Source organism: Symphalangus syndactylus, chromosome 15, assembly GCF_028878055.3.
Source record: "Symphalangus syndactylus isolate Jambi chromosome 15, NHGRI_mSymSyn1-v2.1_pri, whole genome shotgun sequence".
In the NCBI taxonomy this organism is placed as follows: Eukaryota; Metazoa; Chordata; class Mammalia; order Primates; family Hylobatidae; genus Symphalangus; species Symphalangus syndactylus.
In genome coordinates, this window is record NC_072437.2 from 74,286,687 (window position 1) to 74,786,301 (window position 499,615).

At 41.1% G+C, this 499,615-nt stretch overlaps 3 protein-coding genes, 1 long non-coding RNA gene and 5 pseudogenes across 14 annotated transcripts; 7 read left to right on the forward strand and 2 right to left on the reverse strand.

The window, feature by feature from the left end:
* Window positions 1–40,438: 40,438 nt before the first annotated feature.
* On the forward strand, window positions 40,439–146,782 carry PSPC1 (paraspeckle component 1). 7 transcript variants are annotated; one of them, XR_010115992.1, is made up of 10 exons: window positions 40,449–41,084; window positions 49,187–49,488; window positions 62,203–62,298; window positions 68,557–68,753; window positions 79,315–79,399; window positions 91,368–91,473; window positions 112,782–112,839; window positions 116,496–116,665; window positions 144,682–144,786; window positions 146,518–146,782. XR_010115992.1 is itself a non-coding variant. In XM_063619024.1 (9 exons), exons 1-9 carry the CDS (start codon window positions 40,533–40,535, stop codon window positions 119,175–119,177), a joined length of 1,752 nt encoding a protein of 583 aa, XP_063475094.1. In that variant the 5' UTR covers window positions 40,439–40,532; the 3' UTR covers window positions 119,178–119,484. The 7 variants fall into 7 exon arrangements, 3 of the variants coding, with proteins under 3 accessions (XP_063475094.1, XP_063475095.1, XP_063475096.1); XR_010115991.1 differs by having other exon boundaries at window positions 144,682–144,782; XM_063619024.1 differs by lacking the exons at window positions 144,682–144,786; window positions 146,518–146,782 and adding an exon at window positions 118,992–119,484 and having other exon boundaries at window positions 40,439–41,084.
* Window positions 146,783–149,002: 2,220 nt separating this feature from the next.
* MPHOSPH8 (M-phase phosphoprotein 8) lies at window positions 149,003–224,179 on the reverse strand. 5 transcript variants are annotated; one of them, XM_055244057.2, is made up of 15 exons: window positions 223,917–224,179; window positions 196,186–196,527; window positions 181,921–182,076; window positions 176,610–177,458; window positions 175,385–175,484; window positions 173,652–173,909; window positions 163,675–163,800; window positions 163,506–163,594; window positions 161,017–161,157; window positions 159,720–159,806; window positions 156,284–156,438; window positions 154,024–154,178; window positions 152,048–152,175; window positions 151,125–151,208; window positions 149,003–150,587 (listed from the first exon to the last, which is right to left on the reverse strand). In XM_055244057.2, the coding sequence occupies exons 2-15, from the start codon at window positions 196,396–196,398 to the stop codon at window positions 150,546–150,548; spliced, it is 2,583 nt and encodes an 860-aa protein (XP_055100032.2). In that variant the 5' UTR covers window positions 196,399–196,527; window positions 223,917–224,179; the 3' UTR covers window positions 149,003–150,545. The 5 variants fall into 5 exon arrangements, with proteins under 5 accessions (XP_055100032.2, XP_063475088.1, XP_063475089.1 ...); XM_063619018.1 differs by lacking the exon at window positions 149,003–150,587 and adding an exon at window positions 219,776–219,860 and having other exon boundaries at window positions 150,769–151,208; window positions 223,917–224,153; XM_063619019.1 differs by lacking the exon at window positions 149,003–150,587 and having other exon boundaries at window positions 150,769–151,208.
* A 10,824-nt stretch (window positions 224,180–235,003) lies between these two features.
* LOC129463751 (small ribosomal subunit protein mS31-like) lies at window positions 235,004–295,608 on the forward strand (annotated as a pseudogene).
* On the forward strand, window positions 264,788–266,819 carry LOC129463618 (protein GOLM2-like; annotated as a pseudogene).
* On the forward strand, window positions 268,337–269,936 carry LOC129463619 (steroid hormone receptor ERR1-like; annotated as a pseudogene).
* Window positions 295,609–316,121: 20,513 nt separating the features above from the next.
* On the forward strand, window positions 316,122–409,960 carry TPTE2 (transmembrane phosphoinositide 3-phosphatase and tensin homolog 2). Its single transcript, XM_063619023.1, is given in 25 exon segments — window positions 316,122–316,140; window positions 316,472–316,580; window positions 319,258–319,314; window positions 335,275–335,328; window positions 338,530–338,586; window positions 339,531–339,584; window positions 340,133–340,186; window positions 350,079–350,138; window positions 357,020–357,070; window positions 358,438–358,599; window positions 365,125–365,244; window positions 366,901–367,000; window positions 367,147–367,210; window positions 367,948–368,012; window positions 381,423–381,483; window positions 382,300–382,381; window positions 382,480–382,568; window positions 394,735–394,796; window positions 396,585–396,665; window positions 400,282–400,387; window positions 402,318–402,397; window positions 406,306–406,398; window positions 407,814–407,884; window positions 409,674–409,768; window positions 409,771–409,960. Coding segments are annotated over 23 exon segments (1,752 nt in total). The 5' UTR covers window positions 316,122–316,140; window positions 316,472–316,580; window positions 319,258–319,261; the 3' UTR covers window positions 409,809–409,960.
* LOC129464290 (uncharacterized) lies at window positions 365,561–365,657 on the forward strand (annotated as a pseudogene).
* LOC129464202 (cytochrome c-like) lies at window positions 373,688–380,112 on the forward strand (annotated as a pseudogene).
* A 14,801-nt stretch (window positions 409,961–424,761) lies between the features above and the next one.
* On the reverse strand, window positions 424,762–430,502 carry LOC129463849 (uncharacterized). Its single transcript, XR_008651306.2, has 3 exons — window positions 430,370–430,502; window positions 426,165–426,326; window positions 424,762–425,074 (listed from the first exon to the last, which is right to left on the reverse strand). It is a non-coding gene; the product is annotated as an uncharacterized lncRNA (long non-coding RNA).
* Between the last annotated feature and the right edge of the window lie 69,113 nt (window positions 430,503–499,615).

Below are 499,615 nucleotides of genomic sequence, written 5' to 3' on the forward strand. Positions count from 1 at the left end.
AAGGTTTCCTTCCCGTCTCTCAGTTCCCTCCTGTGTATCTGAGACTACTACTACGTACCCAGCAATTTTTTTTTTTTTTTTTTTTTTTTTTTTTTTTGTAGCAATGGGACTCCTTATGTTGCTCAGGCTGTTGTTGAATTCCTGGTCTCAAGTGATCTTCCTGCATCAGCCTCCAAAAGTATTGGGATTACAGGCGTGAGCCACTGCACCAGGCCCACATTGAAGTTGAGTTCAATTTTCACTGGATTCTTTTGCATATTGCAATAGTATGTTACTGATTAAAATCTGCTCTTACCTCTTTAGTATCTGGCTTTATCTCTGATATAGCTTTTTTGAATGTTTGAAATTTTCATAAGATTGGGATAAAAATTAAAACACACAAAAAATAGACACATGTACCAGCTATATCAGAGTAACTGGTATTGGGCTTTCCTCCTCCCTATAAACAAATAGAAAACTGGGTCTGGCCGCGGTGACTCACACCTGTCATCCCAGCACTTTGGGAGGCCGAGGTGGGTGGATTACCTGAGGTCAGAAGTTTGAGACCAGCCTGACCAACATGGTGAAACCCCGTCTCTAGTAAAAATACAAAAATAATAGCTGGGCATGGTGACTCATGCCTGTAATCCCAGCACTTCAGGAAGCCGAGGCGGGCAGATCACAAGGTCAGGAGTTCGAGACCAGCCTGGCCATTATGGTGAAACCCCGTCTTTACTAACAAATACAAAAATTAGCTGGGCATGGCAAGAGGCGCCTATAGTCCCAGCTACCCGGGAGGCTGAGGCAGCAGAATCACTTGAACCCAAGAGGTGGAGGTTGCAGTGAGCCAAGATTATGCCATTGCACTCCAGCCTGGGTGACAGAGCGAGACTCCATCTCAAAAAAATAAATAAATAAAATAAATACAAAAATTAGCCAGGCGCGGTGGCTAACGCCTGTAATCCCAGCACTTTCGGAGGCCGAGGCGGGCGGATCACGAGGTCAGGAGATCGAGACCATCCTGGCTAACACGGTGAAACCCCATCTCTACTAAAAATACAAAAAATTAGCCGGGCGCAGTGGCGGGTGCCTGTAGTCCCAGCTACTCGGGAGGCTGAGGCAGGAGAATGGCGTGAACCCGGGAGGCAGAGCTTGCAGAGATCGTGCCACTGCACTCCAGCCTGGGCAACAGAGCGAGACTCCACCTCAAAAAAAAAAAAATTATTGTAAAATTCAACATAATTTTATGGCTGTCTCCATACTTCGAATTCCTACATATTGAACTGTGACCTAACTTAGTCCATAAAGGAATTTAAACCTAATTTAGGAGTATATATTTTGTAACAGATAATCAGGTTTCAGCCAATCATAAGCAGCCAAGCTTCAGTCAGTCACAGGCAGCCAACTGATCAGACCATGTCCGTATAAGGCAAACCCTTAGGTTACTTCTGTAGTTTACTTCTATTTTCTGTCTATACTCACTACCCATGTTGCAGAGGGGAGCTCTCTGAACCTCTTCTGCTTTGGAGTGCTGCCCAATTTATGAATTGTTCTTTGCTCAAATAAAGTCTGTTAAGTTTAATTTGCCTGAAGTTGTTATTTTAAGAGGCTGAATACTAAGCTATAAAACTGTAGGGTGAAATTCAATAATAACAGGAAGAAAAACAAACAAAAAAACAAAAAACCCTGCAAGCTATTCTAGTTGTAAACTGAAAAGTTCCGAGAGCTCACATCAGCCAGCAGTGGAGAGACTCTATAAGATAACCAAAGCATCCAGTAGAGATCCCAGAAGTGTCATACCCCAATAACAGGGTAGAGCCCTACAGCAGTGCTTCTGAGAGTGTGACTCACATGACCCCGTGGGTTCACAGAACATTTCCAGGAGGTCTTCAAAGTCAAAAGAAATTTTATAATCATACTGTCAAAGTCACAATAAAGATGAAGGAATGAATCTCTTAAATTTAACATCTTATTTGGGAAGCAAGAATTGCAATTTGGGGCCGGGCGCAGTGGCTCACGCTTGTAATCCCAGCACTTTGGGAGGCCGAGGCGGTCGGATCACGAGGTCAGGAGATCGAGACCACGGTGAAACCCCGTCTCTACTAAAAAATACAAAACATTAGCCGGGCGTGGTGGCGGGCGCCTGTAGTCCCAGCTACTCGGAGAGGCTGAGGCAGGAGAATGGCGTGAACCCGGGAGGCGAAACTTGCAGTGAGCCGAGATTGCGCCACTGCACTCCAGCCTGGGCGACAGAGCGAGACTCCGTCTCAAAAAAAAAAAAAAAAAGAATTGCAATTTGGGGCACATACAGGCTGGGTGGTTTTCAGTATGTCCAAAAAACACAGAGAGGTTTGGGGGTTTTATAAACAAGATAAATGTTATGTGTTGATTTTAAAGAAATTTCATTACACTGGGTACGGTGGCTCATGCCTGTAATCCCAGGACTTTGGGAGGCCGAAGTGGGCAGATCACGAGGCCAGGAGATCGAGACCATCCTGGCTAACATGGTGAAACCCCATTTCCACTAAAAATACAAAAAACTAGCCAGGTGTGATGGTGGGCGCCTGTAGTCCCAGCTACTTGGGATGCTGAGGCAGGAGAATGGCATGAGCCTGGGAGGTGGAGCTTGCATTGAGCCGAGATTTCGCCACCGCACTCCAGTGTGGGTGACAGAGCGAGACTCTGTCTCAAAAAAAAAAAAAAAAAAATTCATTGATATTAATAAAGTTTCAGGGAGCTGACAAGATCCAATTAGTGAGCAAATATGGTGGGAAAATTAGCCTTAGAGAGGCAGCAGGTTGTTTTAGCAGCTATGAGATAAGACTGGCCTCGGCCGGGCGCGGTGGCTCATGCTTGTAATCCCAGCACTTTGGGAGGCCGAGGCAGGTGGATCACGAGGTCAGGAGATCGAGACCACGGTGAAACTCTATCTCTACTAAAAATGCAAAAAAAATTAGCCGGGCGTGGTGGCGGGCGCCTGTAGTCCCAGCTACTCGGAGAGGCTGAGGCAGGAGAATGGCGTGAACCTGGGAGGCGGAGCTTGCAGTGAGCCGAGATTGCACCACTGCACTCCAGCCTGGGTGACAGAGCAAGACTCCGTCTCAAAAAAAAAAAAAAAAAAGACTGGCCTCAAGTTACAACAGGCAGTTTATTCAGCAGCTGGACGTATTTTTGGAGCAATGTTATGTGCCACTGAGTGCTTTTTCCCTCTGGTCTCTTCACTCTGTTTTGTTGAATATGACAAGAATGACTCAATTTGTATGATCAACTTTCACAAAATCAAGATGGAATTTGCCTTTTCACTGGTTGACATCTGCCCTGACAGGTACAAAAGAAATTAAGGAGGCTGAGCGTGGTGGCTCAGCCTGTAATCTCAGCCTTTTGGGAGGCTGAGGGCGGGCAGATCACCTGAGGTCAGGAGTTTGAGCCTAGCCTGGCCAATATGGTGAAACCCCGTCTCTACTAAAAATGCAAAAATTAGCTGGGCTTGGTGGCGCGTGCCTGTAATCCCAGCTACTCGGGAAGCTGACGCAGGAGAATTGCTTGAACCTGGAAGCAGAGGCTGCAGTGAGCTGAGAACGTGCCATTGTACTCTAGCCTGGTCAACAGAGAAAGACCTTGTCTCAAAAAAAAAAAAGAAAGAAAAAGAAATTAAAACTGCCAGTTCCTTGATATTAATCAAGAATCAAAGAAATGAATACAAGTCTCCATTGTATTCTTCACCAACACATGATCACAGTTTTTAGTTTGAATTAAGAGAGTCCTGTGATGAAATAATAAAACTTGGGCTGGGCGTGGTGGCTCACACCTGTAATCCTAGCACTTTGGGAGGCTGAGGTGGGTGGATCATGAGGTCAGGAGATTGAGACCATCCTGGCCAACATGGTGAAACCTCGTCTCTACTAAAAATACAAAAATTAGCCAGGTGTGGTGGTGCCAGCCTGTAGTCCCATCTACTCAGGAGGCTGAGGCAGGAGAATCACCACTTGAACCTGCTAGGTGGAGGTTGCAGCAAACCGAGATAGTGCTACTGCACTCCAGCCTGGGCGACAGAGCGAGACTGTCTCCAAAAAAAAAAAAGGCTTGGCATGGTGGCTCACGCCTGTAATCCCAGCACTTTGGCAGGCCAAGGCGGATGGATCACCTGAGGTCAGGAGCTTGAGACCAGCCTGACCAACATGGAGAAACCCTGTCTCTACTAAAAATACAAAATTAACCAGGCATGGTGGCGCATGCCTGTAATCCCAACTACTCAGGGAGGCTGAAGCAGGAGAATCGCTGGAACCCGGGAGGCAGAGGTTGCGGTGAGCTGAGATCATGCCACTGGACTCCAGCCTGGGCAACAAGAGCGAAACTCCGCCTCAAAAAGAAATAATAATAATAAAACTTGATAATTTCCAATGTTACAACTTTGTGACATGGAGTATACACACACACGTGTGTGTGTGTGTGTGTGTGTGTGTATAGTGTAATGAAATGGGAAGTAGATATGAAGCATTTCTGCTGCATACCAAAGTAGATAGTTGTCAGTCGGGTGCAGTGGCTCACGCCTGTAATCTCAGCACTTTGGGAGGCTGAGGCAGGCAGATCGCTTGAGGTCAGGAGTTCAAGACTAGCCTGGCCAACATGGTGAAACCCCGTCTCTACTAAACAAAATAAATTGTATGCACTGTAGTCCCAGCTACTTCAGAGGCTGAGGCAGGAGAATTGCTTGAACCTGGGAGGGAGAGGTTGCAGTGAGCCGAGATCGCACCACTGCACTCCAGCCTGGGGGACAGAGCAAGACTCAGTCTCAAAAAAAAAAAAAAAAAAAAAGGTAGATAGTTGTCTTGAGGAAATTACTTACGTAATTGTTTGAATTGCAAGCTGAACTAACTGCTTTCTTCATGAAACACCATTTTTACTTGAAAGAGTGGCTAACAGACAAACTATGGTTAAATAGAATTGGGTGTTTGGTAGATACATTCTTTAACCAGGAGAACCTTGTCACTTCAAGAAAAACTATTGACAGTATTTGTTGCCAATTATAAAAATTTTAACTTTCAAGCAAAAATTGGAATTTTGGAAAACTTGTTTTTGCTACTTTGAACTTGACAGTTTTCCAATATTTCAAGAATTTTCTGGGCTGGGCACGGTGGCTTATGCCTATAATCCCAGCACTTTAAGGGGCCAATGTGGGAGGATGGCTTGAGACCAAAAGTTCAAGTCCAGCCTAGGCAACAAATTGAGACCCCATCTCTACAAAAAATAACAAAATAAGCTGAGCACAGTGCTGTGCGCCTGTAGTTTCAGCTACAGGCAACGCTGAGACATGAGGCTGAGGTGGAAGGATCACTTGATCCATGGTATTGGAGGCTGCAGTGAGCTATGATAGTGCCACTACACTCCATCCTGGGGGACACAGCAAGACCCTATGTCTAAATTAAAAAAAAAAAAAAAATTATGCTGTACTAAAAAATAAAAATTCTGATGAGATTAATGGGATATTAACAAATGTGAATTATTTGTTGTTATTATATAATGTGGTTTTATATATGTATATATTTTTTGAGACAGAGTATCACTCTGTTGCCCAGGCTGGAGTGCAGTGGTGCGATCTCATCTCGACTCACTGCAACCTCCTCCTCCCAAGTTTAAGTGATTCTTCTGCCTCAGCCTCCCAGGTAGCTTGGACTACAGGCACATGACACTGCACCTGGCTGATTTTAGCAGAGACGGGGTTTTGCCATGTTAGCCAGGCTGGTCTTGAACTCCTGACCTCAGGTGATCTACCTGCCTCGGCCTTCCAGAGTGCTGGGATTACAGGAGTGAGCCACTGCATCCAGCCTATAATGTGGTTTTATTTGTTCTTTTTTTTTGTTTGTTTTTGAGACGGAATCTTGCTCTGTCACCCAGGCTGGAGTGCAGTGGCGCAGTCTCGGCTCACTGCAAGCTCCGCCTCCCGGGTTCACGCCATTCTCCTGCCTCAGCCTCTCCGAGTAGCTGGGACTTCAGGCGCCTGCCACCACGCCCGGCTAATGTTTTGTATTTTTTAGTAGAGACGGGGTTTCACCGTGGACTCGATCTCCTGACCTCATGATCCGCCCGCCTCGGCCTCCCAAAGTGCTGGGATTACAAGCGTGAGCCACCGCGCCCGGCCTTATTTGTTCTTATTGGACAGACGGTCCTGAACTTATGATGGGTCAACTTAAGATTTTTCCACTTTATAATGGTGTGAAAGCAATGCTCATTCAGTAGAAACCCTAATTTAAATACCCATACAGCCATTCTGTTTCCACTTTCATTACAGTATTCTATAAATCACATGAGACATTCAACACTTTATTGTAAAATAAGCTTTGTGTTAGATGATTTTGCCCAACTGCAGGCTAATGTAAGTGTTTTGAACATGTTTAATGTAGGCTAATCAAGCTATGTGTTTTCCAGGTTGGATGTATTAAATGCATTTTTGACTTAACAGTATTTTCATATATATTTTATATTTCAGGCATGAGCCACCACACCTCACCAAATTTACAACAGTTTCCGTTTATAATGGGTTTATGGGAGTGTAGCTGCAGCCTAATGCAATCAAGGAGCATTTGTATAATGCAGTGTCAACATTTTGGAAGATCCACATCACTCAGTGAACCAATATAAACTTTTTTTTTTTTTTTTTTTTTGAGACAGAGTTTCGCTCTTGTTGCTCAGGTTGGAGTGCAATGGTGTGATCTCGGCTGAGGGCAACCTCTGCCTTCTGGGTTCAAGTGATTATCCTGCCTCAGCCTCTGGAGTAGCTGGGATTACATGCATGCGCCACCACGCCTGGCTCATTTTGTGTTTTTAGTAGAGACAGAGTTTCTCCATGTTGATCAGGCTGGTCTCGAATTCCCGACCTCAGGTGATATGCCCGCCTTAGCCTCCAAAGTGCTGGGATTACAGGTGTGAGCCACCTTGCCCAGCCCATCTGGCTTATTTTTAATTTTCTTAGGGTGTGGTGGGGTTTTTTGTTTTGTTTGTTGTTGTTGTTTTTTTTTTTTTAGATGGCGTCTTGCTCTGTCGCCCAGGCTGGAGTGCAGTGGTGTGATCTCGGCGGCTCACTGCAACCTCCACCCCCCGGGTCCAAGCGATTCTCCTGCCTCAGCCTCCCGAGTAGCTGAGATTACAGGCATGCACCAACACACCTGGCTAATTTTTGTATTTTTAGTAGAGACAGGGTTTCTCCATGTTGGTCAGGCTGGTCTCGAACTCTCGACCTCAGGTGATCTGCCCACCTTGGCCTCCCAAAGTGCTGGGATTACAGGCATGAGCCACTGTGCCCGGCCAGTATTTTCAAATATTACAAAATCATGCAAGAGTAAAAGATCCATGCAAGGTCAGATCACTTTGGGAGGGCAAGCCTGGGCAATATGGCAAAAATCCGTCTCTACAAAACATTCAAACATTAAACAGGGGTGGTGATGCACACCTATAGTCCCAGCTACTGGGGCTGAAGTGAGAGGAACACTTGAGCCTGGGAGGTAAAGGCCGCAGTGAGCCGAGATCGTGCTGCTGTACTCCAGCCTGAGGAACCCTGTCTCAAAAAAAAGAAGTATATATGTATGTATCCACATATGTATAAGGCTAGATTTTCTTCATATAGTTCACCCATAACATTTTGCTGCAGTTTGAACACAAGCAGGTATGACAATCCAGTAGTTTTCTACTAGGCCAGGCATTTAAAAGAATTTGCAGCCGGGCGCGGTGGCTCACGCCTGTAATCCCAGCACTTTGGGAGGCCGAGGCGGGCAGATCATGAGGTCAGGAGATCGAGACCATAGTGAAACCCCGTCTCTACTAAAAATACAAAAAATTAGCCAGGTGAGGTGGCGGGCGCCTGTAGTCCCAGCTACTCGGAGAGGCTGAGGCAGGAGAATGGAGTGACCCCCCGGTGGGCGGAGCCTGCAGTGAGCCGAGATCGTGCCACTGCACTCCAGCTTGGGTGAAAGAGCGAGACTCCGTCTCAAAAAAAAAAAAAAAATTTGCAAAATGTAAAACAGTTAAATACGGTTTACTAAATTTTGTTTTGGAAAATGTGATTGTTTTTTACAAAAAAGATGCAAGGTGACACCCATTTATCATTGAATCCCTTCCTTCCTTCTTTTCTTATCTTTCCCTCCCTCCCTCCTTTCCTCCCTCCCTTCTTTCTTTCCTTTCCTTTCCCTTTTCTTTTCCTTTCTCTTTTCTTTTCTTTTTTCTTTTCTCTCTTCTCTCTCTCTCTGTCCTCTCTCTCCTTGCTCTCTTTTCTCTCTTTTCTTTTTCAGAGCCTGGCTCCATCACCCAGGCTGGAGTGGAGTGGCGCATTCTCGGCTCACTGTAACCTCCACCTCCTGGGTTCAAGAGATTCTCGTAGGCCAAGCACGGTGGCTCACTCCTGTAATCCTAGCACTTTGGGAGGCCGAGGTGGGCAGATCACCTGGGTCAGGAGTTCGAGACCAGCCTGGCCAACATGGTGAAACCCCATCTTTACTGAAAATACAAACATTAGCCAGGCGTGGTGGCGCGCACCTGTAAACCTAGCTACTCGGGAGGCTGAGTCAGGAGAATCCCTTGAACCTGGGAGGCAGAGGTTGAAGTGAGCTGTGATCATGCCACTGCATTCCAGCCTGGGCAACAGAATGAGACTCTGTCTCAAAACACACACACACACACAAAGTTAGCCAGGTGTAGTGGCACATGCCTGTAATCTCAGGTACTCAGGAGGCTGAAGCAGGAGAATTGCTTGAACTCAAGAGGTGGAGGTTGCAGTGAGCTGAGATTGCACCACTGTACTCCGACCTGGGTGACAGAGTGAGACCCTGTCTCAAAAAAAAAAAAAAAAAAAAGCAGAAGAAGATCTGTAAGTTGCATCTCAACCTGACTAAAATTTGACTGGGGACAGTGGCTCACGCTTGAAATCCCAGTACTTTGTGGGGCCAAGGTGGGAGGATAGCTTGAGCCCAGGAGTTCAAGACCAGCCTGAGCAACATAGCAAGACCTCCCCACGACTCTTATTTTTATTTTTTTATTATTTATTTATTTTTGTTGTTGTTGAGATGGAGTCTTGCTCTGTTGCCCAGGCTGGAGTGCAGTGGCACGATCTCGGCTCTGTGTATCTTCTGCCTCCCAGGTTCAAGCACTTCTCCTGCCTCAGCCTCCCGAGAACCTGGGATTTCGGGGGTGTGCCTGGCTAATTTTTGTATTTTTAGTAGAGACGGGGTTACACCATATTGGCCAGGCTGGTCTCGAACTCCTGACCTCAGGTGATCTGCCTGCCTGGGCCTCCCAAAGTGCTGGGATTGCAGGCATGAGCCACCATGCCCAGCTTTATTTTTATTTTTAAAAAAGATAAACCTAACTGAATTTTAACAATGACTTAATCATGGCACAGGAGTAAGAAATGATGTGTGCTATGCATTTCCTCATCACATCATAAAGGAAAAGACTGATAGATTTGATTACATAATAATTAAAAAAATTTTAGGCTACTCTAGGCACACTGCCTATAGGGGAGCCTGCTCCACAAGCAGCAGTCCTTCTCTAGGTGCTCTACACTGCCAATTCATTAAAAGTTGCTGTTTAAAAAAAACAAAACTTGGGCCGGACACGGTGGCTCACGCCTGTAATCCCAACACTTTTGGGAGGCGGAGGTAGGTGGATCACGAGGTCATAAGGTTGAGACCATCCTGGCCAACATGGTGAAACCCCATCTCCACTAAAAATACAAAAATTAGCAGGGGGCGTGGTGGCGCATGCCTGTAATCCCAGCTATTTGGGAGGCTGAGGCAGGAGAATCACTTGAACCTGGGAGGCAGAGGTTGTGGTGAGCCAAGATCACGCCATTGCACTCCAGCCTGGGCTACAGAGCAAGACTCTGTCTCAAAAAAACAAAACAAAACAAAAAACTTGCCAGGCACGGTGGCTTACGCCTGTAGTCCCAGCTGCTTGGGAGGCTGAGGCAGGAGAATCACTAGAACCCAGGAGGCAGAGGTTGCAGTGAGCCCAGATTGCGCCACTGCACTCCAGCCTGGGCAACAAGAGTGAGACTCCATCTCAAAACAAACATGGTGGGGAGGTATTATGCATGGACTGGCTTTAAAAACCCTGCTTTTGCTGGGTACAGTGGCTCAGGCCTGTAATCCCAGTACTTTGGAAGGCCGAAGTGGGCGGATCACAAGGACAAGAGATTGAGACCATCGTGGCCAACATGGTGTAACCCCGTCTCTACTAAAAATACAAAAAATTAGCCGGGCATGGAAGCACACGGCTGTAGTCCCAGCTACTCGGGAGGCTGAGGCAGGAGAATCTCTTAAACCCAGGAGACGGAGGTAGCAGTGAGCTGAGATCATGCCACTGTACTCCAACCTGGCGACAGAGCGAGACTCTGTCTCAAAAACAAGAACAAAAACAAACTGCTTTTACTTTGTGGGAGGTATAGTGAAAGGAGTACAGTCCTTGGAGTCAGAAGACCTGAATTCCACTCTGCTTTTCAATTACCTCTATTTGACCATGGCCGTAATAGGCTTCATTTTCCTCATTTGTAAAGTGATGACAAATTTGTCACTTATCAGATGGTCAAAGGATGAAAATGGTTAACATACTGAAATGAGCACTCTAAAACTATTGCTAGTAGGAATTAAATTGTACACACTCTGTGGAAGGCAATTTGTCAATCATTATCAAAATTACTAAATAGCAGTTACCCCTTGATAGTGAAATTACAGGTGGTTTTGGTTTTATCCTAGTTTGTTTCTTCTAACAAGTAGAATAAGCATTTTTCAAATATTTATATGTACGTGTATATATATATATATATATATACACATACATATATATATATATATGTATTTTTTAAACATTGTCTAGTTCTGTCACCCAGGCTTGAGTGCAGTGGTGCAATCTCAGCTCACTGCAACCTCCGCCTCTCAGGGTCAAGCAATCACTGACCTCAGCCTCCTGAGTAGCTAGGACTACAGGTGTCCATCATGCTTGGCTAATTTTTGTATTTTTTTTGGTAGAGATGTGGTTTTGCTATGTTGCCCAGGCTGGTCTCGAACTTCTGGGCTTAAGCGATCTGCCTGCCTCAGCCTCTCAGTGCCAGGATTGTAGGTGTGAGCTGCCACACCCAGCCAATAGATATTTTGAAATATTTGAGGGCCAGACATGGTGGTTCACGCTTGTAATCCCAGCACTTTGGGAGGCCAAGGCAGGCAGATCACCTGAGGTCAGGAGTTTGAGACCAGCCTGGCCAACATGGTGAAACCCCATCTCTACTAAAAATACAAAAAAAAAAAAAAGCCAGGCGCAGTGGCTCATGCCTGTAATCCTAACACTTTGGGAGGCCGCACATCTGTAGTCTAGCACTTTGGGAGGCCGAGGCGGGTGGATCACCTGAGGTAAGAAGTTCGAGACCAACCTGGCCAACAGGGCGAAACCCCGTCTCTACTAAAAATACAAAAATTAGCCAGGCGTGGTGGCAGGCGCCTATAATCCCAGCTACTCAGGAGGCTGAAGCAGGAGAATTGCTTGAACCCAGGGGGCAGAGGTCGCCGTGAACCAAGATCGTGCCACTTCGCTCCAGCCTGGGCAAAAGAGCGAAACTCTGTCTCAAAAAACAAAAACAAAAAAATCAGCCGGACATGGTGGCAGGTAGCTGTAATCCCAGCTAGTTGGGAGGCTGAGGCAAGAGAATTGCTTGAACCCAGGAGATGGAGGTTGCAGTGAGCTGAGATTGCACCATTGCACTCCAGCCTGGGCACCAAGAGTGAAACTCTGTCTCAAGACAAAAAAAAAAAAAGAAAAAGAAAAAAAGAAATATTTGAGATTTAGTCAAAACATTCCATTGGTGCTAACAAAATAGGCCTCATGTTGAATTATTTCAGTTTGGTGCTATATGACAATAGTGTTTGGTGTATTTCACATGTCTCTACAAATAATCTGCAAATATACAAATGATTTACAAATAGATTTGCAACATCATTTCTTGTTTTTTTTGAGATGGAGTCTCGCTTTGTTGCCCAGGCTGGAGTGCAGTGGCATGATCTGGGCTCACTACAACCACCACCTCCGGGTTCAAGCGATTCTTCTGCCTCAGCCTCCCGAGTAGCTGGGATTACAGGTGTGAGCCTCCACACCTGGCTAATTTTTGTATTTTTAGGAGAGACGGGGTTTCACCATGTTGGCCAGGCTGGTCTTGAACTCCTGACCTCAAGTGATCCGTCTGCCTTGGCCTCCCAAAGTGCTGGGATAATAGGCGTGAGCCACCATGCCCAGCCCATAATGTCTTCAATAAAGAAAAATTTTTATTTGTTTTTTGAAACAGACTCTCACTCTGTCACCTAGGCTGGAGTGTAGTGGCTCAATCCTGGCTCACTGCAACCTCTTCCTCCCGGGTTTAAGTGATTCTCCTGACCTCAAGTGATTCACCTGCCTTGACCTCCCAAAGTGTTGGTATTATAGACGAGAGCCACCATGCCCAGTCTATTAAAGATTAATTAGTAATAATATTTTCTTAATCCATTTTGTGCTGCTATAACATAATAACTGAGACTGGATAATTTATAAAGAGCAGAAATCTAGTTCTCAGAGTTCTTAAGACTGAGAAGTCCAAGATCAAGGCCCTGACATTTAGTGTCTAGTGAAGGCTGCATGCTGTGGGGAGGAGGAACACTCTGTCTTCACATGCACAAGGCAGAAGGGCAAGAGAGTACCAACTTCGCTGTCAAGCCCCTTTATAAGGGAACCTAATCCCATTAATGAGGAAGGAACCCTCCTGCTCCTTTTTAAAGGCCCACCTCTTAATACTATCACATTGGTAATACCTAAATTTTGGAGGATCCTCATTCAAACCATAGCAAATATGTAAAATGCTGTTTTGTCTTTGAAATTAGTCTTAGTTGTGTGATTTTCAATAGAAATCAGGCAAACAAATTTAAAAGGTATTTTTACTAAAATTACAGTGATTCATGCCTGTAATCCAAAACTACTTAGGAGGCTAAACTGGGAGGATGGCTTGAGTGCAGGAGGTCAAGACTACGGTGAGCCATTATCACACCACTGCACTCCAGCCTGGGTGACAGAGTGAGATGCTGTCTCAAAAACAAAAATAAAGTACATGCTACAACACGGATGCACCTTGAAAAGATGGTAACTGTATTAAGACACACAAAAGGACAATTATATGATTCCACTTATATGAGGTATCTCAAATAGTCAAATGCCTAGACAGAAAGTAAAATAGTGGTTACCAGGGGCTGGAGGGAGGGGGTATTGTGAAGTTGTTGTTTAGTGGGTAGAGTTTCAGTTTGGGTTGAATTAAAAAGTTCTGGAGATGGATGGTGGTAATAGTTGCACAACAGTGTGAATGTACTTGTTGCCACTGAATTGTACACTTAAAAATAGTTAAGATGGGCTGGGCATGGTGGCTCACGCCTGTAATCCCAGTACTTTGGGAGGCCGAGGCGGGCAGATCACAAGGTCAAGAAATCGAGACCATCCTGGCCAACATGGTGAAACCCCGTCTCTACTAAAAATACAGAAATTCGGCCGGGCGCGGTGGCTCACGCTTGTAATCCCAGCACTTTGGGAGGCCGAGGCGGGCGGATCACGAGGTCAGGAGATAGAGACCACAGTGAAACCCCGTCTCTACTAAAAATACAAAAAAAAATAGCCGGGCGTGGTGGCGGGTGCCTGTAGTCCCAGCTACTCAGAGAGGCTGAGGCAGGAGAATGGCATGAACCTGGGAGGCGGAGCTTGCAGTGAGCCGAGATCGCGCCACTGCACTCCAGCCTGGGTGACAGAGCGAGACTCCGTCTCAAAAACAAAAACAAAAACAAAAACAAAATACAGGAATTAGCTGGGCGTGGTGGTGATTGCCTGTAGTCTCAGCTACTCGGGAGGCTGAGGCAGGAGAATCGCTTGAACCCGGTTGCAGTGAGCAGAGATTGCGCCATTGCACTCCTGGTGCAGCCTGGTAACAGAGCAAGACTCCATCTCAAAAAAAAAAAAAGTTGGTAAATTTTGTGTAATGTACATTTTAGCAAAATAAGCAAAAATAATCCTATGTAATTTTATTAATTAATTTTAATTTTTTTGGAGAGGGAGTCTCCCTCTGTCACCCAGGCTGGAGTGCACTGACATGCCTTCCGTGTCGCAATTCTCCTGCCTCAGCCTCCTAAGTAGCTGGGATTACAGGCATGTGCCACCACACCCAGCTAATTTTTGTATTTTTAGTAGAGACGAGGTTTCACCATGTTGGCCAGACTGGTCTCAAACTTCTGACCTCAAGTGATCTGCCCACCTTGGACTCAAAGTGCTGGGATTACAGGTATGAGCCACTGCACCCAACCAAATTTTATTTATTGTGTAAGAGACAGGGTCTCACTCTGTTGCACCAGCTAGAGTGCAGTGGTGCCATCATAGCTCACTGCAGCCTTGACCTCCCAGGCTTAAGCAATTCTCCCACTCAGCCTCTTGAGTACCTGGGATTACAGGTGTGAACTGCTGCATCCACTTCAAGGTTTCAATTTTGAGGAAGTCCAGATTGTCTATTTTTCCTTTTGTTGCCCTTGTTTTTGGTGTCATAGCCGAATCATTGCCAAATCCAAGTCATGAAGATTTTGCCCTAGTTTTCTTCAGAGTTTTATAGTTTTAGCTCTTACACTTAGGCATTTGACACCTTTTGAGTTAATTGTGTATATGGTGTATGATAAGGGCCCAACTTCATTCTTTTGAGCATGTATTTCCAGTTTTGCCAGCACCATTTGCTGAAAAAACCGGTCTTTCCCTAATGAACGGTCTTGACATCCTTGTTAAAAATCATTGACGGGGCCAGGCACAGTGGCTCACGCCTGTAATCCCAGCACTTTGGGAGGCTGAGGTGGGTGGATCACCTAAGGTCAGAAGTTTGAGACCAGCCTGGCCAATGTGGTGACACCCCGTCTCTACTAAAAATGCAAAAATTGGTTGGGCATGGTGGCACATGCCTGTAATCCCAGCTACTTGGGAGGCTGAGGTAAGAGAATTGCTTGAACCCAGGAGTTGGAGGTTGCAGTGAGTCAAGATCAAGCCACTGCACTCCCACCTGGGTGACAGAGCCAGACTCCATCTCAAAAAGAAAAAAAAAAAAAAAAATTGGTTGACCTTGTATATATGAGGGTTTATTTCTGGGATCTCTATTCTATTCCATTGTCTGTACATCTGCTTTTATGCTCATATCACACTGTTTTGATTTCTGTAGGGTGGTAGTATATTTTGAAATCAGGAGTTGTGAGATCTCCAACTTTGTTTTTTTTTTGTTTGTTTGTTTTTTCTTTTTTGTGTTTTTTTTTGAGACGGAGTCTCGCTCTGTCGCCCAGGCTGGAGTGCAGTGGCGCAATCTCGGCTCACTGCAAGCTCCTCCTCCTGGGTTCATGCCATTCTCCTGCCTCAGCCTCTCCGAGTAGCTGGGACTACAGGCGCCCGCCACCACGCCCGGCTAATTTTTTGTATTTTTTTAGTAGAGACGGGGTTTCACCGTGGTCTCGATCTCCTGACCTCGTGATCCGCCCGCCTCGGCCTCCCAAAGTGCTGGGATTACAAGCGTGAGCCACCGCGCCCGGCCTAACTTTGTTATTCTTCAAGATTGTTTTGACTTTTTAGGGTTTCCTGAAATTCCATATACTTTTTTTGTGTGTGTGGGTAATGGGAGTTTCACTCTTGTTGCCCAGGCTGGAGTGCAATGGAGTGATCTCAGCTCACCACAACCTCCACCTCTTGGGTTCAAGCGATTCTCCTGCCTCAGCCTCCCGAGTAGCTAGGATTACAGGCATGTGCCACCATGCCCAGCTAGTTTTGTATTTTTAATAGAGATAGGGTTTCTCCATGTTGGTCAGACTGGTCTCGACCAACTCCTGACCTCAGATGATCTGCCCGCCTCAGCGTCCCAAAGTGTTGGGATTACAGGCGTGAGCCATTGTGCCCTTAAACCTTCCAATCTGCCAAGCGTGGTGGCTCACGCTTGTAATCCCAGCACTTTGGGAGGCCGAGGCGGGCGGATCACGAGGTCAGGAGATCGAGACCACGGTGAAACCCCGTCTCTACTAAAAATACAAAAAATTAGCCGGGCGTGGTGGCGGGCACTTGTAGTCCCAGCTACTCAGAGAGGCTGAGGCAGGAGAATGGCGTGAACCCGGGAGGCGGAGCTTGCAGTGAGCTGAGATTGCGCCACTGCACTCCAGCCTGGGCAACAGAGCGAGACTCTGTCTCAAAAAAAAAAAAAAAAAAAAAAAAAAAAAACCTTCCAATCTATGAACATGGAATGTCTTTCCCTTTATTTATTTTTATTTTTATTTCTGAGTCAGGATCTTGCTGTCTCACCAGGCTGGAGTGCAGTGGCCTGATCACAGCTCACTGCAGCTTTAACCTCCTGGGCTCAAGAGATCCTCCTACTGCAGCCTCCTGAGTACTGGGACTACAGGCCCAAGCCACCATGCCCGGCTAATTTTTTTCTAGTTTTTGTAGAGATGGGGGGCTAGGTCTCACTTTTTTCCCCCAGCACTTTGGGAGGCCAAGGTGCAGATTGCCTGAGTCCAGGAGTTCAAGACCCACCTGGGCAACATGGCGAAACTTGTCTCTACTAAAATACAAAAATTAGCCAAGTGTGATGGTGCACATCTGAAGTCCCAGCTACTTGGGAAGCTGAGACAGGAGGATTGCTTGAGTCTGGGAGTGGGAGGTTGCAGTGAGCCGAGATCATGTCAAGTGCACTCCAGCCTGGGTGACAGAGTGAGACCCCATCTCAAAAAATTAAAAAAAAAAACCAACAATTTTTTTTTATCTTTCAGCAATGTTTTTTTTTTTTTTTTTTTTGAGACGGAGTCTTGCTGTGTCACCCAGGCTGGAGTGCAGTGGCGCGATCTCGGCTCACTGCAAGCTCCGCCTCCCGGGTTCAGGCCATTCTCCTGCCTCAGCCTCCCGAGAAGCTGGGACTACAGGCGCCCGCCAACACGCCCGGCTAATTTTTTGTATTTTTAGTAGAGACAGGGTTTCACCGTGTTAGCCAGGATGGTCTCGATCTCCTGACCTCGTGATCCGCCCGCCTCGGCCTCCCAAAGTGCTGGGATTACAGGCTTGAGCCACCGCTCTGGCCATCTTTCAGCAATGTTTTGTAGTTAACGGTGTACAAGTCTTTTTTGTTTTGTTTTTTTGCCTTTTTTGTCAAGTGTATTTTTTTTTTTTTTTAGATGGTGTCTTGCTCCATTGCCCAGGCTGGAGTGCAGTGATGTGATCTCGGCCCACTGCAACCTCCACCTCCCTAGTTCAAGCAATTCTCCTGCCTCAGCCTCCCAAGTGTAGCTGGGATTACAGGCATGTGCCACCATGCCCAGCTAATTTTTTGTATTTTTAGTAGAGACGGGGTTTCGCCATGTTGGCCAGGCTGGTCTCGAACTTGAACTCCTGACCTCAGGTGATCTGCCTGCCTGGACCTCCCAAAGTGCTGGGATTACAGATGTGATCCACTGTGCCCAGCCTTAGGGTTGTCTTTTGAAAACAAATGTTTTTCTCTTCTTTTTTGTTTTTTATTTATTTATTTATTTATTTTTATTTTTTGAGACAGAGTCTCGCTCTGTTGCCCAGGTTGGAGTGCAGTGGCGCAATCTCGGCTCACTGCAAGCTCCACCTCCCAGGTTCACGCCATTCTCCTGCCTCAGCCTCTCCGAGTAGCTGGGACTACAGGCGCCCGCCACCACGCCCGGCTAATTTTTTTTTGTATTTTTAGTAGAGACGGGGTTTCACCGTGGTCTTGATCTCCTGACCTCGTGATCCGCCCGCCTCAGCCTCCCAAAGTGCTGGGATTACAAGCGTGAGCCACTGCGCCCGACCTGTTTTTTATTTTTTGATACGGAGTCTTGCTCTGTTCCCCAGGCTGGAGTGCAGTGGCCCAATCTCAGCCCACTGCAACCACCGCCTCCTCTGTTCAAGGGATTCTCCTGCCTCAGCTTCCCAAGTAGCTTGGATTACAGGTGGGTATCAGCATGCCTGGCTAATTTTGTACATTTTTATAGAGATGGGGGCGGGTCTTGCTATGTTGCCCAGGCTAGTCCCGAACTCCTGGCCTCAAGTGATCCTCCCGACTTGGCCTTCCAAAGTTCTAGGATTATAGGCATGAGCCACGTCACCTGACCATTTTTTTATTTTATTTTTTTTTCTTTTTTGGAGATGGGGATCCCACTATGTTGACCAAGCTGGCCTTGAACTCCTGGCCTCAAGTGATCCTCCCATCTCAGTCTCCCAAAGTGCTGGGATTACAGGCATGAGCCACTGTGCCCAGCCTCTTTGTTTTTGTCAAGTTTTTGAGTTGTAAGAGTTCTTTATATACTCAATATTAAGCAAGACCCTGTCTCTTAAAAAAAAAAAATGATACGGCCAAGTGCAGTGGCTCATGCCTGTAATCCCAGCGTTTTGGGAGGCCGAGGCGGGTGAATCACCAGAGATCAGAAGTTCGAGACCAGCCTGGACAACCTGGTGAAATCCCGTCTCTACTAAAAATACAAAATTAGCTGTGTGTGGCGGTGCATGCCTGTGATCCCAGCAACTTGGGAGGCTGAGGCAGGGAGAATTGCTTGAATCTGGGAGGCAGAGGTTGCAGTGAGCCAAGATCATGTCACTGTGCTCCAGCCTTGGACAACAAGACGGAAACTCCGTCTCAAAAAAAAAAAAAAAAAAAGCTATTAGTCCCTTACCAGATATATGATTTGCAGATATTTTCTTACATTCTGTAGGTTGTCTTGTCGTGATACTGTACCTCATTCTTTTTTATGCTCTTTTGTTTTTTGTTCTTTTTTTTTTTTTTTTTTTGAGACAGAGTCTCGCTCTGTCGCCCAGGCTGGAGTGCAGTGGCGCAATCTCGGCTCACTGCAAGCTCCGCCTCCCGGGTTCACGCTATTCTCCTGCCTCAGCCTCTCTGAGTAGCTGGGACTACAGGCGCCCGCCACCACGCCCGGCTAATTTTTTTGTATTTTTAGTAGAGACGGGGTTTCACCGTGGTCTCGATCTCCTGACCTCGTGATCCGCCCGCCTCGGCCTCCCAAAGTGCTGGGATTACAAGCGTGAGCCACCGCGCCCGGCCATGTTTTTTGTTCTTACTGTTCCCTCTTTTATTTGTGTAAGCACTTTAAGTAATATTATTTTGCATGCTATATAATCATTCAAGTGCCTGAAATCCAACTCACCCTCTTTTTTCCTATTGACTCTTCCTCATGACGGATTATTTCTTTATATATTTTGTAACTTTTGTTTGACTGGTCTTAAATTATGAAAATTGAGAAAGATTCTTTGCTTGGTGAAACTTTGGTCAGGCTCCTAAACCTCCTCTTAGGCCCATCTGTGTGCTTCCTGGTAAAATCCAGTTTTAGCAAAGAACCTTGCCGAGTCAATTTAGCAAGAATTTCCCACACCTAGGATCCTCATCCTTCACCCTTCCCCAGGGGTCTGGTCACCCTGGCCTGTCTTCTGCAAGAATTCCGGTAGGTTGGTCTAGACAGAATCTCCCTCATCCCGATGTTTCCTCTTAGTTATTTTTCGTTCACTAACTCCTGCCCTGCTCCTTGGTTCTAAATTCCCACTTGCCTGTGCTGTATTCAGAATTTAGCCCAATCTTTCCTACTGCAGTAGTTGGACCCCATTGCAGTAGTTCCTATACTGATCTCCATAGTCCTGAGGGTCCTGAGTAAAGTCTTCCTGATGTGCTGTTTTATTTTTTATTATTTTTTTTGCAACGGAGTCTCGCTCTGTCGCCCAGGCTGGAGTGCAGTGGCGCGATCTCGGCTCACTGCAAGCTCCGCCTCCCGGGTTCACTCCATTCTCCTGCCTCAGCCTCTCCGAGTAGCTGGGACTACAGGCGCCAGCCACCACTCCCGGCTAATTTTTTTTTGTATTTTTAGTAGAGACGGGGTTTCACCGTAGTCTCGATCTCCTGACCTCGTGATCCGCCCGCCTCGGCCTCCCAAAGTGCTGGGATTACAAGCGTGAGCCACCGCACCCGGCCAGATGTGCTTTTTTAAATTTTATTTTTATTTTATTTTTTTGACAGAGTCTTGCTCTGTCGCCCAGGCTGGAGTGCAGTGGCGCAATCCGGCTCACTGCAACCTCCGCCTCCCAGGTTCACGCGATTCTCCTGCCTCAGCCTCCCAAGTAGCTGGGACTACAGGTGCCTGCCACCATGCCTGGCTAATTTTTTGTATTTTTAGTAGAGACGGGGTTTTGCCATGTTGGCCAGGCTGGTCTTGAACTCCTGGCCTCAAGTGATCCGCCCACCTGGACCTCCCAAAGTGCTGGGATTACAGGCGTGAGCCACCGCGCCAGTCCACCTGATGTACTTTAACAAATATCACTGAAACATTTTTCTTTCCTGGCAGTGGGGTAGTCTCTCTGCATTCATTTTTTTTTTTTTTTTTTTTTTTTTGAGACGGAGTTTCGCTCTTGTTGCCCAGGCTGGTGTGCAATGGCATGATCTCGGCTCACTGCAACCTCCGTCTCCTGGGTTCAAGCGATTCTGGCTGCTTCAGCCTCCTGAGTAGCTGGGATTGCAGGTATGCGCCACCACGCCCAGCTAATTTTGTATTTTTAGTAGAGATGGAGTTTCTCCATGTTGGTCAGGCTGGTCTCGAACTCCCGACCTCGTGATCTGCTCGCCTTGGCCTCCCAAAGTGCTGGGATTACAGGAGTGAACCACCGCGCCCAGCCTATGCATTTTTTAATCACCAGTCATAATTTTTTCTTTCACAGAATCCATATCTTAAACTTGGAAGGAATCTGCTGCATTTCCCTAGAGAGTATTTTGTTTTGTTTTGCTAGAGACAAAAGCAGTTACTGGGGCTCATAACACAATACCCCTAAGTATGGCACATTGGCATTCTGGTTGTTTTTTAGCTGAAGGAGGCAGGAGTCCCTCAGAAGCCAGATGGTCTCTCTCTGACCTTCTCCCGCCCTCTCTATCCTCCCACCTGCCTACCTCCCCACTGCCCTACCCCACTACTTCTCCCCTAAAGCAAGCCATGAAATTGAGAAAGATTACTCTCTGACTTACTTCTTCTGAAAGTAGATCATAGACCCTTATGTGACATGGGTCCTGCCTGAGGGAATGCTACACAGAGACACGAAGAATCTGGACAAACGGGTTATGCTGAATTCCCCCAAGCAAACACACATTTTTCCCTGAGTCTTTCTCTGTCATTCAAGCCGGAGTGCTGTCACGCAATCCTAGTTGACTGCAGCCTGGACCTCCTGGGCTCAAGCTACCCTTCCACCTCAGCCTCCTTAGTAGCTAGGACTACGGGTACATGCCACTGTGCCTGATAATTAAAAAAAAAAAAATTTGGCCAGGTGCAGTGGCTCACACCTGTAATCCCAGCACTTTGGGAGGCCGAGGCAGGCAGATCACCCAAGGTTGGGAGTTCGAGACCAGCCTGACCAACATGGAGAAACCCTGTCTCTACTAAAAATACGAAAATTAGCCGAGCATGGTGGCGCATGCCTGTAGTCCCAGCTACTCAGGAAGCTGAGGCAGAGACTTGCTTAAACCCGGAACGCAGAGGTTGCAGTGAGCTGAGATCGTGCCGCTGTACTCTAGCCTGGGCGACAGAGCAAGACTCTGTCTGAAAAAAAAAAAACAAAAAAAAAAAAAACGGGAACACATTTATTATAAATAGGTATTTTACTTATAAAGAACATTTTGAAGGATACAGATGAACAGCCAGATAAAGTACATAGGGCAAGGTACTGGGGAATGGGTGGGAAGCTGCCATGCTGTCTCTGAGCATGCCATTCTCCTAGTACCTCTGTGTTCAGCAACTTGGATGTTCATCAAATCTCATAGTTCGGGAGGTTTTTGTTTTTTTGTTTTTTGTTTTTTGAGATGGAGTCTCGCTCTGTCGCCGAGGCTGGAGTGCAGTGAGTGGCGTGATCTCGGTTCACTGAAACCTCCACCTCCCAGGTTCAAGTGATTCTCCTGCCTCACCCTCCCAAGTAGCTGGGATTACAGGCATCTGCCAACATGCCCAGCTAATTTTGTATTTTTTTTTAGTAGAGACAGGGTTTCACCATGTCAGGCTGGTCTGGAACTCCTGACCTCAGGTGATCCACCCACCTTGGGCTCCCAAAGTGCTGGGATTACAAGCACAAGCCACCATGCCCAGCCCGTTCAGGAGTTTTTATAGGGCTTAATCTCTAGCTTTCCCCACCACTCCTTTCTGGATGTTCCTGGTGTTGACCTAAAGGAAGAAGCTGAGGCAAAATTAATAAAAGTAGAGAGTTTATTTGGGCCAAGCTTAAGGGTTGCAACCTAGGAGCACAGATTCAAGTTGCCCTGAATATACACTCTGATGAGAAGCAGTTCCAAGTAGATTTTTAAACGCAAAAAAGGGGGACAGGGAGTGGGCTTATACAAAGTTGTTTGTAAAGGCTAGGTGCAGTGGTTCACGCCTGTAATCCCAGCACTTTGGGAGGCCAAGGCGGGTGGATCTCTTGAGGTTAGGAGTTCTAGACCAGCCTGGCCAACATGGTGAAACCCTGTCTCTAGTAAAAATACAGGAAAGTTAGCCAGGTGTGGTGGTGCATGTCTGTATTTCTAGCTACTCGGGAGGCTGAGGCAGGAGAATCGTTTGAGCCCAGGAGGTGGAGTTGCAGTGAGCCGAGATTACACCACTGCACTCCAGCCTGGGGGACAGAGTAAGATAATGTCTCAAAAAAAAAAAAAAAAAAAGAAATTTTTTTTTGTAGAGATAGGGTCTCCCTGTGTTGCCCAGGCTGGTCTTGAACTCTGGGACTCAAGTGATCTGCCCACCTCAGCTTCCCAAAGTGCTGGGATTACAGGGGTGAGCCACAACAGCTTCCCAAAGTGCTGGGATTACAGGGGTGAGCCACCTTGTCCAGATAGCAAGCAGTTTAAATGATGAATACATAGCTGAAAGGAAGGAGTAGGTTATGACTGCTGTCTCATTTTAATGTCTCCCTGGGGCTGATAATTTATTTTTACTTTTTAATTTTTTTTAATTTTTATTTTTTGGAGATAATGTCTTGCTCTGTTGCCCAGGCTGAAGTGCGGTGATGCTGTCACAGCTCACTGCATGCTTAAACCCCTGGGTTCAAGTGAGCTCCCACCTCAGCCTCCCAAGTGGTCGAGTGGCTGACACTACAGGCATTTGCAACCATTCTTGGCTAATTTTGTAATTTTTTTTATTTTTGTAAAGACAAGGTCTTGGCCGGGTGCAGTGGCTGAAGCCTGTAATCCCAGCACTTTGGGAGTCCGAGGCGGGTGGATCATGAGGTCAGGAGATCGAGACCAGCCTGGCTAACACAGTGAAACCCCGTCTCTACTAAAATTACGAAAAATGCCGGGCGCGGTGGCTCACGCCTGTAATCCCAGCACTTTGGGAGGCCGAGGCAGGTGGATCACGAGGTCAGGAGATCGAGACCATCCTGGCTAACACAGTGAAACCCCGTCTCTACTAAAAATACAAAAAAATTAGCCGGACGTGGTGGCGGGCGCCTGTAGTCCCAGCTACTCGGGAGGCTGAGGCAGGAGAATGGCATGAACCCCGGGGGGCGGAGCCTGCAGTGAGCCAAGATCACGCCACTGCACTCCAGCCTGGGCAACAGCGAGACTCTGTCTCAAAAAAAAAATAAAAATAAAAATAAAAAATAAAATTACGAAAAATTAGCCGTGCGTGGTGGCGGGCGCCTGTAGTCCCAGCTACTTGGGAGGCTGAGACAGGAGAATTGCTTGAATCTGGGAGGCGGAGATTGCAGTGAGCCGAGATCACGCCATTGCACTCCAGCCTGGGCGACAGAGCAAGACTCTGTCTTAAAAGAAAAAAAAAAAAAAAACAAGGTCTTGCTGTGTTGCCCAGGCTTGCCTTGAATGCCTGGGCTCTAGGGATCCTCTCTCTTTGGCCTCCCAAAGTGCTGGGATTACAGGCAGGAGCCACTGGGTTCACAGGGTTCATAATTTAAAGGATTTGCATTCCTCAGATTAAAGTTATCTTTTCTCACTGGCTGGGGCTGAGAGTTCCAACCCCCTAATCCTCTAATCACTTGATCTTTATGGAGCCCAGCCCTAGCCAGTGCTGCCTAAGGTACCTCCCTCCTTATGTCAAGTCACTGCATTAGCATAAACTCAGGTGTTATCAAAGGTGCTCATTATTAATAACAAAAGACCCTCCCATCCCTCAGGAAGTTCCAAAGGTTTTAAAGGCTTTGTGATGCCAGGGTACCATAACCCAAGCCTGTAATCCCAGCACTTGGTGAGGCTGAGCTAGGAGGACCCTTTGAGACGAGGAGTTTGAGGATGCAGTCAACTATGATCCTGCCGGTGCATTCCAGCCTGAGGCTCAAAATAAATAGATAAATAAAATAAAATAAAAATAAAGCTCCAGCCGGGCGCAGTGGCTCACGCTTGTAATCCCAGCACTTTGGGAGGCCAAGGCGGGCGGATCACGAGGTCAGGAGATCGAGACCACGGTGAAACCCCGTCTCTACCAAAAATACAAAAAATTAGCGGGGCGTCGTGGCGGGCGCCCGTAGTCCCAGCTACTCGGAGAGGCTGAGGCAGGAGAATGGCGTGAACCCGGGAGGCGGAGCTTGCAGTGAGCCGAGATTGCGCCACTGCACTCCAGCCTGGGTGACAGAGCAAGACTCCGTCTCAAAAAAAAAAAAAAAAAAAAAAATAAAGCTCCATGACAGGAAGTGGGGACAAAGCCCAAGTATATTTCATATTATACCAGAGTGTATCTTACTCTTTTGGGAATTTAGCTCTGCATGTAAAGGATTTATTTTTCTAGTTTTTCCAGCATGTCTTGGTAGTTTTAGCAAGCAAGTTTCTCATATGTCTCGACAAGATCTTCCCGAAAGCAAAAGTGTGACTTAAATTTAAAATACATCTCTGAGCTGGGTGCAGTGGATGGTGCCTGCAATTCCAGCACTTTTGGGAGGCCGAGGTGGGAGGACTGCTTGAGCCCAGGAGTTTAAGACCAGCCTGGGCAACATGTAAAGACAACATCACAAGGCCGGGCGCAGTGGCTCAAGCCTGTAATTCCAGCACTTTGGGAGGCCAACATGGTTGGATCACAATGTCAGGAGTTTGAGACCAGCCTGGCCAACATGGGGAAACCACATCTCTACTAAAAATATAAAAAAATTAGCTGGGCATATTGGCGCCGGCCTGTAATCCCAGCTGCTTTGGAGGCTGAGGCAGGAAAATCGCTTGAACCCGGGAGATGGATGTTGCAGTGAGCCGATATCACGCCACTGCACTCCAGCCTGGGCAAAAGAGCAAGATACCATCTCAAAAAACAAAAAACAAACAAACAAACAAAATAACAAACCAAAAAAACACACCACTACAAAAATTAAGAATAAGCCAGATGGACTGGGCAAAGTGGCTCACGCCTGTAATCTCAGCACTTTGGAGGCCAAGGCAGGCAGATCATCTGAGGTCGGGAATTCGAGACCAGCCTGATAGACATGGAGAAACCCCATCTCTACTAAAAATACAAAATTAGCCAGGCGTGGTGGCACATGCCTGTAATCCCAGCTACTCCAGAAGCTGAGGCAGGATAATCGCTTGAACCTGGGAGGCGGAGGTTGCAGTGAGCCGAGATCGCGCCATTGCACTCCAACTTGGGCAACAAGAGTGAAACCCCGTCTCAAAAAAAAAAAAAGCCAGATGTGATGGCACATGCTTGTAGTCCCAGGAACTTGGGAGGCTGAGGCAGGAGGATCATTTGAGCCTGGGGGAGTTGAGGCACAGTGAGCTGTGATGGTACCACTGCACTCCAGCCTGGAGTGACACAGGGAGATATTGTCTAAAAAGATAATAATAATATGATAAAATACATCTCTGCTCTCTAGAGAATTTTCTCTGGGGAAAATTAATAGAAATAATCAGGCCGGGCGCGGTGGCTCACGCTTGTAATCCCAGCACTTTGGGAGGCCGAGGCGGGCGGATCACGAGGTCAGGAGATCGAGACCACGGTGAAACCCTGTCTCTACTAAAAATACAAAAAATTAGCTGGGCGTGGTGGCGGGCGCCTGTAGTCCCAGCTACTCGGAGAGGCTGAGACAGGAGAATGGCGTGAACCCAGGAGGCGGAGCTTGCAGTGAGCCTGGGCGACAGAGCGAGACTCCGTCTCAAAATAAATAAATAAATAAAAATTAATAGAAATAATCAAAACAAACAAGAAAGAGAAAGGACGTTAGCAGAGCAGGAGGGGAAGCAAGAAGATAATTAGGAGAGTACTTCAGTAGTTATCAGATAATGGCTAGTAGTTATTAGATGATGATGAGTTGGCTTAGAATGTGTTCAGGATATCTTTTGAAAGTAGAGCCAACAGGATTTGCTGATTGGATATTGTTGCTGTAGTAAGAAAAGGAGTAAAGTAAGACCTCTAGTTTGAGGGTTTGAAGATGTGGATGAATAGCAGTGCCATTCATGAAACGGTAAGGACTGGGTCCAGAAAGGTCTGTGAAGAGATCACCCACAGTCTTGGTCTGGACACTTTACATTTGAGATGCTGGGCATCCAGGTATACATGTAAAGTAACTAGGGGGCAACTTTGACTAGTGATTTTATTTTATTTATTATTATTTTTTTTTGAGACGGAGTTTTGCTCTTGTTGCCCAGGCTGGAGTGCAATGGCGCGATCTTGGCTCACTGCAATCTCTGCCTCTCAGGTCCAAGCAATTCTCCTGCCTTGGCCTCCTGAGTAGCTGGGATTACAGGTGCCCGACACCATGCCCAGCTTATTTTGTACTTTATTAGTAGAGACGGGGTTTCTCCATGTTGGTCAGGCTGGTCTCCAACTCCCGACCTCAGATGATCCACCCATCTCAGCCTCCCAAAGTGCTGGGATTACAGGCGTGAGCCACCACGCCTGGCCTATTTTATTTTCTATAACCTCATAACAGAAGTGAGACTAGTGATTTTAGAGCCACACTTCCTGGCTTCTGTTTTTATTATTTTAATTATTTATTATTATTATTAATTTTGTTTTTTTGGGGTGGTTGTTTGTTTTTATTATTAGTTTTTGAGTCTCGCTCTGTTGCTCAGGCTGAGTGGCACGATCTTGGCTGACTGCAACCTTCACCTCCTGGCTTCAAGTGATTCTCCTGCTTCAGCCTCCCTAGTAGCTGGGATTACAGGTGCCTGCCACCATGCCCAGCTATTTTTTGTATTTTAGTAGAGACAGGGTTTCACCACGTTGGCCAGCTGTCTCGAACTCCTGGCCTCAAGTGATCCACCTGTCTTGGCTTCCCAAAGTGCTGGGACTGCAGGCATGAGCCACCATGCCTGGCTACTTCCCATACATTTTGTTTAACAATTCACATCCTAGCTCAACTTTTTTTTTGATGAGACAGGATCTCACTCTGTCGCCCAGACTGGAGTGCAGTGGTGCGATCTCATCTTACTGCAACCTTGGCCTCCCATGCTCAAGCAATTCTCCTGCCTCAGCCTTCCGAGTAGCTGGGATTACAAGTGCACACCATTACTGCCTGGCTAATTTTTTGTATTTTTAGTAGAGACGGGGTTTAACCATGTTGGTCAGGCTGGTCTTGAACTCCTGACTTCAAATGACCCCAGCCTCAGCCTCCCAAAGTGGTGGGATTACAGGAGTGAGCCAAGGCGCCTGGCCTTGAGCCACCTCACCCAGCCTTCAACTTCGTATTAATTGTGTGATCTTTGGCAAGTTACTTAGCATCTCTTTGTCCTAGGTTTTTTCTTTTTTCTTTTTCTTTTTCTTTTCTTTTTTTTTTTTTTTTGAGACAGAGTCTTGCTCTGTCGCCCAGGCTGGAGTGCAGTGGTGCTGGCTCAGCTCACTGCAAGCTCCGCCTCCCGGGTTCACTCACGCCATTCTCCTGCCTCAGCCTCCCTAGTAGCTGAGACTACAGGCGCCTGCCACCACGCCTGGCTAATTTTTTTGTCTTTTTAGTAGGGATGGGGTTTCACCATGTTAGCCAGGATGGTCTCGATCTCCTGACCTTGTGATCCGCCTGCCTCGGTCTCCCAAAGTGCTGGGATTACAAGCATGAGCCACCGCGCCTGGCCTGTCCTAGGTTTTTTCATCTGTAAAAGGTGATAGTAGGCCAGGTATGGTGGCTCACACCTGTAATCCCAGCACTTTGGGAGGCCGAGGTGGACAGATCACCTGAGGTCAGGAGTTTGAGACGAGCCTGGCCAGCATGGTGAAACCCTGTCTCTACTAAAAATACAAAAATTAGCCAGCTGTGGTGTCATGTGCCTGTAATCCCAGCTATTCGGGAGGCTGAGGCAAGAGAATCACTTGAACCTGGGAGGCAGAGTTTGCAGTGAACTGAGATCACGCCACTGGACTCCAGCCTGGGTGACAGAGTGAGACTCTGTCTCAGAAAAAATCATAATAATAATGCCTGGCACACTTTGGGTTGTCATTGGGAATGGCTGCTACTGGCATCCAGTGGGTAGAAGCCAAGGATGCTGCTCAACATTCCCTTACAATAAATAATCATTTGGTCAAAATGTCTATAGTGTCAAGATTTAGAAAACCAATTCTAATGCATCTGAGGCACACTAGTGTGCAGGTCTGACCTGGGAAATCAGTGTAGCTGAAGAGGAGAGGAGAGCTGAGGCCTGTGGTTCTCTTGACTCTCTCAGGAGTCAAGATTCTTGAGAGAGGCAGAGGAACTGAGAAGTAGCCAGTGAGGCAGGAATAACAAAGAAGAGTGTGACAGGAGTAATGACAGAACAGTTTCAAGAAGGGGGCAGGAAAGTGATCAATGATAACACTGACTAATATTTATTTATTTATTTATTTATTTATTTATTTAGAGATGGAGTCTCACTCTGTCACCCAGGCTGGAGTACAGTGGCATGATCTTGGCTCACTGTATCCTCCGCCTCCCTGGTTCGAGGGATTCTTGTGCCTCAGCCTCCTGAATAGCTGGGATTACAGATGCCTACCATCACTCCCGGCTAATTTTTGTATTTTTAGTAGAGACAAGGTGTCATTATGTTGGCCAGGCTGCTCTGGAACTCCTGACCTCAAGTGATCCACCCGCCTCCCACTCCCAAAGTGCTGGGATTACAGGCGTGAACCACTGTGCGGCTACACTGACTAATATTTATGATGGCAGAACATTTTGTTTTTCTGTTTTTTTTTTTTTTTGAGACGGAGTCTCGCTCTGTCACCTAGGCTGGAGTGCAGTGGCGTGATCTCGGCTTACTGCAAGCTCTGCCTCCTGGGTTCACACCATTCTCCTGCCTCAGCCTCCCGAGTAGCTGGGACTACAGGCGCCCATCACCACGCCCAGCTAATTTTTTATGTTTTTAGTGGAGACGGAGTTTCACCATGTTAGCCAAGATGGTCTCGATCTGATCTCATGATCCGCCTGCTTCGGCCTCCCAAAGTGCTGGGATTACAGGCGTGAGCCACCACACCTGGCCAGTACTTTAATTAAGTATTTATTTATTTATTTATTTATTTGAGACGGAGTCCCACTGCAAAGCCCAGGCTGGAGTGCAGTGGTGCGATATTGGCTCACTGCAACCTCCACCTCCAGTGTTCAAGCGATTCTCCTGCCTCACCCTCCTGAGCAGCTGGGATTACAGGCTCCTGCCACCACACCTGGCTAATTTTTGTATTTTTAGTAGAGACGGGGTTTTGCCATATTGGCCAGGCTGGTCTTGAACTCCTGACCTCAAGTGATCTGCCTGCCTCGGCCTCCCAAAGTGCTGAAATTACAGGCATGACCCACTGAGCCCAGCCTTAGTTAAGCATTTAATATGCACAATACCTCTGTGAAGTAGGTATTATGCCCATTTTATAGTTGAATAAGCCAAGGCAAAGATCTATAAATGTCAAATGCTGCTAAAAGGTTGACTGGAGGAAGATCTGAGATTTGAATATGGGGTCTGGCAAAGTGGAGGATGTTGCTGACTATGACGAAGAAGGGTTCAGAAGAATGAAATGGTGGGGGCAGAAGACTCATTACTTTGGCTCAAGAAGAAAATAAATGATTCCTTCCTTCCTTCCTTCCTTCCTTCCTTCCTTCCTTCCTTCCTTCCTTCCTTCCTTCCTTCCTTCCTCCCTCCCTCCCTCCCTCCCTTCCTTTCTTTCTTTCTTTCTTTTCTTTCTTTCTTTCCCTCTCTGGCCCAGGCTACAACCTACTCCGCTGCCCGCGCCGCAAACTGCCTGGGACTGCCGGCGCGCGCCACCGCTGCCTGCCTTTTCTCCTTTCGATGCAGGCACGCGTTCGCCATCTTGGACACGCTGCTCGCCAGCTCCTGACGCCGAGTGCTCTGCCCGCCTCAGCCTCCCGAGGTACTGCGACTACAGACGGAGTCTCGCTCACCCAGTGCTCGGTGTTGCCCGGGCTGGAGTGCAGTGGCGTGGTCTGGCCTCGCGGCAGCCTCTACCACCCGGCCGCCTGCCTTGGCCTGCCAGGGTGCTGGGATTGCAGCCCCTGCCCGGCCGCCGCCCCATCTGGAAGGTGGGGAGCACCTCTGCCCGGCCGCCCCGTCTGGGAGGTGAGGAGCGCCTCTGCCCGGCCGCCCCGTCTGGGAAGTGAGGAGCGCCTCTGCCCGGCAACCCACCGTCTGGGAAGTGAGGAGCGCCTCTGCCCGGCCACCCACCGTCTGGGAAGTGAGGAGCGCCTCTGCCCGGCCACCCACCGTCTGGGAAGTGAGGAGCGCCTCTGCCCGGCCACCCACCGTCTGGGAAGTGAGGAGCGCCTCTGCCCGGCCACCCACCGTCTGGGAAGTGAGGAGCGCCTCTGCCCGGCCACCCACCGTCTGGGAAGTGAGGAGCGCCTCTGCCCGGCCACCCACCGTCTGGGAAGTGAGGAGCGCCTCTGCCCGGCCGCCCCGTCTGGGAAGTGAGGAGCGCCTCTGCCCGGACACCCATCGTCTGGGAAGTGAGGAGCGCCTCTGCCCGGCCACCCTGTCTGGGAAGTGAGGAGTGCCTCTGCCCGGCCTCCCATCGTCTGGGAGGTGAGGAGCGCCTCTGCCCGGCCGCCCCGTCCGGGAGGAAGTGAGAAGCGCCTCTGCCCGGCCGCCCCGTCCGGGAAGAGGTGAGGAGCGCCTCTGCCCGGCCGCCCCGTCCGGGAAGAAATGAGGAGTGCCTCTGCCCGGGCGCCCCATCCGGGAAGAAGTGAGGAGCGCCTCTGCCCGGCCGCCCCATCCGGGAAGAAGTGAGGAGCGCCTCTGCCCGGCCACCCACCGTCTGGGAAGTGAGGAGCCCCTCTGCCCGGCCGCCCCGTCTGGGAAGTGAGGAGCGCCTCTGCCCGGCCGCCCCGTCTGGGAGGTGAGGAGCGCCTCTGCCCGGCCGCCCCGTCCGGGAAGAAGTGAGGAGCGCCTCTGCCCGGCCGCCCCGTCCGGGAAGAAGTGAGGAGCGCCTCTGCCCGGCCGCCCCGTCTGGGAAGTGAGGAGCGCCTCTGCCCGGCCGCCCCATCCGGGAAGAAATGAGGAGCGCCTCTGCCCGGCCGCCCCGTCCGGGAAGAAATGAGGAGCGCCTCTGCCCGGGCGCCCCATCCGGGAAGAAGTGAGGAGTGCCTCTGCCCGGCCGCCCCATCCGGGAAGAAGTGAGGAGCGCCTCTGCCCGGCCACCCATCGTCTGGGAAGTGAGGAGCGCCTCTACCCGGCCGCCCTGTCTGGGAAGTGAGGAGCGCCTCTGCCCGGCCACCCACCGTCCGGGAAGTGAGGAGCGCCTCTGCCCGGCAACCCACCGTCCGGGAAGTGAGGAGCGCCTCTGCCCGGCCACCCACCGTCCGGGAAGTGAGGAGCGCCTCTGCCCGGCCACCCACCGTCCGGGAAGTGAGGAGCGCCTCTGCCCGGCCACCCACCGTCTGGGAAGTGAGGAGCGCCTCTGCCCGGCCACCCACCGTCTGGGAAGTGAGGAGCGCCTCTGCCCAGCCGCCCCGTCTGGGAAGTGAGGAGCGCCTCTGCCCGGCCACCCATCGTCTGGGAAGTGAGGAGCGCCTCTGCCCGGCCACCCATCGTCTGGGAAGTGAGGAGCGCCTCTGCCCGACCACCCCGTCTGGGAAGTGAGGAGCGCCTCTGCCCGGCCGCCCCGTCTGGGAAGTGAGGAGCGCCTCTGCCTGGCCACCCATCGTCTGGGAAGTGAGGAGCGCCTCTGCCCGGCCTCCCATCGTCTGGGAAGTGAGGAGCGCCTCTGCCTGGCCACCCATCGTCTGGGAAGTGAGGAGCGCCTCTGCCCGGCCTCCCATCGTCTGGGAGGTGAGGAGCGCCTCTGCCCGGCCGCCCCGTCCGGGAGGAAGTGAGGAGCGCCTCTGCCCGGCCGCCCCGTCTGGGAAGTGAGGAGCGCCTCTGCCCGGCCGCCCCGTCCGGGAAGAAATGAGGAGCGCCTCTGCCCGGCCGCCCCATCCGGGAAGAAGTGAGGAGCGCCTCTGCCCGGCCACCCATTGTCTGGGAAGTGAGGAGCGCCTCTGCCCGGCCACCCACTGTCTGGGAAGTGAGGAGCGCCTCTGCCCGGCCGCCCCGCCCGGGAAGAGGTGAGGAGCGCCTCTGCCCGGCCGCCCCGTTCGGGAAGAAGTGAGGAGCGCCTCTGCCCGGCCGCCCCGTCCGGGAAGAAGTGAGGAGCGCCTCTGCCCGGCCGCCCCGTCTGGGAGGTGAGGAGCACCTCTGCCCGGCCACCCATCGTCTGGGAGGTGAGGAGCGCCTCTGCCCGGCCTCCCATCGTCTGGGAGGTGAGGAGCGCCTCTGCCCGGCCACCCACCGTCTGGGAGGTGAGGAGCGCCTCTGCCCGGCCACCCACCGTCTGGGAGGTGAGGAGCGCCTCTGCCCGGCCACCCACCGTCTGGGAGGTGAGGAGCGCCTCTGCCCGGCCACCCACCGTCTGGGAGGCCACCCACCGTCTGGGAGGTGAGGAGCGCCTCTGCCCGGCCACCCACCGTCTGGGAGGTGAGGAGCGCCTCTGCCCGGCCACCCCGTCCGGGAGGAAGTGAGAAGCGCCTCTGCCCGGCCGCCCCGTCCGGGAAGAGGTGAGGAGCGCCTCTGCCCGGCCGCCCCGTCCGGGAAGAAATGAGGAGTGCCTCTGCCCGGGCGCCCCATCCGGGAAGAAGTGAGGAGCGCCTCTGCCCGGCCGCCCCATCCGGGAAGAAGTGAGGAGCGCCTCTGCCCGGCCGCCCCATCCGGGAAGAAGTGAGGAGCGCCTCTGCCCGGCCACCCACCGTCTGGGAAGTGAGGAGCCCCTCTGCCCGGCCGCCCCGTCTGGGAAGTGAGGAGCGCCTCTGCCCGGCCGCCCCGTCTGGGAGGTGAGGAGCGCCTCTGCCCGGCCGCCCCGTCCGGGAAGAAGTGAGGAGCGCCTCTGCCCGGCCGCCCCGTCCGGGAAGAAGTGAGGAGCGCCTCTGCCCGGCCGCCCCGTCTGGGAAGTGAGGAGCGCCTCTGCCCGGCCGCCCCATCCGGGAAGAAATGAGGAGCGCCTCTGCCCAGGCGCCCCGTCCGGGAAGAAGTGAGGAGCGCCTCTGCCCGGCCGCCCCGTCCGGGAAGAAATGAGGAGCGCCTCTGCCCGGGCGCCCCATCCGGGAAGAAGTGAGGAGTGCCTCTGCCCGGCCGCCCCATCCGGGAAGAAGTGAGGAGCGCCTCTGCCCGGCCACCCATCGTCTGGGAAGTGAGGAGCGCCTCTACCCGGCCGCCCTGTCTGGGAAGTGAGGAGCGCCTCTGCCCGGCCACCCACCGTCCGGGAAGTGAGGAGCGCCTCTGCCCGGCCACCCACCGTCCGGGAAGTGAGGAGCGCCTCTGCCCGGCCACCCACCGTCTGGGAAGTGAGGAGCGCCTCTGCCCGGCCACCCACCGTCTGGGAAGTGAGGAGCGCCTCTGCCCGGCCGCCCCGTCTGGGAAGTGAGGAGCGCCTCTGCCCGGCCACCCATCGTCTGGGAAGTGAGGAGCGCCTCTGCCCGGCCACCCATCGTCTGGGAAGTGAGGAGCGCCTCTGCCCGACCACCCCGTCTGGGAAGTGAGGAGCGCCTCTGCCCGGCCGCCCCGTCTGGGAAGTGAGGAGCGCCTCTGCCCGGCCACCCATCGTCTGGGAAGTGAGGAGCGCCTCTGCCCGGCCTCCCATCGTCTGGGAAGTGAGGAGCGCCTCTGCCTGGCCACCCATCGTCTGGGAAGTGAGGAGCGCCTCTGCCCGGCCTCCCATCGTCTGGGAGGTGAGGAGCGCCTCTGCCCGGCCGCCCCGTCCGGGAGGAAGTGAGGAGCGCCTCTGCCCGGCCGCCCCGTCTGGGAAGTGAGGAGCGCCTCTGCCCGGCCGCCCCGTCCGGGAAGAAATGAGGAGCGCCTCTGCCCGGCCGCCCCATCCGGGAAGAAGTGAGGAGCGCCTCTGCCCGGCCACCCATTGTCTGGGAAGTGAGGAGCGCCTCTGCCCGGCCACCCACTGTCTGGGAAGTGAGGAGCGCCTCTGCCCGGCCGCCCCGTCCGGGAAGAAGTGAGGAGCGCCTCTGCCCGGCCACCCATTGTCTGGGAAGTGAGGAGCGCCTCTGCCCGGCCACCCACTGTCTGGGAAGTGAGGAGCGCCTCTGCCCGGCCGCCCCGTCCGGGAAGAGGTGAGGAGCGCCTCTGCCCGGCCGCCCCGTCCGGGAAGAAGTGAGGAGCGCCTCTGCCCGGCCGCCCCGTCCGGGAAGAAGTGAGGAGCGCCTCTGCCCGGCCGCCCCGTCTGGGAGGTGAGGAGCACCTCTGCCCGGCCACCCACCGTCTGGGAGGTGAGGAGCGCCTCTGCCCGGCCTCCCACCGTCTGGGAGGTGAGGAGCGCCTCTGCCCGGCCACCCACCGTCTGGGAGGTGAGGAGCGCCTCTGCCCGGCCACCCACCGTCTGGGAGGTGAGGAGCGCCTCTGCCCGGCCACCCACCGTCTGGGAGGTGAGGAGCGCCTCTGCCCGGCCACCCACCGTCTGGGAGGTGAGGAGCGCCTCTGCCCGGCCACCCACCGTCTGGGAGGTGAGGAGCGCCTCTGCCCGGCCACCCACCGTCTGGGAGGTGAGGAGCGCCTCTGCCCGGCCACCCACCGTCTGGGAGGTGAGGAGCGCCTCTGCCCGGCCACCCATCGTCTGGGAAGTGGGGAGCACCTCTGCCCGACCACCCATCGTCTGGGAAGTGAGGAGTGCCTCTGCCCGGCCACCTATCGTCTGGGAAGAAGTGAGGAGCGTCTCTGCCTGGCCGCCCCGTCTGGGAAGTGAGGAGCCCCTCTGCCCGGCCGCCCCGTGTCTGGGTAGAAGTGAGGAGCTCCTCTGCCTGGCCGCTCCGTCAGGGAGGTCTACCACGGAGGCCAGAAGCAATGTGGGGGCTGGACGTGGTGGCTCACGCCTGTGGTCCCGGCACTCTGGGGGGCGAGGCGGGTTGATCACTTCAGGCTAGGAGTTCGAGACCAGTCTGGCCAACTTGGCGAAACATGAAGTATACAACAGACAAACCAACCAACCAACTCAATGACAACAAAACAGGTCTACCCTGGAGTCATACTCTAATTTTTTCTATTTTCCTCCCTTTCTGATCCTTTATCACACTTTCTTTTTCTTCCTCTTCCTTCTCCCTCTTCTTTGTCAAATAGAGGATTGAGTTATTATCACTGATCCATATAAAGTCCCTCTCTCATTTATTTTAACTCCCACCCCCATTTCTATTCCCCGACTTCCCATGTGCAACCTTCCTAATATGTTTGATATGCATCTTTTTTTTTGTATGTATTTTTAGAAAATCTTTATTGTTTTTGTATGCAAAAATTAATAAAAAAAAAAAAAATTAAAAAAAAAAAAAAGAAAATAAATGATGAACAATTGGAGACATATAATGCAGAAACTCTTTTTTTTTTTTTTTTAAACGGAGTCTCGCTCTGTTGCCCAGGCTGGAGTGCAGTGGCATGATCTCGGCTCACTGCAACCTCCGCCTCCCGGGTTCAAGAGATTCCCATGCCTCAGCCTCTCGAGTAGCTGGGATTACAGGCACAGGCACCCAACACCATGCCAGGCTAATTTTTTTTTTTTTTTTTTTTTTGAGACGGAGTCTCGCTCTGTCGCCCAGGCTGGAGTGCAGTGGCACAATCTCGGCTCACTGTAAGCTCCGCCTCCCGGGTTCACGCCATTCTCCTGCCTCAGCCTCTCCGAGTAGCTGGGACTACAGGCGCCCGCCACCACGCCCAGCTAATTTTTTTGTATTTTTAGTAGAGACGGGGTTTCACCGTGTTAGCCAGGATGGTCTCGATCTCCTGACCTCGTGATCCGCCCGCCTCGGCCTCCCAAAGTGCTGGGATTACACGCGTGAGCCACCGCGCCCGGCCTAATTTTTTGTACCTGTAGTACAGACGGGGTTTCACCATGTTGGCCAGGCTGGTCTCAAACTTCTAATGTCAGGTGACCCATCTGCCTTGGCCTCCCAAAGTGCTGGGATTACAGGCGTGAGCCACTGAGTCCAGCCAAATATCTTTTTTTTTTTGAGACGGAGTCTCGCTCTGTCACCCAGGCTGGAGTGCAGTGGTGCGATCTCGGCTCACTGCAAGCTCCACTTCCTGGGTTCACACCATTGTCCTGCGTCAGCCTCCCCGGTAGCTGGGATTACAGGTGCCTGCCACCAAGCCCAGCTAACTTTTGTATTTTTAGTAGAGACGGGGTTTCACCTTGTTAGCTGGGATGGTCTCAATATCCTGACCTCGTGATCCGCCAGCCTCGGCTTCCCAAAGTGCTGGGATTACAGACGTGAGCCACCACACCCGGCCTTTTTTGTATTTTTAGTAAAGACAGGGTTTCACTATGTTGGCCAGGCTGGTCTCGAACTCCTGACCTCAGGTGATCCACCTTCCTCGGCCTCCCAAAGTGCTGGGATTACAGGCGTGAGTCAGCATGCCCAGCCTATTTGTGGTAATGCATTTAAAGAGAGTTCAGAATAGCATTACAGGGAGAGCAGGAAGAGACATGTGGTCTCGGGAGGGACTAGTGAGCATGAGAGTGAGAGTTTGAGTTGGGATGACCTTGTTGGAGTTGGGATTTTTGTCAAAGAAAGGAAGGGAAATGGTCTTGAAGTTGAAAGGGATCAAGAAGCTTCTATTCTATGTCCTATGACACATGAGATATAGGATAAGAACACACCCACTTCTGGAGAGGGCTGCAGGGGAAGCAGTCCTCAGAAGAAGACCATGTTCCAGTTAAAGCAGGAAAGTGATCAGAGAAAAAGTTAAGGACAGATGATTTTGCTGATGACAGAGAGTGAATTTCCAAGGACAGTACAATAGAAGGCTTTGGAGCACCTGGGAGGGATGGGGGAAACTGGGTCAGATTGAGGACTGTATAGAGCTGGATGTGTATTAGAATCTGGGGGATTAGAATTTGGGTGGTGTTGGCCGGGCGCGGTGGCTCACGCTTGTAATCCCAGCACTTTGGGAGGCCGAGGCGGGCGGATCAGGAGGTCAGGAGATCGAGACCACGGTGAAACCCCGTCTCTACTAAAAATACAAAAAAAATTAGCCGGGCGTGGTAGCGGGCGCCTGTAGTCCCAGCTACTCGGAGAGGCTGAGGCAGGAGAATGGCGTGAACCCAGGAGGCGGAGCTTGCAGTGAGCCGAGATCGCGCCACTGCACTCCAGCCTGGGCGACAGAGCGAGACTCCGTCTCAAAAAAAAAAAAAAAAAAAAAAAGAATTTGGGTGGTGATGGCTGGGCACGGTTGCTCACACCTGTAATCTCAGCACTTTGGGAGGCCAAGGCGGGCGGATCACCTGAGGTCAGGAGTTCCAGATCAGCTTGCCCAACATGGCGAAATCCCATCTCTACTAAAGATACACAAAATTAGCCAGGCGTGGTTACATGTAATCCCAGCTACTTGGGAAGCTGAGGCAGGAGAATCACTTGAACCCGGGAGGCAGAGGTTGCAGTGAGCCGAGATCGTGCCACTGCACTCCAGCCTGGGCAAGAAGAATGAAACTCCGTCTCAAAAAAAAAAAAAAAAAGGATTTGGGTGGTAAATTTACTGAGGACTGAGGTAAATAGAGATTAGTGTTGATTGTGTTTTATTTTTATTCTTTTGGGTAGTTAAAAAATGTTTGTTCAAAGTATAACCTAAGTACAGTAACACCAGGTGCAGCGGCTCATGCCTGTAATCCCAGCACTTTGGGAGGCCGAGGCAGGCGGATCACGAGGTCAGGAGATCGAGACCATCCTGGCTAACACAGTGAAACCCCGTCTCTACTAAAAATACAAAAAAAAAAAATTAGCCGGGCGTGGTGGCGGGCACCTGTAGTCCCAGCTGCTCAGGAGGCTGAGGCAGGAGAATGGCGTGAACCCAGGAGGTGGAGCTTGCAGTGAGCCGAGATCACGCCACTGCACTTCAGCCTGGGCAAAAGAGCAAGACTCTGTCTCAAAAAAAAAAAAAAAAAGTACAGTAACATTCACCCTTTGTTTTGTCTCTTGTTGCCCAAGCTGGAGTGAAATGGCACCATTCAGCTCACTGCAACCTCCGCCTTCGCCTTCTGGGTTCAAGCGATTCTCCTGCCTCTGCCTCCTCAATAGCTGGGACTACAGGCTTGCGGCAACATGCCTGGCTAATTTTTTGTAATTTTAGGAGAAATGGGGTTTCACCATGTTAGCCAGGCTGGTCTCGAACTCCTGACCTCAGTTGGTCCGCCTGCCTTGGCCTCCAAAGTGATGGGATTACAGGTGTGAGTCACCGAGCCCAGCCAACATCCGCCCTTTTAGTGCACTGTTCGACTGAGTTTTGACAAAAGCATACAATTGTGTAGTCATCACCACAATCAAGATTTAGTTCCATCATTCCAAAAGCTTCCGAGTGTCACCATGTGGTTAACTGCCTTCCACACCCCAGTCCCTGGCAACTACCAATCTGTGTTCTGCAGCAATAGTTTTGCCTTTTCCAGAATGTTATATACACAGTTTGTAACCTTTTGAGTCAGGGCATTGCTTGTGTCAGTTCATGGTGCTGCTTGTATCAGTAGTTTATTCCTTTTTATTGCTGAGTAGTATCCTGTTATGTGGATGTACCACTGTTTATCCATTTACCAGTGGAAGGACTTTGAATTGTTTCTTTTGTTTTTGTTTTGAGGACAAATAAAGCCCCTGTAAACATTTGCGTATAGATTTTTGTGGGAACACAAGTTTTTTTTTTTTTTTTTTTTTTGAGATGGAGTCTCGCTCTGTCGCCCAGGCTGGAGTGCAGTGGCGCAATCTCGTCTCACTGCAAGCTCTGCCTCCTGGGTTCACGCCATTCTCCTGCCTCAGCCTCTCCGAGTAGCTGGGACTACAGGCGCCCGCCACCACGCCCGGCTAATTTTTTTTTTTTGTATTTTTAGTAGAGACGGGGTTTCACCGTGGTCTCGATCCCCTGACCTCGTGATCCGCCCGCCTCGGCCTCCCAAAGTGCTGGGATTACAAGCGTGAGCCACCGCGCCCGGCCAGGAACACAAGTTTTCATTTCACTTGGGTAAATACTTAGAAATGGGATTGCTATTGTAAAGTAAGCAAATGTCAAGCTTCATGAGATACTGCTGAACTGTTTTGCATAGTGACTGAGTTCATTTCTTTCCAACATTCATTGAGGACTCACCATGTGCCAGGAGCATAGAGTTGAGTAGTTGTTAGAGAATGTGGCCTGCAAATCTGAAATACTGGCTATCTGGCCCTTTACAGAAAAAGTTTGTTGACCCTTGTCATAAGACTAAGAGCTCATGGCCTGATTATACTAATTTTATAAGCAATTTCATGGAGTCCTCTGAGGCCAATCATCAACAGCAGTTATTTTATAGAATTGTATTGTTTAACTAGGAAATATAAAAACCTTGCTCTTGAAACAGAAATAAAGGTTTTTAAAAATTACTGGGAGGTATCTTGTTATTGAATGCTACATCCAAAATATGCAAGTTTTTATTTTTCCACAGTCATTGAAAAATGAGCTTGATAGGGCCAGGCGCGGCGGCTCACGCCTGTAATCCCAACATTTTGGGAGTCCGAGGCGGGTTGATCACAAGGTCAAGAGTTCGACACCAGCCTTAACAACATGGTGAAACCCTGTCTCTACTAAAAATACAAAAAAAATTAGCCAGGCGTGGTGGCACGCCCCTGTAATCTCAGCTACTCAGGAGGCTGAGGCAGGAGAATTGCTTGAACCCAGAAGGCGGAGGTTGCAGTGAGCCGAGATCGCGCCATTGCACTCCAGTCTGGACGACAGAGGGAGACTCCGTCTCAAAAAACAAAACAAAACAAAACAAACAGAAAATTGAGCTTGATATCTAAAAGGGTAAGGATGTTTACTCAAGTCATTGTATTTTCACACACTGCTGCACACATCACATAATTTGTCCCAAGAGTACAGCCAACAACAGTCTGATATTTTAGCAGGATGGGAAGTGACATCTTCACCCTCCTAGGGGGAGGTTTGTCGATTGCACGCGCAACGTTATGCGCATGCGCGGTCAGTCAACGGTCCGTTGGTGCCCGGAGTGCGCAGGCGCGTCGTTCCGGCGCCGGCTTTGGCAGAGGGGCGGGACTTGCACCGGCGTCTCTTCTTCCAACTGCAGTTTGTGGCAGCGCCATTTTGAATGTGCAGCTGCAGCGGGCGTGAGTTGGGGGAGGACGGGTTGCCGGCTCGCCTATCTAGCGGTCTCTTGATTGTCGATATTTTGTTGCCATACGTTTATATAGAGACGTATATATATATATATAGGCACACTATATATAAATCTAGGCTTGTATCTGGTGTCCGACGCGAAGTCAGTAAGATGATGTTAAGAGGAAACCTGAAGCAAGTGCGCATTGAGAAAAACCCGGCCCGCCTTCGCGCCCTGGAGTCCGCGGCGGGCGAGAGCGAGCCGGCGGCCGCGGCAGCCATGGCGCTCGCTCTTGCCGGGGAGCCGGCACCGCCCGCGCCCGCGCCTCCGGAGGACCACCCGGACGAGGAGATGGGGTTCACTATCGACATCAAGAGTTTTCTCAAGCCGGGCGAGAAGACGTACACGCAGCGCTGCCGCCTCTTCGTGGGAAACCTGCCCACCGACATCACGGAGGAGGACTTCAAGAGGCTCTTCGAACGCTATGGCGAGCCCAGCGAAGTCTTCATTAATCGGGACCGTGGCTTCGGCTTCATCCGCCTGGTGAGTGTCAGGCCGCCCGCGCGAGGGAACAAAAGGACTGTCGGGGTGGCCGCGGGGTCGTGGGGCTGAGGCCACCCTCGTCCCAGGACGCTGTCTCAACCTGTGGCAACCGTGGCGCCGCTCGGCCTCATCGATCCTCCTGTGCGGGATTGGCCGCTTCCCCAGCTCGGCGCCTTTGGTTTCGAGTTCGCGGTCCCGGGATTTCCTGCGCTCACGGTGGCCGCCGTTTTCTGCCGTGCGCCGATCGTGCTTTGCGGTGGCTGCAGGCCTGCTGCCCTGCGCTGGATCGGGCATGGTGCACCCTGCCCAGGTAGCGAGCGCTCCCGGGTTCCCTGTTGCCCCGGGTACCGAAAGGGTCAGGGGACAGGGGCGGGCAGCGTTTTGGGCTGATAATTCTTCAAGGCAAAAATCGTGCCATAAAAAACGAATTGGATGTAAATTTGGAAAAGAAGCTTCAGTCGGACCAGACGTATCACTGGCCCGTGAGGGTCCAGGAGACTTGCTTCTTAAACAATTATTCACATCCCATCCTTGGCTTCAACCACACCTATATGCGTTTAAGGGTAGACCACTTTATTTGTTTTTAAATTAAATTTATTTATTTTAATAGAAATGGGGTCTCGCTATGTTGCCCAGGCTGGTCTCGAACTCCTCGGCACGAGCGATCCTCCTGCCTTGGCCTGCCACTTTCTCAACTCAGTGCAGCCTGCTATTTACCTCAAACTGCTTAGGTGCCCAAACTCTGTACTCAAGTAACACCGTTTAATCTGCAGTAATGAGACGGTGTTTAATTGTATGTATCAAATATAGTGTTTTTCTACCAGACATCCTGGAGAGTTTCACGTTTTTATAGGGGGGAGAGTAGATGATACACAGTACTACTTCATAAATTACTGATACATATCCCAGTATCAGAGTAATATAGCTTACTCCCTTTTAATCTGAACTTTGAAAAGTTTTCCAATAATTTATGCAAAAATTTTGATTCCTTTATATTTAAAAAAAATTTGAACAAGCCTGGCCAACATGGCGAAACTCCATCTCTACTAAAAATACAAAAATTAGCTGGGCGTGGTGGTGCGCGCCTGTGGTCCCAGTTACTTGGGAGGCTGAGGCAGAGGCTGCAGTGAGCTGAGATCACGTCACTGCACTCCAGCCTGGGCGACAGAGCAAGATCCTGTCTCAAAACAAAACAAAAATTGCGAAGGTTTACGCCTTTTTTTTTTTTTTTGAGGCTGGGTCTCACTCTGTCACCCAGGCTAGAGTGCAGTGGTGCGATCTGAGCTCCTGGGCTCAAGAAGTTCTCCCACCTCAGCCTCCCGAGTAGCTGGGACTACAGTCACGCACCCCCAAGATCGCCTAATTTTTGTATTTTTTGTAGAGGCGGTGTTTCGCCATGTTGCCCAGGTTGCTTTCGAATTCCTGGGCTCAAGCGATCCTCCTGCCTTGGCCTCCCAAAGTGCTGGGATTACAGGGTGAGCCACTGTGCCCGGCCTGGAACTTTGACTTTCAAAATTGGGTTCTCTGTCTGGACGATACAAAATCTTAATATGTAGAGAAAATTGTAATTACATGGTACGGTATTTTTATTGATTTTTTTCTTTTTAAAAAAATCTAAAACCTTTAAGATACTGTAATTTTTTTTTTTTTTTTTTTTGAGACGGAATCTTGCTCTGTCACCAGGTTGGAGTGCAGTGGCGGGATCTTGGCTCACTGCAACCTCCACCTCCTGGACTAAAGCGATTCTCCTTCCTCAGCCTCTGGAGTAGCTGGAATTACAGGCGCCCGCCTTCATGCCCGGCTAATTTTTGTATTTTTAGTAGAGATGGGGTTTCACCACCTTGGCCAGGCTGGTCTCGAACTCCTGACTTCAGGTGATCCACCCCCCTCAGCCTCCCAAAGTGCTGGGATTACAGGTGTGAGCCACTGTGCCCGGCCTCTTTTTTTTTTTTTTTTTTTTTTTTTTGGGTGGAGCTTCACTCACTCAGGCTGGAGTACAGTGGCACACTGGGCTCACTGCAGCCTTGCCTCCCAGGTTGATTCTCACTCCTCAGCCTCCTGAATAACTGGAATTATAGGCATAACACCACTCCGGGCAGATTTTTTTTTTTTTTTTTTTTTGAGACGGAGTCTTGCTCTGTCCCAGGCTGGAGTGCAGTGGCATGATCTTGGCTCACTGCAAGCTCCACCTCCCGGGTTCACGCCATTCTCCTGCCTCAGGCTCCTGAGTAGCTGGAACTACAGGCGCCCGCCACCACACCCAGCTAATTTTTTGAATTTTTAGTAGAGACGGGGTTTCACCATGTTAGACAGGATGGTCTCGATCTCCTGACCTCGTGATCCTCCCGCCTTGGCCTCCCAAAGTGCTGGGATTACAGGCGTGAGCCACCGTGTCCGGGCTGATTTTTGTATTTTTTTTTTGTGTTTTTTTTTTTTTTGTTTGTTTTTTTTTTTTTTTGAGACGGAGTCTCGCTCTTTCACCCAGGCTGGAGTGCAGTGGCGCGATCTCGGCTCACTGCAGGCTCCGCCCCCCGGGGTTCACGCCATTCTCCTGCCTCAGCCTCCCGCGTAGCTGGGACTACAGGCGCCTGCCACCTCGCCCAGCTAATTTTTTGTATTTTTAGTAGAGACGGGGTTTCACCGTGTTAGCCAGGATGGTCTCGATCTCCTGACCTCGTGATCCGCCCGCCTCGGCCTCCCAAAGTGCTGGGATTACAGGCGTGAGCCACCGCGCCCGGCGATTTTTGTATTTTTAGTAGAGATAGAGTTTCACCATGTTGGCCAAGCTGGTCTTGAACTCCTAACCTCAGGTGATCCACCTGTCTCGGCCTCCCAAAGTGCTGGGATTCCAGGCGTGAGCCACCATGCCCGGCATATTATTTTTTAGGGTTTTAAAAATTTACATATAGTAGGCCAGGCGCAGTGGCTCACGCCTGTAATCCCAGCACTTTGGGAGGCCGAGGCAGGCGGATTACGAGGTCAGGAGATCGAGACCATCCTGGCTAACACGGTGAAACCCCATCTCTACTAAAAGTACAAAAAATTAGCCGAGCGTGGTTGCAGGCATCTGTAGTCCCAGCTACCTGGGAGGCTGAGGCAGGAGAATGACGTGAACCCAGGAGGCGGAGCTTGCAGTGAGATTGCACCACTGCACTGCAGCCTGGGTGACAGAGTGAGACTCCGTCTCAAAAAAAAAAAAAAAAAAAATTTACATATAGTAAAGGGCACACATTTTAAGTGTACTGGTTGGTGATTTTCGTTTTTTCTCTTGGGATAGAGTGCCCAGACTGGAGTGCAGTGGCATGATCATGGCTCACTCTAGCCTCCACTTCCTGGGCTCAAGTGGTCCTCACACCTCAGCCCCTCAGGTTGCTGGGACCACAGGCACACATCACCACACCCAGCTAATTTTGTTTATTTTTTGTAGAGACAAGGTCTCTCTCATTATGTTGCCCAGGCAGGTCTCAAACTCCTGGGCTTAAGTGATCCCTCCTCTTCAGCTTCCCAAAGTGTTAGGATGACAAGTGTGAGCCACCATGCCTGGCCACTGGTTTGTGAATTTTGACAAATGTATATGTCTGTTTAACTCAAACCCCTATCAAAATATACATATTATCACCCCATGAAATGTCTTCATATTTCTTCCTATTCTCACTTTATTTTATTTTATTTTTTTTTTGAGATGGAGTCTTGCTCTGTCACCCAGGCTGGAGTGCAGTGGTGGGATCTCGGCTCACTGCAAGCTCCGCCTCCCGTGTTCACACCATTCTCCTGCCTCAGCCTCCCCAGCAGCTGGGACTACAGGTGCACACTGCCACGCCCGGCTAATTTTTTTGTATTTTTAGTAGAGATGGGGTTTCGCTGTGTTAGCCAGGATGGTCTCAATCTCCTGACCTCGTGATCCTCCTGCCTCGGCCTCCCAAAGTGCTGGGATTACAGGCGTGAGCCACTGTGCCCGGCCCTATTCTCACTTTCAAGACTGTTTCTAACGTCTGCCTCTTAAGAGTTGTTGGATTATATGATGTATTAGGTAAGAAAGTACCCATCTCATTTTAGGTGTTTATTAAGTGCTTGCTGCGACTACTATTACTAGTGAGTTAAAAGCAATAAACAAAACGACTGTTTAGAATGCAGTTATCCCTCAGTGTCTGTGGGGGATTGATTCTAGGACCTCTTCCAGTACTAAAATTCGTAGATGCTCAAATCCTTATACTGTGTAAAAATGGCATTGTTTTTCCATGTTACCCATGCAATCCTCCTGTATACTTTAAATCATCTCTAGATTACATATAATACCTAGTACAATGTAAATGCTATATGAATAGCTGTTACGCTGTATTATTTGGTTTATTTTTTTGTTTGTTTATTTTTTTGAGACGGGATCTCGCTCTGTCTCCCAGGCGTGAGTGCAGTGGCGCTGTCTCAGCTCACTGCATCCTCTGCCTCATGGGTTCAAGCGGTTCTCCTGCCTCAACCTCCTGAGTAGCTGGGACTACAGGCATGTGCCACATGCCTGGCTAATTTTCGTTTTTTTTTTTTTTTTTGGATTTTTAGTAGGGATGGGGTTTCACCATGCTGGCTAGGCTGGTCTCGAACTTCTGACCTCGTGATCTGCCCGCCTTGGCCTCCTCCTAAAGTGCTGGGATTACAGGCATTAGCCACTGCGCCCAGCCTATTTATTTTCTTTTTTTTTTTTTTTTTTTTGAGACGGAGTCTCCCTCTGTCGCCCAGGCTGGAGTGCAGTGGCGCAATCTCGTCTCACTGCAAGCTCTGCCTCCTGGGTTCACGCCATTCTCCTGCCTCAGCCTCTCCGAGTAGCTGGGACTACAGGCGCCCGCCACCACGCCCGGCTAATTTTTTTGTATTTTTAGTAGAGACGGGGTTTCACCGTGGTCTCGATCTCCTGACCTCGTGATCCGCCCGCCTCGGCTTCCCAAAGTGCTGGGATTACAAGCGTGAGCCACCGCGCCCGGCCTTATTTTCTTTTTTTTTTTGTTTTTTTTTTTTTTTTTTTTTTTTTTTTTTTTGAGATGGAGTCTTGCTCTTTCGCCCAGGCCGGAGTGCAGTGGCGCTATCTCGGCTCACTGCAAGCTCCGCCTCCCGGGTTCACGCCATTCTCCTGCCTCAGCCTCCTGAGTAGCTGGGACTACAGGCGCCCACCACAGCGCCCGGCTAATTTTTTGTATTTTTAGTAGAGACGGGGTTTCACCGTGTTAGCCAGGATGGTCTCGATCTCCTGACCTCGTGATCCGCCCGCCTCAGCCTCCCAGAGTGCTGGGATTACAGGCGTGAGCCACCGCGCCCGGCCTATTTTCTTTTATTTAAATTTTATTTTTTTATTTTAAAGGAATAAAGACGAGGTCTTGCTATATTGCCTAGGCTGGTCTTAAACTACTGGCCTCAAGGATTCTTCTTGTTTTGGCTTCCCAAAGTGCTGGATTACAGATGTGAGCCCCCTTACCCTGCCTGTCAATTTTAAATTGTTTCTTTCCCAAATGTTTGCTTTTCTTTCTTTTTTTTTTTTTTTTTTTTTTTTTTGGACACAGGGTCTCTCCCTGACGCCCAGGCTGGGGTGCAGTGGTGTCATCTTGGCTCACTGCAACCTCTGCCTTCTGGGTTCAAGAGATTCTCCCACCTCAGTTCCCCAAGTAGCTGGCACTACAGGTGCTCACCACCATGCCCTGGCTAATTTTTGTATTTTTTGGTAGAGACTGGGTTTTGCCATATTGGCCAGGAGGCCGGTCTTGAACTCCTGACCTCAAGTGATCTGTCTGCATCAGCCTCCCAAAGTGCTGGGATTGCAGGTGTGAGCCACTGGGCCTGTCCCCGAATATTTTTGATCCACTTTTGGTTGAATCCATGGATACAGAGGGATGACTATATCTTTAAAAAGGGTAACTTCATTTGTTTTTGTAAAAATAATTCTATAGGTAGATTTTTGCAATAAAGGGCAATAATTTCCAGCTGTCATGAACACTTTAGGGATTGAATAAAGAGCTCTTGTGACCTTAAGACGTTTTTCATAAGACAGTATGTTTGTATTCTTACATATACATATAAAGCCTCTTCAGTTGTCCTTGGAGAGTTCCCATAACACAATGAAAAAGACATACTTCTATTAAATTTACCAGTTCCTTATTTATTGTTTTAGGTGCTGCCCATATTCTACACCAACTTTGAATTCTCAGAGTAGAAGGAAGTTCTCTTACGTTGTAGTTTCAGCAATGAGCATATTTTTTAGTTTATAATAAGTGCATATGTACACTTTATATAATGGCGAGAACTATTATAGCTTGTGAATGTTGCCTTTGTTTCTCTTCATGTAATAGTGAGAAATGTGTAACCCATGCCAGTATTTCAGGAGAAGTCATTAAGAAGACATTGGCTAGGGCAAGGTGGCTCACACCTGTAATCTCACACTTTGGGAGGCTAAGGTGAGAGGACTGCTTGAGGCCAGGAGTTCAAGAGACCAGCATGGGCAATATAGTGAGACCCCCCCATCTCTACAAAAAATTAAAAAATTAGCCAGGCTTGGTGGCATGCACTCGTAATCCCAGCTACTTGGGAGGGTGAGGCAGAAAGATCCCTTGGGCCCCAGAGTTTGAGGTGGCAGTAAGCTATGATTGTGCCACTGTACCCCAGCCTGGGCACCAGAGTAAGACCCTGTCTCAGACACCTCCCTCCCCTGAAAAAAAAACCCAAGAACTAATAGTTTTACATATAAAATTGAAGAGAAATGAAAATAAAAAGAAAAGGTGATTTGTCTGGCTGTAGAGAGGTGGGATGTTTTGTTAAGATATAAAAAACAGGCTAGGCGCGGTGGCTTACGCCTGTAATCCCAGCACTTTGGGAAGCTGAGGTGGGCAAATCTTGAGGTCAGGAGTTCAAGACCAGCCTGGCTAACATGGTGAAACCCCGTCTCTACTAAAAATACAAAAAATTAGCTGGGCGTGGTAGTGGGCACCTGTAATCCCAGCTACTTGGGAAGCCGAGGCAGGAGAATCTGTTGAACCTGGGAGGCAGGTTACAGTGAGCTGAGATTGCGCCATTGTACTCTAGCCCAGGTGACAGTGCCAGATTCTGTCTCAAAAACAAAAAAAAAATCAACGAGATAAAAAACATAAAGGGTATGGAGAATTTTTCCTTTGATGATAGTTTCTAATCAAGTTACTATTGTTTTTTATTTTTATTTTTTCCGAGACAGAGTCTTGCTCTGTTGACCAGGCTGGAGTGCAGTAGCGCCATCTCGGCTCACTGCAACCTCTGCCTCCTAGGTTCAAGAGATCTCTTGCCTCAGCCTCCCAGGTAGTTGGGATTAAGGCGCCTGCCACCACGCCCAGCTAATTTTTGTATTTTTAGTAAAGGTGGGATTTCACCATGTTCACCAGGCTGATCTCAAACTCCTGACCTCAGGTGATCTGCCTGCCTCAGCCTCTCAAAGTGCTGGGATTACAGGGGTGAACCACTGTGCCCAGCCTCTAGTCAAGTTGTTAATATGTGTTTTTAATATATGTAGGAGATTTTAAAACTATTGCTTTGAATATTTAGTAGTTGGTAACTGGCCTTATGAAGAGCTCATCTTTAAATGATTACTTTTTTTTTTTTTTTTTTGAGTCTCGCTCTGTCGCCCAGGCTGGAGTGCAGTGGCGCAATCTCGGCTCACTGCAAGCTCCGCCTCCCGGGTTCACGCCATTCTCCTGCCTCAGCCTCTCCGAGTAGCTGGGACTACAGGCGCCCGCCACTACGCCCGGCTAATTTTTTGTATTTTTAGTAGAGACGGGGTTTCACCGTGGTCTCGATCTCCTGACCTCGTGATCCGCCCGCCTCGGCCTCCCAAAGTGCTGGGATTACAAGCGTGAGCCACCGCGCCCGGCCAATGATTACTTTTAACAAAACAATGGAGTTGGGACCTTTTAATTAAAATGTTTAAAATGATCATTGAATAGTTAAAAACCATGTGATACCAAAGTTAAAAGATACAAAATCAAATTGACCCTGTCAGCCATTTGCTAAAGCTACCTAGTTCTTCCTAGAAGCCAAACACTGTTTTGAATTTTTTCTGTTACTGTCATCTTTTAAAAATCTTTTTTCTTCCTAAAAAGGAATCCAGAACCCTGGCTGAAATTGCAAAAGCAGAGCTGGACGGCACCATTCTCAAGAGCAGACCTCTACGGATTCGCTTTGCTACACATGGAGCAGCCTTGACTGTGAAGAACCTTTCTCCAGTTGTTTCCAATGAGCTGCTAGAGCAAGCATTTTCTCAGTTTGGTCCAGTAGAGAAAGCTGTTGTGGTTGTGGATGATCGCGGTAGAGCTACAGGAAAAGGTTTTGTAGAGTTTGCAGCAAAACCTCCTGCACGAAAGGCTCTGGAAAGATGTGGTGATGGGGCATTCTTGCTAACAACGTAAGTTTTAAATATCTTGTCCTTCTTCTATCCAGTTACATATGGGCTTCTCTCTGTTCTGGAATTCTGTCTTTCCTTGCAGTTCATACTAGCATATGGTAAGTAGCTGTTGAGTAAATATTCAGTGAATATAAATAAGAAATTTTTGTGTACTGGTAGCTACGAGTCAAGAGTCGTGTACTTTCTTCAAACTTCAGAGTTTAAATCTCAGCAGTGTTTTGTATTATGATTTCATTTAACTTACTGAACATATATATACAAAGTAAAATCTATAAACTTAAGGTAATCCTTTCAGAAATTGTAATCAGCTTTATTGGCACCTAATTTACATTCATAAAAAGCACCTCAGGGGTGCGGTGGCTCAAGCCCTAGACTTTCAGTGGGCGGATCACCTCAGGTCAGGAGTTCATGACCAGCCTGGCCAACAAGGCGCAAAACCCCGTCTCTACTAAAAATACAAAAATTAGCCGGGTGTGGTGGTGCATGCCTGTAGTCCCAGCTACTGGGGAGGCTGAGGTTCGAGAATCACTTGACCCCAGGAGTCGGAGGTTGCAGTGAGCCGAGATCATGCCACTGCACTCCAGCCTGGGCGACAGACTCTGTCTCAAAAAAAAAAAAAAACAAAACCTCATCTCTTCTAAAAATACAAAAATTAATTGGGCATGGTGACACATCCCTGTAATCCCACCTACTCAGGAGGCTGAGGCACGATAATTGCTTGAACCCTGGAGGCAGAGGTTGCAGTGATCCCAGATCATGCCACTGTGCTCCAGCCTAGGTGACAGAGTGACCTTGTCTCAAAAAAAATAGTACCTTGGGCCAGGCGCGGTGGCTCACGCCTGTAATCCCACTCTGGGAGGCCGAGGCGGGTGGATTGCTTGAGCTCAGGAGTTTGAGACCAGCCTGGGCAAATGGCGAAACCTTGTCTCTACTAAAAATATGAAGAATTAGCTGGGCTTGGTGGTGCATGCCTGTAATCCCAGCTACTTGGGAGGGTGAGTCACCAGAATCGGTTGAACCCGGGTGGCGGAGGTTGCAGTGAGTCCAGATTGTGCCACTGCACTCCAGACTGGGCGACAGAGCGAGACTCTGCCTAAAAAACCAAACCAAAAACAACAACAACATAAAAATATCTTGGGGGCAGCGTGGTGGAGTGCACAGTAGTCTCAGCTATTTGCGCTGTAGTCCCAGCTACTCAGAAGGCTGAAGATGGGAGGATCACTTGAGCCCAGGAGGTCAAGGTTGCAATGAGACCCGGTCTCTATTTAAAAAGAAAATTAAAAATAATAATAGTAATAAAATAATAAAAATAGACATTCTGTTGTAGAGCTCAATGAGGTGTTTTTTTTTGTTTTTTTTTTTTTTTTTGGAGACGAGTCTCACTCTGTCGCCCAGGCTGGAGTGCAGTGGCGATCTTGACTCACTGTAACCTCTGCCTCCCAGGTTCAAGCAGCTCTCGTTCCTCAGCCTCTTGAGCAGCTGGGATTACAGGTGTTACAGGTGTGCACCACCATGCCCGGCTAATCTTTTGTATTTTTTTTTTTTTTTTTGAGATGGAGTCTTGCTGGGTTCAAGTGATTCTCCTGCCTCAGCCTCCCGAGTAGCTGGGATTACAAGTGTGAGCCACTATGTCCGGCTAATTTTTATATTTTTAGTAGAGATGGGGTTTCACCATGTTGGGCAGGCTGGTCTGGAACTCCTGACCTCAGGTGATCCGCCCACCTTGGCCTCCCAAAGTGCTGGGATTACATACATGAGCCACCATGCCTGGCCCGTATTTTTATAGAGACGGGGTTTCACCATGTTGGCCAGGCTGGTCTCGAACTCCTGACCTCAAGTAGTCCACCTGCCTGGGCCTCCCAAAGTGCTGGGATTACAGGTGTGAGCCACTTTGCCTGGCTGAGCTCAATGAGTTTTAACAAACATATGTACTCATGTAACGCACTGCCATAATAAAAATACAGAACACTTCCATTACCCCACAGAAGTCTCTTGTGCCCTTTTATAGTTATTCTGCACTCTACCTGCCTTAGATAGCTATTTCTGTTACTATAAATAAGTTTTGTGTTTTCTAATATTAAGTGAAGTCATATAGTATGTATTCTTCTGTGTCTGGCTTCTCTTGCTCAGCATATGTTTATGAGATTTCATTCATATCTTTGTGTGTATAGTATTTTGTTCCTTTTTATGGCTGAGTCATATTCCATAGTATGGACATAACTATGTTTTGTCCATGATATATGGATGGATATTTGAGTTGCTTACAACTACTGGCCATTGTGAATAAAGCTACTATGAGTATTTGTTTACAAGGCTTCTTGTGAATATTAGGCTTTCGTGTGGCGTAGGTAGATATTTAGGGGTAAATTGCTGTATGTTTAATTGTATAAGAAACTGCCAAGCTCTTTTCCATAGTGGTTGTATCATTTTACATTCCTACCAGCAATGAGTGACTTCTGGTTACTCCACGTTTTACCCACACTTGGTGTTTTTATTTTTTATTTTTATTATTTTTATTTTATTTTATTATTATTTTTTGAGACGGAGTTTTCGCTCTTGTTGCCCAGGCTGGAGTGCAATGGTGCGATCTCAGCTCACTGCAACCTCTGCCTCCCGGGTTCAAGCGATTCTCCTGCCTCAGCCTCCCAAATAGCTGGGATTACAGGCATGTGCCACCATGCCCAGCTAATTTTGTATTTTTAGTAAGATGGGGTTTCTTTTTTTTGTTTGATTTTTTGTTTTTGAGACGGAGTCTCGCTCTGTCCCCCATGCTGGAGTGCAGTGGCGCGATCTCGGCTCACTGCAAGCTCCGCCTCTCGGGTTCACGCCATTCTTCTGCCTCAGCCTCTCGAGCAGCTGGGACTACAGGCGCATGCTGCCACGCCCGGCTAATTTTTTGTATTTTTAGTAGAGACGGGGTTTCACCCTGTTAGCCAGGATGGTCTCGATCTCCTGACCTCGTGATCCACCTGCCTTGGCCTCCCAAAGTGCTGGGATTACAGGCGTGAGCCACTGCGCCCGGCCGTAAGACAGAGTTTCTACGTGTTGGTCATGGTGGTCTCTAACTCCAGACCTCAGTTTGGCCTCCCAAAGTGCTGGGATTACAGGCGTGAGCCACCGCGCCCAGCCTATTTTTAATTTTTTGTTAATTTGCTTTTTGAGGCAAGTCTCCATGTGTCACCCAGGCTGGAGTGCAGTGGTTCCATGTCGGCTGCTACAACCTCTGCCTCCCGAGTTCAAGTGATTATTGTGCCTCAGCCTCCTGAGTAGCTGAGACTACAGGCGCCAGCCACCATGTCCGGCTAATTTTTTTTGTATTTTTAGTAGAGACAGGGTTTCACATGTTAGCCAGGATGGTCTCGATATCCTGACCTTGTGATCCGCCTGCTCAGCCTCCCAAAGTGCTGGGATTACAGGCGTGAGCCACTGCGCTCAGCCCCTCCTTGTTCATTTTTAATTGGGCAGATTGTCTTCTTACTGAATTATCAAATCTAGATATGTCTGTGTTATAAATCTTCTTCCCAGTCTGTGGCTTGTTTTTTTTTTTTTTTTTTTTGAGATGGAGTCTCGCTCTATCGCCCAGGCTGGAGTGCAGTGGCACAGTCTCGGCTCACTGCAAGCTCCGCCTCCCGGGTTCACGCCATTCTCCTGCCTCAGCCTCTCCGAGTAGCTGGGACTACAGGCGCCCGCCACCACGCCCAGCTAATTTTTTGTATTTTTAGTAGAGACAGGGTTTCACCGTGGTCTCGATCTCCTGACCTCGTGATCCGCCCGCCTCGGCCTCCCAAAGTGCTGGGATTACAAGCGTGAGCCACCGCGCCCGGACTGTGGCTTGTTTTTACATTTTTTTCTTTTATTTTTATTTATTTATTTTTTTGGGAAGGGGGACACAGTCTTGCTCTGTCACTCAGGCTAAAGTGCAGTGGAGTGATCTCGGCTCACTGCAGCCTTGACCTCCTGGGCTCAAATGATTCTCCTTCCTCAGCCTGCTGAGTAGCTGGGACTACAGGCATGTGCCATCACGCCTGGCTAATTTTTTGATTTTTTTTTTTTTTAAAGTAAATATGAGGTATTGCTATGTCACCCAGGCTGGTCCCTAACTCCTGAGCTTAAACTATCCTCCTGTCTTGGCCTCCCAAAGTGCTGGAATTACAGGTGTGAGCCATTGCATTTGTAAAGTTTTTTAACTTTAACAGTGACTCTCAAAGAGCAGATGTTTTTATATTTTATCAAATCCAAATTTCATCAATTTTTTTTTCTTGTATGTTTTGTTCTTTTTGTGTCCTTGTATGATCTTTGCCTAAGATTGCAAAGCTTTTCTCATGTTTTCTTGAGAAATTTTATAGCTTTTACATTTTATACATTTTGAGTGTGACGTAAAAATCCTTGTTATCGTGCAGGTCTCCAGTTGTTCCAGCACCATTAATTGAAAAAATTTATGATTTCCCCTTTGTTGCCCTGTTACCCTTGCATCTTTATTAAAAAGCCTGGAAAAAAAAAATCTATACTTTTTTGTTTCATTGACCAGTTTGTCAGTTCCAAAATTGTACTTGCTTAATTACCATATTTACCCTAAGCTTTGAAATCAGGTAGTATAATCATCCAATTTTATTTTTTCAAAAATTTTTTTGGCTATTTAGGTTCTTTGTATTTGCTTATTGTATGGTGCTGTCAGCTATTGGTTGGGATCATTCAGATGTTTTAGGGTTTAGGGAATTTAGGGTTTAGGGAATTGATCCCTAAAATTTAAAAACTTTTGTTTCCTGGCTCCATGGAGCTTAGTTGCTGATTTGTAAGCATTTTAAAACTTATTTTCAGCTATTAAGCATTGATACTAAAACTGAAATTCATGCAATATCTGCTGTTTTACAACACAATCTTGTCAGAGGCTTTGCTCTTATTCTCTTTCCTTAGAGAATGCTCTTTCTTCAGATTGTCATAGATCTTGCTTTTCCATTTTATTTTTATTTTTTAATTTTTAATTTTTTATTTTTTTTCGTAATTTTAATAGAGCTGGGGTTTCACCATGTTGGCTAGGCTGATCTTGAACTCTTGGCCTTAGGTGATCTGCCTGCCTCAGCCTCCTGGAGTGCTGGGATTACAGACGTGAGCCATTACTCCAGGCCTACTTTTTGTATTTTTTGTAGAGGTGGATTTTGTCATTTTGTCCAGGCTGGTCTTCAACTCCTGAGCTCAAGCAATCCGCCTGTCTCAGCTGGCCTCAGCCTCCCAGAGTGCTGGGATTACAAGTGTGAGCCATTGTTCTTCTCTGTTTTTTTTTTTTTTTTTTTCTTTGAGGCAGTGTCTCAGTGTGCCTCCCAGGCTGGAGCGCAGTGGCATTATCACAGCTCATTGCAGCCTCGACCTGCTAGGCTCAAGTCATCCTCCTACCTCAGCCTTCCAAGTTGCTGGGACTATAGGCATGTGCCACCACACCCAGTTAACTAACGATTTCTTATTGATAGCTTTTTTTTGGAGACAGGGTCTTACTCTCACCCAGGCTGAATGCGATCATAGGTCACTACGCCCTCGACCTCCTCAGGCTCACATGATCCTCCCACCTCAGCCTTCCGAGTAGCTGGGACCACAGGCATGTGCGACCACACTTGGCTAATTTTTTTACTTTTTGTATTTTCGCCATGTGGCCCAGGCTGGCCTTGAACTCTTGGGCTCAAGCGATCTGCCGATTTTGGCCTCCCAAAGTGCTAGGATTACAGACACAAGCCACCGCTCCTGGCTGGTAGGATTGATTGATTGATTGATTGATTGATTTGAGACAGGGTCTCGCTCTGTCACTCAGGCTGTAGTTCTGTGGCATGTTCTTGGCTCACTGCAACCTCTGCCTCTCGGGTTCAAGCAATTTATGTGCCTCAGCCGCCTGAATAGCTGGGATTATAGATGTTCACCACCATGCCTGGCTAATTTTTATATTTTTAGTAGAGACGGGGTTTCACTATGTTGACCAGGCTGGTCTTGAACTCCTGACCATAAGTCATCCGCCTGCCTCGGCCTCCCAAAGTCCTGGGATTATAGGCTTGAGCCACTGCGCCCAGCTGCAGGCTTGGTTTTTAAAACTCTTTTCTGCACACTTTTCCTGTGCAGAAGAGTACAAAAATAATTTTGTACTTTTCCTATTTTATATTTATATTTGAAAGGGATTGCTTTTTCCAACATTTTATTTGCTTTATCATATCTTTCCATTAAATGAGATTACTTTTAGACAAAAAAAAATTCTTTAAGAAAAACATTATAATATTTTCATTGCCTGTTGAAAATAATGAGTTATCTAGGAAAACCTGCTGATAAGTATGACTTAACTTTTTAGGAAAGCAACATTAACCCTTGATATACTATCAGTGCTAATTGGATCCAGTTTTAGTTTTTTGCTTTCTTTTTTTTTGTAAAGATTGATATTTCCTTATTTGTTATTTGTAGTTATTTGTAAAGATTGATACTTCCTTATTTCTTAGAGGTCTTCAAAAGAACAAAAAGAAAAAATTAAAAAAAATTAAAACAAGCTGAGTGTAGTAGTAGGCACCTGTAGTCCCAACTACTCTGAAGGCTGAGGTTTGCTTGAGCCCGGGAGTTCGAGACTAGCCTGAGCAACGTCGTGAGACCCCTGTCTCTCAAATAAAAGAAAAAAAAATTAGATCCCTTTTCTTAAAATTACCACATGGATCTGTTGTGTCATTTTGTAAATCTAAGATATCATTATCAGATCCTAGTGATTTTTTCTCCATCATAAAATATTTTATTAATATTGTCATCCTGGTAATTATTATTATTTTTGAGATAGAGTGTCATTCTGTCACCCAGGGTGGAGTGTAGTGGCATGATCTTGGCTCACTGCAACCTCTACCTTCTGGGTTCAAGTGATTCCTGTGCCTCAACCTCCTGAGTAGCTGGGATTACAGGTGTGCACCACCGCACCCAGCTAACTTTTGAATTTTTACTAGAGACGGGCTTTCACCATGTTTGTTGTGGCTGCAGCCTGGTAATTATTTTATCATTACTATTCAACTATTCTCAACCATGCTTATAAATATGCAGTTGAGCTAAAATGAAAAACCATCACAAAATGGTACATGTCTACAAGGGTGATTCAGTGCAGAAATAAATTGTCATCATTACACATTCTTCATTTTAAAAATTACGTGTAGCTTGGGCAACATGGCAAAACCCTATCTCTACAAAAAAAATAAAAAAAATTAGCCAAGCATGGTGGTGCACACTTATAGTCCCAGGTACTTGGGAGGCTGAGGTGGGAGGATCACTTGAGCCTGGTAGGTCGAGGCTGCAATGAGCAGTGATCATGCCGCTGCAGTGAGCAGTGATCATGCCACTGCATGGCAGCCTGGGCAACAGAACGAGACCCTGTCTCAAAAAAAAGAAATTACATGTGCAACATATTGCATTATCTTTTAAGCCATCTTTTTTTTTTTTTTTTTTAAGGCAAGTTCTGCTCTCACCCAGGTTGGAGTGCATTGGCACGATCATAGCTCATTGTAACCCGGAATTCCTGGCCTCAAATGATCCTCCCACTTCAGTCTGCCAGAGTGCTAGGATTACAGGCACAAGCCACCTTGCCCAGCCCTTAAGTCACCATGTTTTTTTAGTACTGTATATCCTACCTTGTTTCCACAGTTCTAAGGAAAGATCAGCCACAATGAGGAAAGATCAGTCACAAATATGTAGTTCATATTATATATAATTACAGAAAACATGAAAACCCCAGATGTATACCAGTTGGTATGGTTAAAAAAATTATTGTGCATGCATGCGGTGCGTAAAATGGTGCCATTTTACATTGAGTACATTGGATATCTGAAAAAAAGCATGTATAGGTAATTCACTTTATGTAAAGTTATGCATATATCCAACAGAAAGGCAAGTCTTAAGTGGTTTTCACAAAAATGTGATCAGAGCTCCTCTCCATATGTTAAGATTTCAGGGGCCTTGTTTCTTCTACGAAACTTGCTATTTAAGTTTTTCACAATGAAACATTTTTCAAATTTTTTTGTAAATAAATTAACACTTTAAATTTTAGTATTTTCAGGCCTGAAAGAACACTGAAATACTTTTTCTCCCTCTTACCCCCTGAAAAAAACCTTCAGTTTCTTTTTTTCTGAGACAGGGTTTCAGTCTGCTGCCCAGGCTGGAGTGCAGTGGTGTGATCTCTGCTCACTGCAACTTCCACCTCCCGGATTCAAGCAATTCTCGTTCCTCAGTCTCCTGAGTAGTTGGGACCACAGCTGCCGCCCCGCCACCATGCCCGGCCAATTTTTTGTATTTCTTATTAGAGATGGGGTTTTACCATGTTGGCTAGGCTGGTCTTAAACTCCTGACCTCAGGTGATATGCTTGCCTTGGCCTCCCAAGGTGTTGAGATTACCAATGTGAGCCACCACGCCTGGCCGACTTCACTTTCATTTAATGAACTCTCTTTACCAAGAGCTGTGCTAAGTGCCACCTTTCTTCTTTCGTTATCCTAACAACCCTATGATGCACTGCTATCCCATTTTACCAATGAGAAAACTTCGGCTAGCGCAGGTGAACCTCCTAGCCAAAGGCTGTGCAGCTCATAACCTGCTCTAAACCCTAGGGCCTCAGTCTCAAAGCCTCTCTCTCTCAATTCTTCAAGATAACCAAACTAATCATTGACTTGGTGGTAAAATGGGGAGAAAAACAAAAACCCAAGCAGTAACTTCAGATTTAACATTATGGTTGAACACTTTGTTTCTTTTTGGTCTGTTTTCTACTTATTATATACTTATATTTGCAAAAAGAGTAACCTGGACAGACGTAGTTGCTCATGCCTATAATCCTAGCACTTTGGGAGGCTGAAGCGAGAGGATATCTTGAGCCCAGGAGGTTGAGGCTGCAGTGAGCTGTGGTCACCCCACTGCACTCCAGCCTGGACAACAGAGTGAGACACTGTCTCAAGAAAAAAGAATAAATTTAGTTATTATACCTATGGTAAACAGAATATGAGTTTTTTTTTGGAAACAGTTTTGCTCTTGTTGCCTAGGCTGGAGTGCAATGGCACAGTCTCAGTTCACTGCAACCTCCACCTCCTGGGTTCAAGTGATTATCCTGCCTCAGCCTCCCAAGTAGCTGGGACTACAGACATGCACCACCATACCCAGCTAATTTTTTGTGTTTAGTAGAGACGGGGTTTCACCATGTTGGTCAGGCTGGTCTCAAACTCCTGAGTGATCCACCTGCCTTGGCCTCCCAAAGTGCTGGGATTACAGCTGTGAGCCACCGTGCCCGGCCTTAGGTTGAGTTTTATAAATTTTGGTTATACCTAAAGATGCAAGTGAAATAAACAAGATGAGTCAGAAAATGGAAAAGGGAGCTTCTATAGGGAGTGGTGTATGTACAATGAAACCATAGATAGAAGCACATTTTAGCGTGTGTTTCAATAAATAAAAATAGGACACAGTCCCTTAAGTAATTCCCTTGTACACAATACATACTCATGTTCCTTGGTCTTTTTATGTTGTGTAATTAGATGAATGTGGTTGTGATTGATCTCTTTTTTTTTTTGAGACGGAGTCTCGCTGTGTCACCCAGGCTAGAGTGCAATGGCACGATCTCGGCTCACTGCAACCTCTGCCTCCTAGGTTCCAGCGATTCTACTGCCTCAGCCTCCCGAGTAGCTGGGACTACAGGTGTGTGCCACCACGCCTGGCTAATTTTTGTATTTTTTTAGTAGAGACGGGATTTCACTATATTGGCCAGACTGGTCTTCAACTCCTGACCTCGTGATCCACTCACCTCGGCCTCCCAAAGTGCTGGGGTTACAGGCGTGAGCCACCGCACCCAGCCTGATTGATCTTTGCTCACTGGTTTATGTCTCTTCAGAAGTGGAATTGTAGGAGCAAGATGATATATAGACAGAGTGGTAGAGGGAGACTTCATAAACTTGTTTGTATCGATTAAGTTCCCTCTTAGAAATCTGTACTTCTCCGCTCCCGTACTGTGTAAGAGTTGTCTAGTGGCCCAAACTTACATGTGAAAAGTTTACAATTTGTTAAAATCTCTAACATATTTGAGAATACAGAGATGTCAGAGTGTTCTCTTAATTCTGATTACAGTTTCCCTTGGCTTCATATACTTTTGTCGTTTCTGATGAATGACATATCATCTGCTTAGTTCATTTTTCCATCTTAATTCTGTTTCTGAAGTTTCTTTGAAGGGGGATGGTCTTGTGTTACTGGAGGGGTTTGCTTGTTTCTTTGTTGGCCTCTGCTCAGGTGTACCTTTGATTCTGTTACTGTTCTATGTTTGTGGCCCTGCCATAGCTTCCAGCGGATGAATGGTCCATAAAATGCATCATCTTCATTTTGGCCCTGGGCCTTTTTGGGTACTTTTAGAAGTACCACATCTTAAGTCTCTTTACCTTTGGGTTCCTATTCAGTTTATCTGAGGTTTCTATAATCCCATTCCACCACTCCATGATATTCCATACCTGCTTTAACTGTTTCCTTAAAATGTCTTCACTAACTCAGTAATAATTTTGAAAAGTTATTTTGTATCTTTTCTTACATTTAGGATCTAAAGTCTGTGTTAATCTCTGGTATTATGTGTAAGAGAAGCTTTTGGAGTCCAAAAACCCTTCATCTCTCTAACTTAGTTTTTTCTCTCTGAAGCATCACTGTTTTGAAGGTAGTATAATAGATTTTAATGATGCTTGCGTGGTGATGAGCCGATCTCAAAGGAGATTTTAATATCAGTGTGCCATCCATTCCACTTATTCCTCTTCCCCTCCATGAACTCTCCTTTTCTCCTATTTTACTGAAGAAAACAGTAAAGAAGGAGGGCCTCTAGTCATATCTTTCATCACCCACTCTTCTTGTCATTTCCTTCTTCTCCCAACTTTTCTCCTTGACTGTCTGGTGTCTTCTGCCTTCCCTTTTTTCCCTTTTTGTCTGCCTAACATCTTTTATTTTTATTTTTATTTTTATTTAGAGATGACATCTTGCCTTATTACCCAGGTTAGAGTGCAGTGGCTGTATCATAGCTCACTGCAGCCTCAAATTCCTGGGCTCAAGTGATCCTCCCACCTCAGCCTCCTGAGTAGTGTATGCCATCTGGCTAGTTTTAAATTTTATTTATCTATTTATTTATTTATTTATTTATTTGAGACGGAGTTTCACTCTGTCGCCTGGGCTGGAGTGCAGTGGCGTGATCTTGGCTCACTGCAACCTCCATCTCCCGGATTCAAGCGATTCTCCTGCCTAAGCCTCCCGAGTAGCTGGGATTACAGGCGTGCACCACCATGCCCGGCTAATTTTTTGTATTTTTAGTAGAGACGAGGTTTCACCATGTTGGTCAGGCTGGTCTCAAACTCCTGATCTCATGATCCGCCCGCCTCAGCCTCCCAAAGTGCTGGGATTACAGGCGTGAGCCACTGTGCCCAGCTAATTTTAAAATTTTTTATAGAGACAGGGTCTCATCTTTCCCAGGCTGATCTCGAATTTCTGGGCTCAAGCCATCTTCCCTGCCTTTGCTTCCCAAAGCTCTAGAACTACAGTTGTGAGCCACTTTGCCGACATGTTTTAGGTCAGATTTTTAGCTTTAACTTTTTTTTTTTTTGGTGACAGAGTCTCACTCTGTCGCCCAGGCTGGAAGTACAGTGGCGCGATCACCACTCACTGCAACCTCTGCCTCCTGAGTTCAAGCGATTCTCATACCTCAGCCTCCTGAGTAGCTGGGACTACAGGCGTGTGCCACCACGCCTGGCTAAATTTTGTAGTTTTAGTAGAAACGGGGTTTCACCATGCTGGCCATGCTGGTCTCAAACTCTTGACCTCAGGTGGTCCGCCTGCCTTGGCCTTCCAAAGTGCTGGGATTACAGGTGTGAGCCACTGTGCCTGCTGGCCAACATTTTTAAGAACTTTCTGAACAATACTGATAGATACAGGGAAACTGGGTGGTGGGCACAGATGGGTGGGTTGAGGTGGTGGGACATGTTGATGATAAAGATATATACTTAGAAAATGTCTCACTTGAGAAAAATGTCTCAGAAGTATCATTTGTACTCATAAAAATCAATCAATAGCTGAAGCAGTGGCTATGATGATGACCACACATATAAAACATGGGTTAGGTACAAATTCGTTTTCATTATACTTTCTAAATGTTAACTATAGCCGTTATGCTGGTTCATAATTGTTGCTTTATTTACTCCTCTTTTTGTGGCTTTTGACATGCACCTCTCTCTGACTCAGTAAATGTTTATTGACTGATTTTTTTTTTTTTTTTTTGTGATGGAGTCTTGCTGTGTTGCCCAGGCTGGAGTGCAGTGATGCGATCTCGACTCACTTCAACCTCTGCCTCCCGGGTTCAAGCAATTCTCCTGCCTCAGCGTCCTGAGTAGCTGGGATTACAGGCACACACCACAATGCCCGGCTAATTTTTTGTATTTTCAGTAGAGGTGGAATTTCACCATGCTGGCCTGGATGGTCTTGAACTCCTGACCTCAAGTGATGTGCCCGCCTTCGCCTCCCAAAGTACTGGGATTACACGCGTGAGCCACTGCTTTGGCTGTTGACTGATTTTTATGAGTACAAATGATACTTCTGAGACATTTTTCTCAAGTGAGACATTTTCTAAGTATGTATCTTTATTATTATAAAACATTTCCTTTAAGACGGTATTAATTCTTGGCACTGTGTTAATTTTTATGAATACTTTCATACCTATCCAGGACCCCTCGTCCAGTCATTGTGGAACCCATGGAACAGTTTGATGATGAAGATGGCTTGCCAGAGAAGCTGATGCAGAAAACTCAACAATATCATAAGTAAGATTTTATTAATAGATAATTTGTATATGTACTATTAAGGGTGTTCATTACATTTGTTTTCAAATATTGGATTGTGAGGTGTTCTGTTTATATAATCTGGGTAATAGAGTGGTCTAGTCTACATGGAATGCTATTCTTTTTTTTTTTGAGATGGAGTCTTACTCCTGTCGCACAGGCTGGAGTGCAGTGGCGTGAACTCTGGTGAATTGGCCTTCTGTTCCCTGCTTCCAGATTCTATTTTCCTGCCTTATCTCTCCACTTAGAGATGTGATCCTTATAAATCTTTATGGGAGGCAGAGGGACCGATGGTCTTTTTTTCTGTAACTGCTTCATGCTGACTTGGGGCGTCGTCTCTACCTATTTGGGATCATGGAACTCTCGCCCTGCTCTATCTAATGGAGGCAGGGTAGTTTCTTCATGGCTAGGGGTGGTGTCTTCGCCTGTAACTGGCTGGAGCCTTTGTTGCATGATCATCTGAAGCGTGATGGTCTGTCAAGGGTTCCAGTGGGTGCACAGTTCCAAAAGTGTGGAGGGACCCTTCTCAGTTGTGAGACCATGAACCCAAAGTTCAAGGTCCCAAAGTTTTGTTGTAGTATGGATGGCAGTCTTTTTTTTTGAGACGGAGTCTCACTCTGTTGCCCAGGCTGGAGTGCAGTGGCGCAATCTCAGCTCACTGCAACCTCCCCCTCCCAGGTTCAAGTGATTCGCCTGCCTCAGCATCCCAAGTAGCTGGGACTGTAGGCATGTGCCACCATGCCTGGCTAATTTTTTTGTATTTTTAGTAGAGATGGGGTTTCACCGTGTTAGTCAGGATGGTCTCAATTTCCTGACCTCGTGATCCACCTGTCTTGGCCTCCCAGAGGCCAAGACGTGAGCCACCATGCCCGGCGACTGTCTTTGACGTTTCCAGAAGATTCAAACCATAAAACGGTTTCTTAGGACCGGGCACGGTGGCTTACATGTGTAATCCTAGCACTTTGGGAGGCCGAGGCGGGGCAGATCGCGAGGTCAGGAGTTTGAGACCAGCCTGACTAACATGGTGAAACCCCGACTCTACTAAAATTACAAAAATCAGCCGGGTGTGGTGGCATGCGTCTGTAATTCTAGCTACTCAGGAGGCTGAGGCAGGAGAATTGCTTGAACCCAGGAGGTGGAGGTTGTGGTGAGCCGAGATCGCGCCACCACACTCCAGCCTGGACGACAGCGAGACTCCGTCTCAAAAAAAAAATAAAAAAAGGTTTTCTTTACCCTTTTGCCAGCATGCCAGGCTTCTGGGTTCTCTCTCCCTGAGCGGCCGTAGCGAACCTGCTTGACTCTTCCTCCTGGCTGGCTCACCAAAATATGTTAACGGTGGAGAGTATCCAAGTTCTTGGCGTCTTGAACAAAGAATTGGACAAAATGCTCAAACAAAGCAAGGAAGGAACGAAGGGTTTTATTGAAAATGAAAGTACCACTCCACAGTCTGGGAGTGGGCCTGAGCATAGGGGCTCAAAGGCCTACTTATTTATTTTTTAAGACAGTCTCACTTTGTCACCCAGGCTGGAGTGCAGTAGTGCAGTCTCAGCTCACTGCAACCTCCACCTCCCGAGTTCAAGCGATTCTTGTCCCTCACCCTCCTGAGTAGCTGAGGATTAGAGGCGTGCACCACCACACCCAGCTAATTTTTGTATTTTTAGTAGAGATGGGGTTTACTGTATTGGCCAGGCTGGACTCGAACTCTTGACCTCAGGTGATCCACCCACTTCGGCCTCCCAAGGTGCTGGGATTACAGGTGTGATCCACTGCGCCCGGCCCACTTGTTTATTACATAAATAAAACTTGGAGTGCCTTTGTGTTAGCCACCGTTCTAGGTGCTAGCGGTGTAGTCAAGCAGGTAGTTAGATTTATAACTAGGATTTAGAGCAACTGTCCTGGCTGGATTTATGAACATGACATTTTGAAGTCAAAGGACCAAACCTTGAACCTTGGAGTTCTTTAGTGTGTAGAGATTGGGAAGATCAGAAGGAATCAATAACGACTGAGAAGGGAGCATTCATTCATTGGAATAGGGGGAAGAACCATCATACTGTGTGACTGTATCCTGGAAGCAAGGGAGGAAAGTATTTCAGGGAGGAAGCATTAGCATTAGCATTGATTATAATTCATATCTTTTTTTTTTTTTTTTTTTGAGATGGAGTTTCACTCTTGTTGCCCAGGCTGGAGTGCACTGGTGCAATCTTGGCACACCACAACCTCCGCCTCCCAGGTTCAAGTGATTCTCCTGCCTCAGCCTCCCAAGTAGCTGAGACTACAGGCGCACGCAACCATGCTCAGCTAATTGTTGTATTTTTAGTAGAGACGGAGTTTCACTATGTTGGCCAGGTTGGTCTCGAACTCCCGACCTTGTGATCCGCCTGCGTCGGCCTCCCAAAGTGCTGGGATTACAGGCGTGAGCCACCACGCCCGGCCTAATTAATATCTATTCTAATTTCCTTTGCAATGCTATTTCTCTTTCTTTCTCTTTTTTTGAGACAGGGTCTGGCCCTGTTGCCCAGACTGCAGTGCAATGGCATGGTCATGGCTTACTGCAGCCTCTGCCTCCTGGTCTCAAGTGATCTTTCCACCTCAGCACCCCCCAGGTAGCTGGGACTACAGATGTGGGCCACCATGCCCATCTAATTTTTTAATTATTTTGTAAAGAGTTTTGTCATGTTGCTCAGAGTGGTCTCGAACTCCTGGGCTCAAGCGATTTGCCCGCATTGGCCTCTCAAAGTGTTGGGTTTACAGGTGTGAGGCACTGCACCTGGCCACAGTGCCATTTTTTAAAAGAGTTCCTGTGATTTCCTCTTCACTTAACTTTTTCCTCGTTATAGGTCACCATTACAAATTTGAAATAAAGCATACGTTTGGATTTGGGAGTTAAGAGAACTAGAAGTAGAAGGTTGTTGTAAGAATAGACTTTATAGGCAATATTTGTTTATATAGTTAATGATATCAGCAAAATTTAAGAGCTAGTTATAGCTGGGCGTGGTGGCACACACCTGTAATCCTAGCACTTTACTTTGGGAGGCCGAGGTGGGTGGATCACATGAGGTCAGGAGTTCGAGACCAGCCTGGCCAACATGGTGAAACCCTGTCTCTACTAAAAATACAAAAATTAGCCGGACGTGTTGGCGTGCGCCTGTAATCCCAGCTATTTGGGAGGCTGAGGCAAGAGAATCTCTTGAATCCGGGAGGTGGAGCAGAGATTCTGCCACTGCACTCCAGCCTGGGTGACAGAGTGAGACTCTCAAAAAAAAAAAAAAAAAAAAAAGAGTTAGTTATATTCCCACTTTTATTACTAAAGATTTAGATTTATTCACAGAAAAAAATGCTCACAAGGCTGGGCGCAGTGCCTTACGCCTGTAATCCCTGCACTTTGGGAAGCCAAAGCGGGTGGATCACCTGAGATCAGGAGTTGGAGACCAGCCTGGCCAACATGGTGAAACCCCATCTCTACTAAAAATACAAAAAATTAGCTGGGTGTGGTGGCAGGAGCCTGTAATCCCAGCTATTTGGGAGGCTGAGGCAGGAGAATCACTTGAACCTGGGAGGTGGAGGTTGCAGTAAGCTGATATGGCGCCGCTGCATTCCAGCCTGGGCTACAAGAATGAAACTGTCTCAGAAAAAAAAAGAAAAAGAAAAAGAAAATGCTCACAGAACATAAGAGCCAAAATTCAAATTCACCTGCACCTTCAAATAATCATGTTATTTCAGTGTTTTTTTTTCCTTTGGGAGAAAATAAATAATTTAAAAATATAGTCAGTCTTTGACTTCGGAACTGCTGACCAATAAACAATTCTTTTAAAAAAATTAGTGGTTGGTAGATTCTCCCAATCTTTCCCACTTTCCAGTCAGTGCTTTAAAAAGAAAGAAATCCAAGTAGGTTTTTCAGATATAGAGTCCCTAGGATCATGGCTGTCTTTGATTTTTCTTCATATGCTTCTGCATATCTTTCCCTCTCTTGTTATTACATCTTTCCCTCTGTGACAGCCTTCTCTTTTCTCTCTCCTAGATTTGTCATACCCACCCCTCCTCACCTCCCTACCCCAAAATAAAAGTTAAAATTTACATTTATAGCAAGGTGTCTATGCTTTTATTCATGGAGTGGGGATTGTTTTCCCATGAGTACTTTTAAATACAGGCTGTTATAGGTGAGACTAATTGAAGATATTTATGCAAAAATTTCTTGAAAGTTGGCTGGGTGTGGTGGCTCCCACCTGTAATCCCAGCACTTTGGGAGGCAGAAGCATTGCTTCCAGGAGTTTGAGACCAGCCCAGGCAACAAAAATAGTGGTACCTCATCTCTACAAAAAATACAAAAATTAGCTGGTCATGGTGGCATGCCTCTGTAGTTCTAGGTACTCTGCAGCCTCAGGTGGGAGGATTGCTTGAGCGTGGGAGGTTGATTTGGCAAGTGAGCCTTTTTTCTTTTTTTTTTTTTGAGATGGAGTCTTGCTCTTGTTGCCCAGGCTGGAGTGCAGTGGCACAATATTGGCTCACTGCAACCTCCGTCTCCCGAGTTCAAGCGATTCTCCTGCCTTAGCCTCCCGAGTAGCTGGGATTACAGGCACCCGCCACCACGCCTGGCGGATTTTTGTAATTTTAGTAGAGACGGGGGTTTTGCCATGTTGGCCAGGCTGGTCTTGAACTCCTGGCGCTGTTATCCACTTGCCTCAGCCTCCCAAAGTGCTGGGATTACAAGTGTGACCTACCATGCCCGGTCTTGGCAGTGAGTCTTAATTGTGCCACTACACTCCTGTGAAACTGAGCAAGACCCTGTCTCAGAAAAACCCAAAGCAACACCACCAACAACAAAAATTCTTAAAAGTGAAAAGAAAGGCTGGGCACGGTGGCTCACACCTGTAATCCCAGAACTTTGGGAGGCCGAGGTGGGCAGATCACAGGGTCAGGAGTTCAAGACCAGCCTGGCCAACATAGTGAAACCTGTCTCTACTAAAAAATACAAAAAATAAGCCAAGCATGGTGGCGGGCACCTGTAATCCCAGCTACTCGGGAGGCTGAGGCAGGAGAATGGTGTGAACCCGGGAGGTGGAGTTTGCAGTGAGCCGAGATTATACCATTGCACTCCAGCCTGGGCAATACTGTGAGACTCTGTCTCAAAAAAAAAAAAAAAAAAAAAAAAAACTGAAAAAAAAAATTGCGGACCAGGTGTGGTGTCTTGTACCTGTAATTTTGGCACTTTTGGAGGCTGAGAAATGAGGATTACTTGAGGCCAGGAGTTTGAGATAGTCATATTTTTTATATGTCTCTAAAATAAATATTTACATATATATGTATATATGAAAAAAATGACTTTCAAATACATTCATAGCCCTTCATTTGGTAATTTGTTAATTTTATTCAAGAAATCTATATTAAATGTATATACTGCACTCTAGGTACTTGAGGTACAGCATTTAACAGCCACATTTGATGTTGTCAGTTGAGTTTATAGTCTATCAAGAGAAAGAGGTATTAAATAATTAACTACAATGGTAGTAAGTTAGGCCTTGATTTTTGGGGCCTACCCAATTAATTGGCACATAACATTCAATAAAATCTAGCTGGTTTTACTAGAAAAACATCTGATCCAGACAGTTAATTCATATTCATATGTTCCAGACTTTCTTTTTTTTTTTTTTTTTTTTTTGAGACGGAGTCTTGCTCTGTCACCCAGGCAGGAGTGCAGTGGCAGGATCTCAGCTCACTATAAGCTCTGCCTCCTGGGTTCACGCCATTCTCCTGCCTCAGCCTCCTGAGTAGCTGGGACTACAGGTGCCTGCCACCACGCCCGGCTAATTTTTTTGTATTTTTAGTAGAGACAGGATTTCACCACGTTAGCCAGGATGGTCTGGATATCCTGACCTCGTGATCTGCCCGCCTCGGCCTCCCGGAGTGCTGGGATTACAGGCATGAGCCACTGTGCCCGGCCTGTAAAATATTTCATTGACTGAAAACCAGAAAATGAAACCTCCAAAAGCAGAAATTTTGCAGGTAATAATTAGGAGAATGCAGGTTGTAGCATCAGATTGTGTAAGTTTGAATCATTGTTCCATTATTAGTTGAACATTCTTGGGCAGTTCTTAAACTCAGGCCTGTAATCACAATATTGTCACGAGGTAATTCATGTAGACACGGTGTCTCACACGGTGTCTTGGACATTGTAAGTGCTTGTTCTCATTTGTTGTTTTATCTTTTAAGCATACATTTCTGTATGTTTTAATGTTAATTTAGGGAAAGAGAACAACCACCACGCTTTGCTCAACCTGGGACATTTGAATTTGAGTATGCATCTCGATGGAAGGCTCTTGATGAAATGGAAAAGCAGCAGCGTGAGCAGGTTGATAGAAACATCAGAGAAGCCAAAGAGAAACTGGAGGCAGAAATGGAAGCAGCTAGGCATGAACACCAATTAATGCTCATGAGGCAAGGTAAACATGGATTTTCATGTACATGTGGTATGATTTTTTTTTTCCCCTTAAGTGTGTGTACCATTCATGTACTACTGTGTAAAGTGCCATTTAGGAGTTTAGAGGTAAAGTTGGAACTCAACATATTAGGTGTGAAAATCTCCCTTTTCCCAGGTAACTTCTCTTTTTTTTTTTTTTTTTGTAAGATGCTACTGTATTAGTTTTCTATTGCTACAATGACAAAGCACTATAAAGTTATTGTTTTAAAACAACACAAATGTTTTCTTTTACATTACTGGAGATTAGAAGTCTAAAATCAAAGTTACATTCCTTCTAGAGTCTTCGGGCTATTTTCTGCTTCTAGAGGCCCCTTGCCTCCCTTGGCTCACAGCCCCTTCCTCCATTTTGAAAGTGTATCACTCCAGCCACTGGTTCTGAGTGATACAACATCCTTTCCCAGGTAACTTCTCTTAAAAAAGAACACAACTTATTAAAAGTTAGTTTTCTTTGCCAGGCGCAGTGGCTCATGCCTGTAATCCCAGCACTTTGGGGGGCCGAGGCAGATGGATCACCTGAGGTCGGGAGTTCGAGACCAGCCTGACCAACATGGAGAAACGCCATCTCTACCAAAAATATAAAATTAGCCAGGCATGGTGGTGTGCACCTGTAATCCCAGCTAGTTGGGAGGCTGAGGCAGGAGAATCGCTTGAATCCAGGAGGCAGAGGTTGCAGTGAGCTGAGATTGCATCATTACGCTCCAGCCTGGGCAACAAGAGCAGAACTCTGTCTCAAAAAAAAAATTAAAAAGTTAGTTTTAACTTATGCAAGTAGTATTGTTGGAGGTAATTTGCGGGTATTAAATTGTGCCAGTATCAAATACATGATTCTCTTGGCAAACAGAAACATAGCAGGCAAATTTTGGTAGGTAGACATGGCACATACAGGATTTTTTGTTTGATGAGAAGAATAATTTGGACAAATGCTGGCTATTTAAGATTATTATTACATGTTTGAATGAGTACAGATGGATAATCTGGTAGAGATGAAAAAGATTCATTTGTACAAATTGATATGGGGATTTAGGAAAAGTTAGTAATTGGCAAGAATATATATATATAGAATCTATATATAGAATCTATATATATAGAATCTATATATAGAATCTATATATAGATTCTATATATATAGAATCTATATATAGAATCTATATATATAGAATCTATATAGAATCTATATATAGAATCTATATAATCTATATAGAATCTATATAGATTCTATATAGAATCTATATAGAATCTATATAGAATCTATATAGAGAATATATAGAGAATATATAGAGAATATATATAGAATATATATAGAATATAGATATAGAATATATATAGAATATAGATATAGAATATAGATATAGAATATACAGAATATAGATATAGAATATATATACAGAATATATATATACATAGAATATATATATAGAATATATATATAGAATATATATAGAATATATATATAGAATATATATATAGAATATATATATAGAATATATATATAGAATATATATATAGAATATATATATAGAATATATATATAGAATATATATATAGAATATATATAGAATATATATATAGAATATATATATAGAATATATATAGAATATATATATAGAATATATATATATATATAGAATATATATATATATATATATATATATATATTTTTTTTTTTTTTTTTTTTTTTTGAGATGGAGTCTTGCTCTGTTGCCCAGGCTGGAGTGCAATGGCGCCATATTGTCTCACTGCAACCTCCACCTCCTGGGTTCAGGCAACTCTCCTGCCTCAGCCTCCTGAGTAGCTGGGAATACAGGCACACACCACAATGTCCGGCTAATTTTTTTGTATTTACCTTCTCTTGGCTGTCCCCAGAGATCAGGGTACCACAGCTGCCTGCCTGAATTTCTGCATTAGCGTTCCTGCTGAACGTTTCTGCCGTCTAGTCTTGACTTTCTTTAAACCATTCTGTATACTAGATTCAGTATTTTTCTTAGCAGGTGAAAATTTGATCATTCTTCTCTAAATCCTTTTGGGTGAATTCTCATTTACTTTAGAATGAAGTGTAGGTTTTTTTTGGTATGTGTGTTCTAGTATTTCGTACATCACTATTCAGTAAATGTTTATTGAGCAATTATGATCAAGTCATTGAGTAACCGTGCTGATGCCACATACGTTAAAACAAAATTGAGCCCAGCAAACAATAGAAACTAGTCAGGTGTTTTGGTTTAATTTGGACCCTAAGCTTGGTAGTTCTATAAGTTCACTGTTCTGACAAAATTGAATTCATTTATATCTTAGAGTAGATTTAAAGGTAAACTGTCATTAGCCAGATGTGGTGGTGGGGCGCCTGTAATCCCAGCTACTTGGGAGGCAGGGAATTACTTGAACCCAGGAGGTAGAGGTTGCAGTAAGCCGAGATCACGCCACTGCGCTCCAGCCTGGGCGACAGACAGAGCGAGACTCCATTTAAAAAAAAAAAGATAAACTGTCTTTTATTTTGTGGAAAATTTGCAAGTTGTTATTTGAGATAAAGGTACTGAATCATTCATTAGCTGTTAGATCTGGAAGAGAGTTTTTTTTTTTTTGAGACAGAATCTCACTCTGTCGCCCAGCCTGGAGTGCAGTGGCATGATCTTGGCACACTGCAACCTCCGCCTCCCGTGTTGAGGCAATTCTCGTGCCTCACCCTCCCTAGTACACCCTCCCTGGGACTACAGGTGCGTGCTACCATGCCCGGCTAATTTTTTGCTTTTTTTAAATTTGAGATGGAGTCTCACTGTTGTCACTCAGGCTGGAGTGCATTGGTGTGATCTTAGCTCACTGCAACCTCCACCTCCAGGGTTCAAGTGATCCTCCTGCCTCAGCCTCCTAAGTAGCTGGGATTACAAGTGTGTGCCTCCACACTTGGCTAATTTTTTGTATTTTTAGTAGAGATGGGGTTTTACTGTGTTGGCCAGGCTGTTCTTGAACTCCTGACCTCAGGTGATCCGCCCGCCTCGGCCTCCCAAAGTGCTGGGATTGCAGGCATGAACCACTGTGCCTGGCCAGTTTTTTTGTATTTTTAGTAGAGATGGGATTTCTCCATGTTGGCCAAGCTGATCTTGAACTCCAAGCCTTGAGTAATCTACCCACCTTGGCCTCCCATAGTGCTGGGATTACAGATATGAGCCACCGTGCCCAGCCAAGAGATCTTAAAGTTTGTCCAGTCCAGTGGTTTTGAAATTTTATTACCCATTAGAATCATCTTGGAAATTTTCGAAATTTTGTTTCCTGAGCTCTGTGGTTGCCCTAGCCCTTCTGTTCAATATGAATTGTTTTCCCTTAGCCTGCTAGGCACTTCTGCCATTTTGTTTCCCACCTACCTACAGTTGTGCCCTAGTTAGATAATAATGTTGATTAGATGTGGAAGCATCTGTACTAAAGATTTGTGTTGATGCTACAAACAGTGGTATAACATTCACTAATTTAGCACATCTTTAATGTCAGTTATGGGAGACACAACTGAAGTACTGAGGATATATTGATGGCAAAGAACATTTCTTTAGACTTCAGTTTTTTCTTGAGCTCTTAGAAAACTTTGCCCGAAGGTATTTTGATGTTTGAAGTAGAGTAATTTTGCAAAGTTATTTATTTCCCATGAGTTTTTTTGTTGTTTATCGTGTGTGTTCATTTAAAGTCTCTGTTAACAATATCTTAGTTTATAATATTAGAAAATCACATTGCCTGTTGCATCCTCCTCCCTGCTTGTGGGTTCACTTGTGCCGAAGTACTTGTACTTATTTGACCCAAAGTCTGCAGTTGGATTGATCCAAAGTCTGCAAATTGATCCAAAGTCTGCAAATTTCAGTTGTAGTTTGTTTAAAAATTTAAAAAGTTACAACTTCCTTCCATTTGTTCTACAATTTTGTATTTCTTTTTTTTTTTCTTTTTTTGAGACAGACTTGCTCTGTCGCCCAAGCTGGAGTGCAGTGGTGCAACCTCAGCTCACTGTAACCTACCTCTTGCCTTCTGGGTTCAAGCGATTCTCCCGCCTCAGCCTCCCAGGTAGCTAGGATTACAGGTGTACACCACCACGCCCAGCTAATTTTGTATTTTTAGTAGAGATGGGGTTTCACCATGTTGGTCAAGCTGGTTTCGAACTCCTGACCTCAAGTCATCTACCCGCCTTGACCTCCCACAGTACTGGGATTACAGGCATGAGCCATGTACCCAGCCTACAATTTTATATTTCATCTAGCATTTCTAAGGATGCATTCAGTTTGAGGAGAGACTGTGATTAATCTTAGTTGTGTGGTTCCGCAGAAACATGTATCATGACATATCATGGAAGGAGAAATCTTGAACAATACAGAAAAATTGTCCCCCTATTTACTACCTTCTGCTTTTTTGTAGGAATCACTCTTCTGTATTTTAAGTCTCTTTTGTATCCTTTAATGAAAAAAAATTTGCATGTCATTAGATGTTTTTGTGTATTTGTAAGCAAAAAACCCAAGAATCGTAACAACAAAACAAACTGGCTGGGCGTAGTGGCTCATGCCTGTAATTCTAGCACTTTGGGAAGCTGAGGTGGGAGGATTGCTTGAGTCCAGGAGTTCAAGACTAAACCTCAGTAACATAGTGAGACCCCGTCTCTACCAAAAGTACAAAAATTAGCCGGGCATGGTGGCATGTGTCTGTAGTTGCAGCTACTTGGGAAGGCTTAGGTGGGTGGATCACCTGAGCCTGGGAGCTTGAAGCTATAGTGAGCTGTAATTATGCCACTGTACGCTAGCCTGGGTGACAGAACGAGACTCTGTCTCCAAAAAAAAAAAGCTGTTTACCTTTTCTGTACCTTTTTTACTTTCTACATGAATATATATGTAAATATTCGCCTTATATTTTTAATGGCTGTATGATATTCTTTTATATGGGTATAATTAGTTTAGTTCATCCTCTTTCGATAATAATTTCTCTTTTCAGTTTGTTTTTAAAAGTAGTGCTGCAAAGAATATATATGCACGTGTCAGAAAATTTTTGTTAATGTTGATTTTTTTTTTTTTTGAGACGGAGTTTCACTCTTGTTGTCCAGGCTGGAGTGAAATGGCGCCATCTCGGCTTACTGCAACCTCCACCTCCTGGGTTCAAGCAATTCTCCTGCCTCAGCCTCCTGAGTAGCTGGGATTACAGGCATGCGCCACCACGCCTGGCTAATTTTGTATTTTTAGTAGAGACGGGGTTTCTCCATGTTGGTCAGGCTGGTCTCGAACTCCTGACCTCAAGTGATCTGCCCGCCTCAGCCTCCCAAAGTGTTGGGGTTACAGGTGTGAGCCGCCACACCCAGCCGTAAATGTTGATTCTTATTGAACACACGGGTACCTTACAATAATAATTGTTTCATTTATACTTTACTGATAATTATTTAGTCCTTTCTAGATTCAACTCCCATTACATTAAAAAAAAAATTTTTTTTTTGAGATGGAGTCTCACTCTGTTGCCCAGGCTGGTGTTCAGTGGCACAATCTCAGCTCACTACAACCTCCGGCTCCCGGGTTCAAGTGATTCCCCTCCCTCAGGCATGAGCCACCATACCTGGCTAATTTTTGTATTTTTAGTAGAGACAGGGCTTTGCCATGTTGGCCAGGCTGGTCTCAAACTCCTGGCCTCAAGTGATCTGCGCGCCTCAGCCTCCCAAAGTGTCAGGATTACAGGCGTGAGCCACTGCGCCTGGCTCCATTACATTAATTTTTTTAACGTTTATTTATTTAAAAATTTAGAGACAGCGTCTCGCTCTGTTGCCCAGGCTGGAGTGCAGTGGAGTGCAGTGGCGCAATCTCGGCTTACTGCAACCTCTGCCTCCATGTTTCAAGTGATTCTCCTGCCTCAGCCTCTTGAGTAGCCTGGATTACAGGCGTGTGCCACCACACTCGGCTAATTTTTGTATTGGTAGTAGAGATGGGGTTTCACCATGTTGGTCAGGCTGATCTTGAACTCCTGACCTCGTGATCCACCCACCTCAGCCTCCCAAAGTGCTAGGATTATAGGTGTGAGCTACTCGGGTAGCTGAGGCAGGAGAATCGCTTGAACCAGGGAGTCGGAGGTTGCAGTGAGCAGAGATCGCACCACTGCACTCCAGCCTGGCGACAGAGCGAGACTCCGTCTCAAAAAAAAACAAACAAAACAAATATGTTGCTCTGAGCCCTTCTTAAAGAAATCAACAGAGGATAAACATCACACAAGAACAGAACAGTTATGCCTGAACCTACTTGAGATATTAGGATTTAAATACATGTGAGGTTTATGATTAAAGAATATTAATGCAGACAGGAGATTGAGACCGTCCTGGCTAACATGGTGAAACCCCATCTCTATTGAAAATACAAAAATTAGCCGGGCCTGGTGGTGGCACGCACCTATAGTCCCAGCTACTCGGGAGGTTGAGGCAGGAGAATTGCTTGAACCCAGGAGGCGGAGGTTGCAGTGAGCCGATATCACGCCACTGAACTCCAGCCAGGGCAACAGAGAGACTCCATCTCAAAAAAAAAAAAAATTAATTCAGTGTCATAAATCTGGACAGATCAGAGGTAAAATAAAAACTGAAAGAAAAATAAAGAGACTAGTATTTTTAGAAAATAAAATTGTTAGATCAGAAGTTATACATTCAGTTTTCATGACTTGTGCAATTTTAAACTGAGAAAACACTGTCTCACAGTCTAGCAAATAAAATTTTAGTTTGTTTATATTCCTTTTTTCTGTACCTGTATTTATGGTACATTGAAATTATAGCATATAATTTCATGTAATTTTATCATTAAATTTGTTAGGACAGCATTTTAATTAATTAATTAATTAATTAATTAGAGACAGTCTTGCTCTGTCACCCAGGCTGGATTGCGTTGGCACAATCTCTGCTCACTGCAACCTGTGCCTCCCACGTTCAAGTGATTCTTCTGCCTCAGCCTCCTTGAGTAGCTGGGACTACAGGCGTGTGCCACCATGCCCGGCTTATTTTTGTAGTTTTAGTAGAGACAGTGTTTTGCCATGTTGGCCAGGCCGGTCTCAAACTCCTGACCTCAAGTGATCCACCCGCCTCGGCCTCCCAAAGTGCTGGGATTACTTTCGGAGGCCAAGGCAGCCTCCCACTTTGGTAAGCCACTGTGCCCAGCCAGGAAAGCATTTCAAAGTGTTATTTGGTTTAGTAAGTAATAAGTAATACTGTAGATGATGCCTTCCTGTCTGTAGATGGCTTTGTTTTATTTTATTAAGAAAAATTCCTGAGTGTAATTTCCTGGATCAAAAGATAAAGACATCTCTAGTTGGGCCAGGTGTGGTGGCCCACGCCTGTAATCCCAGCACTTTGGAAGGCCGAGGCAGGTGGATCACAAGGTTACGAGTTCAAGACCATCTGGCCAAGATAGTGAAACCTCGTCTCTACTAAAAATACAAAAATTAGCTGGGCGCAGTTGTGGGCGCCTGTAATCCCAGCTACTTGGGAGGCTGAGGCAGGAGAATTGCTTGAACCTGGTAGGCAGAGGTTGTAGTGAGCCGAGACCTTGCCATTGCACTCCAGCCTGGGCAACAAAGAGAGACTGCGTCTCAAAAAAAAAAAAGAAAAAAAAAAGATATCTCTAGTTATGTGCTTTTTACAGTTTTTTCCCCTAGAAAGATATTAATCATGGCAGTGTACAGATGTATAAGCTTTAGTGAAATATCAGGAACTTTGGGTATTAGGAACTTTAAAAAATATATAGTTTAGTAAGCATAAAATGGTAGTTTTAAGTTTATAGTTCTTGTAAGTATTAGGTAATTGTGCTTATTTGATAATGGATTGTTGGAGCCTTTGAGCTAATTATACCAGTGTTACAGGTAAGGTGATAAGATCTGAGAGGTTAAAAGCAGCTTTGTTAAATTGCATAGCCTGTCAGTCCTGGCTGTTTGGGAGACTGAGGTGGGATGATCTCTTGAGCCCAGGTTTTTGAGGCTGTAGTGAGCTACCATCATGCCACTGTACTCCAGCTTGGGTGCCAGAGTGAGACCCTGTCTCTGAGAGAAAAAAAAAAAAAGATATTTACGTAATTTTTTTTTTTTTTTTTGAGATGGAGTTTCGCTCTTGTTGCCCAGGCTGGAGTGCAGTGGCATGACCTCAGCCCACTGCAGCCTCTGCCTCCCGGGTTCAAGCGATTCTCCTGCCTAAGCCTCCTGAGTAGCTCTGATTACAGTCATGCGCCACCACGTCCGGCTAATTTTTGTGTTTTTAGTAGAGACGGGGTTTCTCCATGTTGGTCAGGCTGGCCTCCAACTCCTGACCTCAGGTGGTCGGCCTGCCTCAGCCTTCCAAAGTGCTGGGATTACAGGTGTGAGCCATTACTTAAATACTGGTCAGGTATTTAAGTAATTCTAATGAGTATTTAAGTTTGAGAATTATGTTATAAAGGTTTGAAATAATTGTAGTCATGTTTAACATTTTTCAGATAATCAAGTGTTTTCTCTATGGGCCTATTATGAGAACTAGCTGGGCCCTGTCTCATATACCGAAACAGACTTTTCTTAGCAACATCCCCAAATGCATATTTTTAAGTTTTCCAATTGAGTCTGATCAACTAGGTTTGGCATACTTTTTTGAAAGAGCTTTGGAATAAGGAGAGGTTTGGCCTGGCATCCCAGTGGAATCATGTAATATAGCTGGGGCAACTTTATAATCGATCTGAATCCTTTTCTTTTGAATAATTTATAAATGTCTGTTTTTAATCTGTAAAATGGGGAGAACAATATTTACCTTGTTATGGTTATGATGCCTATTTTGCTATTGTTATGAAGTTTGGGTTATTGGTACCTTAGATTAACTTTAGCTGTAGTATTATATGAGTCAACTCTTGAGTATAGGTATTTATTAAGAAACATTCAGTTGTGGTAATTTGTTCACTTTAGACATTTCAGATATAAAGAGAAAAGGAAAATAAAAGCAACCAGCAATTGTGCTATCCAGAGTATTTTAACATTTTATTATTTTAAAATATATGCATGTATACATACATAATTTTGTACAAAATCACAGACAAAGATTTTTAGCTTTGGAGATTTTTAACGTGGAAAGTTTATACACTACTTCTCAGATGTGCAATACAAATGTACTTTTCATTATCTTACTCTGGAACCCACCTATTCTTGATATGGCAGGGATTGGTGATAGTGGAAATGCTTTTTTGTTGTTGAAAAGTCTTGTTTATATCAGCATTTATCTTTGCTTTCTTCTTTGAAGAATTTTCTCCTCACTACTCTTCTTCTTAAGATATTGGCTTAGTTAGGGAGGAATTTCATGCTAATTGTGTTGTGAGGGAGGTTCCTTGGGTTTTATGTCATGATTCCTGTTTGTCTGGTCTGGTTCTTAAGTGCTGTCTGCTGGTGTCTCTGAAGGCATGTGTTTGGGCTTTGCATTTGCTGCTGAAAACAATTACAGTTTGTTATTTTATTTTAGAGTTCTGCCATGCAACCCAGGCTGGAGTGCAGTGGCGCCATCTTGGCTCACTGCAACCTCCACCTCCCATATTCAAGTGATTCTCGTGTCTCAACCCCCGAGTAGCTGAAATTACAGGCATGCACCTCCATACTCAACTAATTTTTGTATTTTTAGTAGAGATGGGGTTTCGCCATGTTGGCCAGGCTGGTCTCGAACTCCCAACCTCAGGAGATCCGCCTGCCTTGGCCTCCCAAAATGTTGAGATTCCACCCGTGAGGCACCACACCTGGCCCTAATTTTTGTATTTTTTGTGGACAGGGTTTCACCTTGTTACTCAGGCTGATCTCAAACTCCTCAGCCAAAGTGATCCGCCTACCTCGGCCTCCCAAAGTGTTGGGATTACAGGCACAGGCCAGCCTACCTATTTTAATTTCTTGGCATAAAGATGAATTTTTATTTATTTATTTATTTATTTTTTGAGATTGAGTCATCTCACTCTGTTGCCCACCTGGGCATATATAATCCTAAAGTGTTGGGATTATAAGGTGTGAGCCACCGCGCCCAGCCAAGATGAGTTTATTACGCGTTTTTCCCCCAACAAGAATGAACTTGTTTTTGAGATGGAGTCTTGCTCTGTCATTCAGGCTGGAGTGCAGTGGCACAATCTCAACTCATTGCATCCTCCGCCTCCTGGGTTCAAGTGATTCTCCTGCCTCAGCCTTCTGAGTAGCTGGGACTACAGGTGTGCGCCACCATGCCCAGCTAATTTTTGTAGTTTTGGTAGAGTTGGGGTTTTGCTTTGTTGGCCAGGCTGGTCTCGAACTCCTGGCCTTGAGTGATCCACCTGCCTTGGCCTCCCAAAGTACCGGGATTGTAGGCGTGGGCCACCGTACCTGGCCAAGAATGAACTTGAATACTCTTTTTTATATACGTGAAGAAACGTTCTCAGAAAGGGTATTTATTTAATTACGCAGCTTACATTATTATAAAATGAGTAATATACCAATATATTGCAAGTGATAGAGAACTTCTATGCTTATTGGTATAAAAATATGGAAAGGGAAACTAAAAATATTAATGTGCAGTCATTATTTTATAGATCTAATGAGGCGTCAAGAAGAACTCAGACGCTTGGAAGAACTCAGAAACCAAGAGTTGCAAAAACGGAAGCAAATACAACTAAGGTAAAAGAAGATCATTTTAAGAAACGTGAATTGTATGTCTTATTAATAAAAACTCCCCACCACCTGTTACAAGTTGTATAAGTTGAGTATCACAGGAAAGATAGAAAAATTGCCCATTTTAACCACACACAGTGAATTACTTCATACTGTAGCATAATTCTTTGCTATTTTTTAGCTGGCTAAGGGCACTTTGCTAACACTTTGAAGTTAAACAAGGGTTTTAGGTATTATTATATGTAATTTATTGTAAGAATATGCTGTGAATATCCATTTTTCCAGAGATGGGTATATTTGCGTTGCTCTTATTTTGTTATGTGTGTAACTCTACTATGAATATCTTTGTGTAACTTTGTGCTTCTGATAATGTTTAAACAAGATTTCTGAGGCTGGGGGCAGTAGCTCATGCCTGTAATTCCAGCAGTTTGGGAGGCTGAGGTGGGCGGATCACATGAGGTCAGGAGTTCGAGACCAGCTTGGCCAACATGGTGACACCCTGTCTCTACTAAAACTAAAAAATTAGCTGGCTGTGGTGGCATGCGCCTGTAATCCCAGCTACTCGGGAGATTGAGGCAGGAGAATCGCTTGAATCTGGGAGGCGGAGGTTGCAGTGATCTGAGATCTTGCCACTGCACTCCGGCCTGGGCTAAACAGCTAGACTCCATCTCAAAAAAAAAAAAAAGATTTCTGGAAGTTGACTCCGTGTTAAAAGGGGTTATGGGGACTTAAAATCTCAGTACATAATAGACAATCGTGATGGTCAGCTTGAAATCTTTTAGGTTTAAGTAAGGATGTTTGGGAGAGTGGTTAATTCAAGATGTATAAACCCACATTGATAGCTCACCTTGTGCCTGTGGCATTTAATTGCAAAATATAATGGTATAAACATTACTCTTCAAAGGTTCAAAAATCATACTAGTTAGGAAATATTATGAACAAAGCTATGATAGTTAAAGCAAATGTAGAAATCTGTTTTTGAAAATAGTATTTGCTTTAAAAATATAAAGTGCTTGTGGTAAGAAAATAAGGTGTTCATGGGGAAGTAAAAGTAAAGAAAAAAGTGTAAAACCATGAACAAATTTGAAGCTTCTCTGGTCTACAGATAGGTGATATTCTGTATATTTTGATGTATTTTTTCAAACTTTGTACCTGAGTTTATCAATTTATAAATATTTCTATATGATTTTACTCTACCCAATTCATTCTTTTTTTTTTTTTTTTTTTTTTGGAGAGGGAGTTTCACTCTTGTTGCCAAGGCTGGAGTGCAATGGCGCGATCTTGGCTCACAGCAACTTCTGCCTCCCAGGTTCAAGCCATTCTCCTGCCTCAGCCTCCTGAGTAGCTGGGATTTCAGGCATGCGCCACCACACTTGGCCAATTTTGTACTTTTAGTAGAGACGGGGTTTCTCCATTGTTGGTCAGGCTGGTCTCGAACTCTGGACCTTAGGTGATCCGCCCGCCTTGGCCTCCCAAAGTGCTGGGATTACAGGTGTGAGCCACCACACCTGGCCCCAGTTCATTCTTAAATCATATTCCCTGGACAGACAGTATTAACATTTCACCTAGGGAACTGTTAGGAATGTAGTCTCAAACCTCCCTGCAGAACTACTGAATGAGAAACTATAGTGGTGAGGCCCAGCCACCTGGAATCCTCCAGTATTCAGATAGATCTGAAAGCTTGAGAACCACTGTTTTTTTTTTTTTTTTTTTTTTTTTTACAACTCTCAACATCATGAATGTGCCTTCCTCAGGAACCTTTTTTAAAACTTTTCTTTTTTCCTTTTTGTACAGACGTGTTCAAATCTCTTCTACTTTTTTTTAATTTTATTTTATTTTGGAGATGGAGTTTCGCTCTTGCTGCCCAGGCTGGAATGCAATAGTGCAGTCTTGGCTCACTGTAACCTCTGCCTCCCAGGTTCAAGTGATTCTCCTGCTTCAGCCTCCTAGCTGGGAGTACAGGCTTGTGCCATCATGCCCACCTTATTTTGTATTTTTAGTAGAGACGGGGCTTCACCATGTTGGCCAGGCTGCTCTTGAACTCCCAACCTCACGTGATCTACCTGCCTCGGCCTCCCAAAGTGCTGGGATTACAGGCGTGAGCCACCATGCCCGGCCAGATCTTTTCTACTTTTAACAAAGACAAGGAAACCTCCTCTCCCCTAACATAAAGTCTTACCTGAATCCAGCTTTTTCGTCTTAAAACTTAGAGATGACAGCTAGGCTTTTTGAAATTATACCTACCCCTCATGTAAGCAAAAAATAAATCATTAAAACCAAACAATATGAGGGGTGGATTCCAAAATAGGATACAAAAATACAAGAAATTAACCTAGTTGTCTTACAAATGAATAACATCACATTGAAAGGAGATAGGGAAGAAAACAAGGAACCTAAATAACTGGAAAATAGTATCTTGACTGGGTATCATAATACTAATGATAAGAACCATACATCAATTCTGTAAGCTAGTTAGGCGTATGGGCCAGTAGTTCTGAAACTACTTTGTGTGTATACGTTACATGAACAGATTAGTACGTACAGTCTTTTGTATCTGTGGGTTCTGCATCTATGGATTCAGCTGACTGTGGATTGATAATATCTGTGGAAAAAATTGTGTGTATACTAACATGAACAGACTTTTTAAACTTGTCATTCTCTTTTTTTTTTTGAGATGGAGTCTCACTCTGTCGCCCAGGCTGGAGTGCAGTGGCGCAATCTTGGCTCACTGCAAGCTCCGCCTCCCGAGTTCATGCCATTCTCCTGCCTCAGCCTCCCAAGTAGCTGGGACTATAGATGCGTGCCACCATGCCCGGCTAATTTTTTGTATTTTTAGTAGAGACGGGGTTTCACCGTGTTAGCCAGGATGGTCTTGAACTCCTGACCTCGTGATCCTCCCGCCTCAGCCTCCCAAAGTGCTGGGATTACAGGCGTGAGCCACCGCGCCCGACTAACTTGTCATTCTCCAAACTGTGCAGTATAACAACTATTTACATAGCCTTTACATTGTATTAGGTATTATAAGTAATCTAGAGATGCTTTTAAGTGTGTAGGAGGACTTTTTTTTACTTGTTCTCTGTAAACAGTGCAGTGTAACAACTGTTTACATAGTCTTTACATTGTATTAGGTATTATAAGTAGAGATGCTTTTAAGTGTGTAGGAGGATATGCATAGGTTATATGCGAATACTACACCATATGTCAGGGACTCGGGCATCAGTGGGTTCTGGTATCTGGGGGAGGTTCTCGAACCAATCCCCTGCACATACCAAGGTATGACTGTATATTGTGGATAATAAGACTCAGGTTTCTCATCATTAGAGAAAGATGAATGGCTAAAATTAAAATCCTGTGTGAGTGTGATTTGAATCAGAGGTATGAACTCTGTGGTGTTTAATATTGACAAATACATGCAGAAATATAGATGTGTGTTTATGTATGGGTTAATATGTATACATATACTGTATTTTATTTTTAATTAAAAAAAATTATTTAAGAGACAAGGTCTTGCCCTGTCACTTAGGCTGAAGTGCAGTGTTGCAATCATAGCTGACTGTAACCTCGAACTCCTGAGCTCAAACAGTCCTGCCTTAGCCTCCCAAGTAGCTGGGACTATAGGTGTGCACCACCACACCCAGCTAATTTTTTAATTTTTATTTTTTTGTAGAGATGGGATTATGCTATGTTGGTTAGGCTGGTATCAAACTCCTGTCCTCAAGTGATCCTTCCTGCCTCAGCCTCCCAAAGCACTGATATTACAGGCATGTGCCACCATGCCTGGCCCATATGCTGTATTTTGTGGCTTTTTCTACTGAGAGGCCGTAGAAGCTTCAGTAACAATGAACATAACTGGTGCCTCGATCTTTAATAATAATTGCTACAGACAAGCTTTTTTGATGGATGCCAAAGTTGGTGGGTAAAAACTTGAGAAACAGGGTTTTTGCATAATCTCAAATTTGTATTAAGTAAAAATGGAAAAAATATTAAAGTGGCGAAACCCAGTAGACACCACCATAACCAAACACTAAATTTCGTATCACCTGTAATAAGACAGTTGACATCAGGAGCCCCTTGATACGATTCACTGAATGGGATATAACATTATTTCTGTGATATTCTTACCAGATATGTATAATCATTCGAGTCATGAGAAAAAACCCAAATTCAAGGACATTCTACAAAATAATCAGTTCTCTTTAATAGTGTCAGGTTCATGAAAGATAGAAAGACTGAACTGTTACAGACTGGTGGAGACTAAGGAGAAATAACAACTAAATGCAATGTGGGATTCTGGGTAAGGTCTTGGAACAGAAGAAAGGTGTTAGTGGGCCTGTGGTCCCAGCTACTTAGGAGGCTGAGGTGGGTGGATTGCTTGAACCCAGGAGTTCTGGGCTGTAATGCACTATGTCGATTGGATATCCACATTAAGTTTGGCATCAATATGGTGACCTTCTGGGAGCAGGGGGACTACCAGGTTATGTAAGGAGGGGTGAACTGGCCCAAGTCAGAAATGGAGTAGGTAAAAACTCCCGTGCTGATTAGTAGCGGGATAGCACCTGTGAATAGCCACTGCACTCCAGCCTTGGAAACATAGCAAGACCCTGTCTCTTAAAACAAATAAGCAAACAAACAAACAAAAAACATAGGAAGACCCTGTCTCTTTAAAAAAAAAATTAGTGAGGAAACTGGTGAAATTTTAGTAATGTCTATAGTTAATTATAATATTGTGCTAGTATTCATTCCTGGTTTTCATAATTTTGTACTATGATTATACAAGGGGTTAATATTAGGGGAAGCTTGTGAGGCACATAGAGGATAGGTTGCTGATTTAATCATAGGCTGAGATGTGGAATGCTTGTTGCAGATGTAATTTTTTATTTTATTTTATTTTTTTGAGACAGAGTCTCGCTCTGTCGCTCAGGCTGGAGTGCAGTGGCGTGATCTCGGCTCACTGCAAGCTCCACCTCCCGGGTTCATGCCATTCTTCTGCCTCAGCCTCCCGAGTAGCTGGGATTACAGGCGCCTGCCACCACACCTGGCTAATTTTTTGTATTTTTAGTAGAGACGGGGTTTCACCATGTTAGTCAGGATGGTCTCAATCTCCTGACCTTGTGATCCGCCTGCCTTGGCCTCCCAAAGTGCTGGGATTACAGGCTTGAGCCACCGTGCCCGGCCTGAAGATGTAATTTTTTATTGCATGATTTTTTTTAAATTATGTAATCTCAATATACGGGGGCATCAGATTCAATTTAAAATTCAGTTAACTGAAAATATCTCAATATGAGGTGATAATTTGATGGGTAACCTTTATGTTTGACCAAATTCTAGTAAATACAGGCAGTGATAAATCTGTTACAATCTTAGTCTTTTCTAGTGGCTGGGGAGTTTCTTTTGAAATTAACGGTAAGGATCTTGATTTAAGAAGTATGAACAACTTTCCTTAAATTGAGTAGTTTTTGGCCAGGCGTGGTGGCTCATGCCTGTAATCCCAGCACTGTGGGAGGCCGAGGCAGGCGGATCACAAGATCAGGAGATCGAGACTATCCTAGCTAACACGGTGAAACCCTGTCTCTACTAAAAATACAAAAAGTTAGCTGAGCATGGTGGCGGGCGCCTGTAGTCCCAGCTACTCGGAGTCTGAGGCAGGAGAATGGCTTGAACCCAGGAGGCGTAGCTTGCAGTGAGTGGAGATTGCGCCACTGCACTCCAGCCTGGGTGACAGAGGGGACTGCGTCTCAAAAAAAAAAAAAAAAGTTTGAGTAGTTTTGCAGTATGTATAAAGGAAAGAAAAAAAGATTATGTCTAGGAACTCATACATATTTGCAAGATGGAGCAAATGAAGAAAATTGTCATAATTAAATTGAAGAGATTTATCTGGCTGAGGCTGCTGCCAAGTAAGATAGCTTTATTTGTTAACAAGCCAAATAGTCTGAATTCTGCCTTTGTGCTTTACTTTAGTTAGAAGATAGAAAAATTGGCCTAGGACAGTACATTTTGAGAGAAATGTATTTGGAGTACATAAGTTTCTGGTTTTACTTTCAATGCTATAAATAAATTATTTAGTTTTTCATAGGTAACTTAATTCTTCAGAGGTTGTGGCAGGTATCGAAGGAAGACCAGGATGAGGGGCTTACGTGAACTGGTTCAGCGTGTGACTTGACCACTTAGTAGTTATTCCTTTGTTTTGTTTGTTCACTTATTCCTTCATTCCTTCTCTTTCCACCCATTTACTCACCTACCCACTTCGTTTCTTTGTTTTTTTTTTTTGAGACAGAGTTTCGTTCTTGTTGCCCAGGCTGAGTGCGGTGGCGCGATCTCGGTCGCTGCAACCTCTGCCTCTTGGGTTCAGGTGATTCTCCTGCCTCAGCCTCCAAAGTAACTGGGATTACAGGCGCCCACCACCCTGCCTGGCTAATTTTTGTATTTTTAGTAGAAACGTGGTTTTATCATGTTGGCCAAGCTGGTCTCAAACCCTTGACTTCAGATGATCAGCCCACCTTGTCCTCCCAAGGTGCTGGGATAACAAGCATGAGCCACCACACCCGGCCCCACTTCCTTCCTTTCTTTGTTTTTTTTTTTGTTTGTTTGTTTTTTTGAGATGGAGTCTCGCTCTGTCCGCTCAGGCTGTAATGCAGTGGCGCGATCTCGGCTCACGGCAACCTCCACTTCCCAGGTTCAAGCGATTCTCCTGCCTCGGCCTCCTGAGTAGCTGGAATTAAAGGTGCACACCACCATGCCTGGCTAATTTTTTTTTTTTTTTTTCCTGAGACGGAGTCTCGCTCTGTCGCCCAGGCTGGAGTGCAGTGGCACGATCTCCGCTCACTGCAAGCTCCGCCTCCCGGGTTCACGCCATTCTCCTGCCTCAGCCTCTCCGAGTAGCTGGGACTACAGGCGCCCGCCACCACGCCCGGCTAATTTTTTGTATTTTTAGTAGAGACGGGGTTTCACCATGGTCTCGATCTCCTGACCTCGTGATCCGCCCGCCTCGGCCTCCCAAAGTGCTGGGATTACAAGCGTGAGCCACCGCGCCCGGCCACGCCTGGCTGATTTTTATATTATTATTATTTTTTTGTTTTTGAGAAGGAATCTTGCTCTGTTGCCCAGGCTGAAATGCAGTGACACAATCTTGACTCACTGTAACCTCTGCCTCCCGGGTTCAAGAGATTCTCCTGCCTTAGCCTCCCAAGTAGCTGGGATTACAGGCGCCTGCCACCACGCCAGGCTAATTTTTGTAGTCTTAGTAGAGACAGGGTTTTCACCATGTTGGCCAGGCTCGTCTCGACCTCCTGACCTCAGGTGATCCACCCATCTTGGCCTCCCAAAGTGCTGGGATTACAGGCGTGAGCCAGTGTGCCTGGCCCCCACTTCCTTCCTTAAGTCATTTAGCGAATTATTATAAAGCCCTTCTTATGTCTTGGGCTCCGTATTGGATGTGGAGCCATAGTGCTGAACAATAACAGCAAGGAGGTTTCATCCAGTAAGCATCTTTCAGAATCCTGCAAGAATATTTGAGACCTGTAAATAATTAATGGGCCTCAAAATAAAACAAATTGTAAAATTGAAATTTTATTAGTTTTCAATTAAATGTAACGTGAAGGATTTAAAATTTGTCATAATTATTAGTTCTCCTCTCCTTAGTAGTTCCATTTGTGAATATAACCTAGAAAGCAATCCTTGACCTGAAAAGGTAATTTATATAATTATAAAGGTGGTCATTAAAGCATTTGTGGAGTAGAAATAATTGAAAGCAAACATATATGGACAACAGGAATGTTTCTGTATGCTGTCATTAAATTTAGATTATAGAATCTTCTGCGTGGTATAATCGCAAGGGCAATGCTCCCGTTCCCCTAATCATTTCCCATGTGGTATAAACTTTTTCATACCCTCTTCTATGGTTTTAAAAACGATTTTTATTTGATTTTTTAGACAGAATCTCACTCTGTCACCCAGAATGGAGTGCAGTGGTGTGATCACGGCTCCCCGCAGTCTCACCTTATGGGACTCAAGTGATCTTCCCACCTTAGCCTCCCTAGTAGCAGGGACTACAAGCGTGTGCCACCATTCCTGCCTAATATATATATATATTTTTTTTCTTTTTTCTTTTTTTTGAAATGCAGCCTTGCTCTGTCACCCAGGCTGCAGTGCAGTGGCATGGTCTCAGCTCACTGCAACCTCTGCCTTCCGGGTTCCAGCGATTCTCCTGCCTCATCCTCCTGAGTAGCTGGGATTACAGGTGCGTGCCAACACACCTGGGTAATTTTTTTGTATTTTTAGTAGAGACGGGGTTTTACCATGTGGGCCAGGCTGGTCTTGAACTCCTGACCTCAAGTGATATGCCCATCTCGGCCTCCCAGAGTGCTAGGATTTCAAACATGAGCCACTGTGCATGGCTCTGGCTAATATTTTCTATTTTTTGTGGAGAGAGGCTGTCACTCAAGTGATCCTCCCACCTTCACTTCTGCCTCCACCCCGAAAGTGCTGGGATTACAGGTGTGAGCCACCAAATTTCGGCCATAAAAAATGATTTTTTAAAAGCAGTAATAGCAATACCATTCTTTTACTTGCCCTTTTTCCTGACATTTGCATCGCAGACATTCTTTCATGCCAGTAGATAGTAATCCACCTCTGTAACAGATGTGTTTCTTGTCTCCCAAGGTGTCAGTGAACCTTGTCTCTCATTTATAACTGATTAATGTGTCCTTGACCTTTTGCTTTTATAAATAATGCCACAGTATATATCTGTGTATACCTATGTCCCTGCACATTTGTGCATACATTTCTGTTTACTGGAAATAGGTTTGTTCATTTAAAATTATGTGGTAGAAGTGGGCCCCCAACAAGGTCACTGTGTCTACTGTATTGTCTTTGTAATTCGGAAGCTTTGAGACTAAAAAGTTGGTGTTTTTTTTTTTTTTTCTTTTTCTTCTTTTTTTGAGATGGAGTCTCGCTGTGTTTTGCAAGCTGGAGTGCAGTGGCACAGTCTCAGCTCTCTCCGCAACCTCTGCCTCCTGGGCTCAAGTGATTCTCCTGTGTCAGCCTCCTGAGTAGCTGGGATTACAGACACGCGCCCCCGCGTCCAGCAAATTTTTGTATTTTTAGTAGAGACGGGGTTTTACCATGTTGCCCAGGCTAGTCTTGAACTCCTGACCTCAGGTGATCCACCTGCCTCTGCCTCCCAAAGTGTGGGACTACAGGTGTGAGCCACCGCGCCCTGCCAAAAGTTTTTCTGTGTATCCTTATTCAAGTGGCAATCTGACGTGTATCCATTTGATGGCAAAAGTTGATCTGAACTCCTGTTACGTGAAACCTTTATTATCTCCAGAGTGTGAATGTTGTATCTTACTGCAGAAATATTAATGTGGTTGATTATGGGGTGCTGTCCCAGATCCCACTGAGCATATAAGTATATTATTAGTATATTGACTCTTTTTATAAGTAGTATTAGTATATTATGAGTATATTGACCCTTTTAAAATGAGAAAAACTGAATTTCAACACATGTGGCCTTTATTGGATCTTCCCATCGCCACCCACACCCATGAATGTGAAGTATTTTCTTCACAGTAAAATGTATGAAATGTGTTAATATCTAGGAAATGGATTAACCAGTTTACTTAAAGATTATTTTGGCCAGGTGCGGTGGCTCACGCCTGTAATCCTACCACTTTGGGAGGCCGAGGCGGGTGGATCACGAGGTCAGGAGATCGAGAGCACGGTGAAACCCCGTCTCTACTACAAATACAAAAAATTAGCCGGGCGCAGTGGTTGGCGCCTGTAGTCCCAGCTACTCAGGAGGCTGAGACAGGAGAATGGCGTGAACCCGGGAGGCGGAGCTTGCAGTGAGCTGAGATTGTGCCACTGCACTCCAGCCTGGGCGATAGAGCGAGACTCCGTCTCAAAAAAAAAAAAAAGATTATTTTTAAGGATTATACTAAGAGTTATATGGAGAGTAAGACAACAATCTTAAAATAGTCCAGATTTTGCCTGAAATCCCTTAGGAACATTTTTGTTCATGTGGTCTGACATGAAATTCTGAGTTTTTTCTCTGGTAATAGAAGAAATCACCATATCTTTTAATTAGTGGACTCAGATTTAGCGGGAGTGTTGTGCAACAAACAAGAACAAGGTATCTTGAAATTTGAAGATTTGCAATTCTAAATGTAGGAAAAGTATGTTATAAGAGTAAACTGGAAAACGAGACCTAATAATGGGGCATCAGCTTTATATAGCCTTCACTATATAAATTACTTTTGCAGTTTTATTGGTGGAGGGCATACACCTTGAGTATCCATTATGGAAAATGTTTAACACCAGAATAAGTATTTTGGATTTTTTCACATTTTCAGTGTTTGTATTGTGTTTACCAGGTGAGCATCCTAAATCTGAAATGCTCCAATGAGCATTTTTTTAAACATCATGTTGGCTGTCAGGAAGTTCCAGCCGGGGTATTGGGGCTCACGCCTGTAATCCCAATACTTTGGGAGGTTGAGGCAGGCAGACTGCTTGAGCCCAGGAGTTTAAGACCAGTCTGGACGACATGGCAAGACCCTGTCTCTACAAAAGTACAAAAAATTATCTGGGCATAGTGGCACGTGCCTGTAGTCCCAGCTACTTGGGAGGCTAAGATTGGAGGATTGCTTGAGCCTGGGAGGTCAAGGCTGCAGTGAACCGAGCTGAGATTGGGACACTGCACTCCAGCATGGGTGACAGAGTAAGACCCTGTCTCAACAACAACAACAACAAAAAATCCAGATTTTGGAGCATTTCAGGTTTAGAAAGATTCAGAAATGCTTTCAGATTTTTGGATTAGGGAAACTCAACCTGTGTGTATTTGAATTTGCATTGGTTTAAATGCCAATATAATGTGAGTCTGTTACTTCAATATTACTATATAGGTTTTTCCTCTTAATCATTTATAACTTAATTACTGATTGAATCGTAATCCTGCTATATGTAGGTAGTGATTTTCCTTTGAAGAGACCTGTAGTGCAGGGGTCAGCAAACTTTTCCTGGATCTAGATATTAAATATTTCAGGCTTTGTAGGTTATATTGCCTCTGTCTTAACTACTCACTGCTTTAGCCCCAAAGTAACCATAGACAGTAATGTAAATGTAAATGTTTATGCTATAACACTTAATTTCTAAAAGCAGATTGTGGGCTGACACCTGCTTCAAGGGATTTCTTTCAGTGGGTTGATGAATATGGGGAGAGAGGAGTTGATAAGGCTTCCTTTTGGAAATAGGATTTTTGTCTAGGCATTGTGGTTTTTTGAGGTGGCTTATCTCTGGGTATGTTCTGAGTGGCTTTAAGAACTGTGCAGTGCCAGTGATAGATCAATAGATCTCAGACTTTTTCTTTTTTTTTTTTTTTGGACAGGGTCTCACTGTTGCCCAGTCTGGAGTGCAGTGGCGCGATCTCCGCTCACTGCAACCTCTGCCTCCTGAGTTCAACTTATTCTGGTGCCTCAGCCTCTCGAGTAGCTGGGATTATAACACACCCGGCTAATTTTTGTATTTTTAGTAGAGATAGGGTTTCACCATGTTGGCCAGGCAGGTCTTGAATTCCCAACCTCAGGTGATGTACCCTCCTCGACCTCTCAAAGTGCTGGGATTACAGGTGTGAGCCACCATGGCTGGCCGAGATTTTTTCCTTTCTACAGTAAGAGAGTACATGTTTCAGCTTTTTTTTGACTCTCAATTTCTTGAATGTACGCAAATAACTATCCTAGTTATGATTTTACTTTGTTTTTCTGGTTTACCTTAGCTAAGTTACTTTATTTCTTTGGCTTTTTTGATTTATTAAAGACTTGGAGTGACATAGAAGGAAGGTAAATTTACTATGCCGTGGTCAGTCGTGATTACAGGTTTGGCATAATGTGATTGCATAAATGATTTCATTTTACGTGAAGTAAAATGTCCAGTGACAGCTCACATGTCATGATGCTGAAATTTTTATTTAAAAAATTTTCAGACATGAAGAGGAGCATCGGCGGCGTGAGGAAGAAATGATCCGACACAGAGAACAGGAGGAACTGAGGCGACAGCAAGAGGGCTTTAAGCCAAACTACATGGAAAATGTAAGTAAACTACTAGTTAACTAAAATGATTTTATATTTTCAGGTTTATGATATATGTTTAGAGTGCTTTAGATTTTGGTTTATACAGTAGTCTTTTCTAACCTTTCTAAATTCATCATGTTTGATAAATTAAAGATTTTCTTAACCTCTCATAGGTAGTAAAGTAAAATTAGTTTCTGAAGATAGTATCTGTGTTTTATGAAGTGGATGTTATATTTTTTCCTATTATTTTAGTTGATCTTTAAAAGACATATGCTATTAAATTAGAAATCTTGATATATACATCATTTCCACTTGACTGATTTTCACCATATGCTAATATTGAAACATCTCTATTTTGGAAGATTTCAGACGTGTACAGAAGAATTGTAGTGTGTACTCATCAGCCATAACACTTAAAACATATGGCCGATCTTTTACATCTTTAACCACTTTATTTCCCAATTTATGTTATTTGAAATACCTGATTTCATATAATTTTATTTTCAGTATGTATCTCTAAAAGATGAGGACTTTTTAAACAAATCGTTATCATATTTTAAAAATGGTCAGTTCTTTCATTTTAACTAAGTAAAGCCCAGATTTGCACAGGTCTTAATTTTTTTTTTTTTTTTTAAACATTTCGTTTCTTTGAATTGGCTGTTACATCCAGCCTCTTTTAGTCTGTTGGTTTTCTCTTCCTGTCTTTAATATTTTAGTACCTTTTTTTTTTTTTGAGATGGAATCTTGCTCTGTCGACCAGGCTGGAGTGCAGTGGCACGATCTCAGCTCACTGCATGCCTCCCGGGTTCAAGCGATTCTCCTGCCTCAGTCTCCCAAGTAGCTGGGATTATAGGTGCGCGCCACCACACCTGGCTAATTTTTGTATTTTTAGTAGAGACAGGGTTTCACTATATTGGCCAGGCTGGTCTCGAACTCTTGACCTCAAGTGATCTGCCCACCTCAGCCTCCAAAAGTGCTGGGATTGCAGGTGTCAGCCACCACGCCGAGCTGACATTTCTAAAATAGATCATCTATTGTTTCATAAGATTATGCTCATAGAAAAGCATTAGGTGACAATATACCTTCTTTTCTAGTAGTTTCTTAAAGTGTGTATCGCATACTTGAAGCGTCATGATAAAATTAATTTGCCTATAGTGTAAGTTGGCAAGCTCTAGCCTGGGACCACTGCCTGGTTTTTATTACTCCACCACAGAGATACTGATGGTGCTTATGTTTTTAAACGGTTACTGCAAAAGAAAGAAGAATATTAGAAATGATTTGTGACCCACAATAACTTAAAATATTTTTTTCTGACCTTTTTATAGTGTCTGTGGAAACCTGCGCTGGAATATTTATTTTTTTTTTTTAATTTTAAAATTAGTATTTATAGTAGATAGACCACAAAGTTACTAAGCTCTTAACTTTTTGGGGTATCTGTATTTCAAATAGTATGTAAATGAGGTATGATAATTGTGTAACACTGACTAGTGTTCTATTAGTTTATTTGTGATTAGAAATGATATGAATCGACACAAGTTTTTCATTATTTTGGTGTCAGTTTTATTTGGTTCCAAGCTTCACAGTGCCTCTTACTACTATAAACTTAATCAAGCACTAAAAGGAATATGAATGAAAACTCTACCTATCTCAAATATTTTGTGTTAATGGGAATATATTAATAGGAAAACATTGTATGAAGAATGCATTGAGGCCATTCTGTCAGTTGTTCTTCCTTTACTTTGAAAACTGTCTTTGGAGAAAATTGTTAAACAATTTTAATGCTCTGTGTGTGTGTGTGTGTGTGTGTGTGTGTGTGTGTGTGTGTGTTTAAGCTTTGAAATTAGGCCCTCTTATGTGCTTTCTCTTTATTTCACTGTTCAGTTTAAAGGGAGGAATCAAATGGTAAGTGTTCAGCTTGTCCAAGTAATGAATAAAGTTGATTTTCTTTGTTAATTTTAAGATGCCACCTCTCTCTTCTTGTCTTCCTAATGGAAATATTCCAACACAACTAAGAGTTATGGGACTTTTAAGTATAAAATAAATACTGATTTACATATTTCACGTTTTAAATAATAATTTCATGTAACAAAGAAAGAGTGAAAACACTTGTCATATCTGGTCATCTTTTTGTTTGTCAGCCTTCAACTTGATCATAATTTTATGACACATGGGAATATATTTTTAAGAGTTTCAAGGATGTAAGCCAGTACTTCATCAATATCAGTTGTCAGTTTTATTTAATACTTTATTTTTCCTTAGAAGACAAACTTTTTGATAATTGCTGTTGTAACTATAAATTAAACAACATTTTTTACTCATTTAGGATAACATTCAACTGCCTTAAGAATGTATACATTTTAATAATATGTCTTAATTGCATTTAGATTTGTCTTTACCATAATGTAGAGTGTATTTGATTTTTTTTCCAGGCAGTATTTACTAAGTGGAAATTTTCTACTTATCACAATTTTTGGACACATTAAAAGCTATTATTCTGGAAGCAATGAGAATTTTATGAGATTGTTTTTTATAATTGTCTTGTGATTGTTTTCATATTAGGTTACTCCACCAACTGTAGATTAAGTAGTTTAAACACTTTAGTACTTACCAGGCTTTATGGGAAAAATTTGCATTGGACTAAATGACAGATTTCAGTTCTAGCATTTTGTTGATGCAGTTTCTTGCAGTAAACATTGCTTCTTGGGAAAATGTTAATGTCATAAAAATATCCAAACATCCATCTTATTTTAGCTTTAGTTATTGTATCATGTAGTTATGAAATATTGGGGTTAGGAAAATTGGGGTGATCTTTAAATTGTATGTTACTTGGTTTTAAAATTTGTAAAGTTTTTTTTTTTTTTTTTTTTTTTTTTAATTTATTGAGAGAGTTTCACTCTTGTCATTCAGGCTGGAGTGCAATGGGATGATCTCAGCTCACTGCAACCTCCGCCTCCTGGGTTCAAGTGGCTCTCCTGCCTCAGCCTCCCGAGTAGCTGGGATTACAGGTGCCTGCCACCATGCCCAGCTAATTTTTGTATTTTTGGTAGAGATGGGGTTTCACCATGTTGGCCAGGCTAGTCTCGAACTCCTGACCTCAGGTGATCTGCCCGCCTTGGCCTCCCAAAATGCTGGGATTACAGGCATGAGCCACCACGCCCAGCTGAGAAGTTTCTTTTTCTTGTATGGTACATATTAATGTTTGCCTTTTCAATAAAGAAAAGAATAATTCTTCATACCCTTTTCAGATTTCCTGCATTGAACTAAATGTATACCTGACTTGCTATTAAACCTTATTAGTCCCATTTGAGTAGTTGGGAATAGCCCTAGGTATTTCAACACAGTGTATTCTACACACATAATAAACTTGAAAATAAAGGTGTGTTATATGCTAAGGCAACAGTTTGACTCAGTTGTATTTCTTTGCTTGTTAGAGGTGTTCCATTGTAGCACCCGAGGGACTGTGAGGCCAGAATGATTAAGGGAATGTTGGCAGAGGCTAACAGTGTAGTGCTTCTTCCAAGGACAATGTAAAACGTATTTTTCTTTTAGAGATGGGGTCTTGATATGTTGCCCAGGCTGGGCTCAAGCATCTTCCTTCCTCATCCTCCTGAGTGACTGAGACAACAAGCATATGCCACTGTGCCCAGCAGAACAGTGTTTTTCAAATGTATGTAATAAACATTCAAGGAGCTTTTAAAAATGTGGGTTCTGGTCGGGCGTGGTGGCTCATGCCTGTAATCCCAGCACTTTGGGAGGCCGAGGCGGGTGGATCACAAGGTCAGGAGTTCAAGACTAGCCTGGCCAATATGGTGAAGCCCTGTCTCTACTAAAAATACAAAAATTAGCCGGGCGTGGTGGCAGGCGCCTGTAGTCCCAGCTACTTGGGAGGCTGAGGCAGAAGAATCCCTTGAACCTGGGAGGCGGCGGTTGCAGTGAGCCAAGATCATGCCACTGCACTCCAACCTGGGCGACAGAGCAAGACTCTGTCTCAAAAAAAAAAAAATGTGGGTTCCTAGATCATACTACTAATAATTGACTTGTTTTGTGATCCAGGTAGATTGTAATACATTGATCTTTGATCACATTTTTTTGCTAAATCCAGTAGCTTTCAACCTTGCTATATATTTGTGGAACTTAAGGAAAAATGCCTGAGATTCAGTCCTCCAAGTATTTTGATTCAGTATGTCTAGGTTGGTACCAGGGGATCTACATGTTAAAGAAAACTCTACACCTTGCTTATTTCTTTTTGTCAGCAAAGATTCAAAACTACTGGCCTTGTATTGAAATGAGACGTATTGAAATGAAAGTAGTTGAATTTTTCACGGGTCCTGGGAGTGTTAGTGGAAGGCATGCTTGATGTGGTTCAACATGGTGTAAGATTTATATAGGACACAATTTATTTATTTGTTGATGGTATCTTGCTGTGTTGCCCAGGCTGGAGTGCAGTGGCTATTGACAAGTGTGATTATAGCACACTACAGCCTCAAACTCCTGGGCTTAAGTGAATCTTCCTGCCTCAGCCTCCCAAGTAGCTGGGAGAGGCATGCTGCTACACCCATCTTTGTTTTTTTCTTTATTTTGATTGGGTCTCCCTGTGTTACCCAGGCTGGTCTTGACCTCCTGAAGCTATCCTCCTGTCTCAGTCTCCTGAATAGTGGGACTATAGTTGCCTACCACTGCATATGGTTATATATCCATCTTTAGAACACGGTTCAAACAGCATGACATTCTACGTGAAAAGTACCCTGCAGAATTTGGGTGTGGCAACCTTGATTTGGGCTTTCAGACTATATATGCAGGACATATTATCTCAAACTATGCATTTTGCATGCATAGTTCTAATAATTTTAATTGTGTCATCCAGACCAGGGGTTGACAGACTAGAATAGACCAGGCGCAATTCACATGATGCCTATTTTTGTAACATTTTTTTTTGTTTGTTTTGTTTTGTTTCGTTTATAGCTTCTTTGCCCTACAACAACTGATTTGAGTAGTTGTGACACAACTATGTAAGACTATATTGAGACTACATGGCCTGCCAAGCCTAGAAAATATTTACACTGACCCTTTACCTGAAATGTTTGCTGACCTCTGAATCTGAGAGTTGAAGGGAATCTATAAAAAGTGGCTCATATTACCAAACTCATAGAGTTTGTGAAGAATAATGCAAATCTATTCATTTATATATTCTTTTCCACTGTTTTTAGAAGGCTCACCGAGCACAGCACCTCATATTCCAGATCCAAGGATTCCTGAGGAATCCAAATAAGTATCCAGAAGATTCATTGGTAGTCATAGTTATAAACCAGAGCAAAAGTTAATGGGAAGAAATGGTAAAGAGTCACTGCATTGCAGCTGATACCTGGGATTTTAACATCTTTTTTTCCTTTTTGAGACGGAGTCTCGCTCTGTCGCCTAGGCTGGAGTTCAGTGGCGCGATCTTGGCTCACTGCAACCTCTGCCTCCCAGGTGCAAGTGTTTCTCCTGCCTCAGCCTCCCGAGTATCTGTGATTACAGGCACGTGCCACCATGATTGGCTAATTTTTTATTTTTATTTTTATTTTTATTTTTATTTTTGAGACGGAGTCTTGCTCTCTCGCCAGGCTGGAGTGCAGTGACATGATCTCTGCCCACTCCAACCCCTGCCTCCCAGGTTCAAGTGATTCTCCTGCCTCAGCCTCCCAAATAGCTGGGACTACAGGCATGCGCCACCACGCCTGGGTAATTTTTGTATTTTTAGTAGAGATGAGGTTTCACCATGTTGGTCAGGATGGTCTCGATCTCTTGACCTCAGGTGATCTGCCCGCTTGGCCTCCCAAATTGCTGGGATTACATGTATGAGCCATCACGCCCGTCCCACGCTGGGCAAAGTTTTGTATTTTTGATAGAGACGGGGTTTCACCTGACCATGTTGGTCAGGCTGGTCTGGAACTCCTGACTCGTGACCCGCCCACCTTGGCCTCCCAGAGTGTTGGGAGTACAGGTGTGAGCCACCACACCTGGCCAAAATCCCTTTAGTTCTAGTCAGTAGAGGAATAAAGCACTGTTCTTTCAAATGTGAACCCCTCTGGATCAGTATTGTCGAATCTGGCCTGTTCTTTAACCAGTCAGCCTCTTTTCCTGCCTCTTGCATTGGGCTTTTTGTTGTTGTTTGTTTGTTCATCTATCATCTCTTGTTTTAATCGTAACTTAACTTTCCCTGATGTGCCATGTGTAAAACTCAAAAACAAACTATCCAGTAAAAAAAAAAAACAATTCCATTAATTTATGCTGTCAGAGAAGAATGATCCCGTTGTTATGTACTAATGAATAGATACAAATTTATTTTCTGAAATGATTTGTGAAGATTACAGAGCAGAAGTTACAGTTTTGTGGTTTCCACATGGCCATCCCTCTTTTTCTACAGTTTTTAAAGCTCTAATGAGGAATTTATGTTGCTTAAGAAGATTTGTTTTTTGAAGTCTAAACTCCTGAAGCATTCAAACAAAAGACACATTTTACAAGAGATTTTTATGGCCTCTTCATTAAGTTATGGAAGTAACTAAAGAATTATTTGCTAAAGAATTTGATGTCAGATTTAAGTGTGACCTGCTGGGCTGGTAGGCTTATTTCTGGTATAATGATGTCCTAGTCCCAGTGGTTTGGACATATTGGTGAAAATCAAAATGGATAATAACAGACATTGCAATGGTCTCATATGTAATGTTCTAGTTGTGACTAGTTTCGGTTGTTAATGTTTTTACTTATTCATTAAAATAATTTATTACAAGCCAAGGATTTTTCTCAGTATTTGGCATGGTACATAATTGTAACTTGACTTAGACTTTTGTGATCAAACAAAAACAAACATATATGTAAATTTGTAATGTTTACACATATTCTTGGAGTTGATTTGTAGGACTTTGCTGATTTGGGATATTTGGGTTGAAGGTATGTGTCAGTTTTAACCAGGTGTTGAGTTATTTGATCACTCCTCCAAAGATTATTTAATAGTTTTAATAATATCTAATGATGTGTGGGAAACCATAGGATTTTTCATACAAACTGGGACAAATGAATATGGATACTATTAAAATACTTCCTACAATAGGCATAAAATGGGCTTTCTTAGGTGAACCAGGAGGTATGGTTAGCTTAATCATATGCTATGATTATTAGTAATGGTTTTCTGTGTTTTATCGTTTATATTTGTAAATCTTTTTTGAATGACTACTTGGAAATGATGACTGAATCTCTTATACTGTGTACACACTTCGTCAGAGGACACTTAATTGTATTGATTAACATTTTTTTTGGTCTTAACCTTCCGTTGGAGTTTCAGAGAGGTTCATAATCCAGAAAAATTATCATGCTTTCTTTTTTCCTTTTGGAGAATATCTGTTCAGACTCAGGTCATGTATTTCTTCTGATTCCTCACCCCAGCTGTGATCTTCTTCATTAAAATAATTTAAAATAAAAAATTGTTTTTAAGGATGGAGTCTCGCTCTGTTGCCCAGGCTGGAGTGCAGTGGCGTGATCTCAACTCACTGCAACCTCTGCCTCCTGGGTTCAGGTGATTCTTGTGCCTCAGCCTTCCAAGCACCTGAGATTACAGGTGTGCGCCACTACATCCGGCTAATTTTTGTATTTTTAGTAGAGATGGGGTTTCACCATGTTGGTCAGGCTGCTCTTGAACTCCTTACCTCAAGTGATCCACCTGCCTTGGCCTCCCAAAGTGCTGGGATTACAGGCATGAATCACTGTGCCTGGCGGGAAAATTTTTTGTTTTTGTTTTTGTTTTCTTGAGGCGGAGTTTTGCTCTTGTCACCCAGGCTGGAGTACAGTGGCGTGATCTCGGCTCATTGCAACCTCCGCCTCCCAGGTTCAAGTGATTCTCCTGCTTCAGCCTCACGAGTAGCTGGGATGACAGGCATGTGCCACCATGCCCAGCTAATTTTTGTATTTTTAGTAGAGATGGGGTTTCACCATGTTGGCCAGGCTGGTCTCGAACTCCTGTCCTCAGAGGATCCACCTACCTCAGCCTCCCAAAGTGTTGGGATTATAGGTGTGAGCCACCGCACCCGGCCAAAAATTTTTTTAAGACAGGCTTTCGCTGTGTCACCCAGACTGGAGTTCAGTGGCACGATCATAGCGCCCTGTGACCTTGAACTCCTCAGCTTAAGTGATCCTCCTGCCTCAGCCTCCCATGTAGTTGGGACTACAGGTGTGTGACACCAGCCCCTCCTAATTAAAAACATTTTTTTTGTAGAGATGGAGTCTCACTATGTTCCCTAGGCTGATCTCGAACTCCTGGGCTGAAGCAATCCTCCTGCCTCTGCCTCCCAAAGTGCTGGGATTACAGGTGTGAACCACTGCACCTGGTCCTTTTTATGTTCAATATAGTTTATTCTTTATACTTACCAAGTTGTATTCTAATTTTTTTCTGACTTTGTTGTCTACTAATTGTGTTCTTTGAATTTTTCGAGGTCACAAATTTTATGTTTGTCATATTATAGTTACTTAGATGTAAACTGAGAGAATTAAGTAGCTGTTTGAAGTCTTGTTTTTCAAATGCCAGTGCAGCTCGGTTATGGTTTTCAGTCTGTATGGATCACCAGACCTTGGCATTTATTGAATATTAATGCCTCAGATATTACACATTTGGCACTTTGGAAAACATAGGTGGCATTGAGGTACAACTGCTGATACAGTTTTATAGACTTCATACGTGATTAAATAATGAAGAGTATTTTTTAAAGCAGCCAAATAAACAATTTTTTTGTGCTTGGTTTTCAACACACCTAACTTTTTACTTCAGAGTATTAGACTTACAGGTCATCTGGGAGGTTTCCATTTTGGAAGAAAAATTTGTTCACTATTTCCTGTATTCAAAACATAGTGCTGAGCACTGTTGAGGATACAGAGGATGTTAGAGGATTTTAGGTGCTGAATACTTACACAGAGTAATGTTAAAAGAAACAGCTCAAACGTTCTGAGAATTTAGAAAATGAAATTCTCTACTGAGAGTGTCATTAAATAGTCTTGGTACTTTTGTGTGTGTATGTGTGTGTGTTTATAAAATGATGTGATTTGTTTATTATTCCTGCTGTGTTGTAGGTATACTTCATGTCTTTTCATTTGAAATGGTAAGTTCTAATAATTTTTGGTTCAAAATGGTAAGATTTTTTAGCTAATGTTAACTCTTTTTTGAGCAATCGGAGAAGAGGAGAGTCAAGACCGGCAAATAGACATGGTTAACTAATGTAAACATATCTTGTGCATTGTCTAATGTATAATATAACTAATAATAATTTTAATTATTAGTTTGAATTAGTAACAGAAGATCCTCGGAAGGCATAAAAATTTAACTTGTTACTTCTGCTTTGTGACTTGTTTAATGTATTTGGAGCCACCTTACAGTGCTTGTTCTACATAGTGACAATAAATTACATTTTGGGCTAGTCAGTATCTAAGATCTTTTATACTTCATATTGAGGATAATATCTCTGTAGTATCATCTAAAATGTTAGAATTTTGTACTAAAACTAAAAAATTATAATGTCTACTTATGTTCAGTATTAAGTAACAACTAGTGAGATGTAGGCTGTGGGAACTCTGGTTTGTAAGCATCTTCTGATGAGATGCAGTTATGAGTTAGATTAGTAATTATTATAATTCTAAACTTTCAAAGGCTTTTACTTATTTGAGTTAGATTGATAATTATTATAATTACAAACCTTCAAAGACTTTTACAATTTAAAGTAACTGAAAGTTTATGGGTAAGTTTGTTTCTTTTCTTAATGGTATCTTACACTATATTGTGCACAATATATATTTCAAACCCTGGCTTTTCTGGTTGTAAGTTTACCATAGGTTTCTTAAGATAACTTCTTCATTTGATTTATTCTTGTTTTTTCTATATATGATTTTAACCAATTGATATGATTGTTACAGTAGTTTGTTTTATAATGGCAAATTTTAAATAACTGATTTTTATTTTGGTACCACTTAAATGTGTAAGAAATGACTATGTATTTAAACCTGTAGCTTTGAGTTAGTTACTTAGAAGAAAATATGTATTAACTTATCACAATTTCAAGGCCTCTGGTAAATTATTAAGATGATTTATCTAATGCCTAGTATTACAAACAGAAATGGATACTCTCCTATATAAAATGTGTACTTAACTCATACGTTGGCCTTTATGCCTTGTTTTCCTCTTTTCTGCTTTTTTCTGTTGACGGGACCAATTTGGAACTGCTGCTTGTGCAGTTTGTATTTGTTCTTTTCTTTCACCTTTCATACCTTGACCTGGCCAGTTATGATAGTTTTACTTTGGTAAGGAAATGCACTGAATAAGAAAGAGATTTTGGATCAAGAAGTGCAAACCAGTCACCAGTATTATGTGAGCTTTGGTAAGATTTTATTGCTAGTATTGTTTGTCTTACAGCTGATATCCTTGCTCATTTTTTTTTTTTAGGAGTTCTGGGTAAAATAACTAAATTTGAAGAATAATTAAATACTATTAATCAATTTTAGGTTTTAAAAGCACCTCTTCAGAGTGAGTTTACAATGACAGTTGAAACTGGTAATCTTGAAAATGCTCTCAGGTGTATGCATTATCAATAAAATTCTTAGGAGCAGTGTTGTGTGCCTTGTAGTCCCAGCTACTTTGGGAGGCTGAGGTGGGAGGATCAATTGAGCTCTGGAATTCAAGGCCAGCTTGGGCAACATAGTGAGAGGCCTGTCTCTTAAAATCTCAGCCAAATAGAAGTTTCTTTAACAATTAATTTATGTAAAATACTTACATCCTTCTGTCCCTTGATGTGTGCTAGACTGTGTTTACATTTAATTGATCTTTGGTTAGAAAGCCACCCTGTGTATTAAAAAACAGCCATTAATTTTGCTACACATTCAGTTGAATTTGACAGTAATATCAGAGCAATCTATTCACTCAGTAACCTGAACAAGGCTTTCAAAATACATTGTTGAATGTATTTGGTTTGAGAGGCACATGTCAAGTTAATGAACACAGTAAGTTTCCCTACTTCTATTTGTCGTTGCCTCTATTTCTGATTTAGTATTTAACAAGTAACAACTACTTTTTGTTTCATGACTAAACCTTGCAGTATAAATTAAGATGTAATTAGCTGGGTGCAGTGGCATGATCGTAGTTCCAGCTACTTGGGAGCCTGAGGCAGGAGGATCAGTTGAGCCCAGTGAGTATAAGTCCAGCCTGGGCAACATAGTGAGACTCGTCTTTATTTATTATTTTTATTTTTAATGTAATTGATTATTCAAAAGGATTCATTTTAAAGTTTCAATATTTTAGTAGTCTTTTTCAAAAGAGCTTTAGGTCCACAGCAAGATTGTGTGGAAGGTACAGAGATTTCCCATCTACCCCGTGCCACATACATACAGCTTCTCCTGCTATCGAAATATTTTACCAGAATGATACACTTACAACAATTGCTGAAGCTACATTGACACGTTCTTATCAACCAAAGTCTATAGTTTACCTTTAGATTTGCTCTGGTGTACATTCTGAGGGTTTTGACAAATCTATGACATGAACCTATGATTATAGTATCATACAGAGTATTTTCACCTCCTTAAAAATCTTCTGTGCTCTGCTTCTTTATCCCTTCCACCTGCTTCTTTATCCCTTCCACCTAACCCTTGGCAACCACTGATCCTTCTGTTGTCTCCATAGTTTAGTTTTTTCCAGAATGTCATATAGTTGGAATCATACAGTATACTGCCTCTTCAGATTGGCTTCTAGTCACCTGGCAATATGCATTTAAATTTCCTCTATGTCTTTTCATGGGTTGGTAGCTCATTTCTTTTTAGCACTGAATAATATTTTGGTTGTACCACAGTTCACCCATTCATATACTAAAGGACATCTTGGTTGCTTCCAGGTTTTAGCAATTATGAGTCAAGCTGCTATAAACATTCATGTGTAGGTTTTTGTGTAGACATAAGTTTGCACCTCCTTTGGGTAAAAAGCAAAGAGTGATATTGCTGTATCAGATGGTAAGAGTATGTTTAATTTTATCAGAAACTGCCAGACTGTCTTGCAAAATGGTTACACCCGTTTGTATTCCCTTCAGCAATACGTTGAAGGTCTTGTTGCATCGCATCTTGGCCAGCATTTGTTTTTGTCAGTGTTTCGGATCGTCACCATTCTAGTAGGTTTTGTAGTGCTATCTCATTTTAATTTGCAGTTTCGTCAGTGTAATTTGCAATTCTATCAATGGCATACGAGGTAAAGTTTCATTTTAACAATCATATAACTGAGGAATATATTCCCAGGTATTCATGGGTGAAGATATTTAGGAATGCATGTATTGAGGGGAGAAAACCCGCCTTTGGGTGTATATATAAAGAGATTGTCTTATATTTTTTAAACTACCCCTCACTAATTAGCAGCAAGTAACACAGTATATTGGAAATTGTTGTTTTTAATTCCTTGAATTTAAAATGTTAATTTTCCCAGCGTTCACTTTTGGTTAGGTTGGAAAGTTTACATGCTATTGAGTTGTATCAATAGAAATGTATATTTTTTTCCTTTTCATTTTAAAACGTTTAAAAATTTTTTTGGAGTGAGGTCTCATTTTGTCACCCAGGCTGGAGCGCAGTGACGCAATCATAGGTCAGTGTACCTCTAATTCCTGACCTCAAGGGATCCTCCTGCGTTGGTCCCCCAAAACCCTGAAATTTCAGGCACTGGACACCATGCCTGACCCTTATTTACTTTTTTTTTTTTTTTTTAAGTGGAATCTCCCTCTGTTGCCCACGCTGGAGTGCAGTGGCATAATCTCAGCTCACTGCAAACTCCATCTCCTGATCAAGTGATTCTCCTGCCTCACCCTTCCAAGTAGCTGGGACTACAGGGGTGCACCACCACGCCCGGCTATTTTTTTTTTTTTTTTTTTTGAGACAGAGTCTTGCTCTTTTGCCCAGGCTGGGGAGCAGTGGTGTGATCACGGCTCACTGCAGCCTCCACCTTCTAGTTTCAAGTGATTTTCCTGCCTCAGCCTCCCGAGTAGCTGGGACTACAGGAGCCCGCCACCACGCCTGGCTGGTTTTTTGTGTTTTTAATAGAGATGGGGTTTCACCATGTTGACCAGGCTGGTCTCGAACTCCTGACCTCAGATGATCTGCCCACTTCGGCCTCCCAAACTGCTTGGATTACAGGCATGAGCCACCATGCTCGGCCTTAATTTTTTTTGTATGTTTAGTATTTACGGGGTGTCACCATGTTGGCCAGGCTGGTCCCTAACTCCTGACCTCAAGTGATCTGCCTGCCTCAGCCTCCCATAATGCTGGGATTACAGGTGTGAGCCACCACGTCTGGCCCAGTTTACTTTTATTAGAAAAGATTAATTTGCTGATGTATATTGTTCAGTATCTTAATACTTTTTTCATGAGTTAATACTTTCTTGGCAAAGAGGCCTAATCTCTTGAGGTTTTTTAAAATACTGTGAATATTTCATGTAAGTGATTTTTGCTTCATTCTTTGTGTCTACGATTTGTTAACTAATATTTCTGGCTCCTAACAGTTTTCTTTTTTGTTTTTTTTTGAGATGGAGTCTCACTCTGTCGCCAAGCTTTTCATAGAGACAGGGTTTCACCATCTTGGCCAGGCCGGTCTGGATCCCCTGACCTCAGGTGATCCGCCTGCCTCAGCCTCCCAAAGTGCTGAGGTACAGGAGTGAGCCACCGCACCCAGCCAACAGTTCTTATTTAATCTTTCTCATGAAAGTTTAGCTGGTTATAACCTTATTGTTCTTTTATGTAACCTTCTCTAGTGAAGGAAAAGGTAATAGAATATAGTTTGCTCACATTAAAATATTTTCAATTGCTAAATATAGTTTTTTTTTTAGGGAATTTATTTTTAGGAATATTTAGATATTCCTAATTGATTAAAAAGGCTGAATCCTGTTACTTGTCAGAACTTACTGTATTTTTCTCTAGAATTATATATTTTTTAGTGGATTTAAATATTCTACATTATTTAGCATTTTCGTTTTTTGAGACATAGAACCTAAATAGCATGTGGTGATTCCTGGACAATCCTTAAAGCTTCTTTTGAGATAAACATGAGAGGTCTTTATCAATAAAGAATTTTGACTGTGACCTAAAAAAGAGTATTGATTGTGCCCATTAAGATAGCATTCACTCAAACAAGAGTTATATTGATAAAATGTTAGATGAATACCTCTCGTCATTGATCATTAAATGTTGTTCCAGTTGACACAGTTAAAGCAGTTTTTATTTAGTTCAGTGAGTGTATCCCCAAGTTTAGGTGGTCATACTACACTTTAGCTTTACCTGAGTACTATGTAAGTCATTCCTTTAAATTAGGTTATTGGTAATACACACACACACACACACACACACACACACACACAAAATATACATGTTGAGTATCCGTTATCTAAAATGTTTGGGACTAGAAGTGTATTGGAATTTGGATTTTTTTGAATTTTGAAATGTTTGTATATTATGTAATGAGATACCTTGGGGATGGGACCCAGATCCAAATATGAAATTCACTTATGTTTCATATATGTCTTATATACATAGCCTGAAGGTAACTTCATAGAATTTAATTTTTTTTTTTTTTTTTGAGACAGAGTCTTGCTCTACCGCCCAGGCTGGAGTGCACTGGCGCGATCTTGGCTCACTGCAAGCTCCGCCTCCTGGGTTCATGCCATTCTCCTGCCTCAGCCTCCTGAGTAGCTGGGACTACAGGTGCCCCCCACCACGCCTGGCTAATTTTTTTGTATTTTTAGTGAGGGGGGTTTCACCGTGTTAGTCAGGATGGTCTTGATCTCTTGACCTCGTGATCCATCCGCCTCAGCCTCCCAAAGTGCTGGATTTACGTGTCTGTCCAAAAAAAATTTTTTTGTAAGATACAGTGTCTCACTGTGTTCAAGGCTTGTCTTGAATTCCTGGGCTCAAGCAATTCTTGGATCTCAGCCTCCCAGAGTGCTGGGATTATAGGCATGAACCACTATGCCTGGCTCAGTAGAATATTTTAAGTAATTTTGTGCGTGAAAGTTTTGCCTACGTTCTGACTTAGACCCATCACATGAGGTCAAGTATGGAATCTTCCACTTTGGGCATTGTGTTGGTGTTTAAAAAGTTGTGGATTTTGGAGCGTTTGGGGTTTTGGGTGGTTATGCTCACCTTGTATCTTGATAGCCCAAGTACTAAATATTAAAGGAAAAATATCCATGTTCTGCACAAAAAGTGCCATGTGCCAGTAGTGGCATGTTTACCATGCCACTTCAGAAAATATTTGTTAGATTAATTTACCTTACTTAGTGCAAGCTTCCTGTTCTACATTTTCATGAAAGAAAACTGACTGGGACTTTAAAAATAGTGCTTCTCAAACCTTTTGGCTTCCATATTTCTTTAATTTTCCATATCAGTATTAAAAATTATTGAGGGCTCCAAAGTGCTGCTAAAGGATTGTATCAATATATATTATAAGCCAAAGCGAGGTTTTAAAGAAAACGTTACAGAGTTAAGAGTCGCTTTCTTGTAAATTTTTGCAAATGTCTTTAATGTTCCCTTTAGTGTAGTGGGAAGAATGGTACTGCTTTATGTTTTGTAAATTTGTTTTGCTCTATAAAAAATGGTTGGCTTCCCACGTTTGCTTTTGCATTCCATCTGTTGCAGAAAGCTTTTTAATTAAAATGCATCAAAGAAGGCCTGACTTTATACGGAGAAGTGATAAGGGAGGAGTATGTTAATAACCTTTAAAGATAATTGTGGATTTTTTTGATACTACTGTGAAACTTAAAAGTACTCTTATATTGAAATTAATTGGGTTGGCTGGGCATGGTGGCTCACACCTGTAATCCCAGCACTTTGGGGGGTTGAGGCAGGTGGATCACTTGAGCTCAGGAGTTCAAGACCATCCTGAGTAACATGGTAAAACCCCATTTCTACAAAAGACACAAAAATTATCTGGGCATGATGGTATGTGCCTATAGTTCCAGCTACCCTTGAGGCTGAGGCAGGAGGATCGCTTGAATCTGGGAGTCAGAGGCTGCATGAGTTGAGATCACGCCATTGCACCCCAGCCTGGGCAACAGAGTGAGACCGACAAAAAAAAAAAAAAAAAAAAAAAAAAATCCATTGGGCTGCTTTGAATTTTGAATGGATCTTTTACCCATGCATGATTTTTTTAGTGTTACGTACCAATCAGAAGAAAAATACTGATGCATTGGCCTAAGCAGATTATCCAAAATGCTAATGTATTTATTTTACAAAATTAAAAAGAAGTTACATGTCTTTATGTTGATCTCATAGAAAATGTCAGCCAGATACTCAAGCCAATAATTATAGTGTCTCATATAAAAACCTTGTTCCGTGAAAAAAGTATTTCATTCAGCAAGCACCCCAATCATGAATGCTTTTTCTTAAAATAACCATCCTACTTCAGAATGCAGCAGATGTACTTTGTGGACAAATCCTGTTTTATTGTGAAGAACATGAAAAAAGCATGTACCCATGGATAGAGATTTAATAAAATTAACTTTGACTGCTTCCTCCAGGTATTCATAGTTTAACATTTTAAATTACAGTTTTATCCATGTGACAAATGCAGTGGTTACTAGTAAAAATTGGGCCCAAGTCTCTTGGCTTGTGCTAAAGTGCTGGGACTTTTCCCAGCCATTACTTTTGCACCATTGAATGTAGTAAATGTTGATACAGAGAAAAGTCTCATGATAGTACTATAACTAACTATATCTTAGTGCTAGGAAAACACGAAATAGTTATGACTGTGCACCTCCTGAGTCTTGGGGACTCTTAGTACTCCTTGACCTACACGTTAAGAACCGCTGCAATGATAGAATGCTCTTTTGACATGTGGTTCTGGGAATTAGTCATACTTTGCCTCCTTTTTTGGTCATCTGTTAATTAAAGTACACTTGAATTCCAGGCTTTCAGGAATACATATGTATAATTCTTTTCATGGAGAGGCATACGATCTTATAAATACTGCAAAGAGAAGTTAAAATCTTGCCTTTTGTTAGGTTTCGACTGTTGGAATTTTTTTTTTTTTTGGCTGTCTGGGACATGGAGATAATGTTGGAATTTTTGAAGAATGAAAGTATCTCGTGAACGTCAAAAATTGTGTGAACTCTATTTCAGTAGAATCGTATAGGCTAGCTCAGCCACTTACTATCCGTATGACCTTGACTAAGTAACAGCTTTGTGCCTCAGTTTCATTATGTCTAAAATGAGGTAACAGTAGGCCTACTTCATAGAGTTGAATCAATAATGTAAAAACTGAGTTTTCATCATAGGTTTATTTTAGCGCACTGCAGTCTTTTGAGATGTTGGTTACAAATAAGTTGTTTTGGCTTAAACAACAGCTCGTAATTTTTTGTAATGTAATAAAGTATTACTTAAATTTGTAAAAATATCACATATACGCACTGGTTCTAACTTAAATTCTAATTTGAAGTGTTGTTAAAAGTCATTCATAGAGGGAAGTAAGGGTTTTGTGTATTGCTTGTTGGGTGGGTACACAGTTGTGAATTTCCTCAAGTGATTCTTATTAATATTTGATAGATTTAGTGATAGTGAAGAATGCTGTATTTCATTTTACAAAATCATCCTAATATAATCTCTACCTCTTTTGCATTTTATTAGAAGTTTGTAGCTGTGGGTTTCTAGAAAGTAACAGCCTGAAGACATGACTAGGAAGCTGAAAATTTCTTTTGCCCCTTCTAAAATAGTTACAAAATGATGCCATCAAATTATACTCTTTTTTCTTGAGAGCAAAGCTGTGTAAAATAGTATTCAGTAATCATCTTTAAGATATTGTCGGCCGGGCGCGGTGGCTCACGCTTGTAATCCCAGCACTTTGGGAGGCCGAGGCGGGCGGATCATGAGGTCAGGAGATCGAGACCACGGTGAAACCCCGTCTCTACTAAAAATACAAAAAAAAAAAAAATTAGCCGGGTGTGGTGGCGGGCGCCTGTAGTCCCAGCTACTCGGAGAGGCTGAGGCAGGAGAATGGCATGAACCCGGGAGGCGGAGCTTGCAGTGAGCCGAGATTGCGCCACTGCACTCCAGCCTGGGCGACAGAGCGAGGCTCCGTCTCAAAAAAAAAAGATATTGTCAACATTACTAAATACAAGTATATATATATATATTTAGTGAAAAATGCTGTAATGTGCCTCATGAATTGGTATTTTAATACAGTAATATGCTATAGTAACATGGAGTATTCTAAGATATTCTGATTATCTCATTTAGAGAAAGGTATTTTAGAACTTGTACCGATTTATAATATACCACCAGAAGGGGAATGTTCGTGTTTAATACTTAAAACCATAGATATTTTTGGTACATTGATAGATTTCCCGTGAAATTTTCTTAATGACAATGGATTTAATAATAAAAGAAGGTACTTTGTGAATAATAAAGCTCATACTATTCTAGAAAGTTATTCTAGAAAGTGATACATAGAGCTGAAAATACAAAGAGACAATAAAAAAGATTGTTTATGCCCTTTTTTCCTGCCAGTGAATCATAGGCCAATAGTTAAGATATTAGGGTATATAAGGGGTAGTTGAAAATTGAAATCTCAAGCAGGGAGACTGTAAACAATTACCCTATATTAGCGATTAGATATTGAATTCCTAACCTTTCATAGTGAAGACAAATTCAAAAGTAAAAATATAAGTTGAACTCCTGTCCTCCCCAAAAGTCATGATATGAAATCCATGTATTTTACTCCGTGGTGCTGGTGTGTAACCAGCTTCTCAACAATGAAATGTCTACTATATTTGCTTGTTACAGGTACTTACCTAGATACTATAGATATTATTTTTATAGCTAGAAGATTTTGGGTGTGTTGAAGCATTCTTCACTTTTATCAGCAGGTTCTAAGAACCTATCAGTTTCTAAGTAGTGATAAGGAAATGGTAATTTGGTTTGGTTTATTGAAAGTAGTGTTAACATAAGCTTTATTTTAAAATAGTTTTCTAAATATAATGCTTGATCAGTAGCCAATTTTATATTACAGTCTAGCTTTTTTTTTTTTGAGACAGAGTTTTGCTCTTGTTGCCCAGGCTGGAGTGCAATAGTGCAATCTCGGTTCATTGCAACCCCCGCCTCCTGGGTTCAGCCGATTCTCCTGCCGCGGCCTCCTGAGGAGGTAGGATTACAGGCATGTGCCACTACTGCCCAGCTAATTTTTTTGTATTATTAGTAGAGATGGGGTTTCTTTCTTTTTTCTTTTTCTTTTGTGTTTTTTGAGACAGAGTCTCTCTTTGTTGCCCAGGCTGGAGTGCAGTGGTGCGATCACGGCTCACTGCAACCTCTGCCTCCCGGGTTCCCGCAATTCTCCTGCCTCAGCCTCCCGAATATTTCGGACTACAGGCGCCCGCCACCACACCTGACTAATTTTTTTGTATTTTTAGTAGAAATGGGGTTTCACCGTGTTAGCCAGGATGGTCTCGATCTCCTGACCTCGTGATCCGCCCATCTCGGCCTCCTAAAGTGCTGGGATTACAGGCGTGAGCCGCCGTGCCCAACCTAGAGACAGGTTTCACCATGTTTGCCAGGCTGGTCTTGAACTCCTGACCTCAGGTGATCTGCCTGCCTCAGCCTCCCAAAGTGTTGGGATTACTGGCATGAGCCACTGCACCCCACCTCAGTCTAGCTTTTTTTGCAGGTCAGTAGTAGTATCCATTAATGGTCACAAATTTTATGATGAGAAATTTATTTTTAGCAAAGTTAAAACATGGCTTTTAGGGCTGGGCATTGTGGTTCACGTTTGTAATCCCAGCACATTGCGAGCGTGAGGCAGGAGGATTGCTTGAGCCCAGGAGTTAGATACCAGCCTGGTTGGCATAGCGAGACCCTATCTCTACAAAAAAATAGTTCAAAAATTCGCCAGACGTGATGGTGCATGCCTGTCGTCCCATCTATTCAGGAAGCCGAGGCAGGAGGGTCACTTGATTGAGCCCAGGAGTTCGAGGCTGCAGTGAGCTATCATGACACCACTGTACTGCAGCCAGGGCAACAGAGTGAGGATCTCTGAAAAAAAAAAAAAAAAAAAAATTAAGAAGCTTTTAGAAAGATTGGTATTTAAATGTTCTAAATAATGTGAGAAAGCATTTTATCTCTTCATGATGGTGTTTTTGTTGTACTGTAGCTTCATTCATTGTACAGTAGCTTCATTAAGATTACCTTTGGACATCCCCATTTAAGTTAGGCAGTTTTTTTAAGGAGCCACTTGTGGCTTAATGGCAATTACGTTTCCATCATAGGCTTTTATTTTATTTCCAGCTTTATAGGTGCTTTTCAACAGTATTTTGTATTATAAAATGGAACTTTAAATGAACGTTTAGATTTTAATAAGATTGCTTTTCAAAAGTACAGTAATTATGTTTTCTTTAAACATTGCTGCATTTGTCTCATAATGGAATGTTTTTCATGATTGCTACATTTAACAGTTTTCTGTGATTGGAAATGGTCATCAAGTCAAAGTGAAAATTGCAATTTTCATATGTTATCTTGAGAAATTTCACTTAGAGATTTCATTGAAGTTAATTCTGTGTCACTATTGTTGGTAAATGAACAGCTTTTACAAAGCAGTTTCTGTACTGAAATTTCAAATGTTTTGAATATTTCTGTTTTATAGTTAACTGTGTAATACTTTCATTCATGTTTTCAGATAAAATTACTGCGCAGTTAAAGGAAAGCAATGTTATGTCCAGCTTTCAGTAGTTGCTTGTGTGGGCTATCTGTAGTCCCTGGATGGAATAATGCTTGAGTAGATGAATAAAAATACATGAATGAATTATAATATTTAGACAACGAAGACTGTAACCTTATTTTTAGCATAATTCCCTAAAGCTATTTGCGTTATATGTTCGAATGCATTTCAGTATGAACTTGGTAACAGTCATTTCTGTTTTAAGACTTCAGTGACCTGGGAGGAGAAAACAATTGGCCCTGGTGGTTATCATTACTAGATTTTCCTTTGCTTGGAATCTAGGCATGTATCTTTCATCTGTTGGAATGAAAACATTAAAAATAATCTGTGGTATATTTTATATAATCTGATTCATTAGTAATCTCTAATCTTGCAATATAAACTGGGTGCATTAAGCATTTGTAGTATATTAAGCCTGGGAGACTGAAGTTTCTTTTCAGCGTTCTTACTAAGTTTATGATGATGGAAACTTTTCAAAATTTTTAATGGAAAATGATGTCCCAATTCACTCTTTTCTTTTTGATTTTAGATGGGAAATGTAAAGTCATAAGATCGATAGGTTGACTGTGACAACTATGTTTACTTACAGAGAGAACAGGAAATGAGAATGGGTGATATGGGTCCCCGTGGAGCAATAAACATGGGAGGTAGGGATTTGAAGCAAAAGGCTTTTGTAATTTATCATTTTTGGGGGGACTGTTTATGCTCTTTGTGGTATCTACATATCAGTAAGAAACTAAAATATGGAACCAACATTTCTAAAGGTGAAATCTCTTACATCCATTAAACTGGAATACAATACAATTATATTAAAAATATATGTCTGGGAAGAAAATTCTCATTTTGTTTTTGCTTGAAGGCTAAAAGATGTGTTATACGTTCATAGGCTTAATGAAAGAAACATATAAACCAGGTTGCAATACAGCCTGAAGGTAGTTTAGTCATTGCATTGGGTAATACAGCTCTGTCTTTGCAGTTTTAAAATCAATGTATATGCCTTCTAATTGGCATTTTTTTTTGTTTTTGTTTTTGTTTTTGTTTTTTTTTTGAGGCAGGACCTCACTCTGTTGCCCAGGCTGGAGTACAGTGGCGCAATCTCGGCTCGCTGAAACCTCGACTTCCTGGGCTCAAGTGGTCCTTCCATCTTACCAAGTAGTTGGGACTACAGGCACGCGCCACCATGCCTGGCTTATTTTTTGTATTTTTAGTAGAGATGGGATTTCGCCTTGTTGCCCAGGATGGTCTCGAACTCCTGGGCTCAAGCAGTTTACCCGCATCAGCTTCCCAAAGTGCTGATTTTACAGGCATGAGCCACCTCACCTGTCCTAATTGGACACTGGAAATTGATAGTTTCCAAGTTGGAAACTGATAGTTTCTGAGTTGTGTTTTTAGGTAGAGAGCATTTTATACATTTCTATCTTAAACTAGCTTTTTGTGTAACTTTGAAGCTGTTTTCCTTCACTTTAATGAATATTGAACTTTTTTCCTTTAACCTACAGTGTTGTGCACAGAAGTGCACTCAGTGTTTGTAGTCTGTGACTCAAGGGAATTACATGTGTGTCGCCAATGCATGTTTTAGAGTTGACTAAGCTTTTAAGAAAGTATATTAGCAACTTTAGTATGGATTTGCTCATATAGCCAAGTTGCAAGGGAAATAATGCCAAGTAAATAACCTGAAGGAAAAACAAGTGTGGCATATAGTAGGCCTTACTAAATGAAATGTCATACATTTAAAAGTTGGGTAAGGAATTAAATTTTATGAAATTAATTGTCCCACAAAATCTCTCCCACATTAAATTGTCCCACAAAAGCTGTTATGAAGCTAAAAATGTTTATATAATTTAAATGTACATATTGTTTTAAAGATTACACTACCATGGTAAACAATATACTTAGCATGCACACCCATTTACAAAATCAAGTGTGTTCTTAGCATATATAATCTATCAAATGAAACTTATGTCATGTGTGGAATAAACATTTTCCATGATCAGCTTTTTTTTCTTAAACTTCCGTTGCCAGTTTTTCAGTACTACTAATCAGATGATGTAGAGTCATATATTGCTGTTTACTTGGTCACTTTTTACCAACAAGTAGTTAGTGAATATCTCTGGTATATGCAGGAAGCAAGAAATGTGGCCCTCGCCCATAAAGAACTTAATTGTGAAATTACTACAGTGGGTACGTGAAATAATTAATAAACCAAGAGCGTCTACGTTCTAAATTATGAAGCATAATTGAGTATAATGATGTCCAAGTAGTCCAATATTTATGTCTTTTTTTAAGAGTAAATGCTGGGATGCTATTTAATATAATCCATGTAATTTTAAGGATTTTAGGAATAAGGTTATTGTAGATTATAGGCAGTTTAAAAGGCCGTTATCATTATTAGAGTGACATTAACATCAGAGCTAAACTTTAAAATAGTATAAAACTTAGAACCATTTCTGATGGTGCAGAGATACTCTGCAATTTTATCAGAAGAAATCTAAAAATGCACCTTTAGAGTCCTTAGTTAGGAATTGAAGATAACTTAAAATTTTTGTGACATTTTATTCACCAGAGGACTTACTTACATTTTAGCACTTACTCTCCTAAAGCCCAGTTTCTCTAATTTTCTCTTCAGTCTTCATTCAATGTGAGACTTCATCATAATGGTTTTATAGAGCTATTAATCATTATCATCCAGTTGGGTTGTTGGGAAGTTAAAACTGTCATAACTCATCAAGTTACATTGATGGAAAGTGGCAGCAGATTTTCTGGTGTATCACTAGTGTGTATAACCAAGTGAAACCTACATTATAATGCTACCTTTCTAGTAATCAGATAATGCTAACGTTTCTTATATCTTTAAATTTATTTATAGCTATGTGGTGGAAGATGTGAGTACTAAAAGTAAAGCTCTAAGTTAACTACTGTTAGTTGGAAATATTATTTTTGATTTTTTTATACCCATAGTTGTGTAGTTATTTTCCGAACCCACCATTGTAAAATTACATTCTATTAGAAACAGAGGAAAAAGAAACTTAATTTGTTTTCTGGGGGATAGTTGAGGTAAGACGCCTCTTAGATACTGTTCTTATACTCTCTTCATTTCTAGATTGTAGAAATTATTAAAAATAGCTATTTAGGGCTATACTGAGGGAGCAGAAATATTCTTGGTTAAAGTCTGTTTATCGGCAAGAGCATTTGGGGATGAAGGAAATAATTCCTTCCTATGAATTTGCTAGGTTTCTGGGGATTGGATTCAAACAGCAGAAGTATGATGCCAGGGGCTGGTAGGGACTCAGCCATATAGAGATTTCAGCTGCATTATAATGTATACTTGAGAAATTGAGTTCTTATTGTCAGAAAATTGACCTATGTAATGAAATACTAGAAGAAAACCCTAAATTAGAATGGCTTTGTTATGAATTTTTAATGATAAACAAGTACTAACACTTAAAAGGGAAAAAGTTTTTCAAAGAAAATGCCTAAAAATGTGGTGTATCTGAGATCATCATATATGTAGTATTACAAGGCAAACACTATTAATATGAGGTAGGTGGATTTGTTCAATGAAAAAACTTGAAATATTATCAGATTGTCCTCATTTATGGAATTTAAGCTTGTCAGAAAGATCCAGATAGCTATATTAATATTTTATCTGTATTTGGTTGCAGTTGCTTTTAAAAATAAGTTTTCTGATAAGTCATTTCAATTTTTTGGTTTAGATTCCATATTTCAAAATAAAAAGTTAAAAAAAGAGTACCTCCTGTAATTTAGCAAGGTATTCCATAAACTCAGGGAGGAAAAACAAAACACTAAGATGAGAGGCTAGTTATAATGATCTTTATTTATATATTGCAGGAAGTGATTTCCTCTCTCACAACTTAGCATAATTTACTGCTAATATTTTTAGCCATGGGTTGAAAAAAATTAAGTGGTTTTGTAAGTGCTAATCCTTTGTTACTCATTTAAACTGGTAAAATGTAGTCCTCATTGTTAGGGATTATTTGGTTTAAAAGCCTGCTATAACAAATAATAGTGATGTCTCAAAGCTTGCAAACTGTTGATCTCAAATGCCCTAAAATGATTGATAGTTTCCTCCTTGATTTTATGTACGTTTGGCTTGGGGATGAAAATTCTAATTCTAGAGTGTAGGTAATGCTCTATTACAGAGTAGGTAATGCATATCCCATTCTTAAGGAGCGAAAATAATACTGATAACGGTCTTGGTATATAGATTGCATAAATATTGTTAAATTTTTAATGTTTACTAAACTAAGATAGGACAGCTCTAAGTATAGATTGTTTTACATAGATGCGTTTAGCCCAGCCCCTGCTGGTAACCAAGGTCCTCCTCCAATGATGGGTATGAATATGAACAACAGAGCAACTATACCTGGCCCACCAATGGGTCCTGGTCCTGCCATGGGACCAGAAGGAGCTGCAAATATGGGAACTCCAATGATGCCAGATAATGGAGCAGTGGTAATGTATCATAAACATTATTTTGATTATATTCGGTAATGTACACTTCTGCATCAAGGATAACTTCACACTTAATATAATTTGGTATCATTTGTTTTGGCAGCCAATGAAGAAGAAAATTTTGTGACATCATATCTTGATTTGTTACAGATAGTTTTTTTTTTTTTTTTGAGACAGAGTCTCGCACTGTTGCCCAGGCTGGTGTGCAGTGGCACAATCTTGGCTTGCTGCAACCTCTGCCTCCCAGGTTCAAGCAATTCTCCCTCCTCAGCCTCCCGAGTAGTTGGGGCTACAGGCGTGCGCCACCATGCCCAGCTAATTTTTGTATTTTTAGTAGAGACAGGGTTTCATTATGTTGGCCAGGCTGGTCTCAAACTCCTGACCTCGTGATCCGCCTGCCTCGGCCTCCCAAAGTGCTGGGATTACAGGTGTGAGCCACCGCTTCCAGCTGAGATAGTTTTTAAGTAGTCCAAGAATTAGGATTACTGTCTGTGGCATGCTGTGGTACCTCAATATATAGCAAATGCATATGTTAATTACAGATATTTTTCTGTGCTTTTTAATTTGTTTCCATCTTTTACCAGCTTTCTAATGTTCAAGCATTTTATGATGGTGTTCTTTTCCTATGTGGACTCCTTATGTTTGATGGGAACAAAAGTCCAATGTATATGAGCACACGGTTCTCAGCAAACATTTTTGATAAAAATATTACCTGTCATGATTTATTGCAAAGAATTTAGCTATAAATTAACATTAAAGTGTTTGTGTATTTCCAAACCACCATTGTGGCATTCTTTTCACAGAATTTTAAATTATATTTAGTAAATTTAAAGTAGACAGTTTTTTGTCTTGATCTGAGAGTGTGAAGATATCTTTGTGTGGATTAAATACTATGAAAACAAGGTTTTTTCAGTTGTAATTTTTATTATATTTAAATATATTAGTTGCAAGAATGATACCTTTTATCATTTCCATTAAAGTCTATCACTATATAAATCCGACTTTATATAGGCAAACCATTTTCTCATTTAGTATTTGTTAATGCTTGTTCTAAATAACATTTTGAAAGGGAAATTGTTTGGTTATCTATTTTGAAAAGGCAGTTTCGTTTTGAAACTACTATATGAAATCTTGAGGCGCCAATGCTGCTAAGAAAGAAAAAGCACTGCCAGTTAGACTCAGACCTGTCATCAGTTGTAACTCCATCGTGATCAGAGACGTTAAAAGCAATGCTTTGTATGTCTTAGAATTGAATGCAGCATTTATCATTATTTGCTTCAAATGTAGTCTTTTAAGAATTTGGAGAAATTGGACATGCTGGCAGTTGGATTTTTTAAAATGATAGTTTATACAGGCAGATAAAGAGGCAGTGCACGGCTACTATGAACAGATGGCGCTTAACACAGTGATTGCATTTATTTCCTTCAGTAGAGGCTTTGTTTTATGGTGATATGTTTGAAAGCTAGTAAAAACTTATACTACTTTGGTTAAGTTTTTGTGTGGCATATAATCATCAATAGAAACATAGAAGTAACATTAACTGTCCCAGTTTTTTATTGTCTCCCTGAAATTGTAAACTTTATTTAAATATCACCCTTGGTCTTTTTTGCACTGACATTTTACTGCTACACTTCAGGGAGTTCTGTCCAACCTTTGAGATGAATATGTATGATTATTGTGAAGTTTCTCAAAATACTTCATTCAGATGTTTAATTGTGCTTATTAGTGCATGTTATTACATTAATTTTTAAAACTATTTTCCCATGATAATCTTTCAAGGAAAACACTCTCAGAAGTTTCCATACTGAAATCATAATTCTTTGTGTATGTTTGTATTAGTGTTTTCTATCTTCGAGGAATTGATGTAAAGATTTTTTTTAGAATGTTTACTTTTAAAAAACAGAACATGATGCTGCTCCCCAGTTTTATTTCTCTGATTTTTTAAAAAAAGTACTTTTCTTACATAGCATAGTTTCATGCAATATAAACTTTTGAAAAAAGGAATCAGAGATTTATTATAATATTGTTTAGGCTTAAGTTTACTTTTGCTTCTGTCATGAAATCAGTTCTTTGTTCTTGAAATTGGGGCATAGCATTAGCAATATGTAAATCTTCAGATGCTGCATTTTTTTTTTTTTTTTTTAAAAAACATAGTAACTAATTAAATTGCTCCTTTCTTCCTTCTATGTGTGATCCTGATTCTGCTGGACTTTCTGCCGAACTTCATGACACCACCACTTGGGATTTTGCCAATTTTTCTTGTCACTTATATTTGGCGTGTTCCAAATGGACTTCATGTTCTGTTCCTTATTGTGTGGTATCATAGCACAATGACAGATTTCCTCAAGGACCGCCATCTCAGATGGGTTCACCTATGGGGAGTAGAACAGGTTCTGAAACCCCTCAAGCACCAATGAGTGGTGTAGGTCCTGTGAGTGGTGGTCCTGGTGGCTTTGGTAGAGGAAGTCAAGGGGGCAACTTTGAAGGCCCTAATAAGCGTCGTAGATATTAATCGTTCATTCCTGGCTATCTAGAAAAAAAAAAGTCAGTGGTATGCCTTTATACTTTTACCTGTTATCTGGAAGAAATGGTTTTATTGTTAATGTATGTAGACTTAAAAGTTTTTTTTTTTTTTTTGTAAAACTTGAGGTTTTTGTATTTTTCTTTATTCATGAGCTTTGTAGATTAGAATGGTAATGATGCTCATCATTTTGAATGTTGAAATGTGTTTGTGACTTTAGCTAAATATAAGTATTCCATAGTACTGTGAAATCTATGTAGTTAATCTCAATAAAGAAATCATTTTGGATAATTTAAAACTGTTATTAGTGGTATTCTCTTATGGTCTTACTAAACTTTGCTGTAACAGTAATGCTTTGGTTGCTTTAACTAATCGTAGTCATTACAAATGAAAATGATTTTGCTTTTTAATTTGTGCAAGTAGCACTGAAGATAGAAGCTTAATTAATGAAAGCTAATGTCAATAAGGGGTAGATAGAGTAGTATATGTGGGGGTGGGAGGGTATGGGAGTTTAATTTGTATAAACCACTGATGTTCTGTGAAATGGGAATTTCCACCTACATTTCATATAGATTCTGAATATTCAGGTATTCTGAGACAGATTATTAAGGATATCTTTGTCCTGTTCTGATTTTTCCAAATAAATCTTTTTCATCTTGAAAAAAACCGTTTGAAGGCAAATCTCTTTTGCTTATAAAAAATAATGTCTAGTTTTAAACATATCTGCCATTATTTATTTGGTTTCAATATCTAGACTTTACCTGATTATTATCGTACAGTTAGTGTTAAACATTCTTTAAAATAAAACAATACTGTTGGGTTGGCTGTGAAGTGAGGATTTGCTGTGTGATTTGTGGTGAATTGGGCATTTCTTGAGAATGTAGGTTTCTAGAAGTATTAAAAGATGGCTTGACTCTGCAGTGTCAAATATTTCCCTAAAATTTGGACATTTCTCCAGTAAAACTTGTCTGATGGGTTAGGACCATTTGTCTCCAAGGAATGGCAGGTTTTTTTTTTAATTGTTTGTTTGTGTTTTTCAAGATAATGCTGAGACATCCAAGGAGTACAGTTCAAGAGGTGATTTTAAAAAGCAGAGAATTACTTGAGAATGGCTAGAGTCATTGGAATCTGATTAGCTCCCTTTACTATCAAATACCTATTTTGATTTTCAATACTAGGGAGAAACTGATTTTATCACATTATAATGTTTATTGCAAAACAGAGTCATAACTATATTTAAAAATGTGTATGTTGGTTATGTTTATTTAAAATTACATTTAAGGAATCATATGACTCATACCACAAATCTAATTCATTAGACACTGATCATAGCATAGCTCTTTCTCATAAAACATCACAATGGTTTGCTATATCATGCTTTCAGCGCCTTTCTGAAAGATAATATGCTATTTTAAAATAAACAGTATGTAAATAGTGGTGTCTGTTTTGCTGGAAGGTGTAGTTTGGAAAGAAACAATTTAAATTTTGCATAAAAGCAGTTGGTTGTAAAGCATAATTGATGCGTTCTTTTATACTAATTAAAATTTTCATACGTACTCTTTCATGTTCTGCTATTTTTTTAGATACACAGTGTGGATGGAACTATTTTCTAAAATTTGTGGTATTCATAGGCTTTTGTTTTTGACAGTTCTTTGAAAACATGATTTGGAGATTGTAAAATAATAGTCAAAGACTATTCTCATGTTTCTCATAAGTATGAGGTGATGGAGAGTGGGATTTGCTTTAATTTGTGACATTAATTGGGATATGGGGAATTTTAACATTGATTACAGTTTTTCAGTGATATCTGTTGCACTTAAATCTACCTTTCCCGTCATCTATATTTTATTCATATAATTCTCAGGTAATTTTTAGCATTGTATTTCACTTCAAAGCTGAAATATGATTGGGAGAAACTTGATCCTTTGATGTTAAACCAAGGTACCTTTGGCCAAGGCTGTGAAATTCTGTATGATTCATTCAAGAACACTTGAAGGCCAGTGCACAAAAAGATGTCTTAATCTCCTGAACATCCTAGTGTCCAGGCTCAACTCTGGCACCAAGAACAGAGTTCTACACAACTTTTTCCCGGCATCAAGAAAATCCTTGTTCCGGCTTTACCAAGTTTACGCTGGGAGCAGTCAGCTTCTGAGTGACAGTCAAGTGGAGCATCTTTGAACTCCCAGTTATTCCGTGTTTTTAGTGTTTTTGTATAGTTAAACTTTGTGGCTGGTTCAGTCAATTTTTTTTTCTTATGAATTAGTATACCAAGGAAGATTTTTGAATATCATCTGCTTAAAAGTGGTAGATTCAAAAATAAAGAGGAAATTCAGTAGTGTTAGCTTTCTAAGTATGAAGTTGTCATATATGCTATCTGTTTTCATAAAAAGTAATATGAAACAATTTTAATATATAACAATATTATGATAGTTTGTGTCATGATTTGGAGTACTGAGTTTAAAGTCTTCAGGACTTAATGTTTCATGTGCTACTTGTAATTAGTATGTATAAAATAAAGGAACACCTGTTTTCCTAATAGTTTTATTCTAGTACTATATGTTGTTGGAATTTCCCCCATTTTTGTATATTTTGTAAATAAATGCATATTTTTTTTTCTTGACAGATGCAGATTTTAAAAAAACTGATTCACTTGTGTTTTTGCAAAATTCAATTTGCTATTCTTCCTTGAGATTTTTTTTATTTTTCTGTGTGAAATCAGTGCTGAGCACTCAGTGAAAGAGATTGAATATTTTTAATCCTGAAATATCAGTAATATTAGGGGAACAATATCTGTTTTAGCTGGAATTGCCATTTAATAAAAATAGGAATTGTGAACAAGGACAGTGACTGAAACTTTAGCTCTTGTTTTTCAAACACTATTTGAAATAATACCTTTACAGTTTGTTTAGAAACATACTTGTTGAATATTTCAGTAACTTGCTACTTACATGAAGAGTCTCTAATAATTGCTAAATAGCAATGTGAATGATTAGTAGTCATTAATTAGTAAATGGGGATTAGGTTGATAATTACAACATAGATTCTGAATGAGAAAAAGGACATATGTGATTGAAATTAAGTAAGTTTTATGAAAGGATGTGATCATACTATGGTAAAAGCTTTAAAAAGGGTTGAGATTTAGTGTCAGATGGTACTAGTCAAAAATAAATGGGCCACATCATTTTGAAAAAATGGAGGAAGTTCCTGGGGAGTAAGGTATTATTTAAGTGTTTTCTGTAGGTGTTCAGAGTTTTGTTACAACATCTAATGTGTGAAAATATATTTCTGAGGTGTCAGAGGATAGCAGTGATGTAAAAAGTCAGACTTCTTATTTTCAAGAATAAGACAGTAAACACCCATATACATATCTTCTAATTCAACAGTTGTTCATGTTTTCCTGTGTTGATAGATGTTTTTAGGCATGGACTTTTTGGGGGGATGGCAAACTACTTCAAAGTAAGTAGCAGACTTGATGTTACTTCTACCCTAAATATTTCAACACATGCCTCCTAAAAACATTTTTAGGTTAATTTCATACTGATGAAGATTCATTTCCTGAAATCAAAAGAGTCCACCTCTTAAGTAGCCCAGTATGGAAATATTTCATTCTAAGCAAATCATATGATTCAATGAATTGGGAGTAGTCTTATGCTTTACAAGGGCATTTTGTTTCCAGCAGCTTTCATTACTGAATTTTAAAAATTAAAATCATTTTTCTCTGTTCACTTTACATGTTTTTCTGGTGGTGTAAAATGAAGTATGTCTGCCATTTCCTAAGTGAGTACCCATCAGTTAATTTATGGACTGTTACTCTGGGGAAATAATGAAAAAAAAATGCAGAAAAAAATTTATAGTGTCTAATGTTTAAAATCTGGATTTTTTTAAATACCAAAAGCTGAGATGAGCCTGGGCAGTTGTAGTGAGACCTCGTCTCTAAAAAAAATAAAAAAATTAAAAAAATAAATATCAAAAGTAGTGTCTTCTATGTGTTGTGAGAACATTTTGAATTTGTTTTTGTTTCCTTGATTATGGAATAACAATATTAATGATTGAAATTTGAAGCTTGTAAGACAGTGTTTAAAGGCTTACCACAAAACTGTAGTTTTCTGATTTTATTTGACCTTTTTTTCTGTAAAACCATTTAGAATATAAATATCTCTAAGGATTCCTCTTTGTTGAAACTTAATATTTACTCTTTTTTTACCTGATGAAATTAACATTGTATGTGTTTTTTCTATTTTATGACATTTTGTTTTCCTTTTGAATAACAGAAGTCTGTTATTTCCAGATTGAAGATACTGAAATTCTTAATGTTATATAGTCAGAGTTTATACATACACATTAAACAAAATCTTTTTCAAGAAAATTTTATGGCTTCAGTTACCATTGTCACTATCAGTTCCCTCCTCTGCAAAAGATACTGTATTTTTAAAAGAAGTTTGTCAGAATCGTTCTTTTTAAATTTGCCTTTCTCATTTAATCAGATGAACTTTAAAAGAGATGGTATTCTGCTTGTACACATAAATAAAATTTCAGTTCTGTCTTGTGGAATATAAATCACTCAAATTTCATGTGAGGTAGTTCAGTCTCAAAATTAAGAATAGAATTAGAATTAAGTAGGTTTAAGCGGAAGTGTACTTAGTTTGAACACATTTCATTTTAGATTTTCTTCATATTTTAATATGTTTAGTTAATAAGACAAATTATTCATTAAATACGAGGTCCTACATTGTGTTGATAGTAATATAAGTGGACCTTATATTTGTTAAATGCTCTGTATAAATGTTTTGTTGATGGTGTTGAAGACTTTGAAATAGATACCTTAATCTAAATTTTATCTTAATTTTTGTTTTTATTTCATTGTCTAAATTTTTATCTAAAATTTTTTCTAGCTCTTTATTACACCAAGACAACTTCACATTTTTATTTATGTATTGTACATCTCATGTAAGGAATTACGCGTATATAAGCTAGTGTCATAACTTAAATAAGTAGCCACATTCATTCATTATGTTTTATGTTTTCTCTCTGACTGGATCTCTGATACATTCTTTCCTGTTCTAGCTGCTTTTATGCAAAAGGGCATTATGTTTGTCAATCAACCAGGCTTATGTGAATGTTTAGAAGAATTATGTAAATATATAATCCTGTGCCTGTTCACTTTGCCATGTTTGGAATACAAGTTATTTACATTATTATCTTTATGGTTATTTAAATAATTTACTTTTTGCAAGTTATTTGTATTATTTCTTACGTGAAAATTGAGAAAACATCTTAGTGTACCTTTCGTGGTTAATTTTTCCTCAGAATATTTTTACATTATTAGATAATGTAAATCAGTATTAAGTTTCAGACATTCCTTAGATTTAAATATGTTTCCTGGTGTTTTTATGTATTGAGAAAAAGTAAACTAAATTCTACATAGTCATTCTGTATGACTTTTAGTAATTTCTGACCTTTTTGGTGTTAGAGGCAATAATAGTAACTTGCCTAGTGCTTACTCAGTGTATGTTAATTGTTTGAGTTGATTAGAAAATATGTTCCCAGACTTGAATGCTTTACACATTAGGATAACTTTGGAGTGAAAAGTTCAGATAACTGAAAATGGTAATGGGAGTAATTGTCTACAAAAACTTTTCTTAGTCATATAAGATTTTATGAGGTGCCATGTCATTCAGAATTTCACTATATCCATTAATTCATTGTAACAGCATGTATCAAGGGGACCTACTGTGTATTGGTTAGTTTTCTAGGGCTTAAGATACAACGGTGGAAAAAAATTTTGTCCTCTAAATTAAGGGACAGCAGCCACAGACATTCTTCTGAAGTTAGTGGTTCTCACACTTCAGTATGCATTAGAATCACCTGGGAGGCTCATTAAAACACAGTTCTCTGGACTTTATTCCACAGTGGTCTGTAGGTCTCAGGTGGAGCCAAAGAACATGCATTTCTAGTAAGTTCCTATGTTATGACGCTGCTGCTGTTTGTAAGAACCCCTTTGAGCATCTGTTTTCAGATATTGTGCCTCAAAAGAGGCTATTCTTATTGTGATTTTTGTTGTTGCTGTAGTTGACTGTCCCAGTACACTATAGATTGGATAAGATCCCTGACAGTCAAAACACCCTCAGACATTTATAGCTATTGCCAGTTGATAAGCACTGCAAAAGTCCATTATTTCTGACTAGGAAACATATTAGCTATTGAGTGTTATTTAATGCGCAAAGTCATTTATCATACATTTTTGAACTAGGATTTTAAAACCTAGTTAATTCAAATGAAGAGGATATATGGAGAAATGTGCTTTGAAGATTTTTTGAAACAAGTTTCCTCTTAGCAGATTCTCAGCATACCAGTATAAGATGAAATAATGTAATTGTTTTTGTATCAGTCTGTTTGGACATGCTTCTGGCTGCTGGATGAAGGTGCTAGAAAACTGTCCTGTCTACCTACCCTCCTGGTGAATATGAATAGAATGATAGTTTGGTGGATTAAAATGATGGCCTGACTTTCTCTTTGGTGTAAGCTTGTTTTGCTTTTCTAGCTTGAAGATAAAAGATTTGATAAGTGTATTTCCCAAGACCATAAGTATATATATAAAAACATTTTATTTGTAGCTTCAGATATGTGTGTGTGTGTGTGTGTGTGTGTGTGTGTGATCAAGGCCCACTCAAAATTATGCAGCACAATAAAAAATTAAATTGGTTCATAACGAGAGCATATATTTGCTGTATTGACAGTTGTTTGTTCCAAAAAATTGTGACTGTACCAGTGCAAAGAAACAGTCACCTGATTTCAAGCCTTTAATATCCCAGAAAGTAGATTCTATAACATTGACTTTGATGTGTGTATGTTAAGAATATCTACATGTAGGAAATACTTAAGTATAGAGATTTGTTTCTTAATTGTAATCCGGATATCACCTGGGGACTCACTGACTCTGCTTCCCAAGAACTACCCTAAAATAGAATTTGGTATCTTCTCAGTTTTCCACATTAATCAACCATTTTTGAGATTTTTGTGAACATAAATGGGTTTGGTTTGGAGAAGGTGCAATCAGTGTTATCTTTTAACATTGCACCAACCACACCCCTCCCCCAGTTTTTCTGTTTAGAGTCAGATTCCTTGCTCCATGGAGGCCGAGGTCTGCGACATTAGGCTCCTTCTACCCCAAGGTGGCTTATTAACCTATTTTCCAACTGAGGAATTCTCAGGCAGCCTAATGAGAGTAAGACTTTTTTTTTATGTCTTCTAAAAAAAAATATGTTGATAGTAGACTTTTTCACAGTTTTTCCTGTTATGTATTACTAATTGTCTTCAGTCAAGAAATGATTATTTTTAACTCCTGTGACACCAAAATGAGTTATATCTCTACAAAAATCAGTGTTTAACTTTTATTCTTGGTACATGAATACAGAAAAAAAAAATGATAAAAATTTAAAAAGGGACCTGCCTTGAGTTTTTACTTTGTGTCATCTTATACATTCCTGAAGTCTTCTGATTGGAATGTGGTTCCCTCCCGCACCAGCATGCATATTTAACAGCTCTAGCATTACCTTACTGGGCAGCCATAGAACTTTATATTGGATCTGTTGCTAGTATGTAGATTTATGCATGATTATTAATTGGGAAAAATAAGACTACTACTTTGTTTCTTGGCTGTGTATTGTGCTACATTGCCCTTTATCTGGAGCCATTAAATTTTTTTAAAAAATTAGTGGAAGATGGGCAGTTTGTGGAAAATAACATGCTCCAAGTTTTAGGGCTGGGAAGTACAATGTAGAAAAAGTGTGTTTACATTCTTAGACTCTGCTTTGCAATATAATGTACTTAACTTATGTTCTGCTGTTTGTGCTGCAGGCCTTAAAGTCAACTAAAGTATAGGGGTTCATGTCATGAACTTTTTGACGTATGAATGGATGAAATATTCCCTGGGTTGGTTGAAAATATAGATCTCATAGTTTGAATTATTTTGGAATTACTTGAATAATATAGAAGACTACCCTATCACAGCCAGTTTCCATTTCTTTTCTGTAGGTCATAAACGCAGCATAGATACACATGTTAAATAATTTAGCAATGCTTGAAACTCTATTAGTTACATACTGACTTCCTACAGTTTGCTATGTAGACTGTAGTTTCTTGCAGTTTGAAGTGTGAACACAGTGGACCAATCCTTTGCCCTGATAGCATTTGTGTAATAGAGTGACAAATAATATCTTACCATGTAGCGATAAAGGCAGTAGAGAAAATGACAGCTACTCTTTTAGTTAAGGGGCCTAGAAAATAGCTATCTTAGGAGACAAAGGGGAAAGAAAATGATTTTTATTTAGTTTGTGCTCATCGAATTGAGTTGTGCTGAAGTAAGCAGCCGCAGTTCTGCCTGAAGCTGAACCGTCCTAGTAGTAGTGGCATTTGGCTGTTGAATCCTTGGAATGGGACTAGTGAGATGAGGAACTGAAGTTTTTATTGTAATTGACTTAAATTCAGTTATCGATAGAATATTAAGCATACTTGGAACGACTTGATTATATTAATCTACTTTTGTATGTTTGATTTTATGTAATCTAAATACAGATAAGTATTTTTGAGGAAAATTTTGCATCTGAATTAGATTTGCAGACTTACAAAGAATGTAAAATTTCTCAACTTTTAAATGCGGCATATGCCGAAGTGATAATATTTTGGCTACATTGGGTTCAATAAAATATATAATTAAGCTAATTTTACCTATTGTTTTTTTCTCTCCTTTAATGTGGCTTCTAGGAAGTTTAATATTTCACATGTGGTTTGAAATATTTTTCTTGACCCTGATCTTAGAAGAGTAATTTAGTCACATTTTAATTTTTTCCTTTCAATGATTGTAATCTCTGAATCCTATTACATAGGCTATAATTATGTAACTTATTGTTACCTTTTAAAATGAATAAGGTTGAAATCTACAGTGTGTGTGTGTGTGTGTGTATATATATATATTTTTGTTGTTGTTGTTTGTTTGTTTGAGACAGAGTCTCACTCTGTCACCCAGGCTGGAGTGCAGTGGTGCCATCTCGGCTCACTGCAGGCTCCGCCTCCTGGGTTCACACCATTCTCCTGCCTCAGCCTCCCAAGTAGCTGGGACTACAGGCACCTGCCACCACGCCCGGCTAATTTTTTGTATTTTTAGTAGAGATGGGGTTTCACCGTGTTAGCCAGCATGGTCTCGATCTCCTGACCTCGTGATCCGCCCGCCTCGGCCTCCCAAAGTGCTGGGATTACAGGAGTGAGCCACCGCGCCTGGCCAAGTTTAAGTATATATTCATAGTTAAGTGTCAGTGTGAGATTAGTTTCCTGAGCTTAATTACTTGGTGTTTGCTGTCCTGCAGGGAAGGAGTTGGAGCACCAAATTCTCAGGAAAGAAATTGTACACATTAAGTTTTACACCCCTTTCACTTTGTTACTTTCCTTTTGTGTTTGCTATCACCTTGATACTATCCATAACGTTTTTAAGCAAATGTTTTAAGTCCTGAAAAGGTTTGGTCGTACATACAAGATTTCTCTTAAAACATTTGTGTGAGGTTATCTTGTTTATATATTTTATTCCTTCTAGAATATCCGTCATTTAGTAATTCATCTTAATTTCCTAGCAAGTCCTTGTTAGGTATTTGCTTGGTGAATGAATGACACCAGCTGTATAACAGACACAGTGTTTACAAATGAGGATACCAAAACGAACAAAATATGGTCCTTTTCTCTTAAGATTTGAAGTTTAATGGGTGTATGTAGAGTTGTAAGGAAACTGACCAAGTTGTCGTAATAAAGGGCATAGAAAGTTCTTTGAAAACCCAGATGCAAATAGTTCACTTACTTTGGGGAGACTGGGAAGATTTCACTAAGATGATAGCGTTTGACCAGGTCCTGAAGGTGAGTAGATACTTGATAGTTGCAGGCTTTTTGCATGAGAGGGTAGGGAGCATTGTGGGGTGGCAACATGATGTGGTCACAGGCTGGTGAGGCACTAAGCTGTCTAAGGGGAGGGAGCTAAGACTGGTAGCAGAGAAGAGAAGTAAAGTTGAGATAAGATTATGATTGATCACTGTTAAGTTTAGACCTTTATTTACCTTTTAGGTGACTGCGAATAAGGATAAGCCCCATTATTACAACTTGAAATAACTATGTTAAGTGTAAGAGTGACTGGACTGGAAGCAGTGTTCTGGAGCAGAGAGACCACGTAGATCAGGGATCCAGCCCAAGCCTCCCTGCACTGAATTTGAAAGGATCTTTAGTGTCAGGATTGTTCAGATTCCAGATAAGAGTAATTCAGAGGTATAGTGACTTCAGCTGTTTCTAATGTATTGGGAGGGTGGAGGAGGGAGATGGAAAATGTCCTAGGGGTTTCTGGTTTGAATGATGGGTTGAGGATACTATGAACAGAGACACCAAAGGTAAGTGTGTTCAGGGTCGACGGTGAGGTGATTGATGTAGCTGCTAGAGGGAGAGGAGGGCATAATCCATTTGATTTTTTGAATGTTTTGGTTTTGAGTGCTTTTAGGTGGTTGATTGGGATTTTTTAAACTGTGGAAAATCTGCCTGGTAAATATATTCTCTCTCAGGACCTACCATCTGTCACCAAAGATGACTATGATACATTCCTAACTCGTCCTGTTTTTACTTTTGCTCTTGCAACTTATTCTCCACAAAATGCATCATTCTAAAACAAGACTTGGCCGGGTGGGCGCAGTGACATGCTGTAATCTGAGCACTTTGGGAGGTCAAGGTGGGTGGATCACTTGAGTTCACAAGTTGAGACTAGCCTGGGCAAGATGGCAAAACTCCATCTCTACTAAAAGAGTAGCCGGGCATGGTGACGCAAGCCTGTGGGTCCAGCTACTCGGGAGGCTGAGGCAGGAGAATCGCTTGAACCCGGGAGGCGGAGGTTGCAGCGAGCTGAGATCACACCACTGCACTCCAGCCTGGGCAATAGAGTGAGACTTTGTCTCAAAAGTAAATAAATAAACAAAACATGACTCAGATTCTGCTTCCTTTTCTTTTCCAAACAGTAGTTTCCCATCTGAATTAAATCACAACTACATGGTGTAGAGCACAGGACTTTATCTGATTTGGTCTGCCTTTCCAACCTCATCTACCTCCATCCCTCCCTGCTTGCTCGCTAAACTCTAAGGTGGTTCATCTGTCTCCCAGATATTTTTGTAGGTCTCTGTCTTTTTTGAGATGGGGTCTCGCTCTGTCACTCAGTCTAGGGTACAGTGGTGCAATCTCTGCTCACTGCAACATCCACCTCCCAGGTTCAAGTGATTCTCCTGCTTCAGCCTCACAAGAAGCTGGAACTACAGGCACCTGCCACCATGCCCGGCTAGTATTTGTATTTTTGTAGGGACAAGGTTTCACCACGTTGGCCAGGCTGGTCCTGAACTCCTGACCTCAAGTGATCCGCCTACCTTGGCCTCCCAAAGTGCTGGGATTACAGGCAATGACCCACCACGCCCGGCCTTTGTAAATCTCTTATAAGTGCCTTTCTCAGAACAGTTTCACATCAACTCTTTTCATTCATGTCAATTTTATCAGTATATTTATTTGCTCATTGTGCCTACTTTGTCTTTTTTCGAGACAGGGTCTCACTCTGTCACTCAGGCTGGAGTGCAGTGGTGTAATCATAGCTCACCGCAGCCTCAAACTCCTAGGCCCAAGTGATCATCCCACCTCAGTAGTAGGGACCACAGGTGCATGCCACCATGCCTAGCTACTTTTTTAAAAAAAATGTTATAGAGACAGGGTCTCACTGTGTTGCCCAGGCTCCCAGGCTGGTCTCAAACTCCTTGTCTCAAACGATCCTCCCACCTTGGTCTCCCAAAGTGCTGAGATCACACGTGTGAGCCACTGTGCCCGGCAATGCCTACTTTTTTCCCCCATCTTTGTCAATGTTCACACAGTGTTTGACATTTGGTATTGAACTGATCTGAGAAAATTTTCAGGAGGAAAAATGGAGTCATGGTATGGATTTAGGAGTAGAGTTTTTAGTAACAATTAAAGTGTTTGGATGAGTGTCACAGATTGTTTATTCGTTCAATAAATTTTTATTGAACATTTTTGTCTCAGTCTGTGCATATAATAGTGAAGAAAATAGACATTGTCCCTACCTTCTTTGAGTTTGAAGTCTAGTAAGTGGCAAAAGAAAAATTGGGAGAAGAAAGTGCATAAAGAAATTCTTAGACAACTCCATTATACTAAAGGGTCAGTGTAAGAATAGCCAGCAGGGAGGACAAGTAAATAGTCCAGCTCTTGATAGACATTGGTAGAGTATGTGCCCTGTCTAAAGAGGAAAGAGAAGAAAGTTGGGATGGATAGATAGGAGTTAACATATCCTGCTGTGTGGGACCAGAGAGTGGAATGAGGTTGGCGGAATGGGAGAAGACTTGTTTTCAATGATTGATATAACATTTAGAACTAAAATCACGGCGTATGTTCTTTGTATTGATTGGCTATACCAAATACAATGGTGTTTGGTCTTGGTGGAACCCCAAGCAGTAAGAAGACCAGAGGACCTGGAAGTAAGTTTAAAACGCCTACCTGAGCTTTCTCCAGGAAAGTAGACTTTTTCTAATTGAGTTTTAAATGAAGGCTACCGGATTTATAAGTTTCATTATTTGTTTTTCTCTCACACCTTTTCTTCCTTTATTATGCATTGAAGAGAAAAGCAGAACCAACACAAATGGGAGAGGTTCACTGCTAGGAGCAACTCGTCAGGAAATGCTCAGAAGGGTCTTCTAGCAAAATGTAGCAACTAGAACTCATTGTTGATGTGATTATCCATATACAGTTTCTATAGGTGATCATTATATATACTTCTTCAGACATTGATGGTCTAGTTAATTCTTCCAGTAATTGAACTTCAAGATGACTGTGGCTAAGATTTGCAGGAGAAATAATTCAGTAAAAATTGTATGTGATGAAGGAGACACCTAATCCTCTCAGGTTTTGATACATTGGATATATTGTACTGACATAGATTGAAAAACTCTTTTACAAATACTAGGAGGAGAAAAAGCATGTAATTAGTAGTTTGAGACCTGGTCTTTAATGTTAATAGTCCCTGTTGTTTTTTTTTTGAGACGGAGTCTTGCTCTGTTGCCCAGGCTGGAGTGCAGTGGCGCAATCTCGGCTCACTGCAAGCTCCGCCTCCCGGGTTCACGTCATTCTCCTGCCTCAGCCTCCTGAGTAGCTGGGAATAGTCCCTGTTTATGAGTGGATAGTTACTCAGGTACTCTGAGGAGTTCTTAAGAGTTACCAGTTTCCCTCTGCCTTATCCTTTTTTTCAGTTGCTTGCTTCCTTTATCATGGTCCTGGACCTCATATTTATTACTGTTCAGTTGGATGTGTTATAGGAATTTAAAACATTGCCTGTAAAATTGGCATTGCTTTTTTGTATTGCTTTTACAAATGGTGATTTCAAATGTTTTCTAAGAACAGACCAGATTAACATTTTTCTTAGTTATATGGTAGACATTACTCAGTTCCTGCATTTTGGTTTTAGTCTCTCTTTTTGAAATATGTCAGTTATATTCTTTTCAGCATCCCCTGGGCTCTCTGTTTTATAGTAAGTACGAGTTAGGAAGAATGGGAATGCCACCAAGTCTGGGGACGTGACCTCTGCAAGAAGCATTGTTTTTTTCTTCTCTCCTTGACGAGATGATGAGAACTTGGGATTAAATGTATAATTCAGCATATGCAAAGGGTTTTTAAAATGTTCAAGTTGACATTATGATATAATTTTGGTTAATAATCACATTATAGTAGTATATAGTCTTAAGTACTTTTGGAGCATAAATAAATGGAATTAACTCTAGTTCGCCAAAACTCATTTTTTTCTATATAGCTAATCTATAGTATGAAATATATATTTGATTACATAAAATTTTCATGTGTGTTCTCCCAGTGTTCAGTGTCTTTACCATTTCCTTAATTTTGCATAGTTGTTATCATCCTGTTTTTATTTTGCTTTTGTCTTCACTCTAGGCTTCCCTCTGGAGGCCTGCCTTTTCCTGCTCCAGTCTGAACTGGCTGCTGGCTAGAGCAGCCGGAGCAGAACTGTACCCTTCAGACCTCAGTGCCTCTCTGGGTTGGATGTGCTCTTGGCTGGATTATCATTAAATGAACACCTGACAGCTCATGTTGACAGTTGACTATAAGCTTTCTGTTTGTCCTTTAATAGTTATTTTCCTTTGGCTAGTGCACACACTGACACATAAAATAGCCTGGGTGCTAGTGTAGGAATACTACAATGAGTTTCCTTTTTTGTTTTTTTAAGAGTTTATCGCACCATTAAAAGTAACTTATGTACTAAAATGCTAATTTAATGTGAATGTGTCTTTGATGCCATATAAACTAATAAGCGAACACTGTATTTGGTTAACAAAATGAATGGTTTCTAAACAATCTATAGGGTCCATAAATGAATTGCAAGAGATTATGTCATTGTTATATTTGTGAAGGGCCTAGATTGCTTGAGCTGAGTTAGTAGACGCTCGAGTCATAGATTAGGAATAATTGATTCTACAGTAGGTCTGGGTGGCATGGAATATAAGTTCTGTCCAGCAAGGATTTGCCCCATCAAAGATAAACGCAGCCAGTGTGGGGTAGATATGAGGTGCTCCTGTCTTCCAGCAACTCCAAACAACTGATAAATGTTAGAAGACGGCACATTAATTATGAAACAATGCAGAAAAGATCTAAGGGAGAAAGAAAAGGATGACAAACATCAATAATGGTAGTAGCACCTTTTAACAGTCAACTTGAGACTTGTCTTACATATGCATGAATCGAGAGGCAGATGGAAGGAAAAATTCAAGAATACACAATACAAAATAAGTGTTGGAATCTTGTTCTCAATAAAGCATACATCTTGTTATGATCAGTTTTTGGAGCATCGTATGACAGGAGGTTATCTAGTATCCCATTATCTGTAAGAATCACCTGCTATGTGTATAGTTCAATAGTAGTGCTAGGTATACTTTGGTACCTTGACGGATTACACATGAAACCTATTGCCCAACATAAGTGTGTTACAGGGAGTTCGGCAAAGAGAAATGCATATAAGATACAATCGTTGGGAAGGATTTTCATAGAATGCTCTTGTTTGGAGGTAGGAGCATTAGACGACCATTCAGAACAAAAGGGGAAGTAGTATCTATCATAGTGAGTGTGTCCAGAGATTTGGGGAGGTAGAAATACCGAGGTATCAACTTCAAATGAGCTACGTCTGTTTTGGGGAGTAGATACGATCAGAGTGGGCCCACTGTGAGCAAAGGCTGACAGTTGATAAATGTGTAGAAAGCTGGTAGGAACCCAAAACAAGACTGGAAAACAAATCTAAATTCTTATTCTGTGATAAAGACCCATTGAAAAAATCTCCAAAAATCATTAGGAGATTGGCAAGAGAACGACAGTAGTCAGATTGCAATCACTATATACCTAGTGATTGGCAGCAGGATGCATTTGAATGGCCTTAACTGCAGAAAGCAAGAGCAGTTGAGATGTGGGATAGTGGGATGGAGAAGGGCAGAAATCAAGACGTGGATTGATCATGATATGGTCACGACTGGGTGGTTAACTTAATATAGGGGATTTATGTGGAAGAAAGGCAAGGGTGACAGGTTTTAAAAAACCAAATGATAGGTATTTTGGTGCTGCTAAAAAGAGGAGAAAGGGCAGATGGAAGGGTTGGGGCCCTGTGCCATCTAGAAAGTGAGTTCAGCACAGGAAATCCTGATGCTCGGGGAAAAGATCTTGGCTGGAGAATTGTCAGTAAAGTAAGCAACAATTGATAAGTGAAAATATGAGACACAGAAAGTTTGCCAGTGTCAAGTGTGTATAGGTTAGGGGGCTGAGATACTCTCTGTACATCTGCAGAGTGATCTGGGTGTCCCCTGCAGGGCTTGGTGAGTTTGAGTCTTGTACTGGAATACGTGGAAACCGTTGAAACTCCATAGAACACTGCAGTTGCATTGATGAGTTACAGAAATGCACATCCTAAAGAAATTAACAAATACTAAAGATGGCTTTATTTTTTAATATTAATTTTAATTTTTTGAGATGGAGTCTTACTCTGTTGCCCAGGCTGGAGTGCAGTGGTGCGGTTTCGGCTCACCACAACCTCTGCCTCCTGGGTTCAAGTGATTCTGCTGTCTCAGTTTCCTGAGTAGCTGGGATTACAGGCGTGCACCACTATGTTCAGCTAATTTTTTATTTTTATTTTTAATAGACATGGGGTTTCACCATGTTAGCCAGGCTGGTCTTGAACTCCCGAACTTAGATGATCCGTCCACCTCGGCCTCCCAAAGTGCAGGGATTACAGGCATGAGCCGCCTCGCCCGCCCCTAAAGATGGCTTTATTCATACTTGGTCAGTGGTCAACATGAGGAAATACAGAAACCCTAAGTGGACTAACCCCATTCTCTTATTCCTCAAACTTTAAAAGTTACCTAAATAGGCCCTTCATTATAGGCATCATTCAGATCCTCCTTTGAGATCTAGAAATAATCTTTATTACACTATTGCACTTTAGAAAGAATACCTAATAAAAATCAACAGCCTTCAAATACTATTTATACATAAACTATATTTTTGAATTTTTTGAATAACGTGCACCTGGTATACAGAAATCAAGATACAAAGTGATGCAAAGTGATAGTAAATTTCTCAGTATCATCTAACAGCCATCCAACTTCTCTATCCAGGGGCAGCCACTGTTACTAATTTCTGCCATGTCCTTCCAGAAGTTTCTGTATTCATAGATGTATTTGTATATATTCTTAATACATCCACATTTCTCAATTTTTTTTTGTGATCACTTCCTCCACAGAAGGCCTTTTAGACATTTTTTTCCTAATTGACCTTCTGCCACTGAAATGTTGACAACCTGGATAACTGTGGATGGTTGTAAGTCTATCTGTCAAATCTGTGCTGCGTACATAAAAAGAGTACGATTTTTGTCCTCTCCCTCCCCCAAGTAATTTTCTCCCCCTTGGGAGAGAGATTGCTCTGTTGAGAATGCAAGATGTGGAGCAATGCCGTGGTCAGTAGTTGGGAATTTTTTTTCCCTGAATAAAATGGGAATTCAGCGGAGAGACTTTGCCCAGGTCATGATATGATGTAGCTTATTTTTTAGAAAGGAATTACATTAGCTACTTAATAGAGAATTGAGTGTAAGAGGGCGAGAATCAAAGCACTTAGATCAGTCAGGAGAGTTGAGAGAGGTGATGGTGGCTTGGTCTGCAAAGATCACTATTGGCAGATAAATATGTAAGAGGAGAGAGAATAAGATGTGTATAGCGGTAATGGCCAAAACGAAAGCATGTCTATGTATATTAATGACAAAAGCTCTGGATACAGTGCCTCCAAAGCCATGTAAAGGGAAGTTGTCTATGGAACCCACAGCTGTAGGAAAGGAAACTTTGGGAAATGAGAGACTCAAGTCTGATTTTTAACCTTGAGGTCATTGTAAGTTTTTTTTGTTAGGGATTTGGGTATATAAATAGATGATCACAAAAGGAAACTAGAATGGTCAAAATTCCATATTTATTTCACCCTCTTATTCCAGTCTCCTCTTGATTGGAGAATCTGCTTATTGCCTGCTTGCTCTACTCTTGCTGCTACACTAGTGGTGATTGTGCATTAGCATGTGAACATCTGGAGTTAAATTTCAGTGCTCTTTCTGTTAGATTGAATTATTCTTATACACAACCTTCAGGCCTTCTGAGATGTTAAGGGAGACCTCCTTAAGGTGTGAATACCCTCATAGAGGTGCTTCCTGTGCTTTTATTGGCTTAGTGAACAGGCCATTTGTCTAAGATAAACAAGTTATTAGCAGAATCAAAATAGGATTTCTTTATACCACATAGTTTTTCCTGAAATAATCACTGCAAAATTATTGAGAGTGCTTTTAATGAACCCTGATTATGACTGAAAATGGGAAATAGTATGTGTTCTAACAAAGGGACTGCAGGGAATTCTGAGGTTCACATGGCACTTATGGATATGCTATTAATGCCTTACCAAGGGCCAAGGGTTGGGCTGGGCTCTGATGAGGCGCAGTGCCATGCAGCTTTGCTGATGGGAAGCTCCTGCATTTACAAATGATGTGGAGGCAGGAAAAGTTTGAGATGGTAGATTTACAACTACATGTTACGGCTTTTCTTATACTTTGTTTTTCTGTTACCTATTAACCTGGTCTGTATAGTCTAAATTTCTCAAACTTTGTGGCAACCAATAAATGAAGTTTTGTACACTTACAAAATGTGACAGATATTTTTTAAACTTGCCTTCTGTTTTTAGATTTTAGTCTTCTTTCTAGAAGATGTGTCGTCATTCTATGTTAAAGCAAACCATTAAAACATGTAATGATCCTAATGTATTTTCATGTAAATACAGTTATTGGATACACTTCTAATTCAGAAGTAGTGTTCCCCAGTGAGGAGTTCATGCTAGCTGGGGCAGCAGAAGAAAGGATCCTGACTGAGGTTGGTCATCAGACCTCATCACTGATTCAGATTAACACCTGTTTTCCCCCTGCATTTAAACAGATGATCAGCACATAGCACTGCAGTGATATTTGAGTAATTACCCCCAATACAACATTTTGGTATTATTTAATGCACAGGAATATGTAATGGATTCTGCAAGAAATATTTTTCCTAATTTGATTCACATGTTATCTTCAAAATAAGTAACAGTAAGGTGCTATTTTTAAAACGGTTTTACGTATGTGGTGTAAAATAAACTATTGAATATTAATTGACAATTTGTTTCCAGCGGCTTTTCATGATATATGAACATGATTGATACATTAAATAAGTAACAGTGGGATTCTTGGCTGTGGCAGTAATTTACTTGAAATATTGAACTTTTAAAGAAAATAGTGGAGGCTGTTCAGGTAAGTTCATAATAATTTCTTGAACTAAAAAATGCAATTTATTGTTATTATAGTCCATCATGGTTTAAAAAACTTACCTTGATTATGCAGTGATCAATGGTAGTTTTTTTCTTGATTGTTTTTGTTTTGTTTTTTCTATTATGCTTGAGAAATTCATGTGATCACAAGAAGAAAATTCTGGATTTTGTTTTTGAGATGCCTTTGTAGGGATTTGGGGACAAAATTAAGGTTGAAAATTTTCAATGACATGTCTCACTTCCTAACGAGTGCTTGCCTCACTACAGTTGCCTTGCAGGTAAAGCAGACAGATATTCTAAGATCCATTTCAACCTTTTCTCTAGAATTTGGTATTTTTCAGGTCTGGGCACTTGAAATGGAGTTAATTTTTCCTTTGAGGTCATTAATTATGTTTGATAAAATCATCATATTTACTTTATTCAACTATGAGTCTTTGCTGAACTTCACATTTCTTTGATAACTTACAGGAAACGTTACCATATAATCTTAAGAGGAAAAGATGGCATATATACATATATATTTTTTTCCTGAAAGAGTTAACATTCTAACTGGAATGTTTAATATTTCTTTAATATTTATTTAAACTTCAGTGTTATTTTTAATATTTATAAATGATTCCTATGTTTGAACATGGCCTTATTTTAGGTATTTATTTCTCAACGTTGAGTTGCTCTATGAACTTACAAATAATTTTCTCTTCTTTAAGAAAATGTAAAATTTTGCTTTTTAAAATTTAGGGTTAGCCTGTCAGTTATTCAGACTTTTTGGATTTTGTTCAGTTTGACTGTTTTCATAAACTTAAGGTCTTATGAGCTCCTTTGTAGTCAGTCCATCCTACGTTAGAGGACGTCACTGTTGTGTATTGATCACCATTGATAAATCTGTTTTTGAATTTCATAGAAATATAATGGTACAATATGTACTCTTTTTTCTCTCCGGCTTCTTCCACTTCACATAATGTTTTTGAAATTCATCTGTGTTGCTGCATCTATCAGTACTTGGTTCTCATTCTGCTCAATGACATATCATTAAATGAATATGTCACATTTTGTCTGTCTAGTTTTCTGTTGATATGCTCTTGGGGCAGTTTTTATTTTTGGGGCTATTGTGAATAAAGCTACTATGAACACTCTTGTACAAGTCATTATGCATTCATTCCTCTTGGGGAAAATTCCTAGGATCAGTATTGCTAAGTATAGAGTAGCTTATGTTTCTTAGAAACTCTTAGAGTATAGGGCAGTTTCTTTCTTTCTTTCTTTTTCTTTTTTTCTTTTGAGACAGGATCTCACTCTGTCACCCAGGCTGGAGTACAGTAGTGCGATCATAGCTCACTGCAGCTATGAGCTTCTGGGTATAAACCATCCTCCAGTCTCAGCCTCCCGAGTAGCTGGGAATACAGGCATGTGCCACTGCATCTGGCTAATTTTTTTTTTTTTTTTTTTTAAGTGAGAGACAAGGTCTCTCACTATGTTACCCAGGTTGGTCTTGAACTCCTGGGCTCAAGTGATTCTCCCACCTCGGCCTCCTAGAGTGCTGGGATTACACCTGTGAGCCATACTGTCAGTCTAGGGCAGGTTCTATTAATATGTTTCTTAGAAACTGCCAAGTAATTTTCTCAAGTGCCTGTCCTGTTTTCTTTTCCCATGAACAATGTATAAGATTTCCGTTCCTCTGCATCCTTGACAACACTCCATACTGTCAATCATGTTAATTTTAGCCATTTTAGTGAATATATCTCATTGTGGTTTTAATTTGCTTTTCCTCATAACTTTTTTTAGTGAGCCTGACATTGTGAACATTTTCCGATAACTTCTGATGTTGAGTACCCTTTGTATACTGTTTTTTTTGTGTGCATGTGTTTTTTTTTTTTTTTTGTTGTTGTTTTTGCCATTCAGCCACCTGCTTTGTAAAGTACTCCTGCTTTTTCTTTGATCACCGTACACCCATATTGCTATTTAACTAGCTTTTGTGGTTTCATTGCCATTTGATGTTAAAACTCATTGACCTATGTATAATCTGTGAATGTAAAAATTAGTTTAAACATAGATAGCTTTATTAGAATTCTGAAAAGCCAGATGATATTGGGAATCCAGAATTGAGTGTTCACATTACAGATTTTTGCTTCTTACAAAATATCAGCTGAAAGATACAACTTTTTTATTAAAACATCATCTAGTTGTCCAATTAACTGAAATTATATTTTAATATGTTAAATAATGTGTTCATCTATTGAGGTTACATTACATCAAAAAGTAGTATGACCTTGTGGATCTGTTGTCAAGTTCTTTCATGTTTGTTGCTTTCATAGGCATTTTCTCAACTTTTCTTGGAAAATGTTGGCTTTTGAATTTTTTGCCTTATGCTTTTGCTATGTCATTCACTGTCTTCACTATTTCTTTATACTGTCTGTTGAAAATACATTCTTTGTTGCTTAAAGAGAATCTTACAGTTAACACTAGAATAGAGCAGCTTTGGTGAAAGGTAATCCTGTATATTTTGACAGCTATGAATTGCTTGTAATAGCATTTAGTTTCTTTGTTGCTGTAGCAGCCAGTGTTGTGGTCTGTGCCTTTGTCATGAAGGCAAAGGATCATATTCAGTTGTAAACACTCCTCGATATAAGATTTCTCTGGTGGTTATGTTAGATAACATGGAAATCCCTACCCCTCCAAAATCCGCAGACTTCAGAGCATACCTTTCTCCGAAAGGAAACCCTGCTGTTGAACAGTGAACATGCTGGTTAAAAGAATCCTGGTCCCTGTGGCTCAGCACAACAGGTGTCTGCCTCACAGGAAATCCTTGCCTTTTAAGCATCTTTCAACATATGCCATTGTTAAAATCCTGTTTCTTCAAGTTTTACAATTCATATGTTGTAATTTGAACAGCTCAGCCTCCATGCTCCAATCATATATTATCTGTATTTTATACATTTCATTCCTTAGGACTTACTTTTATTATACATAATTTATATATTACATAATATATAACATGTAATAAATGAATAATAGTATACCTTGTGTCTTCAGGGAAAAGAATATCTTCTTTTACTCAAAGGCTGGGAGAATGTTACATCCATTATCACATAGTTTAGCATTCTCAAAAGAATGGGGCTTCTGTATTTAAAAATATCTTTACATTTTATTTTATTCTTTTTTAGAGATAGAGTGTCACTCTGTCACCCAGGTTGGAGTGCAGTGGCATGATCATAACTCACTGCAGCCTTGAGCTCCTGGGCTCAAGTGATTCTCCCATCTCAGCCTCCCAAGTAGCCAGGACGACCTGTGTGTGCCACCGCACTCAGCTAATTTTTACATTTTTAGTAGAGTCATCTTGCTATGTTGCCCATGCTGGTCTCAAACTCCTGGCCTCAAGCAGTCCTCCTGTGTCGGCCTCCCAAAGTGCTGGGATTACAGGCATGAGCCACCGTGCCGGCCTTGTATTTTAATGTTTTATTCTTTAAGTCATAGAAAAGTATGTGTGGTATTGACTGTTTACATTTCTGACTATATGAAAAATGTCTCTATTCAATCTCGGGGTGGTTAGAGGGGCCTTTTTCACTCGCTCTTGTTTAAATGTTTTGGCATGAGGATAAAATCCCGCGTTAATGTGTGTGCAGTTCTTAGTGACCCAATTTTATTCTGAAATTAAAGACAGACCACCTGTGTTCAAGATGGTGTCATATAGTTGTTACAGTTATACTTTTAGGATTTCACTTAAGGGAGACCTTTCTTTTAATTTGATTATTGGTTGTTTTTTTTCATATTAGGCAGTATCACTTTGATGGATATGCTGTTCTTCAGAATGAGGAAATATTAAGTGCTGTCTTTGTCTTAGCTTTCTAGGACTTCACATATTTTGAAATCCATATTATGAGTATCATTGAATAGATGTGTAGTAGCTCATTGTGATGGTTTTATTAGGGTTGATTGCAATGCAATGTACAATCAGCCTTGTCACTTTTTTTGTAAGACCAGTTTAAACAGAACTCTAGTAATTTTTCAAATATTGAATAGAAGTAATGAGAAAAAAATGACCCTTTTAAAAATTAAATATTGGGCCGAGCATGGTGCCTTTGGGCCGGGCATGGTGGCTCACGCCTATAATCCCAGCACTTTGGGAGGCTGAGACTGGTGGATCACCTGGGGTCAGGAGTTCGAGAGCAGCCTGGCCAACATGGTGCCCTATCTCTACTAAAAGTACAAAAATTAGCTGGGCGTGGTACCGTGTGCCTGTAGTCCCAGCTACTTGGGCGGCTGAGGCAGGAGGATCATTTGAACCCGGGAGGTGAAGGTTGCAGTGAGCCGAGAACACCCCACTGTACTGTAGCCTGGGTGACAGAGACTCCATCTCAATACATAAATAAAAATTTAAAAATTGAAATTAAATATTGACAACTAAAACTTGGCTAAATTCTGGAAATTCCTTTTCTAGGTTTTAGTAATGGTTTATAAATTGAGTATTCACATGTTTGAGAAGCTGAGAATGCTTAAAGTTTTTAGTAAGCCTGATGTTTTGAGAAGGATTAAGTGATGCTGTTGTCCAGTTTGGTTTATGGTTCTGTTTATTTTTATTGTCAGCCTTTACTGTACCGAAGGCATAAACAGTTGTTCCTCCATTTCCTGGGAGGTTGCTTCTGCCCCCATGAATATCAAAATCTGCAGATCCTGAAGTTCCTGATATAAAATACTGTAGTATTTCACATATCCCATGTATATCCGCCTGTATACTTTAAATTATATGTTGCTTATAATACCTCATACAGTGTAAATGCTATGGAGCTATATTGTTTAGGGAATAATGACAAGGAAAAAAGTCTGTACATGTTCAGTTATAGACACAACCACTGGGGGCCTAACTACATTTTCTTTTCTTTCTTTTTTTTTTGAGAAAGGGTCTTGCTCTGTAGCCCAGGCTGGAGCACAGTGGTGTGATCTCAGCTCACTTCAACCTCCACATCGTGGGCTCAAACGATCCTCCTGCTTCAGCCTGCCAGTTAGTTGGGACTACAGGCATGTACCACCATGTGCGGCTAATGTTTGTATTTTTTTGTAGAGACGGGACTTTGCCATGTTGTCTAGGCTCTTCTCAAACTCCTGGACTAAAGTGATCTGCCCACCTCAGCCTCCCAAAGTGCTGGGATTACAGGCGTGAGCCACCGCGCCTGGCTTCTAACTGCATTTTCAATCCATGGTGAATATAAGGATACAGAGTCTATAAATTCAGAGCTTGCATACAAGAGTAGATAGAATGCCAGTTGCTGGTGGAAATATATAAAAAATAATTTTTTGTTCATTTATGCCATGCCTTGTTTTAAAAAATACTTACAGGCTAGGCATGTTGGCTCACACCTGTATTCCTAGCACTTTGGGAAGCCAAGGCAGGAGGATTGCCTGCGCTCAGGAGTTCCATACGAGCCTGGACAACATGGCAAAATCACATCTCTACAAAAAATACAACTAGCTGGGTGTGGTGGTGCGCACCTGTAGTCTCAGCTACCTGGGTGGCTGAGGCAGGAGGATTGCTTGAGCCTGGGAAGATGAGGCTGCAGTGAGCCATGTTCACACCACTGCACTCTAGCCTGGGTGACAAAGCAAGACCCTCTCTCAAAACAAAAACAAAAACTCCAAAGATTTGATTACAGGGACCCCATGGGTCCTCTTGGGTTACTGGGGTGCATTACCGTGTCTGTGGATCCCCTTTACTTGCAGGCACAATCTTGTCTACAGTTTCTGCATACATATTTCACATACACTTTTTGGGGGGACAGTTTCAGGCTTCATCCAATTCTCAGGCAAATTGGGACCCAAATGGGTTTTAACAACACTGATCTAGGGTAATGATTTCCAATATTTTTGGATCATGGACCCCCCCACAGTTGAAAATTGAGCACACAGCTGTATGGTTATGTGTCCCAAAATGCAATTGTGTATGACTGTATGAATATTTCAGGCATATTATAAAACATATATAACTGTACACATAAACCTATCCTCTGTTGAAATGTTTTGGGTACATGCTCTTTGAAGAACGTTGATCAAGGTCTTACTAGGGTAAGAGTCTTTTTCTGGTGGAGCATGACACACACATTGGTATTCCCTGCCTTGGTACAAGTGGAATACGGTTTTGCAGACACAGTAGGAGTGAGGATCCTTTGTGGGATTTTGCAATACAAGGTTTCAAGCTGTGTTGTGCTGAGGTATCAACAATCTGTACAAGAGGGCCTGTGGAAATAAGGAGGACTTAGTCAATTCTTAATAAATTATTAGCAGATCTGAAAATTATTTGGTATTTAGGACTTAATACTGTTTACTGTATAAGATAAAATGAAGCTGAATTTTAAGTCAGTTGATGTTCTTTGAGGAAATGGAGAGTATTTTGAATTAAAAAGAAAATCCTTACTGAATGGAAATAATCAGAGCACGCAGCACTACATGGCATCGAACCCTCAATTACTGTTAATGAACTTTATGAAATGAGTTAACTCTGATTTTTCTCATTGTTTATTGAAATCAGTTTTTAAAAAGGCTAAATCTGATTTCATTGTATTTCTAGGGTGATAAAAGAAAACGTGGCTGAAGTTACCTGAAGTTCAGCTTGCAGTGTTAATTCAGAAGAGTTAAGACCAGAAGTACTGGAATCATACTTCCTTTCAGGTCGGTCTGTATCTGCTCATTATTTTCTAACAGATCTTGAGTATTCATTTCTTCCTAGTTTTTTCTAGTCAGTTCTTCCCGATTCTGATCCTGTGGACTGTAATGAACATAGGTAATGGTCCCAGTGTTTTGAGTCAGTAGAATATTTATGAATAGTTTATAGCTGAAGCTGAAGCCTCTATAGCTCGGCCTGTCTTCATAGGAAACCCTGGCATCACATCTCAGCAAGGCTAGAGGGGACTCTCAGCTTCGCCTTGTCCTCCTCTTTCCTCACTGGTGTAATGCGTATATTGATTTGTCTTCAGGTAAAACTGGACTAAGAGGGGAAATGACATAGAGGTCTTGGAGTGAGGAGAGAGAAAAAAAAGGTCTTTGTAAAAAAATTTCCTATTGATTTTTAATGACCTCCAAACCTAGAATTTTAAACTTGTGTTTCTTTGGAAAATATGTAATCTTAAAAATGGATCTGCTCCTCCTCCTCTGCTTTCTACTTTTTCGGAAAGGGGTCACAATCTTTCTGTTCTTTTGTTATGTCACTCATAAAATATTATTGAAACATTAACGCAGTCTTTATGACAAAATTCCCATGGGTACATTGTCATTCTAATAGATCCAGAAAGTATTAAGTGTATGTCTTTTCTAGCTCCTGTCTGGTGATACTAAACATTATTGTGTCTTACTCTTGCTGCTACAAGTTGTTCTGGGGACTAGGAGTGACTGTGTTGCCTGAGAGCTTCTTGGAAATGAAGTGTCTCCCACACAGGACAGAGTCCTGCAAGTTGAAAAGTCCGTTTTAACTGTGAAGATTAGGTCTTGTGTACTAATGAAGACGTTTCTTTTCTAGGATTTGTGTGCACTTGGTTTGAGATGCACTGATGTATTCTGTAGTTTTGAGAAATTTTACCTTTTCAAAGTATCTGACACCTCATGCAGCACAAAATGTGACAGCTGTTTTGCATACTATACCCAGCTCTAGAAAGTTAATCTCAGGCTTTGGTTCTCAACCCTGGGCCCTAGACCAGCAGCATCATCATCTGGGAGCTTCAGAATGCACATTATCAAGCCACACCCTCAGCCTATGCAATAGAAATTTTGAGGATGGAAACTAGAGAATAATTTTATAGTCTATGGAGATTTTATTGAAATTAAACTTTCAAATTGCTGTATTAGGTAGGTATCTGAAAATCCAAAGAACGAATCTCATATATGGGTAAGGAAATATATGGGAAAGGAAAAAAAATTGTGTACGTAAGCTATCTGTGGCATAGAACAAGCCTGTGGCATTCTGTGGCCTTCAGAGAAGGGGAGAGAGATTCTATAAGCTTATCAGGTAGATTTGTCATTGGAACTTTAGGATTTTTAAATTTTGGTTAAAATATGTGAATACTGTTACTTCAGTTAAAGTAACTCCTTTTATAGATTTTACTTTCTAACAAAGTCAGTGAAAAGAAACCGAGGTTCACTCCAGAAACATGTAAAGAAAGCAAAATTATTAAAATGCCAAATATTTAATTCTTGTGACATTGAATCTGCTTTTATTATAAAGAGTTAAGAAATTGCCATTTCCATGACAGTTTCCTCCAACAATCTTAATATTGAACCTTGAATTTAGGTCTGCTGGTCAGTGATTCTAGTCTAGCAAATTACTTTAGGACTGAAAGCTCTTGTTTCTTTAGAAAAATATACTGTGGAGATTAGATCCTGTTTACTAGTGAAGACTCTGTCTCTTTTCCAGGTCAAAACATCTTGTGGGAAATATCCTGTTCGTGATCTGGGAGAAACAAGACAGAAAACAAATCTTACTTCATTTATGAATTCCTTACTCCATACAAGCAGTTTATGGATGTCTGGGCAATCACAGCACTTTCCATTTAAAAACATGCTACAGGGGCACATTTTCTGTGGTTAAAAATGATCTCCAGAATAAGGGTAAACTGCTGTTTTCCTTTGTATCGAGGGTTTTGGCTTTTTATTTGTAAATTAAATCAAGATGTTACCTACTCCTTGGTGTGGTGGTCTTGCTGGTTCATGTTGGGAAGCAGTATGGCAACAATGCACAAATTCAGAAAAGCCAACAAATCCCTCCTTTTCAACGCTCTGTGCCTGGGAACCATTAGAGGAGTTTTAAAAACCATCCCTCATAGCCCACAATTTTGGGTCAACTCTCAAAATTGGGAATAAGAAAACTGGCATTGTTGGGAGAAAAATCGTTTTTACTGAAGCATGAACTGGCTCAGGCAAGCAAATAGCGGGAGTCGGCACAGGAAGGAGGAGTGTGTGCTGCGGGGATGCGTGGTGGCCTCACCTTCAAAACTGGTGCCAGGCGGACAGATGAGTCCTTGATCTTGTTTCCATTTGACTGAATTGTGAACCTTCATTGTCTTCACAGTCATTTTTTTTTTTTTTTTTTTTTTTGAGAGGGAGTCTTGCTCTGTCGCCCAGGCTGGAGTGCAATGGCGCAATCTCGGCTCACTGCAAGCTCCGCCTCCCGGGTTCACGCCATTCTCCTGCTTCAGCCTCTCCGCGTAGCTGGGACTACAGGCGCCCGCCACCACGCCCAGCTAATATTTTGTATTTTTTAGTAGAGACGGGGTTTCACTGTGGTCTCGATCTCCTGACCTCGTGATCCGCCCGCCTCGGCCTCCCAAAGTGCTGGGATTACAAGTGTGAGCCACCGCGCCCGGCCGTCTTCACAGTCTTGCCACTTTCCTAGTGAGGCTTTTCCAAACCTGGAAGGAGACGTCTAGAAATCCCAGCTTTGCTGTGTAAGGACCATTAGCTGCAAGTCAGTGGAAGTCTATAGAAAGCAGTGTGGATTCCATAGTGGTCTTGACTTAGCAAGGATTTGGGACAAGTCTAAAACTTCAGACTTAAAGCTTTGAAACATGTTAACTGCATGAAATATTAAACATTTCGAACTTCTTTAGCCTTTGTCATTTCGTGACCCAGGTTTTTCATAGTCTGTTGCATGTCTCCTGCTTTTCCTTGTTTTGCTCATCATCCTCCTTGAGCTCCGCTGTTTTCATTCTGGGCATCCAATCCAGCCTTTCATGGTGTGTGCTTCATCGGGCCCCTGGTTCACATGCTGAGTGCCTTATAAGCCTGGCCAGCACTAGTATGTCCTCATTAACAGTCGGCTTCGTTTGGGAGGGTGCTTCACTTTCAAAGCTACCCAGTATAATGCATACAATGCAGTACAAGCGGAACTCAGAAGTAGCACCTGAGCTTCAAATAGACTCTCCTGATCATTCTACTGAATAAAAAGATTCTCCACATTTAAGAATACAGGATTGACTTGCGAGGATAGTGTGTAAAAATGGAATAGTTTTTCTATTATTTCTGGACTGAAACCAAACTCCTCATATCTAACTGTAGTTATTCAACATTATCAGAATCCCTGTTTTGGCAGAACAGACAAAAGAACGTGTAATGTACTCTCTACTACAGCCATTACAGCAAACTAGATCTGAGTGCTGCTGCTAGTTAAGTTAATTGAATAGCCAAGTTATGTTGTCCTTACCCAAGTAGACAGACAGTGGAAAGGAATAATGGCAGAGGACATGATGCGAGTCTGGCCACAGCCATGCATCCCATCTGTGGTGATCTTAGTCCTGAGATCACCTATGTCCTAGGCCATGAACTGAATCATGTACTAGTACCGTATCTGACTTCATAGCTTTCCAGGGGAAAAGACTAGGAGATCCGGACATGACTAGGCCTATGTCCTCAGTCACATAAGCTGTGCTGCATACACTTTAACTGCACTACATGAGGTTGCCCTGGGCCTTGACCTGTAGTTCTAAACGTTGTAATAAACCTTTTAGTAAGGTGCTGCCTGAGAACTGCTTTGTTTTCCAGAGGGATCATTGCTCAGGCTTTTTTCCCCCGATAATTTGAACTGTTTGACGATTCCTATTTGGTTTGTATCTTAGACAGCCCTGCCTTCCTGATAAACAGCAGGTCACCTTCTCACGTGTTCCTCTCAGGCTGTTCATTCACATCTGTAGTTGGACTCACTCCTACTGTCTTATTTACTGCTCCTGACCTGCACTGCTGCTAACTCAAATCTCCCTTTTCCCCCAGAAAGCTATGAAATCAGATATACTACATGATTCAATTTAGTTGAAAAAGTCCAATCTTGGCCCTCATTTAGCTAGAAAACCACAAGTATCTACTATCTTTTAAAGTTTTCAGACTTGAGATATAAAAGGAAACAGACCAACATCATAGTGTTTTATTGACAAAATCATAGGAAAAGGCAGTTTTAGGATGTAAAGTAAAAATGGTTCTCTGAAATATCTACACAAATGTGAATTCTGAAAAGTTTTCATTAAAATCGTATTTCATACAATTATAAACTAATGAGGAACAAAACAATTTTCAACTTCTCCATAGTCCAGGCTGAGCTTGATTTATGCTTTGTCATACAGAAGCAGGAACTCTTCCCAGACAGGGTGGTCGCTCCCACACAGCTGACAGCCAGGCTTGGCTGTTACCTAAGCCCCATCTTCCCAGTCGGTGTTCAAAACAAGAGCACAAGGTCTGGCTTTTCAAAAAAACCGTATAGATTCCAAGAAACTTTTTTTTCTTTTTTTTTTGAGACAAGGTCTCATTCTGTCACCCAGGCTGGAGTGCAGTAGCCTTTCAGGGCTCACTGCAGCCTTGACCTCCCTGGCTCAAGCAATCCTTTCACCTCAGCCTCCCGAGTATCTGGGACTACAGGCGTGTTCCACCCCGTGTTACCCAGGCTGGTCTCAAACTCCTGGACTTAAGCAATCCTCCAGCCTCAGCCTCCAAAGCGCTGGGATTATAGGTGTGAGCCACCACACCCTGCTAAAAGTTCACATTTAATATTCTCTTTTAGGTCTCATAGTGGTCTGGTTTACATTCTTACTACATCTTAGATTCTCTTGTTAACCCTTTGAAAAGATAAGTGACTACAGCACATTTACAAAGTGACTGCCATCTTCACCTTTTGTGCTTGGGGAATGTGTGGCAACTGTCTACTAGAAAAAGATCAGGCCTCCCAACCCTTTCAAGGGCAGCAAACCCACACTTTATTTGGTGCTTGGGTAACTTGAATATAACGTGGCTCCCTTGCTGTAAGCAAATGTTTTAGAGCTGAATTTTTCCTTTTTTTTTTTTTTGAGCACAGACGTTCACCAGGGCTAGTAGAAAATTTCAAGTTAAGAAAATAACTCTTGCTGGGTGCAGTGGCTCATGCCTGTAATCCAAGCACTTTGGGAGGCCAAGGCGGGCGGATCACCTGAGGTCAGGAGTTCGAGACCAGCCTGACCAACATGGATAAGCCCTGTCTCTATTAAAAATACAAAATTAGCTGGGTGCGGTGGCGGGTGCCTGTAATCCCAGCTACTCAGGAGGCTGAGGCAGGAGAATCGCTTGAACCCAGGAGGCAGAGCTTGCAGTGAGCCAAGACTGCGCCATTGCACTCCAGCCTGGGCAGCAAGAGCGAAACTCCGTCTCCAGAAAAAAGAAAGTCTTTAATTTTCTTAAATAATCTTCGTATGTACTATCCACATCGTGGAAAAACTGAAATACGCAGTCTGGACATTGCACTGAGATTCCAGCATACTGGCACAGACACAGCTATGTCGCATCTTACAGACTACAACAGACAACAGGCTTAACTGCAAGAGGTTTACAGACAAAACTTTACATAGGTGTGCTAGAAGAATTCCAAACTGCTGTCAAAGAGTATAGGAATCAGTCTGAAGATAACTCCGCCCAGTCCCTTCTGTTTGGTCACTGCAGCTGCACTCTGTATGCACCTATTAGCAACTTAACCTGTTGAAAGAAAAGAATGCAGGTGTCAGTACAGATCCAGATTTCCCCTTTCTTACAAGAAAAGAACCACACATGGCCAAGATTTGCTTCTATTATTTGGCAATATTTTCAAGTTGCTTATCGATTTACATTGTTAGATCATTGCCATTTTAATTCAAGAAATAATTCCAAGTGCTTATAATTTTATATTACTGTTTTATTAGAGAGACTATTTTGTCCAGCCTCCTTTCATACAAGAGAGGATAGGGACTGGCCTGAAGACATACATTTGGCAGTTCCATACCAAGGCCTAGATCGTGATTCAGATGGCGCCATCCTCTAGAGGCGTTTTTCTCAGCTGCAACCTAGTCCTTTTCCTGCCGCATTACTATGTCTAACACACTGTAGACAGAGAGAGGGTGCACCTAGCATCACTACCCTAGGTAGTGCCTGTCTCTAGGACAGGTACACCAGGATTCTTGGAATTTTTTTTCTAATTTTGATAATCTGGAGCAACAACTTGAGTAGTGACACGAAATGTGAAGAAAGGACTGTCACCTTGGCAGAGGGTGCTTCTGTCAACCTTATGAAGAGTTTATTGGGACCTGCAACAGGGCTGAATGAGTAAACAAAATGACTGTCCTACAATGGAAAGAGAAAAAAAAAGTCAATGTTTTCAAACTTACACCAGAAACCCTTAAAACACCAATGATGTAAAAGAATCATAAATAAGTTTTATTTTTTATTTCATAAGTCAAGATGTTGTGGAGGAGGCCAAGGCGGCCAATCGCTTGAGCCCAGAAGTTTGAGACCAGCCCGGCCAACATGGTGAAACCCCGTCGCTACAAAAAATACAAAAATTAGCCGGATGTGGTGGCATGCATCTGTAGTCCCAGGTAGTTAGGAGGCTGAGGCGGGAGGATTGCTTGTGCCTGGGAAGTCAAGACTCCAGTGAGCTGTGATCCGCACCACTGCACTCCAGCCTGGACAACAGAGCGAGACCCTGTCTCAAAAAAAAAAAAGGTGATTTATTTTTCCCTTGATTTATTAAAAACATACAAATGACAGAATCAATCTGGGAAATTGGATTAGAATGCACCCAGCAATATACAGTATAAGTGTTAAAATGTCTGTATCTAGCAAATTTTGCTTAATTCAGTCCAAGGAAATAATTCTAAAAGTGGCAAAGTAATTATGTACAAAGAATCTTTGAGATCATTAAGAATTTATATTCAGAACAATGCTGGCCCTAAGACAGTATGGTGAGCACAATTTAAGACAAAAAATAAGCAGGAAAAATTCCTACTGACAAAACTTAGGATAATTTTACTTTACGGGTATTGCCTCATTCCCAACCACTATTACTGGATCATTTTCTGAATGCTTATATTTTATAAAGACACAGGAATTTAAAATTAAGTCATCTGTGCTTTTGATCAGAAGAATGTACTTTTTGAGTAGTGAAATACAGAGTATCTTACCAGAAAAACAGGAAGCTGAAATTTATCATTCAGAACTACAGCTTGTACACTACATGGTCCACAGAGCCGAGCAATAACTTCTTTACCCAAAAAGTTTGCATGGAAGATAAACAGCAGGATGCCAGAGCCTGAAAATGGGACATGTGTGTGAATTACTTCAAATGCAACCTTCAGCCTCCAGAGGAACACTCAACACCAGATGGAAGTGGGCCCCTGAGCTGGGCCTGGTCAGACAGCCATCACCCACTCTGCCTGGAGGCTCAGAGGAGGCTGGCCCTCTCAAAGCTTGTGTCACCTGGCATTTTTCAACCACAGAACTCTTTTTACCTTTTGCCCAAGTAATCTCTACTGACAGTTCCTGGAAAAGACTTACGTATGATTTTCTACATTGAAGTTATTAAACTAGTATTTAAACATTGCTGCTGAATGTGCACATGTCCCAGGGACATTCCTGTGGTGAGCATCTTTGGGTGTGGGTCTGAGTGGTTTTCCATTTTCTTCCACATATCCTTTTGCCCCTTCCAATTTTTCTGATTAATACATAACCAAAAATTGGCCAGGCATGGTGGCTCATGTCTGTAATCCCAGCACTTTGGGAGGCAGAGGCAGGTAGATCACTTGAGGCCAGGAGTTCAAGATCAGCCTGGCTAGTATGGTGAAACCCCCATCTCTACTAAGAATACAAAATTTGGCTGGGTATCATGGTGGGCACCTGTAATTCCAGCTACTCGGGAGGTTGAGGCAGGAGAATTGCTTGAACCCGGGAGGCGGAGGTTGAAGTGAGCTGAGATCGCACCACTGCACTCCAGCCTGGGAACAGTGTGAGACTCCTTCTCAAAAAAAAAAAAAAAAAAAAAAAAGTTGGTGGATGCAGACATTATACACATGCTGAGAAAACTGCAGGCCCAGCAGTTGTAGGTGTCAGTGGGGGCTCAGGTTCACCAGGGCCAGCTCAGGGCATAATTCTCTGGTGCTCATACCTGGCAATGCAGATGGTCCACCTGAATAATCAAAACTATAAATTATTGAACAGGCACAGTGGCTCACGCCTGTAATCCCAGCACTTTGGGAGGCTGAGGCAGGCGGATCACTTGAGTCAGGAATTTGAGTCCAGCCTGGCCAACATGGCCCCATCTCTACTAAAAATACAAAAATTGGCCAGGCACGGCAGTGGGCGCCTGTAGTTCCAGCTACTCGGGAGGCTGAGGCAGAAGAATCACTTGAACCCAGAAGGCAGAGGTTGCAGTGAGCCAAGATCATGCCTTGCACTGCAGCCTGGGTGACACAGGCAGACTCCATCTCAAAACAACAACAACAAAAACTCGATAAGTTCTCTCAACACTAAGATATTACAAATGGCTCTTTCAGGGGCAGGGCTATATGTTCTTAAACACATTTTCCAGGAATGAATACAAATCATTTACAAAATGGAGAACAGGGGTTTCTAAGCAAAAAAAGCCGGAGCCCGGCTTCCTCCCCCCGCAGACGGCACTGCCTCCAGGTGTACCTGGCGCCACGTGTAGAGAGGACCAGCCGCAGCCCTGCCTGGAGAGGGTCTGTCGAGCAGAGGCTAGACAGGAAAGTGGCTTCTCCATCTCTTTCCACTCAGTTTTACTATGGGGCAAGACTATTTTTTTCTTTTTCAAAGGGCAAAGACTATTACAAACAACAAAATTCAGGGAAAAAACATTCTAGGGTTACAATCTTGACGCTGAATTTTAATAAAACTCATTGAGAACTAGTGTGATTATTCAGACTTAACTTCCATGCTCTATATGGGTGTAAAAACAGGGATGGGGGTGTCCCTTGGATGTCTCTTCCACCAGATATGGCTCTACTGTTAACCAGTCTGCAGAATTATTACACATAATAGAATTTCCTTACAAGTTTTGTTCAAAGAAAGGATTCTGTCTAAAAATCTGTTAATATAGTGTCACACTTCACATAGACAAGTGTGAAGGGAGGCATCGGCTTACCTTCTGGTATGTTCTGTGGGGGTTTGTAATTGAAATCTGTTGAAAAATCTGGACCCTCACAGAGTCGATGACATGCGATTGGAAAAACTGGTTCTAGCAGAGCAAGGCGAGCTTCAAAGTAATCCTTTATCGTCTCTTCTGCTACTCTTGAAAGTCTAAGAAAAAGAAAAATAGTACGTGTTGTTAACATTAATGTAGAAAAGAACCACAAGCCTGTCGAATACCAGTGAGGGCTTCCCAGGCCAACCTTCCAAACAAAGACCTGCAGCTCTGCCTGCCTCCGCTTTCCAGCTGTACTTCCACCCGGCACCTGACACCCATGTATCTGTCTTGTTGTCCATCTCAGTGGAATTGAAGTTCTAAAAGGGCAAGTCTCTTCCCCCGCTCACTGCCATTTCCATCTCCCCAGCCTTTAGAACAGTGCCTGGCACAAAGTCTATGCTTAATACATAGTTGTCTAATGAATCAGTGGAAAATCAGAAAGGGGAACCCCTCAGTACTGGGCAAATCAGGAAAGTGGGTCACTCTACTTGCTGGATCTATGCAAACACCCCGTGTGACCAGACGAGTCAGGACTGCAGCCATCAGCAGCACTGAGTGCAACAGGCGCGGTCCCATAGACCCACCCGAGACCTGCTACATAAACACCGCCTTGAGTTCACTACTGTCTGATATATGTGAGTTTCTGATATGTGTTGCCAAAAGAGTTCTTAAGTGATAGAAATACTAAATTGTGTTATAAGTATGAACCTGCAATAAAATAAAATATGATTTAGAATTTATTTGAAAAAGAATGAACTTGAATAAACTAGTAAATCTTGACAACCAACAACAGAATATTAGTCAGTGCTAAACAGAAATGCACTATCAAGACACGGAAGGTGGCCGGGCGCGGTGGCTCACGCTTGTAATCCCAGCACTTTGGGAGGCCGAGGCGAGCGGATCACGAGGTCAGGAGATCGAGACCACAGTGAAACCCCGTCTCTACTAAAAATACAAAAAATTAGCCGGGCGTGGTGGCGGGTGCCTGTAGTCCCAGCTACTCGGAGAGGCTGAGGCAGGAGAATGGCGTGAACCCCAGAGGCGGAGCTTGCAGTGAGCCGAGATTGCGCCACTGCACTCCAGCCTGGGCGACAGAGCGAGACTCCGTCTCAAAAAAAAAAAAAAAAAAAGACACGGAAGGAATCTCAGATGCCTATTGCTAAATGAAAGGGGCCAGCCTGAAAAGACCAAATAATGTGTGATTCCACCTGTTCTGGAAAGGGCAAAATGTGAAGGAATTAAATTACTGGTGGTTGTCAGGGGCTGGAAGAGGGAGGGATGAAGAGGTGGAGAACACAGGCTGTTTAAGGCAGTGAAACTATTCTGTATGACACTGTGATGAGGGATGGATATCATGTATTTGTCCAAATTCACAGAATGTGTAACACTAGGAGTGAGCCCTAACGTCAGTGCTGCGCTCCAGGGGATTATGCCATGTCCCTGTAGGTTCCCCAGCTGCATGTCCCACTGTGGGTGACTGGGATCTCCACAGTCGGGGAGGATGGCAGTGGGGAGGCTTGGAAATCTGTACCTTCCACTCAACTTGGCTGTGCTTAAAAGTGTTGCAAAAAATAAAGTCTATTAAAAAGAAAGACAGATGTTTAAAGTTTCTTTTTTTTTTCGGTGGCGGGGGGCGGAAACAGAGTCTTGCTCTGTCACCCAGGCTGCAGTGCAATGGGGCGATCTCAGGTCACTGCAACCTCCGCCTCCCGGGTTCAAGAGATTCTCCTGCCTCAGCCTCCTGAGTAGCTGGGATTACAGGCGCCCACCACCACGCCTGGCTAATTTTTGTATTTTTAGTAGAGACGAGGTTTCACCATGTTGGCCAGGCTGGCCTCAAACTCCTGACCTTAAGTGATCCACCCGCCTTGGCATCCCAAAGTACTAGAATTACAAGCGAGAGTCACTGCGCCCGGCCAAGTTTAAATGTTTTTAAGAAAACCTTTGCTAACCAAATTAAGAGCATACTTAATATTTAAGGAAAATACTCCCAGATAGGCCAGTGTTAAGTCTGAAATTTTCTGAGAGTTAAATAACTTGCAGAAAAATAATTCATATGCCATTTATTAAATCTGTGATCTGCTGGAAACAAAACCATCAGGACTTGTGCTGGATGTTTTTCTGAGCAGTTACACACAGGCCACTCCAATTATAATGTGTCTACATAAACAGATGTATGATATGGGACTTATCCATGGCACAGTTGCTTCCCACTTACGTCTCTAAATGGTTCTTCAGCAAGTCGTACACAAGCACGTTGTTAGACTGCTTCGCAAAGTGCAGGGCACTATTCTGGTGCTTTGACAAAATATTGCAGTCAGCTCCACATTCAATTACGAGTCGTACGATGTCTGAATTTCCTCTTTTACAGGCCTATGTCAGGTAAAAAGGAGTGACAATTACTTAGCTGTAAACTGTGGCATGGGTGCTGGTCCCTTCTCCATACATGCCTGGGGGTTCTGTAAAGAGAGGGCACAGGCCAGGGAAGAAGGATAGAGAACTTTTGGGGCCCGTCAGGCCACAGCATTAGGAGTCACATAGCATTGCTTAAATGCAAGTGGGGAGTATCTTTGACTCAGGGGCCACCATAAAAATCTGTGTGCTACGTTCAGTTAATATCTTCACTGAGTTTTCAGGAAATGGGCAACGTCAAAAAGGATGCTTCAGTCCCAAGACAGAACAGACACCAGGCCTTGCTAAGCAGTCCCCTGCTGCCCTCTGTCCATGCCACACTGTCCCCTGTGAGCCAGCCCCTCAGCAGAGGCACAGAGATACTCAAGCCTGGCCTTCACTGTAGACAGCTTTGTCTCAGGAATCTCAAAAACACCTCTCAGGACCACAAAATAACCTCGAAATGTCCCCAGCTGCTGCTTTAAAGGAGACAACCCAAGCACAGATACGAACCTGAATCTGCAAATCTACGATGGAGCTGTAGCACAGTTGACAGACTGTTTCCTTGTCTCTGTCACTTATTCGCCATGTGACTTCAGATAAGTCCCTTAATTCTTCTGAGTCACATGTTTCCATTTGTGAAAAGGGGATAAGGGTGCCTGTGCCTCCCTACCCTGTGAGGCAGATGCTGGGGCAGCAGCGTCACTTCGCAGAGCAGCCTCCAGGAGCAGTGGCACTCCCGCAGCCCTAGGAGGAGCCAACACCCTACCCCAACAACGGTATCAGCCAGCGCTTCTGGCAGGGGGAACTCTGCCATCAGCGGCGCCTGGCCAATGCCTGAGACCTTTCTCGTTGTTACCCTGGGCGTGCAGTGCAGAGGTTAGGGACGCCGTCCAGGACAGGCTCGGGACAGAGTGAGTGGCCCACACTGCAGCCACGGGGAGGGTGAGAGGCCCTTCTGGGACCAACAGAACCTGCAGTGACAGGCGAGGGCAGTCCCTCTGCACCTGCCCACGCTGGTAAGGACCAATGTTATACACTTTCTCCTCAGATGAAAAGGTTTTTAATTTTTGAAAATCACTATGTTTACGTCTTCTCATTCTAAAACTCAAAAAACCTTCAACATGCTAAATTCTGAAAGCAATTAAAATACAGCTTTTCAGGAACAAATACTTAAATAAACCTCCTGGCAGATAAAGGCGGTCTATCGAATTCAGACCCAGTGAAATAACTGCTACATGTCCGCTCAGGGAAGAAAGGCCACACCCTCCCCAACCCACTTCCAGAGCCATCTCCCCTCTGCACCCCACTCCCCAACTCAACGCATGTACCTCAGCAAGGCACACAGCCCTGAGGGGCGCTCCCGCCTGCCTTTTGCCTGCTGTGTGAGGGAGGTGCTGTCAGCCTGCGGACCACTTCCTCCTCCTCCTCTGCTTCTCCCCACGCAGCCTCTTTCCATCTATGGCCCTTTTCTCCTTTCCAATTCCCCATGGATGACCCCACTCTCAACCTGTGGCTATGGTCACTGTTGCAGAGCTGGACAGCAACAAACCTGAATCTCCAGCCCACACCTCTCTCCTGAGCCTAGATGCCCCAGTGAAATGTGCAGAGGTGACATCCACACGACCCAACGCCCAACTCCCCCAGCTGTGCCACCCGTGCCCCAACTTAGGAAATGGGATGCCCAGGCGTCACCTCCAGTTACCAAGCTCTTACCAAGTGGGCACCTCACCCACTCCATCCCTCCTGTCACTCCCGAGGTACAGACTTCTGTTATTTCACATCATCTAGAGACTCTCCCGACAAGTTTGCAAACTATCTTCTTCTCAATCTATGCCCCTTCTGTACTAAGAGGCATTAAAATACACAGATGAAAACCCTCTAATCCGATTCTACCCTTCTTCAGCTTCAGCCTTGCTGTGGCTCCCCAGTGCCCTCAGGACGAACTCCCTAAGGCTTGGCATGAGGGGGCTTCTGTGCCCACCCACCTCTCTCATGCTCTAGATGCACCTGCGTGGCTGCAGTTCAGGGTACACCTGGTCATCTGTCACCAAGATGATGCTTGCAGAGGCCACCTCTGTTCCACACAAGACAACCACAAAAACAAATGAAGGGAAACAAAGACAAACCTCAGGCTCCCAAACAAAATGAACATTTCCGTGAACCAAAAGGAAAGTGCTTGAGGCCAGGAGTTCAACACAAGCCTGGGCAACACAGTGAGACCTTGTCTCTATTAAGAAAAAAAGTGGCTGGGTGTGGTGGCTCGCACCTGTAGTCCCAGCTACTCGGGAGGCTGAGGTGAGAGGCACTTGAGCTCTGGAAGCCAAGGCATCAGTGAGTCGTGATGGTGCCACTGCACTCCAGCCCGGGCGACAGAAGGAGACTGTTTACGGGCCTCGTGCGGCAGGAGGACAAGGGACAGGTGGTCCAGGCCATCAGAAGAGGGTTCACAGTGAGACCTGATGCCAGGTGCCCTGCAGACCCAGGGCCTGGCTGTGCTCTTTTGCTTACTGGGGACAGAGGCTGGAATGGGCACTGTGGGCAGGCCCCTGCTTGGCTCAATGGCTTACACGGAGCCAAGCATCCCAGGAAGGAAAGAGGACAGGTGCCCACGGGGAGCTGCGCCGGCCACCACTGGCTGGGTGTCTGGACCTGCTATATCCTAACAGCATCCTGAGCCAGGAACACACAACTGCTGCAGAGGAACCAACCAGACCTGGCACGGCCCCCTAAGACAAATGCCAAACTGCTGATCTTTCTCTCAAAACCTGTGCAAACCACGTTCCAGAACACAGGAACAAGCCTGAGGCGACAAATTCACCAACGTAAAATGACGAACACACAGAGAGCACGAGGAGCTCTGCCCACCCCAGGCCTGCACCTTCGAGGCCAGCAGCCTCCCTGCTGCTCCAGCGGCGGCCGGGGTGCTCCCTCCCAGCTGACTCGACTGCCATTTAGAACACAGTGTGGCACCTGCCTCATCCACCCTAAGGATTGTCAGGGTCGCCAGGGCCCAGCTCGGAGCCCTTCCCTGTGACCTCATGGCTCCCTGTGCCTGTTCCGATCACACCACTGCCCACACTGAGCTCTCACTGCTACCCTGCCAGCCTGCTTCTCCTTCTCCCCTGCAAGTGGCTGGACTCCAGGACTGTCTTGTACCCACTCTGTTCTCAGTCCCCAGCACAGTGCCTGGCAGTGGCCGATGCCAACACGAGCACTTGCCAACGTACTGAAGAAAGGGACGACCCACAGGAGGGATTTACCTTCATCAGTGCAGTCTCACCATTGCTTTGCTGGACGTTTACAAAAGCTCCCGCTTCCAAAAGAATAGCCACTGTTGTTAAAAAGTTCTATGAAAAGAAAAAAAGGCAAATTTAATTTCCCAAATTATTTAAAAGACGGTTTTCAGATATTTTGAAATTTTTAGTCATCAGGAAAAATACCCAACAGGTTCTATCACAAGTGGTTGTGGGCTGCAGCATTCCTGTGGGGCCACAGGGGTGAGCCCTGCCCCACAGAGGCCCAAACGTGGCCACTCACTGTGCTGCCAGCAACTGCTACCTGAATGGAACCGCTAGCTCCAACCTAAGAACCTCTGCATATAAATCCTTTAAAAAGATAATATATGGAAACATTTCAATTAAATTATTAACCAAAAGGAATACAAATACCATTCGAAAAAATTTTAAATTATCTAAGATTAAAATTAATATTAGTACTTTAATCAGAGTATTTTAATATAAATTACTTCCAACGAGATAAATCACATTTTGAAATGTGATTACAATGTACTACTGATGATAAATCCATTCATTACATGTCATAGATCAACTGAAACATGAAATTAAAAAGTTACTCCAGCTGGGTGCAGTGGCTCATGCCTGTAATCCCAGAACTTTAAACGAGGCAGGAGGATCACTTAAGCCCAGGCTGGGCAACACAGTGAGACCATGTCTCTACAAAAATTTTTAAAATTAGCCAGGTGTGGTGGTACATACTTAGTCCCAGCTACTTGGGAGGCTGAGGCGAGAGGATTGCTTGAGTCCAGGAGTTTGAAGCTACAGTGAGTTATGATGGTGCCACTGCACTCCAACCTGTGTGACAGAGTGAGACCTTATTTCTAAAAATAAATTTTTAAAAAGCTATGGGACCGTGTGACAGCCGGGCGCGGTGGCTCACGCCTGTAATCCCAGCACTTTGGGAGGCTAAGGCAGGCGGATCACGAGGTCAGGAGATCGAGACCATCCTGGCTAACATGGTGAAACCCCATCTCTACTAAAAATACAAGGAAATTAGCTGGGTGTGGTGGCAAGTGCCTGTAGTCCCAGCTACTCAGGAGGCTGAGGCAGGAGTGAATCCGGGAGGTGGCGCTTGCAGTGAGCCGAGATCATGCCACTGCACTCCAGCCTGGGCGACAGAGCGAGACTCCGTCTCAAAAAAAAAAAAAAAAAAGGTGACGTGACCATGTGACTGCTATGTTTCACTACCAAAGAGACCCTCTCAGTCCATCGGCAGGAATACCATGAAAGCTCTGAAACTGATGCATGAGAAGCCACAAACCTTCTCTGCAGCATGAATGAGGGCAGTGGTCCCGTTCTTCTGCCGACCGTTCACTTTTGCGCCTTTTGTGATGAGGAGTCGCAGGAGGTCGTCCTGCCCTCCCGCAGCGGCAAGCATCAACAGTGTCATTCCACTGGAATCCTGTGTTGGTTTTGTTAAATAAAAAACGTGTTAATCTTTAGTCAGAACAATTTCAGAACCAAGTCTTCTCACTCAAGATGTTTCAATGTGAAATCACTAATGGGCACTGATTTAGGCATCTACTTCGGATTTTCACTAAAATATCCCAACCATCAGAAACGACTAGTTTTTAGAGTATCTTTTCACATATGAATGTTTGCATAAAATTTTACAACTTTCCTCTATAGGCCTACCTTGTTTCACTGAGCTTTGCTTTACTGTACTTCACAGGGACCGTGTGTTTTACAAAAGGAAGGTTTGTGGCAACCCTGCCACAAGCACGTTTATTCACATCATTACCCCAAAGGATGTGCTCATTTTGTGTTGTTGTGTCAGCATTTTTTAGCAATAAAGTGTTGTAAATTAAGATATATAGGTTTTTTAAAAGATGTAATGCTATTCACATTTAGACTACAGTATAGTGTAAACCTAAATTTTATATGCATCAGGAAACCAACAAATTTGTGTGACTCGCTTTATTCCAACAGCCTGGAACCAAACCCACAATATCTCCAAGGAATGCTTCAATTTTTTTTGTTGGTGTTGTTTTTCTTTCTTTCTTTTTTATTGAGACAGGGTGTTGCTATGTCAGCCCAGGCTGGTCTCAAACTCCTGGGCTCAAGCACTCCTCTTGCCTCAGCCTCGAGTAGCTGGGATTACAGGTGCACGCCACCACGCCCAGCTCTCATTTTTGTATCTTCTTTGTTTTTGTTTTGTGTATTAAATCCTAAAGGCACATGAAAAGTTTGCACCATATAAAATGAACAGTGAATTTTTGGGGGGCATACGATCAAATTTTCTACCTAGAAAGTCCAAAACAAGTAACTTAAAAACTATAAGAATTTCATTAAATGACTGGAGTCACACACACACGTGTACAAACACATCCATAGCTTTACCATCGACAAGCAATAACCAGTTAGAAAACAAAATGTAAATGAAAAAAGACTCTAATGACCATTATAAAACATATAGGCATACATCTATAGGAAATGTGCAACGTCTGTATGAATGAAAAAACCCATAGAACTTTGCTTAAGGATATAAGTGAAGAGCTGAGTGAATGTAGAATTACCATGTTCCTAGACAGAAGATGCAAAATGTAAATAAAAATGTCAATTCTCAATCTATATTATTTTATGCAATTTGAATCAAAATCCCAATAATTTTGTGAATTGTAATCCCAAAGGATTAAACCTAAAAATTCCACAGCTAAGCTAAAAAACTAAAGAAAATATAAAAATATTTTCTAAGCAAGATACGCAAAAGCCATACATGTAAAACATCGACAGATATGATTGCCTAAAACTAAAAATCTTCAAGCAATACAAGACTCAAACACAAACCTACCATCTAGGGAGAAAGGGTCAATATGCTTCCATTAAAAAATCCATACACGGCCGGGCGCGGTGGTTCACGCCTGTAATCCCAGCACTTTGGGAGGTGGAGGTGGGTGGATCACGAGGTCAGGAGATCGACACTATAAAAAATTAGCCGGGCGAGGTGGCAGGCGACTGTAGTCCAGCTACTCGGGAGGCTGAGGCAGCAGAATGGCGTGAACCCGGGAGGTGGAGGTTGCAGTGAGCTGAGATCGCACTACTGCACTCCAGCCTGGGCAACAGAGTGACACTCTGTCTCAAAAAAAATCCACACATATCAGTATGAAAAATCCCCAGCTACAACAGGAGAGATGGACCGTTGCTGTAAATGGGACAACCATCAAAGAAACACAAATGGCCACAGGAAAATGGTCTCACTCTATGCTCTCAGAGTGGCAGAGGGTAAACCACATACAAAACAGGTAGACCATAACCAAACCAAATCATCACTTTTAGGGGGCAGGGGGTTGGAATTAAAGGGACCATAATTGTACATTTATAGGGTTCTACGATTTTTTTATTTTACAAAATGAACGTGCATTACTTTTTTTTTTTTGAGATGGAGTCTTGCTCTGTCGCCCAGGCTGGGGTGCAGTGGTGTGATCTCCACTTACCACAGCCTTGACCTCCCAGGCTCAGGTGATCCTCTCACCTCAGCCACCCAAGTAACTGGGATCAAAGGTGTACACCACCATGTCCAGCTAATTTTTGTATTTTTTGTAGAGCTGGGGTTTCACCATGGAGCCTAGGCTGGTCTTGAATTCCTGGGCTCAAGCAATCTTCCTGCCTCGGCCTCCCAAAGTGCTGGGATTACAGGTGTGCACCACCATGCACAGCCTTTTGTAATTAAAATAAATGAAAAGTTAAACTGAATTCTTTCAAGTGTTACTTTCCATTTTCCTTTCATGAGATTTTTCAACAACATATTACCTCTTGGTCCAGGTTATATTCTTCATTTGAATTAAGTGCAACTTTTACAGTAATATAATCCCCATTTTTCACAGCATCCCTTAACACATCTAAAATGAAAGAAAAAATAAGTTAGATTTTATAAATCTAGATTTGTGAAAGGGATTTCAATATTTCCAAAACTACTCACTACTTGGAATTGCATCTGTTGCAGCAAAATTCTCATCTTTCCCATCAAGGTGCTTTTGGAAATCTTCTAACTTCATCCATTCCAACTGCAGGTCCATGCCCAAACTCAGAATCTGCTGCCTGCCATCTGGAACACACAATGGCCTTGTTAACATACATTTGTTTGAAGTATAAAAAACCTACAATGTTGTTTATGGAATTTGTGATGTCTTAACCAAAGCTTTATGTACACTTTTAACACAAGTCATTGTATAATGGAGTCTTTTAATTGATAAAATCCCCAATTTTCTTTGGGAAGTAATATGAACGATCCACATTTAGAAGCCATGGTACTCTGCAGGCATAAAGATAAACAGGTAACCTGTCATTGTGAAATAGCGAAGGAGGAATTTTAAGACTAAGTAGCTCAAAGGAAGGAGGGATCAGGGATCTAGTAAGAGGAAATGCAATTCTAATGTGACTTTTCTCCCTTACACCATTCTTCTTGGACATACGCTGCTTCCAACCATGTACAGATAAAGCCATTCTCAGCGTGTGAGCTATCCCAGCATGTGGGTCAAAGGCACTGCTTATGGATCCTTCCAGACTCCCTCAGGCCCCTACGTCTGGAAGCCTCCTGCTCCCACAGTGCCCTGGCCCACACCCAACCCCCTGTGAGGTATTGCTAGAGTCTTCCCCGACAGGACCTACAGGCACGGGAACACCGAGGACACATGTGTTCAGCCTTTATCACCACTGCAATCAATCACAGACTTCAGTGCAGCTCATTTGGGAGTAATTCACAATGGTTATGTGCTTTTTTTACAAGTGAAAAACAGAACTACTTGATGGTAGAGTTAAAGGATTTTCACCTGAAACCAATTCCTCAAACTATACAGATGATGTTAGGCAGATGGCCTTGCCACAGAAATAAAGTTTGTAAAACATGCAATAAATGAAGAACTTTTCCAAAGCCCTCAACTCAAACTAACACTTCTGCTACCTCTGAGAGCTGACAGCAGAGAAAAAGCACAGCCTCTGGGCTGCCCATCCTGGTGCAGCATCCCAGGTCTATCAGCAATGGTAATAGTGAAAGCCACTAGCAATCTAAGACATGTTAACTTACTTACATGAATGGATTTATTTCCTCCATACACACTAACCTGTAAGGGGAGACATGTTACAGATGAGAGAGGCTGGGAGAGGCTCCAGGGTTTGCTCAGAGACACACACCAGTGAGTGGCAGAGCCGGTCTTCTTACTCAGGTGTCTGAGTCCCCCATGAAGCCCCCACCCACTATGCTCCATGACCCATCCCACCACTGAGGAAGCAATGTGGGAAGATTGTGGAAGCAGAACAGATGAGGTCTTTATGAACTGAGATAATACCACCAAACTCACAGGACTGCTGTAAGAACAGAGAGCATGCCTAGACCAGAACCATTGCAAAGGCTGAGCCGCAGCTCAGATTGTGGTCACTAATAAAGCAAACTGGTTCAAAACCCATGTTCATTCCTGACAAGTGTGGGTCTTGCCTCTGGACCTGAGATGCTTAATTTTCTTTTTTTTTTTTGAGACGGAGTCTTGCTCTGTCCCCAGGCTGGGGTGCAGTGGCACGATCTCGGCTCACTGCAAGCTCTGCCTCCCAGGTTCAAGTGATTCTCCTGCCTCAGCCTCGGAGTAGCTGGGACTACAGATGCCTGCCACCATGCCCGGCTAATTTTTGTATTTTTAGTAGAGATGGGGTTTCACCATGTTGGCCAGGATGGTCTCGATCTTCTGACCTCGTGATCCGCCCGTCTTGGCCTCCCAAAGTGCTGGGATTATAGGCGTGAGCCACCGTGCCCGGCCTTCTCTATTTTTAAAAAGAAACTCGATATACATATAATAAGGAATGCATGTCACGAAGTGAAACAATGAAGTGTGCTCTGTGGTCACAAGAACTGCTTGGGGGCACATGCCTGTGCCTCCCACAGCTGTCCCCTGCATGGTGTCATTTACATCTGCAGTCCGCGTCTCTCATGCTCTTCTTTAACATAGCTTTGCCATAAATACACATATCCCTAAGAAATACACAGTTGGTTTTGCTTGCTAATGAGCTTTATATAAATTGCAGGAGTTCTTTATATTCTGGGTAGTGATCTTTTGTCTTTTCACCCTTTCTAATGATAGCTTTGTTAAATGGAACTTATTTTGTTCAGTCAACTTTATCATTTTATTCCTTTATGGAACATTTTGTCTTAAGAAATCTTTCCCTACCCTCAAGGTCATAAAGATATTAGCCTTAATCTCTAAATACCTAGAATCTAAATACCCTCCTAATAGAGCCTCACTCCATCAGGATTTGACTCTCAGGTATGAGGCTTCTGCTACATGAATAATCGTCTGTTCTGACACCAGTGAGAAGAGGCATCCTCCCCATGTGCACCCGTGATGCCCCGTCCTCTGTCCTCTATCAGAGCTGCACCGCCAGACTGAGGTCTCTAGCCTGCTGTGCTAGTTCACCTACCCTCCTGTGCCAAGTAAATGCTATAATGAATCACCAGGCTGATAGAGCAGGTTTTAATTACTTACTGGGACAACTGGCTTTGGCTCTTCTTGAGTCTTCCACATGAACTAGAATGAGCATTTGTAAATTCCATGAAAAACTGTGTTGAGATTTTGATTAGAACTGCAGTGATGCTATAGACCGGTTTGGAGAAAATGACAAATTTCTAAAATTTTTTTTTTTCTTCTGAAACAGAGTCTCACTCCATCACCCAGGCTGGAGTGCAGTGGCACAATCTCAGCTCACAGCAACCTCCACCTCCCAGGTTCACATGATTTCTGTGCCTTAGCATCCTGAGCAGCTGAAATTGCATGAGCTATGTTTTGCTCACACGCAAAAAAAAAAAAAAGCGATTTTTTTGCTCATGCAAAAAAATTTTTGCCTGGCTAATTTTTGTATTTTTTAGTAGAGATGGGGTTTCAACATGTTAGCCAGGCTGGTCTCGAACTTCTGACCTCAAATGATCTGCCTGCCTCAGCCTCTCAAACTGCTAGGATTACAGGCGTGAACCACCGTGCCTGGAGCCTAAAATTGTTTTCTAATAAAAATGGCATACATACATTTTAGTAACTTTCAAGCACTCAAGAAATCTTTAAAATTTTCTCCATACAGGTTTTTTTTTTTTTTTTTGAGACAGAGTTTTGCACTGTTGCCCAGGCTGGAGTGCAGTGGCACTATCTCAGCTCACTGCAACCTCCACCTCCTGGGTTCAAGCAATTCTCCTGCCTCAGCCTCCTGAGTAGCTGGGACCACAGGCGTGTGCCACCACAACCGGCTAATTTTTGTATTTTTAGTAGAGACGGGGTTTCACCATGTTGGCCAGGCTGGCCTCGAACTCCTGACCTCAAGTGATCCACCCTCCACAGTCTCCCAGGATTACAGGCGTGAGCCACCGCGCCTGGCCCATGTTTTATGAACAATATTCTAAGCAATCTTTTAAATCTTTTAAATGTGTTGCTATTGAAAACTATGTTTTTATTTTTTATTTTTGAAACAAAGTCTCACTCTTGTCCCCTAGGCTGGCATGCGATAGCACGATCTTGGCTCACTGCAACCTCCACCTCCCCAGTTGAAATGATTCTCCTGCCTCAGCCTCCCAAGTAGCTGGGATTACAAACATGTGCCACCACGCCCAGCTAATTTTTGTATTTTTAGTAGAGACGGGGTTTCACCATGTTGGCCAGGCTGGTCTCAAAATCCTGACCTCAAATGAGCCACCCACCTCTGCCTCCCAAAGTGCTGGGATTATAGGTGTGAGCCACCGCACCTGGCCTGAAAACTGTATCTTTTTAAAATACATTATTCATGTAGAAATGTATATAGGTTTAAAAAAGAAAACTGGCTTTTGTCACTGATCTTACATCCAGTCACCTTGCTAAATTTTTAATACTTCTAATAATTTATTTGTAGATTTTTTTAGGTTTTTAATATGAATCTGACAATGACAGCTTTTTTTTTTTTTTTTTTTTGACAACAGTCTTGCTCTGTCATCCAGGCTGAAGTGCAGTGGCACGATTTTAGTTCACTACAATCTCTGCCTCCTGGGCTCAAATGGTCCTCCCACCTTAGCCTCCTGAGTAGCTGGGACTACAGGTATGTGCCATCCTGCCTGGCTTATTTTATTATGTTGTTGTTGTTGTTTTGAGATGGAGTTTTACTCTTGTTGCCCAGGCTGGAGTACAATGGTGCAATCTCGTCTCACTGTAACCTCCACCTCCCCGGGTTTAAGCGATTATCCTGCCTCTACCTCCCAAATAGCTGGGATTATAGGCATGTGCCACCATGCCTAATTTCGTATTTTTTGTAGAAGCGGAGTTTCACCATGTTGCCCAGGCTGGTCTCAAAACTTCTGAGCTCAAGCGATCTGCTTGGCCTCTCAAAGCGCTGGGATTATAGGTGTGAGGCATCCCGCCTGGCTGACAGCTGTTTCCCCTCCCTGTTCCTTTCCAATGCCTATGCCTTTTGTATTTCTTTGTCTTAATATACTGAGTAGACCTTAGTATAATATTGAATAAAAGTGTTGACGGAAGGCATCCTTGTATTATTCCTGGTTTAAAATCAATGTTTCTGGCCAGTCATGGTGGCTCATGCCTGTAGTCCCAGCACACTGGGAGGCTGAGGCAAGTGGATCACTGGAATCCAGGAGTTCAAGACCAGCCTGAGAAACATGGTGAAACCCATCTCTATAAAAAATAAAATAAAATCAATGTTTCTAATGTTTCACCATTATAACTCATGCTGCTAAAGGGTTTTTTGTTGTTGTTGGTGGTGGTGTTTTGAGACAGGGTCTCACTCTGTTACCCAGGCTGGAGTACAGTGGTGTTATCATGGCTCACTGCATCCTTGAACTTCGGGCTCAAGTGATCCTCCTGTCTCAGCCATCCAAGTAGCTGAGGCTATAGGCAAATAGTACCACACCCAGCTAATTTTTTATTTTTTTGTACAGACAGGGTCTTGTTTTCCCAGGCTAGTCTTGAATTCCTGGGCTCAAGTGATCCTCTCACTTCAGCTCCCAAAGTGTTAAGATTATAGGTGTGAGCCACCACGCCTGGCTTATGTTGCTAACGGTTTAGTGTCCTTTATCAATTGGGAAAGCTCCCTTTATTCATAATTCGTTAGGTTTTACTTTTTAATCAAGAATGCTATTAAATCAATTTCTCCTTTACAATTCGTAGGAAAAACCCAACGTGATCATGAGATTTTTTTTTTTTAAAACAGGGCCAGATTAAATTTGCTAATATTTTGTGGAGGACTTTTGCATGTGACTTCGTTTAGTGAGCATGGCCTGTCATTTTTCTTCCTTTTTTTTTTTTTTTTTTGAAATCGTGTGTCGCTCTTGTTGCCCAGACTAGATTGCAATGGTTTGATCTTAGCTCACTGAAACCTCCGCCTCCCAGGTTCAAGCGATTCTCCTGCCTCAACTTCCTGAGTAGCTGGGATTACAGGCATGTGCCACCACATCTGGCTAATTTTGTATTTTTAGTAGAGATAGAGTTTTTCCATGTTGGTAAGTCTGGTCTCGAACTCCCGACTTCAGGTGATTCACCCGCCTCGGCCTCCTGAAGTGCTGGGAATACAGGCATGAGCCACCGCGCCTGGCCTTTTCTTATAGTTTTTGTCTGGTTTTGGTACTGAAGTTATAATGGTCTCCCAGAATAAGTTAGCATTAGCATTCGCTATTTTTAGAACAACTTTTATAAGTTTGGTAGCCTTTGGTTTGAGAAACCCATCTGGCTTGGTGTTAAATTTATGAGGCTGTTTTTATTATTCCACTTTTTTTTTATTATTATACTTTAAGTTCTGAGGTACATGTGCAGAACATGCAGGTTACATAGGTATACATGTGCCATGGTAGTTTGCTGCACCCCTCAACCTGTCATCTACATTAGGTGTTTCTCCTAATGTTATCCCTCTCAGAGCCCCCTCCCCCCCGACAGGCCCTGGTGTGTGATGTTCCCCTCCCTGGGTCCATGTGTTCTCCTTGTTCAACTCCCACTTATGACTGAGAACATGTAGTGTTTAGTTTTCTGTTCTTGTGTTAGTTTGCTGAGAATGATGTTAGTCTGACAAGATTCCCTTTGTGGGTAACCCGACTTTTCTCTCTGACTGCCCTTAACATTTTTTTCTTCATTTCAACCTTGGTGAATCTGATGATTATGTCTTGGGGATGCTCTTCTTGAGGAGTATCTTAGTGCTGTTCTCTGTATTTCCTGAATTTGAATGTTGGCCTGTCTTGCTAGGTTGGGGAGGTTCTCCTGGATAATATCCTGAAGAGTGTTTTCCAACTTGGTTCCATCCTCCCCATCACTTTCACGTACACTAATTAAACGTAGGTTTGGTCTTTTCACATAGTCCCATACTTCTTGGAGGCTTTGTTCATTCCTTTTCATTCTTTTTTCTCTAATCTTGTCTTCTCGCTTTATTTCATTAAGTTGATCTTCAATCTCTGATATCCTTTCTTCTGCTTGATCGATTCGGTTATTGATACTTGTGTATGCTTCACGAAGTTCTCGTGCTGTGTTTTCAGCTCCATCAGGTCATTTATGTTCTTCTCTAACCTCCTAGCAATTCCTCTAACCTTTTCTCAAGGTTCTTAGCTTCCTTGCATTGGGTTAGAACATGCTCCTTTAGCTCAGAGGAGTTTATTACCCACCTTCTGAAGCCTACTTCTGTCAATTTGTCAAACTCATCCTCCGCCCAGTTTTGTTCCCTTGGCGAGGAGTTGTGATCCTTTGGAGAAGAGGTGTTCTGGTTTTTGCAATTTTCAGAATTTTGCACTGGTTTCTCCCCATCTTTGTGGAGTTATCTACCTTTGGTCTTTGATGTTGGTGACCTTCAGATGGGGTGTCTGAGTGGACATCCTTTTTGTTGATGTTATTCCTTTCTGTTTGTTAGTTTTCCTTCTAACAGGCACCTCTGCTGCAGGTTTGCTGGAGGCCCACTCCAGACGCTGTTTGCCTGGGTATCACCAGCGGAAGCTGCAGAACAGCAAAGATTGCTGCCTGTTCCTTCCTCTGGAAGCTTTGTCCCAGAGGGGCACCCGCCAGATGCCAGCCGGAGCTCTCCTGTATGAGGCGTCTGTCGGCCCCTACTGGGAGGTATCTCCCAGTCAGGAGACATGGGGGTCAGGGACCCACTTGAGGAGGCAGTCTGACCCTTAGCAGAGCTCAAACGCTGTGCTGGGAGATCCACTGCTCTCTTCAGAGCCGTGAGGCAGGGACATTTAAGTCTGAAGCTGCGCCCACAGCCGCCCCTTCCCCAAGATGCTCTGTCCCAGAGAGATGGGGGTTTTATCTATAAGACCCTGACTGTGGCTGCTGCCTTTTTCCAGAGATGCCCTGCCCAGAGAGGAGGAATCTAGAGAGGCAGTCTGGCCACAGCAGCCTTGCTGAGCTACGGTGCGCTCTTTCCAGTTCACACATCCCCGGGGGCTTTGTTTACACTATGCGGGTAAAACCACCTACTCAAGCCTCAGCAATGGCGGACACCCCTCCTCCCACCAAGCTCAAGTGGCCCAGATCGATCTCAGACTGCTGTGCTGGCAGTGAGAATTTCAAGCCAGTGGATCTTAGCTTGCTGAACTCCGTGGGGGTGGGACCTGCCAAGCCAGACCACTTGGCTCCCTGGCTTCGGCCCCCTTTCCAGAGGAGTGAACAGTTCTGTCTCTCTGGCGTTCCAGGTGCCACTGGGGTATGGAAAAAAAACTCCTGCAGCTAGCTCGGTATCGGCCCAAACAGCCACCCAGTTTTGTGCTTCAAACCCAGGGCCCTGCAGGCATAGCCACCAGAGGGAATCTCCTGGTCTGTGAGTTGCAAAGACCATGGGAAAAGCGCAGTATCTGGGCCAGAGTGCGCCGTTCCTCATGGCACAGTCCCTCAGGGCTTCCCTTGGCTAGGGGAGGGTGTTCCCTGACCACCTGCATTTCCCGGGTGAGGCAATGCCCCACCCTGCTTTCGCTCGCCCTCTGTGGGCTGCACCCACCATCCAACCAGTCCCAATGAGATGAACCGGGTATCTCAGTGGGAAACGCAGAAATCACCTGCTTTCTGTGTCAATCTTGTTGAGAGTTGCGGAATGGAGCTGTTCCTATTCGGCCACCTTGCCAGCAATCCCGTATTTCATGTTTTTTTTTTATTCTGAGAGGGAGTCTCGCACTGTTGCCCAGGCTGGAGTGCAGTGGCGTGATCTTGACTCACCACAACCTCCGCCTCCGGGTTCAAGCGATTCTCCTGCCTCAGCCTCCCGAGTAGCTGGGATTACAGGTGCGTGCCACCATGCCAGGCTAATTTTTTGTATTTTTAGTAGAGACGGGATTTCACCATGTTGTCCAGGCTGGTCTCAAACTCCTGACCTTGTGATCCGCCCGCCTCGGCCTCCCAAAGTGCTGGGATTACAGCCGTGAGCCACCGTGCCCAGCCCTCATGTTCTTTAACAGTTGTGACTATTCAGTCTTTTTTGGATCAGTCTCATTATTTTTTTCCCAAGGAATTTTTCCATGTCATTCAGTTTTCAAACCTCTTTTTCAATTTTAGAGATGAAGTCTTGCTATGTTGACCAGGATGGAGTACAGTGGCTATTCATAGGTACAATCTTAGCATAATATAGCCTCAAACTCCTGGGCTTATTGATCCTCCTGCCTCGCCTCCAGAGTAGCTGTGACTATAGGCACATGCCACCATTCCTAGCCAGTTTTCTTTTTTTTGGAGATGGAGTCTCACTGTGTCACCCAAGCTGGAGTGCAGTGGTGTGATCTCAGCTCACTGCAACCTCCACCTCCCAGGTTCAAGCAATTCTCCTGCCTCAGGCCCCTGAGTAGCTGGGACTGCAGGTGCTCACCGCCACGCCCAGCTAAGTTTTTGTATTTTAGTAGAGATGGGGTTTCACTGTGTCGCCCAAGCTGGTCTCCAACTCCTGAGCTCAGGCAATCCACCTGCCTCAACCTCTGAAAGTGCTAGGACTACAGGCATGAGCCACTGTGCCTGGCTGCCTAGCTAGTTTTCAAATCAACTGGTAAGAAATTGCTCATAGAATTCTTTCATTTTTTAAATCTGTACACAACCTATAATCGTATCTCTTTTTCATGTGTTTCTTTTGTTCTCAACACACTGTGTCAGAGGCTTATTTTATAGCAAAACCAGGAATCCACTTCTGGCTTTACTGATGTTCCCCCTACTGTATCTGTTTTTTACTGCCTGGTATCTCAATAGCAGTGTTGCTATTTGGCATCTGCCCTCTGGGCGACCTACCTCTTTCTCCTTGCCCACTGGTACCTGCAAGCTCAGCAATACATCCAAAAGCACATTTTCCCTTGGTATCCAAGATGTAGTCATTCTGTAGTATAAGGGTTTCCCAGGCGATCTAGTCTGTCATATATTCTGAATTTTTCAATTCTCAACTGTTTCTCAAGATTCACAAATTATATAAAGTTTTATTAGACTAACCTCTCTGATTAGGTCCTAGTTATAAACATGTATGTACACTTTTTAGTACTCCTCCTTCCCACCACTACTGTAGTCTTTATTCTTCTTCTTGACCAGTTCCAATGTCCTCAGGACAGCATTTATAATATAATCTTATTTAGTGTTATTTGCTACAACATTAAGAGGGTAAAATACAAGTAAGTTTATATTTGATAATTTCCTGAAAGAAATCTATTAAATAGTAAGATATAAAATGGGGCTGCCAGGTAAGAGTAGGTAAGGTAGAAAATCAGAAATCTTTTAATTTCTATACGTGCTGAGAACATTATAGGAACTCAGAAAAATTGTTTGATACATTGAGAAGTCACAGAATGACCCATCTTCAATATCAAATGTTATTTATTCAGGAGATCCAAATAAACTCTTCTACTCCATTATTTTTTGATCGTGAGATCAGAAATACAGAGACAAGTACAGTAAAATAATACGGTGCACTACCTTGAAAAATTCTGCAAAATGATTCCAAACTCACCCGAATTCTCATCTGCTTGGCAGACGCTGTCTAGAACCTCCTGATCGCCTTCTGCGGCAATGTATGCCCAAGTATCCGTTTCGTCTCTGGTGTTTCTCCTCTCTTTAAGTGCCTGTTTGTTCTCCTTGGTTTTGTGATCATCTGTGGTTTTAAAATCCAGTGGCATTTCTTCCCTTTTCCGATTGTTCTCACAAACATCATTTTTTTCTTCTGGAGTTAATTTAAATAAATCAAATGCATTTCTGATTTCCTTAAGTGCTAATGAAAAAATTAAAATAGATGGTTAAGTATGAGTCACAAATTTGTTACATTCAAAAGAAAATCTAACTTAGTGTTAAAGCAAAAAGATACTGTCTTAATTTTTACTAACATCTACCTTGCTTATAAAGCCTGGTCTGATTTACTGTCAAAGCCACAAAATTGTTTCAGCTGGTCTTTCTACTGGCTGCTCAATATTCAGAAAGGATGTCCAGTGTGAATGGCTGTTAAGCAGAAGTTCTGAACTACTCATCTGCAGTTGTGACAAAGGCCTACTGAAGGCAGTGAGTCTCAGAGTGATCCAAGTCACACCAGCACCTTTCCCACAGCTAAAGACACCAGACTGTCTGTAGCTGGATCCTGAAGCTTGTACCAAAATGGTTTCTGGTGGTAAGTGAGGGAAACGGCAGGGTGCCAGAGCACTGCCTGTGTACCTGGTAAAACTGTACCTGATGCTACCAGCTTTTAACTAAAGAAGAAAGTGGGAAGAAAACTGGCAGGTACTAGACCTGACATAAGAAATAACCCCAAAAAGAAGAGAATTAGGATGAATTCTATTATAAACTCTGGGTACACAGCAGACAGGTTTTATTATCAGGGAATATTGAAAACTGGACTCTAGTGAGTACCCTTATGAATGGGGCAAACAGTAGCTCTATTTAAGGCTGTATGTTCACTGTAAAAATGTATCTGAAACTGACATACAAGATACTAGGAGGAAAAAACGTTACAAGGCCAGGTCCAGTTTTACAGTATTTTGAACCTCTAGTCATTCTTTGAAGAATAGAAGGCATTTAAGATTTTTGTTTTGCTTTAAACAACAGTCTTACAGCCACTTTATGTGTGACCCACTGAAACAGCCACTGCTCCTGCCACTTCATTCACCTGCTTCTACTGCCAAAACCAGCCTAGGCTAAGAAAAAAAACTTACTTTTAATATTACTTCAGTTATATACAGCTTTCAGTAAGAAAACCCAAGGAAAATCATCCATCTCTCAGAACCACTGTTTGCCAGAAAACATATGTTCCAAGTACTTTTGCTACAGAAACTAAATATTTATCTGCTAGGGTTTATTCAAACACTGTAATGGTGTTTTTTTGTTTTCAAGGAATATAAAGTATTTGTTCCAATATTTATATATATTATGGATTTTCTATTATGGTCTATCTTGAAGTGATCCAAAATGCGTATTCAATATCATATTTACACAAATGACACAGAGTTACATATAATGAATATATTAAAAGGTTTTTTTAAATTTAGCATCTGCTATAAAAACACATTTATTTTTCTGCCAGAACTAATTTCCAGTCTCAGTAATTCTAATCTGATCCCTCATCATATTAAAAAGGAAAAACAAGGTGAAAATAAGGAAAAATAAATTATATAAATTTTTATATAATAAATTTAGGTAACTGGTTATTTGTATAATAGATAGCAACGTAAATGGCAAAACGTTAATATTTACACTCACTCTTTAATCCTTTTGGCTCTTTTCTGCCTTTTTCTTCCTTGTCAGAATCATGCCTTTTCTGATATTTTTCTTTGGATTCATTTTTTCTGGTCTCTTTGTCCTGATAATGACATGATATCCAAAACAAGAATGGATAAAGAGTTGACACTGTATATTTATTTGAGAACCAGAAAATACAGGTTTGTGGCTTCAGGGAATCACCCTTGTATACTGTGGTACATGATCACTGATCATTAAATCCTCTTCACACAAAAGAATTTTGCTTCCTCAGTCAACCATATAATAATTCACAAAATACCAAATTCAAAACCCAACACCAGTTTTCCAACCCTCTTTTAGGAATTTTATTATTAAAAAAAAAAAAAGAAAATTCTAAGAAAGTTTTCCACCCATAGTCTTAACCAACCATGACTATTTTACTTCTCCATGTTCCCCCTTCTGGTCCTTGTACTTTTACATGGATAATCTTATTTAAAATTCATTTTTGTTTACATTACACACGTTTTTACGTGACTGTGTTCACAGTTATGTAGAGTTTTCTTCTCCACTGCATTTTCTAAGTTGTATTTTGCTGTAGCACTAATGAAGATAATACTGCCATAAACAACTACGTATGCACAGCTTTTCCCTCTTTAAAATGATTTCCTTAAAATAAATTCCCAAAACTGAAAACAATGAATGAAAAAAATGATGTTTTTTATAGCCCTTGATAAATACTGCATATATAAATACTCTCATAATTTGGAAAATATATCCATTTTGCAAAGCCATATAAAAATAATTTTTAAAATGGGACAAATTCTCTATTAAATACATTTTTATAAGCATTAAAATACTTGTTAATGTAGTTTGTGTCCTATTATTTAATAGTGGTATACTCAAGACAACAGGGGAAATGACCAAGCAGGATGTGAAAAGCTAATAAAATAAGCTGATGAAGTTATAAACCTGAGTATACAATGCTCCATATATCATCTGAGTACCTCTAAAAACCATCCTGATTTTTGTTCACAAATTAGCCTTTAATTTTCTAGTCATAATCATTCTAAGAGAAACAAACCAGAAACTAAGAGATAAGCTGTGGTGTCCAAAAGCTGGAGGATCTTCATTTATGACCGTCCATGGTCATAAACACTTTCTTATAGCTTGATTGTTTCCCTTTCCTTGCTTGTGAAATGTCTTGACCACTTAACACGGGTTTTCTGCTGCCTCCTGTGGCCCTTACCTCCTCGGCTGAGTCAGTGGACCAGAGGCCTCTCTCTTCCCCGCTCAACCTCCAGCCCTTTGGCGTTTGGGCAGGTACAGGCATCAGCTTCTCTAACTCTGCAGCACTTTTGCCTCTGTCTTGATTCCTCTGCTTTTTAGGCACAGTTTTCTTCTCTAAGAAAGCGTTCTTGTTCTCTAGCTTCCTGCTGTCTCTAGTGTCCTCAGCCTTTCTCGGGGTCTTCTTTTTCCTCCTGCCTCTGACATCGGTATCCTCCTCAGCACTCATGGCACTGTCTAGGGGCTTCTCAACGCCATGCTCCAGCCCCGTGTCCTGCCCTGCTCTCTCTCTTGCACTTTTAGTGTTTTGTTTCTCTTCTCTGCTGTCGGAATATAGCCCTTCACTGTCATCCTCCGGAAAGGGTGAATCATTAAGTACACTTGATTCAGATTCCACCTGAGATTCGACAAATTTTTCTTTTTTTGTTTTTCTATTTTCTTTGGGATCTTCTCTTGTTTTCGTCTTTAAATCTCTTATTTCACCCTTTTTAACTTTCTTTAATTCCTTTGTTTCTTTTACTTCATCTTTTTTGGGCTTTTTGGACTCCTTTAGTTCTTCTTTGGCTTCAGAAATTCTTTTCTTTGTCCTTAAATCAAAAACTAAACTTTCCAAGGAGCTCTCCAGGTCTGGTTTGGACTTGTCTTTTAGCTTCCCGGCCTTTGCTTTTTTCTTTTTCAGATCATCTGGGCTTTTCTCTTCTCTCTGCCTTAATTTTTTCTTTTTCTTCTTTGGGGAAGTATCTTCTTTTGTCTCACTTTGCTGATCGCTATCAGAGTTCGCCTCAAATATGTCGTTATTTAAGGATAATCTCTATAAAATACAAAAAAGATTAAAATATTCATTAACATATTGATTTTAAAGGTTTTGAAAAGTAGTACTAATGAAATTTGGTAAGACTATTTTTTGTTCCAAGCAGAATCTCAACTTCTTAAAACTGCTTACCTAAGCTGAAATCGTATGCTACCTCTATCTCTGACTTAGCAAACAGGTCTTGGCGGTGAGGGCAAGTCTGAGTTTGGAAGGCAGGGGCGCACAGAAACTCAGTGCTACCGAGCGCCCAACCCAAAGCAGGAGTGAGCGGACTCAGGTATGGTGGGCTATAAATGATTTGAATTTCAACATTTCCAAAACCACCAAGAAAGTAATTTTTACAGACTTTCTTTTCTCTGCCAACAAAGTAGTTATCAATGCAAATACAAAACATTTTCTAAGACCCTGGATCCTGGAATGTCCTTAAACTTGCTCCTACGTTTGACAGTTATGTACAGAACAAGCAAGACTGCACACAAATCTTACTTCTCAAATTCATGTGTTATCTGAAATATTGCTTATGAAAAAATATTTTCCTATTTTAAAATTGAAAAAAAGAAACAAGAATAAAGTACCTGTATAAACATAAAAACACTATGCAAAGTATTTTCTGTTCCCATTTCCCAAAACCACCTTATCCTAAATGACTTGGGGGTAGAGAGAAGGGATGGAAACGATAGCTTTTTTTTTTTTTTTTTTTTTTTTTGGAGACAGAGTCTCGTTCTGTCACCCAGGCTGGAGTGCAGTGACTCACTGCAACCCCTGCCTCCTGGGTTCAAGTGATTCTCCTGCCTCAGCTTCACGAGTAGCTGGAATACAGGCATGCACCACCACACCCTGCTAATTTTTGTATTTTTAGTAAAGACAGGGTTTCATCATGTTGTTCAGGCTGGTCTCAAACTCCCGACCTCAAGTGATCCACCTGTCTCGGCCTCCCAAAGTGCTGGGATTACAGGGGTGAGCCACGGTGCCTGGCCAGATATACTTTTAAAATGTCTTCCCTACACTGCCTAAGAAATGGACGCCACCAAGGTTAACAAGTGGGAATATGGTGGCACTGGCTTAACCTTTCCAATCTCCCTGAATCACCTCATAAAAAACAAGGCAACTAGGATAGCAAAACAAAACTCCCTGCAGACAGCTTTTGGTTTTGGTAAGTCCCAAGTCCATACCACACGGGCCTTACCAAAACTAAAACAGTGGTAAGGCTCATGTGGTGTGGATGGTCACTCAGGGGAAGCGAAGGCAACGATCTGGAAAAGCCCAGGCTGGTGCTGCCTGAGACAGCAGCTGTGGGGTGGGGCCTCCTGCGCACTCCCAGGCCCTGCAAAAGGGGCCAGCAAAGCTCTCCTCAGGACTTCCAGGACCAAGCCCCACAAGGAGGAAAAACTGCTAGGATTAGATTCCAAACCAAGTAGGCCAAAGAAGACAGAAACAAAAGATCTAAAAAAAAAATTTTTTTAAATTAGCCAGGCTGACTATCCTAAAAACAATAAAAGCATACCAAAAAGACATGTCTATAAGACAGAAGAGAGGCTGGGTGCGGTGGCTCACGCTTGTAATCCCAGCACTTTGGGAGGCCGAAGCGGGCGGATCACGAGGTCAGGAGATCGAGACCACAGTGAAACCCTGTCTCTACTAAAAATACAAAAAATTAGCCGGGTGTGGTGGCGGGCGCCTGTAGTCCTAGCTACTCGGAGGCTGAGGCAGGAGAATGGCGTGAACCCGGGAGGCGGAGCTTGCAGTGAGCCGAGATCACGCCACTGCACTCCAGCCTGGGCAACAGAGCAAGACTCCGTCTCAAAAAAAAAAAAAAAAAAAACCAGAAGAAAAAAGAAAACAAACAAAAACTTTGGAGCATCAGGCAAAAAGACCCCAAGTCACTTACAAGACAAACTCAACTGGTCACCAAGAGCAATGTTTTGTGCCAGATGACAATGGATTAACATAGTAAGACACCTGAGAAAAGAAAATGTGCACTAAGGAATCTGCAACTGGCATTCAGATAGCCAACAAACTGTTAGGAAACAAAAGAAGTCAGTGAATATTGTTCTCAAGAGCCTTCCTACTACAGAGGTGGGTCACAAACTCTCACATGCACCTCTGCTGGGGACTGATGCTCCTGCCGGAACCCACACTTTGAGAAGCCCTGTACTAAGGCATGAAGTTCAGATAACCAAAAATGACTGGACAAACATCACCATAAGGACTGGCGGAAAGCATTAATTATGTATTTGCTTCTAGGACTAAGACTGAATGAGGGTTATAAGACAGACTGTAGTATGTGTGACTAAATGTTCTAACAAGGTATAGTGTATCTAGGAAATAACAGGGAGACGTGGTGAGAACATATTAAAGGAATATTATGCTTGCTGATTATAGTTATTAACTGGAAGTAAAGGACAGTATTTCAAATTAGATACAGAGGGAGAGAGAGGGCAGGGAGAAGATAGGTCCTAGTTAATTTCTGGTTTTATCCTTTGAACCACATTAAGTATTTTACATACTCAACAAAATTGCATCGGCAAGGATGGAGGAACCCCAAAACTGAATACAAACAGACAAATGAACCTGCTTATAAAACTGATAACATAACCACACAGAAAAAATATTCAAGTAACTTCTGAACATTAAACAGTGCATATATTCTAAGAACAAAAAGAACTAAAAATGAATGTGGAACTTTAGCAAATAGATTAACAAATACTGTTTGTCGTTCACAGTAGAAAGGGCATAGCAAATCTGAGGTTAATTTCTCTGTATTGTAAAATTTAGTAAATGATGACATGCAATACTGTTGTGACCAGAGTTCTCCTGGTAGGAAAAGGGAGAACACGTAGGTCTCTGTGGTGACACTGGTGACAGGCCGAGTTACAGAGGTCAGCATGGATTTATTGAGGCTGGGACGTGCCACTGTGCCAAAAAAGAGAGCAGTGCTACCCTGAGTGGGAGCGCCAGGACACGGGCTAGTATGAAGGGGTTCCCAGCTAAATGTGCAACAGTTTTAGCACCAATAGTAACATGCTGAATAAAAGAATCTCTGAGAATGTACTGGTGCCAAAAAAATACCCATATTTCTTTTCTGAATAAAATATGTATTAATAAAAGATTATTTTAAAGGAAGGGCAAAGGGCAAAATTATTAGTATATGGTACCATCTTTAAAAGAAACATCAGGTTGGGCACAGTGGCTCACACCTGTAATCCCAACCAACACTTCAGGAGGCCGAGGTGTGAGGATTACTTGAGGCCAGGAGTTCCTACCAGCCTGATCAATAGAGAGAGACCCTGTCTCTGGAAAAAAGAGAAAAAATTAGCCAGGCCTCGTGGCGTGTATCTATAGTCCTAGCTGCTTGGGAGGCTGAGGTGGGAGGATCGTCACTTGAACCCAGGAGGCTGAGGCTGCAGTGGGCCATGACTGTGCCACTGCACTCCAGCCTGGGTGACAGAGGCAAGACTCTGTATTTAAAAATAAATGAGAAGAAAAGAAAAAAAATCATACATCTACGTATAACCTGAAGGCAGATCTAGTGCAGAAAATAGATTTTACCTATCTTTCTGTAACTGTAACTGTTTAGGGGTCTGGCCCCTACGAGACACTCCATGTCTACTCAAAAAAAGAAAAAAAAGCTAAAAATACTACGATGTTGACAAAACAGTTCAGCAGAAGTCCATTAGTGTCACGTAACATCACTCAAAGCTCACGACAGACCAGTGGTCATCTTATAAATACACCTGTTTTACTAAGTGATTGCTTCACTTACTAAACCAGTGCTGACCCAGTGTATGGTAGTTATGTAGTATACACACATGCTCAGTAAATGCCAGGCACTTCTGTTATTGCTATTATTATTAACAACTACTACACACAGTCAAAACTAATACTGTTTTGGTCATTTAAGAAAAGACTAGGTATTTTAAAAAACATAGTTGAAACTTAAATTGTAGGGAGAAAGATTAATGTTCAGCCTATAAAATAATGAGAATCATTCTCTTAATGTGAGATATCTTCACTATATAGTTGTAAGTTTTTTCTTTTTTTTTAAACCAGGTCCTCACCAGATAATTTGTTTTAACTAGCAGAAAAAGCAGGCATAAGACATAGGTTGATAACGCAGAATAAATATAATATACAAAAACAAGTTGCTCATATCATGGACGAACAAATGATAGTTTGGCATGTCTCTTTTTTCTCCACTTTTACCTTACTCTTAACTTAAAGGAAAATATCAATATTCATCTCCAAACTATTCTTGTTTGTGAACCGCAACTATACGTTGGGTACAGAAAGAAGAACCCAGCAAAAATCACTGAAAGCAGTCTGTGAGAATTGGCTACGTGGAATTTACACTAAAGAATACTGTACACTTTATTATTTGTAAATCATTTACTACACATACTTTGAGTTAAAATTTACAATAAATTTATGTATATAAAAACAAATATGAGACAAAACATAGTACCTGAATATCCTTCCTGACTACTTTGGCTTTGTTCTCTGCAATTTTCTTCCTAAATTCAAGAAGCACTTCTTTACAGTCCTCCAGGTGAATCTCGGGCTCCCAGGTATCATCATCCGATGTATAGCCTTTCCAGCGAACTTTGTAAAGAACTTTACCCTGTTATAGACAATAAAAGAAGGCAAATAAAGCAGATCACTAACTTGATTACATTTCCAAAAAAAAAAACTGATGAGAAGACACGAAAGAACTTGAAAATTGCTTCTAAGTGGAAATTATCACATTATAAAGTACATGCATCTCCTGAGAAAAGTGGCTTAAGAAAAAAAGTTATCGACCAGGTGCAGTGGCTCATGCCTATAATCTCAGCACTTTGGGAGGTCAAGGTGGGCACACCGCTTGAGCCCAGGAGTTTCAGAACAGCCTGACCAACGTGGTGAAACCTCGTCTCTACTAAAAATACAAAAATTATGGGCCAGGTGCAGTGGCCCATGCCTGTAATCCCAGCATTTTGGGAGGCCGAGGCAGGCGCATCACCTGAGGTCAGGAGTTGAAGACCAGCCTGGCCAACATGGTGAAACCTTGTCTCTACTAAAAAATACAAAAAAATTAGCTGGGTGTGGTGGTGGGCACCTGTAATCCCAGCTACTTGGGAAGCTGAGGCAGGAGAATCGCTTGAACCCAGAAGGCAGAGGTTGCAGTGAGCCAAGATCACGCCATTGCACTACAGCTTGAGCAACAAGAGCAAAACTCTGTCTCAAAAAACAACAACAAAAAAAGATGGTGGCGCACACCTATAGTCCCAGCTACTTGGGAGGCTGAGGCAGAAGAATCGCTTGTATCCAGGAGGCGGAGATTGCAGTGAGCAGAGATTAGGCCACTGTACTCCTGCCTGGGCAAAAGAGTGAGACTCCATCTCAAAAAAAAAAAAAAAAAAAAATTAGCTGGGCACAGTGGCATGCAACTGTGGTCCAAGTTACTTAGGAGGCTGAGGTGGGAGGATTACTTAAGCCCAGGAGGTGGAGGTTGCAGTGAGCCAAGATCGTGCCATTGCACTCCAGCCTGGGTATCAGAGCCAGACCCTGGTGTGGAAAACAAAAGAGAGAAATGAAAAGAAAAAACAGTATATTATTGATCTGTTTTTCATAAACCAAAGACTGAAGTCCTATTCTGATTCCATAAAGCAATATGTAATTCTTGAAAAGCAATGAAAAATAGGAAAGACAGGAAGAACCAAATAATAAATAGATACTGAAAACAATTTGATCTATTTCCTTCACCTATTATATTAATACATATTTAGAATGTTTTTAAAACATTAGGATAATACTATAATTTTTAATATTGCTTTTTCACTTATGTATCAAGCACTTTTTGTTATAACTTTTCAAACACTTTTTAGTGACTTAAGATTATTCCATCATACAAATACAACAAAAAATAGTACAAAAACGCTCCCTTTGTTATGATGGTTGTTTAGATCACTTCCATTTTTTTTGTACTTATAAATAAAGCTGTAATATCCCTGTGTATCTCTCATTAAGTCGTTAGAATAAATCCCCAGAAAGGAGATCAATGGGGTAAAAAAAACTAGCCATTTCCAGGGTTGGTGGCAGCCAGGCATAGTAGTAGGCACCTAGAGTCTCAGATACTTGACAGGCTGAAGTGGGAGGATCGCTTAAGCTCAGGAGTTCGAACCAGCCTGGGCAACATAGTGAAATCACATCTCAAAAAAAAATAAATAAATAAATTAAAAAAGGCAAGCCATTTAAAGATTAAAACACACTGACAAATGCCTTCCAGAAAAAATGCTCCAATTTACACTCCACCAGATACAAGAGTCCATCTCTCTATATCAGGGGTCAGCGAACTACAGCAGGGCCTGCCTCCTGTTTTTGCTCATCTTGTGATCTAAGAATCATTCTATATTTTTAAATGGTTAAAGGGAAATCAAAAGCATTACATTCATCAAGTGCTTTACAATGTGTCATGCACAGTCTAAATCTTTGCATTTATTAGTTCATCATTAATATTTACAACATCCCCATGAACTAGGTAGTATTACTCATTTTATAGATGAGAAAACTAAAGCTTCTAGATAAAGTAACTAGTCAAAGATCACACAGCTAATGGGTAGTTCAGCTGAAATTCAAACCCAGAGTCTTACCCCAGAGCTTGTTTTTTTTTTTTTTTTTTTTGGTTGTTTGTTTTTTAAGACAGGGTCGCCCAGGCTGGAGAGTAGTGGCGCAATCTTGGCTCACTGCAACCTCCGCCTCCCGGGTTCAAGCAATTCTCATCGCTCAGCCTCCCAAGTAGCTGAGATTACAGGTGGGCATCACCATGCTCGGCTGAGTTTTGTATTTTTTAGTAGAGATGGGGTTTCGGCATGTTGGCCAGGCTGGTTTCAAACTCCTGGTCTCAAGAGATCTGTCCGCCTTGGCCTCCCAAAATGCTGAGATTACAGGCATAAGCCTCTGCACCCGGCCCATAAAATTCTTAATACAGGAATAAGTTTTCATGACTTTGGATTTGGCAATGCGTCTGTAACTGGGGACCTCAGTTTTTAAAATATGTTTTAATCACCTTCTTTTTCTTCCTTCCCTCCTCTCTTACCCCTTCATTCCTTTCCTCTCTTACCCCTTCATTCCTTTCCTCTCTAGACACTCTCTTCCAGCAATGCATGCTTATCTAATTATGCTCTTGCTTAAGAAATTCCAGAGGCTAGGCCAGGTGTGGTGGCTCACACCCGTAATCCCAGCACTTTGGGAGGCTGAGGCAGGTGGATCACGAGGTCAGGAGTTTGAGACCAGCCTGACCAACATGGTGAAACCCTGTCTCTACTAAAAATACAAAAATTAGTCAGGCGTGGTGGCGTGTGCCTGTAATCCTGGCTACTCAGGAGCCTGAGGCAGGAGAATCGCTTGAACCCAGGAGGCGGAGGTTGCAGTGAGCTGAGATCACACCATTGCACTCCAACCTGGGTGACAGAGCAAGATTCCATATCAAAAGAAAAAAAAAAAAAAGAAATTCCAGAGGCTAATCTCAAACAAATCAGGCACTGTAGAATCCTCCTGCTCAGGGGGAGCCGCAAGCAACTAGGCTACCACCAGCGCCAACCAGACCTCCAGATGGGTGACCACCCAAAATAGCCATCCAAACAAAGACACACAGACCCTGTAGCACCACTCCCACATGTCTCTCATACCAAGCTGCCTTTTAAAAACCCTATGGTAAATTTTTTTTTTTTTTTTTGAGACAGAGTCTCGCTCTGTTGCCCAGGCTGGAGTGCAGTGGCACAATCTCAGCTCACTGCAACCTCTTGCCTCCTGGGTTCAAGCGATTCTCCTGTCTCTGCCTCCCAAGTAGCTGGGATTACAGATGCCCACCACCACACCTGGCTAATTTTTGTATTTTTAGTAGAGATGGGGTTTCACCATGTTGGCCAGGCTGGTCTTTAACTCCTGACCTCAAGTGATTGGCCTACCTTGGCCTCCCAAAGTGCTGGGATTACAGGTGTGAACCACCGCGCCCAGCCCCCTATGGTAAATTTTAAAATTTAAGATGTTCTTTGTGATAATAGTCCACCATCTTCTCACTTTTGCTGGCTTTCTGAATAAATCTGCTTTTCTCTCATCAACCCTCGTCTCTTGTGTCTAGCTTTCGAATGGCAAGCAGCCAAACCTGGGTTCAGCTACAGATTCTTTGATAGGCTATCAAAAGCACAAACAAAAAGAAAAAAATAGATAAACTCTATTTTATCGAAACTAAAAACTTTTGGGCATCAAAGGACATTACCAACAGGTGAAAAGATAGCACGCAGAATGGGAAAAATATTTGGAAATCATATATCTGATAAGGAATTAATATCCAGAATATATAAACACAACACATGAAAAGATGAGCAACATCATTTGTCCTTAGGGAAATGGAAGTCAAAACCACAAAATGAGATACTACTTCACACCTTTAGATGGCTAAAAAAAAAAAAAGACAACAGAAAATAGCAAGCATTAGTAAGGATGTAGAGAAATCGGAACTTTCTTACATTGGTGTTGGGAATGTAAAATGGTACAGCTGCTATGAAAAATCGTCAGGCAGTTTCTAAAAAAATTAAACACAGAATCATCCTATGACACAGCAATTCCAAAAGTAGTCCTTATTTTTCAATTCCAAAAGGATTGAAACAAATATTCAAACAAATATTTGTACACCAATGTTCACTGCAGCATTATTCACAATAGACAAAAGGTGGAAGCAACCCAAGTGTCCATCGATGGATACATAAAATGTGGTCTACCCATATAATGGAAAATTACTCAGCCTTAAAAAGGAAGGAGATCCTGACACATGCTATAACATAGATGAATCTTGAAAATATTATGCTACAAAACACAAAAGGATATTTATGATTCCGCTTACATGAGGTACTTAGAATAGGCAAATTCATTGAGACAGAAAGTACATTAGAGGCTACCAGGGACTTGAGGTAGGCAGGATGGGTACTCTTCAATCATACTCACACTGCCCTTCAATCATTCAGCCATCTGTGTAAAAAGACCAAGTACCAGTACTGCTTAATGGCTACAGAGTCTCTGGAAAGATGAAAGAGTTTTAGAAATAGTAGTGTTGTTTGCACAACTTGGTGAATGCGATTAATGCTGCTGAACTGTACACTTAGAAATGGTTGAAATGGCTAATTTTATGATATATATACATAACCACAATAAAACATTTTTAATTACCGGTTGTGTCTTTTACCGATTTTCTTGCTCATCTGTAAGAATATCTCTAATACTTTCTAAGGTAATTAAATTTTGGTAATATATATTGCAAAGTTTTGCTTCTTCAGATTTCTGGTTTGTCTTTTCTGCTCAATACCCAATCTCACTGAGAATCAAGAATATAAAACTTGACTGTCAACATGAACTGCAGAGCACCATTCTAGCTACACACTTAACACTTGCCCGATTTTCTTCACACCACCACCACCACCAAGGCAATAAACTTTCCAAGCGAAGTGCCAAGAACTGCTCCCACCCATTTTACCCTTCAACTGTACCCACACATTCAGTTATCTGTGTAGAAAGATCAAGTACGAGCATTGAGTAGAATCTGAACTCAAGAAATATTGGAAAAAGAACAGATTCAAAATCTTAACTTTTTTTTTTTTTTTTTGAGACAGAGTCTTGCTCTGTCAGGCTGGAGTACAGTAGCACGATCTCGGCTCACCACAACCTCCGCCTCCTGGGTTCAAGTGATTCCCCTGCCTCAGCCTCCTGAGTAGCTGAGATTACAGGCGCATGCCACCACACTTGGCTAATTTTTTGTATTTTAGTAGAGACAGGGTTTCACCATGTTGGCCAGGATAGTCTCATCTCCTGACCTTGTGATCTGGCCGCCCTGGCCTCCCAAAGTGCTGGGATTACAGGTGTGAGCCACTGTGGCCGGCCTCAAAATCTTAACTTTTAAAGATAAGCCTGAAAAGCCTTAAAATTTTAAAATAATAGTTAAGAGTACATCAATACAGTTTTATTGTTCGGCAATACAGTTTTATTGTTCAGCTACATTAAATGGGTGGGAAGATGGTGACTTTATCCATTGAGAATATATGCATATTCTTTCGGGCAAAATAATATACAAAAGGAAAACTATTGTATACAACTTTTTTTTTTTGAGACAGAGTCTCACTCTTTCACCCAGGCCGGACTGCAGTGGCGCGATCTCTGCTCACTGCAAGCTCCGCCTCCCGGGTTCACGCCATTCTCCTGCCTCAGCCTCCCGAGTAGCTAGGACTACAGGCGCCCGCCACCGCGCCTGCCTTATTTTTTGTATTTTTAGTAGAGACGGGGTTTCACCATGTTAGCCAGGATGGTCTCAATCTCCTGACTTCGTGATCTGCCCGCCTTGGCCTCCCAAAGTGCTGCTGGGATTACAGGCGTGAGCCACCACGCCCGGCCTGTATACAATTTTGTAAGAGCTTCTGTCTTCTGTAAAGGCATAATTAAAACTGAAAAAATTAAAGATGAGACAGCACAGCTAAAAAGACAGCTTCTTAGCTTGCATTAATGGGGGGAAAGAAAAGAAATCTTAGTCAATAGTATGCAGAACTGCCTAAAAGAAAGCAATATATTTGGTTTTAGAATAAACATCAGAGCCAGGAGCGGTGGCTCATGCCTGTAATCCCAACACTTTGGGAGGCCGAGGCGGGTGGATTTTATCAGCTAATTTTATCAGTAATGGGTCATGGGAACAAAAATGATCCTTGTTTGTGTGCGTACATAAAAATAGTGGTAAATTCAACATAGCCCTTAAAAAACACCACTTTCAAATGGGCCAGAAAAAAATGTACATAAACAGAGAAAAAAGATAAATAGATAAATGATTAACAATTAGAGAATCTGGGTGAAGGTATATGAGAGTCTGTCTAATTCTTACATTTCTGATAATTTTTAAAAAGCAGTAGAGACTAGAAAACTACCTTTTACATTAACATAGTTATAAATCTAATGCTAGTTATCAATGAAATTTGAGCTAATTGATGAGAAGGAGGGTATTAAGAACAATTTTCAAGTATTAAGGAACATATCTTAATTATAGCTCCAGATTTAATTTACTGATAATTGTTACCCTTTACTTCAACAGGTGTGCATCATTCATTCACTCATTCAACAAATAGCTACTGAACGTGGTCACTATGTTTCAGGAAACTTTTGAGTTTTAGGAGCATGGCAGCATACAAATACAGATGAAATCCCTGAATTTCACGTCTTTGTATGGAGTCATGTAAATCAAAAAATTGTCCAGGGTTTTGCCATGTATTAGGAAATTGCATGATAGCCCTAGGATTTATAAATTTGACTTCAAAATTCCAGAAGCAGTCTCTTTCTTGGTAGCCAAAGTTTCCTTTAATCAGTGAGCCAAACTAAAAGGCAGGCCCCTATTCTACCAGATCGTATACACTAGAGCAACAGTTTAAAATTTTTGTTAAAAAACATAAAAAAACTGGCCTGGCACAGTGGCTGACACCTGTAAATCCTAGCACTTTGGGAGACCAAGGGTGGAGGATCACTTGAGCCCAGGAGTTCAAGGCCAGCATGGGCAATGCAGGGAGACCCCATCTCTATTAAAAATTAAAATATTAGTCATGGTAGAGCACACCTATAGTCCCATCTACTCGAGAGGCTGAGGTGGCAGGACTGTTTGAGCCTGGGAGGCCAAGGCTGCAGAGAGCCATGATTACGCCAATGCACTCCAGCCTGGGCAACAGAGAATCTGTCTCAAAAAAAAAAGGAAATTAAGCAATATACACTATTAGAATTTAATCCTCTGCTTACTCTATTACCCCAAATAAATTATAAATAATGATTTGGAATGGTGGTATATGTATGTATTTCCACAGTTCTTATGTTAATTATTCATACATATAGCTAGAATCAAGAAATATTATGAATTAGTAAAAAGTGAATCAATTGTGTTTCTGATTATAGACTATAGACTAGACTATAAGGAGGCCTAACAAACCGCTAGCAGGACCCTTAAGTTTGTCAATGGCTAGGTGGCTAACCAACCGGCTGGTTCACTCAGCAGTGAAAAGAGAAAACTGCCATAGTCCTGCTCCACTAACACCTTTTGTATTAGTCCGTTCTCATACTGCTATGAAGAAATACCCGAGACTGGGTAATTTATAAAGGAAAGGGCCGGGCGCGGTGGCTCATGCTTGTAATCCCAGCACTTTGGGAGGCCGAGGCGGGCGGATCATGAGGTCAGGAGATCGAGACCATGGTGAAACCCCGTCTCTACTAAAAAATAGAAAAAATTAGCCGGGCGTGGTGGCGGGAGCCTGTAGTCCCAGCTACTCGGAGAGGCTGAGGCAGGAGAATGGCGTGAACCCGGGAGGGGGAGCTTGCAGTGAGCCGAGATTGCGCCACTGCACTCCAGCCTGGGCGACAGAGCGAGACTCCGTCTCAAAAACAAAAAAAAAAGGAAAGAGGCCTAATCGACTCAGTTCAGCATGGCTGGGGAGGCCTCAGGAAACTTATAATCATGGTGGAAGGCAAAGGAGAAGCAGGCACCTTCTTCACAGGGTGGCAGGATCGAGTGAGTGCAAGCAGGGGAAATGCCAGACGCTTATAACGGGAGAAACGCCATCCTTCCTTCCTTCCTTCCTTCCTTCCTTGAAACCCCTTCCTTCCTTCCTTCCTCCCTCCCTCCCTCCCTCCCTTTCTTTCTTTCTTTTCCTCTCGGGCCCAGGCTACAATCTACTCGACTTGCTGCTGCCCGCGCCGTGGACTGCCTAGGTCTGCCGGCGCGCGCCACCGCTGCCTGCCTTTTCTCCTTTGCATGCAGGCACGCGTTCGCCATCTTGGCCACGCTGCTCGCCAGCTCCTGACGCCGACTGCTCTGCCCGCCTCAGCCTCCCGAGCTACTGGGACTACAGACGGAGTCTCACTCACCCAGTGCTCGGTGTTGCCCGGGCTGGAGTGCGGTGGCGTGGTCTGGCCTCGCGGCAGCCTCTACCCCCCGGCCGCCTGCCTTGGCCTGCCAGGGTGCTAGGATTGCAGCCCCTGCCCGGCCGCCGCCCCATCTGGAAGGTGGGGAGCGCCTCTGCCCGGCCACCCCGTCTGGGAAGTGAGGAGCGCCTCTGCCCGGCCACCCACCGTCTGGGAAGTGAGGAGCGCCTCTGCCCGGCCACCCGCCGTCTGGGAAGTGAGGAGCGCCTCTGCCCGGCCACCCGCCGTCTGGGAAGTGAGGAGCGCCTCTGCCCGGCCACCCCGTCTGGGAAGTGAGGAGCGCCTCTGCCCGGCCGCCCCGTCTGGGAAGTGAGGAGCGCCTCTGCCCGGCCACCCACCATCTGGGAAGTGAGGAGCGCCTCTGCCCGGCCACCCACCGTCTGGGAAGTGAGGAGCGCCTCTGCCCGGCCACCCACCGTCTGGGAAGTGAGGAGCGCCTCTGCCCGGCCGCCCCGTCTGGGAAGTGAGGAGCGCCTCTGCCTGGCCACCCATCGTCTGGGAAGTGAGGAGCGCCTCTGCCCGGCCACCCCGTCTGGGAACTGAGGAGCACCTCTGCCCGGCCGCCCCGTCTGGGAAGTGAGGAGTGCCTCTGCCCGGCCACCCATCGTCTGGGAAGTGAGGAGCGCCTCTGCCCGGCCTCCCATCGTCTGGGAGGTGAGGGGCGCCTCTGCCCGGCCGCCCCGTCCGGGAGGAAGTGAGGAGCGCCTCTGCCCGGCCGCCCCGTCCGGGAAGAAGTGAGGAGCGCCTCTGCCCGGCCGCCCCCGTCCCGGAAGAAGTGAGGAGCGCCTCTGCCCGGCCGCCCCATCTGGGAAGTGAGGAGCGCCTCTGCCCGGGCGCCCCGTCCGGGAAGAAGTGAGGAGCGCCTCTGCCCGGCCACCCATCATCTGGGAAGTGAGGTGCGCCTCTGCCCGGCCACCCACCGTCTGGGAAGTGAGGAGCGCCTCTGCCCGACCGCCCCCTCTGGGAAGTGAGGAGCGCCTCTGCCCAGCCGCCCTGTCTGGGAAGTGAGGAGAGCCTCTGCCCGGCCGCCCCGTCTGGGAAGTGAGCAGCGCCTCTGCCCGGCCACCCCGTCCGGGAAGAAGTGAGGAGCGCCTCTGCCCGGCCGCCCCGTCCGGGAAGAAATGAGCGCCTCTGCCCGGCCGCCCCGTCCGGGAAGAAGTGAGGAGCGCCTCTGCCCGGCCGCCCCGTCCGGGAAGAAATGAGGAGCGCCTCTGCCCGGCCGCCCCGTCTGGGAAGTGAGGAGCGCCTCTGCCCGGCCGCCCCGTCCGGGAAGAAATGAGGAGCGCCTCTGCCCGGCCACCCACCGTCTGGGAAGTGAGGAGCGCCTCTGCCCGGCCGCCCCATCTGGGAAGTGAGGAGCGCCTCTGCCCGGGCGCCCCGTCCGGGAAGAAGTGAGGAGCGCCTCTGCCCGGCCACCCATCGTCTGGGAAGTGAGGTGCGCCTCTGCCCGGCCACCCACCGTCTGGGAAGTGAGGAGCGCCTCTGCCCGGCCGCCCCCTCTGGGAAGTGAGGAGCGCCTCTGCCCAGCCGCCCTGTCTGGGAAGTGAGGAGAGCCTCTGCCCGGCCGCCCCGTCTCGGAAGTGAGCAGCGCCTCTGCCCGGCCACCCCGTCCGGGAAGAAGTGAGGAGCGCCTCTGCCCGGCCGCCCCGTCCGGGAAGAAATGAGCGCCTCTGCCCGGCCGCCCCGTCCGGGAAGAAGTGAGGAGCGCCTCTGCCCGGCCGCCCCGTCCGGGAAGAAATGAGGAGCGCCTCTGCCCGGCCGCCCCGTCTGGGAAGTGAGGAGCGCCTCTGCCCGGCCGCCCCGTCCGGGAAGAAATGAGGAGCGCCTCTGCCCGGCCGCCCCGTCTGGGAAGTGAGGAGCGCCTCTGCCCGGCCGCCCCGTCCGGGAAGAAATGAGGAGCGCCTCTGCCCGGCCACCCACCGTCTGGGAAGTGAGGAGCGCCTCTGCCCGGCCGCCCCGTCTGGGCAGTGAGGAGCACCTCTGCCCGGCCACCCACTGTCTGGGAAGTGAGGAGCGCCTCTGCCCGGCCACCCGCCGTCTGGGAAGTGAGGAGCGCCTCTGCCCGGCCACCCGCCGTCTGGGAAGTGAGGAGCGCCTCTGCCCGGCCGCCCCGTCTGGGAAGTGAGGAGCGCCTCTGCCCGGCCGCCCCGTCTGGGAAGTGAGGAGCGCCTCTGCCCGGCCGCCCCGTCTGGGAAGTGAGGAGCGCCTCTGCCCGGCCACCCATCGTCTGGGAAGTGAGGAGCGCCTCTGCCCGGCCACCCTGTCTGGGAAGTGAGGAGCGCCTCTGCCTGGCCGCCCCGTCTGAGAAGTGAGGAGCGCCTCTGCCCGGCCACCCATCGTCTGGGAAGTGAGGAGCGCCTCTGCCCGGCCTCCCATCGTCTGGGAGGTGAGGAGCGCCTCTGCCCGGCCGCCCCGTCCGGGAGGAAGTGAGGAGCGCCTCTGCCCGGCCGCCCCGTCCGGGAAGAAGTGAGGAGCGCCTCTGCCCGGCCGCCCCATCCGGGAGGAAGTGAGGAGCGCCTCTGCCTGGCCGCCCCGTCCGGGAGGAAGTGAGGAGCGCCTCTGCCCGGCCGCCCCGTCCGGGAAGAAGTGAGGAGCGCCTCTGCCCGGCCGCCCCGTCCGGGAAGAAGTGAGGAGCGCCTCTGCCCGGCCACCCATCGTCTGGGAAGTGAGGAGCGCCTCTGCCCGGCCACCCACCGTCTGGGAAGTGAGGAGCGCCTCTGCCCGGCCGCCCCGTCCGGGAAGAAGTGAGGAGCGCCTCTGCCCGGCCGCCCCGTCCGGGAAGAAGTGAGGAGCGCCTCTGCCCGGCCGCCCCGTCTGGGAAGAAGTGAGGAGCGCCTCTGCCCGGCCGCCCCGTCTGGGAGGTGAGGAGCGCCTCTGCCCGGCCACCCATCGTCTGGGAGGTGAGGAGCGCCTCTGCCCGGCCACCCATCGTCTGGGAGGTGAGGAGCGCCTCTGCCCGGCCACCCATCGTCTGGAAGGTGAGGAGCGCCTCTGCCCGGCTGCCCCATCTGGGAAGTGAGGAGTGCCTCTGCCCGGCCACCCATCGTCTGGGAGGTGAGGAGCGCCTCTGCCTGGCCACCCATTGTCTGGGAAGTGGGGAGCGCCTCTGCCCGACCACCCATCGTCTGGGAAGTGAGGAGCGCCTCTGCCTGGCCACCTATCGTCTGGGAAGAAGTGAGGAGCGTCTCTGCCTGGCCGCCCCGTCTGGGAAGTGAGGAGCCCCTCTGCCCGACCGCCCCGTGTCTGGGTAGAAGTGAGGAGCTCCTCTGCCTGGCCGCTCCGTCTGGGAGGTCTACCACGGAGGCCAGAAGCAATGTGGGGGCTGGACGTGGTGGCTCACGCCTGTGGTCCCGGCACTCTGGGGGGCGAGGCGGGTTGATCACTTCGGGCTAGGAGTTCGAGACCAGTCTGGCCAACTTGGCGAAACATGAAGAATACAACAGACAAACCAACCAACCAACTCAATGACAACAAAACAGGTCTACCCTGGAGTCATACTCTAATTTTTTCTATTTTCCTCCCTTTCTGATCCTTTATCCCACTTTCTTTTTCTTCCTCTTCCTTCTCCCTCTTCTTTGTCAAATAGAGGATTGAGTTATTATCACTGATCCATATAAAGTCCCTCTCTCATTTATTTTAACTCCCACCCCCATTTCTATTCCCCGACTTCCCATGTGCAACCTTCCTAATATGTTTGATACGCATCTTTTTGTTTGTATGTATTTTTAGAAAATGTTTATTGTTTTTGTATGCAAAAAAATTAATAAAAAAAAAAAAAAAAAAAAGAAACCACTCCCATGATCCTACCTCCACCTGGTCTCGCCCTTGACATCTGGGGATTATGGGGAATACAATTCAAGATGAGATTCTGGGTGGGGACAAGGCCAAACCATATCACCTTTAATCATATAAATCACTCCTTCACAAGAGCACCTAAAAATGCAAGAACTTGAATTTTAACTCACAGCACTAAAACCTAATTGCCTTACACAAATAAGTTTCTTAGTTTCACCCTCTTTAGACTGGTGAGGCTTTAGGTATACAGTGCTTACAATTCTTTGAGGCTGGCAAAATTAAACACTGTATGAATGAGAATCATCTTAATTCTAAAGATTTAATCCTTCTAGCCAATTTTTTTTTTTTTTTTTTTGAGACGAAGTCTCCCTCTGTCGCCCACGCTGGAGGGCAGTGGTGCAATCTCGTTTTACTGCAACCTCCACCTCCCGGGTTCAAGCAATTCTCCTGCCTCAGCCTCCCGAGTAGCTGGGATTACTGGCGCCCGCTACCTCGCCCAGCTAATTTTTGTATTTTTTTGTATTTTAGTAGAGACGGGGTTTCACCATGTTGGCCAGGCTGGTCTCGAACCCCTGACCTCGTGATCTGCCCGCCTCAGCCTCCCAAAGTGCTAGGATTACAGGTATGAGCCACTGCGCCCGGCCCTAGCCAAGTATTTTTCAAAAACCTCCTGTGTGCCAGGTATTGTGTTAAATGCAAGTGATACAAAATAGTCTAACAGTGGCTCCTCCTTTCACCTCAAGGTGCTTACAATATATTTGGAGAAATTATACATAAAAACATTTCCATCTTTATTGCAAATAACAATATTAATGACATCAGCTCTTAATTACTTAACTCCCCATAGACAGGAAAAGTTTCCACTGTTAGCAACTGTGTATGCTTCAATTAAAATCTCTATATTGTCCGGACCTAACACAGCACCTGGCATACAGTAGTTGATAAAAAATGCCGAATGAATGCGCAAAAAATTGACACAAGGCAGCATATGACCAATGGGAAATAATAGACAATGAAAAGAACACAACATAGAGAATGACCACGGTGGGCCCTTTGGTTACTTCACATCCATCTACTGAAACAGACTATTTTCTTATTGTCCACGTTTCCCCTTGGATTAAAGGAGACCACATATAGCAGGAGAGACAAACAAAGAACGATAATGGCTTAAATGCCTTCATAGAGGTCAATACAAAGAGTAAAAAGAGCAGAGATGAGAAGCTCCTCACTCTGCAGAGGTTAGGGTCAAAAAAAGCTTTCCCAGAGAGCTACACCCCGAGGCCTTGGAAGATTTGAGTAAGATTTCACCAGAAGAAGAGGGCAGAGAACTGTCCAGGCTAGGAGAACAGGAAACACCAAGGCATGGTGTGATGAATTCCAAGTATTTCTGTGTGGCTGCGAGCTATACAACGCATAGGGGAGAGAGGGATGATGCTGATCAGGTTATGAAGGCCTTTAAATGCCATCCTCTGGGTAAGATTGAGATTTTACTCCGAGGGCAAATGAAAATTCCGGAAGATTTTAAACCAGGGAGTTGGTTACGGTTTTGGAAAACACTGTAACGATGGCGTGGACAGTGGACCACGACGAGAAGCATTACTTCACTATCATATCACTCCAAAGCGCAGCAGCTCCCACCGTGTGCCCAAATACTGATGACTACAGAAGTCCTTCACCAGCTGCCTGCAGCCTTGTGATCTGGACACACCACAACCCAAACCGCTTCGTCTCTTCGACCAAAACAATTCTCCAAAATTTGCTGAAGCTTCCCTCACACACTCAGTCCTAAGAGTGCACTCGGAAATGTCACTTTGCTTTTCCCACGATTTCGCCTGCTTGCACTGAACTCTCACATTCCTCCCCCGCTCCTGTTTTGGGTCTGCCCGCGCTGTTTCCAGCTCGCGTCCTCCCCGCCGGGCCCGGAGCTCCCCGCCCAGCCCCGCGCCGGGGACCCTCCACGTACCCCCTCGGTCTTCATGTCCAGGATCTTCTCCACCTCGAACACATCCTCTCCGTCCTCCTCACTGTCGCCAAAGGCCTCCACTCCTCTCGCGGCTGCGTCATTACCCTCTCCCACTACTCCAACTCCTTCTTCGACTTCGGCCAACTCCTCAGTGCTGTCGGCAGCCGACACAGGGACTGCGGTCACACTCACTCCCTCCGCAACCTGCTCCATCCTAGCAGCTCCGCAAACCGCCGAGGAAAACCCGCTGCGACACACACCCCAACAGCTCCTCGCGTTCCGCGCTCGGCCCTACTCCACATCAGCGGCGTAACGGAAGCCGACCAACGGCGGGCTTGGACCCTAAAGTGACAGGAACAAAAGCCAATGATGTTAAGGCGGCGCGGCGTAGCCCAGCGGAGCCCGTGGGAGGAGGTGGGCGGGGCAGGGAGGGCAACCTAGGCGGAAGAGCGCATGGGCGTTCGGTAGTTGTGGCGGAAAAGGTCAAGGGTGGGAGGGGAGCGGGCGAGGCCGCCAAGCGGCGCGACGCTGGGGAGGAGGAGGGTCGTTGGGGCGGAGGGCGTCCCCGAGGAGCTCACAGTGCCTGATGCCCCAGCAGGGAAGCCTCAGGTGTGGACGTCGGTCGGGCCAGAGCTGGGGACTTTCTAGGAAAGGGAACCCTGCTGCTGCCGAAACCCCAGCCAAGCAGAACGGCTTCCCAGAAGTCATATATGATTTTGATAGGTTTAGCACGTGTGGATGATCCAATCAAACATAACTCACTGTGCTCTTATATTTTAATGAGTGTTGTTTAAAGACAAGGAAATTTAGCGGCCTAAAAAGCATCCGTTTTCCAAGTTGTAGCGCCCTTTGCGTTTTCATTGAAAATATCGGAGAAGGACGTGATTAAAAGTATTTGTTCAGGTTGTGAAGAGTTGACAAAAATTACGCCACCCAAAGTTAGCGAAATACTGCTAGGAAAATACATTTAAGGATAATACATTTTTCTCACTTTGAATTTCGGATATGCAACTGAAGTCTTTATGGCATCAAGCTTTCTGGTTTTGTTTCTTTGAACAGTGGACTTAATTTGTAAGATAAGCCTCATTGTCAAATCTCTGAGCGTTAACTGAAGAATAATCTATGGTCCAGCAAATCCTTTTGGAGAGGATCACCAGATCTTTGAGTTGGCTCAATGATTTTTTTTTTTCACTCAGCTGTAATCAGATAGTAAATGATATACTGTTGAGCTTATTAAATGCATCCTATGTACCATCACTATAGTAGGCATTAGTAACAGGAATACAGAGATCAGTAGAGTGTAGTATGCCTTCCTAGGACCCACACGAAGGAGTCCCAGGAAGACACACACCAATACTAACAATTATGTATTTAAAAAACTGTAAAAATATTACCCATAAATTAGTTGATGGGAGAAAGCCCATTTTTACAGAATTCCAGATGATAAATATAGAAGAAAAGTTAGAAAAATCACAATAATGTGTGCAAAAGATCTAGGGAACAAAGCATTATATGAAAGGGTGATGAGGAACTGGATATTCACAAGGCACTATAGATCCACAAATCATTGGTTGGTTGTAGGGGAAATCTAGCTTCACATTTGAAAGCCCACTGATCAATGTTAGCATTACTAAAAGTGGAACCACCAGACTGTATGCTTTCTGTTGACAAAAATGTCGATCCTTAATAGACTCAGGCCTTTAAGTGTAATTTCCAGTGACAGGAAAGAATAAAGGGGAAAGAGGAAAAGGCAACAACCGGACAAATCCAGAATGTGGGATGTCCTATTGGACAACTGACTGTTTCTTCCAGTTAAAGGAAAAAGAGGAAGGAGAAGATTGTTCTAGATTTATAACAATTTGAGATGAAAAACATGGCAACATTTAAAATATTTTAAATCTTAACAGGTTTATTATATTATTCTCTGCTTTTATGTGTTTTTAAATAAAATTTAAGTACATATATTCATGATAAAAGTTTTCCATTAAAAAATACATGAGGCCTGGCACGGTGGCTCACACCTGTAATCCCAGAACTTTGGGAGGCTGAGGTGGGAGGATCATCTGCGCTCAGGAGTACGTGACCAGGCTGGGCAACATGGCAAAACTCTGTCTCTACCAAAAATACAAAAAATTGGCTGGGCGTGGTGGTACATGCCAGTGGCCCCAGCTACTAGGGAGGCTGAGGTGGGAGGATCCCTTGAGCCTGGGAGGCAAAGGTTGCAGTGACCTGAGATTGTGCCACTGCACTCCAACCTGGGTGACAGAGTGTGACCTTGTCTCAAAAAAAAAGAAAAAAATATATATATATATATGTCTGTCTGTCTGTCAGGCATGGTGACTCGTACCTGTAATCCCAGTGAGTGCTTTGGGAGGCTGAGGTGGAGGATCACCTGAGACGTTGAGCCCAGGGGTTCAAGACCAGCCTGGACAATATAGTGAGACCTCATCTCTAAAAAGATAAAAAAAAAAAAAAAAAAAAAAAAAACTAGCTGGGCATGGTGGCACACACCTGTAGTCCCAGCTATTTGGGAGACTGAGGCAGAAGGATTGTGGCTTGCCTGAGCACCACTGCACTCCAGCCTGGGTGACACAGAGTGAGATCCTGTATTAGTCCTTTTTCATACTGCTGTAAAGAACTGCCAGAGACTGGGTAATTTATAAAAGAAAGAGGTTTAATTGACTCACAGTTCAGCTTGGCTGGGGAGGCCTCAGGAAACGGCAAGACCGGCTTGGTCAGTGAGACCCTAACCCAGCGGTGCTAGAGGAATTAAAGACACACACACACAGAAATATAGAGGTGTGAAGTGGGAAATCAGGGGTCTCACAGCCTTCAGAGCTGACAGCCCTGAACAGAGATTTACCCACGTATTTATTAACAGCAAGCCAGTCATTAGCATTGTTTCTATAGATATTAGATTAACTAAAAGTATCCTTATGGGAAACGAAGGGATGGGCCAAAATAAAGGGATGGGTTTGGCTAGTTATCTGCAACAGGAGCATGTCCTTAAGGCACAGATCGCTCATGCTATTGTTTGTGGTTTAAGAATGCCTTTAAGTGGTTTTCCGCCCTGGGTGGGCCAGGTGTTCCTTGCCCTCATTCCAGTAAACCTACAACCTTCCAGTGTGGGTGTCATGGCCATCATGAACATGTCACATTGCTGCAGAGATTTTGTTTATGGCCAGTTTATGGCCAGATTTTGGGGGGTCTGTTCCCAACAGGAAAATTACAATCATGGTGGAAGGCAAAGAGGAAGTCAGGCACCTTCTCAAGGCAGCAGGAAGAAGAGACGAGCAAAGCAGTGGAGATCCCCTTATAAAACCATCAGATCTTGTGAGAATTCACTCACTATCATGAGAACAGCATGGGGGAAACTGCCCCCAGGATTCAATTACCTCCACCTGACTCTCCCTTGACACGTGGGGATTATGAAGAATACAATTCAAGATGAGATTTTCGGTGAGGACACAAAGCCTAACCATATCAGATCCTGTCTCTAAAAAAAAAGTGTTGGGTACCATGGCTCACACCAGTTCCAACACTTTGAGAGGCCAGGGTAGGAGGAATGTTTGAAGCCAGGAGTTTCATGGTGCAATGAGCTATGATCCTGCTGCTACACTCCAGCCTAGGCAACACAGCAAGACCTTGTCTCTAATATATATGTATATATATATATGTATATATATGGCATATATATACATGTATATACATGTATATACGTATATGTATATACGTATATACGTATATGTATATACGTATATATATGTGTATATATATACGTATATACATGTATATATATGCCATATATATAGTATATATATGTATATATGTGTATATATGGCATATATGTATATATACATGCCATATATATACATATATATATACACATACATATATATATATATACACACACACACACATATATATATACATGCCATGACACCCATGCTGGAAGGTTGTGGGTTTACTGGAATAAGGGCAAGGAACACCTGGCCCACCCAGCGCAGAAAACTGCTTAAAGGCATTCTTAAACCACAAACAATAGCATGAGCGATCTGTGCCTTAAGGACATGCTCCTGTTGCAGATAACTAGCCAAACCCATCCCTTTATTTCGGCCCATCCCTTCATTTCCCATAAGGGATACTTTTAGTTAATCTAATATATATATATATATACACTAAAATATTATATAAATATATACACCATATGTATTTTAGACATAAAGTTCCCATTCATCAAAGATAACCAATTTATAATATGACATCACAAATTTTTAGCCTATACACATATAAGCACCAACACACACATAATCTTTTTTTTTTTTTGTCATTTGGGCTGGAGTGCAGTGGTATGATCATAGCTCAGAACAACCTTGAACTCCTGGGCTCAAGTGATCCTCCCACTTCAGTCTCCTGGGTAGCTGGGACTACAGGCACAGGCCACTATGCCTGGTTAATTTTTGTATTTTTGTAGAGATGAGGTTTTGCCATGTTGCCCAGGCTGGTCTGAAACTCCTGACCTCAAGTGATCCACCTGTCTCGGCCTCTCAAAGTGCTGAGATTACAGGCATGAGCCACTGTGCCTGACACCATGTGAACATAATCTTTAAAATGAGCTCTATTGCATATTGTTTTACAACTGCTACATATATAATATATGGTGCTGTGTATAAACTGTGATATATATAGTGCATGTGTGTGTGTCTATATTTCTGTAAGATAAATTTCTAGAAGTGAAATTCTTATTAGTGGAATTTATGAGTGAAAGAAGATGGTGATTTAAATTTCAATAGATGTTATGGTTTGAATGTTTTTTCTTTCCCAAACTCACTTCACATGAAGCAGGGCCTTTAAGAGGTGATTGGGTTATGAGGGCGTTTCCCTCATAAATGGATTAATCCATTCTAGATTAATGGATTAATAAGTTAATGGCTTACCATGGGAGTGGGACTAGTGGCTTTGTAAGGGGGGAGGAGAAACCTCAGCTGGCACGTGTTGCCTCTTGCCAGGTGATGCCTTGCACTGCCTTGAGACTCTGGAGAGAGTCCCCACTGGCAAGAAGGCCCTCACTAGATGCCCCTCCCTCAACCTTGGACCCAGCCTCTAGAACTGTAAGAAATAAATTTTATTTGTTTATATATTACCCATTTTCAGGTGTTCTGTTATCAGCAACAGAAAACAAAGACAATAGCTATTGCCAAATTTTGTTTCACTTGTATAATCTCCCTTGATGTCCACAGGCAATTAGTTTCAGAATGTCCTGCAGACACCAAACTTCAAAGATGCTCAAGTCCCTGATACAAAAGGGTGTACTATTTGCATATAACCTATGAACATCCTTCCATATATTTTAATCATCTCTAGATTACTTATAATAGCTAATCCAATGTAAATGCTATGTAAATACTTGTTATACTGTATTGTTTACAGAATAATGACAAGAAAAAAGTGTGTACATGGTCCGTACAGATGCAACCATCATAGGCATAACTGCATTTCTGATCTGCAGTTGGAGGGCCAACTGTATTTGTTTCCAGTAATAATGTAAGGAAGTATCTGTTTACCCATGCTCTCTGTGCTACTGGGCACTTGCAATCTTTTAAATAACTTAATCTGGCCAACCAAGAAAAGACAGTTGATCTGCTGTGATTATGTCAAGCACAGAGCAGGCAAAACCAAATCACCTAACAGATCCAGCCAGTAAAGATACAATAAGCCTTCTTTGGATTTATTTTTCTTTAATTACTTTAACTTTTTTGAAACAGTCTTGCTCTGTCGCCCAGGTTGGAGTACAGTGGCGCGATCTTGGCTCACTGCAACCTCTGCCTCCAGAGCTCAAGCCTCCCGAGTAGCTGGGATTACAGGCGCCCGCCACTAGGCCCAGCGAATTTTTGTATTTTTAGTAGAGATGGGGTTTCACGATGTTGGCCAGGCTGGTCTCCAACTCCTGACCTCAAATGATCCACCTACCTCGGCCTCCAAAGTGCTGGGATTACAGGTGTGAGACACCACACCCGGCCCCTCTTTAGATTTAGATGGTTTATTACTTACATAACAGCAAAAGGAAGGGTAGTCAAAGATGTCAGTTCCCCATGGTCCTTGTCCCACACCCCAAAATGAACATGGAAACAAAAGGAGCTAGATCACTGTGAAATGAGTTGTGAGATAACCGCGTTGCTGAGGAGCTGATGTTCGACTGCAGCTGCAGAGATTTTTAGCCTGAGCCTTAGACCTCATCAGAACTGGATGGCCACAAGAAACTCTCTGGCAGCATCCTTGGTGGGGAAAAGGAGGCAGGTGGGAGAAGCCCCATGGCAGCTCCTCTCAAGCCCCATCCTTTTGTGTTCCAGGAGTATCACAGGACTCAGGATAGCTGTGGGTTAAGCTTTTGCCTGTATGTCCTATGCTGATAGTGCAAGGTGACCAGGGCCATCATGGAGCAGTTCCCCTACAGATTATGAGGTTATTCAGGCTTTTTACATCTTGTTCTAATTTTGATAATTTATTTATTTTCCCAGAAATCTGTTCATATCACTGAGATTTTGAAATGTATGGGCATAAAGTTGTATATGGAATTATCTTATAAATCGGCTTGGGGTTTTTGTTTGTTTGTTTTGAGACAGGGTCTTGCTATGTCACCCAGGCTGGATTGCAGTGCCACGATCATGGCTTACTGTAGCATCAAGCTCCTGGGCTCAAGTGATCCTCCTGCTTCAGCCTCCCGAGTAGCTGGGACTACAGGCATGCACCACCATGCCTGGCTAATTTATTTTATTTGTAGAGACAGGATCACACTATGTTGCCCAAGCTGGTCTCTAACTCCTGGCCTCAAGTAATGCTTCTGCCTCAGTCTCCCAAAGTATTGAGATTACAGACATGAGCCACCATGTCTGGCCTCTTATAATTCTTTTAATTTCATTCATATATGTATTTTCCCCCTTCTTCATATCTGGTGTTCTGTATTTGGGTTTTCTCTCTTTTTTTTTTTTGGGACGGAGTCTCGCTCTGTCCCAGGCTGGAGTGCAGTGGTGCAGATTCGGCTCACTGCAACCTCCGCCCCCTGGATTCAAGCAATTCTCCTGCCTCAGCCTCCTGAGTCGCTGAGACTTCAGGTGCATGCCGCCACACTCGGCTAATTTTTTGTATTTTAGTAGAGACAGGGTTTCACCGTGTTGCCTAGGCTGGCCTCGAACTCCTGAGCTCAAGCAATCTACCCGCCTCAGCCTCCCAAAGTGCTAGGATTACAGGTGTGAGCCACTGCACCCAGCCTAGGTTCTCTCAATTGTTCCTTGCTCAGGTTTACCAAGGGTTTGTTTATTTTTTGGAATAAGCCCTTGGTTTTACCTAGCAATCTATTGCTATTTGACTTTTTCCTTTGTTTAATTCATTAATTTGTTTTATCTTCATTATTCCTTTTTGTCAATTTCTTTAGGTTTGTTCTGATGTTCTTTTTCTAGACCCCAACACCTCTCAGATAAATTCCTGGTTAATTTATTTTTACAGTTGCAGAGACAGAGTGGTGCTATTGGCTGCCAGCTAGCTGTCCACTCCCCCTGTCATCTATTCTAGTTCTGCTAGAATAGCCAGCTAGAGTTACAGGAAGCCTGCTTCCCCAAGGTGTAAACAAGAGCCTCAACAACCCTATAGTAAGACTCCTCCCAGACTAGTCTGGCACTCAGGGTAGGCTTTTACCAATCCAACCTCCTAATAGGGAAACTGAAATGCAAGATTCCAAGGACAGAAGCAACCAACAAGCAAGACCCTAAATTCCTTTTTAATCCACTTTTTCAGCACGACCAACTTTTCTATGTGAGAGGCTCTCAGTCCCATGTATTTCAAATTATGACTTACTTTTCCTCTTGCTTTTTTTTTTTTTTTTTTTGAGACCGAGTCTCAATCTGTCACCCAGGCTGGAGTGCAATAGCATTATCATGGCTCGCTAAAGCCTCAACCTCCCAAGCTCAGGTGATCCTCCCACCTCAGCCTCCTGAGTAGCTGGGACTACAGGCACGTGCCACTATCCCAGCTGATTTTTTGTATTTTTCTGTAGGGATGGGGTCTCACCATCTTGCCCAGGCTGGTCTCAAACCCCTGGGCTCAAGCAGTCTGCCTGCCTTGGACTCCCAGAGTGCTGAGATTACAGGTGTGAGCCACCATGCCTGGCCCATATTAAGACTTTCAGAGCATCTGAAGTTTGTTCCTCTCTGGACCAGCTCCAAAGCTAAAGCTGACAGAAATCCCAGAATATGATTCTCAGGCTGCCCCGTCACCACTGACAGTGGGCACAGGAATAGCCTAACCATTAGGAAAATGAAAGAAGGAAAGATAAGCACAAGGCTAATGTGGAAGCCTTCAAAGTTGGAGATGTCCAACAGCAGCAGGAATAACTTGGTGTTAGTCATTGCTCTTAATTAATAATGTATAAATCCTGGGGATTTCTTTTGCTTCTTTCTCCTATTGGATCTCTTATTTTGGGGGTTCTGTTTCTTCCTCTTTCATGGCTGACTCCTTCATTTTCTGGAGCTCATCCTCTAGGACTAGATTTCTCAACCCTGACACACATTATTGACATTTTGGACCAAATAACTATTTGTTTTGTGAGTCTGGAGGGGTGAGCAGGGGATTGTAAACAATAAAAGCTGTGTAACCTTTGTAAAAGAGGCTAGAATTTATTTCTAAGACAGTAGAGAGACACTGAAAGGTTTTAAGTGGCAGAATGACAGGGCCACATATGCATTTTAGAATTGCTCTACCTACACTATGGAGATTAAATTGAAGGAGTTAAAGTCAGGAAAGCCAATTAAGAGATTGTTATAAACCAGGCATCGTGGCTCACGCCTGTAATCCCAGCATGATTTTAAAGGCCGAAGCGGGAAGATTGCTTGAGCTCAGGAGTTCGAGACCAGCCTAGGCAACATAACATAGTGAGACCTCATGTCAGCAAAAGATAAAAAAAAAAAAAAAAAGACCTTTTTTTTTTTTTTTTTTTTTGAGACGGAGTCTCACTCTGTTGCCCAGGCTGCAGTGCAGTGGCGCAATCTCGGCTCACTGCAAGCTCCACCTCCCGGGTTCATGCCATTCTCCTGCCTCAGCCTCCCAAGTAGCTGGGACTACAGGCACCTGCCACCATGCGCAGCTAATTTTTTGTATTTTTAGTAGAGACGGGGTTTCACCGTGTTAGCCAGGATGGTCTCGATCTCCTGACCTCGTGATCCACCCGCCTCAGCCTCCCAAAGTGCTGGGATTACAGTCGTGAGCCACCGCACCCGGCCTAAAGAGACTGTTAATAATCATCCCAATGAAAAGGGATGGCTTTGTGTGGCAGTAAAGAGATGGGGGTAGATTTGCTAACTATTTATGAAGCAAAATCAAGAATACTTGGTTAATAATTTGACATGGCAGGAGAGGGCAGAGGTAAGGATGATTCCTAAGTTTCTAGTTTAAGTACTGTATGGCAGCAGGCGTTGTCTTTCTGTTGTTTAAGGAACACTATGGTAAAGCAGGTTTTGAAGAGGAAGATCAAAATAGTCCAGTTTTGGGCCAGGCATGGTGGCTCACGCCTGTAATCCCGGCACTTTGGGAGGCCCCAGGTAGGTGGATCACCTGAGGTTAGGAGTTTGAGATCAGCCTGGCTAACATGGTGAAACCCCGTTTCTACTAAAAGTACAAAAATTACCCAGGCATGGTGGCGCGCGCCTGTAATACCAGCTACTTGGGAGGCTGAGGCAGGAGAATTGCTTGAACCCAAGAGGTGGAGGTTGCCATGAGCTGAGATCGCACCACTACACTCCAGCCTGGGCAACAGAGTGAGACTCCATCTCCAAAAAACAAAACAAAAAAGTCCAGTTTTGATGTACTTATGAAGTAACAGTGTGCTGAGTGATATAAGCAAGATGGAGAACAGGAAACCCCAGACCCTCATTCTCCCACAGAGACATCAACTTAACAACATCATATGGACAAAATTGCCTTTCTGATAACTCCAAAAACCAGTTGAGAGTTTGCAGCACCCAAAGGTGCACAAAGCCAAGAGATGCAATAAAACAGGTAGGAAACTGTATAGCATTTTACTTGCCACTGGTAAAGAAAAGCAACGACAATTGTCATAGTTACAGCAAGGCAAGTGGGGATTTACAGTCAAAGAGCAGAGTGCAGGGTGGTGGTGGGGTGGGGGTGGAGGCGGGCATTGGATGGAAAATTACTAAGAGGCAAAGTCAAGGGAAGGGTGACATTCTGGTAAAACTGATTTGACAGGATTCTTGCTGAAGGCAGGCCAGGATGATGGAATGTCATCTGGAGGATGGTAGAGGATGATGAATTTGATTAGATGTCAAGAATGGAGAATTTTTGCTAAAACTGCAAGAAACAGTTTTGTGATGCAAAGATGAATACAGGAGCTCAAAGGTCAAGTCCTGGTTAAGTAGAGGGTTCAGAGGAATCTGACTAAAGTGTGGTCAAGGAGAGATTATTTGTCACCCAACCTATTCCCTATCCCTAGCACATTGTGGTATAATTGGGAGAAAATTTCCAATCCTCTTCTCCCTCAAGAGAGAAAAAGAGAAGGGAACCAACCATGAGTCCAATGTGCAGTCCTTTTGACAGTTCGCCCAAGGAGCAGATTTCTATCTCTCCTGACTTGGAGTGCTGATGGGAATAGCGGTTTAAATGCCAGGCTGGGGTCACTGAGATCAAAGGTGAGTGCCACAGCTTGTTATGGCAACAATAAGATTGTAGTACCACAGACAGACACCAAGGGGAGCAAGAGATTATGGGCTGCAGAAAAGAGGCAAACAAACCTTTAATTGAGGAATTATATCCACAGCCCAGAAAAGACTCATTGCCAAAAAAAGTTGGAAAAAGCCCTAGAATCTCTAGCGGGTTGACTGGTGAAGGTCTTACCCTGTATAAAGCCAGCCTGAAATGCCCAAAGCTTAAAAAAAGATTGCAAGGCATACAAAGAAGTAGAGAAACATGGCCCAAATAAATAAAATAAATCTCTAGAAACCGACCCTAAGATATGGAGATCTCTTAATTACTTGACAAATAATCCAAAATAATCATCTTAAAGATGCTCAAGCTAAAAGAGAACATACACCACAAAACAAAATCGGGAAAACAATGCATGTACAAAATGAGGATATCAACAAAGAGACAGAAACTACAGAAAAGAACCAAATGAAAATTCTGGAGCTGAAGAATATAATAACTGAATGGAAAAATTCACTGGAGGGTTCATACTTGATCAAAGAGAAGAAAGAGTCAGTAACTTTGAAAACAGTTCATTTGAAATTATTGAATCAGATGGAAAAAAATGAAGAAAAATGAAGGAACTTAAGGAGCTTATGGGACATCATCAAATGAAACAACATGGATTATGGATATCCCAAACATAGAAGAAAGACAGCGCTGAGATCCTACTTGAAGAAATAATGACTCTGTATTAGTCTGTTTTCATGCTGCTGATAAAGACATACCTGAGGCTGGGGAGTTTACAAAAGAAAGAGATACATTGGACTTACAGTTCCACATGGCTGGGGAGACCTTACAATCATGGTGAAAGGTGAAAGGTACATCTCATGTTGTAGCAGACAAGAGGAGAGCATGTGCAGGAAAACTCCTGTTTTTTTAAAAACCATCAGATCTCACGAGACTTACTCACTATCATGAGAACAGCGCAGGAAAGACCCACACTTATAATTCAATCACCTCCACCAGGTTCCTCCCACAGCATGTGGGAATTGTGAAAGTTACAATTCAAGATGAGATTTGGGTGAGGACACAGCCAAACCATTTCAGACCCCAAATTTCCCAAATTTGAGGAAAGAAATTGCCATACAAATTCAAGAAGCTCAACAAACTCCAATAAAAATAATCTCAGCAAGACCCATATAGAGTCATACTATAATCACATATTGTCAAAATTCTAAAGAGAATCTAGAAAGCAACAAAAGAAAAGTGACTGAGGTGGAGCCAAGGTGGCCGAATAGGAACAGCTCCAGCGTACAGCTCCCAGCGTGAGCGATGCAGAAGACGAATGATTTCTGCATTTCCAACTGAGGTACCGGGTGCATCTCACTGGGGATTGTCAGACAGTGGGTGCAGGACAGTGGGTGCAGTGCACCGAGCCTGAGCTGAAGCAGGGCAAGGCATTGCCTCACCCAGCAAGTGCAAGGGGTAGGGGAATTCCCTTTCCTAGGGGTGACGGATGGCACCTGGAAAATTGGGTCACTCCCACCCTAATACTGCGCTTTTCCAATGGTCTTAGCAAATGGCACACCAGGAGATTATATCCCGTGCATGGCTTGGAGGGTCCTATGCCCACGGAGCCTTGCTCATTGCTAGCACAGCAACCTGAGATTGAACTGCAAGGCGGCAGCGAGGCTGGGGGAAGGGCCCCCACCATTGCTGAGGCTTGAGTAGGTAAACAAAGCAGCCAGGAAGCTCGAACTGGGTGGAGCCCACCGCAGCTCAAGGAGACCTCCCTGCCTCTGTAGACTCCACCTCTGGGGTTAGGGCATAGCCAAACAAAACGCAGCAGAAACCTCTACAGACTTAAATGTCCCTGTCTGACAGGTTTGAAGAGAGTAGTGGTTCTCCCAGCACGCAGCCTGAGATCTGAGAATGGACAGACTGCCTCCTCAAGTGGGTCCCTGACCCCCGAGTAGCCTAACTGGGAGGCTCCCCCTAGTAGGGGCAGACTGACACATCACAAGGCTGGGTACTCCTAAGAGACAAAACTTCCAGAGGAACGATCAGGCAGCAACATTTGCTGTTCACCAATATCCGCTGTTCTGCAGCCTCCACTGCTGACACCCAGGCAAACAGGGTCTGGAGTGGACCTCCAGGAAACTCCAACAGACCTGCAGCTGAGGGTCCTGACTGTTAGAAAGAAAACTAACAAACAGAAAGGACATCCACACCAAAACCCCATCTGTACGTCACCATCATCAAAGACCAAAGGTAGATAAAACCACAAAGATGGGGAAAAAACACAGCAGAAAAACTGGAAACTCTAAAAATCAGAGCGCCTCTCTTCCTCCAAAGGAACGTGGCTCCTCACCAGCAATGGAACAAAGCTGGATGGAGAATGACTTTGACAAGTTGAGAGAAGAAGGCTTCAGATGATCAAACTACTCCGAACTAAAAGAGGAAGTTTGAACCCATGGCAAAGAAGTTAAAAACCTTGAAAAAAGATTAGATGAATGGCTAACTAGAATAACCAATGCAGAGAAGTCCTTAAAGGACCTGATGGAGCTGAAAACCACGGCACAAGAACTATGTGACGAACGCACAAGCCTCAGTAGCTGATGCGATCAGCTGGAAGAAAGGGTATCAGTGATGGAAGATCACATGAATGAAATGAAGTGAGAAGAGAAGTTTAGAGAAAAAAGAATAAAAAGAAACGAACAAAGCCTCCAAGAAATATGGGACTACGTGAAAAGACCAAATCTACATCTGATTGGTGTACCTGAAAGTGACGGGGAGAATGGAACCAAGTTGGAAAACACTCTGCAGGATATTATCCAGGAGAACTTCCCCAATCTAGCAAGGCAGGCCAACATTCAAATTCAGGAAATACAGAGAATGCCACAAAGATACTCCTCGAGAAGAGCAACTCCAAGATGCATAATTGTCAGATTCACCAAAGTTGAAATGAAGGAGAAAATGTTAAGGGCAGCCAGAGAGAAAGGTCGGGTTACCCACAAAGGGAAGCCCATCAGACTAACAGCTGATCTCTCGGCAGAAATTCTACAAGCCAGAAGAGAGTGGGGGCCAATACTTAACATTCTTAAAGAAAAGAATTTTCAACTCAGAATTTCATATCCAGCCAAACTAAGCTTCAGAAGTGAAGGAGAAATAAAATCCTTTACAGACAAGCAAATGCTGAGAGATTTTGTCACCACCAGGCCTGCCCTAAAGGAGCTCCTGAAGAAAGCACTAAACATGGAAAGGAACAACCAGTACCAGCCACTGCAAAAACATGCCAAATTGTAAAGACCATCAAGACTGGGAAGAAACTGCATCAACTAACGAGCAAAATAACCAGCTAATATCATAATGACAGGATCAAATTCACACATAGCAATATTAACCTTAAATGTAAATGGGCTAAATGCTCCAATTAAAAGACACAGACTGGCAAATTGGATAAAGAGTCAAGACTCATCAGTGTGCTGTATTCAGGAAACCCATCTCACGTGCAAAAACACACATAGACTCAAAATAAAGGGATGGAGGAAGATCTACCAAGCAAATGGAAAACAAAAAAAGGCAGGGGTTGCAATCCTAGTCTCTGATAAAACAGACTTTAAACCAACAAAGATCAAAAGAGACAAAGAAGGCCATTACATAATGGTAAAGGGATCACTTCAACAAGAAGAGCTAACTATCCTAAATATATATGCACCCAATACAGGAGCACCCAGATTCATAAAGCAAGTCCTTAGAGACCTACAAAGAGACTTAGACTCCCACACAATAATAAAGGGAAACTTTAACACCCCACTGTCAACATTAGACAGATCAACGAGACAGAAAGTTAATAAGGATATCCAGGAATTGAACTCAGCTCTGCACCAAGTGGACCTAATAGACATCTATAGAACTCTCCACCCCAAATCAACAGAATATACATTCTTCTCAGCACCACACCACACCTATTCCAAAATTGACCACATAGTTGGAATTAAAGCACTCCTCAGCAAATGTAAAAGAACAGAAATTATAACAAACTGTCTCTCAGACCACAGGGCAATCAAACTAGAACTCAGGATTAAGAAACTCACTCAAAACCACTCAACTACATGGAAACTGAACAACCTGCTCCTGAATGACTACTGCATACATAATGAAATAAAGGCAGAAATAAAGATGTTCTTTGAAACCAACGAGAACAAAGACACAACATACCAGAATCTCTGGGACACATTCAAATCAGTGTGTAGAGGGAAATTTATAGCACTAAATGCCCACAAGAGAAAGCAGGAAAGATCTAAAATTGACACCCTAACATCACAATGAAAAGAATTAGAGAAGCAAGAACAAACACTTTCAAAAGCTAGCAGAAGGCAAGAAATAACTAAGATCAGAGCAGAACTGAAGGAGATAGAGACACAAAAAACCCTTCAAAACATCAATGAATCCAGGAGCTGGTTTTTTGAAAAGATCAACAAAATTGATAGACTGCTAGCAAGACTAATAAAGAAGAAAAGAGAGAAGAATCAAATAGATGCAATAAAAAATGATAAAGGGGATATCACCACTGATCCCACACAAATACAAACTACCATCAGAGAATACTACAAACACCTCTACGCAAATAAACTAGAAAATCTGAAGAAATGGATAAATTCCTCGACACATACAGCCTCCCCAGACTAAACCAGGAAGAAGTTGAATCTCTGAATACACCAATAACAGGCTCTGAAATTGAGGCAATGATTAATAGCTTACCAACCAAAAAAAGTCCAGGACCAGATGGATTCACAGGCGAATTCTACCAGAGGTACAAGGAGGAGCTGGTACCATTCCTTCTGAAACTATTCCAATCAATAGAAAAAGAGGGAATCCTCCCTAATTCATTTTATGAGGCCAGCATCATCCTGATACCAAAGCCTGGCAGAGACATAGCAAAAAAAAAAAAAAAAGAATTCTAGACCAATATCCCTGATGAACATCGATGCAAAAATCCTCAATAAAATACTGGCAAACCGAATCCAGCAGCACATCAAAAAGCTTATACACCATGATCAAGAGGGCTTCATCCCTGGGATGCAAGGCTGGTTCAACATATGCAAATCAATAAATGTAATCCAGCATATAAACAGAACCAATGACAAAAACCACATGATTATCTCAATAGATGCAGAAAAGGCCTTTGACAAAATTCAACAGCCCTTCATGGTAAAAACTCTCAATAAATTAGGTACTGATGAGACGTATCTCAAAATAATAAGAGCTATTTATGACAAACCCACAGCCAACATCATACTGAATGGGCAAAAACTGGAAGCATTCCCTTTGAAAACTGGTACAAGACAGGGATGCCCTCTCTCACCACTCCTATTCAACATAGTGTTGGCAGTTCCGGCCAGGGCAATCAGGCAGAAGGAAATAAAGGGTATTCAATTAGGAAAAGAGGAAGTCCAATTATCCCTGTTTGCAGATGACATGATTGTATATCTAAAAAACCCCATCGTCTCAGCCCAAAATCTTCTTAAGCTGATAAGCAACTTCAGCAAAGTCTCAGGATACAAAATCAATGTGCAAAAATCACAAGCATTCTTATATACCAATAACAGACAAACAGAGAACCAAATCATGAGTGAACTCCCATTCACAATTGCTTCAAAGAGAATAAAATACCTAGGAATCCAACTTATAAGGGATGTGAAGGACCTCTTCAAGGAGAACTACAAACCCCTGCTCAACAAAATAAAAGAGGACACAAACAAATGGAAGAATATTCCATGCTCATGGATAGGAAGAATCAGTATCGTGAAAATGGCCATACTGCCCAAGGTAATTTATAGGTTCAATGCCATCCCCATCAAGCTACCAATGACTTTCTTCACAGAATTGGAAAAAACTACTTTAAAGTTCATATGGAACCAAAAAAGAGCCCGCATTGCCAAGACAATCCTAAGCCAAAAGAACAAAGCTGGAGGCATCACGCTACCTGACTTCAAACTATACTACAAGGCTACAGTAACCAAGACAGCATGGTACTGGTACCAAAACAGAGATATAGACCAATGGAACAGAACAGAGCCCTCAGAAATAATACCACACATCTACAACCATCTGATCTTTGACAAACCTGACAAAGACAAGAAATGGGGTAAGGATTCCCTATTTAATAAATGGTGCTGGGAAAACTGGCTAGCCATAGGTAGAAAGCTGAAACTGGATCCCTTCCTTACACCTTATACAAAAATTAATTCAAGATGGATTAAAGACTTAAATGTTAGACCTAAAACCATAAAAGCCCTAGAAGAAAACCTAGGCAATACCATTCAGGACACAGGCATGGGCAAGGACTTCATGTCTAAAACACCAAAAGCAATGGCAACAAAAGCCAAAATTGACAAATGGGATCTAATGAAACTAAAGAGCTTCTGCACAGCAAAAGAAACTACCATCTGAGTGAACAGGCAACCTACAGAATGGGAGAAAATTTTTGCAATCTACTCATCTGACAAAGGGCTAATATCCAGAATCTACAAAGAACTCAAACATATTTACAAGAAAAAAACAACTGCAAAAAGTGGGCAAAGGATATGAACAGACACTCCTCAAAAGAAGACATTTATGCAGCCAACAGACACATGAAGAAATGCTCATCATCACTGGCCATCAGAGAAATGCAAATCAAAACCACAATGAGATACCATCTCACACCAGTTAGAATGGTGATCATTAAAAAGTCAGGAAACAATGGGTGCTGGACAGGATGTGGAGAAATTGGAACACTTTTACACTGTTGGTGGGACTGTAAATTAGTTCAACCATGGTGGAAGACAGTGTGGCGATTCCTCAAGGATCTAGAACTAGAAATACCATTTGACCCAGCCATCCCATTACTGGGTATATACCCAAAGGATTATAAATCATCCTTTTAAAATCATTTATATGATTTATAAATCATAAAAATTTATAGCAATAAAGACACATGCACACGTATGTTTATTGCGGCACTACTCACAATAGCAAAGACTTGGAACCAACCCAAATGTCCAACAATGATAGACTGGCTTAAGAAAATGTGGCACATATACACCATGGAATACTATGCAGCCATAAAAAATGATGAGTTCATGTCCTTTGGAGGGACATGGATGAAGCTGGAAACCATCATTCTAAGCAAACTATCACAAGGACAAAAAATGAAATGCTGCATGTTCTCTCTCATAGGTGGGAATTGAACAATGAGAACACTTGGACACAGGAAGGGGAACATCACACACCAGGGCCTGTGGGGTTGGGGGAAGGGGGAGGGATAGCATTAGGAGATATACCTAATGTAAATGACGAGTTAATGGGTACAGCACACCAACATGGCACATGTATACATATGTAACAAACCTGCACGTTGTGCACATGTACCCTAGAACTTAAAGTATAAAAAAAAAAAGACATAGAAAAAGAAATGTATTGTATTCTTGAAACCAATTGCTAAAAGAGTAGATTTTGTGTTCTCACCACACCAAAAAAAGGATAAGTAGGTGTGGTTATGCATATGTTATTTAGCTCAATTTAGCCATTCCACATTGTATACATATTTCAAAATAATATGTATACAATAAGTATATGCAAATTTGATTTTTCATTTAAAAATAAAATTCTTGGCCAGGTGCGGTGGCTCACGCCTGTAATCCCAGCAGTTTGGGAGGCTGAGGCGGGCAGATCACTTGAGGCCAGGGGTTCAACACCAGCGTGGCCAACATGGCAAAACCCCATCTCTACTAAAAATACAAAAAAAAATTAGCCAGGGCACACACCTGTAATCCCAGCTACTTGTGAGGCTGAGGCAGGAGAATTGCTTGAACCCAGGAGGCAGAGTTTGCAGTGAGATGACATCATGCGACTGCACTCCAGCCTGGGGGACAGAGTAAGACTCTCTCTCAAAAAAGAAAATAATAATAAAATAAAAGTCTTAGGAATAAACTTAACCAAGGAGGTGAAAGACTTATACACTGAAAACTATAGGACATTGCTGAAAGAAATGAAAGAAGACAAAAATAAATGGAAAAACATTCCATGTTCATGGATTGGAATATTTTATGTTGTTAAAATGTCCATACAACTCAAAGTGATCTACAGTTCAGTACAATCCCTATCAAAATTCCAGGGGCCTTTTTTGAAGGAATAGAAAAAAAAGATCCTAAAATTCATATAGAATTGGAAAGGACCTTGAATAGCCAACACAATCTTGAAAAAGAACAAAAATGGAGGTCTCACACCTTCTGATTTCAAAACATATTAGAAACGAACAGTAATAAAGACACTGTGATCCTTGCTTAAATATAGACATATAGACCAATGGAACAGAATAAAGAGCCCAGAAATAAACTCTCATGTACATGGTAAAATGATCTTCAACAAGGGTGAGTAGACCACACGATGGAGAAAGGACAGTTTCTTCAACAAATGCTGCTGGAAAACTGGATATCTAAAAGCAAAAAAAAATGAAGTTGGATCTTTTCCTTCCAGCATATAAAAAATTAGCTAAAAATAAGCTGGACACAGTGGCTCACACCTATAATCCCAGCACTTTGGGAAGCCAAGGCGGGTGGATCATTTGAGGTCAGGAATTTGAGACCAGCCTGGGCAACATGGTGAAACCCTGTCTCTACTAAAAATACAAAAATTAGCAGGGCATGGTGGCACATGCCTGTAATACCAGACAGACACAGGAAGGGGAACATCACTCAGCCTCTCATGAGGCTGAGACAGGAGAATCACCTGAACCCAGGAGGCAGAGGTTGCAGTGAGCTGAGATCATGCCACTGCACTCCAGCCTGGGTGACAGAGAGAGACTCTATCTCAAAAAAAAAAAAAAGTGGCTAAAAATGGATTAAAGATCTAAATGAGGCTAGCCGCGGTGGCTCACGCCTGTAATCCCAGCACTTTGGGAGGCCAAGGCAGGCTGATTACCTGAGGTTGGGAGTTTGAGACCAGCCTGACCAACAGGGATAAACCCCAACTCTACTAATAATACAAAAATTAGCCAGGCATGGTGGCACATGCCTGTAATCCCAGCTACTTGGGAGGCTGAGGCACGAGAATCACTTAAACCCAGGAGGCAGAGGTTGCAGTGAGCCGAGATCATGCCATGCACTTCAGCCTGGGCAACAAAAGTGAAACTCTGACTCAAAAAATAAAAGATCTAAATGAAAGATGGAAAACTCTAAAATTCTCGGAAGAAAACAGGGGGAAATCTTCATGACATTGGATTTGGCAATGGTTTCTTGGATATGATACCAAAACATAGGCAACAAAAGCAAAAACAGACAGATGAGGCCACACAAAACTCAAAAATTTCTGTGTAGCAAAGGAAATAATCAACAAATTAAAGGCAACATACAGACTGGAAGGAACTATTTAAATTATATTTATGATAAGGGTTTAGTATCCAGAAGATACAAAGAACTCCTACCACTGCACAACAAAAACCAAATAACCTGATTTTAAAAAGAGCAAAAGATGAAGACATTTCTTTCGAGAAGATGTACAAATGGCCAACAAGCATACGAAAAGATGTTTTAACATCAGTAATCACTAGAGAAATGTAAATCAAAATCACAATGAAATACCTTACACTCATTAGGATGGGCCACTATAAAAAAATTAAAACCCAGAAAATAACAAGTGGCAAGTACGTGGAGCAACTGGAATCCTTGTGCACTGTTGGTAGGAATATAAAATGGTGCAACTACTACGGAAATCAGTGTGGAGATTCCTCAACAAATTAAAAATATTATCATATCCAACAATCCTTATACAAAAGAATTCATCCTCTGGTGGATGATAAGGTTAAGAGAGCAAAAATCAAACAAACAGGCTGGGAGTGGTCACTCACGCCTGTAACCCCAGCACTTTGGGAGGCCAAGGCGGGCAGATCACTTGAGACCAGGAGTTCGAGACCAGCCTAGCCAACATCGCGAAACCCCATCTCTACTAAAAATACAAAAATTAGCCAGGTGTGGTGGTGCATGCCTTTAATCCCAGCTACTTGGGAGGCTGAGGCAGGAGAATCGCTAGAATCCGGGAGGCAGGGGTTGCAGTAAGCTGAGATCACGCCTCTGCACTCCAGCCTGGGTGACAACTCCGTCTCAAAACAACAACAACAAACCAAAAACAAAACACCCTAAAGAATTCAAAGCAGTATCTCAAAGACATATTTTCACACCCACGTTGATAGTAGCATTATTCACAATAGCCAAGGTAGAAGCAAATGAAATGTCTGTCCACAAATGAACAAATAAACAGAATGTGAAACATACATACAATGTTATATAATACAGCCTGGAAAAGATAGGAAATTCTGACATTTGGTACACATGGATGGACATCTAGGACACTACACTGAGTGAAATAATGCAGCCACCAAATACAAATACTGCATGACCCCACTCATATGAAGTATCTAACGTAGTCAAATCCATTGAAATGGAAAGTAGAATGGTGGTTTCCAGGGCTGAGAGAAAGGAAGAGATGGGCAGTTGATTTTTTTTTTTTTTTTTTTTTTTTTTTGAGACAGTCTTGCTCTGTCGCCCAGGCTGGACTGCAGTGGCGCGATCTTGGCTCACTGAGACCTCTGCCTCCTGGGTTCAAGCGATTCTCTTGCCTCAGCCTCCAAGTAGCTGGGATTACAGGACGTGCCACCATGCCCAGCTAATTTTTATACTTTTGGTAGAGACAGGGTTTCACCACATTAGCCAGGCTGGTCTCAAACTCCTGGCCTCAAGTGATCCACCTGCCTCGGCCTCCCAAAGTGCTGCGATTACAGTCGTGAGCCACGGCCTGCATCGGTTGGCAGTTGATGTTTAATAGGAATAAAGTTTGTTTTTTCAAGATGAAAAGTTCTAGGGATCTATTACACAATAATGTGCATATACTTAGCACTGCTGAACTGTATACTTAAAAATGGTAAAGCCAGGCCAGGCGCAGTGGTTAAAATGCTAAATTTTATGTCTTTTTTTTTTTTAATCATAATTGAAGAAAGAAAAAAGGAAATAACAGAATGCCCAAACGGATATTTGGGCCAAGAGAAGCTCAAGAGAGAGATCTGGACTTGAGATAAGATTAGAAAACAACCAACCTGTTGATGACAATTAATCCATGAGGGGATGAAGACACCAGAAAAGCATGTAGAGTTAGAAAATGGCTTGTGATCCTGAGCCCTGCCATCACTTAGGAAGTGGCAGAGGAAGGGCCTGCAAATGAGCCTGGGAATGACTGGCCAAATTGGAGGCAAAAACAAAGACAGAATGGAGGAGGAAGGAGCAGTGGGCGTGCACAGTAAAGTCACGGGCATTGTGCTAGAATATTGCTTACAGCACGCCATTCAGGACAGCCCTAAACTGACACTCGGTACACATGGATATCAATGTAATTACTCATTCTGTGGTGGGTATCGGGGTGGTTTCCCGACATGGCTGAATGGCAGAAACACAATGTTAAGCAAAATATGCTGGACACAAGCAACCACATACTGTGTGATTCCACTAATACCAAGTACACAAACAGGCATGGTTGGAAAGAAGTGGGAAGGAGGCTTCTGAGGTGTGGGGTTTTATTTCTTGACTTGGACGTCAGTTTCTTCTGCTCAATTTGTGAAAAATCACCAATCTATATACTTACATGATCAAGAATATAGAAAGCTATTGAGTCCAAGTGTGGTGGCCCACACTTGTAATCCCAGCACTTTGGGAGGCCAGGGTGGGAGGATCATTTGAGGCCAGGAGTACAAGACCAGCCTGGACAACATAGCAAGACCCCCTCTTTTAAAAAAAAAAATTAGCCGGGTATGGTGGTACACCTGTAATCACAGTTCTTTGAGAGGCTCAGGTGGGAGAATCACTTGAGTTCAGGAGTTCAAGACTATACAGTGAGCTATGATCGTGCCACTGCACTCTAGCCTGGGTGACAGGGCAAGACCTGTTTCTAAAAATAAAAAATAAAAAAAATAAAAAAAAAGGTTTTGAGAGGTATAGAAATATAAGGACTAAAAAGTGGTTTTTGGGGCAGGTGGTGGCTCACACCTGTAATCTCAGCACTTTCAGAGGCTGAGGCAGGAGGATCACTTGAAGCCAGGGGTTCAAGACCAGCCTGGGCAACAAAGCAAGACCCTGTCTCTCTCTAAAAAACAACAACAACAAAAAAGTGGTCTTTGGATGAGAATTTTGGAATAGTGCTAGACAGAAGGAAGCATGAGATAATACTAGTGAGAGAGTAGATTGCAGGGTGAGATAGGAAGGTAAGCCACCCTGGACAAATTTGTAAAGGTTAGGAATGAACTCAGTGACGGCTGAAAGGCAGGGTACAAAGTGAGGTTGAGAGATGACTTTTTTTTCTTTAATTTGTTTAAGATGGGAAATGATACCAATTGCTCAGTTGCCTATTCCCCTTACCCAGCCTCAGGTCTGAGTATAATTCTCAGGCCTGATGGGGTTTGCAGTGTGGGCTTTATCTCCCTGTAGTCCTGAGGAGGAATGGCAGAGTAATGTTGGTGCCACTAGGGTGTCGTTCTCTTAAGACAGATACAATGCTGTTTCTTTACAATACTGGCTAAGTTGCTGTCACAAAAATACTCCAAATATGCGGTAGCTCAAACAAGATAAAGCATATTTCTTTCTCACTTAGCAGCCTGAAAGTGGGCAGGTGGTTCAGGGTGAGTAGGTGTTTTTGTTCCATTTCATCCAGGGACACCCTTTTGTCTTGGAGCCTGCAGCGGCACCAGGGTGTGCCATCTGCTACAGGGTGGAGGTGACTCAAAGCCCATGGGTAAGGAAAATGGGAGGATGCAGTAAGTTGTTTCCCTTTTTGAGGACCTAACCCAGAAGTTGCAATCATCAAATCTACTTACATCTCATTGGCTAGAAATGAGTGTCACGGCCACTCCCAGATGCAAGGGTGTGCACTCCAGCTGGATGGCTGGCCAGAATCAAATCCTGGGAATTGACACAGGAGGACAATTAGCGTTCTCTGCTTCCAATGCAACTCCAGCAATATCTTTCCAGAATTGAGACCTCTCATACTGTTCTGGCCTGTAGGGCAGATATTTGCTAGATACCTGGTATAAGCAAATCAGCTGCTTAGACTGGTGTCCCTTTCTTCTGAGACACAGTCTTGTTCTGTCATCCAGGCTGGAGTGCCGTGGTGCAGTCTGGACTCACTGCAACATCCACCTCCTGGGTTCAAGTGATTGTCATGCCTCAGACTCCCAAGTAGCTGGCATTACAGGTACACACCACCACACCTGGCTAATTTCTGCATATTTTTTTGTAGAGATGGGGTTTCTGCCGTGCTGCCCAGGCTTGTCTAGAACTCCTAAGCTCAGGTGATCCACCTGCCTCTCTCCCAAAGTGCTGGGATTACAGGCATGAGCCACTGCACCTGGCCGCTGGCACCCCTTTTGATTGGGCCACCCTCTACCTGGCCATGTCTGGATGCAAGTGTTGTGAGACATCTTAACTGTCATCCCACTCCTCCCTAGCTAGCACGGCAGAAGAGGTTTTCCTGGATTTCTTCTTTCTTATGACTAATCTAAAATAGGAAGATCTTCTCCTTCAGTGCGTTTATTTTTCATAATACCCAGGCAGAGTTCTCTTGCTTTGTCTTTCTGCTTATTACCTATTGAAAGGAAAGTTTCCAAATACAGGCAAAAATTCTTCACTTTTTCTTTTAATTTCAGTGCTCATATGTAGATCATTACAAACAGAACTTCTAAAAATGTTAGTAGTGACCGGCCTGGGCATTAGGCCAGGCCATAGCTCAGGATGCTGGAAGTCACTGAAGATGAAGGCAGGAACCACAGGAATGAGGGAGGTCTTGGGTGGCTGGTGAATGGCGGCGATGAGAACACGTAGGGAATGTCAAAGAAACTGGATTTTACACAAGGTAGAGGGGGAATGGCTTGCAAGTGATTGTGTGGAGAAAGGCAGAAAGTGACCTTACACCTTTTACAAAACACAAATGTTTTGTGACCTTACACCTTTTACAAAACACAAATGTTTTGTGACCTTACACCTTTTACAAATCAAAACGATCACAGACTGAAATGTAAAAAGTGCAAAACTAGCTGGGTGTGGTGGCATGCGCCTCTCGTCCCTTCTACTTGGGAGGCTGAGGCAGGAGGATCGCTTGAGCCCAGGAATTTGAGACTGTGGTGAGCCATGACTGTACCACTGCACTCCAGCCTAGGCAACAGACGGAGGCTCTCTCTCTTGAAAAAACAAACAAAAAAAAAGAAAAGTGCCAAACCAGAAAACTTCTAGAAGATAACACAGCAGAAAATCTAGATGAACTTGGATTTGGCAATGAGCTTTTATATGCAACATCAAAAGCAAGATTCATGAAATTATTGCCTGGGACACGTAGTTTCCCTAAGTAAGAAGAAATGGATCAAGAGATCTGCACATTTTGCACACTGAGGGCCACAGTCTGGGTAGCCAGCCCCCGGAAACAGGCAAATGCTAGGAATGCTGACATCAGCCAAAGACTGCTGGGTCTGACCTGCAGACCCTGGGCCGCACGACAGATGAAGAAATGCACTCAGACACAGGTATCCATCCCATGAAAGAGCAGGCTAGAGGTCCAGGCAGTTTCACAGAAAGAGCTGTAGCAGCTGCCAGCCCTCACAAGCTGGTGCCCCATGCATTTATTCAGTACAGATCTAATGACAAAGGTCTCGAGTAAACACCACTAGAGGGTAATTAACATTGCTGACCTCCCAAGTAGAGAGCAGTCCTGCACCCACAGAGAACCAAAGGTGAGTCTTAGGACCACATGAGTAAACGAGACATTTGGATAAACTCCTCTACATTCCTATGTATCTACGCCCTAAGCTTTTAAGAGAATTCAGTTGCCTTCAGCTAAATCTTTTACTGAAGCTATGCAAACCTCCCAGCCTTCCAAGAAAGTTTGTGTCTATTTCCTATAAGTTTATTTTTATAATTTCTCCCACCACCCGGACTGATCCCCTATGGTAACATATTTGTGAATAAGGAACAATTTATTCCTCATCACATTGAGGAGCTGTGTGATCCTTCGTGCTGGATCAGAGATGAACACCAAGTGCCTTCCTAACACCAATGTCATCCTGAACGTCAACAGAAAACACTGGCCGTGGAGAAGTTTTTTAAACCTCTTGAAGCATTTTGCCAATGGCCAGACTTCAATCATCTTCCTTTATTTACAAAAAATTTAAAACCAGTGGCAACAAAGGCACAGTACTTAATAAAGCAACTAAGTTAGAAGTGCAAGACGCTGACTTACATGCTGTTGATAGATCTGGAGAGGCAGGACCATTTACTAGGCTGAAAAGGTGGTGGTCATCTGGTATCTTCCTAAAAAAAGTTTATCAGGGTCCTAATCCTTTTCTAGAAGGCAAACTGAGGCCTGGGACAAGACAAGGTCTTCTCCAAGGCCACACAACTCGTCAGTGACAGAGGATTCATTTCAAAGTCCTGTCCTTTCAGGTCTGTGCCTACAAACCAACGCTTAATCTGACTATTTCAACCTGGCCAAAAGCAACACAAAACACCCAACCACGCATTTTAGGGGAAGAAAATAACGGCGGCAACAGAGCAGACAGACAGGGGCAAGTCCAATGTGGCCTCCCAGATAAACCTCAATGCACTTACTTCTTTTGGCACAGATACTTCCTTCTGAACTTTGAAGGAAAGTCACATCACATTGCACTCTGTCCATGTGAATTCAACCCTGCTGTGTGAACCAAACTTAAACGCATTAAATTCTACAAATAGGCCGGGCACAGTGGCTAACACCTGTAATCCCAGCACTTTGGGAGGCCAAGGCGGGTGGATCACCTGAGGTCGGAAGTTCGAGACCAGCCTGACCAGCATGCAGAAACCCCATCTCTACTAAAAATACAAAATTAGCCAGGCGTGGTGGCGCATGCCTGCAATCCCAGCTTTTTCGGAGGCTGAGGCAGGAGAATCGCTTGAACCCAGGAGGTGGAGGTTGCGGTGAGCCAAGATTGCGCCATTGCACTCCAGCATGGACAATAAGAGCGAAACTCCGTCTCAATAAGTAAATAAAGTCATTCATTCTACAAATAGCCACTAGTAGAATTATTAAGATAGAAAACCATGATGGGTACTAACAGATTCACTCAGAAGGACTGGGCTAAAACTAATTCACATATGTGTAGCTCTGGCTCGAAGAAGACACAGGGCTTGGAGGAGGCAAGATTGTTCAGCATGAATTAAAATTGATTTATGAGCTTGCTGTAGCACTTGGAATAGAAAAAAATAATCTTTTCAGCGCTTTTGAACCCTCTCAAATTACACCAGTGTGCGACTGAGGAACAACAGCGCCGACCACCCATCCTTCTCGATCCTTCGGGAAATTAACTTTTTTTTGGATGGGAGAGTCAGTAGATGAGGCTTCATTTTCCATCAGGGAACACGAACTGCTGCGGGAAGATCCCAGCTTCTGGCTAAAGCTGGGGCGGTAGGAGCCGCCGGCCAGCTAGCCATCCAGTCCCCAGAGCCCGGGCTTTAGATAAAGCGTGGAGATGCAAACCAGTTTTGCCTCCAAGGACACGGCCAGGCGCGTCTCCTCCCGGGCCTCGCAAGGACCAAGTTAGGGAGACGACTTCCAACTTTCTCTGCCCGGCCCTAAACGCTCGCCGCCCCTGCCCAGCCGCCCACTCTCTGGCAGCCTGCAAGTCTCCATGCAGAAGCGGCTCCGTGCTGCCCCGCGGCGCGACAGGACTTCAGGGCAAAGAAGGACAAAAGTTCCCACCAGGTGGGCACTGCGGGAAGGTGGCCGACGACCCCGAGATTCTCCGGCGACCCCGGCGGGCCACCCCGGGGCGGTGAGGGTTCCCGCGGCACATGCGCGGCTGCGTCGGCCGCTTCCCCCGCCGCCCGGGAAGGTCACGCCGCCCGGACACCGAGGCTCTCCCGGCGCCCCGCGCCCCGCTCCCTCCGCCCGGCACGCTCCCCACAGCTGCAGGCGCCGGGCCAGTCTGCGCTTACTGCTGCGCCAGCGTGGCCACGTCCCGCTCAGGCTCCGCCGCCTGCCCTTGGCTCCGGGTAGCCGGCCGGGGCGGCCGCTTAACACCCACGTCAGCCGCGACCGGCCCTCCGCGCAGGCAGCCTTGGAGGCGGCCCCACGAGGCTCAGGAGCGCCCCTGCGACCGGGGGGCGGACTGCGCAGTGCCGCGTCCGGGCAGGAACCTGGAGCCGCCGCCGCCCACCGGCCTTGCCGCCATTCCCCCGCACGGGAAGCGGAAGTGGGCGCGGGACCGCGGCGCGCCCAGCCCAGCCCAGCCCGCGAGCTGGCGTGGCGCTGCTGCCTGCCTAGCAAAGCTGTAGGGCGGGGCCTGCGCCTCTGGGGACTTTCCCTCCTCTAGGCTCCCCGAGACCCTCTCTGAGGTCGGACCCTCAGCCAGCTGGGCTGAGGATGAGGGCTGGTGGCGGGAATGTCAGTGGTTGGGAGGACTTAAGTTTTTAGCTAGTTTGACCTTGTTGGGAGGCTAAGACCTTATTTATAAATTATATTTGAATATAAAATTATACTCTGGATTCAAGGCCCTAATATAAAATACAGTTGAGTATGAAAATACAGGAATTAGCAGGGCGCGGTGGCTCACACCTGTAATCCCAGCACTTTGGGAGGCCGAGGCGGGCAGATCACTTGGGTTCAGGAGTTCAAGACGAGCCTGGCCAGCATGGTGAAACCCCGTCTCTACTAAAAATACAAAAATTAGCCAGGCGTGGTGGTGCGCGCCTGTAATCCCAGCTACCCGGGAGGCTGAGGCAGGAGAATCGCTGGAACCCGGGAAGCAGAGGTTGCAGTGAGCTGAGACTGCACCACTGCACTCCAGCCAGGGCGACAGAGCGAGACTCCGTCTAAAAACACACACACACACACACACACAAAACAGAAAACTGGAATTGTAGTGATGGAAAGTAAATTCCCTTATTACCAGTTTTTTTTTTTTTTTTTTTTTTTTTTTTTTTAAAGCCAGGCTGGGCACGCTGGCTCACACCCGTGATCCCAGCACTTTGGGAGGCAGATGTGGGCGGATCCCCTGAGGTCAGGGGTTGGAGACCAGCCTGACTAACATGGTGAAACCCATTCTTTACTAAAAATACAAAAATTAGCCGGGCATAGTCGTGGGCGCCTGTAATCTCTGCCATTTGGGAGGCTGAGGCAGGAGAATGACTTGAACCCGGGAGGTAGAGGTTGCAGTGACCCAAGATCGCGCCATTGCACCCCAGCCTGGGCAAAAAAGTGAGACTCCTTTCCAAAAAGAAAAAAAAGCCATTTCCCAGTCCCCCTCTCCCGAGGAAATCCATCTGATGCCATTTCTGCAAGTGCACTGATGAAAACTGTAACACTGTCAGCTCTGATCTTGTAGTCCCTAAGGAACTATAGGTTATATCTGTGGTTCTCTGGCATTTTGTTAAACAAGTGGAAGCATTCGAGGAAACTGTTGTTTGCCCAGAGTAATTTTCTTTAATGCCCTAAGACAAAGGGTCAGAAAGGTCTTGGTCTATTTGAGACAGCCACTCAACATAACACACAGCCACTGCCTTCCCATTGCTTTGGTTCAGCCTTTGTGTATTGATTTTCATTTTCAACACTATTTTCTTCCTTAAACAGGGTGTGGGCCAGGCGCGGTGGCTCACGCCTGTAATCCCAGCACTGTGGGAGGCCGAGGTGGACAGATCACCTGAGGTCTGTTCGAGACCAGCCTGGCCAACATGGTGAAACCCCATCTCTACTAAAATTACAAAAATTAGCCCAGCGTGGTGGCATGTGCTTGTAACCCCAGCTAGTCGAGAGGCTGAGGCAGGAGAATCACTTGAACCCGGGAGGTGGAGGTTGCAATGAGCTGAGATTGCACCACTGCACTCCAGCCTGGATGACAGAGACTCCATCTGAAAAAGAACAAAAACGAAAAAAAAAACGGTGTGGTGACACATGCCTGTAGTCTCAGCTACTTGGGAAGCCAAGGCAGGAGGATCACTTGAGGCCAGGAATTGGAGGCCACAGTGAGCTATGATGGCACTGTTGCACTCCAGCCTGGGTGACAGAGAGACCTCATCCCTAAAACACACAAACACACACACACACACACACACACACATACACACACGCTGTCCACACAGTGTAATTTTCTTTTACAACTTTCAGCCTTGTTTGGATGTGCTGTTGGATTCTTTTTTTTTTTTTTTTTTGCTTGTTTCTGTTTTTGAGACAGAATTTCACTCTTCTCACCTGGGCTGGAATGAAATGGCATGGCCTCAGCTCACTGCAACCTCCGCCTCATGGGTTCAAGTGATTCTCCTGCCTCAGCCTCCTGAGTGGCTGGGATTATAGGCATGCGCCACCAAGCCAGGCTAATTTTGTATTTTTTAGTAGAGACAAGGTTTCACCATATTGGCCAGGCTGGTCTCGAACTTCTGATCTCAGAAGATCCACCCGCCTCGGCCTCCCACAGTGCTGGGATTACAGGTGTGAGCCACTGCACCCGGTGTGCTGTTGGATTATTACCTATGTTATTTAAGTGATTTGATTGGTGTTAGTGCTTAACATGAATGCACACCTGAATAGACCTCCCAGGCTGTAGTAGATGTTATGATGGGATCAGAGTGCCTGGTAAATGGGCACTCTTCAGAATCAGCACTTCAGAACTTGGGCTTCTGGACCATAATTGAATTACAGAAACAAGCCAGGGAGTTGGGATGACTTGTCCAAAGTGATAGGGAAGTAACTAATTGGAAGCAGATCCAGGAGCAGTAACTAGTTACAGCAGCCTAGAGGGGCTGGCAGTATCACTTGGTCTAGTGGCTTTTGCACCTTAAGAAAATGAGATCCAAAAGAACCCTGATTAAGGACAGACTTGGCTGGGTGCAGTGGCTCACGCCTGTAATCCCAACATGTTGGGAAGCCAAGGCAGGAGGATTGCTTGAGCCCAGGAGTTCGAGTCCAACCTGGGCAACACAGTAATGTAACTGCCCGGTGGGTTCTTCTTGCCTGCTGCCTTGACTGAGCCAATTTATCAAGATGGGGGAATTGCAATAGAGAAAGTTTAATTCACACAGAGCCAGCTATGCAGGAGACCAGGGTTTTATTATTACTCCAATCGATCTCCCCAAGAATTCAGGGATTGGAGTTTTTAGGGATAATTTGGTGGGTAGGGGGCCAGTGAGTAAGAGTGCTGATTGGTCAGGTTGGAGATTAAATCATAGGGAGTCTAAACTGTCCTCTTGCACCGAGTCGGTTCCTCGGCAGGGGCCACAAAACCAGATAAGCCAATTTATCAATCTAGGTAGTGCCAGCTGATGAAGCCATCAAGTACAGGGTCTGCAAAATATCTCAAGCACTGATCTTAGGTTTTACAACAGTGATGTCATCCGAGGAGCAATCTGGGGAGGTTTAGAATCTTGCAGCCTCCAGCTGTGTGACTCCTAAACCATAATTTGTAATCTTGTGGCTAATTTGTTAGTCCTACCAAGGCAGTCTAGTCCTCAGGCAGGAAGGGGGTTTCTTTTGGGAAAGGGCTGTTATCGTCTTTGTTTCAAAACTAAACTATAAACTAAGCTCCTTCCAAAGTTAGTTCAGCCTACACTCAGAACAAGGACGGTTTGGAGGTTAGAAGCAAGATGGAGTCAATTAGGTCAGATCTCTTTCACCATCATAGTTTTCTCGGTTATAATTTTTGCAAAGGCAGTTTCAGTGAGCCACTGTCTCTACAGAAAATTAAAAAAAAATTTTTTTTTTAAAACCTGGTGTGGTGGCATATGCCTGTAGTCCCATCTACTGGGGAGGCTATGGCAAGAGGATCGCTTGAGCCTGGGAGGTTGAAACTGAAGTGAGCCGTGTTCACTGCAGTCCAGCCTGGGCGACTGAGCAAGACCCTGTCTCAAAAAAAAAAAAAAAAAAAAGTAAAAGAAAAAGAAAAAAAGGAAGAACCCTGCTATAGATTAGAAAGAGCACTGGACTTGGGGCCAGGACGTTTGTGTAAATGTCCCTGTTGACCTTTAGTGAGTCAGCGTTTTGTAAACTCCAGCCACAGCATGACTGCATCACCATTCCTTTGAACCCCCTGTGCTCCATCAACCTTCTGGAACAATCCACCAGGCAGGGTGCCTGGAACTCTCCTTGAGCCATTGGCCCCTAGCCTAGTGCTTTGTCTTGTCTTCCTTGAGCCCCTTCCTCTCCTATCCTCACAAGGGCAGTTCCAAACTCTCATCACTCCCAAGCCTTCCACATTTCTCCACTCCATGCTTCCCCTGTGCAAGCATCAGCCTCAATTTGTAATATAAGAAACAATCGGAATTTTGCTCAGATTTTTAATACCTAATCTACAAAGTTACCATTTTTTTTTTTGAGATGGAGTTTCGCTCTGTTGCCCAAGCTAGAGTGCAGTGGTGCCATCTCGGCTCACTGCAACCTCTGCCTCCCAGGTTCAAGCGATTCCCCTGCCTCAGCCTCCAGAGTAGCTGGGACTACAGGCATGTGCCACCATACCCGGCTAATTTTTTTGTGTATTTTTAGTAGAAACGGGGTTTCGCTGTGTTGGTCAGGCTGGTCTTGATCTCCTGACCTCGTGATCTGCCTGCCTTGGCCTCCCAAAGTGCTGGGATTACAGGTGTGAGCCCCGACACCCAGCCTTTTTTTTTTTTTTTTTTTTTGCACAAACTCATTCATTTGTCTTCTGTCCAACTTACTTGCTGTGTCCCCTTGCCTAGCCCAGTGGCCTGTAAGAATGAGGTTGGGGAAGAAATCAAGGGTTAGAGAGGCCAAGTTACACAGGTGCTAAGAGAAGAGCAGGGACTCAGCAAAGTTCTGTCCAACTCTGAAGGTCAGGCGCTCAGCTGCTGCACTGTGCAGTGCTCCCTCCCAGAGGCTTCTTACTAAAAGCAAGTGGGCTGCAGGAACTGGAAGTTCTTTCTTCTGAAATACATCTCCCTCTATAATATTTTATAAAAGTCACCTTAGCAGCTTAAAATCTCCCACAACAGTGGCTCTTTCTGCTATCTTTATTTTAGGAATAGAGAAATAAATATATAGATGTTAAAATGCTTCCTATCTCTCAGATGCTCAGAGAAGTGACTGTAAAATCATCTGGTTGGCACTAAATCAAGAAAGTGTCCATGCAAGCCTTGTTCTCAGTGTGATTTCCTAGGAATTCTGGCTGGGCATGGTGGCTCATGCCTGTAATCCCAGTATTTTGAGAGGCTGAGCGGGGCAGATCACCTGAGGTCAGGAGTTTGAGACCAGCCTGACCAACATGGTGAAACCCTGTCTCTACTAAAAATACAAAAATTAGCTGGGCCTGGTGGCGCATGCTTGTAATATCAGCTACTCGGGAGGCTGAGGCAAGAGAGTTGCATGAACTAGGGAGGCGGAGGTTGCAGTGAGCCGAGATTGTGCCACTGCACTTCAGCCTTGGTGACAGACTAAGACTCCGTCTCAAAAAAAAAAAAAAAAAAAAAAAAAAAAATTCCTAGGAATCCTATGGCCTCTTGAGAACAATATTTTAGAAACATGGGTCACTGCTCTCTATAGAGGTAGCTCAACTCAATTGTATTTCAGACCTAGGTTCCAAACAGGAAACACGTAAACACACTGACCTCTCTGCTCCAGGTGACTGTTTGCTGCACTTGGGATTGCCCGATTCAGAGATTTCAATGCAGCTGGTTTTGTGATGGGTGGCAGGTGTGACGCAGGTCAGAGGTGAGAGGACAGAAATGGAATGTCTGCATAGACAAGCAAGCATTTGCTATTTCAACAGAATTTCACAAAGCACTGGTTAATGACACTAAAAGGAGAAATAATTTCACAAAATGTATCCCTCGTTCTGATACCACATGAGGCATGTTTTAACAAAGTGAGTTAATTGGAGTTGCAAACAGATCAACAGCATAAAACATCTCTGACTCAGGCCGGGCACGGTGGCTCAAGCCTATAATCCCAGCACTTTGGGAGGCCGAGGTGGGCGGATCATGAGGTCAGGAGATCGAGACCATCCTGGCTAATCCGGTGAAACCTCATCTCTACTAAAAATACAAAAAAATTAGCCGGGCATGGTGGCGGGCGCCTGTAGTCCCAGCTACTCGGGAGGCTGAGGCAGGAGAATGGCGTGAACCTGGGAGGTGGAGCTTGCAGTGAGCCGAGATCTCGCCACTGCACTCCAGCCTGGGCGACAGAGCAAGACTCCGTCTCAAAAAAAAAAAAACCATCTCTGACTCAAATGTATTTATAGTTAATAAGAAAGAAGATAGAAGATGGGAGGCCAAGGTAGGCATATCACCTGAGGTCAGGAGTTTGAGACCAGCTTGGCCTACATGGAGAAACCCTGTCTCTACTAAAAATACAAAAATTAGCTGGCCGTGGCGGCGGGTGCCTGTAATCCCAGCTACTCAGGAGGCTTAAGCAGGCAAATTGCTTGAACCCGAGAGGCAGAGGTTGCAGTGCAGTTAGCTGAGATCATGCCACTACGCTTACTCTGGGTGACAGAGTAAGGCTGTGTCGCAAAAGAAAAAAAAAAGAAAAGAAAGCTTGCTTTTGACTATACAATTTTAGTACCCATTAAATATTCTTGGCTGCTGATATAACTTTTATTGGAAACTCCCACAAGTTTTTTTTGGAGTCAGGTAGAGTTTATATGTTATTTTATTTGTTCCTTTTATTTCAAGTTGACATATAATAATTGTACATATTTGTGGGGTAGAGATTGATATATTAATACATGTATACAATGTGTAATGGTCAAATCAGTGCAATTAGCATAGGCATCACCTCAAATATTTCTCATTATTTGTGTTGGGAACATTGAAAATCCTCCCTTCCAGCTCTTTGAACATACACAATAAGTTATTGTTAACTATATTCACCCCACAGTGCTATAGAGCACTAGAATTTGTTCCTCTTATCTTGCTTAAATTTCATCTCTGTTGACCAATCTCTCCCTATCTTTTCCTCCCTCTGCCCTTCCCAGCCTCTAATAACCATAATGGAATTTGTATTTTAAACAAAAAAACATGGATTTAGATTTCTGTCAATCTTCTTAGAATAAGAGGGTGATCTGCATCCAGCAAAAGACTTGATAGAGCAGTGTTTTGGGAGTGGGCAATTTTTTTTTGTCTTTTCCTTGGCAACGTCTTAATGGTACAGGGAAACAAATGGGGAGAGGAAGGGGGAGGAGAAGGAAGCAGAACAGGGAGAGGGAGAAGGCACCAGCTGAGGCACATATTTTAGGAGGCTTAAATTTGTTTTTATTTTATTTTATTTCTCCATGTTCCCTCTGATGGTTAATGAGCCTTAAATTTGAATTTGTAAGATAAATATTTTTAAAAGATAAAACTTATAATAGTAAATAATTAAGGGAAAATGCTCATAAATGGTTAAAATTTTATGGTTCCTCAATAAGAGGAAATACTCTCCTCACATCATATGCTTTAGGACAAATCTGGCCACAGTTAACAGGATGTCCAACTATCAGTTTGTTTGTTTGGAGACAGGGTCTTGCTCTGTTGCCCAGGCTGGAGTACAGTGGCATGATCGTAACTCACCGAAGCCTTGAACTCCTGGGTTCAAGCCATCCTTCCACTTCAGCCTCCCCAGTAACTAGGTCTATAGTTGTGTGCCACTATACCCAGCTAATTTTTTTTTTTTTTTTTTTTTTTTTTTTTTGTAGAGACAAGGGTCTCACTATATTTCTCAGGCTGGTCTCAAACTGCTGGGCTCAAGTGATCCTCCCACCTCAGCTTCCTGAAGTGCTGGGATTATAGGATGAGCCACTGTGCCCAGCCTAGTATATTTATTTTGAGTGTTAAAAAATTCTAGAAGTAGGATGTTCCAGAGCTGGTTAATTTAACAGCTCAACAGTATCTGGGGGCAGCTTCTCTGTGGTTCTCTTAGCTTTTCCCTCATGACTAGATGGCTGCCACAGCTCTGCCTATCACATCCTCACGTGCAACATCCAAAGGCGAGAAGGAAGCATGCTCACATATCTCCCTCTCATCAGAGAAAACAATCTTTCCCAGCAGCCCTCTGTCAGCCTTCCTTTTGTGTTTCATTGGCCCAGAAATGGGTCTCATGCTTCTCCCAAAAATCAGTACTGGGAGGAGATTGGCATTAGCATGATTGCTTGAGAACAGGGTCAGCAAACTTCTTCTGAAGGGAACCAGCCAGTAAATATGTCAGGCTTTGCAGGGTGTGCGGTCCCTGTCACATATATTCAGTTCTGCCATTGTAGAGCCAAAGCAGCTAGACACACCAGAAACAAATACCTATGCCTGTGTTCCAGTGTCTCTGTGGACACTGAAACTTGAATTTTATATATTTTTTTACCTCTCACAAAGAACTTTTTCTTTGTTTTCCGCCAACTGTTTAAAACTGTAAAAAGCATTTTGTATGGTGTGAGACCATACAAAAACAGGTGGCAGGCCAGATTTGGCTAGCAGGCTGTAGTTGGTCAACCCCTGGTTTGGAGCAATGAAAACACATCCCCTTGGGGCTGTGGGAGGGTCCGCCTTCCCAGAGACGTCACCACCCAAACCTGAAAAAAAGAAGGGCAAGGGAAGGGTTGTTGGGCAACTGAGAATGTCACATACAGCATATTAAGGATATGGGAGAATGCTGAGGGATATAATAATTTGTAAAAGGCAGATTATATGTCATATGGGCAGGATGATCCCCACCAATTCTGCCTGTTAAAATCCCTGCCGTTCACTTAGATCTATGTTAGACGCAGCCACCTCATAGCACCTGTTTCTGATTCCTGGTTCTCAGAAAGCAAACCGGAGCATTCCTTCATATCAATAACAAACTTCCCTTTAGTACCTATCATGTGTTGGACGCTGTCAACCCAAACTAACTGCTGGAAATGCAGAAGTGAAAGAGCCAATGGCTAGCCTCAAATAAATCATGGTCCAAGCAGAGGCGGAAGAAACAAGCAATTCTAATCTAGGGGGGCATGCAGCGAGAGGCGTGTAGGTAGCGAGGGCATCCCTGGAGGGCATGGATCAAGGATGGAATAGAAGATTTCAGGGGAGGCCCACAGGAGACCTTCATGCCAACATGGATTTTGCAAAGCAAGTGGCCTTTTGTTAAGAGGATTAATGTAGGTTGGTGTATCACCTACCACAGGGGCTGGAAGAGTTGCAACTAAGCCAGACTCTTAGTTGTAATCCACAAAAGGGATGATTAAAATGATTAAAAGGCCTGCCTTCCTTCCTTCCTTCCTTCCTTCCTTCCTTCCTTCCTTCCTCTCTCTCTCTTTCTCTCTCTCTCTCTCTTTCTTTCCCCTCTGTGGCCCAGGCTGGAATATAGTCGGCTCACTGCAGACCCCCTGCCTCCGGCTCCCGTGATTCTCCTGCCCCGGCCTGCAGGCTCCCTGGGATTGCCGGCGCGCGCCACCACCGCTGCCTGCTTTTTCTCCTTTGCCTGGAGGCGCGGTTTCGCCATGTTGGCCAGGCTGGTCTGCAGCTCCTGACCCCGAGTGCTCTGCCCGCCTCCGCCTCCCGAGGTGCTGGGACTGCAGACGGAGTCTCGCTCACTCGGTGCTCGGTGTTGCCCGGGCTGGAGTGCGGTGGCGTGGTCTTGGCTCGCTGCAGCCTCCGCCTCCCAGCCGCCTGCCTTGGCCTCCCAGGGTGCCCGGATTGCAGCCTCTGCCCGGCCGCCACCCCGTCTAGGAAGTGAGGAGCGTCTCTGCCCGGCCGCCCCGTCTGGGAAGTGAGGAGCGCCTCTGCCCGGCCGCCCTGTCTGGGAGGTGGGGAGCGTCTCTGCCCGGCCGCCCCGTCTGGGAAGTGAGGAGCACCTCTGCCCGGCCGCCCCGTCTGGGAAGAAGTGAGGTGCGCCTCTACCCGGCCGCCCTGTCTGGGAAGTGAGGAGTGCCTCTGCCCAGCCACCCATCGTTTGGGAAGTGAGGAGCGCCTCTGCCCGGCCGCCCCGTCTGGGAAGAAATGAGGGGCACCTCTGCCCTGCCGCCCCATCTGGGAAGTGAGGAGCGACTCTGCCCGGCCGCCCCGTCTGGGAAGAAGTGAGGAGCGCCTCTGCCCGGCCACCCCATCTGGGAAGTGAGGAGCACCTCTGCGCGGCCACCCATCGTCTGGGAAGTGAGGAGCGCCTCTGCCCGGCCACCCCGTCTGGGAAGTGAGGAGTGCCTCTGCCCGGCCACCCCGTCTGGGAAGAAGTGAGGAGCGCCTCTGCCCGGCCTCCCTGTCTGGGAAGAAGTGAGGTGCGCCTCTGCCCGGCCGCCCCGTCTGGGAAGTGAGGAGTGCCTCTGCCCGGCCACCCCGTCTGGGAAGAAGTGAGGAGCGCCTCTGCCCGGCCTCCCTGTCTGGGAAGAAGTGAGGAGCGCCTCTGCCCGGCCTCCCTGTCTGGGAAGAAGTGAGGAGCGCCTCTGCCCGGCCACCCCGTCTGGGAAGTGAGGAGTGCCTCTGCCTGGCCGCCCCGTCTGGGAAGAAGTGAGGAGCGCCTCTGCCCGGCTGCCCCGTCTGGGATGTGGGGAGCGCCTCTGCCCGACCGCCCCGTCTGGGAGGTCTACCACGGAGGCCAGAAGCAATGTGGGGGCTGGACGTGGTGGCTCACGCCTGTAGTCCCGGCACTCTGGGAGGCCGAGGCGGGTTGATCACTTCAGGCTAGGAGTTCGAGACCAGCCTGGCCAACATGGCAAAACATATGAAAAATACAACAGACAAACCAACCAACCAACCCAGCGACAACAAAACAGGTCTACCCTGGAGTCATACTCTAATTTTTTCTATTTTCCTCCCCTTCTGATCCTTTATCCCACTTTCTTTTTCTTCCTCTTCCTTCTTCTTTTTTGTCAAATAGAGGATTGAGTTATTATCATTGATCCGTACAAAGTCCCTCTCTCATTCATTCTCTTTAATTCCCACCCCCCATTTCTATTCCCCGTCTTCCCATGTGCAACCTTCCTAATATGTTTGATATGCATCTTTTTGTTTGTATGTATTTTTAGAAAATGTTTATTGTTTTGTGTGCAAAGAAAATTAATTAAAAAAATAATAAAAATAAAATGATTAAAAGGATATAGAGTGACTCTTCTGCTTGCTGGATGGGGAGGTAATGTGCCATGATGAGTTTCCCGAAACAAGGCCCTACGCCCACCGCAGACCTGGCCTGTAGTGGAAACTACCGCCACTGCCCCTCTAGAGCTCTGGATATGATGGTTTGTGATGCTGCCTCTTCTTGTGCCAGGGCCACAGCCTGGTAACTATTGCTCCTTCAAAGCCTGGTGCCTCCGTACCAGCATTGCCTGATACATCACTTCCACACTGTGTCTACTGCCTTGGATTGCTCATGTCTAAGTTAGTATCTCGTGTAGACACAGCTGATGGAGGGAGGCTGGGTCATGTGCTTGTACCCTGCTTGCTCTGGCATCTGCCTTGGAGAGGCAGGACTCATTCTTGTGTTAGGAAATTCCCAGAACATAGGCAGGGTTTTAAAACTCTGCTAAGCAGCCAGAAAACATGACACGTGTCCACTCTGCACGGACCGAGCATTCCAGTCTGAGGAAACATGCAAAGGCACAGAGGTGTGAACCGGCAGAGCATGTTTGGGGAACAGAAAGCAGTTTGGTTCTGCAGGAGAATAAAGCAGAGAGTGCCGGGAGAATGGCTTGGAGCAGCCGGCGGGAGTCCCTGCTGAACTCATGGCCCCGTGGCTCCAACCACAAGGGCAAGTACATTTTTTTTTGTTTGGCGATGGGGCTGGGGGGGACAGGGTCTTGCTCTATCACCCAGGCTGGAGTGCAGTGGCATGATCACAGCTCACTGAAGCCTCAAACTCCTGGGCTCAGGCGATCCTCCCATCTCAGTCTCCTGAGTACCACAGGTGTGCACTGCCACCTTCAGATAATTTTTGTATTTTTCTGTAGAGATGGCATTTTGCCATGTTGCCCAGGCTGGTCTTGAACTCCTGGTCTCAAGTGATCCTCCTGCCTTGGCCTCCCAAAGTGCTGGGATTACAGTTGTGAGCTATTCCACCCAGCAAGGAAGGGCAAGTACTTGTAGCTTAGTGTTCCCTGCCGAGGCCTAGGAGCTGTGACTTATTCCTTGCCTGGCCCAGGGCCCTGCCCCTGGTGAGTTTTAGTCAGTATCTGTCTAAAGGAATCATTGTCATAAATCTGTTGAATTGCATCATTGTTGTGAAGTAGCAAGTGTACACAGCTTCTCTCTCTCGTGTGTACATATCTGCAACGTACTATTTTATAATTACATTAATAATGGTTCCCCCAGTAAAAATAACCTGAATTTAGACCTTTTGTATCTAAATACTTATATGGTACCCAACACTAGATACTTAGCCGTTTATAAACATTTTTAAAGTGCTTTTATTAAATTAATTATTCTGGTCAAACACAGGCAGATACAACCATTGAAAGCTCACAAATAAAGGCCCAGCACAGTTGAGACACCATCACCTTAGAACTTAGCATGCAGGCTCTGGGTCAGACACCTGAGGGGAAAAATCCTCTCTGCTTCCAGCTAGATGAGTTGGAAAAGTCTCTTGGGGTGGGAATGAGAGGAAAGATCAGGTTCTGCCAGGTGACACTCTAAGTACTCCCTGCTCCATGCTGCTGCTTCTCAGCAGGTCTCAAAAATGGGCCACATTCTAACCCTTTTATTTTATTTTATTAATTTATTTATTTCTAGAGACAAGGTCTCACTCTGTTGCCCAGGCTGAAGTGCAGTGGCTTGATCATAGCTCACTGCAGCCCCGAGCTCTCGTGTTGTAATGATCCTCCTGCCTCAGCCTCCTAAGTAGCTGAAACTATAGGCATGTGCCACCACACCTGGCTAATTTTTAAATTATTTTGTTTATGTGTGTTTGTTTGTAAAGAAGGGGGAATCTCATTATGTTGACCAGGCTGGTCTCGAACTCCTGGTCTCAAATGATCCTCCTATCTCAGCCTCTCTAAGTGCTGGGATTACAGGTATGAGCCACTGTGCCCAGCCCTAACCCTCTTATTTACAAGAGTATTCCTTTCCTCACTGTGTCTAAAATTGTAAAACATGGCCAATTCCCAAATGCTCCAGCATTCATTTTGCCAACCTCTCTGTTCCAAGTAAGCCCTGGAAATTTGGAGATGAAAAGCCACACCTCATTCCATTCACTAAGAATCACAGAGCCAGGCACAGGGAGCTGGGAGCAGCAGTGCATGGGCACAGAACCTAGCCCAGAGTGCCAGGAAAGGGTCTGGAGGGGGCAAGAGCTGAGCCTTGAAGCAAGAGTAGGAGTTAGGCAGGGCAGAAGGAGGGAGCACACCATAGGATTGCAAGGAGGTAGGGGAAGGCATGACCGTGTCCAGGAGCTACAGGGGCTCCGGTCAGGGTAGGAGGAGAGGTAATGGGAAGGAGACCAGCAAAGGAGGCAGGGCTGATCTTGAGGGGTCTTACAGGCCCTGCTAAGAGAGTGTAGAGTTTTAGAGGATGGTAGAGGGAGCCGCTGAGTAATGCAGACATCATGATTTGAACGTGGCTGTGTGGAGAAGGTTGACAGCATGGACTCTGGGTTGACTATCCAATCCCCAAAAGATGACCTTGTGATGGTGAGAAGCTCCTGTAAGCCTCAATTTTCTCATGTTAAAAATGGAAGACTGGGCCAGGTGTAGTGGCTCACACCTGTAATCCCAGCACTTTGGGAGGCTGAGGCGGGCAGATCATGAGATCAGGAGTTTGAGATCAGCCTGGCCAATATGGTGAAACCCCGTCTCTACTAAAAATACAAAAAAAATTAGCTGGGCGTGGTGGCATGCACTTGTAGTCCCAGCTACTCTGGAGGCTGAGGCAGAAGAATCATTTGAACCAGGGAGGCGGAGGTTGCAGTGAGCCGAGATGGGCTACTGTACCCTAGCCTGGGCTACAGAGCGAGACTCTGTCTCAAAAAAAAAAAAAAAAAAAAAGGGAAGAATGGTGTTACTTGCTTCAGAAAAATTTGTGAAGAAGAGACAATACATATAAAGCACTTATTACAGCCTCTAGTACTTAGTAAGTGGTCAATAAGTGCTAACTATTGTTGCTATTGATCATTTGAATAACAATGAGGTATATAGTTTGCCTCATTTTTTATAGTTGTGATAATGGAATGAATTAACTTTGTCACAGCAAAAGAAGTTTAAAATGTTAATTGTGTACCCTGACAGAAAATATAAACTTAAAACATTTTTATATTTTAGAGACGGGGGTCTTGCTATGTTGCTCAGGCTGGTATTGAACTCCTGGTATCAAGCTATCCTCTCGCCTCAGCCATTGTGCCTGGTTAATAAAAACATTTGTTTATTCATTCCACAAATACTGATTGACCATGAAGGATGTATCAGACACAGTTCTAGGCTCTTGGGAAAAAGTAGTGAACAAGGCTGACAGAGGTCCCTGCTCCCCTAGAGCTTACATTTTAGCCAGAGGCGGATGATGAAAAAGGAAACAATGTAATTCACAAGGCCTGTAAATTCCACCAGGGTGGAGAAGGTGTTGCATTTGTACCTTGATCTATCCCAAGTGCATAAGACAGGGCATAGGAGCAGGCACTCAATGAACGTGTTGAATGACTGGAAGGAGATTATTTCAGATAGTGCTGTGTGTCCAGAAGGCAAGGAAATGGCGCGACATGACAGAGTGGGAAGGTCAGCTTGGCTAGATGCAATGTACTCCTGAGAAGACTCGTCTATCTGGGTGCAACCTCTCTGGGCCCCCACAGGTCTGGCATCTGTTGCGTTGCATATCTGGTTAGATTATCTGCTCCACATCTGTGATCCCTGCTGGATCACCAGCCCCTTGAAGCAGGGAGCGAGTCATACTCATCCGTGTATTCTAAGAGGACTAAAGCTTCGTTCTTCACACAGTGTTATACATTTACACTAATATCTATGTATTATATAAACATCCATGTATGTTCATCTATTGCTATTTTTTTGAGACAGGCTCTGAACTCTGTCACCCAGCCTGAGTGCAGTGGCATGATCATGGCTCACTGCAGCCTTCGCCTCCTGGGTGCAAGTAATCCTCTCACATCCACCTCCCAAGCAGTTGGGACTGCAAGTGCATGCCACCACACCCAGCTAATGTTTTTTTGGTATTTTTTATGGCGATGGGGTTTTGCCATGTTGTCCAGCTGGTCTCTAACATCTGGGCTCAATAAATCCACACACTTCGGCCTCCTAAATGCTGTTTTAGGCTGTGTTTGATACTGTAGTTTGATCTGGTTTATAAGATAGACCAGTTGGATATATATATATCCAACTTATGCCTTTTAATGATAGATTAAAAGACTTATGCCTTTTAATGATAGATTCAAGATTCTGCAGCACCATGAATTATTAATAGCTGGAAACAATATTCTTACTTCTTAACATTATTTCATTTTCTTCAGCCCTTGCATGTAGCAATATATTAACATTCTTAACAACATTCTGGACTGTTTGATAAGGTCGACTAATGAACGTTCACTCTTACATCCATAAGTAGTAATTGCTAAAAAAAATTGTGTTCTCTAGGAGTGGCTACATTAGAAATCAGAAGATATTCTTATAAAGACCAGTGTTTACTAACCCTCTAGATAACAACCTCACCCAAAATTGGTTTTTTGTATAACTTCCTTGATTTTAAATAGACTTTTTAAAAAATTTTTTTATTTTTTTATTTTTATTTTTTGAGATGGAGTCTCACTCTGTCACCCAGGCTGGAGTGCAGAGGTGTGATTTCTGCTCACTGCAACCTCTGCCTCTGGGGTTCAAGCAATTCTCCTGCCTCCGCCTTCTGAGTAGCCGGGACTACAAGTATGCACCACCATGCCCGGTTAGTTTTTGTATTTTTAGTAGAGACAGGGTTTCACCATGTTGGTAAGGCTGGTCTTGAACTCCTGACCTCAGGTGATCCACCCACCTTGGCCTCCCAAAGTGCTGGGATTACAGGTGTGAGCCACTGCACCTGGCCTATATAGACTTTCAAAGGATATTTCCATTCCACCTTTCCATTTTGACTATAACAGCTGCAAACACTTATATAGTGCATACTCTGTGCTAGACACTGCTATAAGCACTATTCCATATTTTAACCCATTTAATCCTCAGAGCAACCCTGCAAGGTAGGTGCTGACATTATTCCCTTTTCCACTGATACGGCAACTGAGACACAGAGAGGGTGCGAAAACTTGCTCAAAGTCCCACAGAGAAAGGCAGAGCCTGGCTGCCTGGTTGCACCTCTCCTGCAGCACGGCAATGTTCTGCTGTGTCTACTCAACACCTGAGCACTGGAGGCTTAGTGTGATTATTTTATTCTCTTGCTTTTTGTTTCTTGGGAGAAAATTTCAAGTCATTTAAGAACATATATTAGAATTTTCTTTTTCTAGTGATGAATATTTTGTGAGCAGTCTATTATGACACGTGGCACCCTTCAAATTGCTTAGTCCACAAATTGTAGCAGCCCCCTGCCTTGCCTCTTTACCTGAGAACTGTCTCCATGTATTAAAGAGTTAAGGAGGCTGGACGCAGTGGCTCATGCCTGTAAACCCAGCACTTTGGGAGGCTGAGGTGGGCAGATCACTTGAGGTCAGGAGTTCGAGACCAGCCTAACCAACATGGTGAAACCAGTTTCTACTACAAAAACACAAAAAATTAGCCAGGTGTGGTGGCGGGCACCTGTAGTCCCAGATACTCGAGAGGCTGAGGCAGGAGAATGGCGTGAACCCGGGAGGCAGAGCTTGCAGCGAGCAGAGATCGCGCCACTGCACTCCAGAGCAAGACTCCGTCTCCAAAAAACAAACAAAACAAACAAACAAAACAAAACAGAAAGTAGCCGAGTGTGGTGGCACATGCCTGTAATCCCAGCTACTTGGGAGGCTGAGGCATAAGAATCGCTTGAACCTTGGAGGTGGAGCTTGCAGTGAGCCGAGATGGCACCACTGCATTCCAGCCTGGGCGACAGAGTGAGACTCTGTCTCAAAAAAAAAAAAAAAATTCTTGCCCTGCCTACCTTGATTGTTATTATGATCAAATTAAATGTGTTTGGCAGTTCTTTACAAAACTGTATATGAAGCAAAATACGAAGTTGTTAAAAGATCATCAAGATGGTTGGAAATTAAACCAAAAAAAGAAGCCATCAGAATTGACTGATGAGGAAAAACCTAAAGAATCCACAAGAAAAGTAATAGAACTGATAAACAAATTCAGTAAAGTTGCAGGATTCAAAATTAACATACAAAAAATCAGTAGCGTTTATATATGTCAATAGTGAACAACGTGAAAAAGAAATTTAAAAAGTAATCCCGTTTACAATAGCCACACATAAAATTAAATACCCAGGAATTAACCAAATATGTGAAAGGTCTCTATAATGAAAGTCATAAAAGATCGATGAAGGAAATTGAAGAGGACACCAAAAAATGGAAAGACATTCCATGTTCATGGATTGGAAGAATTGATATTGTTAAAATGTCCATTCTATCCAAAGCAATCTACAGATTCAATGCAATCCCTATCAAAATACCAATGACATTCTTCACAGAAATAGAAAAAAAAAATCCTACAATTTACATGGAACCACAAAAGACCCAGAGTAGCCAAAGCGATCCTAAGCAAAAAGAACAAAATTGGAACAAATTATAATACTATAATGTGATTCCTCCAATCTCTAGTATAATCAAATTATACTAGAGAGCTATAGTAGCCAAAACAGCATGGTACTCGCATAAAAACAGACACATAGACCAATGAAACAGAATAGAGAACCCAGGGCCGGGCGCGGTGGCTCACGCTTGTAATCCCAGCACTTTGGGAGGCCGAGGCGGGCGGATCACGAGGTCAGGAGATCGAGGCCACGATGAAACCCCGTCTCTACTAAAAATACAAAAAATTAGCCGGGCGTGGTGGCGGGCGCCTGTAGTCCCAGCTACTCGGAGAGGCTGAGGCAGGAGAATGGCGTGAACCCCAGAGGCGGAGCTTGCAGTGAGCCGAGATTGCGCCACTGCACTCCAGCCTGGGTGACAGAGCGAGACTCCGTCTCAAAAAAAAAAAAAAAAAAAAAGAATAGAGAACCCAGAAACAAATTCACACACCACAGTGAACTCACTTTCAATGAAGGTGCCCAGACATACATTGGGGAAAAGACAGTCTCTTCAATAAATGGTGCTGGGAAAACTGGATATCCATCAGCAAAAGAATAAAACTAGACCACTCTCTCTCCCCATATACAAAAATCAAATCAAAATGGATGAAAGACTTAAGAACTCAAACTATGAAACTGCTACAAGAAAACATTGAGAAAAATCTCTAAGACATTGGTCTGGGCAAAAATTTCTTGAGCAATATTCCACAAGCACAGGCAACCAAAGTAAAAATGGACAAATGGGATCACATCAAGTTAATAAGCTTCTGCACAGCCAAGGATACAATCAACAAAGTGAAAAGACAACCCACAGAATGTGAGAAAGTATCTGCAAACTACCCATCTGACAAGGGATTAATAACCAGAATATATAAGGAGCTCAAACAACTCTATAGCAAAAAAATCTAATAATCTGATCAAAAAATGACAAAAAGATTTGAATAGGCATTTCTCAAAAGAAAACAAGTGGCAAACAGACCTATGAAGAGGTGCTCAACATCATAGATCATCAGATACATGCAAATCAAAACTACAATGAGATATCATTTCACCCCAGTTAAAATGGCTTATATCCAGAAGACAGGTAATAACAGATGCTGGTGAGGAGGTGGAGAAAAGGAAACCCTTGTACACTGTTGGTGGGAATGTAAATTAATACAGCCACTATGGAGAACAGTTTGGAGGTTCCTCAAAAAACTAAAAATTGAGCTACTTTATCATCCAACAATCCCACTGCTGGGTATATACCCAAAAGACAGGAAATCAGACTATAGAAGAGATATCCACATTCCTGTGTTTGTTGCAGCACTGTTTACTATAACTAAGATTTGGAAACAACCTAAGTGCCCATCAACAAATGAATGGATAAATAAAATGTGGTATATATACACAATGGAGTACTATTCAGCCATAAAAAAGAATGAGTTCCAGTCTGTGCAACAATATAGATGGAACTGGAGGTCATTATGCTAAATGAAATAAGCTCAGAACAGAAAGACAGACATCTCATGTTCTAACTTATTGGTGGGATCTAAAACTCAAAACAATTGAACTCATGGTCATAGAGAGTAGAAGAATGGTTACAAGGGTGAGAAGGGTGGTGGGGAGTTGGTGGAGGGAGGTGGGGATGGTTAGTGGGTAAAAAAATAGAAAGAATGAATAAGACCTACTATTTAACAGCACAATAGAGTGACTATAGTCAATAACTTAATTGTATATTTTTAAATACCTTAAAGAATGTAACTGGATTGTTTGTAATTCAAAGGATAAATTCTTGAGTACTCCATTCTCCATGATGTGATTAATATGCATTGCATGCCTATATCGAAACATGTCATGTACTCCATAAATATATACAACTACTATGTACCCACAAAAAAATTTAAAAATAAATTTTTAAAAAAGAATACACTGATGAATGGAATTAATTAAAAGTTTCCTAGGATGTGGTAGCAAGTCTCTGAAATGCCACTGCTACTGGTACCAGAAAGGGAATGTAGTTCCTTCCCTTTGAATCTGGACTGGCCCTGTGACTCATTCTGCACCAGTAGAATATGATGAAAGTGATGCTATGTGACTTTCCATTCTGTGCAGCTTTAACCTGGTGTGAATGCTCACTTTAAGGCAAGTCAGCTGCTCTGTAAGAAGTCCAAATATGCTGAGATGCCATGTTTTGAGGAAGCCCAACCTAGCCAGGTACAAAGGTCATAGGGCAAAGGTGTAGAGAGAGGCCCAGTCAGCCCCTGTTCTTCCAGCTATTCCAGCTGAGGCATCAGATGTGTGGGTGAAGAAACCATCCTGGACATTCAGTCTTATCTGATGGCAACCACAAGAGAGATCAAAGTAGGGACCACCTAGCTGAGCCCCGTCCACCACAGAATCAGGACAGATAATAAACTATTGTTTTAAGATACTAAGTGTTAGGATGGTTTGTTTTGCAGCAATGGATAACTGGAATATAGGATGATTTTGTTTCTTCATTTTCTTGTAAGGCTTTTTGAGTTAATTAGTATAGAATTTTATGAGATACCTAGGACAAAGTCACCGATCTATATCAGGAGCAATTTCAGTTGATTTTCTATTTCTTGCCAAACGTGACTTGTTTCTAAAAAGTGCATTTCCAGGGGGCCCTGGGAAGAAAATGACTGGCGAATCAAATACCATAATAGAAAGTTAGAAGAGGAAAAACATCTTCTACTTTCCGGCTTTATTTTTATCACTCTCATAAATGACTGCTCTGGAAAAATAATTACACAAGTTATATTAGTTTTTCAAAGCACAGACTTTTGAAATTTGTGGGGGAATTTATTGAAATTCTCTTTATGGTTTAATTTATGGCTAACTAGAACTATCCTATTAATTCTTTTTTATTAAAGTCTTATTTATTTATTTAGAGACAGGGTTTCTCTAAATTTACTTATTTATTTAGAGACAGGTTGGAGTGCAGTGGCTCAATCACTGCTCACTGTAGCCTCCACCTTCTGGGCTCAAGCAATCCTCCCACCTCAGCCTCCCAAGTAGCTGGGACCATAGGTGCACCATACCTGGCTAATTTTTTGATGTTTTTTTTTTTTGTAGAGACAGGGTCTCCCTACATTGCCCAGGCTGGTCTCAAACTCCTGGGCTCAAGCGATCTTCCTGCCTTGGCCTCCCAAAGTACTGGGATTACAGGCATAAGCCACCATGCTCCGCCTAGAAGTCACGTTTATTGAGGTATAATTTATATGTAGTAAAATTCACACTCTATAGGTGTACAGATTTATGAGATTTGACAAATGTGAAAGGTCGTATAAGCCCACCAGAGTCTTAGCAATCTCTTAATAGTGTTTCAATAACCCCCAAAAGAGTCCTCCTGCCCCTCTGTCATCAATTCCTTCCTTCCGTCTCTTTTTCCTGGTAACCAGGGATCAGATTTGTGTCCCTATAGCTTTGTCTTCGCAATGTCATGTAAATGGAATCATACAGGATTGGTCATCTTGTGTCTGGCTTCTTTCACTTAGCATAATGCCTTTGAGATCCATCCATATTGTTTCAGATTTTTACCTTTAGTACTGTACCAATTATATCAACTTCTTTATGTGTATTCTAAGGGCCTACAGAGTTTTGAATAAGCTAAATAAGCCATAGGGCCATGGCAATGTTTCTCAAAGCTCTGTCAGAGGAACACCTGCAGAATCACCTGGGGTCCTTGTTGGATTCTCAGATTGAGATCTTCTGAGTCAGTGTGTCTAAGCTACTACTCAGTAATGTGTGTTAACAAACACCCCCGTGTGACTTTTACACATGACTAAAGTAAGAGACCCTCAGCTATTCCAGAATGAACAAGAATATCAGATGGTCCTGAGTTAGAATGTGGCTTTGTCACTTATTAGCTGTATGAAGTTGGGCAAATTATTTAAGATCCCTCTGCACCTGTCTCTTCCTTTTTACTTGGAAACAGTTAATTTATTCACCAAATATTTTTTGAGCACCTATTTTTAATTCCAGGTATAGTTCTAAGAACTAAGCTTGCAGCAGCTGATAAGACTAAGTCCATGCCTTCGTGAAGCACATATTCTGTCACGGCAAGATAGACAAGCATTTTAGCACATAAATATATGAGATAATTTTGGATCATTGATAAGTACTCTGTAGAAAATGAAACAATGTTTTGACATCGAGGGTACCTTAGTTAAGGTACAGCCTAGGCTACTTGTAACAAAGAGACTGGAAAATACATTTAAACAAGATGGAAGTGGGTTCCTCCTCTTTTCTCCTTAACTGTCTGAAGGAGGTGGTGAAATACACATGTAGAATGCCTTTGTCACCCACATCTCTACAACCTTTCATTTTTCTGTTGTCTAGTTGCTTCAATTCCTATCATCTTGCCTGTATTCCAACTAGGAGAAAGGAGAAAAAGGTTGTGGGAAATATGTGCCCATTTTTTTAAGGGCACATCACTTCTGTTCACATTCTATTGATTAGAACTTCTAGTCCATGACACATCTATCTGCAAGGGAAGCTGGGCAATATAGTCTCTATCTCTGTGGCCATGTGTTCAGCTAAAATTCCCAAAGAAGAGAATGGCTATAGGTGGACAACAGCAATCCCTGCCAGAGTGCAACTGGATGAGACTACATTAACCACAGTAGTCAAACGAAGCCTCTTTTATAAGAAAGTGATAGTTGAAGCAACCAAATGGTAGAGAAGGCTAAATTTCAATTCCTGCTTGTGACCCTCGGTCGGGCACTTTCACATAGTCACAGCCTATCTGCCCTCATGCAGCAGGGGGTAATTTACTGTGTCTGCACTACCTTAGAGTAGATTAAGAACAGGGTAACTGGGACAAGATCTTCCCATAGAGAAAGCGCGAAATTGAGAAGGAAGTTTCCATCTCCTTTGTCAAGAGTTTTTAGGGTTTTTATTTTTATTTTTTCTGTTTTTTTATTATACTTTAAGTTTTAGGGTACATGTGCAAAACATGCAGGTTTGTTACATATGTATACATGTGCCATGTTGGTGTGCTGCACCCATTAACTCCTCATTCAACATTAGGTATATTTCCTAATGCTATCCCTCCCCCCTCCCCCAACCCCACAACAGGCCCCAGTGTGCGATGTTCCCCTTCCTGTGTCCATGAGTTCTCATTGTTCAATTCCCACCTATGAGTGAGAACATGTGGTGTTTGGTTTTTTGTCCTTGCGATAGTTTGCTGAGAATGATGGTTTCCAGCTTCATCCATGTCCCTACAAAGGACATGAACTCACCCATTTTTGTGGCTGCATGGTATTCCATAGTGTATATGTGCCACATTTTCTTAATCCAGTGTATCATTGTTGGACATTTCAGTTGGTTCCAAGTCTTTGCTATTGTGAATAGTGCCGCAATAAACATACGTGTGCATGTGTCTTTATAGCAGTGTGATTTATAATCCTTTGGGTATATACCCAGTAATGGGATGGCTGGGTCAAATGTATTTCTAGTTCTAGATCCCTGAGGAATTGCCATACTGACTTCCACAATGGTTGAACTAGTTTACAGTCCCACCTACAGTGTAAAAGTGTTCCAATTTCTCCACATCCTCTCCAGCACCTGTTGTTTCCTGACTTTTTAATTATCGCCATTCTATCTGGTGTGAGATGCTATCTCATTGTGGTTTTGATTTGCATTTCTCTGATGGCCAGTGATGATGAGCATTTTTTCATGTGTCTTTTGGCTGCATAAATGTCTTCTTTCGAGAAGTGTCTGTTCATATCCTTTGCCCACTTGTTGATGGGGTTGTTTGTTTTTTTTTCTTGTAAATTTGTTTGAGTTCTTTGTAGATTCTGGATATTAGCCCTTTGTCAGATGAGTAGATTGCAAAAATTTTCTCCCATTCAGTAGGTTGCCTGTTCACTCTGATGGTATTTTCTTTTGCTGTGTGGAAGCTCTTTAGTTTCATTAGATCCCATTTGTCAATTTTGGCTTTTGTTGCCATTGCTTTTGGTGTTTTAGATATGAAGTCCTTGCCCATGCCTATGTCCTGAATGGTATTGCCTAAGTTTTCTTCTAGAGTTTTTATGGTTTTAGGTCTAACATTTAAGTCTTTAATCCATCTTGAATTAATTTTTGTATAAGGAGTAAGGAAGGGGTCCAGTTTCAGCTTTCTACCTATAGCTAGCCAGTTTTCCCAGCACCATTTATTAAATAGGGAATCCTTTCCCCATTTCTTGTCTTTGTCAGGTTTGTCAAAGATCAGATGGTTGTAGATATGCGGCATTATTTCTGAGGGCTCCGTTCTGTTTCATTGGTCTATATCTCTGTTTTGGTACCAGTACCATGCTGTTTTGGTTACTGTAGCCTTGTAGTATGGTTTGAAGTCAGGTAGCATCAAATAGATGCAATAAAAAATGATAAAGGGGCTATCACCACCGATCCCACAGAAATACAAACTACCACCAGAGAATACTATAAACACCTCTATGCAAATAAACTAGAAAATCTAGAAGAAATGGATAAATTCCTCGACACATACACCCTCCCAAGACTAAACCAGGAAGAAGTTGAATCTCTGAATAGACCAGTAACAGGCTCTGAAATTGAGGCAATAATTAATAGCTTACCAACCAAAAAAAGTCCAGGACCAGATGGATTCACAGTCGAATTCTACCAGAGGTACAAGGAGGAGCTGGTACCATTCCTTCTGAAATTATTCCAATCAATAGAAAAAAAGGGAATCCTCTCTAACTCATTTTATGAGGCCAACATCATCCTGATACCAAAGCCTGGCAGAGACACAACAAAAAAAGAGAATTTTAGACCAATATCTCTGATGAACATCAATGCAAAAATCCTCAATAAAATACTGGCAAACCGAATCCAGCAGCACATCAAAAAGCTTATCCACCGTGATCAAGTGGGCTTCATCCCTGGGATGCAAGGCTGGTTCAACATACGCAAATCAATAAACGTAATCCAGCATATAAACAGAACAAACTACAAAAACCATATGATTATCTCAATAGATGCAGAAAAGGCCTTTAACAAAATTCAGCAACCCTTCATGTTAAAAACTGTCAATAAATTAGGTATTGATGGGATGTATCTCAAAATAATAAGAGCTATCTATGACAGACCCACAGCCAACATCATACTGAATGGGCAATAACTGGAAGCATTCCCTTTGAAAACTGGCACAAGACAGGGATGCCCTCTCTCACCACTCCTATTCAACATAGTGTTGGAAGTTCTGGCCAGGGCAATCAGGCAGGAGAAGGAAATAAAGGGTATTCAATCAGGAAAAGGGAATAAAGGGTATTCAATCAGGAAAAGGGGAAGTCCGATTGTCCCTGTTTGCAGATGACATGATCGTATATCTAGAAAACCCCATCGTCTCAGCCCAAAATCTCCTTAAGCTGATAGGCAACTTCAGCAAAGTCTCAGGATACAAAATCAATGTGCAAAAATCACAAGCATTCTTATACACCAATAACAGACAAACAGAGAGTCAAATCATGAGTGAAGTCCCATTCACAATTGCTTCAAAGAAAATCAAATACTTAGGAATCCAACTTACAAGGGATGTGAAGGACCTCTTCAAGGAGAACTACAAACCACTGCTCAATGAAATAAAAGAGGATACAAACAAATGGAAGAACATTCCATGCTCATGGGTAGGAAGAATTGATATCGTGAAAATGGCCATACTGCCCAAGGTAATTTATAGATTCAATGCCATCCCCATCAAGCTACCAATGACTTTCTTCACAGAATTGGAAAAAACTACTTTAAATCATATGGAACCAGAAAAGAGCCCGCATCGCCAAGTCAATCCTAAACCAAAAGAACAAAGCTGGAGGCATCACACTACCTGACTTCAAATATACTAGGAGTTTTTAGGGTTTTTAAAAACCCATTAGAAGGATATTATAAGAAATTGAAAAAAGATGAAGTAACTATTAAATGTGATCCAGATGGACTGCTTAGTATACTCAAGAATGGATTTTCCACTGGGTATCAAGTGATATCAAGAAAAGTGTGCCCTATTGCTAATATTATGTGTATCGATCCACGTGGAGGTTTATATGGGTGAATTAACTCTGTGATCATTCCTTAAACACATTTTTGGTTAGGTGCGGTGGCTCATGCCTGTAATCCTTGCACTTTGGGAGGATCACCTGAGGTCAGGATTTCCGACCAGCCTGGCCAACATGGTGAAACCATGTCTCTACTAAAAATGTAAAAATTAGCCAGGCGTGGTGGCACATGCCTCCCAGCTATTTGGGAGGCTAGGGCAGGAGAATCGCTTGAACCTGGGAGGTGGAGGTTCCAGTGAGCTGAGATTGCACCATTGCACTCCAGCCTGGGTGACAGAGCAAGACTCCATCTCAAAAATAACAAAAATAAATTTTCATCAGCATATTTATAATTCATGTACTTTTCTGTATTGAAGTTGTTAAAGTTTATAGGAGGCCGTAGTCTTGGACAAGCTTCCTGTACTAGCCCGCAGCACACCAAACCAAAGAAGAATAGTTGCTTGTGCTAAATGCCAAGTAATCAAACTGAACTTTGAAATGGGGTGCAGTTTTCCAAAAGCAGGAGATTCACAGCACCAATCAGAGGGGGTCTAGTTTACCTGAGACAACACAACGATAAGTAAATCCCCTCTGTTTTAACCCTATAAGGAAGGTAACTTCGAAATGACCAATCTGATTTTTGTTCCCTGTTTCTATTTTCTTCAACTCTTTTGTGCCTATAAAGCCAAACCCCTCTGCTCAACTCACTAGAACACTCATTTTATTTTACCGAATGAGATGTTGCCCTATTCTAGAATCACAAATTAAAGCCAATTAAACTAAATTTGCTGTAATTTTGTCTTTTGATGAAGTTACGCTTCAATTTTTTTAAAAGTTTATTTACAAATAAGGTAAAGTAAGCATCCCCAAGTGTACTGTGTAGAGCATTCAGTCACAAAGTTTCTATTAGTGTTAGTGGATCTCAGGAAGATCTGCTCAATGTAAGCTGTGTTTTAGCATCACAAAAGCTCACCTCCCCACCTTGATTATTTTTTGAGAGGACAGGAAAATATTGATGTAAACTTGGGAATGCCTTTATGGAATTTTAGGCTAGTGGTTCCCATGTGTGCTATTAGCCAACATTTCCCACCAGATTTATTCTCATGCCCTTCCAAGTTTGGGAACCCCACGTCTCTTCTGGGGTCATGGTTCCCCATTTCATGAGGGACAGGTAAAAGCGCACTTGTATCTTTTTTTTTGAGACCAGGTCTCACTCTGTTGCTCAGGCTGTAGTGCAATGGTGAGATCTCAGCTCACTGCAGCCTCCGCTTCCTTGGTTCAAGCGATTCTCCTGTCTCAGCCCCTCGAGTAGCTGGGATTATAGGCACTCACCACCACGCCAGGCTAATTTTTGCATTTTTAATAGAGTCGGGGTTTCACCATGTTGGCCAGGCTGGTCTCGAACCCCTGGCCTCAAGTGATCCTCTCACCTTGGCTTCCCAAAGTGCTGGGATTACAGGCGTGAGCCACCGCGCACCGGCCTAAATTCTTATGTGTTTTTTTTTTCTTGAGTCTCACTCCGATAAGTGTCTCACTCTGTCGCCCAGGCTGAAGTGCAGTGGCACAATCTCGGCTCACTGCAGCCCCCACCTCCCAAGTTCAATTGATTCTTCTGCCTCAGCCTCCTGAGCAGCTGGGATTACAGGCACCCGCCAGCACGCCCGGCTAATTTTTTTTGTATTTTTTTAGTAGAGACGGGGTTTCACCATGTTGGCCAGGCTGGTCTCAAGCTCCTGACCCCAAGTGATCCACCCGACTCTGCCTCCTGAAGTGTTGGGATTACAGGCGTGAGCCACCGTGCCTGGCCATAAGGCCATTTTTGAAAAATGAAACCTATGTCTTATTTTGATTCTACATCAGTAATAAAGACTGAAAGGAAACGCAGGTTTTTTTTGTTTTTTTTTTTTTTGAGACAGAGTCTCACTCTTTTGCCTAGTCTGGAGTGCAGTGGTGCGATCTCGGCTCACTGCAACCTCCACCTCCAGGGTTTAAGCGATTCTCCTGCCTCAGCCTTCCGAGTAGCTGAGACTGCAGGCGTGCATCACCACACCTGGCTAATTTTTTGTACTTTTTGTAGAGACGGGGTTTCACCGTGTTAGCAAAGATGGTATCGAGCTCCTGACCTCGTGATCTCCCCGCCTCGGCCTCCCACAGTGCTGGGATTACAGGCGTGAGCCACCGCGCCCGGTCAGGATTAAGTAACTACATAGCTACTGTAATGTGTTCCTCTGACCAGCAGCATTAGCATTGCCTGGGAGTTCGTTAGAAAGGACTGTAAACTAGTTCAACCATTGTGGAAGTCAGTGTGGCGATTCCTCAGGGATCTCGAACTAGAAATACCATTTGACCCAGCCATCCCATTACTGGGTATATACCCAAAGGACTGTAAATCATGCTGCTATAAAGACACATGCACACGTATGTTTATTGCGGCACTATTCACAATAGCAAAGAGTTGGAACCAACCCAAATGTCCAACAACAATAGACTGGATTAAGAAAATGTGGCACATATACACCATGGAATACTATGCAGCCATAAAAAATGATGAGTTCGTGTCCTTTGTAGGGACATGGATGAAACTGGAAAACATCATTCTCAGTAAACTATCGCAAGGACAAAAAACCAAACATCGCATGTTCTCACTCATAGGTGGGAATTGAACAATGAGAACTCATGGACACAGGAAGGGGAACATCACACTCTGGGGACTGTTGTGGGGTGGGGGGAGGGGGGAGGGACAGCATTAGGAGATACACCTAATGCTAAATGACGAGTTAATGGGTGCAGGAAATCAACATGGCACATGGATACATATGTAACAAACCTGCACATTGTGCACATGTACCCTAAAACCCTAAAGTATAATTAAAAAAAAAAAAAGAAATGCAAATTTTCAAGTGTCTCCTGGACAAAACTGCTGAATTAGAATTCTTTGGTGGGAAATAATCTGTGTTTTTAGCAAGGGGCATAGATAATTTCTATGGGCCAGGTATGGTGGCTCTTGCCTTGTAATCCCAGCACTTTGGGAGGTGGGCGGATCTCTTGAGCCTAGGAGTTTGAGACCAGCCTGGGCAACATGGTGAAACCCTGTCTCTACAAAAAATTAGTCCCAGTTACTCAGGAGGCTGAGGTGGGAGGATCACCTGAGCCTGGGGAGGTCAAGGCTGCAGTGAGCTGAGATCACACCACTGCACTCCAGCCTATTCGACAGAGTGAGACCCTGCCTCAAAGAAAAAAAAATTCTACGCATAATTAAAGTTTGAGAAGCAGTGCTGTACCACATCAGCTTCATAAAGGCAGGGACAATGAAATTCTTACTAATATATTGTAAGTACCTAGTATAGTGCCCACCACAGAGTAGATAGTCACTATATTTAATGAATGATTTTTTAAATATATTATACCCTCTTACTGAAACTAACACATTCAGAGTTTTAAAAGTTTTTCAATAATCAAATACCAAAAGAGGTTTTTAACCCCACAGAATAAAATTGGGTAGTTGGATTACTTAGAATTAGGAAGTCTTGCATGAGTCTAATATAGATGTAATCATTTGTGTTGTTCTTTTTCATAAATGTATCTAATGAAGAAAGCAAAAATGACATTTCTAGCCATCGACTGTTCTGTTTCTGTTCCATTTTAGCTTACCTTACAAATGGTTATGGGTTACGTGGCATGTAGCTTGATGAGAATGTTGACCAGATTAGAATAAACACCCACTCAAAGTTTTTCTGAAATAATATTTTTTATTGATAGAAATTTATTTTGTATTGTTTAATTATAACTTTTAAAAGAGAATACTATGTTAAGAGCAAGGACTTGCAGTTAGTCAGATTTGGGTTTGAGAATAATAAATTGTCACTTATTAACCATGTCAGTGTTTTTCTACTGAATCCTGGGGTAAATGGAGGGAGGAAACAGACTTGGGAGTACCAGCACCCCCAGACCTCCCCTGGCCACCCCAAGGACCAGGCGATCAATATCTCAGCACACCTCTACTTATTTGTAGCACACAGTGTGTCTTAGTTCTTAGTGAGCTATGAGCTACATGACTTCGAGTAAGTTACTTCTCTTATTTTCATTTTCCTTATTTACAAAATGGAGACCTTAGGGAGTTAATGTGGGTATGAGAAACATACATACAGTATATTGCACAAGATGAGGCATGTAGTGTATGCTAATAAATGGTAAGTTGCTGCTGTTATGATTGTTAACAATAATTATAAAAAGCAAATGGAAAGGGCTTGAATTGAAAAAAATTTTAGATACATAGTTTTTTACTTTATTAGCCTGCATTGTGTTTTTCATTTTTTTCTTTAATGCATCTTTCCAGGACAAAAAATAACATCTAAAGATATTTTGGCACTAAGAGCGTGATCTGTAGCAAGAAAGATGAGCAGTCTGTTCAAACTGATGAGACTTCCAAGGAGACTTCAGAGAGCCAAGACAGTGTAAAGGAAAATATGAAAAAAGACTTGTTAAACATTATTAAGGGTATGAAATTTAATTAAGCACAGTAAATGTACAAAGAGCAAAGCTCCCCAACAGAAGACCCCTTAAAAGTTTGCAAGCTACACTTGGCAGGCTTCAAAGAGCTACATAACGTGCTCCAAAGAAGAGGTAAATTTAACTGTAATTTGAATGTTGTTTGAAACTCCAGTAAGCTTTTTCTTTTGGTAAAAAATATTTTTAATATGAATACTTGGGAAATGTTGAATTAATGAAGAATAAATATCAGCTCGTAAACACAGGGACTCTAATAATTACTCAAGGCTGGACGTGGTGGCTCACACCTGTAATCCCGGCACTTTGGGAGGCTGAGGCGGGCAGATCACTTGAGGTCAGGAGTTTGAGACCGGCCTGACCAATATGGTGAAACCCCGTCTCTACTAAAAATACAAAAACTAGCTGGGCATGGTGGTGCATGCTTGTAATCCCAGCTACTTGGGAGGCTGAGGCAGGAGGACCTCTTGAACCCAGGAGGCGGAGGTTGCAGTGAGCTGAGATTGTGCCACTGCACTCCAGCCTGGGGGACAGAGCGAGACTCTGTCTCAAATAACAACAACAACAACATAATTCCTTGAGAAATACTGTTATTGTATTATATTTAAATAACAAGAGGATATCTGTACACAATCCAGAGAAAGGAAAACAGAAGTGACCTCACTGAAAATTTCACACTCTTATATCTTTATCAGTGTTATTAACTGCCACTTAGTTCCCTCTTTAAGCTGTTAATTAACAATATCATTGACATCTTGATTTGAAGGTAGCTTCATGTCTGTAAAGGTCTTGCTTATTTAAAATTTTCAATTTTAAAGATTTCTGGAATAAAGTTTTAGCATGTTGATTACAACTGCTTTATATGACTTCCTTTGACCAATACCTATCAGTGCTGTCAGCTTTCTTGGTGGTTTCCTCAGAGTATTATAATTACTTGTGTTTGTCAAAACAGTATTATATTTAGTTCGAAGTGCAATCAGTGATATCTTGGCATTGTGCGCTAGGTTAAGTGGCAGTATTTTTTTTAGTGCTATGTAATGATGTATTTCAATGACGTCATTAATTCATAGTAGTAAGTTATGTGGCTTTAGGATAGCCATCACTGACTTCTCTTACCAGAACAAACAGATTTTAATAGAGTCTTCTGTTTCCCAGAGTGATTTAACATTTAAATGGAACTTCTTGGTTTCTACATTATATAAAAAATACCTCTAGAAAGTATGATTGGGTGGTAGAGTAGGCTAATTCAGATAATCAGTACCCATAATAGGTACTTCCTCCTCCTGCTTTTAGAAACAAAACGGTTATATGTGAATATATGGAAATAAATAATACAAACACATATAAATACTTATCAAGAATGGTATTTTAAAGCTCCTAGACCTGTTTATGACTCCTAATGCTCTTTATTATAATTATAATTGAATTAACTATTACATAAATGGTAAATTGAGTTGAATGCTTTGGAAAGAGTCAGTAACGGTCATTTAAAATTTTTCTTTCCAATTAGGCATGAGTGAGGCAAAAATACATATGCAGGAGGATCATACACTTAGATTGCTTTGTAAGCTTTTTGACATTCTTGCTCCACTTTTCTACTTAAACCAAAATTGAAAATATTGGAGGATGGGTGTGATGTAAATAAAAGATGTCTTGGAACCTCTATCAGTGGTCCTATGTTCAAAGAAGAGGCTTTGATCCTACATCAAAAGACTGGTGAATGAGGTACATTTGTTTTGAGGTTTTTTTTTTTTTTTTTTTTTTTTTGAGACGGAGTCTCCCTCGGTCACCCAGGCTGCCAGGCTGGAGTGCAGGGGCGCGATCTCTGTTCACTACAAGCCCCGCCTCCCAGGTTCACGCCATTCTTCTGCCTCAGCCTCCCGAGTAGCTAGGACTACAGGGGCCCGCCACCATGCCTGGCTAATTTTTTTGTATTTTTAGTAGAGACAGGGTTTCACCGTGTTGGCCAGGATGGTCTCCATTTCCTGACCTTGTGATCCGCCCGCCTCGGCCTCCCAAAGTGCTGGGATTACAGGTGTGAGCCACCTCGCCCGGCCTGTTTTGAGTTTTAAAAAGGTGTCTTTTGATGATTTTTGCCTCCCCTCCCCCTTTTTCAAGGACTCCAAGGTGGATTAGGTTAGTCATGATCTTTGCTTCATAAGGCACTGTCATCATTACTTCACACATAGCCTGCTTTTCTTTCTTTGTATTATTTATTGAACCTTCATTGATATGGTTTCCATAGCTACACTACCTCCCAAACATAGTGGCATGAAACATTCATTCATTATGCTCACAGATTCTGTGGGTTAGCAATTTGGCTAGAACGCAGTGGGGAAGGCCAGTCTGTGCTCTGTGATGTCTGGGGCCTCAGCTGGAAGGCTTAGAAGTCTGAGGCTGGAATCATCTGAAGTTTGCTCACTCATAGGTCTGGCAGTTTTTGCTGGCTGTCAGCTGAGACCTTAGCTGAGGACGTTAGCAGAAACACCTACATGTGGCTTTCCTTGTGGCCTGGGCTTTCTCACTACATGGTCGCTGGGTTCCGGAGCGGGTGTCTCAAGAGAAAGTGAGCCAAGAGAAAGTTGTATTTTCTTTTTAATGACCTAGCCTTGTAATAAGATTGGACATTACCGTGTTCACCCCTGTTCCACATTGATTTTCCTGGGATATTTGTTTTTATCACAACCACTCCTGAGAAACCATCTTAACAAAGATATAATGTTATTGATAGGAATGGGGCAATATACAGTTGGCCCTCCGTATGTGCAGGTTCTGCATCCACAGATTCAACCAACATCTGATTGAAAATATATAAAAAAAAAATACAGTATAAAAACTACTTACATAATTAGGTATTATAAGTAATCTAGAGATGATTTAAAAGTATTCAGGAGGATGTGTATTACTTATATGCAGGTACTCTGCCTTTTTATGTAAGGGGCTTGTGCATCCATCCTGGGGGTGGCCAGAGCTGTTCCTGGAAATAATGCCCGTGTCCCACCTCCCCCAACCCCTGCAGATATGGACTGCTGTAATGTTACTGTGAACTGCTTAGTTCACATCATTATTGACAGACGTGGTTGTATTTTCCTGTGGTGCCCCAGAGTGCCTTAGGGCACAGTTTGGGACGCAGGGTCCCAAGTGGAGAGCTTATGTCTTCTCCGCTCATCTTTAGCTAAGATAGATTCAAGGCTGGGATCTGGAATCCTCTGAAGGCACTTTTCCAGTGGTTGATACTGGCTGTTGGCTGAGGCTTTAGCTAGGGCTCTTGGCCAATACACTAACCCATGGCTTTTCAATGTGGCCTGGGCTTCTTGCCTGGTAGCTGGGTTTCAAAGACAAATGTCTTGAGGGATCAAACTGAAAGCTGTATCACATTATTTGATCTAGCCTCAGAAGTCACAGTATGTTACTTCTATCTGACAGTCACAAAGTTTCCCCTGGTTTTGAGGGAGGGAAGATAGAGTCTCTCTCGATGGATATGTGGCAATGTTTTGGAAGAGCCATGTGGGACCAGAAGTAATGCTGTCACTGTTTTCTGAAAGTATAATCTACTTTGATTATACATCTGGTACCTGATAACTGTAGAATGTCAGCTATATTGTAGACAACATTTTCATGACAAAATTGACCCCTAATTGATAGACTGCATCTGGCCTGGGAGAACTATGGGTACCTGATGGGGATATCATATTTAGGACTTAATGCAGAGATTCTTCTTCTTTTTTTTTTTTTTTTGAGATGGAGTCTCGCTCTGTCGCCCACGCGATTCTCCTGCCTCAGCCTCCCAGGTAGCTGGGACTACAGGCATGTGCCACCACACCTGGCTAATTTTTTGGTATTTTTTTTTTTTTAGTAGAGATGGTGTTTCACCGTGTTAGTCAGGCTGGTCTCAAACTCCTGACCTCAAGTGATCCACCCGCCTTGGCCTCCCAAAGTGCTGAGATTACAGGTGTGAGCCACCGCACCCGGCTAAAAGCTTTTTCTTATGAAAAATTTGAAACATATGCAAAGAACACAAAATGGTATAACCTCTTTCTACCATTGTCCAGCTTCAACAGTGATCAACATTTTGCCATTCTTGTATCATCTATGCCTTCACCCAGTTTCTATCTCCTGCTTGATAATGATTTATGGCTCTTTTTTTTCAGGTAAAATTTACATATATTAAAGTGTACAAATCTCAGCTGTAGGATTTTGACAAACGGTAAGCCCCTGTGACCCACACACTCACCAAGACACTATATTTTTCATTTTCACCTTCCCAGGCAATAGCCATCTGTCCTGAGGCAATTGCTGTTTTGATTTTTTTTTTTTTTTCACCTCAGATTGGTGTTGCCTATTCTGGAACTTGATATAAAAGGAATCATACAGAATTTTATTTATTTATTTATTTTTAAGAGAGAGTCTAGCTCTGTTGCTCAGGCTGGAGTGCAGTGGTACAGTCTCGGCTTGCTGCAACCTCCACCTCCTAGGTTCAAGCGATTCTCATGTCTCCGGAGTAGCTGGGATTACAAGCACGTGCCACCACGCCCGGCTAATTTTTGTATTTTATATTCTTTGTGTCCAGCTTCTTTCACTTGATCTAATGTTTATGAAAGTTATTCATGTTGGCATGAGCTGAGTACTCTTCCATTGTATGGATATATCACAATTTGTTTTTCTATTCTAATGATAGACCTTTAGGTTGGTTCCAGTAAAGCTTCTGTGAACTGGTTAACCTGCCTTAATATTTGCTTGCAATATATATTGCTTTTGAAATACAATAGCATTTAATTAAAAATTCCACTAATTTATAATTTTTGAGGCTGATCTGTCCCTTACCCCTCCACCTTAATATATTGTTCTGAGTTAGTGTTGTACTTCAGCAAATATCTATTAATTTTAACATTTAACATTTCAAAGTTTATTTCAAAGTTTATATAAAACCGGTACCTAATAGTTGAGAATTCTTACTTTTGTCAGAAATTGAATACTTTTTTGAACACCAAAGTTTTCCCCCAAAAATCATTTTACCTTTCACTAAACTAATGAACTAATGGCATAATAAGCAATCTCTCTTTTTCTTTCTTTCTTTTTCTTTCTTTCTTTTTCTTTTTCTTTCTTTCTTTCTTTCCTTCTTTCTTTCTTTTTTTTTTTTTTTTAGATGGAGTCTCGCTCTGTCTCCCAGGCTAGAGTGCAGTGGCATGATCTTGGTTCACTGCAACTTCCACCTCCCGGGTTCAAGTAATTCTCTTGCCTCAGCCTCCTGAGTGAGTAGCTGTCACTACAGGTGCACACTACCACACCTGGCTAATTTTTGTATTTTTAGTAGAAACGAGGTTTCACCATGTTGGCCAGGCTGGTCTCGAACTCCTGACCTCAAGGGATCCACCTGCCTCAGCTTCCCAAAGTGCTGGGATTACAGGTGTGAGCCACCGTGCCTGGCCAATCTCTTTTTTTTATTTCTCATTTGTTTTCCATTTTATTTTTCAGAATTGAGCCCCTAAGTCCTGAGTTGGTGGCAGCTGCATCTGCTGTGGCAGATTCTCTCCCTTTTGACAAGCAAACAACCAAGTCAGAGTTGTTGAGGCAGCTCCAGCAGCATAAGGAAGAGTCAAGGGCACAGAGAGATGCAGAGAGACATAAAATTAGGTGAGTGAATCAAACCTTTAAGTTAGTAATGTTTATATCTCAAAATGGGCCATTTCTATGTGGCTAGTGGGTAATACACATAGTATATACTACATAAGTGGAATTTGTATATAAAATGTATGGCATAATTTTAGCAATTCAATTTTTTTTAAAACTTAAGACATAAGTATGACTATAGTTTTTAAGAAACCAATTGAATAAAGTTTCCTTTTAGGAAGTTACAGTTTCTTGTCCATGAGAATAGAAATGGTAAATTCAGCAATGTTATTAAAAATAAATAACAGAATAAGGTAGCTTTTCTGAGAAAAGTAATTTTTTTCAGTTAAGTAGCTTGTTGGTTTTATGCACAGTATGATAATCTTCAGGTCTGTTTCCTTCTCTTTTTCCTCCTATTCTTATGTACCAGCTGACATCTTTCCACTTATTCTCTTCGTCTCTCATTATTTTATGCCATGTTATACTACTTGCTGCCTACTTTATAGTAAGTGGTAACACTGCTTTATTTTGTAGAGTGATCTAAATCAGTTGTTCTCAATGAGCATGTGTACCAGATTTATTTCAAGAAGTGAAAAGAAATGGCCATATGCGCTGGCTCATGCCCATGATCCCAGCACTTTGGGAGGCTGAGGCAAGAGGATCACTTGAGGCCAGGAATTTGAGACCAGCCTAAGCAACAAAGCAAGACCCCATCTCTACAAAACATAAAAAATTAGCTGGGCACAGTGGCTTGTGCCTGTAGTTCTAGCTACTTTGGAGGCTGTGGCAGGAGGATCACTTAAGTCCAGGGTTTGAAGCTGCATCGAGCTGCGATCTCACCACTGCACTCCAGCCTGGGCGATAGAGTGAGACCCTATCTCTAAAAGAAACAGTAATTTTTTAAAAAAAGAAGACATAGATATCTGGACTGTCAGTTCAGTGACTCATTTTATTTGTGTTTGAACAAACACAAAGCAGCAAATAAATATGGTTAACTCTTGGTTTCAATTTAGTTATCAAATGTAGATGATAGGTATACAGATACTGATTTTACTTTCCTATCATTTTCTCTGAATAATTTTTCATGAGACACTTATGATTTAAATGAAGATTTCTGAAGAACGTCTTTAAAAGATGAAAGTAAACATGAATTGTAATGTTCTGTGTTATGTGAATGTTAATAGGTGACATTTTTTATTTAAACATTTTTATGCTGTATAATTAGTACATAAAAATGAAATAAGAATTAAATGATATCAGTCTCCTGTTGAAGAAAGTTTTTACTGTTTTGTAGCTAAGATTTCTAATACACTTGACCTTTTTATTATTTCAGTTTCAGTAACATAATATCAGATATGAATGTTGCCAGATCTGCTACAGCTAGAGTTCGTTCAAGACCAGAGCATCAGATTCAGTTTGACAAAGGCTATGACAATTATCCTGGCCAGGAGAAGACTGCTGATCTTACAAAAAGGTATCAGGCTTTGTAATCTGCTGGGTTTTGTTTGTGTAGTTTGTTTTTACCTTAACTGTAGACTTTTACCTTATTGCGTGTGTGTATTATTGCTGTTGGATATCTGAGTATTATGAATGCATTTACATCTGTGTTCTTACTCTCTGTATACCACTTCCTAGAGAGGGAACCATGTGCTGGATTTAGCCAGTCCTGCAGTTTTCCATACCTGAAATCAAAGTGGGCCATGCTTCACATCTACCCACGATGAATAGTGATCCTTTGATTTAGAATAAGAGGAGCTGACTGAATTCTGAAGAAATAAGTATTTTGCGATAAACACTATTTTTCATTTTGAATATAAGTGACTAATACTGTGTATTCATATCCCCTTTATATCTCAATACATGCTTATCTTTTGGTGTACCTTAGAGAAATAACCCACCATCAATGAAAAGAAGGAAAGGCAAGAGGAAAAAAGTTTATATGGTACCTTAAAGCGGTAGATTATTTGTGGCCATTTGAATTTACTGATTCGAAGTCCTTAAAGATGTTGAGCCATGCCTTACATAGTTATTTTAGAATCTAAAGTTGTTCTGTATTTGCATAAAGTTTCTGTTCTTTTTCACCTTTAAACCCTGAAAGTGATAGCTGGGAAGGAGGAACCAGATATTTGGCATGGTCTGCAAAAATTAACTTGTCTTTACAGCAGCATATGCTCACAATTGGAGTGTTTTTTTTTTTTTTTTTTTTTTGAGACAGAGTCTTGCTCTGTCGCCCAGGCTGGAGTGCAGTGGCGCAATCTCGGCTCACTGCAAGCTCCGCCTCCCGGGTTCACGCCATTCTCCTGCCTCAGCCTCTCCGAGTAGCTGGGACTACAGGCGCCCGCCACCACGCCCGGCTAATTTTTTTGTATTTTTAGTAGAGACGGGGTTTCACCGTGGTCTTGATCTCCTGACCTCGTGATCCACCCGCCTCGGCCTCCCAAAGTGCTGGGATTATAAGCGTGAGCCACCGCGCCTGGCCAATTGGAGTCTTTTCAATGCATTATGTATTCTGTGGATTTAAGTGAAATCAGAAACTTGAGTTAACTCCTTCCAGGTGTTAAATTACTGATTTATACAGGGAAGTTGGAAAAGGTGGTCAGCAGTTAACACAGGGAGTTCAAGAGGTAATGGTGACTTTGGAAGATTATTTGAATTACTAATTTAAAGTGATTTAGTATCTGTTACATATTATTGAATACAGGAGAGGTCTACTTGGAGTTTTAGTTAATAATATTTAACTGAGTCAGTTAATCCTTGAGAATATTTAACTGAATCATTCATCTTGGACATGATTCTGTGCAACTACATTAGGATGGTATATTATAATTTGATTTTTAATATTATATTTGATATTTAATATTTTTTTAAAAAATTAGAAGCTAAAATAGGAAAGGGGTTTCTGTGCCTTCAATGTGTTAAAAAGCCAGGGAGTAAGGGGAAGTGATGATGAGACACCAAGTTGTTCACCCTGCTGTGACTGGGGTAGGATCTGGGGTGTCAACCCCAGACAACCCAGGCCTGGACTGATTCCTTCTGTTGGAGATTGACAGTTCACACTGGCCTGCCTCAGAATGTTGGCACTGCCACTGACTATTCTGTGACTGGGCACCTTGTATAGCCTCCATCAACCTGTTTCCCCAGCTATAAAACGCTGAAAGTGAAACCTAGCTTAAATAGCTTTCTTGAGGAATAGATCTGGTACACAGTAGGTGCTCAGCAAATGTCCATTCCCTTTCTTTATAGTGCATTACTCTTTTGAAATTCAATACTTTACCAAGACATTCGCCCTCTGCTGTGACTTGCTTTAATCCACCATCCTATTTGCCAGACATGCGGTTGAGGGAGAAGAAGGCAAGGCAGTGAAGAGAGTTCTGGAGCATAAAAGCCTTTGTTTATAAATAACTTGGGAACCTGGTAGAGGAAAGATTATATGTTTGAGATCACGTTATTTAACGTTCATATGGTATTTGCATTTTTTCCAGTTATTTCTATTTAGTAGAGAGAAGTAATTTAGTTTATTAAAAAAAACAAGAATTCATTTTTTTTTTTTTTTTTAGACAGAGTCTTGCTCTGTCGCCCAGACTGGAGTGCAGTGGCGTGATCTTGGCTCACTGCAAACTCTACCTCCTGGGGTCAAGCGATTCTCCTGCCTCAGCCTCCCAAGTAGCTGGGACTCAGCCTCCCAAGTAGCTAGGATTACAGGCATGCGCCACCATGCCCAGCTAATTTTTTTGTGTGTTTTTAGTAGAGACAGGATTTCACCATGCTGGCCAGGCTGGTCTTGAACTCCTGACCTCATGATCTGCCCGCCTTGGCCTCCCAAAGTGCTGGGATTACAGGCATGAGCCACCACGCCCAGCCTCAAAATTATTTTTAAAACTAACCCCCCCACTTTATTTTATTTTTTATTTTTATTTTTTGAGATGGGGTTTCTCTCTTATTGCTCAGCCTGGAGTGCAGTGGCACAATCTCAGCTCACTGCAACCTCTGCCTCCTGGGTTCAAGGGATTCTCTTGCCTCAGCCTCCTGAGCAGCTGGAATTACAGGCACCTGCCATCACACCCGGCTAATTTTTTTGTATTTTTAGTAGAGATGGGGTTTTACCATGTTGGCCAGGCTGGTCTCAAACTCCTGACCTCAGGTGATCCACCCACGTCGGCCTCCCAAAGTGCTGGGATTATAGGCGTGAGCCACCTTGCCTGGCCAACCCTCCAGTTTATAAACTGGATTTTAACCTGCCAGTAAATTTATTCAAGTAAATATATGAACCGATGCATAAAGCAGTTGATTATCAAATGTGCAAGAAAATGTCACCTATTAACTCTCTGATATTAATTTCAATAGCTAATTAAAAATAGTCATGTAAAGAAAGTTAATAATTATTTTAAAATTACAGAATGATTGCTTTATGAAAGGGAATGTTGTGATTTGCCTATGCAATTTTTTATAATTATGATTTATAATTAAACATTGCAGTGTTTTCTGCCCTTAAAGACAAATGTTGACTTTAACAGCTTCTATTTTAGCATAGTTTTATAGTTTTTCACAACATGGAGTTTTTAAAACCTTAATATAAGTGGGAAAAAATAAAAATTATGGCAAATTAAGCTAATCTTTTCAATTAGGTATTTTGGAAATTAAATTGCTTTAACTAATTTGTTGTATATGAAGCAAAACTTCAAGTGCACATTTCTGTTTTTCGTTTATCGGTCCTAAAAATGTGGCAATTTAGCTAAAGATTTTTGATGTGGGTCAGTGGAATTATTTTTAATTTCTACATAGAATATTTCACTTAAGATATTTTCTCATAATTTTTGTTGACAGTTTAAAATATATTCATTAAAATGTTATTTTCTTTTTTTTTTAGACTTAGGAAAAATATATTCGCGGGGAAAAGACAACATTTTTGACCTGACGGCAGTTACTAAAGGCACACCTGAAAAAGGTTTGTTGAGAGTAACACTATTGGAGGTGTTGGGTTCGGGGCGCGGGCAGCTGGGTTCTCCCTGTCCCCTTGGGCAGGTGCAGGGTCGGGGGGTGTTCAAAGCCTCCCAAACGCGTTTTGGCCTGAGTTGGGGAGCAGAGCGGGGAAGGACCTGTGGCTTGCGGCCCCGCCCCCTTCTCCGGCTCGCCGCAGACCGATAAGCCCGCCTCGTCCCTCAGCCGGCCCTGGGGCCGTGTCCCCCGGGCAACTCCAGCCGAGGCCTGGGCTTCTGCCTGTAGGTGTCTGCGGCGAGGCCTCTAGGGTACAGCCCGATTTGGCCTCATGGTGGGTTTCGGGGCCAACCGGCGGGCTGGCCGCCTGCCTTCTCTCGTGCTGGTGGTGCTGCTGGTAGTGACCGTCGTCCTCACCTTCAACTGCTGGAGCATCTCTTCCTGCCACGTCCTGCTTCAGGAGGAGGTGGCCGAGCTGCAGGGCCAGGTCCAGCGCATCGAAGTGGCCCGCGAGCGGCTGGAAAAGCGCAATTCGGACCTCTTGCTGTTGGTGGACAAGCACAAGAAACAGATCACCAGAAGGAGGCTGAGTACGGCCGCCTCAGCAGCCGGCTGCAGGCCAGAGAGGGCCTGGGGAAGAGATGCGAGGATGACAAAGTTAAACTACAGAACAACATATCATTATCAGATGGCAGACATACATCATTTAAAGGAGCACCTTGCCGAGCTTCGTCAGGAGTTTCTTCGACAAGAAGACCAGCTTCAGGACTATAGGAAGAACAATACTTACCTTGTGAAGAGGTTAGAATATGAAAGTTTTCAGTGTGGACAGCAGATCAAGGAATTGAGAGCACAGCATGAAGAAAATATTAAAAAGCAGACCAGTTTTTACAGTAACAAAAGGAAGAGGACCTCAAGATTCAATCAAATGACGGAAAAGAACTGGGTGTAAACGATCAAGTGGTACCTAAAAATATTCCAAAAGTAGCTGAGAATGTTGCAGATAAGAATGAAGAACCCTCAAGCAATCATATTCTACATGGGAAAGAACAAATCAAAAGAGGTGGTGATGCAGGGATGCCTGGAATAGAAAAGAATGACCTAGCAAAAGTTGATGATCTTCCCCCTGCTTTAAGGAAGGCTCCTATTTCAGTTTCTCAACATGAAAGTCATCAAGCCATCTCCCATCTTCCAACTGGACAACCTCTCTCCCCAGATATGCCTCCAGATTCACACGTAAACCACAATGGAAACCCTGGTACTTCAAAACAGAAGCCTTCCGGTCCTCTTCAGCATTTAATTCCAGGCTCAAACTTGGACAGTGAACCTAGAATTCAAACAGATATACTAAAGCAGGCTTCCAAGGATGGAGTCAGTGAGTTACATAAATTGAAGCAAAGCCAATTCTTTGATGAGAATGAATCCCCTCTTGATCTGCAGCATGGCTCTAAACTGGCGGATTATAATGGGGATGATGGTAACGTAGGTGAGTATAAGGTAGACAAGCAGGCTGAGCTGGATTACAATGAGGAAGAAGATGGTAATGGTGGAGTGAAAGATGTCCAAGATGATGAAGAACGAGAGCTTCAAATGGATCCTGCAGACTATGGAAAGCAACATTTCAATGATGTCCTTTAAGTCCTAAAGGAACACTTTAGAAAACCTAAAGTGCTGTAAAATGAAATCATTTTCTACTTTGTCCTTTCTGACTTTTGTTGTAAAGATGAGTTGTATCAGTTGTAAAAATACATTGAGATAGAATTAAGGAAAAACTTTAATGAAGGAATGTACCCATGTACATATGTGAGCTTTTTCATATTGTATTATCAAGGCATAGACTTTTTTGGTTATGATACAGTTAAGCCAAAAACGGCTAATCTTTGCATGTAAAGCAAACTAATGTATATTTCACATTTTATTGAGCTGACTTATTTCCACAAATAGATAAACAAGAAAAAATGGTTGTACAGGTTATATGTTGCACAGCATAACCATAGTAAGAACAGAACAGATATTCAGCAGAAAACTTTTTATACACTAATTCTTTTTCTTTTTTTTTTTTTTGAGACAGAGTTTTAGTCTTGTTGCCTAGGCTGGAGTGCAATGGCACAATCTTGGCTCACTGCAACCTCTGCCTCCTGGGTTCAGGTGATTCTCCTGCCTCAGCCTCCCAAGTAACTGGGATTACAGGCACCCGCCACCACACCCAGCTAATTTTTGTATTTTTATTTTTGTATTTTTTTTTTACATGAGTCTCGCTCTGTCCCCCAGGCTGGAGTGCAGTGGTGCCATCTCGGCTCACTGCAAGCTCCGCCTCTCGGGTTCAAGCAGTTCTCTGCCTCAGCCTTCTGAGTGGCTGGGATTACAGGTGCCCGCCACCACGCCTGGCTAGTTTTTTTGTATTTTTAGTAGAGACGGGGTTTCAGCATCTTGGCCAGGCTGGTCTTGAACTCCTGACCTCGTGATCCACCTGCCTTGGCCTCCCAAAGTGCTGGGATTACAGGCGTGAGCCACCGCGCCTGGCGTAATTTTTGTATTTTTAATAGAGAGCTAATAATTGTATATTTAATAGAGACAGGGTTTCACCATGTTGGCTAGGCTGGTCTTGAACTCCTGACCTTAGGTGATCCTCCTGCCTTGGCCTCCCAAAGTGCTGGGACTACACGGGTGAGCAACTGCGCCCAGTCTACACACTAATTCTTGTTAGCCCAACAGCTGTGCTGTTCTATCTACCACCTCATTTCATGCTCAAGGAGTCATACCTAGAATAGTTACACACAAGAGGGAAACTGGAAGCCAAACACTGGGCAGTATGTGTACAAAGTCACCTCCCTACTCCTTTTATTTTACATGAGTGCTGATGCGTTTTGGCAGATGAGCTTTCAGCTGAGGCCTGATGGAAGTTGAGATAACCTGCAAAGACATAACAATATTTATAGTTACATATCTTAGTTGTTTTGTTTTGTTTTGTTTTTGAGACAGAGCCTCGCTCTGTCGCCCAGGCTGGAGTGCAGTGGCCCGATCTCGGCTCACTGCAAGCTCCGCCTCCCGGGTTCACGCCATTCTCCTGCCTCAGCATCCCGAGTAGCTGGGACTACAGGCGCCCACCACCACGCCCAGCTTTTTTTTTTTTTTTTTTTTTTTTTTTTTTTTTTGCATTTTTAGTAGAGACAGGGTTTCACCGTGTTAGCCAGGATGGTCTCGGTTTCCTGACCTCGTGATCCGCCCACCTCGGCCTGCTGGGATTACCGGCGTGAGCCACCGCTTCTGGCCACTTAGTTCTTGAAATTGTCGAATGCGGCGGCAGGGAGGCGGGTGGGGCGGGCTGCAGGCGGGGTCCGGCTCTGGGGCCAGTCTGGGCCACGGTCGGGACCCAGTCGAGGGCCGGACTGGTCAGGGTTCAGGCGGGATCCGGCGTCCGAGTCGATCTGGCTCTGGCTGCGGGTCCTGGCCCAGGTCAGGGTTGGGCCTCCCATCAAGCCCGCCCCGGGGCAGGGTCCAATCCCGCCCTTGCCGAAGTCCCTGGGGCGGGCCTGGGTGGAAGACGCGGAGGGCTCTATGTCGGGGAAGGGGCTCTGAAGACCACGTGGGGGCGTTCGAAGGGGCCTGGGGCCACCCTCCTCTCTGGGTCAAAGGTCATTGCAATGGCCGGGGAGAACTTCCTCTTCCTTGGCTCTCCCTACTTACTTCCTGATGACCTGGTAGAGCTCTCCGCGGGCTTCGGGGCTGGGGGGAGGCGTAGCAACTTTAGGCAACTTCCCAAAGATGTGCGCAGGTTGGGGGGCGGGGGGCGGCGCCCCAGAGGTGGCGGCCTCTGCGACAGCGGAAGTATAAGAGCGGACCTGCAGGCCTGTCGGGAGGAGGTGGAGCGGGCGGCGCCCGCCGTGTGCCTGGGATCGGCATGCTGGGCCAGGAGGGCAGCCACGTGTCGGGTGACCAGCGCCATGTCCAGCCAGGTTGTGGGCAGTGAGCCTCTGTACATCATGGCAGAGCCGGCCAGGCCTGACAGTCCAAAGGGTTCCTCGGAGACGGAGACCCGAGCCTCCTGTGGCCCTGGTCTCTGGTCCAGCTCCCACCCACTGCCTCCCAGACCACAAGGAAGAGGAGGATGGGGAGGGGCTGGGCCTGGCGAGCAGGGCGGTGGGAAGCTGATGCTCAGCTCCCTGCCCAAGCGCCTCTGCCTGGTCTGTGGGGACGTGGCTTCCGGCTACCACAACGGTGTGGCATCCTGTGAGGACTGCAAAACCTTCTTCAAGAGGACCATCCAGCGGAGCATCAAGTACAGCTGTCTGGCCTGCAACGAGTGAGAGATCACCAAGCGGAGACGCAAGGCACTGTCAGGCCTGCCGCTTCACCAAGTGCCTGCGGGAGTGCGCCTGGATTGCCTCCGGGGTGGGCGGCAGAAGTACAAGCGGCGCCAGAGGGTGGACCCGCTGCCCTTCCCGGGCCCCTTCCCTGCTGGGCCCCTGGCAGTCGCTGGAGGCCCCCGGAAGACAGCCCCAGTGAATGCACTGGTGTCTCATCTAATGGTGGTTGAGCCTGAGAAGCTGTATGCCTTGCCCGACCCTCCTGGCCCTGATGGGCACCTTCCAGCCGTGGCTACCCTCTGTGACCTCTTTGACCGAGAGATCGTGGTCACCATCAGCTGGGCCAAGAGCATCCCAGGCTTCTCATCGCTGTCGCTGTCTGACCAGATGTCAGTACTGCAGAGCGTGTGGATGGAGGTGCTGGTGCCCGGTGTGACCCAGCGCTCACTGCCACTGCAGGATGAGCTGGCCTTCGCTGAGGACTGAGTCCTGGATGAAGAGGGGGCACCGGCAGCTGGCCTGGGGGAACGGGGGGTTGCCCTGCTGCAACTGGTGCGGCGGCTGCAGGCCCTGCGGCTGGAGCGAGGAGAGTACGTTCTACTGAAGGCCCTAGCCCTTGCCAATTCAGACTGTGCACATCGAAGATGCCGAGGCTGTGGAGCAGCTGCCAGAAGCTCCGCACGAGGCCCTGCTGCAGTATGAAGCCGCCCGGGCTGGCCCTGGAGGGGGTGCTGAGCAGCTGCCAGGCAGGCTGCTGCTCACGCTACCGCTCCTCTGCCAGACAGCGGGCAAAGTGCTGGCCCATTTCTATGGGGTAAAGCTGGAGGGCAAGGTGCCCATGCACAAGCTGTTCTTGGAGATGCTCGAGGCCATGATGGACTGAGGCAAGGAGTGGGACTGGTGGGGGTTCTGGCAGGACCTGACTAGCATGGGGTCAGCCCCAAGGGCTGGGGCGGAGCTGGGGTCTGGGCAGTGCCACAGCCTGCTGGCAGGGCCAGGGCAATGCCATCAGTCCCTGGGAGCAGGCCCCACACCCTCCCCTCCCCTCCTCCTAGGGGGTGTCAGAAGCTGGGAACGTGTGTCCAGGCTCTGGGCACAGTGTTGCCCCTTGCAAGCCATAACGTGTCCCTAGAGTGTAGGGGGCATGCCGAAGCCATAGGGGGCTGCAGGGGATGTGTGGGAGGCAGAAGCCTATCTCAGGGAGGGAAGGGGATGCAGGCCACAGTCTCCCAGTGGTTGACACTTTTGCTGCTGCTTAATCCTGCCACCTCTTCAGAGCAGAGTGGGACTTGGAGAGCAAAGGCCCGTGCCCCCTTTGCTCCTCCTCTGATTATTTGCATTGGGCATTAGTGCCCCCCCTTGAAGCAATAACTCCAAGCAGGCTCCAGCCCCTGGACCCCTGGGGTGGCCAGGGCTTCCCCATCAGCTCCCACCCAGCCTCCTCAGGGGGTAGGAGAGCACTGCCTCTATGCCCTGCAGAACAATAACACTATATTTATTTTTGGGTTTGGCTAGGGAGGCGCAGGGACATGGGGCAAGCCAGGGCCCAGAGCCCTTGGCTGTACGGAGACTCTATTTTAATGTATATTTGCTGCAAAGAGAAACCGCTTTTGGTTTTGAATCTTTAATGAGAAAAAATATATATACTATTGAGCTCAAAAAAAAAAAAAAAAGAAATTGTGGAATGCATGATTGACAATATATTTTTTCTTTTTTCTTTTTTTTTTTTTTGAGATGGAGTCTCGCTCTGTCGCCCAGGCTGGAGTGCAGTGGCGCAATCTCGGCTCACTGCAAGCTCCGCCTCCCGGGTTCACGCCATTCTCCTGCCTCAGCCTCTCCGAGTAGCTGGGACTACAGGCACCCGCCACTACGCCCGGCTAATTTTTTGTATTTTTAGTAGAGACGGGGTTTCACCGTGGCCTCGATCTCCTGACCTCGTGATCCGCCCGCCTCGGCCTCCCAAAGTGTTGGGATTACAAGCGTGAGCCACCGTGCCCGGCCTTATTTTTTATTTTTTCAAGTAATGCCAGTACTGTTATAGCCAGCACTGGCTAAAATTTTTATATTTTCAGAGTTGACGCTGGTGAAGACATTCATGATTTAAGCACCAGATCCTGAAATGGGTTAAATCTACTTTGAAATGAATCTGCAATCAGTATTTCAAAGCTTTTCTGGTAATTTTAGTGATCTTATTTGACTAGATTTTTTCAGAAGTACTAAATAAGGAATTTTAACAGGTTTTTATTAATGCACAGATAAATAGAAGTACAGTGAAGTCTATAGCCATTTTATTAAAATAGTTTAAAAGTTTGTAAAAAAATGAATCTTTGTAATTACTTAATATGTTAGTTAAGAACCCATCAAGCTTATATTTGCTGGACTTACAAGTTATTTTAAATGCATTTATCTTTTTTGACATTATTCAGTGGAATGTGTAAGCTAGCTAATTCTTGTTTTCTGATTTAAAGCACTTTTAAATCTTATCTTGCTCCCTAAAAACAAAAGGTTTTGATCACAAGGGGAAATGTAAGATTGTTAACCCTGTTTTTCAGAAGGGCTACTGTTAATTGCACATAAACATGAAATATGTTTTCCCACTGTCTCACAGAATGCAATATTCCACAGGAGAAACCTGACCCAAACTAGCAATATCGACAACTCTAACATATTCTAGTCAAAATTCAAACTTAATAGTGGTAAAGAAACAGGTTGTTCACTTGTCGAGGTGCAACAATTCTTAAGACTTCTGTTTGAAATTGCTCAATGACTAGGAAAAGATGCAGTAGTTTACCAAAATTGTTCTTCCACCATATCAAAGTAAACAATTCATGCCTTTATAGGGTCAGGCCTACAATGAATAGGTATGGTGGTTCACAGAATTTTAAAAATAGAGTTAAAGGGAAGTGATGTACATTCTGGGGGCATTAGGGTAGGGAGATGAATCAAAAAATACCCCTAGTAATACTTTATATTTAATACTGTAAAAGCTTTACAAATAGAAACCATGTAATTACCTGTCTTAGTTCTTTTATCATAAAAAAAAATCACTTGGTTGGTTGGATTGTAGCTATTACTTATACAGCAGCACTTCTTCAATTAGCAGTCTAGACATTTTATAAACAAGTATTGGACCAATTGATAATATTTCTGACTATTAATATTTTAGTGCTATAAAATACTATGTGAATCTCTTAAAAATCTGACATTTTACAGTCTGTATTAGACATACTGTTTTCATAATGTTTTACTTCTGCCTTAAGATTTAGGTTTTTTAAGTGTATTTTTGCCATGAATTAGGTGTTAATTTGATGGAAACTCTGCTTTTAAAATCATTATTTGCTGGGTTCTAATAAATTAAAAATTAAACTTGAAAAAAAAGAGAATAAGTATTTGTCAGGTGGAGAAACATTCCATCTTTCCAAGATGTCCTTCCTTAGTGTTCTGATGGTATCATAGTTGAATATTTTAATATTCCATCCTGTCATTGGCCTGGATCCTGCTTACGAATGTGGTGGTCGTTATAAGGAAAACTTGGCACTGTAACATCCCCACAAACTGGGAAGGCATCGAGAGACCAAAGAATAATTTGGGCCAGTCCAGCTTGATGAATAGACGAGTTTACTAGGACTTACATACTGGACATTCCTGAGCAGCTCTAGAGTCACCCTGCCTCCCATCTCTAAGCTGCCTTTCAGCTGATGTTCTGTCTGTCTGCCTACTCTGTGTGCACGAGGACAGTGTTTTCTTCGACATGTTCTCAGGTATGCCCTGGGATGTCTGGGTTCTCAGGGATCCCTGCTCCTCTGCTGGGCACCAGGGCCTTGGCTCCCTGCCCAGCCTTCAGGATCCAAGCAACACACATACACTCTTAAGTAACCTGGTGGGGGACATATCACACTACAGTTGTCGATATTGCTAGTTTTCGTCAGGTTTCCCCCATGAAATGTTGCATTCTGTGAGACTGTGGGAGGTAAGTACCGAATCCAGAGGTTCAGATTAGCTACTAATTTGGGTTAGAACATTAATAATCAGCTACCATTTACAGTGTATCTCTATGCTATTACATAAAGTATACTGGTTCCTGCCCTTAGGCAGCTTACTGCCTAGAAGAGGAGATAGCATTTATAAAAAAACTTACTGAAGTGACTTAGTGATTGTTCAGGAGATGGGAAGAACATTCAAGGAATATATTTAACAGACTTGTAGTGTTTTCTTTGGGTAAGAAATTTGCCATTTTAAGTCTAAAAGAGAAATAAGAGTGTCCTCTTGCTTGACATTAAATTTGGTTTACTAGTAAAATCAATGAAGAAACTCAATACAAATGGTCTCCAGCGTATAAGTGATGAGCATTTCTAAAGAATAGAAGTTAGTTTTTTGGATCTTATAGAAATAATGTTGTATATGGACTTGGAGGCTGAGACAACAGGATGGCTTGCGACTAGGAGTTCAAGAGCAGCCTGGGCAACATAGTGAGCCCCTTTCTCTAAAAATAGAAAAAAATTATCCAGGCGTGGTGGTACATACCTGTAATCCTAGCGACTTGGGAGGTTGAGGTGGCAGGATCACTGGAGCCCAGAATTTGAGGCTGCAGTGAGCCACGATTATGCCATAACACTCCATCCTAAGCAACAGAGTGAGATTCCATCTCAAAGGTTGGGGAAAAAAGAATGTTGTTTATGATAGATGAGTTCCTAGGCTGGCCTCCGAGGGCTCATTTAATCTTTCTACCAGTTACTTATACACACTTTTGATTTTCCCCCTATTTAATGTACCATTAGGGGCTATATCTCATTCATGTAGCACCTACTCATGTGGCTTACAGATCATAGGAACTAGTTATCTTAAATCTTAAATTCTTTTTTTGAACAAATTGTACTATAAAATATACATCTGTAGAGGAAAGAAGTTAATTCAGTGTTTGTTCATTTGAACTGAAAGTGAAGCTGAAAGAACAACCTCCTTCTTGTATTGCGAAAACTACATTCTCTTGTGTATGATAAAAAGGACGTGCAAAAGGCATAGGGACAATGAATCACCTCTCCCCAGCTCAAATGGTTAAGCATGCATCGGAAAGGAATTTGTTGGCTGGGCGCGGTGGCTCATGCCTGTAATCCCAGCACTTTGGGAGGCTGAGGTAGGTAGATCACCTGAGGTCGGGAGTTCAAGACCAGCCTGACCAACATGGTGAAACCCCGTCTCTATTAAAAATACAAAAATTGGCTGCACATGGTGGTGGGCGCCTGTAATCCCAGCTACTCGGGAGGCTGAGGCAGAAGAATCACTTAAACCCAGGAGGCGGAGGTTGCAGTGAGCCAAAATTGCACCATTACACTCCAGCCTGGGCAACGAGCAAAACTCCGTCTCAAAAAAAAAGAAAGAAAGAAAGAAAGAAAGAAATTTGTTGTTGTCAAGGCAGCTGCTATTGTCCAGCCAAAACAGACGCTTGAAGATAATTGAGATTCTTGAAGGAGCCAGCTTACTTTTTAAAATAAAAAAATCTTATTTCTAAAACTGAAGTTAGTTGGCAAGGAAGCATTGAAGTTTTATGTATTCTATCAAACAGTATCAAATGATTATACTCTAGTATTTCCTCTAGTGAGGAAAATAGCATACAAGTTTATGTAATAATTTACTCTAATGAAGGTACTGTTTGAATATGCTACACTTGCATGAGTCTGAAGAATGGTTTTTGTTCCCAGTGAAGTACAAGAATAGCAAAATGTGGAAATGTAAATTTAGCGATTGTTCACTGTTGTTTTCCCACCACATCAAATAATGCTGGAAATATAGTTGGCATTCAGTAATTTGTTTTAATTGACTGATTGAGTTATTCTGTTCCATGATTCCCACGTCTTGTTCCACACTAAGTTCTTACCACTGCTACAGAGGATATAGTCATAGGCCCTACTGGTTATCTTAGAGTCGACAGGTAATATAGCTTAACAGAAAGAGTGTTGGTGTTGTGTAGAACTGGATTCAAATTCAGATTCTGCCACACTAACCTTTCCCCACCTATAAAATGAGGGCCAGTACATACATCTCAAGGATTAAATGAGGTAATCTGAGAAAGCATCAGGCATAGTGCCTGGAACATAATACATATTTAATAAATGCTTGAGGTGCCTGGAACATAGTACATACTTAATAAATGCTTGCAACTATTAGCAAGTGTAAAAATATAGTGATGATCCTAATGATGGTGGAAAAGGCATAGGTCAGTCAGTGACCACCAAGTAGAAGATAACTGAGACAATTAAGTTATTTTAGTGGTGTGATTGCTCTGGAAATGTGGCTAGTTAAGGCTAACAACTGATTGTTTCCCAGTATCAGATGATCTAGGCCAAAATACTTAAAATCTAGCAGTCAGTGTGTGGTTAGACACATTTCTGCACATAAAGGCTCAGAAACAGATTCAGAAAAGCAAAATAGATAAAATAAGGCTTACACAGTTAGAAGAGTAAATGAGCTATTTGTTGATATGCTTTAGTGGGCTTGGCAAGAGTGAGTAAAGAGGTAAGCTGGAGGACAGATCATATGCAATCTATGCCTCTAACCCAGAAATTGTGCTCCTAGGAATTTGTTCTAAGGAAATATTACAGATATGCACAAAAGTGTGACTACAAAGTTACTTGTCATTATAGTATTTAAAAGAGAAAATATAAATGATCAAAATATTCAACAGTAGGGGATTGTGATATATATATATATATATATATATATATATATATAATGGGATACTGATGCATTCAGTGAAAAAAGTATATTACCAAACCATACAATCCTCATTTATTTTATTTTTTATATTTATTTATTTATTTACTTTTTGAGACAGAATCTTGCTCTGTCGCCTAGGTTGGAGTGCAGTGGCATGATCTCAGCTCACTGCAAGCTCCACCTCCTGGGTTCATGCCATTCTCCTGCCTCAGCCTCCTGAGTAGCTGGGACTACAGGTGCCTGCCACCATGCCTGGCTAATTTTTTGTATTTTTAGTAGAGACGGGTTTTCACCGTGTTAGCCAGGATGGTCTCGATCTCCTGACCTTGTGATGTATCCGCCTCGGCCTCCCAAAGTGCTGGGATTACAGGCGTGAGCCACCACGCCCGGCCGATCCTCATTTATTTTAAAAAGTGAGATCACATAGAAAAAAATAAGAAAGATAAAAAATGTTGGTAAAAATAACTAAAGAATAAAAATATAGGGAAAAAGGTAGCCAATGGATAGATATTGTTATTCATTTTCTTTTTACAACTTTATTAAGGTATAATTTGTGTGCAACAAACTGCACATATTTAAAGTATATAAATTGACTAGTTTTGACAAATATATACACCCATGAAACTGCCAGTTATAATTTTGAACATTTTCATGACCCTCCAAAGTTTCCTTGTGTCTATTTGCAATACACACACACACACACACACACATACACACACACAGTATGCAGGCAACCATTGATCTACTGTTACAATAGATTAGTTTGCATCTTTTAGAATTGTACATAACTGAAATCACACAGTATGTACTCTTTTGCATCTGGCTTCTTTCACTCAGCATAATGATTTGAGATTCATCCATGCTGTTACATGTACTAGTAACACATTTTTATTACTGAATAGTATACAATTGTATGAATGTGTCACATTTTTGTACCTATTCACCTGTTAGTGGACATTTGGGTTGTTTCCCAGATTACAACCCACATTTGGCTATTACAAAGAAAGCTGCAATTAACTTTTGTGTACAAATCTTTGTGTGGACATGTGTTATCTCTTGGGTGAATATCCAGGAGTGAAATGGCTATGTTGAATAATAGATATATTTTTAACTTTTTAAGAAGCCATCAAACTGTTTTCCAAGGTGGTTGTACCATTTTACATTCCCAGCAGCAGTTACTGGTGGGAATATGGCTCATTCTCAACAGATGATCTGAAGTTTCAAAAGTAAATAAGTTATTGAAACATGTAATATGATGGTGGTAATTAGCCAACATGATAATGCGTTACTCATAGGGTTGGTTGTGAGAATGACATGCACTAATGCATAAAAAGCATTTAAGCACAGAGGAAGTACTTGGTATTCATTAGCAGTTTTATCATCATTCTGTTAATTTAACTTCTTTGGTTGTTAGCAGTAGTACATTAGTGACTAATTTTGATAGACTAAAAATAAAGATAAACAGACTAGACTTTAAAAACCAGAGTCACATATTGTACAACAAACATTCACATTCATAAAAATACCCTGAAAGAAAATACAAATTTATTTTTTTCTTTCCAGTAGAGGGGGCAGTGATTACCTGGCATTGTTGTAAAACAAAAGTTAAGCTTGCCATTATTGTAGTTACAATTTTTAATATAATTTTTGCAGTTATCGCTTAGTAACTTTTTATTATATACTATTTAATTATGAGTGTCAAGATCTGAAAAATATGTGATCAATTCAGGATTGGTTATAACTTTTTTAAGAAAGATATTTACATTGACTTGTTCTTACTTAAAATTCTTTATTATACAGACACGTCACCTTCACTTTGGGATGTGGAATTTGCTAAGCAGTTAGCCACAGTAAATGAACAACCCCTTCAGAATGGGTTTGAAGAGCTGATCCCGTGGACAAAAGAGGGGAAACTGTGGGAGTTCCCAATTAACAATGAAGCAGGTAAGTGTTAATTTCAGGGGGGTATAAAATTTATTGATTGAAATTATTTCTGCCAGATATTCACTTTCAGAGTGTAGATACTTACATGAATTTCAAAACACTTTGTAGATATCTTCATGGTGTCCTAAAAGAAATCTGACAAGGTTTTTTAAAAAAGATGTTAGAATTTCACTTATTTTTAGATGCTTGATAAGGAAAATGAAGAAGTAAAAGTATATGGCAAAAATGCATCATGAATTTCTATGACATAAAAGGACTGAGAACTGCAGATGATTGCAGTTTTCTAATCGCTCAACAAGATATTACTTGGTGAATCTTCTATATATTAAATAAGGGGTATGAGATTATACTTCAATTTTGGAGAACATTACAACTCCTAAAGTCTCATGCTGGTGTCCTTTAGTCATAAAACCATTGCATTAATGAGATGCAGGGAACTTGTATGAGCCACTCAAAGCAAAAACATTAGTAGGCTTTGGAAATCTTTGCCTGCATAATATACAGGCTTTGAACTGGCAACAGAATATCATCTATTTTACTGGGTAGTTGTTGGAGATGTTACCTCTTCCTAAATCAAAAGGAAAACAGTATTACTATGCTATTTATTTTTTATGATACCCATGTTCTCATCAGTTAAACATTTTAATTGAATTTATAGAAGTATTTTGAATTAGAAAAGATTGATTTACTTTTAGGGTAAGATTAGCTAGAAGTTGGAAGAGGCTGAATAAGTCTTAGGAAAATGTAGTCCATATTTTAACCTTTATAATGTCGTGGTATCATTGTAATTATCTTAATTTTTGATAATCTTTTATTTGTTGGATTAATAGGTAGAACAGAAGCTTAAATATCAGAAATATTTAGTCTTATATGTAAATAATATAATTAATATAAAGTGTTGCTTTTTATAGGAAAACTTTAGAGACACAGATTCTTTTTAGCAAATTCTTAATATTTTGTATATTCATATATTTTTGCTTTTCTTTTTTGAGAGGGATTCTCTCTCTGTCTCCCAGGCTGGAGTGCAGTGGCATGATCTCAGCTCACTGCAACCTTCGCCTCCCGGGTTCAAGCAATTCTCATCCCCCAGCCAAGTAGCTGGGATTACAGGCGTGTGTCACCACACCCAGCTAATTTTTGTATTTTTAGTAGAGACGGGGTTTCGCAGTGTTGGCCAGGCTGGTCTCAAACTCCTGACCTCAGGTAATCTGCCTGCCTTGGCCTCCCAAAGTGCTGGGATTACAGGTGTGAACCACCATACCCGGCCTGTATATTCATATTGTACCTGCAATAATACAGCATACTGTGTTTCATGTATTACATAACGTATGTATTGCTTAAAGTATGGTTCTGTGTTCTGGAAGGTATCAGGGTAAGGTAAAAAGACCAACGCCTTTTTAAGTTGTACCAACCTGAGTACCAACTCTTTCCATTATTGGCCATTTGCCTTTGAGGAAATTATTTAAGCTCCTGGGCCTCAGTTTCCTCTTCTGCAAAATAATATCTGATATTAAGGAAAGATTTGGTCTACTCTTACAACATGTTTGGATTTCATTATTTGAAGAAACTTGGATGTTCCAAGTCCTCATGGTTAAAAACTTGATTTGAAAACCCAGTATTAGGCCGGGCACGGTGGCTCAGGCCTGTAATCATAGTTACTTGGGAGGCTGAGGCAGGAGAATCACCTGAACCCAGGAGGCAGAGGTTGCAGCCAAAATTGCGCCACTGCACTCTAGCCAGGGCGACAGAGTGAAACTCTGTCTCAAGAAAAAATAAATAAATAAATAAAAAAGGAAGAAAGAAAAAAAAAACAGTATTGAGGTATAATAATGTGACTTTATTCAGGAGAGTCAGTGAAGCATAGTGGTTAGAAGTTCAAGATCCTGAGTGAGTTACAGAATTGATCTCTCCAAGCCTCACTTCCTTCATCTCTAAAATGATGGGAATAATAATAATAGGACTTATTATATGAGATTGGTGTGAGGAGTAAGTGACGTTAACCAGTAAAGCATCATCACCATCATCATCCCTGTTTCTACAGCAACAACATTGTGAGGGGGTTTGCTTCTGTAACTATTTTCTGTTGTATACAGTAACATTTTATTTTTCAAAATTTTACTTTATAGTGTAACATTTTAAATCTTAGAATATTAACAAGGATAGTATGTATTATCTGGGAACCACCAAACAGGGTGCTAGGAAAGCACGAACTCGTGGTATATTGTCATCAGCAGTGAAACACTTAAGAGTATCAAAATCATGAGTGATCAAACTCCAATGGAATTTATCTTAAATTTGACCTGGTTTCTGAGAAAATTTAATTTCTAAATAGCTAAATTTTCACTTTTTAATTTATGTCTTCTTTTTAAAACTCTCATTTATTTGTGTCTCTAATTTTTGTTTTCTTCCTATTTTTTTTATTTCCAACTTTTAGGTTCAGGGGTACATGTGCAAGTTTGTTACATGGATAACTTGAGTGTCATGGGGGTTTGGTGTACAGATAATTTCGTCACCTAGGTAATCAGCATAATACCTGATGGGTAGTTTCCCAATATTCATTCTCCTCCCACCCTCCACCCTCAAATAGGCCCCAGTGCCTGTTGTTCCTTTCTTTGTGTCTGTATGTACTCCGTGTTTAGCTCCCACTTATAAGTGAGGACATGCAGTATTTGGTTTTCTGTTTCTGCATTAATTCACTTAGGATAATGGCCTCCAGCTCCATCCATGTTGCAGCAAAGGCCATGATCTCATTATTTTTGTAGCTGCATAGTATTCCATGGTGTATATGTACCCCATTTTCCTTATCCAATCTACCATTCATGGGCACCTAGATTGATTCCATGTCTTTCTTATTGTGAATAGTGCCGCAATGAACATACATATGTATGTATCTTTATGATAGAATAATTTATATTCATTTGGGCATATACCCAGTAATGGGGTTGCTGGGTCGAATGGTAGTCCTGTTTTAAGTTCTTTGAGAAATCTCCAGACTGCTTTCCACAGTGGCTGAACTAATTTACATTTCCACCAACAGTGTATAAGCATTCCCCTTCCTCTGCAACCTCACCAGCATCTGTTTTCGATTTTTTAGTAATAGTCATTCAGACTGGTGTGCAGTGGTATCTTGTTGTGGTTTTGATTTGCATTTCCTGGATGATTCATGACATTGAGCATTTTTCATATGTTTGCTGACCATGTGTATGTCTTTTTTTGAGAAGTGTCTGTTCATGTCCTTTGCCCATTTTTTAATAGGGTTGATTGTTTTTTGCTTCTTCAGTTGTTTTGAGTTATAGATTCTGGATATTAGACCTTTGTTGGTTGCATAGTTTGCAGATATTTTCTCTCATTCTGTAGGTTATCTTTATTGAAATTTCTTTTGTTGTGCAGAAGCTCATTAGTTTTATTAGATCGCATTTGTCAATTTTTATTTTTGTTACAGTTGCTTTTTTATTTTGAGACAGAGTTTTCGCTCTTTTTGTGGAGGGGAGTGCAGTGGGGCGATCTCAGCTCACTGCAACCTCTGCCTCCCGGGCTTAAGTGATTCTCCTGCCTCAGCCTCCCAAGTAGCTGGGATACAGGTGCCCGCCCCATGCCCAGCTAATTTTTTTGTATTTTTCATATAGACGGGGTTTTGCCATGTTGGCCAGGCTGGTCTTGAACTCCTGATCTCAGGTGATTTGCCTGCCTTGGCCTCCCAAAGTGCTGGGATTACAGGAGTAAGTCACCGCACCTGGCCTACAGTTGCTTTTTGACTTTGTCATGAAGTCCTTGCCTGGGCTGTTGTCTAGAATGGTATTTCCTAGATCTTCTTGTAGGGTTCTTATAGTTTTAGGTTTCACATTTAAGCCTTTAATCCATCTCGAGTTGATTTTTGTATATGGTCAAAGGTGGGGATCCAATTTCAGTCTTCTGCATATGGTTAGTCTAAGGCTATTTTCGATACGCTTTCCTAGAGTAACTCTCAATTTAGAGGCTTCAGTGGCAAAAGAAGGTCAGGATGGATGTTAATCACACCTTTGTTTCTATTCTTTAGTTGGTTTAAACCTTTTCACTTCTTACATGTCCTCTATGGTATTTGGAATATATGCTATAATATGAGCCAAGAAGAACAGTGAGATAAGTTCAAATTACCATAAAACCCTAAAGAAGGGCTCTGTTATTTGGGCAAGTATAGTGTGGAGAAAATTAGGGGAAGTGTAAAGATTATTAGGTATGTGCTAACTGAAAGGTAGCAGGATCTGTTTGTTGTTTTAGATGAGATTATGGCCGGTGAACAAGAGCCTTAAAGTACTGACAGAAAAAGAAATAATAGTTTTGATAATACATAGAAGTGGAAACAACAATTCAAAGTGAAAATGACTGAATTTGGTTCACTGCTCTACTATGCCCTTCTCAAAAAGAATTGGTCATTGCTATTAACTGCAATTCACCCTTTATTTGTTGTACCATATTTTAAAAGTGTATTCAATATTTAAAGCAGAATTAGACACAATTAACCTGTCACCTTATTTGATTGTGCATCATATAGAATTTCCTTCTTATGTTTAATGTTTCACTATCTCTTATGTTTTCTTTACTGTATTGTGCTTCTTTGGTTTATTAAACATATTTTAAATTACATAAATAATAATGAAAGTTTACTTGCAAAAAAGTCAAATGGTGTAAAAGAATATTATATTTTACCCCTCATTTCTCTTCTTTTTTTCTGAAATAACCATTGTCGATAGTTTGATATATGTTCTCTCAATCCACATTAAATGGCAGTTACACATTTATCTGCTGTTTTATTTGACTTGTATGGGACCATACTATACATATATTGTCCTGCAGTGTGCATATATATATATATGTATATTTATAACTTAGCAGTATGTCCTGAAAGCATTTCCTTGTCAGTACATAGAGATAGACCTTATTCATTTTATAGTTCTGTATGTCCCATTGTTATGAACGCAGACCATAATTTCTGTTACCATTTTCCTTTTGAATAATGGAGCTATAGTAGATCCTTTTACACATGTTCTTGTGTACATGTTTGAATAGTTTCAATTCCTAGAAGGGTCAAAGAATAGGTGTATTTTAAATTGCCATAAATACTTAAAAATTCTCTTCTGAAATGGTAGCCAGTTGACCCACTCCAACCAATTATGTACAAATCCTATTTTTCCACAGTCTAACTAGTACTGGATATTGTTAATCTTTCAATGTTCTGGATAAAAACTGATATCAGTGGTGTTTTCATTTGCATTTCGCCGATTGATAACCAGATTACACGTCTTTTCATATGTTTTTTTGTTTGTTTTTTTTTTGAGACCGGGTCTCGCTCTTTCGCCCAGACCGGAGTGCAGTGGTGCCATGTCGGCTCACTGCAAGCTCCACCTCCCGGTTCACGCCATTCTCCTGCCTCAGCCTCTCCGAGTAGCTGGAACTACAGGCGCCTGCCACCACGCCTGGCTAATTTTTTTGTATTTTTAGTAGAGACGGGGTTTCACCGTGGTCTCGATCTCCTGACCTCGTGATCCGCCCGCCTTGGCCTCCCAAAGTGCTGGGATTACAAGCGTGAGCCACCGCGCCCGGCCGTCTTTTCATGTGTTTATTGGCTATTTGTACTTCCTCTGTGACTTATCTTTTTACATCCTTTGACTGTTTCTGTTGGGATCTTTGTTAATTGTGTTTGTAGGAACTCAATATATTATGGACTTTAATTCTTAAACTCTTACATGTGTTGGAAATATGTTTCCCAGTCTGTCTCTTTGCCTTCTTTTAAAATAATTTGACTTTAAAAATCATAGTAAGCATTTGGTTTAATATAAAAGGTGATAATATAAAGCACAAGGCTTATGAAGCAGTTCTTTTTATCACCTATTAGGCCTGTTCTCAGAGCCAACATCTTTTAATCTTTTAGATATATTTTACTTTTTATATTTCTAAATTATATGCTTCTATCTATTTTAGATATCATGTAGTGTATATATCCTCTCCTCATCCTTCCAATATAGATACATCACGATTTTTTGTTAGACCTGTATTCATTGTTTATACTAATATGACTATGGACAAATGTGTGGGTGTTTTTTTGTTTTGTTTTTTGGTGTTTTTTGAGACAGAGTCTCACTCTGTCACCTAGGCTGGAGTGCAGTGGCAGGATCATGGCTCACTGCAGCCTTGAATTCCTGGGCTCAAGTGATCTTCCCATGTCATCCTTTCTAGTAAGGAGGACCACAGGCACTTTTTTTTTTTTGAGACGAGGTCTCACTATGTTGCCCAGGCTGGCCTCAAAGTCCTGGGCTCAAGTGATCTTCTCACCTTGGCCTCCCAAAGTGCTGGGATTACAGGTGTGAGAGCCAGTGTGCCCAGCCTGGAAAATTGTTTAATGGTAAGACAAAAAATATTCTATGAGTATATATTCTTTTTTCTTTCTTTTCTTTTCTTTGTTTGAGATGGAGTCTGCTCTGTCACCCAGGCTAGAGTGTAGTGGCATGATCTTGGCTCACTGCAACCTCCGCTTCCTGGGTTCAAGCAACTCTCCTGCCTCAGCCTCCTAAGTAGCTGGGATTATAGGTGCCCACCACTATGCCCAGCTAATTTTTGTATTTTTAGTAGAGATGGGGTTTTACCATCTTGGCCAGGCTGGTCTCGAACTCTTGACCTTGTGATCCACCCACCTTGGCCTCCCAAAATGCTGGGATTACAGGCGTGAGCCACTGCACCTGGCTGAGTATATTTTCTTTCCTGTTCCCCTGTTCCCACCCAAAGTTAACGATTGCTTTATTTTTTTTCCTATTTGTTTTTCCTACATTTCACACAGCCTCTCAAATTCACATACACAAAAATATTGGATTACCTGTTAATTCGTTTTTTGTCCATGGGTACCAGGAGCTCTCTGTCTGTAGCTGTCACCTATACCTAGGTTTTCTGGCACAACTCTCTTCCTATCATTTTGCCCTCCTCCTGGGACTTCTTTCTCTTCTATGTTGGATACCCTTTCTTTTTGGACCACATATTTTCTTCTCTATCTCATTTTGTTGGAGCACATGCTGTGAGATCCTTGTCTATAAAAACATCTTTCCTCTGTCTTGTTACTTTTTTAATGGTTTACTTGAGGATAAAATTCAAGATTGGAAATAGTTTTATTTCACATGAAGCCTTTGCTCCATTGTCTTTCTTGCCCTGTCACCCAGGCTGGAGTGCAGTGGCGCGATCTCAGCTCACTGCAACACCCACCTCTCGGGTTCAGGTGATTCTCCTGCCTCATCCTTCCAAGTAGCTGGAGTTACAGACGTGAACCACTGTGCTTGGCCATTTTTGTTTTTTTGAGACAGAGTCTCACTCTGGTTGTCCAGGCTGGAGTGCGGTGGTGTGTTCTCGGCTCACTGCAGCCTCGACCTCCCAGGCTCATGTGATTCTCCCACCTCGGCCTCCCGTACAGGTGCTCGCCACCATGCCTGGCTAATTTTTTACATTTTTATTAGGGATAGGATTTCTCTATGTTGCCCAGGCTGGTCTTGAACTCCTGGACTCAAGCAATCCACCCGCCTCAGCCTCCCAGAGTGTTGGGATTACAGGCGTGAGCCATGTTCCTGGCTACTCCACTGTCTTATGTTGTTGAGAATGCTTTTGCCATTTTGCCGTTTTTTTCCATTCTTATCCTAGATTCATTGTATGTGATCTCTCTTCTTTTTTTTTTTTTTTGGTAACTTTTAGCATCTTCTCTTCATAATATTAATAAGTTTAAGGAGGGCTATCCTTGGTAAGGGATTTTATTTGTTTACAATCATTGTTCTAGGCATTATTAGGTAATTTTAAGTAACTTCATTTTTCGATTCTGGCTAAATTTTCTTGTTTTATTTGATAATTTCAGCCTCCCATTTTTTTTCTTTTTCTCCTATTGTTCTATGCTCTGGGGACATTCCTTAACTATCATCTTAGAACCTCTCCATTGGGTTTTTTGTTTCTGATGCGATATTTTTAACTTCCACATGCTTCGTTGGGCTGGGTGTGGTGGTTCATGCCTGTAGTCCCAGCACTTTGGGAGGCTGAGGCGGGTGGATCACCTGAGGTCAGGAGCTCAAGACCAGCCTGGCCAACATGTCGAAACTCCATCTCTACTAAAAATACAAAAATTAGCCAGGTGTGGTGGTGCATGCCTGTAATCCCAGCTAGCTGGGAGGCTGAGGCAGGATAATTGCTTGAACTCAGGAGGCAGAGGTTGCAGTGAGCCGAGATTGTGCTATTGCACTCCAGCCTGGGCAACGAGAGTGAAACTCCCTCTCAAAAAAAAAAAAAAAAAAAAAAGAAAAAAAAAAAAAGAAAAAAAACCCCAAAAAACTAACTAACTAAATGCTTTGTTGTTGTTCTTCTTTTTAGTATTTTTTTTTTTTTCCCCAAAGTGTTGGGATTACAGGCATGAGCTACTGTGCCTGGCCCAGTTTCACTCTCTTGAAGGCTCTGGGCTGTAAATGTCACACATCACCTCTGTTTAGGTTCTGCTGGTGATAATTTAAACATATGCCCATGCCTAACCCAGTAGGGGCTGGGAAATGTAATGTTGCTGAACAGCCGTGCACAGGTTTTTTTTCTTTTCTTTTAAGAGGTGTGGTGTCACTCTGTCTTCCAGGCTGGAGTGCAGTGGTGTGATCACAGCTTATTGCAGCCTCAAACTCCTGGGCTCAAGTGATTGATCCTCCTGCCCCCAGCCTTCTGGGTACTAAGGCTACAGGTGCATGCCACAACACCTTGCTACATTTTAAATGTTCTGTAGAGATGGGGTCTCACTTTGATGCTCAGGCTGATCTTAAACTCCTGGCTTCAAACTATCCTCCTGCCTCAGCCTCCCAAAGTGCTGAGATAACAGGCATGAGCCACCATCCCCTGCCCATGGACAGATTTTTAATTCATTTACCAAGATAAAAAGCAAGAGTGGATTTTGAAAGATAGGTATGAGTTCCTGCCAAGGAGTCTGTCACTTGTGTTAGACACTTTCTTAAAATGTCTACTGTTCTTTGAATGTTTATTTATACTTGAGAGGAAGGCCATGAAAAGCTGTTTGTTAGATGCATGAATGGACGGGACTAGTTAACCGGTGGCTTCATTTAAGAGGAATCGGGAAGGAATCTCTTCATGTAGGGACGTCTGTAACTCCCTATTTATAATTTTTCTCAAGAGTTTCTCCAATGAGAGCTCTTCCAGCCACCTGACTTGAGGCTATAGGCGTTGGCTGCGTGCTCGGAACTGGGTGGGGGAAAAGGATTGGGGTGAGGGGGCTGTCTCACCATTCAGCATACAGACTTTCACTTAATTCTCCTCTTATAAATCCAACAACTTATTTCCTCTTTCCATTTTAATTTCTCCAAAAGCAAACTGCCCATCTTCTTCAGGAATGGAGGAGGATACACATCTAGAGGTACATGTGGGAGGTGGGACACGGGAGATGTAACTGTTCCCTAAACCTATTTTCAATTAATCCTCCTGTTTTTTTGTTCCTTATCTCCACTCATAACTTCAATGGTACCTGATTCCTCTATTCTTAAGACTTTTTGAAGCCTTTTTGCTTCTTGTCTTCCCCTTTTACAGATAGTTTTAGTATCTTCTCCTCTGCTAAGTCAGTTACTACTCATTTGTGCACTTTTCAGCTTTTACAGTTTTACTCCCATCTCTTGTCTGTTCTTTTTCTTTTCATCTTTGTGCTTTTGTACTTTTTCCTCTTTTCTGGCCATTTGGTGGGTGTTACAAGGGAGCAGAGATTTAAGCATGGATTCAATTTGCCACAGTTTAAGTCCTTGCTGCCTATCGTGTGTGTGTGTGTGTGTGTTTGTGTGTGTGTGCATGTGTGTGTTTTGCTTTTTGTTTTTGAGACAGAGTCTCACTCTATCACCTGGGCTGGACTTCAGTAGCACAATCACAGTTCACCACAGCCTTGAAGTCCAGGCTTAAATGATCCTGTCACCTCAGCCTCTTAAGTATGATAGCTGGGGTGACAGGCGTGTGCCACCATGCCCGATTAATTTTTTTGCATATTTGGTAGAGATGGGGTTTCGTCAGGTTCCCCAGGCTAGTCTTGAACTCCTGGGCTCAAGCAGTCTATCTTCCTTGGCCTCCCAAATTGCTGGAATTACAGGCATGAGCCACCGTGCCTGGCCTGGCTGCTTATCTTTTAATATGATAACTTAGAATGTTTAGAATGTTTTTAATGAGTAGAGATTTAATTTGTACATAGCTCCATAGCCTTTTTTCTATTTAATCCATCTAGAACTTAATTTTGTATATAGTATACCCTCTTTATTGCTCTCTTTTTTTCCTTTGCATTATATGTGCCAGTACCACTTGGCTGTCATTCATTCATTGATTCATTCAAGAAGGATCTATTCATTCTTCCCTCCTGGAGCATTCTAAGTTAAAAAGACTGTTGATCTATGTTATCTTATATTCATATAGCCAATTATACTTTTGAAAGAAATATAATGTTACCAAGATAACATTAACCATCCTTTTCACTTTCAATCTACCTGTGTTGTGTTTAAGGTGAATTTCTTATGAACAGCACATAGTTGTTTCATGTTTTTATATCCACTGTGCCAATCTCTGTCTTTTAATTGGTATACTTAGATTATTTACATTTAAAATATTATTTTCTGTTCATCTTCTCTGCTTCTCATTTCTCTGTCTTTTCTTGGCTTTTTTTTTTTTTTTTTTTTTGAGACAGGTTCTTACTCTTCACCCAGGCTGGAGTGCAGTGGTGTGATCACAACTCACTACAGCTTCGATCTCCCAGGCTCAGGTGATCCTCCCACCTCAGCCTTTCAAGTAGCCGGGCCTACGGGCATTGCCATCACATCTAGCTAAATGTTGTATATTTTGTAGAGACAGGGTTTCGCCATATTGCCCGGTCTGGTCTTGAACTCCTGGGCTCAAGCAATCCTCCTGTCTCAGCCTCCCAAAGTGCTGGGATTATAGGTGTGAGCCATGGCGCCTGGCCTCTTGGCTTCTTGTGAGCTGCCTGAACGTTTTTCACAATTCCATCTTGTTTCATTTATATATTTAAAAATATAATTTGTATAGTATTCTTGATGGTTGCGATTATTTGTGGAAATATTCATTAGTGGCTGAGCGTGGTGGCTTATGCCTGTAATCCCAGCGCTTTGGGAGGCTGAGGCAGGTGGATTACCTGAGGTCAGGAGTTCGAGACCAGCCTGACCAACATGGTGAAACCCTGTCTCTACTAAAAATACAAAAATTAGCCAGAGTGCTGGCAGGTACTTATAGTCCCAGCTACACGGTGGCCTGAGGCAGGAGATCACTTGAACCCAGGTGCAGAGGTTGCAGTGAGCCTAGATGGCCCACTGCGTGGGCAGTGAGCCTAGAAGACAAGAGTGAAACTTTCTCTCAAGAAAAAAAAAAAAAAAAGAGGCTGGGTGTGGTGGTTCATGCCTGTAATCCCAGCACTTTGGGAGGCTGAGGCAGGCAGATCACCTGAGATCGGGAGTTTGAGACTAGCCTGGCCAATGTGGTGAAACCTTGTCTCTACTAAAAATTACAAAAATTAGCCAGGCGTGATGGCACACTCCTATAGTCCCAGCTACTTGGGAGGTGGGGCAATCGCTGGAACCCAGAAGGTGGAGGTTGCAGTGAGCTGAGATCGTGCCACTGCACTCCAGCCTGGGTGACAGAGCAAGACTCTGTCTTAATTTAAAAAAAAAAGAAAAAGAATGAAAGACTGAAAATCAATGAAGTAAATTTATAATCCTAAGATATGAGAAAAGCAACAAGTGTTTTTTCTTTGTTTTTTTTTTTTTTTGAGACAGAGTCTTGCCCAGACTAGAGTACAGTGGCATGTAGCTCACTGCTGCCTTGACCTCCTGGGCTCAAGTGATCCTCCCACCACAGCCTCCCATGTAGCTGGGACCACAGGCTCACACCACTATGCCTAGCTAATGTTTTTATTTGTAGAGACAGGGTCTCACCATGTTGCCCAGGCTGGTCTTGAACTCCTGGGCTCAAACTATTCTCCTGCTCAGCCCCCCAAAGTGTTGGGATTACAGGCATGAGCCACCATGCCTGGCCTACATGAAATATATGCTTATTTGCTTTTGATTTTTACACTTTTATGAGGCCAAGATGAACCCCCATTACCCCCCAAAAAGGAACATCCTACTAGCTTCACATTAGAGATGGAATATTTACACAATATAAACAGAGAAAACTGAGATGGGGTGATTAGGAGATTTAATAAGAGTAAATCTTAAAGAGAAATAGAATGAAATGTCTGAGGTAAAGGCAGAAATTAATAGAAATAGTATAATAGGATCCATAAAGTCAAACACTAATTCATTTAAAAAAACTAATAAATTTCTGTCCAGATTTATTTTTTAAAAAAGCTAAGTTTTGAAAAGGACCACAGTATGGCTGTCATCTTGATTACAGCCTTGTGAGACCCTGAGCAGGAGACTCTCAGAAACTGTGAGGGTTGCTCATGTCTGTAATCCCAGTAACTTTGGAGGGAAATGGAAGGATTGCCTAAGCCCAGGAATTGGAGGCTGCAGTGAGCTATGATCGTGCCACTGTACTCCATCCTGAGTGACAGAGAAAGACCCGTATCTAAAAAAATATTTGAAATGTGAATAACTATTGATGTTGTAAAGATTAAGAGATTTATTTTTAAAGAAGCTATTATGAACAATTTCATGGCTACAAATTTGAAAATTTCATGGGCAAATTACTCAAAACTATGTTATCAAAATGATTTTAAGGAAAAACTGAATAATCATTAAAGAAATTGGTATTTTAAAATCTTCCCAGAAAACAAACCCTAAACTCAGAGAAGTTTTCATGAATGTTCAACTGAACATTCAGGAAAAAAATAATTCCAATCTTATATAAATTATTCCAAAACATAGAAAAAGAGGAAGCACTCACCAATTAATCTCAATCATGGAGACAAATTTGAAAAATCCAAAGCAAGATAGTAAAGCAAATTCAGCAATGACTGGAAATCATTATCAAGTTGAGTTTGTTCCACAATGTCAGGGCAATTTAACAGTGGAGGAAAAAGATCACACATTATCTCAAAAGATGCAGAAAAAAAAGCTTGGTAAACCTTGGCAGCCATTTATATTTTTTTAAAAAATAAATCTTAGAAAACTTGGAGTGGAAGAGAACTTTTTAAACCTGATAAGTGGCATTTACAAACAGCCTACAGCAAATATCTTACTTTATGCTGAATTACTAAATGATTTCCTTTAAGATTATAAATAAGAGCAGGATAATCACTATCATGATTTCAGCATTGTACTGGGGGCCTAGCCTATGCGGTATAGCAATAAAAAAAGTGATTAGGATTGGAAATCCACTCTATAGTAACTCCAAGTAAATCACAACCTCTCTTTGAGTGTGGATGAGACCTGAGACTTGCCTCCAACAACAGAATATGGCTAAGGTGATGGGGGTGGTCACTCCTTTGATTGGTTCATGTTATATGGCAAAAGTAATAGAATAGTTACTCTTGTGATTATGTTATGTTATAGAAGACTGCTTGTTAGCGGACTAGAGTGCACTTTCATGTTGTAAGAAGGCCTGTGAATGAGCCACCTGGCAAGAAACCTTGGGGACCACTAGGAGCTGATGGAAAACCCCCAGCTGACAGCCAGAACAAGGCAGGGACCTCCATCTTACGGCTTCAGATAACTGAATCCTGCCAACAACCACCTGAGCTTAGAAGAGGACGCTAAGTTTTAAAAAGGACCACAGTCTGACTGTCACCTTGATTACAGCCTTGTGAGACCCTGAGCAGGAGACTCTCAGAAACTGTGAGAAAATAAGTGCATGTTTTAAGCCACTAAGTGTGAAGTTATTCATTATGCACCAGTAGATAGCTAATAAAGGAAGAAAGAAACAAACCTGTTATTAGGGACTAGATTACATAGAAAACAAAAGAATCTATGGCTAAATCATAAGAATTAACAGAATTTATTTGGCACTTTTACAGTTGCATTTCTATGTGCTAGCAAAAAACATGTAAAAATATAATTTATAAAAAGTTAACATTTACAATAGCATTAAAAATATAAATAAATAAAATCTTAATAAAATATATGCAAGAAGATTTTGAGTAAGATGTTTTAAAACTTTAATGAAACACAGATTAGTAATAAAAATAATAAAGAGATATAGGCTGGGCGCAGTGGCTCATGACTGTAATCCCAGCACTTTGGAAAGCTGAAGCCGACAGATCACCTGAGGTCAGGAGTTCAAGACCAGACTGCCCAACATGGCGAAACCCCACCTCTACTAAAAATACAAAAGTTAGTTGGGTGTGATGACACACGCCTGTAGTCACAGCTACTTGAGAGGCCGGGGTGGGAGGATCGCTTGAACCTGGGAGGTTGAGGTTGCAATGAGCTGAGATTATGCCACTGCACTGCAGCCTGGGTGACAGAGCTAGACTTTGTCTCAAAAAAAAAAAACATAATAATAATAACAAAGAGATTTAATTGGGTAGGTAAGTTCTAGAATAAAGAGGCTCAATATCATGAAGATGTTAATTCTTTCCATATTAATCTCTAGATCTAATGCAGTTTCATACAAAATTCCAATAGGATTTATTTTATTTTATTTTTTGAGATGGTGTTTTGCTCTTGCTGCTCAGGCTGTAGTGCAATGGCACAAGCTCAGCTCACTGCAACCTCCATCTCCTGGGTTCAAGCGATTCTGCTGCCTCAGCCTCCCGAGTAGCTGGGATTACAGGTACTTGCCACCACACCCGGCTAATTTTGCACTTTTAGTAGAGGTGGGGTTTCAGCATGTTGGTCAGGCTGGTCTTGAACTCCTGACCTCAGATGATTCACCCACTTCGGCTTCCCAAACTGCTGGGATTACAGGCGTGAGCCACCATGCCTGGCCCCAATAGGGTTTGTCATGGAACTTCATAAATGTATTGTAAAATCATCATAGGGAGAAGCAAAGAACCAAGAAGAGCCAAAATACTCTTGAAAAAGAGGACAAAGTGAAGGAGTTTTCCTAATTTGGAAGCTATCAAGATTTATTATAAAGCTATAATAATTAGACATGATACACACAGATAGTTAAATGGACTGATGGAACAGAATAGAGAGCACAGAAATAGAACATTAGTATATGGAAATTTGACACGTGATAAAGTCAGTGCTATGGTTTTGTATTAGTCCATTTTCATACTGCTATGAAGAAATACCCAAGACTGGGTAATTTATAAAGAAAAAGAGGTTTAATGGGCTCACAGTTCCACATGGCTGGGGAGGCCTCACAATCAGAAAGCAAAGGAGAAGCAAAGGCACATCTTACACAGTGGCAGGCAAGAGAGCGTGTGCAGGGGAACTGCCCTTTATAAAACCATCAGATCTCATAAGACTTACTCACTATCACAAGAATAGCATGGGAAAAACCCACCCCCATGATTCAGTTACCTCCCATCAGGTCCCTCCCACTTCATGTGGGGATTATGGGAGCTACAACTCAAAGGTGAGATTTGGATGGGGACACAGCCAAACCATATCAAGTTTGAATGTCCCCTCCAAAACTCATGTTGACCCTTAATCCCCAATGTGGCAGTATTGAGAGGTGGGGCATTTAAGAGTTCATTGGATCATGAGTGCTCTGCCCTCAATGGATTAATCCACACGTGGATTAATGGATTAATGGGCTATCATGGGAGGGCACTTGTGGCTTTATAAGAGGGAGAATCTAGCATAGCACCTGAGCATGCTCAGCCACTTCAGAACTCTGTAGAGAGTCCCTACCAGTAAGAAGTCTCTCACCAGACATGGCCCCTTGACCTTGACATCTCAGCTTCCATCATTTCTTTATAAATTCTCTGCTTCGTACCATACATACAAAAAATCCAATTCTGTTGGATTTATGATTTAAATGACAAAATTTAAAATGTTTGAAGCAGGCTGGGTGCATTGGCTCATACCTATAATCCCAGCACTTTGGGAGGTCGAGGTGGGCAGATCACTTGAGGTCAGGAGTTCAAGACCAGCTTAGCCAACATGCTGAAACCCTGTCTCCACTAAAAATACAAAAAATTAGCCAGGTGTGGTGGCGCACACCTGTAATCCCAGTTATTTGGGAGGCTGAGGCAGGAAAATCACTTGAACCTGGGAGGTGGAGGTTGCAGTGAGCCAAGATTGCGCCACTGCACTCCATCCTGGGCAACAGAGGGAGACTCCCATCTCAAAAAATAAAGAAAAAAGAAAAAAGGAAAAAAAAAGGCTGGGCGCAGTGGCTCACACCTGTAATCTCAGCACTTTGGGAGGCCCAGGCGGGTACATCACGAGGTCAGGAGACTGAGACCATCCTGGCTAACATGGTGAAACCCCGTCTCTACTAAAAATACAGCAAATTAGCCGGGCGTGGTAGCGGGTGCCTGTAGTCCCAGCTACCCAGGAGGCTGAGGCAGGAGAATGGTGTGAACCTGGGAGGCGGAGCTTGCAGTGAGCCGAGCTGGTGCCACTGCACCCCAGCCTGGGTGACAGAGTGAGACTCCATCTCAAAAAAAAAAAAAAAGTTTGAAGCAAAATATAGGAGAATATCTTTATGGCTCTGGTGTAGACAAGGATTTAAGATATCAAAAGCATAATCTCTGAATAAATTTGACTATGTTAAAATTTAGAACTTCTTTTAAGCAAAAAGGCAAAACCAAGAGTGAAAAGATAAGCATCAAACTTGGAGAAATATTCACATATAATCGCTAAATGGTTAGTATTCAGAAAATATAAAGAACTTCTGTAGCCAAAAGTACCATTTGTGAATCTACTTACTGATGGATGTTTTCTGAAGGTCTTTTGCCCAGAGAAAAAATAGTACATTAAAAAGCTTCTGTCTGGCCGGGTGTGGTGGCTCACACCTGTAATTCCAGCACTTTGGGAGGCCGAGATGGGTGGATCACCTGAGGTTAGGAGTTCGAGGCCAGCATGGCCAACATGGTGAAACCCCATCTCTACTAAAAATATTAAAAACCTAGCTGGGTGTGGTGGTGGGCACCTGTAATCCCAGTTACTCGGAAGGCTGAGGCAGGAGAATTGCTTGAACCCAGGAGACGGAGGTTGCAGTGAGCCAACACAGTGCCACTGCACTCCAGCCTCGGCAACAGAGTGAGACTCTGTCTTAAAAAAAAAAAAAAAAAAAAAGATTCTGTCCCAAACAAACAAACTTCTAAAAATCAAATAGAAGGCCTGGGCACAGTGGCTCACGCCTGTAATCCCAGCACTTTGGGAGGCTGAGGTGGGCAGATCACCTGAGGTCAGAAGTTTGAGACCAGCCTGGCCAACAAGGTGAAATCCTGTCTCTACTAAAAATCAAAATTTAGCTGGGCATGGTGGCAGGTGCCTGTAATCCCAGCTACTTGGGAGGCTGAGGCAGGAGAATAGCTTGAACCTGGCAAGTGGAGGTTGCAGTGAGCCAAGATCGCGCCACTGCACTCCAGCCTGGGTGGCAAGAGCAAAACTCCATCTCAAAAAAAAAAAAAAAAAATCAAGTAGAAGACAACCCCCCAAAACAGTGGGCAAATGCCATAGCATTTCATACATTTCAAAGAAGAAAAAATATAAGTGGCTAATAAAGATATAAAAGAATGCTCAGGGAAATGCAAATTAAAACCATATTGAAGTAGCATTTGTACCCCTTAGATGCATACCCCTTAGATGGCCAAAAAATTAAAAGTTAGATGGTATTACTTTCACACTGTTGGTGGCAGTGTAAGTTGGCAACCCCTTTTTGGAATTACATAATTATATTTATAATATGTGTTCTATATAATTATATAACATTTATTTCATATTCATATTAAACAAGTATATGAATACATAATTGTGTATACATATTATATATATTTATATATGTTATTACATAATTTATGAAAATCAATCCTATTCCTGGAGAACATACCCCCCAAGAAAACCTCTTGCAGATAAGGACTGGGAAGCAAGTACAGAAATGATCGAAACAGTACAGATCAGGGGAGAACGTGCCCAAGACCTGGAGAACTGATACTAAATTGTGGTTTATCCTTGCAGTGGAACACTATATGGAAGTGAAAATGATTGAAATAGAGCTGTACACATCATCATAGACGAATTTCAGAAACAACGCTGAGTGAAAAAGTAAGTTGCAGCAGAATACATGCAATATAATAGTATTTTATAAAATTCAGAAGCCAAATTTTGAATATACTTTCTTAGCTATAAATGTGATAAAACTATAAAGAAAGGCACAGGAATGATCAACATAACACGGTGACTGAGGAGGGACACACAGGGGCTTCGACAGTACTGTCATTCTGTTCCTCAAGTTGGATGGCAGGTTCACAGGTGACCATTTCCTCATGCTTTCATGTTATACTCATTACATGATGACTATGTTATAATCATACTATATGTTATGCATATTATATATTATATTATACATATTTTATATTTAACAGTGTTTCATAATATTTTAAGGAATGAGTGGAAATGGGCACATAATGTAGATATGCAGTGCCTAGCCATTAGTAGAGTCTCAGAATTATCAGATTCCAAGATAATTCCTACACAAAACAAGCAAACAAAGGGCATATTATCTAGAATGAAAAGACCATCCATATTCTAATAAACTGAGACAATCAAATAGGGAATCCCTGTTTTAAGGTTGGCATTTGTTATATGCTTGGAAGTGATTTGAAGCAGAAACTGGTTGTGAATAAATCTTCTCCTTATTAATAAAACAGAAGCTTGTTTTTAATGTCATATTATCCCTGCTGAGAAATTAAAAATCCTGGAGGTAGGCTGGGCATGGTGGCTCACACCTGTAATCCCAGCACTTTGGGAGGCCAAGGCAGGCAGATCACTTGAGGCCAGGAGTTCGAGACCAACCTGGCCAACATAGCGAAACCTCGTCTCTACTAAAAATACAAAAAATAGCTGGGCATGATGGCAGGCACCTGTATGTAGTCCCAGCTACTTGGGAGGCTGAGGCAGGAGAATCACTTGAACCCGGTAGGTGGAAGTTGCAGTGAGCTGAGGTCACATCATTGCACTCCAGCCTGGGCAACAGAGTGAGACTCCATCTCAAAATAAAAATAAATAAATAAATAAAAAATAAATAAATATTAAAATCCTGGAGACAGTATTACTTATAACCTCAATCATTTATTAATAAACCTAAATTTAATCCTTGATTTTATAATATCTTTCTATAGAGTTTCGTTTTGGTTTTGCTTTGTTTTTAGAAAAGACAGGTGCATTTACCCTCTTAGGGGATGACCATTGGTATTTTAAAAAAGACATTTGCTGAGAATTCCTTAAATTTTTCTAATTTTCACTAGCCAGTGATGACATTGTCCCTTTTTTGCAGATAGCTTTGGAAGATGACGATACCTCCACAGTTGGCACCGTGTTGTTAAAAACATCCTTTGTTTGACCATTTATACATTTGGTTCTAAAGAAGGTGTTACCCTTAGATTCTTGGATCTAAGGAATGTATTTTATTCCTTAAAATACATTAAAAAATACATTATTCCTATGTTAAAATTTAAATTATGTAAATACAGATAACAAAACTCTCTTAATCCTAAAGGTGCTTTTAAAATTCATGCATTTATACATGGCATGCAAATTGGCTATAAATTAGGAAGATTTTATTCTAAGTAACCAAATCTTAAGGCGCTAAAGCAAACCTGCTTTATAAAATACATTAATTCAAGGACTAAGCAATTCCTGAAAACAGACTGATTTACTGTGCTTCTTAATGTTTCCTCAAACTAGAATATGAGTGATGGTGGTAGAAGGAGGAAGTAGCTCATACTTGGAGGAACAAACAGTTGCTGGAATATGCTTGTGGTTTAGAGCTTCTTTCAAAAGTCCTGTTAACTGCAAAAGAAAGGAAGGACTAATATTTTCCATGATTTCAGTAACATCTTTATGAAGATGCTCCTTTTGAATGTGGTGCAGAAAGTTAGAAAACACTTAGGCATGGTATCTGGCATAGTGCCCCCAAGGGAGCGTTTCATATACAGGCGGTCTGGGGCTTATGATGCTTTGAGTTAAAATTTCTCAACTTTATGATGGTTCCAAAGGCGATGCACATTCAGTAGAAACCATACTTCAAGTCCCCATACAGCCATTCTGTTTTTCATGTTCAGGATGTTGTTCCCATAAATTACATGAGCTATTCAACACTTCATAATAAAATAGGATTTATGTTAGATGATTTTGCCCAACTGTAGGCTGATGTAGTGTTCTGCGTATGTTTAAGGTAGGCTAGGCTGAGCTCTGATGTTCAGTAGGTTAAGTATATTAAAGACACTTGACTTACGGTATTTTCCCTTCCTAATAAACCCATCGTAAGTCAAGAAGCACCTGTTTCTGATAGAGGTCTACCTTTACCAATTTAAATGGACAAATTTAATGTTCCTGTCTTGTTTTTAAATTGAAGAGCAACAGCAGATCTGAAATAAATACCACAGTTAGCTTTGCATTCTTCACTATTTATTGAACAGTTCAGAGGGCAAGGAAGCAGAGAGAAATGCTCTGAGTGTGTCTTTGCTTGCCAGCTTCTTAATTGTTAACAGTTCTACAATGGCTTTCCTGTATTTTTCTGCGCTTTTTTCTGTTCCCTTCTCTGCTTTGGAGTCAGAAACTTCAGTTCAAATCCCTGCCATGACAACATAACAATCTATCAGCCTGTTTCCTCCTTTATAAATGATGGGTATAATTTCCATCTCACAGGATTTGTAAGTGTTAGAATTGATGTAATGAGGTAATGTATTAATACATACCACTTGCTTCAAAAATAATATGTGTCTCTTTCCACATGCTTCTCAGAACTCCAGTGCCACGATGGACAGAGTGAGCCACTTTCTTCACTGTCCAATATCAATTTGGGAATGGCAGCTTGCTGCGTTTGTATTTTCAGATTTAGTTAACATTACCTTCCATCAGTGAAATAGAATACTTAATCTTTATTATGTATTTCTCTCATTTTCCAATATCTTTAAAGTCATTTTATCACTATTTTAAAAATCAATTTTGTGACCTCTTGCTTTTGCATGGAGGAAAATGGGATTGGTCAAACATTGAAATGGGATGATTGGTTCTCTAATTTCTCTGTATTTAGTCCTACAGCTAATAGCTTCAAGCTCTCTCCTAGGAAGACAGGACTCTGGGTATGTCCAAATGAGTAGATACTCTTAATGAGTTTTCTCTGTTGTATGCTATAATATCTTTTTGAGTGTTCCAGAGAATGGAATAAAAGTAGTTCTCTCCATATTAACTAAATGACAATGGCTAACATCTGTGTGGTACTTTGCATATAAGGTGTTTTCACATACAACACTCATTCATTAATTTGTTAAGCATTTACTGAGCTCTGCTACATGCTATGCCTCTACTAGACATCAGAGTATATTATACTGAAGTACTCCTTGACCTTGAGGTGTCATCATAAATTGACTTCCCAAGAAAGCCTTCTCCTCCTGCTTTGTTAAGTCACTCCACCCTTCTTATTGTCTAGTACCATACTCTGTCTCCTTTACGATATTTTCTGTGCTGATTTCCTTAAAGGTAGGGATTGTGTCAGTTTCTGCCACTTCTGTGAGGTCCTGACTGTAAGACCTAGCTATTGCTACGCCTCAAATGGGCACTCAATAAAACCAGTTGAGTGAGTGGAAGAATGGATGAAGGCAACATGCTCATAGGAAAGAGAGAGGCTACAGATTCATTGCTACAGAATGTGATGGGTACTAAGGCAGAGAGGTGGGTTGAGGGCATTGTGTTCATCTGTTTTGAGCTGCTATAACAGAATACCACAGACTGGGTAATGTATAAAGAACAGGAATTTGTTTTTTCACAGGTCTGGATGCTAGGAAGTCCAAGATGAAGGCACTGGCAGGTTCATTTATCTGGTGAGGGTCTAGTCTCTGCTTCCAAGATGGCGCCTTGACTGTTGCATCCTTGAGGAGGGGGGGAAGAATGCTGTGTCCTCATAACAGAAGGCAGAAGAAAAAAGAGGGATGAACTCCCTCTTTCAAGCCCTTTTATAAGGGCATCTAATCCCATTCACAAGATAGGAGCCCTCGTGGCCTAATCACCTTTTAAAGGCCCCACCTCTTAATACCATCACATTAGCAACACCTAAGTTTTGGAGGAGACACATTCAAACCATAGCAGGTATAAAAGACAAGCATTTAATCAGACTGTTTGTCAGTTGATAATTTTTCCTTCCCTGCAGGAGACCTGTCTATGAGTGGCTGGGAGACCTGTTTAATTCTGGGGTTTAGAATTAAAATGGCCATCTGCCTGCAAGTAGAGATAAGCTGCATTCTCCCAAATCAGCTTTGTTCATAATAAAAGTAGCATTTTGGCCTCCATATTCTATACTCTTTATTGTCTATTTCTTAAACAGTTGACAACTTGGTTAGAGAAGATGCAGGCTAGCTATTGCCCCATCCTCTACTTTTTTTTTTCTTTTTTTGAGATAGAGTCTTGCTCTGTCACCCAGGCTGGAGTGCAGTGGCGCGATCTTGGCTCACTGCAACCTCTGCCTCCCAGGTTCAAGCAATTCTTCTGCCTCAGCCTCCCAAGTAGCTGGGATTACAGGTGTGTGCCACCATGCCTGGCTAATTTTTGTATTTTTAGTAGAGAGGGGGTTTCACCATGTTGGCTAGGCTGGTCTTGAACCCCTGACCTCAGGTGATCTGTCTGCCTTGGCCTCCCAAAGTGCTGGGACTACAGGCATGAGCCACTGCACCTGGCTTACTTTTTTTTAACTAAATACCTAATCGTTATGTTATTATTTTGTCTATTATTGCTTTCCTTAACACATGTAAAAATAGACCAAACAGACATGATCATATTTTAGAAAAATACTATTTTCTTTCTTTGAAAAGGAAATAGAAAAAAAGATAAATGACTTAAATTGTCTACTTATCATAACATAGAATTAGAAATCCCAGTCTTTGTGGCTGCCAAAAAAAAGGATAAATGACCAAAAAATGAAATCAAATAAAAACCTTTCATGACTCTTTTCCTATGAGTATTAATATGAGGAAACTTAATAGTTCTGAAAATAAAGATGTAGATTGCTGCAGAATGTAAAACAGGATAAAGTCACAATAGCCAAAATGTGGAAACAACCCAAATGTTCATCCATGGATGAATGGATAAACAAAATGAGGTATAGATGTACAATGGAATGTGATTCAGCCTTGAAAGAAGTGCAATTCTTATATACGCTACAACATAGATGAACCTTGAGGACATTATACTGAGTGAAATAAGCCAGTCACAGAAAAACCAATATTATATGATTCCACTTATGTGAGACAGCTAGAATAGGCAAATTCATGGAGACAGAAAGTAGTTTCCAGGGGGTGGGGGTAGGGGAGAGTAGAGAGTTAGTGTTTAATGGGTATAGACTTTCGTTTGGGATGATTTTTTTTGAAGTTCAGAGGATGGATAGTAGTGATGGCTACATAACAATGTGAATGTACTTCACACCACTGAATTGCACACTTAAACATGGTTAAGATGGTACATTTTTTGGTATTTTACCATAAGAAAAAAAAATTTAGGGCCAGGCAAGGTGGCCTACATCTGTAATCTCAACACATTGGGATGCCGAGGCGGGAGAATCACTTGAGCCCAGGAGTTTGAGACCAGCCTGGGCAACATAGTGAGACCCCATCTCTTAAAAACAAATGGTGTGTGCCTATGGTCCCAGCTACTCAGGAGGCTGAGGTGGGAGGATCACGTGAGCCCATGAGTTCAGGCTGCAGTGATCTGTGATCATGCCACTGCACTCCAACCTGGACAACAGAGTGAGACCCTGCCTCAAAAAAAAATTAGTACGATAAAGCACAGACCATGTATATAATAAAGACACTTCAACCATTTGAAGGAGTGTTCTGTTCTCAAGCCAGAGAGAAGCACATATTATCCCAAAAAAACGCAGTTAGCAAAGCATCCAGGGAAGCTGAAAGGGTTGGTGTTTGGTGGCTGAGGTCAGTAGATGTGACTGCTCTGTTCGTGGCACCCCATGGGTACTTATCATCATCTTCTTAGCCACCACTGACAGGGTCCTGCTTGACAGACTGACCCTGTGATGTGTATATCACATACATTATCACTGGATTTTTGAAACACTTTATAAAGTAGACATTATTCCAATTTGTAGGAATTTAATACCTTTCTGAAATTTGCTAAGTAAGTGGTGCAGCCAGCACTTAAACCCAAATCAGCAGATTCCAATAGTGAAGTACTTTTCTCAGTATATCCCAAGGATAGCTTTTAAGAATAATTGTATGGATAATCTGGAGTAAAAGGAATAAGAATTTCTTCATTTAGGTTCAGTGAGATGCACTGACAAGATGACCACAAATGCAGGAATGTTGGAGTGGTAGTTAATATGTAGATGAGAAATCATTAAAGAGTGGAATAGCAATGTGAGTTTCTGGGGCTACTTCAGTAGGGCTTTTTGGAGCTGATTGAGGGGGCAAAAATTAAAGCTAGAAAGCTCAGTGGAGCAAATTTCATAGTGGCCACAGAGAAACAAAGTTTCAAAATGAGATGTTAAGTGAGAAACAGCAACTGAGGAGAGAAGTAATGTTTCCAGGATCACGAAGGGCATAAGGAGAATTGTTCCTTTAGACTCTAGGTGAGCTTGCAGTAATCCAAGGATTGGTGATTTAGGCCACTGAATTCTGGCTCTGAGTACATCTCTAATCCCTAAACCTTCCCCAAGAGGGATCAGGAGAAGAAAGGGGAGGAAGGGAGTCAGATGTGCCACATATCTGCTACTGAAAAATGCCTAGATGGGAAAGGAGTTTGAAATGTTGTCCTAAAATGAAGTTTCTGAGTTAGATGGGCTGAATTTTACCATGTGTTCACTGTTACTACTGTGTAAAATCAAGAGATTTAAATGAGATTAAGATCTAATTGGCTTTCTGAGATATTGAAAACTAAGAACTCAGCTGGGCCATGGTGGCTCACGCCTGTAATCTCAGCACTTTGGGAGGCTGAGGCGGGCGGATCACCTGAGGTCAGGAGTTCGAGACCAGCCTGGCTAACATGGTGAAACTCTGTCTCTCTTATCAGTGAGAACCAAACCTGAGTCTGCAGGCTTAGGGCAGGGGCCCAGACAATGAGAGGGGCTCTTCTCTTTGAGACTTGTCATCTAGAACTCATTGTCACTGGAAGCCAGAGCCTAAATGAGCCTATCAGTTGCCTTGGGTTACAAGAACAAGTTTTCCTTAATTAATTAATTATTTATTTTGAGACAGACTCTTGCTGTGTTGCCTAGGGGCTGGAGTACAGTGGCACGATCTTGGCTCACTGCAACCTCTGCCTCTGGGTTCAAGTGATTCTCCTGCCTCAGCCTCCCGAGTAGCTGGTACTATAGGCACATGCCACCACACCTGGCTAATTTTTTAATTTTTAGTAGAGACAGGGTTTCGCCGTGTTTCCAGGCTGGTCTTGAACTCCTGACCTCGGGTGATCTGCCCACCTCAGCCTCCCAAAGTGCTGGGATTACAGGCATGAGCCACCATGCCTGGCCAAATCTTTTTACTGGGGAAGCCAAGTAGCAGTTCAGGGACTTGTGGCCACCAACCGTCTCTGAGAGTCAAGGTCTGTTCTTTCTACTGGGGACAGAGATGGGCAGATAACCATGCAGACTTAAGGAGGAGCCATATCAATGGTTCAGCCTGGGAGGAAGTCTGAGCTAGCAGGAACTGGAGGAATACTTTCCCTCTGTAGGAATTCCTGCTCTACCTACTTACTATAGGAGTAAAGTGCTCATGATTTAAACCGTCTTGTCTGTACCTGTTATGTTATAAGGATGTGTTCATGGCCCTATCTGCTAAGAGTGAGTTGTTCTTATACATAAAATAAAAATTAGTAAATTTATACACACACTATTTGTTATGCAAATCCTAAGAGTGATGTTCCAAAAAAAAACAAATTTTGGAAGTAAATAAGTATATAAATAGGCTTTTTTTTTTTTTTTTTTGAGATGGAGTTTCGCTCTTGTTGCCTAGGCTGGAGTGCAGTCACGCAATCTTGGCTCACTGCAACCTCTGCCTCTTGGGTTCAAGTGATTCTGTTACCTCAGCCTCCTCAGTAGCTGGGATTACAGATGTCCGTCACCACGCCCAGCTAATTTTTTGTATTTTTTTTTTTTTAGTAGAGAAGGGGTTTCACCACGTAGGCTAGGCTGGTCTTGAACTCCTGACCTCAGGTAATCCACCTGTCTCAGCCTCCCAAAGAGCTGAGATTACAGGCGTGAGCCACCGCACCCGGCCAAGAAAGGTACTTTAGATAGTGCCAGAGTTGAGGATTTGGCCTGTGACTTACTGCAGTTGCCACACTGCAGTTTCCACACTGTGGCCTTACAACAGTCTTATCCAGTCCTGAAACCCCAGTGCCTTGGAAACATCAGGACTGGTCAGAAGGACAGTAAGTCCTCAAGGTGCCAGCCCCTGCTCCTCCCCACAGATTGAGGGGTAAGTATTCCAAGCTCTCTGCAGGACCTATAACCTGGATGTGGACACCAAGTCCTGCTAGGACCTGCTCCCAGGAGAGTTGATCCCAGCCATGAAACTGCCCTGATGCCTTCATCCTGTATCAGCCTCGTGAGTAGCCGGTAGCTGGGACCACAGGGGCGCACCACCACACCTGCCTAATTTTATTTGTTGAGACGGGTTTTGTCATGTTGCCCAGGCTGGTCTGGAACTCTTGAGCTCAAGTGATGTGCCTGCCTTGGTCTCCCAAAGTGCTGGGATTACAGGCGTGAGCCACCACGTGCAGCCCAATTTGTGATCTTTTATGCATTGTTTCTCTCATGTGGCGTGTTTTCAAGGTTTATCCAACTTGCAGTGTATTAATGCTGAATAATATTCCATTGTGTAGATACACTGTATTTTTATTTTTTAAATTTTAGTTTTAATTGGTACACAACAAATATTTGTACATATTTATGGGGTACAGATGATATGTTGTTACATGCATAGAATGTGTAATGACCAATCAGGGTATTAAAGGTATCTGCCACTTTGAGTATTTGTCATTTCTGTATGTTGGGAACATTTCAAGTCCTCTCTTAGAGCTATTTTGAAATACACAATACATTGTTGTTAACTGTAGTCACCCTACTCTGCTGTAGAACATTAGAACTTATTCCTTCTGTCTAACTGTATTAACCAACCACTCTTCCCTGCCACACTTCCCAGCCTCTGGTATCTGGTATTTTTGTAGAGATGGGGTTTTGCCATGTTGGCCAGGCTGGTCCTGAACTCCTGACCTCAGGTGATCCGCCTGCTTTAGCCTCCCAAAGTGCTGGGATTACAGGCATGAGCCACCACGCCCGGCCTTTTTTTAATGTTTATTCCACATTGTGTCAGTCCTTGCATGTCTCCTGGGATCCATCTGACATGTAATCTGTTGGTTTTCCAGCAGTAATAATTTCACGTAAAATCCTAAATCTGACCTGAAATATTTTCTCTTATTGATTATCTTTACATCAATATTAACCATTTTGATATACTGAGATATAATTCAGTTGGTTCATGACTGTGCCAATAGCTCCATTTTTATATACAAATAGACATGCCTAAATCCAGTTATTTTTTGTAGGCACATTTTATTTAATTAATTTTTAACTTTTAGGTTCAAGGGTATATGTGCAGGTTTGTTATATATGTAAATTTTGTGTCATGGGGGTTTGATGTACGGATTGTTTTGTCACTCAGATGATAAGCATAGTACCTGATAGGTAGCTTTTTGATACTCACTGTCCTCCCAGCCTCCAACCCTCAAGTAGGCCCCAATGTCTGTTGTTCCCATATTTGTGCCCATGTGTATTCAATGTTTAACTCTCACTTATAAGTGAGAACATGAGGTATTTGGTTTCCTGTTCCTGTGTTAGTTTGCTTAGAATAATTTTTAAGCTGGAGCTGGATGGCCTCCAGGCTTTTAGGCTTTTAGGCTGGATTGCTGCAAAGGACATGATCTTGTTTTTATTTTATGGCTGCATTGTATTCTATGGTGTATGTGTGCCACATTTTTTTTGTTCAGTTCACCATTGATGGGCACCTAGGTCAATTCTGTGTCTTTGCTACTGTGAATAGTGCTGCAATGAACATATGTGTGCGTGTGTCTTCATGGTAGAATGATATTTATATTCCTGTGGGTATATACTCAGGATTGCTGGGTCACAGGGTAATTCTCAAGTTCTTTGAGAAATCGCCAAACTGCTTTCCATAATGGCTGAACTAATTTACATATCCACCGGTAGTGTGTAAGCATTCCCTTTCCTCTGTAACTTTGTCAGCATCTATTTTTTGGCTTTTTAATAATAGCTATTCTGACTGGTATGAGATGGTATCTCATTGTAGTTTTGATTTGCATTTCTCTAGGATTAGTGATGTTGAGCATTTTTTCATGTTTGTTAGCTGTGTGTATGTCTTTTGAGAAGTGTCTGTTCATGTCCTTTGCCCCTCCCTTTTTTTTTTTAGTGAGGTTGTTTGTTTTTTGCTTGTAAATTCGTTTCAGTTCCTTATAGATTCTGGATATTAGACTGTTGTCAGATGCATAATCTGTAAATATTTTTTCTCATTCTGTAGGCTGTCTGTTCAGTCTGTTGATAGTTTCTTTGCTGTGCAGGAGCTCTTTAATTAGGTTCTACTTGTCTGTTTTTGTTTTTGTTGCAGTTGCTTTTGGCATCTTTGTCATGAAATCTTCACAAGGTCCTATGTCAGAATGGTATTTCCTAGCTTATCTTCCAGGGATTTTATAGTTTTAGGTTTTACATTTAAGCCTTTTATCCATCATGGGTTGATTTTTGTTTGTGGTGAAAGGAAGGGGTCCAGTTTCAATCTTCTGCATATGGCTAGTCAGTTATCCCAGCACCATTTGTTGAGTAGAAAGTCCTTTCTCCATTGCTTGTTTTTGTTAGCTTTGTTGAAGATCAGATGGTTGTAGCTGTGCAGCTTTATTTCTGGGTTCTTTAACCTGTTCCATTGGTCTGCGTGTCTGTTTTTGTACCAGTGCCATGCTGTTTTGCTCACTGTAGCCTTGTAGATGGTTTGAAGTCGGGTAGTGTGGCATTTCCAGCTTCATTCTTTTTGTGCAGGATTGCTTTGGCTATCCTCCACAAAGCTAGTCAATCACAAGTTGTGCTAATTTTTTCTGCTGTTTCTCAAATCTGTCTCTCCTCTCAATTCTTACTACCACCCTGGTTTTTCAGGCCCTCAACATCTCTCACCTAAGCTGTGTAGTAGCCTCCTAACTGATCCCTGAGACTTCAGTGTTGCTTTCTCTCCTCACCACTGAAAGAAAGACTACATAAAACAAAATTATCAGGAGACTTCCCTTCTTAAAATCCCTTTTTGACTCTCTATTGCCTATTAAATAATGCCTGTACTTCTTAATATACCGTACAGGCATCTCCTGTTACTCCCTGCTCTACATTTGTTACTGCAGTAATAGGTAAATGTTTATAATTTCCCCTGAAGTCCCTCTGCTATTCAATGCTTCCATGTATTTATACATTATGATCTTTTTCTCTGAAACTTGCTCACCACTTTTTCTCCTGGTTTATTCTTTATTGTCCTTCATGCCCAAGCTCAAGCATCATCTTTTTCAGAAAACCTACTTTGAAGTTCCAGAGTGGACCAAGGGCCACTTTTAATTCTCCCTGTAGTGTTGATCTCTATCTTTTCACTTTAAACATACTTTTAAACCTGCTTCCTGAGTATAAAGTTTGTTATAATTTTAATATTTGTATTTTTCTATGTCTTTTTCTTCTCTTTATGGTTTCTGTTGACTCCTGCTTGTGGTAGTTTGACTCTTCAACTCTGTTAAATTTTAGAAATAGCTCATATTTGTCTAAACTTTAACTTTGGGTATCCTGAGAGACTGGAATAGAGATGATTTGCCTGGTTTGTGCTTGGTTTTGGAAGTAGTACCAATCAGGAACCATTCTAGTTAGATTTATTGGTTTGAGGTTTCTTGGACTATGAATATGGCATAAATTCACATTCCAGCCTAAGAGTAAAGCTGGTTAGAAGACATTAGGGAAGACTTAAAATTACTAATGTTTTAAAATCCACTGCCTGCAGACTGATTTGCTTATTGGTTCACTTGTCATATCCTTCCAACTTTGTCTTTTCTACTAAATATATAGCCGATTTTGGTCCCTGGATTTATATGGAGGTCTCAGACTCAGTTCCCTACTTTGTCAGGTTTAGATCCTATGAGTCAGTTAACCAGAAAAATTCTAGATCCCAGCATTGCTGAACAGATTCCCAGGAATGTGTCAGAGTATTTCAAAGTCCCCTATTGACATCTCATTCCCAGCTTTTTAAAAAAGAAAGTATTTTGACGTTCCTATTGATTGCCCCAATTCCTATTTACTACCTCAGGCAGCCACAATGTTAACTAACAAAGCTCTAGGTTTTTGGTTTTGGCACACTTCCAGGGCATCTCTGGCTTCTATGTTGACTGATGACTTTAGTTTCACCTCTAGACTGTGTGTGCGTGTGTGTAATCATTTTGTACTTCCTTCACATTTTGTGAGTTCAGAAATATATTTAAAAGTGTATCTGGGGCTAGGCATGGTAGCTCATGCCTGTAATCCCTTTGGGAGGCTGAGGTGGGAGGATAACCTGAGGTCAGGAGTTTGAGACCAGCCTGACCAACATGGTGAAACCCCGTCTCTACTAAAAATACAAAAGTTAGCTGGACATGGTGGCATGCACCTGGGATCCCAGCTACTAGGGAGGCTGAGGCAGGAGAATCACTTGAACTTGGGAGGCAGAGGTTGCAGTGAGCCAAGATTGCACCACTGTACTCCAGCCTGGGCAACACAGCGAGACTCTGTTTCAAAAAAATAAATAAAAAATAAAAATAAAAATAAAAATAAAAGTTATTTGGAAGTGATGTCACTAAAAATGGCAAGCTAGGAACCTTCAAAAATTCCTTTATTCATAAAAGCAGCTGGGAAAAATAAAAGCAACTTTTTCAGATCTCTGGAAAATATCCAAAGGCTTCCTGCAATCTTGGGAGCATTTATTCAAGAATGTAAGCTGAATTTTGGTGGGAATAGTGAGCTTTGTAGTGTTCTTACTTTATGCTCATTATATCCTCCCAGCTCCATGGTAGCCTTGAAAACCAACATCCTACAATCTTGGTGAAAAACAAGCTCCTGGGAGCCATAGAAAGGAACAAAAGGGGGTTGGGACTCATTCAAAGCCTTATTCCCAGAGAAATGTCATTATGTGACCTGACTAGGAGGTCCAAGGAAGACCCCACGCACAAGGCTATCTTTATTTGGCCTGACTTAGAGCTCCCCCAGCCTTTGTTCATATTTGTTGAAGACAATCAGAGGCAATTGCTGAACATAATGGCTACCTGGGTATAGATAAGTTGAGATACACAATATGCTAACAAAAAATGTAAACAAAGGCTGGGCGCAGTGGCTCATGCCTGTAATGTCAGCACTTTGGGAGGCCGAGGCAGGCGGATCATGAGGTCAGGAGATCGATACCATCCTGGCTAACGTGGTGAAACCCCGTCTCTACTAAAAAAAATACAAAAAAATTAGCTGGACGTGGTGGTGGGTGCCTGTAGTCCTAGCTACTTGGGAGGCTGAGGCAGGAGAATGGCGTGAACCTGGGAGGCAGAGCTTGTAGTGAGCCGAGATCACACCACTGCACTCTAGCCTGGGTGACGGAGTGAGACTCCGTCTAAAAAAAAAAAAAAGTAAGCAAAACAAAACAAAGAAAAAAACAAATGCTGAGAGTACTAAACCTGCTTGCTGTCAGAAGACATTTCTGTTCATGTCTTCCACCTATAAATTTAATGTCTTTTCCATCTCAACTAAGTACTTATGCACTGTAGCTGTAACTTTTGCAGCTTTTGACAGCAAAACTGGCACAAATTTCTTTGTTCTTCTTCACAATTTTATGAGTAGAGGATTTTTCCTTACTGTAAATCTTAGCAACCTCGGCCTATAATATTTTTCTTTTCTTATGATGTCAGAGACTTTCACCTTTTCACTTAAAGGAAGCACACTGTGGCTTCTCTGGCATATCCAAATTGCCAGGATAATTACCATTGCATATTGGGCCAATTATGAAGTGAAATAAGGGTTACGTGTATACCACCCCTGTGATGCCATGACAGTTGGTGTCATAATCAAGATGGCTACTAAGGGTCTAATGAGACTTATTAATCAAGAATTCTGTATGTAGCAAAAATATCCTTCAACATTGAAGGAGAAACATAAGGCATTAAGTATCTTAGGACATTTAAGACATTCCTTGGTAAACAAAACTAAAAAAATTTGTTGCTTGAAGACATCTCTATAAGAAATACTAATGGGAGTCATTTAGGCTGAAAGGAAAGAATACTAGGTAGTAACTCAAATCCACATGAGGAAATAAAGAGCTGAGAAAGATAACTATATGAGTAAATATAAAAGGCAGTATAAGCATAAAGCGGTTCTCATAAATGGGTTGATGAACATAGAGCATATGAAGATATGGTTTATAAGGCATTAACAGCACAATGGAAGAGAGAGGGAATGGAGCTACATAGGAAAAAGTTTATGTATACTCTTGTAATTAAGTTGGTATTAATATGAACTACATAGTTATAAATCAACATGTTAATTGCAATATCCAGGGCAACTGCTAAGAAAACAACTCAAAAATGTAGTAAAAGAAATGACAAAGAAATAAAAATTGTACACTACAAAACTATTTAGCATAAATCTTACTTTATCAATTATTGTATTAAATGGAAATTTCTCTCCATTTAAAAGGAAGAAATTTGCAGAATGAATTAAAGGACACGATCCTACTATATGCTGTCTATAAGAGACATGTTTTAGACCAAAACTCAAATAGGTTAAAAGTAAAAGTATAGAAAAAGATATAACAAGCAAACAGTAACCAAGAAACTAACTAACTAAATAAAGAGATGGAATCATGATAAAAAATCAGAAAAAAAAGACTTAAAGGCAAAAATTTTTATTAAAAACAAAGAACATTTTATAATAATAAGAGGATCAATCCATCAAAAACATATAACAGAGCCTCAAAGTACATGAAGAAAAAATTGACAGAATTGAAGGGAGAAACAATTCAGCAATAATAGTTGAGGACTTCAATTCCCCACTTTCATTAATAGCTAGACAAATAGGCAGAAAATCAATAAGAAAATGTAAGACTTGAATAATACTGTAAACCAACTAGATTTAACAGATATCTATAGCATTCTCCATCCCCCAGCAACAACAGAGTATACAGTCTTTATAAGTGCACATGGAACATTCCCTAGGAAAGACCATAAGCTAGGCAATAAAAGAACTCTCAATAAATTTTAAAAGATTTAAATCATACAAAGCATGTTCTCAACTGCAGTAAAATGAAGTTAGAATAGTAAGAGAAGGAAATTTGGGAAGTTCACAAATATATGGAAATTAAACAATGTACTCTTAAATAATCAATTGGTCATAGAAGAAATCCAAGATAAATCAGAATATATTTTGAGATAAATGAAAACAAAAATTCCACATCTCAAAACTTATGGAATGCAGCTAATGCCATGCTTAAAGGGAAATTTATAGGTGTAAATTCTTACATTAGAACGGAAGAAAGATCTCAATCAATAATTTAACTTTCCACCTAAAGAAACTAGAAGAGCAAACTGAAACCAAAGCAAGTAAAGCAAGGGTATAATAAATGTTAGAGTGAAAATAAATAAAATGGCAAGCAGAAAAACGATAGAGAAAATAAACAAAACCTAGGAATCCAACTTACAAGGGATGTAAATGACCTCTTCAAGGAGAACTACAAACCACTGCTCAATGAAATAAAAGAGGATACAAACAAATGGAAGAATATTCCATGCTCATGGGTAGGAAGAATCAATATCGTGAAAACGGCCATACTGCCCAAGGTAATTTATAGATTCAATGCCATCCCCATCAAGCTACCAATGACTTTCTTCAAAGAATTGGAAAAAACTACTTTAAAGTTCATATGGAACCAAAAAAGAGCCCGCATCACCAAGTCAATCCTAAGCCAAAAGAACAAAGCTGGAGGCATCACCCTACCTGACTTCAAACTATACTACAAGGCTACAGTGACCAAAACAGCATGGTACTGGTACCACAACAGAGACATAGATCAATGGAACAGAACAGAGCCCTCAGAAATGATGCCACATATCTACAACTATCTGATCTTTGACAAACCTGACAAAAACAAGAAATGGGGAAAGGATTCCCTATTTAATAAATGGTGCTGGGAAAACTGGCTAGCCATATGTAGAAAGCTGAAACTGGATCCCTTCCTTACACCTTATACAAAAATTAATTCAAGATGGATTAAAGACTTAAATGTTAGACCTAAAACCATTAAAATCCTACAAGAAAACCTAGGCAATACCATTCAGGACATAGGCATGGGCAAGGACTTCATGTCTAAAACACCAAAAGCAATGGCAACAAAAGCCAAAATTGACACATGGGATCTAATTAAACTAAAGAGCTTCTGCACAGCAAAAGAAACTACCATCAGAGTGAACAGGCAACCTACAGAATGGGAGAAAATTTTTGCAACCTACTCATCTGACAAAGGGCTAATATCCAGAATCTACAATGAACTCAAACATATTTATAAGAAAAAAACAACCCCATCAAAAAGTGGGCAAAGGACACGAACAGACACTTCTCAAAAGAAGACATTTATGCAGCCAAAAAACACATGAAATGCTCATCATCACTGGCCATCAGAGAAATGCAAATCAAAACCACAATGAGATACCATCTCACACCAGTTAGAATGGCCATCATTAAAAAATCAGGAAACAACAGGTGCTGGAGAGGATGTGGAGAAATAGGAACACTTTTACACTGTTGGTGGGACTGTAAACTAGTTCAACCATTGTGGAAGTCAGTGTGGCGATTCCTCAGGGATATAGAACTAGAAATACCATTTGACCCAGCCATCCCATTACTGGGTATATACCCAAAGGACTATAAATCATGCTGCTATAAAGACACATGCACACATATGTTTATTGCGGCACTATTCACAATAGCAAAGAGTTGGAACCAACCCAAATGTCCAACAACGATAGACTGGATTAAGAAAATGTGGCACATATACACCATGGAATACTATGCAGCCATAAAAAAGGATGAGTTCATATCCTTTGTAGGGACATGGATGAAACCGGAAAACATCGTTCTCAGTAAACTATCGCAAGGACAAAAAACCAAATACCGCATGTTCTCACTCATAGGTGGGAATTGAACAATGAGAACTCATGGACACAGGAAGGGGAACATCACACTCTGGGGACTGTTATGAGTTTGGGGGAGCGGGGAGGGACAGCATTAGGAGATATACCTAATGCTAAATGACGAGTTAATGGGTGCAGGAAATCAACATGGCACATGGATACATATGTAACAAACCTGCACATTGTGCACATGTACCCTAAAACCTAAAGTATAATAAAAAATAAAAATAAAAGAAAATAAACAAAACCAAAAGTTATTTGAAAAGATCAACAAAATTGATAGCTTAGCTAGCCTGATCAAGAAAAAAAAGAAAAGAACTGAAAAATGTGGTAAATAACTTAGGTAAATAACAACAACAACAAAAAACCTAAACCCTTAGATAATCTGGTAAAGTTTATGAAAAACCAACAGCTAACATTAAACTTAGTGGTGAAAGTCTTAAATCTTTTCTCCTAAGATGAGGAACAAGACAAGGATATCTGCTTGCTTTTTCTGTTCAACATTGTACTGGAGATTCTAACCAGGATAATTAGACAAAAAACAAAACAAAACAAAACCAACCACAAAAAAGAAATAAAAACCCTCTAGATTGGAATGGAAAAAGTGAAACTCTATTTTTTGCAGATACATAATGTTGTGTATAGAAAATCTAAGGAACCCACAACAACAACAACAAACCTGCTGGAGCAACAATTGAGTTCACAAAAGATGTAAGATCAGTGTGCAAAAAATCAGTTAGATTTAGAAACACTAGCAATGAGTAGGCTCAAAATGAAATTAAGAAAGTAATTTTATTTACAATAGCATTAAAAAATAATACTAAAACAAAAGAAATGTAAGACTACAAAACGTTATTGAAAGTGATTAAGACCTAAATAAATGGATACACATTCTGTATTTATTGAATGGAAGACATTACTATTAAGATGACAGCACTCCACAAATTGATCTACAGGTTCAACTCAGTTCCTATCAAAATCCTAGCTTCTCTTTTTGCAGAAATTGACTTGCTGATCTAAGATTCATTTGAAAATGCAAGGGACTGTGAATAACCAAAACAATCTTGAAGAAGAACAATGAAGTTGCAGAGTCCACACTTTATTATTTCAAAACTTACTATAAAGCTATAGTGGTTAAAATTGTGTAGTACTGGAATAAGGACAGATATGTAGATCAATCGAATAGAATTGAGAGTCCAGAAGTAAATCCATACATTTAAGGTCAATTGATTTTCCACAAGGTACCAAGACTATTCAGTGGAAATGAACATCTCTTCAGCAAGTGGTGCTGGAACAACGAGATATCCACATACAAATGAATGAAGTTAGATCTTTTTGTCACGTCATACAGAAAAATTAACCTCAAATGGAAGAAATATCTAAATGTAAGATCCCAAACTATGCTCTTAGACAAAAACATAGGTGTACATTTTTTATGATATTGAATTAGTTATGATTTCTTTTTTTGCCTTTCCTTTTATGTGGAACAGGAAAGCTAGAGGGGTTTAGAGTTGTCTTACTGCTTTTCCCCTATGTCAGACAAGGCCCTGATAAAGCAGTTTTTCTCTAGAGCAGGTCTTTCACACAGAGAATAGAATGCTCTGGGCATATTTCAAAATGGTTGCTGTACCCACTCACTCTCCCTATCCTCCAATTAGGGTATATTTTGAAATGGTTGCTTTTCCCTTTTCCTTGTGTAAAGAGCCTGAGGAAATTTTCTTCAGCCTTCATCATGAGAACCTGGTGGGGTTTCTGGAAGTAAAATTCATGAAAGTATAAGGGGCCCCCAAGACGGGACTCCAACAAGTTTTTAACTCTCAAGCGAGTTCACACTCAGCCACCAGTAAATTTATTGATTACCATTGAAGTGTTCCTACCAATTACTGGCTCTGTGGCTTCTGCTCTCAGGTAAACTGTGATTTTCTCTAGTCACCCATCTCTCTAGTTTTTGAGGAAGTGGTTTCCCTGTGACCTCTATTCTCGGATGGATATAAGAAAAGTTGTTGATTTTCAGTTTGATTATCTTTTTTTCTGTTGTGAAGATGGGAGTGATGACTTCCAAGTTCTCTACATGTTGGAGTGGGAACTGGAAGACCTAATTAACTTCTTAAGAAACTGTCAAACTGTTTTCCAAAGTGGATCTAGCACTATACATTCCTGGCATTGTATGAGAGTTTCAGTTTCTCTCCATCTTTGTCAACACGCCATCTTTCTAATTTTAGATATTCTAATAGTATCTAGTGGTTTCTTATTGTAGTTTTAATCTGCATTTCTCTAATAGCTAGTGATGATGACCATTTTTTCATTTGCTTATTTGCCAGTTGCAAATCTTTATTAGTGAAGTATCTGTTCACATATTTTGCCCATTTTTCAAAAGTTGGGTTGTTTTCTTACAATTGAAGTTTATTTTTTCTTATACTCAAAATTTTAATTGACACATAATAAATTGTACATATTTATGAGGTGCAATGTGATGTTTCAGTACGTTTTACATTGCATAATGATCAAATCATGGTAATTAGCATATCCATTGCCTTAAACATTTACTATTTCTCTGATGTAAGAATATTCAAAATCCTCTCTTCTAGCTAGAATATAAGTGTATTTTAAATGTACAACTATTTGTTTTCTCACAGTCCTATAAAATGATAGCTTGAGTCAATGAGGTATCCCCCCAAGTCCTATCAACCTCGTCTATTTTAGTGAAATTGAATATTGTCTAGAAAACACTAAACATAGTTATTCAGAGAGGATAACTGAGCCCTCTGGTTATTCTCTCTAACCCACAAAGGAAGCTAAACACTTGATGTAAACTTCTTCATCAGAGTAAATAAGAAGAATCCCCTCCATTACATACAAAAGAAAAAATAACTGGAGAGATAGTCTCTGCTCTGAGGTTATTATCCTGTGGTCTTTGGTTTTGGTACATTCTCCCCGACCCCATGCCCTTCTCCCTCATCTTTAATGAGTATCTGTATGTATGGCAGAACAGCATGTTTTTAAGTCTCTGCAGTCTTGGACCAAGCTCCTTCTATTCCCTACTCTACAAGAATCACAAGAGCACCAGGATTCTGTTTGGGGTTGCCATGGACACAGAGTTCGTATTACATAACTGACTTATTCTCAATACGAGGTAAAGACCTAGAGGTGAGGTCTCTGAGTAAGGGGGTCCCATCCCATCCTCTGGCCTCTCTGTTGGCTAATGCTGTCCTCTCATCCTCATCAGGAGAATTAAAATCATGTAAAGTTTTGGTGGGGGAACTAGATGGTGGTCTCTGGGGCCTATAGTCAGGAAAGTTTGCTTATACCCAGCTGGGGGGACCACTAATGGACATTCCTTTCCCCTCCCAGGGACCTTACAGAGTCCTCTTACCCTCAGAGTACTGTGGTACAACCAGTGAGTGTAAGGCCAAATAGCAATAACCTTGTTACTTGCCAGGAATTGGGTCAAGATTTGATTTAACAAGCTTGGTTTTGGGAACTAAAAAATGAAAAAAGGAAAAGCCATAATCTTGAAAGTCAACAAGAGAGAAAACTGCTAACAGGATCTTGATTAAATTTCTCCCTCTTAGAGAATGTTGTACTGAAGACACAAGACCTCAGACTTGTGTTATTCTAGCAGCTGAACTGACCCCAGGCTCTTCTGACTGGCAATGGCGCTGGAAGCAGTCTGATCTATAGGTAAGCAGGTCCAGGGCTTACAGGGAGAAACTCCCAGAAATCCAGCTCTGCCTTGGGTTGCCCTGGTTCATGTCCAAAGATGTGCTTGGGCCACGTCTCTGGAGCACAAGGTGGTAGACTGAGAGCTTTGATATTTCTGCTCCTACTGCAGGTGAGCTGGTATAACTCTGAAGGTATGGAATTTGCTCTTGTCTGTGACCCAGCAAATAAAAATAGAAAAATAATTAGATAGAAAAATAATAGAAATAGAAAAAATTTAAAAAACAAACCAAGTCTCATTCTATGCCTGTTAATGTCCTTAAAAATAGGACATTTTAGGCAGTGTGATAATATGCATATACTGGTCACTTTAATCTTTCCTACAGGGGCGGCTGGTTGCCCTAATGGTGGATGCTTTGTTCAAGGATGGTGAGCTAGTGTTCAGCTCAGGAAGCCACTCCACAGAGATGGCCACGAAAAGGGCTTCCGTGGTCCCATTTCAATTAACACCTGAAACATTGTCAGTTATTACCGTGACGGTCACAAGTGGGTTTTTATTAGTGAGATTGGTGGCTTACAAAGTAGCATGATGGATGTTACAATTATATGACATTTTAAGATCTGTGAATCAACTAAAGTGTTTCGGAGACAGCCCACCCTCGCAGAAACAGGATAAAGGTATATGAGGGTGTCCTGTAGTGTATATTTAGAGACGACACCCAAGGCTTGATCCTCATATGGTCCTATCTCCAGGAAGGTTTAGGAAGATTTTGACCTCTGGAACATTAGGAATCTGTTGAGAATGAAGCTCTCATGCTTGGAGCACCTAAAGTACAGAAAGCTTACAGAAGCTTATGTACTGTGCCTGCTTGCTACTGAATGTTTTGTTAAATGAATATCTGTATGTGTGGCAGATTTGATCGGAGACCTACTTTTCATTATAACCTGGTAGCATGATTATAAAGGTGTAGCTAACCTTCACCTAACTCAGACTTCTGTGGTTGCTCCTATCTACCAAAAAGCGTTTAAGAATTCTGCATGACCACTTCAGTTTAGGACAGTTTGCAATTCTCACCTTCCTTAGAGGGAAATTTAGCTAGCTACTTATTCATGTCCCATGAGGGAAGTCATTCTGTGCCCCAAAGCAGCTTATCAAAGTATTATTTCAGACTTCATGCAATACTCTCCCTGAAAGGAGTTCGGGTAACATCTGTGGATGTCTCGTGCCCTTTTTGGAGATTAGTTTCCCAAGGAACTTGCTTAGCAATCCTGGCTTGTCACTTGAATCTGGAATAATTTGAGTATCTTTCAGTTCTCTTCCTCAGTAGAGGATGTCTGAAAAATCCAGTAATCATTTAATAAGGCTGCTTATGTCAGAAAGTCAAATTCTTACCTTTTTGGTGTTTTGAACATTTTCCCCTGTTATGATTTATTAGTGTATTCTGCATAGATAATCCAATTATTCATCCTGCTGAAAAGTAGCGGATGCCTATAGATGCCTTTCTTTTTGTAAAAGGTATTGTTTTTCCTGAGACCTGGATGAATTTCCATGAGCCATTCAAGGACATGAGAACACCCACTTAGAACTTAAAAGGTTCCCCTCATGGCCCTCAGACCAGGCTAACGAGATTTGATAATTTGAACTCTGGCACTCCTTTCCTCACAGGCTGAAAGATGAGCACAATATTAATGTCTATCCGTGCTTAAAGGTTTGAGCTATTGATCAGAGTCCAAAATTAGTTTGTGTAGGGGAACTTTTCTTAAAGACATAAAAAGATACCATTTAATATATTGTTTCCAAAATGTGTTTCTCACACATTTCCACTGTGAGAAAGAGGTTCTGTGGTCAAATAAGAAACCTTAGCACACTCTTAGAGAATCCCAGTTTTTATCAGCAGCAAGAAAAGGTATATGATCAGTTTCTTAAACTTATTTAAATGTTTAAAAAGTTAGAAAATTGTGGTGAAGAGCATTAATTCTTGAGTCTTGGGAGTGTATTACCTTGATGAGAATGTTTGTATATTTGAAACTAAAAATATGTATCAGTTTATATTGCCACATACTGATTTTTATGGCATAATATATGGTGTAGAGAGCAGGTTGTCTAAAAACCAATATTTGCAAAATGCTGAATATTCAGCATGGTTTTATGAAGTTGACAGATGTGGAGTGTATTTTGCATGTGTCTTAACTAACAGATGAGGAAATGAAGTTGCAGAGAGATTAAATTAGCCAAGCCAGGGGTTTCGGTGCTAGGAAGTCTTGATATTGGAAAATATAGCCATATAACTTTAAAAAAATGAATCCAGACAAAAAGAAAACAAAATCATTGTAAACACATAATCCACTTTAAGTTCATAAAATGTTTTAAACATAATTAAGGCTATGCTTGACTTACCTACTTGTTTATTTCCTACCAAGGATGACCAGGAACTAGCCATTGATATCGAAACATTCATTATTCTTACATTTTCTTTCTTTTTTCTGTGTCCTTTCTCTCTCTCTCTCTCTCACACACACACACACACACACAGTCTCAGAAGTACTAGTGCTGTATCCTGAAATTGTTTCTTTAGTTCTTGTCAAAATTCCTCCGATTTTATTTTTTGTGTCCTGAAATACTGTTGAGATTAACATCCTGATTGCCTTCCAAAATATCTGACTTTATTTTTTGTATGTGCTTTTTACTCTTTGGTAGAGTTATGGATTCACTAACAGATTCTACTGTATGCTCTGACAACTGTGACCACAATGGGTGAGTTGACTGATCTAAGTGGTGAAAAATACTGGGAGCATCAATGGCAATAACAGCTTTCTATCAGAGACTTTAAGCATCTTTGGTAACATTGTTTTTGAACCAGAGTGGAAAAAATAAGGTCAGGTCAGAAGAGGGATGCTTGGTACTCAAAGATTGTTTGTGACCCCAAGTAATTAGCAGCCAAAACCTTAGGAAACTATCAGAATGCCTGTGTATGAGATGTTCTCAAGAGTGATCCAAGAGAGGAGAGAATCCTACTTGGAGAAAGAGGGTGGTAGCATTGGACAGGCAGCAGAGGAGCCCTCAGCAGAAAGAAAGGAGCTAAGAGACCCTGTATCTGTCCCTCACCCTTCAGAGCTGGTGCCCCAAACTCAAAGCCATCATCACATTGGATGGAGCCCCTGCCTCAGGTTTAGTCACTTGGTCCTATTTGGTGGAAAGTAAAGATATCTGTGACTCATGAAGAGCATGAAGGTGGTGGTGGTACTTGATAATTAGGAAATCAAAATGGGCAAGAATAATGTGTGCCTACAAATGGGACATGAATTTGAAGCAAATTTAAGTTAAATTTGCTGCCACACGTGATGATCAGGTTCAGTAATAAAGAATTGTATTTAAATCTTGATTCATTAAACTTTTTTGAGAGAGCTGAACAATTTTTATTACCAACACATAAAGACGTCTTTCTAGAGAAAAATGAAGTACCAGGTGCCAAATAACTGATTTACATGAGAATTTTTAGGGACAACACATTGTAATTTGTAGCACAATCATAGCCAATGTGAACCAAAAAAAAAGTCATGTATGCATTTATGTTGTTTCCTACTATTTACTTTTCAATCCTTTGCACTGACCCCAATGAATTGACATCAGAAATCTGTGCTGGAGTCAACAATGAAAGGTGATGTCATAATATATATTGGAGATGGGAGGAATTCAGGTTTGTGAAATTCAGTCTCAAAATTATTCATGGGAAAATAGTTTTCTGGACACTGATTCTAAAATTCTTTCTAAAAAGTTAGGTCTTAAATAAGCTAAGTCATATTTACCATATCTTTTAGATTCAAGGAATTTTGTTGTTCAAATAAATTGGTCATATCACCGCTCCATGTGGCAAATCTCTAATATATTTTTGCATTTGATGTTTGAAGTAAAATACAGCAACCTGACATAGAGCTTCATGATAAGCTTCATGTGTTCAAATATAATTGGTACTTTTATAACCGATGCTGTTTGTGTTATACTCAGAAAGTTATTTCTTATCGTAAGATTACCAATATAGTCACCAAAATTTTTTTTATATTTTGAATTAATTTTCTACATTTAAATAAAACAAGCGCTGCTGCTGTTGTTACTATTCCCTTTTAATGTCTCCCCAAATTAGTGTTTTATTCTGTACACTTTATGAGATGCCAGCTTAAGAATACCCTTAATATGGCCCAAGGATTCTACAAAAGGAAATGCTGATGTGTTTGTCAAAAGTGTTTTCTGGCTGGGCATCGTGGCTCAAGCCTGTAATCCCAGCACTTTGGGAGGCTGAGGCAGGTGGACCACGAGGTCAGGAGTTTGAGATCAGCCTGGCCAATATGGTAAAACCCTGTCTCTACTAAAAATACAAAAATTAGCTGGGTGTGGTGGTGCACCCCTGTAGTCCCAGCTACTCGGGAGGCTGAGGCAGAAGAATCACTTGAATCCGGGAGGCAGAGGTTGCAGTGAGCTGAGACAGCGCCACTGCACTGCAGCCTGGGTGACAGAGTGAAACTCTGTCTCAAAAAAAAAAGAAAAAAAGTGTTTCCTGTGCAGATTATCTATTCACCACTTGCAGATTTGAAGTTCACTAAGCATGTGTGATATCTAAAAGTTCATTTGAAGCATAATTTTCAATGCCAACAATGTTTAAAAGTGGGATATAGGAAGATGATGCAAAGATGGAATCTCCAAACATTTCTGTTTTCACCAGGAGGACTTAATAGAATGTCTAACAGCTACTTTTAGATATTTTTGAAATGTGAGAGGGGTGAGTTACTTAACACAAAGTAGACTATGAGATTAAAATGTCTATTGACTCTAAAATCTCAGCATTCACTTTCTTATTGTCAAGTTATTCATCAGACTCTTTTCAGAGACAACCTAAATGCAAGCTCTTAGAATATTACGTCATTTATATGAGATGACAGGAAATAATTTCATGGCCTTTTAAAGGATAGATGAGGGATTTGAATACCACTTTCAGATTAAGTAACTCCTCTATTGAATATTACACTGTTTTTTGATTCATATCTCTATTGTGTTTGAGAGGTATTGCCAGATTTATTCACTGACAAGTAAATATTATTCAGTTTATAATTAATATCCACTTTGGGGGGGAGATACTTTCAGTCTATGTTAAAACTATCTTCAATATTCAGTATCCTGTTCCACATAAAACTTTCATGCACTAGTTTTAGCATTCACTGATTTTTATGTAAATCAGTTATAACTGTGATCATTACAAAATGGTGATTTTTTTTTAAAAACGTAGTTTTTCTCTGTTTAGTATCATTCTAAGAAGAGCTATTCCTACCCCTATTTATTCACTATTACTATGAACTTATAAATTCTTACATTATTTCAATGAATTACAATCCTTTCTGTCATTATTTATTTTGATGTTTAAAGGGTCCCATATTTGGCCAGTGGGGCTCCCTAAAAGCTAGCCCCTGTGTCCTTTTGACTTGACATGTTCCCATCACTTTTTGAGCATTTCCCCAGCCCTGGAATCAACCATTTACCCAAAGAACCTGATGCCCTTTAGAAACCAATATTTTGCATTTGGTATGCTCATTGCCATTGGCTCATTGCTACTTATAGGCCTTTTTAATATATAGATGAGAGTACAGATATACATACTGACATATACAGATATATGCATATATGCAACAATTTTAATATGTTTAATATACAGTATATACATTTATATGTGTTCCGTATACTATGTATTATTGTTTTGCCTATATGTTTTTAAATTTACTTCAATGGTATTAAGTTGTATCTCATTTTGTTAGTTTTTTGCTTAGTAACATAAGATTATTCTTCTTTTTTTATTTTTTTTATTATTATACTTCAGGTTTTAGGGTACATGTGCACAATGTGCAGGTTTGTTACATATGTATCCATGTGCCATGTTGGTTTGCTGCACCCATTAACTCGTCATTTAGCATTAGGTATATCCCCTAATGCTGCCCCTCCCCCCTACACCCAACCCACAACAGTCCCCGGAGTGTGATGTTCCCCTTGCTGTGTCCATGAGTTCTCATTGTTCAATTCCCACCTATGAGTGAGAACATGCGGTGTTTGGTTTTTTGTCTTTGCGATAGTTTACTGAGAATGATGTTTTCCAGTTTCATCCATGTCCCTACAAAGGACATGAACTCATCATTTTTTATGGCTGCATAGTATTCCATGGTGTATATGTGCCACCTTTTCTTAATCCAGTCTATCGTTGTTGGACATTTGGGTTGGTTCCAACTCTTTGCTATTGTGAACAGTGCCGCAACAAACATACGTGTGCATGTGTCTTTATAGCAGCATGATTTATAGTCCTTTGGGTATATACGCAGTAATGGGATGGCTGGGTCAAATGGTATTTCTAGTTCTAGATCCCTGAGGAATCGCCACACTGACTTCCACAATGGTTGAACTAGTTTACAGTCCCACCAACAGTGTAAAAGCGTTCCTATTTCTCCACATCCTCTCCAGCACCTCTTGTTTCCTGACTTTTTAATGATGGCCGTTCCAACTGCTGTGAGATGGTATCGCATTGTGGTTTTGATTTGCATTTCTCTGATGGCCAGTGATGATGAGCATTTTTTCATGTGTTTTTTGGCTGCATAAATGTCTTCTTTTGAGAAGTGTCTGTTCATGTCCTTCACCCACTTTTTGATGGGGTTGTTTGTTTTTTTCTTGTAAATTTGTTTGAGTTCATTGTAGATTCTGGATATTAGCCCTTTGTCAGATGAGTAGGTTGCAAAAATGTTCTCCCATTCTGTAGGTTTCCTGTTCACTCTGATGGTAGTTTCTTTTGCTGTGCAGAAGCTCTTTAGTTTAATTAGATCCCATTTGTCAATTTTAGCTTTTGTTGCCATTGCTTTTGGTGTTTTAGACATGAAGTCTTTGCCCACGCCTATGTCCTGAATGGTATTGCCTAGGTTTTCTTCTAGGGTTTTTATGGTTTTAGGTCTAACATGTAAGTCTTTAATCCATCTTGAATTAATTTTTGTATAAGGTGTAAGGAAGGGATCCAGTTGCAGCTTTCTACATATGGCTAGCCAGTTTTCCCAGCACCATTTATTAAATAGGGAATCCTTTCCCCATTTCTTGTTTTTGTCAGGTTTGTCAAAGATCAGATAGTTGTAGATATGCAGCATTATTTCTGAGGGCTCTGTTCTGTTCCGTTGATCTATGTCTCTGTTGTGGTACCAGTACCATGCTGTTTTGATTACTGTAGCCTTGTAGTATAGTTTGAAGTCAGGTAGGGTGATGCCTCCAGCTTTGTTCTTTTGGCTTAGGATTGACTTGGTGATGCGGGCTCTTTTTTGGTTCCATATGAACTTTAAAGTAGTTTTTTCCAATTCTTTGAAGAAAGTCATTGGTAGCTTGATGGGGATGGCATTGAATCTATAAATTACCTTGGGCAGTATGGCCATTTTCACGATATTGATTCTTCCAACCCATGAGCATGGAATGTTCTTCCATTTGTTTGTATCCTCTTTTATTTCATTGAGCAGTGGTTTGTAGTTCTCCTTGAAGAGGTCCTTCACGTCCCTTGTAAGTTGGATTCCTAGGTATTTTATTCTCTTTGAAGCAATTGTGAATGGGAGTTCACTCATGATATGGCTCTCTGTCTGTTATTGGTGTATAAGAATGCTTGTGATTTTTGTACATTGATTTTGTATCCTGAGACTTTGCTGAAGTTGCTAATCAGCTTAAGGAGGTTTTGGGCTGAGACAATGGGGTTTTCTAGATATACAATCATGTCATCTGCAAACATGGACAATTTGACTTCCTCTTTTCCTAATTGAATACCCTTTATTTCCTTCTGCTGCCTGATTGCTCTGGCCAGAACTTCCAGCACTATGTTGAATAGGAGTGGTGAGAGAGGTCATCCCTGTCTTGTGCCAGTTTTCAGAGGGAATGCTTCCAGTTTTTGCCCATTCAGTATGATATTGGCTGTGGGTTTGTCATAGATAGCGGTTATTATTTCGAGATATGTCCCATCAATACCTAATTTATTGAGAGTTTTTAGCATGAAAGGTTGTTGAATTTTGTCAAAGGCCTTTTCTGCATCTATTGAGATAATCATGTGGTTTTTGTCTTTGGTTCTGTGTATATGCTGGATTACATTTATTGATTTGCGTATGTTGAACCAGCCTTGCATCCCATGGATGAAGCCCACTTGATCATGGTGGATAAGCTTTTTGATGTGCTGCTGGATTCAGTTTGCCAGTATTTTATTGAGGATTTTTGCATCAATGTTCATCAAGGATATTATTCTGAAATTCTCTTTTTTGGTTATGTCTCTGCGAGGCTTTGGTGTCAGGATGATGCTGGCCTCATCAAATGTGTTAGGGAGGATTCCCTCTCTTTCTATCGATTGGAATAGAAGGAATGGTACCAGTTCCTCCTTGTACCTCTGGTAGAATTCAGCTGTGAATCCATCAAGTCCTGGACTCTTTTTGGTTGGTAAGCTATTGATTACTGCCACAATTTCAGAGCCTGTTATTTTTCTATTCAGAGATTCAACTTCTTCCTGGTTTAGTCTTGGGAGGGTGTATTTGTCGAGGAATTTATCCATTTCTTCTAGATTTTCTAGTTTATTTGCATAGAGGTGTTTGTAGTATTCTCTGATGGTAGATTGTATTTCTGTGGGATCTGTGGTGATAACCCCTTTTTCATTTTTTATTGCATCTATTTGATTCTTCTCTCTCTTCTTCTTTATTAGTCTTGCTAGCGGTCTATCAATTTTGTTGATCTTTTCAAAAAATCAGCTCCTGGATTCATTAATTTTTTGAAGTGTTTTTTGTGTCTCTATTTCCTTCAGTTCTGCTCTGATTTTAGCTATTTCCAGCCTTCTGCTAGCTTTTGAATGTGTTTGCTCTTGCTTTTCTAGTTCTTTTAATTGTGATGTTAGGGTGTCAATTTTGGATCTTTCCTGCTTTATCTGGTGGGCATTTAGTGCTATAAATTTCCCTCTACACACTGCTTTGAATGTGTCCCAGAGATTCTGGTATGTTGTGTCTTTGTTCTTGTTGGCTTCAAAGAACATCTGTATTCCTGCCTTCATTTCATTATGTACCCAGTAGTCATTCAGGAGCAGGTTGTTCAGTTTCCATGTAGTTGAGCGGTTTTGAGTGAGTTTCTGAATCCAGAGTTCTAGTTTGATTGCACTGTGGTCTGAGAGACAGTTTGTTATAATTTCTGTTCTTTTGCATTTGCTGAGGAGAGCTTTACTTCCAACTATGTGGTCAATTTTGGAATAGGTGTGGTGTGGTGCTGAAAAAAATGTATATTCTGTTGATTTGGGGTGGAGAATTCTGTAGATGTCTATTAGGTGCACTTTGTGCAGAGCTGAGTTCAATTCCTGGATATCCTTGTTAACTTTCTGTCTCGTTGATCTGTCTAATGTTGACATTGGGGTGTTAAAATCTCCCATTATTATTGTGTGGGAGTTTAAGTCCCTTTGTAGGTCACTGAGGACTTGCTTTATGAATCTGGGTACTCCTGTGTTGGGTACATATATATTTAGGATAGTTAGCTCTTCTTGTTGAATTGATCCCTTTACCATTATGTAATGGCCGCCTTTGTCTCTTTTGATCTTTGTTAGTTTAAAGTCTCTTTTATCAGAGACTAGGATTGCAACCCCTGCCTTTTTTTGTTTTCCATTTGCTTTATAGATCTTTCCTCCATCCCTTTATTTTGAGTCTATGTGTGTCTCTGCACGTGAGATGGGTTTCCTGAATACAGCACACTGATGGGTCTTGACTCCTTATCCAGTTTGCCAGTCTGTGTCTTTTAATTGGAGCATTTAGCCCATTTACATTTAAAGTTAATATTGTTATGTGTGAATTTGATCCTGTCATTATGATGTTAGTTGGTTATTTTGCTCTTTAGTTGATGCAGTTTCTTCCTAGCCTCGATGGTCTTTACAATTTGGCATGTATTTGCAGGGGCTGATACCGGTTGTTCCTTTCCATGTTTAGTGCTTCCTTCAGGAGCTCTTTTAGGGCTGGCCTGGTGGTGACAAAATCACTCAGCATTTGCTTTTCTGTAAAGGATTTTATTTCTCCTTCGCTTATGAAGCTTAGTTTGGCTGGACATGAAATTCTGAGTTGAAAATTCTTTTATTTAAGAATGTTGAATATCGGCCCCCACTCTCTTCTGGCTTGTAGAGTTTCTGTTGAGAGATCAGCTGTTAGTCTGATGGGCTTCCCTTTGTGGGTAACCCGACCTTTCTCTCTGGCTGCCCTTAACATTTTTTCCTTCATTTCAACTTTGGTGAATCTGACAATTATGTGTCTTGGAGTTGCTCTTCTCGAATAGTATCTTTGTGGCATTCTCTGTATTTCCTGAATCTGAATGTTGGCCTGCCTTGCTAGATTGGGGAAGTTCTCCTGGATAATATCTTGCAGAGTGTTTTCCAACTTGGTTCCATTCTCCCCGTCATTTTCAGGTACACCAATCAGACGTAGGTTTGGTCTTTTCATATAGTCCCAAATTTCTTGGAGGCTTTGTTCATTTCTTTTTATTCTTTTTTCTCTAAACTTCCCTTCTCGCTTCATTTCATTCATTTCATCTTCCATCACTGGTACCCTTTCTTCCAGTTGATCATATCGGCTCCCGAGGCTTCTGCGATCTTCGCGTAGTTCTCGATACTTGGCTTTCAGCTCCATCAGCTCCTTTAAGCCCTTCTCTCCATTGGTTATTCTAGTTATTGATTCGTCTAATTTTTTTTCAAAGTTTTTAACTTCTTTGCTATTGTTTTGAATTTCCTTCCATAGCTCGGAGTAGTTTGATCGTCTGAAGCCTTCTTCTCTCAACTCGTCAAAGTCATCCTCCATCCAGCTTTGTTCCGTTGCTGGTGAGGAACTGCGTTCCTTTGGAGGAGGAGAGGTGCTCTGCTTTTTAGAGTTTCCAGTTTTTCTGCTCTGTTTTTTCCCCATCTTTGTAGTTTTATCTACTTTTGGTCTTTGATGATGATGATGTACAGATGGGTTTTTGGTGTAGATGTCCTTTCTGTTTGTTAGTTGTCCTTCTACCAGACAGGACCCTCAGCTTCAGGTCTGTTGGAGTTTGCTAGAGGTCTACTCCAGACCCTGTTTGGCTGAGTGTCAGCAGCGGTGGCTGCAGAACAGTGGATTTTCGTGAGACCACAAATTCAGCTGTCTGATAGTTCCTCTGGAAGTTTTGTCTCAGAGGAGTACCTGGCCGAGTGAGGTGTTAGTCTGTCCCTACTGGGGGGTGCCTCCCAGTTAGGCTGCTCGGAGGTCAGGGACCCACGTTAGGAGGCAGTCTGTCCGTTCTCAAATATCCAGCTGCATGCTGGAAGAAGCACTACTCTCTTCAAAGCTGTCAGATAAGGACATTTAAGTCTGCAGAGGTTCCTGCTGAATTTTGGTTGTCTGTGCCCTGCCCCCAGAGGTGGAGCCTACAGAGGCAGTCAGGCTTCCTTGAGCTGTGGTGGGCTCCACCCAGTTTGAGCTTCCTGGCTGCTTTGTTTTCCTAAGCAAGCCTGGGCAATGGTGGACGCCCCTTCCCCAGCCTCGCTGCCGCCTTGCAGTTTGATCTCAGACTGCTGTGCTAGCGATCAGCGAGATTCCATGGGCATAGGACCCTCCGAGCCAGGTGCGGGACACAATCTCCTGGTGTGCCGCTTTCCAAACCCGTTGGAAAAGCGCAGTGTTAGGGTGGGACTGACCCGATTTTCCAGGTGCTGTCTGTTACCCCTTTCTTTGACTAGGAAAGGGAACTCCCTGACCCCTTGCACTTCCCGAGTGAGGCAATGCCTCGCCCTGCTTTGGGTCGTGCACAGTGCGCTGCACCGACTGTCCTGCACCCACTGTTTGGCACTCACTAGTGAGATGAACCCAGTACCTCAAATGGAAATGCAGAAATCACCCGTCTTCTGTGCCGCTCACACTGGGAGCTGTAGACAGGAGCTGTTCCTATTTGGCCATCTTGGCTCCACCCCCCAGATTATTCTTCTTGTGCATACCTTTTGTTGTTGCTTTTAACTGATATGAAAAATTCCATGACGTGCATTCCCTAGTGAGGAACACATATATTGCTTCCTACCATTTGCCTTCACAAAGATAGCCACCAAATGATTATCCTTATGCCAGACCCCTGTAGACCTGTTTGAGTATTTCTGTAGGAATATGAAACAGGACTTGATGGGCCATGGCATTGCATATTTTGAATTTGACTGAATACTGCCTATTGCTCTCACAATGGTTATACCAGTCTGCATCTCATCAACAATGCATGATTGTGCCTACACATACACATTCACAACAACACTTGACATAATCAAACTTTCTAATTTATATAATCAATCTAATAGATGGTAACATATTACATTATGTTTTACTTTGAATTTATGTGATAACTTATGAATTTGAGCATCATTTTATTTTCTTACAGCATTTGGGATTTCTTCTGTAATGGTCCATTCATGAACTTAGCCCATTTTTCCACTAGCGTGCCTATCTTTGTCTTGTTAATTTACATGGGCTGTTTTTGAGTATTTTATATTTTAGAATAAGTTAATCAAATTTCCTTTAAAATTATGTTTAATTTTCAAAGTGATTATGTTACATTTGTAAACAATATAGCAAGAATTCACTCTTTGTAGTAACATTAAAAACATGGTGCTATTGTTTGGAGGTTTGTACCCCCAAACCTCATGTTGAAATTTGATCCCCAGTGTTGGAGGTGGGGCCTAATGGAAGGTGTTTGGAAGATGAATAGATTAATTTCCTCCCTGGGGTGAGGGTGAGTGAGTACTCACTCTATTAGTTCTTGCAAGAGCTGGTGGTTTAAAAAGAGACTGGCAGCTTCCCCCACGTTGCTTCCCCTCTTGCCATTTGATCTCTGCACGTGTCAGTTCCCCTTCATCTTCCACTATAAATGGGAGCAGCCTCAGAAGCAGATGTTGGCATTAGGCTTCTTGTGCAGCACATAACTGTGAGCCAAATAAACCTCTCTTCTTTATAAATTACTCAGCCTCAGGTATCCCTTATGGCAACACTAAACAGACTCAGGTGCATGGAATCCCATTCAAAAGTTTTGACTATCGCTTTATGTATTCAAATCATGCTTCATGTCAGTTTTAGACATTGAAGTTATGTTCTCCAATAGGTCATCTGCCTGTTAGCTTTGGCATTGTTGTTCTTCATTCTCTTCATGACAGAACTTTTTGCCTTATTATTTTACTTTTGAAGTTTGAAATTTTCCCACTTTCAGTCTACAAAGGTAATTTCTAATCCTCATAGTTTTAATTTACACATTTAATGCTTCAATCTACTTAGAGTTTACCCTTAAATATGGTGTTAGGTAGGGATTTGGTTTCATTTTTCTCCCAATGGTAGGCTGATTTTCCAAATACCATCTATGAAACAGTTCATCCTTTTTCCTTGTTTATATAATCATCATCCATGACATATATCTACATAGGTTTATCTCTGAGCTCAATATTTTGTTCCATTGATACTTATGGCATCCCTACACCTTTTTTTATTACTATGACTAGTTGTTATTAATGGAGCCTTTATATGTTGACATAGATTTTGTAGTAAGTATGTCAATATTCTAAAAAATTTTGACAAATACCTATGTGGGCCCTGTGGTGTTTGGGAGAGAGAAGGGCTTTAAATACTAGGTTGATTTCTTTGTTACTTGAGTATTCTATTTCTATATAAATATAGTTTCTTGCACTAATGTTAGTGTTTTATATTTGTCTAGGAATTTTTCCATTCCATCTAAGTTTTCACATTTATTAGCATATAATTGAATAATCTCATTTTAAAAAATTTTAGTTGTGTTATAGTTATGCTCCCTTCTTGTACATTTTATTTGGATATTCACTCTGTTTGTTCTTGATTATTATTGCCACAGGTCTATTGTAATAATCTTTTCAAAGAGACACACTTTTGTTTGGTTAATCTTCTCCACGGTTTTTTCTTCTCCAGTTCAGTGACTTACGCTTACCTCCTTATGTTTCGCTTCCTTATTACTCCATAGACTGCCCTGTGCTCCTTTTCCAGCCTCTCTACTTAAATGTGTACTCTTTGCTTTTAACCATCTTGACTTCTTATTAATGCTTATATATCAGTAAATTTTCTTCCAAGTATTGCTTCATTGTATCCTACAAACTTTGTCATGTTATTATCAATCAGTTCTTAGTATTTAAAATATTTCGTGATTTTCCTTTTAACATAAGAGGTATTCAGTAATGTGTAATTTAGTTTCAAATGTGGGCTTTTTAAAAAAAGCGAATCATATTACAATATATTCAGAGAACAGCAATATGATATTGATCCTGTTTTCATCAGCTGGTCTAATGCTCTCCTAATTTTACCGTAACTACTCGTGGGTAGTTGCTGTTGTTGTCTATGGAGACAGGCAGGGATGGTCGCTATTGTTTCCAAATGGCTAAATTGCATGTGTGTGTTTTTTTTTTTTAGAACAGCTAGTTTATTAGTTGTAAGGTTATTGTAGCTAATTTGAATAAAAATTAAGCCTACAAATTCACATGGTATTTGATTATGTACAATTTAGTTTAATTCTTTAGCTCTGACCCAAATGAAGTGATATCACTAACCCATGATGGAGTCCTCAGTGAAAGTGAAATGATATCACTAGCCTATAATGGAGTCATCAGTAAAAGATGATGTGCGTGTGTATGTTCATAAAGATACATGCAAATGTTAACTATAGAGTTTCATGGACACTGTTTCTAAAGTACTGGTAGTTTCAGCTTCTGTATGTAACATCCTTTTCTTTTTGGGTCTAGTTGGATACAAGATAAATAGATCACAAGAAGTCTACTTCTTCCTAGCTGAGTTGACTAGTAGCCAAAACTTTTAGAAAACTGTTGGATTGCCTGTGTATGAGATTCTACCAGGTTGGGCTATATTAGTTTCTAGGGCTGCTTTAACAAAGTATCACAAACCAAGTGGTTTAAACAAAAATTAATCATCTCATAGCCCTAGAGACTAGAAATCTGAAATTGAGGTTGTCAGTAGGGTTGGCTTTTTATTAAGGCTATAAAGAAGAATCTGTTTGATACCTCTTTGGTTGCTGGCAATCTTTGGCATTCCTTGGCAGGTAGACTCATGTCTAGAGTAACTGCAGCTTATTTGACCAAAAGTGTAAGTCCAAATTGTGTTTGTATCTGAATAACATGCTTTTATAATTCCTCAGCCCACAGCCAACTGAGTTGATAGTAGTAACCTATGATAGAGCCACCCATAAAATGTGAGTTAAAAACAAAGATTTATATACACGTAAGTGTATATCTACATATATACACATAACATACACGCATGCATACACATACACACACAGAAACATAAAACAATGAAAGAGAAAGAGAAGTTGATATTTGTAAAATTCACTGTCAGGCATATCCTTGGAAATACTGAGTATCTTTGACACTATGTCTAAATCTTCTCTATGACACTATGTCTAAATCCTAAATCTGTAGGATCTATAGATAACCTTCTATTGTTTTTTTCAGACCAAATTGGATAAAAGAGGACGAAGTCATGAAAGGGATGCTTCTTCCTCTTAGTATATTTGTCACTCTAAGTTAGTAGTATCCAATCTCTTAGGAACCTCTGAGGTTTTCCATTTATGGGACTCTCCTACTACCACAGTGGGCCAAAGGGAGAGAGAATCCTATTTGGAGCAGTGGGGAGGTAACACGTGACAGGGAGGAGTGAAGCACTCAGCAAAAATAACAGAGTTCATGAAACCTTAATGGGTTCCTCACCCTCTAGAGTTCTACCACCATGTGAGGCTGGTGCCCCAAACCAAACCCAAACCCACAATCATTTTGTAGGGAGTTCCTGACGCAGGCCTACAGCTACATGGTCATATCTTCTGGGTAGGAAAGACAGCCATGATGGGTGAAAGTAAAGAAGTGACAGAAGGACTTAGGAATCAAGAATTTAGATGAGGTAAGAGGCATGTTTCCTTACAGACTGCAGTTACATTAGAAATAAATGCCACTGGCCAGGCATGGTGGCTCATATCTGTAATCCCAGCACTTTGGGAGGCCAAGACAGCTAGATCACTTGAGGCCAGGAATTTGAGACCAGCCTGACCAACATGGCAAAACCCTGTCTCTACTAAAAATACAAAAATTAGCCAGGTGTGGTGGTGCATGGCTGTAATCCCATCTACTCAGGAGGTTGAGGAAGGAGAATTGCTCGAACCTGGGAGGTGGAGGTTGCAGTGAGCCAAGATCGCACCACTGCACTCCAGCCTCGGTTAGAGTGAGACTCCGCCTAAAAAAAAAAGATACACCTAGTTCGAATTAGTGATACACACATGAATATTTAAATATCAATCAGATAGTACATTATAGAGTAACTGTAGCTGTTTCATCCAAAAAGTAAGTTTAGAATTACATGTGTGTCCAACTATCTACTCTTATATTCCTTTAGCCTGCATACAGATAAATTGACATCAATAACCTATGATAGAACCATCAATGAAATGTGAATTATAAAACATATACACAAATATGGAAAGAAATATATATGCAGATATACTACTTCTGTCTATCTAGACACACAAACACAGGGAGAGAGAGAAAGGGAGAGAAAGAGAAAAGAGAGAGAAACAACAGAGAGAAAGATGAAGATTATGTGCTTTACTCTCAGGATCATCCATGGCCATACAGGATGTCTTTTACACTGTTTATAAATCTCCTCACTACAGGCCCTGCAGGTCCCTTATCCAACTTTTTGATTAAATTGGATAAAAAAGGAACAGGGCAAAAAAGCGAAACTTCTTGTTATTTTCTTGTCCCCCTTCGTAGCAGGCACGTACTTAGGAAAGTCAGGTTTCCTGTGTATGAGACACACTAGAGTGCGCAAGAGAAGAAAATGCCATGCGGAGCAACGAGTGAGAAGCAGTGGGCAGGGAGCAGCGCAGCCCTTAGGAAAAACAACACAAAACAGAGCGAATGGCCCCGGCAGGGCTCCTCACACCCAGAGCTCCACCACCACGTGAGCCTAGCACTACAAGCCCACACCATCATCACAGGGTACGGAGCAGTTTCTTGACCCTGTGTGAGAGCAGAGAAGACACCTATGATGGTGAAAAGAAGGCACTGATGAAGGGATTTTAGTATCAGGAAATGAGATGAGGTCAAGGTGATTTGTACATAGAAACTGCAGCTGAATTTGAAATAAAGTAAACCACCAAACGCTTAGTTTGTGCTTCATTCAATTGTAAAGAACTAAACATCACTTGTGAGTAATTCAAACCAGAAAGTGAAGTCCAGGATGTCATATTGGTGTTGGACAATACACATATATATATATATTTAAATTCTATAGCACTGCCAAGTCTAAATTCAAATCAGTACCCTGGAATGGAGCTATCAGTGAACTGTGAGACAGAAATAAATCAATATAGAGGCCAGGCACGGTGGCTCAGACCTGTAATCCCAGCACTTTGGGAGGCCGAGTTGGGTGGATCACGAGGTCAGGAGATCGAGACCATCCTGGCTAACATGGTGAAACCCCGTATCTACTAAAAATACAAAAAATTAGCCGGGCGTGGTGGCGGGCGCCTGTAGTCCCAGCTACTCGGAGAGGCTGAGGCAGGAGAATGGCGTGAACCAGGGAGGCAGAGCTTGCAGTGAGCCAAGATCACGCCACCGCACTCCAGCCTGGGCAACAGAGCGAGACTCCGTCCCCCAAAAAAAAAAAAAAAAAGAAATAATATAGATACAAGGATATATGAACAAGGGAGGAAACAATTATATACCATTTATGTATACCTATATGCATTCATATTAAATCAAGGCATGCACCCACATGTACTGCAGAGAAATATAAAGGTTGAGATTAGGGAAGTTCCCATTCAAGGGCATTAATGGAAAAACAAAAAACTTTGACACATGTGTCTACGTGACCTCACTATAGGATATGAAGGTGACTTTATGTCTTGTTGAATGAATTTAGATAAAAGATGACCACATAAAAAGAAGAATCATTTTTCCTACCAGTCTGTTTGATACTCTGAGTAAAAATAAAAAATAATTTTCAGACTGCCTATATGTGAGTCCTTACTATAATGGCTGAGGACAGCAGAGAATCCTCTTTGGAAACAGGAAAGGACAGCAGGGACAGAGAGTAGTGAAGACCTCAGAGAAGAGAAAAAAGCTAACAACCCTAGAAATGTTTTCGACCCTGCAGAACTCTGCCACAATACAGGGTGGTACTCCAAACCCCAAATACCATCATATTGGATTGTGTCCTTGACTCAGACCTGCAGTGACTTTACCCTACTGTGGACCAAGAGAGAAAATCAAGTGAAGAAGTAATGGAGGGCTTTCGAGGCAGCGCATTTAGCGGAATAAGAGGGCTGACTACCTCCACACAAAAGTTTAGTTTGAAATAACTGCCACCACAAAGGTTGTCATGCGTTGGGACTTAGGTCATAATAAAGAGGTTTATTTAAATCTGAAAGCATTACTATTTTCCCCAGCCTAAGATGTTGGTTGCCATCATATAAATCCTCCTTTCTAATAAAAAAATGACATTTCAGAACCAAATAGTGCTATACACATGAATAGTCAGAACTTAACTGGTTTGTGTGCAGAGTAATGAAAGCTAGTTTTACCAGAAAAGTAAATTTTGAATTGTGTCTCCTGTCTGACTGTATTCTTTTGTCATCCTCTAGTCCACCCACAAATGAATTATCAGGAGTGAACCCAGGGGCACGTATGAATGAAAGGTGAGTTATGCATACGTGTGTCTTTATTTATCTAATTATAACTGAGCATAGAAGTATTCACACACACAGGCACATAAACAAATATATCCATCCATCCATCCATCCATGCATCCATCCATACACACTTCTCTCGAACACATCCGCTAACAAACCCATGCACACAGTGGAAACATACAGCAAGGAGACAGATGGACGGACATTTGTGGAGTTTATTCTGAGAAGCCTGCGTGGCCATAGAGAGTGGTTTTTAACAGGGTTTCCAATTCTTCTCATCGTAGCCTTTGTAGGTAACATTGCATCCTTTTCTAATAGAGTCATATAAAAAGGAGCAGGTCATAGGAGAGCTGCTGCTTCCTGTTTGTGTATTTGTCACGTTAGTTCCTAGTAAGCAGCTTCTTAAAGGACTCAGATTTCCTGAGTTTGAGAGCCTACCAGATTGACAGAAGGGAGGAGAAAATCCTATTTGCAACATGGAGGAGATAGCAGCTGACCAAGGAGCAGTGAAGCCCTGGGCAGAAAAGAACAGAGCTAATGGAACATGGACTTGTCCCTCACTCTCCAGAGCTCTGTCAACATATGAGGTTGGTGCTAAAACACAAACACAAGCACACCACCTCATTGGATGCAGCCCTTCCTTAGGCCCACAGCTACTTGCCTGTGTCCCATGGACAGGAAAGACTAGCATGATGGGTGAAAGGAAAGACGTGATGGAGAGACCCAGGAAGTGGGCCATAGATGGGATTAGAGGGAGGAATGTCTACACAGTAGAGTTGAACTTAAAAGAAATTCACCCACAAAAGGCTGTCGTGCATTGGCCAGCTCCAGTGGTAGAGAATTTTGGTGAACTCTTGAGTCAGTGAGTCTTAGATAGGTGTAAAGTATGTGCTGCAATCATATAAAGTATGATGTGTAGGGTAAATGGCATGGCAGATTCCAAAGAATCAAATACACACATGACTTCTGTAAGGGTAAGGCAATTTACAGGTTGAAAAGTAGTTGGAAGGTCGGGTGCGGTGGCTCAGGCCTGTAGTCCCAGCACTTTGGGAGGCCAGGGCGGGTGGATAACGAGATCAGTAGTTCAAGGCCAGCCTGGCCAACATGGTGAAACCCCATCTCTACTAAAAATACAGAATTAGTCAGGTGTGGTGGCGGGCGCCTGTAGTCCCTGCTACTCGGAAGGCTGAGGCAGGAGAATTGCTTGAACCTGGGAGGCAGAGGTTGCAGTGAGCCAAGATCATGCCACTGCACTCCAGCTTGGGTGACAGAGTGAGACTCTGTCTCAAAAAACAACAACAACAACAAACAAAAACAAAAAAAAAAAAACAAAAGCAATTGGAATTATTTTGAACGGAAAATCTTAAGTCTAGGAAGTTACATGTTGTCTTACTATGTACATGTTAAGTTCTTTGGCACTGCCCTGTGTGTGAATTGAGAGTATCTTCTAGTAGGCTGGCCAATGCACTGTGTGATACCAAGGAATACAGTTGTACATGTATCTATGCATATACAAACACATACATACATGCATTCAGACACGCAAGACAGACTGAGTAGGGCTATTGAGTGTGACAAGCATCCATGGGAACAAGGAGTTCCCTTGAAACTATTTCTAGAGTCCTCTCAGAATGAGCTTTGTATGGGATATTCTTTTGTTTTTTGGATGGAGGTAGGAAAATGGGGAGGAACTCATAGAGGGAGGCTTTTTTTTTTCTTTTTTTTTTAAATTATACTTTAGGTTTTAGGGTACATGTGCGCAATGTGCAGGTTTGTTACATATGTATCCATGTGCCATGTTGATTTCCTGCACCCATTAACTCGTCATTTAGCGTTAGGTATATCTCCTAATGCTGTCCCTCCCCCCTCCCCACACCCCACAACAGTCCCAGGAGTGTGATGTTCCCCTTCCTGTGTCCATGAGTTCTCATTGTTCAATTCCCACCTATGAGTGAGAACATGCGGTGTTTGGTTTTTTGTCCTTGCAATAGTTTACTGAGAATGATGTTTTCCAGTTTCATCCATGTCCCTACAAAAGACACGAACTCATCCTTTTTTATGGCTGCATAGTATTCCATGGTGTATATGTGCCACATTTTCTTAATCCAGTCTATTGTTGTTGGACATTTGGGTTGGTTCCAACTCTTTGCTATTGTGAATAGTGCCGCAATAAACATATGTGTGCATGTGTCTTTATAGCAGCATGATTTATAATCCTTTGGGTATATACCCAGTAATGGGATGGCTGGGTCAAATGGTATTTCTAGTTCTAGATCCCTGAGGAATTGCCACACTGACTTCCACAATGGTTGAACTAGTTTACAGTCCCACCAACAGTGTAGAAGTGTTCCTATTTCTCCACATCCTCTCCAGCACCTGTTGTTTCCTGATTTTTTAATGATGGCCATTCTAACTGGTGTGAGATGGTATCTCACTGTGGTTTTGATTTGCATTTCTCTGATGACCAGTGAAGATGAGCATTTCTTCATGTGTTTTTTGGCTGCATAAATGTCTTCTTTTGAGAAGTGTCTGTTCATGTTAGTGTTTGTCACATTACCTTTCTGTGAGAATGAGACTGTGCTAGTAGTGTGGACCAAGGGAGAAGTGAATCCTACTTGGAGTGAGAAGGAGTTAGGAGTGGACAAAGATCAGAGAATTCCCAGCCAAAACAAAGAACAGAGCTAATACCCCTGGAATTATTTCACCTCCTCCAGAGCTCTGCCACTATGTGAGGCTGACTGCTTTGCCCATACCCAGCCTCACTCGGGGTGGAGCCCTTGCTTGAGGCCTCCAGCTACTTGGCCACAACTCTTGGGCAGGAAAGACAACTAGGATGGGTGAAAAGTGAGGAGGTGATTGGAGGTGATAGAGAATGAGGAACTCAGGTGGGATTTTAAGAAGGGGGACTCAGAAACTAAATTTGAACTAGAATTAAATGCTCTCCAAAAATGCTGTTACACATTGAGGTGTAGATACCCTTACTTAATCTGGATGCATCGCTATGTTCACAGCCTAAGATATTCACTGTTGGCATATAAAACCTCGTTTCTAATAAAAAAAGGTCATACCAGGTCAATTTAGTGATATAAGTACATGTGAATATTTAAAGTGTAACCAGAGAATAACTCATAGAGTAACTGTAGCTATTTGGTGCAAAACATTTAGAATTAGGCATCGTGTCTGTTTCTGACCATAATTGTTCTTTAGTCCCCATCCAGATGAGCTGACGGCAGTCATCATTGATTTAGGAGGCATCAAGGACATGTGAGTTATAAAAGATGTACACACAAACACACACACAAACATAACTGAGAGAGAGAGAGAAACAGACAGAGAGAGAGATTGAGATTAGTGGGATTTAGTCTGAGGAGTGTCCACAGCAATACAGAGTGTCTTTGACACAGTTTATTTATCTTCTCACTGTAGCAGGTGTAGGTAAACTTCCACATTTTTACAGTTGTTTTGGAAAAAAGAGAAACAGACTACAGAGGGAGGCTTCCGTCTGTTAGTGTCTTGTCACCCTTAGTAAGTAGCAGGCAAACACCTTGGAAAGACAGATTTCTGTGTATGAGACATACCAGAGCAGGCCGAGGGAAGAGAGAATCCTGTTTGGAGTGAGGAGGAGGTAGGAGTACTTGGGGAACTGTGCAGCCTTCAGCAGAAAGCAACAGAGCTAAGAGCCTTGGAGGTGTTCTCTACCCTCCAGAACTCTGCCACCATGGAGGCTGGTGCTCCAAACCTCAAATCACCGTCCTGTTGGATTGTGCCCCTGTGTCAGACATCTAGTTACCTGACCCTTTTTGTGGGGCAAGAGGAGCCACTGTGCTGGGTGAGTGTAAGGAGCTAATGGAGGGCCTTTTAAGCAGGACATTGAATGGAATAAGAGGGCTGACCACCTACAAACTGGAGTTGAGTTTGAAATAACTGCCACCACAAAGTCTGTCACACATTGGGACTGAGGTCATAATAAAGAGGTTTACTTAAATCGGGAAGCATTACTATTTTCCCCAGCCTAAGATTTTAGTTGTCGCCATAGAAATCCTCATTCCTAAGAAAGAAAAAAAGACATTCCAGGTTCCAATAGTGCTATACACATGAATAGTCAGAAATTAATTGGTTTCTGTCTAGAGTAATGAAAGGTAATTTTTCCAAAATATAAATTCAGAATTATGTCTCCTCTCTGACTGTATTCTCTTATCATCCGCTAGTCCACAGACAAATGAATTTAAAGGAGCAACCGAGGAGGCACCTGGGAAAGAAAGGTGAGTAATAAATAGTTAAAAAAAGTCACCCATCAGCATAAGTGTGCATAGAACTATACACACACACAGGCACATGAGCAAATGTATTCATCCATCCATCCATCCATCCATCCATCCATCCATCCATCCATCCATCCATCCACACTTCTCTTCAACACGGGTACACAAACTAATCCATGCACATGATGGAAACATAGACCAAGGAGAAAGGAGACTGCTGGACGTTTGTGGAATTTACTCTCAGGAGCCTGCATGGCCATATAGATTTTTTTTTTAACAGAGTTTCCAATGTGTCTTATTGTAGCATTTGTTAGTAACTTTGCATCCTTCTTTGATGGAGTTGTATAAAGAGGAGCAGGTCATAGGAGAGTTGCTTCTTCCTGTTAGTGTATTTGCCACGCTTAGTTCCTACTAAGCAGTTTTTTTATGGGACTGAGATTTCTGATAAATTAATTGGTTTCTGTCTAGAGTAATAAAAGCTAATTTTCCAAAAAAGTAAGTTTAGAATCGTGTCTCCTATCTGACTGTATTCTTTTATCATCCTCTAGCCCATACACAAGTGAATTTAAAGGAGCAGCCCTTGTGTCACCTATCAGTGAAAGGTGAGTTATAAATACATGAAGACACATGTATGCATAAGAGTGCATAGAGCTATACACACACCAAGCACATACACAAATATATCCATCCATCTTCATCCATACACACTTTTGTCAACACATTTACACAAACAAACCCATGCACAAAATGGAAACACAAAACAGGAGACAGATGGACATTTGTGGAATTTACTCTCAGGAGCCTGCATGGCCATACAGAGTGTTTCTTAACAGGGTTTGCAATTCTTCTCATTGTAGCATTTGTAGGTAACTTTGCATCCTTTTTTGATGGAGTTGTATAAGGAGGTCAGTTCGTAAGAGAGCTGCTTCTTCTTGTTAGTGTATTTGTCACCCTCAATTTCTAGTAGGCAATTTTTTAAGGGATTCAGGTTTCCTAAGTTTGAGACCCTACCATAGTGTTCCAAGAAAGGAGAGAATCCTATTTGCAACATGGAGGAGATAGCAGCCAATAAGGAGTAGTGAAGCCCTGGGAAAAAAAGAACGGAGCTAATGGAACGTGGACTTGCCCCACACCATCCAGAGCTCTGTCCACATGTGAGGTTGGTGCCTAGACCCAGCGCAAACCCACCACCTCATTGGATGCCACTTTCCTCAGGTGCGCGGGTACTTCACTGTGTCTCATGGGCAGGAGAGACTAGCATGAGCAGTGAAAGGAAGGAGGTGGTGGAGGGTTTTCCCAGTCATGTGAAAACCTCTCCTGGAAATAAATCCTAAAGGTGTAAGTAATATGGAAAACCTGATTCAAGTTAATTATAGTGTAATGCTCAAGAAACCTTGCAAAGTGAATGAGATTTTACAGAAGGAATAAAAGGATTTTGTTTAATCAGTGGCTGATTAAGGAAACATCTAGGTGAGAATTCTGTAGTTGCTCATTAAGCAATAGCATGTGAGTTTTGTATGTAGTATTGATTTTTAAGCCAATAAATAAATTTTTAAAAGAATTTATTTTATAGGACGCTCGAGGCATGGGCAAATTAAAATGTATTTCTATTATTAATATTATTTTTTGAGATGAAGTCTTGCTGTTGCCCATGCTGGAGTTCAGTGGTGTGATCTCGGCTCACTGTAACCTCCATCTCCCGGGTTCAAGCGATTTTCCTGCCTCAGCCTCATGAGTAGCTGGGACTGCAGTCACGTGCCACAATGCCCGACTAATTTTTTGTATTTTTGGTAGGGGCGGGTTTTCACTATATTGGCCAGGCTGGTCTTGAACTCCTGCGCTTGTGATCCACCCACCTCAGCCTCCCAAACTGCTGGGTTTATAGTCATGAGCCACTGTGCCTGGCTAAAATGTATTTCTAATATGTACATAGGTTTAATTTATATATAATTTAATTAATCTCTGATTAACTGACCATTGATAAATGAGTCTTTGTTAATTGTTGGACTTTACTTACTGGGCTTATGTGGTAGGATTTGCATACCCTCACTTATATATGTATGTATATCATATTTATGGAAAATCTACTCCTTTTGGTGCAAAAAATATATTTTCCAATAGTGTCAAAAAAAGAGAAATTCATTATATGTCTATGTACCTTTTTACTCCATCAGCACTGCCTTCATTGAAATGACAACAATAACACATGAAGGGACCTTCCACAAAATTTGAGGTTTAAGTAAATAAAAAGCTAGATGTAAACATATATATGTAAATACACACATAGACACCCACAAAAGTATACATGTAGAAAAGAGAGATTCAGATTTGGGAAGTTCATTGTCTGGAGCATCCATAACAATACAGAGTGTTTTAGACACTGTTTTCTAAAGTCTTATTACTGTAGTATCTGCAGGTACGTTTCTTTCTTCGATCTAGTTGGATAAAAGAGGAATAGGTCTTAAGAGGAATGCTTCTTATTCCTATTCCATTGGTCACTCTTATTTAGCAGCAGCACCCTGAAACCTTAGGAAAATATGATAACGTGTGTATTGTATGACACTCTACTAGAGTGAGCCAAAAGAGGCAACAATCCTATTTGGAGCAAGGAGGAGGTAACAGTGGGCAGGGAGCTGAGGAGCTCTCAATAGAAAAGAGCAAAGCTAATAGAGCCCGGTCTCTTCGTCTGTTACCACATGAGGCTACTGCCCCAAAGGTAAACCCACCATCAGATTGTATGGAGGCCCTGCTTTGGGTCTGTAGTTACTTAACCCTATCTGAGGGGCAGGAAAGACATCCATGATTGGTGAAGAGTTACTGGTGGTATTTGAACGTGAGAAGGCAGAAAATTACAAGGGCAAGCAAGGTGGATATTTACAAACTGAAGTTGATTTTATGTAAATTTTGCCAGAAACAGTAACTTGGGGATTAGGTGTAGGAGTAAAGAAATGTATATAAACTTGATTCATTAAGTTTTTTTCACAGGCTGAAAAATTTCATTACAAACATTTAAAACCTCATTTCCAGAGAAAAATTAAATACCATGTTTCAAATAAATAACTGATTAATGTCCATTTTTCAGGGTAACTAGATTATAAATTGTAGAATAATTATTGCTAATTTGTATCAGAAAATTAAGTCTAGGATAACATGTGGAGTCTTGCTATGTTCATTTTTAATCCTTTAGCTATTACCCCATTGAATTAAAAAGAGTAATGTGTGGTAGAGTCATCAATGATGGGTGAGATTTCAAAATACGGAGAGAAAGAAGAGAGGGATATATTAAGATTGGTAAAATTCACTCATGAAGTAATAAAGAACTGCAGTTAAATTGTGATTCATTAGATTGTTTGTTAAGTCCCAAGAGCACCTTTACATAATATAAGGTTTTCTTCTAGGAAAAAATGATATATTAATAGTAGATTACAAATCATTGATATATACATTTTCAGAGTTCAGCCAGTTTATAAATGTAGAGCAATTGTACATAACTTCAACCAGGAAAGTATGTCTCTGAAGTCACTTGACCTGATGTGTACATTTTTTGTTTGTTTTTTTTTTGAGACAGAGTCTTGCTCTGTCGCCCAGGCTGGAGTGCAGTGGCGCAATCTCGGCTCACTGCAAGCTCCGCCTCCCGGGTTCACGTCATTCTCCTGCCTCAGCCTCTCCGAGTAGCTGGGACTACAGGCGCCCGCCACCACGCCCGGCTAATTTTTTGTATTTTTTTAGTAGAGACGGGGTTTCACTGTGTTAGCCAGGATGGCCTCGATCTCCTGACCTCATGATCTGCCCGCCTCGGCCTCCCAAAGTGCTGGGATTACAAGCGTGAGCCACCGTGCCTGGCCGATGTGTACATTTTTAATCCTTAGCACTGGCCCGGATAAAATGACATCAGTAATCTTTCACTACTTTGATATATCTTTGATATAACTCACCTTTCAATGGTGGTGTCATTGAAAACTACTGATGTTATTAATTTGGGTCAGTGCTAAAGGATATATCTACACACACACACACACATATAACACACATGTATATATGTGTGTGTGTATATATACAGATATATCTTTTAGCTATATGTAGTATATATAGATATATAAATATGTATTTGTGTATATATAGATATACACATATCTATATACATATGTCTACATATGTGCATATTTAAATGTGTGTATATATATCTATATATACATATCTATATATAGATATATTCTTTAGCACTGACCCAAATTAATAACATCAGTAGTCATATATATATCCTTTAATATATATATGAGCATGTGTATATATATGTAAACATATATGTATATATCCTTTAGCATATATATGTATATATACACATATAATTGATGTATACATATATGTGTGTGTATATGCAGGTATATCTTGTTATATTGTGCTTTACTTTATTACCCCTCAGATATTACTTTTTTATAAAGTGAAGGTTTGTAGCAACCCTGCATTGAGCAAGACTCCTGGTTTTATTTTTCCAACAGCATGTTCTCACTTTGTGTCTCTGTCACATTTTAATAATTCTTGCAATATTCCAAACTTTTTATTATCATATCTGTTACGGTGATCCGTGATCAGTGATCTTTGATGTTACTATTGTAATTGTTTTGGGGCAACACAAACCATGCCCATATTAAGATGACAAGCCTAATCAATGACATGTTTGTTCCGACTGCTCCACTGACTAGCCATTCCCCCATCTCTCTCCTTCTCCTTGGGCCTCCCTATTCCCTGAGACACAACAATATTGAAAGTAGCCATTTAATAAGCCTATGATGGTCTCTGAGTGTCCTAGTGAAAGGAAGAGTCACATGGCTCTCACTTTAAACCAAAAGCTAGAAATGATTGTGAGGAAGGCTAGACTTCTTGCACCAGTTCAGCCAAGTTGTGAATGTAAAACAAAAACAAAAACAAAACAAAACAGAAAAGCCAAAAAACTTCTTGAAGAAAATTAAGACTGCTACTTCAGTGAACATACAAATGATGAGAAAGCAAAACAGTCTGATTGCTAATATGGAGAATGTTTTAGTGGTCTGGATAAAGGATCAAACCAGCCACAGCATTCCGTTAAGCCAAAGCCTAATCCAGGACAAGGCCCTCACTCTCTTCGATTCAATGAAGACTGGGAGAGGTAAGGAAGGTGCAGAAGAAAAGCTTGAAGCTAAAAGGTTGGTTCATGAGGTTTAAGGAAAGAAGCCATCTCCATAACATAAAAGTGTGAGGTAAACAGCAAGTGCCAATGCAGAAGCAGCAGCAAGTTATCCAGAAGATCTAGCTGAGATAATTGATGAAGGTGGCCAAACTAAACAACAGATTTTCAGTGTAGACAAGATAGCCTTTTATTGGAAGAAGATGCCATCTAGCACTTTTATATTTAGAGAGGAGATGTCAATGCATGGTTTCAAATCTTCAAAGCATAGGCCAATTCTTTTGTTAGGGGCTAATGAAGCTGGTGACTTTAAGTTGAAGCCAACAATCATTGACTATTCTGAAAATCCTAGGGCCCTTACAAATTATGCTAAATCAAGCAAGATGGGTGACTAGAGATGCCTGGTGCTCATCTCCCCTACAAGAAAGAACCTAGGCAAGAAATATATATCTAAGATTTGATTAGAGTATCAAAGGGATAGCCCTGGAGTGCAGCAAAGGAGTGGAGACACATCTGTGGTGACTGGAAGTCGCGACAGCATGGAAGCACTCAGCCTGTGCAGCCCCTTCTCCCCCATCTGGATTGAATTGGCCCAGAGACAGGAGGGACTTCTCATTGCGGGGTGAAGGTAAGCAGAAGATCCCTATCACCCCACTGCCATCACAAACACAAAGTCTTTACAACAGGAGAATCTCACAGTCTTTGCAAGCCCTGAGGCCAGTTTGGAGTACTGCCAAGAATTGACACAGCTGCATGTCCTGGACTAGGAGTACAAGGTGAAGACTTCCCACCCCCAGAGACCTAAGCTGCAGCAACACAGCACCATCTTGAGACCAGAGTCATCTCTTGAGTGTGCCCTTCTCTGGGGGCCAGTAGCCACTGTGCCTCTCCAGCACTGGAGCTTTATCTTCAGTACACCAAGCCCACATGGGTGGGTTAAAGCCACTATCCCAGCTGTGTGGAGGTTGGTCCCAGGACTGGCTGTAACTCAAGTAATGCAGAGCAGGGAAATCAACCCCCACCACCACACTTCCAGACAGAGGAATAATCTGCAGTCCCATCCAGGGTAAACTCACTCTTAAGACAGCCAAACCACTACATGCCCTCTCCCAAGTGGGAGAGGCCCCTAAGCCTCTGAGCAGCTGATACACCCCCAGGTCAACAGAGGGACTATGAGCTCATGCCCAGGACCTGAGAAACAGCCTTGCAGGCCCCATCCACCACAGACATGCCCCTGGCCTGCCCAGGAACCCTCTGCCTTTAATAAGGGCCTGAGAAATAGTCCCACAGTCTGCCCCCAGCAGGCACACCACCGAGTGGGTCTTGCACCTGTGTCTCAGACCTGAGAGACAAGCAGCTGTGTATGCCCAAGTCTCAGGGCCAAGAAACAACCCTGGGAGCTTACTCTGGCCAGCATACCCTCAGGCCAACTAAGCAGCCACATACCTATGTCCCAGGTGGAGGAACATCCCTTTAGGCCACCCCCCACAGAAACACTCCCAGGCCAACTAAGCAGCTGTGCAACCTTGCATGAGCCTGAGAAATAGTCCTGTATCCATTCCCAGCAGATGCATCTCCAGACCAGCCAATCAGCCATGAGTGCCCATGTCCTGGACCTAAGAAAGAGATCCATGGGCTACTCCCAGAAGACATGCCCCTAGGCCAGCCAAGCAGCCTCGTGTCCACATCCTGGGTCATAGAAGCAGTTCCCTGGGCTTCCCCTGGCAGGCACCATCCAGGCCAGCTGAGCAGTAGTGTGCCCCCATCCTGAGCTAGAATAGCTCTATGGAGTACCCCCAGCAGACACACATCCAGGACAGCTGAGAAGTCATTCGACTGTATCCCAGGCCTGAGAAACACCCCCTCTTGGCCAGCCCTGGCAAAGATACCTTCAGTCCAGCTTAGCAGCTATGCAGCTCTGTATTTGGCCCATGAGTTTTCCCCAGCAGACTGGCCCCAGGCCAGATGAGCAGCTGTGTACCCATATACCAGGTTTGGGAAACAGCCCTTCAGGCCACTCCTGGAGTGCATGCTTCCAGGCCAGGCAAACAGCTGTGTGCCTGCATCCTGGGCCTGAGAAACTGTCCTGTGAAGCACATCTGGCAGTCATGCCCTGGTTGAGCAACTGCATCCCCATGCTGCTGGCTAGAGTGACAGCACCATGGCCAGCTGCATAAAGCCATACTCCACGTTTTCTGACCCACTGTATGCCTGCACACACCCCTCCCCTGAGAAACAGCCCAGTGAGCCCACCCCTGGCAAGGCTGCACCACCATCACCACAAACTTCCTTAGCCTAGGCCACTGAGTAACTTGCAAATGTTACTAGTGTGGATCACAGCTGAATAAACTACATGGAGACTACACTTACTGCATCCATGTAGAACCAAGGCCAGTATATCCCAATGAGCTGACATCCAAGACCCATTCATACAAATAAATTCATACAAGTAAACCTACTCCATAAAACTGGAAAAGGTGACTTTTTCACCAGATGCATGGAAATCAATTTAGAAACACAGCAACCATGAAAATGCAAGAAAACATGTCACCTACAAAGGGAAATAATAATTATCCAGTAATAGAACCCAATCATAAACATATGAAATGACAGAAAAAAGAATAATCTTAAGGAAACTCCGTGAGATATAAGGTAATACAGATAAACAAGTCAATGAAATCAGGAAAACATAATTTGAAAGAGAAATTCAGTAAAGATACAGATATCATAAAAATAACCAAACAGAAGCCCTAAGAGCTAAACAGTTCAATGGATGAAATGAAAAAATACAATCAATGGCTTTACAGACAAGAACAAGCAGAAGAAATAATTTCTGAACTTGAAGACAAGTCTTTTGAAATAACACAGGCAGGCAAAAAAGGATAAAAAAGAATGAAAAAAGCCTACAGGATTTATGGGACACCATTAATTTGATCAAATATTCATATTATGGGCATTCCAGAAGGAAAAGTGAAAAGAAAATATGAGGAAAACATATTTAATAAAATGAGAGCATAAAACTTCCTAACTCTTGAGAGAGAGCTAGACATCTAGTTCCAGGAACATCAAAGAACCCCAAATACATTCAACCCAGACATTATAGTCAAATTGTGAAAAATCAAAGACAAAGATTTTTTAAAATAGCAAGAGAAAAGTAACACACTTATAATGGAATCCCCATTAGACTAACAGCTGATTTCCCAGCAGAAACCTTAGGCTAGAAGAGAATGGGATGATATATTCGAAGTTCTGAAAGGAAAAAAAAATCTTTTAGTCAAGAATATTATACCCAGCACAGCTATCCTTTACAAATGAAGACGACATAAAATCTGTCATAGATAAACAAAAACCAAGATAATTCATCACCACTAGACCAGCCTTACAAGAAATGCCTGAGGGAGTCTTACATCTGGAAGTAAAAAGATGATAACCACCATCACAAAAACATGCAAAACTTTAAAAGTCACTGTTAGAGTCAATACATAAAGGAGAAAGAGAAAGGAATGAAAGCTTATCACTACAGAAAACTACCCAACTTCAAAAGTAAACAGGAAGAAAGGAATAAAACATATACAAAACAACCAGAAAACAATAAAATGCTGGAAGTAACTCCTCACCTACCAATAATAACTTTGAATGTTAATAGATTAAATACCCCATGAAGGATATAGACTTACTGAGTGGATTAAAAAATAAGACCCAAATATATTTTATCTAAAAGAAACTCACTTTACTGGTAAAGAAACACATAGACTGATAATGAAGGGATGGAAAAAGATATTCTATGCAAATGGAAGCCAAAAGTGAGCAGGAATAGCTATACTTGTATCAGACAAAACAGAGTTCAAGTTAAAAACCATAAAAATTGACAAACAAGATTATTATGTAATAATTAAGGGTTCAATTCAGCAAGAAATATAATTGTAATATGTGTATAATTGTAAATATATATGCACTCAAACACCAGCGCACCTAGATATATAAAGCGAATATTACTAGATCTAAAGAGGGAGATAGACCCCATTACAGTATGAGTTGGGCACTTCCATATCCCACTCTCAGCATTGGACAAATCATCTAGACAGAAAATCAACAAAGAAACATCAGACTTAAACTCCACCGTAGACCAAATGGACATAAATAACAAACATATACAGAACATCTCACCTAACAGCTGCAGAATACACATTCTTTTCATCAGCACATGAAACATTATCCAAGATAAACCATATCTTAGGCTGCAAAACAAGTCTCAACAAATTTTTAAAAATTGAAATTCTATCAGGTATCTTATCTTACCACAATGGAATAAAACTAAACATTCACAACAAGAGGAACATTCAAAACTATACAGACATATGGAAATTAAACAACATGCCCTTGAGTTACAATGAGTGAAGAAAGAAATTAAGAATGAAATTTAAGAATTCCTTGAAACAAATGTAACTAGAAACACAATATACCAAAACAGGGGACACAGCAAAAGCAGTTATTAAGAAGTATGTTTTTAGCTTCATCCATGTCCCTACAAAGGACATGAACTCATCATTTTTTCAGCAAACTATTGCAAGGACAAAACACCAAACATCGCATGTTCTCACTCATAGGTGGGAATTGAACAATGAGAACACTTGGACACAGCATCTGATACTATGATTATAGTATCATACAGAGTATCTGATAGATCTGAATCATAGGTTCACTCTGATCCGTCAGCAGCCATGAACATGGAGGCAATGCCCTCCACCAGCAAAAAGACTATGACTTTTACTTGCTAAAAGCTCAGGTGATCATTAGCATTTTTTAGCCAATAAAGGAGTTTTTAATTAAGGTATGTACATAAGTTTTTTGAACATAACGCCATTGCAAACTTAACAGGCTACAGTGTAGGGTAAGCATAACTTTTATATGCACAGGGGAACCAAAACATTTGTGTGAGTTGCTTAATGCAGTTTTTCTTTATTGCAGTGGTCTGGAAGGAAACCCACAATGTCTTTGAGATATGTCTATACACATATTATTTATATATTATATATCTGTATACATATTCTTTTATATATCTTTATATACATATATATAGAAAGAGGCAGAGAGAGAAAAGAAGATACAAATATGCAAAATTCAGTGTTGGGAGTATCCATGAGGAAAGAGTTTCTGGTTAATGATTGTAATTTTCTTTCTTAAATATTAGGTCTTCCAGTGAGCTAAGTCATGTTTACTATATCCTTTAGATTCATGGGATTCTTGTTATTCAAATATATTTTTCATCACTATTTTGTGTAGCAAATATCTAATGATATATTTTTGCATTTTTTTTTTGGTGGCTAAAGTATGTTAGAACGACTTTCCAAGTTTGAAGTCGAAGATGCTGAAAATGTTGCTTCATATGAGTAAGTCAGTTTGTAGTTTGAAAGGAGGGAGCCATTGATGGATCTCTTACCTTTAGTGAAACAGGGCTTCCGCTGAGGCAAGAAGGAAAAAGGGAAACTATGGAAAGATATCAAAATGTATGGGTGGGAGGGTACACCGTATGTACTCCAGTTGAATTCTTAGACAAGTATTATTTGGAAAAAAAATTCCATCCATTCAGAAATAAATGTTCTTCTAGCTTGCAAATGTAAAAAGTATTCTTAGAGGAAATTAATTCCATTAAAAGTTTTTTTTAAAAAAGAAAAAAAGGAATGCAGAATGCTACTTAACTCATCAATAGTGAATGTTTCTCATTTTTACTGGATATGGTGTGATTCCCAATTTTGTAGATTTTGCCTATGAGCAAATGGTATTGATAGCAAAAGCAAACATGTTTTGCTGACTAAAGACCTCTTTATGCTCATTGGGATTTTATTCTTATTTGTTTCTAATCTCACTAGACTATTTCCTGTTGCACTGACCTGAAGGCATTTTATCATGTACTCACTGAAATGAAACAATACATTCTTAAACTGGCTTGTGTCTGAACTGCAGACATATTCAGCAGATTTTTCTTCTGCTTCTTTCTTGCCCGGTTGTATAACCATTCACCAGCTTGTGTCAATGCTGGAGAGGAAGTACTGCCATAGAGGAAGTTAACTCACCATGGTTGTAAGCTGTTGGTGTCTAAACAAAGACTGGAAACAAAGAGGGCAAATACGAATAGTTCTTCAAATTACCCTGAATTTGCCACTGAATTAAACTGTGTGTCTGCAAATTAGCTATACATTTTCTGTAATGGAGCTGCCCAGGGCTGAAACAAAATTAGACAGATTAAGCAAGACAAGCATTTCCTTCTTTCCCCACTCCAAACAAAATAAAGCAGGTTTTCATTTTATTTTATTTTTAAATTACAAAGTCTCATTACATAGATATAGGAGGAATTTTTAGTAGTCCCTGTGAGAAATGCTGGTGTTTCATACCAGGGGGATGATACTGGATTTATAGCAAAAGCTGGAATCAGTGCTTGGCTTTGACATCATATATTCATTCACCTGATACTCAGCAAGTCACTAACCCTCTTTAACTTTCGGATTATTCAAATGTAAACTGGCTATAATGCAATCTATGTACTGGATATTGTATTGTAAAAAATTAGTAATAAAACAAAAATAACATGCAAAAATACTTTGAAAACTTTGCAGTTCTGTAAATAGGTTTTATTCTAAAAACTGAAAATAACGTAAGAGTTCATTAAAGGAAAATCAGAAAATACAATCAACAAATCTACCCACATATAGTCATTCTTAAACTTTGATGCATGCACTTCTAAGTACTTTAAGCATATACTTTTTGTTTACAGATATGAGACCATACTTATTCTTTTGTAAATAACCTTATTACTTAATGACATCATGACTATATATTTTTGTTAATATATATTCATGTGCACTTACAACATTATTTGTAACAGTTGTGTAATATTTCATGGTGTAGATGTGCTATAATTCATTTAATAGTCAGATATTGCTGAACAATTAAGTTTTTTACAAGTTTTTAACTGTTACAAAAATGAATATATTTGAGGCTAAATCTCTGTATATTGTTGGTTATTTGCTTGTTATAAATTCTCAGAAGTGGAAATTCTGTGTCAAAGGGAATGATTGTGACGCTATTGATATTGATGTGTGCTTTAACATCAAGATGCAAAGTGTACATTTCTCCCCTCCCACACTTAACACTAGCCATCATTGATTTCTCTGATATTAGTAAATATATTTGTTCTGATGCACATTCTTTGACACACCTTCATTTATCCTTTTCTGTCTTTGGACTGAAAAGTTAAATCTATTGATCCTTTTTCTATTTTATGTAAGATGAGCAATTTCTCCCAGGTCGTCTTGCTTTTCACTACATAAAAGCATTTAATCCTCGTGTAATCAAATGTATCTGTACTTTTCTTTGTGATTTTGCCTTTAATGTTATTCTCAGAAAGTCCTTCTTACCCCAAGATTTTAAATATACTCACCAAAATTTCTGTTTTGAATTTATTTTCTTCATTTAAATAAAATATCTGCCCTGAATTTACTTTGTCTTAAGGTATAAAGTGCAGAAATTTACTTTTCTCCTAAGTGACTCGTAGTTTTCTCAGCATGAATGTGTCATCCCCCTGTATTATCCTTACCCTGTTTTAGTGATCTAGAGTGAGCAGGAAGACCAGAGCCACTACAGTGTTTTTCGTGCTTTACATCGTGGCCATCTCCCTACCCCCAGAGTCTGTACCAGAGAAAAATGTGTCCAGTGGGAGAGATAGCACCTGCCTTCAATACAAATCCCATTTCATTAAACATGGTCTTGTTAGTGTCATGTAGCTTCCACCTTCTATTGATAAAAAATGAGGCATGTTCATAGTTAATATTTGTGCTTTTAATTCAACTTTGATATTAATATTGGAACTTTTAGTGTTTTAAGGTTTAGTATCTCATATCTTTTTCTATCTCTTTTTTTTTTTTTTTTTTTGAGCTGGAGTCTCGCCCTGTCACCAGGCTGGAGTACAGTGGCGCCACTCAGCTCACTGCAACCTGCGCCTCCCAGGTTCAAGCGATTCTCCTGCCTCAGCCTCTGGAGTAGCTGGGACTACAGTCACGCACCACCACGCCTAGCTAATTTTTTGTATTTTTAGTAGAGATGGAGTTTCACCATGTTGGCCAGGTTGGTCTCGATCTCTTGACCTCATGATCCACCCGCCTTGGCCACCCAAAGTGCTGGGATTACAGGCGTGAGCCACTGTGCCTGCCTCTATCTCTTTATTTTTGAATTCTCATTCTCATTTAAATTTAGTTTTTGTCTCTCGTGTATAGCATGTAATGCCTTTAATTTCAAAGTTATCTGAGATTATTTCTCAATATGCAATATGAGAGTAATATGTATTTATGATTTCTGGTATGTTTGGTTTTATTTATCATCTTTCTCTTTATTAGAGATACTTTGATATTTTCTTTGTAAATTTGTATATATTTTGCTATTAATTGATTTGTTTTTATCCCTTGCATTTTTTATTGATATGCAAGTCAGAAGCCCATTTCTAGTCTATCAATGTTTATATTTAAATATTTAGAAAACATAATTATACCATTTTTTCCCTCAATATCGAGAATAAAACTGGACTTGTACTTGTGAAAGATAAGAAATGCAACCTGCCTTTACTTCTATCTTCTTCCACACCTTGAATCCTAGTGTAAGAATGCCTAAAAATTCAAATCAATAGTATTATTCATGATTTTATATTATTTATCTTTTAGAATCATTTATTTACGTTTTCACCTGCTACTTTTTTTTATTATTATACTTTAAGTTCTAGGGTACATGTGCACAACGTGCAGGTTTGTTACATATGTATGCATGTGCCATGTTGGTGTGCTGTACCCATTAATTCATCATTTACATTAGGTATATCTCTTAATGCTATCCCTCCCCCATGCCCCCACCCCATGACAGGCCCCGGTGTGTGATGTTCCCCTTCCTGTGTCCAAGGGTTCTCATTGTTCAATTCCCACCTATGAGTGAGAACATGCAGTGTTTGGTTTTCTGACCTTGTGATAGTTTGCTGATAATGATGGTTTCCAGCTTCATCCATGTCCTTACAAAGGACATGAACTCATCCTTTTTTATGGCTGCATAGTATTCCTGGTGTATATGTGCCATATTTTGTTAATCCAGTCTATCATTGATGGCCATTTGGGTTGGTTCCAAGTCTTTGCTATTGTGAATAGTGCCTCAATAAACATACATGTGCATGTGTCTTTATAGCAGCATGATTTATAATCCTCTGGGTACATACCCAGTAATGGGATGGCTGGGTCAAATGGTATTTCTAGTTTTAGATCCTTGAGGAATCGCCACACTGTCTTCCACAATGGTTGAACTAGTTTGCAGTCCCACCAACAGTGTAAAAGTGTTCAATTTCTCCACATCCTCTCCAGCACCTGTTGTTTCTTGACTTTTTAATGATCGCCATTCTAACTGGTGTGAGATGGTATGTCATTGTTGTTTTGATTCGCATTTCTCTGATGGCCAGTGAGGATGAGCATTTTTTCATGTGTCTGTTGGCTGCATAAATGTCTTCTTTTGAGAAGTGTCTGTTCATATCCTTTGCCCACTTTTTGATGGGGTTGTTTGTTTTCTCTTGTAAATTTGTTTGAGTTCTTTGTAGATTCTGGATATTAGCCCTTTGTCAGATGAGTAGATTGCAAAAATTTTCTCCCATTCTGTAGGTTTCCTGTTCACTCTGATGGTAGTTTCTTTTGCTGTGCAGAAGCTCTTTAGTTTAATTAGATCCTGTTTGTCAATTTTGGTTTTTGTTGCTATTGCTTTTGTTTACCTGCTACATTTTTATGCTGCATTAACAATTATTATTTAGACTTACCTAATTTTGAGTTTATATTATTTACCATCTTTTCTCTGTAAGTCATCTTCCTTATTTCTGTGTTCTTCATTTTGATTCATTGCTCAGCTGACTCAAGCACTTTGAGTAATTGTTTTTAGGAAAGGTACACAGAGGCTGTGCTTCGTGTTGCTTCATGTTGGAGTGTCTGCTGCTCCCGAGTGTGAACAGTACTTTTCCTGGATATGGATTTACTGAGTCATAGTTATTTCCCTGCAAACTCTGCACATAACTGCTTGAAGCTGCATTTACATAGTACACTTTTTTTAACGAAAAAAGTCTCAATTGTGTATTTACTTGGTATAATTTCAGGGGACACTGAAACAGATTCAGGGGCTAAAGCCACCCAAGCCACTTCTTCATGCCTTCGTAATCAGACTTGGTTCTGTATGGTGACATTGTCAAGTGAGTTCAGATTTATGACATTTCCTTGATACCCAGAGATCCAGTAGACTGTGTGGGATCAGAGGTTCTTGTAGTAAGGGAATGGCAACTTGAGGAGATAATTCATCTCTTTTGGCCAATTGATCCTCCATCTACATCAGCCTTAACTCTCCAAGCCTGGGCAGAGGTGGTGGGTCCAGGTGGAGAGGGGAAGATGAGAAGGATTGGGGATTTCCTTTATCTCAGGTTAACCTAACATCATTCATCAAAGGCCAATTTTGTTTTTTTTAACTTTTATTTTACGTTTGGAGGTACACGTGAGGTTTGTTACATAGGTAAACTTGTGTCAGGGAGTTTTTTTTTTTTTTTTTTTTTACATATTATTTCATCATCCAGGTATTAAGCTTAGTACCCAAATAGTTATCTTTTCTGTTCCTCGCTCTCCTTTTACCCTCCCCCTTAAGTAGACCCCAGTGTCTATTTCCTTCTTTGTGCTCATAAGTCCTTATGATTTAGCTACCACTGATAGGTGAGAACATTCAGTATTTGGTTTTCTGTTTCTGCACTAGTTTGCTAAGGATAAGAGCCTCCAGCTCCATCCATGTTCCCACAAAATACATGATCTCATTCTTTTATTATGGCTGCATAGTATTCCGTGGTATATATGTACCACATTTTCTTTATCCAATCTGTCATTGATGGGTACCTAGGTTTATTCCATGTCTTTGCTATTGTAAATAGTGCTGCAGTGAACATTCATGTGCATGTATCTTTATAGTAGAATGATTTATATTCCTCTGGGTATCTACTCAGTAATGGGATTGCTCAGTCAAATAGTTCTGCTTTTAGCTCTTCAAGGTATTGCTATACTGCTTTTTACAGTGGTTGAACTAATTTACACTCCCACCAATTCCCTTTTCTCTGCAACCTTGCCAGCATCTGTTATTTTTTGGCTTTTTAGTAATAGCCATTCTGACTGGTGTGAAATGGTATCTCATTGTGGTTTTGATTTGCATTTCTCTAATCTGTGATATTGAGCTTTTCTTCGTATGCTTTTGGCCACATGTATGTCTTCTTTTGAGAAATGTCTGTTCATGTCAAAGGCCAATTTTGTCAGTGCCCCTGTTCTGCTCAGTATCTGCCCTCTTTGTTCTCCAGTCTTAGGCACAGGCTGTGAGCATTGTCTTAGGATTCATGGCTCTCGGGGTTGAATTTGAGTCCTGTGTTGGAGGCTTCAGTATGACAGAAACTTCCTGAAGACTTCTCCTACTGAAGCCTCCTGTGTTGGAGGCTTCTCGTCCTGAAGAGACTCCAACACAGGAGGCTTCAGTAGGACAAAAAAAATTGTTCTTCATCAGCTACCTTGTCTCCAGCCATTAAGTAAAATGAGGCATTATTGGAGGCTCCATCAAACAGGTTCTCCTTCCTCTGATTAATGGAAGGAGCCCAGTCTTTCGGGTGTTTGTCCTTTGAAGTATATCTTACTAAAATATCCTACCTCTGAAGTTCATTTGCAACCTCATATGCGACTCTTGCTAATGTGTATCTGTTCACTAGGTGTCTCGTTTGAGGAGATGACAAGAGCATCATTTACTCCCTATGCTCATTCCTGAAACACCTTATTTTATTGCAGTGGAAACTGAGATCTGGCCAAAGGTTGATGACTTGTCCAGGCCGGGATTAAAATACAGTTCTCTTCTACCACCCTTTTCTGTCTTCATGCTGTACTCCTTGAGTTGATGACCACAAGTTTAAGTTTAGTATTGCCATAAAGTTGGGGTTGGGGCTTTGCGTGCAATGGAAATGTTACTAAACATCCAAAGTTTACTGTCTTCTGGATAGCAGAGTAAACAAGTAAAATACTTATGGAGCAGGAAGAATAAAATTTTAGCTATTAGTAAAAAGCATTTTGTTATACAACTTCTGAATAATTTTCTTTTAAAATTATATTTATAAAGCCCTTTGTTTTTTGGTTAAATTTACAATATATGTTAGAAGAAATCTGATTAATTTTATTTTTACTTCTTTTTGCAGCAGCAAGATTAAGAAAATTGTGCATTCAATTGTATCATCCTTTGCATTTGGGTATGTGAGACATAGAAAACACCATGTATTAAATATATCTGAGACTTGGCTGGGCGTGGTGGCTCACGCCTGTAATCCCAGCACTCTGGGAGGCCGAGGCGGGCAGATCACATGAAGTCAGGAGTTCAAGACCAGCCTGGCTAACATGGTGAAACCCCATCTCTACTAAAAATACAAAAATTAGCCAAGCATAATGGCAGGTGCCTGTAATCCCAGCTACTCAGGAGGCTGAGGCAGAAGAGTCGCTTGAACCAAGGAGGCATAGATTGCAGTGAGCTGAAATTGCACCATTGCACTGCAGCCTTGGCGACACAGCAAGACTCCATGTAAAAAAAAAAAAAAAAGAAAAAAAATATGAGTCTCATATATATCTATACATATATATAATATATATAAGACTTAATACTTCAATGAGAAACACTGAAATAAAATAACAAAAAAGCATTGCCACTGTCCATCAGTTGCTAAGTAGCCATGTGCCCCATCTAATGTAATCTAATTTATCATGGAATTTTGGTTTAAGCTGGACATTAAGAATTGCAAATAAATGGCCTTTGCCTAAGATTAATAGTAACATATTAATATTGTTTTTCTTCCATCTGCAAAAGTAACATTAATGAAAATGAAATGTTAAAATTCTATAATTATTAGTAAAGTGTTTTATGAAGTCCCTTATACATCTAGAATTACTCTTTAATTCTGGAAACAACTTACTTAGACTCTTCTCTCCATAAGAGTAAGATTTCATACTATGATATAGATTTATGCAATATAATTGTTTCCTTTTGAATTAGTAATATTTGAATTTGAGCTGCAAGTTTTTAAAAAAGTACTTCAAAGACTAATTCGTCTTCATAGATTAGGCAAATAGTCTAATCAATTTATGGAGAATGTATTTAGAATATGTAACAGCAAGTGGCAGGAAGTACTTTAGAGTTCAAGACTCATGTGCCCATCACTATGCTAGAAGTATCCAGATTAATGAGGGTTTATTTTTTATGAGAAGTTGGTATAAACTTCTTATGAAATTCTCAAATTTTAAGAAGAGTTTGTAAACAGACACAGGTGATTTTAATTCAGTTTTACTTTTCTCTCCTGAGGTGTTCGTCTGATGTGTCTACTATAAAAGGCCATGATAATATCTTGTGAAGTGGTTTGGTGAGAATTTTGTTTATTAAGAACTGCTTCTATTGGGTGAAAACAGTGATTTTTCTGAGATTCTAGGGCATTACAGTTTTTCCTGCCACTGGGCAGCTTAATACTAAATAATAATATTTTGGTACCTGATCAGTGGCTTAAATATAGTATAGCTATAGGGACAAATGCCCCTTTATCTTTGTATTTATTTATTTATTTATTTATTTTAGAATATTTGGAGTTTTCCTGGTCTTACTGGATGTCACTCTCCTCCTTGCTGACCTAATTTTCACTGATAGCAAACTTTATATTCCTTTGGAGTATCGTTCTATTTCTCTAGCTATTGCCTTATTTTTTCTCATGGATGTTCTTCTTCGAGTATTTGTAGAAGGGTAAGTTTGATTATTTTTATAATGCATTAAGCTATTTTGTACTTTTATAAGAAGCACTTTGGGAGGCTGAGGTGGGAGGATCCCAAGGTCAGGAGTTTGAGACAATCCTGGCCAACATGGTGAAACCCCGTCGCTACTAAAAATACAAAAATTAGCTGGGCATGGTGGTGGTTGCCTGTAATCCCAGCTGCTTGGGAGGCTGAGGCAGGAGAATCATTTGAACCTGGGAGGCAGAAGTTGCATTGAGCCGAGATCACGCCATTGCACTCTAGCCTGGGTGACAGGGCGAGACTCCATCTCAAAAAAAAAAAAAAAAAAGAAGCATTTTAAAATAATTAACAGGAGCATTCACCACAAACTGACTTAAGAGCCTTTGGGCCTTATGAGAACATTGGTGGTAGTCTGGCAGTACCCCCCCATGGCCTGTGTTTGAGGTGGCCATGGATTGCTGCTCCTCTGCCTTTGGACAGGGGTGGAAAGAGTGGGAGGGACTGCATCTTGTGGTTTGAGTGACAGCTCAGCCATAGCACAATAAAACACTAGGTAGACTTTTAAAGTTTTTGATCTAGGCCCTGATTCCCAGACAGCACCTTTGGATCCACCTGGAGGCTAGAAGAACTTGCCGTCCTGAAGGGAAGGACACAGGCCTGGCTGTTTTTACCATGTGATGACTGTAGAGCCCCAGGGCCTTCATCAAAGTTCTGGAATAGCCAAGGAGTGGTTATAGCAGGTCTTGGGCAAGACCCAGTGCTGTGCTGGCCTCAGGTCTGACCCAATGCAGTCACAGTAGTGGTGGCCACAGGGGTGCTTTTGTCACTCAACCCCAAGCTTTAGGTGCCTCAGAACAGAGAGAGAGAGACTCTGTTTGTTTGGGAGAAAGTAAGGGAAGAAAACAAGAGTCTCTTTTTGGTAATGCAGAGAATTATCCTGGATCTTGTCCAAGACCATTAAGGCAGTACCACTGTGAGTCTGCAAGAACCACAGAGTTTAGGAGGCTTGGGGTGCCCCCTAAAGCAGATACAGCTTAGATCACAATATCCAAGTTCTTTCAAATATCTGGAAAGCCTTCCCAAGAAAGACGGGTACAAACAAGCCCTGACAGTGAAAACTACAATAAATACAGTGAAAACTACAATAAATACCTAACTCTTCAATGCTCAGACACCAAAGAACATCTGCTAGCATCAACACTATCCAGGAAAACATGACCTCACCAAATGAACTAAATAAGACACCAGGGGCCAATCCTGTAGAAACAGAGATATGTGACCTTTTAGACAAAGAAATCAAAATAGCTGTGTTGAGGAAACTCAAAGAAATTCAAGATAACACAGAGAAGGAATTCATAATTCTATTAGATAAGTTTAACAAAGAGATTGAAATAATTTAAAAGAATCAAGCAGAAATTCTGGAGCCAAAAAATGTAATTGGCATGCCAAAGAATGCATTAGAGTCTTTTCATAGCAGAATTGATAAACCAGAAGAAAGAATTAATGAGCTTGAAGACAGGCTATTTCAAAATACATAGAGGAGACCAAGGAAAGAATAAAAAACAATGACGCATGCCTACAGGATCTAGAAAATAGCCTCAAAAGGACAAATCTAAGTGGTATTGGCCTTAAAGAGGAGGTGGGGAGTGTAGAAAGTTTATTCAAAGGGATAGTAACAGAACGTCCCAAACCTACAAAGATATCAATATCCAAGTACAAGAAAGTTATAAAACACTGAGCAGATGTAACTCAAAGAAGACCACCTCAAGGAATTTAATAATCACAGTCCCAAAGATCAAGGATAAAGAAAGGATCTTAAAAGCAGCAAGAGAAAAGAAACCAATAATATACAATGGAGCTACAATATATCTGGCAGCAGACTCTTCAGTAGAAACGTTTCAGGCCAGGAGAGAGTGGCATGACATACTGATGCTGAATGAAAAAAACATTTACCCTAGAACAGTGTATCCAGTGAAAATATCCTTCAAAGTGAAGGGGAAATAAAGACTTTTCCACACAAAAGCTGAGGGATTTTGTCAACACCAGACCTGTCCTAGAAGAAATGCTAAAGGGATTATTTCAATCAGAAAGATAAGGACATTAATGAGCCATAAGTAACAACCTGAAGGTATAAAACTCACTGGTAACAGTTAGGTATACAGAAAAATGCAAAATGTTATAACACTGTAACTATAATGTATAAACTACTCTTATTCTAAGTAGAGAGACTAAACTATGAGCCAATCAAAAATATTAACTAAAACTTTTCAAGACATAGATGGTATAATAAGATATAAATAGAAATAACAAAAAGTTAAAAAATAGGGAGACAAAGTTAAGTTGTAGAGTTTTTATTAGTTTTCTTTTTACTTGTTTATGAAAACTGTTATTATAAGATTAAAATAATGGATTATAAGATAGTATTTACAAGCCTCATGGTAACCTCAAACCAAAAAACATAACAATGGATACATGAAAAATAAAAAACAAGAAACTAAATCGTATCACCAGAGAAAATTACCTTCACTAATGGAAGACAGGAAGGAAAGAAGGAAGATAAGACCCCAAAACAACCAGAAAACAAATAACAAAATGGCAGGAGTAAGTCCTTACTTATCAATAATAACATTGAGTGTCAGTAGACTCAACTTTTCAATCAAAAGACAGAGTGGATGAATGGATGAAAGAACAAGACCCATCCAGGTGTGGTGGCTCATGCCTGTAATCCCAGCAGTTTGGGAGGCCAAGGCAGGCAGATCATGAGGTCAAGAGCTACAGACCATCCTGGCAAACATGGTGAAACCCTGTCTCTACTAAAAGTACAAAAATTAGCAGGGTGTGGTGGTGTGCACCTGTAGTCCCAGCTACTCAGGGGGCTGAGGCAAGAGAATCACTGGAACCCGGGAGGCAGAGGTTGCAGTGAGCTGAGATGGTGCCACTGCACTCCAGTCTGGTGACAGAGCAAGACTCCATCTCAAAAATAAATAAATAAATAAATAAAATAAAAAGACCCATTCATCTGTTGCCTACAGGAAACACTCTTGTCCCATAAAGACACCTGTAGGCTGGAAGTGGTGGCTCACTGCTATGATCTCAGCACTTTGGGAGGCAGAGGCGAGTGGTTAACTGGAGGTCAGGAGTTCAAGACCAGCCTGGCCAATATGGTGAAACCCCGTCTCTACTAAAAATACAAAAACTAGCTGGGTGTGGTGCCGGGTGCCTGTAATTTCAGCTACTCACGAGGCTGAGGCAGGAGAATCACTTGAACCTGGGAGGCAGACGTTGCAGTGAGCTGAGATCACACCACTGCACTCCAGCCTGGGTGACAGAGTGAGACTCAGTCTCAAAATAAATAAATGAATAAAACAAGCAAACAAACAAACCCAAAAACCAAAACCAAAACCAAAAACATGCTAATATATCTGATAAATATTGATGCAAAAATCCTCAACAAGACACTAGAAAACTGAATTCAACAATAAATGGGAAAGATCATTCATCATGACAAGTGGGATGTGTCTCTGGGATGCAAGGATGGTTCAACATTTGCAAATCAATCAATGTGATACATTATATCCACACAATAAAGGATAAAAACCATAAGATCATTTCAGTTGATGCTGAAAAAGCATTTGATAAAATTCAACATCCCTTCATGGTAAACACCCTAAAAAAACTGGGTATAGAAGTAACACACCTCAACATAATAAAAACCATATATGACAGACCCACAGTCAGTACTGTACTGAATGGGGAAAAAATGAAAAGCTTTTCTCTGTGATCTAGAACACAATGAGGATGCCCACTTTTACCACTGTTGTTCAACATAGTACCGGAAGTCCTAGCTAGAGCCATTATAGAAGAGAAAGAAAGGGAATAAAAAAAGAAATACAAATTGGGATGGAAGAAGTAAAATTATCCTTGTGTTTGCAGATGATACATTTTATTTGGAAAATACTAAAGACTCCACAAAAAAAACTATTAGAATTGATAAATTCAGTAAAGTTGCAGGATACAAAATCAATATACAAAAATCAGCAGCATTTCTATATGTCAACAGTGAACCATTTGGAAAGGACATTTAAAAAGTGGTCCTATATACAGTAGCCACAAATAAAATTAAATACCTAGAAATTAACCTAACCAAAGACGTGTAAGATCTTTATAATGAAAATGATAAAACACTGATGAAAGAAATTGAAGAGGACACCAAAAAATGGAAAGAGATTCCATGTTCATGGATTGGAAGAATCAATATTGTTAAAATGTCCATACTATCCAAAGCTATTTACAGATTCAATGCACTCCCTGTCAAAATATGAATGACATTCTTCACAGAAGTAGAAGAAAGAATCTTAAAATTTATATGGAGCCACAAAAGACCCAGAATAGCCAAAGCTATTCTAAGCAAAAAGAACAAAGCTGTAGGAATCACATTACCTGACTTCAAATTATACTACAGAACTATATAACCAAAATATCACGGCACTGGCATAAAAACAGACACATAGACCACTGGAACAGAATAGAGAACACAGAAACAAATCCACACACATTTACAGTGAACTCATTTTTAATAAATGTGCCAAGAACATACATTGAACAAAAGACGTCTCTTCAACAAATGGTTCTGGGAAAACTAGATATACACATACAGAAGAATGCACCTAGACCCCCTACCTCTCACCATATACAAAAATCAGATCAACATGGATTAAAGATTTAAATCTAAGAATTCAATGAAACTACTATACTACAAGAGAACATTGGGAAGAATCTCCAGGACATTGGTCTGAGCAAAAATTACTTGGGCTATACCTGACAAGCACAGGCAACCAAAGCAAAAATGGGCAAATGGGATCACATCAAGTTAAAAAGCTGCTTCATAGCAGAGGAAACAATTAGCAAAGTGAAGAGACAGCCCACAGAATGGGAGAAAATATTTGCAAACTACCCATCTGAAAAGGGATTAATAACCAGAATATGTAAGGAGCTCAAACAACTCGCTAGGAAAAAATCTGATAATCTAATTTTTTAAATGAGCATAAGATTTGAACAGGCATTTCTCAAAAGAAAACATACAGATGGTAAACAGGCATATCAAGAGATGCTTAACATCATTGATCATTAGAGAAATTCGCAGTGTAGAAAACTACTATGAGATATCATCTCACCCCAGCTAAAATGGTTTATATCCAAAAGTCAGGCAATAATAAATCCTGACAAAGATGTGAAGAGAACCCTCATACACTGTTCATGGAAGTGTAAATTAGAACCAATTGGAGAACAGTTTGGAGGTTACTCAAAAAACTAAAAATAGAACTACCATATGATCCAGCAATCACACTGCTGGGTAGATACCCACAAGAAAGGAAATCAGTATATAGAAGAGATATCTGCATTCCCTTTTTGTTGCAGCACTGTTAATAATGGCTAAGATTTGGAAGCAACCTCAGTATCCATCAACAGATGAATGGATAAAGAAAATATAGTACATATACATAAGAGAGTATTATTTAGCCATAAAAAACAATAAGATCTTGGCCAAGTACAGTGGCTCATGCCTGTAATCCCAGCACTTTGGGAGGCTGAGGTGGGCAGATCACCTGAAGTTGGGAGTTCGAGACCAGCCTGACCAACATGGAGAAACCCCATCTCTACTAAAAATACAAAAATTAGCTGGGTGTGGTGCCGGGTGCCTGTAATCCCAGCTACTCATGAGGCTGAGGCAGGATAATTGCTTGAACCCGGGAGGTGGAGGTTGCAGTGAGCCGAGATCATGCCATTGCACTCCAGCCTGGGCAACAAGAGTGAAACTCCATCTCAAAAAAAAAAAAAAAAAAAAAAAGAGAGAGAGATCCTGTCATTTGGAACAACATGGATGGAACTGGAGATCACTATGTTTGTTAAGTGAAATAAGCCAGGCACAGAAGGATAAACATCACATGTTCTCACTTATTATGGGGCTCCACAAAAAAAAAAAAAAAACAATTGAACTCACAGACCTAGAAAGTAGAACGATGGTCATCAGAGGCTGGGAATGGTAGTAAGGGCTTGCGGGTGGGGAGGTGGGGATGGTTAATGGGTACAAAAAAATAGAATGAGTAACGCCTACTATTTGATAGCACAACAGGTTGACCATAGTCAACAATAACTTGATTGTATATTTTTAAATGACTGAAAGAGTGTAATTGGATTGTTTGTAACATGAATGATAAATACTTGAGGGGATAGATACCCCATTGTCCACAATAAGGATGATTATTATGCATTTAGTTATATCTCTTATTATGTTTGAATTGCCATGTTGGTGTTTTAGTCACATATAAGTGTCAAATGATGAATATAATTTCATTGTTTGAAAACTTCCCATGAATGTTATATTTTTCCCTTAGTCTACTCTAGAAAATACATTTTAAATAATTCATGATAGTAGAATTCTTAATGGGGATGAGTCAATAGTTTGTGGTCTTTAAATATTCCTATCTCTTCTGGCAGGGGGGAATGAACTTATTTTTTTTGTTTTATATTACAGGAGACAGCAGTATTTTTCTGACTTATTTAACATTTTAGATACTGCCATTATTGTGATTCCTTTGCTGGTTGATGTCGTTTACATTTTTTTTGACATTAAGTTTCTTAGGAATATTCCCAGGTATGAAACATAAGACTTACCTCTCTTAAAGTTTTTCATTAATTTTAGCATTTTCTGTGGCTTTTATTCTATATAATCTTTTCAACTTCAAATGTTCTCATTCTATACCAAATACATGGCTTTAAAATGAAATGTTTAGGTAAATTCCCACATACTTTGAAACTAAAAGATTGTGATATTTAGGGACCAGTGAAGAGTATACACACTAAGTACCATTAATTGAATAAAGAAGATGCAGTACCCAAAGAAGGACTTTTACTCTTGTACTAACTTTAACTTCTCTACATTTTGAAGTTCTCATCAAATTCCCATTTGTATCATTTTTTGGCCTTTTGGCTAAGATCAAGTATAATATTCTTATCAGTTTAATATCTGCTATATCCAAAAAATTTATATTGAAAACAATTCCCCTCTGTGCTTCAACTACAAATCCCTTACACATAATGTTCTGTCTGGATTTTTCCTACAGCCAAGAGGGAATTTATTTGAGCAAACTCAAAATTTGAGTGACTTCAATCATGAGTTTCTAAAAAATAGCAAACAGAAGAGAAACTAGGAGATGACACATGTAGCACACAATAGTAGAGTTTTGCAGTATAGTTGTGGTAGAAACAAAGAAAGCTCAGGCAAAGTTAGAACTGTGAGGGGTTAGGAAACTAAAGAGTGTGTGAGGCCCTGGTGACTCTTTTTCTTTTTTTACTGTGACAATGAGGAAAATGAAAGAGCAAATGTATACTGGGATGTAGATGGTGGCTTCCTAAGCTTGTTCATGGGTCAAATAGCTGATTTCTTTTTGTACCCTAGCTTCCCTGGACTACAGCTCAGGCCCCAACTAAAAGCATGTTAAGTGATAGGCTTTTGGAATTATTTGAAAATAACCCTAGCCAATGTGGTCCTCTGACTAGAAACCTCAGCATCACTTGACAGCTTGCTGGAAATGTAAGAAGAAAAATACCTTAGCCCCCACCCTGGACCCACCGAATCAGTATCTCTGGTAACCAGCAATCTGCAGCTTAACAAGCTTTTCCAGGTGGCTCTTATTGACATGTGCCCAAATCAGAGAAGCACTAGTCCAGACCATCAGTTCTCTGCTTCGGTGGTTCTAACGGTAGGAGAGATACCAGCTAGCACACTTTGGAAGTATCCCAATCTGTTGCCTGCCTGATGTGCATTAGCAGCTGTAGTGAACATCTGTTACTCATGGGAATAACAAAGATGAACAAGAATAATCGATTTGTTTTGATGTGGAAAAATTGAAAATGCTAGTCTTAAATCCCAAAATTAAATTTACAAATGCTAAGAGTCTATCGTATCACTATTTCTCTAGACCAGAATTTCTCAGCCTCAGCATTACTGACATTTTGGGCCAGATCATTGTCATAAGAGGGTGATGAGCAGTTATATTAATTGTAGGGTGTTTAGCAAAATTCCTGGCCTCTATTCACTAGATGTAAGTAACACAGACACACACACACACGCACGCACGCCAGTTGTGAAAACCTAAATGCCTCCAGACATTGCCAAGTATCCCCCAGGTAGGTAACTGGGGAGAGGAGGGAAAATTGCCTCTGGTTAACAACTGCTGCTCTAGACATAGTTTATATTGATAAAATTCTGTTTCTGAAGCAAAAATGGATCTTTTAAATTTATTGTTAGATGGACACATTTAGTTCGACTTATACGACTTATTATTCTGATAAGAATTTTTCATCTGGTTCATCAAAAAAGACAACTTGAAAAGCTGATGAGAAGGCTGGTAAGTGGGCAAAACATGCTTATGATTCAGAAAAATATTTTGTATTTTGGGACCTATTGGCAAGGGTTGATATCTATACTGTATAATGTTTTTTATTTTTATGTTGATGAATGTTTCACAAACTAATGATGATTTTAAACTCTCAGGTTTCAGAAAACAAAAGGCGATACACAAGGGATGGATTTGACCTAGACCTCACTTACATTACAGGTTTGTGACACTTAACTGTTGATTTACTTGTATTACTTCACTTTTTCTTGTAATTGTATTTTTTTTTTGCCTCATCTAAGACACATTCATTCAAAATATTCTTTATTCATGAGGATATATGCCACTGTGATAGTGTGACATATTTGTGGTTTAGCCCTGGCAATGGAAGATCTGCACATCTTCTCAATTCAGGACTACTCAGTTGCAGCATAGGAACTTGAATGGATTTTCAGCTGACCCCATTTGAGTTTCAATTTATTAACCTCTAGTAGTTATTTCTGAGTCCCAAGAATCTCACAGAGACCTCTTCTCATCCTAGAACCCCAGAGAATGAGGTCAGTGCTTTGTAGATCTCAGGTTTTCTGAGTCAGAGGGCTGCAAAGCACCTTGGGAGTTCCCACCATCTCTGGTGCCCAGAACTCTTGGATTTTCTCTGGTATTTAAGATAAGAAATAAATTCTAAGAACAAGGGGAACTTCAGACTGAGGCCATCATAAGTACATGGCATACAGTTAGAACTAGTGGAGACTTAAGAACTCCATGCCAGTTTAATGATCATTGTGTTGGATAATTTAATATGTTATTTGATTATCCTGAGTATTAGCTCTTTTCTGTCAACCTCAATCTTAAAAGGCTTTTTTCTGTGAAAATGGAGTCTGATCATGTATAAATTAATTTTTTGTATGTTATATGAAATCTATAATAATGTTTGTAATAGTGATGATTTTGACTTTCAGAACGTATTATTGCTATGTCATTTCCATCTTCTGGAAGGCAGTCTTTTTATAGAAATCCAATCGAGGTAAGGGTCTTTATCTGACAAATACTCATTTCTCAGTGAATGTAGACTGTGTAGTCATAAGTTTAATATTAACCCAGATATGGCAGTATTCTTTTAAAAATGTACTCTTTCAAGTAAAAAAATCATAATGGATTGATACCAATTACAATTGTGCCAGTGATTACAAACCACCCCAAAACTTACTGGCTTATGACAGCAACTATTTATTTGGCTCATGATACTATGGTTTGTGAATTTGGTATGGGCTTAACTGTCCAATTCAGGTGCTTGCAGAAAGGATTTCCTGTCTCAACTAAGCTCATTCATGTATCTGTGGGCAGCTACTGGGTCATCTGAGGACTGGCTAGTCTAAAATGACTTGGCTTCCCTCAACTGACAGAGCCACTGCATGCTACATGCACCTCCCAAGGCCCAAGGCCCATCCCATCTGGCACCCACTGCTGCCAACAGCCCCACCCCCTTCACCAGCAGAGCCACCATATGCTGCATGCACTTCTAAGGCACTGAGGACTGGCCTGCCTGGTGCCCACCCTGCTGTTGGCAATACCCCACAATTAGCAAAGCCACTGCAGCTAGCATGCATATGCCTAAGGCCTGAGAACTAATCTGAATGATGGCTCTCACACTAAGAAAAGCCACACCACTGTCTCCACAAACACTCACCATCAGGCCACTGAGGCACTCACAGACACCACTGAATGCTGATTACAGCCAAAAAAGTCACCTGAAGACTATATTACTGCACCCACCCAGAACCAAAGTCAAAGCACCCTACTCAATGAACACTATAGGAGACAACTATTGGAAAAAGTATTTCTCTATGAAAGCTCCCTAACATTGGAAGAGGCAACGGTTCCCCCAGATGTGCAAAAATCAGTTTAGGGCCACAAGAAACATGAAAAGCAAGGAAACATTACACCTCCAAAGAAACACAATAATTCCCCATTAACAGACCCTAAATTTAAAGAGTATATCAAATGTCTAAGAAGGAATTCAAAATAATGATCTTAAGGAAACTATGAGATACGGAGAATACAGATAGATCAATGAAATTAGAAAAACAATTTATGATCTTATGAGAAATTCGACAGGGATATATATGTCATTAAAAACCAGACAGAGATTGTGGAGCTGAACAATTTAAGGAATAAAATAAAAATACAATCAAGAGACCAGGTGCAGTGGTCCCACCTGTTATCCCAGCACTTTGGGAGGCCAAGGTAGTGGATCACTTGAGGCCAGGAGTTCAAGACAAGCCTGATGAACATGGCAAAATCCTGTCTCTAAAAAATACAAATATTAGTAAAATTAGTTGGGTTTGGTGGCGCATGCCTGCAATCCAAGCTACTTGGGAGGCTGAGACATGAGAATTGCTTGAATCCAGGAGGTGGAGTTTGCAGTGAGCCAAGATTGTGCCACTGCACTCCAGCCTGGGTGGCAGAGTGATACCCTGTCTCAAAAAAAAAAAAAAAATACAATCAAGAGCTTTAAAAACAGACATGGGAGAGATATGGCCAAAATCTAGGAAGCTCAAAGGTTCTCAAATAGATTCAACCCAAAAAGGTCTTCTCTGAGGTGCATAGTAGTCAAACTGTCAAAAGTCAAAAAGAGGGAATATTCGTCAGGTGTGGTGGCTCACACCTGTAATCCCAGCACTTTGGGAGGCTGAGGCAGGTGGATCACTTGAGGCCAGGAGTTCAAGGCGAGCATGGCCAACATGAAGAAACCACATTTCTATTAATAATACAAAAAAATTAGCTGGGTGTGGTGGCATGAACCTGCAGTTCCAGTTACTTGGGAGGCTCAATCACGAGAATTGCTTAAACCCAGGAGGTGGAGGTTGCAGTGGGCCAAGGTCACACCACTGTACTACAGCCTGGGTGACAGAGCGAGACCGTATCCAAAAAAAATAAAAAAAACAAAGAAATGTTAAAAACAGCAAGAAAAAAGCATCAAGTCACATATAAGGGAAACTCCATTTGATTAACAGTGGATTTCCCAGTGGAAACTTTACAGGTCAGTAGACCATAAGATGGGATGATATATTCAAAGTACTGAAGAAAAAAAAAAACTGTCAACCAAGAATACTATACCTAGTAGAGCTATCCCCTAGAAATGAGGGAGAAATAAAGTATTTCCTAGACAAGCAAAAACTGAAGGAATTCATTCCCACTAGACTGACCTTACAAGGACTGCTTAAGGTGGTTCTACATCTGGAAGCAAGAGGATGATTACCATTGTCAAAACACACAAAAAGTATAAAACTCACTGGTAGTGCAGATATACACATGAGAAAGAGAAAGGAATCAAACTTTTTCACTACAGAAAATTACCAAACCACAAAGATTAAAAAAAAAATAGGTGAAGAACAAAGGATATACAAAACAACCAGAAAAAAAATGAGCAAAATGACAGGATAAAGCCTCATCTATTAATAGTAATCTTGAATGTAATGTAAACAGATCAAATTCCCGATTAAAAGATATAGAGTTGGCTGCCTAGATTTAAAAAAAAAAAAAAAAAAAAAAAAAAAAAAAAAGACCCAACTGTATGCTGCCTACAAGAAACTAACTTCACCTGTAAAGGTTCATACAGACTGGAAGTGAAGGGATAGAAGAAAATATTCCGGGCAAACAGAAACCAAAAGCAAGCAGAGGTAGCCATACTTATCAGATAAAAACAGACTTTAAGTCAAACTGTATGAAGAGACAAAGAAGGTCATTTTACAATAATAAAGAGATCAATTTAGCAATAAGATATAATAATTGTCAATATATATATACCCAAAACTAGAGCACTCAGATAAACAAGGCAAATATTTTTAGGTCTAAAGGGAAAGATAGGCTCCAATGCAGTAACAGTTGGGGCCTTTAACACCACACTCTTACCATTGGACACATCATCTAGACAGAAAATCAACAAAAAAATATCAGATTTAAGCTTACAGATAGGAATAAGTTCTGGTGTTCTGTAGTGCTGCAGGGTGTCTACAGTTAACAACAATTTATTGTATATTTTTAAATAGAGAGGATGTTGAGTGTTCCCAACACAAGAATGATAAATATTTGAGGTGATAGATATGCTGATTATCCTGATTTGATCATTACACATTGTATACAAGTATTGAGATATCCCTCTCTACCTTATAAATATGAACAAATATTATATGTCAATTAAAAATATTTTTAAAGAATGAAGGGAACAGATTTTTTAAATGAAAGAAAATTACCTGACTTGGCTGAATGGCCCCATGCGGTCTCTCATTCTCCAGTAGGCTACTTCAGGCCTGTTCACATGATGGCAGAGGCAAGAGTCCCAGGAGCGGCAACAAAACAATGCAAATCCTCTTCAGGCCCAGGCTCAAAATTATATATTACTTCTACCCCATTTTATTGGACAATGCAAATTACACTACCGGTCTGGGTTCAAGGAGTAGAAAATAAACTCCAACTCTTGATGGAAGGAATTATAAATAATTGTGGCCGTTTTTGATAGTCTACCATAGGGAAGAAAGATGGGGATGCTATAACCCAAAATGTGTATTCTTAGATTGAGATCCTAAATTATAGTCAGGGCATATTGCTTTAGGCTCTGTGGATGACTAAATTAATTTCAAACATATAATGCTGTTTACTGTGAAATGCCAACTGAAAGGATCATTGTTTAATTTTATGTAATTTACAATACTTATTATACCTCAATAAAAATGTAATTATCGAGGGCTGGCATCAGTTGCTGAGAGGTGAAAGGGGTACCTCTCTGCAGTGTGTTAGCTCAGTTCTGAACAGGACAGGCCTGCAAGTTCAGCTACTTCCCAGAAAATTCCCTGGATCCCTGGCCTGAGCCATCATCCCATGACTAGAGAACATGGACAGATTATTTTATCAAGAAACTGGTGATAAACCAAGGGCTATAGGAATTAAGAACTAGGGCTAAAAAAGAAATGTTTAGAGTGATGCAAGATGGCCAATTAGAAGCAGCTGCACTCTGCAGCGCTCACAAAGAGGAATGAAAAGGGGCGAGGGAATTCAGCACCTTCAACTGAGATAACCAGGTTCTCACATTGGGACTGACTGGATGAACAGGTCGACCAATGGAGAATGAAGACAAGCAGGCAGAGGGTGCGATGGCCCAGCCGGGGGCGGCATGGAGCCAAAGGAACCCCCACTCCCAGCCAAGGGAAGCAGTGAGTGTGCAGTCCTGCCCAGGAAACTGTGCTTCTCCCATGGATCTTTGCAAGCCATGGATCAAGAGATCCCCTTGTGAGCCCATGCCACCAGGGCTGTGGGTCTGATACACAGACCTGTATGGAGTCTCGGCACTTCAGCTGCTCGGGCACACACAGAAACCCAGGAGTTTTACACACTCTAGCACCAGGGATCTTCAGCACAGTGGGAAATCTGTCCATATGTATCTCTGGGAAGGGGGCTAAATCCAGGGAGCCAGGCAGCATCATTCTGCAGGCCCCATTTCCATGGCACCTCACAAGTTAAGACCCACTGGCTTGGAATCCTAGCCTGCCAACAGCAGCAGGTTGGAATCCACCTCAGATGGGTCTGAGTTCCCAGGAAGGTGGGGAGAGGCAGCCAGCATCACTGTGGTTCATAGACTCAGCCACTCCTGACTGCCAGCTGTGGAGAATACAGCCAGTCTGGACAAGGAAGAGTTTCCCACAGCACAGCACAGCTGGCTTGCCAGATCATGACCAGACTGCTTCTTTAAGCAGGACCCCAATCCATTCCTCCTCACTGGGCAGGAATCCCTGCGGGGGCTTTAACCACTCCAGCAACGGTTCTATGGACAGAGCTTTGATCTCTCCCTGAAATGGAGCTCCTGGCAGGAGGGGCAGCTGCCATCTCTGCAGTTTGGTCAACTCAGCCACTCCAACCTGTTGGCTTTGGAGAACACAGGTGGTCCAGAAGAGGAAGGATCCCCCACAGTGCAGCACACCTGCTCTACCCCAAAGCAGCCAGACTGCTTCTTTGGATGGGTCCCTGATCCCATGCCTCCTGACTGGGTAAGAATGCCCAACAGGGGTCTCCAGCCACCTCCTGCAGGTATGTGCGGGCTGGCTACAGGTCAGTATCCCCCTGGGATGGAGCTTCCAAAGGAAGGAGCTGGCTGCCATCTTTGCTGTTTCTCAGCCTTCACTGGTAATACCTCATTCAGAGTCCATGAGGAACTTAAATTTACAAGAAAAAACCAACCCCATTAAAAAGTGGGCAAAGGATCTGAACAGACACTTCCCAAAAGCGACCTGCATGCAGTCAACAAAAATATGAAAAAAAAGCTCAACATCACTAATCATTAAAGAAATGCAAACAAAACCACAATGAGATACCATCTCATGCCAGTCAGAATGGCTTTTATTAAAAAGCCAAAAAATAACAGATGCTGGGAAGGTTGCGGAGAAAAAGGAATGCTTTTACACTGTTGTTGGGTGTGTACATTAGTTCAACCCATGTGGAAGACAGTGTGGCAGTTCCTCAAAGACTTAGAGGTAGAAATACCATCAGATCCAGCAATCCCATTATGGGATATATACCCAAAGGAATATAAATCATTGTCTTATAAAAATACATGCATGCATGCATATGTTCATTGCAGCAGTATTCACAATAGCAAAGACATGGAATCAACCTAAATGCCAGTCAATGATAGATTGGATAAAGAAAATATGGTACGTAGAGCAGGACATCTGGCTTCTGAGTGGGAACCTTTGTAATGCCAGTGATGAAAGAGAGAATTAAATATGGGTGATATTGAGAAAGGCAAGAAAATTTTTGTTCAGAAGTGTGCCCAGTGCCACACCGTGGAAAAGGGAGGCAAGCACAAGACTGGGCCTAATCTCCATGGTCTCTTCAGGTGGAAGACAGGTCAGGCCATTGGATTATCTTAACATAGAGACTGATAAGAACGAAGGCATCACCTGGGGAGAGGATACACTAATAGAGTATTTTGAGAATCCCAGGAAGTACATTCCTGGAACAAAAATGGTCTTTGCTGGCATTAAGAACAATGCAGAAAGAGCAGACTTGATAGCTTATCTCAAAAAAGCTACTAGTCAGGAGATCGAGACCATACTGGCTAACACGGTGAAACCCTGTCTCTACTAAAAAATACAGAAAATTAGCTGGGCGTGGCGGCGGCTGCCTGTAGTCCCAGCTACTTGGGAGGCTGAGGCAGGAGAATGGCGTGAACCCGGAAGGCGGAGCTTGCAGTGAGCTGAGATCGCGCCACTGCACTCCAGCCTGGGCGACAGAGCGAGACTCCGTCTCAAAAAAAAAAAAAAAAAGCTACTAGTGAGTAATAATTGGCCACTGCCTTATATTACAAAACAGAAATGTCTCATGACTTTTTTATGTGTACCATAATTTAATAGATCTCATACACCAGAATTCAGATTATGAATGACTGTCAGAATATTTTGTTGGGCAGTCCTGATTTAAAACTAAGACTGGCTTGTGGTTAAATGAATAAGTTTGGTTTTTGAATATTAATAGTAATTCCAATTCAGTAAATGCTATCACTGTTTACTCCTTCTAAAGATATGATTAGACTTTGTTAATAATGTTCAACTTTTCACAAAGATGGTGAGTACCATCTTAAAACTTATTGAAGATTGGTTTTATATTTATATTGGTTTATATTTAGATTTATATGACTGGTTATGTGAATATATTTAAATACTGGGGAAATTTCTTCACTGTCTCAGAACCAAGCACGATTCACCTGTATTTTGTGTTTATTTGCCTCTTAAAGGCAAGGGTTGAGGATAAGGTAGCAATGTCTTCTTTGTATTTTTGGCCTTAACTATGCCAATGTAATTAGAATTCCCTGTATTTAAGATGGTTCCTTTTACTTATTCAAAGGCATTTTGTGCGGTTTATGTGTAATATCAAATAAAGATTATTTAACACTTAAAGAAACAACAACAAAAAAAGAAAATGTGGTACATAAATGCCATGGAAAACTGTGCAGCCATAAAAAGGAACAAGATTACATCCTTTGCAGGGACATAGATGGAGCTGGAAGCTGATATCCTCAGCAAACTAACACAGGAACAGAAAACCAAACACCACATGTTCTCACTTATATGTGGGAGCTGACAATGAGAACACATGGGTACACGATGGAGAACAACACACACTGGGGCCTGTGGGGAGGGAGGGGATGGGGGAAGGAGAGCATCAGCAAGAATAGCTAATGGATGCTGGGCTTAATACCTAGGGATGGGATGATCTGTGCAGCAAACCACCATGGCACACATTTACCTGTGTAACACACCTGTGCATCCTCCACATGTACCCCAAACCTAAAATAAAAGTTGAAGTAAATTATCTGTATATACATATGCCGCGATGTAAGTATACATTATATATGCATGCATCTATAACCACATTTTTACTGAGGTATGACACATATGGTAGGTTGCACTAATCAAGTATATATCTTGATGATATTATACCTAAGTATATATGCATGTAACCAACACCTCTATCAATATATTGGTCTATGACTGACCTCCAGTTAATTGTTGTAAAGCTATAGAGTATCAAGGTTCATGTTTTTCACACAGCTCTCAATTCCTCCTGTACCATTTATTGTAAAGAGCATGATTTCCCCCAGTGAATTGCAGAGGTGCGTTTATTGCAAACAAAGTGAACATATATGTATAGGTCTGTTTCTGGGCTTTTTGTCCTTTCATTATGACTGTCTATACTTAAGTCCAGACCATAGTTTTAATTATTATGGCTTTATAGTGACTCTTGAGAACTTGTGTATAAGTCCTCCAACTTTGTACTTCTTTGTTTAAAAACTATCTTGGCTCTCCTAGATTGTTTGAATTTCCATATAAATTTTAGAATCATCTTGGCAATTTACATACACACACACACACACACTGAAACCCACACAAACACACCCCCACACCCTGTTAGTATTTTGACTTGGGCATTGACTACACAGCTTAATTTGGAGAGAATTGACATCTAAAAATATTGAGATTTCCAACTCACGAACATAATACATCTCTCTACTGATGTCTTCTTTGATTTCTTTTAGCAAAGTTTGTAGTGTACAGGTTTTACACCTTTTGTTAGTTTTATTTCTACGTAGTTGATAAGTTTTTGTGCTATTTTAAATATTTGAAGATCTTCATTTTGTAAATATTTGCTATTGGTATGTAGGAACATAACTAATTTTTGTATATTGACTTTTGTTTATGTTTGTCTTAAGACAGGACCTTGCTCTGTCACCACAGGCTGGAGTGCAGTGGCACCTGGGCTCAAGCATTTCTCCCACCTCAGTCTCCCACATAGCTGGGACTACAAGCAGGCATCACCACACTTGGCTAATTTTTTAAATTAATTTTTGTAGAGAAGGAGTCTCTCTGGTCTCACTGACCCAAGCTGGTCTTGAACTCCTGGATTCAAGCAACCCTCCCACCTCAGCCTCCCAAAGTGCTGGGATTACAGGTGTGAGCCACCACACCTAGCCTTGTATGTTGGCTTTACATCTAGCATCCTTCATAAATTCACATATTCATTTTAATAATGAATGTGTAGATTCCCTGGGATTTTTAAAATGTATACGATCATATAAAGTTACTACTTTCTTCCCACTTTTTATACTTTTTTGTTTCTTTATTGAATTATCTAGGACTTTCATGATAATATTGAATAGAAATGGTAAGAGGAGGCAGCCTTGCCCTGTTCCCAAACTCAGGTGGAAAGAATTTCATGCTTCACTATTTGAAATGATGTTTGCTATAGGCTTTTGTAGTCATTCTTTACTAGATTAAGACAGTCCATTTTATTTCTAGTTTGCTAAAAGTTTTGAATCATGAATTGGTGTTGAATATATCAGATACTTTTTCTGCATCTATCAAGGTAATCAAAATGTTTTTCTGTTATTCCATTAATGAGATTTTCAAATGTTAAACCAACTTTTTTATTTTTGGAATAAACTCCTTTTGGTCTTAATGTGTTATCTTTTTTATGTATCACTAGATTCTATTTGCTAATATTTTATTTGGAACTTTTCATCTGTGTTCATGAGGGATATGTAGTTTTCTTTCCTTGAAATGTCTTTATCAGCTGGTCTACAATTACCTTAGCTTAGGTGTCTTGGGTAATTCCTGTTTGCTCAACTCATCTTCATCCTCCATCAGGATGAATATGATGGGTATGTTTCTAGGTAATGGCAAAAGGAAAGAGCTAGAGTGGAATCTTACAAATGCTTTTGCAAGCCTCTCATTTGTGGCATCCCAGTGACCAAATCAACTCACATAATGGAACACAAAATTAGAGTGAAAGGGCACTACGAAGTGAAATGTGAGGGCTTGGATTCAGGAAAAGTTGAAGAATTGAGACCGTTGATGGAATGATTCTACCTTATTCTCAGGCAGGGAAGCATTCTTATACGTGCAGATAGTTCACAAGAAATAACTACTATATAGTCAGAGACTCAAGACTTCAGCAATTGTATAAAAATACATTTGTAAATACCTAAAGACCTTGAAGAGAAGGGTCTGAACCACATCTCACCCAGGTTATGCTATTCATGGCTAAGACATGACTCTACCACTCCCTTGGCCAATTTTGAAAATTGTTTCAAACTATTTATTTGAGGTGGAAGTACTTTTTGTCGCTCCTAATGGGCACAGTCATGGAGTAATGTGACCAGGGTCCACTGGATGGGTCATAGCACTTGAGGGCAGCCATCCCAAAATTTCCAAATTCCATCTTTATAGGGAAAACACCTCTTGATTGCTAATATTGTTTTTTAAAACAGGTTAAGTTAATAACTGTGAGTTAATTATAGCATGTCTAAATTGAGCCCATTTTCTTTTAGTAGATTTGGTGGTGACTAATAAATATTTGGCAACACTTAATATTAGCTGGGATGTTTTTAAAAAGCCAAAAACATGTAGCATGTAAATCAAAACAAAGACATTACTATTTTTTTCTCGGATGATCTCTAGACTCTTGGTTTCTATCAGTTATTAAACTGTTATCTCCTTGGGGCATTGACAAAGTACTAATAAGTCATTGATTCCTTTACCATTTTTAATCAGAGTATCCCAAAAGGAGGTAATCATGTGTTTTAATAAATTCCATAAATCATAAACCACCCAAAAAGCAAATCTACCATCCATATTAATATTTAGTCTTTCATCTTTGCCAGAGTGCAGCCCCAAATCTAAGCTACTAGTTCAGCTACCTGGGCAGGCTGGGAATCAGGTCATAGAGCCCTTCAGTGATTGCATGTTCAGTGATAACAGCATGTCCTGCACTGGGAGTGTCTCTGTCATATTTGAGAAGCATCTACAAAGTATATTAAATCAAAGTTGACTAAAAGGGAGAAGATTCAAATCCAGACATACTTAACTCCTGAGAGGATGCTAAACAGTCATGTGATTCCCCTTTATTCTTAAAAGGGAATAAAGTTGCAGGGTTACATTTTGAACAACAGTTAATAAGCAAAGCAGACATTACAGTTTCATAAGTAGTAAATTTGCTAGTGGAGAAATGTCAGATGCTGCCTTGAAGTAGCAAAAACTTTAGAGATGCAGGACCCATAGAGTTAGTGGAGAAATAAGCACTATGGTGGAAGCATCAACAAGTTTGGCCACTGCTACCACCTCATGCAAGTACAGAAGGTATACATTTGCCTCCAAATCAAGGAATGTACTAAGATAGGCAGAGAGAAGAGTATGGTAGATTTAGAAAAACCCGAAGGTGGGGGTTGTTGCAAGAGGCTTTCAAAGAGGAGAGAGCATTTTCTACTTTTGCATCATAAGGAAGAGTTTCAGAAATTATAAACTTAGTAAACCCATGCAAAGGCTGAGCTATTGAGAAAAATCAGGTATACAATTACCTACATTCCTACAAGCTTCTTAACCATCTTTTAATTTCTGTTCTTGGTAGAGTTGAATGCGCTTTATTCTGGCTGAAAACAGAAAGTGTCCATCTGGTGACAGATTGTGACCAGAAAAATGTAGATTCTTGGCAGAGTTGAATTTTTTCTAGATTCTTTATGTCCTTTTTCACCTAATTTGGATAAGAGGTATTTGGAGTCTTTGGTAAACTACTTACATCAGAAAACACAGCAGTAAATCATCTAAATGTTGAGTTGCTATATATATATATATGATTATAAAAATGATATATATATATATATATATATATCATTTTTTAGACATTGAGAGAACTAGGAAGTAGATTTGGAAAAATCCCTAAAGCTTAACTGTCCAGGTATATTTGTTTTCCCATGAAAAAGCAAATATTGACTGTTTTTCTATATATGTATACTAAGGAAGGCTGCACATAAATTACCAGTGTGAGATAGTTACTTGTTGAGAGAATGAAGGACAGGGATGGGCACGGTGGCTCAGACCTGTAATTCCAGCACTTTGGGAGGCCGAGGAGGGTGGATCACCTGAGGTCAGGAGTTCAAAACCAGCCTGGCCAGCATGGTGAAACTCCGTCTCTACTAAAAATACAAAAAATTATCCAGGCGTGGTGGCAGGCGCCTGTAATCCCAGCTACTCAGAAGGCTGAGGCAGGAGAATTGCTTGAACCTGGGAGGCAGAGGTTGCAGTGAGCTGATATCGCACCATTGCACTCCAGCCTGGGCAACAAGAGTGAAACTCCATCTCAAAATAAAATAAAATAAAATAAAATAAAATAAAATAAAATATGAAGGACAGGACAGTATTCTAATGGTTGCATGATATTTCATTAGTGCTATGATTAACCTCTAATGTTGGACATTTAAGTGTCGCTATAATCAATAATACAGCAACAGACATCTTTGCGCATGAGGCTTTTTCTGTATAGATTGCTAGGAGTGAAATTACCTAGCTAAGAGTATGAATAATTTTAGGGTTCTTAATATATATTGCCAAATCCAAGAGCAATTGTATTCTTGTATCAACAATAAATCAAAGTTTTAAATTTCATGCCTTATTTTGCCAGCATTGGATTTTCTCATTAAAAGAGAAAGGGCTAATTTCATGGGTGCAAATGGCATTTCATTGTTGTTTGACTTCGTTATTGGTGACACTGAATGTTTACGTAGGTTGTTAATCAGTTAGATTTTCTCTTTTATGGATTGTTTATGTCCTTGGCCCATTTATCTATAAGGTGAGTGAGTAATATTTAAGTTGTTGTCAATGAATTATTAATTTATCATACTAGGCATAGTCCCCATTCAGTCAATTTTTCTGAAAAATCATTTCCCCTGTTATTCATTATAGCATTTTTAAGCAGAAATTTCAGATATTTATGAAGTCAAACCTAAGCCTATTGATCTTCCATTGATTCAACACCTTTAGTTCTTCCTCATCCAAAGAATTGATTAAAATTTGCTTAAATTTCTCATAGATATTTATAGTTTTTATATGTTATTTCTAAACCCATATGGGTTTTGTGTAAGAAATTCCATGAATTCTGAAGTATATAAAACTACTTATCCTTGCCTCCCCCACTATGCAGATTCAGAATGTTCATCTTTTTGACTTATTATTTCCTCCTAACAGAGATAGCCAGTTTAATAAATGGATGACTTTGATACCTTCATTTTATTTTTCTCAATATTAAGCCAGTAAACATTGCTCTGAGGGTAGCATACTAATCAGTTTTGAAATTTTGTGTCATTTTTGTTGTTGCACAGAGATATATACATATGTGTGTGTATGTTTCAGAAAGGTATATTTACTGAAAGTTGGATTCATATAGTGGTATTGATTGTATTTTAAATAATAACTACTATTTGTTTTTCATTTTAAAGGTTATACATATATACATATATATATATACACACTTATAGATACACATATATCTTCATTTAAAAAAATAAAGAGAACAGATGAGCCAAAAAAGTCCCCATATTGTTACCAGTTATTTAAAATTTGATATGTTCATCTTTTTCTATCACACATACACACAATCATATTATATACTTTTTGCATTTATTTGTTTACATAGTGCTTAGATAGACTGTAATATGCAGATCACTCTCTAAAGATGTATCCATTCAGAATTAAATTTAAATAAGAAACAATATGAATTAGATTTAAACAAGAACCACATTAACTGTGAATTAATGATTTAGAACAAATTACTTAAAGTTAGTTAACCAGCTAATTTACTTATCTGATAGCTTTAAACAGTGTGTATTTACAATAGAGACTCATCTGAGTAGCCAAACACACTTTGTGGACTATTTGAAAAATCACAGTGGATTAGAACTTGAAATTTGCATACCCTCTTATTCCCTGAACCTCCCCTAGAAGATTCTAGTGAGAGACAAATTAATGAAAGTAATAACCATTTTAGGTTCCCCCAGGAAATAGCTTATGTTGGTGCCATGTAAATATGTAAGATATGTGTTTGTCTTTTTTAGGAAGTTGTGCAGTTTCTAGACGAGAAGCATCCAAACCACTATCGAGTCTACAATCTATGCAGTATGTACATTACTCTATATTTTGCTGCTGTAGATAGAAAACAGATTACTGCACATAAGAAGATGATTTTGTTTTTTAGATTGCATTTAATCATAAGTATTTGGTAGTGGCAAGGGATGAATTTAAAAATCCCCATCTTGGACTGGCCCCATTTAGTAGAAGGAGTTAGCCCAGCAGCACACAGTACCCTATGAAGGATGTGGCTTTGGCAGGACCAATGAGGCTGGAGTGGAAGCAAACCATTTTAGGGAAGATCTGTTCTAGCGATATTAGGTTTAGGAAAATCTTTCTGTTTTTCCTGCCAGATTGTGTTATGAGGACATAGACAATTTAACAAATGAGTCTTCTGACCCATCAGCAGTGGCATGTGATGAGAGCAAGCCTCTAGATGGGAAAAAAGCAAAAAACTCTGTAGAAAATAGGTTGTAACCCAGTTTAATACTCTGTCTCTCTTTTTTCCTCTACCTGTATACTCAATAGACATTTTCAGGGGGCAATCATTTTGGTCAGCTACATTTGCCTCTTGTGTGGTTTCTAACTACCCTGCAATAATATAATGAATAGTCTGCTAGAAAGTTAAAAATTATACCTATTAAACAAAAATAAGTCGAGTTTAGGTTACGTGAGATGGATAAACCACTACCATCCTTACGTTTTTGAAATGCTTGTGTTTATTTTAGAGCGGCAGGAGCAACTTGGAAAGCTCTTTTTGAAGACAGATAAGGAATTCTAATAAGATATGTTAACTTATTCATAACTTCATCATTTATTATGTTATTCCCTATAGAGATATGACATACATATTATTTATTTTAGGTGAAAGAGCTTATGATCCTAAGCACTTCCATAATAGCGTTGGTAGAATCATGATTGATGACCATAATGTCCCCACTCTGCAGTAAGTTTTATGCTAAGTTGACTATCAGAAGAGGGCTCAATATATTGGGCTTGATGTTTTGAAAATATTTTAACTAAAAATCTTAAACTTGAAATCAGTGAGATGGTGGTTTTCACCAAGGAAGTAAAGGAGTGGATGGCTCAAGATCTTGCAAACATCGTAGCGATTCACTGCAATGGAGGCAAAGGTAATAACATTTTCCTTTTTATTTCTCCCTTTCTAAAGACATGTAAATTTAGATAAAGTACAAGAACAAGATATGTATTGCTATTAATATGTATTAATAATTGTTAGCATTTTTAAATATTAGCTCCAAGACTGAAAGAAGGGAAGGAGAAAGGAAAGAGGAGAGGAGGAAGGGTAGAAGATAGGGAGAGGATAAGGAAGGGAAGAAAGTAGGAAAAAAGAACTAAGGAAGGTTGAGCATATTTTCTCTTGTTTTCCTAGTATTTGGATTTCTTTATTTTCGGTTTGCCAGTTTATATCTCTCAAAATACAGTCTTTAATTTTAGAATATCAGAGTACTTTTATTTTATTTAAGGCTGATCTTTTTTATTTTTAAATTAACAAATAAAAAATCAATATATTTATGGTGTACAACATGATGTTTTGATATACGTAAACATTGTGAAATGGCTAAATCAAGCTAGTTAACATATGCATTACTCCACATATTTTTGTGTGAGAACATTTAAAATCTACTGTCTCAGCAATTTTCAAGTATACATTATTATTAACTGTGGTCACTATGTTGTACAATAAATTTCCTGAACTTATTCTTCCTAACTGAAATTTTGCATCCTTTAATCAACATCTCAGGCTGGGCACAGTGGCTCACACCTGTAATCCCAGCACTTTGGGAGGCTGAGGCAGGTGGATCACATGGTGAAGCCCCATCTCTACTAAAAGTACAAAAAATTAGTCAGGTGTGGTGGCATGCACCTGTAATCCCAGCTACTCGGGAGGCTGAGGCAGAAGAATCGCTTGAACCTGGGAGGCAGAGGTTGCAGTGAGCTGAGATCACACCACTGCACTCCAGCCTGAGGAACAAGAACAAAACTCCATCTAAAAAATTAATAGTAATAAAGTAAAAACCAACATCTCTACAGTCCCCCCAGTTTTGTCCCCCCAGCCCCTGGTAACCACCATTCTACTCTCTGCTTCTATGAATTTGACTTTTTTAGATTCCACAAATAAGCGAGACATGCAGTATTTGTCTTTCTATGCCTGGCTTATTTCACTTAGCATAACGTGCTCCAGGTTCATCCATATTATCTCAAGTGACAGGATATCCTCTAAGGCTGAATTGTGTGCCTTTATTTATATGTACCACATATTCTTTATCCATTCATCCATTGATGACATTTAGATTGACTCCAGAGCTTGGGTATTACGAATAATGCTGCAGTGAACACGGGAGTGCAGATTTCACGTCTTTGGATATATACCCAGAAGTGGAATCTCCAAATCATATGGTAGTTCTATTTTTGGTTTTTTGAGGAATCTCAGTGCTGTTTTCCACAATAACTACTAATTTACATTCACACCAACAGTGTACAAGGGGGATCCCTTTTCTCTTCATCCTCATCAACTCTTCTTTTGTCTTTTTGTTAATGACCATCCTAACAGGTGTGAGGATATCTGTTTGTGGTTTTAATTTGCTTTTCCCTGATGATTAATGATGTTTAGCATTTTCTCCTTATACCTCTTGGCCATTTGTGTGTCTTCTGTTGGTAAATACCTTTTCAGGTTCTTTGCCCATTTTCTAGAGAAGTAACTTGTTCTCTTGCTATTGTGTTGTCTGAGTTCCTTTTTAAAAAATCTGTTAACCTATTATCGAATGTATGCTTTGTAGATATTTTCTCCCATTCTGTAGGTTGTCTCTTTACTCTATAAATGTTTCCTTTGCTGTGCAAAAGCATTTTAGTTTGATACAGTATCATTTGTCTACTTTTTGTTTTGTTGCCTATGCTTTTCAGTCATATCCAAAAATATCTTGGCCCAGACCAATGTCAAGATTTTCACCTATCTTTTCTTCTAGTAGTTTTCCAATTTCACGTTTCTCAGTTAAGCATTTACTTTGAGTTGATTTTTGTATATTGGGTGAGATAGGTTGCAATTTCATTCTTTTGCAAGTGGATATTCAGTTTCCCCAGTATCGTTTATTGAAGAGACTGTCCTTTCCCCATCTTGGATTCTTGGCACCTTTGTTGAACATCAGCTGAGTATAAATGCATGGATTTTTTCTGGGCTTTCTATTCTGTTCCATTGGTCTATTTTTGTTCCAGTAATACTTAAGGTTTTTCTTAAACTTTGTGAGAACCTCTTAGATTAAGGGAGCCAACAGAGATGCTATTTCAAAAATTATACTGGAATTTTTATAGTGTAATGATATGAAGAAGTTGACATTGGTGGGGTTAAAATGGGGAAAAAAAGCCATTTGTAAATCCAACCAATTTAAGTTTAGTTAGATTTTCTCTCATTCAGGTTTAGGCTTTAAATAATCATCTAAGCATATTTCACAAATTTTGACAAACATAAATAATTACATTTATAGTGGGCTCTAAATCAATTTTTATATCAAATTCCAGGAAAACATAACACCATAAACTGACTTATATAATTCAGTAAAATCAAGTTTTAGTCTTATTGACTAGTTTCAAGCCCATTAGTTAATATACAGGTTCTGTGTTTAGCTGTATATTAGTTAATATACAGGTTCTGTGTTTAGCTGTGTATTAGTTAATATACAGGTTCTGTGTTTAGCTGTATATTAGTTAATATACAGGTTCTGTGTTTAGCTGTATATTAGTTAATATACAGGTTCTGTGTTTAGCTGTATATTAGTTAATATACAGGTTCTGTGTTTAGCTGTGTATTAGTTAATATACAGGTTCTCTGTTTACCTGTATATTAGTTAATATACAGGTTCTGTGTTTAGCTCTACAGCTTGGAATATTGTATATAAACTGGCAATTTACAATACCATAGTTAAGAATATAGAGGTTGAATCATTTGAAATTGCCAGTTTTTAACCATCCTTTGCTTTAAAAATGGCCATTTCAGTTTGCCCAACCTAAAATGTTATTATTAAAGAAGTTAGCATCAGTTTTCTATTAACTAATGCTAATTCCGTGCTTGAAGGAAAACATTCCTTTCAAATTTGACTTTTTTCGTTTTTGCTGAGAGAGGGTTTACATTATTCTGTGTTCACATAATATTTTGTTGATTTTGTTAAAGGTTGTTTAGAGGGCTAATATTCAGCTGGTATGTACCAAAGCAGCCTCTTCTTTATGTGTTCATTCATATTAGTCTTGCTGTCTTCTGGTTGGTTGCTGCCTGCAGGTTACCAGTAGTATCATGATAGTAAAAATATTTTATATTGATTTATAGGAGTTCTTTAAAGAATCTGAATGCCAATTTTTCTTAGTATTGCAATTATATTCTCCCCACATGTTGCCTTTTAAATTTGATTGTGATTTATTTTGTTGTACAAAAGTTTGTAAATTTTTGTTTTGTTTTGAGACATGATCTCGCTCTGTCACTCAGCTGGAGTGCAGTGGCACGATCTCGGCTCATTGCAGCCTGAACCTCTTGGGGCTCAAGCGATCCTCCCATCTCAGCCCCTCTGAGTAAGTGGGACTACAGGTGAGCATCACCATGCCTGGCTAATTTTTGTATTTTTTATAGAGACAGGGTCTCACTGTGTTGCCCAAACTGGTCTCGAACTCCTGGACTCAAGTGATCCACCCACCTCAGCTTCCCAAAGTGCTGGGATTATAGGCATGAGCCATCATGCCCGGAGAGAAATTTGTAATTTTTTTCTTTTCTTTTTTTTTATTATTATTATACTTTAAGTTTTAGGGTACATGTGCACCATGTGCAGGTTTGTTACATATGTATCCATGTAATTTTGAATATAGTAAAATTTGTTTTTCTGTGTGTGCGTATATATTTCATGCTTTTCTGTCATGTTTATGAAATTCACCCCTATACTGATGTAGTAAAGATATTCCACATTTCTTCAAAAATATGCAAGTTCCATTTTTAATATTTGGGTCTTTAATCTAATTGGAAGTTGGGGGAAGTATTTTTTTTCATATAGATAGCCAATTGTCCTAACACCATCAATTGCATGCTATTTTGTTCTCCATTAATTTGTAATCCCTCTCAGTAATATACCAAGTTTCTATAAATATTCAAAACTGTTCCTAAATTCTCTCTACCACACTTTTGTAATTATTGTAGCTTTATAATGTGGTTTGATAAAGGCAGAATTGTCTTGCTCTTCTTGGAACTTTATTATTACATTCAATTTTAAAATCATTTTGTGAAGCGCCATAATAAAACACTTTTAGGATTTTTATTGGAACTACATTGAATTTATAGATTAACTTGAGAGAACTGACAACTTTGCGATATTGAGTTGTACATGTGAATCATCTTGTTCATTCTTTAATAATATTTTATACTTTTTTTCATCATGTCTTTGCACATCTTTTCAAAAATTCATTCCTACACAAATTGTGACTGAAAATGGAATCTCTTCTTTTCTATTACATTTGGGTTGTTTCCAATTTTTATTGTGATAAATTATGTTTTTTGTTTTGAGATAAGGTCTCACTCTGTCACCCAGGCTGGAGTGCAGTGACATGATCTCAGTTCATTGCAACCTCCGCCTCCTGGGTTCAAGCAATTCTCGTGCCTGAGCCTCCAGAGTAGCTGGGATTACAGGTGTCCACCACCACACCCAGCTAATTTTGTATTTTTAGTAGAGTTGGGGTTCTGCCATGTTGTCCAGGCTGATCTCAAATTCCTGACCTCAAGTGATGCGCCTGCCTCTGCCTCCCAAAGTGCTGGGATTACAGGCATGAGCCACCGCACCTAGCCCAATAATACTGCTTTTAAAAATACATGTTTCTTGTTGCACATGTGGCCACATTTTTGTTGAGTGTATACCTCACACTAAAATTGTTCTGTCTTAGGGTAATGAATCTTGAACTTTCCTTGATAATGTCACCTGTTTTCTAAAACAGTTGTACCAATTTTTACTCCACTGGTATTGTACACTTCAAGCATTCCATATCTTCCCCAATACTTGCAATTCTGAGTATTTTTATTTTTAGTCTTTGGGTGTTTGTGTGATGGCATCTTATGGTGGTGATCATTTGCATTTCTATAATTAGTAATAAGATTGAGGAAGTTTTTTTAAGATTATTATTTGGATATCCTTTTTTGTAAAGTAACTTTTTAATTTTCTTAACCATTTTTCTCCTGGATTATTCATCTTTTTTCTCCTGATTGTAGGAGTTCTTTATGTATTCTGATTTCAATTCTGTTATTGGTCATAAATGTATTTCAAGAAGGCTTTTCTGCTCTGTGATTTGCCTTTTCTCTCTCTCGGGAGTATCTTTTGGTTAACAGAAGTTCTTAGTTGAATTACTATCATATATCTCATGCTTTCCCTTTATAAAGTTTGTGTTTTTGTGTCCTGATTAAGAAAATTTTCCTTGAGTTTAAAGGACATTTTACTACTATATTTTCTTCGAGAAGGTTCATTCCTTTTAAAATTGATTTATGTGTGTGGTGTGAGGAAGGCATCAGGTTTCATCTTTTTCCATGTATGGCTATCCAGTTATTCCAGCACACTGGTTCAGAAGATTTTCATTTCTTTACTACCCTGAAGAACATGAATCTGTTTCTGATCTTTCTATTCTGTTCATTGATTTTTCATCTGTGTGCCAATAGCACAACTACCTTACTGTAGCTTTCTAATACGTCCTCATCATCTTCTTCTTTTTCGTCACAATTGTTTGGGTATTTTAGGTCATCTATATTTCCATATAAATTTGGGAATCAACTAGTCAAATTTCACACACTGGATAGAAATTTGTTTGGAATTGCATTGAGTTTATAGACTGGGGAGAATTGAATCTTTACAATATTGACTCATCCAACCCATGAACAGAGGTATTCTCTCATTTAGTTAGGTCCTCTTCAATTTCTCTTTACAATGCTTTCTCATTTTCTATATAGAAAGCTTGCATATTTTTGGTGAGATTTATTCTTAGATTTTTTTATGGTTATTTAAGTGATATCCCTTTAAAATGTTTATTTTCTAAATGTTTTCTGTTGTTTTAAATGCAGTTCATTTTATTTATTAATCTTGCAATTAGCAACTTTCCTAAACTCACTTTTTTTTTTTTTTTTTTGAGGTAGAGTCTCATTCTGTCACCCAGGCTGGAGTGCAGTGGCATGATCATGGCTCACTACAGCCTCAACTTCCCTGGGCTCAGGTGATCCTCCTGTATCAGCCTCTTGAGTAGCTAGCACTGCAGGCAGGTGCCACCATGCCCAGCTAATTTTTTCACTTTTTTTGTAGAGATGGGGTTTTGCTATGCTGCCCAGGTTGGTCTCAAACTCCTGCACTCAGGTGATCTGCCAGCCTCAGCCTCCACCTCCCAAAGTGCTAGGACTGCAGGCCTGAGCTACCGTGCCCAGCCTAAACTCACTTATTCGTTCTACTAATTTATCTATAGATTCTTTTGGATTTTATGGTACATGATTACATCACATGAAAATAATAAATTGTATTTTTTCCATTTCAGCATTTATCTCCTCTAGCACTGGCTAGAACCTTCAGTACAGTGTAGAATTAGAAGTGGCAATAGCAGCCATCAACGTACAGTTCCATTCTCAAAGGAAAAGCTTTCAACATCTCTCCAATTGCCTTACGACTGTGTGTGTGTGTGTGTGTGTGTGTGTGTGTGTGTGTGTGTATTAGCTACCATTTATCGATTAAGAAATTCCTTGGCTGGGCGCCATGGCTTACACCTGTAATCCCAGCACTTTTGGAGGCCCAGTGGGGGCAGATCACTTGAGGCCAGGAGTTTAAGACCAGCCTAGGCAACATGGTGAAACCCTGTCTCTACTAAAAAATACAAAAATTTGCCAGGTGTGATGGCACATGCCTGTAATGCCAGCTACTCCGGCTGAGGCACGAGAATCACTTGAAACCAGGAGGCAGAGGTTGCAGTGAGCCAAGATCGCACCACTGCTCTCCAGCCTGGATGACAGAGTGAGACTCTTTCTCAAAAAACAACAACAAAAAAAAAAACAAAAAAAGAAAGAAAAAAGAAATTCCTTTAGCTTGCTAAGAGATTTTTTTTTTTAAATCATGAATGAATGTTGAATTCTTAAAGATTTTTCTGAATCTTTGAGATGATAATTTTTCTACTTTATCCTATAAATAAATGTGGTTAATTACATTGATTAAGTGGTAAACCAACATGTTTCTGGAATAAACGTAATTTAGTTGTGCTGTATTATTTTGTTAAATACTTACTAAATTATTTTATTATTAAATTGCCAGATTCTGTCTGTTAATATTTTGTTTAGGATTTTCAAATTCATGTCATCTGGGCGATTGGTTATAATTTTCCTTTCTCATAGTTTTTTCAAATCTTGGCTTCGTAAAATGACTTAGATTTCATTTTCTCTGTTTTTATTCTCTGGGTAAATTTATGCATGCTGATTTTTTTCCTTCTTAAGTGTAAAGTGAAATTCACCAGTGAACGCACATTGGCCTAGAGTTTTCTCTGGAGAGAAGTCTTTAAATTATGGCTCAATTCCCTATATAGAATGTTTATATAATTTTATTTCTTTTGCCCATTTTGGTAGATTATAGTTTTCCCAGCATTTGTTCATTCAATCTAACTTTGCAAATGTCTTGACAGCAAATTTTTCACAATATCATTTTACCATTTTAATGTCTGCAGAGATATTCCCTTTTTTATTCCTGACATTGCTTTCTTGGTGCCTTCTCCCCTTTTTTCTTTTGATTAGTCTCACCAGGGATTTATCAATTTTACTAGTCTTTTAAAAGTACCGAATTTTTGGCCTTATTGGTGGTCTTTATTTTTTACTTATTTTTTATTTCATCAGTTACTATTATATTTAGCATTTTCTTCTGTACTCCTTGGGTTAATTTGTTCTTTTCCTGACTTCTTGACATGGATAATTCTTAGAGTGTCGACCACTCTCTTTTCTATTTACCATTTAAGGCTACAAGTTTTCCTCTAAGAATTGCTTTAGCTTCATCCCATAAATTTTTATTTGTAGTGTTTTTATTTTACTTAGTTCAAACTATTTTCCAACTTTGTGCTTGTTTTTCTTTTTTTGATCCATGAGTTATGTAGAAGTATACTTCCTTATTTCCAAACATATGAGAATTTTGTATTTATCTTTAAATTTTTGATTTCTGATTATATTGTGTTGTGGACACAGAACATACTATGTATTTTTTTCTTTTTTAGTTGTTTGAAATTTGTTTAGACTTGCTTTATGGCCCAGAATTTGGTCGATATTGTCAAATGTTTTCTGTACATTTGAAAAGAACATGTATTATGCATTGTTGAGAACAACGTTCTATGTACATCTATTTAACTCTTCTATTTTCCTACTGACATTCTGTTTTCGTTCGATTGAATTTTAATAATATAATTCTTTCCTTCTCATCCTCTGTCATTACCTTGGAGGTCATACACTCCCTTTCTATGTTTTTAGTAATTGCTGTAAAGATTTCAACCTGCATCCTTGACTTAGCTATTAATTTTTGTCTATGTTGAGCCTGCATCTAGAAATCTTCCTAAACTCTCTCATTAGATTAAGGAGTTATTCTAAAGATTTACTTAACTACACTGACTTTTTACACTGGTTAGGCTCTGCAGTATACTGTTAAATGGAAGCAGTGAAGAGAGGGCATTTTTGTTTAATTCCAGGCTTTAAAGAAAATGCTGTCAATATTATGTCATTAATATGATGTTCCTGGTAGGTATTTTGGTAGATTCTCTTTGTTGAGTTAAGGAAGTTTCCTAGTTGTTAATTTTTAAAGTCACAGGCGCAGGCTGAATTTTAGTGAATGCTTTTTCCTGCATTAATTGAGATAATTGTAAGGTGTGTCTTTTTTAATCAATGAATATGATCAATTGCATTAACATAGATTTCTGATATAGGATGATTCTTGTATTTTTTATTATTTGTTTTTTAATGGGCAAAAGACTTTTTTTTTTTCTTTTTGAACTTAGATTTTCGGTATAAATTAACTTTCAGATTTGGAAGTGCATATGCAGGTTTATTGGTAATATTGTGTGATGCTGAGGTTTGGGGTATGATTGATCGCATCACCCAGGTACTGAGCACAGGACCCAGTAGTTAGTTTTTCAACCTGTGCCCTTTTCTGCTGTGCCCCCTCTAGAACTCCCCAGTGTCCATTACTGCCACCTTGATGTCCATGAGCACCCATTGTTTAGCTTTCACTTATGAGTGAGAACATATGGTATTTGGTTTTTTGTTCCTGCATTAATTTGCTCAGGATAATGACTTCAGCAGCATCCATGATGCTGCAAAGGAAATGATTTCTTTTTTTTTTTTTTTTTTTTGAGATGGAGTTTCACTCTTGTTGCCCAGGCTAGAGCGCAATGGCACAGTCTTGGCTCACTGCAACCTCCACCTCCCAGGTTCAAGTGATTCTCCTGGCTCAGCCTCCCAATTAGCTGGGATTACAAGCGCCTGTGACCACGCCCAGCTAATTTTTGTATTTAGTAGAGATAGGGTTTCACCAAGTTGGCCAGGCTGCTCTCGAATCCCTGACCTCAGGTGATCCACCCACCTCAGCCTCCCAAAGTGCTGGGATTACAGGCATGAGCCACCGTGCCCAGCCTGTTTTTTTTTTTTTTTTTTTTTTTGAGATGGAGTCTTGCTCTGTCACCCAGGCTGGAATGCAGTGGTGCAATCTCGGTCACTGCAACCTCCGCCTCCTGGGTTCAAGCGATTCTCCTGCCTCAGCCTTCTGAGTCACTGGGATTACAGGTGTGCACCACCATGCCCGGCTAATTTTTGTATTTTTAGTAAAGACGGAGTTCCACTATGTTGGCCAGGCTGGTCTTGAACTCCTGACCTCAAGTGATCTGCCTGCCTTGGCCTCCCAAAGTGCTGGGATTACAGATGTGAGCCACTGCACCTGGCCCATGGCTCTATTTTGAAGTATGTTCCTTTGATTCCTAGTTTCTTGAGTATTTTTTTAATCAAGAAAGATGTTGAATTTTATCAAAAGCTTTTTTTTCTGCATCTATTGAGATGATCATGTGGTTTCTGTTTAATTCTGTTTGTGTGGTAAATCACATTTATTGGTTTGCATATGCTGAACCTTGTATTCTTGAAATGAAGCTTACTTGATCGTGAACTTTTTGATGTGCTGTTGGATTTGGCCGTTATCCTGATGGGGCTACCTTTGTATGTGATCTGGTGTTTTTCTCCAGTGCCTTTAGGGCTTTTTCTTTGACAGTGACCTTGGACAGTCTGGTGAGTATATGCCTTGGGAATATTCATTCTTTACAGTATCTTGCAGGTGCTGTCTGGCTTTATTGTACTTAGATGTCTATCTAGCAAGATTCAAGAAATTTTCTTGAATTATTCCATCAAATATGTTTTCCAGGTTGTTTTCTTTTTCTCTTTCTCTCTAGGGCATGCCAGTAATTCATAGGTTTGGTCACTTTACATCTCCTATTTCTGACTTTCTTCACTTTTAAAAAATCTTTTTTCTTTATTTTTGTCTGACTGGATTAGTTCAAAAGACCAGTCTTCAAGCTCTGAAATTATGTTTTCTACTTTGTCCAGTCTATTGATAAAGCTTTCAGTTGTATTTTGAAATTCCTTAAGTGAGTTTTTTTAATTCCAGAAGTTCTGACTGATTTCTTATTAAGATGTTTATCTCTTCCTTCATTTCCTGGACTGATGTAGAAGTTTCTTTCTGTTGATTTCAACCTTGAATCTCACTGAGCTTCCTTGCAACCCAAGCTTTGAATTGTTTATTGTCATCTCTGAGTTTTCATTTTGGTAGGAAGCATTGCCAGAGAGCTAGTGTGGTCCTTTGGTAGTGTCACTACATTCAGATTTCTCATGGTGCCAGAATTCTTGCGTGGGTCCTTCTCATCTGGAGATGCTAGCACTTCTAATTTGTGTAATTATTTTTGTTTGGGTAGGATTTTTTCTTTTTCTTTCCTTTCCTATAATATTATTGTTATTTTTTTCTTCTTTCCCTTTCCCTCCTCCCTAGGGGGTGTGACTGTAGAGCCTGCTAGGTAGGGTCTTTTGGCTTTGCTTCTGTAGACCTATGCACTTCTGTCAGCAGGTTTTATATTGGGTGTGTGGTTTGACCTACATGCCAGTAGATGGCGCCATGGGTAAGAGCTGGCTGTTGCCAGTGCTGCTGGCTATGTACTTGATCCTTGTTTATTGGGAGGAGCTCTCTGTTGCCGCAGGCAATGGGCTGATTTCCTGAGTACACATTAATCTGAGCTCCCTCAGCCCTAGGGGTAGGGGGATTGGGGGCACAAGATGGGTGGAGCCGGATAGGAAAGATCCCCCAGTGTTGTCCTGCTCCCAGTCCAGGTTTGGGAAAATGCCGGCAGCGTTTCCCTGTGTCTTTCCCCCACCAAGTCTCCAAGTCTCTCCTCAAATGAGCTCCAAGGCTTGGGAGAAACAATCTCTTCCTCTGCCCGGGTTGCGTGGATCTCCAGTGGAAAGGTGAGACAGAGGGATGCTGTCTGCCTCTCTCACAGACTGAGGCTTCACTCACTTTTATCAGCCGAATGCTTCCTGAGGGCTGCTTGCCTGCATTGTCCTCCCCAGGATCTGGGATGTCCTTCATAATTTCGGGGAATTGCCATTTTCTTTCTTGAATTAAAGCTCGCAGAGTTGGTCTTTATGTACTTGCTTGCTATTTCCAAATGACTGAGGCATGCTAAAAGCCTGGAATCTGCCATCTTGGAAAAAACATCCTTGCATCCTTAAGAGAAATGGCACTTGGTGTTGATACATGGTGTTTCTACATTGCTGAATTCACTTTGAAAATATATGTGTATTTTTAAATCTACATTTATATGTGAGACTGGTGTAAAAATATCTTCTACTGTATATGTGCAATTTTGGAATCAGTTATATTAATGTACTAAATGAGTTGGGAATTTTTCTTTTTTACTATTATCCAAAAAAAATTATAAAAGACATGAATTGTTGCTTTCTTATAGATTTAGTAAAAACCTCATCGTGTCCTTTTGTGGAGAGATGGTGAGAGATATTTTTACTGTAAATGTAATTTGCGTATTTTTCACCTGTGAGGCGGAGGTTGCAATGAGCCAAGATTGTGCCACTGCACTCCAGCCTGCGTGACACAGCAAGACCCTGTCTCAAAAAAAAAGAAAGAAAATCAACTTAAAATGCACTCCTTGAATATTTCTGAGTGTATTTGTATACCATGTATGTTTCTTGAACTAACTTCTTTTCTTTTCTAGGAAGAACCGGCACTATGGTTTGTGCTTTCCTTATTGCCTCTGAAATATTTTTAACTGCAGAGGTATGAAAGATGTTCTACAAACTTTGTCTTATGATGATTGAGTTTGCTAGTTCTGAAACATCACTGGTAGGACGTTAAGATGATTAGTTTAGTCATGGTGCTTAGTAAAATTGTAATTAGAGAAGCAGTCTTTAGTAAGTCTGTTTTTGATACTTTCTTGTTTAACGTGCACTAGTTAGCAGCTGACTTCAGAATCTCTTTGGGCCAGGACTAGAGTGAGGTCAATGAGGTGCAAAATTTAAGGGAATGCTAAAAAGTGTAATAATTAAAATAAATAATTTTAATGCAATATTTTAATAAAAATAAATGCAAAAAATCTATGATGTATACAATATCAACATTTTAAATAAAGACAAGATCTGATGGGGCAGGATTAAGGTGAGGGGAGGAAAGCCATGTTACACAGATAAAAAAAATTCAGTGATCAAGATGCTTCCCTCACTTCACCTGGCCCTGCTGTTACTCCTGCCAGTCCCATGACTTCTTCCTTCCTCGTGAGAATAGTATCAAGCTTAATTAGATAAATTCTCCAGAGCCTTGCCCAACCTCCCAACTCTTAGGTAGATAAAAAGCAGCATTTCACAACTCAAAACAAAGCCTCTCCTGAATGTAAATATCTTTGCTTAGTCAATACATGTGGAGTCTGTGACCTCTAGAAATTTCTGATAAGACAAGGTGGGCTGTTTCTACTTAAAGCAGAGTTCTCATTCATTTTTCTTTCTGCCATTTTCTTGCGGAGATGCTACCGTTTCCAGCAGCTCTGCTTGAGTTGTTTGGCCTACAGTCTAGGGAAGAGGTGGTGGTTATGCACAGTGCCCAGCACTCCAATTCCACTACCTTTGGTTTCTCTAATTTGAGATACACAGATTTTGAAAATGGATGTTCTAGGATAGTGTTTTTCAAGCTATGGATCATGATTTATCAGTGAGTTGTAAAATAAAGTTACTGGGTTGTAACTGACATCTTTTAAAAATAAAATGGAATAGAGCAGAATAGAAAATATCAAAAGGTTTAAATATTGGGTGTGTGTGTGTGTGTGTGTGTGTGTGTCCTAGGTTTATTAATGTGGATTGCAGCTTAAAAAACAAAAGGTTTGAAAGTCATTGACAGCCATTGATCCAGAGACCTAGACTGAGACCCAGGGACCTGTATGCCAGGCCTGTGCTGCTTCTAACTGGCTGCAGCATTTCCATGGCAGATTGCTTGGTTTTCTTTTGGTCTCAGTGTTGTCATTTGTAATATGGAAAGAAGGGTTGGACCAGATGCTTTCTAAGGTTTTTCCAGCTCTAAAATTTTATGAATGTATGAATCCTTGAATGAGAGAAGTCCTAATTTTGTTATTTTCCGTAGCCTCTGCCCAAAGATTACTGCGGCCAGGCACGGGTGGCTCACGCCTGTAATCCCAGCACTTTGGGAGGCTGAGGCAGGTGGATCTCTTGAGGTCAGGAGTTTGAGAGCAGCCTGGCCAACATGGTGAAACCCCTATCTCTACCGAAAATACAAAAAATTAGCTGGGCGTGATGGTACACACCTGTAGTTCCAGCTACTCAGAAGGCTGGGGCAGGAGAATCACTTGAACCCAGGAGGCAGAGGTTGCAGTGAGCTTAGATCCTGCCACTGTACTCCAGTCTGGGTTGCAGAGCAAGACTCTACCAAAAAACAAACAGACAAACAAACAAAATCACTGACTTTAGGAAAGAAGGTGGGTGTAGAAACACTAAGAGTACCTAATAGAGGAAAGGAAAGAGTGCAGATGAACCATGGTTGGATTGTACTCTTTTTTTGTAGGAAAGCCTGTATTATTTTGGAGAAAGGCGAACAGATAAAACCCACAGCAGTAAATTTCAGGGAGTAGAAACTCCTTCTCAGGTAAGTTTTCTTTTTAAAAATGGGAGTTTTTTTAGGGGAGCGGGTTAAGATTGCCACCTGTTACTTGGTTTCATTTTAGACTCTTCTCCTTTGGTGATCAGGCAGCAGCAGTTGGGTGCCCTGCAACAGGCCTTGGTCCCTCCCTGAGTCTGAGGGTCATGCTTCAGGTGCTCCCCACATGCTGGGGACTCTGGCTTCTCCTCAGAGAATCCTGCTTTCTATTCTGTACTGGTTATTGTTTACGGAGCTCAGGAGTTGATTATTTTCCCGAAGTAGGAAGGTCCAGTACCCAAGGCTCCAGGACCCTGAAGTGTGTCTAAAATCACCAGCCTTTGATTTCAATGTAAAAAAGATCCAAGTGTTTCACAAACCCTTACTAGGGAAATTCAACCCTTGCAGAACATCACAAAGACTGTTTTTGGATGACTCCTGGTGTGTGTGTGTGTGTGTGTCTTTTCTGTGTGTTGTGGGGGAGGTGTATTTTAAAAGAGAAAATAAAAGGGAAAATAAACTTTTCAAAACCCCTTCTGTATACCAGACAGTATTGCACTTTTACATATCTCATTTAATACCCATAATACCTATATGAAATATACACTGTTACTCTGTTTTTTCTTTTAGAAACATTTTGTTATGGAAAATTTTAATCATATACAAAAGTCCAGAGAATCATACAATATATCCTCATATAGTCATCACATTGCTGCAACAGTCATTTCAGGCTGTAGCCAGCCACGTTTCATCCATTCTTTTCCCACTCCACTCACAACCCCCAACCCCACTCTCCACTCTTGCTTTCCCTAAATCTGAGTTATTTTAAAGGAAATTTCAGTCGTCAGATCATTTTATCTCACAGCATTTTAGTATGACATCTAAGTACTCTTAAAACAACAACAGAAAACCTTAACACTTTTTATCATATCTGAAAATATTATACCTTAAAAATCCTTAATATCAAATTTGTAGTCCATGTTTGTTTCCAAAATTGTCTTAAAATCTTTGAAAATTTAGTTTGTTTAATCAGAATTCAAACAAAGTCCACACATTTCATTTGGTTGCTGTGTCTCCTAAGTCTCTTTTAAGAATCTAAGTTCATAGATTTCTCACCATTTTTTATTACTTGTAATTTGTTTATTGCAGAAACCAGGATGTTTATCCTATAGCATTTACAACATTCTAGACGTTGCTGAACTATTCTAAGAGTTCTATATTCACTATTTTATTTAATATTCTCAGTAACTCTATGAGTAGGCACTACTATGATTCTCATCTTACAAATTAGAAAATTGAGGTTCAGAGAAAGTAACTTTTGAACCAAGGACTGAAATCTAGATGTCAGTCTCTGAAGCCCTTGCTGTGCACGTTTTCTCATTTATATTGCCTTTTCTATATTGCCCCTGAAACTGAAGTGAGAGCGGGTTGGGAATTCCTAAATGGATTCAGATGAGGCTGTAAATGAGTTTTTCTTTAAGTGGTGGGAGCTGAGTAAGTACTCTTGGCCCCGTTAGAAGAACACTCTAACTACTGGCCCTAAACGTTTAGTTTGGGCCAGAAGAACTCAGCCTTATCCACTGATACTTTTCTCCCACACCCAAGCCCAAAACAAAACAAAACAAAACGAAAATAGTCATAGACCCTAAGCGAAAAGTGATAGGTGAATTTACTGAAGTGCAGCCCTAATCATGCCATTCCCATGCTCAAAATCCATACTATGTCCCCACTGCCAATGGCAATAAACTAAACGTTTCAACCTGGCACTCAAGAGCCACACTTTGACTTTTCCAACCTTCTCTTCCGCTATGTGCATGCACACATGCCATACTCCAACACATTTAGACTGTGTGCTCTTTCCCAGCCTGTGGACACTTGATACCCTCATGCCATTGCTCGTGCCCCTTTTCCTAGAGTCCCTTTCCCTTCTCAGCCTGAAGTAGTCTCTTGCTTTTTCAATTCTTAGAGCCCTTTGTGTTTCTTTTAGGGACTATGTCACTTTGCATCATTCTCTAGTTATTTGAAGTGGTGACTTCTGTATCCCCTTTAAAGGCAAAGCCCATGGCTTACCCATCTTTCCACCCTTTTCTCATATCTTTTTGTTTGTAGTGAGTGCCTTCTATGTGTTGGTTGTATTAATTTCTACTACAAGTCCATGTTGTTATAAGTTGTAGAAGAAGGAAGCGTGGGAGCACAAACAGCTTGAGGGCCCTGGTGGTTTACAGCCCTTAGGAAAAGGTGGAGAATCTAGTGGCAGAAGCTAAGGGGATGCTAGATGGAGCTCCTTCAACAACTCTCCCCACAAATCTCCCCATCCCCATTTCTTCTGCGGTTGTGCACAGTTTCCCTAACTTTAGTCCAGAACTAGCACACCAAAGGCTGCAGCTGAATCTCTTCTGATTCCCCGAAAAAGCAACACAGGGACTCAGCTGCACGTTTGAGAGTTGTGTTGGCAAGACCTCAGGACAGAGTGCCCTCTGTGTCTGGTGGCGATTCTCAGACACCATCACATTCTGACCCTGCGTTGTGGGCCATTCTACTGACTACATCTACTCCTCAGTTAAGAACTTTCATGAGCCTGTCTCATGACTGGCCCTTTCTAAAGGGAAGTATGACAGTTAGTTACTTTAATGAACATTTCCCAATGGGTAAGAACAGTCTGTGAACTTCTGAGTTTTGTTTTGTTTTTAATTTTTGAGACACAGTCTCGCTCTGTCGCCCAGACTAGAGTGCAGTGGTGCAATCTCAGCTCACTGCAACCTCGACCTCTTGGGTTCAAGCGATTCTCCTGCCTCAGCCTCCCGAGTGGCTGGGATTATAGGTCCCCATCACCATGCATGGCCTATTTTTGTAATTTTAGTAGAGGCAGGGTTTCACCCTGTTGGCGAGGCTGGTCTCAAACTCCTGATGCCTGGTGATTTGCCCACCTCAGCCTCTCGAAGTGCTGGGATTACAGGCAGGAGCCATCATGATGGCCAACTTTTGAATTCTGAACCAGTTGATTCAGTACCAGAGCTCTTCAATACCTTGAAGAAAGATTCAGGGGAGAGCCATTGTGAACAGTTTGCCCCAGGGAAAGGACAAGGCTAAGAGAATTCCAGGGCTTCCTTGAGAAAACAGAACTGAGGAAATGCAAAGTGAAGAAATTCTAGCTGTCAGGAACAAGAGAAGAATGACAGGAAAGCTGCTACTGAGGTTTGGAGGTATTCCTCTGGAGTTTTCACTTACACCATTCTCTCATGCCCAGGAAGCTGCTCTTCACCAAACCACAAGCCTTCCTCTAACTCAGTCACAACTAAGCTTCTATCTGGACACTGATGATGCTGTAACTGTTTTGTTGTGCTTCTGATTAGTTGCCCTCTCAACCATAAGCAGCCTATTAACAGGGCCTGGCTCCATCCTTGTTACTTCCCCACTGCACTGAATTCAGTATTTTTCCCTCAAGGTAGATAGTTGTGGGGCAGCATCCCTAAAAATGTCTAGTTATATAATGGCATCCAGTAAATGTTTTCTTAATTACTTACCTCCATTAACAAGCTTTATGCAAAAAAAAAAAAAAAAAAAAAGGAATGCTGACTTTAGACGTTTCATCTCCACTTAAAGGAAGATTTCTGTTGCTTTTCAGAATAGATATGTTGGATATTTTGCACAAGTGAAACATCTCTACAACTGGAATCTCCCTCCAAGACGGATACTCTTTGTAAAAAGATTCATTATTTATTCTTTTTGTGGTAAGTGCTTTATGTATAATTGAAGAACTGGGCAGGAGGGCCAATGTCCCCACTCTGGGAGGGTTTTGCTCATAGTTGTATATACAGATGAGCCTAACTCATCCCTGTCTTTTTACATATCCACACACAGGAACTGCTCCTTACGTATGCCCCTCCTCCTGCAATTGCCCATTGATTGCCAGCCCTTAGATGTTCTTCACTTTTTCTTTTCCATCACCAATTTGGGGGACTTCATCCCCTTCCCATCTCTCCTGTTCTCATTGCTCCTCTGGTCTCAACCCAGCGTGGACTTTTCCAGGCAGAGGGAGCCTCTGATGAGGGAGGAGGAGGACACATGTGCCCTCAAGCCTGCTTATTCCTCAGAACCATCGCTAGTTCAGAGTTCGCCTTGGTGGAGGTGTCTCCGTATTGTATCATTTTCTCACCTTCTTTTAGAGGCATATTTTTTTCTCCTCACCCTGGGCTCCCCTTTCCCCTCTCTCCTCCATCTGTAACCCTCTCACTCCCAGCTTACACTCAGGGGAGGCGGGAAAGCAGGATGTGTCTGTGTGGAAGGGATGGGGCCTCACCACTCCCACTGCCAGAGAGGTAGCAGGGAGGCGATGCTTCAGAACCCCTAAAGCAAACCTCTTCTAGCAGCCAGCTTGTGGACCTGAGGTGGTGCCAGTGCTGGGTGTTACAGGTGCCCTGGGGCCAGGATGCTGGTGTCCACACAGACAGCCTACTATTTTTAGCCTTCTGAGTTTAGTTCTACATTTCACTGATTTCTGGTAGACATCAATAGAAAGAAGTTCTGCACCTGGAATGGGAAAGAGGGAACTGAGGCAAGAAACTGTGATTTCTAATGACAAATGAATATCATGGTGTTAGTGAAAACAAAATTAAATGAAAGGAAAACGAACAGCATATGAGATGAGCAATCAACGATAATTAATACACTCGTTTATTAAAATATTTGTTTTAATTCTCTACCTTTAGTTTTGTGCATATTTAAATTGAAATTAATGTACAGTTGAGAGGAAAGCAATAAAAAAGTTAGTTGGCTGAGAAACCAAGTCTTTGAGGAAACGCTAAGGGGAGTGAGTCATTTGAATTGGAAAAAAGGAACAAAAAAGCCTTTGTCTGTAAATATATACTGAACACCACGGGAATTTTTGGATATAGCTATCCTATATTTTTATAGAGATTGCATCAGGAACTGGCCTTAAAGTAGGGCCCAAGTAGTTAAACTACAGTATTTATTATTAAGAATCATTATGATTAGAAGTCTGAAGAAAGCAACATGTTAGCAAGAAAGGTTGCAAGTCACCTTCCCTGAATTTTCTTTTTTTTTTTCTTTTTTTTTTTTGGAGACAGAGTCTTGTTCTGTCGCCCAGGTTGGAGTGCAGTGGTGTGATCTCGGCTCACTGCAGCCTCTGCCTCCTGGGTTCAAGCAATTCTCCCGTCTCAGCCTCCTGAGTAGCTAGGATTACAGGCATGTGCCATCACGCCTGGCTAATTTTTGTATTTTTAGTAGAGATGGGGTTTCACCATCTTGGCCATGCTGGTTTAGAACTCCTGACCTCAAGTAATCCACCCACCTCACCCTCCCAAAGTGCTAGGATTACAGGTGTGAGCCACCATGCCCGGCCTAGCTTCCCTAAATATTTTTTCTGGAAAGATAAAGTGATGGGATTCTAAGTCTTTGAAGCTGAACTATATGTATTTTTTTTTCTCTTCTCTAGTCTTATAAAATCTGCTTTAGGAGACAGAACTGGGCTTGAAGCCTTGTCTTTCAAAGACAAAATCCATGCAAGACCAAATAAGGAACTACTGATACATTGTTAGCTTGGATAATTTTTTCTCTTTTTAATCCATGATGTTAATTGGTGAGACATATTGATCTTCACGCTAACCAACCTAACTTTTTAATTTCATTTTGTTGGAACAGGTGATATATGTGATGTAAAAGTCCAAATAGTAATGGAGAAAAAGGTTGTCTTTTCCAGTACTTCATCAAGATATTGTTGGGTAAGAGAAAACATGTGAATTGAAAAAATCTGATGTTTGTTTTAAGGCTGAATGTCAAACCAGCAATGTTCACCTCCCTAAACTATCACTCACCATAAAGAGATTCCATAACGCTTTATGGTTACCATCCAACTTGGTGTCACTGGGTTTGGATGCAAACCAGAGATAAATTAACCTGTTTGTTCAAAACAGTTTTTTCAGGGTGCTTTCCAGGATTTATTTCTGGTCAGTGTTGCTTTGCCTTTCACACTTCCACAAATGCTGAGCGTGTTCCCAGGAATGTATTAAGGATTTTAATTTACATAGCTGGTCAGTTTTAGCCATATTCTCTTCTTCTCAGTCATTTGATCTTTTATTATATAGCACTGATTCTAAAAGTTTAGTGTGCATGAAAACCACTGAGGAGCTTGTAAAGATTTACATTCCTAGGTTGTACCCCCAAAGTATGATTCGGGAAATCTGGAATGGGGCCCAGGAATCTATAGACTTAGCAATGTCCCAAGTGATTCTAAGTCAGAGGTTCTGTGGGATGACCCTGTGAGAAACAATGCAAGAGTGGATGAACTGGGGAGGAACCTCTTTATCCAAAGCAAAAGGGACCTGGTAGTCAGTGTTTTGCTACAATGAAGAAATGCCTAAAACTATGTACATTTTCTGAAACAGTAAGAAAGCATCCTTCATGGTCTAATAACCATAAACTTTTAGAATTCCTACCCAGGCCTTTGTCTCAAATTCTCCTATTACTAACCCTATTCCCCACCACCCCCTCCCCGCCGACCCCCGATTTTTTGGCCTCTCCCGACTGAGGGCATTCACCCAGGCCTGACCCTTGGCTTTCTGTTCTTAGCAAATGCTTTATTCTTAGTTAAAGAATGACCCATTCCCCTTACTTCAACTATGATTTGCTCATTTGCTGAGCAGCTATTTATGAGCACCCACTGAGTGGTAGATGCAGGAGCTACGACATGAACAATTTCCTCTCCAACTCAAAGGCATTAGCCAGTCTATCAAGGAGCTTTCTCTCTGCTTCTGCAAATGGCACCAGCATTCTTCCACCCACGCCTTGGGCTTTGATTCTCTTTGCCTCAGCCCCCTAAATCCAGTTAGTCATCAATCTCTGTTGATTATGCCTTTGACAGTTTTCTATGTTCTCCTTCCTTTCTGTTCTCACTGCCACTAATTGTCCAGAATCTGCTTTGCTCATGACTAGATTTCTGCAGCGGTCTCCTTACCCTTTCTTTCTCCTTATATAATGCAATGTATAGAATCCTGAAATATTGCTCTCATTGTGAAAAATTGTAGGTAGAGCAGAAGACACTCCGTGTGCCCGTGGTCAGAGCCAGTTAACACCTTTGGCTCAACATCCTTATCTGTAAAATAAAATATCACATCCAAGCGTAATGAGAATTAAATTAGATAATATATATAAAGTTTCTTCGTAAACTATAAATCACTAAATAAGTGTCATATGTGATAATTATCAGGCCTCTTTGTCACATAGGAAATGCTCCACCATATTTTTCAACAACTTCTCTCTTACTTCCTTGGCTCTTGAGCTCTTAAGATGTAATAGCCCTAATGTAATACCTGAGCTTTTTTCCATCAGTAGCTTGACCAGCAGACTTCATTCCAAATAAACCGGGTCATCCCTTTCGGCTCTTGGAACACAACTCTAATTTAGTTAGTTAGTTAGTTGGTTATTTCTTTCTTTCCTTCCTTTCTTCCTTTCTTTTTTTTTTCTCTTGAGCCAGGGTCTCATTCTGTCACCCAGGCTGTAGTGCAGTGGCATGATCATGGCTCAATCTCCTGAGCTCAAGCAATCACCCAATTTTTTAAATTTTTTGTAGAGGCTGGGACTTGCTATGTTGCCCAGGCTGGTCTCAGACTCCTGGGCTCAAGCAGCCTGTCTACCTCAGCCTTGCAACATGCTAGGATTATAAACATGAGCCACACTGCCCGACATTGTTGTTTTTCCATTTTTTTTTTTTCTGAGACAGAGTTTTGCTCTTGTTGCCCAGGCTGGAGTGCCTGGCGCAATCTCAGCTCACCACAACTCTGCCTCCTGGGTTCAAGCGATTCTCCTGCCTCAGCCTCCCAAGTAGCTGGGATTACAGGCATGCGCTACCACACCTGGCTAATTTTGTATTATTAGTAGAGATGGGGTTTCTCCGTGTTGGTCAGGCTGGTCTGAAACTCCTGACTGCAGGTGATCTGCCCACGTCAGCCTCCCAAAGTGCTAGGATTACAGGCTCAAGCCACCGCGCCTGGCCCCTTTTTCTAATTTCTACTTTGTGTTATTGCTGGTCTTTTTCCCTCCATTTGTACTAGATTCTATTTTCAGAGCTCTTCTTCCTTTATCTAAACTGCTTCATGCCCAATTCAGTTTCTACCTCCTTAATGAAACTTTTGCATTCTGCACCTTCTGTTAACTAGCTCCCAGTAGTGCATAACAGCACGCCCAGTCTTTATCATACAGATTGAGTTATGTACCATTCTACTGTTGTTTCTTAAGTGTACAGCTCCCTGAAGGGGCCAACTGAGTCACCACCTCCTTTTGTGTTTTTCACAGGGCCTAGCATGGACCTTTCTTCTTGTGGGTGCCATTATTTCTATGAGATTGAGTCAAAGAACTAGTACAGTTTCAAAGTCATTCATTCCAAAACTTGAGCTATCTTTGGTCACTCCATCCAGCAGCCTGCACTGGTCAAGTTCAAAGATCCCATTGACAAACACAAGAGTTCTGATAAAACATGATGAGCAGGGGGACCCCACTCTCCCCCTCCCTTGGGAGGGACATGCAGGCCCAACCCCCAAGTGTTACAGACCCCCGTTCTTGTTTTTTTATTTAGAAAATAAAAAACAATGATAAGTTATGCATTGCTTTTTGAATGTCAATGCTAGCTTTAAAATTGAGCTTCTTAATGTATTCTCAAAAAAAGGTCCTAACACATGAAAATCAAATGACACATATTAAATAATAATATTTAACTGATTAAAGTCTAACAGAAAATTCAATACTTTTGAAAAGTGTGGCACTTTTGAAAAGTGCCTCATGGCCGGGCACGGTGGCTCACGCCTGTAATCCCAGCACTTTGGGAGGCCAGGGTGGGTGGATCACGAGGTCAAGAGATTGAGACCATCCTGGCCAACATGGTCTCTACTAAAAATACAAAAATTAGCTGGGCATGGTGGCATGTGCCTGTAGTCCCAGCTACTTGGGAGGCTGAGGCTGGAGAATCAGTTGAACCTGGGAGGCAGAAGTTGCAGTGAGCCGAGATCATGCCGCTGCACTCCAGCCTGGTGACAGAGTGAGACTCTGTCTCAAAACAAACAAACAAACAAACAAACAAAAAACAGTGGTTCATGATAACCCTCAAACATGTTGGCCTTTAAAAGACATAAACAACAGGCCGGGTGCAGTGGCTCATGCGTGTAATCCAGCATTTTGGGAGGCCCAGGCGTGCAGATCACTTGAAGCCAGGAGTTTGAGACCAGCCTGGCTAATACAGTGAAACCCCATCTCTACTAAAAATACAAAAATTAGCTGAGTGTGATGGCATGTGCCTATAGTCCCAGCTACTCGGGAGGCTGAGGCATAAGAATCACTTGAACCTGGGAGGCAGAGGTTGCACTGAGCCGAGATCACGCCACTACACTTCAGCCTGGGTGACAGTGAGAGTCTGTCTCACAAAACACAGATGAAACACACACACACACACACGCACGCACACACATAAACAACAGTATTGCAACTAGAAAAGATTATTAATAATTATTTATGCATGTAATGATTGGGCTGTGAGACCAAAAGTACTTGATAAATACAGGAAGTCACGATAAGTGAAAAGGAACTTCATTGTTATCATTATCTAGGTTTATAGTTCTCAATTCCGTGTGTTCATTCATAGATAATGCGTAACATTGAAACAGACAAAGTATTCATTGATGTATTCGACAGTCCACCTCTGTATGATGATGTGAAAGTGCAATTTTTCTCTTCGGTGAGTAATCACAAAATAGCCTCTGCCATTGTTCTCGTCTGGCCTAATGATTTTATTTAAGATTTGCTTTACTACAATTCCCAACAAGGGAGGGGGAGGGGGAGGAAAACAATAAATCAGATCTATAACAGATTTTTTTAAAAGAGCATATGTAATTTAAATAATTTTTGTTCATTTGTTTTTTTCTAAATTGTAAATTTTCTAAATTTTTCTAAATTTACATGTATTCTCAAATACAAAAAATACAAAATAAACACAAAAAAAGTAAAAGCCAAGATGCTAAAAAAAAAAGAAAAAACCCAAAGGTACATTTTACTGCATAGCAGTGATTACATTTTGTTTTGCATCTTTTTTAAAAAATTAAGAAGTTGAGACAGGGTCTCACTCTGTCACCCAGACTGGAGTGCAGTGGCATGATCATAGCTAACTGTAGCTTCAACCTCCTGGGCTCAAGCAGTCCTCCCACCTCAGCCTCCTGAGTAGCTGGGAGCACTGACTGGAAAGAGAGTTAGGTTTGGGTGACTCAGTTGGGTAAAACAGAGAAGGCAGCATAATACAACACATGAAATAACCAAAGCAGTTTTTTATTAATTCCAGAGAGAAGAGGGCAGCACACTTTGCAGGGCCACCTGGAAGGGGGAGCCATCCAAGAGACCTGTGCGCGACTGATGGGTGGGAGCAGTAGCGAGAGGGAGGGACCTGAGAGTGGAAGCCTTTATTGGGATGTAAGGTGCTACCTGAGCAGGTGTCCTGCGGGGAGGTCTAATTTGGTTTAACGCAAGCAGCCATGAGTCTCTGCTGTGACTGAGAGGTGGTCACTGATACATCCACATGGTCCCTGCAGAGTATGGGGGTCTGTGGGGTGAGTCAAGTAGGTTATATCTAGCTGTCCCATAATGAAGTGGTCACCAAGAGAAGGTTGTATAAGGCAGATATCAGCATCAGTCACGTGGAGAAACTGGGAGGAGGTGAACTGGAAACTGCAGAGGGTGACTGAACCCCGCTTCTGATATCAGAAAGTCCAATTTATATTTAAAAGGGATGCTGAGGCAACAAAAAAATTATAAGAATTCACTACAATGTAGTTGGGTATATGTAGGCATAGGTCCTTAGTAGAGTCTGTTTGGCACTATCTAAACCAGATTCAAATAGCAGCATTTAAATTAAATACCTATCGTGGGAAAAATACTATTCCTTGAAAATTTTGATAGAAACAGCAAGAGAATGCAATAGCATTTTCTTAAAGCCTCCTCCTTTTTGTCTTGAGTATATTGTTATAGATTGCAGAGTGCTACCTATTTAATGGTTATAATTGTTTGATAAATATAAAAAGGAGTAAAGGGAGGAACTTTAATTTCTTCGGAATGATTATTTCTTGGTATCAGTTTTACCTTGAAATTTTTTTTTCTTTTTAGAATCTTCCTAAATGCTATGACAATTGTTCATTTTTCTTCTGGTTCAACACATCTTTTATTCAAAATAACAGGTATGAATATAATATAAACCCATAGAAACAGCCTAATCTTCAATGTCTAGATATGAGGCGTGATGGCAAGTCTTTTGCTGGTTGTCATAAACTTAATTCATAGAAAGCAAAAAATCCTTGAGCCAACATTGTTCCTTGCCTTACTCCTCTTACTTTGGTTATTTTAAAAATACATTTGTTCTTGAGACCCCCTGTTGCAGTATCCTCAGGGTCCATGCCATAGGACTGTGTTATGAGTTCAAAAGTATTATCATCAGATCTTAAGTGTGGTAGTAAATTCCTCCCAGAGAAGTTCAATATGAGGCTGCTCAGCACCTTCAATATGTCAGGTCCCTGTCAGTAGGTGCTGATTTACCAATGACGAACCACCACCAACTTTTGTGCTAAAGTAAGGCAGGACCTAGGGAGGCTTCAGCTAGCTGAAAAGCTGACTGACACACTTATATCTAGGAGAAGTTACAAGACACAGTATTAAGGAATACAGCTAAAAAATATCATTAAGTAATGGTCTATTTAAATAGCCATTCAAATGTGGCTTTCTAATAACTGAATTGGGAAAACTTTCTGAAAAATTATTAATTGGGTTTGGAGATTATTGTTCCAAAAAAACTTTCTGCCATATTTGGAAACTCATTTCTCAGTCTAGAAGTTCTCCACTGTAAGTAGCATTTGTTTTGTGATGGTGGAAAATTTGAGACTTTTTTTGTATCAACCATACTCTTCAATACAAAAGGACAAAATGTTTTTTAAATGATTTAGGTCAGAGTTGAAGAAGTGGCTATGATTATATGTGGCATGAATTGATAGTTATTGTTACATCCAGTCCTAATCTTTTCTTCAAATGTGAACTGGATCGAATAACTCCTTAAGTCCAGCAAGGCAAAGGTAAATTAAACCTCTGGTCTACACACTTGCAATGCAAAACATTTAATGGATTTTGATAGAGTCAACTTTGGATTTGATGGAAATTTTTTACAAGTTTTTTTTTTTTTTTGGATGCATACAAACAATAAGCTTTTTCTTCTAACATGAGCAAAGTCCCTCAAAAAGTGAGACCTGGGTGGAGCTTCATTTGATGCTGCTCCTCAAAAGTCGTTCTTACTAAGGGATACCGTTTTTTTCCCTTTAAAACACTGTGTTCGTTTTGGAGAAGTGATAAGCTAGATCACTTTTATTCTTACTTTTATATAAATTTCTAAACATTTCTGTAACATTTAAATTTACATACTACTTGGTAAAGCTGTTTTTGTTAGTTATGAGATTGTTGTCTAGCCAAAAATGCTAACTTCTATCATTTAGAACACTAGGGATAAATGGGTTGACCAATTTATGCCTAGTGTTCCATTATTGGAACGCTCAGCATGTGGGAGTTATATCCTACTGCTCAAGGTCATTTCCAAGGTCTAATTGTAAAAATTCAAAAAATTGCAACCTCGCACATAAATTAAAAGAGATACAGTATTTTATTACTGGGTTTTCATTCATGTCTATCCCGATATCTGTCACATAGAGAAATTTAGATATTTTGTTAAACTTGGATGTCATTGATTTCATATAAAGCAATGCTAAGAGAGTCAGCATGTGTCACTGATGTGTTGCTGAAGATTAAGGTATTTTTAAGTCTCACTAAAAAGGTGGAAGGAGCCAACCGAGACACAAAAAAGGAGCTGGGGTTCTGTTCATGGTGAGGTTCTTTTTTTGTTTCTTCCAGCTCTAACGTGGGTACCCAACTGTGTGGCTTTTCAGTGAGCCCCAATATAAAATGTAATAATTTTTTTTCTATTCTTAGGCTTTATCTACCAAGAAATGAATTGGATAATCCACATAAACAAGAAGCATGGAGAATGTATCCACCAGAATTTGCTGTGGAGATACTTTTTGGCGAGAAATGACTTCCAATGACGTTGTAGCTGGATCTGATTAAGTATAGTTCCCCCTTCCCCTTCTGGGAAAGAATTATGTTCTTTCCAACCCTGCCACATGTTCATATGTCCTAAGTCTTCCTTGATGATGTATCTGTATTTATATATGTTTATATATGTTCTTCATAAATCTATTAAATATATATAGATAAAATGTCAGTGTTTTTCTTCTTTTTTGAAGGCACATACTTCACAGTTTCCATCTTGTATTTATGTAAGTTTGGAACACAGTATGCAGGAACATCAGGCATCATTTTGAAGAACTTTGAGATAGAACTTTCATATGAAAAACGTGAGATATTTAAAAATTGTGATTCCTCAGCACCCACTTACTTACATATTTTTGGTCAAGTATTTATTCCCTGCTTTGGTTCACATTTGTAATTTCAGATTTATTAGAAAGCGAATTTATATATTTTTATTCCCCTTCATTTACAAACTGTCTGTTAACAGATTGGCAGCAAAGACCAAGTTTTAAATCCAGAAGAGAGAAATGTTTCACACAAGCAGTCCCCCAACTCCCAACACGCTCTCTCATTCCGAGCACTAAATAGGTAGCTTACTTGACAAGCTTCCTTTAATTACGCACAGACATGGGGGTTGGGGTAAGAAGATTGTGGTAAATATGAAGATAAGTAATCTTTGGTAACTTCTGCTTTTGTATAAAATTGTAAGTGAAGTCAAAAGAAATATTATTCTTAGAGTAATCTAGGTGTATTATGTTGAAATTCACTACTCCTGCTCCCAACCAACTTCACCTAAGCTTGGGGGAACTCTGAAGGGAGGTTATCTTTGCATTATAAACACTGGTTAGCCTTATGTCTACAGGAAATCATTATTGTTTCATCTTTGGTGCTGGGTGCTACTTTTTTTTTTAACAAATTTTTTATTTGTATTTTTTATTTTTTGAGACAGGATCTCACTCTGGGTATCGAGACTGGAGTGCAGTGGTGTGATCTTGGTTCACTGCAGCCTCAACCTCCCAGGCTCAGGTGATTCTCCCACCTCAGCCTCCCCAGTAGCTGGGACTATAGGCGCATCCCAGCACACCCGGCTAATTTTTTGTATTTTTAGTAGAGATGGGGTTTTGCCGTTGTTGCCCAGGCTGAGCTCAAATTCCTGAACTCAAGCAATCTGCCTGCCTCAGCCTCCCAAAGTGCTGGCATTAAGGCATGAGCCACCACACCCAGTCCGTGGGTTACTTTATTCAAAATACCTTTATTGCCACTGTATCTTCAGGCCATAATTGTCCTTGAAAACGTTCTATCTTGGCCTTATTGAAATTATTCTTATTTGAATTATTTTCCTTTTATTGGCAAGGCCCTCAACAATCTAGACCAAGATGAGTTCATCAGGAAATGAAAGGTAACAACTAATAAGACAAGTGTCACTGCTAAAACACGATATGCTCATTCCTGAAAAACCTGGTACTCTACAGAAAGGACTAAAAAAAAGCAGTTCATGAAAATACAGGGTTTGAGAGTCCAGGGCAAACCTGTCCGGCATAGCAACTTTCTAACCAACACACTAACCGCTCGGACCGCCCACATCAGCAGCTCAATGTCAGGAATTTGCAATAGAGCTTCTTAATTTTTGAGTGGAAATAGACAAATACTTGCTATAAGGGCTGTGGGTACCAGAGTGGCACAGATGAGAGTAGAGCCGTGAGCCATGGTGGGCATGGAAGGCAACAACCTGCCAGGAGCCAAGAGCCCCACTAGGCTGGTGAGCCGCCTCGCTGAAGGTGATTTTTTCTCCTCTAAATTGTCCAAAAAAGCTTCCAACTGCCAGTGCAGCAGCCCAACTAAAGGCCTTTTTCCTTTACTCCCCCAATCTGGCTCCCTCTTTGAGGAAAAGATCATAGAACAAGCTTTCGAATTCCTTTCGTGTTAATATTATGCCCCGCCATTCATATGACAGAAGCATGTGTAGGCACAACATAGGTTATACTATTTCCTTTAGAATTCACACAGCAATAATCTACAGAGGGCAGATTGTGTCCTGGGTTTAGGTGAATAGGGAGGAAAATACTTAGCTGGCTCAGTGAAGATTACGATCTGTCTTTTTCAATACTAGAAACACAGGAAGGAAGGAAACCCCCTTTTTTATTTTAAGAATTTCCCTTTTTGAAATAAGGAGATGACCATTAAGGTTTCTCTTCCCCAGACCTCCAAGACCCACCAAAATTTCTGGAAATTATGAGTTGTCACACTATTCTGCTTTTGCTTATTCAAAGAAACCTCATTTAAGGCCTCTCTGGATATTGCTTTCTTAGAATGCAAAATGAATGATTCTTTGAACAACTCAAGAAACAGATCAGAATGATACTCATGTCTTAAAATTTTAGCTTTAATTTTAAATATAGGGGGTATGTGTGCAAGTTGGTTACATCAGTATATTGCACCCCGGTAGTGAGCATAGTACCCAATAGGTAGTTTTTCAACCCGCACCCCTCTCCCTCCATCCCCCTCTAGTAGTCCACAGTGTCTATTGTTCCCATCCTTATGTCCAAGGGTACCTGTTGTTTAGCTCTTGTAAGTAAGAATATGGGGTATTTGGTTTTCTGTTCCTGCATTAATTTGCTTAGGATAATGGCCTCCAGCTCCATCTATGTTGCTGCAAAAGACATGATTTCACTCATTTTTATGGCTGTGTAGAATTCCATCATGTATATGTACCACATTTTCTTTATCCAATCCACCACTGATGGGCACCTAGGTTGATTCCATATCTTTGCTATTGTGAATAGCACAGCAATGAACATATCAGTGTGTGTGTCTTTTGGTAGAATGGTCTTTTTTCCATTGGGTATATATCCAATAATGGGATTACTGGGTCAAATGGTAGCTCTGTTTTAAGTTCTTTGAGAAATCTCCAGACTGCTTTCCACAGTGGCTGAACTAATTTACACTCCCACCAACAATGTATAAACGTTCCCTTTTCTCTGTAGCCTGCCAGCATCTGTTGTTTTTGACTTTTTATTAATCGCCATTCTGACTAGTGTGAGAGGGTATCTCATTGTGGTTTTGATTTGCACTTCTCTGACAATCTATGATGTGAAGCATTTTTTCAGATGCTCATTGGTCACTTGTATGTCTTCTTTTGAGAAGTATGTGTCATGTTCTTTCCACATTTTTAATGGGGTTATTTGGTTTCTGCGTGTGGATTTGTGTAAGTTCCTTATAGATTCTGGATATTAGACCTTTGTTGGATGCATAGTTTGCAAATGTTTCCTCCTGTTCTGTGGGTTATCTGTTTGCTCTGTTGATCATTTCTCTTGCTGTGCCAAAGCGCTTTAGCTTTATTAGGTCCCACTTGTCAATCTTTGTTGTTATTGCAATTGCTTTTGGGGACTTAGTTAAAAATTCTTTCCCAAGGCCAATGTCAAGAATGGTATTTCTGAGGTTTTCTTGTAGGATTTTTATCACTTGAGGTCTTACATTTAAATTTTTAAGCTATCTCCAGTTAATTTTTGTATATGATGAAAAGTATGGGTCCAGTATCATTATTCTGCATACTGCTAGCCAGTACCCCAACACCATTTATTGAATAGGGAGTCCTTTCCCCATTGCTTGTTTTTGTCAGCCTTGCATTATCAGGTGGTTGTAAGTGTAAGGCTTTATTCTGGGTTTTCTATTCTATTCCATTGGTCTATATGTCTGCTTTTGTACCAGTACCATGCTGTTTTGGGTTCTATAGCCTTACAATTTGAAGCCTCTGGCTTTGCCCTTTTGCTTAGATTTGCTTAGGCTATTGAGGCCCTCTTTTGGTTTCATATGACTTTTAGAATACATTTTTTTAATTCTGTAAAGAATGACATTGGTAGTTTGATAGAAACAGCACTGAATCTGTCAATTGCTTTGGGCAGTATGGCCATTTGAATGATACTGATTCTTCCAATCCATGAGCATGGAATGTTTTTCCATTTAATTGTGTTATCTCTGATTTCCTTCTGCAGTGTTTTGTAGTTCTTGTAGGGATCTTTCACATCCTTTGTTAGCTGTATTCCTAGTTACTTCATTTTCTTTGTCAGTACCGTAAATGGGATTCTGTTCTTGATTTAACTCTCAGCCTGGACATTATTGGTGTATAGAAATGCTGTTGATTTTTATACATTGATTTTTTATCCTGAAACTTTGCTAAAGTTGTTTATCAGTTCTAGTAGCCTTTTGGCAGAGTCTTTGGCTTTCTGGATATAGAACCATATCATCAGCAAAGAGAGATAGTTTGACTTCTTTTCCTATTTGGATGCCTATTCTTTCTTTCTCCTGCCTGAGTTCTCTAAGGAGGACTTCCAGTGCTATATTGAATAGGAGTGGTGAGAGTGGGCATCATCTTGCTCTATTTCTCATGGGGATTGGTTCCAACTTTTGCCCATTCAGTATGTTGGTGGCTGTGAGTTTGTCATAGATGGCTCTTATTATTTTGTGGTATGTTCCCTTGATGCCTAGTCTGTTGAGGTTTTTAATGTGAAGGGATGTTGGATTTTATCAAAAGCTGTTTCTGCATCTATTGAGATGACGATATGGTTTTTGCTTTCAGTTCTGTTTATGTGGTGAATCACATTTATTGATTTGTGTATGTTGAACCAGCCTTGCATCCCTGTACTGAAGCCTTCTTGATTGTGGTTTATTAACTTATCAATGTGCTGCTGGATTCTGTTTCCTAGTATTTGGTTAAGAATTTTTGTGTCTATGTTAATCAGAGTAATTGGCCTGAAGTTTTCTTTTTGTGTGTTTCTCTGCCAGATTTTGGTATTAGGGTGTTGCTGGCTTCACAGACTGAGTTAGGGAGGAGCCCCTCATCCTCAGTTTTTTGGAATAGTTTCAATACAACTAGTACCAGTTCTTTGTACATCTGGTAGAATTCAGCTGTTGCTTCATCTGGTCCAGGGCTTTTCCTTGTTGGTAGATTTTGTATTAATGATTTGATTTTGGAACTCGGTATTTGTCTATTTAAGGTTCCAATCTCTTTCTAGTTCAATCTTGGGAGACTGTATGTTTCCAGGAATTTATCCATTTCCTCTAGATTATCTAATTTGTGTGCATAGAGTTGTTTATAGTATTCTCTGAGGATCTTTTGTATTTCTGTGGGATTGTTTGTAATGTCATCTTTGTCATTTATGATTGTACTTATTTGACTCTTCTCTTTCTTTCTTTGTTTAGCTATCAGGCTATCCATCTTGTTTATTTTTTGAAAAACTAATTATTGGTTTCATTGATCTTTTGTGTGGATTTTTGCATCTAGTCTAAAAAAAAACACAGCACTTCAAAAAGCACTTCATTCAGTGCTTCTCTAATTTTAGTTATTTCTCCTCTGCCAGCTTTGGAGTTAGTTTATTCTTTTTTTCTAGTTCCCTTAAGTGCAAAGTAGGAATGTTAATTTGAGATATTTCTAACTTCCTGATGAAGGCATTTTAGTGCTATCACCTTTCCTCTTAACACTGCTTTAGCTGCATCCCAGAGATTCTGGTATGTTGTGTCCCTATTTTCATTAATTGCAAAGAATTTTTTTATTTCTGCCTTAATTTAGATTTTCACCCAGGAGTTATTCAGGAGCAAATTATGTAATTACCATCTATTTATGTAGTTTTGAGAGATCTTCTTGATACTGATTTCTATTTTTGTCTCACTGTGGTCAGAGTGTGTGCTTGGTATGATTTCAAACTTTTTGAATTTATTGAGGCTTGCTTTATGGCCAAGCATGTGGTTGATTTTAGAATATGTTCTGTGTGCACATGAGAATGTATCTTCTTTGTTTGTTGGGCAAAGTGTTCTGTAGATGTCTATCAGGTCCAATTGGTTAACTGTCAAGTGCAAGTACAGAGTTTGTTAGTTTTCTGTCTCAGTGATCTGTCTATTGCTGTCAGTGGGTTGTTGAAGTCTCCTGCTGTTAGTGTGTGTCTAAATCTTTTTGTAGGCCAAGAAAAACTTGTTTTATGAATTTGGGTGCTCCAATGTTGGGTGTGTACATATGTAGGCTAAGTCTTCTGGTTGAATTGTGCCCTTTATCATTCTATAAGGAATGCTCTTCTTTGTCCTTTATTTTCATTGGTTAAAAATATGTTTTATTTTGCCAGGTGCAGTGGCTCATGCCTGTAATCCCAGTACTTTGGGAGGCTGAAGCGGTTGGATCACGAGGTCAGGAGTTCGAGGCCAGCCTGACCAACATGGTGAAACCCTGTCTGTACTAAAAATACAAAAATTAGCCAGGTGTGGTAGTGTACCCCTGTAATCCCACTTACTCGGGAGGCTAAGGCAGGAGAATTGCTTGAACCCAGGAGGCTGAGGTTGCAGTGAGCCGAGACTGCGCCACTGCACTCCAGACTGGGCAAGAGAGTGAGACTCCATATTAAAAAAAAAAATCAACCACTTAGAATAGTACACACACTAAGCAGATCCTACATCTAGAATGGGTTAAGCAACCATTTGTAGGCATCTTCATGAGAAATGATCACCTCTGGGTTTTTCTGGTAATATTTGAAATAAACATGGAACCAAACTGTATTTCCTTCAACACGTAACTGTCCAAATTGCATGTGCAAGTAGAGGTTTATGTAAAAGCCCTGACAGAACTGTACTCAGTCTTTTGAATTAGGTGCATAAGGCTACTGACCACTCTCTATTTTACCAAGGGAAAGAGCAGTGACTGCTCTATTTCAGTACAATTATGGGCAGAAATGACATGATGCAAAATAGGGGTTCTTCCATACAATTTAAGATGTAGGGTATAAGGGAAGACAAAAAAGCAAAATTCCCAAGAAATCAGAATAACTTCACGCTGGTCTTGTACTACAAGAAACCCTGAGATGAACTGTAGTCCTCAAACACCTGTGCTTGGCTCAGGCCCTCCAAGACATTTCAGTATGCTTCCAGCTGGCTCATCATCAACTTCCTGGTATATTCATAGGCCAAAAAGAGTGCTCCATTGTCAGGGAATGCTCGAATCATAGTAGGTTTCACTCCAGAATATAAGGCCATTATTCCTAGAAGACAAAAGGGCAATCAAAGACTGCAACAATCCCTCCTTTGGGGACACCCACGTAGCTGCATAGCACAGGTATACTTACACATGCAAATCCAGACAAGAGTGCTAAAAACCAACAAGTCATGGAAGGACGCATTGCCAGCTTTCCCTAAATAGACCAACAGAAACAAGGACAAGCATCAGGTCTCCTGGCGAAACTGACTGATGCTCAGGTAACATACCCCACTTCCATGCTTGGTTAACTCTTAGTATATGGATGGGGCAGAGTTGAGGCCTGAGACGGCCAGACAGATGCAACCATGGAGACAGAGGTGGCCACAGCTTTGCAGCTTCACCTGGTCAGTGGCAAGAGCACCAACCTTGAGGTTGGAGACTGGTTTACAATATTAGTACTGCCCAGGGTGGTTATGAAGATTGAATTAGATAAGGGAGGTATAAATACTTTGTAAAACTTTACATGTTACACAAATTGAAGGGAGGATTACTATGAGTAATAGACAGGGTATCTGTGCTCTATTTGGGACACAAAGTTTCTGTGTTACTGTTCTCTTTTTACAATCAAAACGGAGAAGTTCATATCTCAGATTTTAAGATGTATACTAGATGCTGGAAAAACAGGTGTTGATTCACCTTCATTTTTCACAACATTTATAAAGGTTCTGATAAATCCTGCCTGTTTTCCAGACATGGAAAGAACTTGAATTCTGGATTTGATACAATCCACTGGTTATACCGCAAGCCAGAGGCAAATCCCGCCAACTCCCTCCACCACTTAACATCAAAGGGACAGGGCCTAGAGAAAAAAAAATAGCAAATGGTATTTTATCTCAAGAACAGCTGATGTGACATTTCCAGAGGTCAATGTAGTAATGGCTGCAGGCAGGTAAAAATAGAAATGCTAATGCTGCGGAATAGAGTTCTTTGCGGAAACTGTCAAAGCTCTTGTTCCCAGGCGCTAAGAACACAAGGTTTTGTTTGGTAGCCCAGGTCTACCCCTGGGTCTTGCCAAGTACAAGAAGCCCTAGTGAGGGTTGTATTTCGTTTGGTCACTGAGGTGTCGAGGGCTGGCCCACACGAACCAGCAGGCCTCCAGCTGAGTGGCAACCCCTTACGGTGGGGAGAAGACAGGCCAAACACGATCTATGTCTTTTTTTCTTTTTTCAACTTTCTCATTCTGAAGTATTTTAATAGCCCCGATTCTTCCTTTACCATGTTTTCATTAAACATAGCAGGTAAGTCTGGGAGCTTGTCTAACCCCAGAATAGATTCAACATGCTGAGAGAGATGGTAAGAATAGGTAAATGCATTTGCATTCACAGCAGTGGGGTGTGATGGTGTTTGCTCCCTGCAGGTATGGTTTCTGTGGATTCTCTGCTCTGTGCTCTCCTCCCCACATTGGTGGCTCCATCTGGCACAGGGAAGCTTCTGGATGCCAGAAGGTAACACGGTGGCAGGCAGTTGATAGCACCCCACCCTCCAGGCTTGATAATTTCCTTAGGACAGGGGCTGAAGCAGTACATCCCAAACTTTCTAACTGGAATAAAGTTTGTTAATTTTTCTGGATCTATTTTAGAAGAGAAGAAATTCAGAAATGACTTTCCCAGTTGGGGAATCACCTATAAATAATCTTGAAATAAGCTTAAAACTTGGTAATCTCAATAGTGTTTTGAGAGCAGCGAAAACTATAGTTCTTTGTAGCTTATCATGTTTAGTTTGTTAGTACGACTGAATGCGATGTTTGCCTCACATAAGTGAATGACTTTTTCTTCCCTGATTGCCTGTCTTCTCTCCCCATTTTGTCCTTTGCTAAGGAAACTGAACTGAACTGAAGTCCAGGTCTTCTGTAGTAGAGTGTCTCTCCTTCAACAGGGAACAGCACTACAGTCGCCTGTGGTTTTGCTTCGGTTCAGTCTCCATGGTGGCATGCCACACTCTCCTGGTTTGGGCCCTGCTCGTTTCTTTACTGCCTTCCTGCCTGCCCTTTTTGTGCTGGTAGGTCATCCCATTCATGCTCAGCCCTCCTCGCTGTCTACTCTGTCTTGGGCAATCGTATCCAGTCCAAAGCCTTTTAAAAAAAACAAGCTATACCCATCCTGGTGGAATTCCTGCCTATAAAAGGGCACAGCTTCAGACCTCCAGACATCTCCAGCGAACACTGCTATGCACAAGGAACCGAATTCAGTTGTGTGGGACCTGCAGCTGCAATTGGGTTTCAAACTCCCATTGCTGATGATCAAGTTAAAATATGAATGTGCTGGATTAAATTCTTTATTCAGCTTATCTGCATCTAGGTTATCTAAATTACGCACCCACTTAAAACATTCTGTCACCTCTTCTCTTGGAATAATTAATTATTTTAATGTAATTCAGATCTCATTTTATCCTAGCCCAGCAGTACCTGGGAGAGAATGACTCAATCATGGTAAAATCATGTTAAATTATATTCCACTGATTCAGAATTGGAGATAATTTGGCAATTAAATGGAGAAGTGTGTCATTCCTCTCCTGGAAGAAATGAACAGTAATGATGGATCCCAGAGATTGTACATATAAGGGCCCAATACATGTTCAAAACATGCCCACCAGCAAATGGCTTACACACCTGGCTCCCAACCACACTGTTACAATTTCTATCTTTCAAACTCACTGTAAATTACAAATGTGGTACCCAAATACCTGTATGCACATAAATAGGAAAAGGTAAACTCTTTTTTTTTTTAGATGGATTCTCGCTCTGTCACCCAGGCTGGAGTGTAATGGCACAATCTTCGCTCACTTCAACCTCTGCCTTCTGGGTTCGAGCAATTCTCCTGTGTCAGCCTCCCGAGTAACTGGGGTTACAGGCGTGTACCACCACATCTGGCTAATTTTTGTATTTTTAGTAGAGACGGGGTTTCACCATATTGGCCAGGCTGGTCTTGAACTCCTGACCTCAAGTGATCCACCCGCCTCCGCCTCCCAAAGTGCTGAGATTACAGGCTTGAGCAACCTTGCCCAGCCAAAAGTAAACTTTTTAATTCTATCACAGTATGTTCTAGATCTTTGACAGACTGGAAGACATAAAATGTCAAACGGTAAGACTCTCTCATGTGGCTAAACACCCTCCTACTGCAGAGACAGAACTGAGCCCAAGAGCATTCACGTGCTGGTGAGAGGTGGCCAGGGGCAGGCAGATGGTTGCACCATTCTCAGGGTCAGCATCCTCCCCAGTGTGGCACAGGGCAGGGAGGGGGAACGGGGCATGGGAGGCTGTAGCCTAAAGGCACATAGTGGGCAAGAGACTACTGGGTGGGCCCCTGCCAGCTTTCAGTTCCCTGAGCGTCTGGTGCCAGGACGCTCCCTGTGGGCTCTGCCCTGGGAGAAGTGCCCTTGCCCAGTGCTCCTTATCAGTGTCTGTGACATGCTGTCTCCAGTCCTCCTCATTAGCATACCTTGGCCGACCTTTGGCTCATGGAAAAACACTTTACTCTTCTCTGAACAATTTCTTTTTCACAATTGAGCAAATGACTGATGAGGTGACCACACTCATGACCATACTCATCTGTTGGTTGTGGATGGGCGTGGACTGGATAAGGACAGCATTGGGCAACACTCCTTCTGGCCTCCCCACTGCAGGGAGCCGCAATTACTATGAGGGTCCTGTGGGAGGCCAGGGTGGTCCAGGGTTTCCCTTTGGGCAATCAGCATTCCAACCTCTCCTCCTACTTCTGGACTCTGGAGAACTAAATTACCACCATGCACTTCCCCTTCCGCCTGTGCCTCAGCCCGAGGGTCCTGCCCTTCCTGCACGTTCAAGCAGGAGGAGCAGGGAGTAGCCTGCACTGTGCCAGCACTACCCCCTTGTCACAGGCAGCACCTCCCTGTGCTGGGGGAGCCTCAGTCTGCCCTTGGGCTCAGGCCCCTAGGCTCAGGTTAGCTGACATTCCCAGGAAATCCTACAACTTCTCCTTTCCTTTCACGGCTCTAAGACACAGTCCATTATCAATCTCATTGTAAAAGACATTTCTAAAGAGTGCCCTCCTTTCTTTCCCAACACTAGCCGGGACAGTAAGTGATGTTTCCTGGGAGATGCTATGGTGTTATTTTTGCACTACAAGGGCTCTGACGACTGCCAGGCTTGAAGTGAAGAACCAGGTCACCTGCCTATCCCAGCCAGGTGACAATGGACAAGGGGCTTCACCTCTGAGCTGTTTTCCAGCTGTACTGGGCACATTCCTCCCCTCACCCTGACTCACAAGGTGTTAGCAATAATGGACACTCCTCTACCTTCTGCCACACTCTGAACAATACCACACTTCCATCAAATGGATTCATCCCAAAGGTAAAGCCCATCGCTTCTGGAGGGAGAAAGGTAATGTTTTCATACCACTTTCATTTGATCTCATTTAGAAGGTACTTGAGGAAGAGGGAAGACTGGGTTTTCTCTGGGATTATACTTAGGCATTTCTTAATGACTGGGACGTGTTCTGAAAAATGTGTCATTACACAATGTCATCATTGTGCTATCATAGAGCATACACACCCGACCCTAGATGGCATAGCCTACTCCACACCTAGGCTATACAGTATGGCCTGTTGCTCAAGGCTACACACCTGTACAGCATGTTACTGTACTGGATACTATAGGCAACTGTAACACAGTGGTATTGGTGTATCTAAACATATATAAACACAGAAAAGGTATAGTTAAAGATGGTATAATCTCATGGGACCACCATCAGATACACTGTCCATCACCAACAGAAACATGGTTATGAGGCATAGGACTGTACCTGCAGCCTCTGCCATTAGGTCAATGGCAGCCTGGATAGTGGGATTGGACTTCATATTTACCCACTCTTCTGCTGGTCTCATGGAAGGCAGCACTCTGGAGCTTCTGACAGGCACCACATATCCCTGGGGGGAGGAAAGAGTTCACCATTAGTCCAAGTCTGCAGCCTCCCGTTCTCTCGGCCTGCAGCCAAATTACTGGACCTAAACTTCTGGGAGCCATGAACTGGGCTCTACATTGTTGCAAAGGAAAGGGGCTCAAGGTATGAGTGCGGCTTAGCAATTGTCCCTCAGAAAGCTCACAGATCAAAAACCTCCCCTGCGCATCAATGCTATGGCCACCAGCAGCACTTCAACAGACCTTTCTGAAAACTGAAAAAATGAACACCAAATAAGTAAGCCAACCACAGAGGTACTAACCCACATCAGGCTTGCTTTTTTAGAGGCCTGCGCTGAGCCATCAACTGAACAGGCTCAGTTCTAAATCAGACAGCAGCCTGTGCTGGGTGCCTAAAGGGATGTCACAAGACAGTTGGTCTGGAAAGAAGCACCCAGGCAGCCAAGGGTGGGAGCTGCCCCTCAGGATCACAAATACCTTGGTGAATGCCTGCTCTACCTGCAGTGTGGCCCCTTTGGCCTCTACAGCTAGAAGTCTTCATCTGTACAAGGTGAATAATAAAAATATTATAAAACAAAGGCAGTCACAAATAGCCACATTGGTGTTGGGTGATCAAACCCAACACCAGGCCGTGGGGGCTACAAAGTCCGGCAGAGTCAAAGGAATGAGACAAGACAAGCTAATAGTACACAAAGTGGGTCCAGGGGGCCAACACTAGTATAGAGGCTGTGAAGGCCCCGAACTCTGGGAGCCCACGCCATTTATTGGTGATTAAACAAAGAAGCAGGCGGTGAGGACGTGCTGGTCGAAAGGAAGCAGTCACATCAAGTGTTTGGTTTATAGCTGTGTCGGTCTAGCATTTTCTTTGAAGCGTATGGAACATGTGCTGCTACTCGAGATAATGTTGAATATTTCCTTCTACCTCAAGATACAATCAATTTATGATCCTGGGAGAGCAAGAAGCAAGGAGTCAGCAAGTCTGGACACATACCAGAGGCCATGAGGGGTTTTATGTCCTGAGTCCTGGATTCCATCCAAGCCATGAGGGGTTTTATGCCCCGGACTTAGGTTGTAGTACAGCGGGGCAGCCTTCCACCCTTAAGCACAGAGCCTGGTGTTCCATAGGCCACAAGAAGTTTTAAACTCTGGAACCAGGACATGTTCCAAGGCTCTTTTCATATTATGTCAGACTAGCAAGTCTTGCCTCAGCTTTCCTCCCAACAATTGGACTGATGGGATGCTCCACTGGGCACAAGCATTGAAGGTTCTTAAAACAAGGCTCTGAACAAGCACCAAATATGTTCCTGTCACCACATTCCGCTAGCCCTTCAACTATAAACCTGCACAGGAGTTACCTGGGGGCCTTGCTAAATAAAATGCAGCTTCTGATTCAACAGTCTCAAACAGGACCAGAGATTCTGCCTCTCTTGATGAGTTCCTGAGTGAGGCAGACAATGCCAGTCCACAGACTCACACTTTGAGATACAGCACCTGGGCCATTGTGTTCTAATGTGCTTGATAACCTGGAGCACCTATTAAATATCCAAGTTGCCAGGACTTTCTTCTGGAAATCTTGATTCAGTATGTTTTGTTTGGAGCCTTGGATGTTTGGGAAAACTAGAATTTCTTTCTCTCCCTTTAGGCAAAAGTCAACTACTGCTGAGGCATGGGCTTAATAAATGTTGACTAAAATATCCAACTCAACAACCGATCCTGTATAATTTTCAAAGTGTGTCAATAACTTGCTGGGTCCAACCTGCAGACCCTGGCTGCGTGACAGATGAAGAAATGCACTCAGACACAGGTATCACATGAAAGAGTGGGGTAGGGGACCAGGCAGCTCCCAGACACTGAGGAGGGTGCTGTAAAGAGTCAGCAGGCACAACCCTGTCAGGCTGGGGCTCCAGGCATTTATTCAGTACAGATTTAATGACAAAGGTCTCAAGTAAACACCACACCACTAGAGGGTAATTAACATTGCTGACCTCCTGAGTAGAGAGCAGTCATGCGCCCGCAAATGATCAGAGGTCTGTTTTAGGACCACATGAGTAAACAAGCTATTTAGATAAACTCCTCTACATTCCTATGTATCTACACCCTAAGCTTTTAAGAGAATTCAGCTGCCTCAGCCAAATCTTTTACTGAAGCTATGCAAACCTCCCAGCCTTCCAAGAAGTTTTGTGTCTATTTCCTACAACTTAATTTTTATAATTTCTCCCACCACCCTGACAGATCCCCTACAAAAGACTATGTTTCTTCTCAGCTTGCTCAGTCCAGCTGAGCCAGCTTTCCGCTGGACTCCTGAATGTGAGGACACAGGCTCCCAGGACCATCCAGAAGCATGTCTCATCACCATAAAGCTCTGAAACACTGGCTGGGTGCAGAGGCTTACACCCGTAATCCCAACACATTCAGAGGCTGAGGTGGGAGGATTGCTTGAGGCCAGGAATTCAAGACCAGCCTAGGCAGCATAGCAAGACCCATCTCTACAAAAAGTACACCCCAAAATTAGCTGAGTGTGGTGGCACACGCCTGTAGTCTCAATTAATTGGGAGGCTGAGGTGGGACTATCCTTTGAGCCCAGGAGTTTGAGGCCGCAGTGAGGTATGATCTCACCACCACACTCCAGCCTGGGAGATAGACTGAGACCATCTCTAAAACAACAACAACAGGCCAGGTGCAGTGGCTCATGCCTGTAATCCCAGCAATTTGGGAGGCCGAGGCAGGTGGATCACCTGAGATCAGGAGTTCAAGACCAGCCTGGGCAACCTGGTGAAATCCTGTCTCTACTAAAAATACAAAAAATTAGCAGGGCATGGTGGCACGCGCCTGTAATCCCAGCTACTCAGGAGGCCGAGGCAGGAGCATTGCTTGTACCCAGGAGGCAGAGATTGCAGTGAGCTGAGATCAGGCCATTGCACTCCAGTCTGAGCAACAAGAGCAAAACTTCATCTCAAAAAAATAAAAAATATAAAAAATAAAACAACAACAACAAATGAGACAGAAAACTGAAATATTTTAAGTTTCATTATTGCTTGTTAGTTGATTAAAGTAATTCGGCTTCCACTTTATTTTTAAAGACACTAATTGCTACACTGAATAAAACCTTAATCCAGTTTCATTATAAGTATCTACTATCATTTGATTATTTTCTACATAGAAGCATGCAAAAAGTTTAAAATTCAGTTTCATCTGACTTAGCCTTGACTGAAATGGAGGACTCTATGAAGAGGGGATACAGTGTTTATGGGCTGGAGTCCCAGCAACTGCTTGGTGGCAGAGTCCCAGTCTTTCCCCAGTTCAAGCCGTGGGCAGATAGATGGGTACTGTCCTTCAGTTCTTCTTACCCATTCACTTGCTTTCTTTATTGCCTCAAAAGCCCAGGGAATATTCCTAGATTTAAAAAAAATAAATGTTTCAGATTTCAGAATATAACATGTGAAATGCAATGTGGTACTAAACCCATCACATTATATCAGACAAAATGATTCTGCCAAAAATTGAGATATTTAATAAAAGCAGTTTTCCTTGACATCTTATGGAAGTTCTTCTACCCGTCTGACCTTGAGCTTATGCACTGCATTGTCAAGTGTCCTGTGCCCACCACTTCCTGGCTTCCACGTGCCTCCAGGCATCCCTGCTGCCTACAGGACAGCTCAGGTTCCAGCCTCTCTACTGCTGTTTATGGTTGTCCCCTTTCCACGCTTCTCAATCTAAATCCTATCTATTCTTCACGCACAAACTCAAGTACTATTTCACAAACGAGGCTTCTGTTTCTCTCTCCTTCCCACTGTACCGACTTGATTAGGTACCTTCAGAATATCTGAGAGTCCCCCATGAAACCGGCATATGTTCAGCTGTGTCACATAAACCAGGAACAACTTGGTAGAATAAGCATATCAAGTCTGTGTCCAATAAATGGTGTCAAATATTTGAGACTGTTGAATATTAAAGTCTATTCAACACTCAGAAAAATTCTGAGGTTGTTCATTAATATTAATTAGCTACTTCCTCATTTGTTCTGTCATCTGCTAGAACTTGTTAGTGAACAAGTAGCAACATACACCAAAGTTCTTCAGAAAATTCTATGGGAGAAACTTGGTATTTTGAAAATTCTCTCCCTGTTCCTGATTTTTCCCGTGAACTGGGAAAGGGCCGTCAGTATAGCGTGGTGGTGAAGAGCTGGGTTTGAGTCCTGACTCTGCAATCACATGATATTGGCCATGTGATACTGTGTGGCTTTCATTCAACACTGGGAATCTCAGTTTCCTCAATTATGAGAATAACATGAGTTCCTATGGGTTTGTGGTGGAAATCAACAAAGCTTATAAATTTAACGTGCTTACTAATCCCTGGTACGCAGTAGGCACTCAATAAATGTTCACTGAATGTCATGATTGAATGAACATACTAAATAAGAAGCATGCCCAAAGTGTTTAAAAGACCAACATTTCCTGGTAAATGTTCATCTACTGATACTTACTGACTGCTGAAAACAACAAAACTGGCTTTGAATATTTTCACTGATTCAGCCGGCCTCCTTTAGTCCAGTGGCCTCTACACTTTTTGGTTCACACTCCACCAGTAAGAAAATCTTGTGTCTATACCCCCATGTAATTTGCTCCTGCATCAATGTTACGTACATCTTGAAATAGAAAATACAGAAAAAAGTTTCAAACATGCAATAAACAGGAAATAAAAAATATTTAATTTTTTTTTTTTGAGACAGAGTCTTGCTTTGTTGCCAGGCTGGAGTGCAGTAGCACAATCTCAGCTCACTGCAACCTTGTGATCCGCCCGCCTCAGCCTCCCAAAGTGCTGGGATTATAGGCGTGAGCCGCCGCGCCTGGCCTAAAATCGTATTGTCTTATGTATTCAAGTGCCAACAAACCATTTTGCTAGCACAATAGCGTAATGTAGTAAGAGCTATATGCTTGAATATACTTGATCAATTTTGAAAATCTTGCTTTAACACTTTGTGATATTACAGTTCAAAAGCAGGTTCAAAGTTTATACTTGTTCTAACAGCTATAATATTACTAATTAGGAACAATATAAATAGAATAAGTACCTCTTTGGATGTGCCTATTAAGTCAAATACTAATTTTTTAGTCCCATCTCCTAGCTGTTCAAAGTGTTTTTTCTTTGATATTTATTTAGTTAATTCTCTTGGCAAGTGGCACTGGTTTATTTTCACTTGAGGCCAGGAGTTTGAGACCAGCCTGGCCACCACGGCAAAACCTCATCTCTACTAAAAATACAAAAATTAGCTGGGCACGGTGGCGTGCACCTGTAATCCCAGCTACTCGGAAGGCTGAGGCATGAGAATTGCTGGTCTTAAACTCCTGGGCTTGATCTTGCTGGGCTCAAGTGATCAACCTGGGAGGCAGAGGTTGCAGTGAGCCGAGATCGTGCCACTGCACTCCAGCTTGGGCAACAGAATGAGACCCTGCCTCAATAAATAAATAAATAAATACAAAAAAAGAAAACCCCCAAAATAGAAAAAAGAATAAATTCTCATCTCTCTTGGCAAACTAATGAGAAGGTATTGCTTTTTAAAAAATGGAAGTATAAATTACATATAGTAAATTATGATTCTCCTTTTTTTTTTAGACAGGGTCTCTCTTTGTCGCCCCTGCTGGAGTGCAGTGGCACAATCACAACTCACTGCAGCCTTGGCCTCCTGGGCTCAAGCAATCCCCCCACCCCACCTCAGCTTCCTGAGTAGTCACACACTACCACACTCGGCTAATTTTTACTTTTGTTTGTAGAGACAGGGTCTTGCTATGTTGTCAAGGCCGGTCTTGAACTCCTGGAAGCAAGCAATCCTCCTGCCTTGGCCTCCCAAAGTGCTGGGATTACAGGTGTGAGCCACTGTGCCCAGCAATGCCTGGGTAATTAAAAAAAAGTTTTTTTGTAGAGATGGGGGTCTCATTGGTTACCTAGGCTGGTCTTAAACTCCTGGGCTTGATCTTGCTGGGCTCAAGTGGTCCTCCCGTCTCAGCCTCCCAAAGTGCGTGGATTACAGGCCTGAGCCAATGCGCCTAGCCCAGAACTTCCTGAACACCTGTTTTGTGTTCAAGAACTTTTTCTTAATCATTACACTTAAAAAATAGTTATCAGGCTGGGCGCAGTGGCTTACGCCTGTAATCCCAGCACTTTGGGAGGCCGAGGTGAGCAGATCATGAGGTCAGATGATTGAGACCATCCTGGCTAACACGGTGAAACCCCGTCTCTACTAAAAATACAAAAAAATTAGTCAGGCATGGTAGCAGATGCCTGTAGTCCCAGCTACTTGGGAGGCTGAGGCAGGAGAATGGTGTGAACCTGGGAGGCAGAGCTTGCAGTGAGCCAAAATTGTGCCACTGCACTCCAGCCTGGGCAACAGAGCGAGACTCCGTCTCAAAAAAAAAAAATAGTTATCAATATTTCTTTATATATCATAAAATATCCAGGTAGTGTTTAATTTCCCCGTCTCATTTTTTTAAATGCAGTGGGTTTTGTTCAAACCAGGATCTAAACAAGGTCTACCCTTGCTTTTGGTTGACATGTCTCTAAAGGTTTATTTACAGGTTCTGCTCCTCAACCCTTTTTTTCTCTTGCCATTTATTTCCCCACGTTCCAGACTTTGCTGACTGCGTTTGCATGGTGTCACGTAACATGTTCCTCTATTCTCTGATCTAATTCAAGTTTAGAAATCAAGGGGTTTCGTTTAACTTATTTGATTTTATACACATTAGTTTCTAACAATATTAGTATCTACCTTCCAAAATAACAAATCAAAAGTGTTATTAACACCATGGCTACTCCCAGTGAGATTTCTTTGTAATATTTTTTAATCCTTAGGCACTATCCCACTAGGGGATTTGACATAATTTGACACAGTCAAATTATTTACTATGTTTTAAAGTCACCTTAAATTAATTCCCAGCTGGGCATGGTGGCTCACGTCTGTAATCCTAGCACTTTGGGAGGCTGAGGCAGGAGGATTGCTTGAGTTCAGAAGTTCGAGACCAGCCTGGGTAACATGGCGAAGCCCTGTCTTTACAAAAAATACAAAAATTAGCAGGGCATGGCGGTGCATGCCTGTAGTCCCAGTTACTTAGGAGGCTGAGGTGGGAGGATGGCTTGAGCCCAGGAGGCGGAGGTTGCAGTGAGCTGAGATTGCACCACTGCACTGCAGCCTGGGTGCTAGAGCCAGACTTTGTCTCAACAAATAAATAAATAAATATCAATCTTATCCATTATTATGTAAAATATTTACATAGTTCCAAAGTCAAAACTGCAAAACAAAGCACACTAGGAGAAACCTAGCTTCCATCCTTTGTCCTCTCTACCAAACCTCCCTCGCAATAGTATTTTTATTAGTTTGATTAGTTTTCCCCTTATCTTGCCTTTAAAAGAACATAAGCCAATTACATGTGTATGTATATGTGTATATGTGTATGTATGTGCATATGTGTATGTATATATTTATATATATACATGTGTATGTGTGTATGTATGTGCATATGTGTATGTATATACTTATATATATGCATGTGTATATGTGTATGTATGTGCATATGTGTATGTATATACTTATATATATACATGTGTATATGTGTATGTATATGTGTATATGTGTATGTATGTGCATATGTGTATGTATATACTTATATATATGCATGTGTATATGTGTATGTATGTGCATATGTGTATGTATATACTTATATATATACATGTGTATATGTGTATGTATATGTGTATATGTGTATGTATGTGCATATGTGTATGTATATACATATATATGTATGTCAGAGGGAGCCTACTCTGGTCATGCCCCTCTCGCCATGGGGTGGAGGGTCTGTAGGGACAAGAGAATGTGCCCACCCCGGAGCCCATATCCTCCTTTTTAGACCCTGCAACTCCAGCGTCCCTGACCACATGGCCCTGAGTCCACTTCCAGGGTCTTCCCTGGTCTGTCATCCTGAGTTTGAACAGTGCTGCCATCTCACTGGTGCTGCAAGGTGGCTGGGGTGAGGGGACACTGGCATGGGGTCTGGATGGCATTTTAATGGGTGGGGTATTCATGTGTGCATGCAAGCCCTCTTAGGGTGCTAGGGGTCAGCCAAGGGCTGAATTTGAACCTGGCCTTCTAGGTGGTTATGAAGTTGTATTTATAAGCCAACTTGGCAAATTCTTGGTTATGAAGCCAAGGGAGGAGATTAGGACACACTTAATCTAACAGTTTGCTAGTTTGATTTATAACTTTTAAAATACTTGTATTGTTATAAACTATAAAGTTATAAACTTTAAATACTTGTATTGTATTCTTGTCCCAGGCCCTGCCATTGTTGGGAACAGGGCTGGGCCCAACAGTCACACTGTGGGTCTTCTGGAGGCACCCAGGATCAGCACACTGCAGTGAAGAGTACACATCCAGAGCCAGAAGCACCCGGCTCCAGGGGGAGCTGCACTGAGACTCTTTGAGCCCATTTCCTGTGCAGCCCAAGACACAAATACCGCATCAGCCCTGCTCACCACAGGAGACTGTGGGCAAGCTGTCACCTGCAAACAAATTATCTTCCTACATACTTATAAAGTAGTCTACACATGTAAGATAATTCCCTATAGCTTGTTTGTAAGGTTTATTGAATAAATAGTTGAAAATATAAATAAGTTGCATAATACTATAGTTAAAGCCACCTGGAAATAGAAGCGTCATCCAGTTCCATCGGTGATTTGAACACTATTCCCTTTTTTTCCAACCAGGTGCGAATAAACTGTAGTACCAGCATTGTGGCAATTAGGTCCAGGAGACGTTTTCTTCCTTTTACACCTAAAGGGGAAAAAACTCCGTTAAGTCTGTTGGAAACTCTGCATCTCAAACTGCCTGTTTATAAAATTCCCATTAAAGAATTATAATACGGTTAAATCACAGGACATGAGCAGATCGTGAAACTCTCTAATACTCTTCAATGTCCTTAATTAGCTTGCTATTTAAATAAATGAGGACGGTTGGAACCGTGTGCCTATCATACTATCCTGATGGTTGTCAGGAAACTGACCTGTATCCAGAGTGCCCCTCGCTTGCCATCTTCAATAACCGGAGAGCCATGAAGTTCAATGAAAGAAACCGAGTTTTTAGGCTCCTGTTACAAATAGCTTAGAAGAGTAAACCTAAATATTCAACAGATAAACAACAGTTATGACCAGTTACACTGGTGTATCAAATTATTTCTAGCGGTTAGTACCTACAGGTATCCTAATCAAGATATTTTACTATATTATGAAATATCAAAATTGAAAAATGAATGTTTACATGTGTTGAAATCAGAATTAACAACAAAATGACAGTGCACTGGGTGATGCAAGACCATGTTCAAAAGTGACACTTAGTGTTAGAAGCAAAAGCAACGGACTCATTGAAATCATCAGCCATACTAGTGCTCTCCGTACTGAAGGCCATTACTTAATCAAATAAGCCCTTTACCTGATCAAGTAAGTAGTCTAGGGTTCTTGGGAAAAGGGAAGCAGCTGAAGAGGAAAGGAGAGGAGGAATAGAAAAACAATGGGCTCCCTACTAATAATGACAAATGAGTACTGGAAAGACTATGTGAAAAATTTAAATAAATTACGTATACTTTGAGCTGATAAAATAAGCTATAAGAGAATGTATGTATTTAAAACATTACAAATCTATAGGGAAATGATGGTTTCATTTCATAAATTTGATGTTGTTAAACTTATTTTGGGGAGAAAAAATAATTTCAGCGTTAGGGAAGGTTTTAAGACTTACTGAATTCTCGATTTTGAAAGGCCTACTTTGAGATTATTTCAGAATTTCAGACCTCTTAAAGGGTTCTGGGGTGATAGAGAAGGGGATTCTTTGTATAACCTCAGACGACTGGAGATTCAATCATACCCCTTTTAAGCTGAGAGTGTTTTCTCTCTCATCTGAGATGTAATTTATAAAGGCATTTTAAGCACATTTAATTCTTAAGAGTTAGGTTGTATTAGCCAGGCATGGTGGAGCGCGCCTCTAGTCCCAGCTACTGGGGAGCCTGAGGCAGAAGAATCGTTTGAACCTGGGAAGTAAACGTTGCAGTGAGCTGAGATCGCACCACTGCACTCCAGCCTGGGCGACAGGGCGAGACTCCATCAACAACAACAACAACAACAACAACAACGAGTAAAGTTGGGAGCCTAATAAAGGAAACCACAGGTTTGACTGCTAGGACCCAATGCGTATTGAAGGAAAAGTCCAATGGAAATGTTTCTTATTTCCTTCTAGATTGACCAGTCCAGTCCATTTTATCTGAGTATAAATGTTGACAGGCACATAAAGGAGAAGTTCTCAACAGAAAAATGGATGGTAGGTTCAGCTGGAATAGCCTTTGTGCTATTTCCTTCAAACCAGAATATGGAAGAAATGGAGACGAAACTAGAGAAATACATAATAAAACTTAATTACTTTTACTAAACAAATTTCAGAATGCAAAGAATAGTTGATATTTTCTATCATATTTTCAGAGATTTAAAGAGAGGTAATAAAAAGATTAAACATTTTTAAACCTACTAATCATAATATGCTATGAGATGTTTCTTACACACAAAGCTAAAATGATTATACAATGCCATGCTAATAGATATAGTAGAACATCAACTTCATGCAACACAGTGCTAATAGAATATTATTGAGAGAGAGAGAGAGCACTGCTCAATGAACTCTCTAATAAGCTTAAAAGCTATAATAGATTCTTACCCTGCTTGAAATTCTACTGATAACTGAGCCAGTTGTGGGTATTTTATCTAGATTACCACATGTGTAAAACTTAGTGTCCTCGGAATTTGGGTATTGTGTAAGTCTAATAAAATGAAAAACAGATTACATTGCACTATAGTGGCTGAATGTGATAAGCAGAATTCTGAGAACGTTCCTCAAAAAATTAAAAATAGGCCGGGCGCGGTGGCTCACGCTTGTAATCCCAGCACTTTGGGAGGCTGAGGCGGGCGGATCATGAGGTCAGAAGATCGAGACCACAGTGAAACCCCGTCTCTACTAAAAATACAAAAAATTAGCCGGGCGTGGTGGCGGGCGCCTGTAGTCCCAGCTACTCGGAGAGGCTGAGGCAGGAGAATGGCGTGAACCCGGGAGGCGGAGCTTGCAGTGAGCCGAAATCGCGCCACTGCACTCCAGCCTGGGCTACAGAGCGAGACTCCGTCTCAAAAAAAAAAAAAGAAAGAAAGAAAGACTGAGCAATTCCTTTCAATAAGTGTAGAAAAAATTAACAATTGAAATGCACAATGTTTCTGTTTGTTTGTTTGTTTTGAGATGGAATATCGCGCTGTCACCCAGGCTGGAGTGCAGTGGCATGATCTCGGGATCTCGGCTCACTGCAATCTCTGCCTCTCGGGTTCAAGTGATTCTCTTGCCTCAGCCTCCCGAGTAGCTGGGATTACAGGCGCCCACCACTAGGCCCGGCTAATTTTTCTATTTTTAGTAGAGACGGGGTTTCGCCATGTTGGCCAGGCTGGTCTCCAACTCCTGACCTCCGGAGATCCACCCGCCTCGGCCTTCCAAAGTGCTGGGACTATAGGAGTGGACCACCGCGCCCGGCCGAAATGCACAGTGTTTAGCTACAGGCTGGTTAGAAAGTGTATCTGATCAAAGTAGAAAGTTTATGAAGGAGAATGTAGGAAATAAAATGAAAACTATGAAATCACCGCTATTTATTAGGCTTGTGACCCAGAGAAACTATATAACCTTTGAGTTTGCCTCTTCACAAGTAAAGTGATGTGAAGATTGTTTCCTTAAGTTATTTAAAAATATGAGATAACACCAAAGAACCTCCCAGATTTTGTGTGTAATAATTGTTATTAGACCCAATTTAACGCTGAAAAAAGCAGCATTATTGTTGGTTGGTGTGCTTACTTACATGCCTGTTTTGTGATTTCATTTATGTAATTAGTTATTGGTTTTTGATTTAAAGCTAAGGAACAACTCTGTTTAAGGCTGTCTTTAAATGTTGTCTCTTGAGAAAACTTTCACGTAGCTTGTCATTCTACAGTCTGATGCTATAAGAAGGTTATGTCTGTTTTTGACAGTTACTGATGCCAATGGAATAAATGACATCTTGTTTTCTAATTAATTAAACAAGCTCCGTGCACTTCCTCTCATTTCTGGTATCCATGAAAGCATGCTTTTTTTGGTTACTATGCTGATTAAACAAACAGACACTGATGGTTGGCTGCTCAAGTTCTGATGCCCTAGAGAGAAAAGGAATTGTTGTGCCAACAGAATTGAACTTTTGGCCTTGTTTATTCCTAGCAAAGTGTTACCTCCCTTGTGGAGGAAATGAGTTAAAACTTATTAGGAAAACTCAAAGAGATTTTTCAACATCTGATAACCTGCATACAGTTCTTTCAGGAAGAAAGTAGATTAACCCAATTTCTCTGGTATCAAATAGAAACAAATGGCTTAGAAAACCTAAAGCACATGCAGTCTACTTGCCTACTAAAGAGAAAAATCTGCAAACTGGGGAAAAATGAAGAAGAAATATTGAGAAAGGTAAACTTATTTCAGGAGATGAGATGAAGGGGAAACTTAAAAAGTGGCTGTATAATTATTAGAACATTGGGAAAACTTGCTATTATGGCAATTGAATCACAATTCATTGTATTTCAGGAACTGAGAAGATGGAAAGAGATTCTAGAATGAGATATCAAGCCACACAAAAGCATGAAGGAAACTTAAACGCTTATTGATCGGTAAAAGAAGCCAGTCTGAAAGGGATATATATTGTATCAGTCCAATTGTATGACATTCCAGAAAAGGCAAAACTATGGAGACAGTAAAAAGATCGGTGCTTTCCATGGGTTTGTAATGAAGGGAGAAGTGAGGGATAAAAAGCTAGAGCACGGTGTATTCTTAGGGCAGTGAGATTGTTCCATAGGATAATGTAATGGCTGAAACATGTTATTATGTCAAATTCCACAGAATATACAATATAAAGAGTGAAACCTAATACTAACTATAGATTTCTGTTAATAATAATGTATCAATATTGCTTCATCAGCAGTAATAAATATATTACAGTAATGCAAGATGTTAATATCGAGAAAGAGAGGAGGAAGAGGGAGTATAGAAGGGTACCGTACTTTGTGTTAAACTATTTTGTAAACTTAAAACTATTCCAGAAAGTTTGTTTGTTTGTTTATTTATTTATTTATTTTGAGACGGAGTTTTGATCTTTCGCCCAGGCTGGAGTGAAGTGGTGCGATCTTGGCTCACTGCAACCTCCGACCCCCGGGTTCAAGCCAGTCTCCTGCTGAGATTATAGGCGCCCACCACGAAGCCTAGGCAATTTTTTTTTATTTTTAGTAGAGATGGGGTTTTGCCATGTTGGCCAGGCTGGTCTCTAACTCCTGACCTCAGGTGATCCACCTGCCTTGTCCTCCCAAAGTGCAAAGATTACAGGCATGAGCCACCTTGCCAGGCCAAAGTTTACTTTTTTTTAAAGCACAAATGATGCTGAAAGACTGCAGATTTACAAATGCTGTGATGATGGTGATGATGGTGGTGGTGAAGATGATTTACAAAATAATTTCAGATACATATCTGTACATTTGATTTAAGGAAGGACAAAAACAAAACAACATCAAAAATTCAAATGGCAAGAGTTTAGAAAGTATAAAAATTCAGAAGGCAATTAATGTAAGAAACAAATTATAAAAGGGACAATATGAGCACCTGGAAGTTGAAAATTCTTATCAGGATACACAGTGACCAATGAAGAAGATCAAACAAAAAATAACAAATAAATTTCAATTAATTCTTTGATGGGTACCTAACATTATTAACTTGAGAGAAGCTGCCCCATGATATATTTTTGAATTTTATAAAATTTTATGTGTTCATCATAGATATAGATGCTCATTGTGTTTATAAAATGTATGATTATTTATTTTCAAGATTAGGAATTGGATGGATTTATTATTCAACAGTGTCAACAACTGATGATTTTATAGTGAAGATACATGACAAATCTCTGACTTTAACTTTTTCATTCATAAAGTAAATGAAGAATGGCATAAACATATGGAGACATCAAATATACTAGATGATACACATTGATCTAAAAAGATTATGAAAGGTTAGTGTGATGAGATAAATCTAATAAAATAATATTCATCAGGGATAAAACCAAACTGTCACACCTGAATCCAAAACCCATCTTTATTAGCAGAAAATGGGAGAAGTAGACTCCACGGACACTCCCATTAAAAAAAAGAGGGTGTATGTGCGTGTAATATATGTCAATAATATACATTTCAATAATATATAAACTATACCAGAATAATGTCATTAGCTCACTCCCCCCAAAAAAACCAAAGGAATTTTTAGTTGATATTTATACGTATGTTTCTAGAAACAAAGACTAGAAGGGAGAAGTTCCGGAGAAACTAAAATTTCATTAAAATATTTAAGGGTGTTTGATAATAACAATATGTTCAACACACTAAAACTGTAATATGTCCGCCTATAGCTAATGTGATTATAGCTGTTATTAATGGCCATATTTTTTTTTTTTTTTTTTTTTTTTGAGACGGAGTCTCGCTCTGTCACCCAGGCTGGAGTGCAGTGGCGTAATCTCGGCTCACTGCAAGCTCCGCCTCCCGGGTTCACGCCATTCTCCTGCCTCAGCCTCTCCGAGTAGCTGGGACTACAGGCGCCCGCCACCACGCCCGGCTAATTTTTTTGTATTTTTAGTAGAGACGGGGTTTCACCATGGTCTCGATCTCCTGACCTCGTGATCCGCCCGCCTCGGCCTCCCAAAGTGCTGGGATTACAAGCGTGAGCCACGGCGCCTGGCCAATTAATGGCCGTATTTCTAGAAAATCAGAGAGGAGCCTTTCTCTCACGTGACCTGTTTGCTCACACTCTTGAAATTCTAACTTCTGTCTTGGTACTTATATTTTAAAAGAAATAGAGTGAAATTGGAATGTACTCACGGCAGGTTAAATATGATATTGAAAGTGTTCATCATGTGTCAGAGCAAGAATGTTTACAGGAATTTGAGATGTTTACCCTTGTAGGAAATATTTCTGAGATGATATGTCTTCCAATATCTGTAGTTTTCACCTGGAATAAGGATTAACTAATCTTTATGATCCCAAATATGCCAATGAAATGCGAAATTTTAACTTTTGCCTCAGTTAAAGTAATAGCATCTCACATTCAATAATGTAGCCTTAGTCACAAATATACAAAGGTGGCTTTCAGAGAATTTACCCACTATACCATCAAACACTCCATTTTCCTCAGTCTCCACCATAATATATTAAAGTCTTTCATTTTCCTCCTGTATCAAAATGAACTAGTAGTGTTAAAAATTACATATATGTTTCATATTGTTAAAGAAAATAATTATGATTCGTTGATAGTCAGAAAATATCCTGGGCCCAAGAATGGAAAATGGAGTAGGCTCTAGAAGGTATTATTACAAAGCTCCGATGGGTGGTCAGGACAGGAAAATAATTCTGTGACCAATAAGAGCAGTTAAAGGTTTGGTAACCGTGGTAAATTATCAGATTTGTTGATGGGAGGCAGAAAAGGCAGGAGAATGGATATTGTAAAAGCTATCTAGCCTTCAATGTCTTATTAGATTTGAGTATCACATATCCTTATGGTTCATGTTAGGCCTCTGAAAGTTTAACACTCATTAATATATCCACGCCTTTCACAATTAAAGCCTTCACTTTAATTGTGAAGGGCGTAGGCATATTCAAGGATGTGGAGTCCTATTGAGTCCTATGCTTTTAAATCTGATTTCTAATGATGCCTTTCACTGGTTCTAGCATGGACCTACTTTAACTCTGTGGATCATCCCAGAAGGATAATGAAAGATAACTTTTCTCAAGGTCACTAACCTTACTAATAAAGTAAGCTTATTGTTGTGTTCTTCAATCACATGGCTCACCTAGGCTTCCAGCCATTAGGCCTATAAAAAATCTACTGGGAGTTTAACATCTGTGAATAATTTTTAGATGACTGATAGGAAATTACTTCCCTCTTCCACACTCTCCCTAAAGCAACTTTAACATTGAGGCACTGCAACATTACATTTCAGTTTAATTTTATGAAGGGAACTCGTAGACCAAAGTATATGCCAGTGAATGTGTGTGTGCCTGTGGGGGTGTGTGTGTGAGTGTGTGAATTTTTTCATGGATCTAAATCTAGAGGAAAAGAACACAATACTAATGACGTCTAAGAGATGTAAGTAAATGTAATCTTCCTAAATAGTTCACAATGAGCGTCTATGATGAACTCATCTATCCCAATGAGCATCTTATCACAATGAGCACAATGAAAAACATGGCATGGCTATTTTAAAAGTAAAATCACAGATGTATTTATGTGGATGTGTGTGTGTGTGTGTGGTATAAATAACTTTAAATTGCTAACAGCAATAATTTTCAGGAATTAGAATTAGGGTTAATTTTTAACTCATTTCTAATTTTGCTAAAACGTGAGTGTATTGCTATCATAATCTAAAATATACATTCAGCAACTGTAAATGAGCTGTAATTGTAGAGCAATTTTACAAATGCAGGTTATTATCAAGTTCAGGCTGTTTCTTCAAGATGACTACCTGAACAAAACACAAGCTTTCTAAATTACAGGACAGATTTTTTGACTTTTTACAAGTATCGGTGCTGACCATCGTAGGAGAGACAAATGAGTCATCTTTGGCATACTAAAGGAGAGACTAAAGTTAGAGGTTTAAAAGTGAGATTCGGCTGTATACATTTCTATTGAACATACTTTCAGTTAGCACCTGCTATGTGCTAGAAACTATGCCAGATACACAAAGAAAGAAAGCACCCTTTCCCTCCTGAGATTCTGATGGTAAGAAAGTCAGATAAGCCAATAGTAACACAATGTCATTGATGAGGTAATATCTATACACAGAGAGGTCTCTGCACAGAGAGAAACGCACTGTCTTACCAGTGATGGATAAACCAACAGAGTGACATGTGGGCTGGATCTTGATGGATCTTTATGTATCCAGCAAGTACGCACAAGAATTGTGCCTCTATCAGGTGGGGAAACGACACATGCAAAATGCATGAACACTGAACAGATAATATAGAAAGAATATTATCTCTTTTCAAGATGGCTCAAGATAGTTCTATTTGTCTTTTTAAGACACACACATACACATACTCTTCAGAAGTGGAACTGGAGCAGTTACTTTTCTCTCATGCTGAATAAATATTTCTATGGAAACCCTTAGCATGAAAAAATATAACAAACAAAAAGCACACAAATATATACAAAGGCTGTCTTTTGTTTCACGCTAGAGGGTAGAGGAGAAGACAGGGAGACAGGGAACAACATTAAGACTTTCAGATTCTCACATATTCCAGGCAGGTTCTAAAAGTGCTAAAGGTAGAGAAAGGGGTTCTTCAGAAGGCTGACCCCTTTCTCCTTGTGCCCAAAACTGGGCCAACACTTCCACTGGTGTATCCCAGCAGGGCAAACCAGCATTGACTCCTTGCATTTTCATTTGCCTAAGGCTTAACCAAATAATCGGCCTCAGGGGCCTGTCTTTATAGGGAGCCAGTTGGATTTATTGATATTTCCCAGACAGGCAGGACTGGACAGCCCCAAACCATTGAGGATATCAGATGTTCAGATAGTCTTACTAGACCATCACTGCCTTCATTTAATCACTACAAAGAATATGCTTTGACCAACAATAAATCCAAAGCCTTTAGTCTCTACGTTATGACATATTCTAGTTAAAGGATGGGAATCTTAATATGAACTACCTCTTATTTGGCCCTGGGAAAGGGACATCACAGGAAGCAATTATCACCAAAATAGAAAAGGGTACACAAAGGGCTGGGCACCCAAGTACAATAGAGGGATAGATATATAGAGAAATTGGATGCAGAGAAGGAAGGGGGGATGGGGGAGGGAGAGAAAGAGAGATTATAGATAGTTTTACCAATCTCCTCAAAGGTATAAGCTATGACTCATTTCCTTATCTTGTCCATCAAAGTATGTGATAGCGTATTAAAGGCCACAGAATTATATTCAGGATGGTTTGGATGTAGTCTTGGGTTCAAAGGATATTCTTGTATCAGACCATAACCCAATTCAAGTTTAGAAAATAAGATAATTATTCACCTGTATGCGTGCATTCTGGCAGAAAAGTGTTCATCTGAGAAGCAACATAGAAAGTTTGGTTCTAGCAATAAATAGCACATGTAAACCACTTATTAAATGTCTTGCAATAGGAACGTCTCACAAAATGCTAACTTCTCATATTCAACAAGAGGAGGGTTAGATTTGCTACGTTAAATGCAGAGAAACAATTTAAGTGAAACAAAGCACATTATTTTACTACTTAATATTCTTGAGGAGTGTATGACTCTGCTGCAATAAGACAAGATTTTAAAAAATCCAATATAGAAATCCTTCCATTCACTTATACACTCGTTAACTAAGGGATTAATTAATTAATCCCCCAAATTTTAGTATTTAGTAAATAAGCTCCAAAAGTATGGGAGAAGATAAACATTAAACAGACAAAAAATACCAACAAATAAGTAATAGGAGAAAATATTAAGTATCTTCTGCTACATGCTGCAGACAGAAAAAAGAACATTTTAGAAACTTAACTTCTCTAGTATATTAAAATTAGAAAGTAGATTTTTTCCTATTTTTTTTATATAGAACTATTACAAAAAGGAAAAAGTTTTTGTTTTTGTTTTCATTTTTACCAGAGACAATTACTTTCAACAGTCAAACTGGGGTAAAAAGAGTTCTTTTCAAACACTTTACTCTCTCAAATAAAAGTGTTGCCAGGGGCTCATTGAGAGATCTCATAGTAGCAATCCTGTATTCACAAAAAACTTTTGTTTCCAAAGAGAAACGGAACACGAAGTTTCAACGCATCCTTGTGATATGATTACCTCAAAGGTTTTCAAAAAGATTGAGGGTCTGCAAAATTAAAGGCTCCTGGAAAAGTATATATAATGCTATTATGAAAGAAAAATCAGGACAAATGAGAGTAAGTGAAGATAATGACGTTCTGATTCTGTTGACATCATATCACTCCATGGTGACTGCATTAATTTCTGTTGCTATTGTGACAAATCAATGCTAATTTAGTGGTTTGAATCAACACCAATTTACAACCTTAGAATTTTACATGTCAGAATGGCAACATCAGCTTTACTGGGCTAAGACGAAAGTGTCTGCCAGGACTGTGTTGCTTCTTGAGATTACAGAGAAAATCTTGCTCCCTCACCTACACTTGGTTCTAGAGGCTGCTTGCAGACCATGACTTAGGGTGCTGTTCCACCACCTTCAAAATCTGTCTTTATAATGCTGCTCCTTGCCCTCTCAAGGTTCACTGAAAAATCAACTGACAACGGCAGATTATAAGGGAAATGGCATACCAATTTGTTAAATGTGCACATCGGGGAGAACCACAGTTATTAGCCCAGTGCCCCAGTGGAGTTTCAGAAGCTTATATGCCATCTTGTGGTGACAGAAAGAATGGGAACTTGGATCCTGGCAAAAACAGTTATGGGAGGGGGAGAAGAGGAGGACTGGCTAGCAAAGGTGGTCTTGACATGTAAATGAACCTTGACAGGTAGCAGCTCTCAGAGAAGGGATGGAAAATGTTTCCTTCAGACCTTTAGAGGTGTTAGACTCTCAGTTAATCTTCCCTAGTTCTGGACAAGGGAAGTCCTCAGAGAAAGCATGTCTGCATCAACGCATTCTCTACAGAGGCAAATCTCCCCCACAAAAGACAGCTTAGCAGGGCTATTTCTGTCTGCAGGCCTTCTGAATAGTTATCACAAAATATGTCAAAGAAGTATATTTGGGTTAAAATATTTTGATTTCATTCAATGCTATCTCCATGAACCTGCTCTGTTGTCACATCTGTCTCTGATTAAGTCAGGAAAGGTTCTCCACTCTTAAGGATTCTTGTGATTAGATTGGACCTACCCAGATAGCCCAGGATAATCTCCTCATCTCCAGCCCCTTCTGCTTACTCACATCTGTAAAGTCCGTTTTACCACATAAGGTAACATATTCACAAATGCCAGGGATTAGAACCTGGACATCTTTGGGGGTCATTATTCTCCCTACCACAGTGCCATCACCACCAATTTTTTAATTTAACCCCATATTGGTTTTACAACCTCCATTTATTATTATTTTTATTGTACATCAGGAGCTAAAGGGTAACCTTTTTTATGTAATTCAGACATACATTCACTTATGACACATATTTACTTATTAAACATTCAATAAATTATGTGTTCCAAAACTCCCTTTATACACTGCCACTGCACTAAGCAACTCTCATTCATTTATGTATTTATTTAATTGTAGCTGTCTCCCCAACTAGGATCTAGAGAGTACAATCTTTGTTTCTATCACTTAGTGTTTTATTCTCAGTGGCTAAAACAATATTTAGCATAAAATCTTTACATAAATATTTGTTAAAAAAAATGAATGGATAAGCAAATGTTTATTGTATAGTAACTATTTACCAGGGCTCAATGCTTGTGTACATAAAGGCATGCAGGTGAAAAGACCATCAGAGGAAGAGGCAGTATGGATATGCAGATGTTGCTGCTATAGAAGTTATGTTCAGAAAGTCAGCATGATCTATTCTTTCTGCCCACAGTCACTTCATCACCACTGGGCAACAATCACCACATTCAATATAGGAGGGCAAAATTAACTCCTGGAACCCAAAAGTAAATGCAAAGAATTTTCAAGATTAGCAAATACAGGGTTCTAGTTCTAAGTTTGCCATTTAGCAGTCGTGTCACCTTGCATATGAGTTAGAGGCTAAGCATTCTGGAAGTGGATGCAATCTGTAACCATAGAACTGGAACTATCTAAGAGATTCCTGACCTTTACTCCTTTTGAAGGATGAATTCTGTCACATGAGGCACAGTGAATCAGCTCTCTGATCAGCCCTGACATTGTCTCCTAGCAGAACACAGCAGTGAGGTCATTCTGCTTCGAGATCAGAAAGGCATAAATAGCCATGCCACGACCCAAGCCTGAGAGGAAAGAAGGTAAAGAATATGAGCTCAGGCAGATGATACAACAATTGCCATTACCCCAGGGGCGTAATCTTTCTCTGGATTGTGCATCTGTCTCTGCACATAATTTATGTGTGTACCTGTATCCTGTGGATAATAGAACTTTATTTTGTATGACATCTCTCATACTGCTCTCCTAAATATTTAATAGAGTTAAATAATGCAGTTACTGAGAAGAGTAATAGGAAGCAGCAGGGGAAAATTAAAAGGCAGCAACAAACATTAAGAGTTATGCTTTGGAAAGAGTCTAAGAATGATTTCTTCTTCCTTCCACTGACTTCCCAGAAAGCAATCCTGAAGCCAGGGTGAATCAAAATTAGTAATGATCTAAGAATATAAAGAGTATTTCTGCAGGGTCACTCTGTCTCTAACAACCCATATGACCTCGGATAGGACACTTAAGCCATCTGAGCCCTAATTCCCTCATCTGGAAAGTGGAACGATACATATCTCAGGAGCAGTTGTCAGGTTAAAAAACTGGCTAAGATATGTAAAATGACTGTGAAGTGTGTATTACACTAAACAAATTTCTTTACTGGCAAAAGGAAATTAGATGAGGATTACACGATGAGATATACACGAAAGATATACATGAAAGATATGAAGAGACTAGAGTGACAGGTTTAGAGATTAGCAAGCAGCAGATTAAGATCAATTTATGTGACCACAGAGCAGAAATCCAGTTCCAAAGGACTTGAGAGTCACTTGGTGAAGCAAGTAGCTAGAAGGCAGGCCATCGGCCACCAGCATGTGCTGTGGTCAATCAGTGGATAAGCCCCCATTGTTCTCTGCAGCCATTCTTTTCTTTTTTTCTTTTTTTTTCCAGATGAAGTTTTGCTCCTGTTGCCCAGGCTGGAGTACAATGGCATGATCTCGGCTCACTGCAACCTCGGCCTCCCGAGTAGCTGGGATTACAGGCATGCACCACCATGCCCAGCTAAATTTATCATTTTTATTAGAGACTGGGTTTCTCCATGTTGGTCAGGCTGGTCTTGAACTCCCGACCTCAGGTGATCCACCCACCTTGGCCTCCCAAAATGCTGGGATTACAGGTGTGAGCCACTGCGCCCGGCCATGCAGCCTTTATTTTCTACTATTGCCCAATGGCATTTTAATGATGGAATAATATATCTCTTTAATATTCTTATTGATTTTCCCACCAACCTAATTGATTCACATCATCTCAACTCCTAGCACGTAGCTTTTGACTGGCCGGCAGTCCTCTTATTCCAGTTGACCCTCTAAAAGCACAGGTTTGAATTGCAGGGATCCACCTATAGGTGGATTTTCTTTCATCTCTGCCACCCATGAGACTGTGAGACCAAACCCTCTTCTTCCTCCTCCTCCTCCTCCAACAACTCACCATGGAGATGGTGAGGATGAGGACCTTCATGATGAAATGAATAGTAAATATATTTTCTCTTCCTTATAATTTTCTTAATAACATTTTGTTCTCCCTAGCTTATGCTAGTGTAAGAATATAATACGTGTAACATACAAAATATGAATTAATTGACTATGTTGTCAGTAGGCTTCTGATCAACAGTAGGCTATTAGTAGTTCAGTTTTTGAAAAGTCAAAAGTTATAAGTGGATTTTTGACTGCAATAGTGGGGTGGTGGTTCCCCAACTTCTGCATTATTTAAAAGTCAACTGTACATACTATTTCTTAAAAATAGAAATTACTTCTTACATTCGTGGCTAAAACCTATCCCTTTTAGGCTCACATTGGTATCACCTCCTCTAGAAAGCTTCCCTTTCCTCATATAAAGACACTTTTTGTCCTTAATTATATAATCCTCAGTTTTCTGTGGTGTCTAGTCCAGCTGCAGCAGCATCTGATGGAATTTATTATAGTGTAAATACCTAAGGGCCACCTCAGACCTACATAAAATAATCAGATCCTAATCTTCTAGGATGGAACATAGATGAAGAGCCAAGAAGGAAGGTGCTGGATCTTGCAGCCATGAAAATGTTTTTTTCTGATCATACTCTTTCCCACTGAACACCGGTTTTCAAACTCACTTTACATCAGAATCAACCTGAAATATGTCGTAGAATCTTAGCTCTTATTTACACCAATTAGTCTATGCAAAAATTGGTTTCATTATACATCATTTTGCTTAAAGTCTCATTTTTCAAGAACTTATCAATGACATTAAGTGAGGACTTACTGTATTCAATATGAATGATATTATATCTTTTGTATTCTATTGTGTTGGGCAGGCTCTTTAACCTAATACAGTATTTTTGATGTTAATGTTTTTGATTAATATGGTAGACTTTTTCAAATCGCTATCAAGTATTCATTTGTATGGCTGTAACACAATTTGTTTATCCATTCACAAGTTGAAGGACTTTTTTTTCCAGCTGGAGGCTGTTATGATTAAACTTGCTAGAAAATTGGTATATATTTTTTAAATGTTTGAATCTTATGCTCCCGCTAGCAATGTATCAAGGCTCCAGTTTTCGCATCTCCTTAGATATGTTTTCATTAGTTATTTTTAATTTTAACCATTCTAGTGAGCATGAAGTGGAATATCGTCGTAACTATAATTTCCATTTCCCTGATTAATAGTGATGTCGAATATCTTTTCATGCCTTACAGACCATTTGTATGTCTCATTTTTTAAAGAGTCTATTCAATTATGTTACCTAGTAATTATTATATTGTTAAATATTGATTTATAAATATTCTTTATGTATTCTGGGTAGACTTGCTTTTTCATATATTGCTGCAACTATTTTTCCTAGAGAGTAGCTTGCCTATTTGCGTCCTTAATGTTGTCATTTGATAAGTAAAATTTTTAATTTTGATAAAATCCAATTTTAGACTTTTTTATGGTTTGTGCTTATTTTATCCTGTCCATGAAATCTGTACTTACCACAAAATTATAAATTTTCTTTTACAGTCTCCAGAAGCCTTATGATTCTGAATTTCATGTGTAGGTCTATGATCCATTTCAGAATACTCGTGTCTGAGGAGGAAAAGTGTCAATGGTCATACGAAAACACAAAACAGTTTTTGTGAAAACGCTTGTAAATTTTTTTCTCATTAATTACTCTGGTATATTTTTGAAAATAAACTGCCTACACACACACACACACACACACACATCTTATATATCACATATGACTTTCTATTCTGTTACACAGAAATATTTATGCAGCCTTTAATCAATGATTGATTAGTATAGCTTTCGAGAAAATCCTAAAATCAAGTAATATGTCTTCCAACTTAGTTCATTGTTTTCAAGATTTTTTTTCTGCTGGTTAACAGTCTTAACCTTTCCAAATAAATTTTAGAATTTATTTTAAATGAAAAGTCTGTTGGAAATTTGGTAGAAATTCCATTAAATCTTTAGATAAATGTAGAGAATGGGCAATAAACAATTTTAGGTCTTACAGGCCGGGCGCGGTGGCTCACACTTGTAATCCCAGCACTTTGGGAGGCCGAGGTGGGCGGATCACGAGGTCAGGAGATCGAGACCACGGTGAAACCCTGTCTCTACTAAAAAATACAAAAATATTAGCCGGGCGTGGTGGCGGGCACCTGTAGTCCCAGCTACTCGGAGAGGCTGAGGCAGGAGAATGGCGTGAACCCGGGAGGCGGAGCTTGCAGTGAGCCGAGATCGTGCCACTGCACTCCAGCCTGGGCAACAGAGTGAGACTCTGCCTCATAAAAAAAAAAAAAAAAAAAAACAATTTTAGGTCTTACAATCCCTGAACATAATGGATTTCACCATTTATTTAATTTCTCTCAATAGTTTTATAGTTGTTTGGTCTTACATGTCTGTATTTCCATTTAATCCTAGGTGTTTCACAATTTTTTATGCCATTTATATTTTTATTAAATAAAAGTAAAATGCTGAATCCTCTTTTCAGTGTGCAATTCTAAGAGTTTTAACAAGATACACAGTCCTTTAGCAACCACCATAATTAAAGTGTAGAAGAGATCAAATGTCCTGTGCTCCTTTGCACAAGTGTAGAACAGACCAAAATTGTCTTGTGTTCCTTTGCAGTCTCTCATTCTTCCAACTCTTACCCCTAAATAGCCACTGATAGGTTTACCTTGATCAGAATCCTATATAAATAGAGTAATAGAGTTTACAGCCTTTTGAGTCTTATGTTTTTAACACAGAATGGTACATAGTTTGCTTATTTTTATTGCTGAGAAATAATCTATTGTATGAATGCATCACAGTTTATTTAACCATTTAGCAAATGAAAGATGTTTGTGCTTTTACCAGGTTTAGGTGATTTTTAATAAACTATTCATGAACAGGTTTTCTTCACAAGGGTAAATAACAGGAGTGATATTGCTGGGACATATGGTAATTAATAATAATAATAAACTTAATGAGAAATTGCTCAACTGATTTCAAAAATGGCTGTACTGTTTTGGATTTATGCCAGCAATGTATACAATTTCAGTGGTTCTGCATCCTCACCAGGACTTGGTATGGTCAGTTATTTGGATGTTTGTACTGTTGATTTTGAATAGGTCTTTATATAATGTAGAAACTACTCTTGTGTCAGATATGTCAGTTGCAAATATTTTCTCACATTTTTTAGTTTGTTTTTGTATCCTTTTCACATAGGCTTCCACACAGCAAAAGTTTTTATTTTGATGAAGTCCTATTTGCTAGTTTTTCCTTTTCTAGGTAATTCTTTCTTGTCAAGTTTAAGAACTCCTTGCCTTGCCTATATACTGAAAACTTTTCTTCTATTTCTGTTGTGCATTTTTTGGCGGGGGAGTTAGGGAATTAAATGCTTTTCACCAAATGTTTTATAGTTTTATGTTTACATTTATTTCAATTTTTGTATTAGATTTAGTTCAAGGTTTCTTTCTTTTTTTTTCCTTGTGAACTTCCAATTGTTCCAGTACCTTTAGTTGAAATTGAATTTTTTTGCTTCTTTGTCAAAAATCAGTTGACCGTAAGTTTGTGAGTCCTTATCTGAGTTCATTAAGTTTCTTTGTCTCCACCAATATGCTACTACACTCTTCTGCAAATTAAGATGGTGGTATGCTTATCTAGTTATTGATATCTTCTTTGATTTCTATCATCAACATTTTAAAATACTTCATATACAGATATTTTGCATGTTTGTTAGTAGCGTACTGAAATATGTCACTGTATTTGGAACATTTGTAGATGGTATTGTGCTTTTAATTTTGTTGATTGCATGAGTATTTTTAGTACATACAAATGTGATCAATTTTTTGTTGATCTTTTATCCTGTGTTCTTGCTTAAATTACATATAAATTCCGGGAAGAGTTATTAATATTATTAGATTTCTTGAGTTTTTTTTTTTTTTTTTTTTTGAGACGGAGTCTTGCTCTGTCCCCCAGGCTGGAGTGCAGTGGCGCAATCTCGGCTCACTGCAAGCTCTGCCTCCCGGGTTCACGCCATTCTCCTGCCTCAGCCTCCTGAGTAGCTGGGACTACAGGCGCCCGCCAACACGCCCGGCTAATTTTTTGTATTTTTAGTAGAGATGGGGTTTCACCGTGTTAGCCAGGATGGTCTCGATCTCCTGACCTCGTGATCCGCCCGCCTCGGCCTCCCAAAGTGCTGGGATTACAGGCTTGAGCCACCGCGCCCAGCCTATTTCTTGAGATTTTTTACATGGACAATTATGTCATGCCATCTGCAAATAGAGATCATTTTATTTATTTATTTCAAATCTGTATGTCTTATACATTACTTTTTTACCTTAATTACAGTGGCTAGAACTTCAATAACTTGTTGAATAGGCATAGTAAGAATTGGCATTCTTGCTTGTTCTCTATTTTAGGAGGAAAATAATCAGTCTTTTACCTATAAATATGCTGTCATCTGTAAATTTTTTGTATTTAATAATTGTTCTTTATCAAGTTGAGATAATTCCCCTCTATTTTTATTTTATAAGACTGTTTCATGACTGGATGTTACCTTCTGTCTAATATTTTTTCTGCATTAGTTGATAGATAATTGTTTCTTTAGGTTTTGATCTGGTAGGTTATATTGATTGACCAACCTTCAAACAGTAGGCCATCCTGACATTTGTGGAAGATTTCCTATTTGGTCATGGTGTATTAGTCAGGGTTCTCTTGAGGGACAGAACCACAGGGTCCCACAATAGGCTGTCTGCAAGCTGAAGAGCAAGGAGAGCCAGTCTGAGTCCCAAAACTGAAGAACTTGGAGTCCGATGTTCAAGGGCAGGAAGCATCTAGCATGGGAGAAAGATGTAGTCTGGGAGGCTAGGCCTGTCTCTCCTTTTTATGTTTTTCTGCCTGCTTTATATTCTCTGGAATCTGATTAGATTGTGCTCGCCAGGTTAAGGATGGGTCTGCCTTCCCCAGCCCACTGACTCAAATGTTAATATCTTTTGGCAACACCCACACAGACACACCCAGGATTAATACTTTGTATCCTTCAATCCAATCAAGTTGACACCCAGTATTAACCATCACACGGTATGTAATTTTTTATAAACATCACTTGATTATGTAAGCTAATATATTGAAGGGGATTTTATAGCTAAATTCATGAAAGGTATTGGCCTTCATTATTAATACTATTTTATACTGTTTGGGGTATCAAAGTAATACTGGTTTCATAAAATGAGTTATAAAGTGTTCCCTCTATTTTTTTTTTAAGATCCAGTGATAGACTAGAATGCAGTTTTTTCTAGTAGATATTGTCAAACTGATATTATTTAAATTGATGAAATTCTCCAGTGAAACAATTTAGTTTTAGATTTTTTTGGAAGGTGGAAAATTTTAATTATAAATTCAATTTCTCAAAGTTTATGAAGTTATTCAGATTATTTCATTTTGGTTGTGTTGGTAAATTTTAGAATTTATGGAATCCATTCAAGAATCCACTTCTTACAGGTTTTTAAATTCATGTTTGTAAAGTTGTTCATAATATGATATTATCTTTCTGATGCCTGCAGGATATATTTACCTATTTTATTCTTGATATTGATGATTTAGGTTGTCTCTTTTTATCTTTGTTAGTTTTTCTAGAGGCTTATCAATTTTATTGATTTATTCAGATAAATAAATACTTGTTCCACTGATTTTCTCAATATTCTGTCTTTTTCACTTTTTTAGTTCTGATATCTATTATTTTCTTCCTTCAGCTTGCTTTCAGTTTAATTTGCTCTTCCTTTTTCAGTGTCTTGAGGTAAGAACATCTATTTAGGACCTTTCTCCTTTGTAATGAAAGCATTTAGGGCTATAAATTGTCCTCTAAATTTTTCTCTAGCTGCTCCCTACAAATCATTATAAGTTGACTTTTCTATTTTATTCTTTTTCGTATATTTTTACATTTATTTTTGAACATTCTTTCTGACACATGGGTTATTTAAAAGTTCATTATTTAATTTTAAGGCTTAGAAATTTTTTTATCATTATACTACTGATTTACTTTTTAAAAATTTTAAATTAATTTAAAATACTTTATGTTTGTTTTATAGCCAGGGATATGGTACATCTTGGTGAATATTTCATGGGCTCATGAAGTGAAAAACAATATGTATTCTGCTGTAGTTGCACCTATGTAGTGTTTTGTATGTGTCAATAGATTCTGCTAGTTTGTTTAGTTATATTTCTGCCCAACTTGAAAAAAGATAGGCTGTTTTTAGTTATGTCTCTACTAAATGGTGAGGAAAACGCTTGGTCTGGATGTCCTCCCTCTGTTGGTACTTTTGGAATAACAGACACCCTGTCTTTCTTTTGTTCCTCCTGTCCTAGGACCCTTGATTCATTTTTTTCAATTACTTTTCAGAGTTCTTTTTTTGTCTCTTTTGTCACTTCCAGAATTTATAGTTGCATATAAGGGTTTGGAAGAGGGAAAACGGGTATGTCATTACATTAAAACAAAGTTGTTCCACATGTTTTTAGATGTTGTACCTTCATGTTTATTCATCTGTATGTATTTTTATTTTTATAAGATTCCTTGTTTGACCAATAAATTTTTTAGAAATTTTTTGTTTAATTTCCATGTGTTGTGATTTTCCTGTTGTCATTCTTCTATTGATTTCTAATTTGATTCTATTATTATAGATGACATTATATTCATACATTAAGAACCGAGATGAAGTGGACAAATTAAGAGGCAAATTATCAATTCTTACTTAAAAATAAATAATCAGAATGATATTGTATTTATGGAAATAAATTGGACTTGTAGTTTACATCCTTTCAACTAGGAAATTTGCAAGGCTTAAATGACTTCACTGGGCATTTCTATCAAACAGTTAAGAAAGAAGTAATACCAATGTACAAAAACGCTTCCAGAAGATAGATGCAGCCGGCATGACTTTAACACCAAAAGTAGATGAAAATATGAAACTGTCATGAGAAAAGGTGTAAAGTCTTAACAAAATATTAGCAAACTGTATTCAGTAATATATAAAAATAGATAATGCATCATAACTGAATGAGATTTATCTCAAGAAGGCAAAGCTTATTTAACATTCAAAAATCAATAAGTGATAAACATTCACCAAGATCGACCATCCTTAGCCATGATACAAATCTCGGCCTTCTTAAAATAATTGAAATTACACAATGTGTGTTTCATGACAATAATGGAATTTTAACAATCTATTTTGTCACTTTTCTGAGTTTTGCTGTTGGGATGAGCAAGTTTGTCTTTGCAAATGTCTATGTCTGAGAAAGAAATGAGGCCATTACATTATGTGAAATTATTTGTTTACCAACCAATTACCTCTACAGCAGACTCTGAAATCCTTCAGATCAGAGACTGCGTGTTTTCCTTTTTGTGTCTTCAGCAACTAGTAGATGCAAGGGATTGAGAAGATAAATAAATACTTGACAAATAAATGAAGGAATATGCAGATGAGATCCACACCTAGATGAGCTCCCACAGAAGACAAATACTATGGTCTTAAAGGATATTTGTTCAAAGTCCATTAAGAGTTCTTTGTAAAATTTCTAATTATTTTTAGAGCATGTAAAATTACATAATGTAAATTTAAAGGACAAGATCAGGACTAGTTTCACTGATGGTCTTCAAAAGTTTTCATCTACATCATCCATGTTTGAGAACAAATAATTCCCACTATGCAAACTTTTTTTAGAATAAATAATTCCCACTATGCAGCCATAAAAAAGAACAAGATCACATCCTTTGCAGAGACTTGGATGGAGCTGGACGACATTATCCTTAGCAAACTAACTCAGGAACAGAAAACCAAATACCAATTGTTCTCACTTATAAGTGGAAGCTAAATGATGAGAACACATGGACACACAGAGGGGAACAACACACACTGGGGCCTACTACCAGAGGGTGGAAGTGGGAAGAGGGAGAGGATCAGGAAAAATAGCAAATGGATACTAGGCTTAATACCTGAAATAATCTGTATAGCAAACCCCCATAACACGTTTACCTATGTAACAAATCTGCACATTCTGTTCATGTATCCCAGAACTTAAAAGTTACAAAAATCAGAATAAATAATTCTCTAAAAATCACTTGTTTTAAAAAAACTTCCACGTTGTAATGTCTGTTAAGCTCTATAAGCTTTCTCCCCCATGTAAGGTAACTTAATTCCTTTCTGTAGTGTCCTCAGGAAAGGAGCATATTAACACTTCATAGGCATCTCCCCATTATGTATGAAATAGATGTGAAAATCTTGAACTTAGATTAATTTACTAAATGAAAAAAAAATTAGGAATGTCGAAACTACCTTGATAATTATGTACATTCTCTGGAATTGAATCAGAGAAAACACTGCCAGAAAATGACTTGAGTAGTTCTAATTAGGTATATAAAGAGTACAATGACACTAGGATGTTTTTGCTTGTTTTTCACTTTCTAAATAAAAAGAAATAAGATTAAAATGAATCAGAGTCAGACTAAATATTATAAATCATTTATCTTCTTTCTTGCATGACATATATGTAATACATAATTTCTTACCTGAAACATCCAGGCTGAGATATAGCAAGCAACAAAGCAAAAGATTTTATGTATAATCTTCCCTATTGCCATTTGGTTCCAAACAAATTCCAAAATTACTTTCTTCACTGACAATGATGCCCATGTGTGGTAATTATAGAATATCCCAGTGAGGAAGTAAATCAGAGATTAGTTTTTTCTTTCTTTTTTTTTTTTAGACACAAATGTGCTGAGCTTTAGTTTTGATTCTAGTGATAGAAAAACTCTTCTTCTGTGTGGAAAGTAACATTGATCTGCAAGTGTCAGATTATCTTTAAACTTATTTCCTTATACAATGTAGCAGCAAGAGTCATCTGCCAGCAAGACATTACCTGAACTCAAACCAATTATACCCTATTGGATATGACAATATGAACCCACTGGGACCAAAATGAGCCAGCTGAGTACCCACAGAAGTCTGGGCTGGGTGAGCCAGGGACAGTCCAGGGGAATTACTTCAGGGAGAGCTGACAGTTGCAACTGAAGATACTAAGAGTAGAGTTAAATCCCATGGAGGACCAAGACCACGAGAAAACTTGTCCAGAATACAGAAGCCTCTAAAAAATGTAGCAGGAATAACTCACACTCCCCTTTACTTTTATAAAATTCAAGTTCCTCAGTAAAGTAGTCCCTCCTTATCCAAGGTTTCACTTTCCAAAATTTCAGTTGCCCATAGTCCACCTCAGTCCAAGAATATTAAGTGGGAAATTCCAGAAATAATTCATAAGTTTTAAATTGCACACACGATTCTGACTAGTGTGAGGAAATCGTGTGCTGTCCAGCTTTGCCTCAACCAGGACGTGAATCATCCCTTTGTCCAGCATATACATGCTGTATACTTACTCACTTCATAGCCTTCTCGGTTACCAGATTGACTGCAGCATCACAGAACTTGTGATCAAGTAATCTTTATCTTACTTTAATTACAGCATGTCACTATAATTGTTCTATTGTATTATGTTATTGTGGGTAACCTCTTACAATCTCTTACCTAATTTATGAATTAAACTTTATCATTGGAACATGTAAATATTAAAGAAAAAATATAGTATATATAGGGTTCAGTACAATCTAGCTTCTTGCTGTATGACAAACAGGCCCTTCATTATCTGCTTTTCTCCTTAATTCATCTCCTATCACAGATCAGAAACCCTTTTTTTTTTTTTATTATTATACTTTAGGGTTTTAGGGTACATGTGCAGAATGTGCAGGTTTGTTACATATGTATCCATGTGCCATGTTGATTTCCTGCACCCATTAACTCGTCATTTAGCATTAGGTGTATCTCCTAATGCTGTCCCTCCCCCCTCCCTCCACCCCACAACAGTCCCCGGAGCGTGATGTTCCCCTTCCTATGTCCATGAGTTCTCATTGTTCAATTCCCACCTATGAGTGAGAACATGCGGTGTTTGGTTTTTTGTCCTTGCGATAGTTTACTAAGAATGATGTTTTCCAGTTTCATCCATGTCCCTACAAAGGACACGAACTCATCATTTTTTATGGCTGCATAGTATTCCATGGTGTATATGTGCCACATTTTCTTAATCCAGTCTATCGTTGTTGGACATTTGGGTTGGTTCCAACTCTTTGCTATTGTGAATAGTGCCGCGATAAACATACGTGTGCATGTGTCTTTATAGCAGCATGATTTATAGTCCTTTGGGTATATACCCAGTAATGGGATGGCTGGGTCAAATGGTATTTCTAGTTCTAGATCCCTGAGGAATCGCCACACTGACTTCCACAATGGTTGAACTAGTTTACAGTCCCACCAACAGTGTAAAAGTGTTCCTATTTCTCCACATCCTCTGGGCAGAGGACATGAACAGACACTTCTCAAAAGAAGACATTTATGCAGCCAAAAAACACATGAAGAAATGCTCCTCATCACTGGCCATCAGAGAAATGCAAATCAAAACCGCAGTGAGATACCATCTCACACCAGTTAGAATGGCCATCATTAAAAAATCAGGAAACAACAGGTGCTGGAGAGGATGTGGAGAAATAGGAACACTTTTTTTTTTTTTTGAGATGGAGTCTTGCTCTGTCACCCAGGCTAGAGTGCAGGGGCGTGATCTTGGTTCACTGCAATCTCCCCCTCCTGGGTTCAAGTGATTCTCCTGCCTCAGCATCTCCAGTAGCTGGGATTACATGCATGCATCACCAAGTCCAGCTAATTTTTGTATTTTTAGTACAGATGGGGTTTCACCGTGTTGGCCAGGCTGGTCTCGAACCCTTGACCCCGTGATCTTCCCGCCTCAGCCTCCCAAAGTGCTGGGATTACAGGCATGAGTCACTGCACCTGGCTCATATGCTGAACTTTCTAATTCATATTCATATTTTAAAACTCAGTTTATGCATTACCAATTCTAGGAAATCCAGTGTGATTCCTTCATCTGCATCTTTCTTCTTCATACCACCCCATAATCTTGCTGTTACTATTGTTGCACTTATGATATAGTAATTATCCAATTATTCATATTCAACAGGGCATACGAAGAACTCACATTTTACACAGGATCAGAATTTCTTCTCTCTAGTATTTTTACTGGAGCCTCATTGAGTTCTGCAACTCTGAAACAGCCTGCTTCAAGTAAGTGTCTCTCTTTCACTTCAAAACGTTTTCTTTTTGGAAAAATATGTTTTGCATGTTGCCTGACTTAACCAATTTCTGCTTGGCTTAACCAATTGCTAAAAATCAGTAAAGCAAGTAAAGCATCCCCATTAAATTGCCTTATAGCCCCTAGAAGTCACCTGCCATTCTTCAAATTCCTGTTCAAATTCCATTTGTTCTTCCATATTTTCTTGGCATCTCTCTTTCAGTTAGCGAAGTTGATTGCATCCACATTTGTCCTTCTAAAATGTGTATTCACTAGCAATGTTACTGCACTTATAATTTCATTAGATTTATTTGTTTATATACAAACATCCCCACCTAACTTTACAAGGAAGCAAGCCTAGTTAGTTAACTTTTTTTTATCCATTGCACTGAATACAGGGCCAGGTGTATTACTGACACTAGCTAGAAATGAAAAGTGGGTAAGAAAAGAAAAAAAGAAAAGAAGGACAGAAGAAAGGAAAAAAGAAGAAACATAAGTTAGGGAAAGATCAAGAGAAAATTAAAAAGGGCTTAGATACTCATGTATTATCATACTCACATTGGACTTACCCAAAATTTCGCCATTAAAATGTGCTGGAATTAGCATTCAAATAAATTCCAGAGTCTTCCTATGCCATTCTGTGGCTTCCAACATGGAGATGCCTATTATGCAGTAGCCATACAAGAATTATAGTGCTTTTATAACATACTGGCTACACTGTAAATATTGATAGACTTTTGGACATATAGTCTTTTTCATGGATAAGCTCTAAAAGAAGTCAGCCTGCTAAAACATTAATAAGTGTAACTATATAGAAATGCTGGGGATAAGAGCATCATATTGGACCCCAAATCAAAGTGCATAAGTCTTCTGAGAATCTTACCCTACCCTACAGTGTATTGCCAGCAAGCTGATGCTGTAACTGTGTCTTTAAAGGCCATTCTATTCTTCTGTCAAGCCAGCTGCTTGACAGTGGTGAGAAACATGTTAAGACCAGTGAATTCCATGAGCTAGGAACATTGCCACACTTCATTTGCAGTGATGTGAATTCTTTGATCAGAAGCAATGCAGCGTGGAATACCAGGACAGCAGATAGGCATTCTGTAAGTGCACAAATGGTAGTTTTGTTGGAAGCATGTTGTTCAGGGAGGGTAAATCCTTATCCAGAGTATGTGTCTATTTCAGTTAAGAACAGAACACTCTCCCTTCCGTAATGGAAGCAGTGCAATGTAAGCAACCTGCCACCAGGTATCCAGCTGATCCACCAGGTATCCAGCTGATCCACCAGGAGAATGAGGCCATATCAAGGGCTCAGTGCTGGTCTCTCCTGCTGACTGATTAGACACTCAGCCATAGCTTCAGCCTGGTTTGTTTGAGAGAGTGGAAGTCCATGTTTCTGAACCCATGTATCACCTTTATCCAATCACCATGGACACATTGCTCTGGAGCCCATAGGGCAATGCAAGGGATGACTAGAGAAAGAAACTGACTGGTATCTACACAAGGGGTTGTCCTATCCACTTGATTATTTAAATTCTCCACAACTGAATCACCCTTTGGTGAGAATTACCATAAACACAGATATCTTCATGGTTTTTATCCATTAAGAGAGGCCTATTCACATGCATCTCCCATAAGTTTCCTTGTCATCTATTTTCTAATCATGTTCCTTTTAAGTACTTGACCGTTCAACCAAATCACTCAAGTCTTGGCCACAGCCATGAATCAGTATATAATGACATATTCGACTCATTCTCCTTCCAAGCAAAATAAACAACCTGGTGCACTCCTCAAACTTCTGTCCACTCTGAGGGTTTCCTTTCACCACTGTCTTTCATGGGTGTGAGGGTTAATACAGCGAGTCAACTTGATTAGATTGTAGGATACGAAGTATTGATCCTGGGTGTGTCTATGAGGGTGTTGCCAAAGGAGATGCACCATTGAGTCAGTTGGCTGGGAAAGGCCAGACCCTTAATCTGAGTGGGCACAATCTAATCAGCTGCCAGCATGGCTAGAATATAAGCCGACAGAAAAATGTGAAAAGAGAGACTGGCCTAACCTCCCAGCCTACATCTTTTTCTCATGCTAAATGCTTCCTGCCCTCGAACATCAGACTCCAGGTTCTTCAGTTTTGGAACTCGGACTGGCTCTTGTTGCTCTTCAGCCTGCAGAAGACCTATTGTGGGACCTTGTGATCATGTGAGTTAATACTTAATAAACTCCCCTTTATATATATCCATATATATGGATATATCTATTCATTCTGTTTCTCTAGAGAACTCTAATACAGACTTTCGTACCAGGAGTGGTTCTAGAGGAACAGAATATTAAGGATGGAGTTCTTTCGTTGGTTTTGGGGTTTCTGGAGTTGGCTGCTTAATATTATTAGACCCCAAAACACAAGGACTCTACTTCTAATAGTACGGAGAACACTGATAGTCCTTAGCGTGAAAACATTGATAGTCCTTAGCGTGAACGGTTTAGAGAGTTATGCAAAATAAATGCATTTGGCACTCCTAATTCACCGCTCGTGAGAGGCAAGGAGTTTAGTGACTCTATACATCATACCTTTGAACATATGTGGAGAACCAAGGAACATAATGAAGTTGGTTGGTGGCTTCTAAGTTCAGTGGACAAAGTGATGAAAGACAATGATGAACTCAGGGATTCTATCTACCAGCTTCAGAAGCAGATACTGAGCATCAAATCTGTTAAGATTGTCCTGAGTGAGAGTCTTACCTCATTTGGGCATGTTACTCTGGCCCATTTATTGAGTGACCTGAAAGACTGTTTTGAGTGAGGTCCAGAAGAGGAGACAGTTCTGCAACAGACTTCTGTGCAAGCTTCTCTGCCACTTGGGCCACATAACCCAGCAGATCCAATGGTGCTTGGTGTCAGTGGCAGACAGGGATGCTGTTTTGAGACTTTGATCATCCCCCATAGGTGAATCACAGTGGAAGCCTCTAGGATTTTGGAGCAAGGCCCTGTCTTCTTCTGCAGAGAACTACTCTCCTTTTGAGAGACAGCTCTTGGCCCATTACTAGGCTTTGGTGGAAACTGAAAGTTTGACTATGAGTCATTAAGTCACCATGTGATCTGAACTGCCTATCATAAATTGGATGCTTTCTGACCCATCTAGCCATAAATTGGGTCGTGCACAGCAGCACTCCATCATGAAATGGAAGTGATATATATGTGATCAGGCTCGAGCAGGTTCTGAAGGTACAAGTGAGTTACATGGGGAAGTGGCTCAAATGTCCATGGTCTCTACTCCTGCCACTCTGCCTTCTCTCCCCCAGCCTGCACCGATGGCCTCATGGGGAGCTCCCTATGATCAGTGGACATATGTGAAGAACCAAGGGACATAATGAAAACTAGGGCCTGGTTCACAGATGGTTCTGCACAATATGCAGGCACCACCCAAAAGTGGACAGCTGTAGTACTACAGACCCTTTTTAGGACATCCCTGAAGGACAGCAGTGAAGGGAAATCTTCCCAGTGGGCAGAACTTCGAGCAGCACACCTGGTTGTACACTTTGCATGGAAGGAGACATAGCCAGATGTGTGATTATATACCGACTCCTGGGCTGTAGCCAATGGTTTGGCTGGATAGTCAGGGACTTGGAAGAAACATGATTGGAAAATCGATGAAATTTGCAGAAAAGGTATGTGGATGGACCTCTCTGAATGGTTCAAAACTGTGAAGATATTTGTATGACATGCGAGTGCTCACCAATGGTTGTCCTCAGCAGAGGGGAAGTTTAATAATCAAGCGGATAGGATGACCTATTTTGTGGACAGCACTCAGCCTCTTTCACCCACCACCCCTTTTATTGCCCAATGAGCCCATAAACAAAGTGACCTTGGTGGCAGGGATGGAGGTTATGAATGGGCTCAACGACATGGACTTCACTCACCACAGCTGACCTGAATACGGCTACCGCTGAGTGCCCAATTTGCCAGCAGCAGTGACCAACACTGAGCCCTCGATATGGCACCATCCTTGGGGTGATCAGCCAGCTACCTGGTGGCAGGTTGATTATATTGGACCTCTTCCAACATGGAAAGGGCACAGGTTTTTTCCTCACTGGAATAGACACTTACTCTGGATATGGGTTTGCCTGTCCTGCACACAATGTTTCTGCCAAGACTACCATCAGTAGACTCATGGAATGCCTTATCCACCATCATGGTATTCCACACAGCATTGTCTCTGACCAATGCACTCACTTTATGGCTAAAGAATTGCAGCAGTGGGCTCATCCTCATGGAATTTACTGGTCTTACCATATTCTCCATCATCCTGAAACTGCTAGATTGATAGAACAGTGGAATGGCCTTTTGAAGTCACAATTACAGTGCCACTAGTATGTCAGTAGGTGACAATACTTTGCAGGGCTGGAGCAAAGTTCTCCAGAAGGCCATGTATGCTTTGAATCAGTGTCAATATATGGTACTGTTTATCCCATAGCCAGGATTCACGGGTCCAGAAATCAAGGGGTGGAAGTGAAAGTGGCACCACTCACCATCACCCCTAGTGATTCATTAGCAAAATTTTCTCTTCCTCTTGCCATGACATTACGTTCTGCTGGCCTAGATGTCTTAGTTCCAGAGGGAGAAATGCTGCCACTTGGAGACACAACAGCGATTCCATTAAACTGGAAGTTAGGATGGCCACCTGGACACTTTGGGATCCTCCTACTTTATGTCAACAGGCTAAGAAGAGAAGTACAATGTTGGCTGGAGTGATTGACTCAGACTATCAATATGAAATCAGTCTACTACTCCATATCTGAGTAAGGAAGAGTATGCATCAAATACAGGAGATTCATTAGGGCGTCTCTTAGTATTACCATGTTCTGTGATTAAGGTCAAGAGGAAACTACAGCAGCCCAATTCAGGCAGGACTACAAATTACCCACATTCTTCAGGAATGAAGGTCTGGGTCACTCCAGCAGGAAAAAAATAACATATATATATATAAAACATAACCTGCTTAGATGCTTGCTGAAGGCAAAGGGAATACAGAATGGATATCGGAAGAAGGTACTCATCAATACCAGCTATGACCGCATGACCAGCTGTAGAAATGGGGATGTAATTGTCATCAGTATTTCCTCCGCTTGTTAAAAACACATTTGTTCATGTAATGTATATGCTTGTACTAAGAAAATATCTTCATTTTATTCCTGTTCTCGTTTATCATGACACATAAGATTTACTGACTTCTTACCCACTTTTAAGTGTTGTTAACTTTATGTAATAGTATTTGGGTTGGGGATTGGTGCATTTCTGGTTGTGCAAAGGATATTTGTATTATGTTAGGCATAATTATGACCCTATTATTGTCTTTATTTGAAAGTTATGTATGATCTCAGGATATGTGTATTGTTTCAAGTTGACAATTGATGGACTTGTGATGGTTAATGCTGAATGTCAACTTGATTGGATTGCGGGTTACAAAGTATTAATCCTGGGTGTGTCTGCGAGGGTGTTGCCAAATGAGATTAACTGTTGAGTCAGTGGGCTGGGAAAGGCAGACCCACCCTTAATCTGGATGGGCACAATCTAATCAGCTGCCAGCACAGCTAGAATATAAACAGGCAGAAAAATGTGAAAAGAGAGACTGGCCTAGCCTCCCAGCCTACCTCTTTCTCTCATGCTGGATGCTTCCTGCCCTCGAGTATCGGACTCCAAGTTCTTAAGTTTTGGAACTCAGACTGGCTCTTGTTCCTCAGCCTGGCTCTTGTTGTTCCTCAGCCTGCAGACAGTCTATTGTGGGACCTTGTCATTGTGTGAGTTAATACTTAATAAACTCCCCTTTATATATATCTATTCCATTAGTTCTGTCCCCCTAGAGAACCCTAATACAACGAGTATCCCATAAAGAAGCTCTAGTACTGCAACTGTTCACTTTCAGGTGGTGCTGGAATATCATATAGAATCATTTGTATACCAGGCCTAAGTTTTCTCATCCTCTCTCTGTAGGGCACTCCCCATGAGGCTACAGGTGCAGGCTGCGAGAGAGAAGGTATAGCAGAAGTGGGGTTTATAGGCATTTGAGCCTCTTTTGTTTTTTTTTTAAGTCAGGGTCTCACTCTTTTGCCCAGGCTGGAATGCAGTGGCACAATCTCAGCTCACTGCAACCTCCACCTCCCAGGTTCAAGTGATTCTCCTGCCTTAGCCTCTTGAGTAGCTGGGATTAGAGGCACACACCACCATGCCTGGCTAATTTTTGTATTTTTAGAGATGGCGCTTCATCATTTTGGCCAGGCTGGTCTCAAACTCCTGACATTGTGATCTGCCCACCTCAGCCTCCCAAAGTGCTGGGATTACAGGTGTAAGCCACTGCACCAGGCTGCATTTGAGCCTCTTATTTGTGCAATGTGCTTGTGCTTTCAGGGCCTGCTAAGGCCAAATTTCATATATGCTACTTATATTTGATGATGAAGGACTGATGTGCACACCCAACTTTATAGCCAAACCAATCAGATAACACCCAGTCCATAATGGGAAGCTCAGATCACATGATAATTTGGTGTCCTATGGTTCGGTGTCCAGCCTCTACTGTGGCTTAGTAGCAGACCAGAAGCTCCTTTTCAAAAGAAAAGTAGCTAGTCTCAGAGGATTGCAAGGATTTGTTCCAAGATTCTAAAAGCCTGCAGTATGATTCATCTGTAAGGGCATACCAGAGGCTCTGAACAGTGTCATTATTTGGCACTCGCACTTCACACACCATTGAATCTGTTGGATCATATGGCCCGTGGGGCAAAGCAGCTTGCATAGCAGTTTGGGCCTGTTTCAGAGTCTTCTCTTATTCCTGCCCCCTGAAAACTAGCAGCTTTTTCCATCACTTGGTGAGACAACACACTCAGATGAGCTATACCTTCCCTCCAAATCCAAAGACTCTCGCTAGGCATTGTGCCTTTTTTATTGGTTTTAGTAGAGGCCAGATTCAATCACGTATCCTTCACGTTAGACAGGATCTCTCAACATGCCCTGCACCACTGGATCCCTAGAAATATCACTGAGAAATAAGTCCCCCGAATTTCAGTCAGATTTATTTTTTACCCTTACACACATATGTGTTATCAATAAGTCTGGAGTAGCTGCTGTTTCTTGTTCAGAGGCCAATAGCTCAATGTCATCAAAGTAATATCATCAATGTGATCATCTTATAGAAGGGAAAGTTGATCAAGACCCCTGATAATTAAATTATGACATAAAGCTAGAGCATTGATATATTTCTGACATAACACAGTAAAGGTGTATTGCTAACCTTGCCAGATAAAAGCAAACTGCTTCTGGTGGTCTTTATTAACAGAGGTGTGGAAAAAAGCATTTGCCAGATCAGTAGCTATATACCAAGTCCTAGAGAATGTGAAAATTTGCTTAAGCCATAAAAACACACCTGGTAGAGCAGCTGCAGTTGGAGTCACCATTTGGTTAAACTTATAATAAGTTGCCGTCAGTCTCCAAAATTCCTGTCTTTTGTATATACCAGATAGAAAGGTTGAATGAGGATGTGGTGGAAATCACCACCCCTGCATCTTTCAAGTCCTTGATGGTGACACAGATGTCTGCAATCTCTTCAGGAATGTGAAATTGCTTTTTGTTTACTATTTTCTTAGGTAGAGGCAGTTTTAGTGGCTTCTACTTGACCTTTCCCATTATATTAGCTCTCACTCCACAGGTCAGGGAAACTATTTGAGGATTCTGGTGATTCCTATTTATCATTCAAGAATTAGGGGGAAAAAACAAAAACAAACAAACAAACAAACAAAAAACAAGATGCTTTCAGGGATCCACCGGGCCCACAGCAAGATGAACTTGTGCTAAAAACACCATTTGTCAACTAACCTCCTTGATATGATGTGGCTCTGTGTCCCCACCCAAATCTCATCTTAATTGTATGCCCCACATGTCAGGGGAGGGGCCTGATGGGAGGTGACTGAATCATGGGGCCAGACTTCCTTCTGGCTGTTCTCATGAGTGAGTTGTCAGGAAATCTGGTTGTTTGAAAGTGTGTGGCACTTCCCGTTAGCTCTCTCTCCTGCTCTGCCATGGTAAGACATGCTTGCTTCCCCTTTGCCTTCTGCTATGATTGCAAGTTTTCTGAGCCCTCTCCTGCCATTCAGAACTGTGAGTCTATTAAACCTTTTTCCTTTACAAATTACCCAGTCTCAGGCAGTTTTTTTATAGCAGTGTGAAAACAGACTAATACACTCCTAAAGCTTCTCCTCTGACTGGGAGGGTAAGAGCCATGGGTAATGGCTGTGTTCTCTATAGCTGCAATTCATGGTTCCAGGTATGCAGGAGTGAAATGGAAATGAAATCTCTCACTATTACCCACAGTGACTCAGTAGTGAAGTTTTTGTATTCTGTATCCACTGCCTCAAACTCTGTTAGCCTAGAGATCTTGATTCCAAAAGAGGGAATGATTCTGCCTGGAGAAATGGAAACATTTTCATTGAAGTAGAAGTTATGACTGTCACCTGGCCAATCTAGGCTTTCATTCCTCTAAATCAACAGGGAAAGAAGGGGAGACAGTACTGGCTTGGGATAAATTGAACTTCTGCTCCACAATGGAGGTAAGGAAGATCATGACTAGAACGCAAGAGATTCCTTAGGGCATCTGTTAATATTACCATGCCCTGCAATTAATGTTAGTGAAAAACTACACTGACTCAATCCAGACAGAACTATTGATGTCCCATATCCTTCAGGAGCAAAGATTTGGATCACTCCACCAAATAAAGAACCATGACTAGCTGACGTGCTTGTTAGATAAAAGAATACAGTCATGGCCATGTGTGGTGGCTCATGCCTCTAATCTCAGCACTTTGGGAGGCTGAGGCAGGTGTATCACCCGAGGTCAGGAGTTTGAGACCATCATGGCCAACATATTGAAACCCCATCTCTACTAAAAATACAAAATTAGCTGGGAGTCATGGTGAGCGCCTGTAATCCCAGCTACTTTGGAGGCTGAATCAGGAGAATCTCTTGAACTCAGGAGACAGAAGTTGCAGTGAGCTGAGATTGTGCCATTGTCCTCCAGCCTGGGTGACAAGAGTGAAACTCCGTCTCAAAAAAAAAAGAATACAGACAGAATGGATAGTGAAAGTACGTAGTTAAAGTAGTTATAAATACCAGCTTCGACTGTATAAACAATTATATAAATAAGGACTGAAATTATCATGAGTATTTCTTCTTTATTTTGTTATCAATATGTTTGTGGGGAATGTGTATAAAGCAAATACCCACTCTCATGTAACATAGCGTGTATTGACTTAATATCATAGTATTTAAGTATTGTTAATTTTACATGATAGTATTTAAGCTATATTATATGAAGGAGAAGAGTAACTATGTCCCAAGTACATTGTACTTTCTTTTTCTGAGAAAGGAGTTGTACATTTTTGGTTGTACTCTAGATAGTTGTATCATGTGGGGCAGAAGTATGACGTTGTTACTTTCTTCATGTGAAGACTAAGTATGCTTTAACTAAATGTGTAGAAGGGCCATGTTGAAAGGGGGTGGACTTGTAATGGTGAATTTTATGTGGCCTTACAACCTTCAGAATTGAGCTCTTCTGTGCATGAGCTCTTCTGTGAGCCTCCACCCTACCAGAACACATGCAGATTCTGGACTAGCCCTCTTCTGTAATTGCATGAGCCAATTCCTTAAAATGAATCTCTTCCTCTCTCTCTCTCTCTCTCTCTCCCCTCCACATACATGCAGACACACACACACACACACGCACACACACACCTAGTTGGTTCTGTCTCTTTGGAGAACGCTGACTACATCTGAAAAAAACGTATTGAAGGGAGAAGCAGATACAATTATTTTTAAAGTTGACAGAAGACTACAGGGCTCAGTTCAGAGGAGATTTTAAATAAACTATTGTTGAGAGATTCAAAATTTTTTAATTATAGAATTTGCTTTTTTAGTTTAGTAAAAAAAACTTGATAAATCATTTTGAGTCACTATAATATGCAGATAAGTACCCAACTTCAGCTCCTTACTGGGCAAATGATACGTGCTCATTTTGTCAATGTAGCTACAACAGTTGACACTTAATGGGATTTTTATGACCCATAACCAGGAATACTGGAAAAAGAAGTCAACCTTTTGTTATTACCTATTCTGGACAATGCTAATCATCTTTTGTGATAAGAGTGCTTTGTTGTGGTTCATGGAGATGATGCTACAGCCTATACCCTCACTAATGGATTGATTAATGTTAATGAACATGATATCATACTCATGAAAATATAAGAATAATCTGTCTTTAGGAAATTTCAAAATATTTTGTCATAATTTATATGCTTAGCCAGACCAATACTACCTATCTATATCTTGCCAAAATTAAATATAAATTTATTTTTGCATATTTTTCTTCAGTTGAGCAATTATATATCTAATGGCAAATAAAATCATGGGTCAAGAGAACCACAATACTTGGGCCCTGGGAACCAACTTAAGTTGATATTATTATTTTTTCTTTAACATAGTAAATGGCAATGAACAGAATGTCTGTCTTCCTATCCTCAAATTCATATGTTTAAGTCCTAACCCCCAAAATGATAGTAATAAGAAGTGGAGTCTTTGGGAGGTAATCAGGCTTGGATAAAGTCATGACGGTGGAGAGCCCCTGAAGGGATTAGTGCCCTTGTAAAAGGAACCCCAGAGAGCTCTCTTAGCTGATTTCCGCCATGTCAGGATACAAAGAGAAGTTGGCAATCCACAACCTGGAAGAAGGCCCTTGCTAGAACTCAACCATGCTGCCATTTTAATCTCAGGGTTTTGGCCACTAAAACTGAAAAAAGTAAATCTCTACTGTTTATAAGCCACTCGACATATGACAATTTGTTAGTATAACAGTCCAAACTGACTAAGACACATATGCCTAAAAGTTTCATAAATACTTTCATATAAAAATAGTCTCCAACAGCACTATGCTTCTAAAATTCCTCGTAGATTGTAGAAATCAAAATCCAACAAAAGCAGATGTAAATTTCAGCTTTAATCATTGTTGGCAGTGTGAATTTAGGTGATTTAGTTTTTCATTTTTAACTGTCAAATATTGATTACACCAATATTTCAGAGATTTGGGATTGTTGGATGAGTTGACATTTGTGAAGTGGCCAGTGTTGGTGTTTCCATGACTGCCAAGAAGCAGATGCTGAGAATGAATTAGATGTGTAAGAGACTGACTGGAAACCTGAGAGGGGTAGCAGGAGGGGAGAGACTTTGCACCTATATGCGGACATGAAACCTGTGTCAAGAGGAAAGGAAGGAGGATATGTTAGGTAGAATGTAGAACTGCAGGACAGTTCTAAGAAACATACAATCAGGTTGAGGCTTCAGCTGAAGTTTCCTGCTGCAGAAGCCCTGTATCTTCTCTGGGTTTCCGTTAGCAACTCCTCCTCTGCTAATTCCCTCCTTACGAACTGTGAAAAGGGTGGGATCCATTTGAACATGGTGGTAGATCCTGATGGATAGATGGTAGAGCCCTTGTTAATTGTGCTCTTCACAACAGGGGATCTGAGTTGCCCATATTCACAGCCAAAACAACAATTCAGATTTTGGCACAGGACTCATGCCAAATGTTTCCTTCTAGACTTTTCTACATTGTTCATAGGTTAGAATGTAAATCAATTAATTCCTTTCTCTCTCTTTCTCATCTCTGTCTTTCCATCTCCTTTTATCTTTTCCTTTCTATCTCTCTTCATTTTAATTATTATCTCTGATAGTTTCCAATTTCATGCTGTCTAGGGAAAATACGTTTTCTGAGTAATTTATTTTAGAATTATTTGATTATTACCTATATAATCGAATACTTGGGGAAAATGTCAAAGAACTGTGGAGGAATTCTCAGGAATTTTAAGTAAAATTATTGCTATTTTGCAATAGCAATATCCCACACAGTTTCCACTGGATTAACAGTTGGGTGGGACACTTTAAATCCTTTGCTGAAATCATTAACACTGTATGTCTGTAAACAGAGAATAGAAAAAGAAAAAAAAACAGTTACCTATAAGATATAACAGACTGGGCGCAGGGGCTCATGCCTGTAATCCCAGCACTTTGGGAGGCCGAGGCGGGCAGATCATGAGGTCAGGAGATCCAGATCATCCTGGCTAACACGGTGAAACCCCGTTTCTACTAAAAATACAAAAAATTAGCCGGGCGTGGTGAAGGGTGCCTGTAGTCCCAGCTACTCAGGAGGCTGAGGCAGGAGAATGGCGTGAACCTGGGAGGGGGAGCTTGCAGTGAGCTGAGATCACACCACTGCACTCCAGCCTGCAGCCTGGATACAATGGGAAAGCTGTGTGGTGCAGTATTGAAGAACACTCCTTTTTCATATAGTAAGGCCAAAGTTAAAATACTCTGTCACTGACTTGGTGTGTAAACTTGAAGAAAGTCTTGGTATTACATATTTAAACATTTTATCAGGATGGTAATAACTAACTCAGATGTTTGTTATGAGAATGAAATAGGTATATATACTGTAGGTGTGTATATGCATATATAGTCAGATCATAAGTAGTTATTACAGCTATTATTATTATTGAGACATATTTTCAACACCTGCTTGCTTTTTCATTTATAATTTGAAATATATAAGATACAGCAATAGTTGACAGATGATCTGGTTATAACTTTTTTTAGTCTTTATATACCGCTACATTCTTTTTGTATAGAAAGATCTGTGATTTTCAGTAGCTTCTTTGGAAATGGAGTATATTAGAAAAAATTATTAGCTATGGATAAGGTCTATGTTAGACTGAGTATAAAATATAAAATATAAATATGTGCAAATATGATTCCCTATGCCATAAACGTGATGTAATTAAAGAGACACAATAAAAAACAGCAACACAAAGAAGTAATGATTGTGCCCTGACTAGTTTGACAAATAAGTGTGACAAAATCAAGGCTAGTGAATGTACTGTACAAGAGGCAGTGAAAGAAGGCATCGATAACCTAGGCTGTGTTGGAGCTAGCTTATGAAATATTCAGGAATTTTTAAGGCTGGATCTTAAAAATAGCCATTATGAAAAACTAAACTATATACTAATAATTAAATTGCAAACAAAGATAATACTCTAAACCACTTCCTGATTATTTTACTGCATGTGAATATTCTTTATATTTTCAGGTTTTTTACATCATTTATATCTGTATCATGGCTATACTATATAATGCTGTGTTAGTGCATATCTTTTCCCAGTTTAACATTCAGTTATATCACCTTGGTAGCTATAAAGCAGCCAAGGTAGGAATATTTACACTGTACAAATTGGCAAATGCTACAGATAGGAACTTAATTGTTTTGCTGATTGTCTAGATTTAAATTGATAGAGAAAATGTCAATAATGTAAAATAACTTTAAAAAATTATTGAGTCTAGTATTGAAACTGAAAATGATTGCAGTTTAACAACAGTATTCAATAAAAATTAACAAAAATAGACAATAGAAAAAAATGGAAAAAATCAATTAGACCAAAATGTGATTTGTCAAAAGATCAAAACTAACAAATCTTTAGTTAGATTGAACAGAAATTAAAAAGAGAGAGGGCCCACATTACAAAAAATGGGAATTAAAGAGAAGACATGATTAATTACCTTAAATAAATAGGATTTAATGGAATACTATGTACAAATGAAAATTTAGATATTAGATATATTAGATGAAATGACAATTCCTAGAACTATAAAAACTACCAAAACTGACTCAAGAAATAATAGAAAATCTGAATAAACTAGTAAGCAATTAACTTAGCAATTTAAAAAACATGAAACGAAAAATCAAAATAATACCTGGGCTCAGTTAGTCTCACTGGTGTATATTTGCCAGCATTTAAAGAAGAATATCAGTTCTTGGCAAACTCTTCCAAAAAAGTAGAAGAGGAAGGTGCGCTTTCCAACTCAATACACGAGGTCAGTATTACCCTGACACCAAAATCAGACAAAGACAAAGATAACACAGGAAATTAATGCTACAGACTGACATCTCTTATGACTATTGATGTGAAACCCACAACAAATACCAACAAACCAAATTTAGTGACGTATGAAAGGATTATGCACTGTGACCAAATAGGATTTTCCCAGTAATGCAATATTGGTTCAATATCTGAAAATCAATTGATATAATACACCATACAAATAGGATAAAGGCAAAAACAATATAATCATCTCAGTGGTTGCAGAAAAAGCATTCGACAAACTTCAATACCCTTAATGATTAATAATTTTAAAAAACTAGCAATAGAAGGGCATTTCCAAAACTTGATAAAGGGCAAAACAAAAACAAAACAAAACCCATAATTAACACGGCAAGTAATGGCAAAAGACTGAATAATTGCTCACTATGAGTAAAAAGAAGATAAGTACACTCACAACAAATACTCAACAGTATGTGAGAAATTATAGCCAAAGGGTGAAATAAAAAGCATTCATACTGTAAAATAATATGTAAAACGGTGTCTATTATCAGGTATATGGTTTTGTATGTTGAAAATCCTAAGGAATCGCTAAAAAAAACTGTTTGAACTAATAAATGAGTTTAGTTATGTTGGAGGATGCAAGGTCACCATGCAAAAATCAATGTGTTTCTATATACTTACAATGACTAATCTGAAAATGAAACTAATATTCTATTGTACGAATATGACACATTTATGTATCTCTCTCCAGAGAGATAGATGACAGATAGGTAGGTAAATAGATCGATGGATAGATAGATAGATAGCTAGATAGATAGAGAGAGAGAGAGAGAGAGAGATACAGAGAGAGAGAGATAGCTGAACTATTGTCATTTGGGGGCTATTATGAATAATGCTGCTTTGAAAATATGTGCACAAGTTTTTGTGACTGTATGTTTTTGTTCTCCTGTATATATAATTAGTAGAGGCATTACTTATTTCCAAAATACCTACACCGTTTACACTTGTCCCAGCACCATTTGTCGAAAAGACTGCTTATTCCACTTAGCACTTACTAAGACATGATAGCCTATCTTAATTTAATTAATGAAATTATAAACAAATGATTTTCCACTAAGAAGGAAATGTTTGTCTAAATTAAATTAGTAATATTAAGAAGTATTTTTACTCATATATAATCATTATAATAGAGGGTAGATAAGAAGTGGGTATTAATAACTATTAAATGTATTGGGCATCTATACAATGCACTAGAGATTTGACATTAACTATCATGTCTTAATCCTAAGGAAATATCTGTAAATTTTGAAAGCTAAATAGGTTCTAAGAGTCAAAATAATGCCAGATGGCAGGGTGGGTGGGAGATATTCTTGGGCAACCTGTCAACTTGGTATTCTCTTACATCACTTTATTTATCTATTTTTTAAAGCTTGCTCTGATTATAGATGACATAGTGACAGTGCAAGCAAAAGCAGTACTGCTATTCTGACAGGATCTTGAAAATCTGATGCCAATATGTGAAGTAGAAAATCAGTTTGGAGACTCTAGTATATAAAAGAAGTTGAAAGAGTTAAAGAGAAAAATGTAAATTCTTAATTGTTTACTATTCGCTTCTCGGAAGTTTTGTGTTATTGAACATGTATGATTATTTTCATTATGTCACTTTTGCTGGGCATGTGCATACAATGATATCTTGTTCTCAAGATTCCAGTCTATCCTTTTTTGTGTTTGTACAGTAAAATAGTATCACATACCCCTAATGCTATCTTTACTCTGGGTAACTTTTTATTCAGAATAAAAGCTCTGAATCACCCATCAGAGCTCACTATTTGCTGCAGAATCGCAGAAGGCATCTTTGTACAGCAATCTCGGTGGGCCTGCTTGTCCAGGCACTAAGTAGTTTCTAAGTGTAATTAAAATAACCAACTTTTCTAATGCATCATTCAATATCCCTACCACACTACCCTTTCGTATCATATTACTTTCAATTATTTGGAGATTATGTATACAATATCAGATTAATTTAATGTTATTAACCCTGAAATATCTAGAAAGCTCAACAGAAATATAGCTTTAGGTCAGAAAATATTCTGAGTACTTAAAGTTTAATCATCTCGAGAATTCTCATGTCTCATTCACTTGGTATATTTTTAACATAACTAATTTTATTTCTGTCTTGGAATTAGTAGAGATACTAGTTAGAATGCAATATCTTTGACAACTGAAATACTGGAGGATCTTCAGATCATTGGTCAAAACATCACTTACTTTATATATCACAAGACATAATGACATAGAAGATACAGTTAGAAATGACTCAAGATTCATTATTGACCTATACATTCACTAAGATAAACTAGGTTTCTTTTGATTTCCCCTTCCTTTCCTAATAGTGAGTATCAGAGAACACTGAGTGTTTCAAAATAGCAGGATTGAGTGTTTAGGAAACCACTGATTTGAAAACAATACATATTCACTACCATGTAGCATAGATTCATGATTGGATCATTTCAAATATTTGCTTAAAAATTAAAATAAGATTGGCTTTGCAAAATTTTTATTTATTTACAACATCTTAGATTCACATTTGTAATGCATCATTAACCAAAACTGTACGTGCTTTCAGACCACCCTTTGAGAAAAGAAGTCTCTGTTCAGGGCACCATTTAAATATAGAGGCTTTATGAGGGCTCAGGATATTAAAGTCATTCAGGTAATTTGGGAGTTTTGAAAGACAATACATAAAGTGTTTAAAGGTCCAAATCTTCATATAATATTGCATCTTTTAGTGACCGATCATTAGATTCAAATATATTGAAGTGAATTGAAATTACCAGTTACCTGACAATGCTAATATATGTTAGATAATGTATGAATAAAGAAGACTAACTAAAATAATTTGATTCACAGCAATTCAAGTTGCCAAAGTGAAGCCATTAAGTACATAAAGGTAATCATTTGTTCATGCATTCAACAATTATTGAGTATTTACCTTGTCAGTCCCTACACACACAAAGATGAACACACAAACCCTAACAATAAAATAACTCCAAATAATCAGTAACTCTGTTATTTTCCTCAGTGTCAGAGTAAGTGGCAAAGAAATAATACAATAAAATACAGTGCTAAGTGGAATAAGCAGTCTTTTCGACAAATGGTGCTGGGACAAGTGTAAACGGTGTAGGTATTTTGGAAATAAGCCTTTCCTCAAAAGGCTAAACATCTTATTATATGATTTAGTAATGCCTCTAATTATATATACGGGAGAACAAAAACATACAGCCACAAAAACTTTTCTGTGCACATATTTTCAAAGCAGCATTATTCATAAAGCTGTGGCGGCGGCGGGGGCAAAAAGCAGCAAAAAGCCACGACGGCGGGGGTAAAAAGCAGCAAAAAGCCACGACGGCGGGGGTAAAAAGCAGCAAAAAGCCACGACGGCGGGGGTAAAAAGCAGCAAAAAGCCACGACGGCGGGGGTAAAAAGCCGCATCGGAGGGGGCAGAAAGCCGCGGCGGCAAAAAGCGGCGGCGGGAAAAAGCCGCGGCGGCGGGGGCAAAAAGGCAGGCTAAAAGAAGCACTTTTCTTTTGAGTACAGCACTACATCGGGCCATTTAAAATTTTAAGTCAGCTTAGATTACAAAGATGAACTAATGCTACATACATTGTAATCCCTTCAGGAACTGGAAATGTAGCTGAAACCATGCAGCGTGAGCAACTTTAGAATCCTTAAATCTTTCTCACTGACAATGCAGCTGATGCATCTTGATAGATGACAAGTAGGACTATAGTCAAAATTTTTAAGAAAACTGAGATCGAAACCAAGTTCTGCTAATTTTACTTGCTATTTGATCTTGGGCAAGTCACTTGACCTGCCTTAGTCTCTCTTTCTTAGCATGAAAAATAGATATAATAATGCCTACCTTGTAGGAATTTTTAGTATATTAAAAAAACTAAGTCAAAACATTTTAAATACAAAGTGTATAGTATGATTAGGTTGAGGAAAATAGACATCATCAAAAAGGGGTAAGGAGAATACTTGGAGAGAGAATATCACTGTTTTGAAATTTTAAGAATTTACATTCCCTCACAGAATATTTTATTATTGATTTCTTTGTATGTTATCACTTTTTGGGAACTTAATCTCTGAAGCACCAGTGCACTGCTAGTAAATACTTAAACTTGTCTGTGGTCAGACAAAAAAGCTTTCTCTCTTAGCTTCCCGTCTAACACAACCCTACTTCCTTTTTTGGGGGGTAGCAGGGGGTAGAAAGAAGGTGAAACTCAATTATGAAACAATAGACATGAAATAGGACATCATTTTTTATTACATTCCTTATCTATGTCTTGATATTCTGACTCCTTTCAAGTAGAATTTGAGTTGACTTATAATGAAAATATTAAAAAGAAATTAATTGGAATAATGATGAAAATTGTAAGTTTTGAAGTGTAAAAAGATATTACATTAGAAAAGAGAAGAAATAAAAATATGAGGACTAAAAATAATCTTTTTACTAGAAAATGACAATAGCTTCTGAGCTTCTAGCCAGCCTGAACAAAAAGAGAAAAACAGAACTCATTATATAAATGTAAAAAAACATGAAAAAATCTTCAAACGAGGCACATTACATATTTGTAGAAGCTTAGGGAAATAGCTTTATTGTTTCTTCTAATTAGAAAAACAATTAGAATTATCGATATTTCATTATTTAATAATTATAAAAGTAATGTGTTTTCATTTCAGACTTAAAATATAGAATATTATTAAAAAGAAAATAAAAATACCCATAATCTCAAAGTCCAGAGATACTAAACGTTAATGTTGGCATATGCTGTGGTTTTCAAAATTGTTACTATGCATATATTTTTATAAAAATTGGATGCAGTTGTATTCATATTACAGCTTTTGCTTATAACAATATGTCATGGACATTGCATAATGTCAGGAAATAAAGTATTCAGTTATTTTAATGATGGTATAACTTTTGTATGAATATTAAGTGATTAAACAATCTTATGTGTATGTGTGTTTTCACAGACAGAGACAGAGACACAGAATTTCGTTTCCCTTATTTTTTTCTTTTTAAGACAGTGCTGCAATAAGCATTCTTGTTTATATCCTCTCTATTTCTCCTAGTGTTTCCTTAGAATCCTCTAACAGAGATCACATTTCTGGACAAAGGCTTACAATAGAACTGTTGATTAATAAAATAAAAAAAAGCAAATGAAATTTTATCATTGCCAGTTAGTACAAGTATGTACATGTGCATGTGTGTATATACTCATTTATATTTCCTACTCTCAGGCAGAGCAAGGCATTTTGGCATTTACTTGCATTTCTTTGCTGGTGAGGATGAAGATCTTCTCACGTGTCTTTTTTATACATTAAACTTTTGTCCATTAATATGTTAGCCCATTTTTCTAAAAATGTCTTTTATTTCCTTATTGATCTTTTAAAAGTTTCTAAATATTAGCAATATTAATCCTTTGCTGTCATATCTGAATCATACATTACTTTTGTTAGTTCAGTTTTTGGTTTTTAATTTGTTGCCTGTACTTACCATTAAGAAACATTACATTTTTAAGTAGCTAGGTCTATCAGTCTTTCCCTTTGCACAATTTACTTTACTGTGAATCTTAAAACTTCTCCAATACTAGGAATATATACGTGCACACATGCATGTGTGTCTGTGTGTATTTCCTTTCTAAATTTTACTCCAGTAGATTTGGAATATTATTTATACTTTCAAGTATAAGCATCCCACAAGTTATTTTGGTGAAAATTATAAAGTATTTATACATCAAAACAAAAGAATCAAAATTTTAAAATATTGACCTAAATCTATTTTTACTTGAATTTTTAATTTTTATTTTCTGTGGGCACATCGTAGGTGTATATACTTATGGGGTATATGAGATATTTTGATGCAAGCGTACAATGCATAATAATCATGTCATGATAAATGGGGTATCCATCAACTCAAGCATTTTACCCTTTTTTGGGTTGTTACATTTTAATTATGCTTTCCTAACTATTTTAAAATGTACGATAAACTATTGTTGATCATAGTGCCCCTGTTGTGCTATCAGGTACTAGATCACATTCATTCTATCTGATTATATTTTTCTACCCATTACCATTGCTATTTCTCTCTCTTTCCTGTCCTCCCCTTCCCAGCCTCTGGTAACCATCATTCTCCTCTCTAGCTCCATGATTTCAATTGTCTTAATTTTTAGATACCACAAATAAATGAGAACACGGGAAGTTTATCTTTCTGTTTCTGGCTTATTTTACAGCATAATAAACTCCATTTACATCCATGTTGTTGCAAATCACAGAATCTCATATTTTTTTATGGCTAAATAGTACTCCATTGTGTACATTGTCTTTATTCATTTGTCAATTGGAGGATACTTTAGGTTGCTTCCAAATCTTGGCTATTCTAAATAATGTTTCACTAAACATGGGAGTGCAGATTGATATTCTGATTTCCTTTCTTATTTTTAAACAACATATCCTTCCTCCAGTAATTTGAAATGACATGTTTATTATATTCTAAGTGCTTCTTTTTAGTTTAATGTTTCTGAATTTTATAATCTGTTCTTTCCTCTATATTAATACCATACTGCTATAATTAATGTACCTTTGTAATATAACTTAGCATTTTCTAAGGCAAATACTGATTACTTGTTTTCTTTCAAAAATATTGTGTCTATTCTCCAGGGACTGTACTTCCTTGTAAAATTTAGAATTATTTTGTCAAACCGTAAAGTAAATAATGAAAATCCACTAAGAATTTGACTTAAAAATTCTTATCCTCTCGCCAATGAATTGAAATGCCAGTTTTACCACACACTAAGTTCCTACCTCTGACAGTTCTGCTTAAAATTGTTGATTAATTTGGGAGAGAATCCAAGAACACAGAATATTTCTCAATTTAATCCAATTTTCTTTATGTCCATGAGTAAAGTTTAGTATTTCCTTCATACAGGTCTTCCAAATTATTGTTTGCTTTTTCATATTAAATGTATTCGTATCTTGCTACTGTATTTGGGGCTTTCCTTTTTTTTCTATTTTAAATTATTCACTGCTGATGTATAGACAACCTATGTATCTATCCATGTATTCTATTGGCTTCGTTCACTGCTTAGATCACACACACACACGCTTGCACACACACACACGATTATTTATTTTTAATTCGTATATGTCTCTTTGATTTGCCAGGGAGACAATCACATCCACTATCGTTCATGTTTGTTTTACTTTTTTCCCAATACTTATACTCACATAGACATGAATTTCCAACAATGTTGAATATTAGTTGTCAAATCAGTCTTCTTTTTCTTCTTTCTGACCTCAGTGCAGCACATTTTCACCATTTCATGTTGTAAAACGATACTTGCTATTGTTCTCCCATAGACAAACTGAACAGTTCCTGGTTTATCAATACTTGAAAAAAAGTATAGATATTAGATCTTACAAAAGCTTTTCAGCTTCTATCTGGCTGGACTTACAATGTTCAACCAGATGTAGTATTAGTCTCCCACAGAAAGCATTTGAATGTGGTGTGAAAGAGGGAAGCGGTGTTTTTGATTGTTCCAGTAACTGTTGACTATTACAGGAATTTACTGGAAAGTAGCAGAAATACCAATGGTACTTCCATGCATAGCAATATCATGTTCAACTGCAATCAGTGTCCCTGCTGAGAAATACTGATCCAGTTTATGTGTCTTTTTCTACTTTAATACATTAACATTATGAATTACATTAATAAATTTCATGCTTTTAGAAGAAATTGCATTCCCTTATGACACTGTAATTGATCATGACTTGCTGGATTAGATTTGGTAATATTTTATTTCACGTTTTTACATCTATATTTATAAAAGTGATTGAGCTAGATTTTTACAAGATTCTTTCATACACACAGACACACACACACACACACACACACACACACACACACATCAGTTTCCTCATAGTATTATGAAGTACTCATATGTAAGGGTTTTTTTTTCTGTCTTTTTCTATTTTCTCTGTTACGTTTTTTTCCTTGCATTTTTTTCTTTATTTCTAGTTTTATCAATCATGTCTTACCCTCACCTCCTTATTCAATTGAAAGATATAAATCCTAGATTTTGTCTGCTAATGGTTAACTTATATATTTGAATTTAAATTTCTGTATCCAGATCAAAAATTTTAAAAAAGTTTCATGGAGTTAAATTTTAGAATTTCTTCCTTCTGGTATGTTTTGCTTATCTTTCTTTATAGAGTCTAATCTAATTTGGAAAATGTTAATGAAAAGGGAAATAAGGAAACTGTGTGAATGCAGGCAGAGCTAAGAAAAACCCCTGGGAACTGTCACCTGAGTTTGGTGAATGGTGGCTGTTAGGGAAGTGAGCTTCTAATTTCCCTTTCTCTACTCTCATTCCATGCCTTTATACACATCTTTATCAAGCCCCTCTTTGTTTCCAGTAGTGGTAGAATGGTTTCTCTCTCACATGGATTGGATACTTTGAACAGATTTAAAATGGAAGACAGGTTTGCATAGATTTCTTCCCTTGTTTTATCTCATGTCAAATTCTATAAGGAATTGATCACACAGCTCCTAATAAGGAGAGCATAAGGTAAAATCATGCACAGTGTTTTAGTTAGAAAATATTAATCTTTATATTTTCATCTCTTAGTCTTTTAAATAATAAAAATGCATCGAAATGTTTAAAACATTAAATATTGTAAAAGTTATAGTAAGTAAGACACGTTGCCAGCTTAGACACATGCATCTAATTTCCTGAATTATAGTTAATAGTTTCATATTATAAACTCTTGATAAAAGTAATAAATACATGGCAGATACAGACATGCACATTTGTATTATATAATGGTGGTCCAGTGCACGCTTCTATTTTTTGGTTCTTTAATAAAATCTACCTAATTCTTATCACCATCTATAGAATATTCTGTCATTGTATTTTTAGCGTAAGGTAGTTAAATTATTATCTACTGTGGGTAAATGTTAAGCTAATTTTATTTTATTTTTTCTATTAAAAATATTACTGTACCAGGCAACTTTTTATAATTAACTTGAGATGCTTTGGTTAAATTCTTCTGTTCAAATTGTTGTGTTGAAGGTTATACCTATTTATGATAGTGAATATTGCTTAACTGCTCTCAAAAAATTGTCAAATATTTTATTTATTCGCTGTTGTATCCCTGGTACCTACTACAACTGTTGGGACACAGGGATACTTAGAGTAGTCAAATTCCTAGGGAGTAGAAGGGTAGTTGCTAGGGGATAGGAGTCAGATAATGGGGAGCTCTTGTTTAAAGACAAAGAGTTTCAGTTTTACAAGATGAAACGGGTCATGGAGATACATGGCAACGATGATTTCACAACATTATGAATCTATTTAATACTTCCAAACTGCACATTTAAAAATGGTCAAGATGACACAGCTTACATTATTTGTATCTTACAATTTTAAAAATTAATAAGAAATACATGCAAGACAGAAAACTATGTGGGGATTCTGATAAAGAGAAAACTAATTCTGATTGGGTAGGTGGAAAGATGAGAGAAGGGTTCATATTTCAACATATATGAGGGTAACCTCTGAATCTTGCTGTCCTGGTGTTCTACTTCCTACAAGCACTTGGAAATATAGTTGTCACTTTAAAGGTTATTGAATGAACAGGTGACTGAATGAGTAAATTATTTTCTGTATATATATGTTCATTGGTCAGATTGGAATTCAAAAGAAAGAGACTGCATCTGCTACCTCAAAAAGGACATTTGCATGCATCGATAGAAAGCAGTGGGCCAGATGTATTCTAAAGGGAATCTGGTTTGGCCAGTATTTTTCTTTTAAATGTGAAGAACATTTGAAAGGAAAATCTAAGACTTCCATTAGTTAATTGCTTCCTACACTTCACACACAGGAAGGTATAGGTAGATATGTCTAGATTAATCTATGTTATCTCTCTACCTAGCTTCTGTCATCTGTCTGTCTGTCTATTTATGTATCTAAGTTTATAATTTCTGATGTACCTAATAGCTACTTAACAAATAAATAAATTGGATGAATAATTTTTTTTAAAAAAGCTAGGGGGTAAAAATTTAACAAGAATATTTGCCTAGTCTCATAGTGCCATCTTACAAATTACTTACTAATTGCAAAGGGAGAAACAGAAACTTTACAGAAGTTAAACCTGACAGAAGCCATCTTACGAAGGTGATCAAAGTTAAGATCACCAATATTGGTTAGGTCAACACTGCAATGTGCCTCTTCATGAAATGCAGTGAGAAGAACTAACAGCAAGTCTGTGATATTCCTGCCAAAATTCATACCCATAGTCTAATGTCAAGAAAATATCAGAGAAACTCCAAGTGGGAAATTTTTTAAAATAAAAATGTCTTGTATCTATCAAAAATGTCAATATCCTGGATAAATAAAATATAGTACACATACACCATGGAATACTATGCAGCTATAAAAGGAAAAGATCATGTCCTTTGCAAGGACATGCATGGAGATGGAAGCTATTATCCTCAGCAAGCTAACACAGGAACAGAAAACCAAACACCGCATTTTCTCACTTATAGTGGGAGCTGAACTAGGAGAACGCATGGACACAGGGAGGAGAACAACACACACTGGGTCCTGTTGGGGGGTCAGAGAAAGGGAGAGCATTAGGATAAATAACTAATGCATGAGGAGCTTAATACCTAGGTGATGGATTGACACGTGCAGCAAACCACCGTGGCACACATTTACTTGTGTAACAAACCTGCACATCCTGCATGCGTATCCCAGAACTTAAAATAAAATTAAATTAAATTAAAAAAAGTCAATGTCAAAATAGTCAAAAACAGACTGAGAAATTCTCCATATTGAAAGATGCTAAAGAGATATGACAATTAAGTGCAACACAGTCATTGGGATCGCCTTGGCTTATAACACACAATATTGGGACAGTTGATGAAATTCAAATAAAGTCTGCAGGTTCGATAACGCTCTTCTGTCAGTGCTTACCTCTGGATTTTAATAGTGTTCTATTTTTATGTAAGAGGATGAATGCCCTAATTTTAGGAAATACACTCCTAAGTATTCAGGAGTAAAACAGAATTATATTTGCCACTTAGTCTCATAAGCAAAAGAGAGAGATAGATATATGATTAGATAGATGGATAGATGGACGAATAGATGATAGAAGGTAGTAGATAGATAATACAGATTAACATGGACATAGCTACCTATATATTCACATACTGATCTAACTATATGGAAGGGGGGACCATGATATAGCAAATATAGAAATATGTTAACTTTAACATTTGGAGAATTTGGGTAAAGGATATATGATAATTCTTTCTATTAGTCTTGGAACTTTTCTTTAAATCTGAACATTTGTGAAAAGACAATCTAAAAACAGATAGAAGCAAAACAACATTTGTTTCATGATGCATCTTTCATAATTCTGTCTTCCTGTTATCTGAAGATTCTCTAGCTCTTACTATAAACTGCATGTGAAACAGCATAAGAACCAGTGGGGAAAATGACCCTTCCACACCCCTCCAAAGCCTTTAATCCCAGGAAGTAAATTATTTTTTGTATATATATGTTCACTGTTCAGATTGGAATTTAAAAGAAATTCCAGCCAGCCAGCAACTTTGCATATTAGGGCAAATCCTGTAGTATAAAAGTACTGTGGCATGTTTTTAGCAATCTGACTGCTGATGCTTTGTACATTTTGATACTCAGTTTTGAGAGAACTACCCTGTTTTGAGAGAACTAACTGAAACCGAATGATTTTCATTTGCATAGACTGATACAGGTTCTAGCGCATTTGAGTTATATCTGGACACAACTGAGGAATCACATTATCAACGACTGAATTGCTTTTAGGTGACTTCTTGATACTTTGCTTCAGGATGTTCATGGCTTTGGCTGAGCTTCCAGGGAAGCAGTCTCTGGCAGAGGTATGAGAAGCTACATGCAAGAGTGAAAGAAAATTGTCAAGGAATGGGAAAATGTGTCTTTGTTTTGCCAGGAGTTTTAACTCCAGGGCTAGACATAGGGAGGAAAAAAAAAAGCATTGAAAGTAATCATAGAGGAGAATGAACATGTGTGAGAGTCTACAAGTAAAGGGAAGAAACTTTCACATTAAGGATGGATTCCTGGAAGCAGCTAGTCAAAAAAACAAAACGAAAAAAAAAAAAAGATTCTGTGGCTCCAGAGCTACAATTTAGCAATGTGACCTTGATAAAATCATCTCAACAAAACATTGAATGCACCTACCAAACTTTTATGAGGACACTGTGAGTTCATTCAAGAGATTTCAAAAGGGAGCTTTATCAGCCTTGCTGGTGGTTTGGATTTGCCTAGACTGGCAATGGGCACTGGACCATTGAGAGTTCATATGAGTTTACGAATTCATGAGCTCATGAGTTCATCTGAGAATGTGGAGTTGGAACTAAGAGAATTTGGACTCGGCTTTTTGGATGGAGATGTAAACATTGAAGCTGTGAGCAAGCTTATTCCAGTATGTCTATGAGTCTTCCAATGACAACATCTTCATGAACAGTAACAAACAGCTAACAACAAAACGCACTGAAGTGACAAACTCATCTTTTCTCTTTGGTCTGTTCTTTTCCTTCAGTAGAAGGGTTATAATGGATTTTGGAGTGGGAGAAAGGCTATAGAACATAAAGGGAATCATGATTTATAGACTTGGAAGTTATCTATTATAGGGAGATTAAATATTCAGCCATATGTTTTCAAGTATCATCCCTAAACTGGAGAAACAATGGAGCACTTTCTGATTTTTTTAATCTACAACCTGTAGCATAATTTGGCTGTTTTTAATTAATATTTATAGGTCCATCATCCTCCGGGAGAAAGCTATATAAGACAGATAAACCACACTATTATCAGTTCCAATAATTGATTACAGTATTGAGAACAACAACAACAAAACACACCTAAAGTTCAGAAGAAGATGGGACATAAGACATTAGGGGAAAATGTACAAATGAAAGTGAAAGCATTCAAGACAATTGTCTCGTGTAATAGAGGTTGTTTAATCTTCGTTTATGTTGGGTGTTAGTCACAAAGTATGGAGATATTTCAATCTTCTTTGAATGTACAAATATTAAGTAAATTATTGCTAATTTGAGGACAACATATTTAATTTTTCTAGTACATTTGCAAAGGCCCACATTAACTACATTAACTATCACTCTTCAGGTTTGGGCTAAATTTTTTTCTTTTTTAACTTTTCAAATTTCTTCCACATGGAACACAATGACCTGAGTAGAGATACTACACAGGGAAGATCTGCCTCAAAAGTACTTGCTACAATGCTTTAAATGGAAAGAAATAAAATATTGAAAAGATGGATTTGCTGGAGTCACACTCAAAAAAGCAATCACAGGCAAAGCTGAGGATGGCAGAATCAAAATGTAATCTAAACTATCCAAAGCATAGTTATTTATTTTTGTGCAATCGGTTTACATTATTGTTTAAGACAGTGATACAGAAGAAACAAAGGTTTGCTGCTTTGGTTTGGATAGAAAATACTAAGGTTTGGATAGAAAAGGTTTGGATAGAAAATACTAAGATGCTTTTAATACTTACGGGCTTCAACTAGTAATCGATACGTATTTCACAGGGCTTATTTGAGGCAAAGTTTAAGAAGATCCAAGTTTTGTTTGAGCTCCTTCTACCTCAGTATTTGGCATCTCTCCTTCCACTGATTAATGTATTTTCCAACGTTAAACAATTAGTGAATTAATTACCTTTACCATCCTCTCATAAGATGCTTCACATTTTGGAAAGAAACATGTATTTCAGGCTTCCCTGTCCACACTTCTCATCAAAATAAACTCACTACAAACCCTAACTCATCAATATGTGTTTATGTATATAATGTGTATTGTGTGTGTGTAATGTATACCATGTATATGATAATGATCATATAGATTAATTTGGCTGGTTTGCTACCCAACCTCTGTAGGATATTAACTTTCTAACGAAAGATTTGCAAGAGAAAAGATTTCATATCAAGGGAGCAAATCTGATGAAACTTATTTTAGGAACTCTCAGCAGAAGTTTTTGTGACTTGCAGCCCAATTCCTTTTTAGGGGATCAAGGCGATCCTGTTAAAAAGTTTTCTGAATCTGCCGGCTTTGGATGTGCCCCCGAAGAGTAAGAATGAACATGACATATTGATTCTTGAAGTGGCCAAATAAATCACCCGACGGTGAAGTTCTACCATGGATGACGATGGCAGTGAGAGGAAAGCAGAGGGAATGCAGAGACAGGATCCTAGGCAAGAAGACAAAGGCCTGGACACAGAGAAGGAAATCAAAGTGTGGCTCTGGGTACAAAGTGAGAGTCAGTGTGCGGGAAGTGAACAAGGTCAGCAGAACTAGGAAAAGCAAAAGGTCAAGGAAACCAGCATTTGGAGACAGATAATGATGTCACCTTTGGACCAAGGGAGATTGAAGGTTCTATAAGGCACAAAGTAAATGTTCCTGGTTAGTAATCCAGGTTCTTGGTAATTGGTATTAAGCTTGTCATGTGCTGTGGCTCATGCCAAGCTCATCCATATAAAGACAACCATGTTAGAATAAGAAAGACAAAGAACCCTCAGATTCTGTTCCTGAGATATAGCAGGTCCTGAGAGGCTTATCAAAACTTCAGAAACAGGCAAAATTTTGGCCACAATATTCACAAAATTGAAGAGAAACAGCATTTAATAATACAGCCAAGCATAAAAGCAAAACCAAGACAACCTAAAACCCCAATGCCATTTGTATTGAAGGTGAGTGGGGAGCTCACCGGTGGTCTCCAGAACTTGGCAGATGCTGTCTCCTCTTCCTGGAATGCCCCTACCCCAGCTTGGCTTAGGTAGCACCATGTGAACCTCCTGGCTCTAACCAACCCTTGATAAGAATGACTTAGTCTTTTTTTTTTTTTTTTTTTTTTTGAGACAGTCTAGCTCTGTCACCCAGGCTGGCTGGTGCAATCTTGGCTCACTGCAACCTCCGCCTTCCACCTCCCAGGCTCAAGCAATTCTCCAGCCTCAGTCTACTGAGTAGCTGGGACTACAGGTGCACACCACCATATCCTGCTAAATTTTTTGTATTTTTAGTAGAGCCAGGGTTTCACCATGTTGGTCAGGCTGGTCTCAAACTCCTGACCTCAAATGATCCTGCCTGTCTTGGTCTCCCAAAATGCTGGGATTACGTGTGAGCCACCGCACCTGGCCTGATTTCTTTCTTCCCTGAAAATATTGCTAATTATTTCCTATATATTTTTTTTACAAATGTACTTAGTTGTATACATAGCAGAATGTGAACATATTTAATTAAATGAAACTTCTGTTGGTTTTTTAGTGCTGCTGTAACAAATTACCACAAATGTAGTGCCTTAAAGCAACACAGATATATTATCTTACAGTACTGGAGACCAGATGTCTAAAATGGATCATACTGGGCTGAAATCAGCTTTGTCAGCAGGGTGTCATTTCTTCCTGGAAGCTCTAGGAAAGAATTGGAACTGGCTGCTTCCAGCTCCTGCAGGCTGCCCACATTCCTTGCCTGTGCCGCTCCCATCTCAAGGCCAGCAAGGGATGGAAGAGGGTTTTTTGTTTTTTTTTTCCCCCCACACAGCATTGCTTGGACACAGATTGTTCCTTCTCCCTTTTCTGTCTTTTTTTAAAGGAAACTTTTATTTTAAATTCAGGGGTACACGTGTGGGTTCGTTACCTAGGTAAATGTGTGTCATGGGGCTTTGTCATGCTGATTATTTCATGACTCAGGTATGAAACATAGTACCCACTAGTTATTTTTCCCAATCCTCTCCCTCCTGCCACCCTCCACCCTCTGATAGGCCCCAAGGTGTATTGTTCCAAACTATGTGTCCATGTGTTCTCATCATTTAGCTCCCACTTACAAGTGAAAATATACAGTATTTGGTTTTCTGCTCATGTGTTAGTTCGCTAAGGATAATGGCCTCTAGCTCTATCCATGTCCCTGCAAAGGGTATGATCCCATTGTTTTTATAGCTGCACAGTATTCCGTGGTGTATATGTACCACATTTTATTTATTCAGTCTATCATTGATGAGCATTTAGGTTGATTTCATGTCTTTGTTATTGTGAATAGTGCTGCAGCGAACATATGTGTGCGTGTGTCTTTAAAATAGAACAGTTTATATACCTTAAAAATACCTTTGTGATTACATTGGGCCCACCTAGATAATGTAGGCTATTCTCTTTAAGATCAGCAGATTAGCAATCATAACTTTATCTGCAACTTTCATCCCTCCAACCTCAAATAACATAATATATTCACCATTTCCAGGGATAAAGATATAGCCATTTTTGAGGAGACATCATTCTTCCTACAAAGAATCTCAAATTTCTAATAAGCCAAAATCTGCCAAACAAACAAACAAAAAACAAATAATATATATAATATATAGTTTCATATATATGTATATTCATATAGGCAGAAAGAAATACAGAAATATATCCATTTGCAAAAAGACAACTAACTGAACATATTCTGCCTAAGTACAGAAGTATTTAGAGGTGTTCAACATCTAATTATATCAGAGTATACTTAAAATCAGCCATTATAAAGAAACCTTTGCCTAAGTGAAAACTGATTCAGAGTCATCAGTTTAAGAGCTCTAAGCCCAAATTTTCACTGGAGCATAGAAGGGCTTCATTGCCTAAGATGCTGTATTTATGAGAGCATCCTGCATCTAATGGATCAAGTTTTCCAGTCCTAAGCAGGAGTTAAGTTAAGTACACAGACAACCCCAGCTAGACTTGTTAGAATTGCATATCTAAAATACATAATGTATAATATAGCTCTAATTATAGATATATAATGTGTAATATATCTCTACAGTGATGTCTCTTTGGAAAAATAAAGACCAGGATGTGGCTGAGTGAAAGACTATCCTCTGGGCAGCCATGATTCTCTCAAATGTGCTCAGCTGCCAGCGACTGGCTGCAGTTAAACTCACCTCATCCATTGAACTTCTCGTGTCAAAGTTTACCTGATGCCTGTGATGTGACACACTGGGGCCTTAGTGCTGGTGCTATAGGTTTTAGTTTAGAATGACTTAAGGGCAACAGTATTGTTGACAGAAGGGCTACAAGATTTGTCTTGAAACTTTGTTTTATTAAAAGCACATTATTTTAATTTCGACTGTATGGGCTTTGAGAATGACTTTGGAATGGGCTGCGGGGGATGATGGGGGACTATGGCCGTCTCATCCCTGGGCCCCTGTTTTAAGAGGAGCCGACATAATCACCATCGGAGTAACAGGTTCCATGAAACATGAATGCATCTTATACTAAAATGCTCAGTGTTTGCTTTCCTTAATGCATTTGTTCCAATTTACGAACTGAAGAAAAAATAATCTCAAAGTAAAAAGCAAGTAATAGAGGAAGAAAGAAAAAAAGAAGAAAAAGATAGGGCTAGGACTACTTTTTTTTTTTGCATCTGAGTCATGGAGGGGTTTTGGAGTCTGAGGGCAAGGGCTCAGGCCTTTAGCACTTGTGACTGGCTCATGGAAACCCTCAGTAGACAGTGAATGTTGTTAATCTTCCCACCATTACATTCAATGTTTTTAAATTTATATAGATTTTGCCCTTTTCTAAACTCCTTACCTAAAGGAATCTCCTCACTTTCCTAGTTCAAATTTTCTTTTTGTGCTTATAATAATTTTTTTAAAGAATACAATATTTTATTTTGCATCCTGGAAAAACAGGTGTGCATTTAACTTTGCAGCAGGGTCAAATTTTACATTTGATCCACTGTTAAGGAAACTTTGCAAATGTATTTTAAGAACTGAGTGTCTGAGGGTAATTCTCTTTTATTAACATATGTCCCCCCCTTTTCTGTAAAGATAAAACATACATTTTTTTCTTTAAAGCTTTTAAACATATTGGAAGAACTCAAAATGGCTTAAAGTGCTTAGAAAACTGTCATTTGATAATGTAATATAAATGCACTCAAACTACTTAACTAATTTTTTTCTTTAAATTACCTATAATGTTAAAAAGTTAAGTGAAAATACATTTGCAAAGGTGGTTGAAGGTTCAATGGATTGTGGATGTTTTGAAATTCAGCAGCAGTTGGTTAATCCGTTCAGATCTGTCCACTTGCACCCAACTGGTGAGCTGTACCTGGAATCTCAACCAGATCTTTCATCTTTAGAGTCCAAAGTAACTTTCATGTTAAGCATCACTCCAATGTCTTTCAGCATTTTTTTTGAAATGTCAGGAGAGAGGAGAAATAAGATAGTAAGGCTGTGTTACTTGACACAGAATATCCTGAGTTTGGAACAACAACCACCACCTACAAAAAATCTCAGAAGCATACCAAGGGACTTGTTTCCCAGGATAAACTGTAGGGGAAAGCCAGAAGAGCTAGTATCTATTCAGCATAACCAGTATAACCAAAGCTTTAATACATTACCTATTTAATCCTAGCAAAAAATAATGATCATTGTCCCTAGTCTACAGATAAAGAATTTGAGTCTACAGAGATGATGTAACTTGCTCAAAGTCAAAGTGTTAGGAAATGATGAAGGCAAGGTTAAGTATGAGTCATTTCCTCACACCCAATGAGCACTCTGAATTATATAGCATCACACTGCCTACAGGGAAGGTATAAAAGCTGGACTTCTGAGCCATCTGTCTCTCTCTTCTTTGAAATATTCTTGTCTCCATGATATCCTAAATTTACTCTCAATGTTCTTTTCTTACAACCATAGGCCAGGATTGTCCTATATCTCTGATTGAAACTGGAGCCCAGAATAGAATTTAACGTCATCGTGTTTTAATGTGTATTTGATAAGAAGTAAAGAAATTCATTGCTAATTAAGCACTTTTCTGCATTAGACAATCAATGAAGGAGGAATGTTAAAGGAAAAGTTTTCTTGCTTCTTTTAAATAACTTTATTTTTAACTTGCATTGAGTGAGTCCTTAGCATGGATATTTCTTTTTTTTTTAATTATACTTTAGGTTTTAGGGTACATGTGCACAATGTGCAGGTTTGTTACATATGTATCCATGTGCCATGTTGATTTCCTGCACCCATTAACTCGTCATTTAGCATTAGGTATATCTCCTAATGCTGTCCCTCCCCCCTCCCCCCACCCCACAACAGTCCCCGGAGTGTGATGTTCCCCTTCCTGTGTCCATGAGTTCTCATTGTTCAATTCCCACCTATGAGTGAGAACATGTGGTGTTTGGTTTTTTGTCCTTGCGATAGTTTACTGAGAATGATGTTTTCCAGTTTCATCCATGTCCCTACAAAGGACACGAACTCATCATTTTTTATGGCTGCATAGTATTCCATGGTGTATATGTGCCACATTTTCTTAATCCAGTCTATCGTTGTTGGACATTTGGGTTGGTTCCAACTCTTTGCTATTGTGAATAGTGCCGCAATAAACATACGTGTGCATGTGTCTTTATAGCAGCATGATTTATAGTCCTTTGGGTATATACCCAGTAATGGGATGGCTGGGTCAAATGGTATTTCTAGTTCTAGATCCCTGAGGAATCGCCACACTGACTTCCACAATGGTTGAACTAGTTTACAGTCCCACCAACAGTGTAAAAGTGTTCCTATTTCTCCACATCCTCTCCAGCACCTGTTGTTTCCTGATTTTTTAATGATGGCCATTCTAACTGGTGTGAGATGGTATCTCACTGTAGTTTTGATTTGCATTTCTCTGATGGCCAGTGATGATGAGCATTTCTTCATGTGTTTTTTGGCTGCATAAATGTCTTCTTTTGAGAAGTGTCTGTTCATGTCCTTTGCCCACTTTTTGATGGGGTTGTTTGTTTTTTTCTTGTAAATTTGTTTGAGTTCATTGTAGATTCTGGATATTAGCCCTTTGTCAGATGAGTAGGTTGCAAAAATTTTCTCCCATTCTGTAGGTTGCCTGTTCACTCTGATGGTAGTTTCTTTTGCTGTGCAGAAGCTCTTTCGTTTAATTAGATCCCATTTGTCAATTTTGGCTTTTGTTGCCATTGCTTTTGGTGTTTTAGACATGAAGTCCTTGCCCACGCCTATGTCCTGAATGGTATTGCCTAGGTTTTCTTGTAGGATTTTAATGGTTTAAGTCTTTAATCCATCTTGAATTAATTTTTGTATAAGGTGTAAGGAAGGGATCCAGTTTCAGCTTTCTACATATGGCTAGCCAGTTTTCCCAGCACCATTTATTAAATAGGGAATCCTTTCCCCATTTCTTGTTTTTGTCAGGTTTGTCAAAGATCAGATAGTTGTAGATATGTGGCATCATTTCTGAGGGCTCTGTTCTGTTCCATTGATCTATGTCTCTGTTGTGGTACCAGTACCATGCTGTTTTGGTTACTGTAGCCTTGTAGTATAGTTTGAAGTCAGGTAGCGTGATGCCTCCAGCTTTGTTCTTTTGGCTTAGGATTGACTTGGCGATGTGGGCTCTTTTTTGGTTCCATATGAACTTTAAAGTAGTTTTTTCCAATTCTTTGAAGAAAGTCATTGGTAGCTTGATGGGGATGGCATTGAATCTATAAATTACCTTGGGCAGTATGGCCATTTTCACGATATTGATTCTTCCAACCCATGAGCATGGAATGTTCTTCCATTTGTTTGTATCCTCTTTTATTTCATTGAGCAGTGGTTTGTAGTTCTCCTTGAAGAGGTCCTTCACATCCCTTGCAAGTTGGATTCCTAGGTATTTTATTCTCTTTGAAGCAATTGTGAATGGGAGTTCACTCATGATTTGGCTCTCTGTTTGTCTGTGATTGGTGTACAAGAATGCTTGTGATTTTTGTACATTGATTTTGTATCCTGAGACTTTGCTGAAGTTGCTAATCAGCTTAAGGAGATTTTGGGCTGAGACAATGGGGTTTTCTAGATATACAATCATGTCATCTGCAAACAGGGACAGTTTGACTTCCTCTTTTCCTAATTGAATACCCTTTATTTCCTTCTCCTGCCTGATTGCTCTGGCCAGAACTTCCAGCACTATGTTGAATAGGAGTGGTGAGAGAGGGCATCCCTGTCTTGTGCCAGTTTTCAGAGGGAATGCTTCCAGTTTTTGCCCATTCAGTATGATATTGGCTGTGGGTTTGTCGTAGATAGCTCTTATTATTTTGAGATACGTCCCATCAATACCTAATTTATTGAGAGTTTTTAGCATGAAGGGTTGGCATGGATATTTCTTAACAACAACCCAACAAAAATAACATTTTAATCTCTAAAGATTTGGCTAATTGATACCACAACTAAACTGAATATTTAAAAACTCATGTATGCTGATGTGCCACATCAAGAATGTTTAAAGAATATGTAATTGCTACATCCATATTATTTCAGAAATCTCTGGTTACCTATAACCCGGTATTAAACCAGACTAAGTAAAACGTTTTAGAATTCACATTGTCATTGTTTAGAGCAATCATTCTTATATCTAATGCCAACCCTAGATAATTAAGGAACATTTGAACATATGGAATCATGTTAAACATATTTAATGTAGTTAATCAGAAAATTTATATTATTACTTTTCAATGGGTTTATATAAATAATTAACTTTTAGAAACACAAATGTTTTAGGCCTCTACAAAATCTTTTGGTTATTCTACACAGATGAATATCTCTATACTGCTTAACATCTTTAAATAGCTCCCTTGTGAATTTTAGTTTGAACAAGAGAATTGGGACCAAATAATGTTTTATGTACTTTTCAATTCTTAAATATATGTTGGGTTATTACTATACTTTGAAAATTATTTATTAATGGGCAAGTCCACTTATTTATTCAACAATTATACCGCATACTCAGCACCTACTCTATACCAGGCACTGTTCCAGATAATTGGCTGTTCAGTGGCCAATCAACTGTAAGGGATGGAATGGAAGTATGGAGGCAGTTAACATGCAAGCAAGAGATAAAGGCAGCCTAGACAAAGAGACACTGTCTATTTATAATATAAACATAAGTTATACATATATACATTTAAATATTCATATAAACATCAGTATGGTAATATAACATGTAAATATTTATAAATATACATACTATTTTTAAAAGAAGTCTTAAGAAGTTACTGATGGATTGCAAATATAGTAGCAAAGAAAATGAGAAGTTAAAGGTGTTGTTAAGATTGTTTTTAGGCATGATCAAAATAGGAAGATAATTTGCCACCTACTTACATGGCAGATGATTTAATAAGAAACTGGTTTGTGGGAGACAAAAGAAGTTTGGTTTGGAATATATTACATTTGAGATTTACTCTCATAAATTTATGATGAAAGTATAAATTGTTGCCACATTGAAAAACTGTCTAGCTGAATCTACTACAATAAAATAACATATACACATACCCAAGAATTCTACTCTGAGATCTTTGCCAAAGAGGGGGTATATAAATTTCTCTAAAACACATGTACAAGAAATTTCATAGCAGCACTATTTATAACACTAAAAACTTAGAAGCAGACTAAATAATAATCAGTAATAAATTATAATATATTTGTGCAATAAAATATTATACAGCAATGTGACAATTTACAACATTATGAATGCATTGCACAAATAATATTATGACAAAACAGACACAAAAGAATATATACTGTATAATTTAATATAAGGTTTACTGGATTGATAACTTGTGGGGTGGTACTTATTAGCAAAGACCAAATGGTGGGCCACTGTGATGCTAATAAACAATTGTGATTTTAGAAATTTATTGAACTATACAATCGTATTTTATAGACATTTAGCTATTTACCTTTTAATCAAATAAAAATTTAACATTATTTTTGAGGTAACTAATAAACTTTCAAGTGGAGAGATAAATAGCCAGTTGTGTGTATGGTTCTAGAGTTTTAGAGAAGGTCTGCGATGGATTTAAAAGAAGGAGCTGTATATGAGATATGAAGACTGTATGAAATCCCCAAAATGATATATAGTTAGTGAAGAAGTAGGGTGTAAAGACGAATCTTGCACACCACAATGTTAAAATTTAGGAACATCAGTTATTGCTTATAAGTTAGTATGAGAAAAGGTCATCAGAGTGATAAGAGGATGGCTGAGTTGGTAGAATCCAAAAGCCAAGCTAAACATCACAATGAGTGGGTGAAAGCTGGAGGCATTCCCCTTGAAAACTGGCACAAGACAAGGATGCCCTCTCTCACCACTCCTATTCAACATAGTACTGGAAGTCCTGTTCAGGGCAATCAGGCAAGAGAAAGAAATAAAGGGCATCCAAACAGGAAAAAGTTTGGGAAAAAAAAAGAGAAAGTCAAACTGTCCCTGTTTGAAGATGATGTAATCTTATATCTAGAAAACCCCATTGTCTCAGCCCCAAAGCTTCTTAAGTTGACATAAACTTCAGCAAAGTCTCAGAATAAAAAATCACTGTGCAAAAATTATTTCCATTAAACTACCATTGAGATTTTTCACAAAATTAGAACAAAAAACTATTTTAAAATTCATATGTAACCAAAAAAGAGCTCATATAGCCAAGACAATACTTAGCAAAAAGAACAGACGGAGGCATCATGCTACCAGACTTCAAGCTATACTATAAGGTTACAATAACCAAAACAGCATTGTACTGGTGCAAAAAGAGACACATACACCAATGGAAGAGAATAGAGAACTCAGAAACAAGACTGCACATTGACAACCATCTCATCTTTGACAAACCTCACAAAAACAAGCAACAGGGAAAGGATTCCCTGTTTCATCAATGGTGCTGGGAGAACAGGATATCCATATGCAGAAAATTGAACCTGGAACCCTTCCTCACAACTTATGCAAAAATTAACTCAACATAGATTAAAGATTTAAATGTAAAACCCAAAACTATAAAAATCCTAGAAGAAAATCTAGGCAATACCATTTGCAACACAGTTATAAAATCACCAAAAGCAATTGCAACAAAAGCAAAACTTGACAAATGGGATTTAATTAAACTAAAGAGCTTCTGTATAGCAAAAGAAACTATCATCAGAGCAAATAGGCAACCTATGGAGTGGGAGAAAAGTTTTGCAATCTCTCTGTCAAAGGTCTAATATCCAGAATCTACAAGGAACTCAAACAACTTTACAAGAAAAAAACATTAAAAATGAGCAAAGGACATTAACAGAGACTTCTCAAAAGTAGACATTCATGCAGCCAACAAACATATGGAAAAAAGCTCAACATCACTGATCATTAGAGAAATTCAAATCAAAACCACAATGAGATACCATCTCACACCAGTCAGAACGGTGATTATTAAAAAGTCAAGAAACAACAGAGGCTGGTGAGGTTGTGGAGAAATATACTGTTGGTGGGAATGAAATTTAGTTCAACTATTGTGGAAGACAGTGTGGCGATTCCTCAAAGATCTAGAACTAGAACTACCATTTGACCTCGTGATGCCATTACTGGGTATATACCCAAAGGATTATAAATCATTCTATTACAAAGATACTTGCATGCGTATGTTTATTGCAGCACTATTCACAATAGAAAAAACATACAATCCACCCAAATGTCCATCAATGATAGACTGGATAAAGAAAATGTGGTACATATACACCATGGAATACTATGTAGCAATAAAAAGGAATGAGATTATGTCCTTTGCAGGGACATGGATTAAGCTGGAAGCTTTAGCAAAGTAATGCAAGAATAGAAAACCAAACACCTCCTGTTCTCACTTATAAGTGGGAGCTGAACAATAAGAACACACGAACACAGGAAGGGAAACAATACACACTGGAGCCTGTCAGGGGTTGGATAGTGGGAGGGAGAGCATTAGGAAAAATAGCGAATACATGCTGGACTTAATACCTACGTGATGGGTTGACAGGTGCACCAAACCACCATGGCACACATTTACCTATGTAACAAACCTGGACATCCTGCACATGTACCCCAAAACTAATAATAAAAATTAAAATAAAAAATTACTAGCATTCCTGTACATTGACAAAAATCAGGCTGACAGCCAAATCAGCGATGAATTCCCATTCGGAGCAGCCAGAAAAAGCATAAAATACCTAGGAAATACAGCTACCTAGGGATATGGAACATCTCTACAAGGAGAACTACAAACCACTGCTTAAAGAAATGAGAGATGACAGTTGTTTAATGGAAAACATTCCATGCTCATGGAGAGGAAGAATCAATATCATTAAAATGGCCATAATCCCCAAAGCAATGTGTAGATTCAATGCTTTTCCAATTAAACTACCATTGAGATTCTTCACAGAACTAGAGAAAACTATTTTAAAACTCATACAGATCCAAAAGAAAGAGACTGAATAGCCAAGGCAATACTAAGCAGAAAACAAAACAAAACAAACAATAAAAGCTGGAGGCATCACTCTACCTGACTTCAAACTATGCAACAGGGATACAGTAACCAAAACAGCATGGTACTGGTACAAAAACCGACACATAGACCAATGAAACAGAATAGAGAACCCAGAAATAAGACTACACTCCTACAACTATCTACTCTTCAACAAACCTGACAAAAACAAGCAATGGGAAAGGATTCCCTTTTCAACAATTGTTGCTGGGATAACTGGCTAGCCATTTGCAAAAGATTAAAACTGGAACCTTTCCTTACATCAAGTAAAAAATTAACTCAAGATGGACTAAAGACTTGAATATAAAACCCAATGCTATAAAAACTCTGGAAGGCAGCCTAGACAATGCCATTCAGGATACAGGCATGAAGATGTCAAACGCAATTGCAACAAAAGCAAAAATTGACAAACAGGATCTAATTAAACTAAAGAAGTTCTGCACAGCAAAAGAAACTATCAACAGAGTAACAGACAACCTACGGAATGGGAGAAAAATTTTTGCACACTATGTGTCTGACAAAGGGCTAATATCCAGCATCTGTTTACAGGAAAAACCAAACAACCCCATAAAACAGTGGGAAAAGAACATGAACAGACACTTTTCAAAAGAAAACATACATGTGGCCAACAATCACGACCACAATGAGATACCATCTCACATAGAATGGCTATTAATAAAAAGTTAAAAAATAACAGATGCTAATGAGGTGTGGAGAGAAAGGAATGTTTATACACTGTTTGTGGGAGTGTGAACTACTTCAGACATTGTGGAAGATAGGTGGCAATTCCCCAAAAACCTAAAGAAAAAAATAGCATTTGAAGGCTGGCATGGTGGCTCATGCCTGTAATCCTAGCACTTTGTGGGGCTGAGGTGGGCAGATCACTTGAGACCAAGAGTTTGAGACCAGCCTGGGGAACATGGTGAAACCCTGTCTCTACAAAAAATACAAAAATTAGCTGGGCATGGTGGTGGGCACCTGTATTTCTGGCTACTCAGGACGCTGAGGCCTGAGAATTGCTTAAACCTGCTAGGCAGAGGTTGCAGTGAGCGAAGATCATGCCACTGCACTCCAAGATGGGTGACAGAGTGAGAGTCTTTCTCAAAAAAAAAAAGAAAGAAAAAGACATGCCATTCAACCAAGCAATCTCATTGCTGGGTATATACCCAAAGGAATATAGATCATTCTATTATAAAGACACATTCATGAGTATGTTTATTGCAGCACAATTAACAATAACACAGATGTGGAATTGACCTAAATCAATAATACACTAGATTAAAAAAAATGTAGTGCACATCCACCATGTAGTACATATTCACCATGGAATACTATGCAGCCATAAAAAATGAGATCATATCCTTTTTGGAGACATGGATGAAGCTGAAGGACATTATCCTTAGCAAACTAACACAAGAGCAGGAAACGGAATTCCACATGTTCTCACTTGTAAGTAGGAGCTAAATGATGAGAACAAATGAATGCATAAAGGGGAACAACACACACTGGGGCCTAGAGGGAGGGAGAAGGGGAAGGATCAGGTAAAGTAAACAATGGAGACTAGGCTTAATACGTGGGTAATAAAATAATCTGTACAACACAACGCCATGACACAAGATTACCTATATAACAAACCTGCACTTGTACCCCTGAACTTAACATAAATGTTAAAAAAAGAAAAGCAATTGGCTTGTCAAATAATGCAGATAGGTGAAGCAATATGACTTAGTAGAGAAAATTAAAATAAAAATGACTTTCATTTAAAAGAAAGTACAGTCTGGGTATGGTTGCTCACACCTGTAATCCCAGCATTTTGGGAGGCTGAGGTGGCAGGGTCACTTGAGACCAGGAGTTTGAGACCAGACTGGGCAACATACTGAGACCCCATCTCTGCAAAATAAAAATTAAAAAATATACTAATGATAATAAATAAAAGAAAGTAGAGCATAGTGATCATAGTTAAAAATACAGTATTATATACTTAAAATTTTGCTAAGAGGGTAGACAAAATAATAAGTAAAGCAGATTAGAGGAAACTTTTGAAGGTGATGGATATGTTTATGGCATAGATTGTGATGATAGTTTCAGGGGTATACACTTATATACAAACTCATGAAGATTTAGATACTAAATATGTATAGCTTTTTGTATGTGAAACATACCTCAGTAAAGTAATTTTAAACCAAGGAACTCATTATAATCGTATCTAACCAGATTTCAGTAAAAACTCAAGCATATGAAAGCTTCAGAGTTTTAGAAGTATTATAAAGGTACTTCCCTTCATTCTCTGAATCTTTCTCAAAGTAGAAAGTTTGTGGTGTTTTTGAATGAAAAAAGGAGAGAGAAAAAAGAAATAGGGGAGGTTCACTAGGGGGATAATATTAGAAGACCTTCTGAAAAGGAACCTAGTGCACAAATGAAGAGGCCACCCTTGGTTAGGTTGAGGAAGGGTTCCTATATAGAAACAAGAACAAATTGAATAATATCAGTTAGCAAGTGAAGGGTGGGCAAGATAGACATTCTTTTATGGTGGTTTATAGTGTCTTAGCGGAACGGGAAGGTCTTCACCAAAAAATGAACAGAAGTAAATAAAGGTTTGATAAAGGAGGAGAAGGTACTAAAGACTCTTCTAAAACAATATGATTTTGAGGACTATAGAGAGAGGAGTAGAATTTCTGCAGGGCATCAAAAGTCTCACTTCTTATTTTAGTTCATATACTAAAAGTAAAATAAGGCCAGGCACGATGGTTTATGCCTGTAATCCCAGTGCTTTGAAAGGTTGGGGTGAGAGGATTGCTTGAGGCCTAGAGCTTGAGGCCAGCCTGAGGAACGCAGTGAGACCCCTTCTTTACAAACAATGTTAGAAGTTACCCGAACACGGTGGTTAGCACCTTTAGTCCTCGGTACTCGGGAGGCTGAGGCAGGAGGAACCCTTGAGCGCAGGAGTTCAAGGATACAGGGAGCAATGATTGCCCCACTGCACTCTAGTCTGGGTGACAGAACAAAATTCTGTTCCTTAGTAAAGAGAAAATGAAACAAAAAAGTAAAATAAATTATTTGGAGAAGAGTATGGTAAACATGCATATCCTCCATTTAAGAAAAAATGGGTAATGCATGCTAAGAGACACTCCCACCAGAACCATGACCATTTACAAATGCCATGGCAATGTCAGGAAGTTACTCTATATGGTCTAAAAAGGGGAGGAACTCTCAGTTCTGGGAATTGCCCACCCCTTTCCCAGAAAACTCATGAATAATCCACCCCTTGTTTAGCATATCATCAAGAAATAACTATAAGTATATACTCTGCATCAAGCTACCAATGACTTTCTTCACAGAATTGGAAAAAACTACTTTAAAGTTCATATGGAACCAAAAAAGAGCCCGCATCGCCAAGTCAATCCTAAGCCAAAAGAACAAAGCTGGAGGCATCACGCTACTTGACTTTAAACTATACTACAAGGCTACAGTAACCAAAACAGCATGGTACTGGTACCACAACAGAGACATAGATCAATGGAACAGAACAGAGCCCTCAGAAATGATGCCGCATAGCTACAACTATCTGATCTTTGACAAACCTGACAAAAACAAGAAATGGGGAAAGGATTCCCTATTTAATAAATGGTGCTGGGAAAACTGGCTAGCCATATGTAGAAAGCTACAACTGGATCCCTTCCTTACACCTTATACAAAAATTAATTCAAGATGGATTAAAGACTTATATGTTAGACCTAAAACCATTAAAATCCTACAAGAAAACCTAGGCAATACCATTCAGGACATAGGCGTGGGCAAGGACTTCATGTCTAAAACACCAAAAGCAATGGCAACAAAAGCCAACATTGACAAATGGGATCTCATTAAACTAAAGAGCTTCTGCACAGCAAAAGAAACTATTATCAGAGTGAACAGGCAACCTACACAATGGGAGAAAATTTTTGCAACCTACTCATCTGACAAAGGGCTAATATCCAGAATCTACAATGAACTCAAACAAATTTACAAGAAAAAAACAAACAGCCCCATCAAAAAGTGGGCAGAGGACATGAACAGACACTTCTCAAAAGAAGACATTTATGCAGCCAAAAAACACATGAAGAAATGCTCCTCATCACTGGCCATCAGAGAAATGCAAATCAAAACCACAGTGAGATACCATCTCACACCAGTTAGAATGGCCATCATTAAAAAATCAGGAAACAACAGGTGCTGGAGAGGATGTGGAGAAATAGGAACACTTTTACACTGTTGGTGGGACTGTAAACTAGTTCAACCATTGTGGAAGTCAGTGTGGCGATTCCTCAGGGATCTAGAACTAGAAATACCATTTGACCCAGCCATCCCATTACTGGGTATATACCCAAAGGACTATAAATCATGCTGCTATAAAGACACATGCACACGTATGTTTATTGCGGCACTATTCACAATAGCAAAGAGTTGGAACCAACCCAAATGTCCAACAACGATAGACTGGATTAAGAAAATGTGGCACATATACACCATGGAATACTATGCAGCCATAAAAAATGATGAGTTCGTGTCCTTTGTAGGGACATGGATGAAACTGGAAAACATCATTCTCAGTAAACTATCGCAAGGACAAAAAACCAAACACCGCATGTTCTCACTCATAGGTGGGAATTGAACAATGAGAACTCATGGACACAGGAAGGGGAACATCACGCTCCGGGGACTGTTGTGGGGTGGGGGGAGGGGGGAGGGACAGCATTAGGAGATACACCTAATGCTAAATGACGAGTTAATGGGTGCAGGAAATCAACATGGCACATGGATACATATGTAACAAACCTGCACATTGTGCACATGTACCCTAAAACCCTAAAGTATAATAAAAAAAAAAAAAAAATAAGTATATACTCCAGTCAAGC

What these genes read in the sequence shown, in the direction of transcription:
- PSPC1 (XM_063619024.1), top strand. Translation starts at nt 40,533, where the DNA reads ATGTGCAGCTGCAGCGGGCGTGAGTTGGGGGAGGACGGGTTGCCGGCT. An exon ending in ATTAATGCTCATGAGGCAAG is followed by an intron (nt 68,754 to 79,314) that starts GTAAACATGGAT and finishes ATTATTTTATAG; the next exon opens with ATCTAATGAGGCGTCAAGAA. An exon ending in TGGAGCAATAAACATGGGAG is followed by an intron (nt 112,840 to 116,495) that starts GTAGGGATTTGA and finishes TGTTTTACATAG; the next exon opens with ATGCGTTTAGCCCAGCCCCT.
- MPHOSPH8 (XM_063619019.1), bottom strand. Translation starts at nt 196,398, where the DNA reads ATGGAGCAGGTTGCGGAGGGAGTGAGTGTGACCGCAGTCCCTGTGTCG. An exon ending in AATATAACCTGGACCAAGAG is followed by an intron (nt 161,158 to 163,505) that starts GTAATATGTTGT and finishes AAACCAACACAG; the next exon opens with GATTCCAGTGGAATGACACT. An exon ending in GTGAGACTGCACTGATGAAG is followed by an intron (nt 156,439 to 159,719) that starts GTAAATCCCTCC and finishes TACCTGACATAG; the next exon opens with GCCTGTAAAAGAGGAAATTC.